Source organism: Thamnophis elegans, chromosome 5 (genome assembly GCF_009769535.1).
Source record: "Thamnophis elegans isolate rThaEle1 chromosome 5, rThaEle1.pri, whole genome shotgun sequence".
Lineage (NCBI taxonomy): Eukaryota > Metazoa > Chordata > Lepidosauria > Squamata > Colubridae > Thamnophis > Thamnophis elegans.
The window spans coordinates 21,455,825-22,027,788 of NC_045545.1; the positions used below are offsets into that span (position 1 = coordinate 21,455,825).

Sequence of the window (571,964 nt, forward strand, 5' to 3'; positions counted from 1 at the left end):
CCCAATACACAGTGCACATTGCTACCAGAAAGACACCTTGGAAGTGATCTAAGCTCTATAGATATTTCATTTCTAGCATTTTCCCCCTTCAGTTCTCTGCACTGCATCATCGTGCAGACTGCCCTGCTTCTGATCTATTGCTGAGAGAGTCCTAAAATGTCCTTCATTCTCTAATTTAATGCAAATCCACAGTTTGTAGCATTCCTGTTGCTTGGGGATGATTAAACACCTGGATCTATGAACTAGAGCTGTTTCCAGCCATTCGTCTTTTAGAAATGCAGCCCTGTGTTGCAAGACAATACACAACCATTCTTTTTGTAATGCCAAATACGTACTTTTACAGGGGAATTCAGAAAAAAAAACACCACTGTTTTGTAAGGAGCTAAAACCAAAATATATTTAAGTTAGAAAATATTCAGAAAACAATCACGGGGAATTAATGTTTAATGCAAAATTCATATTGTGAAAGTAAGCCCCAATGAATATAACGGGATTATCGTGTGTGGTTTAGAATTTGGTAAGTAAATAATTCTAGACTAATAGTATATGCTTTTGGATTTAGAAATTATAATCAGAACTAGGAGTGACCATGGGATAGGGTAAAATGGCAAAATTACTTTTTAAATATACATTTAGAATTATTTATATGAACAGTACCTAGGAAAGGAACAACATCAAAATATTGTACATCATGGAAGAATACAGGACCTGAAGAGGATAAAGAAAACTAAAATACATGCTTAATACACATTTATCATTTAATTTATTACTATTTAAGGGCAGAACCAAGCATAAAAATATAAATGCCACCATGTAATTTTTCCTCTGAAAGTTGCACAGTTCTTAGTGGATGATCCAAGAAGTAGGGAAAACAGGATTTGATTTGCAATTCAATTCTTACTAAGTAGTTCCATGGAGCTAGATAGGAGATCACAACAATGGCACTTTGCCAGACCTGAAAGAGAATATATGGTGTATAGAATCTTCCTTGGACAATTGGTGATTTCTTTTTCCCCATTTGCTCTTCTGGCTTGGTTTATTTCAAATGCTAGCATTATCAAAATTTAAATCCCACCTAGATCACTATTTTCATGCCTTACAACTTTCTTACAAAGTTCACTTTCTTATAAAGTTACAAAATTCACTCTCACGAAAGCGATTCTCGCGGCTTCGTATCACCAAGGATGAACACTAAAAGAACTTCAATTATGTTTATAAACAACCTTTTCCACTTAAAAGAGGGTGAGTTTGAATATATTGATAAAGTTTTGACATCAGCTATGGGGGGAAAAAAAGCTCTGTTTCTTAGGGTCAAAAAACTCACAACAAGGAATAATACAATGATCATTTTTCCATTGAGGGGAAAACCCTTCAAATCCAGTAAAGAACTTAATTCAGCCACTTATTACCCTCTGCCAGAAAACCTAGATCAGTACAAGCATGTGAATGTTGAGGGAACAGAAAATAAAAACATTTGGCCTTTAAAGTTTAAAGAAACGTTGAAGACAGGTTAAAAGCAAAGGTCATATTACAGCTATCAACCATTTTTACGCCATGGTTATAAAAAAGGGATGCCCACAGAGTCTGTGCTTTGTAAAACCAGCACACATTTTAACAAAGTGAGAGATATAAGCAAAAGAACATATAAGCTTTTGTCAATTCTGCTGGCAACACAAATGTTGTGCTTGATAGATGCAGGCTTATTTTGCATTAATTTTAAAATACAGTTTGTGTTCATTCATTAATTTCATTAAATAACAATTGTCAACAAAGAGGACCTAGACACTCACGTAACCGAACCTGATTTTGAAACTGTTTTTATGATGATCATTAATCAAATCACACAGTTGAAAATCCATTAAGGATATCTATTTTCTTGCTGGAAACCGTCCCCCCAAAAAATCAAAGATGGGAACATAACATTGCAAATTGTTGTCATATGATGGTGGGACTTTGAAGTATTTATAAATACAAGCTGGTTTTCCAAGCACTTGAAATGTAATCATGTAAGCAGGGGAGATGGTGCAACGTTTTATGAAGGCTGGAAGCCCTTTCCAAGATTGTCATAACTTCAAATGGTCATTAAATAATTGGTCATAACCCAAGAACAATCTGTCAAGCTTTGTTATCTGTATTGTTTATAGTTCCTTTAAAGCCTTGTTGTTAAGCCGTGGTCAACAAAAGTCCATTAAGGCACCCAATCTATTGGGAACCAAGGACTGGTTTTGTGGATTTTTCCATGGACTGGAGGGGGTGTGGTTTTGCATGCTGCATGCATCCCATGGATGGGACTTCACTTGTTTGCATGGCTGGGTTTCTGGCATGCCGCAGACCAGTGCCGGTCCATGAACTGGAGGTTGGGGATCCCTGTATTAAGGATTACCAGAAATAATCACAATCCATTTGAATCTTGATCAAACAAATTCAATATTCCTTCCTTTTAACAAGGCTGATATTTAATTCAAGATTTTCAATGCTAATAGTATATTGTTCCATTATGTGTAAGTCAAATTTAAGTGGTCTTCTCTTACATTGTAATCTTTAATTTTTTCTGCTTCCCACTAATGTCCAACATTCAAATTCTTATCCCATCATGTTTTATTTTATGAATTCAAACAGCAGTGTTTTCTCATGTGAAGAATTCTTATGATTAATTTCAAAAACTTATTTTGACTCCATCTGGACCCTTAGTTCATTCATAACTTTCCAAAATCAGCATTCTAATCACCCTTCTTCTGTTTATTCTTTAAAAAATCTGTCCTTAAACTTACATTTAAAACTTTTTTCAATATGGAATAAAAGGAAATTCACATGATGTGTATTGTAAAAAAAAACAAAAAGCCTATCTGTGTGGTCATTAAGAATCAACACAATCTTGATGGCGAATATTCAAATCAAATCATCAAATCAAATTTTGTTTTCTCCTTTTTACACAAAGCTTCTTCAAACAATTACAGGTAATCCTTGATTTACAATAACAATTGCGACCTGAAATCCATTCATAAGTCCTTGTAATCATAAACTGAGGCACCAACATGACTGGATTCAGTTTTCTGATATTTTTGTGGTAATTGTTGAGAGAATTGCTGGCATCCTTAAACTTAGGTTCACTACTAATTTATTCCCAGTATAGACACAATATAGAAACTGTGTTAAAGCTGGACAAATGCTTTAAGAGACTTTTTGCAGTGGAGTAGCAAGGATTATGTCTTATTAGCCTAAAGATAATAAATGGGCAGATATGAAGATATTTATATAAAGTGGTTGGTTGATTGATTGATTCACTGATTATGTGCCATCAAGTCACTTTCAACTCCAAGTGACCACATAGATGGATTTTCTCCATGACTGAAATGGTTATGCATTTTAAATTATGAATTATATTTACACGTGTTCTTTGATTTAAAAAAAAACAAAAACCTTCAGCACTCATTTCAATGACACTTCCAAATAGGCAGCCTAACAAAATAGGCAACCTGCTATTTTTCTAAAAGTTTCTATTTCGTAAATCTTCATGGTGGCTTAAAACTGTAGCCTGTACATTTATAGAAAATTGTACAGATGGGAGCTGCAGTTCCTGGATCATTTGATTAGCAGGTTACAAAGCTGAACAACATACCAGACTCACTTCCCTTCCTTTCTCCCCCCACCCCCCCCCACCCCAACACCCTGGAGTGAATATAGCCAGATACCATCTACAGCTTCCTGTTGTTTCAAGAATCAATTCAGAGTCAACATACCTCAGTTAAGAGGCTACAGGAGCCAAATACTATTTGTTCAAGGAGGTAAAAATCTGGATGTTACCAGATTGACTTTTAAAGACCCATGACCATTAAGAAACACATCAGGGGGTCGAAGATTTCAGTGTTATTCATTCAGACCTTGTTTTCATGGAAGCAGCAACTTGCTTCAAAATAGGCCAGGCAGGTAGGTATATAGCACACTGCTTGCGTTAAAAAACACATTTCCCAACTCAGAAATTGCAGCATACATACAGCGTAATGCTTACCAAGATCATTAGAAGGACAAAAATAATAACTAAATTGTCTGCATGACAATTCACTACTAATTTCACTGCAGTCTTTTTCTTCCTTGTACTAAACCAAAATTAGACTAGATTGCAAAGTGGATTTTTAAATGAGTATGTACAAAAATGAAAGCATCATTTTAAAGAAAAAGGTCAGGAAACTCAACATCAAAAATATGTATTCTTTAGTATAATCCCATTGCTCTTTAGTATAAAAACAATGTCATGAAAGGCTCTAAGATGTTTCTTATATATTTCAAGAGGAAGAGACTGAAATTCTTATTCTATACTCTGAAAATTAGAAAACTCAATACTGGTTCATAGATTCTTGTACTACAGTTCTAATTGCAAACATCAGGTTTTAATGAAACATTGTGTTGCATGTAGGTGTGCAACATTCTGAATATTCTGATGAAATTTCCACTTTCAGCCTGAGAGTGTCCTGAAAGCACAGTAACTCTGTAGGCTTATGTTGTAAATCTGTATAAGAACTTCCATTAGATTCCAATGTAGGTGTTAATTACACTTTATAATACCTTGGTAAGATCACATTTGGAATATTGCATGCAGTTTTGATTGCCACAATATAAAAAAGATGTTGAGACTCTAGAACAGGGTGTCAAATTCAAAGCCTGTGGGCTGTATCCAGCCCATGGATGTTTAAATATGGCCTGCAGGACCAGCCTGGAAATAATAAAGGACTAGCCCATGGTGCCTCTGCTGGCCAAAATGGGCTGCGGGGGGATGCATGGGATGTTTTCAGCCCCACGGCCTCCTGTAGCAGTTTGATAGCCAAAAACAGGTCATGGGGGGATATTTTTGGCCCGTTTTCAGCCCCCATGTCCTTCTATAGCAGTTTGGCAGCCAGAAATGGGCCATAAGGTAACCATTTTTGGCCCCCACAGCCTCCTACAGCAGTCTGGCGTCTGAAAATGTACTATGAAGAATTGTTTTCAGCCAGTTTCCAGCCCCCACAGCCTCCTACAATATGAAAACTGGGAGGATCAGCTAAAATATTCTACATAGAATTAGTTAATATTTCAAAGGACAGATTCAACAGAGAAAAGGGAAAACTGAGTTGATATTGTCCAAGCAATAACAAAGAGTGTACAATTTTGTTATTTGAGGATGGAGAAATGCCATAAATAAGGCATATGGAATAATACATGAAGAAGACAAAAAAGGAGATATGGATGAATTAAAGAGAAATGAATTGTTTTGTTTAAAAGTATTTTAAGGTTCTAAATGTTACTTTACCTTTCAACCCAATAAGTACAAATATAATACCCTGGATGTTGTTTAGGTTGTCTTAACTCACATTAAGCTTTTGAACATGTCTGTTCTGACAATATTATGCACATATTTAGATCTGCTCCTCTACAAAAGAGTCAAGCCCCACAGCAGCTGGGGACTCTGCATGACTTTAATTTCTACATTATGGAATTGAGACTATTTGTGACAGAAATTAAATCTCCCTTTGTCTGGAATAGCTGTTTTGAATGCAAAGGGGAAAAAATGCATCTCGAGCCTTGTCAAATGTCCACTATGGAAACGCCCACCTTGACCATGCCCACAATGACCACACCCACCCTGGCCCTCCAAGGTCAAACCCAACCCTGATTGTAGCGCTCAATGAAATCTAGATTGACACCCCTGCTCTAGAAAAAAAACAAAGAAGAGCAGCAAAGATGATTAGGGGGCTAGAAGCTAAAACATAAAGAACAGTTTCAGGAATTGGGTATGTCTAGTTTAATGAAAAGAAGGACTAGGGACAGGGGTGGGTTTCAACCGGTTCGCGGCAGTCCCCGCGAACCGGTTGGTCGGCGAACCCGGAAGTAAGTAACTTCCGGGAACGGTGAAGGGCCCACCCGCTCGCCCGCGCTCCTTACCGGTCTTTGAAGGCTTCTGCGCTTCCACGCAGGTGCATGGCACATACAGTGCCTGCATGATTCTCCGTGAGCAGCTGGATGGCACATACAGCGCCTACGCGAGTCTCCGCAAGCAGCTGGAGCATCGCGCAGGCGCTAAGATGCATGCGTGAACTGCGCGCGTGCACGAGGACGCCGCCGGCCCCGTTCCAACCGAACCGGTTGGAACGGGATTAGCAACCCACCCCTGACTAGGGATGACATGAAAGCAGTGTTCTAAGGGGCTGCCACAACCCATTATCCAAAGTACCTGAAGGCAGGACAAAAAGCACTGCATGAAAACTAATCTAGAACAAAGGAGAAATTTCCTGACAGAACAATTAATCAGTGGAACAACTTGCATCCAGAAAGTGCGGGTGCTTCAACACTAGAAGTTTTTAAGAAGAGATTGGACAACAACCATTTGAAATATGGTATAAGGTTCCTTACTTGAGCAGGGGGTTGGACTAGAAGATTTCCAAAGTCCCTTCAAATTATGTTATAATTTTTAATGATACAGAAAGTAAGTAGGAAGTGATCACAATTGGGCTGCAAGAATCAAGCAATAAAGGGCAGCAGAAACACACAGATTAAATGAAATGGCAGTATGTGGTTATGTATTAAATTTTGGTATATTTTATGATGAAGGACGTTTAAATAATTATAGTCAAATATAAATGGAGGTACAAGGGTATCACGTATAAATATTTGAGTTAAAATACTTGAGTTAATATGAATTATGTTTGATGACTGTGGAAGAGATGCACGAAAACCTTTTGTAACCAACTGATACACTTTCTACAGTATGTAAGGAAGGAAGATTTTATGTGTTGTGTCTGTTTTGGGGGGGGGAAAAGCTGTCCCGCTCCCTAAAAAAAAAGATGATGCACTTTGGTAGATATTTTGAAAATATCTGAAATGTACAAATGAATTATTTTAAAGGCAGCATATCTCTTTAAAATGGCTACATGGCGACTCAGTAAGTTACCTATAATGACATGGACAGCCCTTAGGATTTTCATGAATGGTCTAAATATATGTCTAAAGTGTTATCAACTCTTTAATGAAACACTAAAAGAACTATACTTTAATGAAATACTAAAAGAACTATACTTTTCTATTCTTAGGTAATTGTTTACTATAGAAATACAGATGGTCCTCGTCTTACAACCACAATTGATCCCAAACCGGGAGGATTTCACCCCTGACTGAAACTGCTTCTAGTGCAACAATTTGTGTAGCTTCACTTTCACTGAACTCTTGTATCTCCTTGCTCTAGCATTCACAACCACAAACTTCTTTCTGACTTTATTCCCTGCCTAAGAATTTAAAGCCCTAGTCTCTGTTTTAAAAGGCTCTATTTGTCACCACTTTTACGGCATTGAAATATGTCCCCCTTTGTAGCCATTTCCCAGCCTTTTTGCAAAATGTTTCATATACTATCAGGGAAATCTTTCAAAATACCAAAAATGCCACTCCAGTTTGTGCATATCCCCTTTACGGTCATCTTTTGTTTTTATCTATATTGGGTTTTCCTGTTCTTTCGCTTAGAGGAAATTATATTTTAACAAGAAGCAGAGACATCAAATACCTCCCACCCTCTTCTTGGTTGGTACAATACAGGATAGCCAAATGATGTTTTCAGGCTGGGCTCATCAATTTGATTCATGTAATGGCTGGAGTCTTCCCAAAGCATTACAATCCTTGCTCATGCACAATTTTGCATAACCATTTCCAGTTATTGTAGCATCTGTCTCCTTTATTATACATACAATTATTATTTTTAATAGAAAAGGGAAAATCTTCCAGCACAAAGCTCCTGACATGAAAATAACATTTATTCTTTGAAGGATAAATATTGGGAAGCAACGCCTCTTTTATATCTGGGGAAATGAGGGTCTTGAAGAATTTACCAATTATTTCCATGTGAATCAAGGCAAAGCTACCCTGGACAAAAGAATCACATAGTGTTACATGAATCTGCACACTCACCCAAACACCCATCATTCTGAAGACAAATGCTTCCATGCAGAAGTATGCACTCTTTATAATTTTTTTTTTAAAAAAATAATAATTGTGGGTCATTTAAAAAAGAATGCTGAAACTTCAGAAACATTCTTAAAATTTAGCAAGAAGAATTGTTATGGATTAAAAAGTTGAATGTAGCCAGGTAGCATTGCCAGGAAAATAGTCCTGCTTAAGACTTTAACAGCTGCCATTAGTTAGAAAGAACAGTAGTCTGACATAATTAATACTTCTTTTGCTACAGCATAATATTCTGCGACAATCATTTGAAACAGCAAAAATCAATTTCTTGTAAGAGCTAGAAGTGCAATAAAAAACATCAAGGGAACATCATAGTTTCACATGACTATAATGCTCCTATACTGAACCTGGCCCATTCCCAAGTGCAGCTGTGATGTTCTCTTGTGATGGGAAGTGATTGAACCAAGAAAAACTGGAAATGCACACCAAGAGTATAGCAATAGCAATATTACTTGGGCTTATATACTGCTTCATAGCGCTTTCACAGTCCTCTCTAAGCAGTTTACAGAATCAGCATATTGTCCCCTCATTTTACCGACCTCGGAAGGGTGAAGGATGTGTCAACCTTGAACCAGTCAGAATTGAACTCCTGGCAGTGTAAGCAGAGCTAGCCTGCAATACTGCATTCTAATCACTGCACCACCACAGCTCAAGTTCCCAGTTCAAGTACAGGTTCCCCACATGGTCATCCAAGATGAAGGTCATCCCAGTTAACCAGTGAAAGCAAGCAGTCATTTGTATTGGGCAGCAGTAATATAGGAAGATGCTGGAAATGGAAGATCATTTTAGAGACAACAGCCAATGCAAAAATTTATGCTGCACAAGGGAAGGCAAAGGTTAAACATTTTTATACTCTTTACAAGAAAACTATGGGTAGATAATATGCAATGATTGACAATACAGTGAAAACTAATGGGCCCCTATAGGTTGAACATATATATTAAGGGAAGTTGGATTAGAAAACGTTGAGCATGGTTTTAAGGCTGGAGGAAAAAACATCAATAACCTTTCCTATTCAGCTGACACTACCCTGATGAAAATGAAAATAACCTGAAAACCCTAGTAATGAAAGGAACAGTGAAAAAGAAGCTATGATTAAAGGTAAAGGAGGCTAGATTAATGATAACAAATATAACACCCAGTCTTAGAACTGGCAATGAGGACACTGAGATGATAGATATCGTCTGCTTTTTTTGACTGACTACTCACAGAAAAGGAACCAGCAGTAATGAAATATGCTACAGACTAGCATTTCATAGAGCTGTAATGAAGGCCGTGGAAAAGATGTCTATAAAGATCAGAATCATGTAGACAATGGTTTTCCATGTGACATTCTATGAAGACAAAAATTGAACATTGAAAAAGTAGAATATAAAGTGTGTTGATGCTTTTGACCTTTGATATCGGAGAAGACTCTTGAGAATACCATAAACAACAAATGAATGAATCATTGATCAAGCTAATCCAGAGTTCTCCCTCGGGCACAATAGATTAGACTCAAATTATCAGATTTGGACTCATTATGCAAAGAACCAATTTCTTTGAAAAATTCAAAATGCTGGAGAAAGTGAACAGAATAGTGGTGTTCTTGTGTGAAATCCAAAACACCTCTTCTGAACCTTTTCAAAATGTGCAAAACAGTAGTTTCGTACATTTACCATTTAAAGAGGTCCAACTATCTGAGATGGGAAAGCCCATATCATTTCTAGACCAGATGCTATCCAGAATGTTGAGGCTACTCTTCCTAGAAATCAATTCAATTCAGCTGGGAATTATGGAAGTTCTTATCCTTACCCATCTAGAAGTATAGGCAAACCTATTCTACAGAGAATAGAGAAAAGTTCACTGCACATATATGTGCTAGTCACTCCCGACTCTAGGGGGTGGTGCTCATCTCTGTTTCAAAGCCAAAGAGACAGTGCTGTCCAAAGAAGTCGCCTTCTACATCTACGTGGTCATGTGGTCAGCATGACTAAATGCCAAAGGCGCACGGAATGCTGTTATCTTCCCACCAAAGTGGTCCCTATTTTTCTACTTTCATTTTAAGTGCTTTCGAACTGCTAGGTTGGCAGACATTGGGACAAGTAATGGGAGCTCACTTTGTTACTCAGCACTAGGGATTTGAACCACTGAACTGTCAACCTTTCTGATCAACAAGCTCAGTGTCTTAGCCACTAAGCCACCGCATCCCTTTATAGAGAGAATGCATAAAAATAAATTCTACCGTGTTTCCCCAAAAATACGACCTGTCCTGAAACTAAAGCATTGCCACATATTTTTGGGGGAGAGGGAATATTACCCCCCCTGAAAATAAGCCCCCTGGACAACCCCCCCCTCCAGCCAGGCAGAGCATTGCTCGCCAACCTAGCGGTATCCCGAAAGCACCAAGCTGCTGCAACAGCGCAACACAGCCATTCGACCATGAGGATGTGCCCAGCTCTTTGGGAGCCCAGGCCCAGCCGCCCGGCAACCCAAAAACAATAAGGCCTCCCCCTTTAATAAGCCCAAGGCCATATTTCTTGGGTCAAAAAAATATAATACCCTGTCATATTTTTGGGGAAACACGGTAAGTATAATCTTTATTGTCACTGTACTTAAATACAATGAAACCCTAAAGAGAATGCATAAGCATATAGATAATCCAAGGATTATCTATATGTTTCTGTATTTCTTCTTGAAGACTGGCAGGGTCCAGATTATAAGGAATGTTTTCTTGATTTTATGCACCTAAAGCAATTTGAGCATTTTCATCCTAAAAAGTGATAAATTGCAAACCTACATTGCATAAACAAAGTTTGCATAAACAAAGTTTGCTGGACCATATTCCAGTTTTATTTTCCACTTTTTTTTCTTCCATACTACCTAACTTTATGCTGTAAGTAAGATCTGTGATAAGCCTTTAATTAAATCTTGCTATAATCTTTTTATAGTAAGCATGTAGCAGCAGGTGACCATGAATTGATTCCTTTTAATTTAACTGTATTACTAAATACATTCCCTTATGTATTAAAATGGAGAAACAATTGAATTCAAGGAAAATAATAATACTAAAATTTCCAATTAAATTATTTTTAATTTAATTCAATGTAGTTTCACCCTTATTCTGTCCATCTTTCAACACCTGGCCTGGTCTCTCTTTTGAAATGAAATCTCAACATTCCACTCTAAGAATTGTGTACTTCTAAGATAATGGAGCAATTATTCTAATTAAAATGGAAGAAAATGCACCATCCATTTAAATGTATTTATTAATTCAGTGAATTAGTTCCAAACCCAGTTGATGCTTCCTGCATTTTTTGTGGCACACTAATGGAATGAAAGAGGCTACTAGAGGCAGAGTTAACATACACTATGAGTTTCTGCTTTAGATAATAGTAGGCAGTTGGGAGAAAAGAAAGGAGGAATGAGGAAAATGAATTAAATTTTAATTGTTTGTGTGTGTGTTCAAGGCGCTAGTCTCTTTAAGGTTGCTGTACAACAGAATAAGATCACTAGTTGGGGAGCTGAAAATGAAGGCAAGTATTTGGGGCTTTGGGGTAAATGGTTTCAAAATTTAAACACACATCACACTGATCAAGCAAGTCAAATCACATACATTCCGTTTATGTAACAAGCATGATGACATTTATCGATTTAGCTATTCAAAATAGATAACAAAAGCTCAAGTGTCAGAGCATCCACTGTGCTTTCCATCTTGTTCTAATTGAAACAGGATGAAAAGGCTCCTTTCAAAGCATTTTCACACACTTTTCTATACATACAGGAATATAAAAATCTCAAGCGGTTATCAACATCGGAGAGAGCTCTCCTATCAAAAAACTGATTGGCCTTACAAAGGGATACATCTCTGCGGTTATTGGAGATGTTTCACAGTTCACATTGTTTATATAGAAAGATTTACTTGATGCAGAAAGATGTCTTAACAGCCATGAAATTTCAAGCATTTTAAACCCGGCTCCTGTTTCTACTGTCACTGTTCTACAAACCTGGATTAACCGGAAAAATGTTTATTGTGGACATTATTACTGGCTGGCAGCAGTAAATCTGTTAGGCCTGCAGCCATCTTTTCTTTTGGATCTTTGGCCTGCCACACTTTCTATTATTCTACTATGCATTTTCTATTGTGGGAAAATGGGAGGGAGGATTGTACGGAGTTAGATGATATGTAGCCATAAGAAAATTCTTTCTAGAAAGCCAACATCATCCTTTGTCTTTGCACTTGACTGGAACTGGATGGGTGGAAGCTGCCAGCGTGGCAGTGGATGATTGGACCATGTGATGGACTTGTGGATGTGGGCGCAAGATCTTGAACTTTCAACTTGGTGGGAAAACCGGAAAGCCTTCAGATTCGGGTTTTCCAAGATGTGCCAACATGGCTCTCTTAATAAATTGGAACTTTGAGCAATACACTGCCTTGGACTCTGATTTAATTTTGGATGCTATTTGGAACCCTGACAAAATCATTCTACCAGCTCAATTATTTTCAAAAACTATCAGTGTTCAATCAGTTTCAGTAAATACTAATCAAAATGTGCAAAAAAACCGCAAACCCATTGGGCATCCAGAAGAAGAAAGAAGAACTAGACATTTTCCTCCCGCAGATTATAAAAAATATAAATCTATTTCAACTTTTCATCATGCAAGATACGTTAATATGCTAGAATAAATCTCTCTCTCCCTCTCTCTCTCTCTCTCTCTCTCTCTCTCTCTCTCTCTCTCCCCTTCCCTCCATGTATGTATGTTTGCAAATGCAAAAACTTTGATCACATGACCACAGCCACAATCTTCTCTGTCTATCAGAGCTTTAAATCCAGATCGTAAATATCATTTAAGGTAACCACCGTAACTTCAAATGGTTGCTAAGTGACCAGTTGTAAGTCAAGGACTACTTATATCCTGCCATAACTTATCTTACTGGCAAAATTCAACATTTAAAGCTGATTTCAGAAAGGAAAAAAAAGATGCAATCCCTCCTACTTCATCACTTTCTCATTTCTAATAAAAATCCCTTATTCATAAGCTCTTCCTTCATCCATTGCTTTCTATTATAAAAACATGGTGGAAATAGTCTATTGTTAATGAACTGTGCACACCTCCCACATTCAAAGTTACTGTTCTATAATCTCACAAAGCCACATTCTCTCTCTACAAAAATGTTAATCAACCCGAATATGGGCTTTCAATGGGGCTCCTGGGGAAATCAACACCATTTCTAGCTACAAATCAGTGATTCAAAGTGAAAAAAGCAGAGCAAAGTGGAGTCTCTCCACACTCAAGCAACCATAGCTTAAAGTTGGCTTCCAGCCATAGCAAACAAAGCTGCATGTTAATTCAAAGATCTGAACTGATAAACTGTAGCATATTTTCCCTTGTTCTGATATAACCGCATGTATTCAGAATGGTGGAACAGAAGATGGGTTGCAATTTGATTCCAAAAAAGCACACAAAGTTATACTGGCAAAGAACAAAGCTGCCACAGAGTGAAGCTGCAGATTTTTTTTAAACACAATCTGCCTGATACCAAGACATAAATACTAGTTCTTTTTAATGAATTCTTCTGCGGATTTTCTTTCTTACCTACCATAACCTAAGGATTAAGAGGAGATTATAATACCTGAACTAATTTGATTCTCTGAACCACCATATAAAAGAGGAGTCAAGTAACTGCCTCCAATTATTGCTGAGTTTTGTCTGCGGAGATTTGATCTTCACTGATATCCAAGCCCAGACCTAAGTCTTCTACCATGCTGACTTCCTGTATACTCTCTTCAGGGATACTAAGAATTGTTTCTTGCATTTATACAAACATATATATGTAAAAATGTTAGAAATTCTCAGCACATAATGCAGTACATTAGGGCCACCAGATCTCAGCTGCAAAATGCTGCATGGCCACTAAAGGTAATGGTTCCCCCGCACATGCATGCTAGTTGTTGAAGGTTGAAGGTTTATTGCATTTATATGCGACCTATTCCCGGAGGGACTCAGGGCGGCTAACAAACCCAGGGGGGGGTAGAAACAAACAAGGTAACACAACAAACAAGATACAGAGAGAATTTAAAAACAATCAACAGTCACACAGTCGAGGTGGGGAAGGGAACTCGTCAACCCCAGGCCTGACGGCACAGCCAGGTTTTAACGGCTTTACGGAAAGCCTGGAGGGAGGTGAGGGTCCGAATCTCCGCGGGGAGTTCGTTCCAGAAGGCCGGAGCAGCCACAGAAACAGTCCTCCTTCGGGTAGTAGCCAGGCGACATTGGCCAGTAGATGGAATCTGGAGGAGGCCTAATCTGTGGGATCTAATGGGTATTTGGGAGATAATTGGTAATTGGTTCCTGACTCTAGGGGGCAGTGCTCATCTCCATTTCAAAGCCGAAGAGCCAGTGCTGTCCGAGGACGTCTCCGTGGTCATGTGGCCAGCATGACTCAACACCAAAGGCGCACAGAACACTGTTACCAAAGTGGTCCCTATTTTTCTACTTGCATTTTTTACGTGCTTTCGAACTGCTAGGTTGGCAGAAGCTGGGACAAGTAACGGGAGCTCACTCTGTTATGTGACGCTAGGGATTCAAATTGCTGAATTGCCGATCAACAAGCTCAGCATGTTAGCCACTTAGCCACTGCATCCCTGCATGGCCACTAGAAGGCAATAAAAAGATAGACAAAAGTCTTTGTTGCCATCTAGTGTTCATGCAGCTTTCTGTAACCCTATATTTTGTGTGTGTGTGTGTGTGTGTGTGTGTTTGTGTGTGTAATTTTTGTTCTTGTTTTCCCTCTCTTTTTTGCACTTTGTTTTAATGCATTTCTGCATTAGTTTAATAAAAATTATTAGGAAAAACAGAGTAAGTAAGAACCAATGTATCTTGCACAATATTAAAATATATTTTTGTTCATGCATTCCTTGTCAATGATTTAGGTACCATATTTCAAATCTTACAAGAGCTTCATATACATTTAGCTCAGCAATCATGGCAATAACCTCAGTCTATTCAAAGCAGTAATTTGCATATTTTCAGAAGATACCTTTTCTTGCCATAGAGTCCTGAATATTTTTAGTCAGGTGAGTGACAAGATGGTGAGAGAAAACAAAAACCTGTGGAGAAAATACTAGGGGTGATTAGCTTGGAGAAGAAACGATTAAAATATGACTTAATATCTCTCTTCAAACAATTGAAGGGCTATCACAAAGAAGATGGAGAAGAACTGTTCTCTCTTGGTCCAGGGGGCACAATAATAACAAATGGACAGAAATTACAGGAAAGCAAAGTTCAGCTAAATGTTTGAAGAAACATCTAACAAGGGCACATGCAGCCCCAGGAGAAAAAATCATCAGAGACTACCCAGTCATCACATAAATACTGCACAGAGCAAATTCATTTAATTTATTCGTTTAAAATACTTGTACGTCTGCCCATCTTAAACTCAAACTTTGGACAGCTCCCAAGATTAATGTAAAAACAATATCAAGCAAAAAATAAGTTCTGAGGTCCAGCAGAAATACAAAGCAAATATTAAACATGGCTTCATTTTCACTCTACAAAATAAACAAAAGAAAATCAGTACATTTTTCTGTGCTGCTGAATTAGTTTAGGCTCTTCATACAAGTTCTGAAATCTCTTAGCAGTTTGATAAGCACGAAGTCTCTACACCTGTCAGGCAGCAGTTTGTGAGTAACTGTGATTTAATTTCTTCCTAATTAGTGCAGTTTCTCCAGCCTTCTAAATGGAAAAACTGATCGACTCCAGATGCTAAAGATGTTCCATATAATAAGATTCTTAATAGGAGAGCATCTCCAGGCTCCTAATTCTGAACTAGAATGACTGGCAACAAAATTATTGCAATGATTATTTATGTGTTGCCATCCTGACATTAAAAATATGCAATAAGTCAGAAAATCCAAGTAGTGGATGAAGCCAATTATAAGCATCACTATAAGACTATTGAGATTTCATGGGGACTAGTTAAAGAATTCTAGTCATTAAAAATATAAATTAAACCCAAGCTTTGAACCGCATTTTTTTTTCTTACAGGGTACAGGAAGAAAGTTTTTGCCACAAGCTACTTTAAAAAAAAAATGTTATTAATTATGGATTTCTGAAGCCAGAGCTTCAAAACATATGTTGCTTTAAAACTAGCTTTGCTACAGTGCTTTGAATCGGCCATCACGCATCAAAGAAATAACATCAGCTAAATTAAATTAATTTTCTTGGATTTTGCAACAGAGACTGATATCTATTATATTTCATTGCTTTCGTTTGTGACTTACATGGAAAATTGAGCTTACAAGAATCCAGTTATAAAGAGAATAGGATTAAATAAGAAGCTCTCCTTTGCGTATCCAAACAGTAGATCCTTAGAAAAAGGGAAGGACAAGGAGGTCTGTATCTTATTTCCTAATGGTAAATTAACAATGGTACACCTGTATTGTTTCCCTTCCACATTCAAGACCACCACAATGAATTACAGGCTCTGGGTAACACACCTGTTGCAATTACAACAAAACCAACAATTATGGATCCCACAAGTATACAGTCCAAAGAAGACAGGGAGGAAAATATGAAAACAATAGGGGGGGAAAGCAACCACACTTTCAATCCTTTAAAAGCAGTCTTCTCCCCTTCCTCTTCTCCCTCCTTCTATTCATATTACTTTGGCTAAGAAGGAACACACACAAACATATTCTGGATCAAAGCAATTACTTTTCTTCCTGGACTTACCATATGAATGTAGTCAGCCATTTGACCTCTGCAACATGCAGAACTGTGGACTGAAATAACTGAACAGCTGACCTGCATTGATAAAAACTGAGAACATGAACATCAAGCCATGTCTAGAGTATGCTAACCCATGAAGTAACATGAACATGGCTTTCAAAACTAGCCAAAGTAACTTACATTCTAACTAATTTATGCAATTATATTTATGTAGGCACACATGTATTCTATCTTTCTTGGTCATGAAAATGGGGAAAGCAATGTCTGCCATGCATTGTCATCCTTTCTAAAATTAACTTCCTGGCATTAACGGAAGGGTCTTTTTTTTTTAACTATTTTTCCTAGTGGTTTATGAAGTTTTGAAATAGCATTCTGTTTGGCCACAAATTTGCTATCATTTAACTCACACCTCACACCTTTGCAACTCCCCTAGTGCACTTTCCCACCTGTCAGCAGCCACTTATCTGCTTGCCAGCTTGCTTGTAAGCCAATTGGGACTTGCAACTTCCTGCCAGCTTCCCCTTTGACTTGGTTGTGAAAAACCAGTAGGAGGCTCCCTTACTTAACAACGGTGGGAATCAGTTAATGATGGCAACCAGGACTTCTGGAGTTATCATTGCTAAGTGATGCCTTACAACCACATCACTTCGCTACAGAAATTCCAGTGCCAATCGCTGCCATCAGTGAAGGACTTCCTATATAGCCATCTAGGCAGAAACATTTCCTTTCTCGGTGGCCTACCCTATTCCACACAGACAACGACGACAGAAAGTAAAGAAGATTCTGAGGGTTTTGGAAACAAAAAAGTGAAAAAGCAACAATAATTGACTTCTGTTTCTATTTTTCCCCTCAATATGTTCATGCTGTTCTGAAAAGAAGCTACAATCTTTTTTCTGATGGACACAGCCAAGTGGGCACACCAGGTGATAAGGAAAGGAAATTTCTCATTAACTTTAGGAAGCATGTTATGGCTTTGTTGTAAGATTCTGGAAATGCAATAACTAAAGAGGGAAGGGGGAATAAGAGATTGGTTGACAGCTCCTGCTATCAGTGCTGAATGGACCTGCTGAAGCTCTAAGGTCAAAATGTAACTTGTGTTCATGTCCTCTGTGTAGAACAGTTTTGGGAAAGTAAACAGATACACTGTTCACACATATAACAAAAAATAGCACATTTTTAACATTACCATGATGATCAGCACAAGCAACAATTAACAATGAAAAGAGCAACGTTTGCAAAAAAAAAGCAATTTAACATAATATTATGGTTTACCAGCCTATTGTGGAAAACCAATTCCTGATTTTCCAAATTAATTATCATATCTTGCCCACAATTCCAAATACTCCAAAACTACTAGCAGTACAGTATACCTTCATTTTAAAAAAAACCCACTTAGTTGCCATTCAGACTTCTCCTGAAATAACAAATTATTTGCATCACAGTCAATCTAGACCCATGATAATGAACCTATTGCACACGTGCCACAGGTGGCATGTGCAGCCATTTGTCAGGGCACGCAAGGCATTGCCCTGTCATCTCCAACTGACTTCGGCCTTCTTTGAGGCCATTTTTTCGCCCACCGGAGCCTTCAGGGAAGCCTCCTGAAGCCTCCAAAGTGTGAAAAACCAGCCCTACAGCCAAACCTGTAGTTCGGCACTTCCAGTTTGTCCATAGGGCCATTTTTTGCCCTCCAGAGCCTTCAGGAGGCTTCCATGAAGGCTCCGGGGGGCAAAAATGGCCCTACAAGTAAACTGGAAGTGACTTCCGGTTTGGCCGTAAGCCTGTTTTTTGCCCTCCAAAGCCTTCAGGGAAGCCTCCTGAAGTCTCTGGAGGGCGGGAAACGGCCCTGCAAGCAAACTGGAAGTCCGTTCCCGAACTTCCGGTTCGGCCATAGGGGTGGTTTTTCGCACACAAGAGGCTTCAGGGAAGCTCCTGAAGCCTCCGGAGGGCCTCTGGGGGAGGGGGGACAGAGAGGCTGTTTTTGCCCTCCCCAGGATCTTAGAAAGCCTCTGGAGCTTGGGCAAGGCAAAAAAAGAGCGCCAAAAACAGGGGAGCGCTGGTCACATGTGCACACGCGCAGTGGGGAGAAGTATGCGCATATGTGGCATGCCCGCCCACAACCCCCCTGCACTTCCCCTACGTTTGGCACACGAACCAAAGAAGGTTTGCCATCACTGATCTAGACAAAACCCTTGAATTTATGTTAAATTATATTTAAGTCATTTCTTTCTGTTTGCACCATTATATAACAATTTAAACATTAATGTAGCCTGCATCTATAAATATGAATGTCTCAGCACATGCAAATCCCACATTTAATTTTTAATGAGATGAAAGATAAAAAGGTATAACATGGAAAGTGAACTAATAACGGAACTTGAAAGCGTCTACATTCTTTCCCAAGGACGCAAAGCTGATTCAAAACAGCTAGCCAACACTGTATCTCATATGTTAATCTAGCCTGGCAACAGCACAAGACACAACACACTCCATCAAATGAACATTCAGCATCAGTTTTCCAGACAATGTTTTGTTTCCTTTCATAGTTCATTATGTTCTCCAGCCCAATCACAGAGTTTTTATGTTAGAAAGTCAGGCGTAAAATATCATGATTTCACAGAGATGAAAAACAAACTTGTCACTGGTTAACTGTAACCCAGGCTACAGTGTTGCCCAAATAAGCTCTGCATTATCAACATTTTATGATAATTTAAAATCATATTTGGAATGATGATGTATAGAATAAATGCAGCAAAGACACAAGTATTTGGTATCTGTTAACTTCTGCAAAACAATTTAAAGCATAATCCTATAGATATTATTATATGTGTCCCAGATAAAGAAGTTGAGAAATAAAGTGTGTGTGTGTGTGTCAGAGAGAGAGATTTTTTCAGGTTTTAGATAGGAATAGTGTGCAACTAATAATCAAGCCACTTAATATTACTGAAAGAGTTATAAAGTGAAGAAAACCTTGTAAAGTGAGAGCTTGAGTCTCACCTGGATATAGGAGGTATTTTATTGCACAGATAAAGCTGACAAGTCCTGGGATTTATGAATGGAGCACCTAGGTACTACATTATTTCTTTATGTAATGTTTTACATGGTTGCTCAAATGTAAACCCATTGAACTTAACAGGGCAAAATGAGATGAAAGCTAACCCCCTAGTAACACCATAGCATATCAAACCCGAATGGTACTTTCTATTTGCCTACGGCATTCTTCAATCTATCCCAAATAAACTTGGGCGGGAGGGACAATTGCTCTAATTCTATCAGTCACTATTCTACTTTTAACACCATTCACCCATACCTCCAACGTATGATCTGTGGCTTTTGGTCCACTAGCACAATTGACATTTTGAACCTTAATCGCTACCTTCATCACAATTACACCAAACCTGTAGAACCACCATTCACTACCATCAGCCAAATAACCTCCATTCTATACTTCCTATTTTTTATCACAAGTCCATTACTAGGGTGATCAGAAAACAAAATTTCAACCACCAACGCCTACTCAAGTAACTTACTCAAAGCTTTGTTCTTGTAAACTAAAGCCAGACTTATGTCCCTAGAGCAGTGGTTCCTAAATTTTTTCAGTCCACCGCCCCCTTGGTGCTACAAACTGATCCTCAGTGCCCCCCACCCAGTGATGGAATTCAATTTGTTTACTACCGGTTTTGTGGGCGTAGCTTGGTGGGCGTGGCTGGGGGGTCATGTGACTGGGCAGTTTGCACGACGGAAGGAAGATAGTAACAGTAAAATTTAAAACTGTAACAATTAATTGCCCATTTATTCAAAATCCAATTTAAAAACCTTTTTAATTAATGTTAATTCAACAAAATTGTTGAACATGATCCAGTGATCCAGGTTTTCAAAGTCTGATAGTCATTTATCAAGAACCTTAGTAACTAGTAACTTAGTAAATTCAGTAAAATTTAGTAACTGCTTCACTCTTCAGTAAAATCTTAATGTGATGGATGGGCTTGATGAAGTGATATCAGTTTCCCAATGTCTGGTTTTAAGTCACTCAGCAGGAGTCTTAAATCACTACATTCAGTAATCTGGAGTTGATTTATTTTCTTGGAGAGAAGTTCGATGACCACACTGAAGCCACGTTCCACCAAATATGATGTTGGAAATGCAACAAGAAGCTTCTTAACCACTGTCCATAGTACCGGATAGCGATCAGAAATTTCTTTCCATAACCAAAACTCTTGGTACGGTTTCTTAAACTTTGGCTTCAGCTCAATGTCATTTTGCAGCTCTATGAGTTGTTCCTCCACTACCCCATCTTCCTCAATATTTGAAAATGGATTTATCACCCAATCTGGAATTTCCATCAAAAGAAGATCCTGATATCGCTCAGACATATCTTTATGTAGCATGTCCAAATGGTCACAAAAAACTTGAAGATCATCATCTTGTATCCCACCTTTCTCTTCTAGCTACAAATCAATGCATTGACATATATATCACTAATAACAGTTTCCTATCTCTTCTATTGTCATAATTAACACCTTTTCATAACTAAAGTTCAGTTGTCTCTCTCTCACCTCTCTTCCTCCCTCTCTTCCCCTTCTCTCTCCCTCTTTCTCCTTTCCTCTTTTCCTCTATTTCTCTTCCTCCCTCCTTCCCCCTTTCTCTCCTTATCTCCTTCCCATTCTCCTTTCTTACTCTCCTCTCTCTCCATCTTTCTCCCTCTCACTTTCTTTCTCCCTCCTCCCCTCTCTCACTTCTTTCCTCTTTCCCTCTCACTTCCTTCCTCCTTTTCTTTCTCTCTCTCTGACTTCCTCCCTTCCTCCCTCCTCTCCTTCTCTTTCTCTCCCTCCCTCTTTGCCTTCCTCTTTCCTTCCCTCTCTCCTCCTCTCCTTGTGAAAAAAGAAATAGCTTGGCAAAAAAGAAAAACCTTTTCCCCTCCTCCTGGCTGCTCTGTTGCCCTCCTCCCCCACCCTAGATTTTAAACTGAGTGCTAGACTCAGCTCTGCAAGGGAGAGCCCAGACAGAAGGAAATAGTTTAGAAAAAAAGAGGGAGGTAAGGACGGAGCCAGTCAGTGGTGCATTTTACCAGTTTTTCAAACTGTCCATAATTCACCCCTGCCGGAAGTGCTCAGCTGAATGGCGGCCAACAGAGCCCCAGGCAGAATTGTGCCCTGCGAGGGGGACACCTTCAGCACTCCTCTGCCACCTCCCTTGCCTCTTATCGCCCCCTGCTGTCCCACCTTGCCTCTTATCGCCCCCTGCTGCCCCCATTGCCTCTTAGCACCTCCCTAACTCATCCCACTGCCCCCCAGGGGGCGGTACTGCCCACTTTGGGAACCACTGCCCTAGAGCATTAAAGAGAGATTTCCATCTCTAGCCCCCAAAGAAATTCATAGAGAAACTTTCACAAATGCATTGTATTGGCTCAGATGATACATTCAAAAATGTATGTGAGTCATTCACCAAGCTGGCTGGGATTTCTAGATCCTGCAATTCAGACACATCCTCCAGGTACCAGATTAGGGAAAATAGGCATAAGAGGGAAAGAAGGCATAAGAAGGTAAAGCCTTTCATTTGAAATGAAGTATTATATTGTTTCTTTGATTTATTTTGCTATTTTTCTTAGGCCCACACAAGGTAAGGAAAAGTTTGTCAAATTGTCTAAGCATCAGTGTGTGGAGACAGCTAGGAGCAGCTCAGAAAGCAGGTGTGCAACTCTAGAGCAGGGATGTCAAACTCACAGCCTACAAGCCAGATGTGTCACACTCTAGCCACGCCCACCCCTGCTTTAGCAAAGGGGGGGAGTTGCAATACGTCAAGTGGTGATGTGTCATTGCGAGTTTGACATCCCTGCTCTAGAGGAAACTAGAGGTAGTTGCTCTACAGTGTTGGGTTGCAGGTGGTATGCCCCGGTATGGGCATACTGGAGCCTGGCTGGCACACCGGATACCATTCCAGTATGGTGCTCCAAAGGACCCACCCACCTGCCTGAACTCCTTACCTGTCCTTTAAAGCCTTCAGCGCTTCCACACATGCACATGGCACATACAGCGCCTGCGCAACACTCCGCCGAGCAGCTGGAGCGTTGCAGAGGTTTGCAGAGACGTCGCTGCCAGGTATGACACATGTGTGCCATGTGGGCAACGCCGGGCCCGTTCCAACCGGCACGGTTGGAACGGGATCCGTAACTCACCACTGTTGTTCTAATACAAAAGATATGTCTGTCTATCCTTCCCATGTTGTGAAGCATCTTCTAAACTTTTCTTCAATCCCATGGCTTAGTTTTCAAGGTCACCCATGGACCAATGGAATATATAAAATATATCTCTCTTCATTTGCTTAGTTGCATCTGCATTTCAGATCTTATAGATTAGTTCCTTTGTTCCGCTGTTTTATATCTGTGTTTGATATTTCTAGGTTTAAAACAACATTTTGTCCGACGGTGTCTTCCAAGTGTGTTTTTTTCTGGCTTTGTTTTCTAGCACCTCCAATTACTGCTGGCATAATTGATTTTTCTAAGGAATTTGAATACATGGTACACTCAAAATAAGACAGTTTTAGCTTGGTAATCTTAGCTTCCAATAATATTTCTGTCTTGATACAACCTAAATCTTCTAGTTTGTTTGTTTTTTTGCTATTCAAAGACATCAGGGATTTTTTTTCTATTTGCTTTTTAAAAAAAAATATCCAACCTTTACAACTTGTAATGGAATGCATGTTCCTGGGGAGCTAGAAGCTCCCAGTGGCTTGATAGTCAGAGAAAGAAACATATGAAGGATTCACCCTAATTGATCAAGTGGTTAAAAGGGGTGGTAGAAGTTTGTACTTACAGACTCACAAGACTCTGTTACTATAGCCTTAAAATAAAGTAGAATTAGTTGATCTAGCCCTTTTGATTTACCTGGAAGGATTGATGTCACTCTTGCAAGCCTGAAAGTACAAATTTTCCACTCTCATTGGTTATAAGCTACAGCTTGCAAAACAGTCCAAAATGTGTTAAGGAGAAAACTTTAGGCAGGAAACTTGTCATCACCTAGGGTTTAGTCATTCCTTCTGGACATTGATACTATTCTGAGCTGCCAACCTGCTAAAACCACTCCACCCAATTTGCTGCTAACCTCAAAACTGTCTGAGCTGAAATAACAAGGCAAACATTTCAAGCCACTGAATCTTTCTGACACTAAAGTAATTTTGGACCTCATCCTGCAGAATGATTGAAAGACTTACATTATTAACACAAAGTTCCAATATTTTCCCAAATCGATGCCACTGATATATTAAGCCTAATTGTCCTATCATAGAACAGTTTTATGCTGACAATCCAGAAATGCCATCATAAATGTCTGTAAGAGATATAGGGAGATTTCAACACTAAAATTGATAATAAAGAAGTAGAAAATTGTTGGCTGGGAGATTTGGTGAAGGAGAAAGAAATGAAATGGTGACACTTGCTGCAGTTTTATCAAGAAAATTGGATTAGGACATGGGTATGTTCAACCCAAATGCTACTTGGGCATATACATTGCCAAATGGGACTATACAGTTGCCTTATCAATTATATCATAAGCAGACATAGATAGAAAAACACAGAAATTCTTATTAAGACCTTACCTGGTTTAATGTAACTTGGATCATTAACTAGTTGTAGCCAGAATGCATTTTTTGTCTTCAAAATTCCCCACATGGACATTTGTAGTAGCACTTTTTGAATGTTCACATAAAACTGTTCTTTTTGTTCTTGAGGTGCATCTGTTATAGCTGTATTAAATACTTAGATGTTTTGAGGACCAATTAGTAGATGTGTGGGGTGGTTTCACTGCTCTATTACAATCTAATATCCTTATATTATCATAAGATGTTAGTAATGAAATGCTTTTAAAATTAAGTATACTGCAAAGACGATTACATGGAAAAGCATTACTTATAATTGAGACAATTTAGAAACAAAAAGGAAGATGTTAACTTCTGGTTTTGTTTTTGACCTACTGTACCAGGTAGAGAATCACCTGCAACCAGCACACAAGAGACTTCACTTAATTGACTGAAACCTGAAAGACCTCTGGAGCAAGACATGGTCAGCAAGTATATTTCTTGGAGATCCCTTGTGGGGGGTTAGTCAGCCATCTATCGACTTATATTCTTTATCCCTCTGTCAACAATGAAAAATACTAGGACTTCACTGAATATTCCCCAGCAAAATTGATTTACAGCATATGCACAGGAAAAGATCTATCTATCTATCTATCTATCTATCTATCTATCTATCTATCTATCTATCTATCTCCGGGCTCCAGAACTTCTGATGATTTTAGGGGACATTTTAATAATCAGAAATAGCAGCTCCATTAGATGACATTTTTAGCTACTGATAGTTAATTAATTAGCCTTTATAACGTTCATGGGAAATTGAATCCTGGATAGGATTGCCATGGTGTATTTTTAAAAATGCTTCCAAGCACCTCCAACTGTTGTTATGATTGATTTTTCTAGGGAATCTGAATACACAATACGATCAATATAATACAGCTTTAAATGATAATCATAGCTTCTAGGGATAAGTTATCCCACCCCAAAACTACTCTACATGAGAGTCATTGATCTCAGTGAATTTTTATTTGGACTCATGGCCAAGAGGTTTGATAAAGCTCAATCAGGATTTAATAACTTTCTCATTACCTTAGTCTTGAATACTCCATAAAAGGTAAAGATTAGCATATGTGTTAGTTGTTCCTAACTCTAGGGGGTGGTGCTCATCTCCATTTCAAAGCCGAAGAGCCAGCGCTGTCTGAAGAAGTCACTGTGGTCATGTGGCCGGCACACGAAGCGGACGGAACACTGTTACCTTCCCACCAAAGGTTTTTATACTTGCATCTTTTATGTGCTTTCAAACTGCTAGGTTGATAGAAGCTGGGACAAGTAATGGAAGCTCACTCTGTTACGCAGCGTTAGGGATTCGAACCGCTGAACTGCCGACCTTTCTGATTGACAAGCTCAGCCACTGAGCCACCACATCCCACACAGAATACTCCATAGAGTTGGTTCATTTTCTGGATACTGGCTTGTTTCATAAAACATTTAAAGACATTTGAAGTCCTTCAATACAGTCATACGCACTTAAAGATATATAACTAAACTTTACAATCAAAACAACAGAGCCACTAAGATTTCCAGGACAATTATATTATAGGAAAACATAAAAGAAATAACAAAAGATCACTGCTGCACTTCTCAATACAAGAATTCTAAGTTATATTCAGTAACTATTTGAATACCTGTGCTCCGCTACGAAACTATGTGATCGGGCTTGATAAATTGACACTTGAAAATTAATGAGTAGTTCCCATCGGCCTTTCCTCTCCCCTTCTCTCCCTCAGCCTTGCCCCACAGAAACCTCCCCTATCCTATCCCCTTCTATCCCTCAGGCTCCTCTCCAAACTCTCAGCCAGCAGGCCAGATGAGTCACAAGCTGGCCAGGAGCACGTCCAAGTTTTCAGGTTGGGAGGGGGAGAACATCTAACTCCTTAGCATCAGAGCGTGTTAATAATAATATACGAAATATTAATGCTCTGATGGTCATTTCAAAAAACCCTTTGTGACTGAGCACCTAGAAGGCAAGAGGAACATACATGCCAAATTTCAAGTTTGTAGGCTTTACGGTTCTGGAAATTTTGTGATCCCTGCGTGAGAGTTTTCGCATTTATATATATAGATTGATTTTTGACAATAATGCTTTCCTCTCATAAGTATGGTGAGTCATCATTTACTTACAGTTCCCAAACCTAAAAGAGATACTAAGAAGGCCATGTCATGATTAAATCAGGCAGATGCAAGATGTTAACTCCACTACCTTTTCTTTTCTGGCAACATTCTTATAATACAGTAATATATATCCATAACATCTGGAGACAAATACATTTTTCCATATAATCTATGTCATCATCTGTCAACAACGTCTGTTATCTTTTACATTCGAAAAAGTGTCCACTTGCTATAACTGATTAAGCCAATACAGAGATGTCATTTTTAGAAATATCAGAAATGGCAAAATTCTGATGCTATTTTTGCAAAATTTCCTGACGCTATTTTTTGTAACCTTACAGAACATTCTATGACTGAATTGAAGACAGTTATTCTTAAAGAAGTTGCAAAAATTATTTTCATTGATTCAAAAGTATTTCTCGGAATGAAAACTGTTTAAGAGGTATTATCACCCTCTATCTCTTAAGAAGCTTTAAAATATAATATTGTATCCAATAAATTGTGTCACACTATATTACTTTTTGTATATGTGCATATGCGTGGATCTAACAGTATGTATGTGTGTGGGTATGCAGGCATACATCTTTCTCTCTCAAAAGTAATTTTCATTGCAAGCAGCTTGGTTCCCTGCTTGAATCTGGAAAATATCCTCAGTATGCACCTGCCTCATGAAAACGTTTTGTTCTCTCTGCTTTTTAAAAATGGAGTTGTACAAATTTTGCTGCTGCTGCTAAATTCTTTGACATTCAATTTTATGCTCCAGAATTCATATTAAGATAATAGTTTTATTAGGTCAGCTGAAGGTCTACACTTTTTACATTCACAAGCTTTCAAGTGTCCAAAACTCTTCAGTAGGCAAAAAAAGTTAAAATCTAGAGAGAAAGAAATGAGGGCAGAAGAGGGGAAATGTGGCTGATATTCAACCCATAATCGATTCTTACCTTAAAATGATCCATCAGAGAACTAGCATGTAAATAGAGTTATTAGGTTGCATAAGATACTCCAAGATTTAGGAAAAAGTCCAAAAATATAAAATCAGCTTTTATTCAAAAATATATTTTAAAAATCTTTGTAATTAACAGAATTACAAAGTAAGTGGTAGATGGTAGAAAAGACAACAATTAAACAATCTTTCTTTTAATAAAGTGTTAGCTAACTCAAGCTATCTGTCCCATATAGTTACAGAATATTTTATCCTACATTGCTAGTATCAGCGTTCAAATGCAAAATACTAATCAATTAAAAGTATTGATTAATTAAAATTACTCATTTTAATTAATTAATTACAAAGAAATATTAGTGAGCACATAATAAAAATATATCTCTAGATTACTGTTCCCAGATATGGCCTACAAATAATTAGTGGACCAGAAAATGATGGCAAAGAGATTCATAACTTTTTGCTGCCATCTCACAGTTGTCCTAATTTTGCAACACACATCTGGGAGGCCTATTGTGGATTCTTAATTTAAGTTATGCATGTGTAGAAATTTAAAATCAAAAATCTAATTTCACATAATAACTTGTCTGTTGTATTTATGAAAGACTGACATTTTAGGAACAAAACAAGCAAAGCTAATCTTGGAAAAGGAAAACCACAGTCTGCGAAAAGTGCCCTCGTATCTAGATGATGCCATGACAGCTGGGTTTCTTTATGATAGTATCATGGATTAATTTTGTTTTGACTAATTCATTTTCAGAACAATTCACACCATACAAGTGTTTAATCAACATTTCTTTCTTTCCTTATTCTGACCAGGCTCCAAGATTGGAAAGCACCAGTGCCTATTTAAAAACAAAATGATAAGCTCTATCATGTTCCATTAAACAGGCTATTATCCTCCTTAGATATATTCTTTGCGAAAGCAAAATATGTAACAATCGGATCAAGATAATTTATGTTAAAAAGTAGCAAGGAATATTAAGTGCCACAACTGTAGCATTACCTGATCATAAAGGCAACTTCATACACTCTTCATCTTAAAAGTAGATACTTATAAACAGGCTGCACAAATTGTATATGACCAATTCAAGAAGTGATGCTATACCCTTGTGCTCTGACCCCCCTTCTCCGCTCGTTCACAGACAACAGGCAGACAGACTTAAAAGGAAATAACTTTATCAGTCCTCGGCTCAGACTGGCTGCGAGCCCAAAATGAACATACATAAAGTCTCTGGCAAGAAGATAACAGAATGCAAAAACAAAGATCTCTTACGGCCAAACCAGGTGTACAGAAAGAAAGCAATTCACTTCTCCAAGTGTCTCTAACAAACAAACCACAACCGATGAACAATGAACCATGAACGAACAACGAACATTGACTTCTGCAACCAGGGCACCATCAGTCCTTTTATCTCCAGAAGACCACACTAACGAGCCCCAACTGCATTGTTATTCCTGCATCCCAACTCAACTCACAGCAAACTTCTGCTGAGTCACAACAACTTTGTATCATCTTCAGACATAATTACCATTGGCAAAGGACTAATGATTATTATATTAAGGATTAAGGAAGAATCCCCATACCTGCAGAGTACAGGTAATCCTCAATTTACAACAGTTCATTAAGTGACTGTTCAAAGTTACAATGGCACTGGAAAAAAGTGACTTATGGCCATTGTTCACACTAATGGCCATTGCAACACCTCCACAGCCATGTGATTTACATTAGGATGCATGACAATTCACTCACATTTTTGATGGTTGCTATGTCCTGATCCCCTTTTGTGACCTTCTGACAAGCAAAGTCAATGAGGAAACCAGAGTCTCTGTACCATGTTACTAATTTAAGAATTGCAGTGATTTGTTAATATGGTGAGAAAAGGCGTAAAATAAAGCAAACTCACTTAACAAATGTCTCACTTAACATCATAAATGTTGGGTTCAACTGTGGTCGTAAATTGAGGACTACCTGCAATATAGGTTGCTTAGCCCTTATCAAGTAGAATCTCATTTATCATCCATGTACTACAACTCACCAAATCTATGGCAGTTGAAATTGGCCATTAGAGGCCTTTATATTTCCTAGGGATTTGAAGGCATGCTTAACCCAATTTGTCACAATTATTTGTGCCCTATACAGGCACTAATTGTTAGCCTGATGATTTTGAAGAGGCAGCAGAATACACAGCGAACTTTTCCACCAACAGAATATGATGGAAATACGTGGCCCTTGAGAAGTCAGCATGAATGAAGTCAGCATGAATTTGCACCGTACTTCATAAACTGATAATGCAGAAATAAATTCAACTTTCACAGTTGAGAAACCACCACAATAAACTATGGTATGCAAAACAGTCTATGGACATTTCCTCCCCTCTCATCACATACCAGTTTCAGATTTGACAATGGAATGACTAAGGGGGCACACTTAAAAAACCCACCATCCCTTTATTACTATACAACCCTTCCCCCCCATTTTGCATATATATACACACACACACACACACACATATATATATATATACATAAATATATGTACATATACATACATACATACATACATACATGATGTGGTACATACATTAAAAATGGACAAAGTTTAAAGTACAACAGAGTTTTCATCCTTTTCATGAAGGCATCATAGCCTGTGGACATTTCTGCAAGTAACTTGTTTTGCGTTAAATCAGCAGAGCCAAACTGGGAATTTTCTAGTTTGCTGACTGTTACCTTCCCATCAAAGGTGGTTCCTATTTTTCTACTTGCATTGTTTAACATGCTTTCGAACTGCTAGGTTGGCAGAAGCTGGGCCAAGTAACAGGAGCTCACTCCATTATGCAGCGCTAGGGATTCGAACCGCCGAACTGTAGACCTTTCTGATTGACAAGCTCAGTTTCTTAGCTCAGTTTCATTCCATGGGGTAAGCTACCTTATACAAGCTAATCTCCCTGAAGATTGGACAGGACAAGTCTATCTTATCTTGTATTCAGTCATGCCAAGAATGAGAGCATCTGTGGTTAAGAAGTATTTGTTTATGCCAAGTAGTGATGAGTCCATGTCAGAATGAAGGAGTATCTATTTCCCAAGGGTATTTTGATTGATAATGAGAACGATCATTGTTTGAATCATTACTATCTTTTCACTTCCTTAAATATTCAAACAATAGTTACAGATAAGTATTCATACAAGAAGATCTAGAGGGTGATATGATTCTTTTTCTCTAGTTTCAAGAGCCATAAGAACTAGTTTCCCAAACTGGATGCAACATGAAAAATCTATATTCATTTATTTCTATTTATACCTTCTTCACATACAGTATAAAAGGGGGACTCAAGATTTTGTCTTAACCTCTTTGTACCTTATGCAGTCTCTTACCATGCGAACGGTTAATTTTGCCATTGCATTCTTTTTTTGCATTTAAAACAATGAATTTAACATACTGGTGATATATATGTATACGTTTATCATGAGAGGGAGGCATGTAACTATTGTCTGAAAAATAATACAAATCAGGCACCAATATTTGCAGTGTGTGTCTTCAATTAAAGGAGTGTAAACTGATTTGGCAAGGCTTTGTTGCAAGCATCTCCATCACCAATGACAGTGTACAAACAAATGCTGCTATACAGTGATCTTTGCAAACATTTCCCAATAAATATTTATAAAATACAAATTAAGAAATGTAACACTGGAATTGATCATTAGAGGAGTTTGGCTTCTGAATTTAGAGGAATAAAGTTCTGTAAACAATATATGTGCTATCATTACTCTGAATAATGTACATATTAAAAAACAGCATTCATATTAAATTATAAAGTTGTGGTACAGTTTTGATTGGCCACTCACAAATTCAAGGTTAATGATAATTTTATTGTGATCATATTTTAAAGGAGAATTTTCTGAAAATTACTCCCTCCACACTTATCAACTGACTTGACACAATTCAGAGATCTGGAAGCAGACATTAAAAGAATCAGGAAAAAAATCACAATAGCATGTTTCAGTACTGTTTAATTAAATGGCAAGTGGTGTTTAGTTTATTTTGCAGAAAATTGTTATTGATGTTTGTCTTGCTTTTGTTTTGTGTTCTGTTGTCTTGTGTTAATGTTTAGTTACACTGAATACATAAAATGAGTACAAAAGCAGGACAGAAATTAAAAATAAGCCAATCAAAGGACCCAATCAGGGGTGGGTTTCAACCAGTTCGCGGCGGTCCCTGCGAACCGGTTGGTCGCCGAACCCGGAAGTAAGTAACTTCCAGGAACGGCGAAGGGCGCGCCCGCCCGCGGTCCTTACCCGGTTTTGACGAGTTCTGCATTTCCACGCATGCGCAGGACGCATACAGCGCCTGCACGATCGTCCAGGAGCAGCTGGAGCATCGCACAGACGCTAGTACGCATGCGTGCACCGCGCGCGTGCATGAGGACGCCGCCGGCCCCATTCCAACCGAACCGGTTGGAATGGGACGAGAAACCCACCCCTGGACCCAATACATAGAGATTGAATACGTGTCTGCAAAGTATAGGTAGGCCTCAACGTATAATCACGATTGAATTTTCATTGCTAAGCATTAATTGAGTCATCAGAAGATTGTGCCCAATTTTATGACTTTCTTTCTGTGGCGGTTAATAAAATCACAGGGTCATTAAGTGAATCTGGCTTCCCACAATGGTTGTAAATCAAGGACAACCTACAGATGGTTATTTCTCAGATTTGTCATGCAGGAGTAGAAACATAAGTCTGATATAACTGTTACCAAGAACATTTCATAGGGATCATGAGGAGTCAAGCTCAAAATAAAAGAGAGGCTTTAGCTTCTTAGAAGGTTTGTAGATAAATCATCTGGACTCTCCTCTTCCCCTTTCAATAACAATGTCTAATGGGAATTACAATCATCAGTAGCATGTCCAGTTCAATCAGGACCACATCAGGGCTGTGTTTGACCTGGGGGGGCGTGACCAGCTGAATGTTACTCGTGTCGGGGGCGCTGGTAGTGGCCTGAGCACCCTGCCTATGAAAACGGACTCCCGAGCTCCATTTTGGCTGTGACAGCCTCCTCCAACCCTCTGTCAGTGAAAACAGGGCTTTGGAGGGCTGTACGTGGCCCTCCCGAGCTCCATTTTCACTGGCAGAGGCCCCCGCATGCCTGTCCTTTGCTGTTTTCAGGGTGGCCCCGCAGGCCAGATCTAACCACCCCGCAGGCTAGATCCAGCCCCTGGGCCTTGAGTTTGACACCCCTGACCTAGATGAATGGTTTGATGAGTATTTCCAGAGTCAATACATTGAGAACTTTTAAATGTATTAAAAACTAAAGACAACTTTTTTTAAAAGATAAACAGCATTTCCCTATTTATGTCTCTTTCCTAATCCTTATATATTACATTTGGATTTTAAAATATCAAACCTGTTCACAGATCTAATTAATTATAAATTAGCCTTCCATCTACTTCCACTGAGATTTGGCCTCCCCCAAACATTGTGTCCATTTGTTTTCTATATTATAAAAGAAGAGGAAGACAACAAATTGGACTTATTAACCAAAGCTATTAGTTAGCTAATCTTGTTAATGCAGAAAGTTATCACATTTAAAAAAAGAAAACATATTGGGGAATCAGTTTTATCAGAAAGCAAGTTCTACAAGTCCAGCAAAACTTCTTACACAACAATCAACTTCTGTAATTAGACGAGTCTCATTTGTATCAATATCTTCTGATAAGCTAACCTCTAGGTTTTCATAAATGGATTTTTTTTGCAACAGAACCCTTGTTATTTCTCTCCGCCAAGGAAGAAGGCAATGGCAAATCATTTCCTAAATCTTCCCATGAAAACTTCAGGGATTAGTTCAGGCAATGACCAGGGATCAACATTGATTCAAAGCACCCAATAAACGTATTACGTATGTATGTCAGTTTTGACCTAACTGAAATTTTGACCTCCAATTTGGGTTCACAGGTAAATGTTGAGCGTGAATGGAACTAAGCTAGGCTTGGTTACTCTCGCGTTTCTTTAAAACTTTCCAATTAGAGAAGCCAGTTGAATGAATTAACATTATTAATAAGCAGTGATGAAAGGAAATGAAATGTTTAGCTATAAATATTAAGTTTCTGAAGAGGATCAAAGGAATGGCTGACTTTGATGATTCTTTGAGTGAGGTCCACTTAAAGATCAGAGCAAAACTGCCTTAATGTTTTCATCAACTCCAGTTGCCTTCTCCAGTTTGACACCCCTGATCTAGGCAATATTAAACACATAGAAGCATAAATGGTTTCAGCATAGAATCTGAATTCTACCCTAGAGAGACAAATTTAAACAAAATTTTCTTCTTATTGTAGTGCATAGTTTTCTTATGGTGGAGGGTGTCCACTGAAATCAATGGCTTAATAAACAAAAGTGTCTGGGAATGCTGAAATGATAGCCTGATCTTAGATTAAGGCTACTACATTTGAAATTATGTAGATTGTTATGTAGATATTATCTGTATGATTAATTGTATTGTCTTGAATGAAATGTACTGATTTATCTTATCATTTCAAATGCTGAACTATTTGGGTGGGAACCTTTTTGTGAACCTTGGATGCCCCTTCTAAAGTAGAGTGTCTTTGAAATACAGTTTGCCAAGTATTTGTTGCAATAGTGTCTTGCCCAAGTAGACTCAATGTAGAGAGAAGTCTTCTGGTTAACCCCACACAGTGGATTCTAAGCTATTGAAATACATTATTGGCTACCTCAATGAAGGGGTTATGTATACCTCAATGAAGGGGTTATGTCTAAAGGTGGAAAAACCAAGTTGAATCACTAAATTTAACCGGGCTAGGAAACTCCAGCTAAACTAGGGCTGTCAAAATCAGGAAGCCTGCTAGAGGGCTGCAAAGTAATAATGTACAGTTTTTGCAACCCAGATCTTGTAGTCATAGCTACTGTAAGTGGGGTCTCTCCCCATAAACAGAGCAGTGTTTTGCAATGGGACAACTCTGCATCCCAAACTACAGTCGTTTACAGCCAATATGTCACCACCAATCAAAAGAAGGCTGAAGGAGAATCCCAAAATGTAATCCCCCTCCCAAAATCTATAAGAAAATGGATTGAGGATCATTCTAACACAACCTCTTGCAACCCACCAAAGTAACTTGCAAACACAGGGAACCGAAAATAGAATGGGTGTCACTAAACGCACCAAATAATGTGTTGTTTCAGATTAGCTTCATTTGCAAAGCAGGACTGCAATAAAGCGGGCCTCTCTAAACTCCCTGATGGCCTGTGAAAATAAGACACTGCATTCATCATGTGAATCTAGTGGCCAACAAAACTTTCCTGGTATTAACATATTTCCTTATCTGGAAGAAAAACCTTTTGAACGTCAACCTCTGTTTATTTCAACCAACAATTCTCCTGAAGGGAATCCAAAGCTTTGTGTAGTAGGAAATTCTAAAGACTGATCAAGAAATCTGCTCCTTAGGTCCACTTCAGCTCAGTGTGCTGGGCGAAAACTATTGGGAGTCCCAGGAAAAGGCAGGAAAGAAAAGGCCCCAAAGTACAGGACTCAAATCCTTTTAACCCTAAGGAGACCTGTAAGGAGAGAGGGAGCACTTCTAATGCTGATTTTATTTGTATTATTTCTTTTCCTTTTCTTTTTTAAATTAAATGTTTCCCTTTGGTTTGCCCTTTCTCTCTTGCTCCTCAGTTTCCTTCTACCTGATCTTTTCAGGTGCCAACCTACTCCTACATACTCATATATATAATATTATAAATATTACATATTAATATTATATATTAATAATAATATATTAAATATTTTATATTTATAAATATATATATACACAGGTTCCACAAGCAAGAGGCGGCGGAAACAAAGGGATGACAGTGAAGCGGGAAAGGTTTTGGTTATGGTTCGTTTTTCTGTCCTTCTGGAGGGAGAAGGACAGAAGAAAGCAGAGGTTGCGGAGGACGCCCGCCTCTTCCTCAGACGAGGAGTAAGGGACACGTTTTGGTTTCTCCTGAAATCGAGAGGAGGCACCGGGGGGAGGGGGAGAAATGTGCGTTGTGTGCGCGCTTCTGGAGCAACTTGTACATCTGAAAACAGCGCGAGATTCGCGCCACAGATTCCCAAAAGGAGGAGAAAGGACGGAATCCTCCCCCCCCCCGCGCCTCCCAGCCGCGGATCCTCAAGGCGCCCGGCCGGGGTAAGGTTATTGCCAAAGGTTCCCCCCCCCCCCCCGCCGCCGCTCCTTGCCTCCTTGTCTCCTCTGCCGCATTCCGTGCTGCTTTTCTTTTTTTTCCCCCTTCTTCCTTTCCCATCCCCGCTTAGGGCTTGAGAGATGGCAGTAGCGACAGTGACAAGGAAGCGAAGAAGAGCAGCGGGAAAAGGAGAGGGTCGGCGGCGGGACTGAGAACCTCTCGGCGTTTTCCAGCGGGGATTGCTGGTCGGAGAGAAAAGGACACCCAGAAAAAAATTCAAGGGATTTTTCCCATTCAAATGCATCCGGGGTGGGGAGGGTTTTTTGAGGGGGGGGGGTGTCACCATGGCTCGGAGAAGCGAACGGGACTCGTTTGCGTTATTATTATCATCATCATCATCATTTTTTTTCTCAATCTCTCCTTTCTTTTTGAACAATCCAAGCAACAGATAGAGATTTACCTTCAAAATGCAGGCCATGTTCTATCCTTCCTTAACCCTCCCTCCGCCCCAAAGCAGCAGAGATCTGCTTTGGGAGTAAGAGATCCAACTCTCGGAGGCAGGAGACTGAAAAGAGCCGCCGGGGTTTGCCTCCGCTTTACATTCCGGGAGATCCCAGCGCATAAGGACTCGCACCATTCCGCGACCCGTTAGTCATGTTGGCTTCGTTTGTTCCTCCCCATCAGCTTCTGCCACTGGCTGGGAGCCAGCCCCGTACCACCCCCCTTTCGTCACGTGACTGATCTGGGCTCTCTTTTTTCTTTCACCGCTCCACCCCCGGCTTTTTTCTTCTTCTTTTCCGTAAGAATTTTCGTTTTCTTTTTCAGAAGGAAGCGATCGGGTGCTTCTCCTCCTCCTCCTCCTCCTCCTGCTCTTCGCGACGGTATCCGAAAGAAAACTTTTACGGCCGAAGATGCGCCGCGGTTTGGAAGAGACTCTAGGGGTGGGTGGCTCGGGTGAAAGGCGAGAAACTTCGCGTTACTTGTTCCCTGCCGTTCCAAGTCTTTAAAAAAGAAAAGTGATCGGGAATCTCCGGTGCAGAAAGGCCGGATTAGAGTTGGTAGAAGAAGTTCTTCCAAGCCCTTCTCCTGCCACCCTGATCTACCAATATTAATAACGGACAGAAAGATCTCCGATGCCCCGCTGGAGGCTCGAAGCGTGGAAAACAGCTTTTTCTCTTTCTCTCTCTCGTTTTGTTTGAAATTTGGAGGTGAAAAGAGCGACCCACGTTGCACATAATCCACACAGGATCTCATTGTGGCTTGGTCTGCTTGTTGCGCTCTTTGGGACCCTTTCCTTCTTGTATCTAACCCTGGCACAAGTGATGCCCCTGCAGCCCCCCCCCCCCATATGACTTTCACCTGGCCATTAGAGACAGATTCAGTGAGTCTTTACATGTTTGTTGGGATCTTTTGGACAAGGGACGTGGTGGCTCAGTAGGCTAAGACACTGAGCTTGTCGATCAGAAAGGTTCAGTGGTTCGAATCCCGAGTGCCGCATAAAAGATTGAGCTCCCATTACTTGTCCCAGATTCTGCCAACCTAGCAGTTCGAAAGCATGTAAAAAATGCAAGTAGAAAAATAGGAACCACCTTTGGTGGGAAGGTAACAGCGTTTCATGCGCCTTCGTCGTTTAGTCATTCTGGTCACATGACTATGGAGATGTCTTCGGACAGCACTGGCTCTTTGGCTTTGAAATGGAGATGAGCACCGTCCCCTAGAGTCGGGAACAACTAGCACTTATGTGGGAGGGGAACCTTTATCTTTATGTTCTATATCCCTTTGGATATGCAGGTTTACTAACCTTCTCGAATACAGGTAGTCCTAGACAACTATTCCTTTAGTGACTTGTAGAAAGCCCCCTCCCCAGATTAAAATATTCTTTATTTAAAAAGAGGCAGAATATTACATTTCCTCAAAGGAGAAATATGTTCTTAAACATGCATTTCCTGCATAGGAAAACAGCTTCAAGCAGAAGAGGCTGGTCTTTTGGAATGGAGATTTTGGTTTTTTTCAGGAAGATGAGACCAATCCATTCATAAACAAACTGGCACAGAAGGTTGAAGCTCATGGGGTTAAAATCTACATTCCCCCACCCAAATTCTAAGGACAGGACATGACCTTTAGGATATAATAGGATTTACCCATCACCATTAGAATAGCAAAAGACACAAGGCTCACTATTTTGCACAACTGCCTGGAGCATCTCAAACAAAAAATCCCAGAAGCCTATAAAGATCCATCCACTCACTCAGATATTTTGTCAGCCACCCCAGAAACAGGCTGTTTTCACTTAAGTTTCTGGAAACCAAAATAAACATCTTCTAGCCAGGCTCCATTGATTCCCCCCCACGCCCCCAGCTTGGAACTGGACTGGATTTGTCCTCCCACAGACTGTTTGAAGATATAGCGGCACTGAAAAAAACTGGCTTATGATTGTCACACTTGTGACCATTGCAGTGTTCCCTTTGATCACATGATCAAAATTCCGTGGCACGACATAACCGTGGTAGACTAAAGTGCGCCGACAACACCGCGGTGCTAAAACCACGATGTCAAAAGCGCGCCCACAACAGCGCGCCCACAACAGCACGCCGACAGAAGCGCGATTTAACTTAAGGTAAGGTTTAGGGTTAGGTTTTGGGTTAGGTTTAGGGTTAGGTTTAGGGTTAGGTTTAGGGTAGGTTTAGCGTTAGGTTTAGGGTTAGGTTTAGGGTTATTTTTAGGGTTATGTTACAGCGCGCTTCTGTCAGCGCGCTGTTGTCGGCGCGCTGTTGTCGCGTGGTTTTGACGGTGCGGTTTTGTCACCGCGCTTTAGTCACACACACTTTAGTCTACCGCGGTTTTGTGGTGGAACCCAAAATTCAGGTATTTGGTAACTGGCATATATTTATGACAGTTGTACTGTCCCAGGTTCATATGATTACCATTTGTAACTTTCCAGGCCAGCGTCTGACAAGGAAAGTCAATGGGAAAAGCCAGAGTTGCTTATTGACTGTAAGGTAAGCTAAAGGTTCTCCTGCACATATGTTCTACTCGTTCTTGACTCTAGGGGGAAGTGTTCATCTTCATTTCAAAGCCAAAGAGCCAGCGCTATCCGAAGAAGTCTCCCTGGTTATATGGCCGGCATGACTAAACACAAAGGCGCACAGAAGGCTTACTTTCCCACCAAAGGTGGTCCCTATTTTTCTACTTGCATTTTTACATGCTTTTGAACTGCTAGGTTAGCGGAAGCTGGGACAAGTAACGGGAGCTCACTCTGTTACACGGCACTGGGGATTCAAACTGCTGAACTGCCAACCTTCTGATCAACAAGTTCAGCATTTTAGCCGCTGCGTCCCTTTTTGTATTGACTCTATGATTTACTAAATAACTGCAATGATTAGCTTAACTTTAGCAAAATGTCCTTCCTCCTCTTATTATTGCCACAACAGCAACCCCATTAGGTCAGTTGGCTGAGAGAGCGTGACTGACACAAAATCACACAGTTGCCAGGACTAGAATTCACAGTCTCCTGATTTCTGAGTCTTGTGCCTTAATCACTAAACTCCACATAGCCTTCTCATAAGAAAGTTGCTCTAGGCAGTGTCAACATAATTATCAGAATAAGAGGAAAAACATTTCTTTAATGCTAATATAATTAAGGACAATTTAATCCTGTCTCTCTCAAGTGAAGATGATGCAGTGCAATGCATTAAGATGAGACAAAACGTTTCCACCACAAAACCGCGGAGGACAAAATCGCGCTCGACGAAAGCGCGCATTTGACGTCATCACAGCGCGACGAAAACATCGCGCTGTGATCGAAAAATGTAAAAAAAAAGCGAAAACCTTACCCTAACCCCCCCAAACCTAACCCTAAACCTAACCCTTAACCTAACCCTAAATGTAACCCTAAACCTAACCGTTAACGTAACGCTAAACCTAACGCTAACCCTTAACCTAACGCTAAACGTAACCCTAACGCTCTAAACCTAACCCTAACCCTTAACCTAACCCTAACCCTAACCCTTACCTTTATGTGAATCGGCTTGCTTTAATTTAAATTTTATTTCAATTTTTAATTTTTTTCGTCGCACTGTGATGACGTCACATGCGCGCTTTCGTCGAGCGCGATTTTGTCCTCCGCGCTTTTGACGGGTCACGGACAAAACATCATGGCCTAAAAGAACAAAATATTTTTCAGGGTGTGATTGTCCCCAGGTTATGTGATCCTTGATTTATAACCATGTTTGAACCTAAAATTTCAGCTGCTAAGCAAGACAGTTGTTAAGTAAATTTTGCCCATTTTACAACATTCTTGCAATTGTTAAATTAATACCTTGGTTAATCTAACTTCCCCATTGACTTTGCTTTTCAGAGGGTCGCAAAAGGTGAACACATGACCATCGGATCCTACAACCATCATAAATACATACCAGTTGCCAAGTGTCCAAATGTTGATCATGTGACCACAGGGATGCTGCAAAAGTTATAAGTGTGAAAAACTGTTATGATGCACTTTTTTTTCAGTGCTGTTTTAACTTTGAACAGTCACTAAATGAATGGTTGTAAGTCGAGGACTACCTGTGTAGAAAAATCCCTCCATCTAAATTCCTTGTGGCACTCTCATGCCTTTTCTTCTGCAAAGGGGCCTTTAAGGTTTAGTTTTAAAATAAAACTAAACTGGTGAGATGGAAAACCACAGGAAATGATTAAGAAGACATCCTGAAAGGCATATGGCATTTGTGGTTTTGTAACTCCTTCCATCCCATGTGGGAGGGGATTTACATGGCAAGTAGGAAAGGAATTATTTTACAGGCCCAACCTATTAGTGTAAGAATAGCTTATAGCATATAAATCTTGACATATTCATAGAGTAGAGATTCCAAAACAAATTAATTTCTTAATTGCTTCAGGAAAAGCTATTTCCTGACAATAAGTCCCAATGCGTATTATGCTATTCACACTTTAAAAAAAAAAAAAAACATGCCTTTTAATTTTATTTTCCCTATTATTTAATTTAATTTCACTTTGAAAACAAGCCATCCAGAACAGAAGTCTGTCCTTGCTTCTTGCAGAAAATGTTTACAATGCTATTATTTGTTCCTGGTTGAATATCTAGAAAAGTCTGTCACTCTTGCCACTGGACAACACTTGAAACTAGGAACGCTATTCTAGTTACACTATTCAGTTACTTGTCATCCTAGCTGAAGGGTGAGCAATTTTCCAGATCTGGAGGCTGCAATTTAGTCTCCAATTACCTTAAAGGCAGCAAGTGACACCATTGAAAAGGTGATCATTTCCCAGCAAAATTTAGATGACCTCCTCCCTTTTGTGCCGGGGGGGGGGGGGGGAGTGGGAGAGGGAAGCCTTTAGAAGCAAGATTCCTCAAAACTTTGTAATTTACACTGCCACTACTAGGGAGAAGGGGAATGATTGGATTTTTGTCATGCTAGTTTATACTATTTGGGCAGCCTGAAGATTATACAAAGGGAAATTAGCAATGTGCATTTTGATCCTGTTAATTAATAAAAAATATATATTTTGAGCAGAAAAATACATGAAAAATCATAACCTCCAAAAGGTAAATATCTTTAAAGCCTGGAAAATCATTCCAGTCATGCCTGTTTGTTTATTTATTAGATATGTTATCCTGTCTTTATTACTTCATAAGTAACTCAAAGCAGTGAACATGCATAATACTCCTACTTCCTATTTTCCCCACAGAAATAACTCTTATGAGGTGGCTTCTGATAAAAAGTGACTGGTTCAATTTCACCCAGCTGGCTTTCATGCCTAAGACAGGGCTGGACTTCACTGTGGCCAAATTCCTACATGAAAGACCACCAACAGCCATGTTTTTCAACCTCAGGAAGATGTGTGGACTTCAACCTGCTGGCCTGCCAGCAACCAGTGGAGCTGGCAGCAGATTTGGGCAGTGAGGAGGTTGGGGAGAAACATGGGCCAGTCCTGGAGTCTGGGGAAGGTTCTGGTGAGGGCTCTGTGTCAGAGGCAGAGAGGGGACCAGAGCCATATGCCAGTTATAAGCTGCCTTCAGAATTAGACATCAGTGAGGCAAATGAATAGCTAGAGCCTGTTCCCAGTGTGCGCATGCACAGAATTGCCAGAAGAAGGGAACATCTAAAGAACAGGGGTCGACTTGGGAGTAAGGCCACAGATGGACAATGAATGGCTCTTCCCAGAGGAAATAAAAGAAGAGCGAAAAGGGAGTGGAGTTTGTAGGACACAATTAATTCGCTTAATTGGTTCGTGGTTCCGAGACTCCTTACCAAGTTTTGCAGATATCGGCCTGTCAGCTCTCCAAACCAGATAAGGTCTGTGACTGTAAATCCACCCTTGAAAGACTTTGCTGGATGTGAATGAGCAGAATTCACAGCAAATTAATAAAAGGGGTTTTTGTCGGGACAAGGAGTTTGCTTCATGCTCTTGGGAAGCCTAGGTCAGAACAGAATTCCCCAGTCGGGAACATTAGTTGGATGAAGTCCAGGCATTAAATTTACTGTCAATCTCAGTAAATTTACTGAGATTGACAAACGCTGCTGTTGAGGAAAGAGGTCGGATGCAACTAAAACAAGTTTGTGTTGAGATGGAAACATAACATCAAGTTCCTGAAGGCTCCCTCCCAATACAGCAATGAAAGAAAGGCATTGAAAAGTCTTAGCATCTGCATACAGCAGGGGTGTCAAACTGGCAGCCCGTGGGCCAGATGCGTCATGCACAGGCCATGCCCACCCCAGCTCCACAAAGGCAAGATCCAACACATGCCATCAACGTGACATGGTAAGTTTGACACCCGTGGCAACAGAATATGACAGAGGAGAAAATAATGCCAGGAACCCCTTACACCAAGGGTAGCAACGTTGGTCTTTTACGATCTATGGATTTCAATTCCCGAATTCCTGAACCACCTTTTAGTGAGGAAGAGCTCACTTTGCTGGTTCTTGCATCCTCTCCCATGGCTTTTCTTGACCCTAAATCTTTTACTGTAGATATTTTACAAGAAAAGCCATTGTGAGAAGGTGCAAGGACCAGAAAAATGAGTCCATCCTCACTAAACAGTGCTCCAAATGGAGGCTGGGTCATGCCTATGTTCAACAGACTGGATGCAGATAAAGATGGACTGAAAAGCAGTTGTTGAGTCTCTAAACACGTTGTTTAATATTAGAATTTAAGCTAAATTCTTTCTTCTGGGGCTTGGTGATCGTGTGTGAAATCTGAACTCCCAGTTTTTAACCAGGTATAAAATAGAGAACCATAAAGAATCAGTGAAGTAAATGGCTGTGGCTGGAAACCAGAAATGATGTTGCAAAATTACAGGATGAAGCAGAACCTTCTCTTTTTCATTCTTTCCAATCCAAATTAATGTTTGAAAGAAATTATGAAAAAAAGAAAGAAGACCCTGTCTATTCATTCATTGGACGATTCTCTCAAAACAAAACTATTAAATCAAATTTAGTGTAATTGGGGAAACCAGCAAAGAAAGAACAACTTCAAAACTGGGCCAGATTCCGTCAGAGACTCTGGAGAAAAAAAAGCAGAACATTTGCCCCAATATATATTACAAATTGCATTTAATACATGATAGTTATGGTTGGTTGTACAGCCAGGCAGATGTTTAGTCTAGATTTGGCATTTTTATCCACCTATCAAGTCCTTCTCAAGAACCTGGAATAGACAAATATTTTTTGATGATGTTGAAGTATCATCACATCATGTTAGCTGTTCCAAGTAAAGTTGCCTTTTGCAATTGACTGATAATGATTTTGTCAATGCTGATGGTGTTCCTGTGATGCTCCAGATGTTTTGGGATTGCACCCAGGGTGCCTATTACTAGTAATCCACTCTCTTCCCTCTTGGTCATGGGACTGAAGGCAGAACTGAAACTGTGTTCTGCATGTATTCCCCACCTTGTTACTAATATTGAATTCACACTTACTTGGATACATGTATGAGACATTGATATATAGTTGCAAGCTTTCTTGTAAAAATAATTTCAGTAGAGAAAGGACGAAGAACATCACCACTGGAACTCTTTACCGCTATTTAAAAATAGTTTTGCTCTAGATTACATGACTGGGGAAAAGACAGGCTTAGAATGGAGCAGTGAACAACATTCTGAGCCACCACCCAACTACTTCTCCTATAGCACTGTTGAATTCTGAAGTCCACACACATTAAAGTTGCCAAGGTTGAAAAATACTCTTCTGTCGAGATGCATTTGCATAATTTTGCCTGGATTTTTTTTTCTTCCAATCCTTTTTTGTGAATTTAGGCTTCTTTTTCTGGCTTCTCTTCCCACACAAATTTGAATGCATTTCATTCTGTTTTTCAAGGGTATTGATGGACAGGCAGACAGACAGGCCATTCAAAACCTTTTTTACATGATTTCTTTCTAACATCCTATTGGGCTAGAAAGAATAAAAACCAAATAATATTGATAATAATTGATAATTGATAATAGCAATAGCAATAGCAGTAGACTTATATACCGCTTCATAGGCCTTTCAGGCCTCTCTAAGCGGTTTACAGAGAGTCAGCATATTGCCCCCAACAATCTGGGTCCTCATTTTACCCACCTCGGAAGGATGGAAGGCTGAGTCAACCCTGAGCCGGTGAGATTTGAACCGCTGACCTGCTGATCTAGCAGTAGCCTGCAGTGCTGCATTTAACCACTGCGCCACCTTGGCTCTTTAATGATTTAGGAGGATTGGGAGAGAAATTCAACTCACTGAGACTCAAGCAACTATAAAATTCTACAACAAGAAGAAAGTTAATTAATCCATGTATAGAGTATCAAATCTGTTCTTATTTAAATGGAGGCTATTTGAATGCAGAAACAAGTTGGAATTTATTATTAAGATTACATCTTAAAGGCACTTATTCTTGTTCCTGCATCATATTAGGATAGAAAGGAGGAAAGAAAACCCATACGTTTTGCATATTAGATTTCAGTGAAAACTGGACTTAATTGTACTTTAGGTTTTAGCCCTTTTCACAAGCATAAAGAGGAGGGATTTCCTTCTTTCTCAGAATGCCAATAATGTAAATTCTTCCAGATTAATCACAACTTCTACATAGTTAAGTGTTTATACATAAAGTGTACTGTATATTGATGCATCGACTTCTGGGGGAGGGGCCTGCCGTGTCGGCAGCTCAACTGAGCTGCCCCCAGAGTTCTGGTTCGTATATCTATTTAACATCTATAGATATCTCTTTTTTCAGGCAAGAAAAAAGCAGGGAGGGACCCAGTCGGTTAGAACCTTCTTTGTAGTTTGCAGCTTTTTTTTTTTGGCTGTAAACGGAGAAGGAGGATCAACCAAAGCTGAGTCATTTACTCCGGCCAGATCTTCTCAGCTGTTTTTTTTTTCAGCACAAGGCGAGGACCCCCCCCCCCAGGACAATCTTTTGAAACTAAGCTATTGAAAATTAATACGAGCAGAGACCAAACCTGAGAAATTTTCTTTATTTTTTTTCTATCAAAATACCAGCTTCAATGTTATAAAAAACTCCTTTGTTTAATTGTTTTCAAAATGGCGATTTTATAGCTTCCGCATTTGCTATAACGATATATCTCCAACTTCCTGGCACAGAATCAAAGGAATAACTTCTCACAAATTAATTAGCTCCCTTGAAGATCTTTTCTTATCAACCTCTAAAAATTTACTGAAATTATTTTATCTGAAATCAACGCGAGCAGAGACTTTGTTTGCTTCCTTTCTATAATGGCACCAAAATCAAAGTTGGGGAGATGTCTTCTTAGTAATACATCTCAGGCATTTGCTACAAAGTCGCAGCCTTTACCTTCTACGCCCCCTACTGGAGATTTGTTAATGAAAGAATTTCTTTTCGAGACTCTTAAAGAATTTAGAGAGGAGATGAAGCAACTTATTACAGACTTATGTGATAAGCTTGATACCAAGATTGCTCAAACAAAGGAGGATATGGTAGGACTTGTAACTGTATTGACAGACTATGTTGCTGGAATGGAAGATAAGCTGGAGCTCCTGGAGGAAGCCAACACCAACCTGACATCTAAAATTGAAGTGCTGCAACAGAAAGTTGAAAACGCAGAAAAACAACTTGTTATGACAAATTACAAAAAGATGGAGCTTGCATTAAGAGTTAGGGGATTGCGTGAAAACGAACAGGAGAACTTGAAACAGATTTTTTTAGAGGCTTTCAGTTGTTTGGTGGGAAGTCCGGGACTCAACTTTGATTGGCAGATCCAAAAAATTTACCGTCATAATTCGTGGGCGGCAAAACAGAGACAGCTTCCGAGAGATGTAGTTATATATTTTGCTACAAGAGAATCCAGAAATGCGATACTACAAGAGTTTTATAATACCAGGCTGCGAATTGACGGACAGGACTTGATTGTCTTCAAGGAAATACAACCCCAAATGTTAAGAGCCAGGAGAGACTATGCTTTTCTAGTCAAAGAACTCAGAAATTGTCAGATACAGTATAGATGGGATGTGCCATTTGGTATTATAATTACATTCGGTGAGCAAAAATATCGTCTCAACTCTGTATGGGAAGCCCGAGATTTTTATTATAAGATCTTAAAGGCGGGACATCCTGAATCACCTGGACCCGGAGAAAGACAAAGAGAAGGACAAGAGAAACAACAAAACACACAATTACAAGACAGGAAGTATCGCTTTCCCCTTCCGGAAGAGCAGAAGACCAGAGAACAAGGACCTAGCTGTGCTCCCAGACGAATGGAAAATAAGGTGGATCGCAGCAACATCTATGATCATCAGCCATTGATTAAGGAGATATCTATGAAACCATTATAAAAGAGAAAGTAAACATCTTGCTATATCAAACAGCTCAAAAACGATATAATTTCTCTGTAAGAAAATTATATTAAATTAACTGATCCAAAATATTTGCTTAATTTTGAACTTGGTCAATATTCTGTGACTTTTGTTTTGCATAAAATGGTATAGTTGTATACCGATGAAGAGACATTAAGGCTGAAAGAACTGATGCTGATCTCTTTGGAAGATATATTGTATGGAATCTAAAAAGACTTGATGGATAATTTTGAATTTTTATATAAATTACTGATGACTCATTTTCCAGGGTGAGGAGGGCGGAGATCGTGGTGATTTTCCTGGATCGCGGCCCAGTTTGGATGGAGTTGGGAGGTGTGGTGTAGACGGCAGGGTAGTGGAGGTCGAATGAGAGCTTATTTTGAGATGAAAACTTTATTGATGTTTGTAAAAATTGTTATCTGAATATATTGCTTGGAAGGATACATCCAGGGAGTTTGCAGGAGATCTAGGCGGAGCATATATGAGAGGAGTACGGATGAATATAAAATATATGTATGTGTATGTATATGTGTGTGTGTGTGTATATGTGTGTGTGTGTGTGTGTGTGTGTGTGTGTGTGTGTGTATGTATATGGATACAGACAGAGGCAGGGACGAGAAGAGTTTGAAGAGGAAACCGAGAGAAGAATTTGAGATGTGTTTAAATTGTGTCATAGAGGAAGGAGGCATAAAAGGGACAAATTAAGGGTTTGGAAACAGACAGATATTTAGATAAAGAGATAAGGCCCCTAGCTAGAGAAGAATTCTACTTGGTTAACTTACTTGGTTTTAATATAGTCTGAAATCCTGCAAGTAATTAATTAATTGAGATTAGGAATGATGTAAACTGTTTAACTTTTTGTAATGATAAGAAGCTGAGCTTAAAGCAGAGAGTTTATTGACTTTTTTTTTCTCTTATTCTTTTTTTCTTTTACCCTTTTCTTTTTTCTTTTAACTTTTAACTTACTTGGTTTTAATATACTCCAGACTGCGTTTGATAAAAAGCTATACCGGGTACGGGATCTGGGAAGTCAGAAGGGGGGAAGGGAGAGGGGATCATAGGGGGGAGGGGAGAGGGGGGAAATATAGTTTATGCCAATTTTTAAAACAACAAGAATGCACTTGTACACTGTTGCCCTTTTTTTCTTTTAATTTTAGTATAAAATAAAAAGCCGAATACATCGATGGATAGTAGAAATACACCGAAGTGAGGAGTAGAGGGAAAGAAGAGAGAGGGGTAGAGAGGGAGTGAGAGGGGAATGGAAAGAGGGTGAGATGGAAGGGAGGGGGAGAAAGGAACGTTAGAGGGGGAGGGGAAGTAGATGAGGGGAATGTTGAAGGGGAGAAAAGAAAGTTGGAGGGGGGAGAAAGAAAGGGTGTATGGAGGGTTGAAGCGCTATGTTGGTTTTGTATTTTGGAATATAAGAAGAGTTGTGTTTATTGCTTAATGTTATATGGCCTCAATCATGCACAGTATATATGTGATTGTATAAAATGAAAATGAAAATGAATAAAACATTTTAAAACTGAAAAAAAAAGTGTACTGTATATTATATACAGGGTCTGTGTGTGTTCGCTCGGTACTATCATCAGAAAATATATGTGCCCTGTTGAACATATACAGGTGGTCTATACATATATGAATATATGTGTGCCCTGTTGAACATATACAGTTCAGACAAGAAACTCAGTGGTTGACAAAGTTGGTTGCTAAGTAAAACTTCATAACTTTGTTATCTTATTTCAACTTTCCTTTGCGTTACAGATCTGCAAATGTTGTAAATGTGAGGTTGGTTGCAAAATTACTTTTTCACCACCACTGCCCGCAAATGGTCGCTAAACAAGGCAGTCACTTATACTCTCTATAGTACATTTCCCCAAGCTTTTACTTTCAACTGTGTTAGATTTTCTTCTTCCATTAATCCCAAAGAATGATTACCAGTTACAACTGGCAGGTGTAGGTTCTCCTATTATTTCTACTCCAATGTCATGGTTTATTATTGAGAAAAATTAGTTATTTAAAATTGCTTCTTAAATCGGAAATTATCAAATGTTAAGTTCAGCATTAGTCTGACATTTATGTAGCTATTGAAGCATAGCTGAAGAACTGCTTTGATTATTTCTGAAGCTTCCCAGTTATTTCACCTCCTGACAACCTGCCAGTACTATTTTATCTTTCTGTACTTCTTGATCAACGAAATTGCTGTGCTATTAAAAATGTTTTTGAAATGATTGTTTTAAGTATCATTTGGAGAAGCTTGACCTCTCTAGAACTTCCATCCTTATTAGAAAATAATTTTTGCTGAATCATAATCACCAGCACAGAGATCTTGTCTTCAGCTTTAAATCTCAGGGAAGTGAAACACATGGAGCATTCTCTCCATTACGCTAAGGAAAACTCTCTTCCATCTGAAGCCACCCATTCTAGAATCATGTGTAATATTTTAAGCATGCTTTCAGTGCAAACATACCAGTAGTTATGGCCTTTCTATACCTTAGATAAGGATGCAGTGACTCAGTGGCTATGACACTGAGCTTGTCTCTCAGAAAGGTTGGCAGTTTGGTGATTCAAATCCCTAGCACCACTTAACTGAGTGAGCTCTCATTACTTGTCCAGATTCTGCCAACCTAGCAGTTCGAAAGAATGTAAAAATGCAAGAAGAAAAAATAGGAACCACCTTTGGTGGGAAGGTAACAGCATTCCATGCGCCTTCAGCATTTAGTCATGCCAGCCACATGACCATGGAGATGTCTTTGAGCAGCGCTGGATGTTCGGCTTAGAAATGGAGATGAGCACCACCCCCTAGAGTTGGGAAAAACTAGCACATATGTGTGAGGGGAACCTTTATCTTATACCAGTGGTTCCCAAACTTTTTCAGTCCACCGCCCCCTTGGTGCTACAAAATTCTTAGAGTTTCATCAGTGTGAACCTTGGATGCATTCCTGAAAATATTTGTGATTTGCAAACTTGAACTCTGATATGCACAGCGATAAAGAGTTTTAACAACCATCACAGTTTCAAAGAATAACAGACTGCAATGGGCTTACCAAGAATGACCTTTTCACTTCTGCGTTGCAGAATGTGAAATGTCCTTTCTATATCAGAAAATAAAAATGAAGAAGGAAACAAAGGCTTTGGCAAGTTTGAATTACCATATTTTTCAGATTATAAAATACACCGGCGTATAAGATGCACAAAGATTTTGAAGAGGTAAATTTTTTTTAAAAAAAGTTCTTTCCCTCCCTGGCCCCCAGAAGCACTCTGCAGGCCTCCCAATCCCCCCTTTTTTGTGAAAAAGGGGCATGCAGAGAGTTTTGAGAGGTCTGCAAAGTGCTCCTGGGGGCTGGGGAGAGCAAAAATGCGATATGTGGGGTGTTTGGGAGCCGAAAAACAGGTCTGTTTTTCACAAAAAGGGCCGTGTAGAGGGTGTGGGGGCCTGTAGAGTGCTCATGGATCCTGGGAATGGCAAAAAAAATGAGCAAAAAATAGCCCGTTTTTTGTGAAAACAGGCCCGTTGTTTGCAAAAAAGGGGAGGGGCGTAGAGAGTTTGGAAGATCTGTAGAGTGCTTCTGAGGGCTTGGGAGGGCAAAAACAGCCCATTTTTCCCTCCCCAGCCCAGAGGAGCACTTTGCAGACCTCCGCATCCATTTTTGAGAAAAACTGGATCCATGGGGCAGCGTTTCGGGAGGCCAAATATGCTGTATTCAGTGTATAAGACGCACCCAGATTTTCATCCTCTTTTTGGAGTGTCTTATACTCCAAAAAATATGGTAGGCTTGCTAACTTGACTTGTGGACTACCCACAGTTGTTGCAAACATAATCAGCCTACTGTAGATAAAGTGTGAGAGATGAAGGGGAAACTAGAATTTAAGTGGAATAATGATCAAGAGAGCATATGGCTGATTCATACTGTGCTTCCTCCAGCGGTATAAAAGAACTCCCTGGGTTAATGCAGAGTTTCAAATGTTTTAAAGCTGTTAGTTAAAAGAATCCCAGTACCCCTAACCCAAAAACCCAAGTTGTAGTGATATGGTCTGCATTTGAGTACATTATTGTTTTAAAATATATTTTATTTTACTATTTTGCCCTTAGAAATCATCAGCCTTTTGTACAACCATATAGTTTCCCACAGGTTACAATTTGGAAAACTTCCAAGAAATCTGGAAAACAATCCTGCCTTGTTACTCTAGTGGAGGTAGTTGGAGGGATTCAAAATCCATGATTTGTATTAGGATCAGCCACAGTAACACTATAGAAATGGCACTTTGGGAATTCTCAAATTCTGAGTCCCTTTTCCTTTCCTCTCCTCTCCTCTTTCCTTTCTTTCCCTTCCCCTCCCTTCAAGTCAGTTTTCTTTTTTCCTTTTTAAATTCTGCCTGGACTTTTCTCTGCATTTTTCAGAAGTGGTTTGCCTTTGTCTTCCTTGGGTGAGAGACAGTGATTGGCCCAAGGTCAGCCAGCTGCCTAAGGCAAGACTGGAACTCACAATCTATGGTTTCTAGCCCTGGGTCTTAACCATTATGCCAAACTGCCTGTCTGATCGTTGTCAATTGTTATAAAACGTAATCAAATCAAACAAGTTAGGGGGATTGGCAGGAAGCAAAGTAATCTCTCCTTCCTCCAAAACAACAAAGGCTAAATAACTTTACAGAGAACGTTGACCATGCAGAACGTTTAGGCATAGATGTGGATTGTTTATGTCCTATTAAGCACATACATGCACACTATTCCAGCTACACCTCAACAGTCAACAATTTCTGCTGCTGGAGCAGCTGCCTTCCAGACAGAGAGGTAAATACCGCAGCCTAGTTGACTGACATTTCATTTAGCCAGAATGGCATCAGAGTGAAATTGGTAAATACAAAGTCACACATTTCTGTCCAGTCACATTTGCAAATGGAGACAGAAATAGTGAGCATTACCCTAAAGTGCAGCACGGCTGTTTTAATTTTAATGCCAGCTCCAGAAAAAGTGCCCAAGGAAGGTGAACACAATCTGTGAAATTGCCAAGCTGTCTCATTGACCCGTGAATGCCTTCACTGACATTGACATTCCTGTAATGGTCCACCTTTATTTCTGTTTCCAAGAATGAATTTCTTGCACTTTTGCGAACATTACATCTGGGGGATATAAACACGATTATCTACTTGGAAAAAGAAGACAGGAGGAAAGCCAACATTAATCCTGCCTTTATTCCTTTGTTTGAGGCAGTTATAATTTTCAACTTAAGGCGGATATCTTGAAAGGTGACTATCAGGACCCACCAGCTTTAGAGAATGAAATCTACTGATATTCAAGCTTCATGTCAGCCGTATGATTGGCCAAGAGCAGAAGGCATGATGAGGGAAATCAAATTCCATTTTCATCAAACAAGGAGCTAACAAAAAGAGGGAAATGTTGTGGAGTAGCGGAGTGTGAAAGCAAACCTAGGAGATACCTTGTGTTTAACCAAACAAATCCCTTTTAAAACCTAGTCTTTGTCACGTTTTTAAAAAATAGAGCTCTTGGATTTAAAAGTTGAAGAAGGCACTACATAGCCCCTTCGGCATTTTCTGAAACAATTCTTCTGAAGCAGTACAAACTAAAAACTAAAAATGTAGCAAAGATAAGCAATGGAATGGAGAAAACCCAATATAAAAACAATTGTATGGCTGATATACTAACTAGAGGCATCTCAGATTATTTGGCTAAGATATTAAAACCTGAAACCTCTTCAAAGCAGCCTGTGATAGCCTAATGACTTTAATTCCTGAAACGGGCAACAGATGAAACTAAGCACCATGGATGAGAGGAATTGTTCTTTTAGCCACCTGGCAAATCTTATATGATAAAAATTATTTAGAAAAGCGCCTCTATTTAAAAAAAAAGCCAACTCTACTGGCATAAATGGATACATTTGCATTTAGCCAAAGGGAATGCATCTTTTGTTTTTTTCAGACCAAGGGTTGCTCTTAGCTTCTGGGTAGGGCAAGAACAAACACTTAATTTGACAGAGCTTTAAAGGCAATTAAAATCCAGTTCTGATAATTAAAACAGTTAGGATGATTACTCATTGTGAATTTTAAAACTTCCCCCTTCTGTGAGTTTTTCCTGTGAAAAATCAATTTGGCAATAATTTTGGGAGTCTCTCTTGGAGCTGTATTTTTATGGACACTTGAGGTCTCAGGTTGTGAAGATGTCACGCTTTAGTGACAAAGATCATGGTATGACAAATCTAGATTCTGAAGTCACCTGATTCTTCTTTCCTGCTTTCCTTCCCGCCATCTAAGAGGACACTTGAATATGAAAATTCAAGTCAGTCAGTGCACCTCATGTTGGTTGGAAAAAATAAATCATTGGAACTTTGCTGCTAGTTCCTGGCAGTGGTGTCAGGAACTAGCAGCAAAGTTGACAGTCAGCCATTAAACTGACTAAGCATGTGCTTTGGGTGCCAGCCCCAAGGGGCATCACAAAGTTGAGAAAGAAAAAAAAACAATGAAGATTTGTACAGTGTGTACAAAGGAGGGGGGGACCAAGATTTGTCAGTGCTTAGGGCACCAATGACCCTCAATCCACCACTGGTTTCTGGTTTATTTCCTTGTGTTGAATTATGCATTGCCCTGAAACCAAAGGTCCCACACCAACACATGTAAAAATAGATTAGGTCTGCCATATTAGGCTACAAAAATCTGGACAACTATTAGATGGAATCAAAATGTTGCAGCTTTCTGTAGCTACTGCTCCTGTATCACTTTACTGCGATTTAGTAGCCCAATTACGATATCCTGTTTGACTACATATCACAGCAATGCCATAATCCAATTTGCCTAAATATGATACGTCTACATCAATCGTAACTCAAATGCTGCCCATTATAGCCTCAAAATTCTAAGAAGTATTAGTCTAAAAGGAAAACAGTTTGAAATATGACTGAAAAAATAGAAAACAAATATCCTGAGCCTATGATCCAAAAGTTAACAAAGGAATGTTAGCCAAACCGTGAATCACACTAGTCAAATGCTGGATTTGTTTTTTCCCAATTGCAGAGTAGCCAATTATCATACAAGGTGGGAAGTTGCAGCCTGTTATTCTGTGCAGTGCAAAGAGTTGTGCTGTCAGGACTACATCACAAATTGAAAACCCCTAATGCACAAATGGGTATGCTATTTCTACACGTTTGCAATACAAAGAGACATTAGCAAACAATAAAGTATGCGCAATCCTAGTAGATGACGACCCTCCCAGAAGATGAGTTCATTACTGCAATATTAAAACCCTCCCCTTCTGTCCCTATAACTGGTAAGGTTGATAATTAAGTATGCAAAACATTCGAGCTAATTTTATCTACATCCAGAAAAGGTGTGTTGGCGCTTTCTAATGAATCTGCTTACAATAGGAAATAACATCCCTGTCCTACTGTCCCCATTTACTTGTATTCATTCCTTTGTTCATATCTGTTATCCTGTACATGTTTGACAAACAAACAAACAAATACATTGATAATGTGTGTTTCATGTTGCCCTGCAGAACCTGGCTTGCACTTTCTCAGCCCCCAAAGATAGACCAGAGAAGATACATGGCCAAGTGCGCTAATTCTACTTCATTGTAAAGTTACATTAATAAAATCTTGCAAGTCAGAAAGTATCTCTCTCCCACACCCCACCTCCTGTTTCCTTTATAGCTCAGGAAATTCGGGAAGGCCTCTTCCGAACCTCTTGCACCACCCATTTTCCTGCTGCAGATTCAGCTGCCTTTATCTGACTTGTTTCCTTAGTTGTGTCTATTTAGAGATCCCCATTCAAATAAATCCATAATTAGTCCCCTTTAAAAAGCATACACATCAAGCTAAGTCATCTCGGTTTTCATTAACTCATTGTAATCTATTTTGGATTCCATTAAGAAGTCACAATTCACTGTAAAAGTTTTGTTTAGAAGGTTTTTCCACTTTTCAGCCTTGGTTAACTGAGCAAGACTGTACAGCTGGTCACATCCTTCAGCGCAGCCCCTGGGATGCTGCAGGAAAGCTTCATTCAGATGGGGTGGGGTTGGAAGGGAAGGAAAACTGCTCAAATCCAAACAGCAAATGCATTCGGAATTAGTATGTGGCTTTCCTTGTAGCAGTACTAACTCCCTGGGCATTTTGCTACAATGACTAAAAATCTCATTGCAGATGCTCTTTGAAAGCCAATTCAGGGTGGCGGGAGGGGAGTGCTATTTGTTTAAGAAACACCAGGAATTATTTGGTTGGCTTTTCACGGTTAAGGTTGTGCACAAGGATGAGAATACCAGCCAATTTATTTTAATGAGGACAGAGGAGTTTTGACCCAAATAACATTTGAGCTGATCTCTCTCTCAAAACAAGAGCAGAAGATGGAATTATTCAAAATGTGTTACACCTTATATAACCTGCTATTAGCAGTGCTCTGGATTTAAACGCTGGCATCATCAACTCAACTTTGAACTAATTAAACTATGATATAACACTATACACCTTTCTATTCCCTGTAGAATAAAGCTTTGCTGTGAGAAGTATTTCCAGAGCCAGTATAAACAACTATGAGCCAGACTGCTGGTATTAAGCAATAACTCTTTCTGACTAGCTCATGATTTCATCTGTGCCAAACTAATTATTTTTTGTAAATTCAAAAAGGGTAGTTTTTCTGTGGGTTCACAAGTCATACTAAGCCAAATGTGTGAACCCAGTTACAGCGCTAGTTCTAGGTCTAAGCAATCTATGTAGTCACCTAGGATGCCAAATTTTGGGGGGTGCCAAAATTGGAAAACAAAACTTCCAAAAGACACTTTTCTTTCTTTCTAATGTTTTCCTATTCCCCTTTTTTGTTTTTGTTTTTTATTGATCAACTATTTGTCACCCAAGTCTGCAATCATGGACTAAGAGACAATGATTGGCCCGAAGCAGTGGTGGGTTTCAAAAATTGTTCAAGCCTACTCTGTGGGTGTGGCCTCCTTTGTGGGAATGGCTTGCCGCCCATGTGACTGGATGGGACTGGCTTGCCGCCCATGTGACCGGATATGAAGATGCCGAAGACACTTGTCAGAACCACCTTAAATTACCTCACACATAGCACTAGCATGCATAAGAATATGATGTAAGCTTGTTTTTTAAAAGGCATCTTTGGTTTGCGTTTAAACAACTTCAACACACGCAATGTTCTGATTGCACCACAAACGCAGTAGTCATCCTTACCTTTCACAGAGGCACTGAGTTTTATAAATATGAGCATGATAGTGTAGAATAATCATATCCAAGGACCAGTGGTGGGTTTCAAAATTTTTTGGAACCTCTTCGGTAGGTGTGGCCTGCTTTCCGGGTCCACTGGTAGAACCTCTTCTAACTGGTTCGGTAGATTTGACGAACTGGTTCTACCAAATAGGTGCAAACTGGTAGGAACCCACCTCTGGCCCAAAGTCACTACACAAGGCAGGAGTGTCCAAACTTTAAGACTTGTGGACTTTAACTCCCAGAATTCCCCAGCCAGCATGGGTTAAAGTCCACAAGTCTTAAAGTTCCCAAGTTTGGACACCCCTCGCCTAAGGTGTCTCTTTACAGTCTTCTTGTTGCTAGGCCAGGGCCTTAACCAATAGACCAGACTGACTGTCAAAACACACAATATGGGTATAAAATCCGATAATCTTCCCTCACATCTTTAGAGGGGTTTTTTCCCCTTTCTATTCTTTAGAAGATACTTACCCACAAGGTTTGTTGTGGTAGTGAACAGCACACAAATCAGATGCTGCAAGTGAGGAAAATAAATTATTGTTACAGCTACGGGCCTCAAGAAGCTGGAAATGTTATTGAAGCAAGAGAAATAAATGTCTGGCATTCGGAAGGGAGAGGTTAAACAAATTGCACCACTGCCAAAGTTTTATCTGGAAGAACAGTGATGTTACACTCTGAAGTGTCAGTGCACCCACTTGACAATTAAATACAGGTATTCCTTAAATTACAATTGTAATGGAGCTTGGCCATTACGGTTGTACATTGTAATGGACATTGAAAGGGCTGGTCATATGACTGACAATGTTTTTTGTGACAGTTGTAAGTGTGAACACCATGGTCATTAAGCAAGTGCTGCAGTTGTTAAGCAAATGCTATGGTTTGAACCCATTGTTCACTATGGCACAGTTTTGCTGAAAATGGAAAACAGGTGCCGATTTTCATCAAAACTGATGCAAAATGCAGTCATATGATCTAGGTCGCTGCAAACAATCATCAATGTGGCTGTGCTGCTAAGTGTTTAAGTGTGGACTATCAGAAGTTCAGATTCAGGTTGTAAGTCCACTTTTGCAGGTAGGCCATATGTTCAACTGGTTGTAACTAAGTGACTGGTTGTAAGTTTACCCTGTAAAATTTCACAGGATTGTTGCTATATGTCAACATTATATGTAATTTATATTATTTACTATGATTCACTGTGTACTGTAAATGAATTATTTACTGTGATTTACTGCTATTCACAATAAAAAGAGTAAAAATGTCCAAGAAAAGAACATTGAAAGAATAAAGCTAAATAACTTCAAGAAAAGAAAGAAAGAAAGAAGAAAGTGTTGTTCTTGAAATTCCTAACAACATCAGAAAATGAGCCAAACCGTATGAGACTTCAGAATATGACTTTGCCTAGGGCACCAAAATGCCTAGTGCTGGCACTGCCAGCCATAAGGGTTTGTAAACCATGAATTATGGATTAGTATTTTATGTGAATCAAGGAAATTATGCTTTATTCAACATGGTTATATGATCACAGCACATAAAACTTACTTTATTTCCTAAAACTTGCCTTTTCTGCAGTTTTATTCTTGTGTTAGGTTTCAAAAGAAAAAGTGACTAATTTAGAGTTACATACGATGCCATAAAACAGGGGTGTGAAACTCAAGGCCCGTGGGCTGGATCTGTAGTAGCCATAAGGCAATAAACAGCTATGTGTTCTTCAGTTTATATGCTTATGTTATGCTGTACTTGTAAGCCACTGCATCTTTAGAGTTATTATTTAAAAGAAATAGTAATATGTAGTAAATTGGGGGCCTCTGGCCTTTTGGAGTTAGTTGGCGTATTTGGAGTTTTAGGAGCATGTTGTAACCCTAACCCTCTTAACAAAATGTCATGGTGGAAAAGCTTATCTGCAGCTATCTCCAATTTACCGTAAGTCTTTATAAAAATGTATCTGGGATCCAGATAAGGCCTTGAGAAATTATTGGAGATACAAATTATGATTGAAGTTGGCAGTTTACTGATATTAGCTTCCTATTCTTTATTTTATTATTATGAAAAGCATCTAACACGTAGAATTGAAAGACAGCAAGAGATATGTTGATGGGCACCATATTAGTCCTCAGCACCATGATGGGGGCTGATGATATAGATTCTTGTTCTATGTATCTTTGAAGCTTGCGTCATACTGTTGCAGAAAATCAGGAGATTCTGACTGCGAGATCAAGAAAAACTTTATTTGGCCAAATAGTTCAGATAGAGATAGCAATTTCTCACATCTGAACAGTGTTCTAATCCAAACGTGCATTCTTATAGTGTGTTCAAAGCATCAAAAACACAGAAATATTAAGGCATTTCAATTGGCTAAGTTCCTTATTGCTAGGCAGAGAAGCATGCAGGAAACACTAATTTCATTCTGGCTTTTGTGGTTAAGCCCTATGTCTGACTCGCAAGCGAGACCTCCAACTGAGTTGGCTTACTTACAACAGGTGTCGCGGTTTGACATTTGAATTTCCTAAGTTCAAGTTTCCTTTTCTTCTTCAAGACTAGAAATTGTATAACGAGATAGAAGGGATAGATGCCCCCCCCCCCCAAGAAATCCTCTAGTCCAGTGTTTCTCAACCTTGGCAACTTGAAGATGTCCGGACTTCAACTCAGCTGGCTGGCGAATTCTGGGAGTTGAAGTCCGGACATCTTCAAGTTGCCAAGGTTGAGAAACACTGCTCTAGTCTGACCCCATTTCATGTTCACTCTTATGTCCAAATCTCGCTTTATGTCCTGCCTTAATAAAATATACTGTTTTGGCTTATTTGACTATCATTTATTGAATCATCAACCTCTAACTAGTTTTGCCTTAGATTTATGCCAAAATCATTATGGTGTAAGTTTGCTTTTTAATTATATATTATTGAAAGATATGAGTCGAAGTAATCTAGCAAATCTTTTGCTTTTCACTGTGATCATAGAAAAGAAGCATGTGGATGACTGACAAAGAATCACGAATAGAAATTGGAATTATTATTCATGAGCAACCAAAATCAGGTTGGAGTTCATTGTGGTCTTTCTCCTCTCACATAAATAAAATGGAGGATAGTATTTCTAATCATATGTAATCCTAATCTCTTTGAATTTTGAAATTTTGATCTTCTTGTTCCATCGAATTCTAGAACAGCAATATTATATTTGTTTCAATCTTCTTTTCTTGCCTTTTGGTATTCTGATGTGTTCTCTCAGCTCCTCTAAGTAGCTCCTGTCCTCTGTCAATATTGTCTTATCCCCTGCATATCTCCACAACATAGCTTGTTCAACAAAGCATAAATAGGAATTGATAAAACACTGGTTGAATTCTAGAATGAAGTTACTTTCTCATTAATGAATTTATACTGTCTTCCAGTATAAAATTTCCTAACCATTGTATGCTCATGGACATCCAAGGGGCTGCCAAAATCAGCAAGATGGCAAATGTTACAATATAAGCCCTATCTTTTTTGTATGTGTGTTCTATTCATGTTCAAAGGTGCAGGGCTTGTATCACAGTGCTCTGTCTACCATTTTGCTGATACCGACAACTTTGTAGTGGTTGCTGCTGGTTGTGCTAATAAAATAGCAATAAGAGCAAGTTTTAAGTGACCTCAACAATGGCTAGATGTGATAAAGATATTGTAAGTTTCTGATGAAGAAGAACATTAAGGTGGTTGAACTTAGTTTTCTTGCAATCAATAGCATTCAAGGCCTTGAATACAATTCAGTTTCAATTGAATACAATTAATTGTGCTCTAATCTAATCCAATTACATTTATAATATAGCTAATACAATTAATTGTATTCTAATCTTATTGTAGTCTAATACAATTAAGATTGCCTGGATCTAACTCATTGCATTTCACCTAGTACACATCAATGCTATGTTATTAAATTCTATTTATAGAAAAGTTTCTCCGTCCAGAAAATTATCAGTACATCTGTGCAGACAGTGTGATTATTGAATTCACACTAGCAAAGGAGGTTGTGAAGTCCTTTTTTTCCCTTTAAATTTATTAAGATTGGTTAAGTAATCTTTTGTAGTATCTGCTCCTCAAATTCACACAGGTCTTTTCAGTTGGCTTCACACTAAACAAACATTTGTAGAAGGCAATCAAAACATCTTAAGTAACTGAACGATAGGGTCTTATGTAATTTCATACTAATTAAATGTTTACTGGTGTAAACAGGGGAAGCTAAAATCATGTTAGCTCTATAGTGATATAAGTGTGTGGGGGGATGAATTGCATATTATGTCCCCATATACACTATAGGACAAATGGATATTAATAAATTCAAGAAAATTAGTAAGCAGGGGAAACATTCAGTCCAACCTTTACAGAGAATGGGATTATGCAGTCACTTTTACAATAGTCCTTGGCTTATAACAGTTCATTTAGTGACTATTCAAAGTTACAAATTCAGTGAAAAAAGTGACTTATAGCAAGAGCACCTAAACTTATATACCACTTCACAGTGCTTTACAACCCTCTCTAAGCATTTTACAGTGTCAGCCTATTGTCCCCAACAATCTGGCTCCTCATTTTACCGACCTCAGAAGGATGGAAGGCTGAGCCAACCTTGAGCCAGTGAGATTTGAATTGCCAAATTGCAGGCAGCCGGCAGACAGCAGAAGTAGCCTGCAGTACTGCATTCTAACCACTGTGTCACCGTAGCTGTTATATGACTGCTTTTTCACACTTAGGTCCGTTATAGCAACTCCATGGTCATGTGATCAAAATTTGGACACTTGGCCACTGGCTCATAGTTATGATGGTTGCAGTATCTTGGGGTTGTGTGATCATCTTTTGCGATCTTCTGATGAGCAAAGTCAATGGGGAAGCCAGATCCACTTACCAATCATGTTACTAACTTAACAACTGCAATGATTCACTTAATAACTGTGACAAGAAAGGTCGTAAAATGTGGCAAAACTCACTTAACCAATATCTCACTTAGCAACAGAAATTTTGGGCTCAATTGTGGTCATAAATTGAGGACTACCTATATACGTTTTTGTTAATCAGTGGCAGTGATTGATATTTAAAGTCTCCTTCAAGTCAAGCTGATATCTGGTGACTTCACGGAAACATCTGCATATTTCTTGGCAATTGCAGAGAAAAGAAATGACTTGTAAGTGCCTTCTTCCAAAGTTTTATATTTGTTTGCTTTTTTGCTTGTTTTCCTCTGCTTCTAGTCCTGGGATTTCCTAAAGTTCTCCCATACAAGTTTTTTAACTTTGTGTATATTAGCCATCTAGATTTTTGCAGCCCAGATATGGTAGCCTGTTCTGACCCCCCTTCTCCACTCGTGCAAAGACGACAGGCAGACAGACTTAAAAGGAAAGAACTTTATCAGCCTCAGCTCACGCTGGCTGCGAGCCCAAAAATAAACATAAATAAAGTCTCTGGCAAGAAGATAACAGAATGCAAAAACAAAGATCTCTTACAAAGCAATTCACTTCTCCAAGTGTCTCTTTGAATCAGGGTTACAGAAAGCAAATCACTTATCCAAGTGTCTCTCACAAACAAACCACGACCAATGAATGATGAACGTTGACTTCTGCCACCAGGGCGTGTAACCATCAGTCCTTTTATCTCCAGAAGACGACACTAACGAGCCCGAGCTGTATTGTTACTCCTGCATCCCGACTCAACTCAACTCACAGCAAACTTCTGCTGAGTCACAACAGTAGCCTAACCAAGCCTGACCTGCTTAGCTTTTTGAGATCAACCCAGGTTGATTAGATGCTATGACACACCTGCTTACTCTAATGTTTCTTAGTTTGAACAATATATTCAGGGGTGGTATTCACTTACCTTCCCTACCAGGTCGCAAATGTGAGCGTGCTTTCCGCACATGTGCTTTGGCTAAAAAAAGTGCCTAACTGGGTTGGCATAGCACCCAGGTGGGCGGGGACACCCACGATTTCCGCTACTGTTTTGAGCGAACTGGTCCGAACTGGCAGAATACCACCTCTGCATATATTCCTTTCTTAATCAGTGAATATTCCGCCCAGCCAATCTCACTTTCATCTTCTTCACTTGCAATATGATTTGATGATATAGGGGAAGTCAATTTACATATAGAAAGAAAATCTGTGTTTATAATAAATTATGTTAGGCTAAACTTGCTCAGCTGACGTAACAATCTCAATCCTAAACCATGGTTTATTAATTGTGACTGAGTTTACAGGATAGCACACTAAATCAAAAACTAGCAAAATATATTATGGTTTTGTGTGATGTACAGGCATGGCAGATATGACTTTATATTAGTGAATCCAAGCGACAATTGCTGCATGGGTTAGGATTTTAGAATGCAACTGAAAGTGCTGGTTTGGATCCATAAAGCTCTACATGGTTTGACTCAGAGGTGCTTAGAAGACCTCCTTCTCTGAGTAGGAATTGTCTATCCAACTCATCCAGTACAGATTTGCAAGCAATATCTTTTCATGAACCTTTATGGAGGAAGATATCAACCTTGTACTACAAACTATATAAGAATCACAACCAGAGGAGCCAATTCTACTTTATTATAAAGCTATGTTGATAGAATCATGCAAGAATGAAAGTACTTGCATAAGCACACCAGCATGCCTAATGTCCCTGTCCTACTGTCCCCATTTATTTGTATTCATTTCTTTCGTTCATATCAATGTTTATATTTACACCTGCTATCTTGTACATGTTTGACAAACTAATAAATATAATACAATACAATTCTCCCCTTTCCCCACGTGTCTTTTATAGCCTAGGAAATTAGAGAAAGACTCCTTTGAGCCTCTTGCCCCACCCATTATGCAGTTGGGGAATATTCTGTCTCTTACTTGCCAATCCCCTTGGGAGCATCTCTTTGCCTCATCTCCCATGTTCTTTCCCACATAACTCTCACAGGAAGGGACAGCAATGGAAGTGAATGGCTCTGTTTTGGGCCCAGTACTCTTCAACATCTTCATCAATGATTTGGATGAGGGAATAAATGGGGAACTCATCAAATTTGCAGATGACACCAAGCTGGCAGGAATAGCCAACACTCCAGAAGATAGGCTCAAGATACAGAAGGATCTTGACAAACTTGAACATTGGGCACTATCTAATAAAATGAAATTCAATGATGAAAAGAGTAAGGTTTTACATTTAGGCAAGAAAAACGAAATGCACAGATACAGTATAGGTGGTACCTTGCTCAATAGTAGTAACTGTGAGAGGGATCTTGGAGTCCTAGTGGACAACCATTTAAATAGGAGCCAGCAGTGTGCAGCAGCTGCCAAAAAAGCCAACACAGTTCTAGGCTACATAAACAGAGGGATAGAATCAAGATCACGTGAAGTGTTAATACACTTTATAATGCCTTGGTAAGGCCACACTTGGAATACTGCGTTCAGTTTTGGTTGCCACGATGTAGAAAGGATGTGAAGACTCTAGAAAGAGTGCAGAGAAGAGCAACACAGAGGATTAGGGGACTGGAGACTAAAACATATGAAGAACGGTTGCAGGAACTGGGTATGTCTAGTTTATTGAAAAGAAGGACTAGGGGAGACATGATAGCAGTGTTCCAATATCTCAGGGGCTGCCACAAAGAAGAGGCAGTCAAACTATTCTCCAAAGCACCTGAGGGTAGAACAAGAAGCAATGGGTGGAAACTAATCAAGGAGAGAAGCAAGTTAGAACTGAGGAGAAATTTCCTGATAGTTAGAACGGTTTATCAGTGGAACAGCTTGCCTCCAGAAGTTGTGAATGCCCCAATACTGGAAGTCTTTAAGAAGATGTTGGATAGCCATTTGTCTGGAATGGTATAGGGTTTCCTGCCTAGGCAGGGGGTTGGACTAGAAGATCTCCAAGGTCCCTTCCAACTCTGCTATTGTATTGTGTTAAAATATCAAGTGTTGGAAGAAATGTCCTTCTGGGTTCAGTTCCAAGTGGGGAAAAAGACACTGGAAACATGGAGGCTGCTTGGAAAGATAGTTTAATGGTGGACAGGATCACATGGCTTAAGCTCCTTAGCAGAAAATGGGGATCGCATGCTTTAAGATGTTGGGTGAAGTAGAAAAAGGGGCAGGAATGCTGAAAGTCCTTGATTTTGTGCCCTCTCTGGGCTTTGAACTTGAGCTTGTATTCTGATCGGTTGTCAGACTCCCATGGGATCATGCAGGGGCACCTCTGTAGGCTATGTTTGGTTGAGCTTTGCTTCTTCCCAGGTGCCATGTGGTGAGATCCTAAATGGATAATACTACTTTTGTTAAGTAGAATAGACTGACCCAGGCCCCAATGGCCCATTGACAAAGTGGGGGGGGCTCTTAAGAGTGAGTTTCCTGCCTAAAAACATGTTTCTCTTCTCTTTTATCTACCTTTTCTCTTCTCTACTTCTCTTTTAGGGAAAAATATTCTGCCTTTTTAGTATATCCTAAAATATTTCATTTGTCTAGGAGTGGGGTGGGTTTGAACTTCCAACACAGGGATATGTGTACACAAGGAACCAACTGACCACATCTCGATGCAAAGATCTTCATAACCATCCAATAGCAGCAAAAAATTTACAAAATCTCTGCTACAACCTAAAGAGCACTTGGAATTTGACAGCCCAGATGGAATGTAAGAAGGACTTACAGTCACACAGTTCTCTTCCAGGAGTGCAGCGATGTGATAGATGAACTATAAATATATTTGAAAATATGTATTAGTTTCACTAACACTATTAAAATATTACACTACATAAACACATAATCATACTGGGCCAAGTAACAAAGATACGTATGAGAAGTTCAGAAATGCAACTCCTATTTTTACTTCTTCCCAGCTCAACTGTGTTCTAGAATGCTAATTTTAGAAGATTAATTAGTGCTATTATCCTCATATTGTATGTGGGATCAAAGAGATGGAAATCAGCAATTGACTAATTTTAATCTAATTATATTAATTTAAATCCTTCCCTTCTTGCCATTCTATTTAATAGCTTGTTTAAGGCTATTCATAGCTGAGACAAATTCTTCTGGGGATAGAATGATCAGAAGTATATATATATAGTTATGTTTGCATTACACGCTCCTCTGTGTTCAAATGAATAGTCGTTACAAGATTAGCCTAATTTTCTGGGTTTATCTAACACACTGAGCCATAAATTAAGTCAGTGGGCTGGGCTCATGTTCTTAGCTGGCATGTCATTCACGGTGGTCATTTAAACATGGTTTGTATTCAGGAGTTATTTGATTTAGAAGTCTTCAATCTCAAGATGTGTCCTAAGGTTTGTGGCAGTGGTCATTAAACCATAAAGAATATAGTTGTAAGAAGTTGGTAGGGAGCTGTTGCAGAGATCTAAATCCACATGAAGAGGAGTATTAGGAGCCCAGCAGATGCAGGCATAGTGTTGGCAATGGGTACCTGCATTTTTGAAGAGCTTTGTGACATTTTAAGATTGACACTGGTATTATCCCTTAAACCTTTGTGGATTACTATCAATTTCATCTGATGCATGAGGACAGTTCTTTATACAGGTAATCCCAGACATGACCATAATTGAACCCAACATTGACGGTCTGGGACACTGGAACCAGCAGCGAACCAGGCCTGCCATGCCCCAAAACCGATTCTCCTACAGCGGCACCATCTTATTTTTAGCATCTGTGCATGCGCAGAAGCATTTTTAGTACTGCACAAGTACATGCGCGCGGCGCGTCCCTGAGCGAACCGGCAGTAGCAGCAGCTGGAACCCACCCCCACCCAGGAAGTTGCAACTATCATAATTACGAGCCATTTACTAAGAATGGTCACTAAACAAATGGTTGTAAGTCAAGGACTACCTGTGTACATCTGCAGGTCTTGTTTGGGGAGGAAGAAGGAAAGGAGGAAACGGTGGCTCACAATGAGGGACAAATCAGAATTTAGGTATGCATTATTGCATTTGAATAGCTATGGAACACCTTTAATGTGACAAGTGCCTTGCTCTCTAACTGAATTTCTTCATGAGCTAAATTTCAGCTGTTTGTAATGGAGCCCTCTTTCTCATTATTTTGTTCAAGGATGACCATTTTGAGATAAGCACAAAAGCGTTTGACAACTGAAATGTTCTCCTACTGAGTTTTGGATGCTGCCATTTCTAATTGTATGTCAATGAATTGTTTTATATACAACATGGCAATTTGTACAGCTACAATATTACCAGTCACATTAGAGGATCAGCACAAATATTTTTCCATGCAGAGCAACCCACATTCATGTCCTCCCCTCCTTTATTAGTACCAGCGTGTTGCAAAATAAAAGCATGGCTTGCTTTTTAAGCAGCTGGGTTATCTACCTGTTTGTAACCATTCCAGGGTTTGAACTACAAATAATAAGTAGGTTTGGTCCATCTCATTTTTTTAATTTCTTTGCAGTCAGGCTCCTATTTCTCAATTGCATATTGTAAACAAGAATGCATGGAATATATTTCCTATAATTTGGATAGCATATCTTGTTCATCATAATAGGATCATAGTAATTTGCACATTTGTCTCTGTTTATTTCAACAAAGTTATCATATCTGTAGAGTCAGGAGTTTTTTCACAATTGACTGAACATTGTGCTTCAGAAACCAGCATGGGAAGCAGCTGGTTATTGCTGTTGCTTACATGGTATTGGCTCATATTTCACATAAATTTCCTTTATGGGGAGAGAGAAAAATAATCTTATACCACCCCCATGGCTGTATAAAATTATCATGCAGACTGTTCAGAAATAATCACAGCTTTATAAGCAAACATTGGCTTCTTTTACAATCCTCTTATAGCAGTCTTGTTTGAGAATTTATTGCAAGAATATCTAAATAATCTCAACTGCAGTGGACGTCATTATCGGATACTACAGAACTTTTGTTCTGGCAAACCAAATAAATATTCTCTTTATTAGCAAAATAATAACAGGGCTATCTGAATTTTAGAATTGACCCATTATCGTGTAGTACATATGTAATGATTGAAAAAATAAATCCAAGAAAAAGATTTGAATTGGACTATGGAAACAATAACTTTCCAACTTATTTGATTATTTGTAACACCTTTTCCTAGGAATTTTATAAAGATTTTTTTCCAGGGGTCCTGGTCCAGGGTAAGATCTCCCATCAGTGATATCTCCCATCAATAGATGGTCTCCTTGGCATTATCTTTCTTATTATTCGGCTCATTTTCTGGGTTAATGCAGCATCTTTTCCAAGAAAAATAACAGGATTTTCAAGTTAATCTATGGTTCTTGTTCATCACATCATATCACAATGGCCCTTTCCCACTACCAAGTTATAGTGCTGACCATCCATACCTAACTTCCCAGAAAACTATATTGCATGAAATTTGCTGCCCCCCTCCACCCCGGTGGTGATTTCTCCACTGCTTTTGTTTCATACTACTGCAGTCACCTGACTTCCCTCCATTAGTGAGAAAGGCTAGCAGTTTTTATACAGTGTATCTTGATGTAGCCCTATTTTAATACAGATGCAACTAAGGAAGTTTTAAGCATATCTAATTTATCATCTGGAGACAGGGCACAGTTTGGTTCCTGGGAAATGTATTAAATATATCAAGGGAACTGAAGCTTGGAGAAATTAAGCTTTTCATCCTTAACCTCTGGAACTTCACTTACTTAGTGATATTCGGGTGTTCAAAGGAAAAGGAAAAGGAGAGATGATAGATTTAAGGTGACCAGACATCCCGCTTTTGGCGGGACACACCCGCTTTCCAATGCATTTTCCCGCGTCCTGCCCGCTTTTTAAAAAAGCACGCTTTTTTTGGCGCTCGCAGCTCCCGCCCATCAGCTGCTAGCTTGCTGGGCTGGCTCATCGTTCTGTTCTCTATCCTACCTCCTACCTACAAATTTAAGCCAGCCCAGCCTGCCGCTCACAGATTGGATTGGCCTGGACTCCAGCCAATCAGTGAGCTGGCTGGGATGGAAAACGCGGCGTGCTTAAAGTTTTCCATCCCAGCCAGCTCACTGATTGGCTGGAGTCCGCTTAGCATGCCGCATGAGTCCCCCGCCCATCCGTTGCCGCTCGCATGGGCGGGGTAGCGTAGCGAGTGAGCGGGGAGTGAGCTCGCCTTTCCAGCTCCACTTCCGGACAAGCTGTGGAAAAACCTCTGCGAAAAGTGCCACCTGGGGTCGCCGCTTCTTCTCCGAACTCAGAGTAAGTGATGGGCGGGGCGAGTGAGGGGGCGGGTGGCGGGATCGCCACCCGCTGCACTGCAGCTGACTCACCCCGGGCCGGGCGGGCTGGGAGGCTCTGGGCATCCGGGCGGGAAGAGCACAGAGAAAGGCAGAGCGGCGCTCGACGCGACTCTGCTATTTCTGCTGGAGGAGTCCCTAGATAGGGAAGGCGGGTGGCGAGGCAGAGCAAGGGAGCGCAAATGGCAGATCCCGGGCTCATATGCAGAGGGAGCTCTCCAGGCACAGGAGCGCTGGAAAAGTGTTCCGCTCATGCACCCACCGGGACGGAGCACGCTCGCTCCAGCCCTGCCTGCCGGCACGACTTTGAAGTGTTGGCTTGCCGCTTGCCTTCCACTTCGGCCCGCGTGGAAGGCAATCCAGCCCTTTCAAAGTCATGCCGGCAGTTTAGAACTCGCCCGCCATTCAGCGAAAGATGTTTTGCTGAATGGCGGCTGAGGGGCACGCTAAAGTGCCAGCATGAGTTTGAAGGGCTGGCTTGCCGCTTGCCTTCCACTTCGGCCCGTGCGGAAGGCAATCCAGCCCTTTCAAAGTCATGCCGGCAGTTTAGAACTTGCCCGTCATTCAGCGAAACATACTTCGCTGAATGGCGGCCAAGGGGCACGCTAAAGTGCCGGCATAGGTTTGAAGGGCTGGCTTGCCGCTTGCCTTCCACGTCGGCCCGCGCGGAAGGCAATCCAGCCCTTTCAAAGTCATGCCGGCAGTTTAGAACTTGCCCGTCATTCAGCGAAACATATTTCGCTGAATGGCGGCCAAGGGGCACGCTAAAGTGCCGGCATAGGTTTGAAGGGCTGGCTTGCCGCTTGCCTTCCACGTCGGCCCGCGCGGAAGGCAATCCAGCCCTTTCAAAGTCATGCCGGCAGTTTAGAACTTGCCCGTCATTCAGCGAAACATATTTCGCTGAATGGCGGCCAAGGGGCACGCTAAAGTGCCGGCATAGGTTTGAAGGGCTGGCTTGCCGCTTGCCTTCCACGTCGGCCCGCGCGGAAGGCAATCCAGCCCTTTCAAAGTCATGCCGGCAGTTTAGAACTTGCCCGTCATTCAGCGAAACATACTTCGCTGAATGGCGGCCAAGGGGCACGCTAAAGTGCCGGCATAGGTTTGAAGGGCTGGCTTGCCGCTTGCCTTCCACGTCGGCCCGCGCGGAAGGCAATCCAGCCCTTTCAAAGTCATGCCGGCAGTTTAGAACTTGCCCGTCATTCAGCGAAACATGACTTTGAAGTGCTGGCTTGCTTGCCGCGTTTCCCCGGAGCGCTCGGGCTCCTTCTCTGGGCAGAGTTGGAGCCTATCCTCCACCTCCTCCCAACGGAGGGGTGCCCTAAAAAAAAAAAAAAGGAGCCAAGCCGTTCCAAAGATGTGAAGGGAAGCAACCAGATCGCAGCGAGGAGAAGGAGGAGGAAGTAAATACAAGTATAATAAATACAAGTATTTATTATACTTGTATTTATTATACTGTGGATTTGGTCTGCATTAACCTGCCGCCTCCCCTCACCAGGCAAATCGCGGTGAAAACTCTGGGTGAGTCTCCGCGGAGAGCTTGGCGGGCAGCTGGCTGGACTTCTAAGAGGTGGGGGGGAGGAGCGGCAGCTCCTTGAAATGGAAAAAGGCTTGCTTCCCCCTCCCCAATGAGACGCCTTCCACGATAATAGGAGAGGAGAGCTAAGAGAACAGGGCGGGGGTTGGGAGAAGGCATGGGACCGGGCTCGGATTTGCCATTTGAGAGAGAGAGAGAGAGGAAGGGGGAGAACACGAGTGTGTGTATCCCTCCTTCCTTCAGCCCAACACTCTAGCCCGGCTTGGCTCCCGCTTCGTCTCTCCTGCCTCTTCGCTTCTCTGTTCGATTGTTGAAAGTGGGAGCCAAACCGGTGTGTTTCACCCTCATTGAATTTTATATCGTATAAAGAATGGAAGGAGGAAGGAAGAGAAAAAAGGAGGAAGGGAGTGAGTGAGGAAAGAAGAGGATGGAAGGAGGGAGGAAGGAAGGAAGAGAGGGAAAGAGCAGAAGACAGATAAGGTGAAGGTAGATCAGCAAGAGGAATGAAGGAAGAAGTGAGGAGTCTCGAGGAGGGGGAAAACATTTAGTGACCAAAGTTACAATGGCATTGAAAAAAGTGACTGATGACCATTTTTCACACTTAGCGACCGTTGCGACCATTTTTCACACTTAGCGACCGTTGCGACCATTTTTCACACTTAGCGACCATTGCAGCATCCTCATGGTCACGTGATCAAAATTTTGTTTGGCAACAGATTCGTATTTATGCTGGTTTCAGTGTCCTGGGGTGACCTTTTGACAAAAAAATTTTTTTTAATCAAGCCCCCCCCCCGGTTAAGGGTGTCCCTCTTTTCCAATCTGAAAATCTGGTCACCTTAGATAGATAGATAGATAGATAGATAGATAGATAGATAGATAGATAGATAGATAGATAGATAGATAGACAGACAGACAGACAGACAGACAGACAGACAGACAGACAGACAGACAGAGAAGCAGGCAGGCAGGCAGATATAGGCTGGTTCTAGAACAAAGGAATATTTTGGAAGAAGACAATAATGAACACTGTTGAATGCAACATGAGGGACACTTCTTACAACTAATTAAACTGTAAATGTCTGTGTCTTGGTATTGGTATCCAGCCAAGCTAAAAGGTTCTTTTAGGATTCAGAGACAATAACCTCACTTAGGAAGTATAGGCAATGCAATATATAAGTTTGTTTGTTGTAAAGTTTACATTACTGAGAGAAGCTTAAAAGAAATATGACCAAAAGCATGCTTCTTCTGCTTTCAGAGGCCTTGTCAAGACAGCAGAAAACACCCCAGCCAGTCCAGTGACTAGCATTCTATCCATATGACTCAGAGGTGGGTTCCTACCAGTTCACACCTATTCGGTAGAACCGGTTCGTCAAATCTACCGAACCGGTTAGAAGAGGTTCCACCAGTGGACCCAGAAAGCAGGCCGCACCTACAGAAGAGGTTCCAAACTGTTTTGAAACCCACCACTGCCACACAGACACAGACACACACACACACACTGACACACAGAGAGAGAGAGAGAGAAAAAGAAAGAAAGGAAGAAATAAATAAAGAAAAAAGAAAAAAGAAAGAAAAAGAGTGTGTGAGAGAGAGATGAAAGAAAAAAGAAAAAAGGGACAGAGAGACAAAAGGAAGGAAAGAGAGAGAGAGAAAGAGAGAGAGAACACAGGGCCGGCAAGCCACTCCCACCAGGTCACATGGCCAGCAAGCCACTCCCACAAACAATGCCACACCCACAGAGTAGGTTCCAAAAAATTTTGACACCCACCACTGATATGACTTATGCTGAAGCCCTCAAAATTGCAAGTGTCTATGACTGCCTTTTATTCCTAAATCTCACTTTGTTCTGACCATAAGCTTGTCCTTGGGCCGAGTGCCAAGGGCATCCTTATCTGAGTACATCTGGGCCTTTTCAAATGTGCTTATTAGGGAAGAGTCTTGTGCTAGCCAGAAGTCTCAGCTACATAACTTTGTGTCAGTTTTTCTGCACTGAGAGAAGCCCAAATATAATTAGATTTGGGAAAAGCAGTGCTAAGAGCTTTAAAATCCTACTTTTCTAATGGATTAACATTTTTTGATACTGATAGAATATATTTCCCCTTTGGGATTATGTCACTTGCCTAATTTTTGCACTTCAATTCTATCATCATTTTTCTACCAACCTTAGCGCTATTCAACAATTGTTGAGCTATCAGAAAAATGGGCCAGCATAACATTTTGTTTGGAAGTGCACTCATCTTCTCCTTTAAAAGAACAAAATGAGAAAAAATAACAACCTAGGCCGGACATGTTAGAAAAAATGTGCCCATCAATAATAATTTAAAAATGGGTTGAAGTCCTGAACTGTAACTTTAGAAAGCAAATAGGAAGTGAAGGGGAATCTTTCCCAATAAGGGTGGGGATTTTTAAATAGGCAATCTGTTTGCCCTGCCAAGCTTGTGGGAGATTTCAGACTGTACTTATGTTGTTTTTTTCCCTATTTAACATTGTACTTTTCTACAGGCCTTATACACATGGTGATTAACAACAACAAAAAGAAAATTTTATGTATTTGTGTGTGTGTGTGCGCGTGTGTGTACACATACAGACACACAGACACACAGACACACACAGACACACAGACACACAGACACAGACACAGACACACACAGACAGACACACACACACACACACACACACACACACACATATATATATATATAATATTTTGGCACTTTACCCCGAAGCGTTTGTATGACAGGGAGCCAATGAGAAGGGCCTTTCTTCCCCTACTCCCATGCCCATCATCCTGCCCTTTCCCTTCCCCTTCCCATGAGCTTCTTTTTCCCACCCTGTCTATGATCTTAACACTTTGCCCCAAATCCATCAGGTACTTCCCCATTGGTCCACTGAAGGGCAAATGTCACAACTGGCTTTCCAAAGGAAGCTGTGAAGGAATTGACATCACAAGCAATTGCTGCTCTAGGATGCCGCACTCGCTCTCCTTAACGGGCCAGGCATTCCAGAATTATGCCGGAGCACACAGACACACAGACACACAGACATCAGGGGTGTCCCCCCCCCCCAGTATTTGTTTGCAGAGGGTAAGTCATCTGTGTACCAGGTTTGGTTGAAATTGCTCGAGGCTCTCCAGAGTTATGCTGGAACACACACACACACACACACACACACACACACACACACACAGAGGTAAAGGTTCCCCTTACACATATATGCTAGTCGTTCCTGACTCTAGGGGGTGGTGCTCATCTTCGTTTCAAAGCTGAAGAGCCAGCACTATCCAAAGACATCTCTGTGGTCATGTAGCCAGCATGACAAAACACCAAAGGTGCATGGAACACTATTACCTTCCCACCAAAGGTGGTCCCTCTTTTTCTACTTGCATTTTTACATGCTTTCAAACTGCTAGGTTGTCAGAAACATACATACATACATACGTACATACATACATACATACATACATGATTAAAAAGTATAAACTTAAAGATTAAACGTCTATATGATCAGTGAAGGTTGGTTAATGTTGCTGTGTGCAAATATTTGCTTTAAAGCAAATTGTTTATTTCACTATTACTTTTTATTAACTGCCTTTCTATCTGAAGATATAGAAGACCTAGGGACCTAGGGCAGAACATAGTGCCATAATGGTTACTATACCTGTGGAGATTCCTGAGCTCATCTAATTAATTTTAACAAGCAGACATATTTGAGTTGAGACATTATCTCAGAGTATCAGTTCCCCAGTTATTTAGAAGTTTAAAGGTTAATATCAATACCTTAAATCAGGGATATCCAATTTTAGCCGCTTTAAGATTTGTGGGCTTCAATTCCTAGAATTCTCCCCAAGCCAGTGTGGGAGTCCACAAGTCTTAAAGTGGTCAAGGCTGGACACCCTGCCTTAAACTGTATCCAAAAGCAACTGGTTTAGATGGTTTTAGCCTAGGCATTGTATAATTTCGCTACTTTGCTCCAATTAACAGACAATATTTGGATATTATACAATCTGCAAGGCCTGGAACATTTTAAGAATGCATGGAAATAACAAGCAGAAGTACAACTAAGGCATTGCAAATATTACTATGGTTTCCAGCAAACATTTCCAACTGAGTTTTACTGTATCAATTACCTTTGCAAAATAAATAAACAAAGGATCCTATTAACCATTCCAGGACAAAGCCCTGTCTTCAGTTAAACTCAATCAATAATTATTTTAATTTGTTCTGAAATAATTTTCATTAGATGGGGTTTCACACATCATAAAATATATTTACACATGGAAAACGCTTTTTTGTTGGCAAAGCAGACATGTCCCTTCTTTTATACATGCTGAGTCAACCTCAGCTGTTTTATACAAAGAATGTGCATTTTTCTAGCAAAAGGTCAGGAAAAAAGCAGACCAATATGTATCTATTTAAGTGTTATCTTTGCCATTGAAAAAATTGTAAAAATGCTCACAAAGAACTCCAGTGTCCTTTTGCTGTTGGTTTTATTTATTTTTAAATTTGAAGATAAGTTAAATGGTTTGAATTATGAGAGCTCTATATACTCTAAGTATTCTTCTTCTGCACATTAAGTAGTTAAGAGATAAATTGTTTAAGTCTGCGTTTGTCCACGTATCAAGAAAATTCATTGCACCATAATAACTCTGGCTAGAGGACATAAGACTATTTCAGTAGAACATTAGAAGAAGATAAATGGAATGTTGCTTAGAATTCATTAATCTGGAAAACAAAACATTGAATTGTCCGATTTAAGTGGCCATATGATTTTAACCAGTCTTATGACTTTAAATATTTTGTAACCAGCTGTTGTGTCAAAATATTGATAAACCAGATTTGTTTCACATGCTTCTGAATGTCAGCCAAGGTGGTTTTGGAATCTATATATATAAACACAAAAATACTCACACATGAATCATGAAATCTCCAGAATCGTAAAACCTTCAAACTTGAAATTTGGCACATATGTTCCTCGCTTCTAGTTGCTCAGTAACAAAGCATTTTCCAAAATGACCATCAGAGCATTAGTATTTTGTATATTATTATTAGCACGCTCTGATGCTAAGGAGTTAGACATTCTACTCTCCATCTCAACCTGAAAACTTGGACATGGATGAGGGCGTGGCCTGCGCATAACTCATCCAACCTGCTGGCTGGGAATTTGGAGAGGAGCCTGAGGGAGAAAAGGTGATAAGATAGGTGGGGCTTCTGTGGGGCAAACCTGAGGGAGAGAAGGTGATAAGATAAGTCTGGCTTGTGTGGGGCAAGCTTGAGAGACAGAAGGGGAGAGGAGAGGTCGATGGTAACTACTCATGAATTTTCAAGCTGCCGATTTATCAAGCCTGATCACATAGTTTCATAGCGGAGCATGGGTATTCAGTTAGTTATGAATATAAAGTTATGAATATAAAGTTATATTGAGATTTAAGCTAGTAGGCCACAAGTACTTTGCAAATATTCTTTTTTATTTGGTTTTTTGCAAGCCAAAACTGTTTCGGTCCTTCAGAACTTTTCATGAAATTCTGTTATGTGTTCATTCCTAAAATGGTGCTTTCAAAAAAAACCTGCTTGCATACAGTTTTGAATTATTTAGAGTCTAACATTTGGACATATCTTCAAGTAAAATGATCACCATTGCCTATTCCTGCCACCTGGAACAGGCTGAAAATGGGATCTGCAGAGGCTGAATATGGGATGCGTAGAGGCAAACAGTGTGATCCGCGGAGGCGGTGGTAGGTTGCAGCAGCAACGGGCAGCGACCCTGGCAATGGGCAGTGGTGATCCCCGCAGCCTGGAACTGCTGATAGATGGTATTCAGGGAGGCAGATCCAACCCCCAATCAGCTGCTCGTGCTAAATCAGGCTGTGCTGAATCTGACCAGGCTTGTTTGTTGCAAGGAGGCAAACTGCTGGGAGGCAGAGGCAGATTATTTTTCTTGTTTCCCTCCCCAAAAGCTAGGTGTATCTTATAGTCTAGAGGATCTTATAGTCTGAAAAATGTGGTATGTCTTTGCTTAGTGTCAGAAAGAAACTAAGATAAGTACTGAATCATCTGTGAACGTGTTTTCATGGGGAGCATATTAACAATACACCCACATAATTTTTCTCATTTAAATAATAACATCAGTTCCTGTAACTTTATGGAAATTATGTAATTTTCATCATTTGCATAATGGCATCAGTACATAAAAGATGCTTAGGGTGTGATTTACATCATTCACTTACTTTACTTTATTACTCAGTGACTAAATTGAGGTAAGAGCCACCATTCATTGTATCTCAGTATACAAATCCCAGGCTTTGAATGTTAACTCTAGGGAAGAAGTGTTCTTCAGATAACTGTGGTCCTAGGCCATGGACTCTTTCGAGAGTTAATACAAGCAACAATGAAATGGAAGCTGTCAAAGACCATATAAAATTGGCACAATCGCTTGCTTTACGTGGGATGTGAAATGGAGACCCACAGACCCCCTAATCACAGCCAGATAAAAACAGGGATAAAATCAGAGGTGGTATTCAGCCGGTTGTTACTGGTTTCAGTGAACCGGTAGCGGCCGCTGCTGGAGGCTCCGCCCACCCCAGCCCCAACGTAATGCGTGACCTTCTGTGCATGCAGCATACTCACATTTGTGAACTAGTAGTGAAGGTAGGTGAATCCCACCACTGGATAAAGTATATTAAAAATTAAAAGGTGTGGGGAAGGTCATCAAGGCACCAGGCACCCCAAGGCTTGCATGCTGCTTAGCAAGGCCCATGCCTGTTGGCAGAGCTAGGTCTTCAAGCTCCTAAGAAAGGCCAGGAGAGTGAGGCAGGGGGGCTGCCTCACCGCTGGGGCAGAGTACTGTTGTTGTTGTTAATCCAGCCAGATTGGATTTGGCAGTTTAATTCACTTGTTGAGTCTTTCCCAAGGATCTGGGATAGCAGATATTGATGCTTGATGGTGTTGGAGGTATCTTCAAAGGACATAAGCTGTTCTAAATAAAGGTACCTTTCTGAGCTAGAATGTTCCATATGGTTGGTGCTACAGCAGAAAAGGCTCTTCTTGACTCCACCAGATTATTCCAGAAAGAAGCCATGACAGAGGAAGCCCTCTTCCTGGACCCTTCTTTAACCAAGCTTACCTTCCCATCCCAAACCTGTGGGACAGGCTGACATGATGGGGATGAAACAACATAACATAAAACAATAGGTTATTGTTTTATGTATTACAGTTGGATGCAGTTTTACAAGTATCTCATTATTTATTCTTGCACTAGCTACTATCATGCCTTCAATATTAATTCCTTGTTGATATTTATTATCAATAAATAAATTATTGATAATGTTCCTATGGCAAGACAAGGACTTCCAGTTTTCTTTGGTTCAGTGGAGCTTGTCTGGTGCAGTTGGTGGTGTTAACCTCCCAACCTGTTAACTTTATCTCTAGACTTTTATAATAACAATTACATTGATGTTGAATGAGATTTTTTTTTTAAAAAAAATACTGCCTTTGGGCTTGCTCAGAGAATCAATATGTGATTGCTTTGAAATCCTAGCAAATCAACTCAGAGTATAGAATAGATGCTAACTTTCCCATCTTTGAAGCTGCTGGACATAGTTGAGCCTTATTAGGGAAATAGCTGGACTTCGACTTGGAATCATGAGAGAAATTGATGTAATTTGAAGACAGATGAGAAAATGTTCGTAGCTTCTTCACATGTTTGTAGCTTTATCACATAGTATCATTACACTATTGAAAGACTTCGGCTAAGCAATGGATCAATTTTTTGAATCAATTCATTAGTTATGGCTATTTTAAGCCTTTTGCAAGGTTACTTCTGAATACAACTTATCTAAATCATATGCCTGGCACGATATACAATTAAAACATAATTCAGATGTATTGGCACCTGCTGAAGTAACTAAAATATCTAGATGTGTAAGAAATGTTGCACTTGAAGCAAAAGCAACAGTTCACTTTTATGTGACATTAGATAAAAATATGAAGAAAGTTAATATTAATAATATATATGATATATGGAATAAGAAATTAAAACACCCAAATCTGAAAAATTAATGGGCCCAAGTTAATACATACATTAATACAATCTTGGGGAAACATAAAATATTCTCTTTATGGCTCAGCAATAAAATTAATTCAGAAAATTTTATTCCAATTTATTGGATTCTTCAAAGAATTATTTTAAAAGGTTGGATATTAGAATTTTTGTGCTGAATTTGTAAGAAGCGTAGGGCTCTTTGATCCTATAATTTGGATGTGTTTCTTCATGTCCTGCTTTGGGCCCCAAGTTAATGCATACATTAATACAAACTTGGGGAAAGACATAGTAGTTAAAGAAACAGATGGGGTGCTGAATTATATCCCAAAACTATGAAATGTGATATTTTATGAAGAACTCTAGCCTTATCAAAGCTTGCATTCAGCCAATGTGGAAAGTAGTCTTGATATTAATATACTGTATATATATAAACTTTATATAAACTTTATTGCCATTGTACATATATACACAGTATACACATACAATGAAATTCACATGACACCCAGAGACCAGGCCCAACACACATGACAATCCACAAACACCCCCCCCCCAAAAAAAATTCCCCACCCCTAAACTACACAAGCATCCACACAACAGATCAAGTAGTGCTATCCAACAGCTCACTGATGGTGGCCCTTTAGTTCATTGTTGAGTGCAATTACCGTATTTTCACCCATATAACCCGCGGGTTATATGCGTTTTTTACATACACAGCACACCCAAAAAAAAAATATGGAGGGGTCAATGGGCTGTGGGGTCTCACGGAAATATTCATGCTTTAAGCCATCTTCGGCAGTGATCCTTCTCCAAGGGTAGTAGGTCAGGAATTTATTCATGAGATCAAATCCTTGATCCGAGAGGCGTTCCCAAGTCTTTAAAAACTTTGTTAATTTGGTCGATTTCGGACTTCCCCGGGAAAAGCAGCTTCTGGGTTAACAGCTCCCCAAAGATGCAACCCACGGACCACATGTCGATGGCTGTGGAATATTCCTTGGCTCCGAGTAAGAGCTTGGGCGCTCGGTACCATAACGTCACGACAACCGGGGTGTACGGCTTTAAGGGAGAACCGTATTCTCTGGCTAGTCCAAAATCTCCAACTTTTAAAATCCCAGCGTGACTCAAGAGCAGGTTAGACGTTTTCAAATCCCGGTGCAGAATCCAGTTGTCATGGAGGTGTTTTACGCCTCGGAGCAATTGAATCATCAAAGTTTTCACTTCCCCTGGCAGAAAAGGCTGCTTCATGGTTTCCATCAAGCTTTTGAGGTCATGTTCAACGTAGTTCATCACGATGTAGATCTTGTCCATGTTGCTACCGACGACAATCTCCCTAACAGTGACAATATTTGGGTGCTGAGCTTTGAGGATGGTGTTGATCTCTCTTAAGGAAGTAATAGGAAAACCTTCTTTTTCCTTCTCCATTTTTAATCGCTTCAAGGCCACAATTTCATCTGTTTTTTTGTCTTTGGCTCTGTACACCACGCCGTAAGTCCCTTCCTCGATCTGGTTCAGGCACTGGAATTCTTCCACGCTACGGCAGCCCTGAAGGGCCGGGAGATATTTGGGCAGCTCTCGTTTCAGTTCTACGGGCGAGGAGATGGGGGAATCGGGAAGATATTCCCCTTCCTCCAACCCCTCCCCAGCTGGCACAGGCTTTCTCCTCCGTTGCCGCCTCCCGTCCCTCTCCGGACGTTCCCTTCTCCTCCGTTCCTCCAACCCCTCCCCAGCTGGCACAGGCTTTCTCCTCCGTTGCCGCCTCCCGTCCCTCTCCGGACGTTCCCTTCTCCTCCGTTCCTCCAACCCCTCCCCAGCTGGCACAGGCTTTCTCCTCCGTTGCCGCCTCCCGTCCCTCTCCGGACGTTCCCTTCTCCTCCGTTCCTCCAACCCTTCCCCAGCTGGCACAGGCTTTCTCCTCCGTTCCTTCCCCCGATCTCAGCAGTTTCCTTCTCCTCCGTTCCTCCAACCCTTCCCCAGCTCGCACAGGCTTTCTCCTCTGTTCCTTCCCCCGATCTCAGCAGTTTCCCTTCTCCCTTACTCGTCGCGGGTTATATAAGTGGGCGGGGTATACGGAAAACATTTTACACAATCTTGAAAACCTGCGTGTTATTTGCATGGGCGGGTTATTTGCGTGGGCGGGTTATTTGCGTGGGCGGGTTATATGGGTGAAAATACGGTATAGCACTGGGATAAAAGCTATTCAGAAGACGTGTGGTCCGAGTTTTAATTGTTCTGTATCTTCTGCCAGAAGGCAACAGTCTAAAAAGATTGTAAGCAGGATGGGAAGAGTCTCTGAGAATGTTATGCAACTTCCTTGAACAGCAAGATGCGAAGATGTCGTCCAGGGCTGGTAGTTGCAGCCCGGTGATATTCTAGGTAGTTTTAATGATTTTCTGTATAGCTTTTTTGTCTGCTGCAGAGCTGCTCCCATACCATGCAAGAATGCCGTATGTCAGGACACTCTCAATGGTGCTGCGATAGTAGGACAGAAGTAGATGCTGAGATAGATTTATCTTCCTGAGCATTCTCAGGAAGTACAGCCTCTTCTGTGCTTCACAAGCATGTTAGCATTCATTGTCCATGAAAGGTCCTCCAAGATATAAATGCCCAGAATTTTAAAACTACCAACAAAGATGTATAGATCCATTTATTTACATATACTTATTGTAAAATTGGATATAATGGTTAATCTAAGATCGTAGACCTTAAGATCTACATCTGAAAGATAAATATACATCAGTCTTTCCAATTCTAATAAACTGTTAAGCAGTAACCACAGACTTAAGATCTGAGTCCCAAAAGGAGCAAAATAGACCTGGTCAACTTTAGCTGCTCTTGAAAAAATTAGCAGTTACAACTGCTTGATATTTGGATGAGAGAGCACTAGATTATCCCAGAACTGAAACTAGACCTAGAAGTTAAAATAATTTCCAAAGGAGGCAAAAAATAATAATACCCCAAACCCAAAACCACCTCCCTATCACTGCCATGGAAACTGCCTGGAGGTGTCTATATAGTCACCAAGACATGAGCTGAACTCAAGGGAATCCTACACATTCTCATTGCTGGCAAGAAATATCTACTTGACACGCATGCACACATTTTTTTAAAAAATACAATGTAATGCATCTGTAGTTCTCCAATAGCCCTGTTATACACCACACCCTATTCCCTTCAGCAGTTATGAAATCATACTAAAGCCAGAAAATGGTCAATTCCTCTCTGAAAAATGTATTTCAGCGATGCAATGATATAATTTTAAGCAGAGAGAAAGACGTTCAGCATCTGTAGCTGTTTAGCAAGCAGATAAGGACGCCAAGGCAACCAACAATTTTTCCTTCTAAGCCCTCCTCAAAGTGTCATAGATAGAACAACAGTACACACTGCAGTGCACATGAGGTCCCACAAGCTTCGAGTTTCCAGAAATAACTTTCTTCACATAGCATCATTACACAATTGAATCTATTACCCCATGTCAGGATACACAAGAAGCACAACCAGATAAGCGAATTCTATTTTATTGTAAAGATACATTAACAGAATCTTGCAAGTCTGGAAATGCATCTCTTCCTCCATTTCCTTTATAGTCCAAGAAACTTTGGGAGTTTCTTCTATGCCTCTTGCCAGCCCATGTTTCTGCTAGGGGCTCAACTGTCTTTTATATGACCCTTCCCTTGGCTGTTTCCCCAAAGCCATTCCCACATACCATTACACCACAGGAGGAACAACAGAACCAACCTGGACAAAGGATGAAAATATGTAGCCCTTTTGATGATGATGATTGTTATTAATAAGGACTATATATTGATTGCCACGACTAGATGACTCACCGTGAAATAATCAGTATGACTCATAGAAGAATAAAAGCTTAATTTGAGTTCATTCAAAGTGGAGAACTCAAAGCTTGGCAAAGTCAAAACCCACTCCAGTGACAACTAATGTGTAGCAGATAAAGGGACAGAGTACAACCAATTTCAAAAACCCCTATACATTGAATCTGTAGAGATTCTCAGTCATCCAGGTCATGGTTGTCCCAAAGGTGCTTTTTCAGGAGGCAACTGGACTTTCTTGTTTTTTTTTTCTTTGAAGGCATTTCATTTCTCATCCAAGAAGCTTCTTCAGCTCTAACAGGATTGTGGGGAATGGAAGGATTTATATTCCTTGCAGACAACTGGTCATTTGCATCCTTTTAGAGGGTCGTTGAAGTACTTGGAGGTTTATCTGTATCCTCAGGGCCACCTGAGCAGTGTTCCTGGTTCCTCTGGTCTAGAATTTTTTCTTCTTCTGGAATCCATCCTACTCCCACACCATTCAAAAGCTATTCATCCCAAATTGTATAGATAATTCCCCACAATCCTGTCAGAGGTGAAGGAGCTTCTTGGATGACAAGCAAAAGAAAAAAACAAGAAAGTCCAGTTGCCTCCTGAAAAAGCACCTTTACTATACATTAATTTAAACCAATCTTTTTTCAGGTTTCTGTGTTAACCTGAAAAATGATGGTAATTTAAATAGCAGCTAATGTTAATTTTATGAAGCACAGTTGCCTAGTATTTAGAAGGCTGGCAGTTTAAGACCCAAGCACGGGTGAGGTACCATTCTTGACCACTCCTGCCAACCTAGCAGTTGAAAAGCATGCAAATGCAAATAGATAAATAGGTATCACTTTGGAGGGAAAATAACAGCGTTCTGTGCACCTTGGTGTATAGTCTGGCCACATGACCACGGAAGTGTCTTCAGACAATACTCCTTTGGATAGGAAACAGAGATGAGCAGTGCCCCCTAGAGTCAGATATGACTGAACAAGAGAAACCTTTTACTTTTTAATGTTAAAAATCTTTGCTACAGTAAAACTAGGACAAAGTCCCAAATCCATTTTGTCATAATCATTTTCATAATGTGAACACACATGCATACATTCATGAAAAATTGTAGACCCAGCATTTGAAGAAGAGATTGGAAAAATGGTTTGCTAAGAAAGATGGAGCCTATATATACAAATACAAACTTTGTAAAAGGAAAGTTCCAGTCAAATAATTAGAATTTTAATAGCTCCATGACCAATATAAATGATAGTTAATCAAGGTTAGTTATTTCTGTACTTACTTAAATGTCATAAAAGGGGTTACCATTAATGATTTTCAATTTAGCAGCCATAAATATTGCAGAGTATTTAAAAGTCTTGATTAGATAGCATACATATAATGTAAATTAATTATGATGTGTCTATCAATGATGAGAGCTTAATAAGGAAGTGAAACTGCCTGAGTTCTATTTACCATATATTTGTGATTAAAACTGATACATATTCGAGATACATAGAAAAAAATATTTATTTAGATCTCTTCTATGCATAAAATGTGAATTATAATTTCTATTCAAACAAAAATCTTTGAAATAACTTGAGAAGTTGCTTTTATTGTAAACATATGTTTTTTTTCATATTTTCAATACATTGGTGTGCCTGACCAGAATGCCAGAAATGGTTTATATTTCATGAGCAAAACAAATGGGGAATTAGCATACAAATTACAAATGAAGTAGCACAATTGCAGACTTGGTGAAATGCAAGGTTCATTTTTCTTAAGATTATTGTATGCTTTTGGGGAAGTGGATGGTTTGAGGGGTCTACTAACTTCCATACAATTAATTTTCTTAGTACAATATTTTGCTTTTCAGAGATCCACTGTACACACAAATGAACAGACTGTGATATGCAAAGAATCAGGACCATTCATAAGGTTGCAGCATAGAATATTTTTTCAAGCCTGTACACAAGAATCTGATCAACAAAAAGTTCAACACTAAACTGGTGCCAGATAAGAGACAACAGAATTCAGGAGAGGTTGGACTTGGAGTGCTTGGGAATGCAATAACTTTAAATTGATGACATGCTTAACTCTGACCCACAACACTGCCTGTTCTTCTCCTTCTAATTGGTTATATATGCACTTCTACAGATCCAATCCACACATTTGCCTCTCTTATCCCCCGTCACATGCACATTATTTTTACTTACTTTAAAAAAAAAACCTTGGAATTCTCATCCTGAACAATGATTGGATACATAAATTTCAGAAAAGACGGACAATTTGCTCTGTTATTAGGTAGCTTATTTACTGTACTTCTGCTCATATACTGGAAAATATTTACTTAAGTGGAAAGTTAAGTGCAATGCAGCTAATTTCTTTTTGTTGTTGTACTGTAAAATTTCAATATAAAGCAACAAAAATTGAAGGTTTGTGCACAAATGTGTTCAACTCCTGCATAAATGTTCTCAAACAACCGGAACATTTCAGTGGGAATAATTGGAGGATTGGCTAGAAGTATCACAGCTGACATTCAAACTACTATTCTCTCCCCCTCTTAAAAAGTTATGGGAGCAAAACAGAATGGAATATCCACATTTTTGGATATTTAAACTCCACTTCCATTATGACTTATTCACACTTGAAGACAGATAGATGAAAGGTTGAAAAACATAAAATGACAAAAGGATATTATCTGGATGCTCAATGAAATAGGGCTAATGAATTGGGCATTCTGACCATTAGAAAGTCCTTCTGAATCATTATTGTCATATAGCATTTGGAATAGGGCTTTGCTGAAAATAAAGTAATTAGGATTATTTAGGATTAATTAAAGATTAAGATGCAGTAAAAACCAACAGAGTATTTCTTAGAAATGTAAGTCACAGAAATACTGGTGAAAAATACTGAATACGCTTGCTAGTTCCAGATGAGTTTTGAATGTGGCATCCAGCGACTATGTCTTGGACAAGTCCCTGCAGTTACTTTCACAAAGTTTCCGTGAATTTCCATTCCTTTCAGAATGAAAATAGAGGCTTTGCTAAATTTAAGAAAGTTTTGTTTAGGAAAAACAAAATTACTCAAACAAGATATTCTGTAACAAATGGGTTTTTTTTTTACATTGCTTATAAATCTTGAGTGTAAATAGTAAAGATTTCAAGCAGTGTGTTTTATTCAAGGAATCAAATTTTGAGATTTACATCTGAATAATCATGGTTAGAGAACGTAAGGCAGAAGGAAATCTGAGATCAGTGTCAACTATATCAGATTTCTGTCTATTTTTAAAGTCAATTTGTATTACTCTAGTATCACTAGCATGGAATTTAGGAGTGACTGCCCTGGATCTAGTCCCACCAAACTATCTTTTCTGTACAGCAGGCTATTTATCCCATAATTAGCCTTTGCAGCCTTTTGTATTAAACCGTGATTACATTTTTAATTTTTTTTCTTGAATGTTTTCGACCAGCGGTTACTTCTTAGATGAGACCTAGAAGATATTTGAAGGACAAAAAGTTGTATTCTCATTTCTTCTGACACTAATGTTAGTTGAACATGTTGGAGAAAAGCAACCAAGACAGACCATTTTTCATAGTTTGGTGACCTTGCAATTTTTATGACTTCATTGGAACAAGGTGTACTGAATAGATTTGCTATCAAAAGTAATATATTCCTTCCTAACAAAAGATAGGATCAAACTAGTTTGCCCCTTGGATAATTGTATCCTTGTAACTAAAAAGAACAGGGATGGTATTTGTCAAAAACCATTCTCTTATGAAGCTGTAAATATCTTCTAGGGAACAGCAAGGCAACTTTGCATGTGTTGAAGAAGTCATTTCATAAAACTTTCCATTTTATGAACTACACCTATGTATGAATGTCATTCACAACTAGGGAAACATATGGATCCACCTGGTTAACTCCCTTTTTATAATTCTTTAATTCCTTAATTGAGGGTACAGTCGGGGCAATTAAATGGAGCTGAGCATTTACTAGAAAGATGTTCTTCCAGACACTTATGCAGAGTTCACAGTAGACTTTTTTTTCTTTGCACCTTAGGAGAGAAACATCTGCCACTACCTAGGATTGAACTCCCAACCTTCCGAATGGCAGGTGAGCGTCTTCCCCATTAGACTACCACTCTGCTCAGTTCTACCTTGTTACACTTTCACCAAATTTTTAAAATATGGAAGCTAACTGATTTTTATATGTGTCAATTTTTCTTAGGAACAAGGAAACAAGATGAAACATCATCACAGTCCAATCCATTGAAACGATTCTTTATGTGTATGATATACAAGCTTCTGTACACTGATCAATCCATCAAATCTTTATTGCAGTAATAGACCAGCCTAAGAATGGTGAAGTATAAGCAATTAGTAATTTTAAAAGCTAAAAAACTACACAAATTTAAAAAACGTTTTAAATACACACGCACACTCCCCCCCCCAAAAAAAAACTATTTTAAAAAGTAAAAAAGAGATCTAAGCAACTCATGAGCTGGATTTGGCCTGCAGGCCTTGAGTTTGAAACCTCTACCTAAGAAGAGTCTGTAGATGATCCATCGCTTGGATTTTTGATTTTTTTTTGCTGCCAAATACAAACTACATTAATAGGGCTTAGACAGAAATGGGTTTGTTTTTAATAATTAGAAACAGTCTTGTCAAGGTTTCAGATGGTAAATTGTAAATTATATATTGTGAAGAGGACTGTTCCAATTATCTTGTGTACCAAGTCCCCTAAATATGTTCTCAAAGCACACGATACCCACACTTTTCTAAATACAGAGATCTCTTTCTAGTTTAGGCTAGGTGAGAGTTCAGTTAGGAACATTTACCTACTCCTTGAATTCAGGAGGCAGGCATTGCACCTGCTACATATGAACTTATCTCATTTTGAAAACTGTATCTGATCATGAGAATGTAAAATTTAATCCTTTTCTTAATTATTGCATACTTGATCCCATTCTTAGTTGCTTCTGACTGTTGGACTGTTCCAATCTAAGTTATAAATTGTGGTATATTTTCTTGATTTGTATTAACAAGATATTCTAACAGTGATATTTGGCTCACTCACAAAGCAGATGACACACTGCCCTGCATGTCCTCTTGGTGCTGTATTCACTTAATGTTTCATGTTTCCTGATTTTTGACAGTTTTCCAAGTTCTGTGTATTATCAAATAAAAAGGATTTCAATCTTGAAGTATTATAATTCTTCCTGTATACAGACAATTAGTGAAGTTTAATACCTGCCCCCAGCAGCAAACATATTCTACAATCATACAGCTTTGTTGTAAAAAAAAAGAGCTGAATTTTAACATTTCCAATTTTTCTTGTATTTCTGGTGTGTGCTTCATATTCACATTTAAAAACAGTTGAGGCGGCACTATTTTCTTTGCATGCACTTATAGTAATTTGCCATAATTGTATTTCAAAGAAATACTGCTATTATGATACTTCAATATAAAAAGAGCTTATTTTAATCCTGCCACAAGGTCTAAGCATAACAAAATGTATTACTGCTTCCTGTATAATCTGCTTCCTAGAAGATCACCCTCCATATATCCACAAAATACATTTTTATAACAAAATATGCAGAAAATATGTAGATATTGATTTTATATTGCAAACAGCTGTTTAATATTCTCCTGATATTAATAGGAAATATCTGAGCTCCCAGTATATTAAAGGACCCGTTTCTTGTCTGCATTAAAACATTAATAGTTTTACTCAGTGAGCATATATATTTATTTTGTATTGCTTAATGTTTTAAATTGGTTTTTTACAATATCTGCCACAAGACTCACCAGTTGAGATGGGTAGGTACAGAACTCCATCAATCAAATAAATATTGGGTTCTTGATGTTCTGAGCTTAGTGGTTTCTTGCAGATATTTCATTACCAAACTAAACTTTGTACTCTAAACTACAAATATTATCTTGTATTGGAACAAACAAATGGTTCTACAAAATTTGGAGCAAAGATGTAAAAAAGTTGACTTATATAGAATAATGAAGCTCATGGTAAGGTCACAATCAAACTTTAATAAAACTATATAATATGAACATTAGATTTGTTTACATTTTTTTCTTTTAGCATAAACTGTAATCCTCATTAATACAATAAAATGTAAAAAAATCATTAAAAAGAAAAAACAAATATTCATTAAGTGAACACATCTACATAGCCTAAAATGAACAGATATCTCTAAGTCTCAAATAAAGTGATTAGCAAATAGTTGTTTTGTTCTATTTCTCTCTCAGCCTAAATTTGGATAAAGAATAGTTCTTTCGTTTGTCTAATACTGCATTTTTTATAAGTGATATTAATGGATCAATACATATTTTTTTTAATGTGATGAGATCTTTTGTAAATAAAAGCTTTCAGTTAATCTTAATTTTTGTGGCATTATTTAAAGCAATAATTTCATTATATGTTGCTAATATTTCCCATTTAATTAAGAATGCATTTACTATACCACTAAAACATAACAACTATATATTAGAAAAAAATACTCCAGACATATAGTGACATAAAAATAATGGTCATGAAGATATAATTTTAGTTCTAACCGTATTTGCATTAGTTAATTCTGCAGATTAGAATGTACATGATTTTCGGTCATCCAACATCTGCAGCTACTGGTTCAGAGGCAATGCAATCAGTTTCGTACTTTTTCTTCAAACCTTTCAAGTATATTCGCAAGCTGTCTAGATCCAGTTGAGAGTTGCGAGCGGTCTGAATCAATCTATTTGCTAAGTGATACATAGCCTTCTCTTTTAATATTTCAGGATCTGTTCTTTGCTGCTGCTGTTTATTTAAAAGGACGCACACATATTAAAATCTGAATTTTTAGGATGTTCACTGTATCAGTTATTCAAGTTGATCAATGAATTCTCATGTTAATCAATTAAATCATTGTAGAAGATGCAAATCTACATTTAGTGCAGACTTATTCTTTCCGCTAAACTTTAGAGTAAGAGTTTGTAGGAACAAGATACAATCTGAAGCAAAATAGCTGGGATGAAAATCCTCCAGCTCATTGCTCCAAATTGTTTCAGTTTCTAGCCAAATCTTATACTTGTTTGCTAATAGCATTCAGCAAACCTACAGGATGTTAGTTGACTGAAGCACCCTTATCCCCCTTTCTGAATACAGGTATTCCTTAATTTACAACCCCAATTGAGCACAAAGTTTCTTTTGCTAAGCAATAATTGTTAAATGAGTTTTGCCCCATTTTATGACTTTTCTTGCCATAGTTATTAAGTGAATCACTGCAATATTAAGTTAGAAACATGGTTGTTAATTGCATCTGTCTTGCCCATTTACTTTGCTTATCAGAAGGTTGCAAAAAGGTGATCACATGACTCCAAGATGATACAACCGTCATAAACATGAACCAGTTGCCAAGCATTCAAATTTTGATGACGTGGCTGTAGGGATGCTGCAACTGCCATAAGTGTGAAACATGTTCATGTCTTTTTTTTGTGCTGTTGTAATTTTGAATGTCACTAAACAAAGAGTTGTAAGCCAAGGATTACTTGTATGGTGTACTACTGGCAGTACTCCAGTCCTGGAGAATGTCATGAATGTGGTCTACATAGGAAAAAGAAGATGCCAGTATTATCCTTCAAAACTCTAGTTGAATAGAATTGCCAGAAGGAATGGTATGGATAATTGGAAGATTGGCTGACTGAGGCATTCATTTTTTATTATTGTTTACAAGAATCCACAGCTCTTATAGTGCTATATTTTTTGGAGTATAAGACACATTCCCCCCCCCCCAAAAAAGTGGGTAGAAATGTCTGTGTGTCTTACAGAGAATATTGTGACCGGGGGGAGGGAGATTAGTGCGGTGATCAGCTGTTCTAGAATGGGCAGCCGCAGTGGTGGCAAACAGTGAATGGGCAGCAGCGGTGAATGGACGGCGAACAGACCATGTTGAACAGGCGGCGGCGCACAGGCAGCAGTGAATGGGCCAGGGTGGCAGCGGCGCACAGGCAGCAGTGAAAGGGCTGCAGCGAATAAGCCAGATGAATACCAGATGGCTGCTGGGAGGTAGAGGCAGATTTTTTTTCTTGTTTTTCTCCCCATAAGCTAGGTGCATCTTATAGTCCGGAGCATCTTATAGTTCGAAAAATATGGTACATTGGGAAACTTTCATGGGGCAACCATTTATGGACAATAACTAGAATATGGGAGGGAGAAGGAAAGGCCAGCTTGCTTTCTCTCCTGCAAATACAGAAGCTGCAATAGTGATGGAAATAATGAATTGGGAAGCCTCCCATTTTTGTTATATAATATCATTTGGTTTATAAGTATATAATATCCACCTTTTTACTGAGCTGTTTTCAGTGAAAAATAAACACATTCTGTCAAAACAATGAAGGGTGATTACTTGATACAACTACCAACTAAATTTTGCCACGCCAATGGTAAGAGGACTTTGCACTCTCACAAAAAAGTTTAAAAGATTCTTTAAAGTCATTAAAAGGGTTGTGGGTGATTAGTTAATAAAAAAGCTCGAAATATTAGACTGCTGTATCTGATAGGATAGTTTGTCAACAAAAAGAAAAAAAATAGCATGTTATCAAAATAACTTTTCTGCTAGAAGATTGCGCTGCAACGTTTTGACAATATGTGATGTAGTCTTCTGCCTGGTAACTTCCTAAGTAAACACATAAATGTGGATTTGAAGCTCTATGCTGCCATATTTTTGACAAAGATTTATGTCATTTTCATGAAATACGGGAACAGTATTTAATCCAGTATAAATGGCAGTACTGATTGTAGGCTAACCATTTGAGCTTTAATCCAGACAGGAAAAGGTAATGATGAAGGATTAGTCTATGATTAGAGAATATTTAGATTTATCTGCTTGTTAATAGATGTTGCCAGCTTGGGCATATATCTAAATGGAAGATTGCAAGACTATGATTGACATTTTTTTTTATAAATGATCTAAAAGAGGAGCTGTTTGTCAGAACTTCAGATAAAATAAAGGTAGGAAGTAATAGTGTTCAAAATGATCTTGGGATCCTAGAACATTGATCTAAAATCAACAAAATAAAAATAAAACAAAACAAAATAGAAATAAAAATGTTAACACATAAACAAAATACGTAATATTCAGATCATAGACAATGATATCTCTTCTGCTGTCTTCTCTATTGATCAGCCACTTTGATGTATTCTGTTACAAGACAAATATTGACAACCCAGGAAACATAAAAAGAATGGACAGAGTGGTAAAGGAGGTTGGAAAACAAGTCCTAAGAGAAATTACTTTAAGTGTTTGGTAGGTTTAGCCTGAATGGTTAAAGAAAATACGATAGCAGTCTTAAAAATCTGAAAGGTACTAAAGCTGATCTTCTGTTAATCCTGAAGCTAGTAGTAAAAGTATAGGACTGAAGCTACAAGAAAGCAGTTTTCAGTTAAACATTGGGAAAGGCTTTCTAATAATAGGAATCTTTAGCTTTGAAAAGCACTTCTTGTGAAGTGTTGGGCTCTATAGAGCCATCTGTCAGAGATGCTGTCATGCCATCCTAAAATGCCAATGCAATACTGAATTGGATTGAATGAGGACCAAATATTCCTCCAACTCTCTGCCTTTATTGTATTGAAACATAATATGATTTGTTGAGTTGAGTGAATCCAGCCTTTGATCAAAGGCTGATCTGCAAACTGTATTATGCTTAGTGCATTGAGGAAACATGATTAAACAAATCAAAGTTTAGTACATGTTAGGATTTAAATCTATGGCTTTAAGGCTTTGTGGCTAAATATATATGAAGCCATTTTTTTCTTTTATTGCCAGATTTACGTTTATGTCTGGGGCTTCCATGGCTTTATTCATATTGTATATTGCTTCACATGTCACTACAAAAAATGTAGAGAGCACATTTCAAAATATTTTTCAACAAAATTCAATAAAAAGTAAGGATGTTAATAATAGCATATAAAATAGAAAAAAAATCTGTATTATATGTTCTGAAGTTATGTGCTAATAATACACACCATCATCTGTTTATCAATAAGAGTTACTAGCTTCTTGGCATCCAATATTATTGATAATGGAAGAGAGGAAACCTCTGCAGCTTTCAAGCCTAAATGTAAAAAAGAAAACAAAGCCATTTTTTTCTGTGAAAGATAAGGATATTTAATAAAAATGTCTGATTTGCCAAACACCAGATGAAACACAATTCAAACTCTTTCCTTCCTATTATTAATCTTAATGATGAGTCAGTGTTACCTTGACACATTTCCTTTTAAAACAGGATTTAAAGTAGGCTTGCAGATCAGAATTAAGAACATTTTTTTAACTAAAGTAAGAGTTCAAATAGATGTGATACTAAATCAGGATGACAAGAATACTAAACAACATGAAATACTTTTATGGGTCTATTTTTTAATCATGTTTATGAAATCAAAAGCACAATGCCGACAACAGACTTCTATATTTTTAAAGACAAATCTACATATTCTTTTTTCTCCATTCTTCATTCTAAATACTGTAATCTGCCAAGAACCCATTTTATTTAATTATTTATCAAATTTATATAGTTGTCTGTATCACACTTGTGGTAATATATTCTGAATCCTACAGAGTAACTACCTAGACTCAAATATATCAAATACAGCAATTTCTGGATCAGCAGCCTTTCCACAACTTAAACTGTAGACTCTGTTATGGATTTGAGAATCACCTGTTTTACTGAGATCAAGAGACAAGAAAATGAACAGAGCATGTACAGCATAATTATTACAGCTTGTATTTCATGCATTTCATTTCTTTCCTAATCTAAATGCTAACAAATTTAACTCTTGTATGTATACGTGTCAACATAAAACAGAATGATGGATCTAGATCCTGGCCCATGAAAACTTATGGAACCCTAATATAAATTCATCTATTCCTAATAATATTTTGAATGCCACGATGATAAAAATATTGGTTAATAACAAGAAATAAAACATCTTGCAAAATGGAAAGGCTAATAAAAGCTGCTAGACTCAATAAGGAACACATCATAAAATATTAATAGTCTTGTTTTTTTAAATACAAGCATACTGTTCCAAATATAGCTAAAATTGTATGTACAAACTCTTATTCTAGATGATCCCTTCCACATATGCAAATCATATACTGAAACCTCCTTGTGTGTGTTGTCATAAGCCTTAATGAATCAGGACTATTACCATAATTTTTTTCCTCTGTGCATCCTTTAGAAAGAATGTAAGTATAAGCAATTTTCTCCCTAATTTCACAACTGCTTCTTATATGCTGCACTTCAAAGTAATTGTTTTCCACATTGGGATATAAGTTATCAATCTGACATAATTCCAAGAAATGAGTAGCAAAGAGTGTGAATGCCTGCAAAAATGAAACAACAGCTGAAATGAATTATTAAAAAGTAGAAAAATAGCAGAAGGTATAGGAAAAATGATTTTAAAATTAATATTACTTTTAAATTTAGAAGATATTCACAGACTGCGTAACATATGCCAATGCCTTCCTCAGGACTGGTACCTCTACCAAGCTCATCAATTATGATAAGTGATCTGTCATTAGCATTTTGTATGATGTATGTTACCTAATGAAAGAGACATCAAATTTCATTATTAATATTCCATGTGTGGATAAATCCTACTAATAGGTATTTTCATTTCCTGCTCAAAACCCCAGACAGGAAATTTAGTTTAGTAACAGACAACCAGCTGCCATTTAAAAACAAATCATTAATCAGCACAAACAGCCCAATTCAAAAGTTCTCTGCATTCACAAATTCCATACATAACTTTATGTTGTATGCCAATCTTTTGCGATGCTGTAGTAATTGAAAATAAATGCTTGTACAGCAATCAACTTTGATTAATTCTTTGCATATAGTTGTGGTTTCAGCAAGGTCTGTGCTTGATCTAAATTTTTAAATTCATGACACATCCTCAAAAAGAGACATCATCAATGTAGAAATCATGATAATCATATATTCCACTCACATTTACACAAGAAGCAAGTTAGATCACAGTTCAAACAATAAGACTGAAGTGAAAATTTAGGATTCAATGCTGTATGTATTAAAACTGTTCGAAGTGTAGTTTGAATGCAAATAAGGTTTAACTGAACCATTAAAACCTGCTTGAAAAGTAACTACTTTGCAGGCTTGCCCAGCAAATGACCTCGTCCAGTGATTATGATGGATCATGAGCTTAATGAATTACATGATAAAATATTCAATCTAATAAAGTGCATATAATCAATCCAAATGCTTCAGTACATTAAAAGGGACCCTGTATGCTTGGGTGGACTAGAACAATGATATGTCAAAGATCAAAGTATGGATAAAAGTACCAAGAATTGGGCATGAACTTCTGTAATCTAAAACTGAACACTTAGACTCCTTCCCAAACTGTTTTCTAAATCATAACAAGATCGCATACCAAGATTGGTGTAAAGTACCTTGTCAGAATCCAATACTTGTCAGAGTCACCTTGAACCAAGAGATGGGCAGAAAATATGTTTTTGATGATTAAAATAAATAAATATGTTTGGGCTATTAAACAGGAAAAAAGAGGAATACTGAGAAGCATAACTTATCTGTGCAATAGGTAAGAAGGCTCCAGTTTGATTGCTATTGTGATTGCTATTTTTTACTTGCTATGTCTCTCATTATTGTATCTTTTCCATAAGACATGGAAACCCTTCCTATACTATAACAACAGATGAATTTGTACACCCCTTACAAAATTTGGAGGTTTTGTGTCTGTTCAAACATTTTTCCTAAAAGAATAAAATGAAATATGTAAAATTAACTGAAAAAGTTATTTTCAAGTAAGCTAAGGGTGCAGTCAAGGGACTGCAGGTAAGGGAAGTAAATAGGTCATAAAGCTATCAATGTCATGATGTCATAACACAAGTATAATACAAAGTAATATAAATGTGTAATGCATTACACCAATTTAGTTATGTATTTTATTCATGTGCCACCCATACGTCGAGAGATGACTCTGGATGGCTAACAAACTACTACTACCCATTAAAATAATAAACCAAAAATAACAACAGTAGTTAATACTGTTAAAAGATATTTGCATTGTTTTGGATTGCAGGATCCAATCTGGGTCAGGGTCATTAGGATGAGAGGTTTTGTCTTCCGAGTTTTCAGATTTGTGTCCAACTTCAGGGAACTTCTCCCTAGAAGAGTGTGTGCTGTGACCAACCCAGATTGGATCCTGCAATGTTATTCTGAGATGCAAATATTCACCTTCATTCATTGTTTTGTATTATATGAAGCAAAAGGACACAGACATCACATTTGCCACATTTATATGGCGACATCATGACACACATGGTATCATTTTGATCTAACATCTGTTTATGAATATATATCCTATGACTCAATTAAATATGAATCAAGGCCATTTAGTAACGAACAATCTCTAACTCAGTTAAATGAATACCTCTTTCATTTCTTTCATGAATGTTGATGAATTTGTTTCTATATCATCATCCATACCTATTCTGGTAAATATTTGTTCAGCAATCCTAAAAGAAGAATATTCTGCTGGGACAAAAGAACCTGCAGATTAAAGAAAGGGACAAAGCAAATGCCAGATGTTCATAGGTTTAATTGAACTCACATGCATTTGAACTCACTTTAGCTTATATATTCAGAGAAGCTATTATTTACCCATTTGTGCCATAATCTGAGAAAGGGCTATTTGTTTTAGGTAGGTTGATTTTCCACTCATATTTGGTCCTGTAATTATTATAAAATTACTTCCTTCTGTGATATAGGTATCATTGGAGACAGGTTTCTCAAAATGTACTTTTTCAAGAACTGGATGCCATCCTTGCTTTATTGCTAAAGTATCGGTAAACTCAGGACGTACTAGAAGGAAGAAATATAACAACATATTTTAATACTCATTTGTTATTGACAAGTATATTGTAAGACAAGTTGGTTTATGACCCATCCAGAAATGTATATGTTATGTAATGTAAACAATGTGTAGGCCTGCGCTATTCCTAAATTTTTAATATTACCATTTGCAGAACATGTAAAATTGTAGGAGTAATGCAATCCTACAGATAGGTAAATAAATGCCTTTTTTCATTAAAACTTCCTCTCACAAAACTACACAGCTCTCCAACCAGTGGTGTGCCAAGGAGGGGCATGTGTTTGGTCCACTCTGGATGCATGCAATAAAGGGAATGCTTTTTGAAACATAAAGAGGCTAGCAGTGGGTGTAGAGTTGTTACTGCCTTCGTGCCAATCTGCTGTTTGGCAGTGGGTGGCAGCACAGCAGTGATGAAAGGGGGAAAAGTACTTTCAAGTCACAATCGGCAACTGTCCCCTGCAGTTTTCCTGGCAGCGTTTTTCAGAAATGGCTTGCCAGTTTCTTTTCCGTAGAACTGAGAGAAGAGACTGGGCCAAGATCCCCCAGTAGGATGTGTAGCTAAGGTAGGATTAGAATTTATAGTCTCCTGGTTTCTAGTCTGACACCTTAGCTAGTACACCAAACTGGCTCTCAGCAATAAAGGAGGGGGCGGTTAAAAATCATCCAGTTCAGGATATCAACTGTGTTAGTACGCTATTGCCTGCAGTCTAAATTAAACAAAAGTAAAACTTGTGTATCTTAACACATATGCAATATCTTCCGGTTTAAATCTTAAATAATTCAATAAGTCTAACCTATATAATTTTCCAGTTGCATATTTATTTTAGAAATCAGAAGCTAGGGCAGGAATGCAATGTAATCAAAGAAATAATTTGGAAATTGCTGTTTTGAGATACAATATTCTTTTGAGATACAATATTCCAAGAGACATCCAAAGGCAGAATTGTGGAATTGCTGGAGAGCACTATATGCTCACCCCAACCTTTATCAACACTATTAATAAGATCCTTCCAAGAAGGTTTTTAAATATTGTGTATTTACTTTTAACTTTGTTATAATAGAACAATAGTATTTTACCCAAATATTAATCTGTGTGCCAAATGAATCAGAGGTGTCATAATAGGAGAGCACTGTAAAATATATCTTAGGAATTTGCGGGCTGATGCAGACTTCAATGAAACAGTTAAGATTATGCTCATATGATTGTTTAATTTTTTTGTTATTGGACCTGGGTACTTGAGAGACCGCCTCCTGCCAATCAATAGCAATAGCAATAGCAGTTAGGCTTATATACCGCTTCATAGGGCTTTCAGCCCTCTCTAAGCGGTTTACAGAGTCAGCATATCGCTCCCCACAGTCTGGGTCCTCATTTCACCCACCTCGGAAGGATGGAAGGCTGAGTCAACCTTGAGCCGGTGAGATTAGAACCGCTGAACTGCAGATAACAGTCAGCTGAAGTGGCCTGCAGTACTGCACCCTAACCACTGCGCCACCTTGGCTCTTCCCTACGACCACTTCCCTTCCCACCTCCCTACGACCAATTAGATCCCATAGATTAGGCCTCCTCCGAATACCATCTGCTAGCCAATGTCGACTGTCAACCCCTCGGGGGAGGGCCTTCTCTGTGGCTGCTCTGGCCCTCTGGATCCCCGTGGAGATCCGGACCCTCACCACCCTTCCGGCTTTCCGCAAAGCCACTAAGACCTGGCTGTTCTGGCAGGCCTGGGGCTGATGAGTTCCCGCTTAAACTGTTGCAACTGTTGCTTTGTTTTAACGTGCTTGTTTTTTGTTTTTGTTTTGTTTGTATTCCCCTTCCCCCCTGCTTGTAAGCCGCCCTGAGTCTCTCGGGAATAGAGCGGCATACAAATGGAATAAACATTTCGAAGAACATTTTCACATTACTTAAGTATTCCTTTGCATTTATATTAGGTGTTACTAAAAGTAGTCCTTGTTTAACAACCACAATTAAGACCAACAAACTTGATGGTTAGGCAAAGTGATCACTAAGTAAAACTGCAACTGTGCTTCTGATCTTACTTCAGCTTTTTTTTTTTTGCTTTATAGACTTGCGATGGCCATAAATGTGAGGATTGAGCATAAAAAAAACTTTACAACTTGATCACCATTGTAACTGTGAACTGTCACTAAACAAGACAGTTGCTAAAAAAACAAGAACTACTGTAGCAAATTACTTTGTAGATATGGTTAAAAAAATAAGTGGTATAAGTTTTTGGTGGGAGTTGTTTCAAGAAACAAAATTACTTACCATAGTCAGACAGTGTGCAAGCATGGGCAAATGATTGCAACATATCTAGCATAGAAACAGTGTCAGAGAGTTTATACAAGCAATGGATATGCTCATATATTTCACTCAATAATTTGCACACTATCCTGTAAACAAGGATAAGTATTATTATACAATTTAAAGTAATTTACTACAGTATTAGTAAACGTATCACTATATTTTAAATTTTCCTTTACATAACTGAAAAAAAATTACATATTTAAAGAAAATTGTTAACTGAATTTATGTGGCACAAAATAACTACATTATTATATCATACATTATCAGAACTGAATAACAATTATGGCTGGAAACATTTTGCAAATAGTAGAAATAAACTACTACTGGTATAAACTTTACTATCAGAGATTTTCAGATTCAAACATCTGAAGTGCAAAATGCATTTTTAGGGTTCATGAGTTAATGTGCCAAGGAATATAATCTGAAATCATAAAGAAGGCCTTAGTCTTTCTTTCTGAAAGGGGAAAAAGAGGAAATATTAGAAATGTGACATAGGCCGAACAAAGCAGGTTTTGGATCTTCAGGATCCAAATCTCTGAATTTACTTCTCTCCATTTTAAGGGGCAAAAATGAAAAACAGGTGCTTATCAAAAGCAGGACTTTTAAAGGTTGCAATCTCTGAACAATGCTTTGCTTTAGGAATGCTTGTCTGAGATATGTGTTTGTTAATGTAGATATCTAATGTAAGAGAAACATACTCACCTATGATTGCCCTGTTTTAAAGAAATGACTTAAGTGAATGTTATAATACCAGATGATACATTTAATAATTAACAGGTTCAGTATGACTCTCAAGGGGTTCCTGTCACAGGTGGGATTCAATCGGTTCTCACCGGTTCACCCCAACTGTTAATTAATTGCTTATGCAGTTGAGAGGACTGGTTAAAAATAAAGTGCAAGAGAGCTTTTTTCCCCTCTCTCTCCCTTCAGTTAATAGCTCCACTTGCAGCTGGAATGCAGCTGATACATGCTGAATCAAGTCAATAAACAACAGAAACTGATAGGATTATGGCAGGGAAACCCATCAATCTCCCATCTAGGGTTGGGATGCTCCCTTTCTGGCTCCACAGTGAAAGAGTTCCTTCAGGAAGAAGGACAAGATTACAAACATTTTCATTATAAAGAGTATTAAGTAACACTTCTGTGATCAGCTGATACTCCCTGGAGTTTCCAAGACTTTTTATAGCTGCTGCAGTGTTGGCTACTTCTTCTTTCTTAGGGGGGGGGGAGAGATACAGGAGGGGGACAATGATGCAGCTTGATCATGCAGATCCTGAATTTAGTGCATGTGTGGTCCAGCTGGTTGTATTGCTTCTGCTGTGAAGCACCCAATTTAGAACACAGACAACATAGAATAATAGAGTTGGAAGGGTTAATGGCTTTTGGCAGCACACCCAATTGTTACTACAATTTGATTTCATATAAATTAGTATAGTTTTTAGCTTGGTTGTTTAGTGGGTTTTTAAATAAAATTTACCCAATTAAAAGATTTTCAATTCAGTTTTCAAAGGTTATAGAAACTTTCCTATGAGGAAAGTCTAAGTAGACCTTTAAAAGAATAGAATAAATGCTCATAAAGTTATGAAAGGTATTAAAAACAGTGCAATTTTTATTTTTATGGAACTCTCATAGTCACACTATAAAATCTATTAGCATTTGATGTAGAACATAAGGAAGAATGTTTTTATTTTTCTTCATATAATGCACAATTAATTTATAGAAATCAATTGCTGCAAAGTAAATTGATAAGCAATCATTTCAATGACTTTATTAGACAGACAAATTAAGACAAATTGAAAGACAAATGGCATATTTAATAACTCTTAGGCCTTATATGCCACAGAATATTAGTCATTAAGGGCTAACATTGAGGCTACTGTCTTTAAACTTTGCTTGTAGTATCTCTGGAGGCATCAAGATAACAAACCTACATGCAGCCTTCTTTCTGAGATATTTTGCTCAGTATCATTGGTAAGTCAGTTTGTGACTAGAATTGAGATGCTCCTTTTCTGGCTCCAGAGTGAAAGAGTTGATTTTAGCATTTCTTTCGTGAGCAGAATAGAATACAGCTCAGGAGAATTAGTCTGCGGTTTGATTTATTTCATCATGCTCTAATCATCTTTTTACAAAATGGAGGACAGAAAAATAAAAAAGCTTAGTAAACGACTTCTCTTTTATGCCTTCAGTTGTCTAGCTCCTTAACTATATCTATATCACTAAGTGTGTCATACATTCTCTACTTAAATCATTAGGTATGCTCATTAGTCTGCTCCTGTCATCAGGCAAGTAAGTTTACTTAGGTACACACATACTGTACCTATTCTTTGAAAATGGATTAGACTTGTTCCAGTTGTTTTTAGCTAATGCCAGAGGTGAGTTGAAAAGTTCATAGTGAATGAAATGTTCAGCTGCACATGCACTCTTCATTGAATACACTTAGAATTGATCTAATTATCAAAGAAAATGTTTCATTCTAAAAGAAGAAACTAAACTTACAAAACCTCTATTTTTATTGCTTCTGGTTTGTGTTTAAATTACTTTTGGAGTTTGCGTGTATATAAACACATGCATACACGCACACATAAGGATATAATAAATGATATATAAAATATAAGTCACTTGTGTGTCCATTATACAGCTTGCCACAAGATCAGTGACACTTGGTACAGATGACACAAGGTGGCTCTAAAGAGATTCTTGCCTTCAAAATCCCAAGTTTTCAATAATATTTCATTTCTTTGGTAGAGGCTGCTGATAAAAGAGTGCCAGAATTCCTCTTTGAGGGAAATGGCCAGTCCAGAAATGCAAAAGATTAATTTTTTTTTTCTAGGAAGGCCAGATGAAAAACACTCAAGACACTGAAGTACTGTATTTGCCAATATACGGCACCCATTTTGGTGTCTGATTATTGGCAGGCATCTAAATTATGTAAATTGTACAACAAGCATCAAGGCTGAAATAGAGACTGAATCATAAAGACAGGAGAGGGTCCTAAAACTTCTAAAAGGTTTTAGGTGTTTGGGTTCCAGAATTGAGGCACAATCCTTGTCTTAAAAACTTTATAGTCTATGGTTCTTCATGACAACAATTTTAAAAGCCTCATTATTAAATAATCATTTAACACAGTGATTCTACTTAGAGGAATCAATATAATTGTTACTCACAAGTAGGTCATGTGATAGATTTCTCTCAAGGATTCCTGGCATCTTTCATTCATTTTCATTAAATCGGGTGAAGTAAAACTATATGCATTTTTCATTTTAGTAATCTGTGGGAAATTTTCAAGCTGAATATTAAAATATATTAAATATACTGAATAGTCATACTTCTAATTCCCGAACATCAACCCAAAATTATCTCTAAAGTATGGGCTAAAATAGAATTCATTATAATAGAGTAGAATTATTTATTGATCAAGTATGATTGGACTCACAAGAAATTTGTCTCTAGTGCATAAGCTCTCAGTGTACATGCAAGCAACAAGTGATAAATTATGATCATGTTCATAAAATAAAAATAAAATAAAAAATAGAAATATCTTGATAATTTTTTAAACTTTCAGCTAATTTTACTAGTATAATTAGTAACTAGTAACTAACTATTACTGCTACTATACTAGTAACAGAGCAAAATTAGAGCATTAGTAAGTTATGATAATACTGTTCATCATTAAAAGATAGTAAATGATTACATTATTAAAAAATGATAAATGATAAAAGATTTTTTTTTATCCCAGTGCTGATATACAAAAGTAGCAACGTTCGGTCAGTACCCTCTATTAAACGGTGCTACAACATTACACAAATATTGAAAAGACTACAAAGGAAATTCAGTCTATACAAATTACTCTGGTTATGGCAATAATAAAATAAAAATACAATGTATTACATTATAGACTGTGTTATTTTTACAAAAATCAATAATTCTTTAGTGAAAAAATACATTATTTAAATTATAATTTTCATGCCTTAAGCATAGAAGCCAGCTGGGTGACTTTGGGCCAGTCACTGTCTCAGCCAACCCACCTCACGGGGTTGTTGTTATGGCAATAATAGGAGGAAGAAGAATTATGTATGTCTGCTGCCTTGAGTTACTTATAAAATACTAAACATAGGATGAAAATCCAATAAATAAAAATAAAATAATAGATTTGAGATCCAACATTTTCAAACTGCTTACCTTGGTAAATTCTGAAGGAAGTTGACCATTGTGTACTGCTGCACAATCAGCATTCATCTGGATAAAAAATCCTCGAGCTGAACTAAAGCTTGTTTTTAAAGGAAGGTTATGTTTTTCTGCAAGTTGTGTTATCATTCCTAAATGCAAAGTATAAATAAATATTTTAGTTATATACAGTCAACCATATTGTATGGGAGCTAAAATGACCATTGGCTTACCTGAACGGTCATTCTCTGGGCGCTGCGGGAGAGTACAAGCATGGGTTAAATTCAGTCTATTCCACCAAGGACTGAGTTAATTTTCTTAGCCACGTCTCCTCTCTTCATTGAGGACCAGTTCAAAAATGAAGGCGTTGGTCTGTAACGGACGTGTGCACGATGTGTTTTCCAGTTATTTTCAAGTGTCTTTGTTCCACACCGCTGAAGCGATCCCAAAGAGAGGGAGTAAACCACAGGGCAGGGTTGGACTCTCCCGCAGCGCCCAGAGAATGACCATTCAGGTAAGCCAATGGTCATTCTCCTGTGCATTGCTTGGAGAGTCCAAGCATGGGACATATCCAAGCTATGCAGGCCCAGGGAGGGAAACAGAAACATCCAGTTGTGTGGAGTCGTTACAACTTATTGTAACACCCGCCTAACAAAGGTGGCCTCGGCTGCAGTGTATGAGTCAATGCGATAGTGTTTAATGAATAAGGTTGGAGAAGTCCATGTGGCTGCCCGACATATTTCCTCCACGGGAGCCTGCGTCACCCACGCAGCCATGGTGGCTGCACTCCTTGTAGAGTGTGCCATTACCCTAGGTGGTACTGCTTTGCCCTGTTGCAGGTAGGCCAACTTAATACAAGCCCTCAGTCAGCAACCGATTGTAGAAGGAGAAGCCTTCCGTCCCATTAAGCCTGGTTGAAAGGAGACGAAAAGTGATTTGGATCGGCAAAAACCCTCCGTCCTTTTGATGTACCTGTGGACTGTCAGCCGAACATCTAGCTTGTGCCAGGTGTGCTCTTTGGGATGCTGAGGATGAGGGCAGAAGTTAGGGAGCACTACTTCTTGAGTCCTGTGAAACAGAGAGTTCACTTTTGGCAGAAAGGCCAGATCTAACCGGAGAATGATATGGTCAACATGAAATATACACAAATCTTCATGAACCGAGAGAGCTGCCAGCTCCAACATCCTCCTGGCCGATGTAATGGCTATGAGGAAAACAGTTTTCAAGGTCAGGTGCCAAAGACCGATGGACCGGATCGGCTCAAATGGAGTCTGGGTGAGAGCTCTGAGAACAAGGGGAAGTTCCCATGTGGGAAACCTATAAATAGTAGGCGAATGTAAGTTGGAAGTCCCTTTTAGGAAGCTTTTCACCTGAGGATGCTGCCCCAAGGACACTGAAGAATGTCTAGTTAAGATGGTGGATAGGGCAGCAACCTGACGGTGAAAGGTGCTGGGTGCCAAACCCTTGTCCAACCTCTCCTGCAAAAATTCAAGCAGTGTGGTACTGTAGCTGAAGGTGCGATGATGTCATGGGACCAGCACCAGGAATCAAAGGCTGCCCAGGTGGCGTCATAAATGCGAGTCGTGGAAGGACGACGCAATGCCTGTATGGTACGAATGACTTTGTCAGACAGGTTGTCTTTCCTCAGGAGTTCCCCCTCAAGGACCAGACGGCCAACTGGAGCCAACTGGGATCCGGATGTACTATGCCCCCCAGGCTGAGGGAAAGCATCTCCTGAGGTATCCTCATGGCCTGCGAGTGGAGAGACTGACAAGGTCTGCGTACCAGGATCTCCTGGGCCAATGAGGTGCAATGAGAAGAACCTCTGCTCCTTCTGCCAGAATCTTCTGGATCACCTGTGGAATGAGCTGCAGCGGCGGGAAGGCATACAAGAGGCCTCTCGGCCAACCGCAGCCCAAAGCATCAGTCCCCTCCGCTTGTGGAGTGGCGTACTTTAAGAAGAACCTCGGGAGTTGAGAGTTGGCTGGACTGGTGAACAGATCGATCACCGGAAGCCCGAATCTGAGCGTAATCTGGTGGAAGATGGTCGGATGAAGATGCCATTCCATGTTGTCGATGGTCATCTGGCTCAGCCAGTCTGCCCTCACATTGTTCACTCCCAAGATGTGGTCCACTCATAGGGAGGCCAGATGATCTTCGGCCCACCTCCCCAGCATCACCGCTTCTGCCATGAGGGTCCTGGACCTGGTGTCCCCCTGGCGGTTTATGTGGGCCTTCGTTGCTATGTTGTCTGTAAGTAACAACACATGGCAGCCCACAATGTCCCTCTGGAAATGGCACAGGGCTAGCATGGCCGCCTGTAGTTCAAAGAGGTTGATGCTCTGCGTTGCCTCTCTGTGAGACCACTTGCCTTGCATCACCTGTTCCTGAAACTGGGGCCCCCACCCTTGGAGGCTCATGTCAGTCATGACTACCAGCCATTCTGGTTCTCTGAAGAGGCAACCCTTCATCACTGCACGTGATTCCCACCACCGAAGGGATTGCTTTACCTTCAGGGGGAGCTTGACACATCTGAGAGAGTTGCTGGCCTTTGCCCTCTGGATGGGAAGAAGGAACCATTATAGTTCGCAGGCATGTAGACGTGCCCATGGAACTATGTTTATGCAAGAAATCATGAATCCCAGAAGTTGATGCAATATGTGGGTGGACGGCGTAAGGTGACTCTTTTCCCGGTTCACCGAGAACCCGTGATGTTGTAGAGTGGAGATGGTGTGTTGGACATCTCTGACGGCTTGGTCAGAGGACGTTGATTGGATCAAGATGTCGTCGAGGTAACAGAGAAGTCGTATTGGAGGGGAGTGTAGGTGTGCCGCTACCACCACCAATATCTTTGTGAAAGTCCTCGGTGCTGATGACAGGCCGAACGGGAGAGCCCTGTATTGGTAGTACCTGCCGTCGTAGTGGAACCTGAGGAACCTCCTGTGGAACCTGTGGATGGGGATGTGCAGGTATGCCTCCTTCAAGTCTATAGAGGTCAATCTGTCCCCTCGTCTGATGCAACCCAGGATGGTCTGTAGGGATTGCATCTTGAAACGCTTGTAGGCCAGATGTTGGTTTAGAGCTTTGAGGTCGAGAATGGCCCTCCACCCCCCGGGAGCTTTTGGGAACAAGAAATAGAATTGAGTAGAACCTTTTCTTTTCTTGCTCTACGGAGACTGGCTCTATAGCGTTTATCTATAGGAGATGTTGAATCTCTGCCTGCATGCGTTCCCTCTTGGGAAGAGATGAGGGGATGGGACACTGGACAAAGGTTCTTGGGGGAAGGGATAGAAACTCCAGGGTTAGGCCCTGCCTGACCGTGTTTAGGACCCTCACATCCATGGAGATCAACTCCCAACGGGCGGCATATAGTTGGAGATGGCTATCTATGAGAGGATTCCCGTTAGTGGTCACTTGGACCTGCGGTAGGAGCAGTTGTTGGAACCGCTGCAAAAGGGTGTCGAAAGGACTGCTGCTGGTGGTGACCCTTGTCCCTGAAATTGGCTATATTCTATCCATGGTCATTTCCCTGGGGATATGGCCTCTAATAAGAGGTGCCCGCATTTGAGGAATCAGACCCTTGAAAGGACTGCCTCCAAAAAAAGGAACCCTCCTTTTTGTCTGGCTTCTTAGTGGTGGCAGGAAGAACTTTCCTCTTATCCTTGGTTTCAATTAAGAACTTTTCCAAGGGTTCCCCAAACAGTTGTCCGCCTTTGAAGGGGGCGGAGGCCAACTTCCATTTTGACTTCATGTCCGCCTGCCAGTGACAGAGCCACAGCAGACGGCATGAGGTCATATTAGATGCTAAGGCCCAGGAGGTAAACTTGGCTGCATTGAGTGAAGCGTAAGCCGAATATTCTATAGCTGCAATTATCTTATTAAGATCGTGCCTCTACCTGGACCCTGTTGAAGTGGGATGAGCTCTCAGCTGCCTCAGCCACAGTACCGAAGCTCTAGTAAAAAATGACACTGAGGAAGAAGCCCTTATGGACCAAGCGGCCACTTGGTGGATTTTGTGGCAGGCTTTCTCTGCCTTTTTGTCCTCGGCTTTGAGGCCCTCAAGGAGGTCAGCGGGAAGGACAGAATTGGAGGTGAGGGAGATAATTGGGGTATCCATCTGTGGCAGTTGCAACAAATCGTCTAGTTTGCTCTCCACAGACTAAAAAGTTTTGTCTACCACGCTGGGATTGGTCAGGGAGCCTGGTTGGGCCCACTGGTGCTGAATCACATTGACAAACATGTCCGGCGCCAGAACTAGTTCCTGTGCCGGGATGGTCTCATCAAAAAGCCCTTCCTTCAAATCTTGAGATTCAAAGGTATTAGTGAAACCCTGGGTAGTAATTCCCAATTGGGTAAAAGCCTTGGCCTTATGCAATATTGACTTAAATATGGAAGGGCGGAATAAGCCAGTAAAGGCAGGTTTTTCAGGAGGAGGATTCTCATCCTCTGAAAATTCCTGCTCCTCTGCATTGTCCTCTTCCAGGACAAATTCCTCTGTGGCGAAGGGGACCTTGTACCCTGGGGCAGGCTTCTGGATAGTCTTGGCAGAAGTGGCTTTGGAGGCCTGGAGCTTCTTTCGAATACCAGCCTCTATGTCCCTCTCAATGGCCTGTTCAATGGCCCTTTGCATCTGAGATGACAGGTTGGGCCCCTGATCCTCAGGGGATCTTGATGTTTCCGGACCCTCCCTGCCAGCCTGTCTAGAGGGAACTGGTTCTCCTTAAGAGTAGAGCAGCCAAAAGGGCACATTTCTTCCTGGATGGAGGAAGACTCTGGATACCCCAGGGAAGCTGCAGGTGAAGAGGCTTGAAATTCCTCCTTCATAACTGGGGGAAAATTACACTCCCTTGGAGAATCCTGGGGAAAAACCTCTTGAGGCTGGAGAAAGTGACTAGGATCCCTAGATGGCTGTCCAGATGAAATAGACAGTCTTCTGGCCCTTTCAAAGGTCTTTTCTAGAGCCCTATGCCTGCGGGCCTCAGCCTTAGATAAGGCCTTGCCACCTCTGGGGTTAAAGGTCCCCTTCCCTTTAGTGCCCTTGATCCCCTTTTCCACCTCAGGTGGATTTGGCCTACTGGGTTTCGATGAGGGTTCTGGATTGTCTTCTGGCTCCTTCTTGCTTCTTTCAGCCATGATGTCTTCGCCTGTAGTCTTCAAGGCTGCAAAAGCAGTAGGCCTGGCACAGGCGCAAGTCGATAGAAGCTATGCGCCATACAGAAATGTCCTCCGGATGGAAGTATGACCCGAGGGCCAAAGCTCTCCCAAGCCACTCACTGTAGGTCTTCTTGGGGGAGGAAGCCTTGCCGGGCCCCCGAACTAAAGCTAAAAATCTCCCCCGCGGCTATCTGCTTGCTGAGAGTGAAAGTGCGGTAGCTGCAATGGCCAGAGCTTGAAAGCATGCCAAAATGGCTTCAAATTGGCTGCCGAGCTTCTTCGGGCGATAAGGGAGCTGCCAGACGCAATCTAGAACCTCTGCCAAGATCTCCGAGCGATAAACAGTTAAATGACAGCTGGGGAGGGAAGGAAGCCTCCTGCCGCCCCCGCGTTTGCCAGCCACCGCCGGACAAGTGCCCCAACGAACCTCGGCTCCGTTAGCAAACGGAGAGCCAGGAACCTCCGAAGTCCTCTCAGCAATTTAACAGGAACCTCATTTTAAAGCATAATTTTTCTCCTGACTACGATGATGACAAAAATAAGAAAATATCTATCTAACTAGGAGAGTCCCAGTCTATTCACCCAAAAACTGAGGAACTCCCTAAAAACGCGTCTGAACTGGGCTGGACTGAGTTTTTGAACTGGTCCTCAATGAGGAGAGGAGGCGTGGCTAAGAAAATTAACTCAGTCCTTGGGCGAATAAGCTGAATTTAACCCATGCTTGGATTCTCCAGCAGGGCACGGGAGAATTAATCAGTATATTAATTCATATTAATATGAAAATAGAAAACATAATTAATTCATATTAATATTAAAAGAGGAAAAAATTATTCCTCTTTATCATTCCAAAGCATGTAAACAGCTTCCTTCTTTAAAAAGTGTTAAATCCTTAAAAGTAGTGTTTTCTACTTTATTCTCCACATAAAAAAATTCATATGGCAACCCTTTTCCACATATAAATTCAAAACAGAGGGAGGGAGGGAGGGAGGGAGGGAGGGAGGGAGGAAGGGCCCAAACAATATGACTTAGAGGGCCACAAGTAGAGATCTCTGTTCCATACACTAGCTCTGTCATGATCCATAAAAAACAAATTTATATCACATGTAACTCTCCTTCCTATTCTATTCTAATATATGCATCTCTCTACCACCTATTCTATACTCGCTTCTTTCTGATATCATTTTTTCGTTTGTCAGCTGGCAAACAAATATAAATAAATTATTAAAGCTTTGATTGCATAGGACCCATGACACAATTCCCATTTATTTCAAAATAGTCATGAAAGAAGAATATTCTAGGAGATGTTGTCCAATGTGAATAACATTTTATAATCTTCAAATAATCTTCTTATTTGACATAAACACTTAAAATTTAAGACTGCATTTCCTTAAATATACATTCATATATTTATTTGTAAGACATATACTTCTGAATGCACTAATATTCTGAACTATATTGTAAATTATTTAAAAGTATATATTGCTGTACTTTCAATATTTATTTTTATTGTTTCATTGTTACATTTAGATGTTTTATAAATTTATATTCTACTGTTGTAAGCCAGCCCCATGGTGAGATGGTAGCAATAAATAAACAAATAAACAAACATATTCTAGTAAATTATTATTCTAAATTGTCTTCCCATACCAGCTATATCATCCACAATTTCAGTGTACGTTCTTCGTGCTATATCAAGAAATTCATTAATATTAGGTTTCACTGCATAGCACTTCTGAGTTCTCATATTCAAACATCCTTTTGTGTATCTTGTATCATCATTAATAACAGTTTTAATCTTTTCAAGAATGATCCCAAACCTAGAGAAATTATACATAATTGTAGAAATGATAGTTATATTTCACAATGTATTAACTGCCTAAAAGATTTTTTATCCCAACTCAGATAATGTATTTTTATAATTTCACTATGTACATATAGCTTGAATTGCCTAATGCAATATTTATTTTTCATTATTATCTCAAAAACTATTTTTCTTGAAACAATACTATTTCTGTCAGGATTCTTTAGTTAGTTACAGTTTCATTGTGATAGATAAGTTTAAAACAAGTTAATAATTACTTACTTAAATCTAAATACTACTAAATCCTAAATCCTAACAGACAGGAAACAGCAGGTGAAGCTAGGCAAAATCACATCAGATAACCTGTACAATTAGCACAGGATTCCCCCCCCCCCCAAGCAGGCTGTGTGCTCTCTCCACTTCACTTCTCACTCTATATCAATAAGTGAATCTCAAATGATCCATCTATTAAACTACTGAATTTTGAAAATGATACAACAGTGATTGGTCTCATTCGAGACAACGATGAAACTGCATACAGATGGGAGGTTGAACAACTAGCCTTGTGGGGCAACCGGAACAATCTGGAACTGAACACCCTCAAAACCGTGGAAATGGTGGTAGGCTTTGGGAGAAAATCTACCATACTACCACCTCTTACGATACTAGACAACACCATATCAATAGTAGAGACCTTCAAATTTCTAGGTTCTATCATATCTCAAGACCTAAAATGGACACCTAATATCAAAAACATCAAAAAAAGCACAAGAAAGAATGTTCTTTCTGTGCCATCTGAGGAAGCTCAAACTGCCCAAGGAGCTGCTGATACAGTTCAGCTGCTGATACAGAGGAATTATTTAGTCTATCATCTGCACCTCTATAACTGTCTGGTTTGGTTCTGAAACCCTTCTGCCAGACAACACAGACTTCAGAGGATAATCAGAAATGCAGAAAAAACAATTATTGCCAATCTGCCCTCCATTGAGGACCTGTACACCGCAGGCGTCAAAGAGAGGACCATGAAAATATTTACAGACCCCTCACATCCTGGACATAAATTGTTTCAACTCCTACCCTCAAAATGACACTATAGAACACTGCACACCAAGACAACTAGACACAAGAACAGTTTTTTCCAGAACGCCATCACTCTGCTAAACAAATAATTCTCTCACCACCAGCAAATCATTCACCAAGGCTACATTACTATTACTATTAGTCTTCTCATCGTTCCTATCACCCATCTCCTCCCACTTATAACTGTAGGACTGTAACTTTGTTGCTTGAATTCTTATGATTTATATTTATAATGATTGTTTCCTGATTGCTTGTTTGTACCCTATGACTATTATTAAGTGCTGTACCTTATGATTCTTGATGAATGTATCTTGTCTTTTTATGTATGCTGAGAGTATATGCACCAAAGACAAATTCCTTGTGTGTCCAATCACACTTGGCCAATAAAGAATTCTATTCTATTCTATTCTATTCTATTCTATTCTATTCTATTCTATTCTGTCTTTCTTATCAGGAGTAATACCAACAATTATAACGAGTAGTAAATAACCGTTATTGTTTAATATAAAATGTTAGATATAAAATTCTATTTACCTGCTGTCTTCCAAAGAGCTATAATAAGCTTTTAACAATGGCGTCTTATAGCTTTTTAAGGCTTCCTGTTTAAATAAAATTAAAATGTCTATGAACAAGAGTATAGGAATGTTAATGTATTACTATCTTACTTCACTAAGATTTGGATGGAAGGTAATATAACTTTATTTTTTTAATTATTTAAAATATAAGTAAATCAAAAATTACAGTATAACAAATATATGCACAAAAGAATTGGCTTAAATAATTTAAAAAGTAATCACTTTTTAAAATTGATTCATGCCAATTTCACCACAAAAATGAATACTTAAACCAAAACATTGTAAAATATTATATGTATCAATGTAATAAATTATAAATTGAAGAAAAATAACTGTAAATCTGAAAAAAAAACTATAGTTTTTTTTCTTGTTGTTATTAGAAATGCAACTCAGGTGTTAGAACATTAGTACATATGATTTTGATTTGTTCTAGCATTGTTTTATATGAGGTAGGTATCTGAATTAATAAAATGACTCTGAATCATATTAAGAGCCGTGGTGGTGCAGTGGTTAGAATGCAGTACTTCAGGCTACTTCTGCTGATCACCGACTGCCAGCAGTTTGTCAGTTCAGGTCTCACTGGTTCAAGGTTGACTCAGCCTTCCATCCTTCCGAGGTCGTTAACATGAGGAGCCAGCTTGTTGGGGGCAATAGGCTGACTGTGTAAACTGCTTAGAGAGGGCTGTAAAGTGGTATATAAGTCTAAGTGCTATTGCTATTAAAATTGCATATATTCTTAGCTACATCATAAAATATATCACTAACTGTATTGGTATTTGGAATGTATCAAACAGGGGCTCAGGAGCTGCTAAAAATCATCATACAACTGCCAAAGGCAAAATCTTCACCAGATTTGCAGAAAATAACTGATATTTATCTTGTGTCAATTTTCATTTAGAAGAGCGACTTTTTTGATAAAGGAAAGAAGAAGGCTTCGGAGCAATATGTCTTTAAAAAAATATATTCCAGGACTCTTCCCCTTTTTTCTTTGCAAATTATCACATTATTAGCTACGAAGTTAGATTATTCCTGTTGTTTGCATTACTGTTGTGTCAGTCATACCTTCACTTTGTTAATTAATTTACCTTAATGAAATTATATTGAAAAGCTTTCATGTATTAAACAAAGAAAAATAACACTGATTTCTGCTAAACAGGCAGAGGAAGTAAATGCCACAACAAGACATCCTGACTCATAAGTATTAATAGTTGTTACTATCCAGCTTATTTCATGACATGGAGGCCCCCTAAGCAGGTACTCTAAAATATAGTTTTGATATATATCATAGTTTAATCTATTAATTCCCTGATAGGTATGTGCCCACAATGATAGTACCATACTATTTAGAATTTTAAAAGGTTAAAATCAGTTCTGTGCATTTTCATAGAAACAAACTATCAAACGATTGCAGTAGCTCTATCTATGTGTTATTAGGACATGGCTAATTGGCTAAGCTTATGTTTTTGCATGAGCAACTAAAAACATGATCAAAAGATCCCATATCTGATGTTCTTCTGGCAAAGATATTCCACAAGAGTGATCAGGACTACAGCAGTTATAAAGAGACTATTCCTTTCCTGAAGGTGGTATTAATTATTTACCAGATAATAATTCCGACAAGTATGAACTTTTAAGTAAGCATGAACGACAAGAATCAAGCATAAAGGTTATAAAACAGATTGGTTCTAAAGGTTATAGAGAATCTCAATCAAATATTCTCTATATGCAGTCAGGTCACTTCCTCCCAGCTTCTATGGAAAATATATGAACAATATTATCTGTAAAATGCCTTTGAAGCATTATGTGCCTTTTCCATATTATTATTTTAAGGAAACATATAGCCTTCTTGCTATCTAAAAGAGTTCAGTTTGACAGCTTGGAAAAGATATACTGTAATGGAGGCAGTTACAGTATGATTTACCATTTTCAAGGCAGTCCTTGACTTACAACAGTTCATTTAGTGACCGTTTAAGATTACAACAGAACTGAAAAAAATGATTTGTGACCATTTTCCACACTTATGGTACTTGCATCCATGTGGTCATGCAATCAAACTTCGGACACTTGGCAACTAGTTCATATTTATGATGGTTGCAATGTCCTGGGGTCATGTGAACTTTTGTGACCTTCTGATAAGAAAAGACAATGGGGAAGCAAGATTCACTTAGCAACTATGTTACTAACTTCACAACTGCAGTGATTTACTTAACAACTGTGGCAAGAAAGGTAGTAAAATGGGGCAAAAGACCCATTAGATCGCACAGGGTCGGCCTCCTCCGGGTTCCGTCTACCAGCCAATGCCATCTGGCTACTACCCGGGGGAGGGCCTTCTCTGTTGCAGCTCCAGCCCTTTGGAACGAACTCCCCGCAGAGATTCGGACCCTCACCTCTCTCCAGGCCTTCCGAAAAGCCGTTAAAACCTGGCTGTGACGGCAGGCCTGGGGTTGATGAGCTCCCTTCCCCTCTCAACAGGTGTGGTTGCTGGCTATCTTAAATATTTGTCTTGTATTTGTGTGTTCCCTTTCCCGCTTGAGTTGTTCGCCACCCTGAGTCCCTGTAGGAAATAGGGCGGCATATAAATAAAACAAATCTCAATCTCATTTAGCCACATAAATCTTGTCTCACTTAGCCACATATATTTTGGACTCCATTGTGGTTGTAAATCGAGGACCACCTGTAGGCTCCTTGGTATGTTTTGGGCAAAGATTAAGCATGTTGACTCTGAATTTCCTTCCACCTATTTTTAATCTGCCTTCTTGTGCACACATATATAAACCCATGGGTATCAGATAGCTGCAAGCAATGAGTAGAGAGTCCAGCAAGTAAATATACAGGGATTGGACAATCTGAGAGTTCAGTGTGTGACTGGGGTGTATTTAGGTATACAGACACTGTCATATTTGAGGATCAGGTGATATCCTAGTGTCTCCGTTATCTACTGTTTGGTGTAATACATTCTGGGTAGCTTGAAAATAATGTTTTTAATAATGTTGGCTGGGGGGTGAAAATTTACGCCCCTCAGACAGGGCGCGCAACTTGGGAGTCCTCCTGGATCCACAGCTGACTTTAGAACATCACCTGTCGGCTGTGACCAGGGGGACATTTGCCCAGGTTCGCCTGGTGTACCAGTTGCGCCCCTACCTGAACCGGGAGGCACTCGCAACAGTCACTCATGCCCTCGTGACCTCAAGACTGGACTACTGCAATGCGCTCTACATGGGGCAGCCTTTGAAGAGTATTCGGAGACTTCAACTCGTCCAGAATGCAGCCGCGCGAGCGATTGTGGGTGCACCTCGGTACACTCACGTTACACCTATCCTCCGCGAGCTGCACTGGCTACCGATCGGTGTCCGAATGCGCTTCAAAGTGCTAGTCGTAACTTATAAAGCCCTTCATGGTATTGGACCTGGGTTATTGAGAGTCCGCCTGCTGCCAATTACCTCCCAAAGACCCGTCAGATCTCACAGGGTCGGCCTCCTCCGGGTTCCGTCCACCAGCCAATGCCATCTGGCTACTACCCGGGGGAGGGCCTTCTCTGTAGCAGCTCCGGCCCTTTGGAATGAACTCCGCGCGGAGATCCGGACCCTCACCTCTCTCCAGGCCTTCCGGAAAGCCGTCAAAACCTGGCTGTGCTGGCAGGCCTGGGGTTGATGAGTTCCCCTCCCCTCTCGACTGGTATGGCTGTGTGATTTTCGTGTATTTTAATTATGTGTACTGTTGTTTATGTTCCCTTTCCCCTTTGAGTTGTTCGCCGCTCTGAGTCCCCCCTGGAGAAGGGCGGCATACAAATAAACCAAATACTAATACTAATACTTAAATAGGAGAAAAGCAATTCCTCCCACTGATAAAGTAACAAGATAGAGTGTAAAGTTCTGATTTAGTAGTATATATTCCTTGATTTGAGAATTAATGAAATGATAACCATAATTGGCATTTACATATTTTAGGATATGATACCTTCAAAGGCTCCACAAGTTCCAAAGTATGCTTCAGATAAATTAAATTGGTTATCTTTGATTCAGATGCATTAACCTGTTTTAAAAACACATCAGGTCATTGTTGGTACAATAGAAAATGGCCGAGATACTGTTCATTATCATAATTATTTGTGCTTAACGATCATTTCTATTTTCCTTGTAAGTACAATAACCAGAGCTAGAATGTTAGAAACATTCTAGCTCTAGTTATTGTACTTACAAGGAAAATATAAAATATATATTTCCGGCTGTTCTCCAATAAATTGTTCATTCTTAGACTGTTTAGTTTGGCAGTGTTATACTGCATCCCTCTGGTATTAACATTGGGTAATCTCATACTGTCAAGGTTTGAAGAAAAAATAGAAAGGAAATAAAGGGAAGGAAAAAAGAGATGTGGTTTTTAAGTTGAGCAACAACTATTTCTTCTGATTCGTTTAAATAAAGACTTTCATGTCATTTTCTACTAATTATTTATAGAAAATTTTACAGTCATCCAGTCCAATAATAATTAACCACTTGATTATTGATAAAAAAAGAGAGTTTAAGAGTTTAATTTTGTGTTATTAAAACAAAATCATATATTTAGTGAAAATGAAACAACTAATTATAAATTCTATTGTGCATTATTAGAAATTAGCAATATCATAACTGGTTCTGCCAAGTTAAAAGAATTTACAAATAAATTACAGAGAATCCAACATTTTTAACACTCTAGTACAATGCCAAGGATAAAAATATCTCTCCATACAGGTGAAACTTGAAAAATTAGAATACTGTGAAAAAGTTCATTTATTTCAGTAATGCAACTTAAAAGGTGAAAGGAGATAGACTCATTACATGCAAAGCAAGATAATTCAAGTCATGATTTGTCATACTTATGATGATTATGGCTTACAGCTCATGAAAACTCCAAATCCACAATCTCAGAAAATTAGAATATTGTGAAAAGGTGCAATATTCTAAGCTCAAAGTGTCCCACTCTAATCAGCTAATTAAGCCATAACACCTGCAAAGGGTTCCTGAGCCTTTAAATGGTCTCTCAGTCTGGTTCAGTAGGAATCACAATCATGGGAAAGACTGCTGACCTGACAGTTGTGCAGAAAACCATCATTGACATCCTCCATAAAGGAGGGAAAGCCTCAAAAGGTAATTGCAAAAGAAGTTGGATGTTCCCAAAGTGCTGTATCAAAGCACATTAATAGAAAGTTATGTGGAAGGGAAAAGTGTGGAAGAAAAAGGTGCACAAACAGCAGGGATAACCGCAGCCTGGAGAGGATTGCCAGGAAAAGGCCATTCAAAAGTGTTGGGGACTTTCACAAGAAGTGGACTGAGGCTGGAGTCAGTGCATCAAGAGCCACCACACACAGACGGATCCTGGACATATGACATATGTCATATTCCTCTTGTCAAGCCGCTCCTGAACAACAAACAATGTCAGAAGCATCTTACCTGGGCTAAAGAAAAAGAAAAACAGATCTGGTCTGTTGCTCAGTGATCCAAAGTCCTCTTTTCTGATGAGAGAGCAATGTTTGCATCTCATTTGGAAACCAAGGATCCAGAGTATGGAGGAAGAATGGAGAGGCACACTGTCAGGGCTGCTTCCCTCAGTAACCAAGAAAGAAACCATTCAACTCCATAAAAGAGTACTTTTATTGGTCATGAGTAGGCTAGGCAAAGCAAGATCTGAGGCAAAAGCGCGTAATCATAGATATCAATATGTGACCCAACCCCCTCCCCTTGGTAACCCCAACCCATAATCCAATCCGTACACCCCACAAGTGTCATGTGGGAGACATCTTCAAAAAGCATCATCAGGCTGGTATGCCGGACAGCTGGCCTTGGCGGCAACTCCTCTCTTTGCAGCATGCGCAGTAGATGGTGAGAACAACTCCCTTTTTACAGTCACTTCTCCACCCAAATTTGTATTTGTATTTGTATTTTATTGTCACTTATAGGCCGCCCTTTTACCTGAGGGGACTCAGGGTGGCTTACAACTCATGGGAAGGGGGTGCAAGACAAAACGTAAAAATAATATGTGAATACAAATAATAATAGCAATAAAACACAACATTCATTCAACATTCGGGTGGGGTGTATGAAGGTCTTATCCCCAGGCCTCACGGGATAGCCAGATCTTAAGGGCTGTGCGGAAGCTCTGGACTGTGGTGAGGGTGCGAATCTCTACGGGGAGATCGTTCCAGAGGGTCGGGGCTGCTACTGAGAAGGCTCTCTTCCGCGTAGTCGCCAGTCGGCACTGACTGGCGGATGGAACTTGGAGGAGGCCCACTCTGTGCGATCTGATGGGACGAAGGGAGGTAATCGGCAGAAGGCGGTCTCTCAAGTACTCAGATCCACTACCATGAAGGGCTTTATGGGTGGTAAGTAGCACCCATAATACAATGTCCCCCCTCTCCGTTTCAATGGCAGCCGAAAGCAAGCAGCAAAACAGAGGCTGACACACACACACTGCAAGATGCTTGAAGTCCAGTGTGAAGTTTCCACAGTCTGTGCTGATTTAGGGAGCTATGTCATCTGCTGGTGTTGGTCCACTGTGCTTCATTAAGCCCAGGGTCAACGCAGTTGTCTATCAGGAGATTTTGGAGCACTTCATGCTTCCTTCCACAGATGAGCTTTATGGGGATGCTGACTTCATTTTCCAGCAGGACTTGGCACCTGCCCACACTGCCAAAAGGACCAAAATCCCAACTTCCCCTGGTTCAATGACCGTGGGATTACTGTGCTTGATTGGCCAGCAAACTCACCTGACCTGAACCCCATCTATGCATTGCCAAGAGAAAGATGAGAGACATGAGACAGAACAATGCAGGAAAGCTGAAGGCCGCTATGGAAGCATCTTGGTCTTCCATAACACCTCAGCAGTGCTACAGGCTGATAGCTTCCATGCCACGCCGCCTTGAGCAGTAATTGCTGCAAAAGGGGCCCAAACCAAGTACTGAGTACATATGCATGCTTATATTTTTCAGAGATCTGATATTGTTCTATGTACACTCCTTGTTTTATTGATTGCATGTAATATTCTAATTTTCTGAGATTGTGGATTTGGGGTTTTCATGAGCTGTAAGCCATAATCATCACAATTATGACAAATCATGGCTTCAACTATCTTGCTTTGCATGTAACGAGTCTATCTCATATATTAGTTTCACCTTTTAAGTTGCATTACTGAAATAAATGAACTTCTGCACGATATTCTAATTTTTTGACTTTCACCTGTATTCATATCTGAAAATCTTTTCAGAAAGTGGTTTTGATTCATATTCTCTATGAGTACAGAGTTCTCTAAAACAGAGAAGCAATAGAGATAGATAATTGATCGATATTTATAATGTATTTCATTAAAATATTTATAAACATACCGTATCTTGCTTTGGAATTTGTACTAAAACTGAAAGTAATTGTTCAGTGTCCAAAAATCTTCCTATAACTGGGGGGAAAAAAACCCAAATAGAACTTTTCATTTAATCCACAAACCAATTAAACTTAAATTCTAGGGTTTATTTCTATACATACAAAATTATTCAAATTCAAAAACGTTTAGAATTCAAGATACGTGTATTACAAGTTTCATGTTTTTTATTAAAAGGACAGAAATTAGATTTGTGATAACATAATCAATATTGAGATGGAGATCTGCTTTCTGTATAGTATATGTGGAAATTATGGTATATTTGCTAGAATGTAAAATTATCTGCCTCCATTCCCTTATTCCTTTCTCCAGTTAAACCATGAAATAACTATATTTTATAAACATGATGTGGGGATTAGGGAATAATGGCAAGCAAAAAAATGAACATACAGTAGATACCATTGTGAGGTGATTGTTTCGGTGCTATTGCGCTGTTCTGCAGGTTGGACAATGCTAATTACAAACATCTTCCCCCTTTCCTTAAGTATTTTCCAGCATTTTTACACTCTTTGTCCAGATGATGATCACATACAAATAACGGGTGTCTTTGCTTTTCATTTAATTGAATCTAGTTACTCAAGATCATTCAATGATTCATTCCTTCGGACAGGAAACAGACCGATTTGGATTAGTAGACTGTCCATGGCACTTTTTCTGTTTTTGCTGCCCCATTAGCTACTCTCCTAAAACAATCCATGTGCAGTCAACCTCCATGAAATAATCTCTACTTATCAAAGAATCATTACCCTTGTCCAAAAGTATATTCAGTCTGCCCAGCAATCTTCTTCACATCAGTTTAACTACTGATCCAATCTTGACTCAAAATGTAATTCTAGCTTATAAAAATGCCTATATATAATGATTCTTCCTAACATGAAACATTTTAGTCCTTAAAGAAAGGCAATAAGAAGCTTTTAAAAGGGAAAAAAAACCCTCCACAAATTTTAAAAATCTAAATCATCCAGTGGGCTATCATCAATAAAAATTATTCTCTGTTTTGGAGTCTTGTTTCTCAACTTCCAGCCAGAGTTAACTCTGAAAATAATACCAACTCTCTAGAGACTTGGACTACATACTTTTTTGGTAATTTACTGTGTCCCAAGGCAACAAAGCCCATGACCAGCTTGTTGATGAATCTCTCTCTGAATGACCTCCAGTTTCACCTTTTGAGGTTCAAAAATGAATTTCTCAATTGACAAACTGTAAAAGCCTGGTAAACATTTAATTTTGTCAAAAAAAAAATTAAAATTAAATTCTGTATGTGGGCCACTGTGCTGTTCTCCCCCCTTTTTTACAGATATAAATAATTCCTTTTGATCGTGCACATAATGGTCCAATTTGGCTGACATAAATTTCGCCTAATGGAAGTCTTTGAGCAAATCTCACATCACCAGCTAGATCTACCCTAAGGAGACAAATTAACAATGATTTGGTGTATTGCAGCCCTTACTTGTCAGCATGCTCTGCTCTTGGCTTTGATTAAACTCTGGCTGAACTGAAGCAGAGAATTGGGGATTTAGATATTCAGATTGATAGAGCTAATATTTTCCATATTTTTCTACAGTGCTATCGCTCCCTTGTTCCTCAGTTTAAATTTTTAAAAATATATTTCATGCCCCTCATTGGAGATATTTTACTTTGACATGAACTGGGATACTACCAATTAGGATGACAATTAGTTAGATAAATTAAATTCCTGCACTTGTTTGTGCTCAGATAGAGAAGTTGAATCTATATCACATATGCTCTTAAAATGTTTTTAGATACCCAATGGCAATTGAAAATGGCCAGTAATTTTCATTCTCCTGTGATTATGCAGTAACTGCTTTTCTTTTTATGTAATCAATTGTCCAAGAAGGTTTTAAAATCCTTCCTGAAATTCTCTGATACCTTATTTTCATTATTGTCTCTGGATTTTTTCATAATTTAATCTTTTTATTTACTGAGCCTCTTGTATTTCTTTGTTCTTGAACTATAATTAAACATAGGTAAAACATTTTTTTAAAATTCCTGTCCTATATTTAACTTGCTAACTTATTACATTTGGGTAACTTATTTACAATACTAACTTATTAATGATAATTAATGATATGAACTAATACATTTCAGAAGTTTTGAAAACTAAATACAATACAGGTAGTCTTTGACTTATGACCACAATTGAGCTCAAATTTTCGATTGCTAAGTGAAACATTTGTTAGATTAATTTTGTCCCATTTTGCAATCTTACTTGCAACACATGTGAAATGAATCACTGCAGTTGATAAGTTAGTAAATCAGTTGTTGAGTGAATCTGACTTCTTCATTTGACTTTGCTTGTCAGAAGGTCGCAAAAGGGGATCACATGGCCTTTTGGACACAGCAACAGTAATAAATATGATTCAGTTGCCAAGCATTTGAATTTTGATCACATGATCATGGGGATGCTGCAAAGTCAGTAACATGGTTGTTAAGTAAATCTTGCTTCCCCATTGACTTTGCATGTTAGAAGGCCGTAAAGGCTGATCACATGACCTTGGGACCTTGTAACCGTCATAAATATGAGTCAGTTGCCAAGTGATTGATTTATGATCATGTGATTAGGGGGATGTTGCAATGGTCGTAAGTGTGAAAAACTGTCATAAGTCACTTTTTTCAGTGGTGTTCTGATTTTGAACAGTCACTAAATAAACTGTTGTAAGTCAAGGACTACCTGTACGCTGCACCAGTGTACCTATAAACTATTTTATTCCTTTTACAAAGCAGAATTTGTTTACTTGACTGAAGACCAAAAAAGCATTCCTCATCCTGAAGGAGCTCTTGAACAGAATCCAATCTTGTGTTGATACTATCAGCATCAATCAGAGGTTCCAGAATATTAGACCGAAGTCTTCGACTTCCCCCTGGTGTCTTAGTATAATTCAGAATGCCAAAAAGAGTATGGCCTTTCCTTTGAAAACAATGCAAATTTGAAAAACAGTCTCATTAAATAAAGTTAATGGAAATGTAAGTGTACATTTATATACTAATAATTCAGTTTTCAAAACAGACAACACTATATGTGCACAAATCACAGCCTTTCCAATAGCGGAGAATACAGGGTGGATCCACCCCTATCAAAGTTGCATAAACTCAGTGATACTGTATGTTCTGTTTTATTGGTTATAAACAATATCATATCACCTAAATTGCTTTAACATTAGATCTTTCTCTCGAATGCTCATCCATTATGTATTCATTAGTTATGGTGAATTTGGAAAGTATTATCAACTATCCAATCAACTATTTTTTAAAATATTTTCTTTTTCCTTAATGGTGTAAAATTTAATAATGTTTTGTTAATTTCTTCCTGATGACTAGAGATAGATTTAATGTTAGTTTAATTTCATTTATGTCTCTTTGCTTTTTGATCTGATGTTATATCTCTGGCTAAGAAGCCCCCCCTTAAATGAAGACTATGCTACACATTCAATATCTAGATGCAAATGTTGAAATATGAACAATGGCAGAATTGTTGTATCAGATCCTATGGCCCTTGATCATACTGTAGCTCATTTGATTCAGGCTTCCAACCAGCAAATAACACTGTAACCTTACATTTGTACTTGAACTACTTTGCCTATGCTAAATAGAGGTAACCATTGACTTATTACCACAACTGAGCCCAAAATTTATGTTGCTAACTGAGACATTTGTTTGATGAATTTTGTCCCATTTTTAAACATTTCTTGCTACATATGTGGAGTGTATCACTGCAGTTGTTAAGTAAGTAATTCAGTTGGTAAATAAATCTGGCTTCCCCTTTGGCTTTGCTTGTCAGAAGGTCGCAAAAGGGGATCACATGACTCTGGGACACTGCAATTGCCATAAATACGAGTCAGTTGCCAAGCGACTGAACTTTGATCGCGTTACCATGAATATGCTGCAACGGTCGTAAGTGTGAAAAACAGTCATAGATCTCATTTTTCAGTGCCATTGTAACTTTGAACAGTCACTAAATGAACTGTGCTAAAACAAGGACTACCTGTATTCTTTTAAAATCTAGGCTGCATTTTACATCTACTCAACTCCAACCAGAACAGTTAACAAGATTAGTACTGGAGGAAAAAAAATATTCTATCAGTTTCATGGAGAAATAGTACCCAACGTAAACCAATTTAGAAAATTCCAGAATTAATAATATGGGAAAGAAACAGAGATGGTATTCAGCAGGTTCTGACCAGTTCTGGAGAACCGGTAGCTGAAATTTTGAGTAGTTCGGAGAGCTGGTAAAAACTACCTTTGACTGGCCCAGTGGTGGGTTGCGAACCAGTTTACTACCGGTTTGCACACAACGCTTCTGAGACCCGAGGTGGCGCAGTGGTTAAATGCAGCACTGCAGGCTACTTCAGCTGACTGCAGTTCTGCAGTTCGGCTGTTCAAATCTCACCGGCTCAGGGTTGACTCAGCCTTCCATCCTTCCGAGGTGGGTAAAATGAGGGCCCAGATTGTTGTTGGGGGCAATATGCTGACTCTGTAAACCGCTTAGAGAGGGCTGAAAGCCCTATGAAGCGGTATATAAGTCTAACTGCTATTGCTATTGCTAAGCGTCCAGGTGGGTGGGCGAAGTCTCCCGCCGCTGCCACTACCGGTTAGGCTGAACCGGGCCAAACCAGCAGCAACCCACCTCTGGACTGGCCCCGCCCCCATCTATTCTCTGAATCCTGAGTCCCAGCTAATCAGGAGGAAATGGAGATTTTACAGTATCCTTCCCCTGCCATGTCCACCAAGCCACGCCTACCAAGCCATGCCACGCCCACCAAGCCATGCCCACAGAACTGGTTATAAAAATTTTTGAATCCCCCCACTGGAAAGAAACATTAATAGATAGGACTTCATTATGATTAAACAGAAGATCTGCATTGCTGAAACTAACAAAGAGTAAAATTTTACAAGTTTATTCTAAAGTAGATCTAATTGTGTTAAATGTCTATTTTCTAGGCTGTGCATTTATAATTGGAAAATATGTATTTTGTATTTTTATTTCACTTCTAGCTAAGAAAAGCTAGTTAAAGTTGAAATATCTACCAACATTTTCCCTTCTAGTTCTTAGATAGGTCAGCTTAGGAGAGAAAGTAGTTTGTGCTTTAAAGAAATAAAGTATTGAGCCTGCAGCAAATTGTGTTTTATATCACAGCACATCCAGTACAACAGCAGCCTATTTGTGGGGCAGGGAAAGCTTATGCAAATAGCTTATAAGGAGCTGGTCCAAAACTTTGCATACAGGAAGATTGAAATTTCAGATGATAATTATGCAATACATTAAAGCAGGTTTGAGACTGGTGGCAGCCAAATTGAGTGAATAAATTAATGCATAAAAATATGCATTAATGATCCAAGTGGTATTTTGTCTGTTAATGTCTGACTAAACAGATCAAAAAGCTTCTTTAGAAAAAAAATGTTGTTTCTTGGTGAAAGGGAAATAATTTACTCAATCTGTCAAATTAATGCTGTGATTAGAACACATAAGACAAAATGTTAAATATTTATTCATAGTGATCTTACTAAACTACACAAAACATGTATGCTCTGTCAAGCAAAATAAGGAATGTGTTCACAAGAATTTATGTCAGCAATATATTGACCTTAATGCAACAAATTAATGCACAAATTTAACATTTGTGCCTATAGTGAGAACAAGATAAGCACTTTGAGCAAATTGCATGAAGAAAATGGAGACCCCTGAGTAGAAAGTATTTTTTATTTAATACAATCACACACTGTGTCAACATCAAGGCTTCTCTGAAGGGCCACAGCAGTTAAATTCTCCCAAACTTGAAGGGATCTGGTCAAAGCCCAACAAAGCCCAAGTCAATAAAGGCAACATAAAAAAAAATCTCAGAGAGTAATATATTTTTCTATAATATGAAGAGTAAGCAATTTCCCTTTCCTGAAACTGAATCATTCTCTTCTCCTATATTATCCAATCTGTTAGAACTTAGTTGGGTTCTTTCATAACCCAATTTTTTGTATGCTTGGATTATGACTTATATCAAACTGTGGGAATCACAAAGGAAAAATCCAAATTTGTGAACAGGATGCCAGGACTAAAGCTGACCAATCCAATTTTGCCTTTAGAAATTCTGTCTGTATCAGATTATTTCTAACTACTTTGCCATCTTAGGGTTGTAAAATAATTTTAGAAGGCTCCAGCAAAAACATGAGGGATCAATTTGCTATGCCATTAGGAAAAAGACCCCAAAATGGCATGGTCTTTGGCACATTGCTGAACAGAATGTGAAAAAGTTTGGCCCACCTCTCAGGAGTAATCAGGTGGTGAGACTTAATGGAGGTTTTGTGGAAAAAGGGATATGAGGTTGCAAGAAATCATAAATCAGTATTCTTTTCATCAAAAATCTAGAAGAATATCTGCCAATTTCTCATTTCTATTTTCTTCCCTTCTAAACAGAGCTTTATACTCCCCCCGCTCCAAATCTCATGAATGATTTGAACTGGTAATTCTATATTTTCTAAAAACTGGCCCTAGCTTGAACGCACTCATAGTCAAACCAAACATTTGATAAAAGTTTTGTTCCCTGGATTTGCCCAATAGCACCTCCTGGGTATAGCTAATTAACATTTAAAATGTTAGATGGGGCAGCAACAGAGATGGTATTCTCCCAGTTCACTACGGATTTGGCAAATTGGTAACAGCAGCAGTGGGAGGTTTTGACCATCCGCCTAGACGTTATCATGGACGCTCTGCGCATGCACAACTATTGTTAGTCTGGATGTTCAATTGATCCTTGTGAGAGGGACAGTCTGGCTAGTGGGATGCGCCATGGGGCTGTAACAATAGTGTCATTAGGTCCCCAAACCAGGGATGACGAGGCCAATGAGGTGCCAATAGGAGATGTTTTGCCTCTTCCTCTAGCATTTTTCTGATTACCCTCTGCACTAGAGATAGAGGAGGAAAAGCGTATAGGAGGCCGGGGGCCCATGGGCAGCGAATGGTGTCCATTCCCTCTGACCCCGGGGATATATACCTCATGAAATACCTTGGAAGCAGAGCGTTGTGTTGTGAGGTGAAGAGGTCGAGGACTGGCATCCCCTACCTCTCGCTGACGTCACAGAAGAGGCAACATGAGATGTTCCATTCCCCACGGTCGATCTGAGTGAAACTGAGCCAGTCTGCCTATGTATTGTCGATCCCAGAGATGTAGTCTGCTCGGAGGGAAAGGAGGCGAGCTTCTGCCCACAGACCCAAAAGCCACGCCTCCCTCCTGAGAGGCTCGGACCTCTTCCCCCCATTGGCGAATTCTGTGTGCTTTTGCCATTGTGCTGTCCGTGAAGACGAAGATGTGGGAATTGTGCAGTGTCCTGAAATTGTAGCAAGGCTAGGTAAATTGCCCAAAGCTCCAGCCAATTGATACTGTGTGCACGATTGGACCGTGACCATTGGCCTTGCGTCATTCCTGCTTGGAGGTGGGTCCCCCATCCCACCAGGCTGGCATCCATTCTGAGGCATATCAGGCTACCAGAACAGTGCCCCCTGATTCAGAGCAAGTGACAGCCACCACCCCAAGGACTTTGTCACGTGTGGGGGAGTCCAAACCTGTTGTAGCGAGCAGCTGAGTTGGCTTTCAGATATGGCAGAAGAAACCATTGCAGGCACCAGCTGTGGAGACATGCCCAGAAAACAATGGAGAAACAGGAAACCATCTTCCCCAACAGATGTGACAGCTGGAGAAGTTGAACTCGTTGATGGTCACAGATCTTGCCGAATAGATCCTGAAGACTGGTCCATCGATCTGGGGAGAGGAAGATCCTGCCCTGCATTGTATTGATTAGGACCCCCAGATGAAGAATACGTGTAGCCGGGGTCAGAGAGCTCTTGGCGAGATTGATGGAAAACCCCAGCTCCTGAAGGACCCAAATGGTAGTGTGGATGTTCCTGTGAGCCTGTCTAACAGAGTTGGACTGTAGCAGGATAAACTTGAATCTGGACAGACCTGGAGCCGAGATGGGCTGCTGCTAGCTACTGCTAGGACCTTTATAAATATCTGAGGGGCTGATGATAAGCCAAAGGTATTGGAAATGTTTCTCTGCATACTCGAATCAGAGGAATTGCCTGTGTTTGTGAAGTATGGGAATGTGGAGGTATGCCTCTGTGAGATCCACCGATAATAGGAGGTCATCCTTTCAGATGCCCTCCAGGATGGATTGCAGGGAGTGCATCTTGAACCTCCGATAAATGATGAAGCGATTTAACAATTTGAGGTCGAGAATCGGTCTCCAACCTCCCGAGGCTTTTGGTACCATGAACAGATGGGAGTAAAGCCCCTGCCTTTCTTGGTCTTTTGGAACAGTCTGAATGGCCCTGATTTGCAATAATAATGAATCACCTGTTCCACTAATTGTTTTTTTTTCTTGTCCCGTGACAAAGGGCATGAAACAAAATACCTCAGGGGAGTGGAGAGGAATTCCAGGGAGACACCCCACCTGATGGTTCTTAGGACCCAGGCCATTATGTCCTCCATCGATCTGGAAACGCTGCCAGGTGCCCCCCTATTGGCAGACCCTCCAGACAGTCACTTCTGATGTCTGTAAGGATGGTTGAAAAACCCACTTTATATGATTTTCTAGGAGGGAAACCTATTCGATCCATCCTGCTGCTGGTTTGATCCCTGTTGAGGTTGTGACTGACATTGTGGACGGGGGTTAGAAAAACTTCCATCTGACTCTCAAAAGGGCAATGTCTATAGACAGAAGAGGAGGTCCAGCTATCAGGTTTGTGAAGGGTTGATTGAAGCATCTTGCATTTATCCTTAGATTCCACTAAAAGGTGTTCTAAGGGAGCCCCAGAAAAGGGAGAAGAAACTAGCCGCCATTTGGCTCTGGCATCCACTTACCATTGCTTAAGCCATAGCAAGTGTCAGGAGTGATGGAAGAGGCAATGGCTTTAGAAACAAAACGGACTGCCGAAAATTCTATTGCGGCTTCCAGCTTATTTATGTCTTGGTGAGACCTAGAGTCACTATTAGGGATCCTATTTTGCAATAGTAGGCCGACCTACTAAAGAAGGACGCAGAGGTGGAGGCCCGTATTGCCCAGGCCGAAGCCTGGTGTCCTTTGACAAGCGTCTGTTCAAAGTGCTTGTCTTCCGGTCTAAGTGAATCCTCTGGAGCGCTAGCTGCACTGGGAGATGAAAGCACTATCACCGGCAGATCTATGGTAGGGACCTCCAATCCCTTAACCAGTGCAGTGCCCACATTATAAAGCCACATATCCTGGGCATTAGGCAGAGGGCCCGAGCCAGGAGAAGACCATTGCCTCTGAAAAACGTCCATACAAATTCTAGGAGAAAGAACCACTTCCTTCTCCACAGTGCGTTTCAGAAAGAGGGGATCCTCTGAATGCCCTGTTTCCATAACTGTCACCTTAGGAGCAGGGGGAGACTTGAACCCTGCTATCTTCTTAGCCTTGAACAATAGTGAATGAAAAAGAGCCGGCTTAAAGAGGTCCACAAAGGCGGACTAATCAGGAGCCAGAACTTCATCCTCTGACAGATCTGAGTTTCTGGAACCCTGCTCTTCCTCGTCCCCAAAGATGGAAGGCTGAGAAACTGAGATTGACTAGTCAGAAGAGGCAGGCCCTGTAGAGGATCATTTCTTACATGCTGATTTGGCACCCAAATCCTTAGATCTGGAATCAGACTTTGGTGCATCTCTATGCTGCAGACTAGCAGCTATGCCGTTTTTAATAGCTGCAGATATGATAGCAGCTATGTCTGAATTTATAGTTTGAGGTGGATGGAACGCCTGAAATCCCAGGGAAGAATCCTGGACAATCTCAGAGGAAGGGCCCCTGCCCTCCAAAGATTCACTATTCACCTCCCCACTATGGAGGAAATCAAAAACCCCTGTCCCATCCCCTGGCTGAAGAGGGGAAGTTGGGGATGAAAGGGAATCCTCAGAATCCAGGGAGAACTCAGCAGGATAAGGGCTGCCAGAGGCCACAGGGATAGCTTGTAAAGGGTGTGGACTTCCTCTACCTCCAGATGCTTCCTGCCTGGTTGAGGATTTCTAGGCCTTTTGAAATTCCTTTTCTAGGGCCCTCTTGATGCAGGAGGAGGTGCACAGGTAATCCCACCAGTGGCTGGCCAGGTTAGGTGGTCCTAATAGGCTAAAAACGATGACTTCATATTAGCTTGATCTTTAGCTTGAATGAAATTTCTCTCCAACTTCCTCCTAAGTATTAAAAATAGTGCTGGAACAGTGTAGCAAGACGCTATAAAGGAGGGGCACAGGAAGCCAGGCGTGGGTGTAAGATAGAAGAGAGGTGAAACAGCTGATAGCTTAAGACATTATAAGAACTTCTCTTTTTGTACTTTTCCTATGTACTTCTCTGTTTGTAACATTCCAAAATAAACTTCTCCTTTTCGAAATGTCATGTTTGTCTCGTGTATGGAAATGCCTTGAGAATGCACAATGTGGAACAGAGCATAAAAGTAGCATCCTGGGCAGAGCCCAGGCAGTTCAGATTTTGGTGTGTTAGCACGCTGAACTCGATGCATCAATAAACCTGTTTCTCTCGCACCTTCGTGGTCTCGAGTCCTGGTCTTTCATAAGTAGATTGCAAACCTCAATCTGCTGCTACACTCTGACACCGGCTTTCGGACTTCGTTGCAGCTTTGGAGGTCTTGGCCAGGGGTCCCTGCAATTTGCCTCCATCAGCATCCTCTTCCTGGATGGTCTGAGCCTTGAGGGACCAGTCAAAGGACTGGTAGCGATGGAGAGGCCTGTGGGGAATGGAGAGATAAATCGCCTCCCATCGATGCCATAATTATCCAAGCAGCAAGCCAAGAAAAACAGTAGCCCCCAAAGCAACACTGTTAGAAGGGGCCCCGTCATTGAGCATATGAAAAAAATGGTGGCCGCTGCTGTTTCCGGCCAAGTTAAAATGGCCACTAGCAATGCCGATGCCCAGACGATGTGATGGGTTGCCTCAAACCAGTGCAGGGCCTTCGATGGAGCCGGGATGGTTGTGGTGGAGCCTGTGGAGGCACGGCATAAGACAGAGACTGCAGGGTTTCCATTCTTGAGCTTGTCCAGGGGAAGCTGGAAAAATAGCTGAAGATAGCAGGACTGGAGCAGACTCGTGGCTTCACTCACCATGCAGCTACAGTGACTATAAGCAGCTTGCGATCCTGCGGCGCGGGGAGAAGCCCCGATTAATTTAAAGTGCTTCCTCTGCACTTAAGATGTTAAAGAAGGGCATAGAGGCCAAAAAACCTAATTTTACCCATCTATTTTCTCAAAGTTGGAGGAGATAGCTAACTGCACGTCCAGTCCTCAATAGACTGAGTCTAAAGCTGGGAGGAACTACACAGGAGTTGTTACTTCACAGTTGTAGACTCTCCCATTGGATGCTGGATGGAGTTAACTCATTCTGACTGCTATCTCCACCAACTCTGGAGAAAAAAAACCTTAGTAGCGGCACCCTGGTGAGCACTACATAATGATAACTTTGGGTGCATTTAGAGTAAGGGGCCAAATTTGATGGCCTTTTAGAATAACCTTTATTACCTAACCGTATAAAGATGGATCCCTACTGTCCCAGGAAAAGACTGAGAGTAAGCAGTTCCCATTAAAATTACTCATCAAGATTTAATCATTTGTACTATCTTATTTAATGTACACTCTTTACATCTGCTTCTCAAGAGCTCTTTATTGGATGCAATGCTTATAGCAGAATCTGTTTGTAAGGCAAAACGTATAATTCAAGTCAGTTATCAGGGTCTTACATCACTATCATAAAAACAAGAAAAGTTAAAGCTGAAAAACAGCTAAGAATTTTCTCATTAAAAAAAACATGTCAAGGGATAGTTCTGTGATGAATGTAAGCAACTTTCTCTACCAATCTCTTGATAGGTCAAGAAATATGCTTTTGTAAGAAATGCTATTATCTAGATCCCTTTCAGTCTGGTTTCAGGCCTGGTTACTGCACCGAAACCGCTTTGGTTGCGCTGACCGATGATCTCTGGCGGGCCAGGAATAGAGGACATTCCTCTATCCTTGTGCTCCTTGACCTCTCAGTGGCCTTCGATACCATCGACCATGGTATCCTTCTGCGACGGCTGGAAGAGGTGGCACCTTTTTACGGTGGTTCTCCTCTTACCTCTCTGGCAGGTCGCAGTCGGTGTTGGTTGGAGGACAGAGGTTGACCCCTAGGCCCCTTAAATATGGGGTGCCGCAAGGCTCGGTCTTGTCCCCCCTCCTATTTAATATCTACATGAAGCCGCTGGGTGAGATCATTCGCCGGCACGGGATTAAATACCATCAATATGCGCCCCGTGCCAACTCAGTGTAGTGGTGGAAGTGATATGCCAGTGCCTAGAAGCTGTCAGGGCCTGGATGGGAGTGAACAAGCTTGCACTAACCCCGACAAGACCGAGTGGCTATGAATGTTGCCCCTCAAGGATAGTCCAGATACTCCATCTTTAAGCCTGGGGGGTGAAACTTTACACCCATCAGAGAGGGCCCGCAACTTGGGTGTCCTCCTGGACCTGCAGCTGACACTAGAACACCATTTGTCAGCTGTGACCAGGGGAGCTTTTGCCCAGGTTCACCTGGTGCACCAGTTGTGGCCCTACCTGGACCGGGAGGCACTTCAAATGGTCACTCACGCCCTCGTCACCTCAAGACTTGACTACTGTAACGCGCTCTACATGGGGCTGCCCCTGAAAAGTGTTTGGAGACTACAACTGGTCCAGAATGCAGCCGCGTGAGCGATACTGGGTGTACCGATACACCCATCTTACACCTATCCTCTGCGAGCTGCACTGGCTCCCTATCAGTCTCCGAACGCGCTTCAAGGTGCTGGTTATCACCTTTAAAGCCCTACATGACTTAGGACCCGGATATCTACGAGACCGTCTTCTGCCACATACCTCCCAGCGTCCGATAAGATTACACAGGATGGGCCTTCTCCAGGTGCCATTGACTAGACAATGTTGTCTGGCGGCTCTTCGGGGGAGGGCCTTCTCTGTAGCCGCCCCGGCCCTATGGAACGATCTACCCCCAGAGATCCGGACCCTCCGCACTCTCTCGGCCTTCCAAAAGTCTACTAAGTCTACTAAGACCTGGCTATTCCGGCAGGCCTGGGGCTGTTGACCTCATGAATGAGGTCCAGCCCCACTAAGAGTGAGTGCATGATGTGTTTTTTAACCTGCTTTTCCTCCCTATTTTAATTTTTTTGTATTCTTTTTAGAGTTGTTTTTATGTAAGCCGCCTGGAGTCCTTCGGGATTGGGTGGCATACAAATTCATTAAATTTGGAAATTTGGAATTTGGCTATGTTAAAAAGCACAAAACCATGATTCAAAGCATAACCAAAGCTTGAATCTTTGCTTCCTGTCACTGTAGATTTCGAGAGCTGAAACCACTTCTCTTCTTGCAAAGTTTCAACTCCCTCCTCCTTCTCCTCCTACGTCCCTTTATAAGTTCTTACAGATAACTAATACAACCTAAACCTCAAATCCCTGATCTCCTTAGCTAACTAGCGACAAAGAATCAGATGCAAAAAAACCCACTGACACCTAGTCTGTCCAAACATCTACTGTGTGAAAACTGTAATTACTTAAAAGTCTCGACAACTTTAAAATTAGAAATTAAGGGCATTAAGGTCTCGGCTATATATTGCCAAAAGAATCAATTAGAAGGACAATTTGTTCAGCAGAGATGTTGTTCCATTCTAAGGATTATCAAAAGAAAGATTCTGTGAAGGAAGGTCTAGCCACTTTACTTCCTGGTGTCTCCAATTTTCTCCTACCAATCTCTTTGCTGTCCATCTTTGAATAGATTGGCAATGAGTGATAGGGTGTCTATTTTCAGTTTGCATGACTCAGCAAGCTTCTTTATTCTTTACTTTCCTGTGTTCTACCATCTCTTCCATCATTTATTTCTATAGGGTTATAACTCCTCATAACCACCTGTTAAGCGAGGCAGTAACTATACATAAACATTTGGTGTTTTAGTAAATAAAATATTAACCAGATTGATTTATGCACACATCCTACTTAAAAAAAAAAGAGAATGTAATACAGATGTATAAAAAGGTAACATGGCCAATTGCTGACAGAATGTAGTGTGTGATATGTGTGGGTCAACATTCATTTACACCATTGAAATTTCTAAGATGATGAGAAACTGGCAGCTCCCACTTAGTTCTTAGGTGACTGTAATAAATTCAGAGAGAAACATAGTTTCCATCCAGAAAGCAGAGTATTATCTTCCTAAAGGGCAGACTACTAACAGTACAGGTAATCCTTGACTTACAACAGTTCATTTAGTGACCATTTGAAATTAAATTGAAAAAAGTGACTTATGACCATTTTTCACACTTATGACCATTGCAGTATCACCATAATCATCTGATCAAAATTCAGACGTTTGACAACTGACTCATATTTATGTTGGTTGTAATGTCCTGGAGTCATGATTTACTTAACAATTGTGCTAATAATTTAATAACAATGGCAAGGGAAGTCATAAAATGGGGCAACATTCACTTAACAACTATCTTGCTTAGCAACATAAATTTTGGGCTCAATTGTGGTCTTAAGTCAAAGACTACCTGTATTCATAGGCAAGATTTTCAATCCCTTAAGAAGTGAGATAACCAAAGATAGAGTTATCCTGACCCTAAATTAAGAACAATAATAGAACACTCAAAAGGTTTTTTTCTACTATCAAAATCACCCTAAGACAGATGACAATATTGCAACTAAGTATATTGTAGCTAGTTGCTTTTCTTAAACTCCATCCCTCTCTACAGTACAGTATTCGTGCTTTCAACATATCACAATACTTGTTCCAAACACAAAACTCAAAGCTGCCCAAAGGTTTCAGACTATAAAGAAGCAAGATTTCTCTTGACAATAGTTTATATCTGGAAGCCTGAACTTTTAATATTTAACAACACAGAGATCATTCCATCACTAGCAGAAATAACCCTGTCAACTATTTTTCCAAAGCCATTTACAGAAGATTGTATCTCATCTTAATGGCGGATAATTCCTGAAAGAACAAAGCAATTGCATTGTATTACATTGCATTACATTGTTTAAAAGAGGAACTAGTTTGCCACTATATTAACAATGTTACTTTGGCTGGTTTAAATATAGACATTGCCATGTGTATTCAGATGGTGGTGTAGAAAAGCCAAGTTGTGTTACAGGAGTACAGTATTGTAAGGGTAGGAGAGATATACAACCTTCCAATTCTTCTGACCCAAGTTACTGTGAAAAGTCCTTGGTGCTCTCTAAGGCTGGCTGTTTTCTTGGAGATGTTTCATTACCCAAAATAGGTAATATCAGTGCTTCTGGTAGTGATTACCTAGTTTGGGTAATGAAATGTCTACAAGAAAACAATCAAGCTCAGAGAGCACCAAGGACCTCTCATTTCAACTTGAGCTATTATCCTTTATTGGTACCAAGTTATTGTTGCTTCTTGAATTGTTGCTTAATGTGAGAGGAAGGAAACCATTTGTTGGTAATAAAGTCTCTACCCTTGATTATTTAGAAGCTTTCAATGGGCTCAACTGAGATAGTTTCTTCTCATTTTCAGGTAATGGGGAGGCTGAAGATGCAGAAACCCCAACTCAATAAACAATTTATTGAGCTGAATAAACAATTCCTTCCCCATTCACTAAAAGCTGGGGTGTCCTGAATTGTACTCAGTTGAATAATTAAAGCAGCTAAACAGTTTAAATAGCTACTTAAATGTTTAAATTTAGATAGCTATTATAGACTGACTAAGGAGAGGAAAAGAAAACCAAGGACCATCCAACCACCTTCTTGAAAAAAACGAATAGCAGTGATACTAGAATAAAACTGTCTCTGGTCAATTGTTGATTATAGTTAGCTCCTAGGAAGTCTAGTTCTAATCACAAATGGTTGATCCTGATGGTTCAGACCTGATTAAGGTTTTATGAGTAAGATGACAGTTCCTAAAATCTTGATAAACTCTGCAGCTGATATCCAATGCAGGCTATTTAATGAAATGTGTGGAATAAAATCAACCAAATGGTTATAGTTAGTTATAGTTTATTAAACTTGTATGCCACCCTATTCCCAGGGGGACTCAGGGCGGCTAACAAACTAGTAGGGAAGGGGGGCAATACAAAAAAACCGAAGAAGACAAAACAAGTACAGAAAACAGATTTTAAAAAAACTCCTCAACAGCCGCAACAATCCGAGTAGGGCTGGGAACTCAAATGCAGGGATAGTGTGGGGAAAATTGTTATCCAATTATAGTATACCAAATTCCCTTCTTTTATATGTATCACTAAAACTAAACAATTGGTTTTAAAGGCAATAATAAGAACTAATTGCTTTTAAAACCTTTAATAGAAATTGTATTTAAAAAAAACCCTAAACAATTGGTTGCTTATATAAATGTGACCCAGGTGGTCATTTATGAATCCAAACAAATGCATTCTTCCTTGGTGTAGTAGCAGATATACAGCATTCTAGAACCTGGGATTTTATCATGAGCTTCTTGTAGGAAATATGTATGTATAAGCAGAGCTCCTACTGTTTTCCTCAGTTCTGAAGATTAAGAGCATGAGTGTCAAACTCACAGCATCATGTTGCTGTTATGTGATGTATCACAGTATTTTTTCCCTTTGTGGAGCTGGTGTAGGCGTTGCCTATGCATAATGCATTGGGTCTAAGGGCCACCAGTTTGACAACCCTGATCTAGAGGGTAGCCTTAAATTGAAGTATGTCATCTGTGACCTCCAAAGCAGGAAAATATGTAGACATTCACAAATTCACAAATGATAGTTAAAGAATCAGTTACAGATAGACAACCTGTTTTTTTTTTATGATTGTCTGTGATTCTCACAAACAGATGAATAGAAGGCTATCTCATTGGAGGTTGGGTAGGCATTTAAGTATCAGTAGAAACAAAACTGCATTGACAAAAAGCAGTATTTTGCCAAGACCAGAGAGCCATACTTTGATCCATGAACAGAGTATTGGATAAATGTGGGAGGTTCTAACTACATGGGAGCCAGGTAGATTCCAGAAAGAAAACCCAGAAAGATTGCAGATGTAGTTACTGAGCTAAGTGAATGGCCTCTGAAACAGTTTGATTTCAGCAATAACTCAGTTGGCAAATTAGTGCACTGGCTGAAAATTAGGATGTCCTGATCATCATGCAGTTAGATTACGGCAGTAAGATTTACAGTACTTGGGGCTGCTATTGGAGATGATTTAGAGGGTGCAGCTGGTATAAAATGCAGCAGCTAGGCTGTATGTGGAACAGTCATGTTCTCTCGCCCACCCCAGTGGGACTGTGTTTTAAGGCTCTTGTTTTTCTCTTGTATGTTTTTCATTTGCCATATTGGATTTTTTTTAGGTATGGGAAGCAGGATACCAAGAGAACATGACTTCTAGTGTTGCTTTAGGCACAAAGCCTGCTGTATGATTTTGTACCAGTCATTCTCTTTTAGAAAGGTGCAATGAACAAACCAGTTCCAGTTTAGTCTGAACCTGGGTTCTAGTCCTACCTAAGTCACAAAATCAGCAGATGATCTTGCGTCAGTCACTTTCCCTCAACTCTAGGAATGCGCAATGACAAACCAACGTTTTACTACTATTGAATTGCCTATCCAACTCCTGATGAGTTAGCCTTCTACTCATCTGTGCGTGTGAATCACACAATCCATGAATACCCTGTTATCTACCTTAACTGATTCTTTAAGCATAATTTCTGACTCTTCTGAAGATCCCTTGATCCTCGGAACTGAGAAAAATAGTTGGAGACCTTATACACAGATACACGCTACAAGATTGCTCTAATAAATGAATCCTTAAGTTTTGGACCCGAGCTCCATGCAACTGGGTGAGCTCCCATTATGTGCCCCAGCTCCTGCCTACCTAGCAACTCAAAAACATACAAATGCAAGTAGATTAATAGGTGGGAAAATAACAGCATTACATGTGCCTTTGGTGTATAGTCATGCTGGCCACATGACCATGGAAATTGTCTTCAGACAATGCTGGTTCCCTTGGACAAGAAATGGAGATGAATACTGTGCCCTAGAGTCGGACGTGACTGGATAGGGAAACCTTTTTTATGTTCTATCATCTTACTTTAAATATCTTAATGATGGAAAACGTATGTTCACTAACTTTAAAACCCAGACTTGTATCCAACACTACCGTATATCATAATTGTAAACATAATTGTCATATATTCTCTACAGTTTAGAATTTGAAGCAAAAATATTTTACCTAGGATCTCTATTGTTAGTAATTAATTCAAGATTTAGGGTTGATGTTGAATCAATCATTGCTGTTTGCTCACTTCCATGGAAACGAATCTTAAGTGACTTAGGTGCATAAACTGAATTTTGAATGAATTCAACGTATTTCAGCAAGGCAGCAACAGCTGCAAGACAGTAATACCTAAGAAATGACAATCAAATGAACAAAAATACAATTTAAATAACACATTATATTATCATAGCTTTTAAGATTTAGGGCCACCAATTTTGCTGGGTATAACACAAAAATATCACGTGGATAATTTGTTTTATCTATTTACTAGGTGTGTATTTTGGCTTTTCTTCAGAACCTTTAAAATAATTATACTCTTTCTACGACGTTTTCTTTACAACTACAACCCTGCAAGATCGGTTGATCTGAAAGACTGATTGGTCCAAAGTCATTCACTGAGCTTCCACCACTGAGAATGAACCTGAACGGCAATCTCTTCAGTGCTGGTCCACATTAATAACTACATAACACTAGCTCTCACATGAAATGAAAGCTTTTTGTAGATTTATTACAAAATTTATTACCATTGACTTTTGAAAAATAAAAATGCACTCCATTTTGAAAGACAAAATCTGAAGGAAAGGAAGCTGCACATAAATCTTTATGGTTGTTTAACATTTCCACCCAGACTGGGTTTCCCCTAAGGCAGTGGTATCAAACTCAAAGCCCAGGGGCTGGATGCAGCCTGCAGGGTGCTTTGACCTGGCCTACAGGGCTGCCCAGCGAAGGATTGGCCCTCAGTGCTTCTGCCAGTGAAAACGGAGCTGGCATGCGAGCTCTGTTTTAGCTGGCAGAGGGTTGCAGGAGGTTGTCGCAGCTGAAAACGGAGCTCAGAAGCTTGTTTTCGCTGGCAGAGTGCTTAGGTCACCACAGGTGCCCCGACACAAGTGAGATCGAGCTGGCCATGCCTACCCTGGCCACACCCTCCCTGGCTCCCTGAGGTCAAACACAACTCTGATGCAGTCCTCAATGAAACAGAGTTTGACATTCCTGCTCTAAGGTTACTACTTAATTAAACAGAGGACTTTTCAGAAATTCTGACTGGAATCTTGATCTAATCAGGATCATGGTGGTGCAGTGGTTAGCATGACCATTGGCTTACCTGAAGGGTCCTTTTCTGGGTGCTACGAAGGAGAGTCCAAGCATGGGTTAAATACAGCCAATCTGCCCAGGACTGAATTGAAACTTTAAGCCACGCCTCTGGTGCCAACTATTCTTCAGATTTTCTTCAATGAAGGCACGGACAATGCACGCTGAGAAGTTCAGGAACAAAGTCAAGGAAGTCAAAACAGTATCCATAGTTCCGCAGAACCATATGACAACTGGCGGAGCAGACCCCAGGATAGGGTTGGACTCTCCTTCACAGCACCCAGAAAAGGACCCTTCAGGTAAGTCAATGGTCATTTTCCTGGGTGCTGCTCTGGAGAGTCCAAGCATGACACCCCTTGATGTGGTCTTGAAAGTGAACAAGTGTGAGCCACACTGCTCTCAGTTCTAATCAGTTGATGCTGTGGGACGCTTTGGGTGGTGACCATCTGCCCTGCGCAATCTGGTTGTGGAGATGAGTGGCCCAGCCGAATAGACTGGCATCCGTTGTGATGGTGAGACGGTCTGGCTCTTTGAAGAGGGTGCCCTTCGCCAGCGCGGGGGACAACCACCATTGGAGAGACTGACTTACCTTCAGAGAGACTCAAACCAGCTGTTGAGAGTTGCTCATGTTGGTCCTCTGGTAGGGCAGGAGCCATTGTAGGTGTTGCGAATGAAGGCGTGCCCAAGGAACTATTGACAGGCACAAAATCATCTTGCCGAGGAGTTGTGACAGCTGCAGCACCGATACCTGTGACGAGTGTAGTACCTGCAACACCTGGCTTCTGATGCTTGCCAAGCGCTCTGGAGACAAGGAGACCTGGCAACTGGTGATGTCGATGATGGCGCCCAGGTGTTGCAGTGTGGTGGTCGGATGCAGGTGACTCTTTTCTCTGTTGATGGAGAACCCGTGATGTTGGAGGGTTTGCAGAGTGTGCTCCAGGTCTTGTACCGCTTGTTGCTGTGACAATGATTGGATGAGGACGTCACCCAGGTAGCAATACAGGCGCACTGGGTGAGATCTCAGGAAAGCTGCCACCGCAGCTAGGATCTTCGTAAAGGTTCGAGGTGCCGAGAACAGGCCAAATGGCAGAGCCCTGTACTGGTAGTGGCAGCCTGCATAAAAGAATCTCAGGAACCTGTGGTGAGCTTTGCGAATGGGGATGTGGAGGTAGGCCTCCTTGAGATCTATGGATGTTAAGAGATCTCCTGGCCTGATGCCACCCAGAAATGACTGAAGGGATTGCATCTTGAACCTCCAGTATGCTATGCGATGATTTAACTTTTTAAGGTCGAGGATCCCCCTCCATCCCCCTTTGGGACAAGGGAGAGTATTGAATAAAACCCTGTCCCTTCCAAACCTGGTGGAACTGGTTCTATGGCATCTATGTCTCTGAGGTGAAGGATCTCCTGTTCCATGAGAGCCTTCTTGACCGGACAGGAGGGGGTTGGACACCGAATAAAGTGTCGGGGAGGTGGAGAAATGAGTTCTAATGTTAGACCTATGTGTATCATCTGAAGGACCTACTGGTCTGATATGATCCGCTCCCATTGGGCGTGGAACAGCTGTAGACGCCCTCCTATGGGAGCTGTCCGCTGGTGGTCACTTATAGCGTCTGAAGGGTCAGGAATTGGACCCTCCGCGATAGGGACATTTGGAGAAGGACCGTTGACGGTTCCTGTCACGAAAGGGCTGACAGTCCTGAGACCTATCCGTGCCCTGAGAGTATGGATGTTGGAAGGAACTGGAGATAGATTGCTCCGAGTTCCGAAAGGGCTGCCTCCTATAGGTCTGTGAACACTTCCGGTCAGATTTTTGTTGACTGAAGGCATAACCTTCTTTTTTTCCTTGTTTTCAACCAGGACGGGGTCTAGGGCCTCCCCAAAAAGCTTGCCGCCCTTAAAGGGAGCCAAGGCAACCTTCCACTTGGATCGCATATCCGCGTTCCAATGTCTGAGACATAAGAGGGGCCTGGTAGTGACATTAGAAGCCAGGGATCTGGAAGCAAATTTGGCAGCGTTCAGGGTAGCGTCAGCAGTGTACTCTGTTGCTGCGATAATTTTGTTGACATCCAGTTTTCAATTTGGTATCCCCCGCCGGAAGCTTGGCTAGGAGCTGTCTCAGCCAGAGTAGCACCCCCTGGAGAGGAAAGACGCAAAAACAGAAGTTTTAATGGCCCAAGCTGCCGCCTGATGAGTTTTGTGGCAGGCGTTCTCGGTCCTTTTGTCCTCCGCCTCGAGCCCTTCCAATAGTTCAGGGGGGAGCACTGACTTGAAAGTGAGCTCTGCCACAGGCACATCCATGGGAGGCAATTTCAGTGTCATCTAGATTTGGGTCAACCGTGTACAATTTCTTGTCATTACTACTAGGGGTGGCAAGGGTGCCTGGCTGCGCCCATTGTTTTTGCACCACATTAAGAAATGACTTTGGAACTGGCACAATTTCTTGAATAGGTTCTGGCTCCTCAAAGAGTCCCTCGCTGAGGTCCTCCAGAGCAGGAGCAGTCAGAGCTGGGATGCTAGTACCCAAGCGGTTTGAGGTTTTGGCTTTGTTCAGAATAGTTTTGAAATTAGTATACTTGAACAAGCCAGAAAAGGCCGGCTTGTCAGGAACAGCAGCCTCATCCCCTGAGAATTCTGGTTCTACCCCTGGACCAAGGTCCTTCTCCCAGTCAGAATCCTCACTGGCCAAGGAAGAATGTGATGACTGAGGGGGCTGGGCCTGAGTCACTTCTTGTGAAGGTCCCGGTGTCGGGAGTGGGCGTGATTTGCGCAGGCGCTTGGCCCGTTGCAACATACTGGCCTCTATCCCTTGGGAAATGGCTCTGGCAATGACATCCTGCATTTCTACGGAAAGATTGGGTCCACTATCTTCCAGTGGGCAAGCTATGGGTGGGGGCTGAATGACCGGTTGTTGGGGTGCAAGGGTCCCCACTGTGACCGGCTCCTCCTCCAGATCAGACTGACATGCAAATAGATCTGCTCGATCGGCCATAGAAGGCCCAGGGGAGCCTGCCATTGCAATGGAATCAGCAGAGGAGAATTCCTGGCCTTCATCCTAACTCTCTAACATTGGAAGATCCTAACTAGGTTAAACCCCGGGTGAGTGATCCCCAGGGGAAGCAGGCCCGGCTGTCTGGGCCTGTAGTTGAGCCCTAGAAAATTGTTTCTCTAAGGCCTTCTGGCGTCTGATGACATCTCTGTCTAGGCCAAAACTCTGCTTAGTCCACTGCCTAGAGTAAGGCTTGCTTGCTCTGATGGCCTCCCCGGCTGCTTTGCCAGCCTGTCTGGTATCAGCCCTGCTGTGGAAGGACCAACCTGCTGCTCCTCAGGGGCCCAGTCTGCCATGATTAAATGTGGGAATGTAAGGCCTGAAAGGGAACTTTCCCCCACTCACCACCTCAGACAAACAGCCTTAGTGCTCTGGTGCAGAGGCACTGAAGGCAAGAGCAAGCAAAGCTCAGCAGTCCTTTGATTCTGAAGGAGAATGGTGCGAGCTCCAAGCTCCCAGCACTCACGCAGGTCAATTAATGTGGGGCGTGACCATGTGCTGCCGCCCTCAGTGTGATGGAGGAGTTATGAGTAGGCAAACCTGCCGGACGTCCGGACAGGAAGGCTTCTAGCGGTGACCTACAAGAGACAGGCAATCAGGCTGCTGTAGCTGCTTTTCGTGGCAAAAGTAAGTGAACAAAATGGCGGCCAGAACTTTTACCCTCTCAAAATGTTTGCTGCCATGTGCGACCCTCTCAAAATGGCCACCACCATGTTTGAAGCTCTCAAAATGGCCACCGTCATGTTTGACGCTCTTAAAATGGCCACTGCCATGTGCGACCCTCTCAAAATGGCCACCACCATGTGCGATGCTCTCAAAATGGCTGCCGCCACATGGGACCCACCTAAAATGGCTGGCCGCATACACCGGAGAGCTCTGAGGCTCCGGGCCAACAGCCGGCTCTCTCAAAAGCATGGTCAGTAGCAACGGAGGGCTCAGTGGGGATATAATCGCAGCAGGATCACTGCAATCACGCTGCCATCGGCACTCTGACTCATGTGCTTTCCCCAACAGCTGCTTGCAGCCTCACGGTGCCCGAGCGAACCCAGGATACCGGAGAGGCTGAAATTGGTGAGAATCAGGGAATTAAATTTAAGGGAGACTCACCAAGCCTGCTCCAATAATCAGGAAGTAGAATAGAATCTTTTTGAAGTAAATAGACAATTAGAGAGTCCAAGCAGTCAATTAGGAATGAAGAGAAACTGGAAGCGCGTCCGCTGGGCTTAGCTGAATTGAAAAAATCTGAAGAATAGCTGGCACCAGAGGCGTGGCTTAAAGTTTCAATTCAGTCCTGGGCAGATTGGCTGTATTTAACCCATGCTTGGACTCTCCAGAGCAGCACCCAGGAAAATGCAATACTGCAGGCTAACTTACTGCTCACTCGTGGAATTTGATTCTGAACGGCTCAAGGTTGACTCAGCCTTCCATCCTTCCATAAGTATGGAATGAGAATTGTTGGGGACAAAATGCTAACTCTGTAATCCTTAGAGGGGGCTGTAAAGCACCGTGAAGCAGTATATAAGTGCTATTGCTATCTTCAAAAACAAATATGACAAACTATTTAATAAATAATTTCCATTTAGTAAGCAAAGTTGTAATGTTTTTCCATTCTACAGTAATCTTACAATTTCCTTGTGGACAATAGGATAATTTTCAAAAAGCATCTGTCATCACAGACATCATAATAAATAAAATAAATAGTATCAGGCTTTCAGTAACGACAGGTAGAAACAATTTGGATAGTATCCAATTGGAGTTTTTCCAATTTAGAAAATTTATGCATACATTAAAGTCTTCAATGAACTGCATATTTTTCTAGAATGTTGCACTTAAATGTGAAAAGGTCAATTCAAATCCATCTCCAAACATGATTTTCACTGAGTTAGCATAGCAATTCACTCTTATTTGGTGCAATGTATGGTCAGGAATCCTAAGTCACACTCTAAATGTCTTAAAGGGGAGATAAAAGTGAAATAAATACATTTAAGGCAGAAAGTGGATATAGTCCAGAATCTTTCTAATGAGCTGAACACTCAAGGAGAATAAAAACTTACTCAAAAGAAGACATAAAATTGGAAAAATAAAGATGACTTATGCATAGTGTATAAGATAGATGATAGATATATAATATCTATCTTGTTGGAAAATTAATCTTATTTATAAATCATAGTTATATGATCACCCATTTCATATTATTACAGGTGGCATAAAATAAAATTATAAAATAACAATATCAAAACACAATGCTATTAAAAGCATTCAGGCTATTATTTAAAAAAGGCTAGGCAAGAGCAGTGATACACAATTAATATAGGTAATTTTCCATTTAGTTTCCATCCAGGATGTTCCTAATCAACTGCTACATTCAGATCAAAACAAGCATATACATTACTCAGTTCAGCTAGAAAAATATGGTTTGGCATTTATTTATTATATATCAGCAAACATTAAGGATTTAGGTAGAAGAGGACAACAGATCCAAATTTGGTCTCAAAGGAAAAGTGGAAGCCATAACCTAGTGAGGTGTTCTGTAATTCCAGATCTCTCGTCTGCAAGACCAGCCACAAGGTGTTCCTTTCCTGATACCTTCTGCCCACAGATGCCCTGACCCTGCTCCTAAGTCCTTCTTATCTTGGATCCAGCTCTGATACATATTTTCTTCCATTCTATTGGCTCTGTAACCCATGCAGCCCATCACTTCCCTTGTAGACTAATTATGGCTTTGTGATCTCCCTCTAGATTGACCCATAATTTTACAATCCCTGCTTTATATTACATAGTTTTTCAGTTGAGAGAAATAATATTGCTTCTACTGGGGAAAAAATTCTAGACAGAGATGTTAAACCTCAGGGTGAGACCACAATTCCTAGTACTTAAGAAACTGAGGTAGAAGACTGAAAGTTCATTTTCTGGGTTTTTATCATGAATGCAAACATTAGGGAAAACTACATGGAAATAGTTATTTTTTATGTTGTTACAATTATTTAAGAACTATCTAACCAAAGATCCTAAACATATTTACTTGGAAGTTCATTATAGCTCAGGTTTTAAAATCAAATTTAGTCCTACTGAACTTAATTTAACATTGAAACTGATACTTATAAACCCTACCCAGTTACTCAGATTAAGAGTTTATTTAGCAAATAATAATTCTTTTGCAGAATTGATGTAGGAAATGACCAGGCTAGACCCAAGTTAGAGGTCAAGTACATCATCCGTTTGGAATCCCTTTGCATGCACAAGAGATCCATGACCAGCCCCTCTTCAACTCCACTGACTCTTACCTACCCCCAATTTTCCTTAACTGCTAGTACTTCAGATTCTTATTTAGGATTGGCATGGAATAAACTTGCATTCCTCTGAACAACCATGGTTCTTGATTTCATACACCTGACAATGATATTATCATGCGAACTAAGACACAGTGATGGTGACAGCAAAAGGAGAATAATTTGTAAATGAATCATCTGCTAGGAAAATAATTACAAAGTAAGGGCTGAATCCAAATTAACTAGGAAATATAGAAGCTTTCATTTGTTGATTATCCAGCATGTTCACTATATTCTTGCATGTCACATCCCATGTTTTTTCATGGTCCCAAGAGGCCCACAAAAAGGCAACTACTAGAACTTTTATTCATGTCCTGTGGATCCATTTCAGTATAAAACACAACTTGGGTCAAAGTCAATACCTGTGAGGTTATATTTAAAAATACTTACTGAGTCAAATAGAAGAAAAGAAGAGTTATAGGTATTATTCTCAGGTTACTAACTGAAAAATGATCAACAATACAATAAACTAAAGTGAATGAATTATTTTTAGAACATACATACTTGGACTGAACTTCCATTAAAACAGTGCTGAATTCTGGTGTACATAATTGTCCAATGTATTCCAAACCTTTGGTTTCATTAAAATATTTTCTCTGGACTGTGGTAAAAGTCACATTCTAAAAAGGAAACAAAGGCATCATTACAAAAAACAGTTGTAATGTATTACCAATATTTAAAAGTAATAAAAACTAAGTTATTTAGGTTCAAATACTGATAAAAGGCAAAATAGGAATTTGCTATCAGATTGATTCAGATGTATATATTACCTTTGCTGATTTATAGTGATTGTCTATATTTGTAAAGCTCATAGGTGACAGTTCTAGCATGCATATGCAATTACATTTTTTAAAAGAAAAAGTATTATTGTACAAACACGATTATGTTGAGGCAAAGCACAAGATTATCTTGTCTGGGCATAGGAAAAGACGAGAACAATTCCCCATTTTGCTTTCTGTTTCAGTGCTACTCTTGCTTACAATTCGCAAGAAAGTCATGATATCTCTGATGCTAGTTTGCTAGTTCTTTGCAGGACTATTGACCCATGATTTCCAAATCTGAGATTTTTTATATTTATACAGATCTGTACAAACAGTCTTCGACGTGCGACCAGTTGCTTAGTGACTGTTTGAAGTTACAATAGAATTTCCCAGGGCTACTTACCACCAGGTTTCAAAGTTCTGATGGTCACTTCATCCCCCACCCTGCACTAATGCATCAATATTTTGGGATTTGGCAACATTTACGTCCATTTGCAGCATCCTGCAGTCACAACCATGATTTTTTTTGCCAGAAACTGGTGTTTATTTCTGGTTTCCAGCAAAAAAACACCACTCACTGTGGACAATGGATTCCTTATTGATTGCTGCATTCACCTAACAATCACAGTGTTTGATTAAAGTACACAGTGATTCACTTAATAGACACTGGGAAAAAAAGGTTGCAAAATTGGACGGGGTCCTGTGGTGACCTGCATAACAACTGCTACAATTTACAGTTATAGTTGTAAGTTGAGAAATACCTGGAATAGAATGTGTGGGATTATTAATGAGGGGAAAAGTTGAATTGATAGTCATATAAAGACTTAACTTTAACTTTAACAGATATGCATTATGCAGATTGGAAAGAATATGAAATTTTTGAAGAAATAATAGAGTGGAGAGACACTAGGACAGCGATGGCGAACCTTTTTTGGCTCGCGTGCCATAAGTGGGGGCAGCGCAGGGTCGTGCGCGGACGTGCCACACCCATAATGCAATGTGTGTACCCCCAGCGTGCCTGCGCACATGACAGGTGCTCCCCACCCCATTTTTTGCATGCTTTTTTTCGCTATCCCCAGGCTCCAGAGGCTTTATAGGAGCCGGGGGGGGGGGGAACGGCCTCCCCCACCCCCCAGGGGCCTTCCAGAGGCTCCAGGAGCTTCCCTGAAGCCTCCAGAGGGCAAAAAATGATCCTACGAGCAAACTAGAAGTCACTTCCGGGTTGCTTGTAGGGCCGATTTTAGCCCTCTGGAGCGTTCAGGGAAGCCTCCAGAAGGCCCCTGAAAACTCCGGAGGACTTAAACCCGCCCTACGAGCAAACCGGAAGGCCATTTTTTTACGCTCCGTAGGCTTCAGGAAAGCTCCTGAAGCCTCTTGGGGGGGGGCTGTTTTAGCTCTTCCCAGCCTCCTATAAAGAATCTGGAGCCTGGGGAGGGTGAAAAATGGCTTTAAAAAGGCTGAACTAGCATGTGCGCGGACCAGCTGACGGGGCAACGCCTCACATGCCCTGACAAATGGCTCCGTGTGCCACCTGTGGCATGCATGTCATAGGTTCGCCATCCCGGCACTAGGACATTATGATTTGGTCATCACTGGAAAAATAGGCCACTACTTGATATTGTTTCTTTTCATTTTATAATGAAAATCAAAAAAGGAAAGGAAGGTGACCTATGAAATTAAAATGTCTTGTTCTTCAGTGCAAGGTCAGTATGTTTCAGAGGTGGGTTTTGACCGGTACACTCTGGTACACGCGTACCAGTGACGGAAATTGGGTGTCCGTTTGCGTACCGCCGCCCCGGAGGCCCTGAACTGTATGGTCCTGCCCCTCTGCTCGCTCCCCCCGCCGGATTGCCGTTCTCTCTCTCTCTCTCTCTCTCTCTCTCTCTCTCCCTCTCTCCTTCCTTCTCTTTGACAGCCGCCTAATTTCCAATGGGGTGCAGAGAAATCTATGTATTAGAGAGGGAGGAAAGGCAGTCCTTAGCAGAAGCTCGGCCTTCTCTTCCCTCTAATGCATGGATTTCTCCCAACTCCATTAGAAGCGAGGCGGCTGTGAAAGAGAAGGAAGCACGCACGGGCTTCTTCCAACAGCCAAGGAAGGAACAGGAGTGGAGGATTTGGCTGTTGAAGAAGCCTGCACTTTGTTCTTTTTGACAAGCGGCTTGCAAAGCCGGGACTTTGCAAATCGCTTCTCAAAGAGAAGGAAGCTGGGGGGGGGGGGAACTTATTAGCCTAGGCTGGATCAGGCTGCAACGCTACTCTGGCCTGGGGTCATCTGAAAAATCCCTCCCCCCGCTTCGTTCTCTTCCCCTGATTACTCCCCACCACCCCACTGCAAGCCAGGTGACTCTCAAAGAGAATGATGCACAGGGACTTCTTCCAACAGCCAAAGAAGGAAGCGGAGCGGAGGCTTCGGCTGTTGGAAGAAGGCCCCGCTGCTTCATTCTCTCTCCCTGATTTCTCCCCACCACCCCACAGCAAGCCAGGTGGCTGTCGAAGAGCAGCCAAAGCCACAGCTCCTCTTCCTTCCTCTGCTGTTGGAAGAAGACCCTGTGCTTGGTTCTGTCCCCCTGATTTCTTCCCGGCCGCGCTCACGGAGGAAGGAGGCAGGGATGCTGGTCAGAGCTCGCTTCCCTTACCCACTGCGGCCCACCGGCTGCTTAGCTGGGTGGCTGGCCAGGAAAGTGGTGAGGGGGGAGCACAGGCCAGCATCCCTGCCTCCTTCCTCCAAGAGCCGCAGCAAGGCACCCTCAGGTGCCATCTGGGGAAAACCCCTCAGAGGTGTCGCTTCTCGGACAGAAACAAAGTGGCGTCGAGGAAGGAGTGCCTGGTGGCTGCAGCAGAAGTGGTAGTGGCGGCTGAAGCAGTCCCAGGCAGTCAGTTCCAGCTCTCCCTTCCCTGAGCACGTTCCTGTGCTTCTGGTGCCGCTTTTGGTGAATCCGGCTCAGCGGCGGGGCTCTTGCTATCGCTGAGAGCATTGCTGGCAGCTGCTTCTTGCCATCACCGTCAACCCAGATTCACTAAAAGCGGCAGCAGCAGCAACGGTACATGCTCAGGGAAGGGAGAGCCACAACTGACTGCCTGGGACTCTGTTTCAGCTGTTGCCACCACAGCTTTTGCTTCTGCTGCAGCCACCAGAGACTCCTTCCTCGACACCACTTTGTTTCGGGCCGAGAAGCGGAAAAAAAGAGTAGCTCCACTCTCCCCTCTCACTTTCCTCAGCCTACATGCTATTCGGAGGGTGGGGAATGTGCCGCTCAGCTGTCACTCCAGGAGGACCACTGAGCATCCTCCACAGGTGGGAGGTTGAAGGGGAGGTTGCGCACTTCAAATGCCAGAGTTCCTGAGCCAACATGACTGGAGGAGAAATTCTGGGAGTTGAAGTCCACAAATCTTAAGCTGTCAAGTTTGAACACCCCTGAGGGTTTTTTCTAAAGGGTTAGGGGTGCAAGGATCTTGTAACTTGACAGCTTTAAGACTTGTGCACTTCAAATGCCAGAGTTTCTGAGCCAACATCTAAGCAAGAGCGTTGTTAAGTGAGTTTCACTACATTTTACAAGTTGGCCATGCCCACCCACTCACATGATTGCCAAGCCCATAAAACAGGCCATGCCCACAGAATAGGCAGTAAAAATAATTGAAACCCACCACTGGTATGTTTGTGAAACATTTATTATCTAGGATATAATCCCAAATAAAAGTATTGATCTGTATTGATCATAGATAAATGATTAAGAGAAAAGGGAATTTCATGTTTATTACGCCTAGCCATTTGATTATAATTTTATTTCTATTCACACAGAGTCAATATTATATTATGGCCCTTGGAAAGTTATTTCAAGGGCCATAAGATTATCAAACTTGTCTTTCTAAATCAGAGAAAGGACTTCAACCACAGAAAACTAGATGCAAGTGCAGATGTATCCAAACTAATATAGAATTTCTTTCCTTGAGATACATTTATTTATATATTTTCACATGGTGTGATGAAAGGATAAATGGATAGTGAATTCTACTTTCTGCCTTCCAGCCGGAGTGCCAAAGGCTAACCAAAGGCTCTATAAAATTGGGAAATAACTACAGTATAATGTTTAAAAATAAACTAGTAAGGCATTTTAAACATACCTTGAAATTTTCTGCTATCAAAGCGTACAGTTTTGTTGCATTTCCTGAATCACAGGCAGTATTTGACATTATTATTTCTAAGGGTGTTAAAATTCTGAGTTTGGTGATAACCTAGAAAATGTACAAGACAGTTTAGTTTAAAAGGTCTGTTTGAATAATGTTCAGAACACATAGCTTTATTTTAAAAAATATTGTATTTACTCATATAATGCCAGAAAAATAAACACATTTCTGCACCTAACAGATATTAGAGGCAATATATACAGGAAAGACTATATATACAGGAAAGACTGAGACAATTACATGTATTTAAACTCTGTTTTTCTTAAACATATGGGAACATCCAGCCAACTTTGGCCTATCACCAAATGCTCAGCAGGCTTTAACAATTATTTTAGAAGAAAGCAACAGCAAAGATTTCTATGTGAAGAGAACATTTCCATGTTCTACCAAAACTGTTTATAAAATGTAGTTGTTGTGCTCCCATTGGCTATAACCACAGATCAATGTTTCAGCATTCTCTGTCAGGCAGTACTGTAGTAAATATGCCTTCCATAAATTTTGCTTATTTCTGATACAAACAACAAAAAAAGAAATCTAGTCCCATCCATCAATTGGAGAATAAAGCTCTCTTGCTCTGGACTGTAGATTTCAAGCAATGGGAGATCTCAACCCTTCATGCCAGAATGCTGTTACCACTGTCTTTCTCTCCAAGCTTTCTAGAGGCTACTATTGGGTTCTCTTTCAATACACAATGGACTCTGGTTTCATTCATTGTTGGTCTCAGCCTGATAAATTTCCATAGTGCCTGAAACACCAAATGTTCTCATTCTTTCTTTCTTTCTTGGTTCATAGACGATTCCAAGAGCTATGAGTGACATAGATCCTACCTCCCATTAATGAGTTTTAATGAATCCCATTAAAACATTGCAATTAAAAAATCAAAACATTTAATTGATATCATAACCAACACATATAACATTGATCATATTAACTACCATTTTCTTTAACTAAAATAAATCTTTCACGGCCAGAGATAAGTTCACAGATTCAGGCTTTCAAAGCTGGATGGTATATTAACCATGTTATAATGGCCACCCTAGACAGTTGTAGGGGCAATTCAGATAACTGGGAAGAAGCTGTTATATAGAAAGGGTACAGCAATTGGGGAGAATAATTTTGTGGTCTCTGTAAATGGTCTTTCCTGAATAAAGGAATATGGAGGGAGCCCTTTCTACCAGATCTTGTTGGATGAGTAGGTGCTATTGAAGCACTATTTTCTACAACTATGATTTATTGTTATATATAAACCATAAACTGTTATATATAACAATATGTTTATTTGGATTTGGCACATGCGGTTTTATAATGATTTTGCAAGTTCAATTCTAATGTCAATAAAAAGCAATCAGAAAAATTTAGAATACTAATGCAATTGGCCAAAACAATGGCTATACATAATTCTGCTGATTCAGTGCAAATATCTTAGCTGTTTATATCACAAAGAAGATTACAGTATTCAGATTTTACCTTGGTATATGTTGTATTATCAGCAAACTGAGATAGTACTACTTCTGGATTTTTTAGGTCAATACTGGCCATTCCCACTTCACCTCTAGCAAATCCTCTCCCTTCTATTACAGCCACGATAACTGATGCAATACTGTGAGTGGAGACTGCTGAAGATGATGTAACTGTGAAAGATACATTTAGAGCACTGACTGAAAGTTTTACAAAAATCAATAAAGGAGAATATTTGTAGCTCAGAGCTGAAATGAGGGATCGTTGATTCTCTCTGAGCTTGGTTGTTTTCTTACAGATATTTCATTACCCAAAGCAGGTAATACCATCAGTATCACCATCTAGCAGCACCTAGCACTTAGGATGTTACTTAGTTTGGATACTGAAATGTCTGCAAGAAAACAACCAAGCTCAGAGAACACCAAGGACCATTCCTACAAAATGGATGGCATCTATGAGTGGCAGTTGGTGATTGTCACTGGTATTTAAAATAATTATCCTACAATCACCAGAACTCTTAAAAAATTGGCATAATAGACAAAAATACCAGTAGGCAAATGCAAAATAATCAATGTATCAAATTGTAAGTTGATTTTAAAAAATCAACTATATTTTTCAGCATTGAACAAATAAACAACTAGGAAACAACTGAATATGAACTCTGATTTTCCTTGAGGGATTATATTATAAAATTTAGTGCTTTAGGTCTAAATTTACATTTAATATTTCAAGTTTAAATTTACACTTTTTGGGGGGTGTGCTTTTTCCTCTCATTGGTAGAATGCAGTTTTTATGTCTGGAACATCCTTGTCTTCATCAGACTATTATCGGTTTATGGAAAACAAATGCATCCCCAAAATATAATTATATTCATGTTGTTGCTTTCTGAGTTACTGTGCAGAATTAGAGTATGTTTTTTAAATAACACACATCATCACTTATTTTTCCAGTACTCTTTAAACATTGTTCTTTAAATTGAGCTATTAACTTCCTGTCAATTCCTTTCACAGCCTTTGCTAGGTCAGTGTTTGGGTCTTGCAATTTAATTGTGAGTTTATGTTGCTTCAATCGTTAGGACACAATCGTTTGAGATATTTTTCTTGAGGTTTCTTTTCTTTCAAATGGGATTTAAATGTAAACATTTCCATTTGCTTAAAAATACCATATTACAGGTTTCAGAAACTTCTTTTGTGTAATTATAATTGTTTTATAACTCAGACTATCTCTAACATGAAAATTAATGTTAGTAAAATATGTTCAATTCACACCTATTCATTTTGCACATAATACATATAATTACCTAGCTGTGCCTAAAGAGAAGGACTAAATGGAAGCAAACTGGATTGTTCTTGGCTAATTAAATATTATCTTCATGTGGAAATGTTCCCATCGCAGAATCGGGAGAAAAAGAAATGATAGCATCCCACTCATTTATTGAAATCCGTTCCCTATTGGTGTACCTTGCAAAGAGGTTGGCAAATGGAACTGTAGAAATCTATTCACTTACTAATTGCATTAACCTGTTATTTCATATACTGAACCACCTTGATATAGCAATAAAAGCACATCACAAATCTTGCACAGCAAACCTTTGAGAGTTCCAGTACTGCTTTCAAGGTAGACATCAATAATCCCTTTACTAAGCATGTTATTGGTCTGTAGTTTTCAGGTATTGTTCCTTTAGTTGCATCTTTCTGAATCAAGTTCAGTGGATGATTCCAGCTGAGTAGCATATCACTGGAACTGCCCATGTATTAATGGCTTTAATTATGTTTTTTTAATTATTATTATTATTACATTATAAACTTCTATATCACCCATCTCACTGAGGCGACTCTAGGTGGCTTACCATCACAACATTAAAGTACAATACAAAACCTTAAAACAATTTTAAAAAATGTATTTACAATTCTGTTAGATGTTTTAAGGTATGTCCAAGAAACATTTGTGAAGTTTCGACTCTAACTGCCTCCTGAGTGTTCCCTGCATCGAGATCCTAAAGAATCAAGTTTAGGGTAATCTCTCTGACATCTATATATTAAGGTAGGTAAATTATACCTACCTTAAAGGTAAAGGTATAAGGTTCCCCTCACACTCTAGGGGGCGGTGCTCATCTCCGTTTCAAAGCCAAAGAGCCAGCGCTGTCCAAAGACGTCTCCATGGTCTTATGGCCAGCATGACTAAACCAAGAAGACGCATGGAACGTTGTTACCTTCCCACCAAAGTTGGTTCCTATTTTTTATACTTGCATTTTTAAATGCTTTGAAACTGCTAGGTTGGCAGAAGCTGGGACAAGTAACGGGAGCTCACTTCATTACGTGGCGCTAGGGATTCGAACTGCCAACCTTTCTGATAGACAAGCTCAGCGTCTTAGTCAGTGAGCCACCGTGTCCCTAAGGTAGTCATGCTGACATCTAAATAAAAATCATAAAGAGATCATCCTGTTACCATCTTGGAAGACTAATCTCATCCATTTCTTATTTTGTCTTCCTTAATGGATTATAGCTTTCTTGATAGATTTGGGGAAAATTCTGGAAGTAATATATAATAACATGTAAGTCAACAAAGTCTCTGTAAAAGTACTCATGTTATGCTTATTTGCAAAATTAAATGTGGGCTGGCTGCCATAATATTAAGCAAGGCTAAACTGTAAACAATCTGGAATATTTTAAGTTATATTCCTGTATTGAGCAGTAATTGGATTTGATAAACTGAATAACACTTTTCATATCTATAATTCTATATAGGTATTTGTTGAATCTGAACATAGAATTTGTACAAATTATATTTGGAATAGCATAAACAAAACCTACTATTTTCAGGATTATGTATCTGAGAAGTCTCTAACATTTTAGTTCAGAAACACTGACTGGAATCCCAACATAAACTACTTTATTTCAAAATGTTCTCCTCTCCTGCAGGTGCTATTCAACTATAGTTCTTTTATACCATAACTAACATCATATTTCTAGCTCTTTCAATAAAAATAATTTTAAAATTCTAATGTAACTTTATACTGCCCTCTGCTGTCCAGTTAAACAACTACATAAAAGAAGAAAAATAAAACAATCATCAAATACATCAAAAGCCATGCAAATTATTAATATATTTAGGTTCCTGTAAATTATCTCGAGGTGTTGAACATATGCTTGCTAATTGTTTGAAATAACAGGAAATAAGGAGTTTTTCCTATTATTTAAAAATGTATTTTTAAACAGGAATTTATAAACTCCATGGGCATAATTTATGATTGCTTAACATCCTTCTCCATGCTACTGACATTGCTATGTTGGCCAAACATATTATAGCAAGAACAGTTTGGACCAATTATTACAACCATCTACTAGATTAAATAACAATCAGTAAATTATAGTTTAGCATATTTGAGGGTCATCAGATTGTTCAGCAACTTTTTGGGAACACTGATATTATCAATGTTTTAACAAGGGAATTCAGTTTAAGTTGGCTGCAGCTAGGCTGAAATGGGCTCTTGGCGAAGAAAGCAAAATGAGATCATCATGCTATGCAATTTAAATCATAGAGTGGTGAACAAATGTACAGAACGCAATCATAAACAATACAAAGCTCAGCAGTACACCAAAATCAAATGGTTTTAAAAAAAAATTAAATGCAAACCTGAGACTCAGCATGCTCCGAGTACAATAATAGTAAATAAAACATCATGTCAGTCAAGTCAAATCTTGATAAATTAGAAACCGCAACAGTGAGAGGTTGCTTTCTCTGCAGGCAAGTCAATGGTTTGCTAGTCAAAGCATCCACATTGCATATGAATGTTGTGTGGTCTTGGATACAACACAACTTTGTACAAACCATATCTGTCAGTAACCAGGGCCCAGCAACATTATTCTTGTTGTTTGCAAGTAGAGAGTGGAGGGTTACATAGTTTTTTTCTGATATGTCTTTTACTCTGCAAACACAATATCTTCAAAGTGTCCCATTTTCTGGCATTCTCATTATCAATTGAGAGCACCAACCAGCTTATTCTTATTTTTGTGGTATGTTGCTTGTGTTGTTTTCTACAGTTTTAAGTTTAAAGAATTACCTATCTGCAGCTGCCAATGTAACAGGTATGCTTTTTTTAAAAATTAGACTTTCAGGGCAAACTTCAATAATATTTGATGACCGAGTATGGTTTTCTATGCAAAGACATTATACCATTTCCTTTATTTATGATTTTTAAAGCAGTATCAGATGATCTGAATGAGAGCAATTTTCATGGAAGTGTATCCAATGTCATGACTGTATTTCTTAAGTTTTCCAGATATATAAATACAAGATAGTGACATCAGTTGCTGATATCATGGTTAATGGCTATAGAGTATAATATTAAAAAACTAAGCAGAAAAGGCTATGCCCACTGATGTACAGTATATGTTCTCTGCAGGTGTTGGTATTTGATCCTCACAAAGGAGGCCTTCTTCACCCACGATACCCATGAATTTTGACATTTCAGAGATACATTCCCAGGACTGGGCCATTGCCAAAGCACAATCCTGGACTATATTGATCTCTGGCATCTTGCAATTTATTGAAAAGCTCTATAGGTTTGCTTAGGTCAGTTGGTGGTCATGTAACAATTTTGAATAGGATTGTAATATAAAAGTTTAGAGCCTGTTTTGTGTTTTTCATTTCTCTTTTGCAGTAGTTTGAGTGTGATCAAAAGAGTTTGATCAAAAATACAAACTGGAATTACTCCATTCACATTTCTTGATTTATTAACCAATTTCTCTTTCCCATGAGAATGAAGATCTTTGTTAGTATCTCTGATGTAAAATGAAATACTACAAGAGCTTCAGAGGAATGCTGACTATCTTATTAATAATACTGCCTTCAGCATAATTTTCTACTAAGGTATCATATTATAGAGGAGCACAGAGATAACCTTGAATGAACAGTTTAGGAAGAACTAAACAGAACCCAGTCCTGTGAAAGGAGCTGTGAGGGGGAAGAAAACAAAGAATCTGCCATGATGCTATTTGCTATGAACAGGGGTCTAAAAGAAATAGAATAGAACTTTATTGTCACTTTAAATATACACTCATAGATAAATATTAAAATGAAATTTTGTTGCATTCAGCTCTCTAAAGATAACCATTATACATATACCTACCCAAATACACATACACATATTACTCAGAAACATCACAGTCTAGTTCAAATGTATGCATAATCACGGTGGGGAAAAAAGAATCCTGCAAATTTACAAGATGACTGACATAAGGAACAAAGCTGTTACAGAATCTAGTAGTCCTGCTCCCAGAGTGGAGCAATAGAAACAAACTGTGAAGTGAGTGTGTGGGGTCTCTAACAATGCTTCAAACTCTAAGTGCTTATAAGCAGAATAATGGGAAGCGAGCTTTCTATAATCTTCTCAGCTGTCGTTACAACTCTCTATATTACCCTTCTATCTGAGGCACTACTGCCACCAAAGCAAGGTAAAGGTAAAGGTTCCCCTCGCACATATGTGCTAGTCGCTTCCAACTCTAGGGGACAGTCCTCATCTCTGTTTCAAAGCTGATGAGCCAGCACTGTCCGAAAATGACTCTGTGGTCATGCGGCCAGCATGACTAAACACCAAAGGTGCACAGAATGCTGTTACCTTCCCACCAAAAGCAGTTCCTATTTTTCTACTTGCATTTTTACATGCTTTCGAATTGCTAGATTGGCAGAAGCTGGGAGAAGTAACAGGAGCTTACTCTGTTACGCGGTGCTAGGGATTCGAACAACTGAACTGCTAACCTTTCTGATCGACAATATCAGCATCTTAGCCATTGAGCCACTGCGGCCCTTGGTGACCAAAAACACCAAAGCGAACAGTGATACAATTTGTTAAAATGGTCTCTATAGTGCCTTTGTAAAAAGTGGCCAGGACAGAAGGAGAAACATGTGCTCTCCTCATCTGACACAGGAAATGCAAACACTAGTTTTGCATGCTTCACTAAAGGTAACGTATGAAGAGACCAGATTATCAGTTTTCTACACTCCCAGACACTTAATGCTATTGACCACCTTCACAGCTGCAGCCTTGATACAAAGTGGAGTATGACTATGCCAGCTCTTTCTAAAATCAGCAATGATCTCCTTTGTTTTATTAACATTCAAAACCAGATCATTTTCATTTATGGCTATTCAACGTCCTTTTATTATACCTTACAGTAAAGTAGTATTCCTATAATCTTTGGGATGCCTATTTCCTGATCTGAGTACAATGTCTTAATACCAGGGCTTGGATGGATAACTTCTATGAGTCCCCCCTCCCCCCGACTGATTCATACCTTTTCTCTATGAATGACAGATAGTTGCATTACAGCAGCAATTCATATGCTCCCCTTCCTATAATAGAAGAAATATTGCAACCATGCCATGACAATAGAATTACTATACATGGGAGAATTAAAACCTTACTTTAGGTTTGTCAAGAGACTTTGAGTGGCTAAGAGTGAGAACAGATGTCCAGGGCTATGTTTCGTCCTGCTGTGCCTGTCACTGAGCAAAACATAGCAAAGTGACTGTGTTTATTCCTGGCAAGAACTTTTCATTGGCTGAACAACACAATTTTTTCTAAACCACTATTAGACATTCAAATTAATGTCATCTTTGGCTCTTCTGACCTACGAAAGGTAGTCAAAATGAGTGACAAATTATTCGACCAATACTTAAGATGGTATGTCTCTTAAAATAGGACAACTGAGCTTAACTGCTGCCTCTTGCAGAATTCACCTGCAACAAGTTAGTATCAAGGGTGTTTTTGGACTTTCTTGTTTTTCTTTGAAGATGTTTCACTTCTCATCCAAGAAGCTTCTTCAGCTCTGACTGGATGGTGGGGAATGGAAGGATTTAACATAACACAACACAACACAACAACACACAACACAACACATAACATAAATTGAGAACAAGGCTCCATTCCAGATCTTCAGCGTATCCAGGACCCTGCAAGGCTTGTTGTAGCATTGCACATGTGAGCAGCGGCATTACCGTGAGGTTTGTCACATTAGTGCAGCCTCTTCGGGCAGGACCCTGCAAGGACTGTGTTCCATTGCGTGCACAAGTGGCGGCACTGCTGCGAGTTTGGACACACTGGCGCAGCCGTTCACAGCAGGATGCCCAGCTGCATCGGTGTGATGAAGCTTGTGGAGGTGCTGCCATTCATGATTGCAATGATACATCAAGCCTTGCAGAGTCCTGCTCCAAGAGATTCCATGACAAACCTCAAGGTGATGCCGCTACTCCTGTGCACAGATCGCTCAAGTTGCAAACAGCCTGGGGATTTTTGCGGCCTCTATGTGCCTGGGATGCCTGCAGGATCCTAGGCTTCTGAGTCCAGTGAGGCCCAGCATTTGGGCTCCGGTGCATTCTTCTCCCGGGAGGCTCCAGTGCATCCACGGCATGTCCAGCTCACGGAGTCTGGCCTGCCGCATCTCAAAAAAGTAAGACCTCCTCAAAAAAAGGCCCAAGTGCTTATTTTCAAGTCTAAAAGAAAGTAAGACTCGGTCTTATTTTCTGAAAAACACGGTAATACATACAATAGTGAATGCCATAATTTACAGATTTACAGATACTTTACAGATTAACAGAGTTGGAAGGGCCTTGTAGGTCATCTAGTTCAACCCCCCCGCCCATTTGATCATGTATGAAAAATTATTGTAAAAACAATTGATTTTTATCTATTTATAAAACTTATAGGCTACCCATCTTATCTCAACGTAACTCCGGGCAACTTTAGAGCATACATCATATGCTATAAAAATGATCTGTTTTTAGAATATAGCATCAGTCACTGAATGGTTGAAATATGTAGTTTTTGTTGTTATGCTAGATTACAATCCATTCATATCTGCAGCTCCATCACAGGCATGTGCTTACAATTTTGACTTGGTCAGTCCATTACTTTCAATGATGCTTAAAATGTTATGCATTAAACCTGCTCTACCATTGACTGATCTTCTACTTTGAAAAAGCCCTGAAAGAATTCTTGTATTTTTGTGCTTAACATAAATCTATAACGAATCACTTGGCTAAACTGAAATTTCTTAGCAATATCTTAGATTAGATCTAAAATTACAGAGATAAATTGTATCTTCTATAATTTGATCCTTGACGGAGTAAGAACAAATGTGAACTAGTTTATTGGTAGGTTGGGACTCAGGCATTTACTTCATTGTTCTATGCTCCATATATTCAACAACCTGTCCAGCATAAGATCAGATTTTTTAAGGTTAATATTAGAGAGAAAATGTCAATACTATTCATCACACAATAGTCTCTGCAACTTCTACAGCTCAGATCAGAGGGAGCCAAGGTCAGTTATATTGATAATTCTATCAAGCCCTTGATCCCAAAGCTTAGCTTGCTTTATAAAGCCATTTCTAGTTTCCATGTTGATGGGGTCTGTGAAAACCATTGCTCAAGAATAATGCAGCATTGGTAGTGGGTATTGGAGTCTTCATGAATCATAATTTCATTTTTTTTAACCAAGGCCAATTACAAGTATTGATCCCAAATAATTCTGCTGAAGGAAGCGAGTATATCTGACATAGATTTAAGACTGAAGAATAAAAAACTATTCTCATTGGATTTGCAAATTAGGTTTACAGATGGCTGTATAATAAGTTTCCAAAATGTTTGTATTATTATATACATTTGGAAATGATTCTTTTAAATAATGAAAAGTTTACCAGCACTCAAGGATTCATTAAAGTGAGTTCGGTATGCAGGCAATGCCTAAGAGGCCAAGAAGAGAAATGTTGCCAGATGTTGTTTTGGTCTCTTTACACTGATTGGGCACACACTTTCTAATAGACTATGCACTCAGTGGTTCCTTGTGATTCAAGGGGTCCCTTGTTTTGTAAGAAAATCTTAAGATGTCAAGATGGTACCTTATGCTTTCTTTTGTTTATGACCATTATACTGTAAGTACCTATTAGCTTTCTTCTTAGATTTTCTATACTCTCCTCAGTCTTTGAAATACCAAAGTAATCTTGTGGAGTTTTGCTGTTTTTATTTCCTGTTGTTTTCTTAACTTTTGTTTCTAAACCCCACTGCAAAAATGCTAGTTGGGCAATGCTAATTGGCAATGTCATTTTAAATTTAGCCTATTTCTTCCATTTTTCTCTTTTACATTCATTAAACTATTTTCATTAAATGAATGGGGATTATTTGAACCTCAGAACCTTGAAAGTGCTTAATATATTAGCCATAGTTAGAATTAATGGCCTAGCTAATTATGTCTTATTCAGTAAGCCTTAGGCCAGTAATGGCTTAATGTGATGTAGAAAAATCACCCATTATTTTTAACTGATATTTTTGATATTTCTGTATCATAAAATTAACAAACATACCTGTATAAAGTGCTATTGAGGGGTGTGTGTGTGTTCTTTAGTTGAAAAAAGCCTACAGGAACAAATTTATTCCCATGCTAACAGAGACTGCACACAAGAAAGGTGTGGCTCTGGCTACCTTGCTGGACTTATGCAACAGCAGCCTACTCTTTTGCTACCAAAATTGATGTCTCAAAGAAGCCATGTTCACCTTTGGTTCACTCCTGTCCAGCTACTATTCCCCTGCAAATGATATGCTGCCTCCTCAACTCCCCCTCAAAAACCTGGAGTTAACGTAAGAGGCTTGTACCCCATGAGATTATCCAATTCCCTTTTAAAGCCATCAAAGTCAGTACTATCACCACTTTTTAAAATTTTAACAAATGCACAAGGTAAAGATGATCACATAACCATGGAAATGCTGCAGCAGTCGTTAAGTGTAAAAAATGATCCTGTTCTAAATCTCATTCCATTCAGCACATTTTTGAAAGAGATCCCTCCAAATAATACATTATTTTACACAACTGACTCCATCAGTTACATTTCCCCCCACAAATGTTATAGCTTTTTCTCACAGAAGAGTTCAATCCACATGGCAATTTTGACAGCTATCTCCTATACGTCTTCCATCTTTATAATACTGCTTTGCAGATGTGGCAAACAGACACAGCATTCTAGATACAGTTCTACAATAAATGTGTATGCCATTACAATATTGTTTGCTTTTATTTTCAACTCTCTTCCTATGATCCATACCATGGAATTTAACTTTAAAATTATGAGCTATTCACTATGAATCCAAGATCTCTTTTATGGTTACTCATAGTTAGCTCAGACCTAAATCAGCATACCGTATTTTTCGGACTATAAGATGCACAGGTGTATAAGTCGCACCAAAATTTTGAATATGTAAATAAGGAAAAAAAGGCTTTTGCCCTTCCCAGCCCCCAGGAGCACTCTGCAGGCTTCAGCAGGGATGGGGGAAGGCAAAAATGACCCTGTATTTTCAAAAAACGAGCGGAAAATGGGCCGCTTTTCACAAAAATGGGGAACATTCTTGCTTCCCCCAGGCCCTGCTGAAGCCCGCAGAATGCTGCTGGGGGCAGGCAAAAACGCCTGCATTTTTGAAAAAAATGGCCTGTTTTTTGCAAAAATGGGATGTGAGGCAGGGCTTTGGGATGCCAAAAATGGCTGTATTCGGTGTATAAGACACACCAACATTTACATGCTCTTTTATGGGCAAAAAGGTGCATCTTATACACTGAAAAATACGGTATATGCAAAATTATTTTTTTCCTCCTAATGTGCCATATTTTGAACAGACCTCAATTGAGCGCAAAATTTCTGTCTCTAAGCAAGACAGTTGTTAAGTGAGTTTTGCCCATTTTAAGACTTTTCTTGCCACAGTTGTTAAGTGAATAACTGCAGTTGTTAAGTTAGTAATAAGCTTGTTAAGTGAATCTGGCTTTCTCCTTGACTTTGCTTGTCAGAAGTTCACAAAATGTGATTACATGAACCCTAGATTCTGCAACTGTCATAAATATATGCCAATTGCCAAGCATTTCAATTTTGATCACATGACCATGGAAATTCTGCAGCGGTTATAAATGAAAAAAACCAGTTATCTGTCACTTGAATTGTCACTGAATGAACAGTTGTAAGTTGAGAACCTTGTATACTTAAATTGCTCTATATTAGCAATTTGAGTGACCATTTACCCAGTTTAAAAAGATCCTTCTAGAGATCTTTACAATCACTTTGGAACATACAAGTAAGTTAACTGAAATTAATTTCAGTTTGGATTCAATAGAAGTCCAAGTAGTTTTCTATTTAGTATGAATATTTCTTTTGAAATGAAGTAAGCCAACTTCTTTACCTGAATATCCCATGAAAGGAGTCCAGTTTCTACATCCTGGTCGGTTAGATGAGACAGGTGTTTTCCGTACTCTAGAAATCTTTATATCTTTGATGGAAGAAGGGCTTGTCATATTTACTGTGCTAATGTTTTCTGCATAAGAACTCTTGTCTCCAAAATATGAATCTAATAAAAATAAAAATAACATTTTCCTTGAAAGTAACTAATATAAATTGATTGCATTTCTTTATTTCTAAGGCAGTTATTTGAAAAACTATTTAGTAATAAAAAATTTAATTCTTTTAAACAAGATTTTGGAAATTTGGGGCCTGAGAGTGGCATAGCACTCCTACCCTAAGATGATCTGGGATAGCTAACATTAAAATAGTATATATAAATATATCTTAAATATAATATAAATTGAAACTCATCTACATCTCATGAAAGTTCTAAACTTTTCAAAACAATTTTTCCTACATTTTTAAAAATTGGAAACACCCATGATACTGCAGAAAACTAGGTAATGACACTTTCAGATTACTGACATCCACATTGGAGAGAATATGGACCCAATTCATCAATTAATTTTTAAGTATCCCTTGCCAAAGTCATAAAGTTCTATTTCCTAAATTACTAGGTTCTGCTCATCCAGAAAAGATCACCTGTTCAATTACACAGCAGAACAGATATATAAAATTCAATCTTCTTACTAACTGCTTAATCATTTACAAGTTTGTTTAGAAAGAAACCAAGGCCTTTTAGAGTTTTAATGTCCTAGTTTAGAAATTTCTTTGAATTCTACTTTATTTTCTACCTAGCAGATCCACAATTAGTCATTCATTTAAAGCAGTGGTTCCCAAACTTGGCAACTTTAAGACTTGTGGACTTCAACTCCCAGAGTTCTCCAGCCAGAAGAGCTAGCTGGAGAATTCTGGGAGTTGAAGTCCACAAGTCTTAAAGTTGCCAAGTTTGGGAACCACTGATTTAAAGTGTGTGTGCATATTTATAATAATAGCTTTAATTTATGTTTAATAAATTATTATTTATCATATATTTAATACAGCTGTTTACTTCGCAATTTTAACTCCACAAAAGTGTTGCAAGTTATCCAAGGCATCACCCACTAATTATATATTTTATGCATGTTTGTGAAAATGTATTGTCTACCTCATATAGGGCATAGGGTATCTTAATATATAAGCTGTATATCTGCATTTACTCATTAAAAATAATAGAAAAAGCTATCTTCAAAATACTTTTGCCAAGATAAAATTCATCATTCCAATATTCAGATAAATATTGAGCATTTAAGGATTAACAATTCAGATGTGTGATTAGATCAACATAGAGACACAGTAGAGTGTATTTAAGAGGTGGGATTGCCAGGAAAACCAAGCCTCTTCCTCAGACATAAAATAGCAATAGCAGTTAGACTTATATACCGCTTCATAGGGCTTTCAGCCCTCTCTAAGCGGTTTACAGAGTCAGCATATTGCCCCCCAAAACAATCCGGGTCCTCATTTTACCCACCTCGGAAGGATGGAAGGCTGAGTCAACCCTGAGCCGGTGAGATTTGAACAGCCAAACTGCAGAACTGCAGTCAGCTGAAGTAGCCTGCAGTGCTGCATTTAACCACTGCGCCACCTCAGCTCTGTTATTAAATGTTATTAAATGATTCCAGGCCACCTCATAGGGCTGTTCTTGCAAAGAAAGGAGAGAAACTATGCATAACTCTTTGAGCTGCTGACCAAAAGGAAGGGTGTGAATGAAATAAAATGTTTAACAGCCAGACGAGTCAGAAAAAGATGAATAGCTGGCTGGAGGACTTTGGACCAGACACTCTCAGCCAACCCCTCTCATAGAGTTGTTATGGAGAAAGTAAAAGGAGGAATATTATGTATGTCTGCCAAATTGAATTACAGTTAGTCCTCAACTTACGATCACAATTTAGCCCAAAATTTTCTATTTTTAAGTGAGACATGTTAAGTGAATTTTGCCCCATTTTACAACCCTTCTTGCCTCCATTGTTAAATAGATCACTGCAATTGATGTTAGTAAATCGGTTGTTGAGTGAATCTGGCTTCCCCATTTGACTTTGCTTATCAGAAGGTCGCAAAAGGAACACATACAAGTCAGTTCCCAAGCATTTGAATTTTTATCACACAATCATGGGGATGCTGCAAAGATTGTAATTGTGAAAAACGGTCATAATTTTTTTCAGTACCATTGTAAACTTTGAATGGTCACTAACTGTTGTATGTCAAGGACTATCTATACTAATGCGGTGACAAAGGTGGGATGAAAGTCTAATCGATAAATAAGAATGGAAGTTTTGCAGTTTTCCCCATTCAAGAACTGGGTAAACGAAACTGCTACAAAAAGATCTAAACTTTTGAGAATTAATTGCTAATGTTTCCCATTCAGATATTAGAGAAGCTTTGAAAGGTGGGGATTGAGGTTTTCGCCCAGAAGAGAGCGTTATTTTCATTATTTCGGGGGCTGCGATTATCGGACATTCTTCGGGCAATGCCCACCTTCCAACCCTCTCGGAGGAAAGGCCGCGGCGTCATTGGGGCCCCTGAGGGCCGTTTTCCCCCGCTGAGGGTGAGAGGGCTCGTCGGTCAAGGCCGGCGTCTCTTGAAGACCGAACTGGTAACGGGGCTGACGCTCGGGGCCAGAAGACGACGAGCATGGGCCCGAATAAGAGGTGGAAGCAGCCAACGCTTCCGCCATGATCCACTTGATTCCGAGATCCCTTCTGGGAAACCCAGGCGCGAGGGAGGTTTAAGGAGCCCTCCGCCTCGTTTGCCTCAAATCAGCCCGCGCCTCGAATAGAGACAGCGGACTGTACTATTTCAAAAAAGACAAGAGGGGTATCTCCCATTTAATTGATTTCTCTCAGTGACAAAAAGTAATTCTCTTCCGAGCTCTCTCAACCTTGGGGGAGAACTTTCTTAACCACGTGAACATTAGAGAGTATAATTTAAGCACACACCCTCACCCCTAACATTTTCAGCCGTTATCTCAAAATTGTACAACCCACCAGGAAAAAGTACCCTTAACTGTGGAGGCTTCAGCAGGACGCGTCATCACTTTCAGATGATGGGAACTGTAGTCCACACAGCTTTAAATCCCTTTACCTAAGACTAGCCCAGAGTTGTACTTTTTTTAAAAAGGAACTTCCTAGTGCAGTTCATTTGTAGAAAGAATGTGATTTAGAACTAAGGGAAATGATAGTAACACTACTTAAACTTCTATAATTAGATTTTGTCCAGATAAGGCCTTCCCCTCAGAGCTGTCAGTAAACCGTTAGCATTATTGGGGATGAAGATTGCATATCTTTAGTTCAGCCATTTTTTTTTTGATGAAGTGAATCAAAATTGTAGTATTAAACATAAGCCCTATTGAGAAACTGGACTTAAGCCTAAACTGAATGTTTGGTTTATAAATGAGTGATGAGACAGTAGTCAGACTTGAAACCAACGAAATTTGCAATTTGGGGTTCTGACTTAAAGATTTCTTTAATGCTGTTGTCAATAGCTATTGTATCAATCTTGAACTTTACTTTGTATTCAGGTGAGATGGCAGAACTACCAGAACACTGCATTTAGGAATCTAAATACTGAACTTTAAGCAAGTGTAATATTTCCTTGCATGTATCTTTTTCTGGCATTTGTAGGGGAAATACAGCATTCATGCTCCAATTTCAAACTCTTGCTTGCAACTTCAAGCTAATCTGATCCAGCTACATGTAAACAGAGGAAAAATGAGATAGGTGGAACACCTCTCCTAATATATTTAAAAAAAAAAAAATTAAAAATACAGCAATTGCAAATTGACCAATAATGGATATTTTCTTCAGTACAAATGAGTGGTGGTAGAGGCTTCCTGATATTCTTTGAAGCCAGTTTAGCAGCAGTGTACGTTAGTAATTAGTACCAGAACTTCTGATTTTCAATAAGGCAAATTGAAAATATACAATATTTATAGGATTATGAGTTTAGAAAATGGGCGTCCTTGTTTGACCAGGTAACTTAATAAAATTCAGTTTCATTGGAAGCAGCCATCTTGGTTGATCCTTAGGCCACTTTTAAAGTAACTCAGTATAGTTCTTTAAAAATTAAAATTACAGAAATTGAGTGATTGCTGCAGAAAATATTTGTGAAGACAGTTTTGTTTTTTTAGCGCCATTTTACTTTCTCCTTCCACAGAATGAAAAAATAGAAGATTGTATGGCTGGGATTGGTGATTTGCAGCCATTTTAATATTCCATCTTTGTCCATAGACTGAAAACAAATGATAAATCATCCATTGGTAAAGTCGGTAATCTCCTATCAGTAGAGTTGATATGGAGCTGAATATTTAATTCTGTAGTTGCCCAGAATTCAGTACCCCAAGAATCCACTTCTCCATCACGCTGTGCTTTTAGCTATTGGGGAAAAAGTTATCAAATACAACTTTGAAAATATATAGCTAGTGCTAGGTTTACAGCAATTGAGACTGGAATTGCCATCACTAAGTGATGTGGTTGCAAAGTGTGATGTCCTATAACCATGCTACTTACCAATGGCAGTTCTGGTTGCCATAATTTTACACAATAACTTCCAACTTTCTGTTGGCTTCTCCATTGGCTTTGCTTGTCAGAAGGTAGTAGGGAATGTTGGAAATCATGATCACGTAACCGTGGCTTGCTGTGACATGATCATGAACACAGCACCAAGTGTCCAGATTGTGATCATATGTCTGTGGATAAACTGCAGTAGCCAGAAAACTGAGAACTGGTCAAAACCACTTGTTCAGCATTGAGTTTGAATTGTTGTTGAACAAGTAATTATAACCAGAGGATCCTTTTGTTCAATTCTGCTTTTACATAATATGAACAACTCTGACTTAACAATTGTTGCCTTTTTAGGTCTAATGTACATGAGGCATATGTAGTGTAGAACCTAAATATTTGATATAAAAAACTCTTGAGATACCCTGACTTTTTTGAAAATAGAAATTAAAAAAAATTCAAGCCTGAAAATTTCTCACTTCTAGTGGACTGTGGACAAATACGTATATAATTATAATTAACTTTAATCTGTTTTAAGCAAAACAGATTTATTTATACTTTGATTTCAATACTTACAAATGCAGTTGTGACATATGAAATAAAGGCATTTCTATAATTCTAATGGAAACAAGTATTTTTTCTTGCAGAAAACAATCTTATACAACTTTATTCTTGAATATATACAATTATTCCAAGTTTACTAAAATTGGGATTCAAGCCACATTGTACAATAAATATTTTAGAGCAAAGAAAACAAGTTGTAGAATTCAGCAAGGCCTTTAGTTAAAACCAAGTTACATTATAATTATAGTTTTCATTAAAGAATGTCATTAATAGAGAGTAACTATTTGGATACCATTGTATTTCTTCTATTATGGTTTGACAAATAAATTAAACTGGCTTTAATTATCGCATATCCTGAAGGGCATTCAAGTGCATGAAGTGTCACTGGCAAAATAAACAAGTAAATTTCTATCAACAGAAGGAATACCTAGGACAATTCTAGTAGTTGTTGCTTATCACCCAGATGGATGAATGATTGTATCATAGTCATAATTCAAGTATTTATCTACTGCACCTAACACAGTATGTTATTTTCAAAGTGAAGCAGCACTGGTGGCAAAATACTTAAATACATACATCTGTTACTGAAAACCTCAAGTACATGTCATACTCAGTTTATTTACTTTGTTTAGGGTAACATGTACAAAATGATAGTGCTTACAGTAAAGTGGCAATTTAAAATGTAAACACATTTAGAAATGCCTTGATGGAAAAATTCAAAGCTGCTGATTAAAGTTTTTATACATACTGTACCCTAGCTAATAAGTTCAGGCTGTACATTTATTCTTTCAAGGATCTCTTCAGGCATACAAAACACAGGATTTACAGGCTTAATTTGTTCTTCACCAAGTAACGATAGTCCAGCAATTCCAAACAAAGTGTGAAATGGATCCACCTAGAATATATTAAGGTATATTTATTGAAAACATTATTTTACATGGAATAATATGTATATTTTAGAAGATTAGGCAGTTTTCTATACTAAATAAATTTGAAGATTCAAATTAAAAAAGAACAATGGTAATGCACATCTTATTAACTTCTTATTTTTAGAAAACCAGGAAAAGATTAAAGGATTTTAATTAAAGGAAATGCAAACTAATTAGCCAGAATACAATGTATCAACAATACTGTAACTTTTTTTTAATTCTCAGGTATATAATTTAATAATTATATTAAAGAAACAGGGCACTTTCATTTGTAGTATAATGCTAAAATTCAGAAAAGTCTATGCTCACTATAGGTTGAAATTATTATATTTCTTTCTTATGATAGGGAATGTCTTCATCGTTTGCCATTTTATCCATCACCTCTGAACTTCCAATTCCGTGCAGCTAAAGACATATATTCCTAGACTGATAGGAATACTTTTAACATTGAGAACACGGGTATAATGTTTCATACATGATATACCTTGGCTTTGGCACTGGCTGTAACTTTAGGCACAGGCCGTAAGTTCCATTTTTCAGCATCATTATAAGCTCTGAATATTTGCTGAACAAATGGTTGTAAGTCGAGGACTATTTGTAGTTTGTTTTGGGCTTCAATGAAATATATTTTCCATTTCATATATACTTTTAATGTTGTGGCAGTACTGGCTATTTATAACATGGCTCAAGCACTTAGCCATTCAGAGAATGTCTACAATGGCAACAAAAAACACCCTGCTGCCCATATACTCCAAAAGGAGATTTCTTAGTCATCTAACCTATATTTGTACTTTTTTTGGACAGGAAGAAGTACTTCTACACTAAATGTGAAACTAAGTATGTCCATCGTTTTTATTAAGGACCCCACATATTTTCGACAATATATCTATTTATAGGCTAGTGGTTTTCCTTGCAGTATCCCCACTTCTCATTTTGAATTAAAATAATATCTAAAGTCAGATTAGGATAAAATCTTAGCAAGGATTAAAGGTTATTATATCTACCGGCATTTATTTGGAAGTCTTTGGTTACATCCTCAAGAGATATTTTATGCAGAAGTTTTCTTTATATAGATTTCCTCTAACTGGTTCAAGTTTTTCAAAGTATTTGATTAGCTATACCCTTAATTCTGGTAACAAATTTCTGTAGTAGTAACTACTTATGATTAGAAACAAAATTTAATCATAAAGTTATCTTTCAATCATCCACTAAAGTGGAACTAATCTAATTTGAAAAGAAAAAAAATCTTCTAATGAACACCATCATTTGTTATAGATTTCTAGATATGAAATAAATGAACACGTGTTTCTAAGCATCAAATGCGGCTATGATTTGGTAAAATCAAATCTATTTGAGACTACTTGCCATATCTCCCGGTCTGTCAGCAAATCCTCCAGTTTCCTCATCCTGGCAAGCCAAGATAAAATTGCATAATTTCTCTCTGTCAATCCAGTGCAACCTGCCAATTATCTTCAGGGATGCTAATACCCACCATGAATAACATACATCTGGTAACTGACAAATGATATAACAGCACAGTATGTTAGAGCAATTGTGATGTTAAGAGCAAGAATAATGTGATTTAAGTCAAAATAAGCTATTTTCCATGCATAAAAATTAAAGAAGATAGGGGAAGTCTGTTCCTTCTCCCACTGATGCACAATTAAATTTAAGCTATAGTTTACTTAAAATTATTTTATTATGCTTGCTTGCTGTTTTTCATCTATGAGGATTTTTTGTGAGAAATCCATGTAATATTGACCTATGCTTATTATGTCCATAGTTAACAAGATGACTAAAAATACAGATTAAAACAAATTTTTAAAAAGCATATCATAAATGTACAGTGAAAATGACTTTACTGCTATTCCCTTATTATGCTGAATGTCTAGAAGAGACCCAATGCTGCTTGGTGGTTAGTATGTTGTATAGCTCTGGTCTAGAGTAATGTTTCAAGGTTATATGTACATGCATAAAGTTGCCACCTCTAAGGAATTAAGAATCCTTGCTAAAAATATTAAGTGTTAACGGAAGTATCAATGAATTCTGACTGTTGTCTTAGAACAATCTTACACATGGCTAGAACCAAACAGTCACTTTTTACAAAATACTGCTCCCTCTCAAACTACAGAATTCTGAAAAACAAAACACACAAATTATACCTTTTCTGGTCTTCCATTAAGGCCACCAGATGGCAATTGACGTTCACAAAGCCACCATCCTAGAAGATCAGCATTTATTTGGTGTAACTGGCCAGTTATAGCCAGAAATCCTGTGCAACAATAGATCTAAAATTACAGATATAAAGTTCATGTCTATTTTAGAAAGCTATTCAGATAAAACAAAGAAAAATACAATGTGTGCTATTAATTACTTATATAATTAATGCAACAAATTAAATCAATTTTAGCTATCATGCTTTCAATTAAGTATTAAAATATGAAACTTATTTAACCTAGTAAGTTTAAAAATAAAACTTAAATTTATTGATAGAGGTGCACAGGGTCAATGGATAATATTAATGATATCATAACCTTACTTTTCTTAAGATAGATTTTGCTTATCCAGGTGTTTGATAACATTATGCAGAAAGATTTAATATGTGTTTAATATTTAGGGGACTAATGAATAATTTAAAAAACTTTAAATCAAAGACAATTCACCATATTATTTAATTATAATTTACCTGTCCTGCGTGAGATTCAGATCCTGGTCTACAACCAAACCCTCCATCAAAATTCATACAAGATAACACAAAATCTACTGCTTTGTCCATATCAATTGCATCCAACTTCCCCTGAAAAGCAGCAAATTGAAAATTACTTCTTTGGCAAAACCCAACTAAGCATTGACGGCTACTCAACATGGCAGAGGAAAACACAACTGTTATCTGCAGGGTATAATAGAGAGGTGTTCCTTCTGCAATGGTTTTCTACTCAGTTTGACACATCTATAGGTAGAAAAACATTCAAAAGTCAACTCAATTAATTTCCATTATTCAGTTCTACATTTTAGTGAATTCACAATTTCCAGTGCCTGAATGAACAAGTTGCTCCAAATGCAGAACATAGTGTTTGTTAAAACTAACAAACAATGTTAACCATGTACTCAAAGGACTGAAGACATCTACCAAATACTGGTATTTTTAATGGTAGAAAGATAGTCCTTTTAAGTCATTATGCTTTATTCTTTTTCCTTCCTCTGAAGATAATACCAATTTCATATTCCAATTGGAATCTTCACTTTTGTTGAGCTTTAATTCTTGGCATTGCCAGACAACCTAGCTAATACCAGTTTTTCATTCTAGGAATATTTTTAAATGTTACATTCCTAATAATATTCTGGGAAGGTTTTTTAAAATGTCCAATAAAACAAAATATAGATTATATGAAAACATATCTTGACCACACACGCACACACACAGAGTTCAAAGAACTTACCAGAAGGGCTAAGGTTGCTACTGCACAAAATGAAAACCTAGTATCAATTTCTCCTAAAGGAAGAAATAAAAACAGCTATATACATGAAAAAAGTTAGGCTCAGAAATACAAAAATAAAACATTTATATATCAATTCAAGTAACATCATAGACAAGGTTAGCTTGTTTATATAAATATCTCCAAATAAGATAAGAACATTTTTTAAGAAATAGTCATATTTAAAAGTAAATATATTAACAAATTAAAGATTCAGTCCTATATATACAAATTCCTATTTAAACAAGTCTTACTGCTGTTAAAATTTTACATAGAATTGCAAAACCAAGTTATATTTTCACAGTAAGACTGTGACAAAAAGTAATTGTACTCATGCAAAAACTGTAGATAGTATTAAGCACTATATCTCAGATCTCAGAGTAATTCTAGAGCTAAAATAGTAAAACACATCACATTTAGTCAGATGTATATAAAAACTCATCATAGATCTAAGAAGGCACAACTGAGAAAAAATGTGGAAATTACACCTTTTGAATTATTTTTAAATCTTTTATCAGAAAATGGAAATCAATATACTTTTACAAGTTACCCCAAATGTCTCCAGCAAATGATCCATCTTCCTTCTGTAAGCTTTTTACATAACTAATGATCTTATTTACATCAACAACATCTAGACTGTCATAGAGGGTTAGAATCTGGAAAACAAAACCAGTTTATTAAAATTTTAGAATAGAGAACTTGTATATTTGAAAACAATGCAAAACTATTTTAATTAGAATGTTATTTGACTTCACTAGACAAATATACAAAAAATTGAATCCTGTTTTCTCTATTTTATTCTACCTCCAATATAAAGTATCTAGAGGTACATTACATTTTAATACAGTGGGTCTCAACCTTCCTAATGCCGCAACCCTTTAATACAGTTCATCATGTTGCGGTGACCCCCAACCATAAAATTATTTTATATTTTCTGTATTTTTTCAAAAATATGTGTTTTTCTATGGTCTTAGGCGACCCTTGTGAAAGGGTCGTTCAACCCCCAAAGAGGTCCCGACCCACAGGTTGAGAACCTCTGTTTTAATAGTTTCGAACTATGCCCAAAATATACTGAGTTATAACCCATATTTAATTACGCTTAAAGTAGACTTATGTGAATCAATGGAAACTAAGAAAACTATTTTCAATGACTTTGCACATGGCAGATTGGATCCAACCTGTCTTTTTAATTAAAAATTAAAAGTATGTCAAAGTAAATAATTCCAATACTATAAACATTTATCCAGATTTCCATGCAGTTTTGCAGCATTAATATCAACTAGTTAATTTGTATGATATTACTACTCCAGACATGTGTAGGTATGCAACAATTAAGAGTGCAAAATAAATAGAATTTATTAAGACGTAAGATCTACATTTCCTCCCCTCTTCCTTATGCTTATTTGGGATTTTATCTAATCATTGCAGCTCCCATCTGATTAACTTAACAGAAGGCAGATGATTTAATATATTGTCTTGCATGTACTTTACGTATGTATGTGTTGTTTAAGATGATATGAGCTATAATTTGGAAGGCAGCTGATTTATTTATCCAGGTCTAAGATATTCTGGTGTTTTGAATTAAGATTCAAGAACTAGATTGCTCTGACAGAATCCAGAAAATACATAAATTATTTTTAAAAAAAATAAGTTCTCAGGTCTCAGAGTAATTCTAGAGCTAAGTGTTAAACCACATCAACTATAGATTCAGCTAAACATCTTTTCATCACTGACCCAAGAAGCTATAATGGTTTGTGTTAAAAGCATCAGTATTCTTAGATACAGGAACTTACTTAATCTTGTCAAAGTTGGTTGATGACATCATTGTTATGACTGTCCAGGCTACATAAGATGGGTTGACATACAAATCAATCAATAATCAAACACTCAACTGTACTTTACATTTTCCCAATTTAAAAGCTTAAGACAAAACAATAAGCTGAACCTTTTATTTGAGTTTGAAACTCAGTAAATGGAAGGAATTACTTTTAAAAAAAAATGTATCTTGGAGTCTAGAAAACAATTCATTTAGACATTAACACTATGGATAAGCCATTAGCAAATTTGTATACATAATGTATATATTTACCTGAACAGCACTTAATGTATATAAAAGATGAGGATCATGGCCTACACTGGCACTTATTCCACCACATTCATGTTGGCATGATTTGATAAATGCCAGAATTTCTTCTTTGTTCATACGATGAAGCTGCCCCATGAGATCCATTACTGTCAATCCCCAATAGACACCACTCATTCTTAAATATTCTGACATGCAGTATTCCTGAAATAAGCATCATTTATATTAGTTTCTAATCGAATATCTAAAGAATCTAAAGAAATAATAAACGTAAAAGGCAGCATGACTATTTAACTTAGATGATTAGGAAAAGAATTTCCAAGGAACTTTCATTTCTTTACCAAGCATACACTGAGGATTCTTCCTTAAATCTGCGAGCACAGAAGAGCCTAAAACAAGTATGATTTCATTCAGGTACAGAAATGTCTGTTCAAGGCATGAAACAATTTGCACCTAGAATGTTTTGAAAATTGCTAAAAGTTCCCAATTATATATTCATTGATTAAACTAATAATTGTGAATATATAAATCCTTAAAACTGACAATTGTTAAATGCTAAGTACTGGTAGTCTGTCACATAGCGCCATTTGTATAATCATCCTGTCTCCTCCTTCTCACCCATCCCCCATCCCATCCAATTTACATCACATGCATCTGATTAAATGAGCTATGGTTCCCCAAAACCTATGCCTTTTAATAAAATCTGTTAGCCTGGAAAGGTGCTACCAGATTTTGGCTATCATGGGCTAATATTCTTATAATTAACAATTATAATGAGCTAAAGTAGCATATTATTTTGTTCCAAATTTTTAAGCAAAGCACATTTAAAAACCAGAAATAAGTATTAAACATAAAAATATGTTCAAATAATTTTAAAATGGGATTTTTAGGTCTCAGTGTCATTCTAAAGTGACTTCTACAGCTCTGAAGTCAGATAATACATGCCAGATTACATCATTGACCTAAAGATACCATCTGCAATGTTTATCAGAGTTGCCTCATAGGGTAGATGTGCAGCATAAAAATTTAACATTAAATTAAAAGAAAACCCCTCCTATATTCCATATATATATTTACATGTTCTATAGAGAGCTAAATAAATACTATTTATGTAAACAGAATACTCACATAATCATCTTTCTTCGTTCCATAAGCAGCTATGTAGTCTCCATGCTTCTCTAACAATAATGTTGATGGAGCATCATTTTTTATTATGACATCTTTTTGTGGTGTTCCCTTAAAAATGATATGGTAAAACTCATCAAAAAACTGGTACAATCAAATACATAATGCAGTTTCCCAACTTATGTCCAACACTGAATAAGCATATATTTATTACAGTCAGTAAACTAAATTTAAAAGTGCTAATATTCATAGAAGTACAAAAAAATCTGGATACAGAAATAATGTAGATTTTACTAATATGTACTTTACATAATTTTTCTACAGGCAGAAAAAAATAGAAATTTTATCTTGATCCATTTATCCACATTAATAAAAAGTTGAGAGCATATCAATGATACTATAATAGAGCACACTTTAAAGTCAGAAATAGAAGCATAAATCTGTCAGCAACAGACAATTATACCTGTTCATAAAGGTTTAACTAGTTCCCTTCCCAAAGATGGCTGCCTAGTTAATGAATGAGAGGTTTACTTGCCATTGGTTGCTTCTTTTATTTTTTTTAAAATTACCATCTTATTCAGTTAAATTTTTCTCAAGGGACATACATTTTAGTCATCTCATTCTAGTTCTTGCTCTTGATGCTGTTTGTTTCCCGGTAGACTCCTTTGATTCTTTCCATTTTAAATTCTGAAGTTAAGCACATGGCGCTCCACTTTCCCCTTAATGATTTTGTGGGTGAAGAGGATTACAAAAAAAAAACATGCCTAGCAAATCGAGCAGGTTAGGGTTTAATCCAAAGATTGCCAAAATTTTTCTTTTTAAACCAGAAGAAAAAGCAGTTATCAAAGCAATTGCTTAAGCTACATGTTACATCTTGGATTTTGCACAACCTGAATGTTCACATTATCTATCTATCTATCTATCTATCTATCTATCTATCTATCTATCATCTATCTAATCGATCTATCTATCGATCTATCTATCGATCGATCAGAGAGAAGTTCCTGCCCTATAACCATTGCTATACTCACCCAGCAAGAAATTCACCGGACGTTGCCACGGTATCTCGCAAATAGCCGGGTCTTACGACTTGGACTATAAAGGAAAGCGCGCGCTGCATTTTCGATTTAATTATCAGCACGATGAATAGCTTTTTTCAACAGATTATGTCGGAGGGGGGGGGGGATGGCACTTGGGAGAACGCGAAGCTGGGAAACGTGGCTCCCCTAAGCAGCCATGACCAATTTCTCGCTCGCCAGCTTTGCGAGTTTCCTCCCCGGCGGCCCAGTAGTCAAAAAACGTGAAAAGGGCTGGTTCTCCACCACATGCGGCTTCCCCCTTCCTACCATCTCGGCCTCAGCCTCAACCCTCCGCGGAATGGCCGACGGGCCTAACAAGGGGGCTCCACCGAATATTTTCCCTCCCCGAGGAAAGTAGCAGAAAGGGGGGAGGGGGGAGGGGAGAGACGGGAGGAGCAGCGAGGGCGCGAAAAGAGGCAAGAGCGGGAAAAGGAAACGGACACTCACCATAATGGTACATCGGCGATAACTGCTCACGTGACTCCCAGCCGCATGCGCATCGCTCACCGGAAAAAAATAGGAGAAAGAAGTCTATTTCCGTCCCGTGTCCCGAATGGATCCGGTAGAGCTGGCTAAGTTTCCTGTACGGCGTTTTGCTTTTTTAAAATATTGTTATTGTTGTTTAACCAACAGTTGTACGGCGAAAACTACTTATTGATTTTGGTGCTTGTTTCCGTTTAAAGAAATTATTCCGAGACGTTCTGTTTTATACTCGGAGAACACTACATTGGGAGTAGTTATCAATAATCTTATCTGGTTTCTATGTTTATAGAAAGTAGATATTGATGGTGGTGGGATTCGTGCCTTCTTTACAGGTAGTTCTCGACTTAACGACCGTGATCAAGCCCCAAATTTCTGTTTGGGAAATTTGTTAAGTGAAGTTTGCCCTATTTTACGACCTTTCTTGTCAGAGTTAAATGAATCACTGCAGTTACTAAGTTAGTAACGGTGATCAAGCGAATCTGGCTTCCCCGTTGACTGCTTTGTCAAACTGCAGTTATCATAAATACAAACCAGTTGCCAAACATCCAAATTTTGATCACATCATGGGGATACTGCAACCCTTGTAAGAGTGAAAAACAGTCATGCCACTTTTTTCAGTTGTTTGTACTATGGTCACTAAATGAACGGTTGTAAGTCAAGGACTACCTGTACTTGCTTGATTCCCACCTCCTTGCCTTTGTGGTTTTGAAATTAATTCAAGGAACTGATGATTGTAGATATCAAACATTCTGCAATCTTATATTAACTCCAAAAAGTTATAAGGAATTAAAACCTACTGCAAAAGACTGCATTAGTTCCTCTGCTAATATACCTTAAGACAGAGTTTGGAGAGATCACTTTGGGCACTCAAAGTTGAATCATGCAAGATTATTTTCTTAAAATGCGAAAAGGAAATGAAAATGATATTATCTATATAAATATAACTTAAAACTTGATTTGTTCTCCATAGAAGTTCTACAATTAGAAAAGCAAAATAAAGGACTCAAAATCAGATTTGTTCATTTATTGAAGAAAATGATACAAAGGTACATAATTCTGTGTGGCAAAAGTATATAAACCTCACTCTCATTTGATGGTGAAATTAGTCAGGTGTTTCAATTAATGAGATTATAATGAAGTGTGAGTGGGAGATCCTGCCTTAGTTCAAGAGCAGATTCAGGGTCTTTACTATCAAAAGTGAGTTTTTCACGACACAGGTATACAGAATTGTATCACAGCTGGAAGAAAGATTTCTGAGGATCTCTGAAAAACAGCTGCTCACACTCAGCCTGGAAAAGGTGACAAAACTATTTTTGAAGAATTTGGACTCTCATCACTGCACTATTAGGCAAACTGAGTACAAAGGGAGTACATTCAAAACCACTGTTACGCTCTCCACCATACCTTCATCCTATTCTGAAAGGGGGGAAAGTATGTCATCTGAAAATCGGTGTCTCCATTGTGTTTCTTACTTTGGCTCCACATTAAAGTCTGCAGTGTTGCTGCCTTCATAACAATAGTAGTTATTGCAGCTATTGGAATACCGATTATGGCTTCATTGGTAGGGCAGACAAACAGCCAATACAAAGAGGGAAAGTGAACAATCTGCACTTAGCCTGGGCTTTTCAGATCTGGATGACAATAAATGTGGTGTACTGCTTTCTGATCAAAAGAATGAACAAGGTTCACATTCCCCAGATTGAACCCCAACTAAGGGAAGGAAAAGCTATACAAGAGGTATCTCCAGCAGCAACAGCTATTCCCCCCCTCCATGGCCAAATGCAATAGATGGGAGATAATACTGTACAACAAATGTTCAATCAGATTTTCTGGCATTTCCCCAAAGAAAACGACAATTTTCCAAATAACCTTAATCCAGCATAGATTGTTGCGCTAATGTCCTCAGTGAATAGGAAGCAGGCTTTTCCAGACTAGAGGCAAAGAGGCTTTATAAGTAAATACTTTCAGTGCTTGTATAGCTCTGCAAACATAACTTAGGCATATAAATATTAGTCTTCCTGATATAAATCTAATATTATTTTAATAGATTTCCACTGGTATGATGGAGGTTTCTTTCACTTCTCTCAAAAATAAATGAGGACCCTTAAAGTAGGTCTAGGGGTTGTGAAGGGTGGGAGAAGAGAGAGGAAAAAAAGAACATTAGCAAATAATGTTTTATTGGGGAAATAAAATCAAGCTCACAGCCCAACAATGTTTTTTTAAACCTTTTCATTTGGTTTTGCTATTTAAATAAACTTCATCTCTTTGGGGGAAGACAGGTTAACATACTTCAGCACACATAAGGATTAACATGAATCAGATGTCTCAGTTTCAATACCAAAATAACTATATACACCAATTATAATAAAAAGGTCATATTTAGGCATATATAATTTTGGTTTACTGGTAATTTGAAAATACAGCTCAAGAATACTGTAAATATAAAATTATTAGGGGAAAATTGCATTGCATGGCTATGTTTATCATATTTGAGTATAGATCAGGGGTGTCAAACTCATGTCATCATGTATCACAACTCCCACAAAATGGTGGGTGTGGCCAGTGCGTGACGCATCTGGCCTGCACCCCACGAGTTTGACGCCTCTGGTATAGATAGTCCTTCCAACAGCAATTGCGACAGGAGTTTGCGTTCTCAAGAGATGTGATGTGAGGGGGTGCATAAAGGATGCTGCATGAGTCAGGGACAGTATGTGAGAGGTGTCATGAGGGTTGCTGAGGGTGCACAAAGTGCCAATCAGGTCAGCAGGTATGCACAGGGGTACGAATCAGAGGGTGAGTTACTAATGCGAAGTAAGTGCAGAGAGGCTGGAAGACTGTGTGATAGGAAACACTTAGATCAGCAACTTACAATCTTTCCTTCTAGCTTCCCCATTGGCCTGGGGGAGCTAGCAGGAAATATTGCAAGTGGCAATAGTGATTGTAGGATGCATGCCAACTGGCTGTAAGTGTGAATTGGTTGTCAAACACCCAGATTGCAATCACATGACTAGCAGGGTGCTAGGATGACCAGAACTCCAAGAACTAGTTGTAACCATCATTCGTTAACTGTAACTGTAACTTGGAATTGTTGACTGGTCATTTAAGGCACCATTTTCTCTCTCCTTCTTACAACATCCTCAAAATTTTATCCTAGAGAATTGAAGTAACACTCCAAACAGTGGCATTAAGGCATGGGAAAGGCAATTGAATAAAAAACATTTTTTGCATCTTTCAGCAAGGAACTTTAATTAAATTTCATTCTGCTCTGTGAAACAAAAATAGCTCTTCTTTATGAATCCAACTGCAGGCAATAAAACTAATTTATCTACAAAAATATTTTAATGTAGTCAATATGTAATATGTAGTAATGCTGTAATACATATCTAACAATATCTAATTCACATATGGCTCCCAGACTTCAATTTGGTATGAAATTCTTCATCTAATTTAGGTCAGTGACCTGTTCAATTACAAAACTCCAAGGCACTTTAAATACACTATAGAGATTTCAAAGAACAGCGATAACCATATTCAGATAAAGCTGAACAAAAATGTGAAATCTCTTGAATAGTTCTAGAAATTAAGTGACTGGATTTTTCATATATTAGGTCTTGACAATACATTGTTGCATGCCATTTTTGTCCCATATTAAAAGTAAAACACCAGGAGAAAAAAGCCCAACATTTGTAAATCAAGCTAATGTACATCAGGGACATTCTCAAGCTTTAAACTTGCCAATATGTTCACGAGCTATAATTATTCTCTGAATTTGAGCTGTTCCTTCATAAATCTGAAAAGAGAATATATATGATAGTGTGTCAAGTCAATTTAAAATAGGATTACGATAGACAAAATGTTCATGAAAACAGTGTATCTTAAATTATGAGAGAACAAAAATCTAAACTTAACTGATAGTCCACAGAGCTACTTTTGATTAAGCCTGAACCTAGGGCTACTAGGATGTTTGTCTTTTACTGCTGAATAATAGGCTACCATGGAACATTGTGCTTAAAATCCCTACTGTGTATAAAATTATTTAAATTTAATTAGTTATTGTCTAACGTGAAAATATGTAACAAGCAGGTAAGATGAAATCTGCACCTGTATATTTAAAAACTGCATTGCTACATTTTATAGAAACTATTATTAAACAAAACACCACAATGCCTCCTCAAAGCAAAACAAAACACAGGAAGAAAAATAGTCACCAAGAAGTGGTGTATTTAAGTCAGAAACAGCAATGTTATATGCTCCAACTTGGAAATACATACAGGTAGTCCTTAGTTAGCAAGTGACCTTTTTAATGACTGTCTCAAGTTATGGTGACACTTAAAAAGTAACTTTACAATTGGTCCTTGAATTTGCAATTGACGTTATTCCCGCGGTCACTACTTGAGTGCTTTGCAACTGGTACACATTTTACAACCATTGCAGTGTTTCATAGCTATGTGCTTAACAACCATGTTGCATAATGATGGAGTTGCCAGTCTCAATTGTGGTCATTAAGTAAGGATTACCTATATTACTGAATGAGATAAGATTACTTTCCAGCAACTCTTTTGGGACCAGAAGTGAGTACTACAAAAGGACATATTTTCAAGCTAAACTCTTTACACTTTTCTCCATATAAAAACTGACTTTTCTTTATTCCCTGGTGGCGCAGTGGTTAGAATGCAGTACTGCAGGCTACTAATGCTGACTGCCGGCTGCCATCAGTTCGGCAATTCGAGTCCCACCGGCTCAAGGTTGACTCAGCCTTCCATCCTCCCACGGTCAGTAAAATGAAGAATCTGATTGTTGGGGCAAAATGCTGATTCCATAAACCGTTTAGAGATGGCTTAAAGTACTGTGAAGAGTTATGTAAGTCTAAGTGTTATTGCTATTCAGTGCTATGATAAAATCTGTTGTATTACTAAATCTACAATTAGTTAATAGAAACAAGAAAAAACATTCTGACTAATTAAAAAGAATAAAAAGCATATTAAACATTCAATTAAAAATAATATTATATCCTTTTAGAGAGCAATAGAAGAGCTGCCATGAGTCCTGTCAATACAGAGTGGTTACATGCGAATCAACCAAAAAAGGCACATTTCCTTTAGCATTATATAAATGTAAATTTAGCTGAAATATACTAATGGTATTGACTACTTACCTGGTATATTTTTGCATCCCTCATTAGTTTTTCTACTGGATATTCACTATTGAATCCATTTCCTCCAAAAATTTGGACAGCATCAGCAGCTACTTGATTTGCAATATCTCCCGCATATGCCTTTGCTATGGAGGCATAATAGGTATTTCTACGACCAACATCTACCTCCCATGCTGCCCTCTGGTAGGCCAGGCGAGACAGTTCCACTTTCAGTGCCATTTCGGCCAACATGAAGGACACTGCTTGGTGCTGGAATTGTTTGAGGGAAGAGGAAAAAGTTAGTGTTGAAAATTTAACTTCCAAATATGCAATGGTAGTATGTATTTAAACAGTATACTCAATTCAGTCTTATTTATTTATTATATGTCACTCTGCGACTCTGGACAGTAGACTTCATGTGTTCTAGATTCTCAATAAACTCTTTGCTGATAGAAGAGAATATTTGTAGCTCGGTGCTCTCTGAGCTTTTATTGCAGTTATTTCATTCACAACTAGAGTAAGCTAGCACTGATGTTACCTAGTTGGGTAATGAAATGTCTGCAAGAAAACAACCAAGTTCAAGGGCACCAAGGACTCCACAAGAAAGTCCTTAAATGGCTTATTGTTCAATATGCATAAAACCAGTGGTGGGTTCCAGATCCCATTGCAACCGCTACGGTTGCAACGGGGCCCGGCGGTCTCCACATGAATGCGCATGGGGCCCGCGCACACGGGTCTTACCCTCCAGCAACGCGTCCGCAAGCCTCGGCAACGTTCCAGTTGCTCGGTGGAGTATGTGCCATATGAATGCGCGGAAGCCCCGAAGGCTTTAAAGATGGGTAAGGAGTGGTGGCGGGCCCTCCAGAGCACAGTACTGGAACCGTACCCAGTGCTTCGGGCAGACTCCGGTACACCTGTACCAGGGCGTACCGCCTGCAACCCACAACTGCATAAAATATATGTTGGTAAACAGCGAGCACAATAGAAATATAAGTGACTCTGTAAAGGGGTAAGATGTATGCTTCTTTCTGGGTTGTTGCATTGCAATGCTCGCCACCCTTAACCATTGGCCCATGGTTTCTGGAGACCAACAATTTACCTACCACTATTTTAGATGGAACATATGATGTAACATATGGCAATATCAGCAGTACGTATACTAGCCTAGCAATGTAAGTAAGAAGTGAAGCTATTTTTAAATTTCTTACACCACGCAAGATTCTCTTTATCTACAGTAAGTGGAGTCTGGTAAAGCAAACTGTATATTTTGTGATTGTGATTGAATATTTTGTTATTGTTATTATTTTCTTAATATTTTGTTATTGTGATATTATTGTGACTTTAATGTGACATTTGCATTATTGAAAATTTCCAAAGTCTCTACAAGCACTCTGTGAAAAAAATATTTTAAATTCCTACAAACTGCAAAAATTCAAAAATGTGCTTCCATTAGCAGAAACAAGTTTCGCTGAATGGTATGATTCTTCCTTGTTAACTCTTTACACCAGCGTTCCCAATACTGACTGGGGAATTCTGGGAGTTCAAATCCACATAGCTTAAAGTTGAGGAAAAATTGCTATATCTATTCTTAAAATCCATAAGATGATACAAGATGAGCAACAGGCCAAGAAAAAGGGAAGTAATTGAGCTTAAATTTATTAATGGAGTATTTGATTTCATACCATATTACATCTGTAGCTGGAATTCCACATACCTCTGCAATGGCTTTCCCAAAGGTTTTTCTTTCCATAGCATATTTTGTAGCTTCATCCAAAGCTCTCTGTGCTAATCCAACAGCACCAGCTGCTACCTGTAGATCAATACTAAATATTACAAAGCAGAAGTTCTACAATTCAAATTCCTCTTTCAAATGTTGCATACTTACTGGAGGCCTTGTTTTATCAAAAGCTCCCATGGCAATTTTAAATCCAGCTCCTTCACCAATAAGTACATTTTCTTTGGGTATTCTTACATCCTCAAAAACAATCCCTCTAGTATCTGAACAGCGCTGGCCCATGTTAAGTTCCTGAAAAGGAATTTTATATGATAAATAATTACTATTATAACTTTATTTTTAATTCAACAAAACTGAAGTAGATTAATCAGAAAACTAAGGTTAAAACCGGTTCCTCCCACTGTTTATTTGTTCTTACACATATATTAAAAATAAATTCAATAAAGTTTTTTTAGAAATCAGATTTGGGCCTATATTTGGTGGCAATGTTACAAAGCTGAACAATTTCAGAAAATGGTTTATAACAGAATGGAACAAATGCTAAAAGTCTGATTTCTTTTCCAATTACTATTTTTATTACATCTCACTACATTCCAACAAAGAATATCCAATTAGCTTTATACAAGATAACTACTGCAAGAATACTTTATACATTTTATTATATATATTTTATAGCCAATGATTTCTTAACTACTAAGAAGAGCCAATACCAAATCTTCAAATTAGCATTAAGATGTTCCACTTCTACCTTTCTTCCAATCTGTATTCCAGGGCTGTCAGCTTCCACAATAAATCCAGTAAAAGCTTTACTTGCAGGAGCTTTTGGATCAGGATTGGAACGTGCCAATAAAAAATACCTAGTTGGAACATAATAAAAGCACAATATTTACAAATGTGCTCACGGACCATCAGAAACTATTAACTCTCTTGTAGCTTTCTTATAGCATATAAAATACTGATCACATATTCTTCATGAAGAGAGAGAACAGTCTTCTAGCACAATCCTTTGTTTTTATTCAGACATATGCCCCAATAAATTCAGTAGATCTTAATATGATTTTGATTCTAAATTTCAATTCATACATAAAACTAGACATGTCAGTATTATACACTGATTCTGGGTGAAGGAAGGACTTCGCCTCTACAAATTTATCTTCTTTTTAGCCCACGCTCATCTACTGAATTCTTCTTCTTTTTTCTAAAGAAATTAATGATATGATTTAGAATGAGGAAAATAATACTATTGGCCAAATAAATGGGATAAAAATTGGTATGTAATAATAACACACCATTCAGGTCCAAACATTGTATTGCTTGGTTATAGAATGATACAAGTGTGATACAAGAATGAAAATACTGTTGAAAAATTGTTTTTGCACATTTAAATGTTTATATCTAAATTATGACCAACACTTAAAATATGAAGCTATAGTAGGATCCTCTATGCATCTCCTAAAAAAATGTTAGGGACATACTTTATAACTGAGCCTTATTTAAGTAGCTTAAATAAATTGCTATACCAATTAGCTTTGCCACCATTGGTGATCCACATTTTTTGTCCATTAATAATATATTCATCTCCTTTCCTTTCAGCTCTTGTCTTTATACTTGCTACATCAGAGCCTGCACCAGGTTCTGTTACACAATATGCCTTAAAGAAGAAAATATAAAACATCAAATTAAAAACTATACAGTACTACATGTACTAAAATGTGAAAAAATAAACATTAAATCCGGCCATTCTACATGAACATGATACAAAATCATCAGTAATTTGGTTAACTTTCATTATAACTGAATAACTTAAAATTATGAAAACATTAAAATTGTGGAGAACTACTGAGAATATGAAGAAATCCTAATGAAACATCACTGTTTTATTGCTAAATGTTTATATTGCTTTATTCATCACAAAGATTGATACCAATTAATATTTAAATTCTTGAGCATATGCAGAATAATCTTATTAAATGAACTCTTTCTATATATTCCTCAACCAAGACCACAAACTGACTATTTATTTTAACACTACCCCATCCAATTTTAGACATTACTGAGACAATGACATTGCTGTTTATTTAGGTTACTACTGTAGTGAATTCTGTAGTTATTATAGCAAGGTGTAACTTCATGTTCACAAATATTTTTATTACTATTAAGTTATGTTGTTAAAGTTCAAATGTATTACTCTGAATAATAACATAATATAACATACTAGGACGTAAGTATAACATAACATCACATCACATAATATACTTTTGTAGATTTCTTTCATGACGGAAATCAAAATACCATTCTATCAATATTCCAAAAACACTTACACACATTAGGGGCTCTTCAGTCATTCTTCCTAAATATTTTTTCTGCTGTTGCTCATTTCCACCAATTATGACTGGCATTTGCTGTAACAAAAAAGTTTATTGTTTAATATGGGAAGACAGAGCCTAATACCAATTAAAATAACGTTAAATAATGTAAATAATAAGTAAAATTAAAGCAAACACTTACACCTAGGGAATTTGCCTCAATAGCTGTCTGAACTCCTGTACATCCATAAGCCAATTCTTCAGTAATAAGGCAGGCATCAAAAGTGTCAAGGCCAAGGCCACCTACAAAAATTGTTTCGGATAAATAATATTCCACACAAATAAATGTTATGTCAAGTTAATTATTTAATGTTCTATTGCACCCCCTCCTGATTTAGTGATGCAAGACATTCCAGCAACTTAGGCAAAAGGGCTGCTAAATGAACAACTGACAAGGGGAGAAAGAGAGAGAGAAAAAATTCCTGGTTGTTGCTCCTCATTCAGATAGTTACTCTGTGTGTAATCCATTACCCTCCCCCCTTTTTGCCCCCTTGCAGAATGGAGAAATTGCTTAACCAAGCTATCTTTTCCTGAGCTGTTTTTCCTTGAAGCCCAGCACTTCCCTAAAATGGTTAACAAGCTCAACTCTGACTTTAATTAGTTGATTAGAACTCTTACTGTTGCCTAAAACTCACTAGACATTAATCAGTTTCACATCGAAGCCTTTTGTTGTCAAGTTATGAAATTTGATCATAAATGTGTACATTGAGCAAAAAATGATCTTTATTACTATTTATGTATTTGTAAAGATAATACAGGAAACAGTTTGAGATCAACAGAATATCACTCAATTAAGTCAATTCAACATGTTTACATATCATCTGTAGCATGTCATATAACACCTCTATAAAACACTTATCTCATATATTCAAAATCAGATTGGATTGTAATATCCTTAGTGTTATTGCTTATACATGTATTTCACTGTTTATTTGGTTCTATAGCTTATGAAGTACTTTACTTACCACAACTTTCTGGTATGTGTGTATTCATCAAGCCAAGCTCCCATGCCCTTTTAATGAGAGGAACAGGATACTAAAAAGGAAACAGACACAAAAAATATCATGCAGAGCTCCTCTGCTGAAGAGTTTTATTCACTGAAATTTTAAACATGGTATTCTCCTATTTATTGTATATCTACCTCTCCAGTTACGTCATAGTGAGAAGCAACAGGTATGATTTCTTCTCTAGCAAATTTACGAGCTGTAGCTTGAAATTCCTTCTGTTCATCAGTAAGTTCTAGAAAACAAAAGATTTCAAGTTTCTAGATATGCATAAAAAATTAAAAGGGCATAACATACTGTATTTTTCAGAGTATAAGATGCATCTCTACCCTCCTAAAAGTGTGGAAATGTTGGTGCGTCTTATACACCAAATACAGCCATTTTTGGCTTCCTGAAGCCCCACCTCTACATCCCATTTTTGTAAAAAATGGGCGAAAAACGGGAGTGTTTTTGCCTTTCCTCTCCCCCCAGAAGTAATCTGCAGGCTTCAGCAGGGCTGGGGGAAGGGAAAAATGTTTTGGAGAAAAACAGGGGCATTTTTGCCTTACCCTAGCCCTACTGAAGCCTGCAGAGTGCTCTAGAGTGCTCCTGGGAGCCAGGGAAGACAAAAACTTTTTTTTTCTTACTTACCTCTTCGAAATCTTGGTGAGTCTTATACACCGGTCCGAAAAGTACGCTATTAAAAATACGCTTATAGTCCGAAAAATACGCTATTTATTTATTTGATTTTTTTAAAGCCTATATTTATTATTTTAGAAATAATTCAAGATAACAAATATACATAATACTAATTTCTTCTACTTTCCCCAAAACAATAGCCTGAGCTGAGAGAGAGCAGTTGGCCCAAGATCACCCCACTGGTTTTATGCCTAAACTAGGACTAGAATTGGGAAAATGTGCAGACTAAGCTACATGAAATACTTTCTTCACTATTATCCTTAACTATATGCATCCCATATCCCATCCACTAACATATACATTTACTATTCTTCTTCACCCACAAATATCAATCCAAAACTTTATCATGTGTAAACCACATATATGGAAATATATATGATCCAATGTTCAACCTTAAAGGAACATATGTTAGAAGTCTGCCCTAAATACCAGTAGTAATTGTCCAAAAACCAAGTATCGTTTTGAAGTATTTCAAGTAATTCAGGAAATTATTATCTTTCATTACAAATGGCTTCCACTCAATCTAGAAACTGAAAATGCTTCTTAACAAGCTGCAGCACATTAAGGAATGCAGGTGAATACAATGTCAAAAAAGGAATACATTTCAGCCTTAATTCATCATAGTTTATCCTAGGTCCTAGGCTGATGTATTCTTTTCTTCCTAGGTCCTAGGCTGATGTATTTTCATAAGAAAAAAGTGGATGTATCAGAACATGGCTGCATATGTTCATATAGTATATACCAAATATGCTCACAAAGCTGTGGTGGGATTCAAATTTTTTTACTACAGGTACTGTGGGTGTGGCTTGGTGGGTGTGGCAGGGGAAGGATACTGTAAAATCTCCATTCCCTCCCCACTCCAGGGAAGGTTACAGCAAAATCCACATTTCCTCCCAGTCATCTGGAACTTGGGAGGCAGAGAACCCTTGGAGGTAGGGCCAGTCAGAGGTGGTATTTACCGGTTCTCCGAACTACTCAAAATTTCCACTACTGGTTCTCCAGAACTGATCAGAACCTGCTGAATACCACCTCTGTCACAAAGTACATAGCAATGACAAAATGAATCAATTTATATTTATACTAGAAGCTGCCAATTCAGGGCCTTTACGTGAAGCATTATGCTCAGGGGTGGGTTCCGGCAGAGACTGCTGCCGGTTCGCTCAGGGACATGCCACGTGTGTGCTTGTTGCGCACTGCATGTGCAAGCGTAGTACAATTAAAATTGCTCTGTGCATGCGCAAAAAACAAGATGGTGGCATTTACGGCACTGCCGAGAACCAGTTCGGGGGTGTGACAGGCCTGATCACTGCTAGTTCCAGCGACCCAGGCAGCCAAGCTACTACCGGTTCATCTGAACCGGTAGGAACCCACCACTGATTATGGAGTATTTTTACATACCAAAGCTGTAGCCAGCGGCAGATTTGCTTTTGGGTGATGTTGCGGTAGCATGACTGGATTGTGCTCTCAAGCCACAAGCAACAATGCTTCGCCCAACCTGAAATTTAATGTAGAAAAAGAACCAAGTGTCACAGAAGCTTTCAATAAATGTTCCAAACTTTATTAACACTTTATGTTTTAATAAACTTTTATGTTTCTTATGCATAAACATTGCAAGGATACAGAGCCCAACACATTTAACGAAATATCATTTTTATCCCAGAGATGGTTAAAAAATTTCATATGCCAATTATTAAACTTATAAATAATATGAGTACAATCTAAAGTTTAAAAAAAGAATATAGGAATAATATTTGTTTTACTGTTATAAAGAGAACAAAATGTTACTGTTTACTGCTGTCTAACAAAATGAAGCGTTCTTTAAAATACAGTGGTTTCTTTATCTACAATGTACACTGTAACAGCCACTATGTAGGCCAGACAAGCAGAAGACTAGCCAAGAACACCAACTGGCAAATAAAAGACATGATGCAAAGACCTTAATTCATAACCATGGGTAGAAATAGACTAACTAAATCCAAAAATGCCAGAGGATTATTGGAAACTTGGCATATAAACAAATCAGCCTTCCATACAGGTCGTTCTCAACTTACGACCATTTGTTTAGCGACCCTTCAAAGTTATGACAATGGTGAAAAAAGTAACTTACGACTAGTCCTTGAACTTATGATTGTCACAGTATCCCACATGATCATGATTTGGATGCTTGACAACCGGCATGTATTTATTATGATCACCACTTGCAACCTTCGCAGCTGGCTTCCAAGAAGGAAAATCAATGTGGGAAGCCAAATTCTCTTAACGGCATAATTCGCTTAATAACTGACTCACTTAATGATCGCATTGGTTAGTGACAGAAGTTCCCAATTGTGATTGTACGTTGAGGAATTTCTGTAGATACATAAAGCACATTTACATACCATTCTAAAGAGATAATTAAAAGAAGCTAAGAAGGAAACAAAAATAACACATCTTCTCCAGCAACCAACATCCAGATAAACAAGGATTTATACCAAACAAAGAAGCAGAAAACAATTCCCTAAGGAACTACCAAGGAGAAAACTACACCGCCATCAATATCTACAAGGCAAGCTAGTGTATATAAACAAGGAATAAACACCACACTCACTAGCACTAATGTTATCTCATATTATTCTTCATTGCAATCAGTAATGAAATATCTGCAAGCAAACAACCAAGCTCAGAGAGCACCAAGGACTCCAAATACTGGTTTTTTTAAAAAATTGTTTTTGATGGTTCACAGTAGTTATAGTCACTTTGTTTGTAACTGTGACCCTTCAAAGTCAATGTTTTAGTAATTATTGTTTCATAGTATATGCATATTCTATATATTTCACTTAGTAATTTAAAGTCAATAGATAAGACTTAACATGAAAACGTTTTTGTGCTAATGCTAAAAAGGGGAGGAAGACAGTCTTAAACAAGTTGCAGTTACACAATAGTTAATGCAAATAAGAAAGGAATTAAAAAAAAAAACCAAACAGAAAAATTGCTAAGAAAGAATCCTTAAAAAGAGTGAAATTTATATAAAAAGGTTCCTTCAGTTATGATAAATCAACATAAGAAACTGCAATAATACTATTTTAAGGTTATAAGAGTTACTTGACAGTGAGATGGGCAGCATAGAAATTAAATAAATAAAAATAGAAATTATTTTATTAAGAATCAAATGGAAAGAAAAAATGCAAATGAAATCTCAGATATAGGAGCTATGGTGACAGTGGTTAGAATGCACCATTGCAGGCTGACTCTGCCTGCTACCAGGAATTTGATCCTGACCAGCTGAAGGTAGACTCAACTTTTCATTCTTCCGAGGTCGATAAAATGAAGACCCAGATTGTTGAGTGCAATATGCTGACTCTGTAAACCACTTAGAGCGTGCTATGAAGCGTGCTATAAATCTAAGTGCTATTGTTCTAAGTGCTATATAAATAAAGCAAAAACAATAATTTAATGAACAAAAAATTAATTACATTAACTCACAGCTTGCAATAAAGATTGCAAAATGATGCTATAATTTTAGATGAACAAAATAATTTGGGGAAAATAACTATTACCCCTTACATATTAAATATGAAATAATACTTTTAGGCATGATGTCTGAAATGTTCATAAGAATGAAGGAACTCAACACAAGGTCAAGTGCATTAGTTTAGACCAGAAATCTTTTTATATCAGCAACCAAAGGCTCACTTTTGCATTTTTGGCAGCTTGGAAGTAACCAATTTCATCCCCTAAGACTACAAAACCTTTCCCAAAATTGATTGAATTAATTTTCTCTGGATAGACAGCTAAGTAGAAATGTGCAAGACTGCATGAACTTAAATTCACATCTTGTCTTTTGAACCCAGCTTTGGTATATAAACTGTAAATTAAATGGCAAGTGAAGGACATACCCAAACCACTCAAGTTAATGTACAATTAACTCAATAAAAAATGAGCACACATAAGCAAAGAGAAGCTGAACAACAAAAATAGGTCTTATAAAAAATAGCTGCAAATAACTCCCTGGAACATCTAAAGTATAATATTAACTAGAAAGCAAAAACTTTTTGTTAATTACTTTTTACTGGTTACCAAAATCATTTATATTTGTGATTTTATATTTTGTTTAGCAGACCTTTGATCTTGTTTTGCAAGACTTGGAATGATTTCTTGTGGCATTTTTTTTAAAAAAGTGGATTGCTCATAAGTGTCACCTTATTCCATTACTATCACAATAGTTTTTGTTTGGACCATTCTATTGTGGCTTATTCCATATTCCAATTTTCCTTATGGTAAATAACTTATTTTCCAAATTCCTAGTAATTGTTTTGTTTCCCATATCTTTGAAAATTTGCATAGAAGTAAACAAAGACCAAAAAAATTACCTGATCCCTGGTAAAAATTACTTGATCCTGATCTAATTTCCTGGGACTTCCTAGGAGAAAATTGAGTCATGCAACAGGAATGTTGCCATTAATATACTAATTACATTATGTCCTACTTTTACAACCTTGAGATTTTAGCCTATATTTAACATACATATCATCATGCCAAATGATTGATGATTCTTCATATTATATTAGCATCAGTACTGACTGCCATAAACTGTAAGAACTTTCAAATTATATACGATAAGTATTGCAAATAATTTCTAGAAAAATATTTTATATAAGTTTTCAATGATCTCCCTTGTTATAATATATATTTGTCGTTTATATTTTCAAACACCACAAACAATCTGTATTAAATGATAAAATAATGCAACATTGATGTTACACACAAGAAAAAACTTTGTACAGCATATCACAGAACCAAAATTAAAAATGAACTTTTTAAATAAGATCCTAAAAACACTTTGAATTTTACCAGGGATCGGGTAATTTTTTTGATGTGGAAATATATATTTTAAATAAAGCAAGAGACCTTTATAATTCTGAGACTAAGTTTCTGACCTGGATTAATTTCACACATACTAGAAAGTAACAGAAGACCATGGCAAACAATACTTTTTGCTGTGCCAACAGACTTGGCCTACCTGCTTTGAAAAGTCCACCTTATATGTTTAAGTTTAAAAGAAAGCATGAAAGTTTTGGAAAAAAACCAAGCAAAAACAACGGGAGTGATTTTGGAGTCACTTTACCCGGGTGGACAGAAGGGAGGCGACAGATAGGCGACCTTTGACATACTTTGATACCATATCCCGTAATTTTGCAAATAATAACAATATACCCAGATCTCCCCCCTCCCCCAATTGATTGTCATCTTGCGGGCTGCAGCCGACTTTTGGCGACCCTCCTCTTCAATCCCTGGACTTTTCCTCTGGCAGGGACAATCCAAGCCTGTTCTAACCCGGAGACACCCTCCAGCACGGCAGAGGAAAGTCAGATCGAACCGAAGTCCTCCTCTCCCCCCGCCCCGCGATGGTTTCCGCGTCCCCTAAAACCCCCTTCCCCTCTTGGCCAGCTTTCTCCTTACCCGACAGGCTCTCACAGCAGCCATGACAAAGCCTTTTTTTCTCTCTTCCTCACCAAACTTGACAAGGCCACCGCTGAACTTCGCACCGATTCACACCGAGCCTAGACCCGCCTCCTAGGAGAGAGGAGAGATTGGCCCTTCCGGAGGCGGAGAACAGAAGCGGGAAGATGAAGAAGGCTGGCTGGTGCGGCGGCGGCTGTTGAAGGGTTTGCCTTGGTGGTGAACTGCGAGGGAATCGGTCTCGTTTTCAGCGCCGCGGGATGCGCGGATCCAAAAGTGAGGGGTTAGTTTGTGGTTCGGTTCCCTGGTCCAGGCCAAATGATTAAAGCATGAGGAAGCGTGTCTAGAAACCCGGCTTTGTCTTAGTTTTTATAGTTTCACGGCAACAGTGGCATGCATTCGAAAGGCGATCGGAAGGAAGGAAGGGAGGGAGGGAGGAACGAACGAACGAACATTGGGAAGCATTCGAACATCGATTGGAAAGAAGGATTCGATGCATTAGTCGTGTGAAGTTCTTGCATTTGGACTGACTACACTTTATGCCAATCCGCGATAATTTGTTTGTCATGGGCTCCCATTGCTGCAATTTTGCTGAACTAGTCCAAAGGCTTCCTTCTGCCACCGGGCTAAGGTACGGTAAAATGTAGTTTGGGTTGGGATTTATTGTGGGAACCAATAAATTGTCAATAAATTTAGCCAATAAATTGTTTCTTAGGCCACAAAGAATTGAACCTAGTTAGGTGGCTCTTACTTGATAAACCATGATTAAATCACAGCTTAATGGGATGTTGAAACCCTGTTGGAATCCTGTAGTACCTAGAAGGGGAACATAGGCACTTACTATTTAATTTACTTATTTAATTTAAATAGCCGCCCATGTCACTTGCATGTGACTCTTTCACAATGTGCATAATTAAAAAGCACTAAATGCTCAGTGTAATTTTTTCATTAAACAGTAAACTACAATTACAAAAGACAGAGAATAGTGCAAACTTATACTAGCCATTTAAAGGGCTCCATGGGATCCCCAGGCGTAATACCTAAGCCATGTTGGGACCAGCCCGGGGGTGGTGGTGGCGGTGGTGGAATAATGTACCAAGGCAGAAAAAGGTCTCATCTTGGGCATGAAGCTCTTTGCTGAAGCGATCTGCCATATACACCTCCTGCTGAACCTGATGGGATGGATGGATGTAGTTGGGGCAAGCCGATCCCTCAAAATGTAACAAATATAACAAGTGTTCCTCAATTATGAGGAACTTCGTGCAGATGCTAAAATGATACATTTCAAAGTAGGTATATTCCTACTATGACATAGATTTTGTCATAATATCTGTGTTTGTACAACATGCTTACCAATGCTTAATTTAGTCAAGATTTATTGTTTTCTGTATTGTGGATTTCTTAGAAATCTGTCTGTGTGTCTGTTTTGACATCAGCTTATATATGTTCATTCAGTGACCATTTAGAGTTACAGCAACACTGGAAAAAAAAAGAACATATGACCAGTCCTCAAAAATCCAGTCTCAGTACCCATGTAATCACGTTAACACAATCTGATGCAGGGACCTATGGTCATGTGACTGCTCCCTGCCAGTTTCTACAAGCGAAGACAAAGTCCTGCATGTGTGTGAATGTAACAATACATGTGGTAATGAAAGTCTATTATTTTGTCTTGGCTTCCCATATTTGAACTGCAGAAATCATAGCCACCACAATGAGGTCTGCATGAAATCATGCAGGCCACTGCATTTTGCACAAACTGGAGCTTCTGGATGCTTTTCAGGGGCAGCCCCATGTAGAGCACATTGCAATAGTCAAGATGGGAAGTGACAAGGACATGAGTGACCATGAATGGGAATTGTTGGTCCAGGAAAGGATGTAACTGGCGTACAACCTGTACACATAATTGGCGCACAACATAACTATCCAGTGGTTAATGGAAAAGGCAAATTCCAAAATGATGTCTATTTTTTGTTACATTGATTATACAACTGATTTTCATTTTGTAGAACACAATTAATTATTAATAGATCTTAAAACATGATTATACAGGGTCCTCTTGTCTGCCTATTGAAGAATTTTTGGGATGACTAGAAAACAAAAATGAGTAGAATGTGGAACAACTAATGTTTCATAATTGAGTATGCCAAATTGTATACTGTAACTTATGTATTTAACTTTATTTATTTAACTTATTTAACTTAAATGGAGAACATATCTCAAGAAATGTTAGATTAGATCAAATCCCCCCCCACCCCAGAAATTGGTATTCAATTTTTCAGGAAAAACATAAAAAACTTCAATTATGCTGATGGTACTTCTATAGTGGTTGGAAATGAGGAAGACCTAAGAGCTTCTTGTTGAAAGTGAATTAAAGAAGTAAAAATTATTCTGCTACAGCACTCAATACTAAAACAAAAATCTAAGATTATATCAGCAGATAATGTCAACCTAATATAATTAGGGAGTGAATAGATTGAATTAGACTAGATACAGTATATTCTTCCTAAGCTCAACAATTTATGGGTGGAGAATGTAGACATTAAATAAAGAAATACCTGGTACTTCAGAAAAATCAGTGACAAGTCTAGACAAAATGTTGAAGTGCAGACTTCAGATTGACAGCAAGGAATTTTTTTTTAAACTGATTTATCAAATAGTAATATATAGTTGTAAAGAAAAATGAAAAACCTTTCATTTCTGTGTGGTCCAAGGTATTCTCAAAAAATGTTTGAGAGTATCTTGAACCGCAAGAAGTAATTCAACAGTAGATGAAATAAATTCTGACTGCTTACTGGAAGCACGAATAATGAAGTTAACTAGATATTTTCAAGATAGTAAAAAATGCATGAGTCTTCATAGAAGATTCTGATGCTTAGAAAAAAGGTAATAAAAAGGAGGCCTACAAAAGATGAATTAGTTAAATTCTATCACCAGTGACTCTAGTATGACCTTACAAGAACTCAATCATTTGCTGACAGACCATCCTGGCAAAATCATGTTGATCAGCAGTTAAACAAGTACAACAACAAATGTTTCTTGAGGCAGTTCCAACAGTTCCTTATTGAAAGTTACACAATGGAGAAAAGAAATAAATCTGTGTCTTGAAAGCTTCTTGATCTGGAAAGTTACTGCTTTTTTATCTATCTTGGCTTTATCAAAATCTAAGGCCATGGAAAGGGCTGTGAACAGAGAACTAATAGGGATATTTATTGTGGATTGATTCTTATCTGGGTCAGAGGAACAAAAAAAATGGAATGAAAGATGAAGGGAACAAAAAAAATGTTGATTATTGAAGGTAACGTTAGATAGAATATAGAATATGGTGGAAATGGAAAGAAGAAATTTGATAAATGAATGTTCCAGAAAAATATAAAAAAGAAGAGAAAAAAGAATTAAGATATTTCAATAACACATCCCCTTCACAGTACACAACATGTTAACATGTTTTTTTAATGCTTTTTAATAAGAACAAATATAATCATCCCTTTTTCCCTCCCATTGTTATTTTGGTAACATTCATAGTAATTATTAGAATATAAGTTAAGTATAAACAGTTTTCCGGATCTCAGTGTCATGTATATATGAATTCTGTAAATTATCCATTGAATTCAATAACTTATTTCCAAGTAAGTATGTATAGAATCCCCAGTTTAAAAATGTAATATAGTTTACTTCATTCAAAATATTATTTCTACCAGTTAGATTTTAAGTAAAAAAAATTTTTAAAGTATGCCTCTTAACCTGTATCTGTTTTTCACTTAAGCTGGTAATAAAAATAATTTATCCTTTTAATATTTGCAGTTATTCATTTGACATTATTTTTCTTTTCTTTTCCATTACTAATTTCTGCGTTTTAGTTTCTATATAGAAATACATCTGGCTATCAGAATATTTAATATTTAATATGTATTTTTGTACTTTCATTTTGGTAATGAATAACATAAAACCATAATACATATTTGGCCGTTTATTATTTAACACTTTAATGAAATATTTAAATTATATTTCTGTGGAAAGAATGCCTGACAAGCCTTTCCAACAAGCATTTCTTTTGAGTCAAGTTAAAGGGGAGAAGCATATACTACTTGAAAAATTATGTGTCTAGCTTTCATTATCTCAAGTTTGCACAAGGATCCACTCCAACCTTCCCATATGCTTCTCCTCTCACTGATACTGAACTTAAGGCAGTAGCCAATCTTTTGTGGCTATTTCTGCTTCCTTTCCCTTTTGTCAACATCCTTGTTTCAAATTTCACTTTTCCTTTTATGTATTAATCAAATTAAATTATCTCAGGACCAAGCAACTCTGGGCTTTTTTGTATGATTGGAAGTTGTTGCTCCTCAACAACTTGTTGCTTTCTGTTAATGAATCCTTAATCTTCACCTCTTTCCCAATTTTGTTTTGTGTGTAGGACCATGGCCATTGTTGAAATAAGCATCCTGGTGATAAACAAGTCCACATTCAAAACAAGCCCATCAAACATTGTCATGTATTGAGAGGGTTGTCTGATAAAACAGAAAGGTATTGCCAGATTCTGAAAGAACCTTTCTGCTTTCCCGTGCATCTCTTTGAGTCTCAAACTTGCAGTCAAAACAAGCTTACTGTCCAGCTTTTCAGTAGGCATGGTGAAACAAGAGAATCCCCAAAAGGGGAAACATGCCAACAGAAGGCAACATCCAGCATCTTAAGCGGGAAATGTGCCCACGCTAATTGGTGAAGAATCCAGGTAGTCCTTGACTTACGATCTCAATTGAGCTCAAACTTTCTGTTGCTAAGTGAGACATTTGTTAAGTGAGTTTTGTTCTACTTTCTTGCCACAGTTGTTAAGTAAATCACTGCAGTTGTTTAGTTACATGGTTGTTAAGTGAATCTGGCTTCCCCATTCACTTTGCTTGTCAGATGATCACATGATCTCAGGACACTGCAAAGGTCAAGAATGTGAACCAGTCAGAAAGAAGGCGGGGCTTAGCAGTGAGAAGACGGAGTTTCAGGCCATTCCTGAAATTCCCCTATTCCGGAAGAAATGGACGGGTCGTTTACGACCCTAGCTGTCCCGGAGAGACAGTGAAGGTTTGGGGAGATCCAGTGACCTCAGAGACGTCCGCAGGTCTCGGGGGGGCTCGGATTTCAACCCCTTTTGCCATACCTTCCTGGATTAGCTGATGCTAACCGAAACTGCAGGCAGCCCCTAAGAATGGTAGAAGTGTTTCCAACTGGTAAGCTGATTTTATTACTCAAAGAGAGAGACGGTCCGCACTAAAATTTAAGCTAATTGAAACAGAAGAATCTAGCGGCGAATTGGTTTTTTTAATGGATTTATGGCTGGTGGTTACTCTATTTCTTAAATGTTTTGAATGCTGTTTACGTGGATAAAGGAAAGTTTACTTTACTTCAACAATCCCTCACGGCTCTCCTTAAGTGGGCTGTAAACCAATTTACTATAATTTGGCTTCTTATAACCTGATACTTTTATTGCTTGGTTGTGTTGGTCTAAGATCAGATAAGACTGCATAGCTCCCAGCGTGTCCCTACTTGCAAATTTCATCTGCGTCACATCATGGCGTCTGTACTTGCTTCAAGTGATTCATTTCAAAAGATTTTTTCCGCTTTTCAGAAGTTGTTTGATACTTATGAAAAATCTGAAAAAAAATCTGGAAAAAAAATGGACTATCTCTTGTTTTTAACATCAAAATATGAAAGAAAGAGTCAGAGCGTTGAATGTTTGAGTGCTCCTGAAATCCAAATGAAGAATGTCAGAAAGGAAGTTTTTCAACCTGCTGACACGCCAGGCGTCTGTTTTACTTTGGAGGCAGAAAGAGAAAGAGATGTAACGTTTGAAAGAAGGGGGGCCATACAGAAAATTTATCTTAAAAGACAGATTCCAGGAGGAATGAGAAACATTAAAGAATCTATACTTTATGAAACATCATTTGCAGAACTTTCGACACCACCCTTGAAAGTCAAAGACAAATTGATTGGAACAAGCCAAGGACAACGTTATTATGTCAGAGGCACCCTAAGCAAAAGGGTGCGAAGATATTTCTGTTTGGACTTGCTTATAAAAACGTTTGGGGAATTTGTTTTAGGAATGGTAAGAGGACTAAGGAAGTTTTGCTATTGGAGAGACATAGGCTGACAGACTGAAGAATACAATTGAAAATTAGCTAAATCTAATTACTCTTATTTGTAATAGATATAGCTGAATAATAATTGATATTGATAGTAATGTATATAATGTGGAGTTGATATGATAAATAACAATTGGATATGAGAAAGGAAGGTTGGAAATGTTTTTGGATTATATATAAAGGGTATTAATTACAATAATTATCACTATTAAAAAACTAAATAAAATATATACAGTTAAATGTTAATATGGGGAAAATGTTATGATATATGATATAACTAAATATTATGGATGTTCAGCTAAAATAGGATATGAGGATTTGATGTTAATAGAGGATTTTACAAACAAGTAAATGAAATGTCAGCATGTGTTATGGATTAATCCTTTGGCATAGTTAAGGATGAAGGATGTTTAAATAACTATAGTTAACTAAAAGTGGAGGTATAATGTTAATATGGTAAACATTTGAGTTAAGATATTTGAATTAATATGAATTAATGGAAGAGATGCACCAAAGCATGTTGTAACCAGCTGATATACTTTTTCTTTTTTATAATATATACCTGTGTTTCTTTTTTTTCTTTTTTCTTTTTGTTTTTTGTTTTTTCTTCCCTGCCTTGTCCTTTGTCCTTTTTGTCTTTTTTTTTTTTGCTTTTTTTTTTTTTTTTTTTGCTTTTTCTTTTTGATTTTTTCTTTTCCCACTGGTGTGGGCATGTATTGTTTAAGATTATTACCTTTATTAATATTTTTAAATAATAATTACAGTCAAATGATAATGGATATATGACGATGGTGATATGTATGAATATCTGAGTTAAAATGCTCGAGTTAATATGAGTTATGTTTGTTGACTGTGGAGGAGATGTACCAAAGTTTATTTGTGATCGACTGATACACTTTCTATAGATCTAAAGAAAGATGTTGTACTTGTTTCAAATTAAAATTAAAAAAATTTATGTTAAAAAGAATGTGAACCAGTTGTCAAGCATCTGAATTTTGATCCTATGATTATGAGGATGCTGCAATGGTTGTAAGTGTGAAAAAAATCATGTCACTTTTTTTCGGTGCTGTTGTAAGTTTGAATGGGCGCTAAATGAACTAGTGTAAGTTGAGGACTACCTGCACCAGATTTTACACACTTTGAAACCACTATGACAGGGGTGTCAAACTGGATTTCTTCTAGGGCCGGATCAGCATCTCCCTCTGTGGGCCGGGAGCAGGGGGGCAGTGGGGGGAGGGTAGGATAGATGCCTCCTGCAGCACTCTGCCAGCCAAAACAAGGCATGAGGGGTTGTCTGCGTGCCATCCCCCTGCATCTCATTTTCGCCCTCCATGGCCTTCAGCAGCACTGCTGGCCAAAAATGTGCCACGTGGCCTCTTTTTGGGCTGTTTTTGGCTCAGTTTTGGCTCAGTTTTCGATCCCGTTTTGGCTGGCAAAGTGCTACAGGAGGTCATGGAAGGTGAAAACAAGGTGTGTATGGGGGGCACACATGCGGGCCATTTTAGCTGTCAGAGGCACCATGGGCCAGTCCCTTGATATTTCCAGGCTTGCCCCATGGACCGGATTTAAGCACCCGTGGCCCATGAGTTTGATACCCCTGCAGTATGAGAACAGAGATACTTTTTGCTTCTATCTGTTATCCATTTAAACTAAAATGTGTAGGCTGGATTCACACCTTATACTAAGCTTAATGCATTGTGTTTTACGTTGGCTGTGTGATGAGTGAATTCATCCACTATCAATTCAGTAAACTATGGTTGAACAATTGCTCACCATTGCTGAGTCTCGTCATATTATATTTTTCAGTTTCATGGGAAAGAACTTGTTCATAGCAACTTTATCTAACTATGCCATGAGTAGAAAATAAAACATACTAGCAAAATGTGTAAGTATGCTGAGTCCATTGTTATGATATAGGTGGGAATGGAATTGCATTTGTAGAACATTCTCTGAGCATGGGGAATTTAGAGGTAGCAAAATAACATTTATTTTAAGGAATAAGGCTATTTTACATAGCTCAGTGTTTTAGTATTTTCTCATATTATTTTATATAATTAGAAAGAAAAATAGTTTCTGGCTTCCCACATTTTCCCTAAGAGATCACAAGAGATACAGTGTTAGTTACACTTTGCTTATAACTGAGCAATGGGCTATTTTGCTCATAAGCCTTCAGTTCTTTGGGGTATAATTTATATTTTGAGAATTTTTCTTGTTGCAGGGTAGAATATAAATTGCATAAATGACTTCATTAATGCAGCAGAATCCTTCTTTTTATTCAAATAAGTTTGTATGAATTATCATATATAAAACACCATATCTTTACACACTTCCATTATTTTTCCTAGTATGTTGTTACTTTGTTAGTTATTGCAGTAATCAGTACTATATTTATAATTTATAATGTGTTTTTAACATAAAAGCTTACTAAACTATATGTGAATTATATAGATTTACATTTATCCGGTGCCCAAATCCTTCTAAGGATGGTGGATCACCAGTAGCTGCTGCTGTCAGAATTAGGAATGGAACTTGGGTATTCTGTAATAAATTGAAGGTGAAGAGAAAACGCAGCAAAGGGAGAGGATAAGGGAAGGTGAAGCATCTTCATTGCTTGAGTGAGGGAGAGAAAAGTAGGCTGATTAAAAAAAAGGAATGAGGTTGGGATAACCAAGAAGATTCCAAATGGGAAGACTATCAACATGGGAGGTGGTAGTGAGTGGTGTAGGGTTCAATAGCTTGAATGCAATCTTGTGGGACATTCCCCTTACATTAGAAATATAACCATTGGTTGCCAGGAAAGCTCTAGAGCAGGGGGAAGATGGGAGAGAGCAGCCTTGGCAACTTTAAATCTTGTGGACTTCAACTCCCAGAATTTCCCAGCCAGCTATGCTGAAGAGAGTTGAAATTGAAGGGGATTGAAGTCCACAAGTCTTAAAGTTGGCACCCCTGCTCTGGACCCTTGGAGTTGAAGAATTGGCCATTGAGGTACACAACCTCTTGGTCAGATTGTGGAGGGGCAGTCATGCAGTAAGCCAGTTGGAGCCCTGGAGATGACTAACCTCTTCTAGGCTCTTTCTTCACAAATGTAAAAGACAAATGTATAGAGAAGGGAGGGCAGGGCTGATGTTGCTATGACACGACATGCAATCTTGGGGCTCCAGGATTGCTGTTGATATCTCTGCTGCTGGACAGTCCTTTTTGGACCTAAACCGTCCCGTAGAGACAGTGATAGAGAAGGGCACGTCCTGCTGATCTCAGGGGCATCGCAAAGCCCCTGATTGATCCAGGAGAAGCCTTTTTTTTTTGGCTACAAGAGAAGCAGCTAATGAAGCTGCAGAAGATTGGGACAGCCCCCTGAAACAGAAGCAGAGCAGGAGACAGAGTGTGTTGACATTGGTGAGCTAAATTTCACTATTAGAGAAGAGAAAACCCAAAGACTTTGAGTAAAATTAAAATTGAAGATAGAAGAGAGTAAATGGCAAATTAGTCTGAATTAAAACTATTGTGTTATCTTTTTTTTCTTTAATTCCCTTTCTTTTTTATGGATGGAATTTTTTACAAATGCATCTTACTTTTAAATTGGATTGGTCTTCTTTTTTCTTCTTCTATTTTTCCCTATTATCTGTATTTGTGGATTAAAAATCTCTTTCCTCTCAATGCTCAGCTGGATCGTAACTTTTAAGCATTATAAGCTTTTTTCCCCCTTTCACTTCCTAAACTCGGAGCTTAAAGAGAGAGATAGAGGTAGAAGAAAAAGAAGTAACACTGCCATCTAGAGACTGGAGCCTTGGTTACATCAGATATCTCAAGGCTGTTGACTTTGTTTATCAAAAGGGACAGAGAGAAAACACATCTTGTTTATATAGGTGCTCTTTTGGAATAAGGAGAAAGTCTTGACTTGAAAGATTACACTGAATTTATTTGAAACCTAGCAAAAAGTCTTGGATGTCTTACTGGCAGTGTTTACAACCTGAAAAAATGGCACAATATGAAGAAGAAAAGGAATTTACATTGCAAAGAATTATGCTAGAAATTCAAAAAGTCCTAATAAGCACAGAAAGAATTGAAAAGAGACTGGAGATTATAGGACAAAGAACAGAAAGAATGGAGAGAAGCGTTCAGAATATTGACGAAACAGTGATGAAATTTGAAGAGTTCAAAAAATTACAGAAAAATATGAACAAAGTGATAAGAAAATTGTTGACATTGACAGCAAACTGAGAGTGGAGGGAAATGATTTGTGTGGAATATTGAAAGGAGAGGTGGATGAACTGGAACTCTATCTCATGCTTCAAAACAGATGAACAAAGGGGAGAAAAATTGGCAGAAACAATGAGTGTAATTTTGGCAGAAGCCCCAGTGATAACTAAAGGCAAGCTGATGGAAGGAGGAGATGGAGGGTTTCGAGTCTCTACAAGATATGGAATGAACAACAAGTTGTTAAGAGAAGTCCACATAAGATTTATCAAGAAAACACTTAGAGTACAGATTCTACAAATGGCAAGAGATATTAGACTGCACTACTGCTGAAATGAAATATTACAATAAAATTAAGTTAAACTTAGTTAAACTTTGAGTATTATATAGAAGACAAAGTAATAATAGTTATAGTCAAATAAATGATTAACAATGATAATAATGCATTTATATATACTAGATTGATAATATGAAATTTTATATAAATTGTAAGTGGGATTATGGAGATGATGTTGAAAAGCTTTTTTATAAAAGATAAATAATTCTATATAGAATAGAATATAAAGATGTAATAGCATTGGATGATTTCAGGTCAATGTAATGAAATGCCATAATATAAAATTTACTTTAAATTTAGTATGTCTCATATAAAAAGGATGTAATAATAGCTCAACACTCAACACTAATAACACTCAATGAGTGTTTGATGGTCATGGTGATTGTATACATATGTATTGGATTGATGATAATAATAATGTAAAGAACATGGAATTGAAAATTATTAGAGAATGTTATCAATACTATAATAATAGAATGACTTAGAATAGGATATAAAAATACTTTATTATTGGATATATTGAAGATGATATGATGAATTATCATAATATAAATGAATCCATATTTAGAATAGCTTGTTTAAAATGAAGAAACAATAGTGATAAAACAAATGAAGTACTATAATGGTAATGTATGCAAATATGTTTGATTGACAATATGTGACCTTAGATAAAGTTTAAGTGTTGACTATGGAGGATGCACAGAAACCCTGTAACCAATTGACACACTGTACGCAATTGAAGATGTTTTTATGTTACAAGTTTTGTTTGTTTGTGTTTGTTTAAAAATAAAAATTTATAAATAATAAAAAATGTATAGAGAAGGGACTGGTACCAGGATGAAAACTCCATTGTCAGAACCACAAAACTATTTTGATGCTGGAAGATGGTAGGTACATGGATGATCCCTTAGTCCTGAAAAAGTTGAAAGGAAGATATAGCCAAATATCAATGCACTATGTGTAAAATGAAGTTTGTTATAAACTATGGTTTATTACAAAGCTGCTGCAACCAGTATGGCTAACATTTGTTAGAAAGCACAGATATTAATTTTAACACAATTGTGGTCTGGGTTGCATAACAATCATATTTCAAGTACCTTTGAGGGTTTTTGCAATATTGCAATAGTAATAGCACTTAAATGTATATATCAGTTCACAGTGCTTTACAGCCCTCTCTAAGCGGTTTACAGAGTCAGCATATTGCCCCCAACAATCTGGGTCCTCATTTTACCCACCTCAGAAGGATAGAAGGCTGAGTCAACCTTGAACGGGTGAGAATTCAACTGCCAAACTGACTGCAGCCAGCAGTCAGCAGAAGTAGCTTGCAGTACTGCATTCTAACTACTGTGCCTCATAGATGATAATAATTCTGAAAATGGAAAGTTTGATATGGTGGGAGAAGCCAATTAAAGATGTAATTAGTTTCAAAAATTGGATGGGTTGGAGGAGTAAAAAAAATCCAACTCTTTCCCACCATCTCATCCCCGTACAATTTTTAAAAAGTTTCATTCCATGAATATTTGAAGGTGAGATTGTTAAAGTACCTATTTTGAAAAACAAGAAAAAACAGAATTCTAATTGTAGTTAGAAAGGATTATAAAAGCAATTTTGTAATACAATGAATCCTACTAAATAGTAAAACAACATTAGGCTAGTACACATAAGCTACTTTTTATTCAGAATTTGAAAACTATACAGAATTATGTAGACATCATTTCTTAAAATGGGGAATCCAAATTTGCTCCCTTCCCATATGACATTAAACTACAATTTCATTTTATGAGCATGAGACATGATTGATAATTCTTCCTCCTTTTTCCGCTGCATAGTAATGAGAAGGCCCAAAACTTATTTCCTGCTAATTTATTGTTTCTCATTATATCAAAATGGGAATGGGTTTATTGAAACAAGGCACAATTATTAAATTGACCTCTTCCATTAAATCATAGTTCATACCATAGTCTCTCAGGGTTCAGATATAATGAGCTGAAAATTGAAGTAAAAACTTCCAATCTCCTTCCAGTTGTGCTGGAAAGAAATGGAGAGTCTGCAAGATTAAAGCTTTCACATGTGATATATATAAGAAATATATTTTACTGTGGCATTCAAGGCCAGGCTATTCTCATCGATAGGTACTCCAATCAGTATGTAAGGGGTAAAAAGAGGTACTGTATATATTAGTAACAATATCTCAGCTACTTCCTTCAGCAGCTTCTGATTTATAGTAAGCATTATGGAACCTGGAAGCTCCATAGTTCCAGTGGTAAGAATACATCCCACAGATAAGCCTAGTGCTTCGTTCTCACAGCTCTAATATCATAAAACAGGGATTCACAATCTGGTCCTTAAAAGTGAGTGCTGGAAGATTAATTAATTTTTATATTCTGCTATGGTATTATTATTTTGGGAAGTGGGTGGGAAATCTTGCTTTCTGTTTCAAAGTGATTGGTAAACACCTGGCATTTAAGATGTTATTAATGCTCTCATGCCTTGGCTCTAATTGCAGGCTTTCTTCAATTAAAAAGTAACTAATTGTATCCAACTGCCAAGTATATACACACTAATAAATAACTCACCCAAACTGGCCTATATTTTGAACACAGTATGCTAAATGGTAAATGTGGTAAACACGGTGCTCATGTAATAAAAATGTGTTCTTTCACTGTGTTATGCTTGATTTATATGAAGAATTTTCTTCTGTACTTCTAAAATTAATAACTTTTGAACAGTTTCCTTAGATCATGGTGATAATTTATTTGGTAAATTATTTTGTTTTGAACGTATCAATACAGATTTCTTGAAAGCTGGACATCTGAATTGTGTATTTTTAAAAATATAATTCAGCATGGAAGAATGCATGTATAAATTAATCTCCAAGTAATTATTGCCAAGGGCAATAAGATAAAAGGAAACTAACTATTTTCAAAGTCAAATGAAAGATAGTTTCACAATTTATCTAACCTATTGGGTGAAACTAAGCTAAAGATAGCTTCATTATAAAATTGTACAGCAACACTAGAGGGCGTTCTAGCAGAAAATTGCATTCACAAGTGAAGCTAATATGCTTTATATTTTACAATACATCTCAGCAGATATTTCTTCTGTTTAATAGAAATAATAACTTATTACATGCCTTAAGATATTTAAAAGAATAATACTAACCCCAATTAAATAAATAGCAATATTCAGGTAATTTCAGAAAAAAACATACCTTTGCATATAGTAGATATTCTTTCATTTAGATTGATACAAACCTTATCCATTAATGTATTCAGATTCAGAAGAATAAAGGGTGCAGTTTCTGCCAGGAAGAATAAAAAGGAATTTCAATGTAGAGAAGTCCAAAGCAAGCAAGCACCATTTCCTTACACAAAAATGCATTAAGAGATGTATTATATACCCAATACACTAAATATAACATAGCCCAACTTGGATGAGTTTATACTGGTTTGATGAATTGAGCATTTGATACATAGAGATCCAGTGACATTTGCTTGCCTGAAGTAGGCAACTGGAGTCAACCATTCAGTAACGAAAATAGAAATACTATTTGCCGTTTGCTGTAATTCACATAAAAGAATCACCAATGTAATGAAATGTGGCCAAAGCAATTGTTACCTCACCATGCTTTACTGTTGTATTTGCAAACATTGCAATTATGTTTTCATATCACCAGGTGTATAGTCTTGTTTTTAATGCTAAAAAATAGGCATGTGGGTTAAATGGCAGTATCCATGTGTAAGAGGAACTACCAGCTAATTTAGCTGACCTTGAATTTTGTGGGAGTAAAATCAATTACACTTATAGACAGAGAATTCAATAAGCAAGAGTAATAAACAGGTTGTGGAAAAAGATGGAATGGAATAGAATGGCTGTAAAAAAGGAAAAGAGACATATAAGGGGAAACTGATTTCCTGGTTCACAGAAAAAATAATTTTTAAAATTATTAATGGGCACAAATTAGTGCAACCATAAAAAGCAATGAAGAAAACCAGGATTTTAATGCATGTGAAAGTGGGTATCTGTGTCATCAAACCTTCTTATGTCACATAAAAGCTTATATATTTTCTAATTCAATCCTTATTTATATGGATATTTCACAGATTTGGAAAGTATAGGTTACAGATTAATTGCACTCTTATGGTTAAATTAAGGTAATGGGGTAATGGCTTACATATAAAATGTAAGGTGCAAAACACAATCTTTCTGTGAGAATACAAATTGTTCAAATAAATAGACTCACTAATACACACCGAGAGAAAATGTAGCCCAATGGAAATATAGAACCAGGAAGAGAATATATAACATTTCTATATTCTTATATTTTGCACATTACTGCTTGTATCCATTAAATGTACCTGAAGGGTGGCAATTTTAGACTTTCAGAAACAACACTAAACATTTAATTCAATTTTGTTTTGCCCAGTTCCAAAACAACTTTGAGCTTTGACAATTTATTATGGCATAAACTTTCCACAAACTAGAGAAGGCTCACGCTCATAATAAAACTTGTTAGCCTTTCAATTGCCACAGTGCTTCTTTCCTTTATCTGATGCACACCACTTGAAACGTGGATCAGACTGCTACCGTTCTCTCTTCCCTTGCTCAATCTGAAATACTATTTAAAAAATAATAATAGGTAACTGCCACCCAACGAATCGAACCCCATTTATAGAATGTTAACAAGGCCTCTTTTTGACAGCAAATGGATGAATTCAACTATGCGATCTTCGCGTAAAGAAAAAACGCAGGATATCAGCACGAGAGGCAAAGGACAGCTCCGGAATCAGGGAGGGGGGGGGGAAATGAAAACTTTCCTCAGGCAATTTTCCAAGGCGCAGATAAGACCGCCCGTTTTGCATTGGCCAGAAAGCGGCCAATCACTTCCAAAAAACACAGTCGATCGGTCCCCGAATTACTGATTTCACCCCCGAAGTTGGATATAAATCTCTGAAAGATTTCTAGCACGTTAAGATTCCCTCCGGTCCGCAAGCTAAGGCGCGTAAAGGCAAGGAAATTCGTACCACGACGCCTCCAATCGAAACGCCCTCCCTGCCTCCCTAAATTTCGGGAAACAATGCAAACGGAACGGAGGAAGAGGTGGGTGGGTGGAGGCCGTCGGGATCAAGATGCCTTTGATTCCTATTCCCGCCGGCAACCCTGCCAGCCAGCCCGAAGCTACCGCAGAAGGGGGGAGGGGAGTGAAGTTCTGGTCTCCGCTCCCGCCTGAAGTTCGGCCGCCGCTCCCCGCGCGAGGGGCGGAGCTTGTGGCGCCCTCCCGGGGCTGTCGGTGCGCTCTGGCTCGCTGCATACGGATCGAGGGGCGGGCTGAAGCCGGGGGGGAAGTCCCACGTGCCCCCTCCTCCTCCTCTGCATGCCTGCGAAGGCCGAGGAAGCTTTTTAGCAACTGCGGCTGCCAGCGTCGCCGCCGCTGCCACCTCTCGGAGAGCTCGCCTCGCTATTCTCCGGCAGCGGCTCTTCTGCCTTGAGCGGGAGAGCGGGAGGCACAAAGGGGGAGCCTTGGAGAGGGGGGGGTGCTCGGGGGCGCCAGAGAAGTGCAGCGAGCGGAGGAAGTAGAAGAGGAGGAGGAGAAAAACAAGCACCTGGGGCTCGGCTGCTCGCCTCGCCGCCGTTCTTCCCCAACCCCTCCGCCCGCCTCTCATGCCATTACAGCAACAAAGAGCACGCTGAGCAGCGGGCGGAGAGGCGCCCTGGCTCCGAGCTCCGTCAGCCCAGAAGGCGGCGGAGGACCATGGCTAGGAAAGGGGACGTCGCTGTCTCTCCTTACGGTAAGTCGGGCTGAAGGAGGCAAGGAAGGCAGGTGGCCGGCTTGCAAAAAGCACAGCAGCGCGGGCTGAGGGGCGCGCTCGGCGCCGCAACCTAGTCCGGGCGGCTGGGATGGGTATTTTTGGCCTGTTTCAGCCCGCGCATCCAGCTGCCGGAGTTGGGGTTTTTTGGGGAGGGGGGTTGTCTGGGGGTGGGAAAGAGAAAGCAAAGGGAGGAAAGCCCCCGTTTCGGCCGCCCCCGTTTCCCCCCTTTATGCCTTCTTCCACCAAGGCTGCTTGTTGCTGCGTCCTTGAGGAGGTCGGAAAGTTGGGGCTCGGGCTGCGTGAGGAAGGGGGGCAGAGAGGAGGAGGAGAACTCCGGTGCGTTTCGTCTTTTCCTCTTGGGCGCGCGGGCTCGGCTGAGGAGAAAGAGGAGGCAGCCCTGAGGGGGGCAGGTGCACCCGCGCAGCTTTGTCTCCCTCTCCCGGGAGGGAATTGTTGGCCGGTTGGGGGCCGGGGGACTGGGCAGGCATGGGCCAGGGAGGACAAGGCTTGAGGCGGGGTAGTGGTAGGGGGGAGGCTGTGAGGCGGAACGGCGACTGGCTGAAGAGGATGGAGGGATCCTTCCCCTCCGGGACAGCGCTTCTGGGGGTGGGTGGTTGCGAGATAAACAAGCAAAAGCCAGGCTGGACTGGCTTGCCTGCCTCCTTTGCTCTGACTGGATAGAAACTATTCCTGTTGAGTGTTACTTCCTAGGAGTTGAGGGCAATAAATCCGGGGGCGCGGAGGTGAGGGAGATGAAAGGGCTGGGGGTGGAGGACGGACAAGAATCTTTTAGGCAGGAAACGCAAGGGGTGAATTTGTGGGCTACGGAGACTGAGGTGACTCGAGTGACTCTTGAAGAAAGAGGCAATGAATCAGGGACGTGGGGTTTGGGAACAGCCCTTAGGGGACTTGAAGGATCTTAGAGGAGTTCTGAAAGCAGAGCAATAAATAAACCGTTGTCATTCACAGCCACTTTTTCTGGGTTCAGACAAACATCTAGCCTTCTTTGCTCGTTATTTAAGGGCTCATTAAGGCAGGAATACATGGGTGTAAAAAGCTGGGATGCAGTGACATTATGGTCCATGTGGCCATCCTGTTATAATTTGCAGTTCAGAAGCAGGGTAGAGATGGATGGATACTCTGTGTAATTTGCAAGGTAGACGGGTCTCCTCTGGAGTACCACACCATGCCTTTAAAAATCCCAATTTAGATGTTAAAATGTTTCCTTCTGTCCTCCAGTTCAGTACCAAAAGCTGTTTTTTTGCCAGGTATCTTCTATTTATGTCCGGCTTTGACATTTGGATTTAGTTAGAAAATAATACATTCTGGTTCACTGCAATAGGAATGATCATATAGGATTCTATTAAATCATGCTCAGGATTTGTAGCTATAAAAATTATTAAACCATGCTCAGGATTTGTAGATATTCAAAGTGATCAATGGATTTTAAAGATGATTGTGGGATAGGTATATCTGTGGCACATCAAGAGTGAAAAGGAAGCCACAAAAATATAGTAGTTATTACTAGTTTTTCTTTGGGGGAGGAAGCGAAGCAACTATTTTATTAGAGTTTTCTCAATGGTTCATATCCTTCTTTGTTCACAATGACAAGGCATATTTCATTTGTTTGATTGCATACCATACAGCATCTTACAAATAATGCCTACAGTGTTGCCTGTGTAAGTCTTGAGATCAATAATGGAGGAGAGGAAGCTAAAATAGATACATTTTTATGAGTCCTATATTATGATATACGGCAATCTTCTTTTTTCCTTCTTAATATGTACATGAAATGCATACAAATAAGAGCTGGGTTTTCCATAAGGATAGAAATATGTCTTATGAATATAAGATACTACCCTGTATTGAATTGTTTTTTTTATTTGACTTTTATCCTGCCGTTATTTTTACAACTCAAGGCAGTGTGCATAAACCTTCCACCTCTTATTTTCTCTTTACAACTCTGTAAGGCAGGTTGGGCTGAAAGGGGGTTATCCAGTGGGCATTCATACACATGGGAAAACTAGAGCTCACAGTCTCCTAAGGTCTAGTCCAGAACCTTATACATCACTGCCATTCAAAGTTGCAATTGTACTGAAAAAAGTAACTTATGACCATTATTCATATCTATGACCATTGTAGCATCTCTATGTGATCAAAATTCAGACACATGGCAATCGGTATTTATTTATGATGGTTGCAGGCCACGTGATCATCTTTTGCAACCTTCAGACAAGCAAAGTCAATCGGGAAGTCAGATTCACTTAACAATCATATTACTAACTTAACATCTACAGTGATTCACCTAAAGCTACTTAATCCACTGTGGCAAGAAAGGTCATAAACTGGGGCAAAACTGACTTAACAATTATCTTGCTTAACAACAGAAATTTGGGGCTCAAATATAATCATAAATACAGGACTACCAGTACACAAACTGCATCTCAGTTATAAATAAACTACAAGTAATCCTCAACTTGCAACCATTCATTTAGTGACAATCAAAATTACAATGGCACTGAAAAAAGTGACATAACTTTCACATTTATCATTGCATGATCCTTTATAATCATGTGATTCACAGTAGCACAGTGGTTAGAGTGCAGTACTGCAGGCTACCTCTGCTGATCACTGGCTGCCAGTAGTTTGGCAGATCAAATCTCAACAGGCTCAAGGTTGACTCAGCCTTCCATCTTTCCGAGGTTGGTAAAATGAATACCCAGAATGTTGGGGGCAATAGGCTGACTCTGTAAACCTCTTAGACATCATTGTGAAGTCTAAGTATATAAGTCTAAGTACTATTGCTATCAGAATTCAGATGCTTGGCAACTGGTTCATATTTATGACTATTGCTGAATCTCAGGGTCATGGGATCACCTTTTGCAACCTTCTGACAAGCAAAGTCAGTGGAGAAGACAAATTCACTTAATCATGGTACTAATTTAATAACTGCAGTGGTTCACTTAACAACTGTGTCAAGAAAGGTCATAAAATGGAAACTCGCTTAACAACTGCCTCACTGAGCAATATAAATTTTGGGCTGAATTGTGATCATAAATTGAGGACTACCTGTACTGGTGCATACTATATTTTTCGGAGTATAAGACACACCTTTTTCCCTCAAAAAAGAGGCTCAAAATCTGGGTGCGTCTTATACACTGAATACAGCATTCTTTTGCTTCCCCAAACCCCACCCCCTTCACCAAGATGGCTGTGCACAGCCTCTAGGAAGGTTTTAGAGAGCTCCTGGGGGCTGGGGAGGGCAAAAATGAGCAAAAATGGCCCATTTGTTGCTCAATTTTACCCCCCCCAGCCCCCAGGCACACTCTATAAGCTTCTTAAAGGCTATCCACCCCCCCCCATTTTTTCCTTGTTTTTGGCCCCTCACCCCTCCAGGAGCACTCTGCAAGCTCCCTAAAGGCTATTAATGCCTTTGGGGGGGGGAAATGGGCCCATTTTTGTGAAACATTGGCCGTTTTTGGGAGGTTTGCAGAGTGCAAAAACTTTTTTTTTATTTTCCTCTTCAAAACCTTACTGCATCTTATACTACGAAAAATAGGGTACTTTGACAAATAGTGCTTCTTAAGTTCTCTAGTATTTTTCATTACTTTCTATCAGTGGTGGGATTCACTTACCTTTGCTACTGGTTCGGAAATGTGAGTGCGCAGAAGGTCACGCATTATGTCTGGGTGGGTGGAGCCTCCAGTAGCCGCTGCTACCGGTTCACCTGAACCGGTAAGAACCAGCTGAATACCACCTCTGCTTTCTAGCCATTTAACTGGATAACCAGGGACTGAACTACTGAGTTTTGTTTCTTCCCTATCATTTGAATGAAAAAAACCATGCAATATCTGTTTATTATAGGATGAGGCTAGTCTATGTGAGATTCCTGTGTATTTATTAATCAAATTTATATATTAACAAAATTTGTATAGCAGCCCTACTCACAAAACACAGCCTGGCTTGTACGTAAAATTCTGTTTGGAGCAACCTGAAATAATATGGCATACAAACAACTGGTTTGTGCCATGTAGATTCACAAGAAAATCATTCAACTAGAAAGTGTAGCAATGTAATGAAGAGTCTTCTGTCACTTAGCAACATTTTGTTTTCTTCTCGATTCTCCTTTTCCTATTCTTTCCTATGATTCATTTTGCTCTGTACCCATAATCTACAAAGGTTTATGCTCTAATAACAATGTTGGTTTTTAAAGACACAATGTATTTACACTTCTTCTGCAACAAATTCATATGATTACCTCTAAAAATTGTGACATGACTTTCTTTAGTCTCAGGGGTGTGTATAAGTGTGTGCTGGATAAGAAAAAAGATGCTGTCTAGGACTGCCTAGCAGAAACCCCACTCTTTATTTTTTACATGTGCCATGTGCATGGCACATATAAAAACAGGGCAAAGCATTGATCACACAGTGGAAGCTGCCATCTTATTTTCTGGCCTCTTCCATGGATACCTTTGTTAAGTTTGATCTTTAGCAGGTGTGGGGAACTAATACCACATTTTCCCGAAAATATGACCTACCCCAAAATAAGCCTTAGCCCGATTTTCATGCCTGTGCCTAATATAAGCCCTACCTAAAAATAAGCCCTACTTAAGCTATGCCCACCATTTGTTATAGGAGGTGGGGAGAGGCGCAGATGTAATAGTCAAGCTAGGGTTGGGGTGGGGGTGTTGAAGATTCCCCATTTGCCCTGCACCTGCATACTTTAGGACCCTGCAGTCAGGCCTCCCATGCCCTTTGCACCACTGCCCGACTGCTTCTGCAGCCAGTTGTAGCTGAACTCATTGTACCAGTGGAGCTGCTCTCAGAAGGACACTGTGAGGCTCATTGCACTTATGGAGTCACTGTCGGTCGCCGCGAGCCTCGTCGTGCTGGTGCAGCTGCTTGCAGCAGGATGCTGCATGGTGTGTTGTGCCGTTGCATGCACGAGTGGCTCCACCAGCATGACAAGCCTCACGGCGTCTTTCTAAGAGTGGTTCCACAAATGCAAAGAGCCTAATGGCCTGGCACGAGCAGCTTCAGCGGTGCAATAAGACACGAGCTGCAGTGTCCCTGTAGCAGCAGGGCCAGTAGGCAGGGAGAGCGGAGGGTGGGATGCTGAGAGCGTGGGTCATTGCAGCTGCAGGCAAGTAAACAGTGGAACAGAGGACAGGGCAGGCGGTAGCAGCACTCCCACTCCTGTCAGTCCTCACACTCGCCACCTCCCGCATATTGGTTAAAGGCCAGATTAGGGACACCTTCATGGGATAAAAATGATCTATATGGTCACTAAGAATTGATACTGACTTGATGGCACATGATCAACTCTAAGGAAGGAAATTCAAACTAACCAATGATACTTGCTTCACTTGACCTAATCAGTGAGGATACATAATAGTTCAGATTGAACAGTAAAAACATTGTGTCATAGCATCTGGGCACAGCTGTAATACCTGTTTGAACCTGCTTAAAGTGGGCACCTACTGTCCTCTGAAATAACTTTTGGCTTTATTAAAGTGTTGCAAAGCTAATGTCTTCAGTATCTATTAACATACATCTGAATAATAAGAGAAATCAAAATGTGTAATTTTATACAAATATGTCATCTTCTTTTCATTGTTTCTGGACACAGAACAGAAAGGCTTAGAATGTAGAATTCATCCAAGTGTCTAATAATAAAACCTTGGCAGAAGCTTGACAGCACTGCAAATCTAGCTGTATTGTACCCATTATCTAGCATTGTCTATCCCAACATGTTAGATGCAGCTGTCAGTGTACAGAGAGTGATCCTCCCACAAATGATAGTAGTATTTAAAAAAAGATAATCTGAAAGGTACAGGCAGAGCAGAAACATAGTTTACTTTTCAGAAGGAGCATTCTGTATAATTTGTTAATTACCCACCATTTATTGATTTCTTTCATTTGTTTATAGTCATTGAAATGAGCTGTGTTGCAAACAGACCACAGATCTTCAGCTAAACCATTCATAATTTTTTGTTGGCTGTAACTAATGACTTTCCTTCTCAAGTTATTACTGTGACTGTTGGCTGACTCTTTGGATAGCATTAATTTGGTGCTTGTCTTGCTATGTAGAATGCAAAGCAGTCAATTGATATCTGAGAAGATATGCACAAATAGCTTTTGTAAACTTGTAAAGATTTCCTTTATGTTCTCATTTGTGATCTATTGCTTATTTTAAGCACATATGTATGCTTCAAATGTAATACTTATCCAGCATGAGCATTGCATACTACAGTGCCTTAATATCCTTTAATTGTGGAATGTACTACACAATTTTCACTTGAGATAGTTAAAGTAAAATAAAATATGTTTTTGACAGAGCAAAGTTTTTAAACAATTAACATTGCAACTGCTAGGAATATTTTGTTGGTGTAATTGTATTGTATTGCCTTGTATTGCACATTGGTATAGATATATGTAGAATCACATGAGATATCTCTCATTACTTTTCCTGTATACATTATTATTACAGATAGTCCTCAATTTACAGCAGTTTGTGTAGAAATTATTTGAACTTATGATGGCACTGAAAAAACGGACTTAAGACCAGTGCTTACACTTACAAATGTTGCAGTGTTCCAGCAGTCACATTATTGTGATTTGTGACCTTGGTTATTTACATTATTTACAATGGTTTCAGCATCCTGATGTCACATGATCGCCATTTGTGACTTTCCCAGCTGACTTCCAACAAGCAAAGACAATAAGGGAAACTGGTTTCACTTAATAACCACATAATCACATTTGTCAAATTGGGAGTAGTCATGTGATGATTCACTTAATGACCAGATTGGTTAGCAATAGTAGTTCTAATTCCAATTGTGGTCTTAAGTTGAAGACTACCTGATAATTTGGAAATTAATAACATATTCTGGAGGTTTCAAAAAACAACTAATGCATGTTTCAGAAGATACAAAAATGACTATTTCATTGTAGAAAGTTATTTGTATTCTTAAAAATTTACATAGGGAAACATGAGAGGTGAACAGTTACAACTAATTACATGCCTGTCTATAACCACTTTCATTTATTTATTTCAACTATTGTAATAAAATTATATTGGTTCAAATGTATCATAAATCAATTTAGCATCTGGTTTTTGAAATAAGCTTACTGTGACAAAAACTGCATTATCAAATTGACTTATTGCCAGTTGTGTAACAAAAGAAACATTTGGCAGAAATTATGTGCTTAACTACATAGTACAAATATGTCTGATAATATATTATTAGTTTATACAGGACTGAAATGTTCATAAGTACTTATTCACATTTAGCTCACTTTAATTCCTTAACTAAAAGGAATGTAAATTATAGTGATTTTTTGTTTTTTTGCAGCTGGTTGATTTTTTTTCCAAAATAGGGCTATCAAGCCCTATTTTTATATTCTTATGCCGTTAAGGAAAGTTCTACCATGAGATGAATGTTTGTTTTAATTGGTAGTATAAATGGTGCCATGGACATCTGCACGGTATATTTAGTTGGTATTTAAAATATATCATAAAGTGTTTTTACAGTATAATCTATTTTAAGGGGAAGATTTTTTTTAAATAGCTATTCAGTTTTTGTTAAAAAGTCTATTGTGAACAATTTTTAGATCAATAGAAGGCCTATTGGAAATGAACGTGGAGTTCTGTGTACAAATCCCAGCTGCAAATTTTTGAAAGCTAGTCATGCTCCTAGCTTCAGTTGTCTATTATAAAATAAGAATGAAAATGAATTGTTTCATTGAGGTTTTAGGAATGCAAAAGAGTTTGTTGATTCCTCTTTTCTCTCAATAGTTTGACCATAAATCTAATTTTTACATTTGATGTTATTGATAGGAACTTGAAAGGATCAGTTGCCCTTTAAAAAAAATCATCTGGGATGTGAAACATTTCTGCAATACATTTAATGTTAGAGAATTTAAAAATAACGATCTGATATGAAAAAGAGAAAGGACTGAAAGTGACAATTAGTTCAAAAATTAGCTTGGCCCATGCAGCAAGAGAGATGGTATAACTCTTGGCCTTTATTTTTTAATCAACCCATCAGAAGTAATCAGGGATAAAATTATCTATACAAATTCTAAATCTTTATAGCATGCGTTTGCTATTCTGCATTCTTAGAACAACTTGTTTTGAGGCCTATATATAATATTAGCCAATCTGTAAACCGTTTGGTTATGCTTTCAGAGATATATCCTTACCAGATTCCTCAATGCCTTCAACAGTGACAGAGCTTCTAATGCACTTCATTCATTAAAAAAGTTGTGATATCTTCAGAGATATATTTACCTTGAAAATAATCCATGTAGAATTGTATAGCAGTCAAACATCAGCACAGGTAATGTTTTATAGCATGTTGTATTATATCACAAACTGTTTTATGATAATTTTAAGTCATAATATGTATTATGAAATTTTCCAAATTACATAAAACATCATGGATCCCAGATTTTGGATACATTCTATAAGTTAGTCCATTTGATATATCGTGGATCAAAAATGGTTGCCCGATGATGCACTAAAAGTTTATAGGAGCAAGAGTTTTAGTTGTGTGTAGACGGGCACTGTCAGAATTATTTATTTCATTTATGTACCATTGTTTTCAATACAATGACTCATAGCCAAAGTTTACAATGTCTCCCTATGTAAATTTGATGGTATATCCACAGTAAGGTACCAAAAAAAATCTGTGATAGTAAGATTCAGAAAAACACAGTATTAAAAAGTAGAGATGCAATAATTAGGAACAGAATTGTCATTCTAAACAGGGCAAATACTTTGACTAGAACAGTAGGTCTCAACCTTCCTAATGCCGTGACTCTTTAATACAGTTCCTCATGTTGGGGTGACCCCCAACCATAAAATTATTTTATGTTTTCCATATTTTTTGAAAATATATGTTTTCTGATGGTCTTAGGCGACCCCTGTGAAAGGGTCGTTCAACCCCCAAAGGGGTCCTGACCTACAGGTTGAGAACCACTGGACTAGAAGGTACACAGAGAAAGATTCAAGGACACAGTCTCCATGAAATATTTTTATTACAGATACTTGAAAAACAATACTTTAGAAAATCAGTAACTTGAAACTCTGGAATTTAAGCCCCATTTATTAGTAGCCCCCAGATTCAAACCTAGGTATATTTTTACTACAGTATTTTTACATTTTAATGGCTTGAGCACTGCTCAGAGCTCAATGGAAGAAGAGATAAGCATTTTGGCATTATTATTTTAATAGACAAATCTTGTCTCAGTTCTCTGAGTTTTTTGCCCTCTGTTCATTTATAGAGCTGTTAACAACTATAATTAAAACATCAGGGGGAAAAATTCCCTCACCAGATTTTAGTTTCTGTACTGTAATGTTAAGTTTTTTTTATGCAGGGAGGAACCCAAATAAAATCTGCTTTATGTTAGATGCTTCCAAGTAGAGAAGTCATGCTACATATAGGAGCAAGCTTGTAAAACTGAGGAGTCACCTCAGTTGGATAGTTGGACCCATTTTGAGAACTCGTTATGAATAAATGGGTAACTAATCATAAAATTGTCTTTTTTTCTGGGGAGATTTATGAGCTTCCATTCATAGTATAGGACTCTAGCCACTTATTATATTTATATATTTATAATAAGCAAATGTGGCACTCGGGGAATAAATGTGTAAGCATTCGGAACAAACTATGGTGATAAAAAAAATGATGAAAATTACATTGCAATATAATGACACAGATCCTGGCCGTATTTTTTGCTGTGGTGTCATATCAAGTACATTAGCCATATGGATTATAATGCATCATTATGTGACACATAATTCTTCCTTTGCCTTTCCCTAAGGAGGGTATTAACATGTATCATGTTACAAATTATTTTGTTCTAAGGTTTTGTATTTCTTCATATCAATGTGGAATTACTAGATTTTAGTAATTAACCAAAAACAACTTGTTCTTAATTGCTATAAAGAAAGAATCCAAATATTGGGCCAGAAGTTTGCATGAGGTGATCTAATGAGATGCAGTGACATTTTGGAAATATTATAATCTATTGTAAATTTATATTTTAGACATGTTTAAAGCACGGAATATGTAAATGTCTGATATAAACTTTCAAATCCCATTATGCTGACAATGACTAACTTAATGGCTTTTCTTATAAGCATGTAGATAGGGATACTGAAAGGCATATATCTTCTCAATAATATATCATACCTGGTAATTCCAAAAAGTTCAGCATCTGGTATCAAAATATTAATTGGTATTGCATGTTATTTAAAATGACTATTTTAAATAACTTTGAGGCTCTTCTTCTATATAATATATAGAATTTGGAAAACATTGCAGTAATGTGTTAATTAAGTTATGGAATGCTTGTTATGAACCCAATTGTACAAAGAATTAAAAAATAAGCAAGAATTTTGTTATAAAAAATGGTTTTAGTTTTTGTACACTTATTCCCCTAAACTGGGTAGGAGGGATAAGCAGGTGGGAGAGAGGGAGAGATAAGGTCAACATTTAAGTATATGACCTTTTATTTCTATTCCTTAAAACATGTGTAGAAATCATAGCAAACTGGATCAAAATACAGAATATTTATGATTGGACATGAGCCTCAAAAGAGCTTGGCCATCTTACAACAATTCAAGACATAAACTATTCCAATTTGCTTTCAGTTCAAAAATATGTATCATTAAAAATACAGCTTCACTGTAAGGAAATGATCATTGCATTTCTTTCTTTTTTCTTTCTCTCTCTCTCTCTCCTTCCTTCCTTCCTTCCTTCCTTCCTTCCTTTCTTCCTTCCTTCCTTCCTTCCTTCCATCCATCCATCCATCCATCCATCCATCCCACATTCCTTCCCGCTCTTCTCCCCTCTCTTTCTAAGACAGATCAATTATGATTATATTTTATAATGAAACTTTTAAATATTTCCCGTTGAGGAATAAATGGCTGAGGCGAGCGATTGCTGAAACACAAATTGCTTTAATAAACACAACTATGGTAACAGAACAGAGCCGGCCGGTTTGACAGCTATTTATACAGGAGGCTGTCACACCGGCAACCAATTAGAACATGACCTTTTCCCGCCAGCACCCTCCTTTAATTTCAGCCAATGGTAATCAAACATATCCCTAAGTGACACAACTCCACTTTTCCCCCAGACTGCACACGCGTAGTCTGAGAGGTAGGCCGGCTGTCGCCTGCTCCTTTGAGAGCGTCGAAGGGGTTGGACCAGCGACTGCAACGCAATTGGTGAATTTGGTACTCATCCTTCTCGATGACGGTCCGCGGAACTCCCTGGAGACTCGACCCCTGCCTTGGAACTTTGGTTGCCAGCTGAGTCGGCCATCAAGATGTCATCTGGCGGGAACGGCATGCATGGAAAGTCCGATGGAACGTTTGGCCGGCAGGTGGTGCTGGATGTTTCTGGGAGTTGTTTGTGTTCCGTATCAGTTGTGGCCTCTGGGGCCTGCGCATCATCCCTGTCTCTTGAGTCAGAGGCCCTAGGGCCCCGCGGTGCATGCCAGCTACGTAGTTGGTCTATATGTCATCTCCACACCCGACCATCGGTGAGCAGGACCCTGTAAGAGCAGGGTCCTGTTACTTCTATTATCTCCCCGGGCACCCATTTTTGAATGCCTGCAAAATTCTGTCCGAAGACCCAATTCCCTTTATCAAACCCTCGCTTGCACACTCCCCCCACCTGGCTATGGGCATTTGTGAATAATGAGGGTATATTCTGTTTAGTGTCATCTGGAGCCATCGGCCTATTAGCAGCTCCACTGGACTTTTATTTATTAATGGACAGGGAGTTTAGTGTTGTAACAGCAAATAATCAGATATTTTGTCCTGTAATGGCCCATTCCCCATTCTACCGAGTGCCTCCTTTGCGGAGCAGACCGCCAGTTCCACCCTGCCATTACTGGCCGGGTGGAATGGGGATGTCAATGCTTGGCATACCCCAAAGGAGGCCAAGAATGTCTGGAAACTTTCAGCCATCCATTGCAGGCCATTGTCCAAGACCACCACATCTGGGATTCCATGAGAGGTGAATATATGTTTCAATACCCTGATTGTTGCTTCTGCTGTGGTGGAGCCCATGGGCACAATCTCGACCCATTTGGAAAATGCATCCACCACCACCAAGATCATGGGTGAATGGGTCCGGCAAAATCCACATGCAGTTGGGACCATGTGGCTGAGGGCATTTCCCATTCCCTAGCCTCCGCCATCAGTGGCACTGGCCAAGACAACTGACAAAAATTGCATTGCCATACTCAATTTGGGATTGCTTCATCCATTTTAGGTCATCACAGGGCACTCTGGGCCAAGGCTTTCATATGGACAATGCCCGGATGCCCCTCATACAGCCGCTCTAACATTTGGGAGCGCAGCGTTTGTGGAATGACCACTCGATTGGCACATAGGAAGCACCCCCTTAGTTCAGACAGTTCTGTTCACTGTCAGACGGACGGCAGGAACTCCTCCCCCAACTGACCCAGAGCCCAGCCTTTGTGGACCCACTTCTGGACCCTCAGAATTACCTTGTTCTTATGTGAGCGTGCTTCTATATCCGATGCAGTGATAGGCAGCTTCAACTCATCCAGGGCGAGTACCTGACATGCAGGAGCTGGGTCCTTCACTGGAATGGGTAATGGGCAGCGAGTCGGGGCATCAGCGTGCTCTAAATGTTTCCCAGGCTGGTACTCCAACCTGTAGGAGTAGGCAGCTAAAAATTCAGACCACCATAGCATCCGAGATGATAAAATTAAAGGCATCTGGCAGTCGCCTGCCAGAATGCCCAGAAGTGGCTTATGATCAGTGATAAGAAGGAAATGGCGGCCATACAAATAATCGTGGAATCTCTTGATTCCTGCAATAGACGCAAGTGCCTCTTTATTGACCTGGCTGTAATTATGTTCCGTGGTCGATAAAGTGCATGAGAAATAGGCAATAGGAGCCTCCTGCCCATCTGGCAACCTATGTACTAGAACTGCCCCAACACCATAAGGTGATGTATCACAAGTCAGAGTCAACGGTAGCCTCTAATTATATTGCATGAGGACAGCCGCTGACATCAATAGTGACTTCATGGCGGCGAAAACCTTGGCCTCAGTCTGTCCCCAATGCCATACCATTGACTTATCCAGAAGCCTATGGAAGGGTTCTGCCACAGATGCTTTATGCGGTAAGAACACCATATAAAAGTTAAGCAAGCCTAAAAATGCCTGCAGTTCCTGTTTACAGGTAGAGGTAGGAGCCCTATGAATAGCCTCCACTTTGGATGGCGTGGGGTGTATCCCTGTGGAATCTATCAAAAATCCTAAAAACTCCACTGATGGAGCTCCCAATAAGCACTTACTTTTCTTTAAGCGAAGGCCAGCTTCCCTGAAACGTGTTAAGACAGCCCGTATCTTGACAACAAGATCTGCTGTGTCCTTAGCAGCCAGCAGTATGTCATCAATCTCGCCCAGCCGCCCTGTTTAGGATAACCTGCTCCCTCCTGAAAGGGAGGGATGCGGGTGAGCCCTTACAGGGTAGAGCTGAAGAATTTGTTCAGTTTCTGTCGGATAAAGTCGCTCGGATTCGGACGGACCTGGACTCCATTTGGACAGTACCACCCGAGATGCCGGGGGAGGGCCTTGATCGGATTTCTTGGAGCGAGTTCCAACTTGTTGCTCCTGAGGAAGTGGACAAGGCCATGGGAGCGGTGAATGCCTCCACCTGCTTACTGGACCCATGTCCCTCCTGGCTGATCTCGACCAGCAGGGAGGTGACACGAGACTGGCTCCAGAGGATTGTTAACACCTCTCTTCAGGAGGGATCTTTCCCGCACCCTCTAAAGGATGCAGTGGTGAGACCCCTCCTTAAGAAACTTTCCCTGGACCCAGCCATCCTTAATAACTATCATCCAGTCTCCAACCTCCCTTTTGTAGGGAAGGTTGTTGAGATGGTGGTGGCCTTTCAACTCCGACAGACCTTGGATGAAGCAGATTATCTGGATCCCTTTCAGTCAGGTTTCAGGCCTGGTTACTGTACCTAAACTGCTTTGGTTGCGCTGACCGATGATCTCTGGCGGGCCAGGGATAGAGGACATTCCTCTATCCTGGTGCTTCTTGACCTCTCAGCGGCCTTCAATATCATAGACCATGGTATCCTTCTGTGACGATTATGGGAGGTGGGAGTGGGAGGCACCGTCTTATGGTGGTTCTCCTCCTACCTCTCGGACAGGTCGCAGTTGGTGTTGGTTGGAGGACAAAGATCGACCCCTAGGCCCCTCAAATATGGGGTGCCGCAGGGTTCAGTCCTGTCCCCCCTCCTATTTAATATCTACATGAAGCCGCTGGGTGAGATCATACGCCGGCACGGGATCAAATATCATCAATATGCGGATGATACTCAATTGTATCTGTCCGCCCCGTGCCAACTCAGCGAAGCAGTGGAAGTGATGTGCCAGGGTCTGGATGGGAGCGAACAAGCTTGCACTCAATCCAGACAAGACCGAGTGGCTATTGATATTGCCTCCCAAGGATAGTCCAGACATTCCATCTCTTAGCCTGGGGGGTGAAATTTTACATCCCTCAGAGAGGGTCTGCAACCTGGGTGTCCTCCTGAACTCGCAGCTGACGTTAGAACACCATCTGTTGGCTGTGACCAGGGGGGCTTTTGCCCAGGTTCGCCTGGTGCACCAGCTGCAGGCTACCTGGACCGGGAGGCACTTCGAATGGTCACTCATGCCCTCGTCACCTCAAGGCTTGATTACTGTAATGCGCTCTACATGGGGCTGCCCCTGAAGAGTGTTCGGAGACTACAGTTGGTCCAGAATGTAGCCGCGCAAGCGATATTGGGTGTACCTAGATACACCCATGTTACACCCATCCTCCGCGAGCTGCACTGGCTCCCTATTGGTCTCCGAACACGCTTCAAGGTGCTAGTCATTATTTTTAAAGCCCTACATGGTTTATCTGAGAGACCGCCTCCTGCCACATACCTCCCAACGACCAACAGATCCGGACTCTTTCTACTCTCTCGGCCTTCCGAAAAGCCACTAAAACCTGGCTGTTCCGGCAGGCCTGGGGCTGTTGATCAATGGCCAGCCCCACCTAGACAGAATGGATGGTGTGTTATTTTAAAAACTATATTTTTTATCCTTAATTTTTAACTTTTTTATCTTGTCTCTGTAAGCCGCCCAGAGTCCTACGGGATTGGGCGGCATACAAATGTATTAAATTTCAATTTCAATCAAAATATGGGACTACGCCATCTAGCCCATGCAGCAGGCATTCCATTAGTCCCTGAAACAACCCAGGAGCCACACAGACTCCAAACTGGAGCCTATGGCATTTGAAGGCCCCCTTATGGGTTACAATAGTCTGAGCCCTGGCCGTAAGCTCATCAACAGGTAGCTGTTGATAAGCCTGGGCCATATCTAATTTAGCGAAAATCCGTCCCTGTCCCAATAAATGCAATAAGTGCTGCACTACTGGAATAGGGTACGGATTGGCCTGCAGCACTTTATTCAAAGTGGAACGATAATCAGCGCAGATTCTTATGGGCCTGTCGGCCTTCATAGGGGTGACTATCGGGGTCTCCCACTGTGAATGATCGACGGGCTCAAAGATACCCTTTATTCAATTCCACCTCCACTTTAGCTGTAATAGTGAAGGGCATCCTTCGGGCTTTTAGGCAAATAGGTGCAACCGTGGGGTCTTAATTCAACGTAATAGGGGTGCCCTTATAATTAGCCAATGTTCCCTCAAAAACACCAGCAAATTCATCATACAAATGGTCAAAATCATCAGATGCAGTCGCAGCATGTATCCTGGCAATGGTTAGCCCCAATGGCTCAAACCAATCTATGCCCAAAAGAGGCCAGAGGATTGGCGACTACAATCAGGGGTAGGTGCCCTTTGAATTCACGATGCTCCACACACCAACACTGTTCCAAGCACCGGGTTTGCCTTTCCTTGGTAATCGCGGAGATGGCAGCTGCAATTCAATAAGGAGTCTTTCGTAACTGCAGGCATCAGTTGTTTAAGGGTTGCCCAGGAAACGATAGTTTTAGTAGAAGTGGGAGCAATTTCCATTTTACAAGTGAGCGCTCGATCTCGACCATAAGAAAAAACTTTTTTGATTTCTAAGAGTTCTTTGCTGCTGAACGCACATCCCAAACATCTTGGGATGAGTCGTCGTCCACAGCGGTGCAATAGGCTTTTGGACACCCTGCCTGCCCGGTGGATTTTCTTCCAGAGTAAGCCTCATTGTATTGACCAGGGCTAGGTAACAGGGCTCGGCACACACCTGTCAAATGCCCCGTTTTCCCGCATCAGCGGCAGGTGGCCATTTTGAAACGGCAATTTGATTGATTGTGGTTTCCCCCACAACTGAGGCAACCTTTCTGAGGTAATTTGGCAGGCCATCCACTTCCAGATGCCCTGGCTCTCAGTCGGGCAACCTCATCGCCCTCATTAAATAATTCTTCCTTAGGAATTTCTTGCTGGTTCACAGTCATTGATTTGAGCCCTGTTGGGGCGGCTGCTATATATCTTTGAATTTGGGCAGTTGAGTTCTCGGCCATCTTGCTGGCCCTGGCCTCATCAATAGCAATTTGGAAGGTGAGTTCTGCTTTAGCCAACAGCCTCGGCTGCAATTTCAAGTCCCGAATACCACACACAAATTGTTCCACAAGGGTATCATCAAGTTCAGGAAATTGGCAATTAATAGCTTCTCTGCGCAGCGAGGTCACATATTGTATTATGGATTCAACCTCCCTCTGAAGGCACTGCCTAAACGCATGTCTTCTTGCAATTTTAGACGGGGTCGGAGCGTAGTGATTTTTTAATTTACTCAGGAGCACCTCCCAAGGGACAGTATTCACGGACACCAGGACCGACAACACTCTGGCTGTTCCAAATATTTCCGGCCCGCAGGCACTGAGGAAGAATTCTTTCTTCCTTTCAGTCGTCACCTCAGTAAGATCGTTGGCTAGAATGAAGCAATCAAATCTCTCAATGAATGCTTCCCAGGATTCTTTTTCTGTGTTGAAGGGCGCGAAGCTCGGAATGGCTGCCATTACGAGGCTATAATTACACAGTATCTCCGGTGGCTGAGGGAACTTAGTATCCCACCTTCATCGCCAGTTTTAAATATTCCCCATTGAGGAATAAATGGCTGAGGCGAGCGATTGCTAGAACACGAACTGCTTTAATAAACACAACTATGGTAACAGAACAGAGCCGGCTGGTTTGACAGCTATTTATACAGGAGGCTGTCAAACCGGCAACCAATTAGAACACAACCTTTTCCCACCAGAGCCCTCCTTTAATTTCAGCAAATGGTAATCAACCTTATCCCTGATTGACACAGAAGATATAACAGAAACAATAAGGAGTGAATTAATGAGTGATTTATGAGAGAGACCAGTAACCAGGGAAATACTTTAAAAGTAATAAAATTGAAAAATTATTCTACTAAAAGGTTGAGGTAAGTGCATTTAGTGTGGAAAAAGGAAGAAAGAAAAAATAGACCAAAAGAGATGAATAGAAAATTAGATACCCCAATTAATTGAATAAGAATCAAGGAAAAATTGATGAAGTAGGAATGGAGGTGATGATAATGAAGAAGAAAAATCAGTTGATCACAATTTGATGTTAGGGACGACTTCTTTGTCCATTTATGGCTCCAGTCTTTCTAGCAATATGTCATAATTTTAAACAGAAACAAATACAGATCTTTTTAAAATTTTCAATTGGAGCAACAGGTGATTTTCTTATTGTCAGGGTTAGTCCAAATTGAAAATCTAATCTATCACTGAATCCACTGCATCTCCAAAAAGAATTTAGCATTAACAAATTTAAATTCCAACTTCAACTTTCCAGTATAGTTGCCATGGCAACTACCTGTCTCTTGCTGGGTACAGAAGTACATAACTACTATGGGACAGTGCTTTGGGAATGATTTGGAATTGGGTGGGCCAGGTAATGGCCTTCTACCTTGAGTGATTAAACATAGGTATGTTGTCTTATTCCATAGGGTTGAGCTTTGTCTCAAGTTGGAGTGCAGTATTCATGTATATTAATATTGTATATTTTTCTCACAAGCAAGTTTTCATTTTTAAAAGGTGGGCAGATAAGCAGTATCAGAAATGTTATTGAACACATATTGGAGGTAAGAATGACCAGATTATAAATTACAGCTGAGATAACAAGAATAGACTATTCAGATATTAATTATAAATTCTGACTAATATTGCTCTTTTTCAGAGCATTTTTTTTCATTTAAAAATATGAGTGAGTAACCCATGTTCCTAATGACTATGAATGGAATTTGGCCTTTCCTAAATGGAACGACTTCATTTAGGTAAGGCTCTGATAAATATTTCTGCTTTTATAAGGCATTTTGACTTCCTTATCTGACATCCTGTGTGCCATCCTTCCAAATGTGTAGAGTAGGCTAGGGTAGAGAATATGATCCTTGGGCTGGGTAAAACAGGGATCTGAGACTAAAGATAGCTTTCTGTTGGAGAAATTAGCAGCAGCAGCAGCAGCAGCAGCTCCCAACTGATGTGGGAAAATCTATATCCAGCTCTGTATCACACACCATAAATAGCTGCACCAGCATTCCAGAACAACATAATAATCATTGTTGTCCACATATGCAACCATTTGTATACATCTAGACTGAATACCACAATTGTCTACAACCCAATTTTCTCCCATTTTTAAATATAACCATATTAATTTTTTAAAAAAGAATGAAACTTAATAAGCAAGAGGTAAAAGAACTGAAAAAGAGAAAATCAAGAAAAAAGAAAGATAAAAGTGCAAAAAGAAATAAAACAGAAAATGGATGACTTCCAACTTTCTCAGACAAAAAATTGCTTATTGTAAAGTTCACAATAGTCTACATTATTTCTTTAATTCCATGTAATTCTAATCAAATCTCAAAATTTCATTTCCTGCAGCTTTTTGCAAAAATTCCAAAAGTGATTTCATGTAGAAATAAAATTGGTACACCTGACTTTTTTCTGAATTTGTTTCCTGGATTCAGTGTTTCAATGGTGCTGCATTTTGTACTTCTGTATAATAAAATCTGCTTTGTATCCATCTATTGGGCATCCTTATTTTTGATTTTGAGTTGGAAAGCATAGACTTATATACAAATAATGTAGTTCTTTCCAAATGCAAAGGTTGTCTTCCAATATGTAATACTTGGCAATAACTAAGCTTGATCGCATAGCTCCAAATATGGAATATATTAATAATTGTTAACATTCAAAAAGTACAATAAAGACATTACTACATAATTGTTAGAACATTTTTGTGTGGTCACCTTTAAATCATCACAATGATGGTTTTTGCTAGTCAAATCTATACATGGAAAAATACCAATAAAAATTATTTCTGTCTTATCCAATGGTGAAAAAATCAAGAATATGAATACATGGAATTAGAATAGAGTGTATTATGGGAACTTTGCCTTTTAGGTTCTGTTCTGTTCAACATATTTCTCATGGGTTTTTCAGGAAGGCAGAGAGAAAATGATACCATTTACACTATGATGTCATGTCATAATGATGTGAATTATGTAATGTACATCATTTACACTGTGCTGTCAAGATGAGACTAAGGCCAGTTGCAATCTATGCATAATATGTGTAATGATGTCATGATATATGAGGTCATTGTGACCCCTATCAGACATTTAGGCTACTTCAATTACAATTACCTCATCTTTTCAAATTATCCATTTGTTCTCTACCTGGCACCAGATTGCTGAACTGCAAGCAAGCCTTCATCTTGGCATTTAATTTTCATTGCCAACTCCTCAGCGGAAGTTATCTTTAAAATATTTTCTTATATGGATCTGATCACTATCTATATCAGGGGTGTCAAAATCAGTTTCACTGAGGACCAATCAGGGTGTGTTTGACCTGGGAGGGCATGGCGAGGGTGGGTGTGGCCAGCTCTATGTCACTAGTGTCGGGGCATCTGTGGTGGCCCAAGCACTATGCCAGCGAAACAGGCTCCTGAGCTCCATTTTCGGCTTTGACAGCCATCTGCAACCCTCTGCAAGCAAAAATGGAGGAAATGGCCCTCCTGAGCTCCATTTTTGCTGGCAGAGGCACCGCAGGCCAGTCTCTTGCTGTTTCTAGGAGAGCTCCACAGGCCAGATCTAAGCATCCTGAGGGCTGAATCCAGCCTTCAGGCCTTGAGTTTGATACCCCTGATCTTTGGTAGTTCCAAAGACTCAGAAAACTACAAAGCAGCCTTTCTGAACCTTTTTGATGTGTTATATTCAGCTCTATAATAATAGTTAATGTAATCAAGTAAGTCAGGCTTAAATCATAGAGAAGATAAGAGAAGTTAATATAAGGTTGTCCTAGAGTGTAAATTGTTGTATAGGAAAGAAAGAATAAGACTGAGGAAATGCAGGAAGAACCACAATGAAGACAATGGTCAGATAAAATGTGAGTGGTGGCCAGAACTGTAACCTGAGTAATTTGTTCAGACAAAATCCCTTCTAGTTCTCGTGAAGGTAAAAGGAGGCAACATATTAAGACTTGAAAGAATGATTTCAGAATTTCAGAGGAGTAGGACACCAAAGTCTTGCCTGCTAATACTAGTTTTATTGTAATGTTATAATAACAGAATCTTGCACCAGCTTAATATTTTTAAACTGTTGTTTTCAAAGTGGAAAATAAGCATATATACTGCGTAAGTATTGCCTGCTTAAATACTGGAGGTTAAAACATGAAGAACGGTTGTAGCATTTAGGTATGTTTATTCTAATGAAGAGAACGACTAGGAGTGATATGTTAGCAGTGTCCAAGGGACTGCCATAGAGAAGAGGGGATCAACCTATTGTCCAAAGTACCTGGGGCAGTACAAGAAGCAATGGATGGATACTAATCAAATTTTATGTTAAGAGTATATGGCTTCCTCTTATGCATAGCTCTCAGATATGCATCCAGTAGGGATTGCTCCATTGTAACTAATCAGTGATTGTACTATACTACATTAGATCAGGGTTTTCTTGCCTATCAAGTTTGTTGGTTTTGTATTTTGGCAGAGAAGTAAAAATTGAAGTTAGTCCTTCATACTAGTGATATATGCAGCCACAAATGTATCACTGGTACAAATGTGCCTCATGTACTTCATTGCTATCAGTCTTGAGCTAGTATGTCTGTAGTTATCAGTCTCACACATATGTTACCAAGGCCCAAGAAGCTTATCTGAATTTGAATGATTTTTCAGTTTTGTGCCAAAGCTGTTCTTTCCCAGTATAAAATTATTATTTCAGTATGTGAAAGTTCATTACTTTGTGGCAGGAAGCAGAAAGAATGTTTTAGTCTCTGTTAAGCTGATACTTACTTCTTATCATCATTGTTACAGATGCCACCTTATTTTTTCATAGAAATGTTGGCATTTTTGTTTTACATTTATAATATCCCTGTCTGAAGACACTTTTGTAGAAGCAATTAACAGATCTTTTGCTACAGCATATTCTGCTTTCTTTTAATTCTGTTCTTAATTCTGTTCCTTTTCCTAACAGGGACTTCCTGTGGCTTGTAGGAATATCATTTGCTTCACCAGGAAGCCTCTTCAAACCTAGCTATTAGGTGCCTTGTTTGGCTTATGGCTCCTGAGACATCCTTGAATGTTGTAAGAAAAATCCCCAGAAACCAGATCAAGTTATCTTGATGCCCTTGTAGCTCTATGATATGGACTATTGATAAAATTACTTCTGAGTGCAACACCAGCATTGTCCCTAGTTTTCTGGGCATTTGTGGACAATGAAAGGGGGCAAAAAATGGCTAGCATGCAAGTGGTATAAGTCTTTTAGTCATAAATTAATGTATACTCTCATGTGTACTGCATTGCACTGATGGACTCCATTGTGTTCTTGAATAGTCATCGAGCAGAGAACTATGTCAGTAATGCCCAGTCACAAAATTCCTCTTTATATCAGTGTCCTTCTTGTGTAGGTAGCATTGTTCTTGGGAAAGAATGTGTGGATTCTAACTTAGTTTTCAGAAATGATCTGCATGAAATACAGAGGGAATGTGAATCTGTTGATTTTGCTTTTGATACCTTTAAACAAAGTATCCCCTAGCCTATCTTTGTGAATTGAAGTCAGTATCTTGTTATAGTAATGCGGCTTCTGGCTGTAGGCAATGCATCAAAAAGTAGGTTTGTGGGTTTGTTGGTTTATTTGTTTTGGTGCCTTCAACTCAGTTTTGCCTCCTACAGACTGTGTGGACTAATCCCTGCTACTTTCTTGGCAAGATTTGAGGAATTGTTTTGCCATTGCCTTCTTATTGCTAAGAGTGAGTGAATGACCCAAGGTCACTCAACTGATTTAGATAATCCTATTTGTGAACTGGCAACTTTGTTCTTGGATGCCAGAGAGCAATTCTTTAATCCCCAGAGCTATTTAAATCTATTTAATGATGCTTTGTTATCAGGAGTTTTGAGGTTGCATATAGAGAACAATGAGAATGACATTGATGGAGATAAGCAAACTATGCTATGATGTGAAAAGCCTAATTCAAATAATAATAATTACTACTACTACTACTAATAATAATACAAAACCACCTGTTGACTCAGATCCTTAGTTATACAGGCATATAAGAGGGAGAAGGAAATAAAATACAATCAAACCTGCAAGATTTTATTATAATACTACAGCTTAATAAAAGTAATTTTAGACTTCTCTGGGGACTGTTTCTTGGGCTGGTCTACATTAGGTGTCATCAATAATGCTGATGACAAATCTTTTGTCTATAACTTTTGAACTAAAAGAAGATACACATATTTTGAATCACTATCTATCTGAAGTGACACAATGGATGATGATTAAGAAATGAGGTTTAATCTTGAAACTTATGAGTAGCTAGTTCCCAAGTTTGGGAATTTGCCTGTTCTCAATGTAGTCACAATTTGTCAGAATGAAGAAATCCATACTTGGTGGCTTCTTCTAGATCCTTTACTGTCAATAGCTCAAGTAATTGTCAAAACTACTGTCTCAAGTACTGTCAAAAGATGAAGTAACGATCATGCCTTAAATTGGCTTTCACTGCTTTTAGTTGGCATGGCATCTTTGGCCTTTTCTAGATTGGGATTTTTTACTATTGTTTATGGATTGTTATCAGGTTACTAACATGCATCTTGCAGGCTACCCTTGTGCTTGCTTGGAAGTTTCAGATGGCACAGAATATAGAACTATCCTCGTTTTAAGTTCAGAAGATGGTACAGGTTGCTATTTGGAAAACCTAGCTCAACACATGTAACAGCTCTTGAAACAAATGGGCTAACTATTATTTAGCCATGAAAGCATACATCCCAGGGTTTTGGTTTTAGTTATCACCACCAAGATAACTGATGAATACCTTTGTTATATACACTATAAAATTGCTGAATTCACTATGGGAGTTTTTGTTATATTAACTGAGAACTGGGGGAGTCAACTTGAGTTGCTTATGAGCGGATTTTCTCTGTGTGACGCCTGCCCTCTGGAATGCCCTCTGAATGAGTCTGGGTGAATATTATTTTTCTTTCTGTCTTTTTTCCACCCTCCCAATTTTGACTCTATTATTAATTATTTTTTAAATTGTTTTATTGTGTGCTTTATATTTTATAAACTGAAATACATGTGTATAAAGAAGAGCATAAATAAATGACTCAATGTCAACTACATAAATAAATGGCTTTTTCATTTGGAGTAATAATTCTGTATTAGCATAGAGGCCTTGATTTAGATACTCATATACATAGCCCCCCCTTTTTAAAAAAGAATAAATGATGTTCCTTCTCTTCAGTTATACTCTAAAGTAATTTAGTACTCTTTCAGAATTTTGAATAGGACGGTGAGTTTTAAAATAAAGTATTAAAGATTGGTCTCTAAGGAAGATGTCCTCCTTCTGCCTGAACAAGAAGAGAGCTATTTTCATATTATTCTAAGTGTACATAAGATTTACTTGCTTGCATCTATAGCTTATATAGGTAGTACATTGTTAATTACAGGAATTGGAACTTGAATTTCCATTAAAGTGATACAATTGTAAAGTGTGACATCATGTGACCATGCTGCTTAGTGATAGCAGTTTTGGCACTTCTGGTTCTTGTCATTAAGCCAATCTTGCACTGACTTTAAGGACAGCATTATTTGCGATCTCCTGTCAGCTTCCCCATTGACTTTGCTTGTCAGAAGCCAGAAGTGAAGATTGCAAATGGTGAGCATTTGACTGTGGGGTACTGCAACACTGTAATTGTGAACTGGTTGTTGAGCACTCTGTGAACATGTAACCCAAACATGGACTCTATGATCTTCATAAGTATAAGGACCAGTCTTAAGTATCACTCATTCAGCACCATTGTAAGTTTCAATGATCACTGAACAGGTGGTTGTTAAGCAAGGAGTACATGTAATCATATATAGTTTGAATAGTCCTTGGTTAAAAACAGTAATTGGGTCTGGCAACTGCATTGCTAAGTGCTGCAATCATAAAATGTGACATTACATGAACACACTGACTTATGACAGCAATTCCAGTTGGGGTCATTAAGTGAATTGCACATGGTTGTATTTGTGACTTTCTGCCAGCTTCTGCATTGACTTTGCTTGTCAGAAGTTGACAGTAAAAGTCACAAAAGGTGATCACATGACCATAGCATGCTGCAGCTGTCATTATTGTGAGCCAGTTGGTCATAAGTCTCCTCATTCATCAGTCATCCTAGTATCTTTAAGTAGATCAGGGTGATAAGTTCTTTTTATTTTCTTTTTTCTAAGGTTTGCATTTTTATTGCTCATTTGCCATGAACTGAGAGTTACAGAGGTAAAGGACAAATAAGTAAGTCAACCCATAGTTGTATGCATGCCCCCCCCCCCCCTACTGAGCTTGTAAGGTCAAAGAGAAATTGAGAGATATGTAGTTCTTACCAGTTTGAAATGATTTCTTGCTCATTTTGAAATGGCAAAGAATGAAATCTGGATCTTTTTATTTGATACTCCAAAATAGCTAATAATTATGAGGTCCAGGTATAAAAATGCTCGTTTTTCCATTATTAGTTTGTCCTTAGTTCCAATAACAAAAGTTAAAGGCAACAGATTGAGACTATTTGTTCAGAATGGAGAATTCAAACATGGATCAAGCTTCAGTAAGATTGCAAGAAGATTCCTAGAGAAACCTGCCACCTTAAAGAAAAGAAAATGATCTTTTTCTCTTTCCAAAGTACTTTTTTGTAGAAAGTTTTAAACTGCAACCAAAATTCCAACGTGTCAGCTAAGAAACCAAACATCAATAGAATATAATCCCTTCAATCTCCTTCTATTGTAAACAATATTAACTAAAGTGACCATAAAACTTTGCGCTATTCATATTGAAATAAACCTCCTTTCTTTGTATTTCCATTATCCATCCATTAATCTTTTATCAAGAGCTAGAGTTACCAACTGATGCTGACTTTTAGTAAATGGATGTGGATGAATGAAAAAAAGAGGTAGATAATCATGAGTAAATCCACTGTTTATCAATTTTCTTCTAGTGAAATATAATCCTTTTCTAAATACATGCGATATTGTTGATTTGTTACTGACTCTAAGAATTCTAAAGAATGTATCTTGAAAAATGCAATGATACATTTAAAAAGTCATTTTAAAAAGTCAGAAAGACAACAATGCTAGATTATGTTTTTCTTAGATTACCTACGGTAGAATCAGGTTTTGGGAAATAAGATTAAAAAAGAAGAAGAGGCAATCTGTATTTCTGCAGGAATTTCAAAACCTGAAGTCCCACCACTCTTCATTGTTGCCCATACTTCCTAAGGATACTAGCATTTGTAATTCAGCAATATCTGGAGTGTCACCAAGTATATGACTCTGCTCTGGCAACTGTCTAATACAGCAAAGGCTCTAGACCAGTGATTCTCAAAGTGTGGTTTGGGGATTGCTGGGAATCACTTAAAAACTTTTAGGGAGTCCATGAAATCAAATAAGAAACACTTTAAAATGTCTTAATTTTAATTTCTAATACACTAAAAATGATAGATATAACCCACAAAAACCAAAGCTCTTTGGGGACCACAATCATTTTTAAGATTGTAAAAGAGTCTTGTGTCCAAAATGTTTGAAACCACTGCACTAGATCATGGGTTGGCAAATGTTTTCTATAAATGGCCAGGTTCCACTCTGTTCTGACTTCACAGGAGCAGAGGTCAAGACACATAGTAGCTATTGGATAGTGTCAACCCATCTGCAAGAAGCATGGTGATAGGCTGCCACCATCACCTAAGATGTCCCACCCTTGCCTCAAGAGCTTGGCTGAGGTTCAAACCTGGCGATTGCTTCCCATCCATTCATTCTTAGGTTGTGAATCATACAAAAGCAGGCAGACTGGATTTGACCTGGAACAGTGGTGGGATGCAAATTTTTTTACTACCAATTCTTTGGGCATGGCTTGGTGGGCGTGGGTTGGTGAGTGTGAATCGATGGGCATGGCACGGGAAGGATACTGTAAAATCTCCATTCCTACTCCACTCCAGGGAAAGGGTACTGTAAAATCTTCATTCCCTCTCCACTCCAGGGGAAGGTTACTGCAAAATCCCCATTCCCTCCCCACTCCAGGGGAAGGTTACTGCAAAATCTTCATTCCTTCCGATCAGCTGGGACTTGGGAAGCAGATGGGAGTAGAGCCAGTCAGAGGTGGTATTTACTGGTTCTCTGAACTACTCATAATTTCCACTACTGGTTCTCCAGAACTGGTCAGAACCTGCTGAATACAATCTCTGACCTGGAGGCTATAGTTTGCCAAGCCCTGTTTCTAGATTCTGGAAAACTTTTTAAAAGTTACTTAGATCCCCTCCATCTAAAATTTAATTTACAGATCTTCCTTTCCCTGGCACGGAACAATCAAGGAATTATTGAGTTTGAAGATTCGTTTCCCCCTTTGGTTTGTCCAAAGTTTGCCTTCTTCAGTTGGTTAAAGTTCAGGAAGGAAGAATAATGTAAGCTTTCTCTAACAACTAAAACCATCGATGGTACAATAGAGTGATTAATACATGACCTTTTTCCTCCCAGAAATTCGAGTGGGAGAGAGGCTGGTCAAAAGTCCCGCTGAAGTGGGAAGGAGCAGCATATGAAATAGATCTGGGATTTGCAATTACACAGAGAGACATCTTTTTGTGTTTCCAGAAAATAGAACATAAAAAATACTTTCCTCAGAGTAGAAATTTAAATAAACTTTGCCTCATTACTTTGTTTCTGTATCAGGAAAGGGTCATATAGTGCATTTTGCCATTTCATAATCCTCTTAACAATGTGGTAGCTGCTATCCAGCTTCCAGTTTTAAATGGGGCAGCTAAGATGATCGTGTGACAGGCCTGTAAATTTCTCATGCTGTCTGGCCTTGAGTTTCAGACCAATGTAAGTTTGTATTTGTTCAATTGATTGACTTATGATCCAAGAATTTAACAAGCCATCCTTCCTCTGCAGGACTGATTAATAAATAAGTTCAGGGTGATAATATCACTAGTCAGCACAGTTTTTCTGTGGAAATCGGAGACAAGGTCTTTTAGTAGCAATGGACCAATTCTGCACATTTTCTGAACAGGCTCCTGTATTGTTGAGTTTTAGCTAAAATAGTAAGTGGACTTTTATGGTCATTATTCTGTGCTCTTTTGCAAAAACAGTGACACGACAGTAAAATAAATTGGTGTGTGAGGGAATTTGTACAGTAGTCAATTTTTAACCATACGTTTTGGGATAGGAACATAGAGTGTCCTCGGTTTTTCAGATGTTTTAGATGTTTCTCTCTCTCTCTTTTCAAAATGGTGAAAAGAAATAGTGAGATTGTATTCTGACAGTTTCAATTTGGTATGTCAGATGGGCTCAGTCCTGGCTATTTTTAAATGATTGGTGTGGTTTTGAATTCACTGCTTGCAGACATATTTGTGCACAGATACCACCTGTCTCTCAAATGTCCTGTCTCAGGCCTGCATGTTTGGAATACCAGCAAGAATTGTTCTGATGGTAGATTTTCATCTGCAGATTCAGTTCCATCCTTCTGCAGACCTAATGCACATGTCCCATTTTAAGCCCTCTGCTAGCAAAACTGAGGATTTAAGATAGGTCTATAAGCTTCTTCTGTGTTACTCAACACACAATATTGTAGATAAACAAATGTTTTTCCATTTTTGTTTTTCATGAAGGGTTTTCTGGGGTCTAAGAATTGTCAAAATTATTTGGCATTAATTTTTCATGTCAGGATTAGGTGAAAAGGTAGTGAAGAGAGAGCATGAGTATATGGAAACAGTATGTTTATACTATATTATATTATATGAGAGCCAGTTGGACCTGTGGCTACAAACTTGGAAACCATTAACACTAGGCCTTAGCCATCAATTTGACCTTGGGTCAGTCACTCTCTCTTAGATCTAAGAAGGAGGCATTGGCAAATCACTTTGGAAAATCCTTGCCAAGAAAACTGCAAGGACCAGTCTAAGCATGAACAGGGACTTAAAGGCACACATGCATGCACACCAGGGGTGGGTTCCTGCCAGTTCTAACCTCTTCTATAGAAGAGGTTCCACAAATCTGCAGTGCTGTTTAGAACCGGTTCCAGCTCAGAAGAGTTTTTTAAAAAAATTGAAACCCACCACTGACACAGAGACAGACAGACAGACACACACACACACAGAGAGAGAGAGAGAGAGAGAGAAGAGAAGAGAAGAGAAGATTAGAGTAGTGTAGCACCACACATCCACATTATACACTGTCAAGCTCCCAAAGTAGTTTTCTTTATACTTCCTCACCTATAGACAAAAATCTTGCTAAACCAAAACAAACTGCTAGCATCAATAAACAAATACTCTTGGAACTTCTAGGGAGGAGCTAACTTGATCCTCTTTCTCCCAACCAAACTATCTAAACTTTGCTGCCTCTTGCTCCTCTGGAATCCAGCCCTCCTTCCTGGGAATCCAGACTACATTACTACATGCATACATACATACATATACCTTTTTAGATAATGTAAATTCATTTTCTGAACCTGGTGAAAATCTCGGAAGTTAAATTGGGCAGTATAGGAATGTTTTCTGCCATATCATAAACATGGATTCAGTACTAGAGAAGTATGAATAAAATAGATCGCTCCCCTCCCATAATTCAATATTGATAATTTTTGTCCGCTAGAGATTTACTCTATGTTAATAGTATTTCTCTAAATCCAAGAAACCATTGATTTTAACATGTTGTTTGCCTATAAAGTCAATTGTGTAAGCTTATTACAAAGGCATTGCATTGCATTATTATTAATAGAACTGCTCCTAATGTCCAGTGATAGTTTTAGAATAATAACTATGAAGCAGAGATGAGTTGCTGCCGGTTTGGCCCAGATCAGCCAAACCATTAGTAGCGGTGATGGGAGGCTCTGCCCATCCATGAAGATGCTTCTGCGCATGTACAGAAGCATTGCATATGTGCACGAGCACGCGCATGAGCGAACACGAACCAGTGATAATAAAATTGCCAACCCACCATTACGCTGAACTTCTTACAAGCTGTGCTGTGGCATTATTAGGCATTCATTATCACTGGGGCTTCTTCAGAGTTCTTCTGTATGACCAGTTCTGTACTTTCTGATCAATTTGGAAAGTTATGTATTATTATTTTCAAAGAGGATATGGGATTAACAGCTTTAAAATGCTCAAAACAGATTTTCCTATAGTTATCAGTCAAAAGGGAATAATATCCAGGAGCACTGAATCTTTAGGGAAAAGGAGGAAATTAATTACTATTGATAGAAGAGGATTCTGGAAATGAAAGAAGTGGTGGTGGGAGAAAAGGATGGATGAAGAGAAAAAGTTTCAAGATTTCAATATTTACAATTATGGTTTCCAATATATAGTATAGAGCCAGTCTCATTGTAGAGGGTAAGACATAAGGCTAGAAAGTGGAAAATATAGTTCTTGTCCAACTATAGGCCTAAAGCTACTTGGTGGCTTTGAGCCAGTCACTTTCTCTTAGCCCTATAAAGCAGGCAATGGGAAACCATTTCTGAAATCTTGCCTGAAAATTGAAGGGACTTCTCCAGGCAGCAGAAGTCAAGACTGACTCAAAGTCACACACACAGAAAACTTTTTGAACATCTCCCCATTAAGTTTATCTTTAATCTTCATACTGACATTAGTGACCTATTCCCCCCCCCCAATATAATACATTTTTCAGATCTAATACAATTTTATGTGATGTGCTTCACTTCTCATAAAAAGCAAGGAAGGGAAGCTCTTTTTGATACTTCATAGTTGATAATTGGCAAGTATGAAAATTTCTGTTATAGTTGAAAGATAATGTTTTGTTTATTGTAATTGACACCCCCTTTAATTTCAATCTTATTTTAATCTTATTTTAAGATTTGTTTATTGTGACATATCTTATTTTATGTCTTTAATATACCCAATGCTAAACGCTTTCAAGCCTCCAATACACAATAAACTTATCTGGATAATGTATTACATAATTGGCATGAGCCATTCAGTATTTCTGTCATTGTGGTGATGTTATTTATTTTTACAGCAATAAATCTATTCCTTTGGAAACCAAAGCACAACTAATTTATGGTGCACAGCTTGAATTGTTATGTCAGTTCTGCATCTCTACAATCTGTAATCTGAAATTTCATCAAAATTTCTTCCTAGCTGCTCAGTGGTTCTCAGTGTATAGTGATGTTCATCAGGAAGCTAGTATTACTAAAGTGGCAGATGGGAATGTGGTTAAGCATCTTTGACTTATAGTTAAATGCATTTCCCCCGTTAGTATTACTTTCAATGACATTAGCTGACAAATGCTTTATCATATATAATTTTAATAAATGCGTAATTCAATCAAGAAAATATTTCCAAAAAAAGCTGTATTATTACAATTTATCTCCGGAAATTTCATTAGTGTTTAGCTTTATCAGGCTATATTAGCATTAATACAGCTGACAGTTAGATCCCTTCTACTTTCCAAGAGATACATTTTTAGGGTAACATTTATATGTCTGTCCATCTGTCCATCCATCCATCCATCTATATCCCACCTTTATTATTTTACAAATAACCCAAGGCTGCCTACCCCAACACTTCCTTCTCTTATTTTAACAACAACAACAACAACAACAACAACAGCAACAACAATCCTGTGAGAGTTGGGTGTGGGAGAATTACTGTCCTAAGGTAGCGCAGTCAGTTTTCATGCCTGATTGGGAATCAAACTCACAGTCTCCGACTTTCAAACAATGGTGACTTAATCACTAGATCAAACTGGCTATACATCTCAACAATTCACTTTTTTTTATACTATGCTTTTTTATAAGGATGTCCTCCTATACTTTATAACTTCCATTTTAATAAGTTCCCAAGCCACTGAACTTCATTTTATTTTCACTATTTATTGGCTAGCCAGAATGTCATGGTCTCCTTAAACATTGTTAAACTATACTGCTTATAAAATCTGCCAATTTATGTCCCCATGTTACTTTTGTTGCTTTATTGTCAGCAAGATTTATAATTTACTATTAAGTTTTGCTTCACTTTTATACTTCTAATTTTTAAATTGAGATTTTTTGTTGTTCCTTGACGATAACAAAGTATTACTTTTTACACATTAAACCCCCATCCCAATTATAGTCCTACAAATTATAAGAAATGCATTCTTAATTGTGTGTTCATAGGTAGGTACAGTATTTCCATTCTCTTTGGTGACCTATGGATTTTTTGTGATGCATAAACATCAAATCCACAGGAGATACATTTTTTGATATAACAGGCTCCACTGATGCTATGATTAATTAAGTGACAACCTCAATTTTTCCAATTCTTTTGTTTAGTGAACTCCTCAAAACTACAATGGAAATGTGCAAATGTGGATTAATTCAGTTAATTCCTTTATTATAGTATTTTCTAATATAGCCAAAGTGAATGTAAAACAATTCCTGGCTGATGTATTTCTTATGACTTCTTAGGACATACTGATTTTAAATATAAAGAAAACCGTTTATTAAATCAATGAACCTTGTAGTTATTATTTCATTATGAATAGAAATACTTGATATTCTATCCTAGTGTTAGTTTACCCAACCATTGGGTAAGAACTAAATTTCTGTAATTTCTTTTCAAAGTCATATTACTCTCCCACTCTTTTTTTTTGCTATTCTATAGGTTGACTTTTCTATGTTAAAAATACAAATATCACTATGTGTTTAATTATATTATAGCACTTATAGATGATAAATAATATAAATTTATTGTGCTTCTCATTCTGGTAATCTCTTCTTTTGTAATTCATCTTCATTTGTCTAGGGTTGCTAGACACTTCCTCCTGCAGTGCTAAGCTACTTAACTAACTGTCTGCATCTGTTAGGATTACTTTCTTGTTACTTGGTTGTTCATCCCAAAAGTTATGATTACTTGCTTCCCCCCTTATTCATTCATTTAGTATTTCTTAACTGCTCATCTCCTTCAGTATCTAACAGTACTTACACAACAGTATGTAACAGGTTGTGAATCAAATCCATTCCTTTTGTTTTCTTCCAGACTATTATGCTAGAAAAAAACTAAACAGATAGACAAATAATTTAGATGGAGAAATCTGAGTATTTCCCAGTACTTTACCAGGCCTTACATATGAAAGAAAGGCCAAAATAGAAAAATAATAATTGAAAATATTCCGATCAATATTTAAAATCCTGCTAATTTATAGATTGGAATCTTTGCATGGATACAGTTTTCAGAGACATACTTATGTAGCATTACCATCTTTGTACATCATATTAAAAAATAGATTCTAGATGCGTTTGAAAAGTCTTCTTGCAGGTTGATGAAGCACGATTTACCCTGGGAAAAGAACTCATTACATTATTACAGAGATATTTGTGTTCAGAGGGTTTTCAACTGTGTTCAGTCTTCTATGACTGTTCTCTCTGAACCTTGACATTTTAACATTAGAGTGCTTCTCTATGAAGAATATTTATGCAGAATAGCCTTTTAACACAGTGTCCTTTTAAAAAACATCTGTGCTGAGAAATGACAGAAATAAGATTACATTTCTTGGCTTTGCTGAAAGTAAGTTTGGTTTTGATATTTTATTTCCCTATTTTGATGTAAGAAGAAGATAGAATTATTAGTTAAGCCAAAAGATGCATGCTATTGTAGTGGAAGTGTTTGATCACTTTGTCTAAAATTATTTATTGGGATAAAAGTTTCAGTGAAAGAGATAATAGTTTCTGCAATAGGGTAAGTTCTTTTTGGTGTTACAGTTGAGCTTGTAAATTTTCTTTTTCCCAGTGGAAGAGAGGGAGGGGTTACGCGTGGGTATTCTCAAAGCCTGATTGGTCCAAAGACTGAGAGAAACTTCTTAAATACTTTTTCCTTTCCCTTTATTGCCCAGTTTCCTCTCAGTCTTTTTGGTCCAAGTACTGTGCATTTGAGCTTAGGTAGGAAAGTTATAGTTTTGTATTGGGTTCTTATTTGGCTAATTGGATATTCTAAAATTACTAAATTAATTTGCTGTGGCCCAAGGGACAGTCCTTTCTGCCTTGTGGGGCATTGCCCTCCTCTCTGCAGGCCTTGAAGCCTGAACATATCCTAGGACCAGAGTTGCTGCTACCAAGCCTCTGGAGGCCCAGCGCCCGACCAGGCGACTACTAGTGAGGATTTCAGGAGGCATAAGGCCCTGGAGAAAACCTTTGCCAGGGCGGAAAAACAGGCCTTGTCCACCAGGCCCAGGTCAACCAGTAGATCCAGATCCCCAGTCCAGCATTCCTCTCATCATTTGGCCTTGCCTAGGGGCTTCAGTCCCTCTTCCCCTTCGGTCTCTCCTTCCAGGTCCCATGGCTATTCCAGGCGGGGGGTGTCTCCATCTCCCTCCGCTTACCCTGAGCCAATAAGGGGAGCGGACGCTGACCCCTTGGAGGGTATCTCTAGGGCACGCCATCCTCCTAGGCAGTTGGCTCCTCAGGATCCAGGCCCTTCTCGGGAGGACCTCAAGGACCTAGATCTCTTACTCGAAAGCATCAGGAGGCTGATTTCTGCTGCCATCTCTCGTGGCATCTCCCAGAGGGATAGGGCACCCCACTTTGGCAGGGCCCCGGGTAGTCAGGGTCAGTGCCATCATAGGGCTCCATCCCCATCCATGGTCAGTGAAGGATCCACTATGGGCGAGGACAACCAACATGATATGGAGTTTTCGGAGGATGAGGACTCTGTCCCTTCTGATCCCCCTCTTCCACAGGTCTGTTTTCCCCAGCTATGTTTAAGACGCTTTTGCATAAGGCTAGGAAGACCACTAAGATTGGAACTGGGGACCTGACAGTTCCCCAGCCCAGAGATCCGGACATGGCCATGTTTTCTAATACCGCCATGAACAAAGAGAAGATTCCACAGGGCGCAGGAGTTAGTCTTGCTTAATTTTTGTCCGGACCCTTCTAGCAATAGGGAGAGGCAGTGGCATCATCTGGATGTTTGCCGCACCTTGCGCGTCTATCTCAGGTGGATGACAGGGGTGTGCAGGTCAGAAGCCCTTTTTGTTTCTTTTCAGCCGGTATCTCTGGGGGCCAGGGTTTCCTTGGCCACTATCGGCTGGTGGATACGTCAGGCCATTGTTGCGGCCTATGAGGCAGTGGGTCAGCCTGCCCTGGGGGATCACAGCGCACTCCACCAGGAGTGCCACCACCACAGTGGCATGGGCTACTAGAGCTCCTTTTGAGGATATCTGTCAGATGGCTGCTTGGGCGTCGCTGACGCTCTTCATCCGTCATTATAGACTGGATGCCTTCGCCTCGGCGGATGCATCTTTTGGGCATAGAATCTTGCAGAGGGTGGAGACTGACTCTCCCCTTGGGCCCTAGTTTCCCTCCCTGGGACTAAACTTGGGTATGTCCCACGCGTAACCCCTCCCTCTCTTCCACTGGAAAAAGAACGTTGGTCTTACCTGAATGTGTCTTTTCAAGGGAAGAGAGGGAGGGGTTACAACCCACCCTAGTTAGAGTAGGGTGGACCAAGGGGAGGTCTGGGAGGTCCCGGGGTGTTTTGTTTTTGTTTGCAGTTGCTGTATTCGTCTTCAAGGAAACTGGGCAATAAAGGGAAAGGAGGGAGTATTTAAGAAGTTTCCCTCAGTCTTTGGACCAATCAGGCTTTGAGAATACCCACGCGTAACCCCTCCCTCTCTTCCCCTGAAAAGACATGTTCAGGTAAGACCAACGTTCTTTCTATCTAATGAGCCTTCTAAAACAGGTGCTCTTCTCAAAGGTTGGAATTAGCATTTGCATTAGATTAGGGGTGAAATGCTCTGAAGTCTGCTACTGGTTCATTTTGCGCATGCATGTGCACTTTGCATGCAGATGCACTGCAAGCACTACCATGTAGCTCCGACGATCAGCTGTGCAACTATCAGCTGTGCTGCACAATTTCATGCAGCACAGCTGATTGTTGCACAGCTGATCTTTGAAATGTAAAAAATGCTACTGGTTTGAGTGAACTGGTAGCTCCGACGATCAGCTGTGCAACAATCAGATGTGCCATGCAAGCCAATTATTGTCACACAGCTGATCGTCGCACAGCTGATCATTGGAGCTACTGATTTGCCCGAACCAGTAGCATTCTTTTATGTTCTGAAATAGGTTTTTTACTATCAGTTTGGGCGAACTGGTAGCATTTTTTACTATTGGTTCGGGCGAACCAATCCAAACCAGTAGCATTTCACCCCTGCATTAGATCCTCCCATGCTATGTACCATATTGGGCAGTTTAATTATATACTGTGGGTTACAATTTGAAAGTCACAAACTATTGTGGTTGTGGTGTTGGCAATTATGTAGAATTGGAATGCCATATTTGTGGGCAAGCATCAAATCGTAGAAAGCTTAGTTTCTACTAGAATAAAAAATAAGTAAATTCTTCACTGCTTGATGTCCTTTTTATTTCTTTTACTTGATGATTTTAAGAGGTCCTGGTCCATGCATTTGAGTATCCAAATGATATTTTAAATCATTTAAAGTCCTCCTTGTACAATCTTTTTATATAGTGATGAATTATATAGTTCTGGTTTATCCTGTGGCTTCACTTGTACTGGGTGGTACAGGAAACTAATTGGTTTTTCATCACTTATAATTTGTCCTGATAGGATTTCTTGGACGTGCTTGGAATACTAAAAAGCAGCTGACTAGGAAATAATATAGCAATAATGCTGCACTTATTTTGGGGCTTGCAACGATAAATAGCCTCTGTGCTGTCGCTTTGCTGGTTGCAGAGTAAAAGGCAATGAACTATATCTTTGAATGCCCTCTTTCTGTTGACTTTGATACAATGCAATATTTGTGCTTGTATCTAGACAGCCAGCAAGATGATAATAAATGCAATGTCTCTCTGGCCAACACACTTGAATTCTTGCAATGTTTATCCCAATAAGTAATGTGACAGTATGAGATGAGATTTGTGAAAGGCTTGTGGGTTTTCAGTAGAAATGACATTTTTCCAGTTTTCTTTAATTCTGACACGTAGCCTCAGTACTGACGAAAGGAATTATATACTGTAGATCTCCAGAAATGACTGTATATAACTCCCAGTAATCCCACAGTAACTACACTGATTAGGGCCTCCAAGAATTATGATTCAGCAAGATTTGAAGGAGCACAGAATCGCTATTTCTGACTTAAATCGAACCCTGTATTTATCCACCCAGAAAAGACCTTCTTTCATTTTTTTTTCTAGCTTATTCACTTCTTCATCTGTAGAGGTATATATGATACCATAAGAAAAAATACAGTCAGATTTACTTTTTTAAAAAAAAATTATAATTTAGATACCATGGCACAATAGGGCTTAAACTGGCCTAGAATAAAAGCAAGAATAACAACAATACAGGAATAATACAATAAAAATTACCCCTTGGTAACAGCATTGTATTCTCTCATTCTGGCACCAGTGACAACTATTCAATCTTCATAATCCACGCATGGTATAAAAATGCAATTATGACAGCAGAGGCATAGCACTCATTCAGCTAGGAAACAAGGAAATAATCTAAAACCAATTTAAACTGAGTTTGCATATGTTAAATATGACACCAAATCTGCAGCTGTCAAGTCTCCGTAAGGAGGGCATTCCAGAGCTACAACCCAGGATGTTACCATGAAAAACTCCCCGCTACTTACCTATGTATAGAGCTAATCATGGGAGATATTGTGCTGAAGTCTGCTCAATTTTAAGTCTAGAAGATAACCATGAGGGGAAGATCATTGGTGACTTTCCTTTGTGTAGAGTGGTTCCAGAAAATGCCTCAGATCAGGCTGATAAAATACAGAAAATGGGGATACTTTTGTTAAGTTACCAAAAATCAAGAAATCATCTTGATAAATATTTTAGTGCAAGAATAACAGTGTATAGTTTCGGGCTAAGCCTTTGCAATTAGCTACCAAGTCCTATTTAAATTTTGTCAAAAGAATCTAGATGCACATTATGCATTATTGATTATTTTAGTTGGTTATTTTATTTAATACATAATATAAACTCTATCATGTATTATTAATCTTGAACACCAGAATTCTGTGCACTAATGATCTTGAAAAATTACATCAAAAAAGTATGCTATCTCCGCCCCCACCCCTATCCCCGTCTTCCCAAAACTTCTGAAACAATCTGTGTCATTGAAAGGCTGAAGGCAAATATATTATATATATATATAATATTATATATATATAATATATGGCGCAGTGGTTAAATGCAGCACTGCAGGCTACTGCTAGATCAGCAGGTCAGCGGTTCAAATCTCACCGGCTCAGGGTTGACTCAGCCTTCCATCCTTCCGAGGTGGGTAAAATGAGGACCCAGATTGTTGGGGGCAATATGCTGACTCTCTGTAAACCGCTTAGAGAGGCCTGAAAGGCCTATGAAGCGGTATATAAGTCTACTGCTATTGCTATTGCTATTGATATTATCAAAGAAAGCTGTGTTTCATTTTACAATCCACATAAGTAAAAAAATGCTTATGAAGGTACAAGGAATGTTAGACATTATTTCTCTATATATAATGTGGAGAAATAATGCCTACCATTCCTTGTACCTACATATATGTAGGTACATAAAGTATGTTTGAATGTATGTCACTTATGTATATACGTATCCTTCCACCCTTACCTTGGCAATAGATGGTAGTGACACATCCCATATAAAAGAGATCTGAACTGATCCTCCCATAAGGATTTTTGTTGAGAATCATTGAAATTAGCATAAATGTTACATGCATTCTGACTTACTGCTGATATATCAGACTATGGTTAACTTAAATTGATTATGCTTGATTTGATATCTAAATTGGCTACTAAATTAGCATCACACTTGAAGCACAATACAATCCATTGATTCTGCAATTATAATTTGTTCTTTCTAAGGTGAAAATTTAGCTTCCAGAGGATACTGCACTTAGACTCACTTGACCAGAAGACAGAAAATGAAATTAAACATACAGCTTAAAGCTGGATGGCTGTAAATTTTAAATGTGGCTTGTTCAAAAGTGGCTTGTTCAAATAAGCTCGTAAGTGGCACACCTACAATATTATGTCTGATGAAATAGTGTGTGTATTTATAAATATAAAACTATAAATTTGTATATAAAATATGGTATGGTTTATGAATATTACCCAAGTTTGGATCGTTGGTTTTGCAAATAATAGCATTTATCTTTTTTTTACAAAGCAAAAAAAAAAAAAATTAAATGCTTTCAGATTTTGTAATCTATTAATTGATACTTGTGAGTATCTAATGACTCTATAATCATTGATAGAATAATAGAAATTATATTTTGGTTACATGCTAACTACCTAGGATAAAGGTAGTCCTCGACTTAAAAGAGTTCATTTAGTGACCGTTCAAAGTTATAACGGCACTAAAAACATTGACTCATGACCATTTTCCAGACTTATGCCTGTTAGAGCATCCCCATGGTCACATGATTTGCATTTGGATGCTTGACAACTGATGATGGTTGCAGTGTTCCAGAGTTCTGTTATTCCTTTTTGCGACCCTCTGACAAGCAAAGTCAGTGGAGAAACCAGATTCACTTAACAACTATGGTACTAATTTAATAACTGCAGTGATTCACTTAACAAATGTGACAAGAAAAGTCATAAAATGGGGCAAAACTCACTTAAGAAATTTCTCATTTAGCAACATGAATTTTGGGCTCAATTGTTAAACACTACCTGTATTTATGTCCTGGGATTTTTTTTTAAAACAGTTAGGCATAGGGACAATCTACCAGTGTTTTAGCCACTAGCTAATTTCTGTCAGTTCTCCCAATCTGCTTTTAAGTCATGCTTTAGATGCTAAAATGTCAACTTTATAATAAACTTTATAATTTACTGTGCCAATCTTCAAAATGAACTTGCTTCAAGGCGGTTTTATTCAAATTGGGCAAAGATATATCCAAACTTATTTCCAATCTGCTTTTATCCTTGTTAATCATGCCATGTTAATGAGCATAAAGGTGCTGTGCTGTACTGTATATCAAGACAGTAAACATACTGTGTTTGCTGGAAGAGCAAAGAACCAGAGAAAGGCAATATATTGAAACCTCTCCAGTACTGTAAGTTACAGGCTATGAAGATTTAATGGATACTAGACTTGTGCTTTAATTAAAGAGTTGAAATTTTTAGATGTTTAATTAAAAGCCAATTCTGAAAAAAAAACCTCTTTTGCAACCTAATAAAGGGCAAGAATGCACCTTCACTGCAGAGCTCATAAATGCCTCCTTATTTAATTATCTTATAAATTATTTTTACTATTAAAATTAATTGTAAAATTAGTGGTTCCTTTTGCTTTACAGGTATTTTATTGAATTCTCTTCACCTGCTGGAAATACATGATAGAGGACTACTCTGTCAATTGGGAAGTGGTCTTCTTCTGAATTATGTAAGCCTCTGCAAGAAAAGGCAGGTCCCTTCATTTCTGTGATGTCATTGGGACCAATACCAAAATAGAAAAGAAGGCTATAGTGGGGGCCTTAATCCTATGGTTCATAGCTTCTTAACATTTTATCATGTGGCTATTGCTAACTCCTTATTCCAGTAAGCTGCCAAATAGAAGACTTCCCAACAGAAAGAGGAGCTGTTAAGTTCACAGAAAAAGAGTAGAACCTTAAAAATCGGGGGAATTCTGGGAAACCAAAGGGGAACACTGATAGAAAGTGATAACTGCAACCTATAATGGATAACAGCACCATGTCTGGTCATCCTGACTTAAACTGGGCAGTATTATTCTGTTCAAAGGGAACAGAGTCTTCACAGGAAGACTCGGAAGGACGGTAGAGTAGGGCAAGATTCAGAAAAAAATAATGAATAGAAATACTGAGCAATAGGACTGAATCTACCCAGGAGAGTAGGTGCTAGAAGACAGAGGAAGGACAGACCATGTTCTATAACTTAATGATTGAGCCAAAGTGAGCTTTAAGAATGGTTAAAGATAGGGTTTTTTGTTCTATTCTTAACTCTAAAATAGAAGTTGAGTCTTTAGAAATAGAGCAGTATACATCCATGTTAAACTAATATTACAGAATGCAAACATATGCCACCATAACATTTAGGTTATAGAGGGTTCAATAAAGAAAAAGCTTCATTTTAAATATCAAGCCACTTCAATTCTACCAGATGGGCAGAGGAAGGAGGGGACAATGGAGTGCAATTATGAAGTTGTAGATTACACTTACAAAGTTAAGCTTGTGAATGCTGCTTGTTTTGCTTAGTGTTAATAAACCAGGAAAAATAGACCCGTACGTGCTTTCCATTAAATCCTGAGAACTTACAAAAATCCATGTGAAGTTTTACTTTGTGCATACTTCCCATTCAACCATAGGAAGAGGCAATTAAAATGAAACAAAAGTAGGTTGTATGGAGAAGCATAATTTCTACATTGGCACAATAGGATTTCATCTATGTCTCAGAAGTTGGAGAGAATGCTTAATATTCTGGGACACAATTCACACAACACATCTAATTGGAAGGGCTTAATTTAGCTCCAGACTTCCCTGGAGTTAACTTGATTAGCGTATTTTCTTAATTTACTTTTGATCCTGATAGGTAAGTAAATAATAAATGTTAATAGGATTAATTAAAACAGTGTCCCCCAACTTTTCCACCTTGGCAGCAGTGGTGTGTGTTTTTGGAGGGGTGGGGTGGTGGTGAGAGGGCATGGTTTTATGTGCATGCCCACTGATTGCATGCCCACAATCAACCCAGTTCCCAAAGGGTTGTGAATCAGTACTGGACTGCAGACTGGGGGCTGGGAACTCCTGAATTAAAACATTTATTAACTATTATCACCAAAAACATGGTGTGTAGAAATGTCGGTTGTTAGTGGAGATTCTGGTTTGTTATATGCATGAGAAAGGCTGGGTTTGTACTCTGCAACCACTGTGATGACAGTTGCCCCGCTAGTTTTCAGAAGAGCGGGACATGAGAAGACAATGGCATTTACTGGAATCCTTGAATGCCACAAAGACCAGACAGTTTATTTTATTTATTTATTTTGTCAAGCATGTATAAGATAACAGATATAAGTATAAATATTATTATGAATACAGAAAATGGATACAAAAAAGTGGGGACAGTAGGAAAGGGACGGTAGGCACATGCTTATGCACACCCCTTAAGAAAGGGCTTAGATAAGGCTGAACGATGCACCAGGGCATAGCTGACATCAAAGCTGCAGAATCAAAGAGGAATTGATAGTATTGGATCCAGGACTGCGCCTGTGATAGGAGCTGGAGCTGAGGCCAAAGGCAATCCACAGTATGTTGTAGTTGGCAGAGTTGGTGGTAGAGGTGACAGTAGAGTCTATGGAAGCCATCTGAGCTGGCTAAAGATGCCAGTTAAGCTTCTGTGGTGAGACAGCTGGCTAATTAAGGTCTTCTTTGATACAGCCCAAGGTTGTTGGTTCCTTGCCTCAGCCACAAGCTTAATTTGTGGGGTTGAGGAGGATAACCTCGACCCCTGGAATACTTTACATTTGGTGGGGAAGATTCTGGGGGGCTGCTTTGGAGGAGAACAGGAAATTTTTGGTGGTGCTTTATAGCACCATGCTAGGGAGTATCTGGTACTTAAGGTGGCTGTCCTCCATGCTGTGCTCTAGATTTAATCCTTCTGGGGACTCTTTCCCACTTGTAGATTGTGGTATCCTTTCTGTTCTGAGTTGTGATCTGTCTTACTATAGGAAGTTGATGGGCAGCATTTTGGGGTTTCTGGCTGGGCTTTCAATGCTACCTACCATGGAAGCCTGCTTCTTCAAAGACCTGCTTATTGCAGGAATAATTGGAGGTGGTTGGGTAGCCAGTGAAGCGTGAATTAGCTAGGGCCATATGAGCCCCAGGATCTTTCTCTTGGAACTGTACCCAGGTTACCACTTGAAACAACCTAGGGGTGTATTGGATATTGTCTTCCATTGAATCCTGAAAGTGTGTCAGAGTGTCTGCTGCACATATAACCAGATGTGAGCCTCTCTGATTGAAATTAAGCTGGTCTAACACTGTCCCTGATGTACAGTCTCAGTTGCTGGATTCCATTGCTGAGCTGGAATAGGGACCTTAAGGCAGGTAGTGCTCAGGGGATTTCAATTTTCCACCTGACCTCATTGAGTCTGGGACAATTCAAGAGTGAGTGACATTCAGTGACATGCGGTGAGGTTTATGGCTTGTGAGGCACTGACATAGTGGTGGGTTTCAAATTTTTTTAGACTTGTGGACTTCAACTCCCAGAATTCCACAGCCAGGCATGCTCAGTTCCGATTTGAAGCGACAGCATTTGTTTTTCTCCTTTGCAAAAAAAGTTTCCTTCTTTCATTTTCTTTTTCTTCTCCCTTCCCCTCCTTCCTCTCTCCCTCTCCCTCCTCCCTTTCTCAAACACACACACACAAACACACACACACACACAGAAGTTGGATTGGATTATCTCTCCTACCCCCTTCCCTCTCTCACTCACTCACTCACTCTACCTCAAACACACGCACGCACACACACACAAGTTGGATTGGATCTCTTTTCCAATGGCTTGAAAGCAGCTCCTCTGCCCTTCCCCCCATTCCCATGCTGCCTTCCACAAACACCTCCACCGTTGCAAATGCAGCCTGCTGTCTGGGTGGGAAATGCCTGGAACACAATAAAGCCTACCCACTCACCTCCTGCTGGCAGGCTGGGGTGAGAGGAGAGGCAGAGAAGCCGGAGGGGATCCAAGCCTTCCAAAAGAAAGAAGTTCTACCATATACCTGCTATTGGATTTGGATTTGGATTGGATTTATTTCATTTATATGCCGCCCTTTTCCCCGAAGGGGACTCAGGGTGGCTCACAATTCAAGTCAGTGAAGGGGGTACAGACAGGGGATTAAAAAAAAGACGAACATAACAATACACAATTTAAAAGCACACAACAACCATACCATTCGAGGAGTGGGGCAAAAGCTCTTTAGCCCCAGGCCTGTCGGAACAGCCAGGTTTTAAGGGCTTTGCGGAAGGCCTGGAGGGTGGTGAGGGTTCGAATCTCCACGGGGAGCTCGTTCCAGAGGGTCGGAGCAGCCACAGAGAAGGCTCTCCTCCGGGTAGTCGCCAGTCAGCATTGGCCGGCGGATGGAATTCGGAGGAGGCCTAATCTGTGGGATCTGATCGGTCTATTGGAGGTAATTGGCAGCAGGCGGTCTCTCAAGTACCCAGGTCCAATACCATGAATTGGGCAGCAGACCTGACGTTATGCATAGTAATGGTGCAATATGTCTCCAATATCACAAATATTGGAATATCCAATGTTTCCAATGTCACAAATATTTTTTCTTTCCCATAAAAATGCATTTATTTTTTTAAATTATTTTCAAGGGCTTAATGTTCAAAATCAAATATTCCATGATTTTCTGAGTCTTTCATCTGTTTAAAATCTTCTATAACTGAAACTGTGTCTTACTTTTGGCTGTTCATTCTGAATTGTTAAAGCTTATAAAGATACAGTCTCATTTATTATATACAGTATATGACTGAAGACATTGCTATGGAGTTTTCAACTTCATCTTTTTAAAGGTGTCTAAGTTCTTTAAAGTAATTAATAGGTCATTTCCAAACGCGATTAACAAAGGAAGTACAAATATAATGTCCTCTGACTAGGACTAGAGCAAGAGTGAAAAATTCCTTCATCTCCTGGTCCTCCTTCCCTCCAGAGATGATGGCCTTGCAGTCTGCTCATGAAAAGCAAATGTACGGAGCATAATGTGGGCAATCTCATGACCTCTCTTTCTCCAGAGAAGATTGAAGGAGCCAATCTACTCATTGGCTTCTTTTTCATAGCTACAATTGTCAGTACTGCTTTTTGCAGAGCTGTCTTCAGTATACCATTCTTCACCAAAAGTCTGTAACCTTTTTTTTAAGGTTAAATGTATAGATTTATACATTCTAATTATATTACCTGAGTCCTCATAACCTTGTTTATATTTAATTAATGGGAGAATGAAATAAAATAAGTGAACGTACAAGCTAATTAGAATAATATTTTAAGGAATGAATGAGATTTTTGAAAAGTTCTCCTGCCTCATAGTAGAAGGCGTTTTTTATGGGAAAGAAAAATTATTTGTGATATGGGAGACATATTGCACCATTATTGTGCATAACGTTAATCAGGTCTGCTGTCCCTATAGCAGGTATATGGTAGAACTTCAGAATGTTTGAATAAGTCACTCTGTTGTGCAGTTCATCTGTGGGCATAGAGGTGGCTCCCAGTGCTGATGGACACTTAATTATCTATGATAATACATATTTATTCTGGAGCAGTACCAATGCCTATGGATTTGATCTAAGACTTATTAACAGTGAAAGTATGCTCACCTTCCATCAGGGGGAAAATATATCAAAGGAGAAAATGCTACTCTCACAACACACCTTTTATTGTGCTTCAGCTGCCCTAAAGATGTGTGAAAGCCAAGTTTCTCCATTAAGCTGAAAAGTCCCTACGTGGTACTCTCACATTTTCTATACTAAAATGTAATTTAAAACGGATATCTTTTGACTTTATCTATGAGCTTTCTTCCTCAGTTTCTTGTATCTTGGGAGTGTATCTGGGCACTGATAATAAAGATTTGAACAGTAGTGTGTCTTGGTGTCATAGTATTTGAAACCTTTAATTTTCATTTGTTTTTACTCTTCCCTTGTAGACATCATTTCGTTACTTTGTAATTTATTTATTCTTACTACCGGTATGTTTTTAATTTCAGGTTTTAAATACTTATCAAGGATAAAAAACAGGGACTACAATAGGCTTGCATGAATAATACGTAATACATTCTTCAAAATGCAGAACAATTTAGTAGAAATGTGGAAAAATACCACTAAAGCTGCTTGCCGAGATGACATCTCTAATATTACAAGTATATAAGTCATAATAGGTCACCGAATGGATCTCTAAATGGATGACAACAGTAATGTATTGACATACGAGCTAATGCAGCCATTGACTTAGAAAGAAAATCAGTTTTGATATAAGTTCACAAGAATGGCATAAAAGAATTTAAAAATATTTAAGGAAACTAACTAAGTACATGAAACAATCTAATGACTGGGAAAAAATTGCTCATGTAGGAGAGACAATTATTCTAGAATCAAGTAAAATTTATGTATTGTACTTACTGAAAAAAATTCTAATTCCTCTTAAGAAACAGCAGGTCATTTAATAAAAGGAAATAAATAAAAATAAAAGGTATATACTTCTGGGAAACTTTTTTCTCCTTTAGAATAATACCTCTAAACTTTTAGTTTAGTCTTCCATATTCATCTCAGTTACTAAGCTCAATTTTTCAATATACAGGTAGCCCTCAACTTATGACCACAATTGAGCCCAAAATATATGTTGCTAAGTGAAACAAAAAGTTGTGACTTTTGCCCCATTTTATGACTTTTCTTGCCATTGTTGTTAAGTTATAGCACTGCAATTGTTAAGTTAGTAATACAGTTGTTAAGTAAATCTGGCCTCCGCATAGACTTTGCTTGTCAGAAGGTCGCAAAAGGTGATGACATGATTCTAGGACACTGCAACTGTCATAAATATGAACCAGTTGCCAAGCATACGAATTTTGATCATGTGATGATGGGGATGCTGCAACAGTAGAGGTGTGGAAAACAATCATAAGCCACTTTTTTCAGACCCGTTGTGACTTTGAATGGTCACTAAATGAACTGTTGTAACTCGAGGACTACCTATAGTCTCTATAAAATCTCTCTTTCTAATTCACCCTTTTTGCCATATCAGTCACCCATACCTTTCCTTCCTTTTGTCCTTCACTTTTCTTTCAGCTTCCCAAATCTTATATTATGCTTCAAAATTAGTCTCTGACCAATTTGCAGCCCATTTGGGTATCTGGTGGAGCCTATTTTTATTGCTTTTCAAATAATGATCAGAAAAAAGGAAACCCCCTCCCTGACAAAGGTAATTAAGATAATTATGATAAAACCCTAACCCCCTCGGAAAAAAACATATAGAAATAATTACTTTATTACTTTAATAGTAAATATTGTATGTATGTATGTATGTATGTATGTATATTTATATTCAAGCATGTATATGTTTCTAATATATTAAATATGTCTTTTTTTACAAAATGCTTCTTGAAAAGACATGCTTGCTAAGTTTTGGGGGAAAGGAAGTGGATTATATGAACACAATTGTGCAACAAAGGTGAACATTTTCATAGGATAGTGTTTTTTTGAATTACATACCTAGTAAACTGAATTTGACAACTGTAAAATGTAAATGGATTCTCTGCACCCTTACTATGATATTGCTGCATTGGAAAATAAATGTAAGGCTCCTTTCACTGAATAGATTGAAAACCTGATTGCACTTGCCACTTATGAGCAGATTGCCTATAGATATAGACTTTGTATGGACAAGTAGAATGAAATATGGGTTTCATTTATACCAAATATAGTAGGTTATCTCCTTCAGCCCAAACATCCTCACTCTTCCTTTCTTTCCCTTACTCCTTTGCCAACAATCCTCTTCTTGCTCATTGTTGATAGATCCTTTTCTACATATTCTGTTCCTCTTTTTCATTTTCTAGTATATTTCCCATCTTTGCCTCTTTCTGCTTCTTTTAATTATCTCTATCCTGTGTTTGAGTGTGCATGTATACATATATGTGAGTATTACGTGTGCAGATGAGTCTCCCTGTATGTATGCTTTCCACTTGAGCTGATTAACTGCAAGAGGAAGCCTAACCCTAATGAAGATAACAGCCCATAGCTGGGGGTCAAACTGGGAAGATATTTATTGAAAAATTCATTCCCAAACCACCCACTCTAGACTTGACTCTTTCATTTCCCTTCTTCTTAGCATCAACACCTAGAGATGAATTATAAAACATAATGTGATTGCATTGCTATTGACATGATAGCAGAGTTCCAATATTTGAGGGGCTGCCCAAAGAAGAGGAGGTCAATCTACACCAAAGCACCTGAAGGCAGAATAAGAAACAATGTGGATAGAAACTAATCAAGAAGATAACCAACTTAGAACCAAGCAGAAATTTTCTGCTAGTTAGAACAATCAGTGGAATGACTTGCCTCCAGAAGTTGTGGATGCTTCATCACTAGAGGCTTTTAAAAAGAGATGGCAGAGTCTGTTTGTCTGAAATGGTATATAGGGTTTCCTGCTTGAGCTGGGGTTTGGTCTAGAAGTCCTCCAAGGTTCCTTCCAACTCTGTTATTCTGTTAAGGAAATGTGTACTCGGAAGTATATGTGCTTTTTTCTTTCTCTCAAATGTAAAAGTTCAGATGTTTTTTTTCAAACACTTATATACAACCTGTTTGCTTTTGGTGTATAATCCCTGACATGCAACTAAAAAAATATGCTGCCTTCGGCCTGGTGGATGTGATATGACCACACACTGTGGCCCAAATATATCCAGGTTGTTTTGACTGATTTTGGGTATTGTTATAAAGATGAGAGCAAGAGACTGAGGCACAACTGACTGCATCATGGGTAGCATGGAAACCACCCTCTTACAATTATTTATAAATCTTTGTGATTGTGCTATATCCAACATTTTCCAGAAATAGAAGCATTGTATTATGCTCTGGAGAAAAACTGAAACTGCACCGGTTTTCTCTCTGCCTATCCATAGACTAAAGCTAGGGGCCATTAGCACTGGACACAATCTGATCCATTGGGGCTCCTATTACTTGTGATCAATAGCCTCCCTATCTAAAAGAACCTGCAGGATGCAGTTTGTAAATGCTGCTTAGTCATAAGATTAATTTATGTACTGAAAACATTTAATTGTCTGAAAAATTATCTGTTGTGATCGTAAATCTTCCAGAGTTTAATGGAGAGTTTTCAGTATGTGTTCAGTTCATGAGCCTAACAAAATATCCTTTGTGAAGCCTAAAAACTATACCAGTGATGGCAAACCTATAGTATGTGTGCCCGAAGTGGCATGCAGAGCCATCTCTCCAGGCATGCCAGCCATTGCCCATTGCTATTCTAGGTTGAAGCGTGCACATGTGCACTGGCCAGCTGGTCTTAGCGCACACATGCGTGCAAGAAACTGGAAGACCAGGTGACAGCCACACATGTGCATGCCAGAAACCTGGAGCTTGGCTTTCCAGCATGCGCATGCATGCCGGGGAACTGGAATGAACTGTGAATGAAGCTACAGTTTCATCTATGAATACTTTTTTCCTTAATGCACGTGCCTGTCTTTAGAAATGATTTTGAGAAGTGTGCTTTGCTCAAGCTCTGGGACTTGCATAAGAAAAATTCTGCTAAGACTGTGATATATTGAGACTCTGCAAAAAAGGGTTTTATTTGCCACGAGAAATGCTCTGCACCTTCATGATTTCCTACCTTTAATGTTTGAATTCTTGTGCCCCTAGGCAGTTGATAAACTTTGACTGCAAAGCGTGAGCAACAAATTGAAAATTTGTGGATAGGTTTTTATGTGGCAATTGGGACTTGTGCTTATTGAAGGTATATAGCAGATTTTTCATTGTAGAGAAAATCTATAAGCATTTAACAGGATATTAAACTTTTGTTCTGCTTTTGTGTTTTTATAGGGCATTCCCTATAGCATGAATTAAATAAATCAACCAACTTTATCTTGAACTTTTTCTCTTCTCATTTTGCAATAATATACTTTGAATCTTGAATAGCTTAGATGTAAACTATTAAAAAATAGATGAACCCGGATTAATAATTTTCATTAATGGTATATATAATGCATGGTTTTAATGTAAAAAATTCTCATTTGAAAAAGGGAATCATGATCTGACATTGCAATGCATGTCTGTTGGTAAACTTAGCTTAATAAAAAAAATATATTATTTCATCATTTCCTGAGAAGCGTCACCTATAGAGATGCATTTCCCTGATAGATATAATAAGTTGCAGCATGACATACAATGATTTCAAGTTTTATATATCACTTCCCAAGCCATTTACTTAATGTTCTAATCATTATTTTTCTAGATATGTAGTTCTGGATAGAAATATTGAATATGGACATTTAAAATGTTTGTATTTCTCTTTAAAATTATAGGTATATCTTACCAGGATATTAAAGTACAGGAAATTGTGCTAAAAGTGATGTAGTTCAGTCCATTTGTACCTATGACATCATTCAGACATTTCAAGTAGCTTAAATTTATGCATGGAAGTTGTAATACATTGAAGATTGTTGGTTTCTGCAATCTTCCAAAACACTCTTGTGCTTAGTTGAGGACTGTTGTTCTCCATTCAGATCTTCACAGCCTCTAGGCCAGTGATGGTGAACCATTTTTGCCTCGGGTGCCCACCCCCATAATTTAATGCCCCCGTGCTGTGCCTCCTGCGCATGGACATGTGACCCCTATTGCTGCCCCCCACACATATGCATGGCTTTCTTGGAACCTGGTGTGGGCGAAAACGGCCTCTCCCAACCACAGAGGCCGGAAACGGTCTGTTTTCTGACTTCTGGTGGGCCCAGTAGGTCTGTTTTTTGCCCTACTCAGGATCCAGAGGCTTTCTAGGAGCCTGGGGTGGGTGAAAAATGGCCCAACATGCAAACTGGAAGTTCAGGAAGAGACTTTAACTGTTGCCTATTTGGCCATTTTTCTCCCTCCAGAGGCTTCAGGAGGCTTCCCTGAAGCCTCTAGAGGCTGAAAATCAGCTGGCTAGCATGCACAGGCATGCTGGACAGGGCAATGCCTCGTGCATGCGAGAAATGGTTCCACATGCCTCAGAAATGACTCCACGTGCCACCTGTGGCACGTGTGCCATAGGTTCGCCATCATGGCTCTAGGCACTGAGAAAAGACATCAAAAGCATCATTTAACCTACCAGAGGCAGAGATATACAACTTGGTGTCATTAGGTATTAATGATATCTCATTGCATGGCAATGGATGATAGCACTCAGTGGCTTCATTTGGAGGTTAAACAGTAGCAGAGAAAGTACTCAACTTGGTGGCATGGACATACTTTATAGCAGGGACTGAAAATGGGACCTTGCTCCCAATCCACACTAACTGGCCTCAGAGAAAGGGAGAGAACCAGTACAGGACTGTGCTGCCAATTCTTAACTCCCGAAGCATACAAGACTAGGAAGTGCAAAAAGGTATGTTATTTGACTTTATTTATGATGATAAATTATAAAATTTATAATAATGGTAGAGATAACTTTCAAAATGTTAATAGGAACAGGATTTGAAGTTTGAAGGAAATGTTAAGCATTTTATTGTCTGATTTGGTTCCATGAAATTATCAAAAAATCCACTCAGGATTAGAAAAAAATGTATAATGTGCATTTTGTTGACTGCATAAAAACAGAATATCCTCTTTTTATATTTAAGATTACCTAGTTACTGGGATTGCCTTGGTTGAAAGTATATTATACAGAAGAAGTAGTATACAAGAAAGAGACATTTTTGTGAGCATTTGCCTCCTAAATAAATGTATATTCTACATACAAATGTTGTACTTATATATACATACATACATACATATATATTCTGTTATATATCAAAATTTTGAATGGAAATTCAGTATAGTCCTACATGATAAACAATATTTTTTTCTATACTAGTATACTAGTATACGTATAGAAAAGAGAAACTTCAGATAATGGAGATTTAATTTAGCTAACATGCCAATATAAATGTTCGATAATAGACAGAACATAAATACCTAAATTATTTCAGTTCAAGCAAAATCAATAATAGTTTTTTATTGCCCGGTAGAAAACTATGATTGCTCTTTGCCTATATATATATATGTGTAAACATACATCTTTTGCAAACTACTGTTCAGCTGTTTTGTTTTCTTTTTTGAACCAGCAATGTACATACAGAAGTCTTAACAACAACTAGGATATTTTAGAACTGATAATAAAAGAAGTGCAAAAATTTGTTATTGGAGTGCAAAAACTTGTATATGCATGTTGTTATATATATGTATATATGACAAATGTATAAAAATAAATATGTGCATCAAGATCAGCCCATAGGAAGGAAAGCAACTGATTTCCTGGAGCAGAAAGATAGGAGGAGCCAATGGTTAAGGAATTGTCCAGTAGGAGGACGTGATAGCTTGCAATCTGGACTGAAGTGATAGCTTGCAAACTGTTTCTATAGTTTCCCAGTTCAGATATGTTTTTTTTTAAAAAAATAGTTCACATTTAATTTACCATCAGCAAAGGACCGAATCAGATTAAACTTTAGGTGTGGATATATCCTTAGTGTCAACTATATTGCTATATCCTTATAATATAAGATTCACCGATGTTGGCTGTTTAATTTTGAACATAATTATGGTAATGATGTCAATGGAAAGCGTAATAAAATATATGGGTATAGTTTCATCTAAAATCTAACTGCATTGCAAAGAAGCTCCTTGGAGAAATATCAGATACCTAGATCGTATATGGTCTCAAGTGTTGTAAAAATGCCAGAGCTGTGTTGAGATTTCAGAAAATTTAATCAGAATGGGTTGTGATGGGAACTAAAGCTCTCTCTTTTTAGTGGTATGTACCAGCTGGTGATTTTTAAGACCAGAGCCACATAGATGAAAAGTTTGTGCTTGAATAGCTCCATGTATATTTTAATGTACCTTTCTATTCTTTAAAAAAATGGAAGCGTGTGCAGGGAAAAAATTTGTGTAAATTAGTCTTTCTTTGGACAAATAGTGCTTTTCTGCCTATTCTTTACTGTGATGTACTGATGCTATTTTTAATTAGTAATTCATTATCTTCACAAAATTAATATTATATTGCCATTATTATATGGCATTAGTTTCTTTGAACTCCATAACTGGTACACCTTTATATATTCCTTTTGTTTCTGGTAAAGAATCAAGGGTACTTTGAAACAAAATCATTTTGGAAATATTATATGTTTGAGGTAGTGATAATAAACATCACTGGAGGACTACTTCCAGTAGAAATGTAGGCATGAGCAACATAAGTGTATTTTGGAAACTCTGCATTGATGACAACTTTTGTAGTTAACACATATTTTGGATAATTCTGTAAATGTGCTAAAAATATGTGGACCCTTTTTGAATGCTTACATTTTTCTGCCAGAGGTGTAACACTTCAGCTTCCAATAATTCCTGCACTAATTTTTCTATCCAAATTACACACAGCCAGTGATGAATCAATTGTCCGTATTGAGACTCCATATATCCTGGCCAAACCAATATGTAATGCTAAATGGAGAAGGCTCTAATTTTAATTTGTTCACCTTCCACATATTCTGTTTTCAGGGAAAATTAATTCTTTTGCTAGTCTTTATGTGTATGGCTTCACAGATTTTATTCTTAGCTGGTAATGAGTATAACTGTGACTCTTCATTTCTTATATTCAGAGGCAGCTTTTGCTGCCTTAGAGCAAATAGATCAGCTATTCAGTTAGTGATCACTTGTTAATTCTTGGCTGAAGCTTAGAGTTGAGCCCTTAAGTGATGAGACACATACACAGAGATTTTTTTTTTGTTAACTTCAGTTAACTTTTGTGTAAATCTCCTGATTTGGGAGTCTCAACACTGATTTATGAATATACTCCAAATTTCAGAAGTACATCCTGAAATACCAATTAAAATAGGTCATAATTATTTCCCACTATATATACATTGTGATATTTTAAATTTAAGGGAGAAAAAAGGGATAAATCTCCCTTTGCTTGCAGGAGTTTGACTTTGACCCAGGCCATCTGTTCTTCCTCATAATGGTGACAAAGATGTAACAATGATTAGCTATACCGCAGTTCAGTACAGTGTTTACGAAAGTGAGGAGGAATGCCCCAAATAATGCAATAATTTATTTACCTTCTCTTTATTCTGTAGGAAATGTGTCATGACCGGGGTAGCTTGGAATATTTTGAGAATGACAGCAACCAGGGATGATGGAAATTATAGTCAAAAATATCCAAAGGTCATCTTATTGTGGAGTTTTGGCTTAGTTGAATAATTGCATTCATGAAGGAGAAAAGTAATCAGATACTATAAAAATCAAAACACTGGGAAAAATGTGAAATGACAGGGCAATTGCAGAATAACCTTGTTACTACTTTGCGGAGAAAAGGTGAATTAAGTTTGCAACCTTATACAAACTAAGGAAATCCAACTTAAGGGCACAGAATTTCTTATGGAGAAATGCATAAATTGTAACACATTTGTTCTTGAAATAGAAGAACAATTTTCAGCTTGTATTTATAAGCCAAAACACAGGCATGGTTACAAAATTGCATGCGGTTGGATGAGTTCTGTTCCATTTATGAGACAGGCAATATCTGGTATGTTCCTGTGACCTCTATGGAGCCATACTACATAAAGCATTTTTATAGTCTTGATTATGCTTTCCAAGAAAGAAAAATTATGTCTTTTTTCACATTCATCATGTTGTGAATGGTATTCAACATACTAGGAGAAATTTTGGGGGGCCGTCTACACTGTATGTGAATACCAGATATTTACATAATGCAAAATTATTGTATTATGCACCTGCCTCGGGCAGAAAATTTTGATATCATGAGAACACAATAAATAGCTATTAAATTTAGTACTGCTGAATTTTTTCTAACAGAGAAGAAAGATGTGCTTGAGGGAACTTTCTGACTTGAACAAAATTCACTTGGCTAATTTTAGTTATTATACATATGCAAATTGAAAGTGAAGGGAAGCTATTTGAGATATAGTTCAATCGAAAGCATTAAGTAATGCATCTCTTGATTTCAATAAGCTAAACAGCCTGAACGGCGTACTTTATCATTTTTCAGGAAGTATTAATATTTCGGATTAAACAAAAGTTGAACAAAGGGTCAGAAAAAACAAGAATAAGCTTGCATAAAAAGCTAGGGGTCCACAGTGAACAAAATACATAGCCTAAATTCAGATTTCAGTTTGCTAAGGCAGTTAAGTACGTGATTAACTTTAGGAATGTGCTTTGAGAGTCATTAAATCCTTGCTTGATGATGATGAGTACACACTTGAGTACATTCTTAAATGTGCTATGTGAGACATTGACAGCTAATGAGTATAAAGTGAATGTTTTAGTATGAGCTGGGGAAGGGTTGCCCTCCAAATATTTAGGACTGCAACTCTTAATAGTCCCCAGTTAGTATGGCTAGTTATAGTTATAGTAATAGTAATCTGGAGTGTATTATGTTGCTTATCCTTCCTTATGCATGCACTTGTGTGTTCATTAAAAATGCATAATGAGTCAAACTTCATTTCATTTGACCTTTTGAACTACTTACGGATGCGATACTTTGATAATGTGAAAGACCTGTTTACTCTGTATCTTTCTCTTATTAGAATACTGGATTTATTTTCACCTTTGAATGTTTTTCCAATATTTACTGTAGAATAGGTGATAGCAATAAGCATTCAAAATTGTGATTATCCGGAACAGTTCTTCCCATTTATATCCAGAGTCTAGAAAAGAATGGATATGTTTATTGCCTTGACTTGGTGTGCCATGCTAGATTAATTTACCTCTTAGATATTTTTGCAGAGGGCAGTCAGTGGCAGTTCTATGAAAGCAGCATCTATGTAACTAGTAAAAAGTGTCTCCATTAACCTTGTGAATGATGTGACAATTTGCTTCAGAGGTTTTGTAGTCTAGGAAATATGGATGGCCGCATCATCCGATTTTAGTCTTGTGCCCTCCAGATGCCTTTGAGTACAAATACAATTTCCAGCCAATGAGATTGTGAAAGCAAAATCTTGCTGCAGCTAGGATATGCTAGTCCCTCCTGGTCATCTTCACTGTCTCACTCTCAGTTTAGCCAAAGACTGAAGACTCCTTCCTCTTGCGAAATATAAAAAAAAGCATAATATGGCTATCAAAGGGGGGGGTGTATTGTGAAATGTCTGTGTGCACACGTACAGTATGTGAATGAAGGAGGGGGGAGTAGAGAAGATAGAGAAAGTGAAGCTAGGAGGGCAGCAAAAGATCTGGCCAGATGAAGAGTCCGAAAGATCTCCTGTATGGAGAATTAGTGCAGGGAAAGGGCCCCAGAGGGAGACCACAGCTGTGATATAAGGATATCTGCAAGAGGGATCTAAAGGCCTTGGGAAAGGACATTAACATCTGGGAAAACTTGACCTCTGATCGTTCAGCTTGAAGGCTAAAGACGCAGCTTGGCCTTCTCCAATTCGAAGAGACACTTGTTCGGGCTGCTGAGGCAAAGAGGCAGTCCCAGAACCAGCGAAATCTGGGGGCTGGGCAGGAGACAGAATCTGCCCTCAGTGTGCAAGGCATTGCCATTCTCGAATTGGCTTTTTAGCCATACCAGATGCTGCTTTAGGACCTCTTTCCAGAGCATGATACCATAGTTCTTTGAGACTGAAGGATGTCAATTGGGGGCGGGGGAGTAGAGAATATAGAGAAAATGAAGCGAGGAGGGAAACAAAAGATCCCAATACTCTCTCATGCTGTTCAGGGAAAAAGAATGACATCAGTAAGAATCCATTGAGGAAAACCAGTTTTATCTACAAGCTCAAATATGTAGCCTGGATGACAAGCAATGATTTGTAATTTTTACCTTTTATGATATCAGGAAGAGGTAGGTGGAAGGGGAGTAATATCACAATAACAATAGAGCAGGCGTGTCAAACTCACTACGACACATTGTCATGTGACATATCACAACTCCCCCCCCCTTTGGTAAAATGGGGGTGGGGGTAGTCAGCTGGCAGGCCACAAGTTTGACACCCCTGAATAGAATGTAGTTAAGATATAGCTGTAGAAGTTAGAGTAAATGTAGAAACAAGGATTCAAGGCTAAGAAACATAAAATCAGGACTAAGATATAGCAATAAAAAATTATGTAAAATAGATAAAAATAAAATATAGCTATATCACAGGTATAAGGAATAGAATAGGACTAAGAAGTAGAATAGGAAAAGACATATTGAAGTATTGTGGAAAGGCTACTATTTATGAAAAGCGATAATGTCCTTGATAAAAATAAGCCTTTATTTTTTGTACTTCCCAAAATATTTTTACCTCTTTGCACTCTGCCATCTTGCATTATAACCCATGGCACTAATGATGATGGGACTTTTTGTTCAGTTCATCTGGATGTCTTCAGATATTTTTACCTTATGTTTACCTTCTGAAAACACCTTGGAAAGCTAGGGGTTTTGCTAATTAAAATAATTTATTCAGATAAGATATGCACATACATTAAGCGATGTAGTGATTTAGTTTTGATTTTATTCTCTAAGGAAGTAACTTGAAAATAAGGTACTTGATTATTCTATTTAGCTAAAGTGGATTTATAATAGGAGAAGTAATATATTGGCTGTCAACTTCTGAAGTTTGTCACTTACTGGAGGAGGAGTTTATAACTCACAGCAAGGATATTTGCAAATGTAATTTGCATGTGTTACAAGCATATTCACAATTTAGTAGAGAGTTTTGGGGACGGCCTTGAAGAAAGCATTCAGCAGTATTTGAAAAAAAAAAAATCAGCTTAACTTGGAAAGGCAGAAGAGCATGAGAAAGAAACTCAAATTACCCTAAATTGGCTCTCCTTGGTATAAAAAGGGAAAGAAAAACCATGTCAGGCTTTTAAGATTCTGTAATTATAGCTTATATTAATAAAGCAGAGTTCTAAGATTGCTCACGGCTTACATTTACTAAACTTCTACTTCAGAGGGCTAACATTACTGTACTGTGGGATGCAGTGGTGTGATTCAAATTTTTTTACTACCGGTTCTGTGGTGTGGCTGGGTGGGTGTGGCTTGGTGAGCATGACAGGCGAAGGTTTCTGCCAAATCCCCATTTCCTCCCGCTCAGCTGGGACTCAGGAGGTAGAGAATAGATAGGGGTGGGGCCAGTCAAAGGTGGTATTTACCGGTTCTCCTAACTACTCAAAATTTCCGCTACTGGTTCTCCATAACTGGTCAGTACCTGTTGAATACCACCTCTGATGTGATGTTTCTCATAAAGTTTATATATTTTAGAAACTATTCAATAATATTTCATTTTAGAATATGCATTTAATTAGAGACTATTTGTTCTACAAATAAACTACAATAGCTATTTGTAAAACAGATAAATAACAATAGCTATTGTTATTTAGGTATTATAAGAGATATCTTCTGGGCCTATATGGAATTGATTGATCAGTTATCAGGTTTTAAAAGTAATTAATTTTTAGGTTTCTAAATTGTTTGACTATGCTTAAAATATAATGAACCCTATCAACAACAGAGTTATTCTCTCTAATAAAATGTAACTTGTAGCAAATGTTTTTCCCTTCTATCTTTTCCTCCCATTTTTTAAACTGAAGAATAACTATGTTACTGTAGATGAAATTCTTCACTATGGCCTAGATCAGGGGTGTCAAACTCACATCATCATGGCCATGTCATGTGATGTATCAGAACTTTCTCCCCCCTTCACTAAACCGATGTGGGTGTGGCCAATACGTGACGCATCTGGCCTGCAGGCCGGAAGTTTGACACACCTGCTTTGAAGAGAATATCTTTTGTTCTAATATTGTTTAATTGTAATAACTAAGCTACTTTTAAGGAAAATAACAGTATTAATAGTAGCTGATATTCTGCTTACATTTGGAGCAATTACTCAACATGATTTTCTTATCAAAATTATGCTTTACTTTCAAAGGCCTATGCATTATTTTTTCGCCCAGGATTTCTGATGATCACACATCCATTGACTCTTGTAACCTTTCATTTCTTACATAAAATAGAACATCTTGGTGACTGTTCGGTTTCCATGGAGACTCTCTTTGAATGCAGTTATAATTAGCATGCTGCAGCCACAGTAGATTGTCCTTTAAAAGAAATAAGAACATCGTAGAAAAGATGTGTTATGTTGTCAAGTTCATAACAGGTAAATGGAAGCAGTTTCTACAAACCATGAGGGCACACTATGATTTGAGGCAAATCAGTTTACTAAAGCCTTAAAGAAACTAATCTTCTGATTTCTTTTACCCAGCATGTGCAATTGTTAAAAACCCACATTTGGCTATATGCATAAATTATATTGTTTTAAAACTTATTATGGTCTGGCTGTGAAACCTATTGGTCTGAGATTCATGTATATATATGATCCACTCGTGTCAATTATTTGTGTCACATATTTGGAACTGTGATAACTGCAACTGCAAAGAAGTGTCCCAACTTGACGACTATAAAACTTATGGACTTCAACTTCCAGAATTCCCTAGTCAGCATGGGGATTCATGACTGACTGGGGAATTCTGGGAATTGAAGTCCATAAATCAAGATTTGGAGACTCCTGCATTAGTGTCTTCAAAACTGTTAACATGAATTCTGTGTATTACTTAAGCATACTGATGGGGAAACTAAAAAGATGGGATTTTTAACATTTGTGCTCCCTTGAGCTGCATTTAGTAGAATCAAGCAGTTAGGCAGAAGAAAGTGTAGGAGAATGAATCCAGTTCTGAGAGATTAAGAGATTTAGTTGAAGAGATTTGTGAAACGAAAAGATACAGAGACTTAACACAGTTTTTAGAATACAACCAGAATAGGAATATTATTAACAAATGTGATCTAGGTTATGGAAGAATCAGTTGTGGTAAATGAATATGACAAAAGAAATATTCATTAACAGTTTCAGGGTTAACAGCATTTAGCCTAATTTCTCAAAAATGGTCACACGACTTATTCTTAAATAATCGTAAAGCCAGCTGCCTAGATAATTCACTCTCTCAGTCCTAAGAAGAAGGTAACAGCAAACTACTTCCCAAATCTGGCCATGAAAATGGCTTTCCATGCAGTCACTTGGAGTCAATGCTTACTCAAAGGCACTTCTTCCCACACAAAAACCAAAACAAAACAAAACAGCCTCCAAAACCACAACACCCAGCAAAGAAATCATATTTAGGTGTTCAATTTGTTGGTTAGCCACAAAAAGAAAATAAATATCAGTTTCAAGAATTCAGATTTCAGACATGAAGAAGCATATTGGGATGTTTGAATGCAAACTTTTTCAAAAGACAGAATAATTTGCACATATAGTGGAGATGAAGAATAGTTCAAGCTAGATAATTGTTCAGCTTGAGGATACTAAGAAATAGTTGAATAAATATTTCCCTTAGTGAATGGTTAGGCAGGATGGTGACTTTGAGCATCCATATATCTATGGACATCTTCTGTTGTCAGGGTCCTTGATCTATCGGATTCTCTAACATCATCAAAAGTGGGGTCTCTGAAGTTTAGAGGCACCTTATAAGTAAAGGTGCTGTTTTACAACATAACAGTTTCCCTTTTAAATTAGTATAAAAAATAAAACCTAACCCTATAACTGTTTTTATTTAGACAGCCAATGAAAGTAGAAGAGCAAAAATGGGTGGGCAAAATAATTACATTACTATATTAATTGAATTTTATACCAGCCTTAAATTGAAGCAATCCTATTCAGATTGTGTTTAAGTTTAACAAGTAATTTAGAAAAATAGCAGTTCTATGAAATGTTTATTTGGGAAAATTTCTTCCATTTCTTTCTCCTATTCAAGCTTGAGAGAAATCCTTTCTAGAACAAAATTCCCTTCCGGTTCCTGGCCCATTATTCCAGGAATGTTAACAGCATATAATTCTGGGGGTTTGATTTTTGTTTCTATTTTGCTTTTAGGATGCAAAGTGTGTGTTAAAAATGTCTGGGAGAAAATGATATTTTCTTAAAGATGGGATCACATCTGAAAATCTTTGACCAGGTGGACCATACTTTCCAAATGCATAATTGAGTAATCAGTAGTGAGATTTCCAAATATAATCAGCAATGCCTACTTAAACTACAATATTGTTAGGCAATAAAACCAGCCAAAGTGGTTTTAAATGCAGAGTATATATCTTTCTAATAATCTAGTTTTATAATGAATCAGAGAGCCACTTTGTGTGGTGGTTAAGGCAATAGCTATAGAAATCAGAAGATTGTGAGTTCTAGTCCCTACCTTAGATAAAAAGCTAATTGAGTGACCTTGGGCAGTTCTTCCCTTTCAGCCCTTGGAAACAGACAATAGGTAGCATATTTTTCGGAGTATAAGATGCAAAAAAGAGGGTGAAAATTTGGGTGCATCTCATACATTGAATACAGCACTTTTTGGGCTCCCGAAACTCCGCCCCCTTTTCAAAAATGGCCATGCATAGCCTTTAGAAGGCTTCCAGAGTGCTCCTGGGAGCTGTGGAGGGAAAAATTAGTGAAAAATGGACTGGTTTTTTGCTCATTTTTGCCCCCACCCCACCCCAGGAGCACTCAATAAGCCTCCTAAAGGCTATGCATGCCCCCCCTTTTTTGGGGGCAAAAATGGGCCCACTTTTGCGAAAAACAGGCTATTTTTGGGAGGTCTGCAGAGTGCAAAAACTTTTTTTTTAAATTTGCCTCTTCAAAATTTTGTTGCGTCTTTTACTCCGAAAAATACGGTAACTACTTTTGAAAGAAACTTGTCAAGAAAACTTCAGGGACATGAAGGCAGAATAGAAACAATGAAACTGGAAGTACAACGCCTGTTATGTTGCAGTCAAGGAAGGTGGATCTCAGAACTGATAACAAGTATAACAAGTGCATCCACAGACAATAGCAATATTAATGTATGGATATAGATTTGATCAGAATGTCATGGTCATGCAGTTGTAAAAGCTGGTGAATTTGTATGTAGGCTGCTTGAGGTTATTCAAAGATTTTTGAGTTGGCTTTTACCATTATTTCATAGTATAATGACTAATTCCATTGTGACTACAAACAATTGTCAGATATCAGTTGTAAATCGATGGCTATCTCTGCAGTTTTTGCCTTTACTCTCCTTAAGGGCTTAAAAATCAATATGTTCTATACAGGTAGTGATCAACTTATAATCTTACATGGTTGAAACACATTCAGCTTCTTCCATTAATTTTGTTTGTGGGATGCCTGCTGGAAAGTTGCAAATGACAATCATCGACTCCTAGAAAGCCACAACTGTAGCAAAAACATGTGCCTGAATTCTGACACATGACCATGGATATGCTACCATGTTTGAGGACCAGTCATAAGCAGTGGTGAAATTCAATTTTTTTTAACTATCATTTCTATGGGCGTGGCTTGGTGGGCATGGCAGGGGAAGGATAATGTAAAATCTCCACTCCCTCCCCACACCTGGGGGAAGGATACTGCAAAATCCCCATTCTGTCCCCACTCCTGGGGGAAGGATATTGCAAAGTCTCCATTCCCACCGCACTCCAGGGAAAAAATACTGCTAAATCCCCATTCCCTCCCCACTCCTGGGGGAAGGATATTGCAAAATCGCTTCTCGGCCTTTTGGCTAAGATCAAGTGTAGTATCATTCCCACACCACTTTGGGACCAGCCAGATGTGGTATTTGCCGGTTCTCCAAGCTACTCAAAATTTCCCCTACTGGTTCTCCAGAACCTGTCGGAATCTTCTGAATTTCACCCCTGGTCATAAGTAAGTTTTTTCAATGCTGTTGTAACTTTAAATGGTTGCTAAATGAAAAGTTGTAAGTTCAGGATGAGATGTAGACCAAATACTGCAATCAAAATAACTTCCCAAAATTTTAAATTATGGTCTCCATAAAAAGGTTCATTTTTAAAATATTTGAAAGCTGAAGGAAATTTAGTCCTCGACTTACAACCATTTATTGAGTGACAGTTTGGGGTTACAACAGGGCAGAAAAAAGTGACTTATGACCATTTCTCACACTTACAACCATTGCAGGATCCCCATGGTTACAAGGGTTTGTGTGATCCTTGGGGTATAATGATGCCAAAGGTATACTTTTGAGAAGATTAAATCATGTTGAGTTCCAAATGAAAGTAAACAGGGAAACGAGGCTGTTGTTTTTGGGAAACAGATCCATTATCTTTTCTCAGTTAAGAAAAGCCCCCTCCCTCTTTTTGGGAGCTAGGCACGATATTCTCTAGATTTACTTAACAACTGTGTTACTAACTTAAAAACTGCATTGATTAACAACTATGGCAAGAAAGATGGAAAAATGGAGCAAAATTCACTTAACAACCATCTTGCTTAGAAACAGAAATTTTGGGCTCAATTGTGGTTGTAAATTGAGGGTTACCTGTAATACATCTCCCAGGATCTGCAATAGCCATTGAGAAATTCTTTTTCACTAAAGGAGGTAAACTGACACCAACTTAGATCCAGTTAGAATATGGAGCCCAGGTGAATCTTTTATGTTGGGAGAAATTTTTTTTTGAATTTTTATTTTATTTTAATTGAACAAAAACACAAAAAATCATCCAATAACATTACACCTTTATAGCATCTTTTAAGTAAAAGTCAATTAATAAAGTTTCTAAGTCTGGAAGTAGGAGCCACGTTGTGATGTTACAATGTGCAGTCTCGATACTCTGAGACCGCCGTTGACACGTTTGCTGCTGGGAGGTCCATTGAGACCTAAACCATCCCGTAGAGATAGCAATAGCAGTAGACTTATATACCGCTTCATAGGCCTTTCAGGCCTCTCTAAGCGGTTTACAGAGAGTCAGCATATTGCCCCCAACAATCTGGGTCCTCATTTTACCCACCTCGGAAGGATGGAAGGCTGAGTCAACCCTGAGCCGGTGAGATTTGAACCGCTGACCTGCTGATCTAGCAGTAGCCTGCAGTGCTGCATTTAACCACTGCGCCACCTTGGCTCTTAATAGTGATCAGGAAGACCCAAGGGAAGTGCTTCAAGCCCACGGTAAACAGGTAGCCCATAGGCTGATGAAATCAGGATGCTCCGGAAGGAAGGAAGTGAAAAGAGAAAGTGAGTCCATCTGGTGAGGTATTTTTTTCTATTTTGCTAAAGACTGCCCAAAGAAGTGTTTCTTTAAAGGCAAATTAGATCCTTAAACAAAAGAACTGAGTGGTGAAAATAATCCTAATGGGATCACTGTGGAAAGTTTTTTTTCCTTTGTCATTGTAACTATTTTTTGTGGATTGAAATGCTCATAACATTCTTCATCTCTCCTCTTAAAGTGAACACATAAATTTTTTCTTCTTCTGCTTCTTGTTGCTTTATTTTTTTACTTCTGGATTAAAACCTTCCTTTTTATTTTAACAATTCTTCCTACTACTTGTTATTAAATCACACTAAAAGCAATCTAAAGAACTTTGTTTCCTACAGAAGGTGAAAATTAACTGCCAGTCAGAGTTTTTTGAAACAATGTATCTTTTTCTTTATTTGACTTCACTAACTTTGCAGCTGAAGGATTTGCAACTTGTTTACAGAAACTGATAAAAACCAAGGGCACAAACTGTTTTCACAGGTGCCTCTGAGAATTATTTTGGCAGGGAAAGGAAGGAAGGAAGGAAGGAAGGAAGGAAGGGGGAACAGAACCCTTCCCCTTTGAAGAGCATAAAAGAACTTGTGTTTAAGTCAATTTAAAATAAAGTCGATTTGTGCATCTTGTTCCATCTTTGATGATAGGGGGAGACATTTTAGCCCCCTCAGAGAGGGCCCGCAATCTGGGAGTCCTCCTGGATACCCAGCTTAGTTTAGAAGAACACCTGACGGCCATTACCAGGGGGACCTTTTACCAGATTCAGCTGGTACGTCAGTTGCGCTCCTTCCTGGATCGGGATGCTCTGTGCACAGTCACTCATGCCCTCGTCCTTTCTCGCGTGGACTACTGTAACACTCTCTACTTGGGGTTGCCCTTGAAGAGCACCTGGAGGTTTCAACTGGTCCAGAATGCGGCTGCATGGGTTATCATGGGGGCACCTAGGTGCTCCTATGTTACGCCCCTTTTAGGCGGCCTGCACTGGTTGCCGATTGTCTTCCAGGTGCGATTCAAGGTACTAATTATGACCTTTAAAGCACTCCATGTCTTAGGCCCAGGACACCTGCGAGACCACCTACTGCCACTGGTAGCCTCCCACCGTCCAGTGCGATCCCACAGAGTTGGCCTCCTCAGGGTGCCGTCGGCCAGACAGTGTTGGCTAGCGACCCCCAGGGGAAGACCCTTCTCTGTGAGAGAGCCTTCCCTCTGGAATGAGCTGCTGATTTTATTCAATATTTTTTTGTAAAAAGAAAACAATTACATTGTTTTTAGTATTTTCTGTTCCTGGTCATTGCTCACAATTTTGTGTTTGTGTGTGTGTGTGCTATGAAGTATTACTATTAAAAGAAGTAAAAGGGATTAATGAAGTTACAAATGATTTCATAGTTATATGAGAGAAAGAGAGAGAGAGAGGGAGGGAGGGAGGGAGGGAGGGAGGGAGGGAGGGAGAGAGAGAGAGAGAGAGAGAGAGTATATGGCTCTGGGGGTTATATTAAATCTCAGCTCTGGAGATTGCTACTGTGCATTTTTCTGTCAATAGAGAATTCATTTATTTCCCTATCAGCCTGAACAGAAGCCTTGAAATTTTTGGTTTGCCAGGCAACCTTTAATGTAGCTTTAAAATTCCATGCATGTTCTTTGTTTTTCCCCTTATCACCAAATACTGTCCTGTATTATTAGAATCATAATAACTACTACTCATAGGCCAACATACACAGTTGTTTCAGAAATGTATGGTGGAGAACAATTTTTCGCAAAATTCCCCATGAAATGCATACAAATAGGGTTGCTGACTTTCTAGGAGATTTGATACTTAATAGGTCATTTGGTGAAAAAAGAGAATTGTGCTCAGAAATACATTTTTCTTCCATAACTCAAACTACTTTCTGTAGGTTTTCAGCCTTAATGAATGCTTCATGTTTTATTTTGACTGGGTGGAGACAGAATTTATTTATATGTTTGCATTAAGTTGCTTTAAGGTATAGCTTTACTATCCCGCAATTGCAATTTTGCCTTTAGCTGCAGGGAATAAGACTGAAATGAACCAGAAATATTTTTGATTGGCAGAAGATAACAAATGAGCCACATGAAATTTTTACCTGTACACAGAGTCTGAAAAGAAAAATCTTGACAAGTTCTGCATATTGTATATTATATTATACTTCATTTATTGTTTTCATATTAATAAATCAGTAGCTTTTGGGTTTCTTTTTGTAGATGTTGATTGATTGATTGATTGATTGATTGATTACATTTATATGCCGCCCTTTTCCCCGAAGGGGACTCAGGGCGGCTCACAATTCAATCAGGGAAGGAGATACAAACAGGGGGATGTTGAGCCTTCTTATTCGCAACAATCCCCAAATAAATTCTGGAATTTCCCCTCCATCTTATAGAACACAAAAAAATGTATGCTGCACTCCTTTATTTGCCAAATATGACAATAGGGAGTTTTTTTCTAGCTCTGAAGTCTATTGGAACAAAACAAAAATAATTATGATTCTGTATAGGAGTTATTTCTGACTTTGAGATAAGGAGGAAGAATGGTTGCTGAGCCTTGGGAAGGAGGCTCAACAACCCCTTCATTGACTTAAAAGGGTTGAGGTTTTTGAACTGCTATTCAAGGTTTGGTTAATATGGCCTGCACAATAAAATAATATTCCTAGAATCCCTGTAATGTGTTACTTGACCTGGTCTATCTCACAAGGCCAACAGATTCTCTGTGTTGTACATTTATAGTTGTGATTTCCATAGTTGAAAGATATTTAAAAGTAACTGCAACACATGTGTTTTTAGATATAGTACCTTGGTACTATACCTTGATACCTTGGTACTCAACTGCTTAGAAAATCATTGAATTTGGAATTCAATACATTTTGAGACAAAATGTTTATCCCAGTATTCATTGTTTAGAATAGAATAGAATAACAGAGTTGGAAGGGATCTTGGAGGTCTTCTAATCCAACCTTCTGCTTAAGCAGAAAACCCACACCACACAAATGGTTAGCCAACATATTCTTAAAAACTTCCAATGTTGGAGCATTCACAACTTCTGGAGGCAAGTTGTTCCTTTGATTAATTGTTCTAAATGTCAGGAAATGTGTTTATTTGGTTTAATTACACAAGCTAGAACTTGTTGGTGTTGGCTGCCTTGTGACTTACTACATTATTCCTCATGAGAAAAATTGTTTGGTACTCATCGTTTTTCATATTCAACATGCCTCCTGGAACTAATTAACTCCCAAGGTACGACTGTATAAGCAAAAGGATCAGGGAAGTTTCAGGTGTTTAGAGAGTGAATGCTGCCTTGGTACCAACCTACAAATAATACTGGGTTAATTTCTCAAATATAACTCAGTATGATGGTCTACCAGAACATCAGCCTGTTGTTCATTTTTCTGTGTCATTCTAGTGAAGTTTTCTACAGTCTTCTATCTTCAACTCACCTTTCAGTAATATTTTAACCCTGGGTCAATTCCTGTAACTTTTCTGGATGTAATCCCTGATATAAAATCTGAAAGTATATTCACTGATTTGTATCTTACTATTGTTTCCTCTTCACTGATTTCCACAAGTTACTCTCTAGTTACTTGCTTGGATATTTACTTTTTCATTTAAAATTTTGCTTTAGTTGTGATGACTTCATATGTGTTTATTAAAGGGAAAAAAACATTTATCTACTCTTGCAGTTAATACAATAGTACATGCTATTGTATATGCAAAACCCTTAAATGTATTGTGTATATGGGTGTTTGTATGTTTTATATTAGTGTGTTTGCTAATTTGGAAATTTTGCTGGGAAACCTCTGATGAGGCCGTAAACAAATATGTAATTTGGGTCTAAATGACATAAAGCTTAATATTTCTTTTTAAGTTTCTACAAAAAAAGCCCATTGTTATTTTCTTAGTAATAATCATTTGCAGCTTGTGTAGTGATATTATACAAACTTAATTAAACTAGAGGGACTTGCAAAAAAAGCAAAATAAAGCAAGTTAGAACTGCATTCAGCATTTGGGTAAACAAGCTTGGGAAGTTATTTTTGCTATTTACATTGGCCATGATTTTAAAAATTTGTGCAATTATCTCTGTATAAAAGTGAAAAAGGAAGTACAGATTTTAACCATTAAATGAAAACTATATACGTATTTTTCAGAGTATAAGATACACCTTTTTCCCTCAAAAAAGAGGCTGAAAATCTGGGTGCATCTTATACACTGAATACAGCATTTTTTGCCTCCTGAAACTCCGCCCCCTTCATCAAAATGGCCGTGCATAGCTTTTAGAACGCTTTCAGAGAGCTCCTGGGGGCTGGGGAGGGCAGAAATGAGGAAAAACAGCCTATTTTTTGCCCCCAGCTGCACTCTATAAGCCTCCTAAAGGCTATCATGCCCTTTTTTTGACAAAAAGGGCCCATTTTTGCAAAAACGGCCCACTTTTTGCTAGTTCCCCCACCCAGGAGCACTCTACAAGCCTCCTAAGGGCTATTCATGCCCTTTTTTGAAAAAAAAAACGGGCCCATTTTCACGGAAAACGAGTTGCTTTAGGGAGGTTTGCAAAGTGCAAAAACTTTTTAAAAAAATTTTCCTCTTCAAAACCTTGGTGCGTCTTATACTCCGGTGTGTCTGATACTCTGAAAAATATGGTAGGTACTCCTAAACTTACAACTATTCATTTAGCAACCATTTGAAGTTACACTGGTATTTAAAAAAAGATGAATTATATTCTATCCTTGCACATATGACCATTGCAACATACCTATGGTCACATGATCAAAATTCAGACACTTGGCAACCAATATGTATTTATGAAAACAGAAATTCTGGCTTCAATTGTCATCTTAGGTCAAGGACTACGTCTACTGTAAATTGTATTAGTAACCAAGTAGTCCTTATTTAGGTGCTGCCTTGAACAGCTAGTGTTTGCAGTTACGATGGTGATGAAAAAATAACTTCTTCTCCAATGTCTTCATTTACAATCTTCACAGCATCTCTGCCTCAATCATGTGTTCACCATTACAGTTAGTTAGTTAGTTAGTTAGTTAGTTAGTTAGTTAGTTAGTTAGTTAGTTAGTTAGTTAGTTAGTTGGTAGGTATTGTCCTGTGCTTAACCCATTTTTCTTTTTCCCCATTGCAGAGTGGAAAGATTGCTTAAACAAGCTATCTTTTCCTGAGCTGCTTTTCTCCCAAGTACAGCACATCCTTAAAAAGTACTAAAAGCAAGTTAACAAGCTTGGCTCTGTGATGTTAATAAACTGAAGTTTGCTGGCAGCTGCTGCCTAAAATTGACAAGACTCTAACAAATTTCACACTAAAGGCTTTTATTTGCTTCTTATTGGCTTGGGGCTGGGAGAGCACTAGGCAAAGAGCTGGCACTGGCAAGAGTAAGCATTCCCTGCTTACTCTCACATAGTCATTCCCTTTACAATTAATATAAATGCATAAATATTCTCGCTAATTATCTCAGTGCTGGGATAGGCATTCCAAAAGGTGGGGAATAAGAGCTAAAAGATTTGCCCTTTTACTGGGCTTCCTCATGAGTCAAGTTCCATAAACCTTTCCTGCTGTTTGCATCATATCCTTCTGATCAGGGTTGGGTTGCTCCCGGCATTACTGCCAGTTCGGCTCCACGCACGTGCACATTTGCTCATAAATAGGCCTGTTCATGTGCAAAACATTTGAAAAATAAAAAATAAATAAATTTCTCCAATGAAATTTGTTCTGCGCATGCACAGAACCGAAAATCAAGATGGCACCACCTAAGGAGAACTGGTTTGGGGGCATGGCAGGCCTGAGTTCCAGTGACCTAGGCCACCAAATCACTAATAGTTTGGACAAACCAGTCCAAACTGGTAGGAACCCATCACTGCTTCTGATGCTGCAAAATGGAGGAAAGCTAAAGTAAAATAAATAAGCACAGCAGTGTCCACATGATTTTCACTTAGTGGCCACTTCACTTAAGGACAGATCTGCCAGTCCCAACTGTAGTTGCTGAACAAGGACCTTCTGTATAGTCCACTATCTTAGAATAATGCTCTTATTTCAATTCTAATTATCTAGATTAGCTGTCCTTGCACCTTTTGGGCATCCGGATATCAAAAGTTTGGAAACAGCCATGGAAAGCTTGGTTTCACATGCTACCTTGATCCTGCACATGCACAAATGAAGCTTCACTTGCTTGTGTGGTCCAGTTTCTAATGAGCCACGGCCTGATACTGGTCCATAGGCCAGGAGTTGGGGAGCCCTGATCTAGATGTATATGGTAGATGGGTCTAAACACTGAGCAAGCAGTTGCTTTTATCTTCAGATTATTATTTTCTTTTGTTATTTCAACCAGATTGTTTTCCATTGATAAAAGAAAAGATAATAATCCCCTTCTTTGACTGTGGATCTCAATTCATTTTTTTATAACAAAAACAAAAAACAAGGCTTTCACGTGATGTTGGTTGTATCCAGAGGTGGTATTCAGCCAGTTCTAACAGGTTCTGGAGAACCGGTAGTGGAAATTTTGAGTACTTCAGAGAACCAGTAAATAGGCTGGCCCCGCCTCCCAGCCTTCCAGCTGATCTTCTTTTGTTGCCCTGAGCAGGAGAACTGAGCTGGAAAGGAGGTTACTGGGATGGGGAAGGAATGAGTATTTTGCAGTAACCTTCCCCCAGGAGTGGGGAGGGAATGGGGATTTTGCAATATCCTTCCCCTGCCATGCCCACAAAGCCACGCCCACAAAGCCATGCCCACAAAGCCATGCCATGTCCACAGAACCAGTAGTAAACATTTTTGAATCCCACCACTCGTTGTATCCCTAAAATACCCAGTAATGGTAAAATGATATATATAGGCATAGTGATTAGTCTACAAATACTAGCTCTTCATGTGCGATTGTCCCTGCTTGAGTCATAGACATTGCAGAGTGGTGTTAACTGCCATACATTGTAGTAGGGATGGAATTAACATGTGGTCTTCAGTATATGGTTTCACTTCTTACCACTTACATCTAAACAGGGATTTTATATCTGTGAAAGTTTCCTGTGTTCTTCAGCAAACTGAATCAGAATAGCTGACATCATGTACAAGTTCAATATGTATGCTGCAACATGCCTTAGTATCCCATCTGGGAAAATGAACTAAAAACTGATAACAAAGATGATATCAGAAAATGCAGTTGTTTAATTCAGTTGGGAGCTGATGTCTTCAGAATTCTAACTAGTGATCAGTAATAATTGACAATCATCTAGAAGCACAACTGTAACTAACTTTGTTTCATATATTGATGACTAAAAGCAAATTTTGGACAAGTAGCTTGATTGTAGCACAATGTTTATCTGGGGTAATAGGATTTAAGTAAATTCATTGCACAAGACAAGTTCACTGTAGTGGCTATGTTATGAGCAAATTAAACAAATTAGTGTCAGAATGAATAATATCTTTGTTGTAATAATAGGCACAGGTTCCAAGAGCAACAAAACTTCTAGAAAAAGATAGATGATATCAAAAAGATTCAAAGACAGGCTTTGTTTAAACAATTCTAATAAAATTGTTAAAGGAGTTTTGAAACCCTTTGTAGTATGGGACTGCCAGAATATTAAAGTGTAACTGAGATTTTAAAGTTAGAAGTCTCTTGTTCAGAATTGTAGAGTGTAAGATACATGTTAAGTTTGATTTTGTTCCCTTTTAATACTTCCAATTTTAAATGTGTTTTGCATTCTTTGCAGATACAATTGCAAATATATTTTACTACATACATAATTTTATGTATGACTCTAAAATATGCATTTTTCCAATAGTTTTTCCTGTAATATATTTTTATGTTTCCACTAATATGTACATTACAGTTTGTGAGATATAATGAAATTAATTTTTCTTCTCCATACATAGAAAAAAATTGCCTTACATCTAGTGATCATTTGTTGAAGAAGGCATTGAAGGATAATCTAGAAAAAACAACTGAAGAACATTAGCAAATCATTAACTGGTGATGTTTATATGCAATTTTTTATTTTAAACAATATTACTAGGAAGAATAAATGGAAAAGTAAATAGTACTCTTACTATAATTATTAACCTGATTTTTAAATCATATATTTTAAATCATTTTAAAAACATAATTCTTTAAATCATAAATCATTTTTCAATCCTATATCCATATATTTTAATTGTTCCATTATTGTAATTTATTTGAATATTTTTAAAGGTGTTTTTTTTTAAGCTATTACATCCTAAATATTGTTCTTTTAGCAAAAGGTCTAAATTCTAGAAACAACAATTCCTATAGGAAATTCTGGGAAATTTTGAATTTGCTTCGATGTTTATGTGTGATTTGGGGGCAAAATAGATGCTAACTATGGGCAAAAACCAGTCAAATGTTGTCAGTGACATTCTAAAGTAGAAAGGCACAATTTGAATGGTTTATGAATAGCTCCACAACTGAGACATTAAATTACAGCCTGTGTAATCACACGAGGAGGATGAATACAGGATACATAAAACATTTTTATTACCAGTTACCTTTAATGTTGAACAGAATGAAAATCTGTCATACTGGAGCAGTCCCGCTGACATCTTACATAGGGACATTATAATAGAAGGAAGAGCGTTCGAATTTGAACTTGGAAAAGAAATGTTTCAGGATATGTAATAGATGAATATGATGAGGACTACAGAATGCATAGCATAGAAGAAGAAAAAATAGTTTGTGTAACTTTAAGGAGACCTAGATTATGGCGATTTAATTGATAAAACCTCACATATTTTAATATTTTAAATGAAGAATCAGTGAAAATCTGTTTTAACCTGTTTCTTTCCAAGCAAAACTTTCATGTGTACCTACATCAGCATGAAGGATGCTTGACATCCTTGAGTTTTTACATGAACACTAAAAATCCAGTTTGTTAAAGGTAGATAAAGAATGAAAGTACATTGCAGAGGCTAGTTCAGGGGTGTCAAACTGACGTCGTTGTCACATGACTTATTGAGACTTTTTCCCTTTTCACTATACTGGATGTGGGCATGGCCAGCAGGTGACGCATCCACCCGGTGGGCTGGGTGTTTGACAGCCTTGGTCTAGTTCCTAAAGATAAACATGATCAATGTAAAAAGAGGGTTAATAGTGATTTCTTTAAATAGCAATAGCAATAGCAATAGCAGTAGACTTATATACCGCTTCATAGGCCTTCAGGCCTCTCTAAGCGGTTTACAGAGAGTCAGCATATTGCCCCCAACAATCTGGGTCCTCATTTTACCCACCTCGGAAGGATGGAAGGCTGAGTCAACCCTGAGCCGGTGAGATTTGAACCGCTGACCTGCTGATCTAGCAGTAGCCTGCAGTGCTGCATTTAACCACTGCGCCACCTTGGCTCTTAATAGTGATCAGGAAGACCCAAGGGAAGTGCTTCAAGCCCACGGTAAACAGGTAGCCCATAGGCTGATGAAATCAGGATGCTCCGGAAGGAAGGAAGTGAAAAGAGAAAGTGAGTCCATCTGGTGAGGTATTTTTTTCTATTTTGCTAAAGACTGCTTGAAAAGTTTTAAATCAGTCCGTTGAAATATTTATTGTCTGTTCAAAATGAATTTTCAGTATTATATATGCTCTTTAGGCAATGCTACTCTTATGCTTTTTTAGAAAGGTGGATTAATTTAATGCTTATCAAGTAATTTAGGCAAACAGGATGTGCTGATTTACTAGCTTTTCATTCCTAGGAGAGGGGTTATGATGGCATATTACTAAGCATGCCAGTACATACAGAATAGGGATAATGATCTTTAGGAGAAATGAGTTTTTTTCATTCTAGGTTAAGAAGGCCAAATTGCAAAGGCTTTGATGTAATGATTATTGTATCTTGACCTCGTGATCCCTAGCAATTGGTAGCACTTAGCTGCTTGGAAACAACATCATGACTGTTCCCTTGGAAATCTAAAGATTACTGGGGGTTGTTTATCTCCCATATGTCAAAATATCTGTTAATGATTTTCTTACTAATGGGGGACATACAGCAGTTATACTTTCTGTTGAAGGAATCTGCAGGTTTTTAATTCTACTGTAGATAACACACAAAAGAAAGAAACTGCCGTTTTAAGCTGCAGTTAGAAAAACCTGTGTTTTCTTTTAAGAGCTGTGATCTATAACACTTTCACCATTACTGCATTTGCCTGTTTTTTTTAATCTCTTCCAGTCTAAGTTCTAGTATTTAGAAGTTCGTTTTTGTTCTATCAGAAGCAGGAACAGAATGCAGGTTGTCCTCGACTTATGACCACAATTGAGGCTAATATTTCTGTTGCTAAGTGAAACAGTTGTTAAGTGACTTTAGCCCCATTTTAAAACTTTTCTTTGTTAAGGGAATCACTGCAGTTGTTAAGTTAGTAACATGGTTGTTAAGTGAATCTGGCTTCACAAAGCAATGGAATTTGCTTGCCAGAAGATGAAAAGGTGACCCCAGGACACTGCAACTGTCACAAATATGAGTTCGTTGCCAAGCATCCAAATTTTGATCTATAGGGATGCTCCAACGTCATAACTTTGAACAGTCACTAAGTGAACTGTTGTAAGTCGAGGACTACCTGTAATAGTGTATGTGTGAATCTTGGAATTTTTTTGACTTTTCTCCCATTTTGATATTTCACAGCAGTTAAAAGAAATTTTAACACGTGGGCACTAGTAATAAATAACTGTAATTTTTCTAATGAATTTAGTTTTCAATGTGAAACTCTCCAAAATGCATAGATTGTAGTTTGCTAAGCCTGCAATATGTATATGGAAGTATACTCTTACACAATGAGTTAATGTGATATTAGTGTGGTCTATTAAAACATGTCAACAATGATTCATGGTATTAAGACCTTTAGGTGTTTTTTTCCCCCCAACTTCATAATTGGTTTTGTTATGCTTAAGTATTAGAAGAAAGACATGTTACTATCATCATATAAAGGACTCATTGCAGAGGTGGTATTCAGCAGGTTCTGGCCAGTTCTGGAGAACTGTTAGCAGAAATTTTGAGTAGTTCAGAGAACTGGTAAATACCACCTGTGACTGGCCCTACCCCCATCTATTCTCTGCCTCCCGACTCTCAGCTTATCGGGAGGGAATGGGGATTTTGCAGTAAACTTCCCCTGGAGTGGGGAGGGAATGGAGATTTTACAGTATCCTTCCACTGCCACGCCTACCAAACCATGCCCACCGAACCAGTAGTAAAAAAAATTGAATCCCACCATTGACTCATTGATATGGTGCCATTAGCAATCTAGTCCAGTATTGATTTTACTTTGATAATATCCAAAATTTTATGTTAAATTATAGTATTTAGAAATAATAAGAAAAAACTTGAAAGATTCTGTTATTATAGACAATCTCAATAAAAGTAGTTGAGAAACATTTGGATGAGTTAATTTCAAGGTTCGTTATACCTAGTCAGATTGACAGTATGTCACCTTGATATCCTGTAAGAAGATGTGGTATAAATCTAATTAATCATAATACTTAATAATAAGTGAATATATGTCATTAATGAAATTTTCACAAATTTTACTATGAAGCCATCCTCTGAAAATCCTTGTTCTTCTCAAAATTTGGAATGGGATATTGTGGAAATTTCAGTATATTGGGGCGGTGGGGGGGGAGGAACGACACACATATGGTAATTTGGTATGTGCTATATTGTCCTTTTGAAGACTAAGTGAAAAATAACCTTATCTCTGATATACTATTTTAATATGAAAAGTTAAGATAAGGATTTGGCTGGGGATATACTGTACATGCTGCAGTTAGATAGAACAATAGAATAATATATAGCTTGTTAGATTTGTGGGTAGTTTTAAATGTATTTTCTGCATAAATACAAATGAGTGACTTTGACAGAAAGCTAAAACATGCTTTAAAAAAGCTAAACAAGTTAGGGCAATTGTTGTAAAACTATGCAGGACTGTGGGAAGGAGTTTAGCAGGCAGATTCTTTGTAACTTTTAAGCCATCAAATATTATATTATATGTAACCAGATGCTTGTCTTGCATAGTCAAATGAAAATGTCAGATACTTGGAAGCTGAAAGTGGTTTTTAAATTATTATTTTATATATTTAAGATTTGTCATATTTTACCTTTAGATGAAATTTACAAATGAACCAAATCTGAAGGATGAAACTGACTTTGTCTGCATATTTTCTTCAGCTGCAGATTTAATTTTGATTATTTATAAAGTCTTTATCTGCAATAAGATTTACGGAAAGCTTAATGTGGCAATTTTGGTTACAGCCAGTATAATTACCTTTATTTTTTATTTGTTACAAATTTGATAATAATACAAGTTTTCTTTCTGATTTATCAAACTCATATCATTTATAAAATGTGCCTTAAATTCATAGACATTGTATACCATATTAATAATAAGCGTGCTAAAGTAGCATTCAAAGGCTACATCAGATTAATAAGCTCAATGAATGAGTAGTTCCATTTGATGCTGTTCAAGATGTACATTTGAATATAAATATTTTATTACTTTTTAATTGCTTTCAATTGTACAAATGCAACATATGCATAAAAGCAAGAATAGGGTATTCTTATTCTGTGTCTTTTAATTAGGATTTTGAATTGATAAAGATATGTTCTAATAAGTATAAAAAAATCTCTGTTGAAAGAATGAAATGCAAGAAAGAATTCCTCCTTTTAGCTGAGATTTCCTTTTTATAATATCATGGTTAAAGTTTTAGACTGGGATGAAAGAAACTGATGTCCCCCACTTGACTATGGAACTGAAAGGATATTTGGGGATTAGTCATTATTTCTCGGTCCAGCAATCACAGGATTGTTGCTGTATAATAAATATGATGTGAGTATATGTATACTGTGTTGAGTTCCAAAAGGAAAAGAAATGTGTAAATTTAAGGTACTAACAATAATAATTCTTAATAAGAAGAATAAATGAAAGACACATTTTGAATGCTATTGACAATAAAAATCAGAAAAATAAGATCTTTTTTCACTGTATGAAGAAAGCTTTTGAACTTTGAAATAGCCTTCATGCATATGCTGTTGAAGAAAATGATGCAAACTCACTTATATTGATACAGAGTAGTTATAAAGAAGAACCCAGGATAACAATAAATAGTCTTCCGTAACAAAAATATACAATAATGGAGCTAATAAAACAATAATGTTCCCTCTCTCCCTTTTATTTTCAATGGTAGTACAACTACAAAGATATGTCAAGAAAATAAAATTTCAGGAATTAAGTTAGCAAGCCAAGAACATAAATTGAAATTATATGCTGACAATTATTGTTTCTCATACAAATATTATCCATTATTGATAATGGAATATATATAGCAATTTAATTCAGTATCAGGAAATTGGATTAACAAGGACAAGACTGAAATGCTGATGTTGGATAGATCTGAAGAAAAATCAATAGAACTTTACTGTTTTAGTGGCAATATATTCATTATGTTCTATTTTCTTTTCCAAGATCTCAGCAATTCCCTTCATGTTCAATTAATTATATTGATATTTCAAATCTTGCTCTTGCTCTGCATGTGTCTAAACACATTTAATATTTTACCAATATCAGTGAATAATGTGTATCCCAACAAGCAAATATGTTCATTATTTTAAATTAGATCATTGCTTTAAAAAGACCTGTTTAAAAATTCAGTATGTGAACCACAGGGCATATGGGATTATAATGCAAGCACTGAATTGCTTAATTAGGCAGTTTTCTTTCCATACAAAACTTAATGCTCTCTTTAATGAACTTTTAAGGAAGTAGTTAATTTTTGTTTTGTTCTGTATTTATTGAATTCAGAGGATTTTATGGAGAAAGTACAATTATAAGTATAATAATGCATTCACTATTACTTTAAAAACTATTATAATTTTTTATAGAAACATTGCATAAGACCATGCAAAACATGCTATTAATCAAATATACAGTACAGTTTCAACTTCAGAGACAGTGTTGTAAAGATAATGCAAACCTTCTTAACTTAAGGAGTCTAACCTAGGTAATAGGGACTTCAGTCCTTTTTCTAAGCAAGATTGGGATCACTAGAGACATGTTTGCATGGAAGAAATTCTTTGTATTAATTTTAATGGGACCTAGATCACCTAGATAAATCAGTAGGGAAAATACTGTAGTTCATTTTCTTCTGTTCACCAATCCCAATTCACTTATTTTTGCTTATTTGTCAAGCAAAAATCTTGCATAGGAGTTTTTGTTATTATTGTCACACTGTTTTGTCCCTGAGAATAGCATGGAAATGTATACATGGCATGTATTAAATATACCCTGTAAACATTTAAACATTAGATAACACTTGACCCTTGGATCACTGTTTCAGAGATATTTCCTTAGATAAACAGAAACAGTATGACCACAGGTGGGTAACAAAGTACTGGGATTAGGATCAATTTCCAATTTCCTGCAGGTTTCTCCATTGAAATTCCTTGTAGGAAGCTAGCAGGGGGCATCAGAAATACTACCTCCCTCCCTCTTTCCCTCTGAATGTACAAATGTTATTTTTTCATATAGCACCTTCTTTTCAGGAGAATCAAATTTCAGTTTACTGGTTACAATTGAGGTGTCAAGCAACTCTGTAGTTGGATACAAATGAAGTCATAGTAAGTATTAGTACCACTTTATAAAACCTTAGTAAGAACACACCAGGAATACTGCAACCAATTTTGGTCACCACACTACAAAAAAAATATGATTTTGGGAAAAAATTCAGAGAAGAGCAACTAAGATAATCAAAGCCCTGGAGACTAAAACATATGAAGAACTATTCTAGGATTTGGATTTGACTAGTCTAGAGAAAAGAAGAACTAGGGGTGACATGATATTAGTATTCCAATATTTGAGAGCTAGGAATATATATATATTACATAAACATATATATATATATATATTACATATAAACATATATATATATTACATAAACATATATACTACATATATATATATATATATATATATATATATATATATATATATATATACACACATAAACATATATACATACATACATATACATATATATATAAACATATATATATATGTATGTATGTATATACACATACAAATATACACACACACACACACACACACACACACATACACATACATATACATATACCTACCTACCTATAATTTGCATTATTCCCACCCATCAGTTAAATGCTTTATGGGGTTACAATATTGAGAGTTGGTTTTCTTACTTAGTTTTCTATTTCTATTTTGCACTTTATATTTATTTGTTTTATCTTTCAAAAATGAGTGTAAGTAAATCCAACATAAACAAATTACACTCTGTAGCATAAATCCTTCTTATATTAAAGGAAATGGTATTTTCTTCTATTCTGGCAACTGTAGATCTTCTAATTTATATTTGGGCTATTACTTTCCTAACTATTGTATATTATTGTATATACAGCATATTTCAAATCATTTTCAAAAGTAAAATAGGGTATAAAATAGATATATAGTATTTTCTTCATAACATAGTTATAAATTCTTCTACTGAAAATATTGCTGAGATACAGCAAGTTATAAACTCATACTAAAGGTCAAACTATATTCATTAAAAGCATATTTTAGAACCATAAATTAGACTGAATTACATTAAAGGTTTGTATCATTCATTAACATTACAGTGTTTCCCTTTTGTATATCAGTTTTTGGGGAACAAAATAGAAACAAAGCATGCAGATTGCAACTGATTTTTTTAATCAGTTGAGCTTCTATTTTAGCTACGATTATTTTTGAAGGCAATGCTACTTTTAGTTGAATGAACATGTCAAGAGAAATAGTAAGAGCTATAGAAAATTACATCTGAAATTTTTAAAAAAGCTTCATTAGATTAACAAAAGATGAAAAACTATCTACTACCTCTTCTAAAACATAGGCTGCATTTTATGGCCCCCTTTCATGATGTTGTGTTTGAGTGATCACCAAATGGTGTGCGTATGAAAATCTTTATTTAATTCTAACAAAAGCTGACTAAAAGTAAGAGAAATGAGGCTTTTATGGTCTTATCTTGCAGTGAGAAAAAACTTTTAAAAGTTATTTAGACAGTATATCTGCTTAATAGTCTGGAGGTTATAAGCCCCTGGATAGAAAGGAATAGGATCAGACTTAATCCTGGCAAGATTTAGTAGTTGTAAGATTTTATACCTCTGTTCCCCGATTAGGAAGATATCTATATTTACCCCTTTGGGTAATGTATAGTTTGGGGATCTTCATGGACTCACAGCTCCTATTTGAGTTGGCAGCTGTGGCCACACAGGTCTTTTACACATAGACCTATGGATTAGAACATGGAGACCCTTATGGACTAGGAGGCACTTGGAGCAGTTACTCACCCTTTGGTCACCTTATGTGTGGACTTCTATAATGTGCTCTAGATGGGGCTACCCTTCAAGACTACAGGTAGTCCTTGACTTATGACCACAATTGAGCCCAAAATTTCAGTTACTAAACAAGGCAGTTGTTAAGTGGATTTGCCCCACTTTACAACCTTTTACCACAGTTGTTAACTGAATCACTGAAGCTGTTACATTAGTAATGGAGTTGTTAAGTGAATCTGGCTTCCCCATTGACATTGCTTGTCAGAAGGTCACAAAAGATGGTCACAGGATCCTAGGATAATGCAACTATTATAAATACATGCCAGTTGCCAAATTTTGATCATGTCACCATGGGGTTACTGTAATGGTTGTAAATGTGAAAAATAATCATGTCACTTTTTTCAGTACTGTTGTAACTTCAAATAGTTACTAAATGAATGGTTGAAAGTTGAGGACTGCCTATATTGGACATTATAGCTGATGCAGAATGCAGTGGCCAGGGGAGTTTGGATCATGGCTTATGATGTCTGCTTAATATTTCTATTTTGGAAGTTGCACTAGTTACTAGTAGACTGGTTATCACTTTTGAGGCCCTTCATGGCACAGGGCCAAACAACACCAATGGCTATTTCTCAAAACAGTAATTTTGAATTGGGTGCCTTTGTAAATGAAATGAAGCGAATAAATATCAAACAATGCATTGCTTCCAAGTTTCTATGCCATTCTGATGAATTTATTTTGAACAATTTACTGTTGTAGACTTAGACAACGGTGTTATTTGTTAACATTGCCTGGTTTTGATAAATGATGTACCACAAATCTATCATTTTAACTAAACGACAGCCAACATATCTCCCTCTCTCCCTCCCTCTCTCTTTCTATCTCTCTCTCTCTCACACACAAACAAAAAGAAGACACACGGGATTCATCCTCTTTTAATCATAGTTTAGTGAATGGATTTACACATCAATTATAATGTAAATAATTTATTGTGTTTTGTGAGCCCAGTTAATTTTAGTCTATTCAACAAAACATGGTTAACGTAACACAAGCTTATTATGATTTTTACTTCTCCCCACCTTCAGATTTGTCCACCTTTTGTTTGCAATATATTGTATAATTTATCTCACAATAAAGCAAACTAAAGACCTTCCAACTCCTTAGTTACCCCTGGCATGCATTAGATAGCTAGAGTTAGTGTATTTTGCTCTGAAAATAGACCTTTAGCTTTTCAACATATATCTAATAAACAATCAAATGAGTTTTACTTTACTATTTTTAAGTATATGTGGAAAATCCTTTTATCAGATTCATAAATGGTCAAGAGTTTATTACAGATAGTGGTTGTGTTGATAATTTAAGTGTTTGATTCTTTGCCTCACTCTGTAGCACAGAGCTATTCCTCCAACTTTAACTAATACTGAATTTTAGATACGTCTGGCACAAGTTCATACAACTACTACAAATATTAATAGCTCTGTATATTCATATATATTTATTATACATATTAGAGCCGAGGTGGCATAGTGGTTAGAGTGCAGTACTGCAGGCCACTTCAGCTGACTGCTATCTTCAGTTCGGCGGTTCAAATCTCACCGGCTCAAGGTTGACTCGGCCTTCCATGCTTCCGAGGTGGGTGAAATGAGGACCCAGACTGTGGGGGCGATATGCTGACTCTGTAAACTGCTTAGAGAGGGCTGAAAGCCCTATGAAGCGGTATATAAGTCTAACTGCTATTGCTATTGCTATATATTTCTCCAGCAACACACTGCTGTTTGCATTAACTGTCACCATGTACGTGTATTAATTTATGAATGATTTAAAATTTTAAATAATACACTGGATACATTTCTGTGTTAGAGTATACAAAACAAACCCGTGCAGATTAAATTATGGTAAATTGGATCTCACGTCCACTTGTTTACAGACCTTAATAACTTTGTTTTTTCAGTCTTTCTTGGAACTTTCAGTTCAAATGGCTTTCACAAAACTTGCTTATAATACTTGTCAAGCTCATAGGTCAATACAATGGTAGGATCACCCCATCACCTTACTTCATAATAAGGCAATAATAGCCACCATTTAATCTGTTTTCAAATTGATCCGTGTGTGGAAAATTGAGGTCAGGAGGGACCTGGCAGTTAATGAGATTTTACATTTTAGAGAATCTCTGGTCACAACTAGGAGTCAGATTTGGCTTGAAGTTGTTGTTAAGTCTTTTTACTTCAGATTCTGAAACTGGTGTGAGACCAGGTTCCTCTGACTGAGTTTCACATAAGAGTTTGAAAGTGAGCTTCCCAAATCCCCATAGGAACTGGGTGTGATATATAAATTGTTAACAATTCTGTTATCATGAACAAAAATATAGGGAGACTTTTACCTTGAGCTGCAGAAAAGAGCTGTTACCATTATTTCAGATGTGAAAGCCAGATGAGAGATAAATGTTGGGAAGAGTTCACTATCTGAAGCCCTGAAATATACCAATTCTGTAACTAACCAAAATAATAAAAGACACCAAATATTATCTTTGATTTTCTTCTTGGGCTTAATGGAAACTCGTAAAACTAAGCTAAATCTAAGCATTCTCCAATAAATATTTGGTTTCACTGTATTGATGCAATTATTAGCCTTTACAACTTATCCAGAATTGCTTTTACTGTATAAACTGTACAATGAAACAAAATGGTAAAAAATACTGAAAAAAGTAGCACACTCCAGTATAAGGTGTTATACTTAAATTCTTTCTCTTTCTGTTTGTTCACTGTTGCTATATAGCACTAGCAATAGCACTTAGATATATACCACTTCACAGTGCTTTACAGCTCTCTCTAAGCTGTTTACAGTGTCAGCCTATTGTCCCTAAGGTGACCAGATTTTCAGATTGGTAAAGAGGGACACCATTGACCCGGGGTGGGGGGGGGTGTTGAATAAAAATTTTATATGGAACAACAAAAATTACATGACCCCAGGACACTGAAACCATCATGAATACGAATCTGTTGCCAAACATCAAAATTTTGATCACGTGACCATGAGGATGCTGCAATGGTCACTGTGTGAAAAATGGTCATCAGTCACTTTTTTCAAAGCCATTGTAACTTTGGTCACTAAGCCCATTATACCACCTTTCTTGCCACAGTTCTTAAGTGAATAACTGCAGCTGATAAGTTAGTAACATAAGTGAATCTGGTTTCCCCATTGGACTTTGTCAAAAGGTCACAAAAGGGGATTACATGACCCCGGGACACTGAAACCATCATAAATACGAATCTGTTGCCAAACATCAAAATTTTGATCACGTGACCATGAAGATGCTGCAAATGGTCGCTAAGTGTGAAAAATGGTCACTAAGTGTGAAAAATGGTCATCAGTCACTTTTTTCAATGCCATTGTAACTTTGGTCACTAAAATTATACCACCATTTCAAACTATTCCACATAGAATTAATTGAAGTAAAACTATTTTTAAAAATTCTATGCACAATATATTTCAAAGTATTGTGCATAGAATTTTTAAAATGGTTTATTTCAATTTATTTTGGATAGAATCTTTTTTTAAATAGTCTAAGACAATTTAAAAAAATAATCTGCACAGAATAAAACTATTTTAAAAAATCCTATGCACAATAAATAAAATATTATTTTAAAATACATTAAAAAATAAAAGAAAAAAACCCGGCTCACTTACCAGCAGGCAGGCACTCCAAGTCAATCCAGAATGATGTAGATGTTAATACAAAGAACTGAGCAAATTAAAATGGTGAAATTAGTCCCAGGGAAATATTTTTCAAAGAAACCTTGCCACCATTTTTCCCACATGAGCCAACCTCCAACCTCCGTGCCCCTCCCCTCTGGGAAATCCAGGAAGGAACAGTCACTACTTCTCTAGCCAAAGTATTTCCTGGAGCTCTATGGTATTGGGTCATCTTTTCTTATAAAAGTAAGTAAAAGGGGGGGGTCTGTTTTCTTGCTTTAACATTTTAATATCTCCAATGAAAGTACTGAGACATAGAGAGGGTTAGACAGAGTGTCTTTTGTCTTGCTCCGGTTAGGATTTTTTAAGCAAATCCACTGTGCTTTCAATATGAAGCCAGAAAATCGGGACTTTTAAAAAACGCCCCAGGACATGGGACAAATTGTTAGAAATCGTGACTGTCCCGCCAAAATCGGGACGTCTAGTCACCTTAATTGTCCCCAACAATCTGGGTCCACATTTTTACCAAAGGATGGAAGGCTGAGTCAGTCTTGAGCCTGGTGAGATTCGATCTGTAAAACTGCTGTAGCCAGTGATTTGCAGAAGTAGCCTGAACTAACTATAACCACTGCACCACCGTGGCTCTAGACAGATAATGCTTTATTCATACACTAGGGAAACAGAACAGCAGGATTGAAGGTTTGGGTGGAGGGATGAAAGGAGAAGTAATGTCCCAAACAAAAGAAATGATTTGCCCTCTGAATGGTGACTGAAAGTTGAGAAATTTGTCAGGGAAGGTAGATAGAATATCCTGTAGGGAAACAAGGCTGATTTAACTGGAAGAATCAATGAGAACACTTTGCATCACATTTCATATCAAGTGTGGTTTTTACAATATCAATAAATTGGTAGCAAACCTATATTTAAAATTATTTTAAAAGCATTTGGGTGAGCGTGTGAAAATCCAGTTACTGCATTTTCTTGAAAGCCCAGGAGATCCTTACACTCCATTTTCTCTATCAGTATGTGGTCACCTAAATCTATTTAGCTGCTCCCAGAATAACAAAATAATTATATGGGATCTTAGACAGTCTGTCCTCGAGGGCAACAGATGGCATCATTTGGAATCTCACCAAGAGAATTTTATTCTCAAATGGAATTTATTAAACTTGGATACTATCCCTCCAGGCATTATTTATTTTGAAGTAGGTTATGCCAGAGAGTGATTACAATATAGTTACATGATGACATAACATTTATAGGAAAATATCTGATACATTGAATTCTTTCTTTATTGTCTCCTTTTTACAGTAGCAAAGTAGGTTATACTTGAACCAATGTGCTTACCTGTATCTTTATTCTAAGATTTTTATAGCAGCATTGATATCCAGGGCGGTTTAGCTTCACTTGTATATACTAATTGAAAACTGAGATTACAAATTCTAAAATCAGGCTTGTAATTTCATATTATTGTGAAGAGAAATAGAAACATTTCTAAGAACAATTTTATATGCATGTGTGTATATAAATAATCTGAAGTGTTTAGTATTTGCCATCTTCTCTACTTAACAAATTTTGGGAGTTGTAGTTTTTGATTCAGCATAGTTAAAAAACACATATTCTAGGGAAAGCAGGTAATTATTCAGAATGTTTTGTCTTCAAATATGGGTCTTTTATTTGCTCCAGCAAAAGTCACAAATCTGCACAGCAGATGCATAATCTGTAAGAAATTAAATCCCTATAAATATTGTTAAGTATGATGCCAGCTGCAATGGTTTTCCTAGTATTGTAGCCTTATCTGCTCTCTCCTTCGTCTTCAGAGTTAACCATCTCCTTTTCTTGGGCCCTGACTAAAGATCAGCTTTTTAATGGAATGTACTTGAATGGCACCATTGGTTTTGATTTATAACCTGCTTGTCAAAACATTGGCATTACTGTTGATATAAAGATGAAGGCGCCTGCGGAGAGGAAAATTATCTGCAAAGAGTTTAGCCATGTGGATTGAGAAACCCATATTTCAATTTTCCATCATTTTAAAATTAATTTAAAGATTTTAATATAATGTATTATATTGTACCTGCTGTGCTACTGGTAGTTTAGTTTTGGCATCCTATGATATCCCTGAAATGGATGAAATTCAGAAAATGTATGTTGTTGTAAATTGTCATTCTGCATTACAAATGGATCATAACCAGCATGTGGTTTGCATGGGAAAAAAAGCTTCTTAGCAAAGAGAAAATGAAATTCTATTGCAACTGCTAATATATTAAAATAATTTATTTTAAAATACTCTAAGCAAAATGTCTGCAATGTTTTTATATGTGAATGCAACAAATGCATGAAATGCTTTCCATCTCTTCCACACCAAATAGTTGACAGTACAATTGATGAATTTCAAAATGATATATAATGATAGAGACACTATATTGAGTACTAAACTGGCTGTGGTGGTTTCAAGTTGACTCTCTATTTATATGGTTTGGGGGGAAAAAGAACTTTAATGAAAATAGCATAGAATTCCTATTTTTATAGCACTAGTTTTATTTTGGCATGAGATGAAATAACTGTTCAGAAAGCAGAAGTCCTGCCCCTATTTTTATTTGTGTCCTGATTGGAAGCTTTGGTGTGTCACTCAGTTAGCTTTATTTTTAAACCTCGTCAAATAGTATTTTGTGGACATAAACTCACTGTACAAACTGTTCTTCCTGGCGAGGTTCTTGTAGTGGTTAGAGTGAGGAATCAGAAAATGGCTAAGAAAAAAGAATTCTACTATGGAAAAAATGGTATTTTTTTTTCTTTCTTTGCCCTTAATAAGTAACTTGAGAAATATTTTGTGGTAAAGGCTGACAATAAACTCTTTGAAGATCACTTTCTCTGGTCTCTCACAGTGTTTTAAGATGTACTAAAAAAAATCACCAGAACCGTATGTAATTATTTCTAAATTACAAATTTTTGTTGCTTGAATTAACAGTGCTGTTATGATTCATTTGAATTTATATTTATCTTTGTTCATATAATTATGTTTTGGGACAGTGTTTTAATTTTCAGTTAGATTAAAAGAGAAACTGTCTTTTTGGTTGTAATCATGCTTATTATGGAGTGTTAAATACTGATTCATACTTACTACCAGCTAAAGGAGTTAAACCAATATGCTTTTGAAACAATTAACAATCATAAAAGTTATGATAACTATGAACATAACCTTAACCCTAACAATAGAATAAAGTTAAAGACAGTTCTTCTAACATACATATTATTAATAAAATTGAATACTTGCACGTGTTATGAGCCATTCAGCTTATATACATACATACATGCATATACACACATCCTAACATTGCTATTATTGCAAAATTATGCAGAAAGAAAAGAGAAACACAATTTTAATATATAAAATAAATAAGTTTTGAGTTAACATTGGTTTAAAAATAGATTTGCTTAAGTGAAAAAAAAAAATGTACAAGTGTACCAATTTACCTAGACTTTACGTGGATGGGCTAATGTAAAGAAAGATCTGCATTTATCTCTCCAAGCCTAGACATATTTTTTCCTAAGAGTTGAAGATTGGTTAGTCATGACTTTTTTGGGTGATGCAGACAAACTTTAATATTTGACAGGACTTTTATAAAAAATATTCCTCTTTGAAACCTAGAATTTGTTTTGAAAATGATGTTATCCTTTGTGTTTGCTTTGATTCTCAATTTACATTTGCCTTTGATGCATGGTTGTATCAAAGAATTGGGGCAGAATTAAGAATAACAATTATCCTTAGAAGACAGATGCCAGTCCCACTTTTACATATCCATATAGATTTAATAATGTACTTTTCCCAACATTATGGAAAAGTATTCATATGTACAATACATTTACATGTGCTTAGTAACTACAATGTTTATTCAGAAGCAGGATACATTGCTAGTGAAATATTTTCTCATGGGATTTTTATGTAGGACTGCAGCACAAGGATACTACAATTGTCTTAAAATTGTACCTATAGAGTGTTGATAATGATTTTTCATCCAACTGAAAGGTAGTAATTGGATGATATGATGATCAGTTCTTCTGCTCTTCAATATTTTAATTACTGTTTGGATGAAAACATGGAAAGAATGTTTATTAGATTTGCAAGTGATCTAAAATTCTATGGGATAGCTAATACATTGAAAGACAGAAATAATATTCCAAAAACTTTGGATAGATTGAAGAAAAGGCTAAAGCTAACAGAATAAGAGGCATACATGCACAATTGATCATTCAGGACATGAAAAAGAAATGCACAGGTATAGGATGTGGAATAGTCAGCTTAGTAATGTAATATCTACCACCAAACTGAATATGTGTGGGGTGGCTTCAAAAAGCACAAGTGTAATTTTAGTTTACATCCACAAAGGTATAATTTCTAAACCACAGAAAGTGTTCATTCCATTCTGTTCTGCTTTGATCAAACTCCATCTTGAATTTTCTGTCCAGTTCTATGCACTGTACTTTAATAATAATTCAGAGAAATTGGAAGAAGTTGAGAGAAGGGCAATGAGGATAAGCAGAACACTTTCTTTCATCTGAAGAAAGATTATAGGATCTGAGTATGTTTAACCTGAAGAAAAGACAATATGATAGCAGTCTTCAAATAACTGAAAGGGTGTTGTATGAAAGAAGATTCAAAGCCTGTTATCTTTCCTTCCAAAATACAGGACAAGTAATGAATGAGTTAGAGAAGGAGGATTCCAGCTGAATGTTAGAAAAACTTCCAAGTCGCAGTTCAATTACTATATTAAAAATGTGATGGACTTCAAGTATACTTGAGGGAGTTCTACTATTACTTATTGGCGATACCTTAAATTTATCTCCTGAGCCTGGATTTGATTTGAATAATTTCTATATTACAGCATTATTTATTTTCTACAGTTTGATCACATGGATATTTTCCAAAGCTATTTTTTATATTCGCAGTAAAATATATTTTTTGATGGCTACTGCAGTAGAAAAGAATGTATTAGTTGCAATGTAAATAGAAACAAATCAGCTTTCTGCATTTACAGAACAGGGCGTGTGTTTGTAAAGTTTTCAGATAGTAAGGATCTGGACAAAGTCTGAATTTAGTTAATAAACAGTATTCATAATATCTTTCAGGAAGGAAAGTTCACAAAGCATGCAATACTTTTACATAGTCATTGAGAAGCTAACCAGTGGAACATATTTTCATGGAAACAAGTATGAGTTTGAGAAAAGAGAAATCAGTGAAAGCATGTCTGTTAGCCAATGCTAGTTGAAAACCCATAGTTCATTTGTATGGATATTGGTTTGAGAGGTATATTATAAAGTTGAATTGCATCAGGGAATTAGGCCTAATAAAATGCTTATAAATTCTCAGCATCATATCAGTAAGTCACAAAAATTTAAGGGTATCTTATAGAAAGTTATTATATTTAAATGGAGTCAGGAAGATGCTTACAATATTTTGTTGTCTGAAACAAATCAAATAAGAATAGTTTATTCTGGGTTTTTTTTTCTTTAGACAAAGTAAATACAATTTTTGCCTAATACGTTATTTATGTTTGAAACATCCTTGTTAAATCTAATGATGAATGTTTGAAAAAAGACAATGCATTTACAGCTTTTAAAAATCTTTAATTCTACATTTTGAATTCAGAGTAGAGCAGTCCAAATGTTTTGAACTACATTTCCCAAGATTCCTTGCCAGTAGCTGAAGACGAAAATGTCTAAAGGACATCAAGTTGCCTATCTCATTTTATAATAAAGTCTTCCAAAACTAATGACATTAAGTTAGACAATAATGGGAAAAATAATACAGTATAATTAATATACTAGAATTACATAATAAAGTCAAGAACAGCTATATTGACAAGATGGTACTGAGCTTTTATCTGACAATGACTCAAAATTAAATCATTTAGTTAATATGGAGAAAAAGTAAGTTAAACTGATGGCTCAAGGAACTGAATGACTTCAGATTTGTTTTGGCTTCTGTACTTCATCTCAAGTACAGAAAGCTGTTGTTCCATTATGAAACTTTCTGCTGTTTTCATAATGATTGTATCATTGTGACATTCCAGCAATTTGGAAATGCACACTACCGGACATAGAATATATAATAAATTAGCAAAACTTGCTATATTTTTGAGAAGTTTTAAATTTTACACTTTCTTAATAATAATGGGAAGCAGAAGTGATAAGTATTTTAATTTATATGTCTTTAATGTGCTGTAGAAGATTTAAAAATTGCTGAAAAGATGCTACCACAATGTGCTGAAATTATGAGCCAATTGTGGATCAACTGATTCAGCCTAAACATTTTTCCTCTTTTAGACTTTTGAGTATGGGTAGAAGTATAAAAAAACCTATTGCTAAGTATAGATATTCTCAGTGTAGTGAAGTAAACATCAAATCTTAACAAAGTACCTATTAATCTGCACATTTCCCCCTTTGGAGTTTTCCAGTATTACTGCCAACATGGTCCTGTACACAGTGACTTACTATGCTTGAAGATGCTTAAAATAGTTTGTGTGGCCAATGGTGGTTTTTTTTTTAAAGGTTCACTCTGTCCTGGAAATATATTACTAATAATAAACAACTTTTAAAAGGTTGAGTTTTATCATTCCTGAATGCTGATTTAAGGAGAAATTTGTTTCTATTTGTGAATTTTCTGATGGGAATTTGTCTAGATAGACATTCCAGTAGAAACATACTATGTGAACTCATTCAGTTATGGTTGTGACAAAAAGCAGTTCTATTTAAGCTGCAAAATATCTCTATGGTTATAAAAATTATGATGATGGCAACATCTATGCTATTTAAATATTTTGCTTTAAAATATTTCCAGCAATGAAAATTGCTGTAAAAATACATTAGCTTATGAACAAAACACTGTTCTTAACATTAGGTACATTCTTGCAAGTATTACTGAGATATAGTAGTACATAAGTTTCAACCCAGCATTAAACTGACCTTAGAATAACCTGCAACAGATTTATTTTCTGAAAACACCTGCAAACCTAGAAAATCTAACTAAAAACACTACCTCGCTCCAAAAATGTACTGACCACTGATTACTTTTACATGGTGCCTGGTTTCTATCCATCATAACCTCACATGATGTAATTGTTTATTGTTCAATCCTCTGAGTCTGCCATATTGGCATTTCAGACATTTCTCACACTAAAATGACCACCTAACAAAAAGGGAGAAAAAAACAATAACAACCAGCAGGTATATAGACAACACAGGAAAAATATGATAGGGAGAGAACTAATCCTTATTATCTCCCCTAATTCATAGCTCAAAGACTGCTCAAATGTTGGTCAAATAATTTTCAGTTCTTCCTAGATAAAGATTATTTTCCTTTTCCTACAGACAGAGAGCTAGCAGCCATGCTATTACAAAGAGGGATGCCCAGGTAGGAAAGGATATGTATGTATGTATGTATGTATGTATGTATGTATGTATGTCAAGATGGCAGTTATGCTATACAACCAAAACCTTGCTCCATTTTACATGTATTTTGCATTTAAATTTTAAAAGGAATGGGTTTCAATTGTGTACCACCATTTGTGCTTTTTTTTTGATACAGGCACACAAACCAAATTTCAGATGCTACTCCATATTTCCATATTGCAAATGACTTTTTTTTGACCCACAGTATTTTAAATGTGAATTATGTTGTCATTGCTCAGTATAATCACAGTCAATTATTTGTTAAAGCAGATCTGAAAACAGATATTACAATATTTTTGCTAAATTGTTTGCATTCTTCCTTTGTTATTTTTACAAATTACTGAAGGCAACAAATGTACCTACTATTCCTTCCTTGTCCTATTTTCCCTAGAAAAACAACCTTGTGAGGCTAACTGAATGACTGGCCCAAGATCACTCAGCTGGCTTTCATGGCTAATGCAGGATTTGAACTCATGGTCTGCCAGTTCCTATCCTGGTTCCTTACCACTACATCAAACTGGCTGTCAGTATAGAATATATTGAAATATATAAATATTTAAATATATAGGAATCAGTAGTATAAGGACAAGTTCTCCAAGAGATATGGTTTCAGGATTGCCATCATTGAATGAAACAATTTCAAAGAGCTATTTTATAAGCTTGTCGGGGCATAATTGTCTACTTCACATTCAACAAGTGGCATAGAGATAAGATCTAGCAGTAGAAGCCAAAGTGAAATTCAAGTTTTAAGACAAAAGGCAGTGTCTCTTTAGCAGAGACCTTTTCTTTTTTTCTATTTTATTACGGATAAAATTGATTAAAAGTAATATCTTTAAAAGATTAATCTCACATTGACATTATTTTTAAAGGTTTTTTTTTAGTGTGGTTGATGTGGGAGGAATTGTGAAAAGTATAAACAGAAACAAACCCCCTCCCCCAAATATTGCTACAGATGCTTCTATGACATTACCAAAAAAGGCACTTATAATTTGCAATATCATATACTTACAAGGCCATTATTTACTATTTATTTCTTTGTTTAAAAACAGAATTGTTAAACCACACATTTCTTAGCACCACTAATTTACAGTGTAGAAGTCACCCTGCACCATTCTGCATTCGAAATTTCACTTAAATCTGCTCTCTGATTAATACTGCTCAGTGCTAAAAGCCAACTTAATCATTTTTGTAATCAATTCACATTGCCACCCAAAAGAACATTTCTAATGATTTCTTCAAACCAGGAACAATCCATATATTTCTATAACAAAATATCTATCTACAGTATCTAGATATTTCCTCAACTAAGGCGTACTGATGAGAATTGTAGTTGAACATATTTGGAAGGTGCCAAGCACCATTACTCTGCTCTTTGTAACATGAAAGACACCTTTATTTGCTGTCAAAAGCTACAGGAAGTTTCACAGTCAACATTGTGTTACAAAATAGAAAAAAAACACTTCTAATGCTCAGATTAAACTATCAGACCCAGTATTATTTTAGACTGTTTATTTTATATATCCTACTATTTTAAAATATATTCTACTTCCACTACGGTATTATTTTAGGCTGTTTATTTTACTTATCCTATTATTTTAAAATATATTCTACTTCCACTACAGATATGGATTACATACTTTAAAAGGCTCATTAGTTATACAGTTCCTGATTCTATATCATGGTCTTTGGTATAGAACATATGATTTATGCTCCTGGTTAAATTTTATTAGGGCTTCATCATTCTTAATGTGATTCCTGACCTCTATATATACCATGTATCACAGAAATGAAGTGTTGAGCTTCATTTCTGAAGACCACAATGATAACATATTCAATCTCTAAACTTACACTGATTCAACAGTTCCCCACTCCCTCCCCTGATATTTTTGCCTTGGGTAAAATCACACAATAAACCCTTGTAACTCCTGCCAAGTATTTACAAAAGAATCACAATAATTCAACCTTTGGTGAACTACTCTTTGAATGCAGGCTCTGGAAACACCAGACTCTGAAATTATAATACAGTAGCAACTCTGTCTTCTCTTCGGCTCCTACCACATCACAGAATTTCTCTTTATTCTCTTCTTCAAATTCCTCATTTCCCAATAGTTTGCCACACTTCCATCAAACTGGATTGATGACTTGGCACATGTCTACAGCTTTATAAAAAGTTCTCCTGATCAAAGCAAAAATTAAAAAGGCAGGTTTTCTTTTCCTGTGTGATCTTCATAATAATGGTGCTAGCTGTTACAAAATGTTCTTGCTATCTTCTATATCTCCATCCAAGCTGGATCAAATTTCTTTTGGGTCCCCCTTAGGCCTGGGATTCAATTTTGAATGAGATTTATAAAAGTTCTTTTTGAAAACCTTTGTTCTTCAGGCCATCTTTCAGAAAATCAAGATGTTTCCTTCCTATTGATGTCTGAAGAGCACTTGGTTTCTACGTGAACTAAATGATGCTGTTCACGAATCTAACATTCGTGTCCTTCCAGAGAATTTAATCTTTCTTCACAATGTTCTCTCAAATAGACAGTAGGAACAATGAAGTTTTGTTATTAGTTGGCCAAACAGGATTAACCTCATGTTTGCTCTATGAAACTGATGGCAGCACCTGCAGTTTTAGCAAAAACCCTTGTCAGGAAAGCTGCGAGCTATAAACTGAGATTCCAGCAGAGTTTCAAGATCAGTACTTTGGCTAACTTTCCATGTTGCACTACACTGTGATTCACGCAGAGTATCGAGAGAATAATAAACATTAATGGTTTAACATCATTGTTGGCCATATGCCACAGCTGAATGGTAGTAGTTCAAGAAGACAGATCACTAACCCTTGAGAGTAATCTAGTGCATTTTATATGGCATTGTTCATCCAGAAGGGTACCAAAGTGCTATGCAAGTGAATATATATTCATTAGTCTTGAAAATGATAAACGATATAATTTATATTACATTACAGGTATCTGTTATAAATCCATTTATTCATTTACTGATATTTTTATTGTTTGGGCCTCAGGCTCTTTTTGTGTTTAACTTCTACTTCTACTAACCATCTTCATCACTGGTTTTTTTTTCCAGTGCCACACTTTTCCATTTCACTGTCCTATGTCTGTTTTACAGAGTCCCATAATGGTGTCACACCATGAGAATATTCTCTGAGGATGAGATAGATATAACATTATTTGAGAAAATGATATATTGTGTTTTTAAAAATAGCAGGTCATTTTTCTAGCTACAGTCTCCTTGAATAAATCTGAGTATAATTATATATAATAGTTCATGATTATAAATAGTCTTATACATGGCTATTTTTCTCACAATTCTATAGCATTTAAAATCCTTTCCCAGCCCTTTTGATCTTCAGAATAATTCTAGATAAATGGAAAAGAGATGGCAACAATTCAAAAGGAGCAGCATCTTAAGGACCTTTCTTATCAAAACAAAGTTTGAGAAGTTGTTCTTACAGCTTGTATTGTCTTATAATTGACCACGCTGAAAAGCTTCATTTCATATCACTTAATTTATGCAGCATATTTTCTTCTAATTAGGGTTTTGCTCTTCTTGCAACGCTAGTTGTTTTTCTGCTAGTTAGAGCCATTCATACTTTCCATTGAAAAACGTGATGGTTCAAGCATTCATTTTAAGACTAGTGAAGGGAATATTGAGGCTTTTACTTTATTATGTTCTTTAGATACCAGTCAGTTCATCAAGAATGCACAAAAGGATACAAGAAAAAGAACATCAATCATCCAGGTTTTCTCATTTCCCTTTAAAGAAGTTCCAATACTGTTGTATTTTCTTTTTTCATATCTTCTCCTAAACACCACGTATCTAAATTTCAATCACTTTCTTACAACTTATGTTCCTATTGTGGTGATTCATGGTTAGTTTTCAATAAATAATGAAGCTGCTTTATTTAAACAAATCATTGTTGAGATTAACTAGCATTTTACAGTTGATCCATATAATAATTCAACTGATTATGTACTTTCAAGTTGGTGTAAACATTTAGAATTGCATAACTAGACACAGGATGATCTGTCCACAATCTGGCCCTTCAGACTTTCTAGTGGTAGCAACATTGCTTCTAAAATCTAGTTTGTTTTACTTGTTGCTAGTTGTCCTTTTCTTTCCTTTCACCTTTCACCTTCTCAAATCAGTCATGTCTTAATATTAATACTACTATATTGGCTTGTCGGCTGCTGGCCCCTCCAGCAGCCAAATCAGATGAGGAGGAGTCAGAGTCAGCATCAAGGCAACCTGAGAGCTCTGGGGGGGAAGAGATAATGGAGCTGTCAGAAAGAGAGACAGAGGCAGAGCAGTCAGCCCCCAGGTCTGGAGGTCACTGATGAGGAAGAGGAGGAACAGCTGGGTCCAGTGCCTGACACGCGGATGCACAGAAGGCAGAGGAGAGGAGAGCAGTGGAAATCTGTGGCCGGTCCTTGGGACAGAAAAGCCACCGCTGCTAACGAAGCCCTATCCTAGCTTCGGGGATAAAAGGCAGGTGGCAGAGATTAATAGATGTGGCAGACAACTATTCATCTCCCTGCCAGACAGACTTGTTAGCCTGCATTGAGAGAGAAACATTTTGCTGGGGCTGCTGCCTCTCCTAATAAAGGAATCATTGATTTAAATACAGAGGATTTATTGTGTTTGGTGAGCTGAATCAGAACGACTACATGACACAAGGCTACAAAAACCTGGGCCTATATAATACCATAAATGGTCAAGACAATTTAAAAAATTGATGTCTTTGCTGTGCTGAAGGAAAATGCATATCTGTTCAAGTAAATCAGCCATCATCTTATAATGGAATACTACCTGCTCCCTGTCATCACACAGTATGTTGAATCCAAAATGGATTATTTTGGGATGTTCCTTTGAATATACCCTTTGAAAAGTGTTTTTTTTTACAGTCTTAATTTTTGGGATTCCAGGCAGCATTACTCATATCTCACCTTTGCATATGGTTGCTTCCACCGGATAAGACACTTATAGATTAAGGTTGTAGTTTGTCTAGAAGTAATTTTTTTAAATCATTTTCATCCTTGCTTTTTATTTTATAAAAATGGTTTCACTTGGATTCTTTTGTAATTCTAGCACTAAGCTATATAATATATGGATTTAAGAAGCTTATTTTTATGCAGCGCTGGAATGTATGAAAACTGATAAGAGTTACTGGCTAACTAATGAAAGGATTAACACTGTGAATTCTATATGCTGTGTTCCTGATGTGCTTACTACATCCCCCATTACTTCAGTGAAAGATTGAAGATAACAGAGCTAGAAAAAAAGAATTTGCTATAGACTGTCACAGAGAAGAGGTCAGTTGGTGGTATGTAGCTATTAAGCTGCATTACATTTTTTGTTTGTCAGAACCAACCTTCACCCCAGAACTCTATGAATTGGTTGGTTGATAGAGCACTACTATGTTTGGCTTCTTGAGTTGCATTTGGGGAAAGAAAAGAGGAGGATAAAAATCTAAAACAACCACAAAAAAACCTTAAATACCTTGTGCGGTAAGAAAGTACAGGTAGTCCTTGACTTATGACCACAATTGAGCCCCAAATTTTTGTTGCTAAGTGGGACCTTTGTTAAGTGAGTTTTGCCCCATTTTACAATCTTTTTTGCTGCAGTTGTTAAGCGAACCACTGCAGTTATTAAGTTAATTACACAGTTGTTAAATGAGTCTGGCTTCACCTTTGACTTTGCTTGTCAGAAGGTCACAAAAGTTGATCATGTGATTTCAGGACACTGCATCCGTCATAAATATGAATCAGTTGCCAAATGTATGAGTTTGGATCATGTGACCATGGGAATGTTCAATGGTAGTTCATGTGAAAAATGGTCATGTCACTTTTTTAAAGTTCCAATTTAAAAGAGTCACTAAATGAATTGTTGTAAGTCAAGGAATATCTGTGCACATTTGTTTTTAACGTTGGAAATGCGAATGAAGGGTTGGGGAAGTTTAAAGGGCAGAAGGACATTTCAGGCTCAACATTTTGTGAATCTCTTTTCATGATTTCAAAAGGGGATGTTTTTCTGCATAGTAGTACGGCAATTGCAACTGCAATTAATCATAGGTAAGGATTTTGAAGTAAAACTAGTTTGAAAGAATTCTGTAGGCAGTAATGTGAACTCCACATGACTTATTTATGAATAGAAATGTACACTATAAGATGATGGAGAATCTTTCAAAGAATAAAGTGATTGCTTTAGCGAAAACAATATATCTTTCTTCTATTTGTCTTAATGTATTTTTGATCGGTAGAATTTCCATGTGAACTCACAAATAGATGTGCAAATACTTTTCTCTTAAACTATACATTGAAGATCTTAGCTACAGATTTGAAACTGTAGAAAGTGTTCACACTCTTGCATGCTCATTCCATACAACAATTTTATGTGATGTTTCAATAAAAATAACAAAGGCTTTGTTAATACTGTATTTATTGGTTTGACACTGACCTTTTGAAAGAGACATAAATATATACTAGTTATTTGACTTAAAGCCTAACAATATTTCATTTTTATTTACTATTAGATTAAATGAATGGTAGCCTAAAATCTCCTTGTGTAGAAAAAATCATACCTTACTTGCTGGTCAGTTAAAATAAAGCATCCGCAGACAAATTATTACCTTTTTTAAATGCAACTGAGTGAAATGATTAGGTCATGTTAATTCTACATCAAATTAGACCACTTGAATAGTACATGCATTTTTCTACACCTAAGCTCAGATTTTGGAAGAACATCTATTCAAACAACCAAGGTAAAAAAGTAGATGGGATCAGGATAATAGCCACATTTGATTTACTTTAAATAAAAATGTAAGGTGATTTAAATTTAGTGTATTACATATAACTAATAAGATGCATTTAATGCATTTAATAACTTAATTCACAGCAATTAATTTGAATGGCAACTGTTCAAGGACTTTGGGGGAATGAAGGCAGTTGTGCTGCTAAGCAGTATCAATATCACTTGCAGTTGGAATATACTAACCCATCACTGAACATGTCTGTAGCTGCAGGATCTAAGTGAAAATGCACCTTATGTAGAAATTAATGGTGTTTTTGTTGTCGTTTGTTCGGCTAGATTTCAAGGGGTCCCGATTTCAGTATTTTGATTTGGTCCTATTTCTGGATTCCTATTTCTGGATTTTAGGGAGTTTTCTCAAAACAATTCATTTAGAGCAAGTGAAAGCAGATGAGTCCTGCCTTTTTTTGGTTATGTTTGCTATGACATATTTTATCATCTTTTATTTTAAATGCAGGTGAACCCAGAAAATTTGATCCAAAGTTCAACGGACCTATTCACAACAGGTAAATGTTTTATTTTGATATATCAAATTGTTTTTTGTGAATGACTATAAGAGAGGATATATGCACTTAATTGATTGGGAAGGAAAACATTTTTTCTATTGGTAAGAGGAATTCTTGGGAGCACTCATTTTCCTCTCTCACTGAGGGAGGAAAAACATTTAAGAGAATCAGGAATCATTATGTTCCCCCCTCTCTTAACTACTCTTAAAAGTGATATTTCTATTAAGACTTGCTTACCCTCAGCTATGTGGAATTTGGAAAATATTCTTGCCCCTGTTGCACAGCCTTAAGAGATGTTAATTACAACTGTCTCCCATATGAGAAGTTTTTGAAAAGGTCGGTCTTCATCCTGGTCTGCCTCCCAATACTCATCAGCTGGCTAACCCAAGTCCAGTGAATCCAAGAACTTGGATTCCAACACTCTTACTTCAGGTGGAGAACACATGACCACAGTATAGGTTTCAAATTCTCCCCTTTCCAGTGTTTTACCCATACTCTGTCCCCCACCAGAATATAATGACTAGAGGTGTTCAGAAATGGTGGACTGAGGGACACAGTATTTTTAGATTTCTTATATTTGCTAATTTAATTCTCCCACCATTTGATTCACCCATGAGGTCCCTATTTGACCTAGGTCCCCTACGTGATTTTTCAAGTTAGCACTTATAACTGGGGGTCTTCCAAATATCATTTTAAAAGGAGATAACCAATTCCCTTTCGTGGAGTGCATCGCACAGACCAAAGTGCCAGCGGCAATGCATTCATCCATTTAAGGTGAGTTTCAAGACACACCTTTGTCTTTGAGTAGGATTCTAGTCACTTAGCGTGTCTGTTTTGTCTTGGTGGGAAAACATTCAGGACAACCAGTATAATTGCACACTATGACTAGCATTGCCTTATATAGCCCACACTTGGGCATGTCTGTGAAATCAATAACTAATGAATCCATAGGGTAATCTCCCTTGGGCTGACTTCCTGGTGGAAGACTAGGTCCTTGTCTTGGATTAACTTGAGCACATGTGTTACATCTCTCAGTTGCATGGGCACATAGTGAGTGAAGGTGATTGATGTACATGATACGCTGAAAGGCTTTTGCTAATACACTCTTGCCCCTGTGAGTTGTTGAGTGAGAGTCTTTATTACTGGCCAGGCTGAATTTTTCTGGTACAGAAATTCTTCCATCTGGGAGTATATACTATTCTCCTTGCTTATGTCCCTTCAAATCTACAGTTACCTGGAGTTCCTCTGCTTTAGAATATCTGGGGCTCAGTCCCCTTGGCATTTCCAATGCTATATAAGCTGTCATGTCAGCTTATGTAGCTGTCATGTAGCTCTGATCATCTCAGGTTGCTGACAGCTTTGCTTCTCTGTCAGTTGCTCTTCCCTTTTCTGTTGGATCCAGCTTGGAGATTGTGGAGATCCCCCATATGGGATCTTTAATTCCCCCGGGCAAGCACACTAGTTGCTCTTCCGTTCCTCTGCTGTTAAAAGTCCTTTCTCTCTATAAATTGCAGCATGGACATGTAATGTGAGGAATGCATATTTAGAATCAATCCAAATATTTATACTTTTATTCTGTGCCCTTTCTAGTGCTCCTATTAAAGCCCACAACTCTGCTACTTGAGCACTAGTGCTATTTGTTTCTAATACTCCACAAATTGCATGACTAGTAAATATAGTAGTTGCTGCCCAAAAGTCAATTTATTATCTTCCTCGAACAGAAGAGCAGTTGCAGCAAGGGTTTTAAGGCAATGGGGCCACCCTTTTGCTACTGGATCAAGTTGTTTCGACAGATAAGCTATGGGCTGTCACCACTTCACTTTTCTTGAGTCAAGAAAGATTTCTCAAGGTTGGGAAGACCCTTAACATGAGCTTGAGACAATGCTTACTTTAAAATCTCAAATGCCTGTTTTGTGCATAACAGAGACAGGCTGGAGCAACCTGATTAACAATGGCATATGTGCCTTTTGCCAGCATGTATCAAGTGACAAAATCAGTGAGTATTTTCTTTTCCAATAGCCCCATGAACGTGTAAAACTCTAAATGCATATTTTCTGTCTGTGTAGACATTAACCATCTTTCCTTTTGCTAACTGGAGGGCTCTTTCTCTGACTGGGCATGGGATTCTAACTACTGACCGCTCCTCATACAATTCTTCTGGCAGTTCCCTTGGCCTCCCGCTCTTCCTGTCAAAGGGACTCAGTGAGAAAAATTACATTTCTTCTTGCCCTTTGAAGTTCCTTCTTCTCTAAGATTTTGAGCCCAATTAATATACGCTTTGTATGCTCATTCCACAAGTTCAGAGATGCCTTTCCTTTTTGTCTTCTGTAATTTTTGCCCTAGTGTCATTGGCAGAGTGACCAATGAAGGGTTTGATAAATGCATTCTAGGATTCCACCTGAATTTTCATTCTTTTTCTGTTGAATTTGATAGACCTTCCCTAAGTTCTTAACTTTTGTTTGAGACCTAACAAAACCAAGGTAAAAGCAAGTTTTGCAGCCAAATGGACTGAGGTTCCCAATCTAGTTCCTCCAGTAAACATGTCCAGTCTGAATCAGTTGCATGATTCTTCTGCAAAGCCTTATACATGGTTCCCTTCACCAGCCTTCTTTCCTCTGGGGTTAATAAAATTTCCATCAGACTTTGTATGTCTGCCCAAGTAGGCTGGTGAGTTCAGAAAATAGATGCAAAAAGGGCATGCATCTGATCTGGATTCTCTCTATAATTAGGAGTTTGATTTTTCCAATAATAAAAATTAGCCGTTGAGAATGGAGCATACACCCACATCTTATGTAGCTCCCCCTCAACTTCCGGGCAATACAGTTTCCCTTAGGGGCAATTGGAATTCTATCTCAACTTCTCCCTTGGACTGGGTTTGTGGTCCAATTGATGTCCCCTCAGGAACCTTTTTGGTTTTCTTCCTCCTGGCCCCACCTAATGGGACCATCTGTTCTTTCTAATCAATATCTGATTCCACCTTTTGTCTCCCTGGGTCTTCTATCCCTTCAGTGTCAACCACTTCATGTCAAAGATACACAGGTGGAGGGCACTGATGTCAGAGACACACACTCTCTCTCTTCTCTTCTCTTTTTAAACATTTAAACACATCAACAAGGACAAACATGCAAGTTAAAACAACACAGGAAATAAATGTTCCGTTGAGACTCTCCTTTTCTTTCTTTCTTTCTTTCTTTCTTTCTTTCTTTCTTTCTTTCTTTCTTTTCTTTTCTTTTCTTTTCTTTTCTTTTCTTTTCTTTTCTTTCCTCCTGGGGGCTTGTTACCCATCCTGGTAACTGACTATATCTCAGGGTTTTCCTAAGAGTGTTGTATTCTGTCCACCCAGGACTACATACCTTACAACTCTCTTTTTTCCCCTGTCCTCCTTAAGGACTAGATTGTTAATACCTGTCTCTGCTCTGGGGTGTTCAGTGTCTTCCTCTTTCTAGTTTGGATCTCCCAGCAACTCTGGCATATTTTTAAAGATCCAAACTTTTCTATATCTATCTTTAGATCTCCCAGCAAGCAATGGAGTGAGAATCACTTCTCTGATGGAAACAAATAGGCGCTACCAGAGGCTTTACTTGAATGGTGTATGGTGACCTGCATGTCCTAGAGGATTATTTTCTGCCCATAATCGCTTTACTTCAAACTCCTGCCAAGTATAGAGGACTCAAACCTCTTGGACCACCATTTTCACAGAATTTCTTTAAGTCTCCTGGATTGGCCTTAGGGTCCCCATAATCTTTACTAAATCCTTTCTTAAAATTTCTCAATATGCATTGAAGAGGCATCCAAGGAATGCTTCCTCCACCACCCATGTTCTAATCTAAGACAATGCCACTGACCTGCGGTGCTGGAGGTCCCAATGGTCACCAACAGGAACTACAATGGCTTAACAACCCACACAACTCTTGGGTCATGTTAGGATGCGCCGATCCTGGACCCAGGGGGGTGATCAGGCCCCCTCTCAAATGAGTGGGGCTACAATTCCCACAATACCACAATACGTGCAGGTGTCTTTTTTTCAGCCGGCGTTGTTCAGTGACTTATTTTGATTCCATTTGAGTTCTTGGATCGGTGGGTTGTCCACCAAGTACCCTAGGGGGTCATCTGTCTCCTTCCAGAGAAACTCTCTGCAGTGTCTGAAGGTTGGGCAAGACGAAGTCAATTGGGCACCGGTCGATCCGTGCCATCCTCAGCGAAATATCGCTCCAAGTTCCATCTGGGTCGCCATAACTGTTGCAGGAAATTAAGGGACTCAGATATCGGAATTAAAAGAAGTGGCTGTATTGGTACCAGGTTCAGAGCAAATTAAGGCAAGACAGCCATTTGAACATCTGAACAACAACTTATAAATAATACAGCCTTTATATATTTTTCAAAAGTAGCAGAACATGAGAATATAACATGCTAGCGCTGATGGGTTCGTTGTTCCTGTTACTACATATCTTGCTTAACATGTTCCAGTAGGTTCTTGTAGCCAGCTTGTGAACTGTAGCTGAACATGCAAAACTGGATTTTAACATTTCCTGCTCTGGTACAAGTCTCAAAAGCAGGTTTATTCCTTCTTTCTGTTATGTCTTACTTTTATATCCTGATTCACTTTATGTCCTGCCTCATTCTGGTTGTGCAACTTCTTTAATGTGTGAAAACAACAACTATGCCTGAATAATAGAAGAATGTGGTTATTATTATAATACTTAAAGGAAAAGTAGGAAGCACAAATGAAGAATACAAACAACATTTCAAAAGTACAGAGTGGTTTTGTGCCTGCATATAGAGGTCAAATTTTTGCTTTTCAGCAAGCCATTGAGAAATGTGTGAATACGAGAAAGGAATTTTATTACATGTTTGTTGATTTAACAAATGCATATGATAAGCCTGAATTATGCAATGTTTTACACAAACAAGGACTTGAAAGTTAACAACCTAAATGTGAGAGGGATATAATGAAGAAAAGCATGAGTGAGAATAAACAGAATTTTTAATAAGTGCTTCAATATTGAGGAAGGAGTAAGACAATGATGTGCAATGAGCCCTTGAGCACTTAATACGTGAATGGATAAAAGTACAAGGAATGCTTGTGGTTATGCTGGAGATGTTTTGGTTGAGGACATGAATATACAGGTAGTTTCATAAACAGATAATTCTTTATCACTGAGAATCTGAATAAATTGCAGTAAATTTTAAGTATATTGTATTGTGTCTCTGTGTGTGTTTTGTAATTTGATCCTCATTCATTCTTTCTGTTTGACCAAACCATATCAACTTATTTTTTATTACATACAATGCATTCAGAAAGTAATCAGACCATCTTCACTTTTGTCAATATTGTTATGGCTGCAGCCTGATTCTACAGTTGTTGAAATTCATTTTTTTCCTCATCAGTATCCATAATGACAGAGGTTGGGGGGGGGGGAGAAGGGAAGAATTAGTGTATTCCTTAAATTGAACCTGAATGATTAGTTTTTCTATGGAAACAAGATAATACCATAAAAGTTAGGCCATATTTATCAGAACAATCATACCTATGTGAAATGATAATTATTTGTGGTATTACCATTAGTGATATTAGCACAACAAAATCAAAATCTAGCATATAAGAAATATAGAATACATCCCTATTATCATTTATTGTCCAACAAGCACGAAATTCTGCAGAGGACTAGCAAAATTAGCTGCTAAGCAATCCATCTGATTTTATTTAGCAATAATGATATTTAATATGCTTGGAGAGTTTAAAGGGTTTGATGCCAGAAAGGAAGAGAAGTATTAAAAGCTCTGCACTTTATCTTCCATTTTGACTTGAGCAGAATTTCTATTAAGTTTAATGAGAGTTGAAGATATTTGGTATCTTTTAGAGACCACATGCTGTGTGTAGCTAGTTTACTAGTGGTGTATGCAAAATTAACTTCTGATTTTATCCCTTGCTTTACACTATGATACCTTAATATAAATATATTGTTACCATGACAATAACTGCAGATACTGCAGATACTTGCATTTTGTAGGTTCTACAACCACAGCATATTCTTAAATGCAGGTGCTACCTAACTACTGTATCGTCTAATTTCTGTATAATTATAAGGCTATAGGAAGAAATGCAATATGGGAAACTAGCATTTATTTTCTGAAAAAAAATCTTTTCCCCCCTCTGCAAGGAAACACATAATTCAAAACTTCCTCTTTCTTGTTGTAGTTCTTCAGAAAGCATTTATGTTGATGTATGTGTTGGATCTATTTGTACTGTGTGACAGAGGGCACCACCGCAAGTGTTATAACATTCATAGTCAGTGTTGTGGCCCAGCAGGATCCGGTTGATCTGCTGATGGACTCGGATAGCAAGGAACCATGTGAGTGTGCCCTGGACGATGTGGAGGACGCGGGGAGGGTTCAGACTCAGAGCAGGGACCAGAGAGGCTGGTTGGCCACCAGGAGGCGCCTGAGGCATGGAGCAGTGGGGGGGGATCAAAGGCAGTTTGTTCCTGATGCTAGGTTGAGAAGCGCTGAGAAACGGAAGCAGCAACTCCGTAGGCAGACTCACGGAAGATGATTAAGCACAGGTGGTTGTTGATTGGCCCCTCCCAGGAGAGATTATAGGTGAGGCATTGGGAGAGGACATTTGCAGGAAACAACCGTTCAATTAGTAGTTAAGAAAATCAATCTGTGTATTCTAGCCATGTCCATATCGTTTGGACTATCTGTGTTGCTGCGTTTGAACTATCCGTGTTGCTGCAGAGCTACTCTATTGAACATGAATTGCCTGGGCCCTCAGCCAAAGGATTCGTTATCTCAGTATTGAACAGTGGCAAACAGCCAAGCCTGTGTTCTGGTTTATCCACAGGCCAGGGGGTCAGAACAAGTCATGAATTAACTTTTTATGATATACTGTATTTTGTTCATTATATAAGCGTGTACTATGTATTTAATTGCTCCTGGTTGTTGTTATCCATATCTTCTGTAGAAAATGCTATTACTGTCAGAGCAAGCAAGGCATTAGATATTTTATTTTTATAACCTTTAGTTTTCTTTAAGAACTAAACTATGAGTGTATAGTTAAAGGTCTGTGTCAATGCCCTGTATTAGAACAAACTAAACACCTTCAAATTCTTAACAGACAACTGTATTTAGTTAGATGGGTAGGTTACAGAGGTGGTTCAGGAGGTTCTGACCAGTTCTGGAAAACTGCTAGCAGAAATTTTGAGTAGTTCGGAGAACCGGTAAATACCAATTCTGACTGCCCCTGCCCCCATCTATTCTCTGCCTCCTGAGTCCCAGCTGATCAGGAGGAAATGGGGATTTTGCAGTATCCTTCCCCTTCCCCTGTCACGCCCACCAAGCCACCAAGCCACACCCACCAAGTCATGCCATGCCCACCAAGCCATGCCCCCAGAACCAGTAGTAAAAAGTTTTGAATACCACCACTGGTAGGTTACACAATTCTTCTGGACTACAGGTGGACTCCTATTGCCGTGCTAGTCATCTTGACTTTCATCAACCATCTAAACTTACTGAACTCAAGATCTAGTATGCATTGCATATATAGTCTTGAATCGCATTATCGCCCCCAATTTATATCTGTTTTGAACTATATGAGATGACTCAATGCACATTAGATTTCCATGCCCCCTCCAGACACTGTTTTATGGATATTAAGCAGTTTCAGATGGCAGAGGCATTTGTGCTGAGATAGATATTCTAAACTTGCATTTGTTAGAAGTTGCCCAGAGCACTCTGTTAATTAATTTTTTTAAAAAAGTAGTTTTTAGTGGCATGTCATCTTTTATAGCAGAGATTATTCAGTATGATCAAATCAGATCCAGAATCTATAATGATATTTAATGAGAAGTTGTTTAAAATTAATAAAATTATTCCCCTTGATTTTTATCAATTATATCAAAAGTATAGGCAGAATAAATGAACTGTTAAACAACTATGAATCTCATCAGTGTCCCATCAGACATGCTTTGTACCATTTTAGTCAATTAAAGTTAAATAGATACAGAATAATTGGAATCATAGTAGTTTGATTATATTGGCTTATATTGTCTTGCATCATTTATTTTATATTTAAGTGTTTTTAAAATATTAATATAATTGTAGTTATGTTTGTAAACTGCTTTAAGAAGCAGAGACTATGGACATTTTAAGCAAATTAATAAATTATTGTGTACATGCTAAGTAACACCATTAAAACAAGTTGTCCCAATATGGCTTATTCAAAATCATGAATAATAAACTGTTTTTATTACAAATATATCATTGAGAATATATTACAAATGGGTGTTTTTAAGGGGGGCAGTACTTCTATGCAAGTTGGAGATAAAACAGGGACCAGGATCATACAATATTGTTTATATTCTTGCAATAGTTTAAATTATAGCAATATAATTGATCGGAGATCAATTTCCACCATACTCAGATAAAAATTATTAAAAAGAACAACATAAAATTATTTGATCACTATAATAGACAAAGTAAACTATTCATATCCAGACAGCATATATATCTTCCAAATTTACGGTGACAGAACTAAACTAATAAACCTTACATCCATAGATACACACAGAGTTGAGCAAACTTAGCAAGCCTTCTATTGATTTTTTGGACACATCAGCTATAGAAAGAATGCATTTCTGGTCAATTGTATGAACAAAAGCATAAATCTAGAGAGAAGACTTAATAAAATGGACAAACATATGAGATTGATTTTTTTTTCACCTTTTTTCCTGAGGGATATCATTATAACTCTCTTCTAAAATCATAATAGCAACTCACTGAGTCTAACCAAGAAGAAAACTACCTTTCTATCTTTCCTGCCAAGTCAGATAAGGATGGGCAAGCTACTACTGAAATTCAGAGATCTCTTCCCTACTAATCTTGGAAGAACTGGCTTTTGCTACGCATCAGACATTTGATATAGTGACAGGTTTTTGTTGTTTTTAATGTTTTCAATATATTTAGTTTTATAGTTTTAGTATAGCCATTGCATTGTTTAAACTTTTTATAAACTTTTTGGAAGCCACCCAAAGTTGGTTATAAGATGGACAGTTATCTAAATCTATATAAATGCTGAGCAGGAGGAAGATGTCTAGATGGCTGATATAAATGTTTTCTGAAAAAAAAGCTCCTTTTCAATAATAGCTTAGGAAAGTTTGTCTGCCAGTTTTGGAGATAACTCAAAGTTTATTTTTTGACAAGGCTTGAGTTACAGAGTTGATACCAAAATTGAAACATAGGAGCGCAAAGATATGTCTTTGCTTAACTCTTTTTCATGGGTATTGAACCAGAAAGATCTCTGAAGATGAAACACATGTCCTGCATGAAAGCATTTTCCTGCAGAATCATAATTCTGTGAAGTAAACTGACAAGCTATAGTAGAGACTGACCATTTCAAGAAATAAAAAAAACACTTTTAAATCAATAAAGGCACCAGAATTCTTTTCTGCCAAATGATGCAGGACAATACGATGGTCAAACATTGACCACTCTGCCTTAAATTCTGCTTTTTCATCTGTAAACACTTTTATCTTGACAATCAATCAGTTCTTTTCCCATGCTGATACCTAGCGGCATAATTTGCTCATACTACTTAGGAAAACTGATAGATCAACAATTTGACAGATCAGCCATTTCTTTTTGTAGTAACTGACAGTGGTAGTAGAATGAATCCATTCCTTGGGCATTTAAAAGGAATGGTCAATGTAGAGTACTGGTAGTCCTTGACTTATGACCATGGTTAAGCCTAAAATTTCCACTGGTACGCAAGGTAGTTGTTACAGCCATCTGCTTACTGAATGTTTGAAGTTACAACAGCATTGAAAAAAGCGATTTTTGACTGTTTTGCGTACTTTCACTTGACCAGTGGTGGGATTCAAACAATTTAACAACTGGTTTTCTGTCCTAATGACTAGCTGGATAGCTTTGCTGGTCATGTAACAGGGTGGGCATGGCCAACTCAACATCACTCAGGTTAATGGGTGCTTCACCTTAGTTGTTACAAGGTAATAAGGATTAACTGGAGAGGCAGTTTCTGTAAGCAGGGCAATAAAGATTAGTCTGCCTTCCTTACAGGGTTAGCCCTGTAAAGTGGAAAAAAACAAAAGGAGATTTCTTCCAACAACTGGTTCTCTGAACTGCTTAGAAAGTTAATAACCAGTTTTCCCAAATAAATACGAACTGGCTGAATCCCACCACTGCCTGAGACTCTGCAACCATCATCTATATGAGTCAGTTGACAAGCGTCTGAATTTTGATCACATGATGCCACAACAGTCATAAATGTGAACAACACTCATACATAACCCACTGTTTTCAGTGCCATTGTAACTTCAACCAGTCATTAAATGAACTGTGGTAAGTTAAAGAATACCTATATTGAAGCACTAACCAGATTTTACTCCATGAAGGTCTAAGTGTGGTGCGGTCATGACAATGAGAAACCTATGGCCTTTCAGATGTTGAATGACAGAACAAACCATCTATCAACAATGACCTTTTTCATGAACTGCAACAAAAAAACCCCATTTCATTAGCCAGAGTCACCTAGCATAAGCTTATTATTGTACTTTTTCATCAATATTTTCTGTTTGTGAACATTAAGAACCTTAAAACAAGGTTGTAAGATGATGTCAATATTTTTAAATTTTTAATTGGGTGGCAAAAGAGGTCACTTTTAAATTAATCCATCATAGGATATTATTTTTTTAGTTAGGGAAAAGCCAAATGATTCAATAATTATTATTCTTTTTCCCACCTGGAATGTTGAAACAATTCAGAAAGCTGATGTTTCCTGAGATTTTGGCAAGGCTTTTGCCTTTCTTAATTATATTTCTTGATCTGATGGGCTGTAATAAGACCTCTCATTTTACAAGTTTAGAAACAATCATTTTCTTTCCTGCTTTCATATTTAAGCTTTGTAAAATAAGCTCAGCCTTACATATTGGCCTTTGTGTTTCCAATAGATAACACAAATGGGAAGAGCAGGCACATGGGAAAACAGATTAAGCTATTGCTTTCCAAGGAGTTTAGATAACTATTGGTATGACTATATAAAAATATTGAATATTTAAAATGCCATTTTAATGTTTTAATAGCTTACTAATAATAATTTATGGGAAAGAAAAGGTATAATATGTTAAACTGGAAAAATTGGTTAGGAATGAGTTTTTTCACTGCTGCTATTATTTTGATTATAATACTTGCTGGACAAAGAAGTCTTTTATAATATTATAATATTTCCTTCCTGATTCACAAAGGTTTCTTATTCCCTACTGGAGATTGTGATTCTATGACCAACACAAATATCTCCTACATCTGGCAAATTGAAAAATTATACAAAATACTTGTGCACTGCAGTTTGTCTCAGAAACCTCATATCCACTGTATCATGACTTGGCTATTTAGCGCTTGGTCCTTCTGTGCACCATTAAATGACAGAGGATATTTCTTGGAAAACCAGATATTGTAGCTTTTAGTCATGCAATTCAAGATTTTATATGCTTACATATATACATACATAAGAGAGGGGGGTAGATATATAGAAATGTTTATGTATATATAAACCACAACTCAAAGCAGTGAACATACTTGATACACATAGTCCTCAACCTATGACCACCATTGAGCCCCAACTTTGTTTTGCTAAGCAAGACAGTTATAACTTTTCTTGCCACAGTTCTTAAGTGAATCACTGCAGTTAAGTTAGTAACATGGTTGTTAAGTGAATCTGGCTTCCCCGTTGACTTTGCTTGTCAGAAGGTTGCAAAAAGTGATGTCATGATCCTGGGACATTTCAGCCGTCATAAATATGTGCCAGTTGTCAAGCTTCAAAATTTTGATCATGTGACCATAGGGATACTGCAACGGTCACATTTAAACAAACAAATGATTGTAAGTTGAGGACCACTGTCTCAAATATATTTACTGTATATACTCGAGTATAAGCCTAGTTTTTCAGCCCACTTTTTGGGCTGAAAAAAGCCGCCTCGGCTTATACTCGAGTCAGTGAAAAATTTGCCCGAAATGGAGGAGAAAAAGGGGCGGGGCCATGCTGCTGGGTGACACTTGTGAATGGCCCAGTGCCCCTGTGAGTTTCCCCTCCCTCTGTGTCAGTTTGCCGCGCAGCGCGCACCGCACCATCCCCCCTCCTCACGTTCTAATGTAATGCAGGGCTGTCTTACGATTCCCCTTCCTCCCCCTCCTGCCGCTCTGCAACGATGTCCCACCTCCTCCTTGTTATGGCAAGCAGCCACATAGCGATGTCCCACCTCCTCTGGTACAGTGATCCAATGATAGGAATCACTGTGCCGTGTGTCATAGGAGGCGGGACATCGCTCCCGCGGCTGCACGGGACATCATCATCACAGCGGGACATCAGCATCATGAGGTGAGTGAAGTATTTCATTGAATACACCGCTAGTTTACTGTTTTTTCTTTGAAATAAATATTCAAAAACATTATTGGTATCTATTTTTATTTTTGAAATTTACCGGTAGCTGCTGCATTTCCCACCCTAGGCTTATACTCGAGTCAATAACTTTTCCAGTTTTTTGTGGTAAAATTAGGTGCCTCGGCTTATATTCGGGTCGGCCTATACTCGAGTATATACGGTATATATCCATATCTACATGCACATATTTTTCACATACATACATAAACAAACACACACATATTTTACTTATGTATATATGGTATATGTTAATATGTATTAAATATGTTTAAATGTTTAAATAGAAAGATTGCTTTCTATTTCAAAAAGGTGGGATTTTTCATCCATGTTACTAGCAGCTCCCATTTCAATCTCTGGCCCAGCAAAAATGAAAACCAATTTTGGAAATTTGAAAACAAAGTTATAGCCAACCTCATAGCCAAAGTTATAGCCAACCTCATAGCCAGAGTTATCTAATATTGAGTCAAACTATTAGTAAACCTAATTCCATGTTATCTATGTGTACAGGTAGTCCTCTTTTTGTGACTGTTTGCAGTTAGGGCAGTGATGAACAATAACTTCGCAGCTAATCCTCTTATTTATGATCTTCTCAATCCTAGAACAAAGAAAAGCTGAAGCAAGATCATAAGCACAGTTGCAGATTTAATTAGGGACCATCTAACTTAATGACTCAGTTGATGTTCCCAATTGTGGTTATTAAACAAGGCCTGCTTGCATTAATATCCTGGCTTTTCAGGATTTTAGAAAGACAATTTTCTTAGCCAGAGCAGGAGATACACAGTTTACAATAGAGATGCTCAGCATGCAATTCACATGCTCTTCCAGTATTTATTTAACTGGCAATTAGTCATCATCAATTGTAACAATACGGTTAACTTACATCAATCACAAAAACAGCTCTAGGTGACTTACATATTAGTGTTACAATGAACACAATAATAAAATTAAACAATCCATCTTCTTGTGCATAAAATGAAGGACAGAAGACTCAATAACAATAATAAAACATACATTCAAACAAACAAACAAAAAAGGTTTGAATCACAAACTACTCTGCCCCAGGATCTGATGGAAGAACTAGGTCTTTAAGATTTGCAAAAACACAACAGAGTTGGAATCATACAAATTCTTGGGAGGAATGTTGTTTCTTGGTTATGGCTTCTGTTGTAGTGTTCCTAATATTGCTTGCTCTACATTGCCTTCTTGAAACCAGCAGTTAAAAAGAAATAACCTTTGTTGAATATTGTGCTTTTATATCTTGAAATTTTTAAATAAACACAATACATTGTCTGAATCAGATTAAAATAAAAACAATGCAATTCAGTTACTCTGCAGGTATCAAGTGAGCAGTGTGATCTAACTTAGAAGCAGCTGCTCAATGCATTTAATCTTTATTTATATTAATTGGAGAATTTGGTAGTTTTAGTGACTGAAAGTGATGGGATCAAGAGCCTGAGCTCCTAGAAGGGTAATCTTTTCCAGCTAGATCAAAAAGGGAAAATAAAGCTAAAGTAACCCTTAATGAGTATAAGAGAAGTGGAGCCTTTAAGTACTATCATTCATTATCACTTGGAGTTTTTCCAAATTGGATGTGACCTCAGCATCTGAACTCATATGAAACAGACTTTTCCACCCTAACAATATTAGACACCTTCATTCATCCTGCATTTCATTGCTGGTTTATCTTAATGAACTATGCAATTAAATCTTAGATTATTAATTGTACCTAATTTTTCACTTCATACCAGTAGTGGAACAGTATGGAAATGGAAGTATTCTAACCATAGTAGAGTACGTGATTCTCTAATGATCCTAACTCATAAAAAAAAAATCAAGACATTCTAACGGAAGGCTTTGTACTTCTTTCCATCTCTCCACAATGACATATTCTGTAATTGCAGTGAACACTTTTCATTGCCTTTGATTTCACAATTTCCCTAAAAGCCTTCCCTTTGTCCTTTCTTTTAATTGTTTCTCGTCTTTCATATTTCTCACGAGGCTACCTCACTTTACCTTGGTGGTCAAATGGCTTTGTTCACATCTCTCCAAGGACATTTCGGTTTCGAAGGTTTTTTATTTTAATTTTTTGAAGCTTCAACTTGAAAGACACATCCCAAGATTCTTAGCACTCTTTACGAGTGGTTATTGTGTTTGCAGTTCATGAAATCATTTTTTATTCTCTTGTATAATGTTAATGTATCTTGGGTGTTGATAGTGAGAATGTCAAAAGTAAATGTAGGATAAAAATTAAAAAGATCACATCCTTAAAATAAAATAAATCTTATGTAAATATGTTTACTTTTTTCATTCCTTTTGCTAATTAACTCTACTGCAGTACAGTGTTACAGGATCTTATACGATTGATCATAATGCTGAAGTACGTATTTTTCCCAATTTTTTTGTTACAACCCACTACTTATTATTCGCAGTGCACTAGACTTTATAAATCTCTTGGAACCTTTACCGTACTTTATCTACATCACATTTGTATCTCTTAACCCCATCCTCTCAGCTTCTTTAACATCCAATCATTTACATCTGTAATCAGTGTAATGCCAACCTATTATTCATAATCGAAGAAGTACAATGGATATCAGGAACCCATATTTCTCCCAGTTTGGCCCTTGCAGTGGGGAAAAAATTAGTCAAAGTAAGCTGAAGTTTAAGCTTAGAAAGATGATGATATTGTTTGACTTCAGATGTTAACTCTGAATAGGGAAGCACTACCTTTGAAGCACATCCACGACTTGAAGCTCATACCAGCCACTGCTGAAAGAACAGATGGAGGGTATGGTCAAGGGAACTTTTGTCCAACTTTGGGACAACAGTTGCAAGCTGGATTGTGAGAAGTTGACCATGGTAATTTTGAGACATGCTGGCACAGTGGTTAGAATATAGTATTGCATCCTAAATCTGCCAACTGGCAATTGTTTGATTCTCACTAGCTCAGGATTGATTCAGCCTTCCTTCCTTTCTAAGTCGGTAAAGTGAGGAGCCAGATTATTGGGGGCAATACACTGACTCTGCAAACTGCTTAGAGAGGGCTGTAAAGCACTGTGAAATGTTATATAAATGCTTTTGCTATTTATTCTTATTACCATGTAAGTAAGGTCTTCTAGATAGGACAGTCTCTAAAGGTCACTTGGAACTGCAAGCTGTATCAGCATACTTATTGGCAGGTGAAGACCAGGTAACACAAGTATTATGAGCCCTACATTGGTTTCCATTTAACCAATAAAGTCCTTGGCTTGGCCAATATGACTTGGCTGCAAAGTATCGCCAACATTATCTCCTCCAATGAAATTGATGTTGTCATGGGGGTACCAGTTGTGCCCATTGTCATAGGAGAAGAAACTCAACTTTACACTTTTTGGGGGGGATATTGCTGAATATACACTGAGTTTTTCAATGATAGCATGTCTTTTATAAACAACCTCTTCCTGAATTTAAAATAGTATGAAGGCATTCCAAAAATTAGTTAAGATAAAGTTATTTGTAACATCTAATGATTTTAGAAACCAGTTATGGAGTTTTGGGATAGATAGATAGATGATAGATAGATAGATAGATAGATAGATAGATAGATAGATAGATAGATAGATAGATACAGAGAGAGACAGAGAGAGAGAGAGACAGACAGACAGACAATCATATTAAGTACTAAGAGAGCTTGGTGATTATGGGAATACACAAAAATAAGTGAAGTAAGAAAATAAATAAATGAATACATATTTTTCATGATTCTTTTATTGTCATAATTGTTTTATTTTTCTTTCCTTCCTTCCTTCCTTCCTTCCTTCCTTCCTTCCTTCCTTCCTTTCTTCCTTCCTTCAACAGTGCCTTAAACATTGCATCATTTATGTCTATAAATCCATCTTGTAGGATTTAGTAGAAACCAAGCCTTCTTTCTTAACAATTCTCCTGCAACAGCATTGAATTGGTTGTCTATAGAAATTGAATATATAAATAAAATAAATAATATGGTTGTTTGTTTTCCTTGAAGCTCTAGAAAACCAGCATATCCATGCATTTAAACTGAATTATGGTTCCTGACAAGCTTGTGGATAGATTCTTCTTTTAAACTCAGCAGAAAACATATTTCTTTACGCTACCAAAATGCCTTTAATATATGCTATCAAGCCATAACTACACATTGCTTATTAGATTAGGATTCATAGTGCACACACCTTTCAGCAGAACTAGAAGGTCAATGAATTATTCAATTATCAAAATATAGAATATACAATTACTAACATAGCATGATCTAACATTTTGCTGATTGGAATTTATTACAATTCAGTTCAATGCTCCATGGGGAATTTAATCTTAATTTACCATGCAAGGTTTATACAGAATTCAGGCTTTCCATATTAATCTTACTGCATAAGTTTAATATTTAATACTACTAGTAACTAAACTGTGTTCTTGAACACAGTCTCTTCCATCTGCAAATGATTGTCACAATACTGATTGTATAATTTTTTAGTTTTTAGTTTTATTAAACATTTATAGGCCGCCCTTTTCCCTGAGGGGACTCAGGGCGGCTTACATAATAGGGGAGGGGAGTGCAGGACAAAACACAAAAAGAAACAGTCAATACTGATTGAATAAAATTGTTTTAAGTCATAAAGTGTAAGCTTTCCCTTGAATTTGATCAGAAACAGGATATTCTGGAAGCAAAATCTGATTGTCTTGAGCAACTTCCTAAATTTCAGCATTCAGAAGAAAACTAAAGTTACTTGATTTTTTTCAATTTATTATCAGACTGTTCTTATTCAGTATAATTGTTCTGTATATTTGTTAAGAGAGGAATGCCTTGAAAGCATATAACAGAAGAGCTGTGACAAGAAAATGGCACTTCTTCTGTATTCTATAAGTAGCTCTTGGATAGTGTGTAGAGTGCAGCGTATGGTGTTGTATAGTGTAATAGATCAGAAATATTGAATAATGGAAAACAATTTCTTCAAATAAGAGGAATGTACTTAAGGCACAGCTATGTGGCTGCACTACCTCCAAAAGTAAAACCACATTTCACTGCTCAAATAATAAAGATTGAGGGAAGGTTAATCAAGATAAAAAGAAGCCTGATTGTAACCATTAGATTTTTTTTTACATACAGTATTGGGGAGTTGCTCTTTTAACAATTGCTTTACAATTAGTTAATGAACTCTCTGAGGAATTTCCACACGAAGGACACAGTTTCTTGTCTGAAGAAAGTTAGCTTCAGGAGTAATACGCTTTTCCAGAAATTGGAACTTTTAATTTTAATTTATTAGCCCAGGGTTGTGGGCCACTAGTGGGCCATAAGCTGTTTCCACCAGGCCACAGAATGTCAGCAAGAGTGTGTGAACATCCCCACTTGGATAGTGATTATGCCAGTTTCTTTTATATTCTTGAGCTATTTCTTACATTTTAATACCCCAAAAGTATACACCTATATAATTGGATATAGAAATTAAAAATGCTGGTAATAGATTTAGTCTCAATATATAATTAACCTTAGCCTGAATTCCTGATGTAAAGTTTTGTTGTTTCAGTTGGTGAGCCAATACTAGCTTTTTCTCCCAATTGCCAGTAATTCTGACTGATACATTTCAAATATTCAGCTTGTCCTGAATAGTTTTGAATTCCCGAATATAGTTTTCGTTGCTAAAAAATACAGGTAGTCCTCAACTTGCATCCTCCTGACAAGTCAAATCAGCCATTTAACAACCATGTTACTAACTTAACTGCAGTGATTCACTTAACAACCGTGGCAAGAAATGTCATAAAATGGGATAAAACTCACTTAATAAATATGTCACTTAGCAACATAAATTTTGGGTTCGATCATGGTCATTAGTCGAGGACTACCTTTCAATAAATCAGTGAGGTTTATAAATTTAATTCATATTTGCTCCTTTGCTACTTGTATTCTGTCACCTTTCTATTCTTGTCAGTTTCCTTGGTTCATTTGTTTCACCAGTAATTCTGATCATATAATATTTCCCTTCCTCCCAATGCTGATTTACGTTAAATATGCTTTTAGCATGATTGGTGAGCTATGTAAACATGCTATTCTGCCACAGCCTTATTGAGAGATCATATTTCCTCTGCAGGTAATAGTAAATGATCTGTTACAGTATATCCTATATCATTACCTCATCCAATCTTTCTTACTCAATCGTTCATATCCTGACATGAGAAAGGATTGATTGAAAAGAATATTTTTGAAGGTGCTCTGAAAGGCTATGAAAATGCTTCCAGTGAAGTTTGATCTTCAGAAATCCTTTCATGAACAAAAATTGTCTTTGTAGTAGTTATTACATCATGCATATGGAGATGCAAACTCTGGTTGAGAAGAATTGAATTATACAAGGTTTGGTGATAGATTGTAAGTTAGATAAATATTGACTTAGCCCAACTGAGTTTACATTCTGGCTGGAATAACACTATGACTTTCTATCATTATAACTTATTTGTTTATTTATCAAATGTATATGACCACCTAACTCACACATAGTGACTCATTGTATCAAAGTTAATATATCAAGTATCCAAACAGAACAAGATATATACTCAAACATTTCCAGATGCACAGATAATCCTACTTATAGTCCCCATAGTACATAAGAATCTATTTGGAAGGTCCCTCAAGATTGGGAATCTAATGCTGAGAGAGTCAAAGGGATTTGATTCAAAATCCCTGTACAGCACTGAATATCCTAGCCATTTTTAAATCTAGTTGAAACATCTCTTCCTTCATTATTAAGGAAGAAACATACTATTTTTAAGCCACATGTTCTTTCTTTCTTTCTTTCTCTTTCTTTCTTTTTTTCTTTTCTTCTTCATTTTGTCATATTTTTATAAATAATTCAATGAGGTGAACATCCAATATACTTCATTGAGTTATATTATTATCTCTTTTATTCATTAAACATGAAACTCAGCCAAGTGAACATTTAAAGATACATCACAAATTTTGGTGTTGATGGTTGATGTGGATTACTGCCAGCATCCTAGATATCAACTAAGTATTTTCTTCAAATGTATGCTGCTCTGAGTAGCACAGTTTTTTGTATTTCCGCTGGTGTTATTGCAGGAAACGGCAATTTCTTGATGTATTTTGTAAAATTCTTGGACATAACACCAAGCGCCCCAATGACTATGGATATCACTGTTATATATTTCATCCATAATTGCGTAGTTTCAATGGCCAGGTCATGATATTTTGTGACTTTTTCCAATTCTTTTTCTTTGACTCTGGTGTCTCCTGGTACAGCACTATCAAATAATAATAATAACAACAACAATAATAATAATCATTATCATCATCATCTTCTTCTGTTATCCCCACAACAAGCCCATTGTGAAATAAGTTGTTCTGAAAGAAAGTGACTGGCCCCAAATCACCCAGCTGGCTAGTGGATTTCTGGGAATATATCCTTGATGGAAGCAACTATTTTGTAGAGCCAAGTATATTGAATTTAAACTAAACATTTCATTGGTGTCTTGGGTGATTATTTCTGGAATGAAAACCTTTGGCTAAAAGCAAACAAGTGCTTCCAAATGAAACTTGTAAGAAGAGTAACACATAGTGGATGGGTGCTAAGCTGATGCATTCTGTGTCTATGTATATTATCCAAAAGAGATTCTTGCACTGGGCCACAAATGTATTGTAATTTTGATATATTCTTTCTTCAGGCATTGTACAGATGTATTGTGTTGTGGGATCTTCGTTGTTGTCATCCTGGGCTACATTGCATTAGGAATTGTGGGTAAGTAATATTCATGGATAAAGTCCATTAGAAAATAGTTCTTCACATGCTATTTGAATAAATGTTTTTTCATTATGTAGACATGCCAGTTAAAGAGAGCTATTTTCATTTAAAATATTTATTGGAAACAAATTATGGAATTTCTATTTACATTATTTAACAATTGTAATTACAAAAGAGATATCAAAATGATGGGTCTATTGATTTTTTTAAAAAAAGTCAGGTTGAAACAATACAAGTAAAATTGCTATGGTTCGATTATGTTGTAAATTACTGTAATTTTAAAAAACTGCAATTGTAAAAGGAAAATGTTAGAAATTATTGCATCATTAGGAAAGAGAAATGTGAAAAGGAATATATACATATGTATGTAAAAAAAAAGGTTCATTAAGCCTCTCAGTGATTTAGTGAATTTGATTTGATTTGATTTTGCCTCAGAAAATCACTCTGCTATTATTTGTAGTTACCACTAAATTTCAGTCATGGTGGGAGAAATTCTCTAAGGTCAGAAATAAGAATTAGCTTAATGATATTAACGAGAATCTGATCAAGTAACACAATAGATTATTTCTTAAAAGGTTTTACAAGTAGTCCTCAATTTACAACAATTCATTTAGTGTGTCAGGGTTCCAAGTAACACCCCTAATGAAAGAAGACTTGAGGCTTGAGTTTCCTCAAAGTTCCTTTTTATTAGAGATGTCATATTGGCACATCTGGGAAAACCCAAATCTGAAAGTTTCCAGGTTCCCCCCCCCAAAAGAAAGTTCAAGTCACTGCACAGCACCCACATGTCCATCACATGATCCAATTAAGCACCATCCAAAACAGGAGATGCCTCCCAGTAACCTCATCGCAGCTGCATGGCCAGATGACCTTGACTTTCTGAGCAAGAATGTTGTTATGGCTATATATCACCCACACTCTGTATAATCCCCCCCTCCCATTCTCCCACAGTAGAAAATGTGGCAGGCCTGAAGTCCCAAAGGTAAAAGATGGCTTCCAGGTCTGACATAGTGAGCATTTGAATGGCTCTGAAAAAAGTGACTTTTGACCATTTTTCACTCTTATAACCGTTGCAGCATCCCCATGGTCATGTGATCAAAATTCATGATGCTTAGCAGCTGATTCACGTTTATGACATTTGCAGTGTCCCAGGGTCATGTTATCACCTTTTGCAACCTTCTAGTAAGCGGTCGATGGGGAAACCAGATTCACTTGTCACTAACTTAACAACTGCAGTGATTCATTTAACAACTGTGGCAAGAAAGGTTGTAAAATGGGGCAAAATTCACTTAACAAATTCACTTAGCAACATAACTTTTTGGCTCAATTGTATGCATAAGTTGAGGACTACCTGTATACAAAAATGTCTTTGAGCATCTTCATTTGGGATAAATTTACTAGGAATTCATGTCTGTCCAGCAATGGTTTCTCCATAGTAACTAGTATAAACAATTAATGGCATGACATTATCACACATATTTTTCACATGTATACAACATGCACATTGTATATATGATATGTATCAATATATGCCAACAATATTAAAGAAGCAAAACATTGACTAGTAGCTACTCTATGCTATTTGGTCCTGTTTGAGAGCAAGCAACATGGCCATGGATATTATCTATTTATTGGGGATGATCCTTTGAAATAGGTTTAATTGGCTATAACAGGTCTTTGATCAACAACCCCCCCCCCTGCAAAATGTTACACTATTTCTTCGGAAGACATTTTAATGCAAGCTTTGCCTTGTTTTATTCATATTAATGTTTTCAGTATTTGAATACATTTATAGTAATTTTTAGTAGGTAACAAAAAAGCCAATAGGTAACAAAAACGAAGTGGTACATTATACAGGCAATACCAATAAGAAAATGGAATATATATTCCTTATCTGCAAAAATAATTATATCATAACAGTATTCCCTAGTAATATTGTAGATCCATATTTTTGCAGTGATTATGAAAGTAAAATGGCTGAATATTTAATCCAATTATATTGATGCTATTTATTGATATCAATATTGCTGTTTGCTTTTCATGCATCTTCTCTAATCAACTTCAGTTTGAATCCCAGAAGCTCCAAGTAACCAAAAATAAACCCACAAGAACTTTTAAGAGTATTGGGAAGCATGCAATAATGAACTGGAATGTCTAGCATGCATGGAGGACAATTTTGGCAATTCTGGATTACATTTGCTTGGATCTATATAACAATTAATTAAACAAAAATATTATTTTGCATCTGTTTTAAGGCAAAAATCATGTTCAGTTAATTGTTGTGATGATCAGAATTCATTACTGATTTACATTATTATATTAAGCAACTATTTTATGACCCAATCTCAAAACTTGGCTACTCTATCTTCTTTTTTCGTGGTTCCTGTCAAATAGTAAAGACATATTCAGGCTAGGTTAGAGACATGACAAATACAGTTGCTTTCTTGCGTATACTTTCAGTGTTCTTATGTCCTTTATTATAAAGGATAGTCCTTTATTTCAAAAAGCTATCCTGAAGATTTATTTAATGATTTAGTTTTAATAAATTTAATGATTTAGATTTGTTTAATGATTTAGTTTGTTGGTTCTGCTTTTGATTTTTTTTGTAAAACAAACTTTTTTTATCCTTATGAGCTTCTTTTATTTCCCTTTTTCAGATTTGTCCTTTATTTTTTTTCAAGGAAATATGGTCATTGTACTTATAATAAGCAAAGTTCATTATTTATAAATCCTGGTGTTTAGATTGTATTATTTCTTTTCATTTGTTGATCAGCCTACTAGAAAAAAAGTCCTACTTACTCTTTTTACAGACATGGCTAGTAGCATCTTTTAAAGCCATATTAGTTTCTCAAATTTCAGGCTATGGTGTAGCTAACAATTGGAAACAGGCCTCAGTTTTGACAAAGTAGTAAAGATCTCTTTAAGCCTCAAGTCCTGAACTACAGTACTCTATTATTGCTTATAAAAATATTTCACTCACAATCACAGCAAAAACTTAGAAAGAAGAAACTTCGATTTCAAAGGCGCTCTAGGTCTCACCACACAGTGGCTTCACATGCCTTGGTGCAGAAAATGTAAACAGTGGGATGATTCAGTTGAAAGCAGCAGCAAATCCTAGCAGAGATTAAACCGCCAATTCTATTTTCCCTGAAGCAAAAGCAATTTTGTTTGTAGAGAAGACTTTCATTCTGTTAGAACCATGCCTCACTACTTTTGTATTTCACCGTAGATCACCTCTTTATGAAATAGTTTCTTTATTTTTAAAAAAAAAAAACTTTTGTTACTGGCATGCTATCATGAAAAATGAAGTGATCAGATGATTGGGTTGGGAGCGGGAAAAGTAGCAGAAAAACAGTTGGAAGCTTGCAATTGTGCTGTATCCTTAGATGTTTCTACAGCTTTGCACTTTCTGCTACTACAAAAAAATCTCTCTTAATCCTCTGGCTGGGATTTCATGGCAGTTTTCTATGAGAGGCTTCTCCAAATAATAGAGTATGGGAAATATGTCAAAAATTGATGGAGATAATGACTGAATCCTTGGCTTGTTTCTCTTTTCTTCACAGCTTGGGTCACTGACAGTATGGTCAGCTTTGCATCTGTTGAAAAAGTGTACGTGTACATCACATTGTGCTTGCCTTAACTATAAGGACAGAACATCAAATATCAAATGAAATTTCCGAACACCAACAGATGCTGAAAGCAACTCAAAATGAGATCTATTTTTGTATGTTTGCATGCTATCTTTCACACAGAGAGACACCTAGAGGGGTTTTTTTTGTCCCTGTGTTTCATTCTGCAACTGAAATGTTACAAACTGGTAGCATTCACATCTGTCTCTCTTCCTTAAATTACAATTTCCTTTTCTTGTTTCACATTTGTCCATGTGCTTTATTTTTAACCGAGAGATGAGATCACCTTTGGATAGACTCCAGACATTTGTCCTGTTCAAAATGCATGCAAGTCCATGGAGCTCATATAAAAGGAAAAATAGAGTATAATCAGTTCACAATCACAGTTGTGCCTGAGGCTACGCATGATTCAATAGGATCTATATATTTCTGGCTCTTTACAGAAGAACAGGAAAAAAAGATTTTTGTCTTGACTACAATTAGATATGAGTGACCCTGCATTTACATTTGACTAGAACTCAAAAAATTCTCAACCAGCTTTGTTGTTGTTGTTGTTGTTGTTGTTGTTGTTGTTGTTGTTCAATCAATAGAAAAGTCTACATTTCAGAATCATCTTAAATTCATGGACCTTTCTAAAATATGAATCTTTATGCTGATAGGAAAAAATACTTGTTAATAACTTTTAGTTTTGTAATTTTCAACATAGAATTTGGTCCTTATTGGGTTTTCACACTTGACACAGACAATTTGATAAAAATAATTTGTTGTTGTTGTTGTTGTTGTTGGATTGTACTGGTTTATGATAATAACCTTTCAATGTTCTGTTTCAGTGCTCTCTGGCTTTTGAATACCGGCATGCCTTGGCTTATAACCATTTGCTTTGTGACCAATCAAAGTTACAATGGCACTGAAAAAAGTAACTTATAACTGCTTCTCACTTATGACCATCATAACATACCCATGGTCATGCGATCAAAATTTGGCTACTTAGCTATTCTGACCCCTCTCCGTCCGATGAGTCACGCCGACACAAGCTTAATGTTAGCCACGCTTTATTCACAGTACTCACAACAAGACATTGGCAGCAACCCAGACTCCCACAGATAAGAGATACACACAAGAGCTTCTCCAGCTTAGTATAACAGCTGTGTCCTGCAAAAGGTCTCCTCCCAAAGTCTCTTCTTATATACTCTCTTGGGAGGAGCCAAATTACAACCACCTGGGCCTGATTATTTCCTATGAGTGTGTCTCCATAATTGCTGCCTTCGCTTCTCCGCCCTTCTCTGCCTGGTGTCAGGGACAAACTCCCTTTGCTCTTCCCCACTGCTCCAGTGCCTGAAGTCTTCACCACTTCTCCAGTGCCTGACCTCAGGGACAAACTCCCTTTGACTTTCACCACTGCTCCATGCTTCAGGCACCTCCTGGTGGTCAACCAGCCTCTCTGGTCCCTGCTCGGAGTCTGAACCCTGCCTAGGGTCCTCCACATCTTCCACAGCCGACTCATAGGGTCCCTCGCTATCGGAGTCCATCGGCAGCTCCAATGGCTCCTGCTGGGCCACAACACTTAGCAAACAGCATGTATCCAAATTTATGAATATGTCCCCATCGCATGACCATGGGTATGTAGTCATAATGGTTTCAGCATCCCAGGGTAATATGATTACCATATATGATCTTCCCAACTAGCTTCCAATAAGCAAAGTCAGTGAGGGAAGCTTGATTCATTTAATGACTGTGTGATTCATTTACAACTAGGATGATTCACTTAACAAAAGGTTATAAAAGGTTTTAGTTAGAAGCAACTCAATATACAATTGCCTCACTTAGCAACAGAGATTCTGATCCCAATTGTGTTCATAAGTCGAGAATTACCTGTAACCATGAGTTTCAGAAATATTTATTTCTAGAGCTATTAAAGTACAGTTTATAATATACAGTTCCTATTTGGCTATACAATAAATAGTAAGTGTCCAATCAGTTAAATTAAACTTTAAGTAGTCCATGTAATGGGAGCGGTTTACAACCCATTTAATCTTTGTACTAATTGCTTGTGCTATGAATACTTTCCTGTATACCCAATAAGAACACCTTATTGTAGAAATTATTAGGTTTAAAAGCAATAATTTTTATGAAAGAAAACAATTGAATTGATGTTGTTTTTCTGTGTAAAACTGTGGAAGGAAATATTTTCCTTTATTTTATTGTTGTGGAAAAAGAAAATTATAATACCTGGATTAAGTAGTGTGTTCTTTTCTTTAGTGCTTGATTTTGCTAAATATATTACCTGACCTATATTACAGTGGTGGGTTCCGGACCCTGGCACAGCCAGTATGCTGCACATGGGTCTGGACATCCTAGATGGGCACGAGTGCTGCATGCACATGCGCACGCCACTGCCCTCCGGCATCCAGTTGCCTGGGGGAGGTCACCCAGGTGCCGCACGCTGTGTTGTATGCACAATGGGCCGCTCGTAGTATTAAACGACCATAGAATGCGGGTGGGTCGGTGGGCTTCCGGCTACTCCCGGTACGGCCCTACCGGGCCATACCTCCCAGAACCCACCACTGCTGTATTAATGTTTCACAAGTGCCATTTTTCACAGGTGTCAAACTTCATAATATGATATATCATAAGGCAAACTCTCAGTATCTGAAAGAAAAATAAATTCACTAACACAATATTGACATGTTCTGCACATAATGAAATGTGTGTAGAAATGAAGACAGAATTAAATATGTTTTAAAATTCATATTTAAATAAAAGTAAGGAAACAAAACTCTACCTTAATCCAGCTGTACAAAACAAACCTGGGCTATTGGGAGCTATGCATTACATTGTCCCTTCTACCTTTGGCCTGCAAAGATCAAGGCATGGTGTTTTCATGCCTTATGATTCCAATTATTGTCCTGACAACCTTAGAGAAGATTTTGATTTTGGCTTGATTTGATTTAAATTTTTCTACATTTAACCCCATTAAATGAAGAGGAGTGTGAGACTGCAGCAATTATAGTGGATCAGAGTCAAATTTATTTGCATAAACTGGGATCTGACAGCGTATTTTAATTGGTTCATACAATTCTGTGTACAGAAGGCAGCTCAGAAGTATGCATGAAGTCAGTTGAGTGTATTTAGCTTGGCTCAATACTACTGTATGGCTTTATGCCAACAAAGCTTTTGTAATGCATCCCTCTCCTCATTTTAATAACTGTCATTTTCTAAGTGCATTACCTCATTTTCTGGCTATCAGCCAGATACATTCTGATATAAAAGGGGGAAACAGGAGAGAAAGATGTTTTGCTTTGTATCTAACCCCTCCATATTTTTTTCATTAAAAAAGGCGACTGTTTAAGAAGCAATCAATATTCTAAGTATCCATTGGGAGAGGTTAAAACAGTTCATGACAGGAATTGCATTTTAATGAGTAGCAAAGTTTAATTCTAACCGAAATGACTTGATGCTTTCTTGTTTCCCTTCTCCATTTTACAGCCTGGGTACATGGTGACCCAAGAAAAGTAGCCTATCCAACTGATAGCTATGGGCAGTTCTGTGGTCAAAAAGATACACCGAATGAGTAAGTACCGGATTCCTTTGCAGCTGGGTCCTCTTCACATGCAGCAGAACTATTAGCTCATTTTCTATTTTTTACAGATGTCTTCCTTCTGAAAGCGTGCAGGTGGCTTCTGCTTTCATTCACTGGGTTTTTAAAATTGGGATTCCAATTAAGATTTATTTTTTTAAAAACCCTCAGACTTCAAAGCAAGTCACTGCTCAGCCCAGACACTGTCTGTCACTTAGATATGTAACTGTTACATCATGAATCCAAGTGACTGTAAACCTAAGATGCATTGGGTCTGATTAGCCAACATAAATTGAATACTTAAATAAGATGTCAAGTGGAGAAATTGTTATGTCATTCTGAGAGAAAAGTAATTTCCAGGCACAGCTGACTGCTTCCTATTTCTGTAAGTTTGTCATGTTTTATTCAGGCAGTATCATATGCCAGAAGCTGAAACTGGCAAGAATGCTCTCTTGCTTGCTTAAATTGATACATATGGCAAACATTTAAGTTGTCAGGGGCTGTAACTCTGCTTCCCAACCTTTCCAAAGGCTTAAAGGAGGCCATGATTATGTCACTAGACATAGGATTAAAGATGCGTAGTCCATTTTTGCTGGGATTTGGTATTGAAATGCGAACTAGACACCTGTAGAAAGCAAATTATATCCATTCCAACCCTAAAATTACACCCCCCCCAAATAATGTCATATATGTTGAAATGATGTGATAAGCAGACCACGGAAGGAATTTTTGAAGAGCCCAAACAGGAGCAGTTAATGTAGTACATCAAGAGTTCTTGAAAATCCTGGATTAATACAGCGTGTATAAAAAGATATTGTATGTTAATTTTATTTATTTATATTCCACATTTATTGTTTTTACAAGTAACTCAGGGTGGCAAACATCTTCAGCACACTTTCCTCCTCCTATTTTTTCCACAACAACCCTGTGAGGTGGGTTAGGCTGAGAAAGAGTGACTGTCCCAAAGTCACCCAAATGGTTTTCATGGCTAAGACGAGATTTGTATCTGTTTGCCTCAGGACCTTCGGTTATTAGCAATAGCAATAGCAGTTAGACTTATATACCGCTTCATAGGGCTTTCAGCCCTCTCTAAGCAGTTTACAGAGTCAGCATATTGCCCCCTACAGTCTGGGTCCTCATTTTACCCACCTCGGAAGGATGGAAGGCTGAGTCAACCCTGAGCTGGTGAGATTTGAACCGCCGAACTGCAGATAGCAGTCAGCTGAAGTGGCTTGCAGTACTGCACTCTAACCACTGTGCCACCTCGGCTCTATTCAAGAATACACTTGTTTCTTTGTATTTATAGGGGCTATAAACAAAGTGGCATTTTAATATAATTTTTCTTAAAGTATAATAAGTCTGTAGCATGATACATCAGCCGTCCGGAACTTGGCAGACTCCATATATATATTATGTGAAGATTGTACTATAAATCCTTTGGACCCATTTTCAGCACTCATCAAGGCTTATCTGCGTATTTCATTCTTTTTTGAATTACAACTTTAGAATTCATTATGTATGAAGATATTGGTAAGCTAGTTGGGAGGCAAAAATAAAAATTTCATGTAAAAAGCTTTTATGAAATTTGACCGGTTGCTGATATGGATTAAAGATTTATGGTTTATAAAACCCAGAAGCTGCCTCTAATTCATATCTTGAGAGTAGTTAAATTTGAAGAGACATGCTAATCTTTATATTACTGCTATTTGAAGTGCTTTGGCACAGAGCAATAAAATGTAAATAATAGTTCCGATGGTTCAACAAATTCTATACAGGATAAATATTTTAGAATTTTTGTTGTTTTGAAACAATTTCAACATTCATAGTTTTTTAAGAAGGGAATGATGTTGAACTAAAATAACAGAATTAATTCCATCCTTTGGGTTAAGTACATTGTGAGGGAACTTATTTACGTCAATTCATCTCCTTGTTAATCTCCATATAAACCAATATATTAGAAGATAATACTGTGATAGTCTGAAAAAGAAGCCACGGCTTTACTCTTCTGTAGTGCTTTCTCTGTGTTATCAGCAAATAGAAAACACTTCCATTCCAATTAGATTGCCACTCAGCTGTATGAATTTCATTGCAGTGTGTGCATTTGGAATCTATCAATCTGAACTTCAATTTTAAAGAGTCCTAGTTGAATACTCACTGTGTATATCAAAAAGCGATAGCCAGAACACTTTACAGAACTCTTTATTTAGTTCTTCTCATCAGACATTGCTCCTATTAGAAAGTATAATGATACAGTGTAGCCATATAGATGAATATGAATTTTTTTTTCTTAACTTTTTAAAGGGGGTTGGAAAATTCCCTTTTCAATGCATCAAATATTTTTTGCCAAACCATGCTAAAGAGACAGCCAAAAAGGTCTCCACAGCTTTCAAAAAAGAGGAAAAACAGCCTGCAGTATCTTTTATTTTTCCCTTATTTGTTGGATTCAAATCTCATCTTTTTCTGTACGGATTTAAATGGCTTACATTAAGATCTTCTTTATGGAACTCTGTAACAGCAAACCTGTAAATTATGTTGGCTATTTTCTAAAGCACCAGAAGGCAGAACAAGAAGTAATGGATGAAAACTAATCAAAGACCTAGAACTAAAGAGAAATGTCATGACAATTGGAACAATTAATCAGCAGAACAACTTACCTCCAGAAGTTGTGGGTTCTCCAATACTGTAGGTTTTTAAGAAGAAATTGGACAACCATTTGTCTGAAATGGTATAGGGTTCCTTGCTTGAACAAGGGTGGGTGTTAAACTAGAAGAATCTAAGGTCCCTTCCAACTCCATTATTCTATTATTCTGACAGAGAATGGCTGGCCCAGTTATCAAGTGGATTTCTATGACTGAAGTTGCATTTAAACTTGGATGTCCCTGCTCCTAGTTTTAATCTGCCATTTTAATCATTTTTGTATAGTGGAATATTAGTTCTAAATGTTTTTAGATCATTGATAGAAGCTTGATAAAAAACACAGTATTATTTACTATTTAATTTGTTGATATTTTATATCCACTCTTTCTGAAATTCAGGGTACTTCTAATGGGAACTTATCTTAAAAAAATTAATGGGTTAACATTTTTGCCCTCTGCTTAAGCCCACTGTATGTTTTATATCTATATAATTCATTGTAGTCTTTCATTATAAGAATGATCTATACTTATGAAAAGGTGTTCTTGGGATTTTATATGGTCTATAGATTTCTACATACAAACAAATTCTTCATTGATTTTTAGTGCCACCTTGTGATTACTATAAAAAATACCAGTTTCATGATACCATGTAGTGTGTGTTTAAACTTAGTAACTGTACAAGATAAATTTACTGCACAGTGGAAAATTGGATATGTGATAAAACCTTAATGTGAAAAGTATGATTAAATTAGCATGAATTGCTGCTATCTATCCTATTGCACAGGGAAAAAACAATTTTCTCAAAATTAATCTTCATGTGTACTATAATAGGAATCCCTACAGGCAGTGGTTTGGGAGTGAATTTTTAATATGTGTACAATATATTTATGTATTCCATTAATTATTAATTATTGATATACATATACATGGAGTGAAAATAACCATTTTATCTATTTTGTAGGAACAAAACAATTTTATTTTATTTTAATATTCTGAAATGTGCCAGTCCTATAGTGCTAATAAACCTACAGTGCCCTACAACACAGGTATGTAACACATAGCCAAAAATACACAGATTATATCTTGATACAGCTGTTTTGAAAATAAAAAGTGTTATGAATTGGACATACATAAAGTAGATGCTAATGTTAGATGTAAATTCTGTATTCTCAGAAGAGACATACTGATAAGATAGAAAGGAAAGTTTCTGTTTAGAATATCATTTAAGAAAGAAAAACATGCATTGAGTACAGGACTAAGTATTGTGATTTTAACAGGCAGAAGTTAGAATGGGACTCTCTAGAAACGATGTTTTGGTAATGATCATTTATGTTGCTTCTTCATATTAGCACCATATTTACTGTTCACTCATGTTTTCTAGATAGAGACTTAAGGGGCTATAGCAAAACTATGATAGTAAAACAACCTTGCACAATCTTGCATATTGTATATTGGAAACTAACTGTACATATATTGGAAACTCACTGAATCAGTAGCTTTTGGGGAAGACGATATAGCAAATAAGCCCTTCTGTTTTTCCTTAAATATATACTATGAGTAGAGATTCTGACAATAACTTAGCTCTAGAATTTTATGTAGGTAATCAGAATTTTTTTTCTAAGATGAGAAATTACAAAAATTTTATTTGATTAAAATTTATATGCACAATTCTACATGAGCAAGAAGAGAACTCATTACATTTGTACTACATTGGAAGAATCCTTATGTATGTAATAAATAACCCATTCAGGATAATCATTTTAAATAAATAGTTTATCATTAATTAATTAATTAATTAATTTTAAAAATTAAGGACAAAAGCTGTTAATTATCTGAATACTATCTGAATAGTTTTGTTGATTAGGGTCACATCACCAACATTTTGTGGCTCATTTCCAGATTTTGGAAGTAAGATTTCCTAGAGATTTTTATAAAGAAAATAAAGAAAGTAATTGTTTTACCCACAGTAGGATTACATTACAATAACAAAAATGATAAAATCCCACTTCAATAATGACATGTGACTCTTGACAATATAATACATAATGGGAGAAAAATATATCCCTTGCCTGCCAAAGGTTATGTATGCCTGATTCACAGATTCACTTTGATTAATCGCTGCACAAGATACAAAAATGTCTTCTTTTGGGGAGTATTATTTAAAAGTTAATTTTTAAAATTATTTATGAGATACAAGAAGAACAAGAAGAAACACTACCAGTAGGAGAAATTCTGAAGACATTGAAAGAAGACATTACAAAATAGAGGAAAAAAGAAGAAGAAATTGTTATATGTGTATATTGTATTAGTCCTTTGCTAAGCAAACAATCTCTTTAAAAAAGAGCACTTTTAGGGATGACAGATTTTTGTATAGGTCTTTTGGTAATATGCCTAACTGTCTCATCCTACACTGCTACTTCAATTAGGTTTTCGGTTTTGTCTTAAAAGCTTTGTGTTTCAAAGTGCCCAGACAGATTTGCAACCTACATAGAAATGCAATCTTCCTACAGAAGTTATTGGGAGTACTACAAACAGTTTTGCAAGCCTGGATTTACTAAGCCACGCAAGGTGAGTATAGATGCATTTTATCAGTCTAGAATAAAAAAACATCAATGGCAAATTTATATCTGTATGACTATCTCCATGATGACTTATAGCAAAACTATTGCTAAAGTTTCTAGTGCAAAGAAGTCAGCCTCCAAAATTAAAATTAGATAAATATCTCCTCAAAGTACAATACCGATTGCAATCCTCTAAACACTTAAAAAGTAATTTATTCTATTTATATTTATTGAATATATATCCTGTATAAGCTCTAGGTGCTCAAGGTACCTTATGTGGGTCACTTGCTTCATATTATCCCTACAAAAGCAACTCTCTGAGGCATGATGGACTGACAGATAGTGATAATCAACCCAATGCATAATTGAGAATGGTTTTGAACATTGATCTCCTCCATTGTACTTTAACCACTCTAAAACACCAGCTGTGCCTGAAAACATAGTATGCCTAGATTCTTGATTCCTTGACTGGAATTTTCTGAAATTTTAAAACAAGCCCTGCATTTGCAATTCACTGAACAATATAACACATTGTAATTAAGACTTTGTGCAATGGAATAGTTAAGTGTCTATATGTAAAAAGAAGAACCATCACTGGTTGGATCTAATTAGCTCTCTGGTCCAGAACATTTTAGTAAAGGCAAGGAAAGAGTGAGAAGGGCAAACTTAAAGGAGGTCATGAATTGCATGACCTTGGTTCATATGTAGATCTCATTTTCTTTTCTGTCCCATAAGGTCAGTCTCCATATCTGTTTGCTGCTTGCAGTACTTGTCTGCACTACTTAACCCCGTAGTGGGAGAAATGGGTTCCTTTGTGTCTCTGTTTTTTTTTTTACCAAGGTAGTTGAATTTAGCAATAGCAATAACACTTAGACATCATTGTGCATTTTGCAGCCCTCTCTTAGTGGTTTTACAGAGTCAGCATATTGCCCTCAACAATATGGGTCCTCATTTTACCCATCTCAGAAGGATGGAAGGCTGAGTCAACCTTGAGCCTGGTGAGATTTGAACTGCTGAACTGCAGCTAACAATCAGCTGAAGTAGCCTGCAGTACTGCATTCTAACCACTGCGCCACCTTGGTTGTCAAAGTGAGGTGATTTCAAAATGCATTATCAGCTAAGTGGGAGGAAAGCATCTAGTGTCTTAGTAGGTTTATCAGAATTTTGCAGAAATGAATTTGGTCTGCATATGAAGCTTTGTAATACATACATTCTTGCATAGAATCCAATCATCTGGTAGGGTAAGGAATTAAATAATTACTAAAGAAAAAGATTCAACAACATTTGAGAATTCCAGGACAAAAAAATGGAAAAGGAATGGCTATATTTAGTTTTCACTAAATAATTCATAGCATAACACATGGGGTGAAGGAAAGCCAGGAGGGTGCTTCTGATCACATGATCAAGGTTCTTGGTGCATCTTTTATAGAACTTTATTGCTCCAGGTTCAGCCTGGATTGGGTGAACCATTAGTAGTGGCAGCACGAAGCTCCACCCACCCATCTATATACTTCTGCGCATGCTCAGAAGCATTGCACGCACCCACAAGCGCACACAGGAACACGCCTGAAACGGTAGTAAAAAAATTGGCAACCCACCACTGATCTTATAGTATTAGTGCAAATACAAAAATGGGATGCTTTGGTCATGTAGTTTCAACTGCTATTTTGGCTTTTTGAATCCTCATTTGACAATACAGTTTAGGAAGTACTTTATTTCAGTGATAGGATAAAGCAAAAGGTATAAGTCATTGGAATTAACTAATTGATTTTCAGCCAGGTCACTGGTTTGAAGCAACTTACTCTAGTCTTTCAAAAATTAAATTATTCTCCAATTATCTCATATTGAAAAGCTTTTACAAAGCCTGAATTTCAGTCCTAAATTCATTACACTTATTCTATTAAAAGGTAATTTAATTCTGAAATTAGGTCAAAGCTACTTGCTCAAATATTTTCTCTTCAAAGTCATGACAGGAAACCTCCTGGCTTCTTTTTACCATTAATAGGATACCAGTCAGACATGAACTTCATAGTTCTCACTGAAATTCTAACCAATAATTTATAATAACTTTTTGATTCTTGGCATTAAAAATGGATAAGGTTTTTCAGCATTTCTGCTTATGCTTTTATTTTGACTTTCAGTCTGTAACTCAAGTTATGCGTGATGAAGATTGTCCTTCTATGATTATTCCAAGCCGGCCTTGTAAGTATCTCTGTATTTATGTTGTGTAACAGTTAACATTGGCAGGGCCAAATACTACAATTTATTCTCTTTTGCGATTTGAGACATTCTGAGTTAAAGTTCAAGGACATAGTATAAGGGATAAATTAGAAAAATACTAGATTTACACCTTAGGTTAAACATAGTTTGTTATAATCATGATTTGTTGATATGTGTTATTCAACTATAAGTTGGAAATCATGGTTCACACATGATTCATACATTGAATCCCAATAAACCAAGTATGACTTGAAGGAGGGAAGCCTAACTAAACTCAAGTGATATGTATATTTGTAGCACTTTAAAATCTTCCCTAGTACAGTAAATGCATTGAATTTGAAATTCTAGTGTTTACCATTTTAAATCTTTCTTTCCTCCAGCTACAATATAATAAGACCACTTACGTACCCCAAATACCAAATAATTGTACCCTTGAATAAAGTAGAGCCATGTGATACTGTGTGCAGGCTTTATTTCTATATTATTTTCTAAGGGCTTTTTGAGTTCATCCTATTTACGTTTCCAGGTAAAAGGCATAGGAAAATCCCATTGGGCTAGGGTAATCCATGAATTCAGAGAGCAAAATGGACACCTCTAACAGATTTGTAGCTCATCGGTATGCTTAGGAGGGAGCAGTTGTCTTGAGTCCACCTTATCTACGTTTCAAATAAAATACATGAAAAATTTCATTAATATATTTAATGAAACAAATATTGTTTATAAGTTACACTCTATACTGCATAACATGTGCTGCTTTAAACATATACAATTTCTTCTAATTATATTTAGTCATATTAAATCTAATACGATGAAATTTAGTGCAAATTGATCTGTATTGTTTCATCTCAGTATCAAATATGAATCATAATAAAAAGACACATGATACTATAGACAGCTTTTTGTTTCCACAGTTCTTAAGAGGTGCTTTCCTGATTTCTCTACTAAAAATGGAGTTCTGACTGTGGCCAACCAAACTACTTTCAAAGATGGAAAAGGAAAAACACGGAATGTAACAGATCTCAGGGAAGCAGCAAAGTATGGATAGTGTGTGTTTTTGTGTTTACCTATGCAACTTTGCTTGACTAGTTGTCATATAAATGCACTGCCATGGATTTTTTTTACAGTAGTAATCTCACAGACAAACCTCTATAAAGAGGAAGAGGAATTTCATGATTTTGATTTCATTTGTTCAATGAGCAACTTTATATGCAAATTATTTTGTTATCCATGTCTGGAAATTGAATCATGACAACTGGATTTTTTTTTTTTTTTTTTTTTGGGTTTGAAACATTGACTCCTTATCCAAGTATCTTGGTCTGATTCAGTCAAATAATGATATCATAGTTTGTCATTAGAATTTTTGTTTTATTTTTATCCTTCCCTTCTGTTCAAACAGGATGTAAAGGCTGCTTAATAAAAGCAATACTACATTCATTCGACCCAAGAGTTTTTCTGCAGCAAAAGGAGGATGTGCTATCGATGGGGAAAATGGAAGGAGTTCTATTTTCCCCATCATGAGCATCATTGTAGCAGAGGTTAAACTGAGAAAAGGTGATTGGGCCAAAGACTCCCACTACTGGGTATGGCTAAGACTGCTCTTGAACCTGCATTTCTTTGGTCCTTGCTGATATCTTAGTCACTATAAGGACTCTCAAGAAAGACAACCTTAAAAATAATCTCCAAAGCTTTCCATCTTGCACAACCTTCAGAATAGTTAATTCAAAAAAGCATAAACATTAGAAATGCTGATGGTGTTACAGCAGGCGCTAGGGATGGTAAACAAAGCAACCCAAACTGTATATTATAATCTTTTAAGTGGAATAACAAAAGTATAAGAATGGCAAAAAAAAAAAAGAATAACTATGTGAATGTATACCTATAATTGTATGTAAGAGAATAAATGATAGTAAGAATATAAAGCATAATATAGGTAAACAACATTTTGTTATAAATAGCTAAGTATAAATAAATATAGAATAGTACATAAAAATGGATAAAGAATAAGGGGACCATGAATGCAAGATAGAAATGTATAGAAGGGAAAACACTAACTGTAAAGAAACCGATACGGAACTGCTGTATGATATATGATGGAACTTCTTGTTCCTATGTTGTTTTAAGTCATGTGTTTGTTTTTGTTGATGTGTTTATGTGTTTAAAATAAAATTTTTTAAAAAAACAAAAAAAACATTAGAAATGCTTCCCTAGAATGGTGCTTATACTATAACTAGTAATAGCAACGTTGTTTAGATATCCTACAGTGTTATTGTTTAGATATCCTATGGTGTTATTTTAATTTTAATTGTTTGGAATTGTTAATAGTTTAATAGCATAATCTATATGTACTGTAATATATAGAAGTATGTCTATTGAATGTGTATAGAATTAGAACCTAAATTCTTGCCCTTTCCATAAGATTTATATTATCCTGTAGCTTGTTATTGCTTGGGCACAAATCTCAGTGTAATATAGGTTTATTACTCACCCTGAATATTTTGCCAATTAACCAAACACTATGAACAGAATTGTGACTTGATGTACATATTACTTACAGCTAGCTCTTAGGTTGGTTGATTTACATAAGAGAGACATAGTCTAAAACCTGTTTATCTTTTTCTTTTTAAAGTGGCATCAATAATGTTCTTGATGCAAGATCAGTTGGGATGAAGATTTTTGAAGACTATGCGAGCTCTTGGTACTGGATTTTAATGTAAGTTCTTATTCATCAAAAGTCATGCCTTCAGCATATAAATAGTCATGGTGCATGCAAAGTGGGAATATCATTTCTCTTCTTTGCCCTTATTCATACCTTTGCGCTTTCTTTATTCAGTTCTTTTATATGAATTCATTCTTCTATATTTCTAGTTGCTATTTGCTTCAGGTCTCAATGAAATTAAGGGAAACAATTAAAGCGCCATACTTTCAGTTAAAGTGCCATACTTTAAGCCAGTATAAAACACTATAGGAAACTCCTTGCTCATTTTTTAACTGTTGTATTTTTTTTGTGTGTTTTGTTTTATTCACAGAGGGCTGTTTATTGCAATGGTAGTCAGCTTGCTCTTTCTTGTGCTTCTGAGATTCATAGCAGGAGTTCTCTTCTGGATTTTCATCTTTGGTGTAATTGGGGTTATAGGATATGGTAAGCCGTATGTTTGACATCCCTGCTCTAGATACTCTCTTCCTATTACAAACTAGCTAATTAAATGTTAAATAGCCACAGTATAAACAGCAAACCCACTCCCTTCTAGCACTGCTGATGTTACCTAGTTAAGTAATAAAACATCTGTAAGAAAACAATCAAGCTCGGAGAGCACCAAGGATTCCACACAATATGTTCTTCCTTCAGCAGTGCAACACCTAGTACTAATACTTTACTACTACTTAGACCAAGGAAAAACACCCTAGTCTTCTACCCACTGTGCTGATGTTTACTTGTTATGTATGTATGTATTAGTATATCTCAAGTATAATATCACTGTATGGTTTTGTTTAGGAAATGGCCATTAGAGTAAACAAACATCTACTATTGTATGGTTATTGTATGTTGGCAAATTTATGATTTCTCCTTGTTCTGCCCTACTAAATTCTGAAATATAACATGATAGATTTATAGAACTCTTAGATTACAAGAATTTGAAATACTTTACAATCATCCTCATCAAAACTATCCAACCGCAACTAAATAACTAGATAGAAAGAAAGACTAGATCTGGCTCATCACCTGTGACACTTTAATAACTTATTTGACTGCATAATGAGCAAGTGCTTTTTTTCTGCAGTTTCTTGATTCACAAACACCTATACAGTTATCAAACATGACCCACATATCATATGAATGCTCTATTTTGACAGCTATCAGTGTAGAATATTCAATATTCTTCATGTTTGATGTTGCTCTCTGATAGAACTTGACATTTTTTCCCACCTGAAACATGAGGGAAAATACTGGGTGGCAATCCACCTTCTCAAAAAGTTAATGGCAAATTTCTTTTGGAATTTCAATTATTTGTGAAAAGACTGATGACTGGGTTGGAAGTCAGGACACTATTTTCTTCAAATAAGAGTACCTATAAACATTATAAGGTTTGTTTTGCTTTCTTTTTACTATTTATTGGCTAGATTTATACAATGTCTCATAGAGCAGTTCATCTCTGTTTGCCATACAAAATGGAACATAATAAAATTTAAAAATAATGCAACAATTCATTTGAAATTCAGCACAACAGATGTTTGCCAGAATGGCAGGTGTGACTTATTATGAAGCTAAAAAAATGAAATGGAACATTGAGAACAGGAACCAAATCCAAATCATGGGAACTGAAACGAATACATTCAAAATTTCTCTAAGAGCAAAAGAATTCTAGTCTTTCACTAGCAGAAATAGAGGTCTTGGATTGGTTTTTTTTTCTCTAACAGGTACATACCAAATCAAGGGTTAGTTCTGTAAAATATTTCTATTTTTCTATCTTATGCCGTTCATACATTTCTGATTGATAAACATATAAAAATTATTTTTCATCATGCATAGGTATATCATAAGACGTCTTCTACTGAGTATTTGGTCCCAAGTCAAGCATATAGTTTGTAAGCTCTTATATTTGATCTGGCATCTTTCTGCCAGAAAATTCTCTTTCATTTTGAAATAAACCATTGTATAGATTATTTAAAGAACGTAAATTGTTTTATGATTCTATTTTTTCTTTTTCAAAAGGTATCTGGCATTGCTACTGGGAATATCATCGCCTTCATGGAATACCTGGTTCTGATCTCACCATCTATGATATTGGATTCCAGACAGATTTCAGGGTCTATTTACAACTGAGGCAAACATGGTTAGCATTTAGTAAGTGAATTTTTGAGAAACATGTATTTTGAGACACCTGCTTAACATTGACCTGACTAAATAGTTTCATTGATGATTGATTGACACCAAACTCAAAATACTCCATCTTAAGCTCTGATATGTTTAACCATGGGTTGACAAATAAGATGCAGTTAGATGAGTTTATCCAGCACATTGAAATAAAAAAATCAAGGGTACTTTGACTTAGTACAGTATGCAAGCTTGCTCTCTGAAGACCAGATTTCCTAAATGTCCTGTTTCTCTAAATTGATCCTCGGAGGCTTACATGATATAAAGACATTTATCCATAATACAAATTGATAATTAAAATGCCGTAGAATCACACCTCCTTCTCAGCTCCAATATTAGTAAGAAATAACAAAGATAAAAGATAGCCAAGTCTAATTAGAAGGCTTTCTGGAGAAACTCTGACTTCAGGATTTTCTTGAATGTTATCAGAGATAAAGTTGATCTTATCTCCAGTAGGAGTTTGTTCTAGAGAACCAACACAACACTTGAAAAGCAGTGACTTCCATCCTTAGCTTCTTTTATTCTGCAAAGTTAAGAACTTGGAGTATGTTACTCCTAAATGCCCTAATATTTCAGGTGCTTTTGTTTGGACCAAGTCATCCTGCTATGTGCTGAGATAGAAAGAACTTTACTTTACATTACATCTAGCTTCATTTGGAAGCTAATTCATAACTCGCAGCATAGCTGTAACGTGTCCCCATTCTGGACTAACAGTTACTTCTGATTTGTCTTTAAAGGTAGTTCCATGCAGAGTGCATTGTAGCTATCTAACTGGTATTAGTCAGGGCAAGAGTTAATTGTTCCTAGGTTTTCTTTGTTGTACAGTATGCCATAATATTCATTGAGGAGAAGCCTTACATATGAAACACATAAATACAATTATGATGAGAGAGTACAATCATGATGACATACTTGCTTTATTGCATATAAAATAGCCAGGGCTAGATTTAAGTATGTTGACATTTAATTCCACTGGAATCCTGAATAAAATGCAGTTGTGTAAGGGACTACTGAACTAACTGGTAATGTGTTGTTGTGAGATTAAGTCAGACTTATTTTTGGACAAACTCATTTCTTGTTATTTTCAGTGATACTACTTTGTATACTGGAAGTTGTCATTATACTGATGTTAATATTTCTGAGAAATCGAATTCGGATTGCAATTGCCCTTTTGAAAGAAGGTAGCCGGTGAGTATTATTAGCATCCTCATTTTTGCAGTATTCTGGACACAGCTTTCCCCTTCCATTTCTGTGGACACTGTGACCTAATATAGATTTTTAGGTTTTGTTAGAAATTCAGGGCAATATACCACTTGATTTTTTTTTTAAAAAAGAAGCATGTTAAAATGAGAATTGTGCACAATTTCACTTTTGGCAAGCAAGCAACTGATTGTACTATAATCCATTGCAGATTTCTTCATTTCCCCAAGCCTCAGCTGATTAAACAGCTTCAATTGTGAGGCAAGAACACTTTTTCCTCTGCAGCCTGAAACAACTTTAAGCATCCAATTTTTGTAGATTAAAATGTGAGCTAAATATATAATGGAATGCTCTATTACTTACCCTGTTTACTTCCTAATTTTAGAGTTAGAGAATGGCTTATAGAGGTTGGTGGCATTTTTTTTTCTATCTGCCCATCTGACAGCTGTTTCTTCTCATTCAGGCTGGTAAAATCATATTCAGATCCACTGAGAGCTGTTTTCTGCTTTCACATCCTCCTATGGTATTTTCTGCTTCTCAGCACACTTGTCTAAATCATGCCCTACTCTCCACATGACTCTCCTGAAGTAGCACTAAATTTTCAGCAATTAACACTGATCGGTCTATTTCCGGTTCAACAGAAAACCATCTAAACATTAAAGTTTTGAATTGGCCAGTGCTTTCTTTATCCATTTTAGTTGCCAGCCTCAATGGCCATTCTACCGTTTTTCCCTGAAAATACGACAGGGTCTTTTTTTTTTCTTTTGATCCCCAAAATAACCACTTGGCCTTATTTTTGGGAGCTCTTATTATTTTCGAGATGCAGGAGGTGGCGAACGTGGTCACCTCATGGCTGCTGCTATGTTGCAATATTTTCAGGGAGGCCTTATTTTAGCACGTGTACTCTAAAGCCCGATTGGGCTTATTATCTGTGATATCTTATTTTGGGGGAAAACGGAGTACTTCCCTTCATTTCTTCTTCTTAGAGTGCTCTCTAATAATTTTTTGAGCCTCCATTTCCAAAGTCAGATAATATGTAAGCCCTTGCCCTTTCTCTCCTATGAGAACCATTTCTCATAGAACTGAACGATCTCTACTCTTCCCATTAACAAAGCTGACACGAACTAGCACAGAACAACTGTTTGAATGCCTGCATAAAAATATGACTGTATGCAGAGTTGGCAAAATTCCATGATAACCGGAAGCCTGCCAGAAAGATATCAGGCTGCTATTTGCTCTAGTTCATAGATTCAGTCCAATTGAAAGTGAAGGAAGAAGACCAGACATTCCCTTTCAAAGAAGGTTCTCTTAATTGTGAAGAGAAGTATTCTGCAAGAATGCTGAATCTTGATTAATTAATTTGACCCTGATACCTCAAAAACTGTGAATTACTTTACCCATTTTATATAATACTAGCTGATAACCAGGCATTGCCCGGGTATTTATTTATAGGGGGAACATGTCCAGACCAAACATAATTTCTAATGTTGGATTTTCCCCCTTTTATCAGAGAGAGCCCCCTTGTGGAGTACTGTGAAGCTATTACCATGGCAATTGCACCGCGCTGCGCAATAGAAGCCATTTTATGGCAGTACAGTAAAAGTCATTTTAAGGCACAGGCTATATCTTAACAGAAGACACACCCCGAGGCGTTTTAGGGGTGTCTTCTCCCCACAATATTTTTTCCCAAAGAGTAAGTCATCTGTGTATCAAATTGCTTGTGGCATTCCTGCATTCCAGAGTTATGCTGGAACACACAGAGAGAGAGGGAGAGGGAGAGAGATTGAAGGTTACAGAAATACTGTCCAATATTTCTGCATTGGAAAGTGCATAAATATAATGCATTTTGATTCATTCATTAAAAGAAGTGTTGCACTCCATTGTGACACACAGCAGAATGCAACTCTTAATCAAGGTCTTGAAAAATATGTGGTTAATGAGTGAAAGCTAAGTAATTTTTTTCAAGTTTAGTTTAATCATCTCTTCAGAGAAATGGCAGTTTATATTAGTAATAAATCAGTTATGATCTATTCCTAGAATTTAACAAGCAGTTTATTATTGTAAACAGTTTATGATTTCAATAAGGTCTATCTATTATTAAATTCTGAAATGCACTGATTTGTAGTAATTATTTCTTGAATAGCATAAGCTTACACTGTTCTTCAATGATTGAAAAAAAACATTCAAGATGTTTCTAGCACAATACATTAATTGTCCATGTAGAACTAACGTTTAATGCAGGGTTTAATTTAAGTTTTAGCTCTTATTTGAATTATGTGAAATAATTATAAACATGAGCAGAGTATATTGCTCACATTAGGGAAAGCTAATGAAAATTGAAATGATAATTGTATAAAAAGTACTCTCATGTAGAGAAGAAAATCAGGTTTCATAACATTAGCAAGAAATTACCAAGATGACATAGGATGAAAAGGACATGAGGGTTTAATGATAGACTGCATGTGGAAGCTTACCTTTGGTACCAGATTTCATATTTGAGGTTTTAATAGATATATGGAAGTATATATTCTATGTTGTCTTTTTATTGATATTGTTTTAATTGTTGTTTGGAAACTACCCAGAGTTTGATATAAAAAGGATGGCAATAATGGCATCCTATTCTCTTCACCACCAGTTCGGTAGCGGGAACACGCACGTAGAAGGTCCAAGATGATGTCAGGGTGGGTGGGCGGAGCCTTGTGCTGCTGCTGCTACTAGTTCACCCAAACCGGTGTGAACCAGCATAATACCATCTCTGACAAGTGGCTATATACATGCTTTAAATACATAAATAAATGCACCCATCCATTCCTGGACCATGTTGCTCTGTTCAAACACATTGATGCCTTGGTCCCCTCTGAATGGACTATTTCTATGTGGCTTATGTGTAGCTGTCCTTGAAGAAAGCTACAGCTGGTACATAGGGCAGTGGCACAGGCAGATATGTGTGTTGCTTGATCAACACACATTATACTAAGCTACATTGGTTGCCATTATGTTTCTAGGTTCAATTCAAGATGCTGGTGATGACCTATACATTGCTCTGGCTTACCTGAGGGACTAGATAAACTCTCCCTGATTATATCTACCTTTGGCCCATTATGCTCTTCTGCCTATTTGAAAACATTATCAGGCAAAGAACTTTTTCTGCCATGGCATATAATTTTTGAAACATCCTCCCTCCAGAGATTAGATTAGCCCTGAGCCTTCTGGCTGTTCATGAGAACGTAAAAGCATGGGGTTGTTACCAGACTTAGGGATCCAGATGTGCAGCAGAACCTGTGCAATGGCTATATTAATTCATTGGTTGTGGTTTTACATTTTTACCAGCTGCTGATAGTGTGTGTTGTTTTATGATGTTTTAATGGTTGTTATCTGCCTTGAGTCATGCATTTAATGTGGGCAGCCATATAAATGGAAATAATAAACAAATATTAACAAAGAATAGAGAGAACAATAAAACATTTCCCAGAAGAGATTTCTTAGAAAGGAGAAAAGAAATACTAGATTTTTATTTAAATTTGATTTTTTTTAACTTTATGCATGGACCAAAGTCAGTCTCCAAACAAGTCTTCTTGTTTACCCTTTTCCTACTTACAAGCAGTTTAGGCTAACTATACCACTTCTGTGTGGCTTCTGACTTTCTGCCATGTCACTCATAGGTGGTGCTGGATAATTCGCTGAGTTTCATTTCCCCCCTAAATATGTTGCCCTTGTTATTTGAATAGTTCCTTCCCTTTGCATAGTCCCCTTCATTAGCAACAAAAATTCAATATGTCTTGTGTGTATTTGTAAACCCAAGAAAGAAAAGTCTGAACTTTATTATTCTGTGGGATACAGCAGGAATGAAAGAGCTAGTGTTCTTCACGTACAATTTTCAGTATTCAGAATTGATTTGAGTGATTGTGACTCCTGGGAGGTATAAGTCATCCACATATGAAGAGCCACATTGTAGCTTTCTGGAGTCCCATTGTATAAAGAAGCTAAGGGAAATAAGATTCATTATGTCAGTTTCAACATGTACTAAGAACTATGATGGATGAACTTTTGTGTAAAACAAAAGATCTGGGCACTGGACAGAAGTTACAATAAAAAAAAAGATTTTTGAAGGTGATACCAAAAATTACAGTGTGGGGGCAGGGGCAAAGCATGTCTTGTTGTAAAAGACATTGCATAAAAATATTGATAAAACAAATATTAAAGGATAATACAAAATGCAAATGAAAGAGCTAAGGAATAGGTAGAACCTGGGACAAAATGAAAGATGAAATTTTGTAGGGCAATGATTAGCAACCCAATTTTAAACAGCTTGTATAATAAAGAGTTAAAGGAGACAAATGGGTGGGAAGGGGATCTGTTAATTATGGCCAATGAATATGGCATTGTGGGAATTATTTTTATGATGACATATACTACAACAATTTGCATAATGAAAACTTACGCAAGGAATAGAAATAATGGTAGAAATTTGGTATGTTGTATACAAAGTTGATTGGTTTGCAGCTGACATCTGATAAATTGAATAACTTTATTCGTTTATTTGTTTATTTGTTTAGGGCAATTGGCTACATCATGTCTACATTATTCTATCCAATTATAACCTTTATTCTTATCGCCATATGCATTTCATACTGGGCAGTGACGGCTGTGTATCCTTTTTATCAAAGAGTAAGTGGTTACAGGTTATTTTCACATTTCCAGGTAAGCACTTTATGAGTATGTACATGTATACACTAAGTATTCATCACACTATCATCACAACATTATATGGAGTCCAGAAAAGAATGATAAATAGTAAATTCTTAAAAAGAAATGCAAGTAAGAAAAAGGAAGCATTGCTAAATGCTATGCAACACCATACATACAAACCACAATTAGGACTAGAATTTGCATTGCCAAGCAATGCAGTTTTGGAGCCAATTTTATGACTTTGTTTGGCACAGTTGTTAAACAAATCGCTGCAGTTGTTAAGTGAATCATGTAGTTGTTAAGTGAATCATGTAGTTGTTAAGTGAATCTTGCTTCCCCCATTGACTTTGCTTGCCAGAAGCCAGTTGTGAAGGTTGCAAATGGTTATCACATGACCTTGAAATACTGAAACTCATAAATACATGCAAAATACCTGATTTTGATCATGTGACCATGGGGATTCTGCAGTGGACATAAATGCAAAGGCAGGTCATACTTCACCTTTTGGTATTGGTGTAACTTTGAATGGTCACTAAAAGAATGATTGTAAGTTGAGAACTATCTGTATACCTTTCCATATTCTTCAACCCTAGCAAATTATCCTCGTGGATGTTTATATTACCGATAGTCCTCGATTTATGACCACAGTTGAGTCCAACATTTCTGTTGATAAGTGATACATTTGTTATGTGAGCTTTGCTCCATTTTACAACCTTTCTTGTCACAGTTGTTAAGTGAATCGCTGCAGTTGCTAAATTAGTAACACGGTTGTTAAGTGAATCTGGCTTCCCCACTCATTTTGCTTGTCAGAAGGTTGCAAAAGGTGACCTTAGGACACATCAATGGCAAACATCTGAATTTTGATCACATGACCATCTTTTTTTCATTTGCTACTACACATATCATTAAGTAAGCCATTCCCATTGCATTCATCTTAGTCTAACATGCTCCCAGTAGCATATAACATAGTGGGTAGAAGCATGCTATTATACACTTCTTTCAATAATCTTTCTTTGCAGTAGATTACATAACACCATTACTTTTCACCCTCATTTGTACGTTAAAATTTCTCCATTTCCCACTGTAGTAAGCATTCTGTTAGAGTACACAAATTCATATGCTCTAGTTTTTTTGCAGTTTATCTATAACTTGCAATCATTCATCACAATCTCCCTGTCAGAATTAAGTGCTTTGGTGGTTAATTCAATATTATTCACAACCGTATCATTTGTTGCATTTGCTGGAAATCATTTACATGCTCCGTCAATAATATGCATACAAATTATAGATATATTCATTCCTAACCAGCACACTTCTAACAAGCTTTGCTTATACACTGATCCCTAAATACATTAAACAATCAAATTATCAAATCATACAAGTTTGTTATTCCCTGCTCAATATTAATAATTTGTTAAACACTCCATTTATTCTATGGCATTCTTTAGAGTATGCTTTTAATGCATTCAGCAACCACTCTTAAACTCAATGCTTATGCATAATTGTCATAATTCAAAACTATCCAATGTATCATATTTCTTTGTTAAAGCATGAAAAAAGAAAGCATCTTAACCTCCTTCAAAAAAGCTATATTTTGCATAGGAAGGAATCTCGATCTTTAATGGATTCAAGTGTCATGTGATTTTTTTTGCCAAGTTTGAGAACATTTGATTTGTTCAAGTAAATAAATGAAAAGAACTTTACAAAATTCACTATGCATAAAATATCTTGTTTTTCGGTGGTTTCTTAATTATTTATTTACATGCTTACATTCCTTCCCAGACCTTCCCTTCTCATTGATTAATTGTGGATGAAATCCTTACATAAACTAGCAATAGAACTTATATACTGCTTCATAGAGCCTTTACAGCCCTCTCTAAGCAGTTTACAGAGTCAGCATATTACCCCCAACAATCCGGGTCCTCATTTTACCCACCTTGGAAGGATGGAAAGCTGAGTCAGTCTTGAGCCTGGTGGGATTTGAACTGCCAAATCACAGGCAGCTGCAGGCAGCAGAGCAGTACTGCACTCTAATCACTGCACCACTGCACAATGCAAAATCAAAGTTTTCCACTATTGTGTATGCGATCTTTGAGTTGTATTATTTTCTTTTTCACCTGGTGCCAAAAATGACCAGCAAAGATGTCCTTGATAATTAAGTAAAAGAGTAACAAATTTTATACCTCTGATTAATTATCTGCATAGCAGGCAGGTAGGTTTTTAGAAAATGCATACATGCTACGGTTATCATATCCTGTGCTAGTTATTAAAAAACAAAGCAAATTAAATGCATTCTTTGTGACTTTTCCTCTTAGTAGAATGTTACATACAGTGACTATCTGATTCTGTTTGCTACTTAACCCAATTAAATCAAGTTTCCTGGCTACCTCAGGAGAACCTGTGTACAAAGTTATGGCTAATCAAAGCTTATGCAAGTATGCAAATTTGACCTGTTATCCAGAGGTAAGCAAATGGGGGGGGGGGGACTTATTTACTTTCTAATTCTTCATTAGTTAATGCTCTATCCTTTCATAATGCCCTGTGCTTTAAATTCCCCACATTGGTTCTGACAAATTTGTACAAAAGAATCTTTTCAGTCTACTCTGATCGTAAGTGGGTGTAGCATTTAATGCAGAAAAGCTTGCATTGACCAGACGCATATAGGAGATTGAATTATTGGTTGTTTGATTACTCTATTTTTCAGAGTATAAGACACACATTTTTCCCTCAAAAAGAGGCTGAAAATCTGGGTGCATCTTATACAGTGAATACAGCATTTTTGCCTCCCAAAACCCGCTCCCTTCACCAAAATGGCCATGCATGGCCTTTAGAAAGCTTTCAGAGTGCTCCTGGGGGCTGGGGAGGGCAGAAATCAGTGAAAAACGGGCCAATTTTTGCTCAATCCCCTGCTCCAGCCCCTAGGAGCACTCTACAAGCCTCCTGAAGGCTATTCATGCCCTTTTTTTTTGAGAGGTCTGTTTTTGGGAGGTCTGCAGAGTGCAAAAACGTCTTTTTTATTTGCCTCTTCAAAATCTTGGTGCGTCTTATACTCTGAAAAATACGGTAACTTTGTTAAGAGTTTTCTGAAACTGTTAGAAACATTGGAAATTTACCGAAGCCCGTGAAGCATCTACAACCACAAGACACAGTATGGCTTAAAATGTGTCAACTTGTTTAGGCATTTAGGATGATTTGTAAGAACTGTTTGTCATATGAATTAATTACCATTTGAGGTTTTTAAATTTTAACAGCTTGAATTCTGCTAAAGCAAAATTTCCATCACTTGCAGAAGTTCTGGGTTTTTAAATAATATCAGCTCTAGTATTTTGATTGTGCTTATACAGCCTACCTCAAGCTGTTTTTATAATATGTTACACAATACACTGTTATCTCACTATTCCAAATGTTATATATACTGTACATGAGTATCATTAATACTTATGCAATCATTAGCTGAATACTGCCCTCTGTTGTTCTCTGTCCATTAGCCTAACAATGGAAAGATTCAGTTTGAGACTGTATTGAAATCAGTTCATGTCTCCAATTGATTATTTTTCTTTTGTCCCTGAACAGACTTTCAACACTACTAACGTGACCAAACTATGTCCAGGGGCACAGTGTACATTTGCTTTCTATGGGGGAGAAAGTCTATACCACCGCTACATTTTAGTGTTTCAAATTATCAATGTGTTTGTCTTTCTCTGGCTGGTCAATTTTTCAATCGCATTGGGTCAATGTACCCTTGCTGGTGCCTTTGCTTCTTATTATTGGGCCTTCCGAAAACCTGCTGACATCCCACCTTGCCCTCTCTTTTCTTCATTTGGACGAGCAATACGGTAAGTAAGAAATTACATCAGTGTTTGAATTCACTTCTATCTCTATCTTCCGTGTCATGTTTTCACACAGCTAGATTTTACCGTGGATCTTGTTTTCTTTTCACCCTCGAAATAAGTGCTTGACCTTATTTTCGGGGAGGTCTTATTATTTTTGAGGTGCAGGAGGTGGAAAGCGTGGTCACCTCATGGCTGCTGCTGTGCTGCAATATTTTCGGGGAGGGATTATTTTCAGGGAAGGGCTTATTTTAGTGCATGTGCTATTGGGCTTATTATCCAGGAAGGTCTTATTTTCAGGGAAACAGGGTAAATGTGTCTGTAACTTCCCTTTGGGCTTGGCAATAGCAGTAAATTAGAACTACAAATTCATATTTTAATATAGATACGCCTTATAAATACATGTTGTAGTCCATAATATTATATAGTAGAATTTTTATCAGCCATATTAACAGTTTTTGTAACTGTACAATGTCAAGGAACATGTTCTTCCTGAAGAGTAACATTTGAATTTTTTTTCTTTAGGTATCATACAGGTTCTTTAGCATTTGGCTCCTTAATTCTTGCAGTGGTTCAACTAATTAGAGTAATCCTGGAATACCTTGATCACAAACTTAAGGGTGAGTTTCATGAAATAAGACTTTGCTTTTTCAGTTGGAGGACACTTGCATACCTTCTCATTCATATGAAACACAAATTTGGCAGAAGCATTTATACCCATAAAGGGACTAAACAGGGGTGGGATTCAGTTGGTTCGGACCAGTTTGGGCTGGTCCGAACTGGATGCTAATTTTACATCTGGTTCGCTGAAGTGGTAGTTGCAAGGACTCTCTGGCCCCGCCCACCCCACTCTGCCTCTCCCAGGAGTCTCCACATGGCCTATTTTGGATGCCAGGGTTTGTGCAGAGGCTCTGGGAGGGCAAAAAATGGACCTCCCAGAAGTCTAGAGACAGGCCCATTGCCAGGCTTCAAAGGGCCTCCAGAGCTGCTCCCACCAAGGGTGCGTGCATTTTCATCCTCTCCAGGCTTTTCTTGAGCCTCTGGGAGGGCAAAAATGGCTTCCTCTGGGCTCTGGATGCCGAGTAGGCCACACTCACCATGGTCTTTCCCACCCAGCAACCGGGCAGATAACCGGTTGCTAAAAAATTTCAGTCCCACCCCTGGGCCTAAACCACAAATGGTTTATCTATCTTGCTCCAGTGTTTCCATTTATGGACTTTGGGAAAATGTACTTTACAGCAAGCCATGAATGGGAAAGTTTCTGACCATTGGTAGAGTGAACATTCCCAGTTTGTTTAAGCAATGAAAGAAAATATTTAAAGCTTTAGCCAACCCTAATTTATTCTTCATCTCCAAATTCTCATGCACAAGTATAAAATCTTCTATATGGAATCATCTTGGCATTTTGTAAATTTTTAAGAAATGTTTTCTCTCTTTCATGCAGGCTCACAAAATGCATTTGCTAAGTTCTTGCTTTGCTGCCTCAAATGCTGTTTTTGGTGTTTGGAAAAATTCCTTAAATTTATCAACAGGAATGCTTACATCATGGTAGGTTTTCTTTTTCACTCTCTCCTTTTCCAAACACTTTTATGCAATGCCTAGCAATCTATATAACTGGTGTGGCAATTCCAGTGTTCCAATTTTTTAATATAGTGGTTTAAAACCATAGTATTTAAACTATTTTTGGATTGAAATGTTTATATCTTTTTTTCTGCATACTAAAAGATACTTTAATATCTAGTCTCAGAAAACTTTAGTATATGTTAATAGCTGTTACTCTTCTGCAGATTGCAATCTATGGTAAAAACTTCTGCACCTCAGCAAGGGAAGCGTTTTTTCTTCTCATGAGAAATGTGGTAAGGTAAGAAGGTATAATCCTGTATGCTCCATATATTTGGCCCTCACTAAAAATATGCTTGATGAATGTTTTAAATATTCATATTATTCTCATTTATCTAAGACTAATGTCATCCACTGTAGATAGCTTGAGCCATTAATTCCATGATGCTGTTCTGTCCAGAAACTCTTGGAGTTGCAAATGCAATACTTCTAGAGAATTCCAGTTTAGGAACAGATCACATTCAAAGGCTAGATCACATTTTTAATTGTTTCCACACAATTGCAGAGATAGAAACTTTAAAGCATGGACTAGTGCCGTGAATAAGTTTGTTCTAGATTCACAAAGAATATAGTTAACACCCTAACCAATATTTATTTGAGTTAATTTGAGAAATGTTAAGTTTATTTTATTTAAGTACACACGCCATCCACCTCACATCAAGTGAATATTAATAAAAGAATTAAACCCAAACATATTCAGTTTTTAACCTTCTTGGGCAGTTTTGTTATTAATAGAAGATTGCCATGGTGTGTAGGTGTGTACATATAACAGGTAGAAGAAGAAAGGAAGAAAAAGAGAGAGAGGGGGGGGAGAGAGTGTGAATGAATGAGTATATATATTATATATCTTATATATGACCCAAGACAATTCCTCTTCACTCCGTGTTGCCCAGGCAAACAAAATGATTGGCATACCTGGACTGATATACAAGTAGTCCTCGAGTTATGACCACAACCCAGCAAATAAAGGAATATTTGCATTTCCCCTCAGATAATACTAATAAAATAGTCATCGTCGCTTCTCTGAGGAAATTAATTATCAGGTTTTAAATCTTTCTCTAAAATGAGATCCTTTAAGTACATAGAAATAGTATGTCACGTAGTTATCGAAGTAACCTTAACAGCTAGATTCAGATCCATACAGCCTTTGGGATGAAAAACAACATAATAATAACAGTTTTCTTATCTGTTGCAAAGGGTTGCAGTCCTGGATAAAGTAACAGACTTCTTATTATTCCTGGGTAAACTCCTCGTTGCTGGAGCTGTGGGTGAGTCAATCAATTAATTTTTGTGTGTGTCTGTGTGTTATTTTATTTTATTCAAAAAAAAAGTTAAATGCAAAATACAGAGCTCAAAAAATTATAATCCAAAAGGACAAAAGGAAAAAAACACAAAGCAATCAAAGCCTTAAAAAGGTGCATAAAAAAGACATTATACACATGTGATCCCCTCTAGTTGAACACTGATTAATATATTGCCATTTAAGATTACTATGGCACTGAAAAAAGTGACTTATGACCATTTTTCACACTTATGACCATTGCAGCATCTCCATGGTCATGGGATCAAAATTAAGCCATTTGGCAAATGACTCATATTTATGAAGGTTGCAATGTCATGGGATCATGTGATCACCTTTTGCAACCTTCTGACAAGCAAAGTCAAGCCTTACTGTTACTAATTTAACAATTGCAGTGATTCACTTAACAATTGTAGAAAGAAAGGTTGCAAAATGAGGCAAAATTCATATAACAACTGTCTCACTTACCAACATAAATGTTGAGCTCAGTTGTGGTCATGACTCAAGGACTACCTGTAATAAATATTCTCTAACAGCAGGTCAAAACATAAGTGTTCTGAATTAAAATAATTTGTATATTATGTGTATATTTTATTTTATAACTAGAAAATGAATGAGAATTGTCTGAAATGAAACCATTTAACAGTGAAATTGCTTCATGCTTTCCTTGTGTTTAAGAATAAATTTCTGGGACTAATTAATTTACATTCTTTCCCCTTCCTGTTAGCATACCTGTTATTCTGAATTAGTATCTCAATTTATCACTAAACATGCTGAATAAGATTAATGGAAAGTAGTTAAATGGTTCTCCAAAAAATAAACTAGATAAGCTTTTTAAAAAATTAAGTTTGGGTTTCTTTTCTGTTTTGGTAACTGCACATGTTATTAAAAAGATACCCGAGGAATGATAAAATAAATTAATATCCTCTAGTTGCATGAATTATTCACAGATAATTAATTGGAATGTGAATTTTAGACCACTACAAAGACCAGGGTTAATTAATGTAAGGATTTATTGTTTGAAACATTATGTTATAAAAACTCTCGAGGACTCTGTTTGTGAAAATGCATGTGTGTTTAAATGGAGATGCCTAGGTGGCTTGGGGGTGAATAGTTGAATAGCAGTAACACTTAGATTTATATACTGCTTCACAGTGCTTTATAGCCCTCTCTAAGCAGTTTACAAAGTCAGCATATTGCCCCTAACAGTCTGGGTCCTCCTTTTACCAACCTCGATAAGATGGAAGTCCTTGAGACAACCTTCAGCCTGTCAGGATCGAACTCCTGACAGTTCGCAGAATTACCTTCAATACTGCATTCTAATCACCATGCCACCATGGCTCTTTTATAAATAAATCATTTATACAGTACATTTATGTATATTTCCAGACATAGAATTATCTATTTCAAACTATATTGTTTGTTTCAAAACACACACACACGGCTGTGTGTGTGTATGTTCCAGCATAATTATGGAACACCTTCAGCAATTTCAACCAAACTTGGTACACAGATGACTTACTCTCTGGAAACAAATACTGAGGGGATAAGACAGTTCTAACACCCCTTAGGGTGTGTGTTCTGTTAAGATACAGCCTGTTGTTCCTTAAAATAGTTTTTACTGTACTGCCATAAAATGGCTTCTACTGTACAGCGCAGTTGAGTTGCCATGGTAATGGCTTCACAGTACTCCACAAGTTGGCTCCCTCTGGTAAGGGGGAAAATCCAACATTAGAAATTACGTTTGGTCCGGGCATTTTCCCCTATAAATAAATACCCAGGCAAAGCTGGGTTATCAACTAGTGAGAGATAAAAGAGCTTTAAAATCCAACTAAGACATTGTCAGCCTCTGTTTTGCTGCTTGCTTTCAGCTGCCATTGAAACGGGGGGGGGGGGCATAGTATTTGGAATGGGGAATTGTTCTGTGCAGGAGTGACAAAGAGGAGTTGCGGCCAAGGCCAACTGTCCATCATACCAACCTGATGATGATTTTTGAAGATGTCTCCCACATGACACCTGTGGGGTGTTCGGATTGAACTATGGGATGGGGTTACCAAGGGGAGAGGGTTGGGTCACATATTGATAGCTATGATTATGCGCGCTTTTACCTCAGATCTTGCTTTGCCTAGCTACTATCTACTCATAACCAGTAAAAGTACTCTTAGTTCTGCAAAATGGAGTTGAGTGGTTTCTTTCTTGGTTACTGAGGGAAGCAGCCCTGACAGACATATTGTAGCTAATGCTCTTTGTGTGTGTTTTTTCTCTTTCCTGCAGGTGTCCTAGCCTTCTTTTTCTTCACACACAGGATACCAGCATTTGCACAAGAAGCACCTTCACTGAATTATTATTGGGTCCCCCTCTTGGTAAGTTCAAATGAAGAATTAGAGGTTCCAAGCGTGAAGTTGGCTTTTGGCAATGATCAGAATCATGCCTCTCCAGCCTCCAACAAAACAAACAACCCCACACTTCTATTTATTTTGGTTCTGATTTATTTAAATTATCTTTGCTTATTGTTGCTTGGATACACGCTGGGGAAAATACTATATCTCAGTCTTCATAAGTTAGCTCTGATCCACGTTCTAGCAATAAGAATTGCAGGCACGGAGGATCAAATTTGATTTGAGTTTGATACTTGGATCCCAATTCATATTTTAGGCAGGTAGCATGATCTTCTCCAGATAGTTTGCATTACATCTTTAGAGATTAATTTGCTGCTTTCATATTGGATAGGGCTGATGGACGTTGGAACCCAAAACATAGGGACGTCCCAGGTTGTTTGCTTTCCCCTATCTTTCTTGCTCTTCTGCACTTCTGTTTGGATTTTTAAAAAAGGAAAGAAGTTATCTCCACCAGACCGATTAGATCCCACAGACTAGGCCTCCTCCGAATTCCATCCGCTGGCCAGTGTCGACTGGCGACTACCCGGAGGAGAGCCTTCTCTGTGGCTGCTCCGACCCTCTGGAACGAACTCCCCGTGGAGATTCGCACCCTCACCACCCTCCAGGCCTTCCGCAAAGCCCTTAAAACCTGGCTGTTCCGACAGGCCTGGGGCTAAAGAACCGTGCCCCTATCTCGAATGGTATGACTGTTGCGCTTTTAAATTATGTATTGTTTTGTGTTGTTTGTCAAATCGTTTGTATCCCCCCTTCCCTTGTTTTGAGCTGTGAGCTGCCCTGAGTCCCCCTCGGGGGAAAAGGGCGGCATACAAATGAAATAAACAGTTAAGTCCCTGACTATATACTATGTGCCTTTAAAGAAAGGTTGAGCAAGAGAGAAGAAGCATAATTCACAATGGGTTAGTGTAACATTAAAGGAAGATGTAATTTGAAACTACAGTATCCCATCCAGACAGCTATTAATAACATTGTACTTTACTATTAACAGCTGGTCCGCTGCACACCATTTCTAGTAAATCTGCTGGGAGGAGGGGAAGAGAAGAGAGGACTGGGAAGTCACAGTTATTTTCTAAGTTTAGAGTCAGGAATATCTTCAGAAAAACTATCACAACAATGTAAATTTAACATAGTTTGTCTTCTTTTCCAGACTGTCATTATAGGGTCATATCTGGTTGCACACGGATTCTTCAGTGTCTATGCAATGTGTGTTGACACACTTTTCCTCTGTTTTTGTAAGTCATCAGCTTTTTGTGATTTATTTCCTCTTTCAGTAATGCTCAGATAAAGGACTGGTAACTCAACTCCCTAACAGAATCCATTAATATGTTAGAGGGATCTGTTTCTTGCTTCTCTTGTTACAGTTTACTCAGTTGAAATTTTTATTCATGGGCAATCGCATGTCAGATGTGATTTCATTAGTCAGCTAGTGAACTATTGCTAAAAGCTAATTACCATTATGGCTTTTTTGAGAAACTGCTCCATAATAATTACTAACCACTAAGTATTTTATAGCTTCATTTTGTCCAGCAGCATTTCAGTAGATAAGTGTTATGTGTTCTTGCTAATAACATCCTTGCTGTTTTAATCATGATAGCTGTGTTGGTTGAACTTAAAGTAACATGTTTCCTCTTCTGCAACCAAGTTGACTTGAAAAGAACTAGAATATATTTTACTTGGGAGCATGGATTAGTAACATGAATTAGTCTGTGCTCTGTATGCAAATAACTTTATCCATCCTTATGAAATTGTAAAGATGACAAATGTCCTTGAACATCCCAGTCGTGGGAATCCCACTTGCTACTGAGAAAGCACTGAAGCAGAACTTTGGAAAAATGATCCAGGGCTCAATAAATAATTATGAATGAATCAACCACTTGTAAACTGGACCTTATGTGACTGTAGTCCCAGTCTTCTAGTTTTCCATGTCACCGGAATCTATTTTATTCCAAAAGAATCATTCAGCTGTCAACATCTTATAATTGCAGTTGATTTACCATTATGCTCCCCACCCCACCCCACAACCTCCCCCTACCCAAGACTACTGTGGAAATACAGTATTAGTAGGTTCTGTGCTTCATCACCAAGTATAAGTTAATTATTTTAGTTAACCTGCAAAGTTAACCTGTTGCATGAGCAAAAAGTATGGATCACAGCATGGCTTAATGCAACTTAGCTATGACCTGTTTGGTATTGATCTGAAATTGCGTATGAATGCTTTTGTTATCACAAAAGCAATGGCATCACATAATGAAATTCAACTCTAGCATTGTAGGAATTCTAATGATTCTTTTCCTCTCTTTCTTCTGAATCTCTCATTTGTTTTGGTTTGACTGCATGTCTGCTTTTTGCTTTGGCTCTTCTTGACTGCTTTCTACCCAGGCGAAGACTTGGAAAGGAATGACGGATCTACAGCAAAACCTTACTACATGTCAGCTAGTCTGCACCGGATTTTGGGGAAGAAGGAACTGAGTCCCAAAAAGTTAATGGGATGATGCTCAAAATTGCAACAGTGTTAGTTTTAAGGAAGAGGGGAGAAAAAAAACATTTTAAAAGCAGGATGCGTATAATTTAGACAAAAGATTTTTTTTTAAGTATGACGCTTCTGGTTAATAAATCATTTGTGTTGCTTTATACTATCTGAAAATAAGCAAACGGGCAACATTTTCAAGACGTCTTTTAACCGCTGTGAAATAAGATCACATCATAGTTTTTATAGAGTGCCTATGGGAAATGTGTAAATGTGAAGCTTCTTTTTTTTAATCTTTAGCTCTTAGTGTTTTAATAACTTTTCTAACCTGAAATTTTGCTGTCTGAAATGACAGCCATTTTGATAACTTTTTTTATAGGTGTATATTTGTAAAGGATATTCAGGCAATTTTTCAAAGCACTACAATGTATCCTAATTAGCCATAAACATATCAAGATTATCGATAACCAGCAGGTAGTCCTAAAATTGTAATAATGGTGCTATGGCTGTATTTTTACTGTACATGCTGAATGACAGCTACTTAAACTGTGACTAAAAAAAACCTAATGGTTCCCATGTGAGGAAGGGCACATCGCTTATTCAGTTGCCTCCTAAAAGTTGAAATGGAGATAAATTGGGATCCTGATGATTGATCTCCCCCCACCCACAAAATAGAGCAAAGATTATTTAAATACCTTCAATTTTTTTCAAAAAAAGAATGTTATGCCAATATCTATTATTCATTTTTTAAAAAATGTACGTCATGCAATAGCCCCTGTTCGCCACCAAATGCAATATTTATGGGGGCAGTTGCAAAATATTAATAATAATACTGGGTTAAGAGTGCCATGATTTTATATGCATTATGTAAACATTTTTTTCTAGAAAAAATATCCATAAAATAAAATCCAATATTAGGGTTTTTTTCCCCTATGGAAGAAATCCTTGTAAACAAGCTTGGTCTTTCCTAACTTGGTCTTCTGGTGATTTGATGGAACTTCTGTTCCAGTTCTCCCCACCAGTTCAACCTTTGTTCAGTGTATCTTTGGAACACACCAGATTGAAGAAGGTTGATCTCAGCTGAAACTCAGATCATTTACATTTCATCATAACTTTTTCTCCTTCTTCTGCTGCTTGACAAAGACAAAGAATTAAGGATTATTTGCCATTTAGGTCCCTCTTGCATTATTTATATGAACATCTGATCATTTTTCATTCAGAGAGGAAAGAAATGAGAGAGATGTAATATGAATGAATATTCCTTGTAGCTGAAGTAAAAAAAACCTGGTCTTGAGTCTCATAGAAAAAGACCTAATGAGTAAATATCAAAAATTAGTGTTCTGCATCATAAAATAGAATACACTCCTGTAAGGAAAATACAATTGTCTTATTTATAACTGGAACTCAAAACCATTAATCTCATTTTATACTAGTAAAAGCTGGGGAGACAACATATTCTAAGCAGAGTTTCTTCACAGTCATGCTGCTTATTTAGAAGTTATCTCATATGAACTTTTATTTCTGTTAAACATTAAAACAATGGGTAGCCTTAGTTATGCTGTTGCTCCCGGTTCACGAGAGGCTTTTAAAAAAGGACACACTGTTTTCAACACCTGTGATCATTAATTCCATTATCCCCTCATGACATTATCCTCTGTGATTAACACAGGGGTGATTGGCCTCAGTTCTGACTGAAGCTTGTGTCCAGATTTGCAATGGTAATTCTACTTTTTTTCTCTAATTTATTGCACAAATCAATACCAAGCTTATTATTTTAAAATTGGGCCCTCCAAAATTCATTCAACTGAACTGTCTAGTTCTACATGAAGCTGGTCTTGGTTTTAAGATAATTGAGCAATTCAACTGATATTAATTGGACTAATATAGAATCTTAGGTGTTTTTAATCCCCCAGTTTTTAATTCCAAGAGTTTTTAACTCTTCTGTTACAAAGAAGAAGTTTTTCCTGGAAGTCCATTCTATTAAAAGGAACAACTTATTTCCAGATGAGAATATTTTTTTGAGAAAGGTGCTTACATTATTTGTATTCCAAAACACTTGAGAGAGCTAGCAGTCTGAAATAAATTATATATATGCACTCAGCTGAATGCCCATGTCGGTGAGTAGATATACTTTTCATGCAGACAAGTGTAATTCATCCAGATTGGGCACATAGGTAGCTTTCCTGGAGGAGGGAATATTTTGCTACTTCTACCTACTTCAGCAAAAACTGTTCTAGAAGGTTGAGGAGCTCTTTGGGACAACAGGAATGATGCAAGAAGAGCCAGGACCTGATTAGAGTCATTTGCCATTCCCTCAGCAGGAGCCTCCAAAGGAGTCTGCCTGCCCCAATGGAAGAAGGCAATTTCTTCCCTTCTGTGCTACTAAAAGGGACAACAAATTAGTTTCTCTGCATGCAAATATACAAATCAAAAGATGAATAGAACCTCCTAACTACAGCAATCACTGAGTGTTAGCAGACATCTATTAGGAATGTCTCTAGAAGGCAACTTTCGTCCATGGATAACTGGAGAGCAGTTTGAATAATATGTAATTCATCATTAAAAAAACATATTTTCCCATTGTAATGCCTGTTCAGACCTTAGACTATGGCTATATATGAACCCAGCTATCATGCTGTTCACATAATGTTAATATCTTGAGATACATAGTAGGCAAAATAATTGACTTAGTCCTTGCTAAGCATGTCCTTGCATGCTTAGCAAGGACTAAGATTGCACTTTTAAGTCACAATGCAACCATCAGACATCATTAGATGTCTTTAGGAATTGTTAGGTGTAACACTGGATTGTTTCTAGATAATTAGAACTGATTCTAACAATTATTAGAACAGGAGTGACATCTGGAAAATGTATGTTGTTATCTTACTGATTAAAACGGGGGCTTAGCAATCAATCCAAAGAAGCTAACACATAAAGGAAGAAAAACAAACTAAGAATTTGCCAAAGAAGTAAGTCACAAAATTATTTCCCCCCCCCACATGCAATATTTATTCTGGCCTGGTTTTTATTTAACAAACCATGGTTAAAATAAACTGTGATTTAATATATGTGAGTACAGCCGATAGACTGTACTTGAATAAGTAAACCCAGTCAGAAATAAAATGGAAAAATGCCCTTAAAGGAAACATTCTAGAGTCATTTTGTTAACTAAACAACTGGAAAAAATGTGAAAATGCTAAGCAATAGCACTGAAATTTGGCTACCATTCAGCCAATTTGAAATGTCAAATAATGGCAAAGTGTACATCTGATAGGCAAAATTCCTGAATATCTTTCTCAGAAATGAATGAGCATTAATGTGCAAACTAAGTAATAATTTATTTTTGAAAGGCAAATAGCTTTGAATTTTGACTGATGTGTTTCTTAATCCTTAGGACAAACCCTGCAGGTTTGTTATAGTGTCCATTTTATGCATATAGTGCTTTAACATAAAGCTAAAGCTTGATCAAATGCACTTCCGTGCTTTAGAGAAGTCATAATGTACTAGAAAAATCATTTCTTGATGAGATGATAACATAGGCTTGGATCCTGCACTCCTTCGAGTCAAGAGCGGAGGCAAAGGCTTCTTCTTGATGGAACTGGTGCAGCATCTAGCCCACTTGATTCTAAAGGGCTGATTATATTATTGCGCCAGTGTTTACAGTATAATAAATGCCAAAACATCCCATGTGTAATATATACATATATATATATATATATATCGCCAGGCGTTTGCTGTTGTGCACAAAAGAGCCAGCAGATGGAAGTATTGGATTGGTTTCATTTTTTGCTCTCTGCCTTTCTTCCTCCTAGTGGGAGATTTAGAAAGTCAGGATGGTTCTACCAAAAGACCTTATTACATGAGTAAATCTCTGCTGAAGATACTCAACAAGCATAACATGCAAAGCAAAAGACATTAGAGAAGGTGGACTGTCCTCACCACATCATTGCATTGGGTCTGGTGCACTGTTTCTGCAATACGTTGTCAGCTTTTACTTGTGCAAGTTTTATACCAAAGCTATTGTACCCCGTGAAACCATCCGAGTGAAACCATCCAGTTTGTCGTGACACCAATCTTTAAAATTCCAGGGACAAAGGAAACATGAGAGATTTCTCCCCCCCCTTCTTTCTCTCTTGATTTCTCTTTAATTACTGTGGCTTGGATATTAAAACGTTGGCTGTTGTTTTCTTTATTTTTCTTCTTTTAAAAAAGAGGTATGAAATGTCTTACTGTTAAACATTTTGTCCTAAGTGAGTAAACAGATTTTTCAAAACAATGTTAAGAGTTTCCAAGGAAGAAAACCTGTAAATGTCCTTTTTCAATATATATGGTCAAAGAATATGTAAATGTCTCTTGACTGCATTTCAAGTTTTGTCCCTTTCCTAGCCTGTACAGCTGTGTGCTCCAATACAAAGTGCCTTACTGGCTATTGGTATCAACTACTTTATGTTCCTAAGTTTACAAGCACCATTTGAACCATTAATCTACTATTGCTTGAAACAAAAACTCTCGTTTGATTTATTTGAAAGTATTGATACAAGTTTGGTTGTTTTATGTAGTTGCAAGTGTTACAAAACCTGTATTTTCCCACCTCCATCTGCTCTAAAAGCAAAGCAGTGGGCAATATAACATTTAGGTGTTTCTGCTTAGTTTTATCCAGCTTGATTTATAATTCAGGATATTGAGTCTCTGCTGACTTTCCACTTCAGCATGTACTGCAATCCACATACAAACCAGTTTTCTGGGGTATTTATTCAACTTCCTCAATCCAGGAGATCAGAAGTAGGTGTGCCAACTTTTCAGCCAGATGTTTTATCTATCCGAATGGCAATTTGATCTATCACAATTAACAGTAAATATTTATTGCCCTGCTAAGAAATATTATCAGATGATCCTAATTTTAGAAAGCCTTTCCTACAAAAGAAAAGTAGATTAGATAGAAAAATTTATAAAGAAAGAAAAATTTCCAGAGCAATGCCCAGACTGCATCCCACTTTTCCCCAATCTATCTATGAGTCGAGGTGGCGCTGTGGTTAAATGCAGCACTGCAGCACTGCAGGCTACTTCAGCTGACTGCAGTTCTGCAGTTCGGCTGTTCAAATCTCACCGGCTCAGGGTTGACTCAGCCTTCCATCCTTCCGAGGTGGGTAAAATGAGGACCCGGATTGTTGTTGGGGGCAATATGCTGACTCTGTAAACCGCTTAGAGAGGGCTGAAAGCCCTATGAAGCGGTATATAAGTCTGCTATTGCTATTGCTATTGCTATCTAGGGTGGCATCAGCTCCAAGACAAACTAATCCAGCTTCTCCCATCCCATGTCACAAAACCATATCTGCACGTATACATACCTGCCAGAAGCCACATGACAGAAAGAGCAGATCAAGATTTTTTAAAAAACTGAAATATTAACTACTGATTAATATTGCCTGTAAATTAAGGTATACAGGTAGTCCTAGACTTAATATCATTTATTTAGTGATGTTACCATAGCATTGAAAAGAGTGACCTATGACCAGCTTTTGCACATCCCCTGCAGCATCCCCCTTAGTCACATGGTCAACATTTCAGCCAGAGCTTCTGCCAGGTCGCCCCAGATCGGGCGAACTAGTAGTGGTGGCTGCAGGAGGATCCTCCCACCCACCTGTGCTTGCAAGCATGCTCACGAGTGAACTGGTAGTAAAGCAAATTGAAACCCCCCACTGATTCAGGCGCTTGGCAACTGGCATGTATTTATGAAGGTTGCAGTGTCCCAGGGTCATGTGATCACCATTTTGTGACCTTCCTAGCCAGTTTCCAACAAGCAAAGTCAGTGGGGGAAGCCAGACCCACTTAACAGTTAACCACATGATTCATTTCACAACTGCAATGATTCACTTAACAACTAACTAACTAACTAAAGTCATAAAATGAAAGAATTCAGTTAACAACTGCCTAGTTTAACATCATAAATTTTGGACTCAATTATAGTCATAAGCTGAGGACTAACTGGATATGGAAAACAAAAATAAACATTCCTTCCCTCCTTCCATCCCTTCCTTTCTTCTTCCCCCAGCATAAGAAGAAACATATAAAGGATATGAAGTGAAGGAAATGGGTAGATGTGCAAGGAAGTGGGTGGGAAGCCTTATTTAGGAATTACCCAAAAGGCTGGAAACTAATTTGGCAACTCTTCCTCATTCCAAATTATTCAAAGTGCTTTATTGCAGCAATGTTTGCAGTCCTTTGCACTCCCTGCCCAATACTTTGCTTTATTAGCCAACCTAGGAAGAACCTTGTTCCCTTTACAGATTTGAAGGAGCATGAAACAGCTGCTCCAGATACATCCACAGGGATCAGCCGTGAAGTTGGCAGTTCTACAGACAAGCTCCCATGTGAACCAGGGAGGAAAAAGAAATATTTTTTCTTGTTTGTCCCTGTATGTGTGATGCCTGTAGATATCTCGGCTTTCAGAGCTGATGAAAAATGTGTGTGTGTGTGTGTGTGTGTGTGTGTGTGTGTGTGTGTTTGTATGCTTTATAAAACAGAGCTCCGACGCTGCAGCTTGAGCGGAGTAGGGCTGCGCCCTCGGCATTTGAGTGCATGCTCAGATTACCATTCTGCTGGTTGTCTGCAAATGCACACCTCCTCATTAGCTGAAACACACACACCCTCAAAGCATAGAAAACATGGGTGCCAAATTGTGTTGCAGAGCTTTTTTGGCCATCTCGCTGAGCATTCCCAGGAAGGAATCTTTTCAAGGAATGGAAGCTTGGAAGAGTATTTTGCAAAGTAGTCCTCTGAATACTATGGCCATTTAGTAATCATTACTCTGAAGTTACACCAACGAATGTTACACTAGCAGTGGCAGTTGTGCCTGGAGGGCACTGCTACTTAACCACAGGTAGCATGGGACTGTTCCTTTAGTTTTGCATGTGCCCTTGCTTTCATCAGAGAAATTATAGCCCCTGTTCATTTCAGTAATGATGCATAAATACTACTTAACAAAATGTACAATATTGCAGTTTTTAAAGAAAACATTTCTTAGGTCTAACAGGACAACATGACATCTAAGAGTGTAAACCTTACATGTTTGCTCAGAAGTAAATCCCACTGAATTAAATGAAACTTGTTTGTTTCCTGAAGCAATCCCTATACTCTGCTCGTATTAGATACAAAGCTTAACTGAATTTATTTGACAGCAAATCCCCTTGCTTCTGACTATCTGTGCTAGGTTCGTGGAATTAAGGGTAAATTCTGGTTTTATTAAAATTAGAAACACTCATTATTGTCCCTGGAATCAAGATATATTTTTAGAGCCAATTATACAACGTCTTGTACTTCCATGCACTGATTAGCTAAGTCAAAATCACTTCATCATCAATTATTCTATAATTTAGAGTCCTGCTTTGTAAAGTACAAGAAACTGGAACAAAGAGATACATATAGTACACTGGTATAAAGTATTTATTGCTTAGTTAACAGGTGTTAAAAGGCTATTTCATTTCTGAAATCCATGTAAAGATAAGATGTTATTTTGAAGGATGAGTTTTAATTTTCTAACTTTTGATACAATCTATTATTCCCCTTCTAAAATGTTAATTAACATTTATAGTTCATGGTAATAAAAGAGAAACTTAATAGCTTCTTAGTTTCTGAGATGTATATTTAATACTTCCTTAAACAATCATTAATGCAGCCTGTGATAAGGGGTACATCACCATTTCAAATATGTACTCGTAATTTGCATGGTAACAAATGAAGGACATTTTCTGTTTCTCATCTGATTACATTTTTACTTCAAATGTGATTTTTAGAGACTGTTTTTTGTGCCCAAACCAAATTAACTTGAGCACATGGCCGTCTGAACTTTAAAATCTATTTGCTTCTGCTGTGCAGAAATTTTAGAAATGTATTGTTGAAAATATCTTTGCAGAACTTAATAGTTAACACAAGTTGTTGTTACTTATTGTTTAACAGCTCTTAAGATTTGTTCTAATAAAGGTTTAGATATAAAATGATGACTGTTTTTTTTCTTCTTCTCTGAGTGCAATGTGAGTTCCTTCCTTACTTCACTGTTCCACAAAATCTATTTGATTGGTAAATTCATATTTACTTAGCAATAAGTCCCATTGATTTTATTAGGACTTCCATGTGTGGTGCCCTGTCATGTGTTACTCAAATGTAATTCCTAATGGTTCTAAATAAGGTGTCAGAAAAAAGACACAGAACATGTGCATGATATCCATTTTACTTGTCCCAAATTTTAAAAAAAATGTATGGAGAGGTGTTCAAATGATTCTCCACACAGCAATCATTTGCAACAAACCTGAATGGTTGGTAGATTGAAAAGCAAGGATGTCTACCCAATCCACGACTCCTTTTTATGTCTTTTAAAGCCATTCTGAACTGCCAAGTTTTATTTTATTGCTATAGATCTTCAGCCATCTAATTTCCTTGTTTTCATCATGGTTTCTAGTATCAGTTGAAAACCAGAGGAAGCATATTACTGTACTGTAATTATTTCCAAAGTCAAGTGATGGATTTGTATGACTTTGGAAAGTCCTTGGAAAGACTCTTTCAGCTTGAAAGCAATTTAAAAATTGGAAAATTGGAATTAAAAATTGGAATACAAGTTCTCAACAAAGAACAGTTTGTTTAGTGACTGTTCAAAGTTACAACAGCACTGAAAAAAGTGACTTATGACCATTTTTCACACAACCATTGCAGCATTCCCATGGTCATGTGATCAAAATTACAGCACTTGGCAACTGACTCATATTTATGATAGCGGTTTTCCTGGAGTCAATGTGATCGTCTTTCACAACCATCCAACAAAGTCAATGGGGAAGCCAGATTCACTTAATAACCATGTTACTAACTTAACAATTGCAATGATTCACTTGACAATTGTGGCAAGAACGGTTGTAAAAGGGGGCAAAACTCACTTAAGAAATCTATCACTTAGCAACAGAAACGTTGGGCTCTGCTGTGGCCATAAGTTGAGGACTACCTGTAGTGGGAGACTTAGATCTAGTTCAGTCTTGCTCATATAAGAACAGATGATTCTGATATTGTTCTTAGTACTAAGCTCTACTTGGTTGCCCCATTCACAAGGCACTATTATCTAGGGTTAACTGGTTCACAAGACACAATGAACTAAATTACACTGGCTTGCAGAACATGAGGCTTAAGGGGATTGGCTGATGTGTGATTTAGTGTTCAGAGAAGCACAATTATAGTCAAATGAACAAAAAGGTCAAAGGGGTCACACTCTACTCCGCTTGTATTTCTATTTCTGAGTGGGAGAACTCTTGTTCATTCTGCAAAGCACATGGAATATGTCTAAGCACTAAACACTATAAACAACATATGATACAAGTTTACAACAATATTTCATCATTTATAAATGAAAGCATTAATCATCTTGGATTAAGACAAAGAATGTATTCTAATCTAAAAGCTGGGATCGGGAAGGATTGTTGAGAGTCCAAGATCTACCCTATATTTACAGAGTTGTTTTTAATTAAATCAGGATTTCTTAAACTGCTCCAGCATTCCTTTTGTGTCATATGCATGTGCCGTGGATTGGACTACAACTCTCAGTTATCCTTGACTATTGTGTCTTTGCACATTCCCAAGCCATAACTTATCACAAGCTGCTTGCTTTCTCATCTTTAAGGCATGCTCATAAATAGGATTTTGGTGATTGATGGGTTTTCTGTAACACGTAGTTTTTCTTAACCTTTATTTAAGATTTAAATCCCCAGGCCATAGAAATCTTAATCCATCACCAGCTGAATTTTAAAACTGGGGCTCATTTTCCCCCTTTAATTCCATTATAAATATTCTGAACTAAACTTCATGGTATGTTCGCTAACTAGTCCATTACTTAAATATAAGCCATGCTTCTCCATCTTCATTATAATTATATTTTTTCTTTTGTTTCTAAAGTGATTTGGGGTGGGGGTTAATTGTCTCATTTTTATCACCATAATATCAAGCCTGTAAGGTCATTTAGACTAGAAATAGTGACTGACCCAAACACATCCAGAGATCTTTGTGGTTCAATGAATCCTTGAACTCAGTTCAAATTAAGTTGGTTTTCATTAGCCTGCATCTTCCAAGTCAAATGTGAAAGGGGATACAGTTGGCCCTGTGCAGACAATCCTTTCTCTGAATACCGACTGTGGGTCCCTTTCCATGTAACAGAGGCTAGGAATTAAAGAAGTTATTCCTGCTAATAGTCTCCACATGGAGTGAATTTTCATAGTAAATAAGCAACCTTCATTAGAATTGCATGTAAAACAATGAGAAAAAGATGCTTCACATTTTATGCAATTTCAGTTCTTCCTCACTATTTATTAAAGCAGCTGTGTCTTTTTTTCCCCAGATATATGAGCCTGAGAAATTGTACTCCTGCTTCAAAACAGTTTCTCTCTTTGATGCAGGCAATGAGCATAAACATAATAAAAATATCATTGCATTGCATTGAGTCATAGACAAATCCTGTGCTTTGTGGTATTGGAAGTACTATTTCATTTTTGAAGAATGCACAAATCTATGATTTATGTTTACTAATTATCTTCTGAAAAATGTCTACCATAAGCCAGACAGTGCAACTTAGAAAAGATGTTGTTTCCTTTCACTTTTAACAGAATTTTATTACACATCAACTTGTAACTTGGCTATACACCAGCTCCTGTTGCTTATTTGTAACTGAAAACTGTTCAATGCGTTACATCTTCTCCACTAACAAACAGAACATTTTTTGCAGGGAAAGGAAAAATTACAAAGCAATTTCTAATGCATCCTTTGTACATATTGAAAATGGAAGTTGGAAATGTCATCTCCCCCTTTAATATTATAGAACTATTATATTCAAACTGGAGAACAGTTGCTTCTGTGTAATTTGTGCAAGTGTGTTATATGTTTAGGGTTTCTTAGAGCTTTAATGCATCATTAAAAAAATACAAAATTAAAAAGGCCAATTCACACAGCCCTTCTTGCTGTGTTGTCTGAGCAATTCAATTTCCTGCCTCAATACGTTTTCATATCAGCATATACCAAAGCCTCATTTCTGATTATTTGGCTATATAAGACTAATTATGTAGTTTTGCTTTTACATATGAAGCATTTGTACTTGGAAAAGGTGAAAAAAAAACCTCCTAACACAGCCATTGTTTTCTCCTGTAATAATGTAATTTGCTTATATGTAAATGTTACAAAACCAGAGAAGGGCTCATTTAAAAACTGCTAAGGAAGACAATATCCATGCATCTCCCAGTAAAAGCTAGATGTTCCCTAGGCAGTCCAGTTAAGATGATCTTGGTCATCTGTTCAACACTTCTGCCTTCAGCTCTGTCCTAGGAAGTACAAAGGAACGTGATAGGGATTCTCCTGCCTACCAGTCAGAATTATAGAACTTACAATGTGAATGCCAATCCTGAAGCAGCGTAGCATTGTAAGTGTGCAGCTTTGCAAATAGGGTATATTCTAATGAATTCTATTCTAAAGTCAATGAAGTCCAGGCTGCAGATGTAAAATAAGAGTTTATTGAGAAAAGGGAAATGCAAGCAAAACAAGAGAAAGCAATAATCACATAGGATTTCAAATCAAATCAATTCTACCTCTGGCACCAAGTCTTCTATTTCAGCACATACTCATTGCAGAAAAAAATGGTTGAAAATGTTCTTTTGACCCATTTAGATGTTTGTAGGAAGGTTCTTCTCCTTCTCCTTCTCCTTCTGCTTCTGCTTCTGCTTCTTGCTTTACTGGTTATTTTAAAGCACTTTCCACAATTTTTATAATATATGAAAAGTAAATGACAGCCAGCCTCTTTGGTAAGACACTTGTTTTTTTTTCTATCAAAGAGAATGTCCCACCTATTAAGTCCTGAGTCTACCCAGAAAATCAGAAATCAGCTAGAAGCTAAATCCAGCATGACTATTAACTCAATGGAATTACAAAGCCAAATTCTCACTAGTTATGCCCTTTGAATAAAACAAGATTATATGGGAGAGGTTTTTGGGATAACAGAAGCTGAATACCATCTAATCAGCATGAAGTCAATGAATCAAATCCTTCAGGAAGCAATGCGATGCCATATCAAAAGTATAGATTAGTTACAATAAAAGAAAATGATATTTTGAATTTTATATTGAAAAAGTAATCTTTCTTCAAATAATGGCATTCCATTCATTTGTTAAAATGGTTGACTACCAAGATCGGAAGAGAGTACAATTAAACAATGCAGCTTATTTTTCTGGACCAGTGTCCCTTCACATATATCTATCTGTTGGACATGAAGATTCTTAGCAAGAATTAACTCAGACTACCAGATTTTCCTTGTAGATGTCTATAATTTTGTTTACAGAGCATCTCAGTGTCCTTGATAATTTTGGAGCTGTCTTCAGTTTGGAATTTGATACTATGATTGATAACTGCACATCAAAAGACTTTTTGAGAACATGAAATTTCTACTGCTAGTCAGACTACGAAAATAATCAAAATGAGACTTAGTAGTTACAACATATGACATAATATTAGCATTCAAATCCCCTCAATTGATCTTGAGTAAATTTCTCTCACTTAACTTTACCTACCTGGAAGTTCTATGAAACTACAGCAAGAACCAACTCTGAGTTCTTTGGGGAAAGAGAGAGTAGAAAAATGAATCATTCTATATGTATCTAATAATATATTATGCACACCAATATCCATGTTAATAGATGTCCATTATTCAATTTTACTTTGGATTCACACTCATACTACATGATAAGAATTTTTATTACTGTGAAAAAAATCCAGTCTTTCCAGTGAATTCCAGCAATGTGTGAAACAAATTAAATTTTATACTGGAATATTGAAACTTGTAGAATTTCCAAAAATTCATAATAAAGATAACCCAATCTTTGAAGTATATCATTGGAATGAATTTTGCAAAGGGAATTGAACCATAGTAATCAATCTAATAAACATATAGGACCTGGATTAGGAATGTATTTAACCATAATAAAATGCCACTGATTTGTCTTGATGATTAAAGTCCAATCATAACAAAATTTATGATCAAATTATATAATAAAAATTGGAAATGCTTATGCTTTAAAGTTCTGCCTTGAAATTTTAAAATGTTTTCAATACAATGGCATGGATATAAGAAAGATGTAGTAATCACATATTTTAATCTAGAATGGCTCATTAATGATTCACAATATACTTTTATGAAATTTAAATTTAAGAAATTTAATAATTTGAAATTATTTAATAATTTGAAATTATAATTTAATAATACATTTTTAAAAAATGTACACTGGACCCCCTCCCCCCCCAAAAAACCCATAACAACAATGAAACAGAAAATTTACAAAGGCCAAACTTTATAGTCAGTTGAGAATATTTTTCAGGCTTCTAGAGTGCCTCAAATAGGCCATAGCCTATAAAATAGTGTTAATTCTGTAACTATTTATTTTATCATCCTGTTCCACACATATTTTTAGATGTCCTCAGGAAGGACACTGTCATATGTTAGGATTTGGAGCTTAAAAGTTGTTCATATCTGCAAGTTTACATTTCAAAACTATCTTCTTGCACATGATACATATAAGGCACCAATGTAAATGGCCTTTATTTATTTTTTTGCCAATATATCTAAGAAATAAGTGCAAAGACTCATGGCCAATATCATCTGATGTCATGTGATCATTGTAGAAAAGTTGAAATCCTGAATTGTGGAAATCTGGTGTGTAAGAGAGTAATTTTGTATAGTCATAATGAAAAAAATGCCCAGAAGTTACATTTATAGTCAAATGCAGAAGGAAAATTCAGGCAGTCAGTCAAAGGCATATAAGTATTATTTTGTTTTTTATAAAAATGGCAAAATGGCCGTAAAAATGAAATGTATTTACCATAACATACATATATACACATCCTGAAGCCAGTAAAAATGATATTAAAAATGCCCTTCAATTAATATTGGTGTTATTCTGAGCTTTATGAAATAAAATGGCTTCAAATCTTTTAACAGCTGCAAAACTTGATTATGTAGGGATATCGCCCACAAGTAAACAAGCAAGTTGGCTGCTTACTAAAGCAGCAATTATCGTAATGTTGCATCCAGAAACCAATAATAGATCACCCAATAAGAATAAACGTGAAGAAACTCACAAGTTTAGAAAATTAGATTATATAGAGTAAAGGGAGGGGTTTTTTTATTATTCCCAAGTATTACTATATATAATGAATTATTTGAGAAATAAGGGGGAAAATAATTTTTCTCATGCAATATGTTTACATTAACTTAGGGAATATTTTTCCACAAGAATAAAATGACAAGCAAGATGGATGGATTTCTTTTCCAATAGAAGTATTGAAGTAATCTTGGTAAACTTTGCATATGCAAAGGTTACAGAACAAAATATCTCAAGGGATGACTGTGGTAGTTCTTCTCTGATGGAAGGTTTTTTTTAAGCCACAGAATAGGAGTCCTGACTTGTGGGAATGTATATTAAATAGAATAAACTTTTGCTGTAGAGAAGTAGGGAAAAGAAAGGAAGCTGGAGATGTTTCAATATATGTTGACATTATCCAGGTATAGGATATGCATTAAGAAGAAAATGCATTTAATTCAACTTAGCATGAATTTTAGCAGATGATAGGACAAAGTAAATTTATCTTAGGGTTTTTTTATGAGCTGAAAATTAGAAAATTATGCTCATTAATCAGATGTCATTCCTTAATCTTGCTCTGGCTTAAAGAGGCAGTCAAGACATTAGTACAAGAAATAATGAATAAATAGTTCAGGAAAATCCAAAATGATACTAATGAGAGGGAGGAACTGGAGAAGGAGAGATTAAATCTTTCTCCTCATATCACTTTTTCCCAAACTGACCTACCAATCAAAATTAAAAGTTGTCCATGCAAATCACTATCACTTTAAGCGAAAAATAGGAAAATGTAATGGAAGAAAGAAAGACTTATATTAATCTAGCTAGGACATCAGGCCAGGCCAAATCAATGAATTGTTGCTTTGACTATTTCAAAGCATGGGCAAAACTATTAAGGCCTGCATGCTTCACCTGAACGAGAAGCATATGGGTACTGTAGAATATAGAGGTAGTTGTAATTCTCTATCCCTGTTAGGGATGGGCTTTCTGATAATAGATGACTTGATTCACATTTACCAACAAGCCTGTTTCTGTAAGAATTTCCATCTCTCCTATCCAAATAGCAAGCAAACTCTCAGAAAATAAAATCCTCTACCTAGTTCAAAGTGTAATTTTCCTCTCTAAGAAACACTCCATTTTTTTTCTTTCGTGCACCAATTGTTTTTAAATATAGAGAAATGGGGTATGGCTAGAGACCATACATATTACATGCCTATGTAGCATTGCCACCGCAGATCACCACCTTCCCAAATCCACCCCCAAATTAAACCTGCCAATGAGCTACAAAATCATCAGCCTTTTTATAGTTTCACCTCTTACTTTTGTTCTATTAAACAAAATATTTTAAACCAAATTGTCCAGGTTTTCTATGTACTGTGGCTTGGGTTAGCAGGCAACAACTGAAAATGTTTGCATTTGAATGGAGATGGCCACACCTGCTTCCACTTGAACTGGGAACCACTGGGGGCAGGAGAAAAGAGCAGCTGCCTTAAGTCCAGCGATCGTAGACTCTTGCCTTTAGAAAAAAGTCAGACAGCAACACGGGTGACCACTTAAAAAACAGTAAACAAGTCATGCTTAGGGTAACAGCTCCATCAGAGCTTCGTCAGTATTAACCATGCCTAACATCTATTTGTGCCCAGAAGAATTCCAAACCTATTTTGTAAGTGTACATGTGTGTTCTAATCAATGGGAAGGATGTATGTGCTCTGTTTTAAAAACTTGTATAGTTGAAATTCCCTGGTGTTCTCTGACATTAAGAGGGACACAGCTTCTTAGAAATAAATGTATTTTAACAAAGCATAAGTGAGATTTATCACTTCTAATTATAATTAGTCATTTTAACACAATGAATGGTGGGTATTCTGAGGCTATTCTATTGTAAACAGTTCAATATGTTGTTATATTTATTTGTATCCTGCCTTTATTATTTTTACAAATAATTCCTTCCTCCTACATTTACCAAAACAACAACCTTGTGAGATAAGTTGGGCTGAGAGATGATGACTGGTTTAAAGTCACTCAGCTGGTTTTCATGGTTAAGACAGGATTTGAACTCATGATCTCTGGCTTTCTAATCTAGTGCCTTAACACTAAACCAGTTTACTGCAGGCACATGCCAACTGACAGGATACAGGAAGTCCTCAACTTACAACAGTTCATTTAGTGATCATTCAAGGCTACAATGACTCTGAAAAAAGTGGCTTATGAGTGCTTTTTACACTTATGATCACTGCAGTATTCCCATAGTCACATGATCAGAATTAAGATGCTTGGCAACGCGCTCATATTTATAATGGTTGCAGTGTCCTAGGGTGATGCAATCACCTTTTGTAACCTTCTGACAAAGGTCATAAAATGGGGCAAAAACTGACAACAAATGTCTCACCAAGCAATAAAAATTGGAGACTCAATTGTGGTCGGAAGTCAAGGACAACTTTGAGAAACTGGAAAGCTAATGAAATATTCAATTTGCTGATGTCATGCAATATTTGTCTTTGTCATACAAACCGCCTCTTTATAATTCTGACCCTTGGACATGTTTCATTATATGATAAGGGGTTTGGCTTTGTCTATCATATAAAGCTGCCAAATTTATAGATGCAAACTCCCTGAATCTACTTCCCACGCTCACATTGCTTCATTTTGGCCACTATGCAACTCTGGAGGTGCATAGCATGAGAGGATTTACCCTTTGGGAAAGAGTGTTTTTGGTCCCCTGACTTCATAATTTGCCTAAATTACAAGCAAGTGTGACATACATATTACACTCATTAAGAGATGGGCTGATCAAAAGCAGAACATTTTTTGAATATAGGTATATAATAGAAGTTAATCAAATCTTATTTCTATCTATTCCCTCCAATGAATTTCTGCATGTCAAAAGATAAGGAACAGCAATGTGAAATGCAGCAGCTGTGGAACAATTCTAGAGTAGCAGGTGAAAAGATTGGATTCATCATTGTAACAATTTTAAAACACGTAAGGCTATTTACAATACAAACGCCATTATACTATCAGTAATTATTAAAAATAGACATCTTTAGATTTCATCTAAATCTGAAAACTTCTTTCTACAAGCATATGGACTCCATATAGGTAAATCCATTTTTCTTACAAAATTGCTAAATATGTAGTATTTTAAAAGACACTACCCTTACACATGCTTTCCACATTAAATCATTAGAATTTGTGTAAAAAGGTAAGTAAAAACTCTTAATATTTCCAATGTTTCGTTTCCTGCATATGCTGGGTCCTTGAAGCTGTCATACAACTGTTGCTCAGTTTATAGATATTGAAATATATTTTATATGTATCACAGAGATACATTCTATACTAATTATGATAGCTCTTTTTAGGGAGTAGAGAGGTAACCATGCCATCTTCCATATTTAAAAACTCAGGATAAGCGTTGTTGAGGATAAAAATCAATAAATTTAACCAGGTTTTACATAAAATATTATGTAAAAAATATCTAGATGTATTACTTGGTTTGATATTGGTGCTACTTGAGAGACCGCCTACTGCCAATTACCTCCACGCGACCTATTAGATCTCATCGATTAGGCCTCCTCCGAGTTCCATCTGCCGGTCAATGCCGACTGGCAACTACGCGGAGGAGAGCCTTCTCGGTGGTAGCTCCGACCCTATGGAACGATCTCCCCATGGAGATTCGTACCCTCACCACCCTCCAGACCTTCCGCACAGCCCTCAGAATCTGGCTATCCCGTCAGGCCTGGGGCTAAGACTGTAACCCGCCCGAATGGTATGAATGTTGTGTTTTTAATTATGTATTGTCTTTATGTTAAAAGTTTGTCTCCCCCTCCCTTTTGGGTTGTGAGCCGCCCTGAGTCCCCCCAGGGAAAAGGGCGGCATACAAATAAACTTCTATACTCTATACTATACTATTTGCATAGGAATTGAATCTAGAGAATCATGATCAGCAATCAAAAATATTGGTTGTAATAAAGTCATTGCTTAGTTGTATGTTGTATGTTGAGTATGGAATTTTAGGTAAACTTTCTGAACACTAATTACAGGGATCTCAATAAAGTCTTAGAAATAGAAAGAGGCTAGAAACCTCAAGAATGACAGATGTTACAAGACAAAAATTATGATTAATGATAATTAGCTAGACATAACTCTTTGAAAGCCAAAATATAGAATATGAATGCTTCAAAGCATATTTCCCCCTCTGAATGCACAGTCCTAGAGATCACTGCATTTGATTTATAAATATATTTACAAAATAGCTGTAAGACTTATGGATGTCTATATGTATACCTGAAGCTGAACTCAGGTGGAATAGATTTATTGGTTTAAACCTTTATGTCCACTACTATTAGGCCACTGATTAAAAATCTTTGGGATATTTAAGGATTGTCTTGGACTATTAAATATATAATAAATATAAATATAAATACATGTAACTATGGTACACAACTCAGAAACTTTGGTAGATACAATATATCCTAGAGAAAGCCAAACCAGAAAAATAGGAGTGTTAAATAGCCTAATGGTGAATTTTCTTTTTTGTAATATGCATCATTAATGTCTATCTACATTTAAATGATTTCACATTAAGTTGTCATTACCCTCTAATTTAGTGATTTTCAGATTCAACAATTTCAGAGTCTGCTTTCTGCTTAAATCTTTACAACTAGTAAAATCATGCTGTTTTTTATTTTTTTTAAAAAAACACAATTATACCATTAACACATTGCCATATTTGTTTGGCATGCTACAACAGAAGGCTTTATTTAGGTCAATTGGAGAATGTTGGCAACTGAAATTTTGCCAATTTGTGGACATAAGCTTTGAAGTATAGGCTGCATGTAACTCAAATACAAGTAATACTTTAATAACAATAACTTACAGATACAAACTAATGATGAACTATAATTTCACAAAGAATTGTAAACATTTTGCACAATTGTCAGTCCTGTCTTTTAGGCAAAGTGCTCTTTTGATGATAAATAAATTAACAAACATATAGCTAGAATGGACTACTTCCAGACAATACAAAAAAAAAGATGTTTCTCTTCAATAAAGTTTGTAAACATACAGAATTTATGGAGAAAGCCATAAAAGTGTCCCGCAAGCCATCTACACTTACATACTTGGGCAACTAAATGGTCTTCAAAACACTTTGGATGCTATTTAAGATTAAATTGATTTTCAATGACAGAGTACAATAGGTGACTCAGAATGTATCTCCTTAATCTCATGTCCCTGAAATAAATAAATCAGCTGTGATTTATTGGCAGTTGTGTCAGTGAATGGGTTAGCAAAGGTTGGAGTCCAAGAGCAGAAGGTGAATGAGCTACAAAAATAGAAAGATTTTTGATCAGCCTGGCTGGAAGTACAAAAATATTACTTGTGAATAACAAAAAAACCAATTGTATTGATATGGCTGGGATACTAACAAGCCGCACCCATTTCACAGCTTATGAATAAGTCCATGTCTAGAAAGTGTCTTCCAGATGTTCATACCCTTGGTGATGCCTGCTTCTCCCATATGAACTGTGTTTATACCTGTAGTTCTGCAAGTTGCAGGAAAGAAGTATTATTGCAACTTCTTTTAATGTCTTGCTGAGCACATCTATAACTAAGAAAATTTTCATCATAAATATATAGAGTATTTTAAATGATGATAGCTATTTCAGCTAAAAGGAGAAGCCACAGCTTTTGTTAGAGCATGGTGTTCTTTTTAATCAACAGTGGGTATCAAAATATGCCTAGAATAAGGTCAATGTACCTTAATATATATTTCTTTCATCTTTGATTATGGAGTGTATGTCTGTGTTTTAAGTGCTATGTAAATAATACATTTTAACATTTGGGAAAGGGGTTGGACTACATTCCTTTACTCCATAAAAATATGAGATTCAAATGGTGTGATAGGTGGAATGTGGTGCTTAAACATTTCATTATTTCTTTAATGCACAAAAGGTTATACTGGAGAAGAAAATCCCACTTTCATTGTATTGAAGAAGAAAAAAGTTCTAGCTATGGACAAATCCAAAGCTAGAGTTGAATTCCCAAATACTCTTTGGGAATAGAGCTTGCAAAATAATTGTAATATGGCTTAATACCTACTCATAGCCCCAGTGATCTAAAAACCTACCAGAAATGGTCAAATAAAGTTCAACTGTTATCATGAAGGTCTGTGAAAGGTCATGGGGAGAGCAACCTCACTATCAATTACTCAACTATTATTTTAAAAAAAATCTTGCGTGTGAATTATCACGCTTTTTTTTGAAGTAATTCTTGTACTCTCCCATAATGATAGGTAACTATAAGAATAAGGGCAAGCATTGTATACTGCAAACCTGAAAGGAATCTTTGGAGAAGTAATATGAAAAATTCAATAAGATATGTAGAAAATGATGCTATCTTATTTTAAGTCTAGGATTTAGAATTCCACTAGTGGATGGGGAGAATAGTTCTTTACACTGAACTGTGATTCTATATTGCAAATGGATAGAACCATATTAATTACACATAATTCCATTCTTTCCATGCAATTTTAACAAATGCAAGAAGCCTCAGAATCAGCCCCTTTAACAAAGTGAAATAATAAATTAGTAGCACACTTTAAAGCATTTATTCTGAGGAGAAATATTATATGTAAAGCTCCCGTTTCCCTTCTGAGCCAGTAGCAGACATTGCTACTCATCTCAAATGTGTCTCTGCAACAGTAGGTCGTGGAGTTTTTATTTTTTTTAAACAACTCCCTGGAAAAGCTAGGGTTTCTCACAAATATGATATTGGACACAAAATAAAGGCAGAATTGGCAGCCTATGGGTTGCATGGTGCCCAACCCTGAGCTAAAGGATTCATTTCACCCAATCTTCTCAAGTCCACAGAGTAGTTATAGCAAGCCACTGTACCTACCATCCATGTAACTATGGAGAGCTGTTAACATTGTCCCATCTTGTGGCACATATGCTGAATATGCCATTTCTTCTAACATTGGTGGTGAAAGTCTAGAAGCTTGGACTGTTGTAACAGGAGCAGTGGAAGAGTGGTTGGGGCTAACATGTTTCTTATGGCGTGCTCTACAATTTTGAAACCATACCTGGAAATGAAAGAAAAAACCCAAGAATTTGGTTAGTTGTTAGACTTTTATTTTCATGTTAAATAGATGAATTAAAAATATAGTTATTAGTTGGGGAGGTTTTTTTTGCATCGTGTCATTAATTCCAGATAGAATCCAGTTCATGAAATCTCATATTTTTTCTCAATAGTCATATGTACAGACCCTATAAAGCTCTATAGGAGGTTATAGAATCAACATACACAATCATTATAACTATGATTTGCATTGCTGATAACTATAAATCATATTGCTTCAGCCATGTGGAAATATTTAATAGGAAACATTAACTGTATATTTTTCTATTAGAAAAATAAGTGTTTCTGAACTATTATAAGCCATTAAAAATTATTTTAACTAAAAATATACTGGGCTTTTATTAACTTTATAAAAGTGAAGAACTTTGGTCACAATGCTTGTGAAATATGCAGTATAGTTACTTGTATCACACGCCTGCTCAAGCCTGTTCTTTCTGCCAGCTTTTGCAGTGTTTGTGCATCTGGATTGTTATCCTGAGCAAACTGTGCTTGCATTACCTGGAAAAAAAATTAGCATGTTTTATGACATACTGACAAAAACTGCACAAATAATCAAGAAACAGTCATGCTGTAGCCTCAATAGTACCTTTGAAGCAAAAAGTACTATTGAGGAATAGAGCTTCCAAAATAATTGTAATATTGGTTAATACCTACTCATAGCCCCAGTGACCTAAAAACTTATTACAAATGGTCAAATAAAGTTCTATTGTTATCATGGAGTCCTGTGAAAGTGCATGGTTTTATTAAAGGCTTATAGTCATAGCAAGGGACTACAGCAGAGTTGACCTGAATTCTAAAAAGAAAATTAAAAAAAATCAAAGCAAAATTAACTCTAACCCTAACCCTAATTTATCACTGAAATACATACAATGGGAATTTATCACAAGGCCTTTTAATCATGTCTATGTAACACATTCATCTTACTTTCTATGTGTGTTTTATCAAATCAAAAAATAAGAATCCTACAAGGAGAAGTTTCACAAAACATACCAAATTTTCTCTTCCCTAATTCCTTCATTCATAGTTAGTTCAGGAATTCTTATACTGTTTTAGCTTGCCAGTAGCATGTACAAGACATGTGGTAAAGTTGATTACAGGTAGTCCTCGACTTACAACCACAATTGAGCCCCGAATTTCTGTTGCTAAGTGAGACATTTGTTAAGTGAATTTTGCTCCATTTTATGACCTTTCTTGCCACAGTTAAGTGAATCACTGCAGTTGTGAAGTTAGTTACAAGGTTGTTAAGTGAAGCCAGCTTCCCCATTGACTTTGCTTGTCAGAAGGTTGCAAAAGGTGATCACATGACCATGGGACTCTGGAACCATCAAAAATCTGAACCAGCTGCCAAGCACTCACATTTTGATCACATTTAATTGAATCTTCTATTAAAGACTTATACAGGTAGTCCTTGATTTCCAAATATAATTGGGCCCCAAATTTTGGTTCCTAAGCAAGACAGACATTAAGTGGGTCTTGCACCATTTTACAATATTTCTTGTCACAATTGTTAAGTGATTTACCCCAGTTGTTAAGTTAGTAACACAACAGTTGTTAAGTGAATCTGGTTCCTCATTGACTTTGCTTGTCAGAAGTTTGCAAAATGGATCACATGAGTTGGGACACTGCAACCATCATAAATTCCTGCCAGGTGCCAAACATCCAAATTTTGATCATGTGACCACAAGGATGCCGCAGCAGTCTGAAAAATGGTCATAAGTAACTTCAAACAGTCACTAAACAAGTGATTATAAATCGAGGACCACCTGTAAACTGTAGATAGACCACACCACAGAACTCTTGTTAAAACTCTGTCCTACAGTGTTGCCTGGGATAGCAGTCTAAATAGCCTAGATTGGATTTTCCCCAAACTAATATATACTAGGATTTCTGAACTAGAGGTAATCCACAACTTATGACCACAATTAAGCCCAGAATTTATGTTGCTATGGGAGAAATTTGTTAAGTGAATTTTACCCCATTTTATGAATTTTCTTGCCAATCAATCACTGCAGTGATTGAAGTCAATCACTGCATTTAAGTTAGTAACACAGTGATTAAGTGACTCTAATTTCCCCAATGACTTTGCTTGCCAGAAGATCGTAAAAGGTGATCACATGACCCTGGGAAACAGCAACACTCATAAATATGAACCAAACATCTGAATTTTGATCATGTGACCATGGGAATGCTACAAAGATCGTAACTGTGAAAAATGGCCGTAAGTCACTTTTTTCAGTACCATTGTAAGTTCGAACAGTCACTAAATGAACTGTTGTAAGTGGAGGACTACCTGTAGTAGTATGTCAGCTTTCTTATGTTCCCTAAATAAGATCCTAATCCTCACATAAGAAAAGTAAATATAATGTACTGGAAATAATTCTGCCAATTGTAGAATTTTCAGTTAAGATTTTCCTCTTTTGTCTCTTCACGTCCTTTATTCTTGGTTATTGTCATTTTGTTTTGTTTTTTATTTTGTATTTGCTATTTTGACGGCTATTTTGTTCTAAATATATGGTAAACCATTTGCAGTGCACATTTTGTTTAAAGAGGTGGAGTTTAAATTTTAATCAAAATAAAAACATTTAATTTAAATGTTAAATAAATATCCTATGTATATTTACAAGATCAGAATTAATATCCGAAACACTAACACTTTGACTAAAACAATTAAAAGAAATTTTATTATTTTAATTGCAAACCAACAATTAAAGAAAACTCCTAAAAGGATGACAGCATAATGGTGGCCAATGCAATAGAGAATTAAATAAGCAGTTAAGAAGAATGCTAAAATGTATTAAGTTTCCAGTTTATTTACAAGAAAATAAAGCAATAATGCAGTAACTGAATACAGGAACAAATTTGGTTCATAGACATACTCCTTTGCATTTATTTTGCAGCAGTTGTGGCTTGCATAGAGTAACCTATTCTAAAGTACAAAGATAACAACTTGTTTACAATATACTGAACACAATTAGGCAGCCAATACTAAATTAATCCCATAATTTAACTACAACACTCTGTTTGGAATGAAGAACAACAGTTTTTTGATTGTCATATACTATTGCATTTACATGGTATCAAAATATGAAAAAACCGTATGTTCTTGGAAATATGTCGCTTGCACAGTTCCTAGTACCTTTCTTCATGTTACATAGAACTGAAACTATTTAGCCCTCTATTGCGATTATGGGAGTTGTGTGAATGTCTGATTTAATGAAATTCATCAAGTAGTCAAAATAGATCAACATTTATGCTTTCACTCTGCAGAATTACTAACTGCCTTGAGGGAAATTGAAAAGCTTGAAGAGTAACCAATTCAGATGAAACAGCGAAAGCTCACAAATTTATTCCAGGAACAGGCTGTGCCTTGGTATTAAGAGAAATCATATACCATTGAGCGTATAATTTCTTTATAAACAACTAATTTATACAGAATTTTTAAAATTATGCACCGTGTACAATTGTTATGCTTCTTCACCATGGCTATGCTCAGCTCCCCACCATAGCTCTGATTATAGCAATCTACGATTCAATGGTTCTACCTGCAGCTGATCTGCTGTGAAACTGGTTCGAGCTCTTTTTGCTGGTTTTGGATGATTAACATCTTGCTCTGTTAATAATGCACCTTCTACACTAATACCATTCCCTGAAATTAAAGAGAGAAGAAGTCCAATTGTAGCACTGATATTTGTTATTATTTACAGATATTCCTTTATAATCAACTTCCAGTATTCAGAATATACTTAAACTATGAAAATATCCATTATTTACTATTTTGAAACAGATAGTCTGGAATTTGAATACATATACATATTACATATTTCATAATCATTCAGAATAATGAAATAATTTAAAGCAGTTTTTCAACAACATCTGTATTATAAACCTAGTCCATATCTAAAAATAAATTCACGAGCTACCAGACAGATTAGAACATGGAGCTGAAAATTAGTTTTATTTTGCAATTAGCAAAATAAATTAGCAATGTTCATATAGATAACTACTACATCTAGTTTCATAGACAGAACTTTTCTTGTTGGCTAAATTTTGACAACCAAATCTACTCAATTGAAAACATTGAAATGACGTGAGCATATGGTTTTTTTTAAAGACAAATATGCAGTCAATGTTAATATGTTTTGAAAGAACGGCAAAAATCTAATTATGCCAAACAGCCTATTATGCCTTGTTTTGACATTTTTAGTGAAATGTAAAAAAAAAAAAAAAAAAAACTTTTACCACTCAGAATATTATCACCAAACTGCTCAATACAAATAAAAAATAATACAGGTAATTTGTATTCTGAAGCAACTTGTGTTTCAGGATAATTTTCACCACAGCCATATTCCTGATCATGATTAGAGATAAGGTAAAATTCTCCAGAAAGGTTAAAAGCTACTGAAAGTCAACTTCTCTTAATGTTGTATTCACACTATCAATGACACATTAACTATGGAATAACTTATCCAACTAGAAATTGATTTTCAAAATGCATTCAAAAATTGACTTTGAGATTCAGGATGACATGTGATAAAGTATAGACGTAAGGAAGAACACAGAAGCTTTAAGAGCTAGCCTACATGGATACCTAGACCAATTAATTAACAGTAAATGCACAGTGTAAAAGTGTTTTAACTGGTTTGTAAAATGCTGGAGGAGAAGGAACTATTGCATCTCCAGAAGAATGAATTATGTTCTGGGGACCAGAACTGAAAAGGCTTTTTCTAGGATAAAAGGGAAGCTTACCATTTTCAACTTCTCTTTTCAAGTTGTCCAACATGCAGTCATAATGCACTCTACAGAGGACTTTCTCTTCAACCAAAGCAAACTCTTCTCCTGTCGAGAGCTGCCTTTTGCAGGAGAAACAGGCAAAGCAGGCCAAATGATACACATTTCCCTTAGCTCTTCGAACCCAGTCAGTAGAATGGATGTGCCTACCACAGCGAGAACAGCGTGTACCATACCGTCTACAGAAGAAGAGGAAGAACAAATGAAACACAAGTCACAAGCCTGATTCTGTAACATTATTTTGCCTGAAGTTTGCACTAAATGCTATTGGCCTCAGAAAATCCTGAATTTGGATTGTTTAATTTCCATTGCATTTTATCAACCAATAGCAAAATTGCTTTTGTACTGTTGACAAGTCATTCTATTATGCCTTCCAGGGCTTCTGCAGAAAACCATAAGGGTTTGGGATGCACAATACCTAACGGGGTTATTCAGGAATCCCTTTATGTTATATACAGGAAGTTACACTGGATTTTACCTTGATGTAGTTGAAATTGCTAATCCTTTTCAGTTGTGTATCTTTGTGAAATGTGGTATCATCAGTAAGCTAGAATCCTTAATGTTTTCATTTCCACCATATTTTTTTAAAGCCCAAATGTCAAGAGACATGCTATTTTGAACAAATATGCTATTTTGTGTTTCAAATGATCGTTTAAAAGCAGGGGGGAAAGTACACACAATATTTAAAACAAAAATAATGCAAGGTTAAAAAAATCCAAACAAAATGGTTTAAGGTAATAGCAATTGAATGATGGAAGGAAAATATTAAAACTCAACACTAGCAGTGAAAACCAAAATTAACCATCCAACCCAAGTAAATGCTTTGCAAATTTGGTCAAGATGTAGACAAACAGTAGATTCTTTCTTGATTTCAGATTATGGAGTATACCATCAAAGATGCTCCTCAGGCACACAATACTTGATATAGATTAAATACATTGTATTTTTATACTGGAATCTATGAGAAATTAATGGCACAGATATCAAAGAGCAATAGAACAATAGTAACTACTGTTTTATCATGCCATATTAAGTGACATATTTGTGTTTTAATAAAAGGTAGAGTAGGGCATTTCATCTTTGCCCATTGTTGAAAATACAAGAGCCCTATTTCCATAGAAAATTGTATCTTTCTCTTCATTAAAATTGTTGAAACAGAGCCTCCAGTTTGGATGAAGACCACAGTAGGATCAAGATCCACCTCCATTCTAATCCCAACCAGATGACTCAATTATGAGTAAAAAGGAAAAAAAGATATAGATTTTTTTGAAGATCAATATCTCAGAATCATTTGGTTTTTAAAAAGAGGTATGATATACTTTCCATAGCTTGCTTTAACTTCCTCATAACATCTAATTTATGAATAATTTTCAAGGGCAGCTCCACACCAGAATGTTTTGCAGTAATCCAAATTGATGGTTTCTGCTAAGTGAGATGATAAAGATTTCATATATAGAAAGACATTTCTTTAAATATTTTGACAATATTCACTCAACTACTTTATTGCTATCAACTGAAAGAAAAATAAACTGAGAATGTTAAGAAATGTATGATAAAATGTGCAACAGCACCATTAAATCTGCCAAAATCAATGCAGTTAATTCCCAGTATATCTTTAGAAATTTACTAAAAATTTCCCAAACCCCAGATTTGTAAATTAAGGTTTCACAAATAATTATAATAAATAATGCAGGCCACCTATACTTACATATTTGGATAAAAATGTTAAGTATAATTAAAATGAGTTTCTCATTTATGAAAAATGAAAAGTGCAGGTTTATGCTGCAGTCATAAATCCCAAACCCTTAGTAATTAAATGCTACATTTTCACTTTCAAATAGCAGTAGTTTATTCTAGCAGTAAAGTACTTCAGTGATGTATCTTAGTTGGTGCTGATGCTCTGAAGAGAATGCAGGAATAATTACTTCCCCATTGTGGAGGCAGAGAAATAGAAATACTTTAGTGCTAGAGAAAGTAACTGCACTTTGTGAAGATAAACATATGCAGATGGGAAGACTACAGAAAGACTAAATAGAAAACATCTTAGGAACTTTAACACTTTTTTGAAAAGTTGACCCTACTGTCAAATAGAAAAAATCATTCAAGATCATTGTGTTTGTAGGATCCTTGGTGCTCGCTGAACTTGTTTTTTTGTATAGATTTCATTACCAACCTTCTAGCAGTGCTAGAAGGAAGCAAGTTTTTCTCTATATTTATATACAAGTGGCCTTGTTGCACTGCTGATGTTACCTTGTTGGGTAATGAAACGTCTTGAAGAAGATAACTACCAGTAAGCTCAGACAGAAGGACCCTAGAGTTCAACGCTGCATTACAAATATTCTCTATTGATAATTGTGTTTTTTAATTATGTATCACCCCAAACGAATAATAATACTGTTGGGAAATTATTTATGTTCCATCTAATATATAACAGAGAAAATAAAATAATGTTTTCATCAGGACCAGATATGTGATCCAGTGACATTAAGCATTTCATCCACTCTGATTTCAGTAAGAAAGCTAATCAACCACCACACTGAGGGCAAAACAAATATTCCAACCTCTGATCACATATTCTGGCATATACATTTTGAGATATGGAAGGGGGAGCGGGGCCAACATATTGTTCACATCAGGATAAATATTCACAATACAAGAATTTTAAAAAGCACCCGGAATTTTAATAATTAGCTAAAAAAAACAACCCACAACAAATATGATCTGCTTAACATTAGAAATTACTTTTCAGCATGTACCATACCTCTCTTTTAAATATTAATGACTATTGAAGGAAAAGAAAAAGAAAGACAGACCATAGTGTTTGTAGGATGAAACACTGATATATTTAAGATAATTATCTGTAACTCTCATGCTCCACCAAGTTTATACAAAGGCCAAGGGTTATATAGTTGTACACTGCCATCAAGATTAAGAATGGGGTTGACAAGCCGAAAGTAAATAAAAGCTTACAATTAGCTGAACAAAACAAAAGAATTTCTATTATAGTGCCCAAATGAGAAGAGTAGTGGTTGGCCAACAGTGGCATGAATTGTTCATGCTTGTACTATGTTCCTCTTGAAGCTTCAAATTCCTTCTCACAGTATAAAAACACAGTCCTTAAGTAATATTTTGACCAAAACTAGATAAAACCTACTTAGCTACAACCAATAGGGGTATGCAAATCCTACTGCACCCAGCATCACAAAATTACCAGGTCAAATAACACCCTACAATATGGCTGCTGCTACCATCATATGATTAGACCAAAAGTCTGGGAGAAATCTAACAGTGTAAAGAAATCTAAATCAATGTTTAGACTAAATCCCAAATCTAAATCTAAACTAATCTAGCAAGATGCAAAGTAATCTTTGCCTCTCTATATACATAGTTTGTTCCTAAGAGAATCTCTATATACATAGTTTGTTCCTAAGAGAATCTTTTGAACTAAAGGTAAGTAGACTATACATTTCCCAATTTAAAAGAAAATTAATATATCTCATTATTGAGGAACACATAGGTATATTTGTTTCGGTGTGGCACTGTGCCTTCAGATAATATTCCATCCAAAGCAAGGTGAACATATATCTTTGCACAGAAGAAACATTCCACAGATTTCCATTTGCTCTTTCAAAATAATAAAACGTACTTGAGTTGCACAGTATACCTGAAATAATCTAGTTTGCAGAAAACATCTTTGTCTTTGATATAGCAACTGGTATGCCTTCCTAAAGAGGTTCTGCATACACTGCAGGAAAGGCAGCGTACATGCCAGCACATATCATTTACCTAGGAAGGAAAAAGAAAATTGAAATCTGACATCACTTATTTGGGTAATTTATGAAATAAGAGTTAACAGTGTAAAGTGATAAAAAAATTAAGGTTCTAATTTTGCACATATTTGAAAAGATAAAGCTGAGTTCCTGATGTGGTTCTATTGAGAACAAAGAGTTTCTTGATCTGTTTCTGGCTTGTTATGAGTTTGGAACATAGACATATGTACAAGTTATTTTAGGATTTGGAATGTTTATGTTAAGTTTAATAAATAATTGTAGGAAGAGTGAAGTGGCTGAAACGATTACCGACACACTTAATTCAAAATGGTATCATGTAAAATTATGTTAGCATGAATCTCTAATTCATAAACTAAGTGTAACAAACTATGGCAATTACCACTTGGTGAAATTTACCATTGATGCCTCACATCTTAAATTGTCCCACTATATCAGGCAATAAGCTGAAATATGTTCCTGTAGAGACATGTAATTTTTGTATCTTTTCATGTAGAAAAGTAAATTCATATATCTGAATAGACACACATAGAATTGCATTGTCTAATCTGGATGAAGAAGTTACGACAGACCATAGTGGTTGGAAACATGTTTCATATAATTGAAACATACCAAATTTTAGCACCCTCCTGTATTAAGAGAATACAGGAGGGTTTTTCCTCTATCATTAATTTTAAGACATTCTTAATTTATGATACAAAGTTCACAACATAATTAATAAGGCCATACTAGTTCTCCTGTGAGATCTTTTTTTCAAAATGTAAGCTATTTTTGCAGTGAAGACTATACATTTTATGAATATTAACATAGAATTTAATGTAAGTATACGTTAAATCTTTCTTTGGACTGACAAAGATAATTCAATTGCCTTAGTAAGATGTTATGAATGGTTTGTCAGTAATGTTATACTTTCAATAAGCAAAAATTATTTTTTCGACCCATACTGTATGATTTCTTAGAATTGAATTTCTAAAGTGCCTTTGAGCTTAAATTAAAATGTCAGCATATTACACTCAGGTTTGATAAAATAATATAAATATAACAATATATAAATAATATTGCCTAAATGTCAAAACAAATAAAATTAGCATTATTGATGTCGAAGGAAATTGACTGCTAAATGGATAGATAAGTTTTTTGATATGTTATGTAGTGATATGTTATAGTACAATAGTTTAAAGTTACAGCACTAAGAATTGGAGTATAATAGTTATACAACTTTCTGAATGTCTGGACTCTAGACTTTATAGCTAAATAATACCAATCACCCCATTAGAAATAAAAAAAATCTTAAGATTTCTTTGGTGCTGGTAGCAGTTTAAAAATAAAAATTTGTAGGGGCCAGAGAAAGTTAATAACATTCATATATTTAGTATTCTTTGCAAGTTTATAATTGCATTTAAGTTTTCAAGAATTGCCTTACCCAACATCAATGTGTTTGATAATTTCCAGAACATTGGCTTTAAACTTTTGGCATTGCATGCAACACATTAGGAAAGTTTGGTTTGTAGTAAAACAATAATAAATTGTTCTTTTGTTTACAGGAAATCGGCTCCTGTCATGTATTTCTCAAATTCGGTTTTTTTTTAACTATGGGTAAATGAGAACATTACAAACTTCTGCAATAATTGTCCCTGAATATACTGTCTATTAGTTATTAGGAAGACAATTATTTTTTAAAGAAAAAACAGACACAAGCATAGGCCTAACATGATTTCACTGGATGTCATCTCAATAAAATGAGTCCATATGCATTTTCAAAACTCATGGCTATGATCAATGTGGTTTCAGTCCTTTATAGAGTTTAGTAGTTATTTGCTCTTCAGTTCTTCTGACAAGCTTTTAAATGTAGCATTTATTGTGGCTAAATGTTTAATACAAAGTCTAAGTCCAGTTTGAAGACTTAGGCTAAGATGTCCAGCAGGGAATGAAATAGGTTGGTTGTTTTTTTTTTTTTTTTTTGAGAGGAAATATCAGCTTCTCCTATTCAACAATTCCACAGTGCTAAAAATCAAGAAAAGTATAAAAATAGCATATTTTAGCCTTAGGTCCTTATCAGCAGAGAATTAAAGCAATTTGATTCTTGGAAAGTGACACTTCACAAACACACAAACATATTTATTTGGCCTGACTTAAATGTTGAATTATTTATAGGAAGCTATTGCCAAGTGCAGCAGTGTGTCAACTATAAAATCAAAACTATCTTCCTTTTACAATTAAAATCAAAACAATGGTCCTTTTATAAACAGGCTTCAGTTTAGATTAGATCATTACTCATTTCCCATAGGTCATTCATAAACTGCATTTAAATTTACTATATACAAATAAAGATTTAAAATCTGTGCCTATAATTATAGAATGTGTTGAGAAGATGTTGTTTTACAACAAACATGTGAATTAAAAATCAACAATCTTTACTATACCTTAATGCATAGTATCCCTGAACCCAAAGTTTAAGTTTAAATATTAAAATTAACATATTTTGTTTGCCTTTTAACACTGTACTGCCCTAACATTCCTGAATTAATAGTGACCAAATGTACAAATTAATTCAAAAGTGTTATGTTATTTCTGAAAGGCCAAAGACGATGACATTTGGCCAAGTTTCATAGAGGTACATTTAGTTGAATTTAATTTCCTTTAAACATTCAGTCTGGTTGATAGCAACCTGAATTAAGCTCACCTGATGTGGTCTATTAAAACAAAGAAATCTGAAGGCACGATTAGAAAATATTTGGGATGGCATCCAGGCTAATTTTCCAAATTAATCCCAAAGATATTTTATAGTATAAAGATATTTTCAAAAGTATTTGAAAATGGAGTTTCTCTTTGCGATAACTTGCCACTGCTTATCTATTATAATGAAAGGGAATTATTTCAGCAATACTTTTTCTTTCCAAACATAGTATTTATTCTACAACTTTTTCTTCTATACAACAAACTGCTATAGTTGCAACAAAGCTATTGAAGAGTCTGGAGACAACTTTAAAGTCAAACAAATGTATCCACCAGGAAGTCACAAAAGTCTGCAAAAGTCTGCAATATTCAGCTACAGAAAGTAAGGATAGCTCCCTCCCACTGCCCCATTCTTGCAGGTAAGATAAGCAATATTCTAAAAGGTTGTTTCTATTCCAGGCTTAAGTCATTTCTTCTCCCAGACAAAATTTATTTAGCTGATGCTGCAGCTTCCCTTCCATAAAATTACTACCATGCCAATGGGCAACTCTGCTAAATCTTTCTCAGACCCAGTGTTTGCTCACCTTCAGTAGATATTTGTCCACAATCTCTAGACCACAACTATTACAGATGCATTTGCTGGACCCACAGCTGCCTGAGCCAGAAGCCAGGGAACGGGGCGAAGAGGACGGCGACAGCGGGGTGGAAGAAGAGCAAGAATCCTCATCAGCCACCACCTCTGGACTCACCTGTCACAGAGACACAAGCGCAGGTCTGTCATCAACAAGACTTGGCTCCTTTTTTCTCTTCCAGAGCCCGTTCAATCAGAGTCTTGGGGCAAAGGCTCTTTTGAGGCCTTTCCCCACTGCACAAACCCAATTGGCGGCATTGTCTATGGAGATTCTCAGCCACCCAAATCATGGTTGTCCCAAAGGGGCTTCTTTCTCTCCCACCCAAGGGGCAACTTCCACTTTCTTGGGGTTTTTTTTGGGGGGGGGGTTTAAGACGTTTCGCTTCTCATCCAAGAACCGAAGAAGCTTCTTGGATGAGAAGTGAAACATCTTCAAAGGAAAAAAAAACAGAAAGTCCAAGTTGGTTCTGGAAAAAATTGGCAACGGGATCTCCCCCCCCACCTCCCACAACGCTACTTTTATCTCAACTTAAGCCACCCCTCAACGCTCCTCCTCAAGCCAACAACAATGGTTGCCTCCAAGCGTGTAAAATCATTAGGGTTAAAAGTCAGGTGGTTGAATCGTCGGCTGAGGAGAACCAACGCCGTGTGCTACAACTCCCAACCACCTCAGCTGCAAGGCCGCCTCTCCCGCCAGTGGCAGATTAAGGCTCACTGGTGCCCTAAGCCAGTGGTCTCCACCTTGGCAACTTTAAGACTTGTGGACTTCAACTCCCAGAGTTCCTCAGCCAGCAAAGCTGGCTGAGGAACTCTAGGAGTTGAAGTCCACAGGTCTTAAAGTTGCCAAGGTTGGAGACCACTGCCCTAAGCACTGGTAAATCTTGGTGCTCCCCTCCTTTGTACATAATGTACAAATGACAAGCTTCATTTGGTGTTTTTTTTCTTTCTTTCTCAACTTGCCCCTTTTGGGCCTGGTGCCGTAAGCACGTGCTTAGTCTGCTTAATGGTTAATACAACACTGTCTCCCGCCCACCCTCCACGAAAACCAGAAACGTTGGTTCCCCTGGGTGGCTTCCTACACCCTCTTTCTTTGGGGGACCCTGGTTACAAGTTCGGGTTCAGAACCACCGCCGCCCTCCGGAAAGCAAAGAAGGGGATCGCTCGTGCCTGCAGTCGCCCAATCAGCTCCCTCGCCAAATCAGGGCGGGAATTCGGAACCCGGGAGCCGTCGGCAGTGACCTCTTGGCAACAGCTCGCCGCCGCCGCCGCCGCCTCATGCCTGCCTGCCTGCCACGTTCAAGCGCTGCAAGGACGCTTCTGGGCCAGTTGTCCCCTCCAGGAAAGTTCCCGCCAACCGATACAACCCCCCTCCCTTTTACTTGTTTGTTTCAACCCACTCGAGGCCCTTCGCAAGTAACAAGAACGCCCCCCCGCCCCCCAAATGGTCCCCTCTCGTTTCCTCAGGAGTTACGGCGCGAGTCCCTCTTACCAGCCCTGTGTCTCCGACGCTTTTCCGCCTCCTTCCAGTCACTGCGGCAGCGGCTGCCCCTCGCTCGCTCTCTTCAGCCATGAGCTTCGGGAACTGCAAAAGAGAGACCAGACCGCCTTAGCGCCTCGCCGAGACCCTGAGGCGAGGTTTCCTCAATGTAAGGAGGAGAATGAGGAGAGGGAAGGAAGCGGGGCTGTCGACCCCCCACCCACCCAGAGAAAGTTAAACAAGGGCAATTAAAGGGCGACACCGACCATCCCCTCTCCCCAAGCCGAGGGGGGAACCTTCGAGCGCTAAGTGCGGCAGCCGCCTCCCCCAAAGCCGGCCCGGCTGCCAGAGCCGGCCTCGATTTCAATGAAAATGCCTCAGCTTGCTTATAGGGCGGGTGGCTCACAGCAATTAAGAAGCCGCCCACCACTTCCAGCTCTGGCCTTCGGAGGTTGTAAATTGCCACTTAAAACTCTCCGGGCGGACTTAATAGGCCGAGGGAACCACTCGACTCGAGAAATTAAAACACACAAAACTGACTGGAGAATGGAGAGTCCCCTGAAAAGGAAAAGCCTTGAAACCAGAAGCCAGCTGAATTTAATTGAGGCGTCATTAAGAACAATTGGTCCTTGGGTCAACTGGAAGGAGGGAGGGTGCATACATAAGAGGGCTTGACACGGCGAGGCTGAGAGGCGAGGCGGGCCGGGCTCTTTCGACCTCCCTCAGCAACTCCGCTCGGGGGGCCGAACAAAGCAGCCCCAGCCCTCGCTCTCTCTTATCAGCTTCTTCGAATCAGTCTCAGTTACCTCAAGGTCGCCTCACTCGGAGGAGTTGCCTCCTGACCCTACCAGAGCCGTTAAAGAGATAAAGCTCAGGCAGCCTCGGCCGCAGACGACGGAGGGAGCCGAACTTAGCCGTCGCCCGTCTGGAAAGACCCACCAAGGCGAAATTGCTTTACGGAGATTTCCAATCGTCCAAGTCATGGTTATCCCAAAGGTGCTTTCCTCCCCCCAATCCCCAAGGCGATTAACTGGACTTTCTTGGGTGTTTTTTTTCCCCCTTTGAAAAGGTTTCGCGCCTCATCCAAAAGCTTCTGCAATTCTTAAAGAAAAAAAATTCAATTGCAATTTAGGGAAAGGGGGGGAAAGCATCTTTGGGACCACCTAGGCGAAATTGCCACGGCGAAACCCGCCTTGGTCCCGCTCTCCTAACTCCTAACAACTGAGTTGGCACTCTTTTTCATTGTTTTTTTTTTTAAATAAAAAGTCCCTAATTCAGGGAAACACATCTCCACGTGTCAGAGAGTAAAGGCCGGAGCCAAATCCCCCTGCCCCCCGTTTCCCTGCGTTGGGTCTTCGGACAAGAGGACCCCGATGGAAGAATGCAGGTCAGTCATCAACCCGCAACGCCGCGATCGCTTGACGTTTCTTTCCCAGAAATGGAATCGGGTTCAATTGATCTGGCGTCAGTCTGGCCAAATTAAATCGAGTCGCCGTGTCAATTGACTCTGGGTTGGAATGAAAGTTTCAATTAGCTGACAGAAGTCCTAAATGAAGAAGAAGAAAAAAACTATGGGGGGGGGAATTAAAACTGTCTGCGATATATCACTTACCCCGAATTAGTCCCATGAAAGACAAAATAATGACTTTAGGATTCTGGCTCTGGCTTGCCGATTGCCGGGAAACGTGCTTTTAAAAAAAAACCCAAGAAAGCCTTCTGGTTAGAAAATATTGCCTTAAATAGTTCGAAGCCAGGAAACAATCCTCAAGCCACACGAGGGCTTAAAGTCAAGGGACTACTCCAGAGTAAGTGGCTGGAGCGGCGCTAGTCCTCTAGCCTAAATATTCGATTAATTTTGATTTCCTCCTGCAGATGTTTCGTACTACCGTTTCCTATTTAACTGGAAAGTCAGATGTGGGGGGGATAAATACAGGCAAAAACAGGTAGCTTATCCTCTCCTTGAATCTCCTTCGCAGCTGGGACCACTGATCTGGCGTCAGGTCAGACCGTGCCAAGTTTGCTTTCATATATTTTGGAACCGGAGGGAGAAAATGCGTCCACCAGGCGAAAGTCGCCCAGCGAAGGAAAAGAACCGGAGAGGGAGAGAAGCTTTTTGCTAAACCTGCGATCAACCATCCTAAGTAGTTTCACTGAAAGATACGAAATTACTCCGGAGCAAAGGGCCCATTGCAGCTGGAGGAGAAAAAAAAAAGGCAAGGCGGATTCGAATCCGCTCCGGTTCACAGAGAGCTCCGAGCAGGAAGGCAAACGGCTTAAGAAAACTCCAGGCTCACCTTCTCCGTCGCGAGGCGAAGCGCAGGCACGTCCTTCTCCAGTTTACACACAAACATCTGGCTGCTCTTCCAATACATGGCCCAGGGTTGGGAGCGCTCCTCGCAGACCCCCTCCCCCCACACGGAAAAAGCCTCTCCGAAGTCCACCGGGCCGAAAACGAGCGCCCCAAGCCGCCCGATCTCCTCCTCCTCCTCTTCCTCCTCCTCCTCTTCCCGGGCTTGGGATCCGCGCCGTTTCCCGCCAGCCTCTTCCTAAGCGCTCTGCTCGCTTTCACTGAGGTCAGACCCTGGCAGAAAAAAAAGTTTTGCTTTCAAGGGGGTGGACCCTGCAAAGAGGGAGCGCGCCTCTTGGCTGGCTGCTGGAGCCTCACCTCCTGGCGTAAAACCCGCCTTCCAGCCACGGCCAGATCGCTATAGCCACCAAGCCAAAATAGTCGCTCTGGGGAGCGCCTTTTTCTGCCGTTTGGGGTTTTTTTAAATAAGGGAGAAGGGGCAGGTTAACGCTGGATTACCCATCACGGTCGCCTCCCCCCCCCTTTTTTTTTCCACCATTCCACCCGGACCTCCAGCGGATCATCTGCCGCGGAGCGCAAGCAAAAGCCAGAGAGGAGGTCGGCGCGAATATTTCAGCGTCTTTGCGTTGTTCCGCGCTCCTTTCTAGGGGTGAGCGAGAGGACGAGGCCGGATAGAAAAACTCTCTCCTTAAGAGTACAAGCGAGAACATCTGAGCATCCCCAAAGTCCCGCAGAGGAGATCAGAGGCGGGTTAATCAGCGCAAACCTCCAGGCGGAAGGGGACTAAGGCCCGGCGGCGCAAAACTCCTGCATCCAATTTGCCATCCCCATCCCACAGGCCAAGACCGCATCTCCGTAAACGCCTCGGACCCGGACCCTCGAGATACCCGGCGGGCAATCAGACTCCTCCGTTCTTTCGGAGGCTCCGTTCGATCCGTCTAATTCTGCGCTCCGCTCCCCTCCCTCCTCTCCTGGCTTAAGAAAGGAGGGGAAACGGGCGGCGGCGGCGCTTAGAGCGGGGAAAGTCAGGCCGGTATTTTTATCCAGCGGTGAGTGACTTTGACCTTTCGGCCAGAGCTAGGCTTGGGTCCTTTAGCCGACGGCCTCGGGAGTCAAGGCTAAACAAACCACAGCTTATGCCTAATTTAGTCTGTTGTAGTTAGTAACAAGCGATAGCTAAGGGTGGCTTGTTTAACGGGCCATTTCCAAGCGAGCAATTGGCTCACTTGGTATTTGAACCAGATTACTCTTTCCAAGTTAACTCCGCTGTTTTTCGTCAACGTTTAGCAACGATAATTTAAGTTGCAATAAACTTTTTAGCTTGCCCGCCTTTTGAGTGAATTCTTACCAGTAACTAAGTTCGTTTAATCGGGGATGGCGCTGCGTCCCCCTAAAAGGAGACTCGGATCGCGTTGCCGCCGCGCAGTATGACCCCGGGTCGTGTTTATTCAAACATTGACCCCAGTGAGGCTGCCTCTCTTGCACTTAAACTTTCAAGAGCTGGCTGTGATCTTGGGCACGCAACGCTAACTATAAGCCTTCTTCAAGTGGTTTGCTTTATGTAAAGGGGAGCCCTATCTTGACTCTCCGTAAAATATTGCTTTCCTTGGGTCGCTTAAGAGCGCAGCATTTTCGCTCGAGGATTAAAACCTCTGGGTTTTGGGCATCCTGCTTTTTGTCGCCCTACCCATCGTCTGTAAATTCTCTGCTGCTGGCCATCCTGGGGTGTTGCCCAAATTAACCCGCGGAAGGGCGCTTTTTCCGCCGAAGACAGCAGGGCAGGGGGATTTCTGCGCAATGGTTTTAGAAAGGCGACTTAAGGCGACTTTGACTCCCGAGCGTGTCAAGGGCCGCACCTCCAGGCTCGCCTTTCAACATCAACTCCACCGACCAAAGGAAAGCCCAAGTTGGCAGGAGGAGACCCGGCGCGGATCCTTATCAGATTTAAGTCCGCCTCGCTCGGACTGCTGCAGAGCAAGGGCTGAGCGAAGCTGGTCACTGGCCGCGAGGGGGGAAAACGCCTCGGAGTGCAGCGAAGCGTAACTCGCAGCTTCCGAAGAATCCGTAGCGGTTGCTCGCTTCGGGAGCCGAATGGCAGCGGTTGAGCGCAGAGAAAGCGAACGATTTCCCTCCTTTCTTAAGCCCAGAGAGAGAGAAAGAGAGAGACAGAAATGCACCGAAGGTGTTACTTAGTTTGAATGGTGAAGCGTCTGCAAGAAAACAACCAAGCTCAGAAAGCAGCAAGGATCCCTCAATTTGGGCTCAGCCGGCCGGCCTGAAGTTAGAGGTTTCAGACAGCGTCAGGCTCGTTTTTAAAGAATTCCCAGCGCTGTATTTCTCTCAGATTAATCTGTCCGTCGGCTGTTATGTGTCTTTGTGTTCAGAGGGGAGGTGTGTGTGTGGGTCACAGTCATTAAACGCCCCAAACGCACCTTTTGCTTTTTATAAACTAAAAGTTGGATAGTGGGCTTCTTGGAACCACTTTCCAGTTTGCCTCCCGAGATCGCAGAGAACTGAGCGCGATCCTAAAAGGCCTTTTCCTTTCCCCGGGTTTCGGTGGAAAAGTAGATAAAAAACATGGCTCGATTTTGGAGCCCACCGTTTGCCGTGCTACGGCCTTCAGCGGGCTGGGCAAGCAATGGATTTGGACTTCAACTCCTATCCATCAGCTGGTGTGAGCAATGGTCCAGAATGATGGGAGTTGTAATCCAAATCGCCTAGTATTTCCTAACATTAAGAAAATTGACCCACACTCATAAATCCAGACCCTTGAGACTTCCAGAAACCAAAATGATGCTCTGTACAATTTCCGTCGTGCTTGACCCTTGCTAATGCTAAATACTAATAATAAAGTCCCGTATTGAACGAGGGAGTTCGGTAGCAACTTGGCGACTGACTTGACGGGCAATGGAACTCTGCTATCCCATCTCACCCGTCCTAAAAAAAACCTCAATGTTTGACCACTCTAACTGCCCAAAGACTGAGGATCCGTCTATCGCTATTCTCTAAAAATCAGGGCCAACGTCTAGGTCAGGGATTACCAACCGGGGTTGCGAAAACCTGGGTTTAGAAGTTTCAAAATTATAGTGTATATGTATAATTATATGCATATAATTGTTTACTTTTGTAAGAGGTGCGGGAATATATCAGGAGCGTTCTAGGGGTGCGGGATATAGAAAAGGTTGGGAACCCCTGGTCTAGGGGCTGTCCTTTTCTATCCGAGGAAGCGCTCGGATAGAACCCGTTCTTTTTAAAGAAAAAAACAAAAAAATCCACTTTCGGGCATCAGGCCAGAGTGATTTTTCAGTTGTGATTTATCAGCCCTCTCCTCCTTCCAGAGAAATCGCGGCGCCACTTCCGGAGGAGGGACCCCTCCGGGAAGCGTTTGACAGCAATAAAGGAAGAGAGCCCATCTGCTTTCTGCGTTCGTAACCCTCCCAGAATTAATGGCCGGGGTCGAGTTGCCACATCGAAGCCTGCGGCTATGGCTAGCTCCTAGGACATTCCTGGTCGGCTGAGCTGTTTTCCTAAATCTCTTTCCTAAATCTCCCCCGCCCCCAACATCTTCCAGCAGATTCTCTTCTGCAGTTGATCCTGAGGGATCGCGCTGAAAGGGCTCGCATTTAGCCTCTTTTGAAACCATTTAGAAGATGAGTTGGACTAGATGACCTATAAGGTCCCTTCCAACTCTGTTCATCAGTTAAATCCCTTCGCTTTACCCATCAGAGGCACATTAACTTTAGTAGAGAGGATCAAGAGACGTTCCTCTGTCTCTGTCTCTCTCTCTGTCTGTCTGTCTCCCTCGCGCGCGCCACAAAGTGTCTCTTTTCCCGTACTCAACTGATTCAGATCTTCTTTGCAGACGGAACAAAACGCGTATTAGGGGCTTCTTTCACCCGAAAAGGTGCAAGCAATTACAGGGCGGGTTCTGCAACGTCAGCACCCGCGCCCTCGTTCCTGGGAGGTCGCGGACTTCTTTAATCTGTTGAGAGAGAACTAATGATTGGTGGGGGACGACGAGATCGGAAGTGAGATAGAATCAAGAGGAAAAAATCATTTGGGCATCAGGAAGCCTGCATTTAGCTGCTTAAAGAAAGGTCAGGCTTTCATTTTAGGACACCCCCCCCTCCCCTTCTGTTTCCCGCCTCCCACCACGAGGGCTCCTTGGGGCACTGTTAACCCTGTAACTGCCCTAGAAAAGTCAGTTTACTTAGGGTGCCTTAATATTAATAAACACCCGAATCTTCAGTACATTTCATTGGGAATAATTTCGAATGAAGCCCGCGAGGCTTCCGTGAGTGTGCCTTATATGCCGTGGATCAATCCTCAAAGACTTCTGGGCTGTATTTCACACCATCCTTACCCGGGATGGATGTCTTCCGGGAAGCTTACTTTGAATACAGAGGTATTGCACGCACCCACAAACTCCAGAGCTTGCGGTGTAAGATTGAATTCAGTTCTATGGCGTTCAACGAACCTAATTCGGTTGTAATTTGGAGCCTTTGCAACGCCCGTATTTGGTTCACATATTTGGAAAGAAGGGACATTTCGTTCTCTAATTCCTCGCGTTTCTGGCTGACTTGTAAAAAGGTAAAGGCACTTCAGCCGTTGTAAAAAAATATGCAGGCGTTTAGGATAGAGTGGAGTGAAGAAAGACTCAAGAGGGTTGGCTTTTGTCGCCCATGAGTTTTTTTCTCTTCTGTCCTCAGTTTGCCCTTTCTTATAGCTGCCATTCGCCTGCTAAAAAGGAAAGAAATAGTTTGATCCACAGCCGCAGAGTCTCCGCATCTGAGAAGCAACTTTTCAAATAATAAAAGAACTCCACCCGGTTGCAAAAAAAAAACTAACAACAACAAAACACAACCTCCCAGCTTGGTTTTGAAAGAAGATACTAAAAGAGGCAAAAGGAGATTGCAAGCGTGAAAACTTTATTGTCTACAATGTTTTCAGTGTTATCCATTGAGCTGGCTGAGTGGGAGATTGGAAATGTGGTTCTGCAGAAATCAATGAATAGAATCCTGATTTCTTCTTTGGGATTACTGTTTTTAAAACTGCAACCTAGATGATGATCTTTGAGCAAACCCATATCGAATGCAACCATGTAACGAAGTATAACTTGCATGTCCTAGGTGGAGACATTTGGGTAAGAATTTGGAGAGGATATTCACATCTGATTTTTAAAAATTAGCCCATTTTAAAAAGGAGAAGGGAAAAGGAAAGAGAAGAAGGAAGGACGAAAAAGAAAGAGAGAGAGAGAGAGAGGAAGAGAGAGAGAAAGAGAGAAGGTAGGAAGGAAAGAAAGAGAAAGAAAGAAAGAGAAAGAAAGAAAGAAAGAAAGAAAGAAAGAAAGAAAGAAAGAAAGAAAGAAATTCCCTTTAAACGGACAGGGAAAATCTGCTGGAGTCGGGAGGGTCGACCTTTGAAGGTCGGGAACCACATTGCCGAATGTGTTGAAAACCCGATGGGAAGCGGCCTCGGAAGGGTTGTCTCATGATTTCTAAACAAAGTTTTCTTTTCTCCCTTCAATTATGTTTTGATTTTCCCATGGTAGAAAGATATACCCTCTTTCTCCAGACCCTCTAAAATCCATGGGGGACACGAAGCAGCTTAAAAAGGGAACCTGAATGCAATAAAGTCGATAATCTTTAAAAGAAACCAAATAAGTTTTGATTTATGTCAAAGGGGGCAATTGATTATAATACAGGAATTCCAAATTGGGTAACCGAATTCTGATTGCCCAGGTCAAACACCATCAAATGCAAAGAAATAGAGAGCTTTAAGGTAGGATTGACAAATGTTTCCAGTTGGCTGAAAGGTGAATATTTTTGGCGTTACTAATTAAATACATTTGGCCCAGAGGAGAGTAAATTGTACAAAGAATGTTCTTCCATCTTTCCGCCAAAACTATTTCAGAATTCATCCAGAAATCATCAAGCAAATAGAATTTAGTTGCCACCACAAACACGTTTACTTGAAAGCAAATAATGTTCTTTCCAAATGAGCCTCCTTCTTGCTCATTTACAGATACGCGAAGCTATGTCTGGCATTTACAATAAAATTAAAGAAAATCAAAGTCAAAGGAAGCGGGGGGGGGGGGAATCCAACAAAAACTAGTTTGTTGGCAAAGAATATTGCTGCTCCCTTAAGGCGAACAACTCTCACACGTTTTTACATTTGCCTTTTTAAAAGATGAGTTGTCAATCCTGAGAAATCAAGAGATTTGTTGCTGTTCAGTTTTTTGCTTCTAAAATAAAAGGGGGGGGGAATCAAAATTAACATCTCTTTTTCTTCTCTGCTCTTTCCCTGCCCCCATCCCTTTCTGCTAATCTGAGAACTGTTGGGCTTTAGTGCTCAGAACCTCATTGGAGATTCAGCTGGTCCTTTCCTCTTCAAGAGGAAAACGGCTGGTTATCTGTTGGGATTTCTTTGCTCCAGAATGCTGTGTGCAATTTGACACCCCAAACAAATATTCTGAACTAAAACACCCAGATCACATTTGCCATGAGACTCTTTCTGAATTATGGAGCTAACTCAGGTTATATGATACTTGTCCCCAGATTATTGAATTTCTCTGGTCCCCCCCCCCTTTTTAAAATATGTCTCTTGGAGAATAGGTCATAGAATTTCAAAGCTGACACACATCGTTTGGGTTGGCCATCATAAAAGTGTTACCCAATGATTGATTTTGTATTATTGTCCTCCCTCACATATCAATTTAGCTTTCTCTTTTTTTTAAATGTGAAAACATAATATTCCTTGCTTGGTTCTAAGCTGTTTAAGATAGATGCACTTTACTTATCTCACATTTTTCCTCCAGGAATCCTATGTATAAACTAGGCAAAAATCAGAGTATTCAAGTGAAGAGCAGAGGAGAGTTAATGTTCAATCATTCTAACATTCAGTAAAGTTAGGACAGCAGGACAGAATAAATCCATATGTGGGCTATGCTGGTGACTGTTGATGTGCTGTGTGTGCCATCCAGGATACCCAAAATATACTAACTCAGATAGGGCATTTTACAGAACTTTTTTTGACTGTTTCAAACCTTGCTCTATTGTATTTCCAATGGGGAAAAATGCAGTGAAATCCAAAGGCATTTTACTGTTATGCTTAGGTTTAAACAGAGCTCTCTCCTCGTATACAAACGAATGTATTTGTATAATGCCTTCCTGTGAATCCAGTGTCAAACCAAACTGAGTTCATCAAGCAAGACAAGTTCCTAATTTGTTGTTTAAATAAAGATTGATGATGGGGGATACTTGGCTATACAAACAATCCTCTCTCTGTGCTGACATTCAGATGGATTAGATACCTCAACATCATTGAACTCAACCTACAACCCCCCCCCCCTTCTAAATAGGATGGGACTGGAATTCAGACATCAGCTACCAACTCATGCTTTTAAGACCAGCATGTTCATATTCTGGAATTTTATCTCCTCAAATAATTCAAAAGTATTTTCCTAGCTTCCAGTCTTAGTTTTGAGAAGCCCTGTAATCTGCAATGGGATTTACCTGTTCCATCCACTAAAGAATCTATCTTTTATTCAATCTATACATTTTGGATCTCATTTAAAAAAAACCTCACCTAGGAACTATCCCAGCTATAAGTACAATTCTATATGTAATTACTGGGAAGTCTCATTTAACTCAATGGGATTTTCTTTTGGATAGACTTCTGTACGTTAACTTTGTTCTCCAATTTTTAGGCATGGGTCTTTGGACGGTGTTTTAGGTGTCATAAATGTGTATATTCAGATAGTAATTTATTTTCTATAAATAGGCAGGAGAAAAAAATATTTTTTAAAAAATGGTCTAGAAACTTTATAGGAAATATAAAATATCTAAGATAATAGCCAGTGAAAAGTAAGAGTCCTTCTGTAATTTCTATCAGTTTTCAATTTGAATCTTGCCCTGTTGGATGGGTTTAAAACTTACTTGATAATCACTTTTGGTATTTAGATAAAATCTAAAGGGAAAAAGTAGGATTGGTTTATGTTAAAAATCAAAGTCTGATCAGAAGAAATTCTATAGCATGATTTGCTAACAGCACATGTAATGCCAGGCTAACCATGCTTACTCAGAAATAAGTACTTTTGACACAACATGTTTAACCCATGGTTTACCTAATCATGGTTTAACGATTGAATTAATTCAATTGCACACAACGTGCTGAATCACACACTAACAACATGGCCAATTTTGTACAGCTCAGCCTCATATTAGCTAACTGCATTTTTTGCTACTATACGGGGAAAACTCACTATTGCTTTTGTTCATTTAGCATTCTAAGTCTTGATTTGCTTAGCCATGATTTATTGAATGAGCCATATTTGGCTGTGTGGATGCAACAACAACTTTATATGAGCATCTGAGACCAAGCTAAATCCAAAAATTACTAGGGGATTCCTGGAACCTTGGCAGTCAGACAAAATCATCCATCAACAGACACTTAGAAATAAACCACATTTATACACCATTCAAAAGAGACAATAAAAAAACTAAGAAAGAAAAAAAGAGACTAGAACAGATTAAGCAGGGATTAACACCAGACAAACAATCAAGCAGAAAACAAACTCTCAATCAAGGAATTACCAAAGAGAAAACCATACCCCCAATAACACTGGCAGGGCAAGCTAATGTGTATATAAAGGTAGCAATGGGACAGTGCCACATTCACTGGCAATGAGGATGTTACTAGATGGTCAATAAAATGTCTGCAAGCAAACAACCCAGCTCAGAGAGCATCAAGGAGTTCACAGTTCTTGCCACAACACTGATTATATACTGTATATTACCCCTTTCTGAAACAAGTTGCAATGGTTTAAATCAGTGAACATGCTAGACTAAAACCAAATGAGGTCTATATAGGGCTTGGTGCATTATGTGAATTCATCTACACCAGTGATGGGTTTCAAAAAAATTTGGAACCTACTCTGTGGGTGTGGAGTCCTTTGTGGGAGTGGCTTGCAGGCCATGTGACCGTGTGGGAGTGGCCTGCCACCCATGTGACTGGGTGGGAGTGGCCAAGACGATATCACTGAATTCTATCACTGAACTACAATAACATTAAAATAAGGACAAAAACAATAAAAAGCTACTTACAGCAGGAAGATGACTGCTCTTGCCAGTCTTCAGTATCACTGACTCCAATGAATGGGCTGCACAAAGAAGAGACACAGAAATGAACTCTTCATTGCCATCATTGGGATAAAACCAGCACACAAAACAATGAAGACAGCTACTTACAGAGGGAAGATTATTGCCTTGTTGGTCTTCTGCACCTCCACCTCACCACCTTGCTCCAATAACCTGCACAAAGGAGGAACACAGAAAACAAGACTTTAATTGCATGCACTGCATTAGAATGTAACAAACACAAAAAATAATAGAAAAGGAAAATTACTGTCCTTTTTTCCATCTTCTGCACCACCACCTCACACCTTGCTCCAATAACCTGCACAAAGGAGAGACACAGAAAGCAAGACTTTACTATCTCACGGATGAAACCAGCACAGAGCACACCCAACAATAAAGACAGCTACTTACAAAGGAAGGATCACTGATTTGCCGGTCTTCTGCACACCACTTAGGTTGGTCCAAGTAGCTATTCAGAAGTTAGTAGTTAGAAGCAATGGTAAAACAAGATATGGAATTAAAACCAGAAATATTTTGTTGGCTATTTGAAAGGGAGTACAATATATAATTAATTTTACACATGTTAGCAGCTGCTGGAATTGTGTTTGCACAACAGTGCTAAAACAGATATGAAAATGAATAAATATTACAGGAATAAATAAATTGACAATTAAAATCAAGAAGGCTTTGAATATTTTTTCACATGGGATTTGTTTTAGCAATTGCTAACTAACAGAAACAGAAATTAGAAATCCAAAAGTATGAAAGGAAACACCAATAATGTAAGGAAAGGTCTCTAAAATGTATAAGGAAATATTACTAGAACATTATTAATGTGTAGATAACTGTGGGACATTACACACCCACCCACACCCACACACAAACTATGACAGTGCCAGGAAAACACCAAAAAATAAGAATCCCCCTCCCACAAAAGACTGCAAATGAAGCCAGTTTTTTTCCCTAACCCTAAGGACAGGAAAGACAAAGCCACTGGAATAAAAACCATCAAGGCATTGTGGGAAATTATAAAGGACAGTGCCAGGAAGCTCACAGAACCAGCAACCACCTCACAATTACCTAAACAACGAGGGTGAAACAAATCTGGCAAAGCTGCCTTGCACCAACCTGGCCTGCCCATAGAAAAGCAGCCACTTTGAGACACATAAACCATGCATCAACCTGCACACTTAAAAGAAACATATTGCATCACAAAGAAAACATTTGCAAAAAGGAAGAACATTTCTTGTAGTAAATATATTTTATAAACAATTAAAAAATAAAAATTCCCTAAAATAATTTAAAAAAAAAGATATTCTGTAAATAAAAAAATCCTTAAAAACCATTGTTAAGTATTCCACCAGCAATAATTTATACCGTAACTATTTTAAGGTATTGTACCAGCAATAGTATACTGTAACCATTATTCCCCCAGCAATAATTTATACTGTAACCATTTCAAACTATTCCACACACAATAATTTAAAATGAAACCATTAAAAATATTCCATACACAATAAATTACAACAAAACTAAAAAAAAATTTAAAAAAATTCTATGCACAATACATTTTAAAGTATTGAGTATAGAATTTTTTAAAATGGTTTATTTTAATTTATTTTGGATAGAATCTTTTTTTAAATAGTCTAAGACAATACAAAAAAAGAATCCACACAATAAATTGAAGTAAAACATTTTAAAATATTATATACTCAATACTTTTAAGTAAAACTATTTTTAAAAATTCTATGCACAATAAATAAAATATTATTTTAAAATACATTAAAAAATAAAAGAAAAAAACCTGGGTCACTTACCAGCAGGCAGCACTCTGATGTGATGGATCCGACTCCAATGTGATGGATGGAAGCAACAGCGAGCAGGCAGACAGAGAGGCAGCAGGAACAGGTAAGCACTGGACTGGAGGGACAAGGCCAGGGTTGTCTGGCTGGCTAAGGCTGAAGATGGGGGGTGGGGGGCTTTCGGCCACGTGGCATACACCAACCTGAAGGCCTTCCCTTGAGAAAGCTAGGCTGCTGCCGCCGCTACCACCACTGCTGCCAGCCCATGGCTTTTGCTAGTAGGCCGCCGCTGCTGCTTCCGCCACTACCACCACTCCCGCCAGCCTGCGGCTTTCTCTAAGGAAGGCCTGAAGGCCTTCCCTTGTGAAAGCTAGGCTGCCACCGCCGCTACCGCCGCTTCCGCCACTTCCGCCAGCCCACGCCTTTCACTAAGGAAGGCCTGAAGGCCTTCCCTTGTGAAGGCTAGGCCACCGCTACCACTGCCACTGCTACCACTGCCGCCGCTACTGCTGCCGCCGCTACCGCTGCCACTGCCACCGTTATTGACGCGGCTGCTTCCACCACCAGCCTGAAGGCCTTCCCTTGAGAAAGCTAGGCTGCTGCCTAGCTGCCTTCGGCTGAGTGACATACGCCAGCCTGCGGCTTTCACTAGGGAAGGCCTTCAGGCCTTCCCTCATGAAAGCTAGGCTGCCACCACTGCCCACTCGCTTTCGGCCACACGGCATATGCCAGCTTGCGGCTTTCATGAACTGGCGTAAGCTAGCCTCCCTCCCAAGTCCTGCCGCCCCCTCGTGCTTAGTTGCTTACCTGAGGGAAGTAGAAAGCTCCTGGAAGGCGAAGCGAAGGGAGGAACAATCAGCTCGGGAATGAGAGAGAGGAATGTTGGCCATTGGCGCCTCACTTTTAAACAGGTCGCCTCCAGCCCGCTCACTGATTGGCTGGACTCCAGTCTCCAGCCAATCAGTGAGCGTCGGGCTGGGCTAGCCTAGTTTAGTGTGGGCGGGCAGGGGAGCGAGTGAGCAGCGGCGGAACGGCAAGGGCGATATCGAGCAACAGGGCCGGTGCCGGCATTCCCGGAAGTTACTTACTTCCGGGTCCACCGGACCAACCGGTTTGCACAAACCAGTGCGGACCGGTAGAAACCCATCACTGATCTACACCCTAGAAAATGTGTGGCCTGTCATATGGTTGTAGGATTCATTGCATAAGCAAGGAAGAAGCAAGGATGTATTCTCCTCCCTCCTAAATTGTATTGCTTTTTATTTGAGCTTTACCCTAGAAAGGTATATATCTGTGGTGGGCCATGTGTAAGGATCCTTTGTACACATACTGTATAAAAACTACAAATATCAGGGCCTAAATTTAAAGCAGAACCTGAGTATGTAGCAGGTAAGGATTAGTCAGAAATAAAGCTTTCGGAGGGGAATATTGTACTCAGGTCAGGAACCCCTGTCTTATGGTGCCCAAACTCTCTCAAGAATGTAATAAGATGTCTTAAGTCTTTCACAGAAGTATTGATACAGCAATGTGTTGTGCCTTACATAGTCACAGAGGCAGGCTTTAAAATGAACAATGTGATGCTTGATTAACACCCTCAGGCACTCTTCCCAGAGCAATCCAACCAGCTTCCCTTCTAGGCTAGAGACCTTGCTGAAGGAATGATGATAAATCATGGAGGATGAGAAGAAGAATAGCTGAGCAGATGAATGCCCCAAAACATGGCTTTCGATTTGACTGTCATAGCAATTGTTTTATTAGATTTAGAAAGCGGCCCAACTCTGAAATGACTCTTGGTAGCTTACATAGTTAAATCATGTTATTATTCTATGCCTGAACCATTCCACTGCAGGATGAAGGCCTCTTCATTGAAGGTTATGGACAGTAATCTGTCATGTGCAGATTAGTAGATAGATGCTTTGCCTTCCTAGTCATTCAACGAGTTTCATGTCTAATGGAGGAATAGGCAGTCCTTGATGCTCTTTGAGTTTGTTTTCTTGCAGACATTTCATTACCTGACTAGATAACATCATCAGTGCTAAAAGCAAGTAGGGTTTGCAGAGAGCCAACCATACTCTCTCTAGCACTGCTGATGTTACCTAGATGGGTAGTGAGACATCTACCAGAAAACAACCAAGCTCAGAGAGCACCAAAGGCACACAGTTTAACCCTGAGCTAGAAATGTTTTCTTCTAATGGAGTAATAGCATCCATGTCTCCTAGTCTAGCACTTTAACTACTACATACTCTATGTATGTGAACACACATAGAGAGATTATTGACAGAAGCCATTTAATCAGATGTAAGTATATCTAAAATGTGGTCTTACATCCCACTGATTTTATTAAAGTTGAGGGTGGCAGATTTTCTCTGAACTGGGAATTGGGAGAACAATCTCTCTGCTTCTAAACTCTAGGTTAAGTGATTTCTCTTCATTCATCTCAATTTGTTATAATTCCTTCTTAGATCCTGCTATGGAACTTCTGCTTTCTCCTACCATAAATATTCCAGGAACTCATTTCTAGTTCCACAAAGTGGGTTATATTTGTGCCAGTAAATCCCTCCAGCCAATAAAATTGCACAAGATGTTAGCTTAGGAGGAGAGAGGAATGCATCTATTGTCTAAATTCAAACAAATTTGATGGATGGGCTGAAATTATGTTTCTCCTGGCAAAGGTATCTGTGTATATGCAATGGATTAGCTTGTCATGATTCTGAAGTGGGCAATGGAAAAAAAATGACACCCGAGACACCTCTGAGGCATCAACCTGGAAGGCAAGAGTCTGGAACTAAATAAAACAGGTCTTTATGCTTGCCAGAGCAAAAAGTTATGCTAAAATATACTAAAATGATTGTATCTAAACTCGAAGAGATGCTAATATTCAAGATAGTTTGCTTGTGTTTGCTTAATACTTGGTGTGATGCCAGCCAATTGTGATTTATTCAATAAACTATATCTAAGCAAACTATGGCTTTAGTAGGTGTGAATTCAGCCTAAATGTGTTCTGTTTCTACGTTCTGAGGATTACCTTACCTAGAACAAGCTTCTCTCACTGTATTCAATAAGAATTTCATACTACATTTTTCAAAATAACAGGCAATTGAATCAAGTGATGGGTTTACACATGGCAGTTATTCCTAATATGGTTACCAATATGGTTTATCTAGCTATTGTACATCTTAGTGTAAATGATAGATTACAGCTATATTTTAATCATAGTTAAAATAAACCACAGGTCATCTAGAAAGGGCTAATCAGGATGAATTTATATTCTACAACCCTGAAAAAATTCTTTTTTCCAGATCTAGATGAAAAACACAGTCTATACTTTTTCAAAAATGATTCTTAACAATTACATTATTCTTGTATTATTAAACTGTTAATTAAGTTATTTTAAGAGGTATGATCTGATGTTTCTAACAAGGCTACTTTCCAATCAAATTTTCTTTCTTACCAGTTTAAAGAAACAATTATTTCATTTTCCTTGAATTTAGATTAACTTGGACAGATATTCAACTACTCTTTTTAAAAACTGAGTCCTTTCTTTGCTGTGATAAATTATGAGAAAGAAATGAAAGCAAAAGCAAAGTATGTTTCTGGAATTATGAGTATTTGTTGTTTTCTTGCCTAAGACTACTCTGAAGCTCACTTGTTAAAGAGTAACTACATTAAAAGAATAGTTTTACTTCTGAGAAAATAAACATAGGAGCGCATTTCACTCAAAATGGTACTATGTAAGCCAATGTCTCTCTGTGTGAGTGTGTGAGTATGAACAAATATTCATGGTTTTTTTTAATGAACATTTTTAAACATCCCCTTTTATTTCTTCAGATGGCTGGTTGAGGAATATGAGTTCTTTCCTGTTCCTGAAATGCAAGTGTTGCATAGCAAGGCAGTGATTTCATATTTCAGGAGAGGCATTTTACTGCTTGTACTGCATTCCAATTTGTATTTCTCACTACCCATAAAGACACAGCAGCATTGCATGGGGGGGGGGGGGGGAATCCCCAGATTGGTGATTAGAAGTATACAGTCAGAATACAGAATAATAGAGTGGACAGGAACCTTGGAGGTCTTCCAGTCCAATCCCCTATTCAAAAGCAGGAGACTCTACACCAGTGGTCCCCAACCCCCGGTCCGTGGACCGGTGCCGGGCCGTGGAGTACCTGGCACCGGGCCGCGCAGCGGCCGGGGGCCATGATCGCTGCAGCGGCCAGGGGACATGATCGCTGCAGCGCAAAGGCTCCTGGGCCCTGCGCAAAAGGTCCTGGGCCGTGCGCAAAGGCTCCAGGGAAGAGAGCCCCGCGCTGGTACGCACGTGATATATAAACAATCAGTGGGCCACGGTAAAATTATCAAAGGCTGACTGGTCCGCGGCAATAAAAAGGTTGGGGACCACTGCTCTACACCATTTCAGACAAGTGACGGTCCAATCTCTTCTTAAAAGCCTCCAGTGATGAAGCACCCACAACATTTAATTCAAATAGGATTGAAAGCCCTTTCATCTCTATAGAAGGAAGAGAAAGTAAACCTGGCCCAAGTATTTAATTCAAGAACAGTGTTATGGTATCTGCCAGTGTAAATATCTACTTCAAGTCCAAATTAGATGCAGAATGCTGACTTTGGGCATCTACTAACTTATCTGATGAGGTTCCAGATATCCTCATGGTTTCCCCTGGAATCAGTTTGATAGTTTGATAGATCACTCCCCCCCCTCTCAAAGAAGGAAAAAAGTAATTATATATAGTATATAAGTATATAAGCCTCAATAGCAATTGTGTAGCAATGCTTTTTTAGTCATCCAGCAGATGTTGTGGGGAGGAGCCACTGAGCCTGCACAGATTCTGTGCAATTTCTGCCCTTCCATGCTGAGATAAAGAAGCCAACATTTTAAAAAATGCTTCCTGAAAAAGTTTTGGTGATTATGGTAGCTAGGCCCTTTCAAACACAACACAAATATAATTTCAGAATGACTGTATCCCATAGAAATCTTGAGAAATATAAAATTAACTTTCTATTACTGTAATGTATTTAATCACATAATGTTTCTGTCACTTCCATGACTTCAAAAGGACCAAAAGTGTTTGGCTGTTGAATCTAGTTAATACTCAGTGTCCAATGCATCTCGCTACAATGCCCAATGATAGTCAGTCAGCACTGATGGATTCCAGTTGCCCTGATGCTATTTTTCTTTTGTGTCAGTCCTGGTGAAAACTTTCCTGATGTTTAGCACTGACTGCACCTAGATTTTCAGGAAAGAAGTCCAAGAGTGAATGCAGAAGATGAATCTTCAGTTACATGTTGCCCTTCATGCTCTTGTGTGCTGTGAGAAGTTTGTCAAGTGTATGTAGTATTTTGGTGCTCTGTAGTTGCCAAAGAAATTATCAGCAACATCCTTGAATGCTTTCCAGTTAATGTTCTCTGGCGTTGCTAATAGATCTTTAGAATAGAATAACAGAGTTGGAAGGGACCTTGGAGGTCTTCTAGTCCAACCCCTTGCTTAGGCAGGAAACCCTACACCACTTCAGACAAATGGTTATCCAACATCTTCTTAAAGACTTCCAGTGTTGGAACATTCACAACTTCTGGAGGCAAGTTGTTCCATAGATTAATTGTTCTAACTGTCAGGAAATTTCTCCTTATTCTAACTTGTTTCTCTCCTTGATTAGTTTCCACCCATTGCTTCTTGTCCTACCATCCCTCAGGTGCTTTGGACTTGAGCTTTGAACCACTTGTCATTGTCACTGATGATGTGTCTGATCTGGATCAACAAAAATGCCTTCCTTTTGATATCAGTTATTCCTGTAAACATCTGTCTCAAATAATAAAAGTCTTCACTTTCCTTATCCACCATCTTCAAAAAAAATCATTAGTCAGAGGCAAAGGCAAAGGCAAAAATATATTTGTCAGATCAAGAAGTGGTTCATGTGCCACATAGTTCTGTCCTGGAATCAAATTATTTTGGAGTGATCAGTTTCTTTTTAATGTAATGCACCTTTCTTGTACTGCTGTCCCATTCACCTATGCAACAACAGCACTTGGTAGATCTGAGCTGCATTCCAAAGCAGCAGTGCCATTACTTTTAGATTTCCATAGATACTCCAATTGTATATGGTCTACTGGATGTGCTTCAACAATAGTTCCATGTTTTTGTATGTTTCTTTCACATGTGCAGCACAGCTAACAGGTACTGAAGGGTGTATATTGCCATTGTGTAAAAATAGAAGGCTTCTATAAAACACTACGCAATAGGCTAAATTATAGGTTATTTTCATGACTACCAGTCAAAAATATGTAAGATACACTCACAAGTGTCAAGAAAACAAAAGCTTTGTTGTCCAGTGGAATCAGGTAATCGAATTTACCTATGACAAATTAGAAACTAAAGATGGCCCATAGCTCATTTAATGGGGAAACTGAGGACAGAGTTCAGCTGAAAAGAATGTCATTCATTGGAGAACAGGGGCAACTATAGTTTATTGTTATTATTTAAGAAAAACAAAAACAAAAAAAGGTTGAGTCCTTGGTAAATTGTCTTATCTCTATAGTTAGAGCAGTGTTTCTCAACCTCGGCGACTTTAAGTCCTGTGGACTGGCTGGGGGATTCTGGGAGTTGAAGTCCACAGGACTTAAAGTCGCCAAGGTTGAGAAACACTGAGTTAGAGGAATGGGTTGCCTATGATTGTTTTTAAGATAGCACTCGCATAAGGATGCTAGCTTAAAAACACCAATCTATAGATATTTATTCAGAATAAGCCTCATATAAATCAGGCAAACTGTTAAGCTTGCTCTTTGGTAGGATTATTTCCTACAGGGTTGTATTTGTATGTTAAACATAAAGCGATGCATGCATGGCTGCTTCCTACAGGTGGAAGGAAGGATGCCAAGGGTCTCTAGGGAGCAAGCAACAGTGGTTAATGATCCATGGGAAATGTCTATGGAGATTCTCAGTCATCCAGGTCATGGCTGTCCCAAAGGTGCTTTTTAAAATTTTTTTTTTTAAAAAGGCAACTGGACTTTCTGGTTTTTCTTTGAAGACGTTTTGCTTCTCATCCAAGAAGTTTCTTCAGCGCTGACCGGAATTCCCCACCATCCAGACAGAGCTGAAGAAGCTTCTTGGATGAGAAACGAAACGCCTTCAAAGAAAAAACCAGAAAGCCCAGTTGCCTTTGGTGGGGGGGGGGGGGGGGGGAGCACCTTTGTGATCCAAAGGAAACCTGCCAGGCTGCAGTTCCTATTAAACCCATCTCTATCTCTCGGCCTATTTTCTCATTAAAGGGACCTTAGCGGCCGGCCGGTTCGACCTTGAGTAGAAACCAACAGGAAATCTAATCACTCCCCCAATCAGCAGGAAATAAACGAAAGTTGGAGGTGCGGAGTATGTGCTTGTCTAAGCAGCTCCTCGGTCTTTCTCTTTTCAAGCCCGGTTCATGGACGAAGCAGCGGTTACCCCCGGCTGACTTTCCATCCATTTCCAGGCGATCCCAGCGACCCCTTTTCAACCCCCACCAAACTTTGGGAGCGGAGTTGAAAGGCCTCGGGGAAAGGGCGCCCGAAACAGAAAGGACGACTGGTCAAAAGAGCGGGACGGCGCTCCTTCCAAGCCGGGAGCCTTCAGGCGGCCAACTTTGCCGAAGACGCTTTAAGGGTTTTTCTTCTTCAGCGAGCGCCGTTTATCACGGATGGAGGAAGAAGCGCGAGGGTCCATCTTATCTACAGACCAGAGTGAGTCTCTTTTTTCGGCTTAGCGCCTCTTTGGGCCTCCAGGACGCTTGGATTGTTGGAACTCGGAAGGGTTTTGCTGTAGGTTCAGCCAGGTTTTGTCACTTCAGATGTCAAAGGCCTTTTTTTCAATCGGAATAGATCTCGAAGGGAACCTGGAGGTCCTCTAGTCCAACCCCCTGTTCAAGCAGGAAACCTTATACCACTTCAGACTGTTGGCTGTCCTTAAAAACCTCCAGTGATGAAGCATCTATAACCTCTGAAGGCAAGCTGTTCCCACTGCTTGATTATTCTCATTCTTGGGAAGTTTCTCCTCAATTCTAGGTTGCTTCTCTCCTTGATTAGTTTCCACCCATTGTTTCTGGTCCTGCCTTCTGGTGCTTTGGGGGTCTCCTTCCTGGAGATCCTTTGAGGGGCTTTGATCGTGGCTAGCTGGGACGTTAATTGACTCGATGCGAGACGTGCTTTTCTCCGTGCCGTGTTTAAGTCTCCGCGTGGGAAATTGCTCTTTCGAAGTTTAATGGGACCCATTAAACTGAGAGGTAATTCTACAAATACGGAAGCTTTGGCTCCAGGAGGTCTTAGCGGACTTCCGACGCTAAATTTGCCCAACCAAGAGTCTTTGGCTCGCAGTTGTCACAAATCGCTCTCCAAATGTTGTCTAGCGATTACAGGAGAGGAAGAAGTTCAGCAGGTCTGAAGGAGCCGGGGATGACGACAATCTACAGTTGCTAGAATTGTCGTACTGCTGCTGCCCTCCCTTAACGCCGGTGCGTTGTTGGTCAAATTGTGGGGTGATGGCGGAGAGAGGAACGTGGCATGGTTGGCAGCAAATCCAGACTGTTCCTTACCTGGGGAGCAGAGCCACTAAATACAGTCGCATTTATCTCAAACAAAGCTCGAGCCTGCACTACCGAGGCAATAATGCTAGATCAAACTGCGCGTTCCTCTGCACGGTTTCAAGTATAGGATCGGGATGCGCACTTGAATCAGAACCGGGTGAAATCCAGAACTCAAGTCTACGAAGCTACATTGGGAATCTCAAGGCAGGTTTTCAGAAGACACGTCCTTTAGATAGGGCAGGTGCCACTAACGCGAGACGCCAAGAGATTATTAACTAAGAGTAATAGAGTTAGAAGGGACCTTGGAGGTCATTTAGTCCAACCCCCTGCTCACGCAGGAGACCTAGACCAGGGATTCGAACCGCCGACCTTTCTGATCCACAAGCTCAGCGCCTTAGCCACCGCGCCACCTAGCAAGGGATTAAATCAGTCGGGTAGTTGTAGCGTTGCCAAGCTAGCTCGACCTGTTGGGCCAATTCAGGAACTCCCTTACTCCAGGCACCTGAAGCTGGACATTAGTGCGGGATGCCATCTGGTTGGCATCTCTCATGTGGACAGGCCATTCATCAAGCAATCGAAAGCGAGCATCTTCATACCCAAATCCCACAGCGTACCAATTACTCTCGGCCCCATTACTCAGCCTCGAGGGGCAACCAGAGAAGGGCTTGAAAACCTGGACCCCAAGTGGACCCGAATTAAGCTACTTCCACCGCCACCTGTCTGTCACAGATTCTGGCTGTGTCCCCCAGAGAGTTGGAAGGAAGGTCCTACAAGCTTCGCCCTTCCAATATAACATGGAGACCAGGAAGGTGGGCGACTCGATTAATCACCAGTCAGGAAATGACTTATCTTGCTTGTTTTCCACCTGGTCCAGGTTGACGATACAAACTTATCAATGGGTTTTATTTCCAGAACTTGATGCCTATAATGCCAAACCCCTGTGACTCCTGGGACATCCGCCCAACTCAATTAGATTTATGGACGAAGCATTAGGGAAAAGTCAATTTTCTGTTCCTTTTGCAGCCTTGGCAAATCCCCCCGCAGGCTCCCATTACTGCGCCACTTTCGGTATCTTTACCAGATTCATTCATCGCGCTAAATTATGATGCAAAACCTCCGTTTGTGGGTGGCTGAGCGGTGGGTGAGGCCAGCTCAGTTGCAGCTTCCAAAAATTGAGATTAAAGCAAAACTTCTCTCTCTCTCTCTCTCTCTCTCTCTTTAGAGCGACGGGTTCAGCTTTTGGTGATCACCAAAATGCACCAGGAAGGAAGTAATCTCTGAGGGTGGCCGAGCCATTGCCACCCATTCATCTGCCCGCACGCTCCCGGGGACAAAATGATCTGGCGCATTTCTCGCCCGCATATTCTTCACTTCACTATGCTAAATGCTTAGACAATCCTTCGGCTTCTCCGTCGCCTGAATCTTCCGGGCAAGACAGCCGCCACTCTGGCAGAAGCGCCCGAAGTTTAACTGGGACGCTCTAAGTTCAGCCCTGCATGCATCCATCCTCCCTCCCTTCCTTCCTTTTTTCCTTCGTTCCTTCCTCCCCCTTCTTTCCTTCCTTCTTTCATTCTTTCTCTCCTTCCTTCTTTCATTCTTTCCTTCCTTCTTTCCTTCCTCAATTTCTTTATCTTCCTTTCCTTCTTCCTTTCCTTCCTTCCTTCCTTCCTTCCTTCCTTCCTTTTTTCTTTCCTTCTTTCCTTCTTTTTAATTTCGTTTGTTCCTTCCCTTTCTTCCCTTTCTTTTCCTTCCTTCTTTCCTTCTTTCCTTCTTTCCTTCCTCCCTCCCTCCCTCCCTTTCCGGATGAAAGAACCTGCCTGGAGAAAAGCCGGAGAGGTACGCGGGATACCTCTTTAACCCTCTCTGGCAGCTGCAGGCCAAACAACCAAACGAGCCTTGTCTGTCGCCCGGGCCTCGCCCGTTGGATCGCCGCTCTTCTCAGCCAGCCGGGCTGCATCTCCCCAGGCCAGAGATCCTTCGAGGCAAAGCCTTGCCTTGAACCAACTGCGAGCGCCAATCTGCGAGAAGAACGAACTGGCTGGGTGCCTGGCATCACTTCTTCTTCTTCTCTGGCAATGAAACAAAATTTTTCTAGTGGAAAGAGAGACATCGGTTTTCCAGATTGCGCTAGATCGAATTATTTGGGCGGGGAGTTCATGAAATTTCCTAGCTCCCCTTTTTCCCTTTCGCCGACACAATCGTTTTAACAGGTTGAAAAGAAAACTTTCAACAGGCTACTCTCTCTCGCTCTCTCTTTCTCTCTCTCTTTCTCTCTTTCTCTCTCTCCCCCCCCCTCTCCCGTCCCCTCCTGCAAATGAAGCTTGATTTCAGTAGAGTTGAACTCGACACAAACAAGGCTGATTATAATTTCAGGTTTTCCCTCTGCTAACTGCATGAAAGAGGAAATGCCTTTTATTAAATACCATCTTGAAAGGACTTTTCTTTCTTCCGCTTTTCCCCTTTTTCCTCCTTGTTTCTTTTCTTTTCTCCCCCCTCCCTCTTCTTTCTTTCTTTCTTTTTTTTGAGAGGGGTGAGGAGGTACTTTGGCTTAGTCAACCCTGCAATTTCTCCTAGAGGCAATATGTGCAGAATTTAATATAATGATTTGATGTTGCTCCATACCACCAGCAATGGTGGGTGGACTATTTATCTCTCCTTCTACTGTTAAGCTCCTGAAAGAGAAACTTGGGGTTGTTTTTCCGCCCTTTAATAATGGCAAGATAAGGTAAAGAAGAAAGAGAGCTGAAGAAAAGCTTACTTGCTTGCTTTGCTTTCTCTAAAAAAAGGCCCCTTTTATATGCCTGTGTATGTATACACCCAGTGCCATTTCAATGCTGATGACAATTTACATCATAACCATAAAGGAGCAACAAGAAAACAAGTCATTATGGAATAATAACGCTTTTCAAAAAATTCACATGACTTAAAATAGAAAAACAAAACACTTCTTCCTGGCCACCCGAAGAGCTAAAAGCTGCTTCAGAAAAAAATCAGCAGCACCATCAACTCTTGAAGGCAGGTGAAAAAAGTTTAAGATATCCTCCCTGTATACCTTCAGTCAAATGTATTATTATTTCCCTCTCTAATGTGTTACTTTTAGATTTTGCATGAACGGCTTGATCCTTAAGCCGAAATTACTTAGAATCAGATTGCAACTGAATTGCTCTCCTTTACTAGTCGGGCATAAAAGACATAAAGAGCTCTTTAACAGAAGCAATCACCCAACGACTGGTTTTTAGTGACATCTAGTCAATGCTCTCTTGATACAGCTACAGCAGTGACAAGCATGGGTTTTATATTGACTTGTTGGTAGCTGGATGTTGCTATAGGGCAGTGATGGCGAACCTATGGCACACCTGCCCGAAGTGGCACGCAGAGCCATGTTGCCTGCCACGTGTGGCATCGTCTGTTTCTCTTTCGGGTTTCTGGTATGCATGTGTTGCCTTCATGCATGCGGCAGTACCAGAAACCAGAAGTGCTGCTATTTCAGTTTCTGGCATGCACATGCATGCCATCCAGCTGATTGTTATGCATGCATATGCACCAGTAACCAGAAGACTAGCTGACTGGTGCGCATGCATGCACTGGAAACCAGAGGTTCCTTTCCCAGCCCGTACATGCCCCCTGGGCTGCTCCTCTATCGGGTTGCAGCCCCAACAAGTGTGCACACGTGCACTTGGTGCTGAAAAGGTTCGCCATCACTGCTATAGGGTTTATATAGTTTTTCAGTGGTGCTCTCAGGGAGGGAGAGAAGGTGTGTGTAACTGCATGCCCAGTTTACAATAAGGTTCATGCTCCTTTAAGAATCTAATGTCTCCAGCTGTGTGATCTGGTTTCTAACAGACCATGGAGTGATACTGGTCCATGGCCTGGTGGTTGAGGACCTCTGGCCTAGAGGACGTGCCCTCCTGCTCCTGGCAACCTACAGAGGGCATAAGCCAATATGGTCCCTGGTTAGAAACAGGAGAGCCAATGTTCTCCTACTGCACCTAGGAGCCATCTCATCTTCTCCTACCGCTGTCAAATCTGGAAGCAGCTCATGCCAGAACCTGGCAAGAGAAGTATTTATGGAAGGAAGCTGCTCTTTAGTGAGTTGTTCTCTTATTACACCTGAACTGAGGTCTTGATCTGAGTGGACCTCAGAGCATGGTACCAGAATGGCTAGGCAGCATTTCTAAAATCAGGAACAGCATAAGTAGCATACCATGCCAGTCCTGATTGTGGAACAGCTACCACTACTTGCCAGCATTATGGCTCTTGCACACAGAGGGCTCACTAGGAAACAAAATTTAGATGCATTATTCCATCTCTAAATGGACACTTACTCAAGAGTTCAACCATGAACTGACATCTTGTATACAATCCAGCAAATGGTTATGGACATTCTCAGCATTTAGGTCATGGTTGTCCCAAAGGTGGCAACTGGACTTTCTAGTTTTTCTTTGAAGATGTTTTGCTTCTCATCCAGGAAGCTTCTGCAGCTCTGACTGGAAGGTGGAGAATGGAAGGTTTTATACTCCTTGCAGACAGCTGGTCATTTGCATTCTTTTAGCAAGTCATGAAGGCCACCTGTGTCTTTAGGGTCACCTGAGTGGTTCAAATGTGTGTGGAGCCTTCTTGGAACTGTTGAAAGGACTGTGTTGAAAAACACCTTTGGGACAACCCAACAAACAACAGGAAACAGCAAGATAACAATTACATTGGAACAAATGCAACTAGAAGCAATGATTCTTGGGGAAAAAAATGATGGACATTTTCCAGCAAAATGGACCATGCCATTATGGAAAAAGCATACAGAATACTATTAGGTCAGAACAGTACAGCTCTAAAAATAACAAGGTGATGCAGCTGGATTTAGGGTCTTTGAAGATAGTGTAGAGGATTGGAGAGCAGAAAACACAGAATTGTACCACTGAAGCTAGAAATGGTAATGCAAGCATATCAACAAACTTGCCTTGTTCCACTGACATATAGATATGTCACTGGCAACAAGCACAAGTCTCCATCTAAATTCCTTCATGGTTGCTTATATTTTTCCAATATCCTAGGCATGTTTTTAATAAATATGTCTTCCTCTGGTTTCAGTAACAATTAGGGATAGTCATCAGCACAATTGCTGCGTAACATGGCACACCCATTCTTTGGAATGTGGCATTGCATAGAATGTAAGCAATTCTAGGCATGCTTCTGTGTTTTCAAAGTTTACTGAGCTTCAGGCTCATTTCTGAAGACACAACAGTCACAGGTAAGCAGTGATGTCTGATATACCACAGGCAGTGCATCTACATAGCAGCTGAGACTAGTGTTAGTTTTGTACTACTGTAGAGGTTATGTGCTAAACATCTGCAGAGTGAATCTGGCACACTAGATTGACTGGTGCCCAATCAACTGTTGACTTACACATTTGATTACGCGTATAAAGTCTCATCAGTGCATGTAAGTATTGAATTCCACCAATGTATGTCTCTGCTCCAGAACAGAGTAAGGGATCAATTTTCAGCATTACTAGGGGATCTATCGGTAGAAATGGCAAGCCAGTTTGGAAGCTGGGCATAACTCTTTCTTTATAGAAAGCACTATAGTGGAGTCTGCCTGTGAGCTGTGTTGCTAGGCAACCAATAGAAGGGGTTTAGGTCACTATGGCAACAGTTTACTGCAGAGCAAAGAACGACCATTCCAAAAGCACTTCTGTGTGATTCGAACATCTCTCTCTACACTGCCATGGTAGGACCTGGCATGGGTCAGTATGAGCAGACAGAGCCACAGAGAACTAAGCAGAATCTATGGCTGAGTCTTCTTCCAAGCAGTTGGAGTTAGCAATAGCAATAGCAATAGCAGTTAGACTTATATACCGCTTCATAGGGCTTTCAGCCCTCTCTAAGCGGTTTACAAAGTCAGCATATCGCCCCCGCAGTTTGGGTCCTCATTTCACCCACCTCAGAAGGATGGAAGGCTGAGTCAACCTTGAGCCGGTGAGATTTGAACCGCTGAACTGCAGATAGCAGTCAGCTGAAGTGGCCTGAAGTACTGCACCCACTGCCACCTCGGCTCTTGGTAAGTTGGTAAGTGACAAATGTCCTCCAAATTGGTAAGTTGGCAAATGTCCTCTAAATGTTATTGCAAGAAGGAAGCATTCTGGACAGTAAAGTAACATACTGTATATCACAGCCTAGCACTTGGTCAACAGAAGAAGAGCATTGCTGAGGTGGTGCAGTGGTTAGAGTGCAGTACTGCAGGCTACTTCAGCTGACTGCTAGCTGCAGTTCAGCAGTTCAAATCTCACTGGGTCAAGGTTGACTCAGCCTTCCATCCTACCGAGATTGGTAAAACGAGGAGCCAGATTGTTGGGGGCAATAGGCTGACTCTGTAAATTGCTTAGAGAGGGCTGTAAAAGCACCATGAAGTGGTATATAAGTCTAAGTGCTATCGCGGACAATTTGGGGTTTACTCTGCAAGTTAAAAGTGAAAGCAGCCTGCATCAATGAGAAGCACTGTGGCTAAGTTTATCCCACTTATCAATGGCTGGTTATTTGGGACAACAAACTGTAGATATCTTAATTTAGGACAGGGATGTCCAACTTTGGCAGCTTTAAGACTTGTGGACTTCAACTCCCAGAATTCCCCAGCCAGCATAGTTGAAGTCCACAAATCTTAAAGCTGTCAAGGTTGGACAATCCTGCTTTAGGATGATTCAAGATTCTCTAACTGAGATTGTATACCAGCTGTGGCTGCAATTGCAGAAACAGTCAATCTCCATGGAGAGAGAATGGCAACAACACTGTGACAGACTGCAACGTAGGCATCCTACCAAAAAGTTGCTTATCAGTTTGGTTTAAGAAGGAGAACCATACACCGTATGACAAGGCTTGAGAGAGCCCTTTTGAAAAGTGGAGTTTACCCTGAAAAGTACAGGCTATCATCCCTTTCATTACTGCAGGATGTAAGGTGCATTGCACAACCAATTCTTAGCAGATCTTTTCGTAAGACGAAGGCTGATATGCTGGAGTTATCCAACTCCTCCTTTAATTTTGACATCTAGGAAAGTTTGTAAGTTTATAAGTAAGTTTAATTTTATTTATAGGCTGCCCAATCCCGAAGGACTCCGGGCGGCTTACAGAAGGGAAGAGAAAGAAAATAAAGAAAGTAAAAATAAAATAAGACAAGTTAAAATGACACAGATACATTCATTTCAGTGGGCGCTGGACCTCAACAATGAAGTCAACAGCCCCAGGCTTGCCGGAAAAGCCAGGTCTTGACAGCTTTTCTGAAGGCCATGAGAGTGGGTGAGGTCCGGATTTCTGATGGTAGTTCGTTCCAAAGGGTCGGGGCAGCCACAGAGAAGGCTCTCCTCCAGGGAGCCGCCAGCCGACACATGTGACACTAGTTAAAAAATGAGACACTAGTTAAAAAATGAGAACACTCCACAAACATTTTTTTAGATTTTTAATGGAGACTAGGGACAGCAAGGTCTGTGCTTGTCGCAAGAAAGTGCTCATCCCCAAGACTAATGAGATACTCGCTACTGCATTTTTCTACACCTCTGAAGACATTCAATGGAAAATGTCTATACTTAAAAGTAGCACTTGGGCATAAAGCAGAATAGCTGACCAGGGCAGTTGCAGAGTGGTGGGATTCAATTTTTTTACTACCAGTTCTATGGGTGTGGCTTGGTGGGCATGACTTGGCTTGGTGGTCATGGCAGGGGAAGGATATTGTAAAATATCCACAAGCTTGTCCCAAAAGTGCTTTTTCAAGAGGCAACTGGACTTCCTAGTTTTTCTTTGAAGATGTTTTGCTTCTCATCCAAGAAGATGTTTTGCTTCTTCAGCTCTGACTCAATGGTGGGGAATGGAATGGTTTATATTCCTTGCAGATAGCTGGGCATTTGCATTCTTTTAACAGGTCATTAAGGTCACCTGGAAGTTCATCTGTGTCATCAGGGTCACCTGAGTGGTGCAAATGGGTGTGGAACCTTCTTGGAACTGTTGAAAGGACTGTGTTGTAGATTGGAGATAGATGATGTCATATTCCTCCCCCTCTGTTGAGAGAGGGCTGTTCAGTTTTGACATAGATGGGCTCTTTGTCCCTCTTTCAAATCAGAAGTCCTCTCTGTCCAAAATGTGGATTTGTTGTTTTCAAAAGAGTCTTAGTGTACTCTAGGTTATGCTAGCTAAAGATCCTCCTGAGCTTTTCCAATATGCCTGCAATTTTTCATTTTTCTATTTTTTGCCTCTTTTTCTTGCCTTTGTATGATTACATTGTTGACTTTTGGAACAAAAGCAAACAACAGTGATATCAATACTAATATTAATGTTTAGAGTATGGAGAGTGTGATAACCACCCAATGTCATTCACTGGAAAGCCTCAGGGTAACTGAATCTTCCATTATCCTGATAGCTTGCCTGCTTGAGAACTTGGTGAGAAGGTTATGAAGGCATCACTCAGCCACCCCATCTGCCTGTATAGATAGCCTGTAGAAATAATGATAACACTTTTGGTTTTTCTACTCTTTTAATCTTAACCAGAGGTTTTTAACAGGACTCACATGTTCAAGGTCATACGTTTCTTCGCAGGCATCCAGTTTCTTGACATACAAATTCATTTGGCTTCCTTTTTTATTTCATTATGTTATTTTTTTAAAATAAAAGTCTCCTTCATGTTCTTCCAATTATGTCTCTCATCCCCCCTATGTATGTGTATCAGGTCAGATTTGGTTTACCGTGTTTGGATTTCCAATTCCTTTTGTTTGTTGCCCATATTTTATTAATTGATATACAGACATGAGAAGGTTGCTGTAACTGGTTTCCCTATAGACAATGTTGGGATTTGGAAATACCTTTTTGTTTGTTTGTGTGTTTTCCATTATGTAGCCACATTCCTATTGGCCAATATTTTTCAACTTGAGTCTCTCTTCTGCTTCCAGTTTAGCTTAAAGCCTTCAAGTAAGAGCAGCAAAGTAGCTGCTTAGCACTTTTCTGCCGGCCTTTGTGAAATACATTGTCCCTGGAACCCCTTTATATTAATAATGTAGGGCACGGATCTCCAAACCTGGCAATTTTAAGACTTGTGGACTTCAACTCCCAGAATTCCTTAGCCAGTCAAGTCTTACATTTGACAAGTAGAGCATTGCCTAATAACTCAAATCTCTCTTCACAACCCCAGCTTGTAAGCCAGTTGTTCACTTTAAGAATATTTTGTATCACTTGACTATTAATGGTAGAGGCTGGATGAGATCACTCCTAGTGCTTCACTTCCCTCACCTTTCTACCCATGGCTCTGTAATCCTCTAATCCGCTTTATGCTCTTCTGACACTGTTATTAGTCCTATAGGCATAATCCTTTCACAATGTACAGGATATGTACACTAGGAAGACAACATCCTTCTTGCAATAGTTTGCTTAGCCCTCACACAGCCATTTCTGACCTTTTAGTAGTGATTCCTATCACTCATTTCCCTTCCTCCTCTTTGAAGAGCTTTGATTCTGTTGATTATCTGCATAGGCTCTTCTATTGCTTTTGAGAAGCTGGAGTGACAGAAATATCTAAGATAGTTGGATTTTACTTTCCATGTCTATCAAACAAACAAGTCAGTTGACACAGACCTTCTCATGGTTTCTTCAACTTTCATGCTATATGTGTCTATTTATATATTCCTTCCATTGGGGAATATTCTTTCTTCTTAAGGTCCTCCATTTGTGTCCTCTGCTCTGGACAACTTTTAGTAACCTTTCATTGTCAGAGGCCTCTTTCTGTTGGCCTTCATGGAGAATCCTCTTTGTGAAATCTTTCATATTGTCATCTTTCCTGGTATGAAAATAAATACCTCTTCCCTTCCCTTTTATTTTTCCTTCTAGCAAGGAGGCAAGTTTGTACGGCAATTGGTGCAATGGGTGAATTCCTCAGAAACTCCTGGCAAGACACCAACACTGCCACGTATCAGTCATATGAAGCCAAAAGTATTTAACCACCAGTGCTATGATATGGCTGAATCTACTCCCTTTATCTGCCTAATCAATCAAGACCAACCTGGGTTCCCAACTTGGGATACTTGCACCTCCTTGGGGAATTCAAGAGGTGCAACAAAGAGTGGTGTGATGAATCATGAGTCACAATTACATTTGTGGCAATGCAAAAAATGATCAAGCGTTTTGTAGGAGTGCGGAGAATAGAAAACACTGGGAACCACTGATCTGGAAGGATTGTTATGTAAAGGTGAAATAATACAGGAGATAACCATAAAGTATCTAGCTTTGAGTTCTTTAGGGAAAAGACAATATATGTAATAAAAAAATGCTCAAATGTTGAAATAAAACCGAATTACCAATCTTATTACAATGTAAAAGAGATGGATTTTATGAGTTTCTTTGTGAGTTGATACATGAAACATCATGCTGCACAACTGCATTTCTTTTCCTACTTACTTAAGGATAACTCTGAGGTATTTCTAAATACATAATCATAGAATTAGGATACAAAAGAATTTCTCAATGTGTCTGAGAAAAAAAACTGCACTTAGTGGGAAAGGATCAAACACCATTTTTACTTTCATATTTTTATTTGTTTCTATTCCAGTTTTCTTACAAAAAAACAAACAAACAAACAAAACTTAGCATATTTATTCTATTCTTCCCCCCCACCTTTGGCATGGGAAATATTTGTAACATGCATCCCATGTTTATTACTGTTTTTGGACCTTTTCAAAGCACATCTGGTTTTGATCTAGACTCTGGAAGCAGCGGTGCCTTTTTAATTCTTGTATTGCTAGGAACATTTTTACACTCTTCCTCTGACTAAGAAGGCCAGTTGCCCAGCTGGATTGGGGCCTACACTTTCACACATGTATACAACCTCCTCCCCTCCACTCACTCTCTCTCTCTCTCCTACACACATGCTTCTCCTCTACTAAAATCTTTATAATAAACATACTATCAGAAGTACATTATTTTTGTCCCAGATAATATCTATGAGAAAGAAGAGGTGATCTTGTAAGAATCAAAAACTTTTGATCTGCCAGAGATAAACTTATGGAAATGATTCTTGGTCTAAAGCAGAGGTGGGCTGCTCCCAGTTTGGCCCAGATTGGGTGAACTGGTAGTGGCGGCAGTGTGGGGGGCTCCGCCTGGACGCTTCTGAGCATGTGCGAACCGGTAGTAAAAAAAATGGAAACCCACCACTGGTCAAAAGGTACTGAAATGTTTAACTAAGAGATGGAGCAAAATTCCAAGTTCTGGATAAGTATGCACATACAATAAGTGTCTTGTTCAATATGTATATTTATTATTTATTTAAGTGGAACATTTATATAACCACCCACTCAACTCACAGAGACTCTAGAAGGCTTACAGATACTGACAACCATATACCTCCCCGTCCCCCGCTCCTCCCTCCAGTGACAACAACACAGTCAAATGAGCCACTTGATGGGCTCCATCCCACTCTGGGTTCCCCAGGCCTCTTGGCAGAACCAAGTCTTCAGGGCCTTAGGAAAGAGTGTCAAAATGGAGGCCAATCTACTTTCTGTAGGGAGGATCTATGAGAGTTCACTTGGGTGCAGCTAGTCCTCAACTTACAACAGTTCCTTTGAACTGTTCCAGTTCCACTGGAATTGTTTGAACAATAACTTTGAACAGGTCCATGGATTGTTTGAAGTTACGACTGCACTAAAAAAAGTGAGCCAATGACTGTTTTTCGCATTTACGACTGGTGCAGCATCCCCATGATCAAAATGATCAAAATTCAGATGCTTGACAATTGACTCGTATTTATGATGGTTGCAGTGTCCGGGTTCACGTGATCTCGTTTTGTGTTCTCACAAGCAAAGTCAATGGGAAAGGCAGATTCACTGAAGAACTGTGTTATTTGTCTATGGAAATTCTCAGTCATCCAGGTCACGGTTGTCCCAAAGGTGCTTTTTTTTCCCCAAGAGGCAACTGGACTTCCTGGTTTTTCTTTGAAGATGTTTCACTTCTCATCCAAGAAGCTTTTTCAGCTCTGACTGACGGTGGGGAATGGAAGGGTTTATATTCCTTGCAAATAGAATTTTATTCTTTTAGCCTGTCCTTAAGATCACTTGGAGATTTATCTGTGCCACACCAACTTGCACCACTTAGGTAACCCTAATGACACAGATAAGCCTCCAAGTGACCTTAACACCCACTAAAAGAATGCAAATGTCCAGCTGTCTGCAAGGAGTATAAACCCTTCCATTCCCCACCATCCAGTCAGAGCTGAAGAAGCTTCTTGGATGAGAAGCAAAACATCTTCAAAGTAAACCAGAAAATACAGTTGTCTCTTGAAAGAAAGCACCTTTGGGACAACTGCGTTACTCACTTCAGTGATTCACTTAAACAACTATGGCAAGAAAGGTTGCAAAATGGGACAAAATTCACTTAATAAATGTCTCTCACTAAGCAACAGAAATTTTGGACTGGATTGTGGTTGTAAGTCAAGGACTACCTGTTTATAGCAATAGCAATAGCAATAGCAGTAGACTTATATACCGCTTCATAGGCCTTCAGGCCTCTCTAAGCGGTTTACAGAGAGTCAGCATATTGCCCCCAACAATCTGGGTCCTCATTTTACCCACCTCGGAAGGATGGAAGGCTGAGTCAACCCTGAGCCGGTGAGATTTGAACCGCTGACCTGCTGATCTAGCAGTAGCCTGCAGTGCTGCATTTAACCACTGCGCCACCTTGGCTCATATGGAGAGAAAAAGGTTTTATACAAGCGTGTGTGTGTATGTATGTATACATACATACATACACATACATACACATACATACATACATACACACATTTCATTTTATGTTTCATTTTCATTTTATGTACCCTCCCTCTCTTTCTGTGTATGCATGTGTATGCTTGTGTGTGTGAACAACTTTGCCATACACGGGCTTTTTGGGTCTCTTTGTGTCATTATTTGCTTCTGACAAATGCCTAGAAAACTCCCTGCACTTTTTATGGCAAGAATTTGGAACTGGTTTGCTTTGCTTGCTTCCTAGGCCTGTGAGTGATTGACAGTAGGTCTCCCAGCTGGTTTTGTACCTAAGGCAAGAGTAGAACTCATGGTCTTCTGGTTTCTACTCTAGTGCCTTAATTACTATGCCAAGATGTCTTTCTTCTTTCTTCTTCTCTGCTGGCCTTTAGCCTGGGTAGGTCTACAGCTTCCATAACTTCCAGTCATTATGCATAATATACAGAGTGCTTACAATTGCAATATACAGTCATAAAGCTGGAGAAGGCTATTTCATCTTATTCTTTCCTCTCTATCGTCTTTTAGAACAGTTGGATTAGGGCTACTAAAGGGAACTGTAGAAATCCATACAATGATTAGATCAGAGGTCCCCAACCCCCAGTCTGTGGACTGGTACCGGGCCGCAGCATGCCAGAAACCAGGCCGTGCAAACAACTGAAGCTCCATCCATGGGATGCCGGCAGCACATTAAACCACACCTCCCTGGTCGGTGGAAAATCTTCTCCACAGAACCAGGTCCCTGGTGCAAAAAGGTTGCAGACTTCTGCCTTAGATGATAGCTAGGAGATTAGGAAAAAAGGAACTGTAGCTGCCATGTAACATTTCTCTGGACTTTTACAACTCCGATTATGGTTGCATTACTGAAATTTGCATCATCCCGATGGCAGCATTACTTTTAAAGACTGCTCAATGGTATCTGTCAGAGTAGTCTCTTAGTTTATCCAAAAGATGACTTTCCCTGCTTCCTCTTTTTGAAGGATTTGATAACTGGGACTTTAAAAAAAAAGATTTTATTGATTTTCTATTGTTTACATTTTGTTAGTGCTTAATAAACATTGTGTTGTCTAGGTTAATTAATTTCTTAACAATACAGATTACATTCTTATTCTCTACCTCTTTTTTCCAACCACTGGTAAAATAAAGCCCATGTTTGATAATATTCTTCTTTCTGTTTAATCTTTGGTATAAGTTTGTTCATTTCTGCACAATCTAGTATCTTCCTAATTATCTTCTTGTCTCGTGGTGTTTCTTCATTTTTCCAATATTGTGCAAATATAATTCTCGCTGCTGTTAAGACATGCAATATTAAATATATTTTGCTTATCAAGGTTAATGTTATATCTAATAAAACTTTCATTTAAAATCTACATGTTTTCCTATATCTTTTCTAACTACTTATGTATTTTTACCCAAATTCTTTTTGCTTTAACACAAGTCCACCACATATGATAATACGTGTCAGTCTCAGAAAGATAAACCCTTTCCTCTTCATGGAATGGTTTGTGATCAGTCAGGGAAATCCAGGCAGTGGGGGGGGGAATTCAACCAATCAATTCATTCTTGATATGAGTATTGCAGTGCAATATAGTAATGTATTCTCTACAAACAAAATATTCAACTGTCTGAGTGGGTGGTCAGTTGCCCATATTTTCTGTGTGTTCCCATCTGAAGAGCAATGTGAATTAAAATCATTTGTGGTTTTGGTGAAAAAAAAATGAAGTGTAGGATTTTGGGAGACCAAAACGCTTCACAAGTGTATAATGTTATTTTTAGCATCTTAGGGCTGTGCCAATTTATACTTTCACATACAGCTAGAAAATTATGTTCTAGTCAGATACCTCTTTCTTTGTCCCTGGAGACCAAATTACCATTTTGATCTGCTTCCTTCTCAATAATTCTGCCTAGTTCCTGGGGCTAATACGCTCTGATTCTTCCTCTTTTAACTTCGGGCTTTGAAATTGTTGCACACATTCCACCACATTTTTCCCCCAGTCCAACTAATAGCTCAGAAGGGATGTTAGTATATTGAAATTCAGCTTGAGTTGTTCTAGCGAGTGACTGCTACATAAATACATTACTTCAACTTAAATACGTACTATTACAAATTGTTTAAAGTTAACTTCAGTTTTGCAAATAGATATGTAGCCAAAGGCAGGAAAATATAATTTGGAGTCCACTTGGATATTATAACAGAATAAAATCAGTCAATGGTTAGCCTTTACTATTAATGAGTTGAGATTTAGGGACTCTATACTTGCAGAAAATGCAGGAGCATCAAACTTGCTTTTATTGAGGGCTCTAGCAGGGTTGCGTTTGACCTCAGGGGGAGGCTGCAGTGGTGTGGCCAGGAGGGCATGGCCAGCTCAATGTCACTCCTGTCGGGGGGGGGAGGCGCCTATGGTGGGCCAAGCGCTCTTCCAGAGAAAACAGGTTCCTGAGCTCTGTTTTGGGCTGTGACGGCCTCCTGTAACCCACTGTCAGCAAAAACGGAGCTCAGGAGCTCTGTTTTCACTGGCAGAGGTACCGCAGGCTCTTTGCTGTTTCCAAGGTGGCCTGGCAGGCCAGATCTAAGCATCTTGCAGGCTGGATCTGGCCCCCGGGCCTTCAGTTTAACACCCCTGATCTAAGCTCTTCCCATTTATATGGATGCAACTGACTTGTGTTATTCCTGTGCAGAAGCTCTACATAAGTTAATTGCCTGCACAATATTACAGATATTTTTTTATTCATGAAAATACTGCAAAATTTAATTGACTGTAAATTAATTGATATTTTCAGTGAAACCCGAAAGACAGATGATTTGAAAACAAATCTTATGTGGCAGAAGTGGAAGGTAAAGTTACTTTTTATTTTCATTCCTCAATGTGATTGTTAATAGAGCATTAAAACAAAAGAAGTCACATTTATTATTGTAGCAATGAATGGTACTTTTATTTCTTCGGTTAGGTTTGTTCACTTTTGTTTCACAACTCAAAAGCTATTCCTTGAAAATAGTTGTATTTACTAGATTATAGTTAATACTGCAGGTAGACTTCATTCAGGGACCCACAATTACAACTGGCAACTCAGTCACTCAGTGACATGATTGCTAAGTGGAAAATCACACAACCACAACTGTGTTAAAATTTTACTTTAGCTTCCCCTCCCCTCCCCGGCCCTTTGGAGTATTCACCCTGTGCGTGAATCATTAGTAAGAAGGGAAATAATATTTGTACTTACACTGATTGGAGAAGAAGGAATTACATCAGAGTAAGCAAGGCACACAACAGGGAAAAGAGATTGTAAGGAATGAGCTGACCCTGGTTGTGCAACTGCTACACTGCCCAGTCGAAGTTCCAACCTGCTTTTGTTTCGACACAAACTAAAAGAGAAGGTGTGAAACTGATTAGACTTGTCAATTACAGCTAATTGAGGTCCCAGATTTGAATTTCTTAATTGAAAGTTACATCTTTTGGGGAGAATCACTGAGCTCTGGAGAAAAGCATCTCAGGCAGAGATTGGAGAAATTGTGGGATCCTTGGTGCTCTCTGAGCTTGGTTGTTTTCTTCCAGATGTTTCATTACCAAACTAAGCAACATCATCAGTGTATTGAATGGAGAAAAGTAGTATAGATTGGAGAAAAGCAGCACCCATTTAAGGGATCTATCCACCCTGCAGGGGGTGGGGAGAAAAAAAAAGCAACATCCCAGGCACAGGAAAAGGCATATTAACTGGCTGTAGTCAGAGAGAGAGACATACTGTGGAGGAAGTAAATGTGTAGTTTGGTTGCAATTAATTTTTTTAGCACTGTGGAAATTTTGAACAGTCTCTGCATGAGGCAGACAGTAACTTTCCTGTATTCAAATTGCAAATCAACTGATTTTTAAGTAGGCTGATGTACCAGTTATAACTCTCCTCTCTTTTTCTGTGTCTCTATAGCAGTGTCAACAAGTTGAGATGCCCTCCAGGCAAATCCAGCTTCATCATTCCCAACCAGGACAAAGCTGCAGAAGTCTTCTCCACAGGGACTTATCCAATGCTTCTAATCTCTGAAGAGAGCATGTCCCTTTATGTTCCTAAGATGACACAAAAAGAATCAGATAATCATGATTATTGCAGTAGTGGCCAAAGCTCTTAGGAGAAGTGCAGTCATTTGAAACAATTTATCGTTGGTTAATTTTTAGTGATATTTGCCTTGAGGTGGTAGCTTGGTAGTTCTTGCTGGTATTATTATTACTATCCAAGGGATATATTAACCTTGCACTCTCTCTACCAGCTCAGGGATAGGGGACAGGTAAACATTTCAGTAGTTGTGTGCTTTACTAGCAAGAACAACTAAAAGAAAAGATTTTTAAAATGGGCATAAATTATATAGTGCCACCTCCTGGTCTTGTGATGCTGAGACATATGGCTAGAGAAATCAATCTCTTCTCCCTCCTCCTGCTCTACGGCAAGGCAGATCAGTTTCTCAGGAGATAAAGAGAATCCATTTTTTTTTAGGAAATGGAAAAAATCTAGATGTAAAAATTCTTTTCTGTTTAAATGGTTTTTTACACGCAAAACTATCCATGGCAGAAAAAAATTGAAACAGGGAGCGCCTTAAATCATGCCCAGCATCTTAAAAGAACCTCCCATAAAAATATATGGAGGGAAAGATAGAACTCTAAGCAAACTGTAAGATAAAGACGGCTTACTTCAGCATTGCTAAAGGTTTTCCAAATTGCATATAAAGTGATTGAGCTCGCATAAGGAAAATAGAAAGCAGAGGCAATAAAACTTAAATAATAAAATGTGTGGTTTTGGTTGTATGGTTTTGACCACCATCCTGCCTTTTTTGCCCTCCTGTGGAGACCCTAGATAATGCACGATTAAAATAAAAAGTAATCTTATAAATATTTCTAGCAAAACCTGTTACCAGCTTCTTAGAGACAAAGGGATTCTTGCAGCAAATATTTTCTGCTTTTTTCCTTTTCAGTTTCTTGTTTCAGTTTCTTTAGTCAGTGGAGAGAAATGTTATTTCTCACTTTTGCACGGCTTCATTAGTCAACTTCTCTCTTTCTTATAAAAGGATAAAATCTTTTATAAAAGCTCTTTCTTCAGTAGAGGAGACAGGCTGGTGCACCCAACTTTGCTGTTTGTTCAAGAACATGCCTGAGAGATGTTCACTCCAAATGTCCGCCATTTGTCCATCATACAATTGTTATTCTGGAATATGGTGGTGCTGTGGTTAAACTATAGTATTGCAGGCAAATTATGCTTATTGTCTGGAATTCAGTCCTGATGGGTTTCAAAGTTGATTCAGCCTTCCATTCTTCTGAGGTCGATAAAACAAGGACACAGATTGTTGGAAGCAATATGTAAATAATGCAGTGGTGGGTTTCAAAATTTTTTAGAACCTCTTCTGTAGGTGTGGCCTGCTTTGTGGGAGTTGCTTGCCAGCCATGTGGCCGAGTAGGAGTGGCTTGCCAGCCATGTGACTGGGTGGGCATGGCCAACTTGTAAAATGTGGTGAAACTCACTTAACAACGCTCTTGCTTAGCAACCAAAATGTTGGCTCAGAAACTCTGGCATTTGAAGCATGCAAGTCTTAAAGCTGTCAAGTTACAAGACTCTTGCACTCCTAACCCTTTAGAAAAAAACCTCCAGGGGTGTTCAAACTTGACAGCTTTAAGACTTGTGGACTTCAACTCCCAGAATTCCTCCTCTCGCACCTCCTCTTGATGATGTGCAGACGGGCGGAGGGAGGGAGCTGGAACCGATTCTAAACAGCACTGTAGATTTGTGGAACCTCTTCTATAGAAGAGGTTAGAACTGGCAGGAACCCATCTCTGATTGTAAACCCACCAGAGAGTGCTGTAAAGCAGTATGGAGTGGTATATAAGCCTAAAACTCTATTGCTATATTGTGACAGCAGATTGCATGATAAAACCTGTGTCATGGCTTGATCTTTCTCTTTTATTTAGTTTGGTACTATTTTTGTGGGGTGGGGTAGCTTTGAGTTAATGTTGACTTCTGCCAATTGCCCGGAAAATGCTCTGCATTTTCTTACTAATGCTTCCCCCCCACCCCCAAAATGGCTTCCACTGACTTCTTCCTAGGGCTGAGAAAAAGTGACTGGTGCAATCTCTGGGCTGACTCTGACTCTGACTCTGGGGGACTAGAATTCAGTGTTTCACAGTTTACAGCCTGATCCTTAACCACTACACCAATCTGGCTTTTATGTACAATAACAACATTGATAAAAAAAATTGCTGTTAGGTCAAATATGGTATGTCAATCTAAAAATGAGGTTTCCAGATCAAAAGTTATTAACATTAATTAGCTAATTTTTAACCTAGGTTAGGTAACCAAAGTGTAAATGACAGTTCCCAATGTGGCTGTTACCTTTTCTCACTTGACATAATTTTATTATACAATAATATCTAAATCAATATAGAAACAGCCCTTTATCATTTTGTGACTAGAGAAGAAAGTAGCAATAAGTATCTGTGTGTGTGTATGTGTGTGTGTGTTTATGTGTTTATGTGTATGTGTGTGTGTGTGTGTGTGTGTGTATGTGTATGTGTATGTGTATGTGTATGTATATGTATATGTATATGTATATGTATATGTATATGTATATGTATATGTATATGTATATGTATATGTATATGATGTATATGTATATGTATCAGAGGTGGGTTCCTATCAGTTTGCACCTGTTTGGTAGAACCGGTTCATCAAATCTACTGAACCGGTTAGAAGAGGTTCCACCAGTGGACCCGGAAAGTAGGCCACACCTACAGAAGAGGTTCCAAAATTTTTTGAAACCCACCACTGGTCCTTGGATATGATTATTCTACACTATCATGCTTATATTTATAAAACTCACTGCCTCTGTGAAAGGTAGGGATGACTACTGCGTTTGTGGTGCAATCAGAACATTGCGCATGTTGAAGTTGTTTTAACGCAAACCAAAGATGCCTTTTAAAAAACAAGTTTACATCATATTCTTATGCATGCCAGTGCTGTGTGTGAGGTAATTTAAGGTGGTTCTGACAAGTGTCGTTGGCATCTTCATATCCAGTCACATGGGCGGCAAGCCGCTCCCATCCAGTCACATGGGCGGCAAGCCACTCCCACAAAGGAGGCCACACCCACAGAGTAGATTCGAACAACTTTTGAAACCCACCTCTGATATGTATATGTATATGATGTATATGTATATGTATATCAGTGGTGGGTTTCAAATTTTTTTCGAACCTGCTCTGTGGGTGTGGCCTCCTTTGTGGGAGTGGCTTGCCGGCCATGTGACCTGGTGGGAGTGGCTTGCCGGCCATGTGTTTTCTCTCTCTCTCTCTCTCCTTCCTTCCTTTTGTCTCTCTGTCCCTTTTTCCTTTTTTTCTTTCATCTCTCACTTTTTATTTTTTTATTTTTTATTTCTTACTTCCTTTCTTTCTTTCTCTTTCTTTCTTTCTTTCTCTGTGTGAGTCTGTGTGTGTGTGTGTCTGTGTGTGTCTGTGTGTGTCAGTGGTGGGTTTCAAAATTTTTTGGAACCTCTTCTGTAGGTGTGGCCTGCTTTCCGGGTCCACTGGTGGAACCTCTTCTAACCGGTTCAGTAGATTTCAGGAACCGGTTCTACCGAACTGGTGCGAACCGGCAGGAACCCACCTCTGATGTATATGTATATGATGTATATGTATATGTATATGTATAATGTATATGTATATGTATATGTATATGTATAATGTATATGTATATGTATATGATGTATATGTATATGTATATGTATATGTATAATGTATATGTATATGTATATGTATATGTATATGTATATGTATATGTATAATGTATATGTATATGTATATGTATATGTATATGTATATGTATATGTATATGTATATGTATATGTATATGTATATGTACGTAAGTATGTATGTATGTATCGCGGGGAAATTGTCATGTTCCTAAGACCTCCTATCCTTTGAAAACTGAACTTAAAAATATTATTTTATAAAGCTTGTTAGGACATTATTTTGCTGCTCTATTATCTGTTTTGCAATTTTTTCGAGAAGAAAAATTGTGCCCAACGGTAGCTTTAAAGGGGAAAAAATTATCCATACCAAAGTGCATAAGGTTCTCTGCAGTTAAAAAATCAAACCAATAAAATCCTTCTTTGACCATTGACTTAGTCCAGTCAATACTGTTTCAAAGTAGATGTTAATTTCTTGTTTTGGAAAAGTAACGCATATCTGGATTTAAGTTATGCAAATCCGCAAGTAGAAGGATGCGTAAGATGTTTAGTGCATACATCTGGGTTAAGTGAGATGTTTACTATTGTGGCTGGTATTGAACTGATGAGATGTGTGAGGTCTCAAAAAGTGTGGCTTTTCATTTGGAAGTTTGAAAGAAAACATTCTCTTGCCGTTACACCAAAATAGGAGAGGGAGACCAAGGAATCTGCTAGCATTTGAAAGAGGATGTGTTTGCTTTCAGCTTGCTTTAAAATAAATATTTGGAAAGAGCAGTGAGCTTTGTTTCAGTATCAGTGCCAATAGATAGACTTCAAGATTTTTGTCTTTCAGGTTTTGTTGCTTCCCTATGCCATACTGGGGTAACAGAAAATTTTAGGAATGCGGTGGAAATGGTCTGAGCCAGTGGCAGCCTCAGTTGAAAGACCAAGAAGAAAAGCAAAGATTCTTATGCTTGAACATGGTGGACTTAAACTCAGGTTGAGACAGCTTAGGAGACACTGCGGGGACTGTGCCTGAAAGGGATGGTCCAAAGGCTGCCATGATGCTCTCTTGCCCTCTTTATACAAATAACCAATTATTCTTTCGTGGGGAACAGGACATAGATAATCAGATACGTAAGATAGCATTGATTGTCATGGATTCTGTTCCTTTAGAGAAATTCTAGACCCTGCTGATTGGGGTAAATTTGCATCATCATGGCGGTGTCCCATGATGTATTATGGTTTTACCTCCCTTCGTTAAACTGGGCATTGGCGTGGCCAGTGCATGACCCATCTGGCCCGTAGGATGTGAGCTTGACAGCTCTGGGGTAGTCTATGAAAACCCTGAGCAGCATTGGAAGTGCTTATGCTAGTTTTTCTCAATCTTAACAATTTACGATATGTGGACTTCAGCTCCCAGAATTCTCCCAGCCAGCACATGTAAATTGCTAAGATTGAGAAACACTGGTTTATGCCCTGACTGCTTTCTCAATTAAAGAAGAACCTCTGTCTCTTTGTCTCGGTCTCTCTCTCCCTCCCTCCCTCAAATAATTTTCACAGTACGGCCCCTCCCCCCGGCTATTTTCAGAGCTAAACAGGTTAAGCAGTTTCTGCAATCAATCCAAATTTCTGGAAAGGTCTTGCTTCCCATGTGAAATTATATTTTCTGTTTCAATACACCGTTCAGCCTGTTTATAGGTTTGTCGTTACATACCCAAGTTTACAAATGATATGCTTATTTTGTTTGGTTTAAAACACTGAAGTTTACAGATGTATAAAACTGAAAGACCCATGGATTTTTGACTGTACATGCTAATTGACTTAAGAGCTGTCTTTAAAAGAATAATGACTAAAACCGAAGGATTAGTAACTACATTAGTAACAGTAATCTAAATAAAAATGTATATCTTTATTTGATCTATTGCTACAGAGAGCCAATCAAATGGAATGGAGTGGCTTAAATTGCAAAAAGTAATTGCTCATCACTTACCTTCTTGCTTCTGCATCATTCTTTTTGAAGCTGTAAAAGTGGAAGATTCAGTTTACTTCATATCTAAAAAAAAAAAATGTTAATTGGATAAAATTGTTCACCACTTTTTAACCTATGGGCAAAAATCCTACAGGCATTTTTTCTTAACACTGAGAAAACTAGAGGGGGGGGCATTTTGTGTGTGGGGAGGGTCTCTCTGAGGAGGCGATTCAGAATGGAAGACTTCAGTACTGAGAAAATTTCACATTTGTGGGACCTTGACGGAAGGGAAATGTAATTATAGAATTCTGAGCCCAATCATTTACTCTGAATATTTATAGGCTAAACTGAAAAGTTGAAAACTACTTTCCAGAAAAACCACTTCTTTAATGCTGTTCAGGAAAATGTATCAGTCATTAGTAGATTATCTTGATTTGAATGGGCCTTGATTCATTTACTAGAACTAAATAGAGGTGCAAATCCTATTTAAATCCATGCCAACATTCTGAATTTTATTCATTTCAGTGCCATAATTTAGGGCAAGGGGAGGGGAATCATTTTGCTGTAGCTATTTTTAAATAAATGGGGATAGAAACTCTTTGCTAATGTATTTCAGTAAACCCAAAATTCAGCCTTTCCCAACTTCCTAGTCTCTGGCAACACTGAGACTACAACTACCAGGATTCTTGGAGTAAGTCCTCTGAAGTGGAAAAAACCCAATGTGATTCCAATTGTTTTTTAAAACAATCTCAGGTGGGAAGACAGAAAATTTTAGGCCAGTTAAGATCTGGGTAAAAAGACAGAGGCTATTATTAAACAGGAAAATAATCAAACATACAGAAACATGAGGCTTGCAGAGCATAGCTTCTGTGAAAGTAAGTCTTGCTTCCTAAGAATCTTCTAGTGTGTTTTGAGCGGGTTGACAAGCTTGCAGACTTTTAAAAAAATCTTGGACAAAATTCTCAACAGCCAAGTGGGATAACAGTATAGGTCTTCTCATGGATGGCAATTGGTTAAAGAGCAGAAAGCAATATGTTGGAATTGGAGAGTGTCCAGAAATGTCGTCTTTTCACCATTTTATTACCTTTAAATGGAACCCATTCCACATTCACCTAGTAATGAAAGGAAATAAAGGAACCCAGGAGCACATAAAGAGTTGTTGTTGTTGTTGCTTAACAATTCTAGATGGGTTTCCAAACTCCAGAATACATTTTGTATGATTTCAAAATGTACCAACACTTTATATTCCACTGGTTTCCTTATGCAAACAAACCAGTGGACTGAAATAGAAATTCATGCAGAACAGCAATATCAATCACAAATCAATATGATTCTAATCCATGCATTAAATCAAAGTGCTGCTTTTCAGCCTGTCTTACATAACAATTTGGCTTACTCTTCCATCTGTAAACTCTTCTACAAGGAACTTTGGCTCTTCTTTGGTAATATCCAATGCAAAACCTTGGTAAGAAAGCTCTGTGTTAAGCCTAATGAAGTTGTCATGTCTTGGCTATTTGTATATCATAAGGCCCAGAACAATTGTCATTTAGAATGTATAAAACCCCTTTTTACAGAAGCCTGTGTACACCCATGTTTTCCCTCTAGGTCTTAAAGAATAGGAGAAATATTGCTTGTAAATATTTATTCAGGATCTATTTTCCAAGACATGAGAATGTCTGAAGGATTGGTGTTGGATAGATTTTTTTAAAAAAATGCATTGAAAAAAGGAGTGAGTGGGGGTCAACAGGAAGTTATCCAGCTGGACACACATGGGGTGTGTGTGGGCTCTGAAGGGCCTCACATGAATCCTGTCTGACAAACCATCTCCGAGATCCTTTTTGGATCAGAATGCCCCCTGGAAGCGGGGGGTAAAAAAGACAGCATCTCATCAGACCCAGAGGGAGGCAACAGTCCATCGTAGGTTGGAGACTTGCCTGTGAATCGGAGTCAGGGTGGCAGTCTGCAATATGGCTGACAATATGTTGGCTTTTTGTCAAAGCAAACTGAAACAGGAGAGTGTGGAAGACAGTGACGTGCGGTGAGGTTTATGGCTGGTGAGGCAAGCAGGCAAAAGCCGCCCTATGTTGGACACAGTGCCAGGGCTTTTGGACACCCCAGCGCTGTGTCCGCCATATAGGCAGAACACCTCTATGCTGGACACAGCGCCGGGGCGTTTGGATGCCCCGGCGCTGTGTCCGCCATACAGGCAGGATGCCTCTATGTCCGAAAGCCCCAGCCCTGTGTCCAACATAGAGGTGTCCCACCTTTATGGTGGACACAGCGCCGGGGCTTTCCGAAAGCCCTACCAAAGCCCCAGTGCTGTGTCCGACATAGAGGCGTGCCACCTCTATGGTGGGCACAGCACCAGGGCTTTCCGAAAGCCCTGCCAAAGCCCCAGCGCTATATCTGACATAGATGCGTCCCGCCTTTATGTCGGACACAGCACCGGCGCTTTGGCGGGGCTTTCGGAAAACCCCAGCACTGTGTCCGCCATAAAGGCAGGACGCCTCTATGTCGGACACAGAGGCAGGGCTTTCAGAAGGGCTCTACCACACCAAGGGAGAACCCCTCTTTCTCCCCTCTCCTACAAAACAACATCAGAAGGAGAAAGGGGCAGATTATATTAATGAAGACACCCCATACTTAAAGTGGTTCCCCTTAGACAGGAAACGGAAAATGAGTATAAACATGCCTGCTGAATGGTCAGCCACCTCACTTTAACAGTTTTGGGTTGCCAAATTCAACTCAGACCCTTCCCAGCTGAGGGATTTCCTACTGCCCCGTAAATGCGTTTATTTATGGGAATGGTTCCGAAACATAAAAAAAGTGCCAGCCCACGCGCCAGTAGAGGCGGGTAAAACACACACACACACACACACACACACACGCACGCACAAATTACTTACAATAATACAATTACTTACAAATTACATTAATTTTGAATTCATCTCCCTCCCTCCGATCCACATACCTTTTCCAGCTGTTTCACAGAGGATTTCAACTCTGCTCTTGTCTGCCATGATGAAAATGTAAAAATGTAAAAGGAAAAAGGCAAGAGCTGCTGAGGTCAGGCTGGATTAGCTGCTGCCAGAGTCTCCAATGGATGACTCTGCTTAACTGTTTAAAAAAGCCTCTAAAAAAAGTGCCCTCTACAGGAGGAGGCGAGAGAACCATGGGCCTCATCTACATAAGTAATTTTTTTGGCTTTTAACCCTTGCTTAACTCTGCTTGAGTGACCATAAAGATAGACTAAATGAGGCACGTGGTTCTCCCGCCTCCTCCTGTTGAGGGCACTTTTTTAGAGGCTTTTTTAAACAGTTAAGCACTAAGCAGAGTCATCCACTGTGACTCTGGCAGCAACTACCTCAGCCTTTTTCCTTTTAATTTTCTTTTCTTTTCATGATGTCAGTGGTGAGGCCCTGCCTCCCCTGCCTCCCCTGCCTCCCCTGACTGCACGTTCCTGGTGGAAGAGATGAAAGACTGGTAAGAAAACTTATCTAACCCACAGCCATAAATCAAACCTGGAAAAGGCAAAGAAATCTTGAACATAAATAATATTGATGGTCAGATGGGGACATTTTCAAAAAGAAAAAAAAGAAAGGAAAATGGAAGGTTGAAACACCAGCCCCCCTGCCCCCAAAGGTTATTTGCTTGAAACACAACTTCGGACAGAAAGATAGAAAGCAGAGAAGTGACAAACCCACTCAACTATAAACTCTAAATTTGGTTTTGGATTTGGAATAAAAACCAAATATTACAAAAGATTTATCTTTACTTTGTTGGAATTTCTTCCAACTAATATAATCAAGAAAAAAGCACTTTTTCTCCCTGATAACGGATAACTTAACCTTGACTGTGTGTGAAGTTTTAATTAACCAACTGCCATAAATCAGAATTTGGAAAAGCTGGAGGGAAAAGTGAAATGTACCAAATTCTGGTTCTTTGTAAGCTTGTTCCAATTGATATATTTTGAGCAGCTATTAAGAGAAAGAATAATAAAGGACTCAAGAGCTGGGAAATATGAAGGTTTTTTTTCCTCCTCTTTCTTTTTTTTCTGCAAAAGATTAAGATGGTCTCAGCTTCTCTTCCAGTTTCAAAGAAGTTGAATAACTAAATTTAAGGTGAACCAGAATCTCTAAATAATAATTTTATAACTAACTGCAATTTTGGAACTGGACATTAAGGAAGAACAAAAGACGAAGATGGCTCCCATTGCTTTTTGCCACAGCAGTTGAAGTAAATAAATTTAAGGTGGATTAGAACTCTGAAATAAGAATTGTATAACTAACTATAACTTTGGAACTGGACATTATGGAAAGCTGGGAATTTGAAGAACTACGTAAAATTATAAAAATATGCATAAATTAGTAAAATCATTAAAATCAAGCCTAAATAGAATTCTGAACCAGATATCTAAAGAAGAATTCAAAGAAGAAAGGGGGCAAGGCCGTGAAGGGGTAGAATTGGAGGGAAATAAAAAGCAGACAAAAAACTCCATAGGTTTTGGCAGTGGTATAGGGAAAACTGTAAAAAGAGGAGATGTCCCATACAAAGGGAATTAAAAGCAGACAAAAGTGGATTCGTAGGTTGTTAGTGGCATAAGGAAAATTGAAGTAGGACGCTATGCCCCAACAAAGAGAAATATAAAATATCATTTTGAGGGTGGCCTGGGGAAAATTGATGAGAGTGAATGTGTCAAAACAAAGAAAAGGGAGAAGACTGAAACAGAGAAGTGGGATAAAAGACTTACTAGGAAAAAAAATCAGACATCTAGATAAGGGAAAATATAAAGCAAGAAGGGTTTTATTCCTAAATATGATAATAGAGTTGCTAACTGGTTGAACATAATAATGGAACGATAACTACAAAATATATGGAATATGGATAAATACGAAACTGATATGGGGAGGTTGTTATTGTTATTGTTATGCTTTATTTGTATGCCGCCCTTTTCCCCAAGGGGACTCAGGGCGACTCACAATTCAAAAGGGAGAGGGAAACAACAAACAATAAACAATACAGCATATTAAAAGAGAAAAACGCAACAATCACACAATTCGAGTGAGGCTATAATCTTAGCCCCAGGCCAGCCGGGACAGCCAGATCTTTACAGCAGCGCGGAAGGATTGGAGGGTGGTGAGGGTCCGAATCTCCACGGGGAGTTCGTTCCAAAGGGACGGAGCAGCCACCGAGAAGGCCCTCCTCCGGGTAGTTGCCAGTTTGCACTGGCTAGAAGATGGGATTTGGAGGAGGCCTAATCGATGCGATCGAATCGGTCTGGTGGAGGTAATTGGCAGTAGGCGGTCTCTCAAGTACCCAGGCCCACTACCATGAAGGGCTTTATAGGTGATAAGTAGCACCTTGAAGCGCACCCGGAGATCAACAGGTAGCCAGCGCAGCTCGCGGAGGATAGGTGTTACGTGGGTGAACCGAGGTGCACCCACTATCGCTCGCGTGGCCGCGTTCTGGACTAGCTGGAGTCGCCGAATGCTCTTCAAGGGCAGCCCCATGTAGAGCACATTGCAATATTCCAGCCTAGAGGTCACAAGGGCACGAGTGACTGTTGTGAGGGCCTCCCGGTTCAGGTAGGGATGCAACTGGTGTACCAGGCGAACCTGGGCAAATGTCCCCCTGGTCACAGCTGACAAATGATGTTTGAAGGTCAGCTGTGGGTCCAGGAGGACTCCCAAGTTGCGAACCCTGTCTGAGGGGCGTATAGTTTGACCCCCCAGCCTGAGAGATGGAGTACTTGGCCAATTCTTGGGAGGGAAACACAGCAGCCACTCGGTCTTTTCTGGATTGAGCACAAGCTTGTTGACCCCCATCCAGTCTTTAACAGCATCCAGCCCCTGGCTCATCACATCCATCGCTTCGTTGAGTTGGCACGGGGCGGACAGATACAATTGAGTATCGTCCGCATATTGATGGTACTTTATCCCGTGCCGTCGAATGATCTCACCCAATGGTTTCATGTAGATGTTGAAAAGAAGGGGGGACAGGACCGAACCCTGAGGCACCCCACACGTTAGGGGCCTAGGGGTCGATCTCTGCTCCCCAACTAACACCGACTGCGACCTGTCCGAGAGGTAAGAGGAGAACCACTGTAAAACAGCGCCTCCCACCCCCACCTCCCGCAGTCGTCGCAGAAGGATACTATGGTCGATGGTATCGAAAGCCGCCGAGAGGTCAAGGAGCACTAGGATGGAGGCGTGGCCTCCATCCCTGGCTCTCCAGAGATCATCGGTCAACATGACCAAAGCGGTTTCTGTGCTGCAGCCATGTCTGAAGCCAGATTGGAACGGATCGAGATAGCTGGCTTCCTCCAAGGACCGCTGGAGCTGAAAGGCCACCACCTTCTCAACAACCTTCCTCACAAAGGGGAGGTTGGAGACTGGACGATAGTTATTTAAAACAGCTGGATCCAAGGATGGTTTCTTCAGGAGGGGTCTCACCACCGCCATCTTTAAAGCGGGGGGAAAGATCCCCTCCCGAAGTGAGGCGGTAATAACCGCCTGGATCCAGCCTCGTGTCACCTCCCTGCTGTTTACAACCAGCCAGGAAGGGCACGGGTCCAGCACACATGTGGAGGCACCTACAGCTCTCATGGCCTTGTCCACATCCTCAGGGGCAACAGCCTGAAACTCAATCCAGCGATGACTTACCAGATCATCCCTTGGTGCCTCGGCTGGTACTGCGGGATTGGAGTCCAGGTCCGCCCGGAGCCGAGCAACCTTGTCTGCGAGAAATTGGACATAGTCCTCAGCCCTGCCCTGCAGCGGATCGCCCGTATCCCTCCTATTTAGGAGGGAACGGGTTATCCTAAACAGGGCGGCTGGGCGCGACTCAGCAGATGCAACCAGAGAGGCAATGTGTGTTTTCTTAGCCATCCTGATTGCCCGAACGTAATCTCTGGTGCAGGTTGTCAAAAATGCTCAGCTCGATTCGGATTTGCTGGACCTCCATAGGTGCTCTAGGCCTCTCCTTCGGCGCTTCATCTCCCGGAGTTCCTCAGTAAACCAAGGAGCCTTCCGGGATCCACTTCCTCAGAGCGGCCGTAGAGGCTCAATCCGGTTAAGAGACTCCGCCGCTGCCAGATCCCAGGCAGCAACCAGAGTCTCCGCCGAACTGCGGGGAGAGTATCAGGAATAACCCCAAGCTCCGTCTGGAACCCCGAAGGGTCCATAAGTCGCCTGGGGCGGAACCACCTGGTCGGTTCCTCCTCCCTACAGTGGGGGTTTGGTCTCCGAAAGTCAAGCCTCAATAGGTAGTGGTCTGACCATGACAGGGGCAAGATCTCGCTACCCCTCAGACCAAGATCACAATTCCACTGCTCCGAGAGGAATACGAGGTCAAGCGTGTGACCCGCTGAGTGGGTTGGTCCTCGGATTACTTGGGTCAAGCCCATGGTTGTCATGGAAGCCATGAACTCCTGCGCTCCATCAGAGTGTTCACCGAGCGAAGGCAGATTGAAATCCCCCAGAACCATAAGTCTGGGGAACTCAACTGCCAGCTCGGCTATCGACTCGAGGAGCGAGGGGAGGGCTGTTGCAACGCAGTTAGGAGGCAGGTACATTAGCAGCAGACCTGCTTGACCCTTGAGGTCCAACTTCACCAGCAGGGACTCACACCCGACAAGCTCCAGAGCAGGGATCCTACGAGGTGCTAGAGACTCTCAGATAACAATAGCCACACCCCCACCCCTTCTCTGAGCTCTCGGCTGATGGTGCACCTGAAAACCCTCTGGGCACATCTCTACGAGGGGGACTCCTCCCTCCGGGCCCAGCCAGGTCTCAGTAATACATGCCAGGTCTGCCCTCTCGTCTAAAATCAAGTCCCGAACGAGAGGAGCTTTATGAACTACAGACCTGGCATTTAGCGCCAGCAGCCTGAGGCCAGGGTCCTGATTACTCACACCACCTGGCCTTCGAGTGGGACTCATAGGGCCGGAAGGAGGGATCTCTGTGACGTAGCGAGCCCTCCTTCCCCGGTAATGGCCTGCCCTAAAGTCCCCACCATATCTGCCCCTCCCTGTTAAGACCGTAATGCTCCGTCCCACTCCCGTGTCCGTAGTCCCACCAACCACCCCTATAGCCCCCGCGTTCCCCGACAAGGCCTTCGAATCAGTCATCCTCTCACATAAACACAGTCACTCGTCCATGCATTCCCCACATAGGTCAGTTAAAAACACAGAAAATACAACAATAATGCAATTAAAAAAGTGGGTACAATCATCAATCAAACATACCAGTCACACTACACTCAGGTAGGTTGTAAAGCAGAGGTTTGTGATTCACTTTTATATATGATAATTAAACTGAGTTGCGAATTGAATGAAAATGACAATAGGACAACTAAGCATGGGTTAAAATATATGAAACATGGATATATAGAGAACTTTTAAGATGATGAATAAAGTGAGATGTTTACTGGTCTATATAATAGAGTAAGGGAATTGTAATGAACATTGAACAGCGACATTTGCCATTTATAGACAATTAAGGGTAATCTATCCAAGAGATGGAAAAATGGAGAGGGAACATGAAATACACCTACAATGTGAAACTATTGAGATTTAAAGACAGAATCACAAATTGGGAGCACATAAGGATGTATAATTATATAAAGATAATGATGAGAATAGCTGGGAACTGTAATCAGGTCTACATCTAGACCAAAATTAGGCTGGTCCGGGTGGGGGAAGGTTTTAAAAGTACAATGACTATATATGTATACTTTTTTGTTCTATTCTTTTTTTTAAAAATGAGGAGAATATAAGTTAAAATTAAATATGTATATTGAAAAGGAACTATAAATACCAACAACACAAAATGGAGCTTGCTCAGAAGCTGAGATACATCAAGTAAATGAAGTGAAGAGTGGGAAGAAAAGGAGAGCGGTAAGGGAAGAAGAGAGGGATAGGAGAGAGGGCTAGGAGGGGAAGAAGAGGAGAGAAATGAGGAGTGGAAAGGGGAGAGAGGAGAAGGAGACAGGAAGGGGAAGTAAGAGAAGGGGAGGATGACAGAGGGAAGAAAGGAGATGGGGGGGAGGAGAGAGGGAGAAGAAAGTGATGGATAAGGTACAAATATGGTGTATGGAGAGCAGAAGAGGCAATAATTGTTTTTTGGGAGTTGATGGTAAGATGAATTGAGGTAAACATTTAATAATACAATACGATGTTGGCTATGTAATCGTATACATGTGATTATATGTTATGAAAATGAAAAAAATAAAAAAACTTTACAAAGAGAAAAAAGGAGCGAGTGAGCCACAAGGTGGCTAGATTTGGACATTAGCAAATTATTGGTACAATCTAAAGGAGTTTGTGCAGAGCTACAAAAGGATACTTTCATCCTGATGCAAACAAATGTAAGGAGATGCATATTCACCCACACACAAAATACAAACTTCATATATATAGTACAAAAGTTGAGCTGTGAATATCTGATCAGGAAATGACTTTGGGGTCATGGTAGAAGATAGAGCATTGCAAAGGTATATTTGCATAAATGTAACACCTCTCTTCAGCGGATCAGGTTATCAGTGAATACTGATCTTGAGAGCGCTATTCCTTCTGAATCACTCTTAATATATCTATGTATATAATATAAAATATTAGCCTGTTAGAGCGTAAGAGTGGAGGAGCCCTCACATTCATCTTAGTATCTAGTAAAGTTGCAAAATCCCAGAAGACCATTAGATGATAGCAATTAGACTTTTCTGCATGTACTTGCTGCCCTCTAGTGGCACCCGGAGTTTTGCAGCTCAGACCTGGTAGATCCTGTGAGCTTCCTGATTGCATCTACTATGGTCCCTGTATGAGATAGACTTTAGGCCTGATTGGGCAGGACTTTTCTTGTCTATTAATATCATTAATCCCTATAAAAGGGGTGAATTGGATAGGTTTGATTCAAATCTATTTTCTGTGCACTGCTGCCTCTACATTGCATCTTTATATAATTAGAAGGTAATATATATATATATATATTAGTGTCACAACCCCTGGTAAGCCCCAATTATGGGAGGAAGCTAACTGCTTCCAACATCTGTCAATCGGCTCGTCACAAGAGTCCATCACGACAGAAACCCAATATTTTTACTGTTGCCTTTTGTTATATTTGTGTTTTTATTTGTGCTGATAAATAAATAAAGGGAGACTAGTATAGATCTATTTCAAGCTATTTAGCTCTCATCAGCTAGCCATACCCTTACTGGGATTCGAACCTGTGCTGTATTGCATCTTAGGCAAACGTCTTAGCCATTATGCCACAGGTCTCCTCTTTATCAGCTGAAGCCAGGGAAGAAGGTATATATTTAGTGTCACAACCCCTGGTAAGCCCCAATTATGGGAGGAAGCTAACTGCTTCCATCATCTGTCAATCGGCTCGTCACAAGAGTCCATCACGACAGAAACCCAATATTTTTACTGTTGCCTTTGTTATATTTGTGTTTTATTTGTGCTGATAAATAGCTTCCTCCCATAATTGGGGCTTACCAGGGGTTGTGACACTAAATATATACCTTCTTCCCTGGCTTCAGCTGATAAGGAGGAGACCTGTGGCATAATGGCTAAGACGTTTGCCTAAGATGCAATACAGCACAGGTTCGAATCCCAGTAAGGGTATGGCTAGCTGATGAGAGCTAAATAGCTTGAAATAGATCTATACTAGTCTCCCTTTATTTATTTATCAGCACAAATAAAACACATATATACATACTTCTTAACTATCCATATTGTTCAGAAAGGGTCTCTCTAATACTGTATATTCTGTACAGAGCAATTAGCTATACAATTCATTAAACTGGGCTATTTAAAATTGAAAGTGATTTATTTTTCCTTTTTAACTGCAGTCAGTATCACTGCCAATATTTTTTGATGATGAGAGTGACAATCTTGGACAGTATTTTCCTTTACTAGAAGCTAATACCTGTGATTTAGCTCTAACTGTTGGGCTGTCATTAAACATTTAGGGGCCCAGGAAATGCATCGACCTGGAGCACTGGAGTCCAGCATCTTGCAAGACACTGGGAGAGGTACAACATATGGAAACTATTTAGTAATGGAAGCTATACAAGCTATTAGTTAGCTGTGGAGTCTGTGTTAGTTAGACAACAACACAGAGTAAAAGAACGATGCCTGACCACACAGCTATTGAACTTGAAAACTAGCAAGGGTGTCATTACAATTAAATTGTTCTTCCTCTTGGGTTTTTGATTGTTAGTGCTACAAACAAATGCATGCATTTCATTTCTGCTGAGAAATAATCCTCCAGATGAATTCTGAACAAACAGATTCCATTTTAAAAAAAACAACTTTTTATATGCATGGACTTATTATATTTACATTGTATTTTATTTTAAGGCCGCTTCCCCAGTCGGTACCTCACAGCTCTGTTGAGCTTCAACTCATAGAATTACCACCCGTCTTGTCAGTTCTCAGAAGTGCAGTCCAGCCCTTTCAGAATTAAGCATCATGTTGGGAGTTGAAAGCAGCAAGCAATTCCCACCTCATAAGCAACCATGGAAAGGGATAGAATAAATGGATCCTGACATAACAATACAAATCACATGACTTATGAGTATGTCCATGACACTGGGACACTGGGACATCAGCAAGAAAAGCTGGAGTTTATGTTGTAACTCATTTCATCTGTAGAGATTCTCAAAGTCATGGTTGTCCCAAAGGTGCTTTTCAGGAGGAACTGGATTTTCTTATTTTTTTTTCCTTTTGAAAATGTTTCATTTCTCATCCAAGAAGCTTCTTCAGCTCTGACAGGATAGTGGGGAATGGAAGGATTTATATTCCAGCTGGTCATCTGCATCCTTTGAGAGGGTCATTAAAGCACTTGGAGGTTTAACTATGTCCTCAGGGTCACCTAAGTAGTGCTTCTGGTCCTGTAGTCTGCAATTTTTCTCTCTTTGGAAATCCATTCCTACTCCCACACCATTCAAACAGTGTTCATCCAAAATTGTGTAGCTAAAAGTCTTTAGAGATTCTCGGTCATCCAGGTCATTGTTATCCCAAAGGTGCTTTGGACCAACTGGACTTCCTTGGTTTTTCTTTTGAAGACATTTTGCTTCTCATCCAAGAAGCTTCTTTTGGGAAACACATTTCATCATGTTTTCATCACTGTGATTTATGCAAAATTCTTTTGCCTGCCTCAACTATATCCTCACCATAATCAGAAAGAGAGATTGAGTCTAAATGACCACTGACTATTATGCGAGAGAAGATGTGAAGCTGACTTCTACAATCTGAATTTAATCAATATACCAAAGTGGTCTTTACCTTCTCAATTCTGTGGCTGCTTCAATCATAGTTTAATTGATAGACCTAGGGATCACTAGCAACCACTAAACTTCCATGACAATAAATGGAAGTATATGTAGACTTTCTATATACAGGCAAATACTTTCTTGTTTTTCTTTCAAGACATTTTGCTTCTCATCCAAGAAGTTTCTTCAGAACCCATTAGGACAAGACTCAGCACTCCACCCGCATTTAAAAGACAAAAGGCACTCTTTTGAAGACAACAAAGTCCACATTTTGAACAGAGAAAGGGGTTTGAAAGAGGGGTCAAAAGAGGGGCCATGTATGTCAAAATTGAACAGCCTTCTCTCAACAGAGGGGAAGGGATACAACACCATCTATCTCCAGTCTAGAACACAGTCTTTTTAACAGTCCCAAGAAGGCTACACACCCATTGGCACTACTCAGGTGATCCTGGGGACACAGATAAACTTCCAAGTGGCCTCAATGACTCTCTAAAAGAAAGTAAATGACCAGCTGTCAGCAAGGAAAATAAATCTTTCCATTCCCCACCATCCAGTCAAAGCTGAAGAAATTTCTTGGATGAGAAGCAAAACAGATTCAAAGAGAAAACCATAAAGTCCAGTTGCCTCTTGCTAAAGCACATTTGGGTATGGTCTGCTAGCTCAATATTATGTACTAGAGATTCTCTCAGGATTAATGAAATATTTGTTAAATGGAATTGCTTTCTTATGCATTCCATAAAATTGTGCAGAAATATTATTAATAAGGGATCAAAATATCATATTGATTATGGGCTTCTATCAGCATTATTTTCTTTGCTTAGCTGTTGCACATTTGGTCATGTTTAGAAGTTTACATCTAGTTCAGCAGAATCCTGAAACCATTTGGGATGCTTTTAAAGGAGTATGTAGTTTTGAAGAGGATGCAAGAACCTATTTGTGATTGGAACCCATTAGACTTCCATGACCCGACAAATGTGCACACGACAAAAGCGCGCCGACAAAACCGCGGTGCAAAAACCACGATGTCATCAATGCGCCGACAACAGCGCGCCAACAGAAGCGCGATTTAAGTTAAGGTAAGGGTTAGGTTTAGGGTTAGGTTTAGGGTTAAGTTTAGGGTTAGGGTTAGGGTTAGGGTTAGGTTTAGGGTTAGGTTTAGGTTTAGAGCGCGCTTCTGTTGGTCTGCTGTTGGCGCGCTTCAGCGCTCATTCGTGGGCATGGTTTAGAACTCACGGTTTTGTCACCGCGGTTTCGTCGGGCGCGCTTTTGTCGGGCGCCCTTTTGTCAGTGAACCTTAGACTTCCATTAGATTAAATCTCAAATGGAACCATTGTGAGGTATTATAGATAATGAGAAAGAGGGACAGAGGGAGGGAGAAGAAAATAGTTAATTTTTATGTTGTTCAACCATGGCGGGTATCGGGGAAGGAACACAATGGAATGACTAACTAGTTTACCTTCTAATTATATAGTACAGTCCATCAAGTTCTGTTCCTTCCCAGTGCTTTGGGAGAGATTGTTTGTCTGTAAATATAATTCATTCTGTTTAAAAACAAACCACAAAAATATTATGATAATGTTCTTTAAAAAAAGAAAGAAAGAAAACCCCAGCAGTGCTTAAAAGCACCTTTTTATATACAGTACTAGAAGCCACTTTTCACTAAATTGCAATTAAAGTTTCTGTAAGCCACAGGCACCTTATCCTGATTTTTGCCCCCTTTCTTTCTGAAGAGTTGGTTCAATTTAAAAATGCACAATAAATGGCTACATCTTAGGGAGGTCATTTCCATACTAGTGATTTATATCTTCTAGTAGTATCTTAACATTGCTGTGCCTTTCTACACCTAGCTGTGAAACTGTTATGGTTCAGTATAACAATAGTGAGATAATGCTATAAATCCCTGTGATTAATTCCCTCCCCCTTTTCTCTCTTTCTCTGCTCCAGAGTTGAAGATTTAGCTGTAGTCTATATGTCTCAGGCTCTTGAAATACCCATGATAATCTATTTATTATATATCTATTGGGATTGAGACACCATTCATCTTTAATAAATAAAGTATTTTGCATAAGTTGGTTCAGCAGCTACTCAATTAGTATTAGTATTCAATAATCTCTATAGGAAATTGAAAATGTTTAATTCTGAGGGATGAATAAAAATTCATAAGGATTTCTTTGGGGCAGACAGAGTGGCTAAACTAATTAAAAATACCTCAGAATTAGTGTCAAGTCTTCCTTCCTCATGTATTACTGCCCTAAGCTCAGAACTCAAAGCGGTGTAGCAAAATGAGAGGCTGTTCAGGTGAGTAATGCATTGTTCTTCATAAAACCACTAATGCACATGGCTTGTCACTGACGTAATCCAGTAAGGTGCTTGTCATGCCTCAGTTCCGCTGACAATAAACGGACACGCATACTTTCTACATCAGCAGTTGCCTTCAGTCTTAGTTCAAATGTATAAACATGATTTAGAAGACAAAGCTTTAAGAATATAACCACAAGATTATTTGAATTGAGCAACAAACTAATTGGAGGTTACTGAATGATGAACCTGAACAAAATAAGTTCTGTTCTAATCCATGAAAACGAAACAGTCTTTTTATCCAAATGTAAAAGTGAGGGGTACTTCATAAATTTAATCCTTACACATTTCAAGAATTTAGTATTTAGAAATGAGGTAATGGAAGTTGGTCTTATTTTTGGGAGTACTTCTGATAGAACTGAGATGAATCATAAACACATGGATAGTTTATATGGAAGCCATTAACAACTTGATAGTTAGGTCTACTATTACCAATATAGAGAACAATGTATAAATGTTCCTGCACCTCTCATGAAAGACTGTTTTAGTTCTCTTAGGATTTGATCCCACTCCACACAAACGATTTTATTGTTTTAAAATCAAGTCTTTGGCACATCAGCATTCACCATTATGACACAATGTTTACAAAGTGGAACAACAATAAGGATATATAGGGAAAGGAAAAGAAAAACAAAGAAAGGAAATCTTTGTTGGACATACGTTGTGTATGTGCAGTAATGGGTCTTGCAGAAAAAGAAATCAAATTAGGTCATCGGGTATAGAAGCTTTTTATGTGCAACAATGAGGTTTTCAGTTTGGAGAATAAACATTGGCAAGAGGTTTCCTTGTGGATATGAAGATGGATTTGAAGTAAAATTGGGTAAAGTCCCCATGAAGCAATTTTGTTATTTTTCCAGAGTAATGCATCCAATTTTTGGTCAACTACTGATGATTGTGGTGACAATGAAGATTCTATGTTACATATAGATAAGATCTGCGTTAGCCCTCTCTAGGCGATAATAACAAGACTACTTGAACTCAAAAGCTATTTAGAAAGCAGGAACATTTCTTCATAGAAACAGAGTCGGAAGATACATAGAAGTCATCTACTCAACTTCAGTTTAGTGCAGGATCCACTAAAACAGCTCTAACAGTTGACTATCCAGACACTTGTTGAAGATCTCTGGTAAAGAAAAAATCACCCTATCATGTGGCAGCCTGCAAGAGTCAGTGAGTTATTTTGATATCTAGCCCACAAGTCCCCAACTCCCAGTCTGTGGACTGGCATCAGGACACTGCATGCCAAAAACTGGGCTACACAAACAAACGTAGCCCCATCCGTGGGATCCAGGCAACATGCGAAACCACGCCTCATTTTGTCCATGGAAAAATCTCTCTCCATGGAACCAGTCCTTGGTGACTAAAAGGTTGGGGGCCGCTGATCTACCCTTTTTTACTCTCACTTAAGACTGATCATGACATAAATATGATTCATGCTTTGAGAATTTAATTTGTCATTGATATTTTGGATGCTGCTCTACATGAGCAATATACCCAGGGAAGCATATTTTCTGTTATTATTCTTTGCCAACAGTGCTTATGATAAATAGGTCCCTTCACAAACATTGGAATATAAAGCCTGACATCACATGCCATAATAACTTTGACCATATAGTATTGATATTTAGACTATTTTTTGTGGAGAGCTATAGTAGGAGTGTCTTGGAGCAACCAATAAGATAACACTAAAATGAAAGCCATGAAGTCATCTCTCTGACTCAGGACCAACCTAGCATGGATTCAGATCTATTTTAATGGTTCCACCACAAATGCGCGAACGACAAAAGCGTGCCTGACTAAACCGCAGTGACAAAATTGCGCCGACAAAACCACGCCGACGAATGAGCGCTGAAGCGCGCCGACAACAGCATGCCGACAGAAGCGCGCTGTAACCCTAACCCTAACCCTAACCCTAAACCTAACCCTAACCCTAAACCTAACCCTAACCCTAAACCTAACCCTAAACCTTACCTTAACTTAAATTGCGCTTTTGTCGGCGCGCTTTTGTCGGCGCGCTGTTGTCGGCGCGCTTTTGACATCGCGGTTTTAGCACCTCGGTTTTGTCGGCGTGCTTTTGATGTTCGCGCATTTGTCGGGTCACGATTTTAATTTGGTTCTAGGACTGATTCCTAGTCACCTTGTCCTAACCTGAATATGGGACACTGACCATTTGCCCATAACCTTATCTAGTTTTGAGGCTGGCAGTGCCCCATGGGAAGGCAACTCCTTCTCATCTTCTCTTGCTAAGCCTCAATAGTAGTAATTTGTAATTATTATAAGGATTTTTAAAAAATACATGAGGCCAAAGAATAGAATTGTGCTATTTTCCTCTGCTAGCCCAACTAACAGAAAGAATAGTAAAACTCTATTTCTCTCCCACCATCTTTCTTATTATTCTCAAGCTCAGCTTGAAACAATAAAATAAAGGGCGTCTGTGTGCCCCCATCTTAATATCTGTCTGTCTGTCTGTCTGTCTGTCTGTCTGTCTGTCTGTCTGTCTGTCTGTCTATCTATCTATCTATCTATCTATCTATCTATCTATCTATCATCTATTTACCTGCCCACCCACCCACCCACCCACTGGTCGGTCTGTCGGTCTGTCTGTCTGTCTGTCTGTCTGTCTGTCTGTCTGTCTGTCTGTCTGTCTGTCTGTCTGTCTACCTACCTACCTACCTACCTACCTACCTACCTACCTACCTACCTACCTATCTATCTATCTATCTATCTATCTATCTATCTATCTATCTATCTATCTATCATCTCTCTCTCAGTGAGGAAACTATGTTTTCTTTTTTCTATTTTTTTAATCAGCCCACTGTTGAACACACAGATGGGAAGGAACCTCATTTCACAGGCCCAATTGTTGGAAATTACATGTCCCCAAAGACACACCCACAAGACAAAAACATTTGGTGCTTTCCCAGTACAGGTGGGTGTAGTAAAGAGGCAGGGGAATTCAACAATCAGGGGCTATGTTTAAATGTGGTCCAGAGAGAACTCAGGTCATCACTGGGGCTTGAAATTCAGAAAGAAATTTGTTAATTTCCAGTTTATGAATAAGGTTCAGCAGCTGAAGACTGCACTCCCTACTTCTTGGTTTTAAGATTTGATTTAAACTACAGCTTAAACAAGTCAAGACTAAAAACAAAATGGAAATTGGTGCAGTTAAAAATAATAGTTTTTTGAAACAGATTCTCCTCTAATTTGCATTTGTGTCTGGTTTTTTAAAAATATTGTATTGATTGTTTAGCACATTTGTCCTGGATATATGTTACACTGGTTAATATACTTTTCATTAAAGCAGATAATTTGTTTCTCATCCTAAGAGTACTGTGTCCATGTTTTAAACTTTTAGCTCTTATAAAACATGTTTTGTGAGGTTTTGTATTACCACAAAAAAGGGGAAAAACTGCAAATAATTTCTGTCCAGTTCAATTTAAAAATAGAGTTGATTGGAATGCACACTGTGAATATATTTTTAACACTTCTGCTTCAATCATTGCTTTCTCTCTAAGGGCATTTAACTATACTATTACCTCTTGAGTAAAATGAACTTCCAGAGGAACATTTTTTACACTATATATTCAACGTGCTCTACATGGGGCTACCCTTGAAAAGCGTTCGGAGACTGCAGCTAGTCCAGAATGCGGCTGCGCGAGCGATACTGATAATGCGATATCAGCGATACTGATACTGAGCGATACGTTACACCTGTCCTCCATGAGCTGCACTGGCTACCAATTGGTCTCTGGTCGCAATTCAAGGTGTTGGTTATTACCTTTAAAGCCCTACATGGCTTAGGGCCAGCGTACCTGCGAGACCGCCTACTGCCACATACCTCCCAGCGACCGGTGAGATCCCACAGATTGGGCCTCCTTCAGATGCCGTCAGCCAGACAGTGTCGGCTGGCGGGCCCCTGGAGGAGAGCCTTCTCTGTGGCTGCTCCGGCCCTTTGGAATCAGCTACCCCCAGAGATCCGGACCTTACTCTCATGGCCTTCAGGAAAGCTGTTAAAACCTGGCTGTTCCGGCAGGCTTGGGGCTGTTGACCTCATTGTTGAGGTCCAGCCCCGATTAGAATGAATGCATGTGTTGTGTTTTAAACTGTCCTTTTTTATTTTTTTTCGTATTATTTTTTTTCTTCTCTTCCTTCTTTTGTAAGCTGCCCGGAGTCCTTCGGGATTGGGCGGCATATAAATTTTAATAATAAATAAATAAATAAATAAATAAATAAATAAATATAAAAATGTAAGATTCCCCTCCCCACAGATGTTCAATCCTTTCCATTCTAAAAGTGTTCTAAGTGAATGAGAAATGAGGCAGCCATTTTTAATTGTAATTGTTCAAATTTCCTCAGCATAAAAGAAAGTAATAAAATAGGCCTACTCTCTTTCAAAACTTAAAAGTGATTTTTTTATTTACTATTTCCTCCCACTACATCCCAGCACAGAACCGTTATAATAAAGAAAATTTAAATTTTAAAATATTAACAAAAAAACAGTGACAAGGTTACACTTCCTATCAACCATGTTACCCTTTTCAACCAATCCTGAAAACACTTTGTACAATTTATCCTTCACAGTGCGCAAACATGGATCGAAACAGACACATCAAGTGAATAGATTGTGCTGAGAATTTTTTTTTACAGAATTAGGCAAAGAATTTTACAGCAATGTTTTGATTGTCAAAAAAAGGCTATTGAAATAATACTCTTTCTGTTTGAAAACCGTACACACATGCACTCACACACATATGTATAAATACAACTATTGTATACCTTGATTCAATTTTCTCTAAATGTGCTGAATGTTTTAATTATGCTATAATGGAAAAAAGTTTATTTAAAAGTTATGTAATTTGCAAATCTACTGGGCAATACACTGGAGGAAGGTAAAAGAGTTGATTCAATTATTGTGAAGCATGGTTCTAATTTCTGCATCTAATTCAGTTTAAACACTCCAAACACATTTACTGAAGAGTAACAATATGAAACATAGTGGGACTTCTGAAGAAACTTACACACAATACCAGTATTAGACATTTTTTCAGCTTCTGAATTTTTAGATCCTTTAGAAACACTGCCAGCTTTTTTTGAAACGGAATGATTTAATTTGCCTTGTACTGGTCTTGGATAACTCTTACTGCAGGGCTGTCAAACTCCCGGCCCATGGGCCAGATGCATCATGTGCTGGCCATGCCCACACCCAGTTTAGTGAAGGGGAAAAAGTCCTGATACGTGATGCGACGTTGCTGTGATGATGTGAGATTGACACCCCTGTCTTAGTGGAAATTTAGATGATCAGTCAGGTGAGAGCTGACTGATCAGAAAATAAGAAAATTTTTGCTATGCACTTCAAATAATGTTTTGAAGTTCCAATCATGAAGATTAAAAACTGATTACTTCAATATTTTCCAATGACTCAGAAATCCTTAAGTCACAACTTTTTTTTTACTATAGCAGTTATTTCACCCTATGTCTAAACTAATAATAGGTGAACTTCAACCTTACAGATTTCTTTTTTTTCCAAATTAGAATTATCTTGTTAATTAGATTTAGCCTGTTAAAAATCCCAAACTCAGAATTTATCTTAAAAAAAACCCACTCCATAAACTTAGAATTGAAGAATTCTGAGTCCAAGTATTTTCCAGAACTAACTGGCACTTACCATTTTTCATACAAAAATATACCTTTGTCCCATTCCCCAATTTTGTATTTTGGCTATATAGTTTAACATAGAGGATCATGTTTCATATTTTCTGTGTTCGCGTTCGTGCAAAGTATTGGCTTTTGGGTTGCATTGTTAACCTCTATTCGGGGTAAATCAAATGGGCTGAGTTCATGTAAGCCATTACAAGGAAAAAAACTAAGCAGGCTTAGCTTCTGGAGCACATGTGGCTACCGACTTGGGGCGTTTCCAGAATGATCAGACTTTTCTTTTCCCTTCTGATTCCACTTTAAAACACAGTCAAGATTGATCAGGGCTGTTTTGACTGCTGGCGGACATCAAGACACTTCAAGCAGGGCATGTTTATATGTTTATGTGTCTACAGAGTTCACGCAAAACTGATAGCCAATCAGCATTTGTCCTTCCTGGCCAATGGTTGAATGCAGAAGACTATCAGCCAATCAGTAGTCACTTGAGGGCCAATATAATGACTGCCTTGTCCTACCCCCTTTGTGTTTGTGCTTAAACATGCCTCCCTTTCTCCTCTCAAAAAATAAATAAATAAACAAGGCTAAATTGCTGCCATTTCGGTGCTTGCTACATCAGAGGCCTACCCTACTGTTTTCCCAATCTGGCTGGCAGAAGGGCAACTCTGCATTAGATTCCCCATTAGGCCGTCATGCCACCTGTCATGGCAGGATTTAGAGCTGAATGGAACCAATTGTTCCTTCCAGTGATAGAAAAGGTTCTCCTTGAAATTCAATGAAGCAACAAGCTGCTGTTTTGGTGGCAAAAGTTCATAATGAGATTTCCTTGTGGGTGTCTGTAATGCATTTTGAGAAAGGTTATTTGGACATTGCTACCATGGCAAAGATCTGGAATCATATGATCAAGGAGAGCCTTGTTTAGGAATGGGACTGCACTCTTTTAATCAAGAAGCCCTTATTCAATGGGCTTAATGAACACAATCATGAACACAACAAAAGAGTTGTTTTGTTATGAGATGGGAGGCAAATAAATTCAACAAATACAATTGCCAATCAAAAATCCTTGCTCTATCGTCCAGAAAGTTTAATGGGTTCATTGGTTCAATTTATATAGCCGGCTATCTCACAAAAGAAGATATTTGGTAAAAGGGTATAACTAAAGAAAGAAGAAGCTAACTTCTGTGTTCCAAAAGCCCAATTCACATATTGTGAACGGTGTGTCTCTATTTTTTGAGCAAAAGAAAATCCACAATAGCTTCTCCCTCACTAGACTCGCTGATTAGTTGCTAGCCAGTGTCCTGGCCTTGCTTAATTAAAAGAATATAAAAGTTTCAAGAACTTAGATAAAATTTTTATTAGTTTAACTTGAGAACCACTATCTATTATGCCTCATTCTCTGGAAAAGCAGGTGACATTACCTTATTGCTTTTATGAGAACTTCTTAATGGTAAATAGGAAAATAGAACCTCTGCTCTATCATAATTTTCCATGTCAAAATGGATTGTATCTCTGCTAGCTCTCTAGCAATACCCTGTTTTGCAAAAACAAATTCCTTCCCCCCCTTCTCCCTGCCCCCACTTTTGACATTTTCCTGAGACTATAATGAGTTTAGTCTGTAGGATTTCCTATTTTGGTGACATTATCAGAAGAAATTACCCCATACCATTACCTGTAGTCAATGAAGTTTGACAGGTCTCCTTTCTCTTTCTTCCACTGGACCACACGTAATCCTCTGAGACAGGAAAGCATCGTCTAGACTTGGCCCTTTGAAGTTCATTTCACCTCCATCTCGCCGAAACGTTGGCCCTACCCATTTGCATTCAGAAATTTGGGGTTTGTTTGGTGTGTGTTGAATACGCGTAACTTTTTGTCTGCAAAAGAAATGCCAGGATGACTGGGAATTCACCTAGAATTTTTCTGTTTCAGATTTGGGTTGCTTAAGATAAGAGCAGGCTATTCTTGTGTCAGGAACTCTGAATGAGAAGAAGGATCCTTTAAAGTGCTTGGGGATAATGATGAGATGCTGGAATGACTTCTGACTACATATTAGAGTTCCTGAGCTTATGAAAGAAAGAAAAATATAGCAGGGAAAAGCAGTCCTTCAAGTGAAATAACAGTTAAGTAGTCAAATCAGTCACTTAGTAAGATTATGTTCCCTATTTACTCTCAACAACAGCAAGCACTGACTGTCAGGAAGGGTCTTTGCTTTCATGTAGTCAGACCTCCCAGCATAAACTCACTTGTGATTAGAGTGTAACTCATCAAAAAGGAAGACTATGAGGACTTGCAGGCCTATTATACTGTATTTAAAAATAATGAAAATTATTGCCAGAGGCTCTGAAAGGTCAATCTCCAAGCCAGGGCTACCTTCAGAAGTTAAGATTATAAATTGCTATTAAACCCAGATATAGTGCAAGTTCCCATTGACCTTCCTGTCATGATAGAAACCTGAGAGATAATTTTGCAGGATTAGTGAAAGGATATGAAACTGAAAATGTTTTGAGAGACATTCAAGAGAATTGACTCTTGAAATGAAAGAGGGGATAAGCTATTCGGCCTCAAGGATCATATGCAATCCTGGTTAATGGGGCTGGATAGCATTCATATCATTTAGGAAACACCCACACAAAATTTCTTCCCAGCAATTTTGATAAAGGTAACATTTGGGAAAGCTAACCCCTAGCCCCTCTCCACATATTGCTCCCTCTTCTATGACTAGGGCTGCAGCTGGTCTTCATTATTTCAAAAGCCCCTCTGCTCAGCACAAAAAGTCAGCCTGACATTTTGGTTCCTGCACTTAGAGGACTAAATGTTTATGAGGTTTTCCCAAAACAGAACCCTTCAAGAAACTTGTAGCCGCAGCAGAAACTTGGGGATGGTAGGAAACATCAGGCAAGTGGGGGAAAAGAGACTCGTGGCTATCCAGAACAGGTTATGCATTGAAAGAGTGGAGGTTTCACTGACAGAGGGACTTCAAATTGTCCCCACCCTCCATCCTATAAAGCAAAAGACAAAACAGAAAATCTCTGTGGGCTCACATGATCCTAGAAGCTTCTTGTTTCCAAAACTTATATATTTGAAGATTCCAAGATCAAAAATCCTACCACAGAACATGATAGTATATTAAAAAAAATCTGAAATTTCTTTGTAGTTGCCTTGAATAACCTACTTCATTGGTTATTTTAATTTTTTTCTATTCAACAAAGCAAACCATAAAGGCAGCACATTTAAATTTATGTATTCTAAATGTTGACATCATAAAGATTGATCTGAAATCCTCCCCCCTCCTTTTTAAAAAATATATTATACATGATACAGAGGAGGTCATCACATCACATGACTTCACAATAAAGGACTGCAAGTTTAGTAAACACATTTGCCTATTGGGGTGTGTGGATTGTCTTCAAATATGATAATTAAAATTATTTTAAAATAAAATTGCCTGAGAAGTCATCACACTGCTTGAATTCTTTAGGGAAAATTATGTATCATATTCTTTAAGGAGAGGTTCTGGAGGCTTTCTTGAAGTTCAGGAATGAACTTCTGGTTTGCCCATTGGACCAGGCTTTAGGAAAGCCTCCAGAGGCTGGGGAGGGCAAAAAATTGCCCAACCGGAAGTTCAGGAATGAAGTTGGCCCATTGGGCCTGTTTTTTGTCCTCCCCAGGCTCCGGAGGCTTTCCTAGTAAAACGTACTAGGTATAATAGAATTTGTAAAAGGGGGAGAGTGGGGAACAGGACTACACTTTCTTTATAAAAGAAGTTAAAATATGTAACAAAAAATAAAAAAGCTTTGTTAAAAAACTGTTTAAAGTTGCAATAGACTTTTAAAAGCAACTTATAACCCATCCTTGAAGTTACGACTACTGCCTACCCCTGCAGTCACAATATTGTATTTTAGATGCTTGGTAATTGGCTCACATTTGTGATTGGTTGCAGCATCCGACATTTGTGTGACCATGATTTGTAACTTTTCCAGTTTCTCGCAAAAACCTTTGGAAGAATGAATTCACTTAATTACCATTAATACACTTTAGAAACCTGGTGACTTGTTTTACAACTATGGTAAATACTGTTATAAAATAGAGTCATCACATCTTGCCTCAACTTATGAACACTCTGTTGTAATCGCAAGGACTACCTGTACATGTTTGTTTTCATCTAGATATGAAACCTGAGTTCAAGAATGATTCTACACAAGCAATTTATCTCAAGTCCACAGCAGTTCTGCCAATAGCAACTCTAACCCACAATTCTTTTTAAAAAAATATTTCCACATTAATTCCATTTAACCTTTTAATCTGCTTAATAATATCATGTAGATGTGGAACCCAATTAGGGAATGGAATCTAAAGTTGGAAATATTTATCATGGTCTTAAACATTGTCAGAATTCTATTGTTGTATGTAGAATTTTTCAATATTTCATAAACTTTCCCACAAAGTCAATCATCACTGCTCTCATTTAGAATAACAATCTCCCAGTTCTTTGGCAGAACAAATTGTGTGGTACATGCACAAGAAATGATAAGCCAAGAAATGATATTGTTCCTCTCTGTTAACTGTATTTTGTTAAAATATATAGACCATACAATACTTGCCATCCATCTCCTTTGAAGAAATTTAAGAGAATTCTCTCTCTTTCTCTCTCTCTCTCTCTCTCTCCCTCCCTCCCTCCCCTCCCCCGTCTCTCGGGGAGGGGGGGGATAGATTTCAGAGTCTACACCACTGACAAACATATTGTTTTAGAAAACAAAAGACCAACAAGAAGCCTGACTACTACTATCTCCCATTTCTAAAGGAGGGAATCCTATGTTTCTTCCTATTTTTTTCCTACTAAAAATACTTTGTAAATTCTAGTACTCACTTCATGATCTTTCTCTTAGGGGAAAAAAAAGAATCTGCAAGGATGGAGGGAGCTGGTGGGCTGGTTGGAGAACTGCCAATATTTATTTAAAATGCAGGTCAGATTCCCCTCATTGATTCTCTCTGGAATTTTCCATGAAATTCCATCTCCACAATGAAACTGTATACAGTAAATCATTCCCGATCACCTCAATTTATATGTTCTCAAAGAGTGAAGATTGGATTCACTCCGGATTATTAATATTGCTATTATACCATCAGTTCTTTAACTTATACGTATAGCTCTACATTATATTATACTATTATTTATAGAATGTAGAAGTCTATTAATATGAAACAAAAGTAAATCCGCCTTCAATGTTTACTTAACATTTTTGAGTGATTTTTATTTTTGAATAATTTGTTAATTGTTCTTCAACCTATACTGAGGATTATTTTTGCATGTGTTAATTCACCCCCAGGGGACGCGGTGGCTCAGTGGCTAAGACGCTGAGCTTGTCGATCAGAAAGATCAGTGGTTTGGCGGTTCGAATTCCTAGCGCCGTGTAATGGAGTGAGCTCCCATTACTTGTCCCAGCTTCTGCCAACCTAGCAGTTTGAAAGCATGTAAAATGCAAGAAGAAACCACCTTTAGTGGGAAGGTAACAGTGTTTTGTGGCCCTTCGGCATTTAGTCATGCCGACCATATGACCACAGAGACGTCTTCGGACAGCACTGGTTTTTGGCTTTGAAACAGATGAGAACCGCTGCCTAGAGTTGGGAACGACTAGCACATATGTGCAAGGGGAACCTTTACCTTTTTATAATTTTCTCCAGGCTAAGGCTCACAAAGTGATTTTTTACTTCAGTGTTATAATTCTCAGCCAATTTGGACACAGAATGAGATTGCTGGGTTTTTGGGGCATTGGTGTGATCCACTGAAGCTCTCCAACAAATTATCCGAATAATATACCAAATGACATCAATTTATATAGTTTGCAAGCATCTGTAATGGGCATAAACTTCAAACAGTGAAAGAAAATGTCTAGCTATATTTATCACATCATTCAAATTCCTCTGCTATGGCCTGCAGAAGATTATCTTGTAGAAAATTTTAAAAATTTTGTACCATTTTTCTCTTTTCCTTTAATTGTTAATTATCTGGCTATTTTAAATAAACAAATCCCCTTAGCCTTAGCAAACTAAGTTGTGAAATACTTTCACAACTCATCATCTAATAGCATTCTACAAATAATCAAGAATGGGCTTAATATTTGGTAGATAAATTGGGCAAGAGGAGGAGGATGCTGAAAGCTTTTAAAATAATGAATGTCTTATAGGACTAAATTAGTTGTGTGGAGCTACCTTTAGTATTTTCACAACTGCAGAATGCAGAACCAAACATTTTGGTAAACATGATCCTGTGATTTTACGTTGTGGATAAGGCCTGCAAATACCCAGAAGATCACTGGAGAGCCACAAAGAAATGCATAAAACCATAATTTTGCTGCCTTTCAGAATTCATCCAAAATATTTGCAGTTCAAATCAGCCAGTCCTACTTATGGAACAATTGTAATATATTGGTCAGCTGTGTGAACACTTCATAACCTTTAATCTAGCAAAATGTTTTGCCTGTTTTGTTTGTACTTTTTAACAAATGTATATGCATAATACATATAATTAAGTGAGTTGCTCTCAACTGAAACTGGTAACTGGGTGGCCTTTCCCTTGGTTTGAGTCACAACATTGGGATTTTATGTGTGCGTTAGACAGGCTTGCAAAACAAAAGTGAGGAGAACGCATTGTGTTGGATCTCCGCACAATTCTCCGACACTCAGCAACTTGATCGGGCCTCCCAGTTTTCTGTGGCTGGAGGAAATGCTCGCAGGGCTTCATATGGTAGTGATTTGTCATTTAACATGTTTTGGGCAAGCTGCCAGAGTCAGCTGTTGCCAAATGAAAAGAAGACATGGGAATAACATGATTTTTTTTTAAAAAAAATAAAGCAATAGAAAATGAAGGAAAGTAGGAGATCTTAAAGTATAGTATAGGTTATCATACTGTCAGAGTAAGAGTTTAGAGCAAAGGATGAACAACTCTCTGGACTTTCTCACCAGTTCCAACTATAGACTACTGACTATTGTTTTAAATGTTTGTAATCAATTGGACCACTGGGATTAATTGCTTGTGATTAACTTGCTATGTTCAGCTGCATATTGGTTGGGGAATATTTCTTATCGTCTATCTCTGATATTTGGTTTGTGACTGGTTCTAATGAATAGTAATGCCATAAAAGGTTTCAAGGCCTTCTGTATCCCATAAACGTATGGGATTATCATAAAAGGTCCTGATCAAATGCATGAAAAACAACATTGTGTCCTGCAGATACAAGTCCCCACCACCTTTTTTTTTTTAACTCACCCGAATTATTCAAAAATGTGCTAGTTATTTCAGTATAGGCATAAAAGAAGAATTTTTAAAAATTACAAAATATCAATTCCAAAATCTAAGTCAAAGTCATCAAGGGGAGTGTAAGCCAGGAGTTTCTAAACTTTTTGCCATGATACCACCTTTTAGTGTAAGGCAGACACATAAATGTATTCCTTTAAATATCCAAGCATCAACATGAACATGAATGAACATTGAAAACAATACAATCAAATGTTGATGAAGATGGATATAATAAAAGGTTCTTCGCACCTTTCATGGACTCTATTTTCATTTCCCAAGGGAGGTACACCTCAAAGTTTGGAAAACCTAGTATAAGCTTATACCACTTGGTAAAAGCTCCGAGGAAGAGCTCATAAAAATAATTTTAAGAGTAATCAACAGAAATCCACTTCTGCATTCAGGATTGTGCTCAAGGGCTGGCCACAGAAGTCAAGATGGGAGCCAACAGTGGAATTTTATGTGACTTACATAAAGTAATTGGTGTGTTTCAATTGCACCAATGTAGTTAATATCATGACTTTTCAAACCATATCCTGTGCTGCATGTCTGAATCATTACAAAGAAAATATAAATTTTACCTTATAGTTGCAAAGAAGCAACTGTTTGTTTCAACAGAGGCTCAACATAATGTCTTGACATTCATAATATGAGTTTTAAATTGTTTCTTATAGCCAACAATTATATTTGTTTTGCTTAAAAAAAAAGACTTGGTAGTTAGATTAGGTAGTTAGATAACCTGTGGTTTGCTTTCTCAAAAATAGCCTGTTTAGAACTCAAAGGGAGAGGGCCTGCAATTTGGGGGTCCTCCTGGATCCACAGCTGACGTTAGAACACCACTTGTCAGCTGTGACCAGGGGGACCTTTCCCCAGGTTCGCCTGGTGCACCAGTTACGGCACTATCTGGACTTCGATACTTCGAATAGTCACTCACGCCCTCATCACCTCAAGACTGGATTACTGTAACGCACTCTACATGGGGCTGCCCCTGAAGAGTGTTCGAAGACTGCAGTTGGTCCAGAATGCAGCTGCGCGAGCGATAATGGGTGTACCCAGATACACCCATGTTACACCTATCCTCCCATTGGTCTCCGGACCCGCTTCAAGGTGCTAGTCGTTGCTTTTAAAGCCCTACATGGTATTGGACCTGGCTACCTGAGAGACCGCCTCCTGCCATTTACCTCCCAACAACCAATAAGATCACACAGGTTGGGCCTCCTCCGGGTGCCATCGACCGGACAATGCTGGCTGGCAGCCCCCCGAGGGAGGGCCTTCTCTGTAGCTGTGCCGGCCTTATGGAATGAGCTACCCACGGAGATCCGGACCCTTACCACTCGCCTGGCCTTCCGTAAAGCGACCAAGACCTGGCTGTTCCGGCAGGCCTGGGGCTGTTGATTAAAATCCAGCCCCACGTGATTGAACGGATGATTTTATTTTAAATTATTGTACTTTTAATATTCTATGTTTTTGCTTTTGTTGTGAGCCGCCCAGAGTCCCTAGGGAGTGGATGGCATACAAGTCTTATTAAAGTTGCAAAGTTGCAAAAAAAAAAAAAAAGGTTGAAATGCAATTAAAAACAAGTGGATTAATAAAAGATAGGTTAATGTATTCCATGTATTCATTATTTCTTTCTGTTATGCTAACTATTGTGTGCTTGTGGTTGCCCAGATATTTTAGAATATATCAGTCATAATCTGTAGCATTCAAAAGAATTACTCTTCATCTGAAATGTTTAGAATTTCTAGCAAGGAGAACTGAAGGAGAAGTGAATAGTTGGTGAAATACACTCTGATGTTCTTTGAGGGACCAGGTGCCAAAGTCTGCCCTAAGTTGATTCCTTTGGATGCTGGCTTGGGAATTCTGGGAGTTGAAGTCTCCATATTTTAAAGTTGCTGAGGTTGAGAAACACTGACCTTTCTGGGCTACCATTTTCTTTGTTTTTTTCTTTGGCTTATTTAACCTCCTTTCCCCCATTTCAGGTATATCTTCTTTTGTGCCTTCTTTTTCAGAACAGACTCCCCTTTTCCTCCTGTGCTTTCTCATGCAGCCCTCTTTCCTGCCTTTCTCATTTCACTTAAAAATTCACCGCTGCTCCCCATTCTCCCCACTGTGCCAAATTGATACTTGAGCAAGCGGTGCCTTCCATCAGTGCATCCTGCTGCTGATTTCTTTTCCTGGTTTAATGGAAGGGGCTGCTTTTTGAGATGCATTGACAACTTGGCCTCTGCATTAGGAACTATTATTGCTATGTGATTTGCTGGTCTTATTTGCACCGCTAATTTGAGGTGTGCCCTTCCCTTTCTTTGTTACAGTGTTGGCTATATAATAAGAATCAAGTTCATCTTTTCTTTGTGATGTCATCACACTGTGAAGAATGGCTATTGTTTTGATCAGAGAGACAATGCCAAAGGTTTCTGTTGGTTGCTACTCAGATGGGAAGATCACTACAGTAGTTTGTCTTCTTTTCTCTGTGCCAGTTGCAAATGGATGGCTGTAGGAAGTCTGGACTGATAATTGCTATCCACCTACTTTTCAAAGTCATGTGCTGAGGGCAATTTAAGCATTACTTGAAAGCAGCCATGGAACACTATCATCTGTAGGAAAGTTCAGAACATTCGCCATTACCATCATCCATGGTACAGAAGCCATTATTACACACCTTTTTTCTTATAATATTCATCAGGATGCTGTGAAGATTAATTTATGCAATGGTTAAATGCTCTGAGTGTTTCAGGAAAAGCTCTCATTGAATGCTAAGTATTATTACAACTTATATCACTTGAGTAGGGCTTTGAGTTAAAAAAAAATCAATTTCTTAGCAAAAAAAAGCATAAGAAAAGAAAATACATCTTTATCCAGCCTGCCTTTTCTGTTGAATTACTTTGTTGACTTGTGGTTTCACATGAACTGAATTCTTGTTACAGTTTCTGCCAAATGAAAAGATGATTGACAGGTTCTGATATAGCTGGTTCTGGCATGTGAATTCATCAGAATGCCTTTTGGGGGAAAAATAAATTGAAAAGATACTTAGGCAACTTTATTTATATTTTTATTTGAAATGAATGCATTTGTGATGGACCTTCAACCAACAGTGAAAGCAGAATTATATTATTCACTTACTCAATGGGGAAATTATCTTGCCTGCAGCTGAACTAAATTTTCCCAGGTTATTGACTTATTCATGGCAAGAATTCAGACACAGTTGCTCTAATGCTGAGGTTATTTGCCAAGATTAATTTATTTCTAGGCCTACGGATGTATGAACTATGTAGAAAACCCAATCTATATTGGCTTGCTATGGCCATTTGAGATAACTATGTGCCCAAACTGATTGTAAATGTGTGGTCATTTTGTGAACTAGTCCTATATAACTTAGTAGATTTTTTTTCTGGTTAAGTGGGACTTCAAAAACAGGAGTGTCAACAGCACTTGGAAAGCTACTTTATGTGGTTGTAACTTGAGTAACCTAGGCTAAAAAAAAGATGCTACTACTCCAAATCGCATTTATTTAGAAATAAGGCATATTTCTTTTACTAGGAATTGATATCACATAACTATGCTTATCACAACAGCTGTAGATCAAGTTTTATATTATGAAGTAATGGAAAAAAACAGACCTGTTTTAACACTACGGCATACAATTGGACACATGAATCTTTCTAGTGAAATCCAGAAGCTCCCTGGATAAAGTATAATTTATACATATAATAGATGAAGAAATCTGATATGTGGGTTCTAACTTTCACAGGCATATAACAGTACATATATGGAAAGCAGAAACATTTTCTTGTTTCTGCTTTTCTTCCTGTACAAATGGTTCTGAGAATTGCAGCTAAGCATGCCATAAGGTAAAGGCATGATAGAATCCAGAAAGGTGGGAATTGTCTATGACTACGGTGTTTACTTTCAGATGAATGTCAGGGGACTGATCTAAAATAAATGGTGGATCTGACATTGGAGAGGATTCTATAATTTGGCCTACAGATAATATTGTAGACTTAGATATTTGTGGTTTAATATGGGCAGTTTTAAATAATAGCTTCACATACTGTATGGACACAGATACTATATTTTTAGGTAAAAATCTAGATCTATTATATCAAATTAATTATGTAATATCTTTTGCAAATGGTAATGCACAGACCATAGTTAAATTAAAAAAAAAACACTCAACAAAATAGAATAACTTTCTTCTTTCCTTCCCTATCATTTCCCCTAACCTTGAACCAGCTCAGAGTAATCTAAAACACATTCATACTTTTCCAAGCCTTTAGAAGGTATTAGTACAGCCATGGTGATAAGATACTATTACCATAAACAAACAAACAAACAAATTTAGTGACCATTTGAACTTACAATAGTGCTAAAGAGTGGTACTTATGACTGGCTCTCAAACTTCTGCCAGTCACAGCAACTGGCTCACAATTACAATATTGTGCTCACTGATACCATTTGCAACCTTCACTGCCAGCTTTCCAGAAGCAAAGCTGTTGGGGAAGACAGCAGGAAAATCCAAGTGGCAATCACATGACATTGCACTTAACAACATTGCGGGATTCAGTTAATGATGGCAACTGGAAGTGATAGAACTGCCATTGTTAAGTGGTGTGGACATGTGACTTTGTGCTTTATGACTGTGTTGCTTAGTGATGGCAAGTCTGGTCCAATTACTATCCTTAACAAAGTCTACTTTGTTATAGTAACCCCTACTATAGGGGATATAGTAGCTAAGATAATAGAAATAGGCTGAAAAAAATCTGAATCTATATACTACTAAAACTCTCATTGTCATGACATTTTATCATGACTGGATGAAACAGTGCATTGTAAGGCAACAGTTTTTGAACTATAGCAATTCAAATGGGCCAAAATACAGAATGGGTCTAGAATCTTGGACCCATGACTCTTGGGAGAATGAAATTTGGAAAAGTTGTGACTGCTTTAGTGCTACTGGCTGCTGCAGTGCTGCTGCTACAGTCACATGATCTTAATTTTCAACATTCTGTGACAGTTTCCCAGCCAGTCTAGCAATCTGTCACTCCCTCCCACATTCAGCAGCCGCCACATACCTGCCAGCTGAAAAGGGAAGGGACGGGGAAAAAGACAGGGGGAGGAGACAGAGTAAGAAATGCTTTGGTAACTTTCCTGGCCCATGCCTCCCCAGGACACTCCAATTCATGCTGCTCCCTACATACCTTCCCTGACCCCAGTAGCACTCCTACATACCTTCCCTGACTTGTGTCACTTCTTCATGTGCTTTGCCTGACACACCTGGTACCTTTTGTGCATCTTGATGCTGTCCCCTGAAATATGATACCACCAGTGAATCTTAGAGCACCTCTTGGGGACTCTCATATTTTGGATGTTCCCTGTCAGCGTTCCCCAAGGAAACTCAATGGGGAAGCCAGCAGGAAGCCAGAAGTTGCCATCCTTCTCACTGTGCATGCCCATTGTATTAGATAAGAAATTTTTTGTGAAAGGGCACAGGTTGTCTAGTAACTATTAAATGACAACTAACAGTTAGGGGTTTCTTTATTTCATTTTTTTTCCTAACTAGTATCCTATAGATTTATGCAGCCTAGCTCCCATACTCCTAATATACATTGTACTATATATGATTAATCTGGCGCTCAGTATACCTAGGTTCCTTATGCATTTTGGGGGGTATTTTAATTGGATAAATTCAAATGATGTTAACAGAAATCTTGGTTAAGTTTAAACAGTTTGAACCTTTAGAAAAACATACCTTAACCAAACATACATTAACCAAAGTTTATTTGGCTTCAGGTGAAACAATGAAGTGTGCTTAATGGAGATTAAAACCTTTAGCAGAAATACCTCCAGAAATGCATGTTTACTGGCATAGATTTAACCTATTCTGGTGTGAGGAGGTCAGAACAGGGAAAGATCATTCTGAAGGTAAGCTATACTGCTTTCCAAATAATTCTTATTCTTTTTAATTAATTTTTTTTAAAAAAAATGAAGTCAGCTAAAGCTGGGCGCTTGCTGGGAAAGAAATAAAGTCATGCTGGAAAAGATAAGGAATGTGAATGCAGTCATTTTTAAAGGATGAAGCTAGATAATAAAGAAGGTGAAGAGATTCCCAATTGCATAGTGTGTATATTACTTCAGGGTTTCCATGAAATACTTTCAGCTCAGTTATCATCACTTTACTGCCAGGGAAAGGTAAACCCTTGTGAAGAAATCATGACAATACTTGGCTTGAAACGGTTTGGCTTGAAGCTGCTTGTCATTTAGAGGTTTGGCTCGTAACTATCTGGCATTTAGCCAATACTTTTTTGCTTTACATTTTCTACTGGGAAATTCAGTTAACACATATGTTAACTGAATTCTTCTGAATTTCTTTACTTGGATTCTTTCAGGTAGAAAATAGGCACGTACAAATTTCAAAATCATACTTTTGGGCTTTGTGAAGGATAGCACACACACACAAAATCAGTTTTGTGTTGCAACCAAGTACCAAGACAATTCAGAAAGAATGTGTTTAATCCTATATATAACAGGCTATTAAATGAAGGAAACTACAATATTTTGTTTTAACAGGTAAATAGATAATAATCATGAGATACAACAGTTAATAATCAAACTTGGGGGAAGATATGATTAGTAATATTTGTTGCTCTTAGTGTACCATTGCTTGATGCAGTAAAAGAACTCAAATGTTGGATTCAGACTAGGTGAAGTTCACTTATACAATGGATTGTCCCTGACCTTCTACGTATATACAAGGACTGATAGGGCTGATAGTTGTCCATGGATCCTGATGCAACATTTAGTTCTGCAGTTTGATTTCAATAACTGATCCAAGAACACTTATAGTTCTTTCAAAATATCAGATTCTGAAAGCTGGCAGCCAAATCTTGAAGGAGGTATTCAGAGGTGGTATTCAGCCAGTTCGGACTGGTTCACCCGAACTGGAAGCAGAAATTGTGGGTGGTCCCGCCCACCCACCCTGGCTCTATGTTATCCCATTTAGGGCCTTTTTTTAGCCAAAGCGCATGTGTGGAAAGCTGAGTGCATGTGCTGATGTGTGCATGCTAACATTTGCAAACAAGTATGGAAGATAAGTGAATACCACCCCTGGTGTTATCTCTGTGTCAGGTGGATTCTTCTCACCTCAAAGGCATCCAGAGCAAACAGTGATTTCATCAAAATAATAAAACAGATGATATGATCTGTAATGTAAGTTGTGTCTACACATGACAATGACACAAGTACATTGTGTCATGATGTTACGATGTATCATTCTATTTGTCTCACTTTCACCCCTCTCTTGATGGCCATCTTGCACCTCTGATAGAGCTTATTAACTCAATTCTACCAGCAGCACTGAAGGAAGATTCAGCTAGCCTTTAATACCATGAGTGTGGTTCACATGAAGTAGATAATGTCTTAGGTCATCTCTAACTAGCAAATTAAAACAGCATCACTGTCTCTGAAGCTGTGCTGGTCTGAATATCCTCCCACCATGAACTCAGACTTTAGATTTAGAGAGATTTATTAATATTTGTAGGCCGCCCTTTTCCCTGAGGGGACTCAGGGCGGCTCACATAAAATAGGGGAAGGGGAGATACAGACATTAAGATAAGACATATAATAAAATAATAAACAACATACATTCATCATTCGGGAGGGAGGAGATGAGCTGCTAGTACAATCCTGTCCCATATCTATGATATAGTAATTATAGTATCATAAAGTCACAGCTCTTTTTTATACCACTGCGTTCAACAATTCCATTTTTAAAAAGTGTATTCATTATGAAAATGTTCAAAAAGTTTGGTCTATATTGTCAGGCACAAAGAATCTGTTAAATTGCAGATTTACTCAAGCTTATACACAAGAATACAGTCTGTCAGAGTTTTGGCAACATGTCTATTATTATGAGATAAACCCAGGAGTAAAACAGAGTGCTCAGTACATAAAGTCTTTATACCATTACTAGTGGTTTATATACAAATATCATACACATATACATGGTATATGAATCCCTTACCACTCAGCTATGGACATAAGGAGAGAAATGAGATACATGATGAGAGAGAGAAATACCCTCTAATGGCCACCTATATATAGACACCTCTTAAAAGGGTAAATGACTTGTGTGGACCCTATCAGAGTCTTAAATAGGCAATACATGTATTGCTGAATCATCCCCATTGCATCAGCTTACAGCTTACAGCTTACAACCTTACATCAGCTGGCAGCAGTGGTGGGATTCAAATAATTTAACAACCGGTTCTCTTCCCTAGTGATTTTTTCCAGCAACCAGTTCACCAAACTGCTCAGAAAGTTAACAACCAGTTCTCCCGAACTGGCGCAAACTGGATGAATCCCACCACTGGCTGGCAGCTATTAAATCCTCATTACCTGATAACCCTCCCATTTATAGCTGTACAGCTAATAATCCAAATGCTTTGACATAGTCTTTACACTTTTCCACAGATATAGGTTTTCTTAACATATCAGCTATATTACAATTGATAGAACAACACTGTAATCTGATCAATTCTCCTTTAGTGAATTGCAATACTAAATTGGTGCTAGATAAGGGTCAATTGAATTCTGGAGGGATTGGACTATTTGTGGCAACATAATGAATCTAAGCTAATGACTCACTTAACTCCACCCCTCAGCTCTGCCTGCTCTTCTCTTACCTACAATATATTCCATAAGCATTAAAAACTGTAATGTAAACAAACTACATTAATATCTCTTTTAGAGTGATGTTGTACATGCCTAATTTGAAGTAAGTCCCATTGAGTCTAATGGGATTCCTGAAAGCTATAGTCTTCCAGCTTTGCAATACAATCTCATGTCTTCTCCAATGGAAATCTTACTATTTTATTTGACTGACTTTTAGAAAAGTATTAAGATTACTGTCTTAACTACTAAGCAGCCACCAAAAATAAAAGTTTACCATTAAATACACACACTATTCAAATTAGAAAAAAACACCACATTTTACATAAGAAAAAATAATCCATACACATAACCCTCACCCCCACTCCATAATTCCCTTTCTTCCCCCATTTGCTTATGCCATTAACCTGACTATGTAATGTGAGAATGAAGGAAAAGAGCTCGCTAAGCTTTATGAAACCTTTCCTCAGCATCTCCATGAATGCTTTAAAAGTAATCCAAACAAGTAGGAAGAACATAAGAAGCCATGGAAGATTATGTGCCCGATAAGGAAAATGCTTAAGATTTGAAAAACAAAGCAAAGCAAAACAAAAAAACAAAATGGGATGCCTTTAAAATCGATTGCCAACAATATTCCTTGCATGAGGGCCCCCTAATTATTTCATCATGCACTCAGGAAATCCTGTAGGTCATATATAAACAGCCCGAGGCATGGACCTCTTCATCAGATAGAGCATGACATCTGACATCTGTGCAGCCTGCCGCTCGCATGCCACAATTAGCCTAACTAGGAAGCTCAAACGTTAACTGATGCAAAGGCAACAGGGACCAGAAGGAGACTTGACGATGGCAAAGGTCCTTTCTCATCCAAGATTAAAATTGCAGCACAGCCCTGTTGGTCACATCCACAGCACAGTTCAAAGCTTCGTGTAATATCAGGTTCCATGTCTCCCCTCTTCCTGATTACAGAGTTTTTTAAAATGGGAAGGATCCCACATGAGTCCAATATTAACCTCATAGAGCAAAGGGAGGGGGCTGCTACACGAGCCTGGAGAAAGGTAAAACAAACTTACGGAAAAGGATCTGCGATCTTTGCTGCTCTTAATGACGAGTGAGCAGGGTCAAGGTTTCTCAATATTGACATTACAGTATTGTGTACAACTGTGAACTGTACAACTGTACAACATTTTCAGGCCAGAGTAAAAATGGCTTGTATTTTAATTGGGATCACACTGAAACCCAACTATACTATTAAATGGTGCTCTGAATATCCCCTGATGATGTGGACAAAGGCCAGGCAGGATGGTGGATGATGGAATTTAAGTCCAAAGCAGTCCAGAGAACACAGCTTAGGTTGCATTTAGGCACTGAATTCTCACTGTGAGAGAGGAAAAGACAGAAAGGTGCCCTTATCAAACCCTGATCCTGCATTCTTTGTTGGTGAGAGCATGCCAAATAATACAGTCTTACTCTATCTCTCATAAGGGTAAACATCCAATGCAGAGGTGATATTTTGCTGGTTCACCCCGGTTTAGGTGAACTGGTAGTGGCTGCGGTGGGAGGCTCTGTCCACCTGCCCAGACATCATCACAGACGATCTGTGCATGCACAGAAGGTTCTGCAAATGTGCAGAAGCACACCCCCCCCACGCTTGCTCCCAGTTCTGAAGTGGTAGCAAAGATGATAGCATTTCATGCCTGATCTAATGCTTTTTTCTGGATAGGACGTCCTTCTCAGGCAAGCTATTTCACAAAATAATTGGAAACGTAACAGATACGCTACTTTGAACTCTCTGGAGGAGAGGCAGACAACTTTTCCGCTCACAAAGTTCACTTGCAGACACAAAACACAGCTGGCACACAGAAGAGCTGATCCCGCTTCATTAAGTGGGAAAGGCTCCCATTTTTGCACAAAGGTTAGGTGAGCTTGGAGAAATACATTTCCTCTGGAGATAGAATTGCAGAATCGGATTAAAACTCTGGCCATTCTGATCCCACTTATTGTTTTTCCACAAGTTTTGGCAGTCATCTTAGATTCATCATGATAGGGAATGGGAGGGAATAATTCAAAGTCCTCACCAAGAAATGCAAATCAAGACAGTTTGTAGCATTGATGATGTTACCTTATTTGGTAATGAATGGTCTTCAATAAAACAATCAATTCAAATAGCATTAAGGAACCCGCAATTCTTATGATCATCAATTCAAAGTTTGTTTTAAGATTCATTCAAAATCTAACATCGAAATCTGACATTTCCCTTCTCTCTGAACAAAGAAAATTCTGTTACTTCTGTTTTCAGTGAAATTTTCCCGATTGGGATAGAGAATTCTTGCAGTCTTGCTGAATTATGAGATTGTAAAAGAATATGTACAACTGTCCTGTTCCTCACTGCACAACCATATCTCCAGTGACCAGTTACTTCTTTGCCTTCCTGTTTACCCCAGTTAAATTTCACAGGAAGGTGCAAGACAGCTCCTGCTGGGTATCTTTTTAAATTTTTAAAATTAAATGTTAGAGATTTTGTAGATTTGTAGATTTTATTAATATTTGTAGGCCGCCCTTTTCCCTGAGGGGACTCAGGGCGGCTCACATAAAATCGGGGAAGGGGAATACAGACATTAAGATAAGACATATAATAAAATAGTAAACAACATACATTCATCATTCGGGAGGGGAACTATCCTTGCCCCCAGGCCTGACGGGCGAGCCAGTTCTTCAAGGCTGTGCGGAAGGCCTGGACGGTGGCGAGGGTGCGAATCTCTACGGGGAGCTCGTTCCAAAGGGTCGGGGCTACTACTGAGAAGGCCCTCCTCCTTGTAGTTGCCAGCCGACACTGGCTGGCCGATGGTATACGGAGGAGGCCTAATCTATGTGATCTTATTGGTCGCAGGGATGTAATTGGCAGAAGGCGGTCTCTCAAGTATCCAGATCCACTGCCATGTAGGGCTTTATGGGTGACTAATAGCACCTTGAAGCGCATCCGGAGATCGACAGGTAGCCAGCGCAGCTCGCGGAGGATAGGTGTTATGCGGGTGAACCGAGGTGCACCCACAATCACTCGCGCGGCCGCATTCTGTACTAGCTGAAGTCGCCGGATGCTCTTCAAGGGCAGCCCCATGTAGAGCACGTTGCAGTATTCCAGCCTAGAGGTCACAAGGGCCCGGGTGACTGTTGTGAGAGCCTCCCGATTCAGGTAGGGTCGCAACTGGCGCACCAGGCGAACCTGGGCGAATGCCCCCCTGGTCACAGCCATTAAATGGTGGTCAAACGATAGCTGTGAGTCCAGGAGGACTCCCAAGTTGCGAACCCTCTCTGAGGGGTGTAGAATTTGACCCCCCAGCCTGAGTGATGGAATATTGGTCGAATCTCTGGGAGGGAAACACAACAGCCACTCGGTCTTTTCTGGGTTGAGCACGAGCTTGTTAACCCTCATCCAGTCCATAACAGCTTCGAGGCCGCGGTTCATCACGTCTGCCGCTTCATTGAGTTGGCACGGGGCGGACAGATACAGTTGAGTATCGTCCGCATATTGATGGTATCTAATCCCGTGCCTGCGAATGATCTCACCCAGCGGTTTCATGTAGATGTTGAATAGTAGGGGGGATAAGACCGAGCCCTGAGGCACCCCATAAGTTAGGGGCCTAGGGGACGATCTCTGCCCCCCCACTAACACCGACTGCGACCTGTCCGAGAGGTAGGAGGAGAACCACCGCAACACGGCGCCTCCCACTCCCACCTCCCGCAGTCGTCGCAGAAGGATACCATGGTCGATGGTATCGAAAGCCGCTGAGAGGTCGAGGAGAACCAGGATGGAGGAATGTCCTCCATCTCTGGCCCTCCAGAGATCATCGGTCAATGCGACCAAAGCGGTTTCTGTGCTGTAACCGGGTCTGAAGCCTGACTGGAAGGGGTCTAGATAGTTTGCTTCCTCCAAGGACCGCTGGAGCTGGAAGGCCACCACCTTCTCAACAACCTTCCCCAGAAAGGGGAGGTTGGAGACTGGACGATAATTATTAAGGATAGCTGGATCCAAAGATGGCTTCTTCAGGAGGGGTCTCACCACCGCCGCTTTCAGTGCGGCGGGGAAGTTCCCCTCCCGAAGTGAGGCGGTGACAACCGCCTGGATCCAGCCTCGTGTCACCTCACTGCAGTTAGTAACTAACCATGAGGGACACGGATCCAGTACACAGGTGGAGGTACTTACAGCCCTCATGGCCTTGTCCACATCCCCGGGGGTAACGTCTTGAAACTCAACCCAGAGTTGTTCAAATTGATCCTCCTGTGCCTCGGCTGGAGCTGCAGGGGTGGAGTCCAAGTCCGACCGAAACCGAGCAATTTTGTCCGCTAAGAATTGGGCATACTCTTCGGCTCTGCCCTGCAAGGGTTCCCCCGCTTCAGGAAATTTCCAGAATTATGAAATATGTAATGTAACAAGGTGTAAGAGGGCTGAACATCATCCTCTGCTCACTTAACCTCAGGAAAGCTGGTGGGATATGAAGTAGAAAAAGAGCAGAAACTTCTTTTAGGAGTTTTTGTATACAAACATCCAGGAGACAAATTGTGGCACAATATTAAACTATATTTCGCAATATAATGTACATAGTGCAATACTATATAATAGAACGATGGACAACCATAGTAACTAACAGAGAGGTATTAAATTAGGGGTGAGATTCAGCAGGTTCTGTCAGGTTCTGGATAACCGGTAGTGGAAATTTTGAGTAGTTCAGAGAACTGGCAAATACCACCTCTGGCTGGTCCCAGAGTGGAGTGGGAATGGGGATTTTGCAGTATCCTTCCCCTGGAGTGGGGAGGGAATGGGAATTTTGCAGTATCCTTCCCCTGGAGTGGGGAGGGAATGGGAATTTTGCAGTATCCTTCTCCTGGAGTGGGGTGGGAATGGGGATTTTGCAGTATCCTTCCCCTGGAGTGGGGAGGGAATGGGGATTTTGCAGTATCCTTCCCCTGGAGTGGGGAGGGAATGGGAATTTTGCAGTATCCTTCCCCTGGAGTGGGGAGGGAATGGGAATTTTGCAGTATCCTTCTCCTGGAGTGGGGTGGGAATGGGGATTTTGCAGTATCCTTCCCCTGGAGTGGGGTGGGAATGGGGATTTTGCAGTATCCTTCCCCTGGAGTGGGGAGGGAATGGGGATTTTGCAGTATCCTTCTCCTGGAGTGGGGTGGGAATGGGGATTTTGCAGTATCCTTTCCCTGGAGTGGGGAGGGAATGGGAATTTTGCAGTATCCTTTCCCTGGAGTGGGGAGGGAATGGGAATTTTGCAGTATCCTTCCCCTGGAGTGGGGAGGGAATGGGAATTTTGCAGTATCCTTCCCCTGGAGTGGGGTGGGAATGGAGATTTTGCAGTATCCTTCCCCTGGAGTGGGGTGGGAATGGGGATTTTGCAGTATCCTTCTCCTAGAGTGGGGTGGGAATGGGGGTATTGCAGTATCCTTCCCCTGCCACGTCCACCAAGCCACTCCCATAGAACCGCTAGTAAAAAAATGAATTTTACCACTATATTAAATCATAGAAAACCAGATACATCACTAGATGTCTGAAATCATAAGTCTACATCTGATTTACTTTAGCCATGTCATGTGTGTGCATTCATTGGAGAAGGCAATGATGCTGGCAATGGCTAGTGGAACAAGAAGAAGGGGCAAGCAAATAACATGCTGGTTTGATAACATCAAATCTGATACAAAGTTGAGCATCCAACAATTGAAAGAATCTATGCATGGAGATGTGTATGGTACCACGAAGAGCATTTGCTAAAAATTTCCAAGAGCCGGATACAACTAAATGGTTAAAACAGCAGCATAATACAAAAAACAAACAAACCCCAAAACCACTGCATGAAAATTATTCTGCTTAGTCTACACTGGGTAAAGTCTCAAAGATAAAGCTTAAGTTTGTGACCAATAAAAAAACGTCATTCAGTGCTTCTCCTATGATTCTCTAGCTACTGCTCGTTTAGTGCCAAATATATCTATATAGTCATTAAATAGAAATCTCCATCGGGGGTGCCAGGAATGTAACTAGAGATTCTCAGAGTGCTGAGTCAAAGTACAAAATAGATTCTGTGCTTGTAACTCTGGACAATAGCCCCTCAAACTGCTTACATTATGAAAAATGATTTGTTATTAATTAGCCTGGATCCCGTGATCTAAACTTTGCTGCGTTTATTTAGATCAGATTTAAAACTCTGTAAGAAGAAACTCCCCAAAGTTTTGCTTGGATATCCCTAAGACTTTCTGTGGGTGCAATGCAGCTATTTTGAGAAATCAGATCCATTTCATTTTTGTGTAACTTTGTGGATATTGCACAGATGTCATCACCATAATGTTAATAACTTTTAAAAAAAACTTTGTTCTCTATTTTGAAAATATCTTGTTCCAGGAAGGAAAAGGTTAACATACTTTTTGGTGAAAAAAAGCAAATGTTTTATCATTTCCAGACGATATCCATATAATTCAGCTCCCCAGATACCTTTGGACAAGGTGAAAACAGAAAGAACATCTGTGAATACGGATGATGAAGTTTAGATATTAAAAAGTGAATGTTCTGAATAAAAGAAACAAAAGAAGAGGAAATAAGAAATTGTCATATAAAACTAGGTTCTTCATAAAACAACAGGCTTACTAAAAGTGTACTTCCCAACCATGGAAATTATATCCTAAAAAGATAACAACATAGCACTGATAAATACCCTAGGCCAAATAATTGAACCAGCTCAGGCACATTTGAGCAATTAAAAGACCCAAGGAATTTAATCAGGAAGAGGAAAATATGGATTATACTTACAGTATATAACAGCAAATAAAACATATTGATAAACTTAATAGAAAATGTCCTACTAGTTTATAAATCTACTTTGAAATGAATAATTAAAACAGTTTAGAACCAGAAAACAAAAGCAAAAGCAACATATCTAATAAAAGCCTTTTCATTAAAAGTCAACAAAAATAAACTTTAAAGCAACAGATGGAGCTTTCTGTACAGGTAGTCCTTGACTTATGACTACCATTGAGTCCAAATTTCTGTTGTTAAGCAAGACGTTTGTTAACTGAGTTTTGCCGCATTTTATGATTTTTCTTGCCATGTTTGTTAAGTGAATCACTGCAGTTGTACAATTACTAACATGGCTGTTCAGTAAATCTGGCTTCCTTATTAACTTTGCTGGTCACAAATCATGATCACATGACCCCTGCAACGGATGATGAGTCAGTTGCTGAATTCCTGAATTTTGATCATGGGTCCATACTTACTGTACAACTATTGCAGCATCCATGGGGATGCTGCTATAGTTGTACAGTAAGTGTGAACAACAGTCCTAAGTCTTTTTTTCAGTGCTGAATGGTCATTAAATGAACTATTATAAGTCAAGGACTACCTGTACTATGAGGAACTTAGAGTATATAGGAAAAAGGCCTCACTTAGAAGAAAGGATCTCTTGTTTTATATAGTTTAATAATGGGTCAACTAATAGATATTTTCAATATGATTTTTGTATAGCTAGATATAAATCTGAAATTTCAAGATTTTAAGGTTGAAACCTTTGAACCCAGAAATACTATTGTCCCCATTTATTTGTACCCATTTCATTCACAGTCATATTTATTCTTATGCCTATTATCTTGTAAACTATTGACAAATAAATAAATAAATAAACAAACAAACAAATAAACAAACAAACAGGGGAGAGGATCCAACGTTGCGACGATACGGACGTGCGGTCTCAATGATCTGAGTCCACAGCCGGTACTTTTGCCACTGGGTAAACCGTCCCGCAGAGATGGTGAACAGGAAGAATACATCTTGCTGATCTCAGGGACATCGCAAAGGCCCTGATCAATCCAAGAGAAATTTTTCAAACTGGCAACAAAAAATCCAGCCATTAGGCTGATGAAGTCGGGGCGGCTCCAAAATGGAAGGATATGGAAAGAGAAAGTGTTTCCAGCTGGTGAGGAGTTTTTACCATTTTAAAAGAGACTGCCTATAAAAAACTTAAAATTTATTTAAATTGGAGAACAGAAAAAATAAGCGGAGGAATTAAATTTAGAATGGTTTTGGACAATGGGTTATCTTACTTTTTAAATGCTATGTTCATGGATGGAATTTATGCAAGCCTTTTAAAATGAATGGATTAAGTTTTCTTCTTCTATTTCTTTTCTTTTATTATTCATTGTAACCTATGGACTAAAATTCTCCTCTTTCATTACTGTGGGTGTTCTTATAACTCGTTCAAGAATCAGACTTTTTTAAAACTTGAAATACAAAAAAGATACAAAAAGAAACAAAGAAAATTGCAACAATAACACTGCTACTCGGAGGCTGGAGGTTTGTGTATTGGAAATGAAACAGTCTTACTTTTCTCACTGATTATCCTGGCTTGGTACTCCAAGAGCTCACTGCTTGTTTATAGAAAGTGATAAGAAGAAAAGCACACAGATGTCCCTTTGAAGTATATCTTTAACCAGGGAAAAGTGAAAATAAAATTTTATTGTGAATCTATGCTTAATCTTGTTAAAACCTTCCAAGCTAGAGAGGCAGTGTTTGTTAGCTAGAGATAATGGAACAATTTCAACAGCAGAAAGAAACTTTAAGTCTGCAAAATATATTCTTAGAAATACAGAAATTATCAAACACATTTGTGAGGATAGAGAAGAGGTTGGAAGACTTAGAGCATCTAACAGTAAAATATGATGAAGAAGTTGGAGATGTTTATCAAGTGGAAAAAGTGGTGGTTAGAATCCTAAAAATCAAAGAGAAAAATGACTATAAAGAAATTAAATTTGCTGATATTATGGTGATTGGTTTGTCTCTGAAAATGGAAAGAGTAGAATACTGAAAGAGGAATTAAATGGAGAGGGAATCTACCCCAGATGGCAAGACACAGAAGAAAAAACAAAATAATTTATGGATTTAAAGAGAGAAATTTTATTAGTAACATCATTGATAACACTACCGACAATCAAATACAAGCTGATTAAGGAAACAGAAGAAGGGCATCGAAATTATATGAGAGATTTTGTAAGCAAGGAGTTGCTAAGAGGAGTCCAGACAAATTTGATTAAGGAGATGATTAGAGGACTGACACCACAAATGGCAGAAGATATGAGACTGTTTTGCTACTGGAAAGATACAGGTTGATAGATAGAAGAGTATAATTTAAAACTAGTTAAACTTAGTGAAATTTATTGACAATAGATATAGTTAAATAAATAATTTATAATGATAATAAGGTATACAATGTGTAGTGTTATGATAAGTAATAATTGGGTATGAATATTGAATGATACCCATGAAAGGAAGATTAGAATTCCTTTTGGATTATATATAAACGTTAATAAAAAGGAATTAAGTTAGTTTCAGTTAAGTCTTGATTATTAGGGGGAAAATGTTATGATACAGGATGTAGTCAAATCAAAGAGGGATAATGATGTATTTGTATATGTATATGTGTGTGTGTGTATGTATGTATGTATGTATGTGTATATATATATATATATATATATATATATATATATATATATATATATATATATATATATACACACACACACACACACACATACACATACACATACACACACACACACACACACACACACACACACACACACATATATGTTGTATTTGTGCTGATAAATAAATAAAGGGAGACTAGTATAGATCTATTTCAAGCTATTTAGCTCTCATCAGCTAGCCATACCCTTACTGGGATTAGAACCTGTGCTATATTGCATCTTAGGCAGAGGTGTTAACCATTAAGCCACAGAGTTCTTCTCCTTATCAGCTGAGCCAGGGAGAAAGGTATATATTTAAAGTCACAACCCCTGGTATGCCCAAATATGGGAGGAAGTTCACTGCTTCCATTCTCTGTCCATCGGCTCGTCATAAGAGACCATCCAGACAGAAACCCAATATTTTTACTGTTGCCTTTGTTACATTTGTGTTGTATTTGTGCTGATAAATAATATATTTATAAATATATATATATGGGTACAACATAAGGAAATGGATGTAAATTGTAAACAGTGATTTGGAAAGGAGGATTAAAATTTTTTGTTATTAAATATGTTTAGCTAGAATAGGACATAAGGATTCAGTGTTATTGGAGGATTTTAGAAATAGTAAAATGAAGTGCCAGTATGTGGTTATGTATTAAATCTTGGTATATTTTATAATGAAGGAAATTTAAACAATTATAGTCAAATGAAATTGCAGGTAACATGTATAAATATCAGAGTTAAAATACTTGAGTTAATATGAATTATGCTTGATGGAAGAGATGCACGAAAGCCTTTTGTAACCAACTGATACATTTTCTACAGTATGTAAAGAAGGAAGATTTTATGTGTTGTGTTTGTTTTTAAAATTAAAAATATTTTTATTAAAATAAATAAATAAATAAATGACTGTAATTTTGATTTAGATCTGAATGCAAAATACTCATTGCTAGTTGATTGCAATGAGTTACCCAAGACCTCTTGAAGAAGTCAGAGAGAGATGGAATATATGGCTATGGTGATTTGGAACTCTGCACTTAATGATCTTATGCGTCTTCCTTTGTTTACTTCTTGATGAGGATTAATTCACATTATCTTTTCGAAAGCAGCAATATATTTTAAAAGGTAAAGTTAACAAACTGAGCATTTGAGCATGCTCAGTCAGCATTTGATTAACAAAAAAAATATTTTTTTAAAGAAGGAAAGATGCTGCTGTAACAAGCAGTATCAGTCTAATGAGCCGTAATTCAAATGGGTTTTTTTGTCTTATATATAGCCAACTGCTCCCAGGGTTGCCTGTTATATTCTCAGTTCCACCCCCCCCCTTCCTTTCCTCCCACAATCAACCCCGTTTCCCAAAGCAAGAAACAGACCAATAGATCTATAGATTACTATTTTATGGCAGATGGTTATGTGGTTAGACAAGCAAAATCAGTACAATTCCAGAAATTGCCTTCTGGCTATGAAAACTCATTTCTATTTTTCATCTTGCTTGTCAATACCTGACATAACTTTTTATCTGTCAGAAACCCACAAAAAGTAGTTGATCATAAAACTAAGCAGGCACACAATGTTACTATTACTTTTACTAATTTAAATGTATCATAGCTGCCTGTTCACATAGACTCTGGATGACTTACAAATGCTGAATAATAAAAATTGTTTTACTGATAAATCTGGCCCAATAAATAAAATCCTCTTCCTAAAACTGTTCTTGGCTCCAAAACAAAATACATGTATGTTTACATACATACACACATGCACACACACGCACCCATACACATGCACGCATGCGCGCGCACACACACACACACAACTCTTGTTATATATATATATATATATATATATATATATATATATATATATACCATTGTTCAGCTTAATCTGAGCAGTCAAGAGAGCTATCAATTTAAAATTATGTATAAATAAAACTCAATGCAAATTAATCACCTGGAGAAAGATGTTTCTTAGATGCTTCTCCAAGCAGTTCCAGTTTCCCCACAGGTTCTCTACATCACAGAAAGCCCAGATAAAGAGCTTCTGAGGTTTTTTAAAGCAATTTTACAGGGCTTCTTTGTCAATTCTATTACTAGATTGGAATAGAAAAAAAATCCTTTGGTTTGTATCTTAAGCCATTTAGGACAGCAACATTTTTATTTGTTTCTAGGATGCAACTAATGGCCTTTCATTGCAGGAATCATATACTCTCTTAACCTTGCAATGTTTAGCAGATTGATTTTAAACCTAATTACAATATCATAATATGAAAGGTAAACGTAAAGATTCCCCTTGTCCAGTCATGTCTGATTCTAAACAACTTTAGAGAGCAATGCTCATCTCCATTTCTTAGCTGATGGAGCCAGCATTGTCTGAAGACACTTCCATGATCCTGTGGTTGGCATAACTATACGCTGAGGTGCACAGAATGCTATTATATTTCCACCGAATGGTTCCTATTTATGTACCCACATTTGCATACTTTCAAACTGCTAGGTGGGTAGGAGTAGGGGCAGCTAATCCTGAGCTCATCCCATTGCATGATGCTTGGATCTCGAATCCAGGCTGTCAGCTTTCCAGCATCTTTAACCACTGAGCCATCATACTCCATATTATAATATAATTTAAACCTAGTTATAAAATTATAATTTAATATTATATTTTTTCAAGATTAGGCCCAGACAGAATGTGTTGCTATAATCATTGGCTGTAACCAAGGGGTGAATAACTATGGAAAACTCCAATTAGGTCAGGAATGGCCACTGTTAGTGGACTAGTTATAAATGTGCAAATGTGCACTTATTATAGCCATCACCAATGAATCTAGTTACAGTGGAAGATTTATGAACCCTCTCACATTATGGACTGAGCTTTCAAGGGGAATACAGCTTCATCTAAAAAAGGTTGAATCTTCATTTTTTCATTTTCAGTAGTATCTCTACATAATTTTAGCTTGCTCTTCCTTATCCAACCCATTACCATACTTAAACAATATTCAAGGATATTGATTAAGAACAGTATCGTGTGTCATTGGCACATTGGTGGGACTCCAAAGCTCTTGAAAATCTCTCCCCATAGGTACTGAACAATCCTGGATCTGACAAGAATGCATAGATCAATAGCTCAGATGTCAAACATAGTTTGAAAGAAGGATAACTATTAATTTAAAGAAGGAATCCATAAGTTCCAGTCCTGCAAGATAGTTAAGAAAGATACCATGGTCAGTGGTATGGTAAACCACTAAGAAGGTCCAGGAAAATTACTTGGGCTACATGCCTCTCATCCCATTTCTTCTATTAAATTAATATTTACTTTATGTTTCTATTAATTATAATGTCTTATGACAGCTGGAAACACAGGTAAGAGTTACAAAGTAAAACCAACGTTACTATTTATTTTTAATACATTGATTTCCCACTCCCACTAAAAAGTACATACTTAGTTTGGAGATATGGCTAAAATGGAAAACAAGTACCGAACTTTTTGAAGTATAAGAGACACCTTTTTCCCTCAAAAAGGAGGCTAAAAATCTGGGTGCATCTTATACACTGAATGCAGCACTTTTGGCCTCCTGAAACCCCGCCCCTTCACCAAAATGGCCATGCATAGCCTTTAGGAGGATTCCAGAGTGCTCCTGGGGGTTGAGGAAGGCAGAAATGAATGAACAACGGGTCCGTTTTTGTTCAATTTTGCCCCCACAGCCCCCAGAAACACTCTATAAGCCCCCTAAAGGCTTTGCAAAAAACAGGACATTTTTGGGAGGTCTGCAGAGTGCAAAAACTTTTTTTTTAATTTGCCTCTTCAAAATATTGGTGCGTCTTATACTCCAGTGCGTATTATACTCTGAAAAATACGGTAGTTGTTTTTTTCTCTTTGAATAAAATTCAGACACTCTTTAGAAGAATGGAAATAAGTCATTCTTTGACAGCTTCCCTGTGTCAATTAGATATATAGAATATGTGAATCAAAGGATGGCAGAATGGATTAAGTGTTAACTACATGAACAGCTTTTGTGCATGTTTTTGGAGGATTAAGTTACGGTTCCCTTCCATATTGGTTTGTGGTTTTTGACTTTGTGAAAGTTCCAACATTAGGATCTATTTCTGATTGAAAAAACATTTCATCATGAACAAAAGCACTGATTTTGATTGTTCTGGCTCATGAAGGAAAACAAAGGAAGACTCAGGTAAACAGTAACTTTTTGGCTACATTCATATAACCACATGTACTGTGCAAAAATTGTTTAAACCACTGGAGAGAAGTGATATACAACATTTGTGTGCATGGATATTATCATATCTCAAACAAAGCTGCTGTGGTCATAGATCTTGGACCGAAGATTGTGGAAAAACTGGATTTGGGGGAATAGGTCATGATAGGGTAATCCCTGGAACGCAAGAGCTATTTAGGAAATTCTGGGATTAGTTTAGAAGAAGTGAAAGGCATTGTTATAGACGGTTAAATTTTGACAAGTGAATCCTCCACTAGGGACACAGCAAAAGATATGTTCAGGAAGTATGCCAGATCTCTGCTTTATGTGTCCTCTTTTATCCAAACATATTGTGTTCACAAATGCTTGCTGTGTTAATAACACTTTCTTTTCCAGAAGGAGTTCTCCTATCATTTTTATTGTGTGCGAGCCAATGAATTCATGCATTTCTCTCTGATATCATTAAGATGCCATGAATTTATGTCAGGGACGGGGAAGAGGAAACCATATGAGACATTGAACTGTATCATGTCCCCAGATCCCAGAATCAAAATAAATAAAAATGCACGCAACATGCTTTTTCTCTGTACCTGCTCTGAACCTTGGAAAGAGAATAGGGCTGTTACAGCTGATAGCTAGCTTGCTCAGAACCAACTTTCTGCCAGATCTGCTTATCATCTGAGTTATTTTAAAATGCAAATCAGGAACACTTGCACCGAGAGCTGTGTTTTGCTTAGATTTGGCAGGCTCAGATAACTCAGTTCACAGTTTTCTTGCCTTAGAAGCAAAATATTCCCAGGAAACATCACCAGGCTGTTTTTTCCCCAGATGAATCTAAATGTAGTCAGGACATCCATGGCATGAACTCTTTAAATGCTTTATATGTCTTTAGAAGGCCCTGGGTCTAATCTCTGGATAGAACAAGAAAACTTCCTTTAGGAACTCTGGTGAAAGAAAGTGTCAGCAACACTGGGCAAGGTCTGACACAGTAAGGCAACTTTCTATGGTCCTTTACAGATGGTGAGAATTTTCAGAAATCAGTATGTGCTATAGTATATATTATTATATATGTACAGATAGATATACGGTACTGTGCAAAAGTCATAGGCAACCATCTGCTTTGTTGTTTTAGCAAAGTTTTAATGACCATCCATAATTATTTTTCAGTGTTGAATACCACATCTTGTTTGTTGATTTCCCTTTGAGAGTTGCCCTGTTGATGCAAAAGTACTATTTTATGTCTCTCAAATTCTGTGATCTTTGGCATTTTGACTGGAATGATATGATTGAAAGTTGGTCTTATTAGCAAACTTCCGATGAATATGAAATGTATATTGTCTGTAACATAATGTTCAAACATGCCTTGCACCAACCTGGTGTAGTAGATCTTCTTGCACAGCTGTCATTTTGGCATGATACAGTAGGACACACACAGATGTTAGCAATGATAGTGCTTAGGGTTCCAAGTCATTTAGATTTACAGGTGTTTGCTGTTGCTCAAATATAAGGGGAGGTCATATTAAAATACTTCCCCCTTTAGCCTATGGATCTGTCTTTTCTGCATTTTCCTGTTTTTTCAATACTGCCTACAAATTTCCTGTATGTTCTGGTTGTATTATAATAAGGAGGCTGAGATGTAATCATGTATGGTCATCACACCATTGTGATGGTCTAAGACTTTTGCAGAAAACTGTATTATACAATGCATTCAGAAAGTATTTAGATCTCCTGCACTTTTGTCAATTTGGTTATGCTGCAGTCTGATTCTATAGTTGTTGAAATTATTATTTTTATCATTCATCCATGCTCAGTACTCCATAATGACAAAGTAAAAACAGAATTTTAGAAATAAATGTCTGTAAATTTATTAAAAAAGGAAAACCTGAAATGTCACATTGGCATAAGTATTTAGACCCTTTGCAACAACACTTGAAATTTAGCTCCGGTGCCTCCATTTCTCTTGATCATTGCTGACATGTGTCTACACCAGGGGTGGGTTCCTGCCACTTCTAACCTCTTCTATAGAAGAGGTTCCACAAATCTACAGTGCTGTTTAGAACCGGTTCCAGCTTCTTCCCCCCGCCCATCCGCCCATCCGCCCATCATCAAGATGAAGACCGAGAGGAAGAATTCTGGGAATTGAAGTCCACAAGTCTTAAAGCTGTCAAGTTTGAACACCCTGGTGGTTTTTTTCTAAAGGGTTAGGGGTGCAAGGGTCTTGTAACTTGACAGCTTTAAGACTTGCATTCTTCAAATGCCAGAGTTTTGAGCCAACATTTTGATTGCTAAGCAAGAGTGAGTTTCACCACATTTTACAAGTTGGCCATGCCTACCCAGTCACATGACTGCCAAGCAACTCCCACTCAGTCACATGGCTGGCAAGCCACTCCCACCTGGTCACATGGCTGGTAAGTCACTCCCACCCAGTCCCATGGCCGGTAAGCCACTCCCACAAAGCAGGCCACACTTACAGAAGAGGTTCTAAAATTTTTTGAAACCCACCACTGGTCTACACCTTGGTTGGAGTTCATCTGTGGTAAATTAAATTGATTTGGCATGATTTGGAAAGACACACACCTCTCTATAGAAGGCCTCACAGCTAACAATGCATACTATAGCAGAGCAAAACCATAGGTCAAAGGAACTGCATGCAGAGCTCAGAGACCAGATTATTGCAAGGCACAGATCTGAGGAAGTTTACAATAAAATTTCTGCTGCACTGAAGGTTCCTATAATACAATGGCCTCCATAATTCTCAAAAGGAAGAGGTTTGGCACAACCTGGACTCTTCCAAGAGCTGTTTGGCCTCAATTCTAAACATTATGTCTGGAGGAAATTAGGCACCGCTCATCATCTGCCTAATACCATCCCAACAGTGAAGCATGGTGGTGGCAGCATCATGCTTTAGGGGTGTTTTTCAGCAGTATGGATTGGGAGACTGGTCAGGGTTGAGGGAAAGCTGAATGGAACAAGTACAGGGATATCCTTAATGAAGACCTGTTCCACAGCACTCAGGACTTCAGATGGGGCTGAAGGTTCACTTTCCAACATGACAATGATCCTAAGCACACAGTCAAGACAACACAGGAGGGCTTAGGAACAACTCTGTGAATGTCCTAGAGTGGCCCAGCCAGAACCCTGACTTGAACCTTATTGAGAGACGTGAAAATGGATGTCTACCAATGGTCGCATTCCAACCTGACTGAGCTTGTGAAGGTTTGCAAGGAAGAATGGCAAAAAATCCCCCAATCCAGGTGTGCAAAGCTTGTTGTGTCATACCAAAAAAGGCTTGAGGCTGTAATTGCTGCCAAAGGTGTTGTGTCCTCCCGATTCTTCAACAAAGTACTGAGTGAAAGGTTTGGAATACTTATGCCAACGTGATATTTCAGTTTTTTCTTTTTAATGAATTTACAGTATTTCTAAAGTTCTGTTTTCACTTTTGTCATTAGTACTGATTGTACATTAATGAGAAGAACATGAATTTCAACAACTGTAGAATCAGGCTGCAGCATAACAAAATTGACAAAAGTGAAGGAGGTTTGAATGTTTTCTGAAGGTAATGTATATAGTGTTATTCCCATCTTAACATATTCAGACATCTGATCTTGCTCTTTTGTGAATTCCTGTGTTAATTGGTTTCTAGGCTTGGAGGCCTATTGACTTCATCCCACCCATTTTCCAGTCCTGTGTGAGGTTTAATCACAACTTGTGGGTGTAATTATTAAACCACAATCAAGCTTAGGAATGGTGTTTTGCTGTTCAGCAGAATCAATTTTTGGGTGTCCAGGGTTTGGCATTTGATCCAGTGGAAAAACCAATTTAGATTAATATCTTTTCAAACCACCCACATTTTGTCCACTTGTTTTTGTATATTCCCTTTTAAATGGAACAATGAATGTGGATCTCGGTAGAAATAGCCTGTGTGATCAAGCTGTCATGTGGTGGACATGTAGGTCGTGGAAACGACCTTTCTGTAGAGTTCAACCCTGAAATTGTGAATATGTTCATATTTGGTAGAAAACCCAATTATTGTTATTATTATTTACATATAATTTGCATGCTTGTAGAAAGTCCTCCCACTGATATTTGTCATTACATAAATGCATAATTCAGGGTGTTTCATTAAAAGAAGAAGCATTGCTGCAGGTTATTTAAAAATATTTTGAGAAAGTGGGTAACAATTGGTCAATATTTACTGAGGAAAACTAGACTGCTTGGCAATGGTAACTGATCTTCATTGGAATTTTAATTAATATTTGAGGAGGTTTGTTCCCTTTATCACACCAGTTAACATTGTCTCTTCTTTTAAAGGATTTATTTATTTATTTATTTATTTATTTATTTATTTATTTATTTATTTATTTAGTAGATTTATAGGCCGCCCAATCCCGGAGGACTCCGGGCAGCTTACAAAAACAAGAAGAATAATTAATAAAAAATAAAAAAGAACAATTAAAAAAAAAACATCACCCATGCACCCAATCTGATTGGGGCTGGACCTCCAAAATGAGGTCAACAGCCCCAGGCCTGCCAGAATAGCCAGGTTTTAACAGCTTTTCGGAAAGCCATGAGAGTGGGCAAGGTCCGGATATCTGGGGGTAGCTCATTCCAAAGGGTCGGAGCAGCCACAGAGAAAGCCCTCCTCTGGGGAGCCGCCAGCCGACACTGTCTGGCTGACGACATCTGAAGGAGGTCCACTCTGTGGGATCTCACTGGCCATTGGGAGGTATGTGGCAGTAGGTGGTCTCGCAGGTATCCTGGTCCTGAGCCATGTACGACTTTAAAGGTAATAACCAGCACCTTGAATTGCGTCCGGAGACCAATAGGAAGCCAGTGCAGCTCGTGGAGGATAGGTGTAACGTGGGTGTATCTTGGTACATCCAATATCGCTCGTGCGGCTGCATTCTGGACTAGTTGCAGTCTCCGAACGCTTTTCAGGGGCAGCCCTATGTAGAGTGCATTGCAGTAGTCCAGTCTTGAGGTGATAAGGGCATGAGTGACCTTTTGAAGTGCCTCCTGATCCAAATAGGGCCGCAACTGATGCACCAGGAGAACCTGGGCAAAGGCCTCCCTGGTCACAGCTGACAGATGGTGTTCCAATGTCAGCTGTGGATCCAGGAGGACTCCCAAGTTGCGGACCCTCTCTGAGGGGTGTAAATTCTCACCCCCCAAGATTAAGGATGGACTATCTGGACTGTCCTTTGGGGGCAGCATCCACAGCCATTCAGTCTTGTCAGGATTGAGTGCAAGTTTGTTCACTCCCATCCAGATCCTGACAGCTTCCAGGCATCGGCACATCACGTCCACCGCTACACTGAGCTGGCATGGGGTGGAGAGATACAATTGTGTATCGTCCGCATATTGATGGTATTTAACCCCGTGCTGTCAAATGATCTCACCCAGCGGCTTCATGTAGATGTTAAATAGGAGGGGGGACAAGACCGAACCCTGGGGCACACCACATTTAAGGGGCCTAGGGGTCGACCTTTGCCCCCTGACCAATACCGACTGCGACCTGTCGGAGAGGTAAGAGGAGAACCACTGTAAAACGGTGCCTCCCACTCCCACCTCTTCCAGTGTCGCAGAAGGATACCATGGTTGATGGTATCGAAGGCCGCTGAGAGGTCAAGGAGCACTAGGATAGAGGAGTGTCCCCTATCCCTGGCCCGCCAGAGATCATCGGTCAGTGCAACCAAAGCAGTTTCAGTGCTGTACCCAGGCCTGAAACCAGACTGAAAGGAATCTAGGTAATCTGCTTCATTCAAGGTCTGCCAGAGTTGAAGCGCCACCACCTTCTCGACAACCTTCCCCCAAAAAGGAAGGTTGGAGACAGGACGGTAGTTCTTAAGAATAGCTGGGTCCAGAGAAGGCTTCTTGAGGAGGGGTCTTACCACCTCTTCCTTCAAAGGCTGCAGGAAAGATCCCTCCTGTAAAGATGCGTTCATAATCATCTGGAGCCAGCCTCGTGTTACCTCCCTGCTGGTCGAGACCAGCCAGGAGGGACACAGGTCCAGTAAACAGGTGGAGGCACTCATCACTCCCATGGCCTTGTCCACTTCCTCAGGAGTGACAAGCTCAAACTCATTCCAGGAAATCTGATCAAGACTCTCCCTCGGCATCTCTGCTGGCACTGCCCAAGTGGAGTCCAGGTCTGCCCGAATCTGAGTGATTTTGTCCGACAGAAACTGAACGAACTCCTCAGCCCTTCCCTGTAGGGGTTCCCCCGCATCCTCACCTTTCAAGGGGGAGTGGGTTACCCTAAACAGGGCGGCTGGGCAAGTTTCTGCGGACGCAATAAAAGCGGAAAAATGTGCACATTTTGCCGCCAGTATCGCCACTAAATAAGTCCTAATAAGGCTCTTAATAGTGTTCGGTCAGATTCGGAGTTACTAGCTTTCCAGTGTTGCTCTAGGCGTCTCTTTTGGCACTTCATCTCCCAGAGTTCCTCGGTAAACCAAGGTGCCCTCCTGGATCCACTGCCATGGAGAGGCCACAAAGGCGCAATCCGATCCAGTGCCTCAGCTGCCACAGCATTCCAGGTTCCAGAAAAATAATAGATTAAGGATTAGATTAGATTAGATTAACTAATTTTGTTTGTTATGTGTTGAAACTATAGAGGGAATTAATATTATATTTTATTACTTTTTAAATGACTTAGAATATACCTCACTGCCCCACTTCGAATGGTATGATTGTTGTGTTTTTTTTAACTATGTATGGTTTTTATGTTTTTTATAATTTGTTTGTTTCCCCTCCCTTTGAGTTGTGAGCCGCCCCGAGTCCCTTCAGGGAAAAGGGCGGCATACAAATAAATTAAAATGAAATGAAATGAAATGAAATATTATAGTTAAAATTAAATAATATAAAACTAATAATAAAAAGTAATAAATAAATAAATAAAAACAAAAACAGAAACTCAAATGGGAGACTCAGTGGACCACTAGATCTTTTTCTGCTGTCAGTTTCCTATGTTTCTATAACAAGCACATTTTATTTATCCATTCTATAACTCCATGTCAAGAGATTTGAACTCTTGTTTTTTTTAGTATCTATGATAGCCAAGAAGACCACCAATGCAGTTCTTTAAATATAAACTGGGATGTGGTTTCTGTGATACTCAGCCTGTTTCTGTGCAGGGCAAAACTTGTAAATTATTTGACTACCGTATATACTCGAGTATAGGCCGACCCGAATATAAGCCGAGGTACCTAATTTTACCACAAAAAACTGGAAAAGTTATTGACTCGAGTATAAGCCTAGGGTGGGAAATGCAGCAGCTACCGATAAATTTCAAAAATAAAAATAGATACCAATAATGCCATTGCCCATTGAATAACATATACAGCCTGCCTGTGCCCATTAAATATACAGTAGCCATTGTAAAATTTGCTCTGCATAACAAATTATTATCACACAATACCGGTGTATTCAATGAAATACTTCACTCACCTCATGATACTGATGTCCCGCTGTGATGATGATGTCCCGCCTCCTATGACACACGGCACAGTGATTCCTATCATTGGATCACTGTACCAGAGGAGGTGGGACATCGCTATGTGGCTGCTTGCCATAACGAGGAGGAGGTGGGACATCGTTGCAGAGCGGCAGGAGGGGGAGGAAGGGGAATCGTAAGATAGCCCTGCATTACATTAGAATGTGAGGAGGGGGGATGGTGCGGTGCACGCTGCGCGGCAAACTGACACAGAGGGAGGGGAAACTCAGGGGCGCTGGGCCATTCACGAGCGTCACCCAGCGGCATGGCCCCGCCCCTTTTTCTCTTCCATTTCGGGCAAATTTTTCACTGACTCGAGTATAAGCCGAGGCGGCTTTTTTCAGCTCAAAAAGTGGGCTGAAAAACTAGGCTTATACTTGAGTATATACAGTATTTGGTTTTATTTGAAGCATTTTTATTAATTAAAAATTGAATGCCTGCTGGACAATTTCAATTTATTCAGAAAATTCATCAAGTTTCTTTTAGGATTATTAGTTGTTTTAGAAGATCATGGCGTTGTACTCTAAAAAGTCATGTTATAAGAAGTTTAACCAGTTTAAAAATTTGTTAATCTAATCTAATCCTTAATCTATTATTTTTCTGGAACCCACTGTATTGGAGGAGGACTGGAAGTTCAAGTTCACACATCTTAAAATCGTTGAGGTTGAGAACCTTCTTTTCATTTTCTGTCATAGTAGTTAGATAAGCTAATAGTAAAGCTTTCAGAAAGCTTTACTATTCATTACCAAAGGGGGACAATGCCAAAAATTGCTCCTATTTTAACAAATGGTGTGGGAATGTTCTCCTTAGGATAAGTTGATAAAATTATTGGAGGCTCTATACATCAAACTTTAATTAAATTTATTTATTTGCTGCTGCCCCAAATTGTAAAAAGTGGTGTATCTTTGCCATTTTGTTGCCAACTGTTAGCTATAGGATTGTGCAGCTGTAGTTGCCCAAGTCTGATTTGACAGTGTAAACCAGAGTGTGGGGGAATTATTAAAAACTGAAGTTTAAAATACTGCATTTCAGACTAGCAGTAATATTGTTTTATACTACAGGTAATCCTGAATTTACGACCACAATTCAGTCCAAAATTTCTGTTGCTAAGCAAGATAGTTGTTAAGTAAATTTTGCTCCCTTTTATGATCTTTCTTGCCACGGTTGTTAAGTGAATCACTGCAGTTGTAACATGGTTGTCAATTGAATATGTGTCTCCCATTGATTCTGCTTGTCAGAAGCTCACAAAAGGTAATCACGTAACTCCAGGACACCGCAACTGTCATAAATACATGCCAGTTGCCAAGCATTCAAATTTTTATCATGTGATCAATGATCGTAAGTGTGAAAATCTGTCATAACTCGCTTTCCTCAGTGCCGTTGTAACTTCAAACAGTCACTGAAGAAATGGTGGTAAGTCAAAGACTACCTGTACTATGTTTAGTTAATTATATTCATGTTATATTGCTTGATACTGTTGTTCTGACCTAGGCTTCCCAAGAGCATGAAGCAAATTCCTGGTCCCGACAAAAACCCTTTTATTAATTTACTGTGAATTCTTCTCATTCACATCCAACAAAGTCTTTCAAGGGAGGATTTACACTCACAGACCTTATCTAGCTTGAAGAGCTGCCAGGCCAATATCTGCAAAACTTGGCAAGGGGTCTTGAAGAGTCACGAACCAATAAGCGAAGTATTGTCTTCTGCAAACTCCACTTCCATTTCACTCCTCTTTTATAACCTCTGGGAGAGGCCATTCATCATCGACCTGTGGCCTTACTCCCAAGTCGACCCCTGTTCTTTAGCTGTTCCCTTCGTCTGGCAACTCTGCTCATGCGCACACTGGGAACAGGCTCCAGCTGTTTTGTCTGCTTCACTGATGTCTGACTCTGAAGGAAGGCTGATAACTGGTATATGGCCCTGGTCCCCTCTCTGCCTCCAACACAGAGCCCTCCTCAGAGCCTTCCCAGACTCCAGGACTGGCCCATGTTCCTCCCCAACCTCCTCACTGTCCGGATCTGCTGCCAGCTCTGCTGGCCCCTGGCAGGCCACAACAACTGTCTTGATCACTTGTTTAGGGAGGAGTTCCCATTTTGAGTGCCTTCTGAAATGGGAACCTAAGCAGGTGGCTTCAAAGCTTCAGGAAGTCTGTGACTGGGTTCACACATTTCACTAAACTATGATTTTGTTAACTGTGATCTGTAGTTCATGATTAAGCCATGACGGCCTTGATTCACCTATTGAAGTCAGTGGGGCCGAATATGCTAAACTCCAAATAGGTCGGTTTCAACCTATCATAGATATATTCAGGCTTTTTTAAAAAGACCTGTCTCTGGATTTAAAGAATGCCGCTTTAGTAGTAAGAAAGCAATGCCACACTTGGCAAAGTTTGAAAGGTTTTGGCTTTATTGTTTTTTTCCTTTTTCTTTTTTGGACCCTGGAAAAAGAATTGGGTTTTCTTTCTTTAATGTGTCCTCTCCCCTCCCCTCTATAAATAACTCTTGGCAGGCAGAAACAACCTTGATTGCAAAAGATGAAGTAGAACAACCAGCAGGCCTCTACACGCAGAATAAATGGCACAGTGCCAAGAGCTTCATCAAATGAATAATAGCTTCCACTTGACAATCAGTACAAGTGCCTCTTCTCCTGGGGATTTAGTTTTAATGATGATTAGAGAGGATGGGCCCCTAAAAATTCTCTGGTAGAAATGACCTTCTATTAATTCTGTTACTTGAAAATGCTGGATTTAAAAAGCTATTTACAGCTGCAGAACCAAAGGCACTGACATAAAGGAACTATTATCTTCATAATTGTACCAACAAGTATTAATTTTTTTTCATTGATTAACTGGGACTTTTTAACTTTATGGTTCCTCAGTTGTTTAAGTTTTCCAATACTGTGTACTGGAGTTTTGGGAGATTTACTTATATAAAAGTGAAATTATCGTTGGAGTTATTGACATCAAGATGGTAGATATTAATGTTGTCTATCTCTGTGCTCTGTCTATCTATCTATTTGCATACCTAAGTAATTATCCATCCATTTATGTGACATATTTATTTCCCCAGGAATTCAAAGCATGACTTACTGCAGGTTATTCAATGAACATGTGTGGTTCAAAAGTAGACTTCAACATGGAATTCTCCATTTCAGTATATTTTGTTTTATTTTGAAAAATAATTGTGTGTGTGTGTGTATGTTTGTTTGTTTGGATATTACATGCAAACAACTGAGGGAAATTGATAATCTTCTAGTCACAAAATAAACAACAATGGTTGTATTGCTTTTTGTGTGACACCAGTGTTTGGTTCAATGTACGACAGATCCATATATTATGGTTTAATTGGATTTAAGCTGCCAGTTTTAAAAAAATGGTATTAAGTTCATATTTCTCCTCATGAAATCTTGAACTGAATTTAATATTATGATGCCACTAACTTTCCATGGGAAAAATGGCATTCCAAAGTTTTGTATTCAACATTTTAGCAAACTACTAAAAACAAGGGACTTTCTAGAGTTCAGATTACTTCTGTCATCTTGGTTTAAAGTACTGTTGTGATTTACTCTTGAGTTCAGTTTGCTAGGACCTTATGCAAGCTGCAGTGATTCAGCCAAATCTTATTAGTTAGTCATTTAGTGACAAGCACGATACAGAAAAAACTAACTCTCTGGTAGGGAAGATCCTTGTTTGAAATGATGGATACTCTTGCTAGGCATTGTGAGCAGTGCTAACATAGATTGATCATTGGACTAATATGATATAAGGCATTTTCACTTAGCAGTCTATGAAAAAAGGGTTTTTCCTGGCAAATCTTAATACTAATAGTGCATATCAGGCTAACATTAGACTGAAAAACAAAGAAATTCAAAAGATAGCCTGCTTCTTCAAACAATGATTTTTTCAAGAACTTTCAGAGTTATTACATTATATTTCAGATATTTCATAGCATGTCAAAACATTTTAAAAGGATTTATGAGTTGGTTTGCAAGATAGGAACAATGTTAATTAAAGTTTATTCATTCACTGCAAAGCCATTACTAAATTTAAATTGTTAAATATAATATCTTAGAAAAGTGGTGGAATATAGTTGGCTCATGTAAAAGAGAAGATTACAATGCATGCAACTTCATCCAAGGGATAAAAAATACCATCAGTTAAAATACTGTGGCCAGCAATGAAATTTTATGAAATCTTCCATTATCTGATATCCTTGAGAGTGGTTTTTTTTATCAGGATTGGTGAGACCCTATGGTTTTATGAGGCTACATTGTCCATAATTTCATCAGTACATGCTGTCAGATTAATGAATGATAAAGTAAACATGAGGTTTATTTGTGAGGTTTAACATAGATTTTTTTTACTCTTAAACCCACTTCAAGCCCAAGAAAATGTGACAAAAATGATTGGCCAAAACCACTTGGTTTTGCCTCTGCCTCATTGGTTTTATAACCTGTTGCTTTTAGAGATAACAACAGTAATAACAATGGTAGTCTTCATTAAGAAAATATTTCTTGTCTCTGCCTCCATACTGGATAAAGTAGCAAGAGGTCCAATACATTTATAATCCACTATATTGAATTCCAAATTCATTCCAAGCATAAGAATAACTTAGCACCCATTATGTCCTCTGGCATCTTCTTTGATGTATGGGATAATCCTGAAGGGAAGAAATAATCTTACATGCTCTATAGCAGGGGCGTCAAACTCGATTTCACTGTGGGCTTCATGGGGGTCTGTTTGACCTCAGGAGGCTGGGGTGGGCATGGCCAGGCTGTGTGTGGCCAGCTCATATCACTCGTGTTGGGGTTGTCTGTGGTGGCCCAAGTGCTCTGCTAATCAAAATGGGTTCCTGAGCTCCGTTTTTTGGTTGCGGCGGACTTCTGTAAGCCTCTGCCAGTGAAAATGGAGCTCATACAAACTCCATTTTCGCTGGCAGAGGCACTGCAGGCCAGTCCTTCATTGTTTCCAGGGTGATCCCGTGAGCCAGATCTAGTGGTGGGATTCAAATAATTTAACAACCAGTTCTCTGCCCTAATGATTTCTTCCAACAATCAGTTCACACAAACTGCTCAGAAAGTTAACAACCAGTTCTCCTGAAGTGGTATGAACTGGCTGAATCCAGCTACTCGCCAGATCTAAGCACTCTGCGGGCCAAATCTGGCCCCTGGGCCTTGAGTTTGACACCCCTGCTCTGTAGTATATAATTCATGTGATTGGTGTTCATGAGTACTAAGTTCTTGAACAGATCTATACAACTGTCTGTCATAAGGGTTTGGGCAAATTCATGAAACGTAAGTGTATGCCTTGGTACTTGACTTTTGGACTTCCCAAAACCACCCCAATAGCTTTTACCAAAGCTGTCCATATGTTTAAACCAGTATATCTCTAGTATACACAAGCTTAATATGTTGCATTACCCTCATATACCCTGTTCTTTTAAAAAAATATTTTTAAACCTCCCAAAACACACAACACACACGTTTCACAGCAAAAAATAAGGAAAGCTTTGCCTGATTAGCATTATCACAGCTAAGCTGCAGGAAGGCTGGAAACCACAATCTGTGCTTTAACTTTTAGAAACCTTCCATTGTGTCCCCCCCGCCCCATTTGAGTTCAGTTGGCATGAAAAGAATCAAAACACTCTGTAGGGATTATGCATTCAAGTATGTTTATTCCAACAGTGTAGTTTGGATGTTTTGTGCCAGCTTAGAACTCATGTGGCCAATGTAATTATCAGAAGCATTAGAACTAAAAATTAACAGTTGAAGTGAACCCATTGAGAATTCCACTTCCTGTGATTTTAGCTGACCAAAGAGGGGGGGGGACATCTCTCACCAAATATAAACCAAATATAAACCCCTGGATTCCTGTGTGATATAAGTGCTTTGTGTGAATGTGTGCTTTTTCTAAGGCATACATTTTAGAGATTAATGCAGATCACACACAGTTATTGTGAAGACTATGTACATTTGTGTGTCATATCTATATTTAATCTAATTTAAGAGAAGCTCTTGAAATTATACGGTATGTAGTTTCTGTATTGCAGTTATCAATCTTCCTTGTTTATATGTTTTAATTGTTTTTAAAAGATTTTTTAAAAAAAACCTTTAGCCTCTGACAATTTGGTGTCAGTACTGTTCAATAATTCCATTGATACTTTATTTTCTTCAAATCAAAGAGGGCTTTAAGCAAACAAACAAGAACAACTCCCCCTCAATCATTGCATGAACTGGATTTGTGTTGGACAGTTGTTCATCCTTAAGCTTCTTAAGTGCGAATTTGGTGCATTCCTTGAATTTCCCTCTTTCATGGTTAGCAATATTTGGCAAAGTGGTAAAGCACTTGGAAAATGTCCGAAGTTATCTAAAAGCCTTGAGACTGGGAAAAAATATTGAGAGGGGAAAAATAATTATAAAGGACCAGAAGATATTTTTAGGTTTATGGATGAAATGTATGAATAAGCTACATTTCACAAATATTTTTGTTTAGTTAAAAGGGAATCAGGCTAGGAACCAGGACACTGACTTGGTTCACCGACAAATGCGTGCTCGACAAAAGCACGCCGATGAAACTGCGGCGAGAAAACCATGAGTTCTAAATCGCGCCGACGAATGAGTGCAGAAGCGTGCCGACAACAGCGCGCTGACAAAAGTGCGCCTTCAACAAACAATAACCATGAGCTCTAACCTAACCCTAAACCTACCCCTAAACGTAACCCTAAATCTAACCCTAACCCTAACCCTAACCCTAACCCTAATCCTAATCCTAACCCTAAACCTAACCCTAAACCTAACCTTAAAACCTAACCCTAAACCTAACCCCAAACCTAACCCTAACCTAACCCTGAACCGAACCCTGAACCTAACCCTTACCTTAACTGAAATCGCGCTTTTTGTGGGCGCAGTTTTGTCGGCGCGTTGTTGTGGGCGCGTATATGATGTCGTGGGTTTTATCGCCGCAGTTTTGTCAGTGCGCTTTTGTCGTGCGCACATTTGTCAGGTCACACACTGACTTGTAGTCTCACCTGAGGTATAAAGTCAGTTGGGGTCTTTGGGGGTCAGCACTCTCAGCCATAGAAAGTAGGCAACAAAAATTTCTAGAAGAATAGGAGACTGAGGGACGACTCTATGAAAAGCAGAGCTGACAACTGCAGTGAAAAATAAAAACTTGCAAATAGACCAGTCTTCACACCTCCTTGGTTTAAAAGAGAAAGTAAAGATCACTCATGTTCCATGCAATTGCTCCTGAGAGAAAGACTAAAAGATAATGCCCCTCTGATGGGTTTAGAGCACTGAGAATAGCCATCTTGCTCAAACCACAATCAATGCTTTTAAAAGAATACTAAATTTGCATACTTTTTAAATTACTTTAAAAATTGTTAACTGCTTTTCTGCTATTAGAAACCTATTAGATTTCTAGTGAATCTTCTTCCATTCCTTAATGAAAGGAAATATTAACTACAAGCTTGAGAAATATTCAATATATTGAAATAAAGACCCAAAAGTTGTTTAAAATATTAGAAAGTTATAAAAAGACTAAGGATTCAAATAAATATGAAATAAGATTCTGGAATTAATTATGAAGAATCTTTCCAGTGGGAAAATGCTTTTGTTTGGCTTTTTAAAAAAATATAAAACAAGATAAGATTTTAAATGTGGATGCTAGAAGAACTAATGTTTCTAATAAAGGAGAACACGTACATTAGTCTAACAATTACAAGATGGTGCAAAATATTCTATCACTGGAAATATTGAAGAATATTTTTGAAAAATAGATTCCAAAATCAATTTTTGATGTCTGTCTCTATGGATAGAAAGTGCCTTAACTATATTATAGAAGAGGAAAAAGACAGAATTGAGTTGAAAGTAGATTTGTAAATGACAAATTACAAGAATGATGAAGAAAATATGTTAGATTGGACATATAAAGTAAATTGGCTGATGTTTAATAATTAAAAGGGATACATGAATAACAAACTAAGGTTGACCTTGCTAATTTTTCTATATTAGATTTACACAAGACACTTGTTGTAGCTTTGAAGAATATCATTCAAAAGGAAAAGAAGAAACGAAAATAAAGTTCTATGACACGAACTAAAATTTAAACCTTAGAAGAAAAGGAAGGAATATAAATTTCGTTTAGTTGATCAAGGTTAAAATAGTTATGTTGTTGCATCTGGTAACAATGGATTTTTGATGACAAGTTAAATGAGGATGCTTTATGGAACTGTGTATAGATAAGATACGGGATATAGGAAGGTCATTTGTTTAAGAATAGGTAAAAATTACTAAAAGTGTAAAATACTTGTGATGAGGGTTGAAAGTCATTTCTTTATATATTTCTTTTCTTTTCCTTTAATAAAGTCTTAATTCCCCCCCTTTTTTCTTTTTCCCAATTTCTCCCCTTTGCATTTTTTACTCCCTCTTTCTATTTTTCTCTTTCTTTTAGTTTGCATTATTCTACTATTGCAATTATAATGTTCAATAAAGTTACTTATGGGGAAAAAAAGGAAACAGGCAATGACAAATCATTTTGAAAAATTGTTCCAAGAAAATTGCAGAGATTTGTCTAGGCAATCGCCAGGAGTCAGAACTGATTGTAATACACAAAAAACAAACAAACAAGCATGTCTCATACTTTTTTCCCTTTAATTTTACTACACGTGCAGTAAAGGTGCTAGTCTGATTTATATCATTATCCTGACTCATAGTCTGAAAAGATAAATGTGCTCAATCTGACCCTAACTGTAGGACAAGTTTGTTTTTCCAAGAATAAAGACTACCAACAAGATTCGTGATCACCTCATCTGATATTTCCTCTAAATGAGCTTGTGTCTAGTTATTTTTACTCTAAAATTATGAAGAATTCCCTCATCGAGAAAATCCTCATAATGAACTGAAGTTCCCTGTATAGTTTTCTGTTTGGTTTTTTTTTTTAAAAAAAGAGCTCAGGCATCCTTTTATTCAGTTTTATTTAGAGAACTTCATTTGAAGTTCTTCTTTGAGACAGAATGCCGATCCAAACATCCATATTATGGAGGGCATCATCATCATCACCATCATCATCAGAACTTGTGCATATTCAAAATCTGATTGTTGTGAAAGTTTATGAACAAAATCAATCCCGGGGGAACATGGTGTTATTCTTGCTCTCACCAGAGGATACAGTGAATCAGTTTCTCATCAGAGTAAATTATGAAACTCATTAGAAACCAAATGTTGCAGCGAGACTTCTGAAGTAATTCTCCTGAGATATAATTTCTGAAACCTTTTGATAACCATATACTTTCCCCATTCTGTGGGAATATCCTGTTTATGGATGACTTGTTTATTGTAACTTTGTCACGGCACAGGAAAAAAATAATATATGGAAGAGGTGCATCTTGGTTACCCATTGCTCAAATTTAATAAATGCCAAATTCCAGCTACAGTTCGACTACACACTGTAAAATTACTTTTCTGCTCTATGCGTTATTTGTATATTATGTGTATTCATATAACATTAATCTTCTAATATATACATTTTCTAATGATGCATCAATCCATATGGCTACTAAAAAGCACCAGATATTGTGTTTTTTATATTCCTATCTGTTTATTTCTATCTCATCTGGATTTCTGTAGCCTAACAACAGTTGCCCTGGTATTTTCAGCACAATATATAGTGCTGGCTTAAAGAGATAGACATATTACATGTGGTTTGTTGGTTTTTTAGGGGGGAGGGAAGAGCTCATGTCTATAGGAAGTAGACTGTTCTTCTAGAATGGTCAATGTCATTGCATCAATGGATGCAATCATCATATGGAACTGAATTATTTGTATTTATTCTTATACAAACCAATGGTATCATTTTCAAAATAGTCTTGATTTTATGTATTCATTGCTCTTTTCATGTAAGAATGAAAAATCCATTTTCATACAATGGCCATATTTGCGTTTACTGTTTAAACTGCTACTGCTCTATACTGCAGCTTGATTCTTAAGCTAATTTAAGAATACCCTGTCCAGTTTGAACAATTTTTTAATGATGCTTTGCATGGTGTTCACTCTTGACAGGAAGCTAGTATATTGTCCATTGGACATTTCCCCACTTTTAACCATCTGATCAGTTAGAATGGGTTCTGTCAGAAGATTCAGGAGATGCATTCTTCTGGCTGTCTGTATGACTAGGGAAAAAGGCAGGAAGAAAGACCCTGAGATGAGCAATTCATAAATAAAGAGATAGATAAGGAAAACATTGTGAAATCCTAATCCACAATCCACATTCTGTCCTTTGTAGGTTATAAGATGCTAAGAAACAGTATATTTGAAGTCACATCTTCAATAACCAAATATAGGCAACTATGAGCAATACAAGAAATCTAATTGAATGACAGAAGTTATTTTTAATTCTGCATTCAAAAAATGTACATTACGTGGCATTATCCCTACCAGCTACAAGGATTCATTCAGTTAAACAATGTCTGGACATAATCAAGCATGCTGTTTTTAACCCTCCATAAAGCTGGATTGCCAATCCCATCAGCTGCAGACAAGAAACATAAATTGGTTTGAAAAGGAAAAATAATAATGCTGAAGTGAAATGAAATTAGCAGCAAGCAACTCAGGGTGCAACTAATTTTATCACGATCTGTTAAAATGTTTTTTGGTATCCCTGTTACCTTGTAAGATAAACTTGGAGAACTCTGAGTTGCTGGGCAAGATGCAACCCTGAATGGGCCCATTCATTAGCCGCAACAATTTACAACTTGGAGTCTACTTTTTTTGCTTTTCTGGTTGAGATTAAATAAGGTTACCCAGAATTGTTTCATAGGGTATTCTTCCTCTTTGCTGGCTAGTACTCCTGGGGTGAGTCACATCCACAACATGTGGATAACATGTGTCTGGCTCAGTTTATTTAGTTGGGCTGCATAAAAAAGTCATATGCTTAAAAATGTTGAGGTTCTGACTTGTTGTATAAAGAATTTTCCACCTTTCTTTTGGTCATTGGTGGGCCTGATTGTTAAGCATAGGAAGAATGGAAGATGTGAGTCTCAGAAAAGGAGATGCAATTGGAACGAAGCATTCTACATACCTGAAAGGTTAAGAAGCAGTGCCTAGAAGAAACTTTACATCACCATTAATCTTAGACATTCAGTTTCTGAAAATTACATAGGCACAAGAGGCTTTGTTATCTCAGTACATGTCAGATGCCAAATAATGAATCTTGCTTCTAATCTCCTGGAATCCATGAGATTCCTCTCCCTGAAATACATATGGCTGTAGTCAGTGATCTTGTTATTTATCTGTTCAATCTCCAATCAGATCAAACAGGAAGGGTACATCAGCAGTTTACTGTAGAAAGGACTAATTTAAAAACCTATTGTTTTAAAAACCTATTCTTCACCTGTTCTTCTACTGCTATTAGTTCATCCAGCAGTTTAAAGAATTGCCTTTTCTCAAGCGGTTGATGAATAAGGACTTCAGCTCTGTAGACTGTTAAATAACTCCCTGTCTGGGAAACACATTTGCAGCCAGATAAAATAGACGTAGGTAAGTGAGCTTATTGATTTAAACCATCAGCTTTACTTTATCTACGACACCCTTTGTGTGTGTGTGTGTGTGTGTGTGCACATGTGTGGTAGTGATGGTGGAGGCTTGCTTAAATTCAAATGAGCTCTGTTAGCACTGCGATCTTGTGGTCTAGTGACATATTTTTTCCCCTCACTGTCTTTTTCCATAATTCATGATCCAAAATGCACCATGTTTTTAGGTTTACTTCAAAAGTTTTTGTATGGCTGATATTATTTTCCGCAAAGCCAAGTGGGAAACAAATGGAAAATTAACTTTGACACTCTGTTTGTCATAAATGAATGGTACAGAATGCAAGCTCACATTCCAAAAAGGTTTTCAAATCACTCAGATTAGTGCCTGGGCACAAATGATGAAATATTACAGTATCGATGTTATGGTTTGCTTTCATAAAAAAATGGCCTTCGTGGAAGACTCTTACATTCCTGGACTGAAGTAATTGGATGTTCAGGTATAAGATTTTGTTCTTAAAGTGAGCTCAGGTATTTCTGGAGAAAGTAAAGACACTGTTGAGCGAAGGAAAAGCAGGAGGTACATAATTATGTTGTATTTGAATTAGGTATGGGGTGGTTGATGGTTTTTTTTTAAAAAAAAATCATTTTTCTTTATAATTCTGCTTTCCCTTATGGGTGAAATCACGTGAATTTATTCTATTATATACAAAAGTCAAATGGGTGTTAATTTTCCGCAGTGAAATATATTTCAAAAGTAATCATTGCATTAGAGAGAATGTGGATTTATGGGCATTCATTTAATAATATTTCTTCTTAGTTTATAAAACACCTTCAACTGATATTTCCAAATATAATGATTTGGTGCATTTGGGTTGACATCAGATTTTTTTTTAAAAAAAAGGGAATAAAACTGAGAACTGCTAATTTCTTGCAATGACAATTGATTTTCTGAGAAGTACAGGTAGTCCTCAACTTGCAACCACAATATATGTTGTTAAGTGAGTTTCACCCCACTTTACGATCTTTCTTGCCAGTTGTTAAGTAAATCACTGTAGTTGATAAGTTAGTAACCTGGTTGTTAAGTGAATCTGCTTCACTTAACATCAGACGGTCACAAAAGATGATCTATGTGATTTTGGGACACAGCAACGGTCATAAATATGAACCACTTGCCAAGCATCTGAATTTTGATCACACGATCATGGGGGATGCTACAAAGGTCATAACTGTTGTAAGTCACTTTTTTCAGAGACGTTGTAATTTTACGTTCACTAAATGAACTGTTGTAAGTCAAGGACCAACTGTAGTCTCTTAGATTAACATGTCTGACCCGAAGAGCTGGAGCCTGCAACTGCTGGTTGGCCAGATCACCAAGATCAGATGGATGTCTCATCCGACAGATATACCAGATTTTCCCCAGAAGCTTCCTGACCAGAATTGCTACAGTCCTTGCATCATGGCTTTTACCTATATGGCTGGAACTAATGGAAGCTATAGGTCAACATACATGAAGAACATCAGATTGGAGAAAGCTGGTGGATAACAATGAGTATGACTTCTTGTTCACAAATATCATGGCTGGTGTTAAGTTAATTAATTAATTAATTCAATTTGTTTGGACATTGAGATACCTTTTTGTTGCTTCTAGCTAACAGAATTATAGCATACCATATATTTATTAGCCAGGAAAGAACCAATCTGCACTGACACTACAGGTGCTTATAGGAAAAAGTATAAATTTAATAAGATCTCCCTGAACCTCTAAACAATATTCTTATAGACATCAACTAATCTGCTTGGCAGAAGGAACCATTCCTAATCTCTGTATAAATATTTATATCATGATGAGTTAAACTGCATGTGGAAGAAGGACCATTTGTTCAACTTGTCAAAGAAAAGAACATTTAAAAGTTCTTAGTAAACTTCTTTAAATAACTTAGTAAGACAATTATTAGATAACCAAGTCAGGAGCTCAAGAACCATGGAATCACTTCCTATAAGTCAAAGGAGCCATGGTATTGTCTAAACAGCAATCTCTATTCACTTTTTAAAAGTAATTTCTGAATGGTCCGTGAGGTGTATGCACAAGAGAGAAACAGCTGTAAAAAAATTAACACATTTTGTTGTGTACGCTAAAACGTCAGTTGAATTAATGTTTTATTTTTTCATTCCCAAGCACAATGTTTGCTTAAAGTGACAAATGGCTCTTTCTTGGCGATAAACTTTTGACAAGAACTAAATCATGAAAGAGATCCAGGTTTTGTCTGCTAATGGATAGATTCAAAACCTGAGTGTCAATTTTCTTTTTACAAATACATTTTTCTTTTCTGTTCTGACCTGCACAATTAAGCAGTCCCAATTCTGACTCAAGAATTGGCTGAGTGCCCCTACAAATTCGTTGTGGAGGCCTCTAAAGATCCTCTGGGGCTTTAATTCTAAACGTGGGTACTTGCTTTAAACAAAATGAAGGAAACGGTATCTAAAATTTCTTTAGACAGTGAAAGAACTGAAGTTGATGATGTGATTCCATGAAAATATTCACATTTTATTCATACAGTTTATATTTGTCGCAAAGAAAGTTACCTTTCAAAACAAATATTTGATTCATGCCTCTACTGTCTTAAATTCTATATCCAGTGGGTTAATTAGTTAACCAAAATTAGTCAGTAACCAGAACTGAGTACAGTTTTATAATAAATTAAACCCAACTTTGTAATAAAAAGATATTAGAAAGAATCTAATTTGCTGATTTAAAGATTAAAAAACTTATTAATCAAATATTAAAACCAAAGCAATAACACATGTAATTCATTACTAAGATTTTAAACTCTATAAGTGATAAATGTAGGAATATAAGCATAGATGTATGGAAATCTATTTGGTATTCCTGATTTAACATTGTACTGTAAAAACATAAACTCACAGGTTTAAAATTCCCCCTGGGTATCCATAAGATTCTAAACAGAGGAGATGATACAATCTTGCAGCAAATGGTAAGCAGAATTTAGCTAGTCTTGTAGAGGACATCTTTGAGGTATCTGTTGAGCAGTGTAGTGGAAGAATGGAATCTGTTTTGCTGTACCTGATGCTTAAAATAAGTGCAATTAAATCTTTATGCCTGTTTGAATCAAAGAAGTAGCAAAGAAGGATGCATGTTATTGATCTGATTTTTCCGAAAGGATATGAGCTTAAGTAATCTTGGTGTAATTAAATTTCCTTTCCAGAAAAGTTGAAGATAAGACTTCAGGTCTGATTAATGTAAAAGCTTTTTTCTGTATTGGCACAGAATAGTTTAGGGGGAAGCATGAAAAGAAGGGGAAAAAAAGTAAGGACAAAAAGCAAAGGCTGTATTGGTGCTGAGATCATTTGTACTTCTCTTTATGTGTAGAAAGTTAATCTTGGATTGATTTATGCACTTTCTGAAAAATTGTTATGCTCCCTAAAGAAAAAATGAGAGAATGCAGCAAGTTATTGTCTGCTGAACCTGTCACAACCTGATGATATAATTGTTTGTGTTATCATCTGTGTTTATTTTTACACCTAGGAAACCTTTGGATAGTTTACTTATTCCCTCTCCTCTCAATTCTATGTTCTTTTTAGAAGAACTAAAGCTATCCTGTCCCACTAGAAACTGCCATCTCCCCCTGATTTATTTAAACAATGATCTAAGTGTGTAGAATATTTCAGACACAACATCCCAATGCCCCTGACTCAAATTTTATGTTTTGATCTTCTGTGCTTGGGTTAAGATCAAGTCTCATTGCTTAGTAACTGTATCAATCTTTGGACAATGTCTGATCTATTGGTTAAGAGTTCATTCCAGCCTGCGGTATTGATATGTTCAGGATGATACTGGATCATACCATGTATGCTTGTTTTGGGATAAAGGGAGTGCTTCCACAAAAATGAATGGTCATTGGAAGCTTTATATTCTTTAAAAATTAATAATGACTAGCATTTCTTGAATAAATAGTAGTCTGGGAAGGGACAATGGTAGTCACAGTGACTACAGGAATTATTTTTGGAGCAGAACGTTGAAGGAAGCCAAATGCAGCTTCTTTTATTTTGTATCGCCATTTTGAAGCGTCATCCATTTGTATTAGTCCTAATTTAACAACAGTAATTAGGACTAAAATTTATGTTAATAAGTAAGGCAGTTGTAAAGTATGACATCACATGACCACACTTAGTAACATCAATCCTGACTGTTCCCCTTGTGGTCAATATCTGAGGATTGCGGCCATTAAGGAAGGACTTCACATGATTGTGACTTGTGACTTCCTGTCAGCTTCCCTACATATGGGAAGCCAGCAGGAAAGGTTACAAATTATGATCATGTGATGTGAGATATTGTTTTTTTCCTCTGTTTATTAAAGTTTATTATAATATAAAATACAATGAGCAACAAGGACAATGAGAGAATAGGGAAAGGTAAGAAAGAGGAAAGGGGTGCACGGTGAGAGGGAAAGACAAAAAAGCAGCGATTTCCAACTTTTCAGTGTAGTAAATACAAAATACAATTAGAAACTCAACTTTTTGTTCTAAATATTTATTAAGTACTAGCCATTTCTAGCACAACAAAATTAATCTAATCATTAAAACCTAACATCAAATTTTCTTTTTCTGTGCCAAGTAAGAATTCCAGAATCTGAATTGTTTACTAAATACCTGGATTAGCAGTAGCAATAGAATTTAGACTTATATACTGCTTCACAGTGCTTTACAGCCCTCTCTAAGCAGTTTACAGAGTCAGCATATTAACAGCAATAATCTGGGTCCTCATTTTACCCATATGGAATGATGGAAGGCTGAGTCAATCTTGAGCCTGGTGAGATTCGAACTGCCAAACTGCAGGTAGCTGGCACTCAGCAGAAGTAGCCTGTAGTATTGCATTCTAACCACCATGGCTCTTTACAACTACATGTCTACAGGGATCTTGTGATACTGGAACTTTGAGAACCGGTCTGTACAGCTCCGAAATGGAATGTACGGTTGACCTTGAGGAAAGGGGTGAAAAGATGCTGCCCAGGAAACAATCAGACAAGATGGGGCAGAGTCACTTAAGAGTCAGAGATGGAAAACTAAGAAAGATTTGCTTTAATGGATGCGAACAGGTAAAAGTGGAGGATGGGAAGTTTGTGCTTTCAGACTTGCAAGGTTATATTAATGTAGCCTTACTGTTGTGGCCCAGCAGGAGCCGTTGGAGCTGCACACAGACTCCGATAGTGAGGGACCCCTATGAGTTGGCTCTGGAAAATGTGGAGGACCCTGGACAGGGTTCAGAACTCCGAGCAGGGACCAAAGAGGCTGGTTTGTCACCAAGAGGCGCATGAGGCATGGAGCAGCGGTGAAAGCCAAAGGAGTGTGCCCATGATGTCAGGCCCTGGAGCAGTGGTGAAGACATCAGGCCTTTGAGCAGTGATGAGATTCAGAGGGAAATTGGTCCAGGATGTCTGGCAGAGGCGGGCGGATAAATGCCAGCAGCAATTAAGGAGACAAAGGAGATATTTGGACCCAGGTGGTTGTGATTAGGCCCCTCCCCAAGAGAGTATATAAGGAGAGACTTTGGGAGGAGGCTGTTTGCAGGATTCAACTAATATACACTGGAGAAGCTCTCGTGTGTATTCTTATCTTGGAAGTCTGGGTTGCTGTCAAAGTCTTGTCGGTATGTTAATTACTGTGAATAAATTATCTAGCAATAATCTTGTGTCAGCGTGCTTCACCGTATGGAGGGGGGTCAGAACACTTTACAATAAAGTAGATTTAACTCATCTACTTGTATTTCCTGTATGGGTTTCCCAGGAACGCCAACAGGCTCATTTACCACTGTCACCATTTGAATGGTTGCTGCATGAGTGGTTGTTAATGGAGGACAACCTACAATACACATTGAGCCCAACTTCTGTCTGCTGCTTTGATCTGGGCTTCATACTAGGCATTTTATATTCCTCAATGACAGATAAAACTATTACTACTGTTGCTCCTACAAACTTTCTTCTCATTCTGAATTCCCAAATAGATACATAACTAACATAAATTTATGGCGAAGAATGGGAAGTCATTATATGAAGAAATTATCTATCTAGCATTACTCTGTAATCCTGCTCTTTATACACATTAATCTCAAGATTTAAATCCCAGATCTCATCTTTCTAAATCAAAGCCCATTAAGTGGCTCATTTCCCAGCCTTGAGATTTTTACCTTCTGCCCCTTGGTTAAACAATGGCTTTCTCATGAGTATCAGAATATAATTCTGCTTTTCAAGCTGCTAAAGATTCAGGGAGCAGCTTTTTAAATAGCCTGTTCACAGTAAGGCCACTAGAAGAAAATTACAGAGGGATTGTCTAAAAAGAGGAATAAGTTGTATTGGAAAACAGTTCATTCACAGCAATATTTGTAATCTTTACTTCTTTCACTTCAATAAAGCCTGTTTAGAAGATTCTGTATTTGTGGCCTAGCAGCTTCAATCTTTCATTCTAAATGCCACTCTCCATGGAAATTGGTTTCCCTGAAGATGAGCTGATCTTGTTTGATTGCATGCATTGCAATTATATCTGCTCAATTTATCTCATATACATTTTGGGGGTCATGTCTGCTTTATCTTCTTGACTCCTACTTTCCCTCATATGTCTTTCCAAGCAGTAGTAATAAAAATTGTCCCTTCCTCTGTGAACATACACTAGTTCATCTCGTCACAATTCTCACATTGTGCTTTTTTAGTCTTTTATTTACTCTATTATATTTAATCTTTTCTCCATGTATTTAAGGCAGTGTTCATTTTTCATCTTCATGGTACTCAGATATAAGTCAGACAGAGAACGGACTTCTAAACAATTAGCCTTTCAGTCTCACAAACCTTCTGAATTATTTTAAAAAGAGCTTGGGATTGATCCATGCAAGAGGCCAAGCTTAGCAAACAGTCTAGCTCCAGGAGTGCAGGCAGGGGGTTGGCCATGATGATCACCGGCAGGCAGCCATGGAAGTTGGCATAATCCACCAGGACCTCGAGGCAGTCTAGGGTAGGAATCGAGTGTCCTTGATAGTTACAAAGGCTTGATGGTGGCTTCTTTCAGCTGGGTTCGTGTAATAGATGGCCATTAGGCGGTGGAAGAGTGCTCCAAGAGAGGATTGATCTGGATTAGCCAGTATCAACTCTATGTGGCATGGAGCTCCCTTGATGCATAGAGTGAGGTGGATTTTTATGGCTGTCAGATGAGCAGGACAACATGCTGCTAACAGACAGCTTGTGGGCTCTGGGTTTTGTTAATGGTAAAGCAGCCTTCCATCAGCAGGGCCGGCCGGCATTCCTGGCGTGTTGATGAGGTCGGAAACTGGCCTTGGCTTGGAAGGGGTATGTAGCCCAGCAAACATGGGTTAGTGCCCCTTCTTGTTGTAGCGCTGGCAGATGGAATTCTTGAACTGAAATAACGTGCAAGAGTGGGCTCCTCCACAGACCAAACATCCTCCCAGTGCTGATATGGTGGGGGCAGTGGCTAGCTTGGTCGGTTGTGACTTAAGACGATTGACTGGTCATCGTTGGGTCTTAGGAGGTGTGATGTTGTCTATTTGGAAGGTTTTGGGGGCCAGAGAAGATAGCTGCTGGCACTTCTGTATTTCAGCCGTGGACCTGTCAGACATTTCGGCTGCTCTGGCTTCGTCCACGGCTGTCTGCAGAGTCAATTCAGAACATGCCAGCAGCCGCCACTAAAGGCAAATGTCCCAGACCCCACAAACAAATTGTTCTAGCCGCAAGTGGTCCAAATCAGGAAACTTGCATTGTATGGCCGCCATCTCATGGAAGCAGGAATTGGCTTACAGTCTCTCCATCCTTCTGTACGCATTGCCGGAAAGAGTAGTGTCTGGCAATGCGAGAAGGTGTTGGGGCATAGTGGTTCCAGAGTTTTAAGATTAGAGTGTCCCACAAAGAGAGTGTAGTGGCAAAGGAGCGGCTAGAGTTTGTGCAGTGGCGAACATCTCGGGGCCGCAGGAGCTGAGGAACAATCCACTCTTTCCGTCTTCAGACAGTTCATGGAAGTTGTTGGCAATCAGGAAACATTCAAAGCACTCCAGGAACCTGTCCCACGATTCCGTGGTAAAGCTGAAGGAAGCAAAGTGAGGGAATGCCGCCATCCTCAGTTTCAACGATATGAGTTGTGAGGAAAATCAGGTGAGAAAAATATTTTTTTTCTCCTTTGAAGTTGTTTAGGCTCCTCTGTATCCCACCTTCGTCACTAGTATTAAAAACTGGACAGAGAAAGAGGCTTCAGACATGTTGAGGTAACCTTTAACAACTTGTATTAGAACAATGGCAAGCTAACAGTAGAACAACAACTTCAGCACCATGCTCTGCTTGACAGCTATTTTATACTGGAGCTGTCAAGCAGAGCAACCAATGGCAACACAGTAAAAGCTCGCTTTCAGCCAAGCGCATCTCAGCCAATAGGCACTGGCCTGTAGTTGCCAGGCTGTCAGTTGTAAGTTGAGGACTTGCGGCCGGTTGTAGGTCAAGACCTTAGGCCAGTCGCAAGTTGAGGACTTTACAATGCTGTTCAATTATTTTCAGATTTCAAATTATTTTTTTTAATTTTTCAAATTCTTAACTTATGGTTAATTTTTTCTTTTAGTCAGGAATAAAGCTAAATTCACCTGGTAGGTTTTCAAACTTGTCATTTCTGAAGAACTATAATAGTCTTAAGATAGTTAATTAGGCAATTTCTGAAAGTAATTAGAAAGTAAGATTAGCAAACCAAAGGTTTCCATGACTGTGAACATGATGGCTGATTCTTTCATCTCTCAAAGCTCAAACCCATGGGAGACTTCTATTTTGTAATCTCCTCACAAAAACAGACATCTGGAGCACATATGGGTGATCTCCCATCCTCTCCTTGTCTGGAGAGGTTTCGAAGAAACAATCTACTCATTGGTTTTTCAATCTTTATCATGGTCATTGTCTCCACTTTTTGAGAGATGTGCTTATAGTTCTCTTCCTCCAGAAGTCTATCAGATCCACTTTCATGCCTCCGCCTACATCAAATCATCTGTGGATACAACACCATCAGTACAGAGTTTGCTTGTGATTGCTTGAAAGTGCAGTTACAGAGTCATGTGATCAGTGATTGGTTCATCTTGCCTCCATCATTAAGACTCAAGCTTTATTTGAAAGAGTCAAGTAATGCCTCACTGAAATTCATATGTGAATGAGAATGGAATCTGGGATTTTCAAATTTCTATCTAGCACTTTAACTGTTCTTGACACAGATGTGAGCAATAGGATAGCAAGTTCAGGACTGAGAATTTTAGCAGTAACCTCATGTGTAACATTCAAATACACCTAAAGGAACTATTTAAGAGCCTCTGGCAGTCTCTGGTTGTCAGTCCCTAGCACATTATTATAATTTGTTCCATCACCAATTCAGAGAAGGCAAAACTTCAAACATAAATAACAAATCTAGAAAAATAAACCTCTCAGTCCTTCAGTAGAACTCAACAAACCAGCCTGAAAGGGGTATTTTTCAGTCTTGCATGGATTCCGTCTTACAATTGTTCTGTTAAATTTCTGCACCATCCTGGTAATCTTAAAAAAGAGAGGGTGGGCTTTGTTTTTCTATACATTTTTCTAATATATGCACTTAAAATGTAATTTAGTTAACACATATTTTTGATGTAAATTTGAAGCCATGTACTATAAAACCTAGGAATTTGGTGGCTCAGTGGCTTATCAAAAGGTCGGCAGTTCCCTAGTGCCAGGGATGAGCTCCCATTACTTGTCCCAGCTTCTGCCAACCTAGCAGTTTGAAAGCACGTTAAAAAATGCAAGTAGAAAATGGGGGACCACCTTTGGTGGGAAGGTAACAGTGTTCCGTGAGCCTTTGGCATTTCGTCATGCTGGCTACATGACCATGGAGACGTCTTCAGACAGTGCTGGCTCGTTGGCTTTGAAATGGAGATGAGCACTGCCCCCTAGAGTTGGGAACAACTAGCACATACGTGTGAGGGGACCTTTACCTTTATTATAAAACCTGGGAATATCCAGAATTGCTAAACAGATGTGTGATGAAAATCAGTTCACTTAAAATATGTGGACCAAATAAATAGCTGACCCTTAACACTATTCCTCCTCATCACATCATTTTTTAAAAAATATCCTTCTGGTTAATTCCATTTAAGAAGGGAACCTTGCATTGTACTGTGAACTTTCCCTCAAGGATAAGATGGCCTTCTAATGTAGCAGATGCACGTAACTCACTTTGGAAAGATGCTCAGATAAACTGGTGATGACAACCACCCAGAAGCCTATAGAGAATGGAACTAAATCAGCCATTACAGCAACATAAAGCAGATGTTTCTACTGAGCCTCATTTGTGCATCAGACCAGCACAAATAACATTGCTGAAGTAGAAAGAACAGTTGCTATGAAAAGATTGCACACCTGATAATGTGAACTTCCTGTTGTCCTGGTTTGTTTGCAGTTCGCCTCGGGGACGAAGAGCAGGACAGAGCAGGAATGACTGCCAAGCAAAATCAGCTCTTGAAGTCACTCTGGGGGTTGCCGTGCAGATTGTCTCCTGTGTAGCTGCACAGTGCCTCCCTCTGAAGGCAGGCTGTGCCTTTTCCTGCTCTTTCCTAAGCTGTCTGCATTAGCAAAGGCCAGGAAGGTTTAATCTTAAATGATTGATTGGCCCACAAGGACATTAGGAACTTTTCTATGTAAAAAGTTTCAATGGATCAGTTCCAGGAAAGCTAGCCATAAATCTACGTATAGTGTGGAACAACAATTACCTGATATCAGAAATCTTTCAGAACTTTCACTGGCCAGAAATCAAAGGAAGGGGTTATAATTTTAAAATAACTTTTCTTTTTTTAAAAAAAGGTCCTTAAACATGTATAATGAAATACAACTGGTGCAACACATAAACACATATGCATATATTTTTATATGCAAATGTTCCAAACCTCATGGTCAGAGAAACACGTATTATCTCTATCCAGTCTCACTTCAGAGAATTCACAAGATACAATATATCACAGGCCTGTCAAATGACAGCTCACGGGCAGTACTGCAGGCTTCTTCTGCTGCCTGCCTGCAATTTGGAAGATCAAATCTCACCAGGCTCAAGGTTGACTCAGCCTTCCATCCTTCCGAGGTCGGTAGAATAGAATAGAATAGAATAGAATAGAATAGAATAGAATAGAATAGAATAGAATAGAATAGAATTCTTTATTGGCCAAGTGTGATTGGACACACAAGGAATTTGTCTTTGGTGGATATGCTCTCAGTGTACATAAAAAGACAAGATACATTCATCAAGAATCATAAGGTGCAACACTTAATGATAGTCATAGGGTACAAATAAGCAATCAGGAAACAATATCAATATAAATCGTAAAGATACAAGCAACAAAGTTACATCCTGCAGTCATAAGTGGGAGGAGATGGGTGATAGGAACGATGACAAGACTATAGTAATAGTAATGCAGCCTTAGTGAATAGTTTGACAGTGGTGAGGGAATCAGGGACGTGCAGTCAGGGGAGGCAGGGGAGCGGGGCCTCACCAGTGTCATGAGGAAAAGAAAAGAATTTTTAAAATAATTAAAAAGGCCAAGGAAGTTGCTGCCAGACTCCAGAGTCACAGTAACTCTGAGTCTGCTTAGTGTTAGCTGTAGGGGAGGCGAGAGAACTATGGGCCTCCTTGCATAAGGAATTTTTTGCTTTTAAGAGTTAAGCAAGGGATAAAAGGTGAAAAATTCCGTATGCAAAGGAGGCACGTGATTCTCCCGCCTCCTGATCTGGGAGCAGCAAATCATGCCTTGCAGGTTTGAAGTTGAGTGGACTGTGGAAAAGAAATTGGTTGTTGGTCAAGAGGAGCCACGAAGAAGGCACGCTTACATTGGGCGGGTTATTTCGGAGGGCGCGGAAGGAGCACCTCAATGGCAGCAGCCTCCGCACGGAATGCCCAAGTGAGCCTGCAGGCTCTTCCCAAATTTGGCCCTCCGGTGAGGATCTCATAGGAGCAGTCTTCCCCACAGCAGATGGACATGTTTGGTGAGGTATTGTCTATTTCAAATCTAAAGGGTCAAGACAATTGCTTTTTTAAAAAAAAAATAGCAGGGCCCACATACACAGACCTTCCAGCTGGTGTTTTCTCAATAAAATTGATCGTATTTGGTGAAACAGTTTGGTATTTGTCGCGATAATTTTAACAGGGTGAACGCTCTAATCTAAGCAAGGAGGCGATGTGCTAAAAGACGTATTTTGTTTAATTAAAAAACCCCACCCAATTATCCAGCGATCCGGGACTTTAAAGTCCTGCCGCCGGAGCCCTGCCACCACTTTAAAGCCTTGCTGACCGGGCTTTGTGGTGGCAGGGCCCCGGCGGCGTCCGCCACAGAGCAGGACCGGGTCCCGCTCTATTGCGGATGCCGCCGGGACTTTAAAGTCCTGCCGCTGGAGCCCTGCCGCCGGCTCTACTCATCTACTACTCGGGGAAGAGGGTTTTTTTACCGCCATTGCTGCCCCTGGGAGAAAACCGACGGGAAGGCTGAGAAGACCCTACTGTACCCCATCAGCTGAGAACAATTATTTGGTGGCGGGCAGGTGGGCAGCAGCAGAAAGGAGGGGAAGGGGTCCCATTCACAGCCTCAATTCCCCTTTCCATTTCTGAACTGGGGAGGGGGGACTCGGCGCAGCTCTGATCCGGGCTGGGAGGAGATCGCAAAGGCGCGGAGGTGGGATATCCCTTTTGGAATCCCCCCCAGGGAAGGAGAGCCCAGTGGTGGATGCCACCCCCACCTCCCCAGTGCCAGAGGGCTGAGGTGGGGGAGAGAAAGAGAGGCAGGCAGTCACCCACCTACCCTCCTCCCTGCCCCTGCCCCGCACAGCTGGAGGGCCATGCTAGGGAAGAGGCCACACTTCCCAAACTTCCTGCCCCTCTCGCTCGGCCAACGGGTGCCAAGAGCTGCCGCTGTGACCACCGCCGAGCGAGCGCTTCCTCAGCCAGGGGACTGCAGGAGCCACTGCAGCCGCTCCCCAGGGAGGACTTGAGCGCTCGCCCTCTTCTCCCTTGCAGAGCATGTACGTGTCAGTGAGATGAGCGGGCCTCCACTTCAGGGCCCTGGCGGAAGGACTTTAAAGTCCCGACCTGGTCCCGCTCTATGGCGGATGCCACCGGGGCCCTGCCGCCACTTTAAAGCCCCGGTAGCTGAGCTTTAAAGTTCTGGTGCCACATCCATCATAGAGCGGGTCCCAGTCCCGCCCTATGGCAGACGCGGCGCCAGGGCTTCGGCGGGACTTTCGTGCTTGCCTCACCGGCCATGAAGCTCACCGCACGTCACTGGAGGGAATGAAGACCCAGATTGATGGGGGAAAGATGCTGACTTGGTAAACCTCTTAGAGAGGGCTATAAAACATTGTGAAGCGGTATATAAGTCTAAGTTCTATTGCTTTCTTTGTCAGAAAGTTGCAAAGGTGATCACATGACCCCCAGGGCTCTGTGACTGTCATAACTTTGAGTCAGTTGCCAAACATCTGAATTTTGATCACATGACCATGCAAGTGTCATAAGTTGTAGTTTTCTTTATTATGGTCAAAGACCAACAATACACATTACTTTTACAATATGTTAAAAAGTACTGACATTAAGATATAATTAAAAGTGTTGACGTTAAAAGTGGAAATTAACATACATGTTCTCAGATTGCTCGGGTCACCCCCTGGTTTACCTGGGTGCAAAGCCTTTAAGTGTGGGAGTAAATACAATGGTTCAGAGATTGTTAGAGATATGTCCAGATAATTGGTACAAGATGACAACTATACTTCTGTAGCCAATTTTTTTCTTATGAACATTGCAGGAGCACAGAATTTTGCCACTGCATACGTGGTAGCCGGGTTTGTGTCCTGGATGAGAAAGCCTAGATAAAAATTGTCTGCCCTCCCTGGCAATCTCTCCAACAAGGGGAGAATATGTGCAGACCTACAAACTCTGTATAGCTCGCAGTGTAATAGAACATATGAGATATCTTCCACTTCTCCATTACCAATTATACAAACCTGTTCTGCTGTAGGTGTTCTCTTATACCTGCCCTGGAGGAGTGCTGAATGAGCAGTCATAAGTGTGAAAAATGGTCCTAAGTTCCTTTCTTCAGTGCCGTTGTAACTTCGATGGTCCTTAAATGAACTATTTCTAAGTCGAGGACTATCTGTGTGGGAGACTTGTAACAAGGGAGCAACATATGAGTGATTCTGCTAGAAGCGGGCAAAATTAACCCTCTATGAAAAGTTAACCCAACTATGAAAGTTTGCCAAATTTTACCTATTTTTGCAGAACTAATTTAGATGATTCTTGACTACAGCTTCATGGTATGCAAAGATACTGCAAAGGGGCAGAATATGAAATTTCAGGTTCTTTAGGAGATGATTGATGTTTTGAATGGGAAAAATATAGCTAAAATCTACAAATCCAATAAAAATAGCCTTGATTAGTCCCGTAACATATAAATATCAGATATTTTCCATAAAGATCTTTTACAGTTCAGCATGGGCAAGCAGAAGTTAATCATATGAGTTTTTTTAAGGGATGTAAACAAGTTTTAGAGGAAATCTCAGTATTATGCCAATGCATTCATTCAAAGTGTATAAATTTGACAAAGCATATTGGATGTGGATCAGATACACAGAATGAAAAATTCCTGAAATTTTACTTCTATCATTTTGTATTTTCAACAGCTATTGGAAGGATTTTTGAACACATAAGCTCACCATGGACCTCCTTCCATTCCCTACAATTGACACATTTGCAACCATGGGCACATAGAGAAGTATTTAATTAGCACAAAAGTAGATGAAAGTTAAATAAATTGTGAAGCGTTGCAAAAAGCTTTATTCAAAGTGGGTTAATTATGCTAGAAAGTGGTAACAGAGATTTTACATCAGCAAGTGTCTACTCCTTGGAAAAGGTCAAGGCATTTTAATAGGAGGGGGGAAACAATAAAAATCTGTGGCAGTTGTTAAAAAAAGGAAACTATGTAAGATTTGGGTTTTTTGGATCTATACTTAAGTGAGTTGAAATGAATTCCCTCACCTGTTGAAAGAAAACATAAGTGAACCAGAGACCTTGAATTTAGCTAACATATGTACATATAAATTTACAAGCATGAAACGTAAGAAACAGTATCTTGATTGAAGAAGAATTACATTCATATGTTTTGGGCCTCTTATGTGCTTGCTGAAGCCTTGCCAGAAGGAGTCATAAACAGTCAAGAGGGTAGCAGTGAAGGACATGCTTAACTGTCATGGATTTCTTGGCATTGCCACAGTTTTAAAAGTTGTGGTTGCGCACAAAGCTTGGCATCACATTTCTGGCACCTAAAAGTCAAATCAGTAAGATTACTTGAACTGTTTCATGCTATTTCTTCCAGGTCTAGTTTGTCTTTAGGATACATATTTCCCCCCCTGGGAAAATGGGATGTATAATGATTAGGTCATTGACGGATCAGTATTCAGGAGACTATTGTCTAAATAAATAGTAAGCTGCAGGTTTCCTCATCCCACCAATTCAGTGTTCATAGAGAGTTAAAGAAACCAAAGAAGAACCTACAGTATATCACAGAACTATACACCAGCTCCCATTTTGCAAATATTTAAGTATATCTTTTCATGTGACAACAATGAAGAAATGACCCCTTTGCAAAAATGGCCATGCATAGCCTTGCAGAGTGCTCCTGGGAGCAGGGGACAGCAAAAAAAACCAGGCTATTTTTTTGCTAGTTTATGCCATCCCCAGCCCCCAGGAGCACTCAACAAGTCTCTTAAAGGCTATTTATTCCCTTTTTAAAAACAAAAACAGGCCATTTTCACAAAAATGGGCCATTTTTGGGAGGTCTACAGGGTGCAAAACTTTTTTTTTTTTAAAAAATTGCCTCTTCAAAATCTTGGTGCGTCTTATACTCCCAAAAATATGGTAGTTGCTACATTATAAGTGTAATCTTTATTGTCATTGTACTTAAATACAACGAAATAGGTTTATTACCTAGGAAAAAGACTCATTGAATTCAGCCAACTAACACCTGAATATGTGCATATAAGTTTGCACTGTACAAGTAACAATTTACTCAAAGAATCTGCAGAAAAATTCTTCCAAGGTTGGCTTTACAATTACAAGGGCAAAAGGGGAAGAGATGGAATAATCTCCTACCATTTGCTTGGCAAGTTTATTGTTTAATTATCTGCAAGATACCTGTAATCTTACACATGCTTATCTAGGAAGATGTGACATTTAATTTACTGAGAATACTTCTGAATAGGTGTGCAAAGAAACAGATTTTTCAACTCCTGCATTTCTTCCATCTGAAAAGGGATGTGGGGAACAGTGTACACAACTGATGTGTAGGAAAGTGGTTGATGATGCAAGTAATTCCTTAATTCTTAATAGACAATCAGAAGAAATATGCACATGGTAGAGAATTTTGGTTATTTTAAAGTCATTTTTAATTTTATCTATCCACTTTAATTGTGTCCCCATCAAAGTTGGAATGTGGCCCTTGCAAATATTTCCAGAACTAGAGTGGAAAAGATTCTTTGCCATGGGTAAATGTAATAATGATGAAGAAATCTCATCTGAATGTTGAGTTTGGATCTTACAAAGACAATCCCCTTAGGATCTGGGAGATAAAATACAGGTCTGGATGGAATAGAAAAAAAAGATAGGTGTTATGCAATGCATATTGAAATAAAATACATCAAGTCTGAACTGGATTCCTTGTTATTATATGGACATTTAAGCTACAGGATTTCCTTGTTGTCTCCCATTCAAGTACCACTCACATCTGACTGCTTAATTAACATTTTTTAAAAATCCAAGATCACTAAAGGAAGGCTAGGTGTTGCCAGCTGCGGTGTCATGTTTAAATAGCAATGGCCCTAGTTGGAATTCTGAAATATTAGTAGAGGGGAGAATAACTATAGTGAGCAGTTTAATCCATTAACTAGGACATAGTTTTGAGATTTTAAAATGTATCTACTTGGTCTTATCTCTTTCACATACATATACACAAACATATATTTTTCCTCTTAAATTATTGGACAGTATTGCTATGGGTGGCTCAGTGGCTAAGATGCTGAGCTTGTCGATCAAAAGTTCAGCAGTTTGGTGTTTCAAATCCCTAGTGCCACGTAAGCTCCCGTACTTGTTCCAGCTTCTGTCAACCTGGCAGTTCGAAAGCATGTAAAAATGCAAGTAGAAAAATAGGGACCACCTTTGGTGGGAAGGTAAACAGTCTTTGGCGTTAGTCATGCCGGCCACATGACCACAGAGATGTCTTCAGACAGTGCTGGGTCTTCGGCTTTGAAATAAAGATCAGCACCACCTCCTAGAGTAGGGAATGATTAGCACATATGTGCTAGGGGAACCTTTACCTTTATTGCTATGTTTACAATAACAGAAAAGATGACCACAAAAGCCTCCTTTTCTCATATAGCCCATCGTCTCTCCATCTCAGTCAGCTTCCGAGAGGTGTAAGCACACGGTTGTAGTTTTCCATCAGCATTTGCTTGCAGCAATACTGCCCCCACTGCAACATCACTAGCATCCGCCAGGACCAGAAATGGCGAATCCATGTCCGGGTGTTTCAAAACTGGTTCAGCCGCAAACAGTCGTTTTAGTTTTTCAAATGCGGCTTGACACTCCATAGTCCAATTTAAGGGCTTCTCTGAGGCTTGGCCTCTCCTTTTGATTTTAGGAGGTTCGTAATAGGGAGGGCAATGCTGGTGAACGACGGAATAAATTGACGATAAAAATTCGCAAATCCCAAAAAACTTTGCAATTGTTTGCGGGTGCAGATGAAAGTACAGATTGAATAGCAATCCCACTGCACAATTATTTTTCATATAAAATGGATTGCCTTCTCATCATATCTGCCTAATCACTATTTTTTTTTTTTGCTAGCTAGATAGGATAGGTCTGGTTTTCCTCCCTTTTTAAACAAAGTTGGGAAAAATTGTCTGGCAAATGGCTGTAAATTGGATATATATAATGTTTTCCTAAACAACTGTTTTCACTTCACATGCAAAATGTGTACAGTTGGGTCAAATTACAAGTAACATGGGACTTGTTATTACAGCAAATTACTATTCTCTTTTGTTACATTTAAATCAGAATCCTTTTCCATTCCTTAAATGCTTCAAGAAGAGTAATTTTTTGCAACGTGTGGATGCTTTTTGTTTGTTAAGTCACATACTGTTCACTCTCATTTTCCCCCCCAAAACATTTGGAAATCTAGTACATAATTGCAAAATCATTCGGAAAAAGTATGCTCTGTTTCATAGACTATCCTTAAGGTAATTTTTAATTCATTTTATTTTATTTTACATAGCATATAATTAAATGGTGGAATTTGCTCCGAGGAATTGTGGTGATGCATTTTACCAGCATACATACAATAAAATAAAGAGGGATGGGTATACAACATTCTGCTGTAAAGTGTGGAACATTTCATGTCTCCACAGTCCAAGGACCCTTATGGTATAATAAAGTTGTTAGAATTAAATGCAACAAGACTCTGTAATTCTTATCAAAAGAGACTAGCAATCTTAATGCTCTAGGAATTATGTATGCTGGAGTCTGTCAAATACTGATTATGTTTCATCTCAACTCAGCTGTAATATTAGGGCTACCATCTTTAATTACAAAACTCCAGACAACCACTAGATGGCAGCAAAGTGATATAGAAACCTCTATTTTTTTATTACCATATTGTGATAACAGGGTAGAATCTCTAAGAGCACCCCACACACAGACAAGCAAACACCACTCCTTTCTAGCACCGATGATGTTGCCTAGTTAGAGTAATAAAATGTCTGCAGGAAAACAAGCAAGCTCAGAGAGCACTAAGGACCCCTCATTTCAACCCTGAGCTAGAAATATTCTCCTTTATTGGTACCATATTGTGATCATCAAGAGTATTGGTGTGCAAACATGGTAGCACTTATAATAATAGCAATAGCAGTTAGACTTATATACCGCTTCATAGGGCTTTCAGCCCTCTCTAAGCGGTATACAGAGTCAGCATATCGCCCCCAACAACAATCCGGGTCCTCATTTTACCCACCTCGGAAGGATGGAAGGTTGAGTCAACCCGGAGCCGGTGAGATTTGAACAGCCGAACTGCAGAACTGCAGTCAGCTGAAGTAGCCTGCAGTGCTGCATTTAACCACTGCGCCACCTATTGACCATTATATGTAGCTATTATTCATTATTGGCAATTATAAAAAAGTTAATTGGTTTTTCAATGATAATGCTGAGGATGAGATCATGGCAGTTTATTTATTCATGTATCAAATTTGTATAGCCGCCCATCTTACACAACATGAATCTGGGTGGTGTACAATAATTAATTGGAAAATGCTCATCACAATTCTTGGAAGAAAATGTTGAGAATAAGTTTGATGGGAGATTGACTTCATCTTAAATTTCTACTATGGCTAATATAAAATATGCCAACATACCACTATTGCTTATTTTGATAAAAATAATTAGTTTTGAAATGAATGAAAGAAAAGGGCTTGCAAAATTGTCTTTAAAACAGTAAGGACATAGCACATAAAATACTTTTTTACTGAATGCATGTTCAGTAAATGCACAGAGTGCATATCTGTTATGGCCTGTTGGCTCCAGCAGCCAAATCGGAGGAGGAGGAGGAGGAGGAGGAGGAGGAGGAGGAGGAGGAGGAGGAGGAGGAGGCGGCGGCGGCGTGGGAGTCAGGGTAAGCATCAAGGCAACCCTGAGTGCTCTGAGGGGGAAGCAGGAATGGAGCTGGCAGAGAGAGGGAGGGAGAGAGGGCCGGAGCCTTGGCTGTCCATCAGCCCTCAGATGGAGAGTCAAAAGGAGGTGGCTGGAGATGGCTGATGAGGAAGAGGAGAAACAGCTGGGGCCAGTCCCTAATGCATGGTGGGGAGAGAGAGAGAGGAGAGGATAGCAGTGGAAATTTGTGGGCTGACCCTTGGGAAGGAAGAGCAACTGCTGCTAGCAAGCTCATCCTAGCTCTGGGGATAAAAGGCAGGGGGTGGAGATAAATAGATGTGATAGATAACTATTCATCTCCCTGCCAGACACTTGTTAGCCTGCGGTAAGAAAGAAACTTTTTTGTCAGGGCTGCTGGTGATCCTAATAAGGAATCTTTGAGTTAATTTCAGAGGGTTGGTTGTATTTGGGGAGCTGAGTCAGAACAATATCCATCTGCAAAAACAGAAGCAAAATAGTTCTTATTTGTGTTTCAGATTTGTTTCAGGTTGTCAATTCAATTTGATTCATTTTGGAAAATCAGCTTTTCTACATGAAAAGTAATTGTTTGACAATTAAATTTGACTTTTGATTTGGAAGGTGAAGTTAATTCAAATACTCATAATAATCAGCTTCAAAATAAAGTGATAGCTTTGTACTCCACTGCTTTAAAACTCATCAAATTTGGTACTCAATGAATTTTGACATGAAAATTTTGTCCTGCTACTCATCATTTGTTTAGTACCAATGTACAACCTAGAACTTGTTGGTGTCTGCTTGTGGCTCACTGTATTATTCCTTATGGGAAAAAATGTTTGGTACTGATCATTTTTGGTACTCACTGCACATCTCAGAACCAATTAACAATGAGTACCAAGGTATCATTGTAAGTTTCTGGATTAAACCTTTGTACAGTCCTAACAATCACTGAAATTGGGTATACACCTCTTTCAGATTTCTATCATAACAAATTCTATTCCACTTGTTTCCCATCACTGTACTAAAGCCTGCCTTCCTTCCTTCTTTTCTTCCTTCCTCCCTCTTTCCCTCCGCAACCAGACATTACTAGCACCATCTACACTGGGGAAGTAGTCAGAAAATTTGTAATAGCCACTAGGATCACAGATGCTAAGATATATCTGCATGTTTTTTTAATTATTTCCATGCAACCTTGAGGCATTTAAATTATATGTTTGCATATATTTCCATTTTTATTCCTAACCAAAGGATTCCAGCAGGACACAATAGAAAATCCAATATAGAACGTTGTAATAGAAGACAGAACAAAAATGCATTATAATAGTTTCACCTCTTCTCCCACTCCCACTGTTGGGGGATCAGAAAGACAGATACAAATTACCAACCATGACCATATTTAGGAGTTAAATTGGAGCCTTATTTCCCAAAACACCATCCCATGCTTCATCAGCTACAAGTTGCCTGGGATCAAAAATTGTAGCAACTACATTTTTGGCAACTTCTTCTTAAATAGTTGGTGACAGATTCATTCTCTATTGCTATACAAACTTTCTCTTCTCTAGCAGTTGTTGTTTGTGTAGCATACTACCTTTCTGTGTAATTTAGATTTATTGTGTTATAATAGCATTGGAAAGTGGGCCTCTTTCTCTGAGTTCTATTCACTTTCTTATTCTTTTCCTCTGCTTAGATTACTTTTCTGGAATTGATCCTGGCTTGGGTGTGTGTTTTGTATTGATTTCTCTAAATTAAGTTGGAATGCCTATGGAGATTCTCTGTCATCCAGGTCATGGTGCCCCCAAAGGTGCTTTCCCAAAAGGCAACTGGAGAACCTTTTTGGATGAGAAGCGAAATGTCTTCAAGGAAAAACAAAGTCCAGTTGCCTTTTGGAAAGCACCTTTGGGTTAAGTTGAAATGATGAATTGGTCACAAAATTGATCAATCAAATGTTCCCAGTTGCTTGATCAACAAGTTATTTTCTCTAAGGCAGAGATGTGTAACCTCCTACCTTTAGGCCATATAGATTTCATCCTTTATTCCCATATGATCCATGACCTAATTTCAAAAGTTCTCCATTCAGACTTCTAAATATGCAGCATCTAATGTTTCTCTGAAGCTTGGGATATACAGAAGAAAATGTCAGGGGAAAAAAGAGAGAGAAAAGTGTGAGGGTTCTTAAGAGAAAATAGATGTCCCAAATCAATGCTTCACTTAGTACCTATCATAAAACTTGCCACAGATTTAATGCATTGTGCTTTTCCCTACTTTAAGGACAATGCTGCACTGCTGCCTAAGCTGTTAACCTCCTGTACACAGTAAAAAAGATTATTTTCATGGAAATATGTGAGATCTATTATGAAAGTAATGAAGGAAAACATTTTAAATCCACAAGACATTGTTTGTAAGCAGATCAAACTAAACACTACCCTAATATTCACCTGAACACCATTGGCATTGACAAAATCATTATCAGTCAATTGGAGAAGGCAAATTTGCTTGGAACAGCTTACATCCTACAACAATACCTTGAACACCATCAAACAATCACATCTGCTTAGCCCAGATCTTTGGGGATAGATTGGAATTGACTAGCTCCTTGGCCAGGTTGAACTACTTCCAAGATCAGCTGTAGAAACAGGTTGGGAGGTCCTTTGAGAGTCTTATCATCTACACCTGCATACTCACAGATATTTATACTTCAGGCATAGAAATCAAACAATGTGGGAAGGAAAAAGTTACTTTGTAGGAAGGTAAGGAGTAGAAATATTGTGCTGAAAACCAGGAGCCGGGTGCATAATGGCAAAGAGACGTTGGAGCTGGAAATTTTGTTTGTTCCTAGGGAAAGCTTAAACAAAGTGTTACTGTCAGAAAAAGAGGCATGGGACTTCCTGGATGTCATTTTGTTTATGAAATACTCAAAAATATTAAAGAATGTTAATATGTCCAAAGAGCCATGGTGGTGCAGTGGTTAGAATGCAATCTAATTCTGTCAACTGTCTACTGCAGTGAGCTACTAGCTAGCTCTTCTGGCTGGAGAACTCTGGGAGGTGAAGTCCACAAGTCTTAAAGTTGCCAAGTTTGGGAACCACTGGTCTACTGCCAACAATTCAATTCTCACTGGCTCAGGGTTGATTCAACTTTTCATCCTTCTGAGGTCCAAGGTTGGTAAAATGAGGACCCAGATTGTTGGGGTGATCCTGTAAACTACTTAGAGATGGCTGTAAAGCACTATGAAATGGTATGTAGTCCAAGTGTTACTGCTAATGCTATATTGTGATAGTGGTATCAACAGCTACAAGGACAGGGAGTGCCTTCTAATACTTGCTCAATACACATATTATATATTTGAACACAGATGTGGATTAATTACAAGAACTCTAAAATGGAATTAATGAAGCAGAAGTGAACATTATGACAATAGAATTTATCCTAATGATCCTAAGGAAGAGAGATGGTAAGAACATTTTATACATAATGTCACAGATTTGGGAATCCTTTTTTGAGCCTGTTTTGATTTTAAACCCTAAAACCATTCTCTAAAACCAATATTTTCAGGTCTTCTTTTGAGTGGAATGGGAGAACAAAGTGCTAAATCATTTACAACTTTCAAACCTTGGCTAGTTCATGTAAAGCTTGGATATATCCAATTTTTTAGTTGTGAAAAGTTTTGATATTTTAGATCCTTTCCCCTTCTAGAACTACTGAAAATAAGGAGAAAATTAGCAATGGCAATTGGAGGTCACTTTCTGCTGAGACATTTAATCCTGGGTTTTGAGATCATTGTTAAGTTTCAGCAAAAGTAGTTCCAATTATCTCTGCCACATTGATTTAAGGTCTGTCACCATACCATATATATAGTTTTAGTCCTCTGAGTTTTCATTGGCATAAATCTCTTCTATCACGAGATCTGAAAAGTTTGATTAATTTTCCTGCTATTGTACTGTACTTAATATTACTTAATATTATTTTTGAATATATATGGCCATATCAGTACATATAGATGACACAACTCATGTTCATTGATTCATAATTTGAATTGTTAATACAATGAATGCTCATATTTTGGATTGGATCATATCAATATACATAAAAGCAGATTCTTGAATGTGGTTTATTTGAGAGTATTTTGTACCCTACATAATGTAGCTCATATTATAGATTTTCCATGTTGGTTATACACCCTAGGAAGATTTGCCTTTGTTTAATATTCACATAATTCCAGAACATACTTATTTCATTGCTAAAAATATTTTATGTGTAAATATTTTTAGAGGTTAATTATTTCCAATTCAGTAGAGATGTAATTCAGAGTAACAGTTGGAAGACCGTCTGTGAATAATTACAACACTGTCTTTATCCTGAAATCCAAAAAGTAAGCTAAATAAAATATTGAAATTACAGAGTATTTAAATTACAGTATTTAACAACAAAAACAAGTAAACAACAAACTCCTTTGTTATACACTATGTAATTAGTTCACTTAGCACACTGCCTTTTTTGTTTAAAAGATTGCAATATATGCTAAAGTTTTGAGAACGCTTACTTTACTAAAAGAAATTCTACAACCAAAAACCCTTACATCCATAGTAAAGGCATGAGTATAGGTATGCATCTGATATACATGAAAACAAGTTATAAATCTTCACATACTTTATGTATATTTGCTGTTATTAGTTAGAAATATGCATTCTAGATTTATTTCTTTTCCTATTTGAGCAACAGTTCTTTCAATTCAGTTTTTACAGTAGCTTCTTGGTCATTGTAAATTTTTCCTCAGAAGAATAATCAAACATTCTGGTATATCTATCTGCCTTAATGTATTCATGATCTACACAATCAAAAACTTGCTGCAGATTTTACAACAAAGGGAAATTTTCTTCTTCTGTTCTCTTGCTTTGTAATTACCTATTTTACATTAGCTATTACAATGTTCCTTTGCCTTTTCTTAAACCAATTGATTTATTTATATCCCCCCCCTTCTACGTAAGGTTCAATTCTTCTTTCCAAAACTTTGCTTTTGTGACAAATTGCTGCAAGTGGAGTTGGTAAGTTGTTATGTTTTCTTGCATTTGTCTTACTCAGAAGAGATATATACCTATACTAAACCAAAACTCTCTATGAGTTATCTTTTCAACATTGCAGGCTATGGTACATCATTTGCAAATAAAGATGATGAACCGCCCCTGCAAAATGGTTATGCACTGTTGCCATATGTCAGCCATTACTTTGCAAACCATTAGAAGAAAATCCGATTTTGAATCTGCTCCAGTTGTGCATGTGCACACTTTTGATATCCTTATTTTACCTGATTTTTGCATTCTATTTGTTTATTTTCTGCTCTGGAAAAATTATTCTGCAAATGAGTTTGAAATAATTTATTGAATATGCACAACTTAAAGAGGAAAAGACTTTCTGTGTAATAAAAAAAGCTGAAACCTTGGCACTTTGTTTTTCAATGAGACTCGCTCACTATTATTACCTGATCAATTGAAGTGATTATAGCTCTGTGAATATCCAAACATTTATGAATGGATATTTGCATGCATGCATACATCTAGCACAGCGGACTGGAAAAGGCAATTACAAATATCCCAGAGGGTTTGAATATTCTGTATCCCGTTCCCTATTTGCGATGTACAGTGCTTACAACCATTATTTGTAAGCTGTAATAAATGAAATAAAGTACAAATTAGTGGATGTCATCTGTTCTTCAGATTTATGAGATCCCATCTGGGGACAACAGCTGAATCTTAGTATTTTGTGGTAGTAATTTAAGTGTTTGCCTGAGGTTCCAAAACTCAGGGGAATTGCAGAGTTTTATGACCAAATATGGCAATTAGGCAAATATTGTGTCCCTTCTTCAATGCTGAAATCTTAGTCAACTAATTTTCCACCATTTTTATGCAGCCCCTTTAGGCATTGCTTAATGTCCCTTCATTTGTTCTTAATGTGGAAACTGAAAAAGCATTTAGATCACATCGATTTCGATGACCACCAAGGATTATTGCACTCAAGGCAATAGTGAAAGAGAGTTTATGGTTTCCAGTCCATTGTCATGTTTGGTATCCAGATCAGTATCAGCAGAAATAAGTAGGAAAGTATGGTTTTGGAAAGTACATGTGAAAATGTAATTGGAAATATTAAGTACCCGATAACACTGTTGGCAAATAGTTACAGGGGTGAAAGCCATGTATTACACACATTTGCCAACCAAATATGCACATTCAAAAATTTTCCATAAATCAGTATGAGAGGAAAAGGGTTCTTGGGATGTAAAAAACTACTTACTACTAAATTGTTCCCTCCTTCCTTCCTTCCTCCATCCATCCAGCCAGCCAGCCAGCCAGCCAGCCTTTCTGTCTCTTTCAGTTCATATATATATACCAATGAAGAAGCTTACAGATAATTACATTTAAGTAACAACTCATATTTGCTAACATGCAATATTGATTTTCAGTCCTCCAAACTTATGAGATTTGGGCAAGAATGCCAAAATCTCATTGTAACAACATCAAAACTTTGAACAATTTGATCATGTTAAAAATAGGGGACCTAAATGTTTGTTACACTCAAATGATAATTGGGTTGAGTTGAATTATAACTCATGTATATTTATTATGTATTTATATATCTGTATCTATATAAAAGAGCAATAGAGAGCTGGGACTCGTGTCAAAATAAAGAATATATACCCCGCCGTACCCAAGGATGTTTTAGCAGAATTACTTACTTTCCTCAAACTGAAGAATTACAGTGAAAATTGCTGTTCATTGCACAAATTCTTCCTTGCTGGAGAGTTAAACCCATCCTCTTTCATTAATAGTAGAATGTCTTATCTTTATTCATGTTCTGTAACTAAATGAACACCTGAACCAATTTGGAAAGCTGTTAAGTACATTAATTCTAACATCATCTCTGTGTTGATTGATAGGTTTTCAAACTTTGTTGCTCTCAATGCAGACTTGATGGGAGAAGCACACTTTTTTCCCTAAATGAACATCTGGGCACCCTGCTGTGTAGCAGTCAAAATTGATTCAAATAAAAAAGAAATGGTATATATATATATATATATATATATATATATATATATATATATATATATATATATGTGTGTGTGTGTGTGTGTGTGTGTGTGTGTGTGTGTGTGCACGCGCGCGCACGCGCACATATTTTTCTTTATAGCTAGTGAAGCTGGGTTCAAAGGAAACCTCACCATTAAATAGATACTGTTCTGTTCATTTTTTCCATTCTTTTCTTCTTTTCAGCTGTTAAGTTCCTATTGGCTGCATACTCAAGGGTATGAACGGCTGCTTATAATAGTTTCATGGCGTAGCAGAAAAGCCTGACTGGGTCAAATGTCCACTTGGACTTTGTAATTTAGAGGTTTCCCAGGGCTGATAAATAAGAGGTCTTATTATTAATCTGAACATGATGCATTAGCAGGAAGCAGAACCTGATGAATTCACGCTTTAATACTGACCAAAGGGAACTTTAAAAAATATTCATTGAAATATATAAACCTTTCATTCTAAAGGACAGAGGGCAGGAAAAGCTTGAGGCAGAAGAAGATGGTAATTGGCATGCTTTGCTGGTTATGGAGCGATTGTTTGGGGTAAGTACTAGGGACATCCATTTGGATGAAAAATTACTGACTCAAGTACAAAATAGTTGAGGGAGACTATTGTACAATATATATTGGGGATAATTAACTAAATGTGTTTAATAACACTAACAATATTTATTTTATTTATTTATTTGTTTACAAGAAAATAGGTATAAGAGTAAACATGAGTATGAAGGAAATGGGTACGAATAAATGAGGACAGTAGGACAGGGACAGTAGGCATGCTAGTGCACTTATGCATGCCCCTTACAGACCTCTTAGGAATGGGGTGAGGTCAATAGTAGACAGTTTAAGGTTGAAGGTTTGGGGATTTGAAAATGTAATAACAGAATCAGGTAGTATATTCCAGGCATTGACCACTCTGTTACTGAAGTCATATTTTCTGCAATCGAGTTTGGAGCAGTTTACTTTGAGTTTGTATCTGTTGTGTGATCTTGTATTATTGCAGTTGAAGCTGAAGTAGTCATTGACCGGTAGGACATTGTAGCAGATAGCTTTGTGTACTATGCTTAAGTCCGACCATAGGCGGTGTAGTTCTAGCTTGTCCAAGCCCAAAATTTCAAACCTGGTGCTGTAGGGTATTCTATTGCAAGCAGAGGAATGTAGTACTCTTCTTGTGAAATACTTTTGGACTCATGAAATACTTCTGGACTTCTGGACAATACCACTAACGTTAGACTAATCTTTCTCATTCAAAAGTAATATTATTTTATGTAAGTAATTCTTTTAATAAATGACTACTTTTTGTATATCTGTCAGAACCATAGTACAGATATCTGTCAAAATCTTTATGAGTCAAGGAGAGTCAAAACTTCCATAAGTCAAAGTTAGCCCATTGGATTATAACTATATTGTTCTGCTGTGAAGTGGGGGATACCTCTGGAAATATGAATACCCTGAAAGGCAGTTGTAAAAGTCAAGTTCATAATAGGAGAAGAGATGGAAGAGATAGGATTTTGGCTTACAAACCAAGCTTAATAGCCAGATCTCTGCTTCATTCTCCTTATCTCCTGTGATAATATAGGACAAAAGGCCCACCACAGAGTTGTCATGCAAGACTTGGAGGCCACTTCAAATTCAAAGAAGATCTTCAAAGTGACTCTTGCCTGGTTCTTTCCCTTCCCTGAACATGCTTTAGAGAAAGGACCCAAATCCCAAAACACAAACACAAAAGTGATTTCTCCAGATTCCCATTAAGCTGGATGTAGATCTGAAGCACCCACTAGATATGGCATCCAACTTCAGTAGCTACTAATATGGCCACTGCTGATGCAAATGACTGGAGGAAGGCTTCTGGTTGGATGATGTAGTGTTTGGAAAGAGAAGTCTCATTTAAACACCTGAGGGTTGGATAACCCAACATGATAAAACTAGCCAGCCAGAAATTAACACACTCCAATAAAAAACAGAGGTTTTGGCATAGTTTGAAAATATGACCTCTTGAAAGTAAACGGGAAAGCTCTTTATCTTTTCTGTGTGACTATTCAATAGAGAAGAAGAGATGTTCAGCTGAAAACAAGGTTTGACCACATAAGTTGAGTGGTTCAGCATTAAATAAATAAAAACAGTGGTTTCTTGGGGATAGCCGTGATTTGCTAGAATGCATATTGTGCGATGTTACAGCTGCTTTAGAAAAATAGAGGCAACAGTCTTGGAAACTGAGTTCTTGAAATCTCAATATTTGGAAGATGCCTGTGGAAGTTGGGCTTCCTTTAACTAGGCTCCATACTTTTTTTCAGCTTGAGGGCCTTTCTTAAAAATGGGCAAGGCCAGGGAAATTTTTTAAAAAAGTTTTCAGGCTTGTAAATGTTAAAATACTGTATGTGCATCTGAAATTCTTAAAGTGCCTTAAAACCCTGTAACATGCCAAAAATTGGTGGAGGGGGAGAGGACACAAATTTTGGGTCCCTTCTATTCTGGAAGGCAGCTATTTTGACAGTAAGCAGTCCATCAATGTAACTGTTTAATCTAATAAAAATATGCACTGATTTTGTGACTGTAGGTTCCTCCTCTTGATACTTTCATTCTGTGATTTCTTTTTTCTGAATTTTTTAAGTGACATCGTTTCTAACACGATTCCCATTATTTTCAATATGCTTAGGATGTCAGTCTTAATTTGAATCCAACCATTGAACAATATTTGTACAATAAACCACTAGTCTGGAGTGCAAAATTTATCTCAGAGCTTGAATGAGCTTCGAGCGCCTCTATTCTTCTCAATGGCTGCTTTTTAGCTTGTTAATTCCTAGCACATTTCATTCAGCCACTCCAAAATAACATATTAAGAGGCTGGTGTCTCCCATTTTTTAAATTGACAGATTGAGACCCTGACATTTAGCAGTCCTATCTCTTAAGTCTCTTTGTAAAGGACCAGAAATGAATTACCCGAGGTCAAGTTCTGTTTATACAGTGGACTGTTCTTGCTGAATTACCTCCTTGACTTAATAGCTTCCTTTTGGGTGACATTTCTCCCAGAAGAAGACAAATTGTCTAAGGTCACCCTGCAGATCAATTCAGAGTGTAGGAGGAAATTGTATGGGATCAGCTAAATTGCACCAGGTCTACCAGCTCGCATTTGGCAGCACGCCGTCAGTCAAAAGGCACAAACACAACCTTCCTTAGTGGGTAGATTTAAAATACAGCCAAATGTGTAAGGAACAAGGTACTTAAAATGTGCCAATTGAATATCCTAGGGCCTGAATGTTTTCTATTTAGGCAGATCCTGAATCTAATCAAGCGTAGGAGTGTTACAGAATTTAGATCTTTTCAAATTCACAGAAAACTACAAATGATGTTTTTACTTGAGATACTTAAAGGATTTTAAAATGGTTACCAAAGCTTTGTGATTTGGATCTGTGAAATCATGATAGGATTTGGTCATCTAGCATGATGAAACGTCAAAATGAATTATCTATACTGCATGCTTGCTCTTTTATTTAGTGCTAATAAAGTAGATGTGTGTATTCCACTTCCATTAAGAAATATCCTCAAATCACTCAACTAATGCAAAATAATTTTATTGGATTTGGATCCAGGTTAAGTGACCCCAAATATTGAAATAACTGTCCTATTGAAACAATGTGAATAATCATGACTAATTTTATCTCCCTAAGTCTGTCTGTAACCCCTTAGATTGAAAACCTAGGAGCTGTATTTGAAATGTAAGACATGTATTGCTGGATAGATTGGGGATTGTTGGTTAAGACACCTGATTTTTGATTTTACTCTGTTTGGTTTTCACTGTTGTTGTAAAAGCCACTCAGAACTGGTTTAATAAGATGAGAAAAATATATAAATAAATACATGTCAACCAGAGGTGATATACAGCAGGTTCTGACCAGTTCCGGAGAACTGGTAGTGGAAATTTGAATAGTTCGGAGAACCGGTAAATGCCACCTCTGACTGGCCCTGCCCCCATCTATTCTCTGCCTCCCGAGTCCCAGATGATCGGGAGGGAAATGGGAATTTTGCAGTAACCTTCCGCTGGAGTGAGGTGGGAATGGAGATTTTACAGTATCCTTCCCCTGCCACACCGACCAAGTCATGCCCACCAAGCCATGCCACGCCCACCAAGCCACGCCCATAGAACCGGTAATAATTTTTTTTTTAATCCCACCACTGATGTCAACAAATAAAGTATATAAAATAAGTAACTAAGGGTGTCAATTCTCCTTCTGACTTTGAGAACTAAGAATTGAAATATAAATATTTATATTTGGGAGCAATCTTTCCTGCTTTATGTTTTCATGAACATTTTAGAGGAATTTAGAAAGTGAGGTGAGACAATTTAGTTTAACATCTAAGACATCAGGCTAGAAATCAGGAGATAATGAATTCTAGTTCCACCTTAGGTTCAAAGCTATCTGGGTGACCTTATACCAGTTACTTGCCATTTTTGAAAAACCTTGCTAGGAAAACTGTAGGGATTTATTCAGGAAGGAATATACCGGAACAAGTGACTCATAAGTGTTTCAAACACAGAGTAAAAAAAGAAAGACTGAAGTGATGGTATTTTGCTAAGAATATTTATTTTGGTATGTAACAAACAAGTGGAAAGAGAAACAAATTGACCTGAAAATATTGATAACGTTCCTTCCTGTTATCAATTCTTCCTAAATGCTTTTAAATCCATTTTTGTATTATTATCTCTAGCCATGAATTCAAGAAACAAAGCTTGATTATTGGACAAATGCTTGTTGGATAAGGTTGTGGAGAGGAGGAAACATTGTGGAGAAAAAGCAGTTTTTCTTCTGACTTAACAATTTATTTTTAAATTCTGGCGGACTACAACATTTACACGGACTTTTGCAATTGTGAGCTGGACATTCCAGGGTTTATATGTCTAGTAGTACAATGTAAGATTAGCCTGGGGAAAAATGTGTAAAAATTTCTCAGTTTTTTAATGCAGTAATCATTGAATTGCCAGTTAAATTTTAATTTGCAGGGGACAAGACAACATCCTTGATTGTGTCTGAGGATAGCAGGAGACTTTAGGCCAGTGATGGCAAACCTATGGCATGCATGCCACATGTGGCATGCAGTACCCTCTCTGTGGGCATGAGAGCCATCATCCTAGTTCAGTTCCACTGCGCCTCCCGCTGGCCAGCTAGTCATTGGGTCTCTGCTGTGCATGTGCGGGGGTGAGGTGTATGCAGGGGGGCATGTGTGTATTTGCAGGTGGCAGGGTGCAGGCTGGGGCACATGTGTGTTGGGTGGGACATGCATGTGTGTGGGACTGTGCGCACATGAGTAGGGGGAGGGCCATATGCGTGGGGTCTGTGCAATCATTCCATTTTGGGGATTTGGCCGCACTTTGGGTACTTGCTCCGGAAACGGTTAAACATCACTGTTTTAGGCTATTTTTCTCCAATTTTATGATGCAACGGACACATTTTGAATGCTGATAATCTTTTATGTCACAATATGGCTACCACGACTGTGCATGCATGGCCTATTACAGATCATTCTTTAAGCAGAAGACGCAGTGGTGTGGGTTATGCCCCATCACCTGTGTAGTCTTCCAAGTGCCTCAATTTACCTTTGTGTGTGTTTGTGGGGGGTGGTTCCTAACCAAATGGGGCCACGTCTCCACTTGTCTAATAGTCAAGCTTTGTTTCTTGAGATCATGGCTTGAGAGAATAAGATAAAAATGAATTTTAAAACATTTAGAATGCTATTATTAAAGAATTCTATTACGGTATTAAGGAAAAATTGATAATGGGGGGGAACATTATCAATATGACCATGCCCACTAGTTTTTTCTTACTATTGTTGTTTGTTTATTTATTTTCTAAGAATAAAAACCATAATGATTGAGGTATCAGGCTAGAAATCAGGAAACAGTGTTCTAGTACTGCCTTAGGCATGAAAACTAGTTGGGTGACTTTAGAAAGTCATTCACCCTCTGCCCAATGAACTTCACAGAACTGATATTGTGGGGAAAACAGGAGAAGGAAGTTTTAGGTAAGTTTGCTACCTTGAGTAGTAGTAGTAGTAGTAGTAGTAGTAGTAGTAGTAGTAGTAGTAGTAGTAAAGAATACATCAAGAAATTGCAGTTTCCTGCAATAACACCAGCAGAACTGCAAAAGGCTGTGCTACTCAGAACATCATACATTTTAAGAAGATACTTGGTTGATACCTAGCAGGAACCCATATCAACCATCAGCGCCAGTCAATGATATTTGTGATACATTTTTAAATGTTCAGTTGACCAAGTTCCATGTTTAATGAATAAAAGATATAAAAGAATAAGAATAGTAATAGAGGTGGGATAAAAATAAATAAATCAGAAACCAGATATGTGAGTCCCAAACATTTTGGGAAGTACCGAAGATGCTTGAAGCGGAAACATTGCTTGCTTCCTTCCCATCATGGAGAAGGGTGTTTGAAAGTGCATGATACAAATGTAGACTTTATGGAGTGCAAGAGTATCACATGGCATGCACAATTATGTTTCTAGGCTTGTGAATTGGAAACAAAAAGCAATTGCTGCTATTTTCCATATACTTTCTAGTAACCTCTGTCTGAGGCAGTTTTTAAGCCTGGCTTGATGTCAGGGCTGGCTCCTGTTCATTTTATTTTGTTTTGGGAAGCCATATCTATTTGCCTCAGGAAAACAGAATGGCAAAAAGTAAGATTAAGATGAAAGAGCCATAGAGTGCAGGAAAAAAAATGTGTAAATTATGAGATGATTTCTTGAGATGAAATTCTGTAGGTATAAAAATAAGGAAAAGAAAACCCTGCACTGCATTTGAGATTCCTTGGTATTCTTTGTGGATGAACTTTCAAAAGCAAATGCTTCATATTTATAAAATCATGAAGGGATTAGAGAGATTTGCAAGAGCAGTAGAAAAAGGTATTTTTTTTCTGCTATCCTATTGAAAGGACAGCACTGGGGAAAATGAGGGTGGGGAGGAGGAATAAAAGTCTCTTTTTAATTAAGCTTCTTACCCTTTGAAGTTTCCTGATTTTTTTTCACATTGATGATGTAATTTATGTAAATAATCATCTATCTATGAAAGGAGTGTGTCTGTCAAAACCTAAAATGAAAAACATCCGTCATTTTGAAGTGATTAACATTCTCCAGATGTTTAAATCCTCAGATTTCAAGAGTTTCTCTTTGTTGTGATAATGATGTAGTATCCAGAACAAGAATGTTACTTTTTTTGTATGGGTCAAACACAGATTTTTCACAATCCTATTAAAGCATGCCGTGCGTTGTAATTGTATGTACAGATGAAAGCATATCCAGTTATTATTATTCCCCCTTTAATGGTAAACTGCTGCTGGTAATTTTACTGTAAGGCTGAAACAAAAGGAATCTACATGAAAGGGCCACCATTGCTCACTTATGTAATCAATTTATAGATGTCAAGTTTGCACAAAGATGGTTATCCTTTTCTGTTACCAGATGAGACATGCTACCACCCTGCAGCACTAAGAAACATACTGCTCACTTGGGTTGGTTTCTCCCCCTTTTCCACCCACCTTCCCCCCTTTTGGGGGGGGATTTCTTGGGAATACAGTAGATGTAACTGATAATATTAAATGACAGCTAAACATTGCTCTACTCTGGGCTGCCCAACTTTAGAATCAAAGGACACTAACACAACGTTAATATATTTCCTTGAGAATAAGGCTTCAGAATCTGCCCTACTTCCCTTTGAGGTCTAGAAAAGATCAATATGAAATGAGTTTCTTTCGTTTGTCAAGCAGTTTTGTCACCTGCACAATCAATGTTGAAGACAATCTTCCTTTCCCTACGTTTTTTTTTTCCTGTTGAGACTCACAGATTGGGAACACTTACTCATGAACTGCTGATTCAGGTTTGTTTATATACCAGGGAACTTTTAGTCACAATAAAGGGATGTTTTGGGATTGTTGTTGGAGCTACTACAATGTCAATTCAAGAGAAGGAAATGTGAATGGAAAGGGTAGGACCAGTGGTGGGATTCAATTTTTTTTACTACCAGTTCTGTGGGCGTGGCTTTGTGGGCGTGGTTTTGTGGGCATAACAGGGGAAGGATCCTGCAAAATCCCATTCCCTCCCACTCCTGGGGGAACCTGCTTTCCAGTTCCATTCTCCTGTTCAGGGCAACAAAAGAAGATCAGCTGGGAGACCATGGGGGCGGACCAAAATTTGGATGTTGGGCAACTGGAGTGGGTTTACGATGGTTTCAGTGTCTCCGGGTCATGCAATCATCTTTTGCGACCTTCTGACAAGCAAAGTCAATGGGGAAGTCACAATCATTTAACAATCGTTTTGCTCACTAACAGCTGCAGTGATTCACTTAACAATTGTGGTAAGAAAAGCCATAAAATGGGACAAAACTCATTTAACAACTGTCTTACTTAGCAAGAGTAATTTGGTTCAATTGTGGTCATATATTGAGGACTACCTGTACTTAACTCTGAATATCTTTCTTCTGAGCATGCTGATCAGGATACGATGATGGCTAATGAACAGTTTAAGACTTCTGGACTTCACCTCTCAGAATGAACAATTTAGGATTTGTAGACTTCAATTCCCAGAAATCCCAAGGTAGTCATGCTGGGTGGGGAATTCTGGGAGTTGAGGTCTTAAAATGCCAAGGTTGGACATCCATGTCTACACCGAGAAGGCACTTGATTAAAGAAGGTTGGCAAGGATAACCAGCTAGCATTTGTAAGACAATTGGAATATGTTACTTTCAATACCTCCATTAAAAACAATTTAATTTTTGTGCATATAATACTGCACAAATAATTATTGTGTTTTAAAGAAAATCAATGTACATTCAGAAAGCAGAATTTTGAAAGTAATGAGCATTATGATTCAAGCATCAAAAATGCTTATTTAGAAAACAATATGCCCAAGAGCCTGATGTTTTATATTTGTTCTTCACTTCCAAAAAAAATCCATAGTACCCCATGACTTCAGTAATATTTCAAAGCCTGGAAATGACCATCTGCTCCAGAATCATTTTGAATATTGAGGATGGCGGTAATAAATAAATAAATAATCTACAGAGTCAGAAATTGCTATCTTCATTGTGATAAGTAGTTTAATAATAATTTAATAAATAATAGTTTAATAGGCCACTTTATACCAAATAATTGCAATTTTGTTTGTACGTTCCTTCTAGGACAGGATAATTTAAGAGAAAACTCTTAATACTTTTCCTTTCTTATTTTCCTAATTGTATTACCACATGGAAGTAGTTAATCATTATCATCTCTGTACTTGTCTAACTTCTTAGATCTATATTAATCTTCACCAAAATAGAGTGGGAAACATAGAACTTGGTCAGCAATGATTTAGCCATTCAATTATAATAAGAGCCCTTATTTTGTTAGTACATACAGAGTGAAAAGCGCAATTTCCTGAGGCAAGGCAGTTCAGTTTCGCTCTTTCGAATAATTTATATAAAGTTATTAAAAAAGAGAAAACTATTTTTAAGAAAGAAGAGGGAAAATCACTTACATTTTCAGAGAAATCTGTTTCTAGTGTTTATAATTGTGCCTGTTTAAAACCAATAGATTATGTCCAAAATATTTTAGGCTTGGTTTTATTACTATAATTTACTATTGCACTTTTATGCTGGATATTCTTAACTTGTCTCCAGTAATCAGATGTAATAGAAGTTCTATTTTGAATTGTTAATTTTTGTGTCTGAAAAAATGGAAAGATTTATTTCAAAGTCCTTAACATTTGGGATCCTAGATTATGAATTTAATTCTCACCAAATTTGAAATCAAACTACTATGAAGCAATGAGAATACAGAATGCGTAGAATGAAGATGGAGGGAGGGAGAGAGGGACAGATAGATCTATGGTTAAATCTGTTTTGTAACTATGTGTTAGTATTTAAGGGATTGTCACAAATACTTTGTTAAATAAAAAATCTGTAGTGTTATAAGTAGACAGACATTTAAAAGCAATACAACATAAATTAGCATTTAAACTTTAAATTGCTTTGTAAATAAGTAATTTTGCTTTGGCACCTGAATGATAGTAATTAGGCAACTGCTGACTTTGATGAAATGGTTATTCCTAAGAGTCAATTTTATAAATTTTCCCCTTCAGAAATGGTTTTGGATTCAAGAGATTTTGCTTGCTACTTTAAAGAGAAAGCTGCTTTTATGAAATAAAATGTCATTTAAAAATATACTAGTTTTTCTTGCCTAGAAAAAATATTAGGAACCTTTAAAATGCATTTCAAAGTCTGCTGAAATAAACCAGAGAGAATTTAAGGAAGAAATTCCTTAATTAGAAAGAATTTGTACCTATTAGTTATGGTACATGGAATGTAATCCTGACTTTGTTGGAAATACATATGAAATATTTTGTGCATAAATTACAAGCTAATGCTCCCGATTGAATGGAAGTGCTATAAATTAGCAAACTACTTTGCTATATATTTTGCCCTGGTTTTGGGAACTTAAATAATTGCCTGAACTAACCTGGACTGTTGTGCCTAATTTATTAGGAAGCTGAAGTCTGAAAGTTGCAGCAAGAGCATTCATATTATGTCCACTAGTGCCTGGAACAATGATGATACTTAGCAATGCCTCCTGAGAACTATTGCAATGAGCAAACCATTGGAATTAAATAAATCTATTTACTGATTTGTTCAAAAATATCCGAATCGCCTTGATTTGATTATTCCATTTACCACCCATTTGTCATCCAGCAATATGTTTGCGGGATTGATGTGTATCTAAAGCTCTCTTCCCAACATCTGGTTTTAGAAGGACAATATAGTCTTCTTCTAAAGGGTACACAGAAGTATGGAATGGCAGATAATTTGGGAGAAGACCTGCTCTAATCCAAGTGTTTGATGTTTCAAACTTTATTCTGTCCCCCCACCCTCTCTCTCCCTCTCTCTCCCTCTCTCTCTCTCTGTGTAAATGTATATCTCCTGATGGAAGCTAAAAGGTGGCAGCTGTGCCAAAGTAGTCAATCCCAAATCGCTGAGCAGAAAGGAGCAGAGAAAGCTTTGATTGCTTCGGAGGAGTAGTGTGTCTCAACTACAAATCAAGCAAGCTACGAGGGGGAAAAAAAAGACCCAATCAACGCAATAATGGCCTCCACTTCACAATCAGACAAGTGCTCCTACTTTAGAAATCCCACCATTTATGGCTGATTGCTAAGCCTGGCCTCATTTCTAATCTAAGGCGAGTAGTAATAATTTAAGGAAGGAATTATAACAACTTCGCAACAATTTGGTAAATTGTTTTTATTTGGAGGGGGGGAGAGAAAGAAAAGAGGTTGTTGTGAAGCTATTGCTATTGGTAAGCTCTTTCAACCCCCCCCCCCCGTTTTCCCCTCCTCCCCCCAAAAAATCTGGGGTATTATTACATCATCCACTCTTTCCAGTTCTGTCCTAAAGAGGAAAAAGTCAAACCTCATGAAAACCCCAACAAAAATCCAGAAGAAGTCTAGTAGAATATTGAATGTTTAATCATTACATGTCCACTGTTATAAATTTAAATACAGTGTTTTAGCTGAATGAACACTAGGGGACATAGGTTGAACCAAAAGACCCAGAAATCATTTATTGGTATCCAGATGTAGTGAGCCTTAATTAATAGAATGATAGTAATGTGATTTGATCACATTTTAAACAAACATACTTATTTCTCTTAATTGTTACACTATAGTGGTATTATTATTTTGGATGCAACAAACATAAAATGATGAAGAGTGTGTTAAGGTATGAAAAATTAAATTAAATTTCTAGGCAGAGATGCTATTTCTCAAACAGCAATCCATACTAATATCTAACTGACAACAATCTGTACCTCTCTGGATATGGGTGAGTCACATTAAATTGTTTTTCAGGAAATAACACATTTATCTGAATTGTACATTTGGGATAAATGATTATCTTGTCACCTGTATAGCACTAAAAACTCTTATGTCTGTTTGTAACCTTCAATTGAGTGAAACGGTGTATCATAGGACAACAATTTTTGAATCAACATACCTCCGATGGACTAACTTACAGAATATATCAAAAAAGCCAGGATCCATTTCTCCCATGAGATTGAAATTTGACAACATTGCGACCAGTTCAGAGCTGCCACGGTCCCCTTTCATGATTGTCATTTCCAATGCTCCATTCCAATGTTGGAAAGTCAATGGAAACATAGCAGGAAATTGTTGCTTTTTGACCACTTATGATCAATCTGTTTTCCTGTTTAGGTAAGGAAGCAACTCTGAAACAATGACCTAACACTTTATAGACTGCCCAGTGTTAAATGAAGAAGCCATGAGACTGCTCCTGTGGAACATCTAATTGAAATTATTTCTTAACAGTTCTTAACAATGATACACATTTTGTGTAATAATTAAAAGTTACTTGTTAACAAACAAATAGAATAGTAAAAGCTTATTAATGGCTCAGTGCTGAAGATATTTATGAGAAACTTTTATTTATAATCCTAATGAAGACGCTTATAATAGTAGAGCAAGATTTATAAACAGGCAAACCAGATGCAAGTCTGCACTTACAGCATTTCGGATATCACAGTTGGTGGGAGGAATTAGTATGCATTTGAATTCCATTGCCAATTGCATGTTGTAAAATAATGGGTTTTCCTCTTTCATTTTTAAAAACAAATTTGCCACTACATCATTATTTATTAATCATTATATATTTCTTTAAGTTGGTTGCTCAAGTTTCTAACTGCATATTATGTAGTCATAAAATATCTCTTGTAAATTTGCTATGAATAAGCAAGTAAGCAAGCAAGGAAATATCACCAGAATATTTTTGTAACTTAATGACCACATGCTGAAGCCATGCAGCGAATTAAGGTTTGCTCCTAGTTGATGCTATTTTCATTCCTTATTAAATGCAGATAAAAAGTTGTGTGTAATGTGAACTGTAGGATTTGGGTGCATGTTTAAACTATTTGCAAGTTTCATGATGTAAAATTAGCTCTGTTGGTCAGATAAACCTCTCCCTTTATTTTGAAAATACCTCTCAGAAACAAATAGATAGTTCAAACATTCATGATGACAGATGAATTTTCTTATATATTTTAACTCATATTCCATCCATAAATCCGGACGCAGAGTTTCATACACAGTGTGCAACCTCTGTGCTAATCTGCTACCCTATTAATTTCACCAGATTAAGTAGAAAGTTTCCACATTTAAAATACCGCTGTCCTCTCGTAAATCAACCCCGTTGAAATAAATGAATCTGACTATTGTATACATGGGCCAGAGGTCCCCAAAAGTGGCCATGAGTCTTACAGTTGCCAGGTTTGGAGACTCCTGGCATAGGCCATCAACCTCAGGATGCTGTGCCAATTCTATATACCCGTATTTGGGAGTAAACACACTCACACAATGGCATTACATTTTACTCCACACAAAAATGATCAGACATTTTCTGACGACTATTAATTTTCCCTAATCTGATGCTTTCTAAATAGATTGGGACCAGATATGTCCAAAGGGATGGCCAAAAAGGGTCAAAATGGTGGCCTGGTTTTTTAAATGTTTGTATGTATCTGTGCATCCCTGCATTTGCGGAGCCGCAGAGGTAGAAGACCTGGTTCACATCCTATTTCATTGTTCCTTGTATAAGGGGGTGAGCAAGGGTGGGTTTCAACCGGTTCACGGTGGTCCCTGCGAACCGGTTGGTCGGCAAACCCGGAAGTAAGTAACTTCCGGGAACGGCGAAGGGCCCGCCCGCCCTCCTTACCCGGTTTTGATGAGTTCTGCGCTTCCACGCATGCACAGGATGCATACAGCGGCTGTGTGATCCTCCAGGAGCAGCTGGAGCGTCGCGCAGAGGCTAGTATGCATGCGTGCACCGTGCGCGTGCACGAGGACGCCGCCGGCCCCATTCCAACCGAACCGGTTGGAACGGAGCGAGAAACCCACCCCTGGGGGTGAGAGACAGGTGTCTTCTTCCACATACCAAATGAATGACCCCATTGGGATTCCGATATCAAAACAACTTACTTTATGTGTGGCCAGAACCTGAAGATAGCATTTAACAAAGCACAGTACTAAAACAAAATGGTTCAGTTGAGATCTGCATACGTGGGACTGATTGGGGTAGATTGTAAGGGTGACACTGAAATATAATTTTATGTCATTTTATTATATTTATATATTTATGTATTAAATTATATTATAGCTTATCCTAAACTATGTGTTTTACCTTACTCTTATTTTAAATTGTTGTATAAGATTTTATTGGCGATGTGTGTTTGAACCTTGTGCTTTGATATGGCCTATAGGCTTATCAATAAACTATCATCATCATCATGTATATGTGTTTATTTTATTTATGTATTTAATGTATGACAATCATTGATATACAAATATAAGTTGAAATAAAGTACCAGCAAATTATCTATCTTTCTACCCTTCCCTCCCTCCCTCTCTCTCACACACACAAACACACACACATACACGCACACATCTATCATCTATCTATCTTCTATGTATAACCTCTCTCATGTGGACAACACACTATATGAAATAAAATATTAAATTAAGATAAAACCATAATAAAATCACTATTATATGGTGCCATAGAATTGCAATGGGATAAATGTATCTGTGTGAGAGGAGACATGCATTAAAAACAACAGAGCTTTGTATGGTGACACACACCATCTTTTTCCTTTAACTAAAAGTGGGGAAGGTCCTTTGGTGATCTCTGAACTTGCTTGCTTTCTTGCAGATATTTCATTATCCAAGCTAAGTAAATCATCAGTGCTATGGTAGTAGACTACTAGCACTGATGTTGTTACCTAGTTTGGGTAAGGAAATGTCTGCAAGAAAACAAACAAGCTCAGAGACCACCAAGGACCCCCTGAGCTACAAATATTCTCCTTTATTGGTATCATTAACTATACCTGTAGACACTCATGTTTGGGACTGTAGTTTGACCAATCTGGAATTAGGAATTCTAAAAGCTGTTCAGCTTACTAAATTCTTGTCTCTCATTAAACCAATTCAGAAAGAGGAGTTCTACAATATCTCTCTCTCTAACTTTAAGTATCCATTCAAGTATCCATTCAATGTCTTTCTCAGTGTATTAACTAACACATAACTGCAAGAGACACACTGCAGATCCTGCGTGAAAATTGTGCCCAGTTGGGGCTAAATCTGACTCAAGATTCACCTAAATTTGATGCACTGCTGGCAGAAGATTAGCACAATATGACAATTGTGATTCTATGATAATATTAGAATTTCAAATTCACTACTGCTTTGTCAGAAAGTAGAATTGTAAGAAATCACACATGGAGGACTTTACTAAATTCCAAAATGTTATACAAGGTTTTTAGAGGAAATGATAATCTAGCAGAGTTTAAAGACGATCTGTATTGGTACAGAAAAAGAAAAAGTCAGATCTCATCCTTAAGAGCTTTTGAATTTTGAATAAATTTTGCTACTAAGAACGCTTTTCATATTTGGAAAAGCATACTTGCTAAAATAGAAATAGGTTCTATGTTGACAGTTCATCTACAAAGATTGTTTGAAATCTATTGCTGTTTCCCCACTTCCAACGATATGGTTATTGTGAATTGACGGAGAATCTTTGCATGTTGCATATGCTAAAATTATCTTAGAAAAATGTAGAAATCTTGTTTGAAATTGTATGTGTAGAACTGTGTTTTGATGGAGGATTTTAGTTCCTATCAACAGGAAGGAAAATTGTGGAAATTAGTTGGGTTGTGGTAATATATATATATGTATGTATGTATGTATGTATGTATGTATGTATGTATGTATGTATATATGTATATCTGTAATGTATATGTATATGTATATGTATATGTATATGTATATGTATATGTATATGTATGTATATATACACACACACACACACACACATACATACACACACACACATCTGTATCTCGAGCTCGTGAGGGAAGTTGGGAGCTAATTATCAGGTATGATCTATATTATATATAGATTCTATAAGTTACAAGTAGAAATTGAAAGTGATCTGCTATGCACATCCACTCTAAAGTAAGGCTGAGTTGAGTAGAATATCCTTTTTCTTACATACAGGATTATAGCATTACCTTCTCACTCAATTAATTCCAAACAATGGCATAGGTATGCCTCTATTTGTTGAATAATATTCAAATCAAGCTAACAGCTAGGGTAATCATAGTGTATACTGCAGTAGAATTTATTATGAAAAAAGATTGTAACTAACAAATTCTGAAATTAAATATCTGTAAGAAGATGAAATATTAAAAGAAACATAAATAAATCGATAGAGCAGGCCTAAATCTTGAGCATTCTTGGGTATTTTCCCTTACGCAAAAGTAAAGAAATTGTGAGAAATTTCATAATAATTATATAAAAACCATAATTGGATATGCAGGTATGTTCTAATTCTTCTTTCATTTAATTCACAAGTGTAATTTTATCATCCATATTAATGCTCAGGGATTTACAACTGTACGATGGTGTGACATTTTCAATGGGGAAATAACCCATTCTGATTATAATTCATAATATTTACTTGTGAAAAAAGAAGAGTGTGATAAAAAAGCACTAATATAATGTGGAGGTAGCATTATCCCTTTATAAAATTTACGATCCCATAAATCCATGTGGCTTTGGTCGATATTTTCACAGATATATCACAGATCAAACACATGTGCATGCAATGGGATCAATTTACAGCTGTATTAACAGAAAATTGTCAGTCAGGGCTTAGCAAAATGCTTTTCTTAATATTGCTGCCTTCTGAGAAATTTTGTATTCTCTGAATGTTTAGTAGTACACAGCGGGAGTGCAAGCTTAAATGACCCCTAGTGTCAAAAAGCAGCATGCTTAAAACAATTACAAGCACTGATTTTTTCCCCTCCATTCAAGGATAATAGGGTAGAAAGAGAGGGGGGGGGGGCTAATAACCTAAACTACATTTTCTAGTCTGATCTAAAAATAAAATGGGCTATCAGTCTCCCCATAATAAATTGAAAGAAAAACTATTAAATAAGGGAAAACTGAATATTTGTTCTACTGCCCAATTTATTTAGGCTTTGTTGTTTGGGAAATGTGTATAATTGTCAATAGAATATTGTCAACATAATATATTTTTTAAAATACCATATTGTCAATTTTTTACATGGTGATGGTGGTATAAATAATGATAAATATTAGATTATGCTAGTAGGATTTAATACAAATAGATCAAACAAAAAAGTCACCCATTCATTTCAATTAAAGAGACAAATATGCTTCCCCCCCCCCCCAATTGTAAAACCTGATTTTAAAGGCTAAGATTTGAAAGTCAATTAGCTATGCTATTCTTTGTCTTTAATTTTTCTGTGATGATGATGATGATGATGATGATGATGATGATGATTTTTACATGGAACACTGAATAATACCACAAATATTTTCTTAAATGCTAATTTGAATTCTTAGGAAATATTCTTCCATGGTAAAGGAAGAGTATCATTATAATAAAGTAAAAATTTGTCTAGTTATTGCAGTAAATTGACTGACACCTTAAAAGGTAAATTAACGTACGAATACATAAAGGGACTCTTCAAGTCAAATTGCAAAGATTTTTTTTCAAAACTTTGGAAGGAAAACTTCCATAAAACTGTAAATATCTGAAATGCCTACTTCAAACTATATGTGGAGAGAGAGAGAGAGAGAGAGAGAGAGAGAGAGAGAGAGAGAGGGAGGGAGGGAGAGAGAGAGAGAGAGAGGGTGTTTGCATAACATGGTCACATAACTGATGGGTGTAAAAACACTTTAACAATTATTATATTAAGAGTTATAACAATGGGGATTATTTGTAGTCAGAAATACTTACTCAGCATACATGATACACTATATGGTATATTGGACTTTCTTACCTTCTGCTCTTCGCTGATAAATTAGAAATGGAGAAGTAAAAAGGGTCTAGAGGTGTATCATTTCAAATGTCTTTATTGGAAGAGCATGGAGGAAAAAAGACCAAGTTCTTATTTTAGCATTAAGGTCTTTGTTTGGAAATATTTAAATTCTCAGATGTAGAAATCAGTGTGTTAAGAATGTAAAATGGTTTCATATGTATGTATGAGATTGTGTGTGTGTGTTTATGTGTAATCATAACTATAGCAACAATATAAACACATGACAAAGAAATCCTTTTAGTTATGAAATTGTGGCCTTTTGTGAGTTTATAACCCAAATGTATAGAGCACTCTCTCTGGCACTTGATGTTCACATTATGTATCACACAATCAATGAGAAATATATATAACCGTGTAGTCTTCGTAGAGAAAAAAAGGGGTGGCCACGTACAAATAAGTTAGACTTCCCTCAGAAGGTATGCAGAGGACTCTTAATAGTCCATCTAGCCCAAGATATTAATAGCTTTCAGGCAGAAGTTTTTATTGGTCGATTAAGATTAAGTAGATTAAGAAGTTTTAGATTGCATCAAGAGACTGAAGCTGAAGTTTCAAATATACAAAACATGTGATTTACTTCATAGGTATCTAAATTGGTTTTTTTAAATAATGAGGCAATATGCATAGACCCCGAAGAGTCATTCATCCAGCAGTTTTATTCTTTTACTATAACAAGGGGTATGTATAGGTGTTGAGAAATTGCATTCATTAAAACACTTTCTATTTCCTTTAAGATTCTTTAGCTCAAAGAAGAAACTCTCATTCAATTCACACTATAATTTTCATTATATCTCACAGGAAAGCATATGTATATGAATATTTACAAAATTGCTCCTATGTAAATAAGAGAATTTACAAAAAAATATAGTTTATAGTGCGGTTTTATTGATGCATCATAAAATGTATTTCTAACCAGCCTACTTTTTCAGGAGACGCTCCTGAAATTCTCCTTCAGTGAAATGCATAGATTGAAAGCCTAGTCTGAACTGTCTACCAGTAACATAAATTATGGTAGAATAGTTGAAATCTTCAAGTCATTTAGTCCCTGGAATTCTTATTCAGCTGCCTGGACTGTAGAATCTTAAGTTTCAAAATTAACCCTGCTGTCTTCTCTGATTAAGTTAACATCTACTTTCTTGTCAGCAAAAGTATTAGTTTTCAGGAAAAGATAATTTTCATAAGAAAATAGAAAGAAAATGTTAACTGAATAGGCAAATATTAAATGAAATATTAGAGGTAGTGGTATCAATTCTGCCTCTTTTATCCCACCCACAATTAAGATAGGTAAATATATTTGTGGTGAAAATAAACGTATCATTTTGTTCTAGATGCAATGATTGCTTTACTTGGTTTTGGTAAAAAAACAAGAAAATATTCTGAGCAGTACATAATTTGTCCTCCTACTAGAGCTTAAATATCAAGATGCTTGAAGTTTTTGTTTTTACATAAAATGAGCAAGGGATCATGGAAATTCAGTTTTTGAACCAGTGCAAAAAAGAAATCAGAAAAATGTATCCTCACTCACCCTTTAGAATGAATTTCAAAACATGTTTTCCTCACTGTCTCAAAATTCTTTACATTGCATTACAAATAAGAGGAAGGTTTTTATGATAGGGTAACTTCCTGGGTAATCTTTAAATGTGTGATTATTTGTGGGATTCTATTGCTATTGCATTTGGTTAGTTCTCTTGGAGTTTTTTTGTGTGTGTGTAAAAGTTATTAAGAATTATAAGCAGGAGATACACAAATACAATTGGGGAGTAAAGGTATTTACATCTTTGATTTATATCCCTAGCTTCATAAACTAGTCAACTCTGCAGCTGCAGAAAAATGCCTGTCATTTGCCAAAGCTTTCTATTTGTCAAGTTTGTCAAGACAGACATCTGCCTGTGCATATATCTTTCCTTAAATGCATCTAGAAAACAGTTCAAATTGTGTTTGACATAAAATTATTTCAGCGATTGTAACATATTATATTTCCTACATGTATACAATATGTGATCTTACCAGAATCATAAGTGGATACAAGACACAATCTTTTGAAGTGCCAAGCTGAGAAACAGCTACCCTCTATCTCCCCCTTTCACTGCATAAAACAGGAATAGTGAATCTGGGACCTCTTAATACTTGAAGTCCTATAGATCTAAGTCAATGATACAATAGTGTGATGAGTCTTACAGTCCAAAAATACCAGATTCCTACCTTGGTATATGTAAAGATTGTTGCACTAAATGCACAGGTATCCAACTCAATCTAAAATTTTAACAAATGGAGGTAGGAATCCATAATTCAATAAATTTCATTTTCTCCGGGGTGCAATTATTGTCTTTATGATACCTTTGTCAAGTTGTGTAGTCATCGGCATTTCTCTCCGAATTGGAATCACATTACAGATTGTACATATAGTTCTTCAGGAAGAGATGTTTTGCTCAAACATTTCTGCTGACTTTTGTGTATCATTTCCCCCATGTATTAATTTTTGCACATATTTTTAGTGTGCTAATTTCTAGTGAGCATTTGATGTGTATTATTCTCTAAGGTACTGTTTTTGTAAGTATCTTCCTAGTGGAAAAAATAAATGTATTACAAGCGTTCATCATATGTTTATATTAAACTTAGAAACAATCCAGTTTTTTATATTCAGCAAAATCTGAAATTGATATAACATGCAGCCTTTGTTTAAATGATTTGTGTGTAGTCAGTGAAAATTTAAAACAAATTTTGTGAATTATTTGACATAACAACAACAACAACAACAACAACAACAATTCATTGGTAAGTAGATCATAATTCCTGCTATGGACACACAGAACTTGATATTAGATATGAAAAATATATGGGAACAAAAATATAAGTGGATTAATGGGATTGATTTTTAGGATGTCTGTCAAACACACCTTTAGATGTCCCAATGTTACTAATCGCTGCTATTTCACATTTCTTAAATATTTACAACACAAAAAGTAACCTTCAAAATTTTTCATTATTTTCTAGGGGCTGAAAATTCATATTAATCACTCTATTTTAATGACATTTTTTTTTTTAAGAAAGAAAAATTGTATCACAGTGGAAATCATGCTTGCTCGTGCTGAATTATAACTTTTAAATCATCATAAATGATTATGCAAGTAGAAGGAGAATTACATGTAAGTTGGCTTAACTAAGATTCTACTTGGCTAGCTCTTGATCTGGGACTTATTATTACAACCACTAGTAATAATGCCTTATTAAACTTTATCAATCAGGATTTTGTATAGTAACTGAACAGATCTAGCTATATAATTTTAGAATGCAGTTTGGTTTGTAAATTCAGACCCTCATGCAGTCAGCTTCATCGTGCTAAAGGAATTGCTGTCAAAGAAAAGAATGTGTAGCCACTTAAAACAGATTGTTAACTGACCAGGTTTCCTGAAATAAATAATAATAATTTGTTGCTAATTGGTTGAATTCTGGTTAGTGACTATAAGGAAGTACTGCTACTAGTAGTTTTCTTTAAATGTCCATTGGAGTAATTTTCTATATTTAAACTGTCATTTCGAATAAAGACAACATCTGCCAATGGCCAAAACATTTGAAACTCATTCACAAATCTCAGGTATGTCCCCAGCAAGCCTAACATTTACCTCCAAAATTGATTTTTTTTTTAAAAAAAAAATTCTTCTGACTTGAACAATCCTATTTTTACTTGCCAATTTTCAAATTGATTTTTTAAAATCATTGATTTCATGGTATATTGTACCATATAGAAAACCATTATTTAAATAATAATGAAAAGTTCAAAATGACACAATTTATATAGCCAGCTGTCTGGGATAAAGTTTTTAAAAGCATAATATTTTACAATAAGTATAATAGTTAACGATGGTCTAATTTTCTCTGCAAAGCTTCAAATATATACCAGATTTCACTTTGGGGATTCCATTCTGTGAACAACATACATTCATCTAATGTTTAAAAGTGCAGATTTAGAATAATAAACGGTTATGTTTTTGTTCTTTGCTCAGAAAAATAAATAGGAATACTTTTATAGTCCCAAAAAAATTAGGCCACAGTTCTAGTCATAATGTAATGGTGAACTAAGCAGACTTTAAAAAAGCAGCTGCAATGTTTATACATGGGACTTAGATGATAGCAGTACAATTATTTATTAATTTGTGATTTTTTTTGTATGCTCTGTTTTTCTTGGCCAGGCAATTAACACAAATATAGCCACAATATTAATACAAACACAAAACCCATGAGTTAAAAGTGCAATAGAACTTCACAGTTACAGTTCGAGCAAATGAATCTGGATGAAAGTCTTAATTTTCATCCTATGTAGGCTTTATCATTTTTTTTCTCACAGATTCTAGATGCGTACAAGATATTTGGGTGCTATTGAATATTCATTAATGCTGGATATTCTTGACTAATTAAGGGATGATTGAGTTCCTATATTGATGCATCAGGAATATACTACATTTGTAATGATTCCATGAAAGAATTAAAGCCTTAGGGGAATGCTAGGATTCAAACTACAAATTGATTCATTTGCAATCCTATATATCTATGTATGTAGGTACTATGTATGTATGTATGTATGTATGTATGTATGTATGTATGTATGCATGTATTTGATTTTTTTATCACACTTTTATTGTTTTATAAATAACAAGGCAGTGAAAATACATAATATGCTTTGGAATGGCTTCCAAGATTGTATTTTAGATTTTGCTCATACATGAGCCTATTTTTTTTCCAAATTTTTAAATATGCCTGAAGCATGTACTATATCAGGTATCACTGTATCATTCATCTCAGTTGCAGAATATGGCTTCCTCAGAGTCTCATAAGCTTTTTTTCCAGGTTCATGTCCATGTCATTTAAAAAATGGCTACTTTAATGAATAACAGAAAATTATTAATAATAGAGAACTATTATTAAATTAATAGAGAATTGATACACTTACATAAAGGTTGTGCTGTCCCGATAAAATTTTAGATCAGTGATGTCTATCCTTTTTGTTCTTGCATGCCGAAAGCATCCTTGCGCATGCCCACACCCATAATTCAATGCATGTGCAACACCCCCCTACTCTCCGCCCCCTGCGCATGTATGAACGCTCCCCCATACAAGCTTGTGTGACCACCCCGCACCCCATTTTGGGCCTAGCAGGCCTCCCTGACGTCTCCTGGGACCAAAAACAGGGCATGGGGGGCGCAGCGCACCATCCATGTCCCCTGTGTCCCATACATTCCCCCCCCCCCACCCCGTGCAGGCATGCACATCTTCCGAATTTGCAGCAGAGACCCAAAAATCAGCATGCCAGTGGGAGGCATGCACACATGCGCGGTGGAACTGAGCTGGGGTGATGGCTCGTGTGCCTGCAGAGAGGGCTCTGTGTGTCACCTGTGGCATGCTTGCCATAGGTTCGCCATCACGGTATTAGATGGCGTTTGAATAACAAGCATGTCTACTTTTTAAAATAGCATTCCCCTACCATATTTATTATGTGATTAATTTTTCCTCTCTCCAGTTTTTAAATATATATATCTCAGTTTCCTTTTGTATTGTCCTGGTTCCAGACCTCCTTATTTTAATGATGGGCTACAGCACTCATATTTAAGATTATGGGCACTGTTATCTATCTTGATTTGCTCTATGAACAATGTTTAAATCCTGCATGCTTTCAGTGAATATTATTATGTATTCAATAAATAGATGCATGTAAAACGTTTGTGAAAGCTGCGGATATTTTAAAAGGGGAGAACTGTACATTTCCACAATCCATGTACAAGTCCAAGCAGTTGCGAGAGTGCAAAATGCAAAAAAAAGGAGTTTTACACAAATTCGTGGTGTAAAAACACATTTTTCCTCACTGGAAAAAAAATTGCAAAAATTAATTTTCACCTCATTAAATGATCCGCTCTAATTTCTTCCAGTCGCATCCTTTAAGCCAGCTCCTATGCTGCATTTGAGGTTCCCTGGTATTCAACAGATGGAGTGCAAAGGGGTGTTACAGGTTGATCGGGAAAGGCATCATGTGTGTTCATGTGGATGGCAGAGCATGGTTGTATTCCTTTGTTGAATTTTTATTGGAGTATTGGAATGTAGGAGGAGTGGTGCGGTGGCCTAGAGGTGGAGCTCTCGGCTCACAATCGGGAGGCTGTGAGTTCAATCCTAGGTAGAGATAGATATTTCTCTCTCTGGGCACAAGAATATATCTGCTGCAAAACTACACATTGGTGACAGGAAGGGAATCCGGCCAGTAAACACTCAGCTCCATTCAGTTGCCCCGACTCCACCCTGTTGCAAGGCATTCTGGGGTCATTAAAAGAACAAAAATGTATTGGAATGTAGGAGAGGTACTTGAAAGTGATCAAGCACATTAGAGGCATGACTCATTGGAAAATATGGATTCAGAGATAGGCACAGGAGATTTGTATGATAGAAACTAATTTGAGGGTGGTATACATCACTATAGGTAGTCCTTGACTTACAACCACAGTTGGAATTGAAACTTCCATTGGTAAGCAATGAAATCATGGCCAATTTTACCTTTTGCACTGTGGTAATTAAGCAAATGATCACACTGATTATTTGGAAGCCCCCTGGGAAAGTCATAGAGAGCGATGATGTGATGCTCGGATGCTCCAATCAGCCTAAATACCTACTAGCTGCCAAGTGCCCCAAATGCATAGACGCTGTGACAACTTGTAAGTGCTAGGATGGTCTTAAGCAGGGGTGGGTTCATGCCAGTTCTAACCTCTTCTATAGAAGAGGTTCCACAAACCTACAGTGCGGTTTAGAACCGGTTCCAGCTCCCTCCCCCCGCCTGTCCACACATCATCAAGATGAAGAGCGAGAGGAGGAATTCTGGGAGTTGAAGTCCACAAGTCTTAAAGCTGTCAAGTTTGAACACTCCTGGGTTTTTTTTCTAAAGGGTTAGGGGTGCAAGGGTCTTGTAACTTGACAGCTTTAAGACTTGCGTGCTTCAATGCCAGAGATGTTGAGCCAACATGACTGGAGGAGGAATTCTGGGAGTTGAAGTCCACAAGTCTTAAAGCTGTCAAGTTTGAATACTCCTGGGGTTTTTTTTTTTCCTAAAGGGTTAGGGGTGCAAGGATCTTGTAACTTGACAGCTTTAAGACTTGCATGCTTCAATGCCAGAGTTCCTGAGCCAACATTTTGGTTGCTAAGCAAAAGCGTTGTTAAGTGAGTTTCACCACATTTTACAAGTTGGGCCATGCCCACCCAGTCATATGACTGCCAAGCCGCTCCCACTCGGTCACACGCCTGGCAAGCCACTCCCACTCGGTCACATGGCTGGCAAGCCACTCCCACAAAGCAGGCCACACCTGCAGAAGAGGTTCTAAAAATTTTGAAACCCATCACTGGTCATAAGTCACTTTTTTCAGTGCTATTGTAATTAATGACATGGTCATTAAATAAACAGTTGTAAGCTAAGGACTACCTGTAGAAGATAGCTATAGGGGCTAAACATCTTTAGTCCATCATTTCTGTGGTTTCTGGCACCAATGGCTCGTTCTAAGTTCTATGTTCTACTAGTCTTCACATGTTCTAAAGCAGGGGTGTCAAACTTGATTTCATTAAGGGACTGCGTCAGGTTTGTGTTTGACCTTGGAGGGCCGGGTGGGCATGGCCAGGGGTGAAGATGGCCAGGTGGGCATGACACGGGACTCATATCGGGGGCATCTATGGTGGCCAAGTGCTAAGGCAGGACTTCCTTGAGACCCTCCTTCACTCTCATTATAATCTCCTCCCTTCCTTCCTTTCTTCCTTCTTTCCCTTCTCTCTTCAGTCTCCTTTCTTCTTCCTTCCCCTCTTTCCTTATTTTTCCTTCCTTGCTCTCTTCCCATCTTTCCTTCTTTTGTCTTTCCTTTTCTCCTTTCCTGCCCCTTCTTGCATGCTCAAATATAAAAGGGGAAACATTACTTCTTTTGTTTTTCTTTTTAGTTACTTTTGCTAACCCTCTGCCAGCAAAAACAGAGGCGGGGAGCTCCGTTTTCACTGGCAGAGGCACTCTGGGTCGGTCCTTTGCAGGCCAGCCTTGTGGGTCAGATCTAAGCAACCCAAAGGCCAGATCTGGCCCGCAGGCCTTGAGTTTGATGCCCCTGTTCTAAAGCCTCAGCCAGTGTGGTCACTGGTGAAGCATGCCTGAAAGTGTAATTAATGAATGGAAAGAGCCAAAGTTTTGTTATTTCTGATGTTGTACTTATTTATATTTTGTAGGTTGTTTTCCACATGTTAAGTTTTTCCTTGTAATCTGCTTGGGGCAGAACCTACAATACCATAAAACTCCATGCACATTGCTATAGATCTGTGATGGTGAACAAACTTTTGGTTGGCCCATTGGGCCTGTTTTTCACCTTCCTCAGCCTCTGGAGACTTTCCTGAAGCCTGGAGAGGGCAAAAATGCCCCCTGGCCCTCCCGGAGGCCCTCTGGAAGTTGGAAACAGATCGTTTCTGAACTTCCGGCTGTTTTTCACCCTACCCAGCGTCTGGAGGCTTTCCTGAAGCCTGGGGAGTTCGAAAAATGTTCCTAATTATGTGACTCTTCTTGCAGGTGAAGATGAGTCACAAAGGGCCTACCAGAAGTTCAGAAATCACCCATTTTCAGCTTCCGGGGAAGGGGGGAAGAGACCATTTTTACCTTCCCCAGGCTTCAGGAAAGCGTCCGGAGCCTAGGGAAGGGTTGCGCATGCATGCATGGGGAGGGGAGTCTGCGCACAGATGCACAGGTGGGCAGGGAGGATTCAATTGGTATGGGCATGCACACACGTGCAATAGCGCGCATGTGTGTAATTTTGGCACACTGTAAGAAAAAGGTTCACCATCACTGCTATAGATCTACAAATATAAATACAAATTACTATTAACTATTATTATTACTACTTTAACCAAGCAGTCGATAGCCCACATCATGTGCCTTTCTGTATCTGGTTATATTTAAAGACAATGAAACCTGAGGTATAGGACTGTAGATTCGCACTAAGATTCTGTGTATTTTTGTGGACATTTCCTACTATTTATGCTTCCAGGATTATCTGTAGATAAACATGATAATGATTTCCTCTATACTGTGTAGTTTTACAAATAGAGAAAATCTTGTTATTACCATCCTGTACAATTTAAATGGAATTTACTTCTGAATTGGACACATAGAGGTTTTCCAGGCCAGGTTTCAATGCTGTCAACAAAAATCCATCCGTTTCTTTTATACCTTAAATACATCTGCTCTGCAAAAAAAGGTGAAAATCTAAATTGAGTTACAGTTTGCATAAACTATAATATGTTATGTGCCTTTAACACACACAAACACACATATATTCATATTTAACATTCTTGTTGATCATGAGTGCATAGTATTGAAGGCTTTCGATGTTCTATTTATCTCTGCTGTCAGCTTAATTTCATGGCATCCTGAATGAATTGTTTGAGGAACTGTTTTCCTACAACAGAACAAACAACAATAAAGCCTCCCAAATCTAAGTTTCCCTTTATTTGTTTGTTTATACATCTTTATGTATAAAAATTGGAACAGGATTCTTTGAGCTAATTCAATGTAGTATAGTGCCACCTGGTGGCTCTTTTTAAAAATAGAAATAGAAACCACCTACCGAACACAAACTCAAAATGCAACAGTGCATAAATTTATAAAAGTTGGTCTCTACATTCTTCATTTATCATAGCTCACCAGGCAAATGTTTCTCATAACCACTGCAATGGAAGAAATTGTTTCAATCTCATCTAGAAATTATGCCTTGCTTAGGCATGTAATATTAGTTTGGAATTATAATCTTGCCCTTCCACAAAATATTCCTCTCATTGATATGGAGATATCAATATATATAATTTTTTTAGACAAACATAAAACCAACAAACATAAACACACACAAAATAAAAACCCTTCCCCAATTACTTACAGTGTGTCGATTGGTTACAAAACTTTTGTGCATTCTCACAATAGTCTTCACTTGCAATTTACATAAAGACTCATATCATCAATCTAATCTATATGTATGCAATTGTTATGGTTATTAAACGTTCAACTATAGCTATTATTACATACTTTTTATGTAAAATATTCTAAATTTAAAATACATTTATATTATGGCATTTCATTACATCATCCTGAAATTATCCAATAGTATTACATCTTTCTATTCTATTCTATATAGAATTGTTTATCTTTTATAACAAAGCTTTTCAACATCCTCTCCACAGTCCTCACTTACAATTTGTATAAAATTTCATATTATCAATCTAGTGTATATATATGAATTATTATCATTGTTAATCATTTATTTAGCTATAACTATTATTACATTATTTTATACATAATACTGTAAATTTAACTAAGTTTAGCTTAATTTTTATTCTAACATTTCATTTCATCATCCTGTATCCTTCCAATAGTAGTGCAGTCCTATATCTCTTGCCATTTTTGGTATTTGTATTCTAATTATTTTTTTGATAAGTCTTATGTAAACTTCTCTTGGCACCTTGTTGTTCATTGCATATCTTGTAAAGACTCGAAACCCTCCATCTGTTCCTTCCATCTCTTTGCCTTTAGTTATCACTGATGCTCCTGCCAGAATTTCTCATTGTTTCTGCCAGATTTTCTCCCTCTTCTTCTTCCATGTTTTGAAGTTTGAGATAAAGTTCCAGTTTGTTATTCTCTCCTTTCAACATTTCACTCCTGTCATTTCCAACCACGCTCGATTTGCTGTAAATATCAACAATTTTTTTATCACTTTGTTCATATTTTCCTTCAATTTTTTTGAACTCTATCCTCAAATTTCATCATCGTTTTGTAAATATTCTCAACTCTTCCCTCTATTTTTTCTGTTTTTGTTCTATGTTCTCCATTCTATTTTCAATGTTTTCTTATTTGTATTTGTACTTTTTGAATTTCTAACATAATGATTTGCAACATTAATTCTTTTTCTTCTTCATGTTGCACCATTCTTCTAGGTTATAAACACTGCTACTAAAATATCCAAGGCTTTTTCGTTAAGTTTCAAACAAGTTCACTATAATCTGTCAAGTCAAGACTTTCTTTTCACTCCAGTCCAGCTATTGATAGTACTCCAGAAGAGCACCTCCATAAACAATCTGTACTCTTTCTACTATCCCTTTCAATAAACAAAATCAGGACCTTGAAGTATAAGATATAAGTCAGATGTTCAAAGGAAATAAGAAAAAAAAGATGTTTCCAAGCCTCCAGCCTCTAGGTGGTAGTATTACTTCTTTTTCCTCTGCTTTTACCCCTCTCTTTAAATTCTAAACTTAAGAAAAAAGTACTTAAAAGCAAACAATCCAGCCAAGCGTTGTAAAAAGAAGAGAAAAAAAATCATAATCCACCAATATGAAAAAAGAAGAAAAATAGAAGAAGAGGAAAAAAAGCAACCAGTCCAATTTAAAAAGTAAGAGGCATTTGTAAAAGTTCCATCCATAATTTTTTTTTAAAAAAAGATAACACACTAAGTTTAATTCAGGCTTAATTCGCCGCTTGCTCTCTTCTCTCTTCAATTTTAACTTTACTCTAAATCTTTTTGGGTGTTCTCTAATAGTAAAATTTATCTCACCATTTCAACACACTCTCTTCTCTCCTGCTTTCCTTCCATTCAGGGGCTGTCCCAACCTTCTGCAGCTTCAATGGCTGCTTCTCTTTTGCCGGAAAAAAGAGCTTCTCCTGGATCTATCAGGGACTTTGCGATGTCCCTGAGATCAACAGGACATGTCTTTCTCTATCACCATCTTTACGGGATGGTTTAAGTCCAAAAGGACCGTCCAGCAGCAGAGATATCGACAGCAGTCCTGGAGCTCCAAGATTGCATGTTGTGCCATTGCGATGTCAGCCACGCCCTTCCTGCTAAGGAAAGTTCTTGTTAAGTGAGCTACACCCAATTTTATGCCCCATTTTTCCATGATTGTTGAACGAATCACTGCAGTTAAGTGAATCATGTGGTCATTAAATGAATCCAGCTTCCCCTATTGACTTGCTTGTTGGATGATGGCTGAGGAGGTTTCAAATGGTGATCACATTATTCTGGGACACTGCAAACATTGTAAATGCATGCTGGTTGCCAAATTGTGATCACATGACAATTGGAATGCTCTGATGGTGGTAAATGCAAGGACCAATCTTAAGTCACTTTTTTCAGCACCATTGTAACTCTGAACAATTAATAAATGAATAGTTTTAAATTGAGGACTACTTATACACAACCAGTTAGCAAATAGCAAATACACTTAGACTCATATACCGCGTCACAGTGCTTTACAGCTCTTTCTAAGCAGTTTTACATAACCAGCATATTTTCCCCAACAATCTGGGTCTTCATTTTACCCGCCTCAGAAAGGATGGAAGGCTGAGTCAACCTTAAGCTGTAGAGAATTGAACTGACTGCTGGCAGTCGGCAGAATTAGCCTGCAATACTATAAAGAACAACCACTGTGCTCTTTAATGTTACGTTTAAAGACCGGCCCCAGCAAATACTTCATTCCAGTTCTTTGAAATGAATGGCCGCCATCTTTCTCAGACCATGAGCATCTTCAGTTGAATTAGAATATGCATAACTTCCACATACTGTAAGGAAAATCTATTTGTAGCAATAAATAGTTTCATTGTATAACAACTACTCTGTTTGAAAATGAATTACATTCCCATCTTTTGTCTGGCAATCAAAAACAGCACAATCACATTACAGCACAGGTGTCAAACTCGCTGCATCACATTGTGGTCACGTGATGTTTCCCATTTTCCCCATTTGCGGAACTGGGGTGGGCGTGACCTGTGCGTGACATATCCGGCCCACAGGCCACCAGTTTGACTGCCCTGCATTAGAGAGATCCAGGTGTACTCTGGCTTTTTAAACATGTTCCAAATGAGATCCTTGGGCAAATGTTAGGCTTTCCTAGTTTCTGCTAACATAAAAATGATTAATTACTTCATAAGAATTTTACTTAATTTAGGTCAGAGGAAGCAGATGATATAATCAGTTATAATATTTGACTATACTTTGAAAACTTAGTTTATATACAGGTAGCCCTTCACTTATGAACTTCAACAGTTCATTTAGTGATTGTTCAAAGTTACAACAGCACTGAAAAAAATTGACTTATGACCATTGCAACATCCCCATGGTCACATGATCAAAATTCATATAGTTGGCAACTGGTTCATATTTGACAGTTGCGGTGTCCTGAGGTCATGTGGTCGTCCCTTTTATGGCCTCCTGACAAGTAAAGTCAATGGGAAATCCAGATTCACTTAACAACCATATTACTAACTTAATACATGCAATGATTCACTTAACAACCATGCCAAGAAAAGACTTAAAATGGGACAATCTCATTTGACAAATGTTTCAGCAACATAAATTTTGGCCTCAATTGCTGTTGTAACTCAAGGGCTACCTGTACAATATAATTAGAGTTTATTCAGAGGTAGTACTAATTTAATTACCACTGTTCCACTTTTGGATAAAAATTGTCTTAGCTCCCACCAGTGACAGGTGGATTGCCTCAGATCTTCCTACTAAATGGACAACATATTCAAAGGAAAAGAAAGAAAATGAGAAGGAAGGTCATTTTGTCAGAACAAAATGTTTAGTTGTGTACTAGCATTCGTATACATTTGCTGTGAGGATTTCCTTATTTGGCTAAGACTAAGTTGTCTTACTTGGATAAACATGATGCAGCTAACTCAAACCAATGGAAGAAATGCAACCTAAGGGCGATTGGTAATTCAAGACGCATGTGTGTACACCTAAACCACAACCAGGATCAGTTTTCTGTCAAATTATTTTTCTTGGCAACAATATTTATTTAGAGAATGTACCTATTTATACAAGACTGCCCATCTTACATACATAACCACAGTACAGTGTCTGAGGCACCATAACAGAGTCACAACACAGCAATACCTCCAGTATATTGGCTTCAATTAATGTCTGGGTCCAGTATCTAGGAAAAGACCAGAAAAGTTTCCATAGCCTTCCAGAAGTCCAGATTTGAGACTCTCCAGATTTTTAAGGGAAAACTGTGCCAGATGCCATGATGGAGAAGGCATGTTGCAGACACCCAGTTTGCCACTGTCTTCTGCAATGTGTGGGTGAGCCAGTTAACTTTAGAAAGGCCTTCCAAAGGTGATTAACTAGCCACACTCACATCTATAAAACAGATATTCATAAAATATATCTAAGTTGGTACAGGTAGTCCCCAACTTGCAAGGTTCAATCACCATTTGAAGCGACAATGGCACGGAAAAAAGTGACTTATCACCTTTTTTTCACACTTGCAACTGTTGCACCATTCCCATTCCCATTGGCAACCGACTCATATTTATGACAGTTACAGTGTCCTGGGGTCATGTGATCACCATTTGTGATCTTCGGACCAGCAAATCAATGGGGAAGTCAGATTCAATTAACAACTGTGTTACTTTCAGTGATTCACTTAACTGCAGCACATAAAGTTGTAAAATGGGGCAAAATAAACTGTCTTGCTTAGCAACATAAATTTTGGCCTAATTGTGGTCGTAGGTCGAGGACTACCTGTAATTGAATAGAATCAATTAACAGCACCAGAAATATATGTTGTTAATATTATACGTGTGCATATTATTCCAAATATTTAGGAGTTAGCTGATAGCCATATAATCTTGTAATTTTGCATATTGCATAGCATACAAATAAATTTATTTTTTACATGCAACTAGGAAATGAACTAATCCTCCTTCCAAAGATAGGTATTTTTGCCAAACCTAGATGACTGCAATATATTCATTTTAATGTTTTGAATTCCTCTGAACAATTTGCAATCTCATACAGAAGAATTTCCAGGAGTTTCACTGCCCATGATTTTCTAGGATATAGAAATGTAGTCGACCGCATATGCTCATCAGCCAGCAAGTTTTTTACAAACCAAATTTAATTTCAGGTTCTAAACCTCTGAAAAATACAAATGCCTAATTTTTAGAATCTTTTTAAGTGTAGGAAGCACTATTTTTAACAGGAATTTGTTTTTTGTTTGGGACGTATTGAGCTTTAATTCAGAGGATTGCCAACATTGGCAGATTTTGGCTTCCAGTAGCTTGCAACATGCAATTGATTCACAATGAGCCTATTGTAGGTGTGGAAATCAGGTATTTGATTCAGAAATCAATTTGCAACATTTTGTGTCCCATTTAGAAATAATTAAGATGGTGACTTGAAAACCCTGTGATGCTATAAGCAATGCTTTAGTCTGAAAGATCTGATTAGTGAAGATTAGTGAAGACTGAAATAAAGCATAAAATAAAAATTGAACTCCCGGGATGCCTTTTGAATGTGCATAAATAGAATCCTAAGTTAGTTTTTGGACTGAATAGAATGAACACACCAATAAGGTGATCATCACTTTTAATCAGTGATTCGAAGTAGTAGCTGAGTTATATCTAAATACACCATTTTATTGGTGACTACTACATCCATCAATGTATATGTATTCTTCACGCTGTGTGACTGTACAGTAAATTAGCCTTGTTGTGGCCCACTGGCGGCCAGCAGAGTCAGACAGTGAGGAGGTTGGGAAGGAACACGGGCCAGTCCTGGGGCTGAGGAAAGTTCAGGCAAGGCCTCTATGTCGGAGGCAGAGAAGGAGCTAGACAGCAGTGAGGCAGAGCAGCAGCTGGAGCCTGTTCCCAGCGTGCACATGGGCAGAGCTGTAGAAGACAAGAACTAAGAAAGCAGGGTCAACTAGGGAGTAAAGCCACACCTTGGAGGTGATTGGCCCCTCCCTTAGGAAACAAAAGAGGAGCGAACAAGGAGTGGGCTTTTGCAGGAAACAATTGGTTCCTTCAATTGTTTCAAGAATGGAAAGTTCTGTTTGTGACTGTAAGAAACTCTGTGCCAAGTGTTGCCTTGACTGCATTTGGCAACAAGTTATCTGGCAGCTCACCGAGAAAGATAAGGTTTGTGTTGATAAATATTCCTCTGAAAGACTGTTTGCCTAGCCTTGCTAACTGTGAATGAAAGGAATTCAGTCGCATAAATAAGAG

General features: G+C 38.3%; 5 protein-coding genes, 3 non-coding genes and 2 pseudogenes across 16 annotated transcripts; 2 read left to right on the top strand and 8 right to left on the bottom strand.

The window, feature by feature from the left end:
- Positions 1-78,043: 78,043 nt before the first annotated feature.
- On the bottom strand, positions 78,044-81,202 carry LOC116508942 (annotated as a pseudogene).
- Positions 81,203-87,772: 6,570 nt separating this feature from the next.
- MSH4 (mutS homolog 4) lies at positions 87,773-163,642 on the bottom strand. The gene is made up of 20 exons (XM_032217800.1): positions 163,444-163,642; positions 160,931-161,095; positions 149,723-149,886; positions 148,193-148,303; positions 143,814-143,929; positions 135,798-135,971; positions 120,293-120,465; positions 117,487-117,554; positions 114,090-114,164; positions 110,092-110,156; positions 108,324-108,493; positions 101,538-101,674; positions 100,523-100,626; positions 97,320-97,444; positions 94,843-95,043; positions 94,613-94,731; positions 92,617-92,745; positions 92,351-92,525; positions 91,169-91,257; positions 87,773-87,961 (listed from the first exon to the last, which is right to left on the bottom strand). Exons 1-20 carry the CDS (start codon positions 163,640-163,642, stop codon positions 87,773-87,775), a joined length of 2,748 nt encoding a protein of 915 aa, XP_032073691.1.
- A 2,382-nt stretch (positions 163,643-166,024) lies between these two features.
- On the bottom strand, positions 166,025-175,583 carry RABGGTB (Rab geranylgeranyltransferase subunit beta). Of its 4 annotated transcripts, XM_032217201.1 has the most exons (10): positions 175,168-175,582; positions 174,673-174,736; positions 173,645-173,752; positions 172,523-172,720; positions 170,984-171,089; positions 170,398-170,450; positions 169,644-169,754; positions 169,120-169,245; positions 168,323-168,472; positions 166,026-166,923 (listed from the first exon to the last, which is right to left on the bottom strand). In XM_032217201.1, the coding sequence occupies exons 4-10, from the start codon at positions 172,709-172,711 to the stop codon at positions 166,783-166,785; spliced, it is 876 nt and encodes a 291-aa protein (XP_032073092.1). In that variant the 5' UTR covers positions 172,712-172,720; positions 173,645-173,752; positions 174,673-174,736; positions 175,168-175,582; the 3' UTR covers positions 166,026-166,782. The 4 variants fall into 4 exon arrangements, with proteins under 4 accessions (XP_032073089.1, XP_032073092.1, XP_032073091.1 ...); XM_032217198.1 differs by lacking the exon at positions 174,673-174,736 and having other exon boundaries at positions 166,025-166,923; positions 175,168-175,583; XM_032217200.1 differs by having other exon boundaries at positions 174,673-175,582.
- On the bottom strand, positions 170,803-170,883 carry LOC116509834. Its single transcript, XR_004255553.1, has one exon. It is a non-coding gene; the product is annotated as a small nucleolar RNA SNORD45 (small nucleolar RNA).
- Positions 172,089-172,168, bottom strand: LOC116509832. Its single transcript, XR_004255551.1, has one exon. It is a non-coding gene; the product is annotated as a small nucleolar RNA SNORD45 (small nucleolar RNA).
- On the bottom strand, positions 173,404-173,479 carry LOC116509833. The gene has a single exon (XR_004255552.1). It is a non-coding gene; the product is annotated as a small nucleolar RNA SNORD45 (small nucleolar RNA).
- Positions 175,584-176,212: 629 nt separating the features above from the next.
- ACADM (acyl-CoA dehydrogenase medium chain) lies at positions 176,213-191,686 on the bottom strand. 3 transcript variants are annotated; one of them, XM_032217203.1, is made up of 12 exons: positions 191,560-191,685; positions 187,519-187,615; positions 185,580-185,677; positions 185,404-185,473; positions 184,581-184,681; positions 184,394-184,474; positions 183,593-183,723; positions 182,821-182,929; positions 182,223-182,363; positions 182,052-182,147; positions 180,359-180,607; positions 176,213-178,993 (listed from the first exon to the last, which is right to left on the bottom strand). In XM_032217203.1, the coding sequence occupies exons 1-12, from the start codon at positions 191,581-191,583 to the stop codon at positions 178,922-178,924; spliced, it is 1,269 nt and encodes a 422-aa protein (XP_032073094.1). In that variant the 5' UTR covers positions 191,584-191,685; the 3' UTR covers positions 176,213-178,921. The 3 variants fall into 3 exon arrangements, with proteins under 3 accessions (XP_032073094.1, XP_032073093.1, XP_032073095.1); XM_032217202.1 differs by lacking the exon at positions 176,213-178,993 and adding an exon at positions 179,269-180,049 and having other exon boundaries at positions 191,560-191,686; XM_032217204.1 differs by lacking the exons at positions 176,213-178,993; positions 191,560-191,685 and adding exons at positions 179,269-180,049; positions 188,228-188,717.
- Positions 191,687-207,610: 15,924 nt separating this feature from the next.
- Positions 207,611-368,407, top strand: SLC44A5 (solute carrier family 44 member 5). Of its 3 annotated transcripts, none has more exons than XM_032218293.1 (22): positions 207,611-208,013; positions 306,058-306,106; positions 326,241-326,314; positions 333,433-333,517; positions 337,121-337,205; positions 338,608-338,727; positions 340,862-340,922; positions 341,852-341,975; positions 343,567-343,650; positions 343,967-344,079; positions 345,652-345,783; positions 346,902-347,001; positions 351,570-351,662; positions 354,078-354,165; positions 355,276-355,538; positions 356,058-356,152; positions 356,977-357,080; positions 357,320-357,393; positions 358,350-358,420; positions 360,727-360,815; positions 361,996-362,080; positions 363,228-366,450. In XM_032218293.1, exons 1-22 carry the CDS (start codon positions 207,977-207,979, stop codon positions 363,338-363,340), a joined length of 2,139 nt encoding a protein of 712 aa, XP_032074184.1. In that variant the 5' UTR covers positions 207,611-207,976; the 3' UTR covers positions 363,341-366,450. The 3 variants fall into 3 exon arrangements, with proteins under 3 accessions (XP_032074184.1, XP_032074185.1, XP_032074183.1); XM_032218294.1 differs by lacking the exons at positions 207,611-208,013; positions 363,228-366,450 and adding exons at positions 294,036-294,115; positions 367,128-368,407; XM_032218292.1 differs by lacking the exon at positions 207,611-208,013 and adding an exon at positions 294,036-294,115.
- LOC116509809 lies at positions 269,818-269,872 on the top strand (annotated as a pseudogene).
- A 14,298-nt stretch (positions 368,408-382,705) lies between the features above and the next one.
- On the bottom strand, positions 382,706-400,328 carry LHX8 (LIM homeobox 8). 2 transcript variants are annotated; one of them, XM_032218865.1, is made up of 9 exons: positions 400,251-400,328; positions 397,969-398,061; positions 396,433-396,597; positions 393,049-393,170; positions 389,343-389,563; positions 388,139-388,242; positions 384,999-385,094; positions 384,357-384,540; positions 382,706-382,782 (listed from the first exon to the last, which is right to left on the bottom strand). In XM_032218865.1, exons 1-9 carry the CDS (start codon positions 400,326-400,328, stop codon positions 382,706-382,708), a joined length of 1,140 nt encoding a protein of 379 aa, XP_032074756.1. The 2 variants fall into 2 exon arrangements, with proteins under 2 accessions (XP_032074756.1, XP_032074757.1); XM_032218866.1 differs by lacking the exon at positions 397,969-398,061.
- Positions 400,329-571,964: the final 171,636 nt, after the last annotated feature.

Bases quoted from the DNA above. Each gene is read 5' to 3' on its own strand.
- MSH4 (XM_032217800.1), bottom strand. From the start codon at position 163,642: ATGGCGGAAGCGTTGGCTGCTTCCACCTCTTATTCGGGCCCATGCTCG. The intron at 135,972-143,813 runs GTATGTATGTTC...GTCATTTCTTAG, and splicing joins TTAATGGAAGTTCAGTCCAA to GTATTACTGTCTTGCAGCTG. The intron at 108,494-110,091 runs GTAAATAGAATT...TAATTTCTCTAG, and splicing joins AGCTCTTTGGAAGACAGCAG to GTTTGGGATCATTCTTGAAA.
- RABGGTB (XM_032217198.1), bottom strand. The intron at 170,451-170,983 runs GTAACTTGTAAA...TTCTTCCTTTAG, and splicing joins ATTTGCTGGAGACATTTGGG to GAGAAATTGATACTAGGTTT. The intron at 166,924-168,322 runs GCAAGTAGTCTC...AATATATTCTAG, and splicing joins CTGACAGACCGGGAGATATG to GTGGATCCATTTCACACTTT.
- ACADM (XM_032217202.1), bottom strand. From the start codon at position 191,583: ATGGCTGCTGTGAGAGCCTGTCGG. The intron at 185,678-187,518 runs GTATGTAAAAAT...TTTGTTTTCTAG, and splicing joins TGCCGCTGGCTACAGCTTTG to AACTTACTGATGAACAGAAG. The intron at 185,474-185,579 runs GTAGATATACAA...TTTCCTTTTTAG, and splicing joins ACTATGACGTAACTGGAGAG to TATCCTGTTCCTCTCATTAA.
- SLC44A5 (XM_032218293.1), top strand. From the start codon at position 207,977: ATGGCTAGGAAAGGGGACGTCGCTGTCTCTCCTTACG. The intron at 357,081-357,319 runs GTAGGTTTTCTT...ACTCTTCTGCAG, and splicing joins ACAGGAATGCTTACATCATG to ATTGCAATCTATGGTAAAAA. The intron at 357,394-358,349 runs GTAAGAAGGTAT...TCTGTTGCAAAG, and splicing joins CTCATGAGAAATGTGGTAAG to GGTTGCAGTCCTGGATAAAG.
- LHX8 (XM_032218865.1), bottom strand. From the start codon at position 400,328: ATGTATTGGAAGAGCAGCCAGATGTTTGTGTGTAAACTGGAGAAGGAC. The intron at 396,598-397,968 runs GTAAGAGGGACT...TCTCTGTGACAG, and splicing joins GCGTCGGAGACACAGGGCTG to GTGAGTCCAGAGGTGGTGGC. The intron at 384,541-384,998 runs GTAACTATACTG...TTTCATTTCCAG, and splicing joins TGAGCAGGCGTGTGATACAA to GTATGGTTTCAAAATTGTAG.